This window comes from Gasterosteus aculeatus, chromosome 17 (genome assembly GCF_964276395.1).
Source record: "Gasterosteus aculeatus chromosome 17, fGasAcu3.hap1.1, whole genome shotgun sequence".
Taxonomy (NCBI): Eukaryota; Metazoa; Chordata; class Actinopteri; order Perciformes; family Gasterosteidae; genus Gasterosteus; species Gasterosteus aculeatus.
In genome coordinates this window covers 1,120,944-1,600,943 of record NC_135705.1, presented here as the reverse complement: position 1 = coordinate 1,600,943, position 480,000 = coordinate 1,120,944, and the positions used below count along the sequence as shown (strand labels likewise).

The window sequence follows — 480,000 nt, the reverse complement described above, 5'->3', positions numbered from 1 at the left end:
GGATGAGGATGATGAGGATGAGGATGAGGATGAGGACGAGGATGAGGAGATGATGATGAGGATGATGATGAGGACGAGGATGAGGACGAGGATGATGATGAGGATGAGGACGAGGATGATGAGGATGAGGACGAGAACGAGGATGATGATGAGGACGAGGATGATGATGAGGACGAGGATGATGATGAGGACGAGGACGAGGATGATGATGATGAGGACGAGGAGGATGAGGACGAGGATGAGGAGGACGAGGACGAAGACGAGGACGAGGATGATGATGAGGACGAGGAGGATGAGGACGAGGATGATGAGGACGAAGACGAGGACAAGGATGATGATGAGGACGAGGAGGATGAGGACGAGGATGATGATGATGAGGACGAGGAGGATGAGGACGAGGATGAGGATGATGACACCTCACACCTGCTCCACTCTTCTGATGGAGGTTTCCTTGTTAATACCCAGCGGGGCGGGATTACGAAGGAATACACATTCAATTGCTTAATCTCTGAGGACAACAAGGCCGTGTGTGTGTGTGTGTGTGTGTGTGTGTGTGTGTGTGTGTGTGTGTGTGTGAGTTTAGAGTAAAAACAAATAGCCGGTTTGAGGAGGAGAAAAACCCTCACTGTCATCTTTTCATCTCTCCTCTTCTGTCCAGCTCCGTAGCTCCATCTTCTCCGTCGGTTCGTGTCACTTTGGTTCCGCCACACGCCAAACGTCTTCATGTCCCCGGCGAGCTCCTCAATTATTTCTTTTTCCCCCCTCCCCTGCTCTCCGGGCGGCCTTGTCATCTCACATCAGCGTCAGCTGATACTGACGTCGCCTGCTGCAAACTCGCGGTTGCCGTGGCAACGTCCCGGTTTGTTCAAAGGCTGCGGAGCAGGCGGCGTAGACGTGACCTTTACAGTATCAAGGGTGACTTTACCTTTTCATCTGTTGATTTAAGGCGTAAACGTAAAACCGCCTCAACACTCAAAGCTCAAGAATAGAAGTTTAGGATTTGGTCTTTAAAAAGGGAACTCGTGCATGTGTCAAAAAGGTGGAATAGGTTCCATGCACGGTGTTCTCCTCTACTGGAACCCCTCGGGTTCTGAAACGGACCATAAGGCCGAGGAGCGCTTTAGGGCGGGGCTACCTTGGGATTGACTGGTCGCTACCTGAGCAGTATCTCTACGTCACTCCTCTGCAGTCCAGATGTGGTCACTTCCGTGTCGCTTCTTGACCTTACTGCCATCACGAAGACAAAGTTCTCCTCATCATCACAAAGTGGTCGTTTTAACCGCGACAAGGATCGTTCTGTTAACTGTTAAATCCTTTCTCCTGGCTGAAACAAACCTTGCTGCCGATGTGAAACTGCTATGTTTTCCAGCAGCGGCTCGTGACAGTTGGCGTGTGCACTTGTAGGCTTACACAGTGTTGACCTTTTGATATTGGCGTCATATCAGAAAAGGCTGATCTCCCAGGAGGCCACGCCGAGGTCCGCTCTCTGTGTGCAGGAGCTCTTAACCCGATGTCATACTGGGACATTTTCCTTTTAATAAATGTCATTCTGGCTGCTCTCTACCTCCGGTTAATGAATCAGAACGACGTTTTGACCTACTGTTCTTCTTCTTAGGATCCATTTGAATTGGAGTAAATATGTGCTTGTCCACTAATAGAAAAGCCTTTTCTCTGTTCTGTTCACCTGTAAACTCCAGAGGAGGCTTTGTTTTACACGGACACGGAAAGTAGAGTCGCTGCTGGACCTTCACTGCGAAACTCAACGTATAAAACAAAGAACAAAAATGTCACACGGGGATCTCAGGTAACTCTTTTACAGAAATTAGCAGAACCTTTCTGAACTGGTAACAAATAACAAATGTTGGATTTTTTTATTTGACTTATGTTTGTCTCTTTTGTTTGACTTATATGTGAAACATTAGATTTCCGGATATAATGTCATCATGGCTATAAAAATGTATTTGTGATGCTTTTTTATTATTAGATTAAAAAGTATTTCTAGGGAATAATCACTGATGCTCCTTTGTGTGTGACTGTGTGACACAATCTCATAGACATACATGAAATGACACAACAGCACAACAGCTGTTGGGGAGCCTTTGTGACACAGACAGCGGTTTTCTGGGTGAAAGTGAGTCTGTTTGCTGTCACCCTGCAGCCCGGAAAACTGTGTTCATCTTACCCATCATGCACCATATTATGCTTCGTAGTTACAAGGCAGCCGATTACTTTTTGTAATATGTGGGCAAGCCATTACTATGCATAGTGTCCAGTGATGAACTCGCTGTGTGGCGGCTTAAAGGAACTACAGAGACCATTGTTTGGCCTGTGACTCTTTCTGCTTTCTGTAAATAGTCCACAATCAAAAGGTTCGACCCCCCCGGTTCACATGCTGTGTAATCCTCTGCAGCTGAGCAGCTAATTAGCTGTTTTACAAGCAAACCGATTATAGGCTTTAATTTGTGAGCTGGAAAGGAAGGAAACTTTCGCCGGGAAGCTAACGTCGGTTTGGGGGTTTTTGTGTAGCGGGCTGATTTTTATTCATTCGTACTGATAAAAATCAAACTGAATTCGCTTTTATGGAAACAAATGAGTGACATACAAACTTGGTATTCTACAAATGAATGCTGAGCCTGAAGTCATCAACATGAAAATATAGAAAGACACTTTTTGGCAACTCTTGGGCTCTTGAGTAAAGTGATTTTACAGAACATTTAGTCATTTAATTAGAAATAAGACGGAGAGCTAATTAGAGTTCATGGAGAAGGTTAAGAAGATAACCAAAGCCACATAATCAACAAACAAAACAACATTATTGAATCAAATATAGAAATTGCTGAATGTTTTTGTGGAAATAATGCGTTTTACAAACACTGATTTGTGGACGTGTGGATTTGAGGTGAAGCCTTCAGCGTTTCTGGATTTGTCTACAATGTTTACTGAGGGAATAAATCAAGAGAGAAGTAGAGTCATTTTCTCATCAACACAATCAGACTTTTGTTGATCAGATTCAGAATATAAATAAATAAAGACGGCCGAGACAATTAAACTGGAATGGCAAATGAAAATGCAAAAAAAACAAGCGGAGCCGTTTTTGTCGTTGCAGCAGATGGAGAGAAGCGGCAGAGGAGGCGGTGACACGGAAAAGGCGGAGGCGGAGACTCCGTCAGGTGCTCGCTGTAAAAGGTCAGTGCTCGGGGCGGCGGGCGAAGGGCTTGTCGACACGATGCCAGTGCAATGAAATAAAAGCAAACGAAGGCCGGCGGGTTAAAGTTTCTCTGATTTACCACAGGGGACTTTTATATGTTATGATATATATATATATATACGTTATATATATATATATCGGTTCTTAATCACTTACTTACAGGATTCATTTGCTGAAAGAAAACTCCCTTTGCATCTGCTGAATGAACAAAAAGCCAGCTGACGTAGTTTGTGCGTCATAGCTTGTGCTATTGTGGTGTGATGGGTAGAAACACACGGATGAAGGATTCGATCCTTTTTCAGATCAACTATCAGAACGAGACTGAAACACACTAAAACGAAGTTTCCCGTTGGCAAAACCAAAATGTCTCACATTCCTTCAGATGAGAATACAATGTTCTACAAAACATTTTATGAGGACATAAATCGAGTGAGAAATGTCATTTTCCCAAAGACTTCTATACAATCAGACTTATCTATACTTTTCTATACAATCATGTTTCTATTTTTGTGGTCGCTCTCTGCTGGTCATCACAGGGTGATCCAGGGGTACGACACTTTGGCTTTGACTTCACAAACACTAAATTAAGATAAGGCCCGACCCCTGGGCGTCTGCGTCTTGTGACCCCGACATCACAAGATGCAGACGCCCTGACGCGACCTCTGAAGCCGTTTTTAAACCAAGACAACGTGGTTATAAATGGTCTGTCGAAGCGGGATACTGTGTAACGTCCACATGCAGCCGCACACATCTCCTGTGACACAAAGAGGTGTGCAGGGAAAGACTTCGTTCCCTCTGGCTTTGATTCTTTTGTTTCTGAAAATCAAGGTTCACACAGGTCTTCAGTTCAGAAAACCTATTGAGAAGCACGTTTCTGTTGCGCTGTATTACAATGTCGCGTGTGGAATAACACGAGAACATGCCCGTGCGTGTCAACTTGTCAACGAGAGAGATTTAAAACCGGTCCCTGAAGCCCCGCCCATATTCCCTCATCCACATTCCGATTGGCCAGTCTGCTCCCCATCCCCTCTGCCCCGCCCCCCCCCCCCGTCTCTCTACATGCAGCTCAGCAGTGAATGAATCCAGTCAGACACAAGCAGTGAGACCGAACAGCTCCCTCTCTCCCCCCTCTCTCTCTCTCTCTCTCCCCCTCTCCTCCTCCCGTCTCAGCAGCGGTCGCTGGAGCATCGGCACGGCGGCGGGAGGACGAGCGCACCTCGCCGGGACACGCAGGAGGAGGAAAGCGGCGCACAGTCAAACTGTGGTGCAGCTCAAAGCAACGCAGGAGCAACAGATTGACCCCCCACCCTCCCTTTACATCAGTGGAAATTGTTGCTGCAACTGATTGCTCTTTTCTGGGGAGAACGAGAAGAAGAAGCCGCAGCGGCTCGCGGGCAACTGGCGGGAGACGTCAGGAGACGCAGAGCTGTGTGAGCGAGCGGGGAGCGACTCGTCCCGGAGCGGGCGTCCCGGCCTCGTCCTGCCGGCCTCCCCGCCCTCCTTTCACCGAGGGGGAAGAGCCGGCGGCGGAAGGCACCACCGGAGGGGGGCGGGGGGGGGGGGTCAGACTGACACGCAGAGTTCAGGGCGTCTGGTCGTCCCGGTTCTTGTGAGCGCATCGAGGGACAGGTGAGACGTCCCCATAGGTGCCCCGGAGAGGACGACCGGGGACCGCGCGGTAACCGGGGGCGAGGGTGTGGGGGGGGGCAACTTAACCAGCATCTTCCCGACGGAAGAATCCCAGAAGAACCGACATCATCATTCATCCAAAACACCAAAACACGTATTTCCTGCGTTAAAACTTCTTCCGCCGAGTAAGTTTTGGCCGGGGGGGGGGGGGGTTCTCGCCTGACTGGACCTGCCGTGGGGGGCAGCTGACAGCCGTCCAAGACGCCGCGAGCCGTACTCCGCGTGAAGAATGCCCAGCCGCGCGTGGCCAAGCCGGCCGACCCGGGCCCGACGCCGGGCCTCTACATGGAGCGCTCGCAGAGCCGCATCAGCCTGTCGGCCTCCTTCGAGGCGCTCGCCATCTACTTCCCGTGCATGAACTCCTTCGACGAGGACGACGGCGGTGAGCGGCGACACGCACGCATGTCACTGTACACGACGGGACGTGCACGTTTGTCATTGGTGTTATATTACCGCATTTGATGCGGTGGGTTACGGACAGTTAAACTAAATAAAATAGTGCGGAAACATTGATCATTTGACAGGAAATTAATTGTATCATATCAATATCACAGAGAATGCCTTTGATTTATAGAGGGATCTGATTAAAATGGATTAATTAAGTAGGAAATATTAAAAAGAGGACATAAGATGGAACACCTCATTTTTTTTTTTTTTAGAAAAACATTTTTATTGCTTAAATTGAATTGAATAATATTATCTGCCAGAACTAAAATCATTCAGTGCATTTAAGTCCCTTATTACGTAACCGGCTAACGTCAAAGTGGCTAACGTAAAACTAGCTAATGTCACTTGCGCTAATGTCACCGACTTACGTAGTTGGCTAACGTCACTAGCTAACGTTAAACAAGCGTAATGTAATTTAACTTAAAGATTGTTTAAAATAACTTTAATTGGATTTACTTCTGTTAGTTTATTTATTTTCCGTATTTTATGAAATGAGTGCATTTAATACACCTGTTTAAAGTAAAATTGATATAAGATGGATGTGTTTTTAGAACGTGTGTGTGGCAGGAACAGGAAGTTTATATTGCGTGTGTTTGTGTTCACACTTTTGAGTAATTATTTTAGCTCTGAACTGGTATCAGAGCTAGATTTACATTACTTTCAGTTTGATGTCACACTAACCCTCTCTTTGAAAAAACTCTTTAAAAGTATCAGATTTTACAGTAGATTCATGTTTTCAATGTTGAAGCTACAGTTCGTAACTCTAATTCATTTTTTTGTTATATTTGCTCAGTTCATAAACTTGCTGCTTTGGTCTCATGAATCCATGATTCGTTTAGTAAAGATTTTTAAAATTCTTATCCATTTAAAGTAAAATAGACCAAAAATACAGGGTTGCCAATCTCGAGGCTTCATAACAGCGTGGCAAAAACCAATGGGTAACGTCCACCTCCTGTTTACAGTCAATGGATCGCAACATACCAGCTTTCTTCATCTTGTTAATTGCTATTTTTCGTTTGAATCTTTGCTCCACTGGATTTTGATACGTTGGGTTTTGCGTTATTATAAGTTTGTGGAATTGTCTGTTTTGGGCTCGAAATCTTGTCTTTTAAAGCAACATTTAATGATCTGTTTTAAATAGTGTTGACTTAAATTACTATTACAGCACGGACGCACAATCCAGTAAAAGGAAATCTGCACCACCAGCATTCAGATAATAACCATATAAAAAGACACGAGAGCGAACAGACGGCCGTACCGTGGTCGCCAGTAATCTCCTGGTCGGACCTTGTTGGACCAGCTGGGACTCGACCAAACGTTCCGCTTGGCTGAAAACACACATGTATTTACAAAGCAAATAAGTTATTTTTAAATGACAAACATTTCAAATGAACCAAACCGCTCTCCCGACGCTCAGAGAGGAAGCGAAAGGAGACATTTATGATGGTCGCTGTCTCTTTTAAACAGTGGAATAGAATAATCCCTGTTTGCGCTGCAGGAGTTCACTCGGGTTAAAGTATTGTACCTGTGCCAGCGCAGCTAAACCCCCGCCCTCTCCCAAACATTGACTTAATATCCTTCCATACATTTCTATACGACCCGTCCTTTCCCCGCTGGCCTGGCGGTGTTTGACTTTTCCTTCCTGCAGGCGGCTCTTCGTGTCAGGTCCTTTTGTGCGTTAACTGATGTGAACCGTCCCCCGTTAACCAGCCTGATGAGGAGCGGCGCCGCCCCTGCATGAAGGTGTGAATAATCCAGCCCACACTTGGGGACAGATTTCGAACCTGCCGGCGCTCGTCTCGCCGTCCTATAAGAAACACACACACACACACACACACACACACACGGTGTGCAGTGTGCGTGGTAATCAGAGCGCGGCGGCAGGCTGCGGTTTGCGGCGCTCACTCTGATTAGATGCTAATAAGGCAGAGCAGCTAAATAGAGGCCTGATTGCAGGTTAATTCTCTCTCTCTCTCTTCTCGGCCTCGGTGTCTCTCGACCGGTTCCACTCCGCGCTCGTTGAATCCCGTTTGCAGGTTAACTCCCGTCTTCTCCACCTTAAATCGCCTTTCCGTCCCCTTTGTTTCCACTTTGGCTCTTTTTTGCTTCACTTCACTTTGGTTTGTCAAATTCACAGTGATTAAGACGTGATGATCAAGGGGCTGTTTTATGGGTGACGTCACTTTTGAACACTTTTATTGGCTAGAAGACGTGGGCATTTTTAAATACGATCATATAATTAAACATGTTCAGCTATTTTTGACTTCTTAGTTATATTTATGGGAATGATTGTGTTGTTATTTGCCGATAACCCGCAAAAAATTGCTTATAATCCATGTAATTATGAAGCAAAACAAAGCCCTCTCTAGAAGACATCTAAAGATCCACACGTTTACATAATGTTCTATTAATGTATGATGATTTGTCTGCATTACTTTTAGCGAGTTGGACCTAATAAACATAAACAAGGGCTCAAATTCAGTAATAACAGCAAAACCTCTATTCTGTAGATATCTAAGTCAACGTAGCTTCTGTCTTAATTGTCTCCTCGGTAGAACGAACAAAACATAAATCAGAACTTCTCACGTCTCTGACCGCTGTTCATCCTCTTTTCTCACATCTCTTCATCAGAGAGAACATAGACACACAAACAAACACACACTCAATGCTTATGTACGTGTAATCGAGCCGTCAGATTTCACAACTCTTGGTGACAGACTCTCCAAATGAAATGTAAAAGATGAAATCAAAATCTGTCCCATCACCAGACTGATTATAAAGCAACGTCCAAACACGGGGGGAGGATCTCCCTAAAACTAAAAAACAGTCACAGTAATGTCATTAATTCCAAAAGTTACTCAGGAGTAAACTTTTGAAATAAATGTGAATTAAGCTTTTGTTTCCATCAACTGCTTCTGAGCCGAAGAAACCGTCTTTATATCCATCAGACAACCCATCAATAAATGCCCCATTATATGTCCAGATGTTCAGCTCATCTGTAACACCACCTCTGTGGCTATATCTAGGGCTGCAACTAACGATTATTTTGATAATCGATTAATCGGTCGATTATTTCTTCGATTAATCGATGAATCGGATTTTAAGAAAAACGGCATTAAAAAGCTTTAATTTCCAACCCTTCATTCTAAAACAGAACCTCAAATTCGTCAGAACTAGTTCTCTATACCACACTCACAAACACACCCTCATGTTCACTTGAACCATAGTCATTAAATTATTACCATCATTGTAGTGCAAGTTAAGTAAATGCAAACAGCTAAAAAACAACAAAGTGCTATGAGATGAATTTAAAATGACATTTGTAAATAAATGCATTAGAGGCTTCTTAGTTGATTTAATGGATCACCACGTGTCTCCCTTTACAGGCATAACATCAACTACCGTATAACCCACAGTATATGCGCAAGCGCACTAGACTACCACACATGACAGCATTAAAAACAACACACACAAATATATTTGTCAACAACAACCGATATGGGACAAAGCACAAAATATCAGACAACACATTGAAAAATGAATGGTCCCAAAAGAGGCGAGTAAATAAAAACGTGTCTTAGTCTTGCTAACTGCTTTACTGCTGTTATTAGCGAGCTAACGCTAGCTTGATCAGCTGGATGACGAGTAAACAGGAGGCTCGTTACGTCCCTCACGTCAAAACGGGACCACGTGGACCGGGACCCCCACGCTCGCACACCTTAGACGACCAGTCGAACAGACGTCTCTCCCTGCGTCATGTGACTCACAACAACTGCCGGCTGCTCTTTCCTCTACGTCGGCTCGGCGCCTTTATTTAATAATAATCGCGCGACAAAACGAATCCATAATAAAATTCGTTGCCAGCGCTTTTAACAATCGATTTTATCGGTTCGTTGTTGCAGCCCTAGTTATATCACCCCACCCAAGGTTTTTAAACTTGCATTCTGTGTAGCGACCAGCAGGGGGCGACTCCTCTGGTCCCAAAGTGGCTTCGGTGTTTTAGCGAAAATTTATTTTTTCCTCTGAGGCTTCTTCTTGTTCATTCCAATAGAATGGAGACTGAGCCTATATTTCTGTGTGTGAGTGCTGCTGAAGTTCTTTAGTTGTAGAAAAAAGAAGGGAAAATGAAGAATATAGATTTTTTTTCAGCCCTTTGTTTCCTTTATCCAGGATAAGATTTACCCTCAGGATAATGCTGTATTTTATAGGTCTTTGTGAGTGTCTGTGCATTTGACAGATATGAAAGAAAGTGTCCCACAACGTTTAAAGTCGGCAGAAGCCGAGTTTACCCCCCAGACCTCCTGGCTTTCTGGTGAACTTATGAACGATAGTCTGAAGTATGAACGTGCATCAGATATTATGGCCTAAACTAATGAGCCGTCACGTCCGGGGGAGGATGGGGAACGTTAGCCGTCATCGCAGGAGATATGGAGAGACAGCAAAGGAAAGAAGAGACAGGAGGACGGGGGGGGACAAATGTAAGCAGCGTTGTAAGTGATGGACGCTGGGACATAGGGACAGGGAGGACGAGTGGATGCGAAGAGGAAGCTATGAGATGACGGCGAAACGGAGGGGGGAGAACTGAGGAATCGTCACCCTTGTCTCCTTGTCTCTTTATCTCTCCTTCCTCTTGCAGCCCACGTCTTTTTCCTTCACTCAATCACCCCCCCCCCCCCCCTCCTTCCCTTCATTGCATCATCACTCAAATTCTGCGTCTTCATCCCTGCTGTCAAGTCACGGAGACAAAGGAAACAAGGCTTCCGAGTTAAAGTAAATGTTATAACTCAAAGTCCCGTTTTTAATGAAAAAGACGAGGAAAAGGTTTTCCGCCCCGCAGGACTCGAGCATGTGTGGCGGCATTAATGCATCATAGCAGAAACACTGAAGGCAGAAAGACGCATTGGAGGCGATGTCACAGTTATGAGTTATCGAGGAGGAAAGGAGAGAGGGAGGAGGTCTCTGGTGAGTCGGAGAAATGACCCAGAAAAGTCGAGCGTACGAAATAGACCGCCAGCAAACGAGGTCTATTCCAGGAGGAGAAGGCTGCAGGTGTCTTCTGAGGGGGGGGGGGGGGGGATTTAATGCCAGGCTTCAGCATGTGGAAGGTAGAAGATGTGCACAGGAGACAACCTCTGGTGGACTGCAGTGTCTTAAAACCTGCATTCTCTTCCCCGACCAGCAGGGGGGAGCCTCCGTAATCCAGAGTCTCCTTTACCTGAGATTAAAGTAAAAATGCGGAAAAGAACCTTCACTTCGCCCCATGGTAACTTCACAGCAGCGTCTTGGATCAAACATCAAAATAACCCTCCACAAACCTACGGGCAACGCAAAAAACTACTGCATCCACTTTATCCAGGTCATTTATCAAACGCCAAACGTGGCACCGGACCAGACGCTGGTACATGATCCGTGCACTTTACTGCTCGCTCGGAGACGGAGGCGAGAAGCAAAGATGGAGGAGGACACAAGGACGGAGGGAGGTGGGGAAAGTCTTTGTGCCAGAATGAGAGCAGGAAGTCAGCTCGTCATGTGGAGACAAAGCCACACCAGATGAGCTCCTCCAACACAATGAAGCCAGCGTGTGATTTCATTCCTAATGCTTCGAGTGGCGATGACAGGAAAATGACTGAGTCCGTTCTCAATGTTGTTGACAGCTTCCTCTCAGCGTCTCTCAGGGTGGATCCTCCCTTCTTTCTTCGTGTCTTCTCCCTCTGCCTCAGTCTCTGTCTTCACTTCCTCGTCTTCGTCATGACTTTATTAGCTTTGCTCCCTTCTCACATTTTTCCTTCTGTGTTTCCTCTCCCCAAGTCATTCACCTCCTCATGTTCATGTCTCCTACTTATCTCCCCTTGACCCACACTAAAGAATGCCCCAAAAACACCAGGAATAAGGCATGTTGGGGGATGGGCTAGCTTTATTCCCTCAGCTTCCAGTCTGTGCTAAGCTAACTATCTTTCTATTTAATGGACCCGTATCAGATTGGTGTTTGTTCTTTTCTTCAAACTCGGCCAAAACTATAAACGTTTAAAAGATTTTCTGGATGGATGGATACGCAGAAGGGTCTCAAACAAAAAATCATTTCAACGTCTGAAGGTTTGTGTGAATTGTGCTTAAAGGGTCCCGTGATGGTCGTCATTTCTCGTCTACAAATCCCCCCCCACCTTTCATCTCCCTGCTGCAGCGCCGCCTGATTAAAGAGCGACGTCCTCAACTTCATTGCTTTTGATTTCATCACAGAGCCGTGACGCCTCATGCACTTCATCAGTACCACTAATGCCGATAATTAGATTAAAAGTTGGACTTAGAGAGAAGATTTAATGAAATTAAGTTTGTGTAATAATCCGATGATCTCTTTCATGAGTAAAATCCAGTTAATTGGGTGTTTCATCGCAATAATTTAATATTTTGTGTTATTGTCGCGTGGAAAGGTGCGTTAACGGCTGCAAAGCGGTTACACAATTTCTGATAACACCTGCGAATAACGAACGAACGCACCGTCGATACGCCGCCTACCAATCGCCAACGGGGGGAACGCGATGGGTGTTGGAGCCTCCGGCCAACCGAGAGACATGAGAGATTTCTCTGCTTTGTTTGCTGCGTTGCTTCAGTGACGCAGTGCTGAATGTTTGTGTAAATATGGGCTCTTACTCTCAGTCTGCTTTCTAGCTCTCTGCTTTACCGTCTTTTACATTCCGTCTCAGACCTTTCAAAGTTTGTTCCAACATTAGCGATCCGAATCTGCCGGTGAAAAAACTAAAGTCAAATGATAGATGTGGGTGAAATAAAATAGTAAATAATGCAGGAACCTCCCGACGCGGCTCCCTCGCATCCTTCCTGCTGTCACACTCGTCCCGCCGGGGAAGACGAGGCCGACCACAGCGGCACAAACTGACTGTGACCACGTCGAGTGTTTACTGTTCGATCAGGGGGATACAGAGAGATTTAATTAGATCAAAAAGCGCATTGGCTAATTCGCGGCAACTTGCAGGTGTTCAGAAGATGAATCTGACTAGTTCAGTGTCACCAGCGAGTGTTTTATAGATTGTTTCACAGCGGTGACATTTTACAACGGCCAGACATCCGGCACTCAATTTGTTGACGTTTTTTTAGTGTTTTTATTTTATAAATCCCTTAAGCCAGGAGTCTTCAACGTTTTTCAGGCCAAACTGATGGCGAGATGCAGCAGCGACCCCCTGTTCTACGGAGTTTGGTCCGACATCTTTTACCTTTGAGCTCCGCCCTCTTTAGACGTCAGCACGAATGGATCTGATTGGCTGTGATGTCTAGGACCTCTGTGACGTCTCACCACCTCACAGAGGTCCTAGTAGATGTGATGCAGTTCTGCAATTGAATTTATCGTCATTTCCTTAATGGTTCATTGGACCAGAGCTGTATGTTGTGTGGAACATAAAACCCACATCGGCCTGAGCGCAGTGCAGCAGGTCCAGAGGTCCTTAATGAACCAATGACAAAGGACGGATTTTATGACAGAAATGTACATTCATGCATACGGCTTACGCCAAGAATCATCAGCCCCCGATCAATAACTCCATCACGTCACCAGGACCTCTCCTTTTCCCTGAGTGGAGTCAAAGGGAAACATCTACTCCATCCAATTTCCAAAGGACACTTTGTGTGGCAGAAAGGAGGAAAAAGTATTATGGAAATAATCCAACAGCGTAAAAAACTCCTAACCAGATATTTGAGGTTCATCCGAATGCTGCGAAACACCATGAGAATGAAAATGACTTCATTCAGCTACATTTCCGTACTCGTGACCTTTTGTTTGTTATGTTGGTATGTTGCTGTTTACAAATGAAATCGGTACATCGGCCACTGTTTTTAAAGAAGGAATACCATCAGTGTGATGGAGGCACCTTCTAATAACAAACTCCAACCCCCATCATCCAGTAAACTAATATGGCCACACAGAGACACATGATGCACCTCTGTGGTCGCTCGTTGGTAGTGAGGTTTTGTATGGAAATATGACGGCACGGAAAACCAAAGAGCTTTATTATGGTCGGATTAGCGATCAGCTATTTATATGTTTTGATGGAAAAAGGGGCATTTGCTGTTGGCCGAATGGCCGATTGGCCTGGAAGGGGCCTTGTTGGGTGTAGTGGGCTTGTGGAATAATAATAATAATCTCCAATGTTCCCTATTTTTTTTATCATCAGACATAAAAATCCAAGTTGAGCAAAGCACTCGAGCCGCCTGGCTTCCCTCTCAAGTCTCCCCAAACGGCTTCGGCAGCACGGCCCTCGGTAGAAAAAGACTCTCGTCTCCCAATAAAGCGACTAGCTCCGTCACCGCCGGCGGTGCCCGGAGGGTTCTGGAAGCGCTCTTCATCTCCAGCGTTAGTGATCGCTCCTCATCGGCTGCAGGACCTCCGTCTCCGGACCACCACCTCGCGCCAGATGCTCTCTGCTCTCGTGCAACGGAGGAGCCGAACGGTGACGCGGCACATTCTTCTTTTACTTAACTGTTCACCCCCACGTGGCGTCTGCAGCGCAGTGCTGCTTAACGTGGCGGATGGAAGGTCTCAGCGGGCCGATGGACGGGATGGACGGGACGATTTGGTGAACATGACCTGAGTGTGCAAACCTCCCCAGCGGAGGGATTTAAATACACTGTGACAATACTTACAAAGAAGCCATCAAGGACTCTTCATAACGAGTACAATAACAGAGGTATGAAATAGATCTGGAGCATGTGGGCCACAGAGTGTCTGCTGGCAGAACGAGGAGCGGCTATTTCTGTCCCTCGGCGTCCCTCCGCTGGGAGACGGACTAATGAGTCTCGACTCTCCTGCCAGTCGCTTCATCACAACTCTTCTCAACGCGTCACATCAGACGGCTTCGCCTGTGTTCCGTCTCGGCGGGCGACAGGAAGCGGAGGCTCTGGACCAGGGACGTTCGCTGTGTCCACGCATTTAAAAACACGCCGAACGTAAATGTGTCCCTCTGTTGAGAAGCGGCTTAAAGGTGAAGGCGACAATTATTTGCACATATTGGACCTAAATAGGGAAGGAAATCAGGTCAAGACCGGCTGGTTAATGTCTGATGATCCCAGAACGTTCGTATGCTTCACGTATACTAAATAAAGGGACAGAACCACAACTCCGACGCATTGCATTGTGGGACACTCGCAGGGTGCGCGTTTCAAACATTTAATGCTTCTGGAACGTCGAGAGGCAGCAGCAGTAACCCAAATGTGTCAGAGTCCCGTGCGGCCGATGGAAATAGAACCGTTCTAGGTCGCCCTGCAACAACTGCAGGACTCACCTGTGTGTGTGTGCGTGTGTGTGTCTGTGTGTGTGTGTGTGTCACTTCATAAAACGTACTTCGTTCCACTCAGATTGAAACCGTAAACACCTGAAGTTTCATCACGACACGGACCGCGTTTCACAAAAATATTCCTCCGTCCGCACTACTGAAGGCAAACAAGGTCGAGGAGCTTCTACTAGAGAACCTCATTACAAACTCAAGCTCCGTGAACACACACTCACTCACACACACACACTCACTCACTCACACACACACTCAGGACACCTTGCAGTCAGAGAAAGGTCCCATTAAATGTGCCGGGCATCGATTCCGTGGTCAATTTTGACACCAAGAGGACGGAGCTCACTCGTCCTTCTGAGGTCACTGCAACAAACAACAAACAACAAACAAACAACCAGCGAAATAACAGACGGTGGCTCGAGTACCTCCCTGACAGGAAACAGGAGAAAAGTAAATCAACTTCTCCCCCTCACAAGTACCCACAATGCCTTTGGGCTGCAGTCGGCTGCGAGGCGCCTCCAGTGGTTCCTTTCAGGCTCCTCGTTGATCCTCCATCCAACCAGCTTCAACTGGTCAAACAGCACAACTTATGGCCCTCGAAATAACGTGTTTGTTCCTGTCTGCCCCCCCACAGTGGACACGGAGGGCAGGAAGCTGAAGGGGGCCATCCAGAGGAGCACGGAGACGGGTCTGGCCGTGGAGATGCCGAGTCGGACGGTCCGGCAGGCGAGTCACGAGTCGATAGAGGACAGCATGAACAGCTACGGCTCGGAGGGGAAGTAAGTCACGTGACACCATCGGCGCAAACACTCTGCTTCCTAGTTGCTAGTTTCCTCGTCGGCTCCAGTCATCCGAAGTGGTGACATCATACTGAACACACACACACACACACACACAGACTGAGTGCCAACCTGGCCACCAGCTTGGATTCCTGCAGTTACATAAGAAGAGGAAGCAGATTGGAGCTGGGGGGGGGGGAAAGAGATTGCATCATGTGTTTGCATATTAATAATCCAATATGTAAGTGTTTTGATGGCTGGCGGCGCAGGGCCGGTGGTCCGGACACGTGGACTCCGGGGACGTCCTCTTGGGGCCCGAAGCCATTTTGTTTCTGAGCACCTTTGGAAAAGCTCTCGTTCCAGCAGGCCGCTCATGGTGGATTACTGCCCGGGGGGGGGGGAACAATCATGAAGACACGTTAAACAACGCGGGGATGGATACTAGACGACTGGGATTAGACGTTTCTGGGAAACGAAGAGTCGTTTTCCAGAAGCGAGGCGCCCGTAAAAAGGCTCAAACCAAATCCCTTCTCCCCGAACCCCGAGGTTCCAACGTCAGAAGCCGTTATGGCTTCTGTGACCTCTTGATTCTTCCAGACTTCAGGGAGCCCAGTGGCGCCAATGGAAGGGGGGGGGGGGGGCGCAGGCGGCGGGCGTCGAACCGAGCCGCGTTCCCCTAAAGCGCCGCTCGGGCCACCGGCCGGTCGGTTCGGCCCGCTGATTGAAAAAGCTCCCGTCAATAAGCTAACCCATCCAATCACACTCAGCTTATTGATTTATGGCTCCGGGCAGTTCAGAGTGTGTGTGTGTGTGTGTGTGTGTGTGTGTGTGTGTGTGTGGTGCAAAACTGGGACGGTTTGCAAAGGGATTGGAGAATGTTTCATTCCACATTATCTTCATCCGGCTCATGTGACTCGACTTTGGCCTGAAGAGACGGGTTTGTGTTTTATGGGCTCTAAGCTCTCAGATTGTTTGAAATGAGACGTAATGCTGATGAATTCAGAAAGCGAATTTATCTGGAAAATCTCCGGCCGCATGCTGGTCAATCAAGTACCTAAAAAATATGAATACTAATAAAGGCACAAATAAGTCACGATTCTTCCCCTCAAAGGGGGCGTGGCCTCAGCAGGATTAAGATTGGTCAATTAAAAAGACTGGATATTGGTTTTTACACCGGCTGCAGGTTAACGCTGAATAATCCCCAGATGTGCCTCACACACTATAATCTACAGCCAGTAACACCCACTCGGCTAATGTTGCTCAACACAACATGTCAACACACACACACGCATGCTGGATTACGCCGCCTCATCAGGATTTCTCCCTAACATCTGGATTTAATAAGGCCATGTATAATAATTCACCTATTGCAGCACACGCATAAACATAAACATACATTGATATAAACAACACACAATAACACGAGAGACCAACTTAATGTTTGACTGTTTGCTGCATTAATGACTCATTTAATTTCATCTAATTAAGTCTCCCCTCAGTGGTGAATCATTCGGCCTCTCGCCTGTGTGTGACTTCCTGAGAACAATCTAGTAAATATCGTGGTACTTTTCTTTCCTTTTGGGCACAAAGATCTTGGCCCTTCGTCGTTAAATGTGAGACGAATAGAGGCTGTAAAGTTGGAAGACGAGACGAGAGGCGAAGGCGAGCGATGGAGAGGAAGAAAAGGAAGGAAACACCTCCTTCTTTTTCTGTGGTGACGACCTCAAACTCTAAATCAAAGCAGCTGATTGGTATTCGGCAATAATCAATGTGTCATTTGCACGTGGCGACTTTCATCAGAGCACGTTATGATGTGTCCTTCCACACGCACACACACGCACACACACACGGAAGTTCACATGGCGCTTCGCCACCAAAGCACTCAGCTGATTCCTTTGCACACACACAGTAAGGGGGGGGGGGTCATTTCAGGGAACCAAATCTGAGAGTTGAACTAAAAGCTTCTGACTCACCTCCTCTAAGTGAGACTGGTCCTGTTTTTAACCAGTGCCCCCCCCCCCCCCCCCCCTCCCTCTCTCTGCAGCTTGAACTACAGCGGCATGTGTCTGGCATCAGACGCTCAGTTCAGCGACTTCCTGGACGGGATGGGGCCCGCCCAGTTCGTCGGGCGCCAGACGCTGGCGACCACGTCGATGGGTGAGAGAGAGAGAGACAGAGAGAGAGAGACAGTCTTCTCTGTCATCCACCAGTTGTAAAATCTCCCCCATTGCACATCTAAACCTGAAGGAGGGGGGGGGGGGGGGTTGGCTCCGTTTGTTAGCACACCTGTGTCTCCATCCGCCCAGGTGACGTAGAGATCGGCCTCATGGAGAGGAACGGGGCTCTGGAGGTGGAGGTCGTCCAGGCCAGAGGACTCACCATGAAAGCGGGTTCAAAGGGACCTCCAGGTAAACCGGCATATACGACAAATGGAAAACAGCTACGGGGGAACAGGTGGAAGCTCCTGAGCTCAATTCAGAACATTTTCATTTTGAAATTCTAGATCATTTGGCTTCATTCCAGGTTCAAAGCTTCTCTGAATCCGCCTTTAATAGAGCGAGTAAATAATAGACACATAAAGTTGAATAAAAGACAGATAAAATAACGCCACCAGGTGTGTGTGTGTGTGTCCATTGACTTGTGACAGCTCACGCCACTGATCAGGTTGATTGATCCGATCAGATAACCTTCTCCTCCAACTAGAAGGAAAGCCGGCATGTCGACATGACATTTCAGCACCAAACCATTAACTGATTAAAGTCCCCCCCCCCCCGGTTACATAATGATAAACCGCCATTGATTGATCAAAGGCAGAGGAGAGCGACAGGTGTGAGAGGAGGATGGAGGTGAAGGAGAGAAGCTCAGAGACAAACAGCACAAAGGGAATAAAGTGTGAAAATGAAAGTAGGTTTTTTTTGCCCTGCAGTTTTTAGCCTTTTTCAAAATGTGTTTTCCATTAATTAAAGTCACTTTTGACATTTTGTAAAGTAATGTTTTCTGGTCAAATCCTGTTCAGTCGAACCGCCGGGTCACGTCGCAGTGAGAAGGTCCCTCACAACCTCTTCTCCATTTAGTCTCACCGACAGCGCCGCAGACGCCGTCCTGCTGACTGCCGTCTTTTCTCTTGTTCCTCCATCGCGTAGCGGCCTACATCAAGGTCTACCTCCTGGAGAACGGGACCTGCGTGGCCAAGAAGAAGACCAAGTCGGTGAGGAAGTCTCTGGATCCTCTCTACAACCAGGTCCTGGTCTTCTCCGAGAGCCCGCAGGGCAAAGTGGTGCAGGTGAGACGCGCCGCCTCCTCCGATCCCGCCTCCTTTTTTATAACACTAACGTGGACCTGACGACTAATTGTTAAAGAAAAGGGGATTTAAAGATTCCTTTTTATCTTCATATTCAGTCTCTAATGAGCCGCGTGTGTGTGTGTGTGTGTGTGTGTGTGTGTGTCAGCCGAGGTCACTCTCCGTGTTCACTTCCTGCCTCCGGCTGCTCTGCAATTAGTCGCTAAACGACTCCTCCTAATGATCGGCTACGTCTCTTCTGCTTTTCAACATCGACAGACTTTGTCCTCCAGCTCAAAAAGGTCCATTCTGTGGGACGTTAACATGTTCCATAGACCCCCCCCCCCCCCCCCTCCTCCCCTCCCCCTGTTTTTGTTTCTAAATGTCGGCTTGTTACGATACAAAAGATCTCAATCAGTTTGTCATTCAAACCGTCAACAATATCTTTCCCCCAAAGGTTATTCATGTTTGAAATAATCAGTGTTGAAAAAAAGTAAATGGCAGCAGATCAGAGTTTAAACAATAAAAACAACCAAATAATATCGGATGAAGTAACAGCGGCTCAGACATCAATGACATGAGATATGTGAGTGCATGAAACAGTGTCCATCTGGTTCATCACAGCTCGTTCACACCGGTTATCACGGCAGGAATCGATCAAGCTATTCAACCGGAATCAATACATTCAGGCGGCGGCTGTTGTCATGTGCAAACAGGAAAGGCCTCGTTGCTGTTATGGACTTATTATTATTAGTCGTCATGGTGACCACACTGTAAAGTAAAAAGGTTTTATTTGTTCATAGCGTCCCACTTTCTGATGTGTAAGAGCTTTTATTCCTGCTCTCAAGTCCGTCCATCAGTGGTCCGTGTGATCTTCACTTCAAGGCAACACATCAGCACCTGCAGGTGTGTGTGTGTGTGTGTGTGTGTGTGTGTGTGTGTGTGTGTGTGTGTGTGTGGAATCATGCATACCCGAATGGGCAGTGATGTCATTGGGGCAGAGGACCCCCCCCCCCCCAGTGAGCCGTCGAACAAACATGTTCATGCATCAACACCTCTGAGTAGTTTATTTCTCTTTTGTCTCACCTGTACGTGCACATGTGATTCAAGGTGTATGATCGAAGGTGGCCGTTGTCTTAAGTGCTCAGCGGCTAGCGGCTAGCTGGCTAGCTGGCTAGCTGATGGTAAAACAGTTTGAATATGCTCCGCCTCCAAATCCATACGGACATCTCACCCACAGGTCATCGTCTGGGGCAACTACGGACGCATGGACCGCAAGTGCTTCATGGGCGTCGCCCGAATCCTATTGGAGGAGCTGGACCTCAGCACGATGGTGATTGGCTGGTACAAGCTCTTCCCCACCTCCTCCATGGTGGACCCCGCCATGGCGCCGCTCATCCGCCACTCCTCCCAGATGTCCCTGGAGAGCACCATCGGGCCGTGCTGCGAGCGCTCCTAAGACTCCAGCCAGGAAATGTCTTCGGCCCGCCGGCCTGAAGGTGTCCGATGCCTCGTCGGCCGAGGACGCTTCCGCCGGTCCAACCGAACTCGGGAAGGAATCCCCGGGACTTCACGACCCAGCGGGTCATTTCTCTCTGGAAACACACTGTTGTCCAGCATCAGACGGAGTACGTCTGCTTTTGTTGTTTCCGAACTGGAGGGTGGTGGTCTCCTCAGAAGACAAAGACCTACTCAATGAGGACTCTTCAAAGGGGGCGGGGGGGCAGCCGTGGCCTTCTGTTCTGCAGAAGCATGAATGGATCAGCAGGACTACTGAAGACTGGAATAAAAATAATCATATATATAGATTATTTGTTGTAACTGACCATGGAACACTTGTTTTCTTCTTTTGTGTCACACATTTGGCCCTTTGATGTTCCTGTGGGATTGTGTGTGTGTGTGTGTGTGTGTGTGTGTGAGTGTGATCAGCTGTGAAGTCCCCGAAGAAAACATCAGACCCATCTGGAAGCCCTGATTATGTGACTGCGTGTGCAGACGTCCTGGTGGGATGTTGATGTTGCTCACTGATGCTGAGGGGCTGAATACTTCTGGTCCTTTTCTAGGATTCGTCCTCTCTTTTGAAAAGAGAAGAAGGTTTTGGGTTATCAATTTTCTAATCAGGAGTTTATTCCGTGCCAATTTGTACCTGCAAGTGTCTTCCTCTCCCTCTTCCTCTTCCTCAATACAGAAACAAGACGTCACTTCGTCCGGATCACAGCTCCAAACCGCTGACCTGCTGACTAGCTGAGCTGCGACTGGGGGGGAGGTTTGCGTCTGAATCTAAGACAAATTTATAGTTTATCGGACAACAAAAAGTATGTAAGTAGTGAGTCTGTTTCATTTGGGCACTTTATGATTCTTATTCTTATTCTGATGATAAATATTATGGTAGTTTGTGTCTTTTGGAGTGAGAAAGTTAATCTTTAATAACTTAGTTGGTTAACGTTAAATCTCGGTGTGTGTGTGTGTGTGGGGTGGGGGGGGGATCCACGCTAGTTACTGTAAGTTAGTAGCATTAGCTGGTAGCATCCGCATGACTGAATAAAGCTTGTAATAAATTAGCATCCTACTTGATAAGACTTAGCATGAGCTCCACGCGACGAGGAGGCGGAGCTACGGGACGCAGGAAGTGAACAATATGTAGCAACAAGATTCAGACTCAAAGTTCCAAACAATAACAAACAAAGTCACCGGGTTTGTTTTTTGACATCATTTGAGAACAACATGTGCGTTACATTCAGACTGATTTCACTCGTTACAGGTTTGCAAAGGGCCTCTGTTTGTTTTGCCAGTAGCGGCGTTGCAGGGATATTAATACTGTATCTATTTCCAAACAAATCAGCTACATTCTTCAAAGCAATAATTAAAATACAACCAGGCATGGCATTTGTTTTTAGGCTGATTCATTCATTCATTTGACAATTCAAATGAATGTCTTTCGCGGTGTGTTTGATATGAAACGTGTGTCCAATACATGTTTACAGTCATGAATTTAGAGTGACGTAAAGGTCTTTATGATTTAAAGGGGACGTATCGTGCTCGGTTTCAGGTTCAGTCGTTCTTCTAGAACATGTTTACGTGTTTTAATGTTCATAAAGGAGGTTGTTTGTCTCATAACGTCTGTCTGAATACGCCTTAATGCTGAAACGCGTTAAAAGAACCAGTCTGCTCTGTGGAGGAGCATCTAGTCGGCCCCCTTTAAACTAGAAAATAACTGACACTAGAAACGTTCTATAAATCAAATATATATATATAGATATAGATATATGTGTATGATATAGTTCTACTCTAAACGAATGGACGACTCTTACTGTGACTCGAGGAATGTGCTTCTGTCCGTGTTCTTATGTGCCAAACAAACATGTTAAGAGCTCATTTCCCAGTTAAGAATCTATGAACGAGGAAAGCAAAATATTTATATATAGTTAAATATTTAACACCTAAATATTTTATAATTGAGTGTTATTTTATTTTATATTCACAAAGGCAAAGTTACAAATGGAAGTTACCGCGGTAACCATCAAACAAAAGTTCCCCGTCTATATTTGATCTAACTAGACAATATCATTGAGCCTTTATGAAGCATTTATGAAGCCTTTATTAAGCCTTAATGAAGCCTTCGTGAAGCCTTTATGAAGCTTTTATAAAGCCTTTATGAAGCCTTTATGACGCCTTTGTGAAGCCTTTATGAAGCCTTCATGAAGCCTTTGTGAAGCCTTTATGACGCCTTTGTGTAGCCTTTGTGAAGCCTTTATGAAGCCTTCATGAAGCCTTTGTGAAGCCTTTATGAAGCTTTTATAAAGCCTTTATGAAGCCTTTGTGAAGCCTTCATGAAGCCTTTATGAAGCCTTCATGAAGCCTTTGTGAAGCCATTATGAAGCCTTTATGAAGCCTTCGTGAAGCCTTTATGAAGCCTTTATGAAGCCTTCATGAAGCCTTTATGAAGCCTTTGTGAAGCCTTTATGAAGCCTTCATGAAGCCTTTGTGAAGCCTTTATGAAGCCTTTATGAAGCCTTCATGAAGCCTTTATGAAGCCTTTGTGAAGCCTTTATGAAGCCTTCATGAAGCCTTTGTGCAGCCTTTAGGAAGCCTTTATGAAGCCTTTGTTCTTCCAAACCTTCCTTTCTAATCTCCCCATCAGACTGAAGAGCTGCTTCCTGTTTGTTAATTAAAACCTGATCGTGTCATTTGCTCATCAAAGACTAAGTCTCTAAAATCAGAGTCTTTTTGTGTCACTTTGTATCTTTCGCTGAGCTAATAGATGTTGTCCTCGACACGTGTTTTCTCCTCCATGTTTTGATTGTGTCAATGGTTGTAGACACAGATGAATTTGGATGTTACTTGCATATTACAATGTAAATAGAGGCCTTAAACACTTGTACATTTTGTCAGGTGCACGGACTAAGAATGGTCACTTAAAAAGGTTTCACAGTGTCGCCTCCCATCACTTCAACGGTGTGTTAATTACCTGCTGTTTGCAAATGATCATCTTTGCATTTGTTCTGATTGAGTTTCTGGTGTTTCATGTATTTGTGTATTCTCTAACAAAGTAGGTACTCAAACAGTCGGACCTGTTTCTTTAGAATACTTATTTCAGTAACATACAAAAATCCCACTGAAGTTTCTTTATTGATGTTTGAAACGTGCGTGAACAGGAATATCAGCTGAGGAAACCAAAACCCTTTTATTTGTGGTGTTACGTTAAAGGTGGGAGTCAATGGGGGCCGGTGCTCTAGATGTTGGACCCTTATCGTACTCTAAAGCCATTTCCCGTTAAATGAACCCTCACCTACGAGTTCTAAGTCACACGTCGCTGCTTTTACGTTGTCCTCAACAACATTTAGGCTCCACCCCCAAATTTTATAAAGAAAATCCTTTTATTTTTCCAATAAGGACTTGATTTGGTCCACAGCATTCACAGCCTTAAAGCCTCTCAAACATTACTGAGGAGAGAAGGTTTTGCTTTTGGGGGTTTTAAACTTTCCGAAGCAGCGCTGATGGAAAAGCGTTTTTTCCTCTGTGAAGTCGCGTCGTCCCGGGAAGCTTTTCCACGCGAGTCCTTGAGCTCAGCTCCTTGTTCCTCTGAGCAGCTTCATTGGAGGAGCATTTCAACCGTGTGGAGCAGACGGGCGCCGCTCAACGAGCTTCTGTTAGCGTCGCTTCTGTTGCTCTTTGTGTCGCCGCCTCCAGGACCTGAATGTTGGCAGAGGGACAAAGTGGCGTTGACTTTTAAATTATATTTCCAGATGCTTTGGCAAACAGTTATCTTGTTGAGTAAATGCACAATTTAGTGTGTTGTTATTCTATTCCAGCTGTCAATAAAATACTTGATCTCCATCGTTGCTGTTTGGATGTTGGATTTTTTAGTTTTACATTTACGATGGTCGGCTAAATTAAGGTTTGGCCTTCTAACCCCGTCCCCTCAGAGGACGTGGACCCTGCTGTCCTGCTTTTAACACCCGCCCACCAACTTATACGGATTTAGTTGAAAATACTTTTGATCTCAAATCCATCTTTATCTTTCTTTCATCGTAAATGACAATGAAGTTTCAATATAATGCCGACACACTTTCTAGCAGACCAGTTTATGTAACGCACACTAACATGCACTAATGTAACGTGCACTAATGTACACTAATGTAACGTGCACTAATGTAATGTGCACTAATGCAACATGCACTAATGTAATGTGCACTAATGTCACATGCACTAATGTAATGTGCACTAATGTCACATGCACTAATGTAATGTGCACTAATGTAACGTACACTAATGTAACGCGCACTAATGTAACGTGCACTAATGTAACATGCACTAATGTAACATGCCCTAATGTAACGTGCACTAATGTAACATGCCCTAATGTAATGTGCACTAATGTAACATGCACTAATGTAATGTGCACTAATGTAACGTACACTAATGTAACGTGCACTAATGTAACATGCACTAATGTAACATGCACTAATGTAACGTACACTAATGTAATGTACACTAATGTAACGTACACTAATGTAACGCGCACTAATGTAATGTGCACTAATGTAACGTGCACTAATGTAACATGCACTAATGTAACATGCACTAATGTAATATACACTAATGTAACGTGCACTAATGTAACGCGCACTAATGTAATGTACACTAATGTAACGCACACTAATGTAACATGCACTAATGTAACGCACACTAATGTAACATGCACTAATGTAACGTGCACTAATGTAACGCACACTAATGTAATGTGCACTAATGTAACGTACATTAATGTAACCTACACTAATGTAACGCACACTAATGTAACGTACACTAATGTAACGCACACTAATGTAACGTGCACTAATGTAACGTGCACTAATGTAACGCACACTAATGTAACGTGGACTAATGTAACGCACACTAATGTAATGTGCACTAACGTAACCTACACTAATGTAACGTGCACTATTGTAACGTGGACTAATGTAACGCACACTAATATAATGTGCACTAACGTAACCTACACTAATGTAACGTGCACTAATGTAACGTGCACTATTGTAACGTGGACTAATGTAACGTGCACTAATGTAACCTACACTAATGTAACACGCAGAATGGCTCCATTGGTAAAATAAACCTCAAAACAAACCTTGTTCGTCCTTTTAGAAGAAGGGATGACGAGTGAGAAGCCAGCTGGTCCAAGAAGCATGAAAAAGTGTTGCTTAAATACTGGTGAGGTTTATTTGGACTTGACATTTGCAGGCTTTTGTGTACTTGTGAGGGGATTCAGGTCACAGCAGAGCGAGCGAAGGCTCCCGAGTCCCAGAGATATTTTCAAGTTGCGTTAGTGAAGCGTTTTTTCTTCTCACTTATTTTAAGCCCAAACCAAGTCTAGACTGCAGATTAAGTCACATCCAGATGTTCTTGGAATGTTCTTGGAAGTTGTACGCCTTTATCTGAAATCAGGTAGAATAAAATCTAATTTGAATATTCCTCGTTCAAAGTCTTGACAATTCAATTTATTACATTCCAGAAAAAGCAGCCGCAGTAACAACTTTGTACTTAATTTCAAATGTTCCATCATTGCAGAGTTCTGTTTCAAGAGTCTACGTCCAAAAGAACCTCAATAACCTGCAAACCGAGACGAGGACAGCAAAGAAACACACTCACACACAGAGAGACGCACACGAGGGGGGAGGAAACACAGTAAGGAGGTAGGTGGAGGAGGAGAGAGGAGGGATTCAGTGTGAAGCTTTATCTTCTCCATCTGGATGCAATACCTTCCCTCCCTTCTTTGACCCCCCCTCGTACACTCCCCCCTCTCGCTCATATTATCTGCTCCTGTTCAATCTCCCCCCTCCTCCCTCTGGCAGACATCCAACCTCCCTGCTGACCAAACTGATCAGCTTATATTAAGGTCTCTCACACACACACACACACACACACACGCACACACATGCACACACACACACACACATGCACACACACGCAGACACATGCACACACACACACATGCACACACACACACACACACATGCACACACACGCACACACACATACATGTACACACGTACGCACACACACACACGCACAGAGGCATGACTTGCATGCACATGCGCAGACGGGCGAGGACACATCACACGCATACGAGGACAGCGTGAGAGGGACGAATCCTCACGCTAATCACATGGTGCAAAATGAGACAAATCCTTGTCATTGTCATCACGAGGGGGGAGCAGCAGTAGCAGAGTTGTGTCCCTGTAGCGCCCCCTGCTGCTTCCCACTGGGTCGCATCCCTAGATTACAGGAAGAGGAAGTGACCCTGTTTTCCCTCCACCAGTTCCTCTTTCCTTGTTACTCTTCTTATATTATTATTTAAATGTACACGGAATTTACGAGTTACAAACTATATTACTGGAGGATACAAATAAATATATTTTAATTAAATTAATTAAAATAAAATTTCAAATATTTGAAATTTTAGAAATATAAATATCAGAAACCAAAAACAACAGGGCGGAAAAATCACTATTTCATCACTAATTAAAAGTCAGCTGGTCGTCAGAGCAGTTGAACAGATAGTGGTCAAACACAAAGTGGATTCTGGAGTCAACCTGCTGCTCAGGTGGAAACACGACACGAGACTATCTGACGGCAAATGTGTTTTGTGGTGGTCACGTTCTTGGAGATGATGATGAGCGAAGGACATCGGAGGCCTGAAGTCTTTGGGACTTCGGGATTCGGCTCGTCTTTTGAGTCCAGCTTCATGTTTTTTGACCTGAGCTTTAATGGTTAAGATTTCACTGAACTCTAGTTTCTGTTTTTGAAGGCTAGAGAACACTTCGTGTGATAAAACCTTGTTCTCTATATCATTCCAGAAAATGGTGATTTTATTTCCACCATTTAAACATTAAACGCGTTGAAATCTTGTAAAAAACGTAGTTGTAAAAGTCAAATAATAAAAGAAGAGCCAACTGAGCTTTTATTCATCGCACCATTTTTAACCCGCTATCATGTGACGTTCTGCACAGATGGAACAAGAGCAAAGTTCACGTGTTGTTCTTCTTCCTTCTTCCTTCTGTAAGCTTCTTCCTGTTTGTCGTGTGTTTGACGAAGTCACACGTGTTCTGCGTTGTATTCTATGTATCTAGCGGGGATTCATGATGCTCATTTTTAACTAATTTGGGGCTTCTACTAGAACATATTTGCATTCTTTATTGTAAAAGGTGTAAGGCTGTGGACCACCATGTAACGGACTATCTACTAAAGTAACATCATGTTGTACTGAAGAAGACTTGAAACTAGAGACTGAGACCATAAACTCATGTTTACAATGTTTACTGAGGGAATAAATCAAGAGAGAAGTAGAGTCATTTCCTCATAGACGTCTATGGGAGCAGAGGAGTCGCCCCCTGCTGGTCACTGCAGAGAAGTAGAGTCATTTCCTCATAGACGTCTATGGGAGCAGAGGAGTCGCCCCCTGCTGGTCACTGCAGAGACGTAGAGTCATTTCCTCATAGACGTCTATGGGAGCAGAGGAGTCGCCCCCTGCTGGTCACTACAGAGAAGTAGAGTCATTTCCTCATAGACGTCTATGGGAGCAGAGGAGTCGCCCCCTGCTGGTCACTACAGAGAAGTAGAGTCATTTCCTCATAGACGTCTATGGGAGCAGAGGAGTCGCCCCCTGCTGGTCACTACAGAGAACGCAGCTTTTGAGCATTGGCTTCACAATGCGAATGTTTCTGCCTGGATGCGACTTTGCAAAGAAAGTTTTTCCCATAAGCTTCTATGTGATGCAGGAAGGGGAGATGAATCTGGATCTCATGTTTCCTGACTAGCCCATAAAAACTGACCAGGTTCAGTTCATGTGTTGGTAGGAACCACAATAACTTTTTCATTTCATTTTATCACAGAATATTATTGCGGATAATCTTACAATTTTACGTCTCATCCAAATACTCCTCCATTTTTCCAACATTCGTACATGTACGGAAACAGCCTCAGTCCCTCAGCGTGATGATGACGTCATCGTCCTGTCCTTTCCACAGCATCTCGCCCTCAAAGTCCAGCATCTTGTGCTTGCGGCAGCGCAGCGCGATGCCCACCACCTTGTCCGAGATCTTCACGTAGCGGTCGAAGAGGCGGCCGAAGGAGATGACGGTCCGCCCCTCTTTGTCCTTGATGCCCATGTCTCTGATGATCCACACCATCTCCTCCATCTCCCTGTGGACGTGCTTCTGGGCCCGGTCGCCCCTCTCCGCCGTCTTGGAGCCGTCCTTGGGTCGGCCGTAGCCCTCGTCGCCCTTGCGGAGGCGCTGGGCCATGGCGAAGTCCTGGTCGAAGTCCTCGCTGAAGGGGTTGAGCCTCTGGCCCTCCATGTGCTGCTCGGACCACTGCTGCCAGCGTCTCTTGACGTCATTCCTGGTGTTAATCTTAATCTGGAGATAGAAAGTATAGTGTGGGGGGGGGGGGGGTTAACATCAGAGTTTGGGGATTTCCCTGAGCATTTCCACAGGAACAACTGAGCAAAGCAAAGCTCTTTAAAGTAAATTGGATTCCAGGAACGCTTTATGCAGTAATGCTTTTATGAAAGATAACATAATAATGTCTTTATTCCTAAGAGACAACAAATGGACACGATGCTTGATGAACGTCTGATGCTGCACAGGTTTGCCCTGACGTGCTTTCGCATTCTCTACAGCCCTTTAATGGAACCCCAACGGAGGGCAGTACAACAGAATTTACACTATATGACATAATATCATGTGTGTAACTGGTCACATTTAGTCTAGACTGCTGATTGCTGCCTTTCAAACCCACCAAAAATGCTGCAGCGGCTCCTCCTCTTTGCCGATGTATTAATGTTGATTTATGACCCTCGGTCTTTAAATACACTCCTCTCTGGTTGGTGTAATCGAACCCCATCCTGTCCTTTACTTAGCACCTCATACATACACAGCAACAGAAAGGCTGCACCTCGGCTCATATGAACTGGAATATTTTACAACCCCGAGCATCGAGGGAAAGCTACTTCTTACGATGTCAAAATGGCGATTTATGTGACTTTTTATCAATAATCACAACAACAACAACAATACCACTCATTTTGTTTTAGCCTCTCCATCCGCCTGCATGCACTCATTAATCAAAGTGGTCTCATGTTCACGTTACAAAAGCAACAAAAAGGCCCGTTGATGCTACTTTGTCTCTGTTTGCTGTCGATCTCACCCTCATTGAAGTATTGATGTTCTTAAAAAGCTCCGAAAACAAGGTGGAAAAGGTGGATTGTATAGACGTCTATGAGAAGATGACTCTACTTCTCTGTAGTGACCAGCAGGGGGCGACTCCTCTGCTCCCATAGACGTCTATGAGGAAATGACTCTACTTCTCTGTAGTGACCAGCAGGGGGCGACTCCTCTGCTCCCATAGACGTCTATGAGGAAATGACTCTACTTCTCTGTAGTGACCAGCAGGGGGCGACTCCTCTGCTCCCATAGACGTCTATGAGGAAATGACTCTACTTCTCTGTAGTGACCAGCAGGGGGCGACTCCTCTGCTCCCATAGACGTCTATGAGGAAATGACTCTACTTCTCTGTAGTGACCAGCAGGGGGCGACTCCTCTGCTCCCATAGACGTCTATGAGGAAATGACTCTACTTCTCTCTGGATTTATTCCCCCAGTAAACATTGTAAACATGAGTTTATGGTCTCAGTCTCAACACAACATGATGTTCATTTAGTAGATTATGTTTTCCGCTTGTTGTGTGAACACTATTCCCTCTCTTCTTCTACCCTCAACCTCTTTTCTCCCCCCCACCCCTCATCTCTCCCCCCTTCCCCAGTATTCCCCTCAGCTCGCCAGGCCCTCAGATCAGTGTCACCTTATCGCCTCGGCATTTGCTCGATGAAAGGTGGAGACGTGTCACCGAGGGAGCTCTGAACTCTCAAAGCTATAATGATCCTGGTCGCATGTTTTCTTCTCTATTCCGCTTCCATCTTTGCTGCGATGTTTATCAAAGCGAACCGTGTGTTGGAAAAGTAATATTTGACTTTGGCCTCTACTTCCCCAAAATACTCTCATTCAACTGCACGCAGGCAAAAGCAAAGGACCAGTTCTTGTTGTTCTTGTGTTGTGAACTACGCGTAACGTGTTCTTTCTCTGAAGCTACGGTGGCCACAACGTTCTCTCTCCTACGACGCGTCTTCTTTAGCTGCGCTCGCTAAGTCGCAGAATGAATCCCTTGTTTCTCGCCGTTGACTAACGTACATATTTGATCCAAAATGTTCCAAAAGAGGCGATGCTCTGCGTCTCAGACGTTTCATCTGGGAAAAAGTGTTTTTCTTCTCTTATTACGCCCCTTCGACAATTTCTGCCGTCACCGACGTGGACCTCGCCTACTCATCCAAATATAGATCAAACCAATATGTTTTGTTCTATCTAACTACGTTTCTCCTCCATATCCTTTTATAGTGCCCCCCCCCCCCCCCCCCGCCTAAAGGTCAGCTTGGAGTCTGACTAGATTTATTTACATATTTTCCATTGCGCCGCGGTCCAGCTTGTGTTTTCATAAGTTGGCAGCCAAAGGTCCCTTTGTAGTTATTTGGATATCTGGTAATATCCTTATTATCCTGTGTTGTATTTTCGCTTTACATCTTGTGAGTGAGGTCAGTGTCGACGTCGTGTCGCCATTTTCTCGATAGCTCCATCAACTCGTGGAGGTTGTGCCGCTAACTACGTTTCTTTGAAAAACATATTGTGTTTCTCTCCGCTGTCACCCGCCCATTCTTTTTCTCTTACGACACACAATCAAACCCCTTGTTGCAACCGGGGGAGTCGCCCCCTGCTGGTCAGTGGCGAGAATGCAGCTTCAAAGAAACTTCCGCATTGATTTCACTCGACAGAACCGCGTTAATCCATCCCATGCTGGTAAGTTGGTATCCCCGTGTTTAAACCTTCTCACTGTACCTTGGGCCTGTTGGTCTGTTTGGACGTCTGCACGTCGCCCTGCTCAGTCTTTGATTCGTTGTGGTCGCTGAGCCCCGCCTCCTCGCCCAGCCCGCTGTCCTCCGTGTCCACGCTGCTGCTCCTTGACCCCAGCTTCCTGTCCTGGAGTGACAGCTTCCTGTCCTGGATGAACCCTCCTCCCCCCGCCGCGCTCTGCAGCGCCCTCATCTGGCGCCGTCGCGTCGGCGACTCGTTGCCCAGGAAGGGCTTGCTCTCCCCGGGGGCCGACTCCATCTTGCCGCGGAGGGCGCTGACCAAGTCGCCGCTGCCGCACTCGCTGCGCTTCGGCTGCACGCTCCTGCTCACGGAGCCGGTGCGGATCTTACTCCCGCCGGAGTCGTCGGCGCCCGCCGCGATGACCCGCGGGGCAAAGGCCGGTTTGACCCCGTCGCTGCGGGCCTGCGCGGCGCCGACCTCCTCGACGGACGCCGGCATCCAGCCGCTGGGGATGGCGTCCTGCTGGTCCGAGTGCTCCGTGGCCCAGCCCTGCCAGCTCTTGGCCAAGTTGGCCACCATGGCGGCGCATTTGATCTTCCGTACCGCCCGCTTGAACGCCTGAGGCTCCTTTGGCGAAACCGCCGTGGTGCCGCTGCTGCTCATGGTGACGGTGGTGGTCAAGGTGCGGAGAGATTGGTTTGCTGGGAAAAGGCCTGTTTTTAGTCCTGGAGATGTTTTGTGTTAATAAAGAAGCCAAAGGCTGAAGACAGACCAGGTGGTGAAGGACAGAGAGGCGTTCTTCTCCTTTGTATCCGAGGTGGATCTTCTCTGCGAGGTCTTTGGCTTTAATCTCCTGCTGAAGCCCCTCCGGCTCCACTCCGGCCTTTAAATAGAGTCGTGGAGGAAGTGATGTCGCACGGCGTCCACGTGGGGCCGGAGTCCAGTGTCAACATTCCTGTTGCTGGCGAAGGTTTGAGAGCTGACTCACACACACACACACACACACACACACACACACACACACACACACACACACACACACTCTCTCTGTGACTGAGGTGCAACAGGTGCTGGGTGTTTTTTAACGACTCCGAAGTTTCCGTCCTCACGCAGAAATACGCTGAAACATAAAAGGCCTTCGCTCTGAGTCAGTGTGTGTATGTGTGCGTTTGTGTGTGTTTGTGTGTCCGTCTGTGTTCATTGTTTATAAATAGGGATGCTTTCACTCAAAGGCACGACTTGCATTCACTGGATGCTCTGATCACTTTGTGTCTGTGTGTGCGTGAATTCCTAAATTCTGTGTGACATGACACATGAGTGTGTGTCTGTGTGTGTGTAACCGGCACTATTTCTGTCTCTGCGTGCACACATAAATGTTCAGGATTATGACTCAAAGCTGCCTGCATCTTCTATTTATTCAGTCTGATCTGCCAACTGCTTCATCACTGAATACTTTAAATAAAACGAACATTGCAACAGTTGATTCTTTAATTACAGACATAAATATACAACACATATACAACACACATACAACACATATACAACACATATACAACACACATACAACACATATATAACACATATATAACACACATACAACACATATACAACACATATATAACACACATATAACACACATACAACACATATATAACACATATATAACACACATACAACACATATACAACACATATATAACACATATACAACAAATATACAACACATATACAACACATATATAACACACATATAACACACATACAACACATATATAACACACATACAACACATATACAACACACATACAACACATATACAACACATATACAACACACATACAACACATATATAACACATATATAACACACATACAACACATATACAACACATATATAACACACATATAACACACATACAACACATATATAACACATATATAACACACATACAACACATATACAACACATATATAACACATATACAACAAATATACAACACATATACAACACATATATAACACACATATAACACACATACAACACATATATAACACACATACAACACATATATAACACACATACAACACATATACAACACATATACAACACACATATAACACACATATAACACACATACAACACATATATAACACACATATAACACACATACAACACACATATAACACATATATAACACACATACAACACATATACAACACATATATAACACACATACAACAAATATACAACACATATACAACACATATATAACACATGTACAACACATATACAACACATATACAACACATATACACCACATATACAACACACATATAACACACATACAACACACATACAACACATATACAACACACATACAACACATATACAACACATATATAACACACATATAACACACATACAACACATATACAACACATATATAACACACATACAACACATATACAACACATATATAACACACATACAACACATATACAACACATATATAACACATATACAACACATATATAACACATATACAACAAATATACAACACATATACAACACATATACAACACATATACAACACATATATAACACATATACAACAAATATACAACACATATACAACACATATACAACAAATATACAACACATATACAACACATATACAACACATATACAACAAATATACAACACATATATAACACATATACAACACATATACAACACACATACAACACACATACAACACACATAACACACATAACACACATACAACACATATAACAAACATACAACACACATACAACACACATAACAAACATACAACACACATACCACACATACAACACACATACAACACACATACAACACACATAACACACATACAACACATGTACAACACACATACAACAGATATACAACACATATGTAACACACATATAACACATATACAACACATCTCGTCACGCTGCTGTGTTGGCAAAGCGAGAGACGCACTGCGAAGCGCACAACCTGAGTGATCCACACACAGGGACACACACACACACACACACTTGTGTCCCTCATCGGCATGACGCCTAAACGCTCAATAAAAGCACCTTTGATACGAGTTTGGAAACGTGTAGAAAATACCGGCTCCAACACCTACGTGCGTAGAGAGGGTGCACGTTAACACACAGACACACACATGTGCTGCCCAAAGAAGACCGATTGGGGTCCGTGTGAGGAGAGAACGTTTCTCTGGCTCGAAACGTGAGCGTGATGACGTCATCGCTCCATGGGCGGCGTTTTCTGACTCCGGGGAAAAGAGCAACTTGGCTCCGGATCCTCTTCAGTGGGCTTCATTAGAGGAAACCACACACACACACACACACACACACACACACACACACACACGCACACACACACAAATGGTTCTAATCTTCTACATTTACAGAAGATTTGAACAAACAATCGAAAGCCTTCTGACCCGTCAAGATGCATTCGCTCATTCGCACCCATCGCCGCCATGCAAAGCGCCCGTCGGCCCGTCGGGGTTTCACGTCGCCGTGGCAACAGGCAAACTAACGATGAGGCCGTTTGAGGGAACGCGCTGCAGTGGCACGTGAACTTCGTGCATGTCACCATTTGATTGCTGATTTGATTCTGTCCATTTTGCCCATTTGCTACGTGACCACAGACAACAACAACAACAACTGCCTCTGGCGTGACAACCTGCGTGATGAAGCAACCCTCCATTCTGCAGCGAGCTCCACTGCACAGGAAATATGGCCGCTGTCAAATTCGGGTCCAATGTATTCATCATGGCCGGGCCCGTTTCTCTCGCTCAGCATCAATGAAGAGCTGATGTCAGAAACGGACCGGCGCTCTTCCTCGGCGCTGCGCTCGCCTGCTTTAACGAGCTCTCAGACGGGTGATGTGTTGGTTTTAACACGGATGGAAACATGCCGCTGCTGTCGGATGGAAAGTAAAGAACTCGCTGCGGCTCCACGGAGGGAAATGTCGGTTTGAAGCAGCGTACCTGTAGTAAGTCTTTACGTAAAACATTTTCTGGTTGGACAACATGTCCGACTTCTTCACATGAATAATTCAACAGGAGGAAAATATTCACCATCAACGTTGACAACAACGCTGTGGTAACAAACAGCCTGACGGACCGTTGACTCTAAACGGACATCATGCTGGATAGAAGAGAACATGAAACATTGCGTAAAGTCTCTCTGCTCGTCCTTTTCTCGGCCTTCCTGGTCATCGGTACCTTCGTTTCCTCCGTCCTCCTCTTCCTCTGTGTCCTCCGCACAGGGGACGTCTGATGAGAGACATCTCATCTCTGTCACATCCGGACACGAGTTCAACCACTGAACCATTATTATTCTTCCGCAGCGGCAAACCAATGACGTCAAACCGATCCGAACTGGCACAATTCCACCTTTTATTTGTCCCTCGTGCTTTTGAGTGGACGCTGTTATCGTGGTGAATATCATTCAGTGGTTGACAGACTGGCTCAGGGATCGGGCCTTCGCCATGAATGCAAACGAATAACTTGACGGGGATAATCGAGTATGAACCAAGACTCAACATGAGTCAACGTGAGCAGTGACTCAGGGATGCATGGAGGCGCTTCAGCTCTTATGTTGTGTCTCTGCAGCTGCTTGGACGCTAACCAGCAAAGGGCAGCTGGTTATCGTACGTCATTGTGCTCCTTTGACTTTGGCTTCATCCATAATTAAATGCACATAAATCAGCCTGTCAGTCAGCGCTAATGTGAGGCGGCTGAATGACATTTTAACGAGTCGGGGCTATTCGGGGTTCACAGCGACCCACCAGGTACGCATCGCCATCGCTCATACCGGGCAGCTCATTACCGCTCCTGCAAGCCCCGCCCCGTCCCTCGCAACTCTCCTCGCGGCCCCGCCCCCTCGCATTGATGTACTTTCTTTCTTTGACCTTTTACAAGCCAGAGAGGCACATCGCCCACAGTAACTTAAACCGAGATCATATCGGCAATTTAATCAGCTGATTAAACGTCCTTAAACATGAGCATGAACTTTGACCGGCATCAGGTCCTTCTCACCTCGGCAGAGTCAGAATGAGAAGTTGACTCGTGCAGCAGCAAGCGACCTCGTGTACTTTCTGAAATAAGTCATAATGTTAAACGATATCTGGGCCAGACGTCGGTGTCTGAAATCTGCATTCTGTGTAGAAACCAGCAGGGGGCGACTCCTCTGCTCCCATAGACGTCTATGAGGAAATGACTCTACTTCTCTGTAGTGACCAGCAGGGGGCGACTCCTCTGCTCCCATAGACGTCTATGAGGAAATGTCTCTACTTCTCTGTAGTGACCAGCAGGGGGCGACTCCTCTGCTCACATAGACGTCTATGAGGAAATGACTCTACTTCTCTGTAGTGACCAGCAGGGGGCGACTCCTCTGCTCCCATAGACGTCTATGAGGAAATGACTCTACTTCTCTGTAGTGACCAGCAGGGGGCGACTCCTCTGCTCCCATAGACGTCTATGAGGAAATGACTCTACTTCTCTGTAGTGACCAGCAGGGGGCGACTCCTCTGCTCCCATAGACGTCTATGAGGAAATGACTCTACTTCTCTGTAGTGACCAGCAGGGGGCGACTCCTCTGCTCCCATAGACGTCTATGAGGAAATGACTCTACTTCTCTGTAGTGACCAGCAGGGGGCGACTCCTCTGCTCCCATAGACGTCTATGAGGAAATGACTCTACTTCTCTGTAGTGACCAGCAGGGGGCGACTCCTCTGCTCCCATAGACGTCTATGAGGAAATGACTCTACTTCTCTCTTGATTTGTTCCCTCAGTAAACATTGTAAACATGAGTTTATGGTCTCAGTCTCTAGTTTCAAGTCTTCTTCAACACAACATATGTTCATTTAGTAAATGATGGTCCATTCAGAGTCAGACAGACTCTTGTTTTCTTTAACTGTCCAGAAGGAACTTTGTGGTCCAACGCTGATCTCGTGTGGACGTCGGTGTGATTGCATCTCTCTGGTCTTCATCAGCCTCACAGTGTTTCTGAATAAATACTTGGTTTAATGGTGAGATTCTTGTCAAGAAAATAACGGTTTACAAATTTACAGAAACCTGAAACACAAAATGTGTGTTTTTATAAAAAAAACTGAGTTCTTGATCATGTTTTTATTTTATGCTCATTTATTTTGGAAATCGGCTAGAGATCCACCAATCGAGAGCTAGGAGATTTATCATGTAGCCTTAGCATGTAGCTTTAGCATGTAGCTGGAGAATTAATGTCTTTAATTTTATTTGATACAACTTAACAATTTATTTCACAGATTCATCAACGTATTTCCAGTGGTTGGTTATTTCTTTATTATGTACCTTGAATATGATTTTTTAATTTTCAAATGTACGTGTTTTGACAATGACAGCAACCCACTGACCAATGTTTCCATGGTAACCGAGACCCCGGCTGACCAGTGTTTCCATGGTCGAGACCATTAACACAACATCAGGCATTCTGGTTGTCATTCAACAACACTGAGATTCATGCCTTCATTTAGTCATTGAGCACAGTTCAAATCAAATTCAAACATTCGTTCGACCGAGGTGCCAGATTTAATATTTCAAACACTAATTCAATGAGGAATCAACAATATGCAATATGATAAGTTAAGATATAGAGGAGTAATGCAATCCCTCTGCTCTCGCCTTTAAAATAGATTTCACTGACACAAATGAGGCGACGCTCATCGAGAAACAATCTAGAAAATGTACCATTTGATCAAAGAAGGTTTTTTAGATACATGCAGTGAGAAATATTTAAAGAAACACGTCAGTAAAGAAACATGAGCAGTTTAAAGCTGATGCATCTCCTTCCTCTTTGATATCAGTGTGACTGTAACAGCAGAAAGAAGACACACACAAGCTCTGCAGGAAATGTGTGAGACGCACCAAGAAGTCGCACAACTACACATCACACATTGTTACACTTCACACTGCACGACCTGCCGCAAAGTCACCAGAGATATGAACAATTCTTATTGCACTCGGCGCACTAGTGCTCGACTTCTTCATCTTCGTGCTGCCGGGCGCCATCTTGTGTCCGGCGGGGGGGGGCCACATCGGTTCCAGCAGAACGTGAGGACGGAGCAGGGAGAGGAGGGGGCGGGGGGGGGGGGGAGAGGTAATGGACAAACTTTTTTAAAAAAAAATCACTTTTAGAATGCGTGCACATTAAAGACGTGAAGCGACTGTCGCAGGGATCTCTTCCACCGCGGAGCTACGCTGCAGCTGAGGGTGGAATGGGTTTCTCCACTGCTCTGCTCTGCCTCCTCCACCTGCACCAGCACCCAGTATGGAGCACTGGGCTGAACTGGGAGAGGAGGCACGGGGCTCTTTACAGGACACACGTGAAAATAACAACAAGTCTACACACAGTGCTACAGCTGCACATTAGTTTAAAAGTAAACGATGCAAACACAAAATAGAAGTAGTTTTTGAACTACGGATAATTACATGTTTGTCAATGAGTTGATTGTAATGGTCTTGAATGCTAAGAGTTATCATCACAGGGTGATTACAAATAAGTACTAATAAGGATGTGCTCTCAAAATATGAAGCAGTTGAGGATCATTTTTTTTGCAGTAAATGACGTGGACTCAAAAAGGAAAAATGTGTGTTTCTACGTAAACAAAATGTAGCAGAAATCACATTTAAATAAAACATTATTGTTAGTAGCGTAGCACAGATGACGTCATGGCTGGAGCCGAGCATTTATACCTCGTATGAGCCACCAGATGACGCCGTTACATTGGCGTTGCTCCTTCCGAATGTCGTCATTCTGCATAAACGGCCTTGATTCCGTCATTTAGGACGACGCTCCGCACAAATAACTCAAGCGTCTTCACGGATGAGGTTCATCATTTAGAAATGAGGCGAAAGTCGCCACAAATGATGACGTTTGGGGTTAAATGCGTCACTTACCGCTGCGCAGTCCGACTAGTTGTGTCGCTGCAGTCATGGAGGATGGAAAGGTCTGGAAAGAGAGAGAGGGAGAGAGAGAGAGAGAGAGAGAGACATACAGCGAGAGAGAGAGAGACATACAGCGAGAGAGAGGGAGAGAGAGAGAGAGAGAGAGAGAGATACAGCGAGAGAGAGAGAGAGAGAGAGAGAGAGAGAGAGGGAGAGGGATAAAGACGGGATAGAAAAAGAGGGAGGAGAGTAACGGGTGGTACTGCGTAGCATCCCTCAGGGGTTGCCAGGTTTACAGTTTATCCGCCTACGGCGAGTGACGCATTTAGCACGCATGCGCAGTAGGCAAAGGGCTGATGAATCACTGTTTACGTACATAAGGTAACAGAATGGAGGAACTATTACATCGTTATGTAACTCGTTACAGGTTTAATGGCATCCAGAGCTGTTTATGACCACATCGTTTTGGTATTTTGTTCAAGTGTAAATAAGACGTATGTTTACCTTCATTTTTCATATCTTGAGTACATTTAGCTAATCCTTCCTGCTTTATTAACTCACGACCACTCGTCACATGCATGCGGCCCCGCGCTTCCCTCTGAAAGCGCGCGTTTCTCCGTGTTTCTCACGGACCTGGCAACCTCCGCACCCGGCGTGACGACACGACGCAGACACAGGAGCGATGGCGGACGAAGTAGAGCAGGTTGGAACCGCCGCGTCAAACTGCGGTTAATTTCTCGCCCGGCGTGTGTTCAGCGACCCTGGGAGGAGGCCGGGGGGCGTTCGACCCGTGAGCCGGTTTCCAGTGGGATCATCGTGCCCCTTTTGTTAGGTTTTACCCCGTAAACCGCGCGCCGCGGCCTGCAGGGGCTAGCTGCGTTAGCCCGGGCTAGCATCAATGCTAACCGTCAAAATGACCCAACGTGTGTTATTGGCGGCGCTGTTCAGTTAAACGTCACGTAGCACCGAGCTACTCAGCATTCATATACATGTATTGTTTAATTTGCGCGGTAACAACTGGAAAGAGTTTGACCCGTTTCAATTGTTTTAGTGAAAATATTCAAATGTGACGTTAATTGTCGTTTAATGCTCACCTATGAAATGAAAATACGTCTCCACGGTTCCATCTTTTCATTCACGCTTTGACGTTAATTTGGTTCTGCTTTACTTTCTCTACATTGTGGTTTCATAGCATGTGTTGGATGAATATGGCACTACAGGTGTTAAATCAGTCACACATGTTTTACTTTATTAGAAGACATTTGACGGACAAACCCGAAGGTATCCGCTTTCTGTGCGCATGCGCAGACACACCTGCTATACGCGTTCTCAGATTTTTGCAGTCATTTTCTTTTGATTCCAAGAAACCGATGAACAGGACATGAATCTATAAGTCACGTGTGTCTAACTGACGTCCTCTCGCTGGCAGCAACCGACTACCAACACGGTGGAGGAGCCGCTGGATCTGATCCGACTCAGTCTGGACGAGAGGATCTACGTCAAGATGAGGAACGACCGGGAGCTCCGCGGGCGCCTGCATGTAAGACGCACACGCAGTAATTACTGTTACGGGTGAAACTGAACTTCCCAGTTGATGTCCGTGGTTTTCCCTCCCCAGGCTTACGATCAGCACCTCAACATGATCCTGGGCGACGTGGAGGAGACGGTGACCACGGTGGAGATCGACGAGGAGACCTACGAGGAACTGTACAAGGTAGGACACGGGTTCCTTCGTCTCTGAGGTTCCGTTGCAGCTGCTGGGACCAAAGTCTTGATACGTTCGGTATAAACAACTATTAACCTAAATATTTGAATTGTCCCCTCTGCAGTCCACCAAGAGAAACATCCCCATGCTGTTCGTCCGGGGGGACGGCGTCGTCCTCGTAGCTCCGCCCCTCAGGGTGGGCTAATCCTCAACCACTTCCCGGTGCGAGGGGCAGCTGGGATGTTTCTACCCTTGGGGGGAGGGGAGGAGGGGGGGTACGCTCCAGCCTCCATCAGGTTCCTCCTCTGTCATCATTCACAAGGATTTCAAACATGTCTTCACTCAAAGAAAGGAAGAAACGGGCAACGAGAAGCCTTATTTCAGTTTTTATTTGGGCCCGATGTTGTCGATGGGTGATTTGCCCATCTGAGGTCCGTCTCAGTACCCTCGCTGGTTGTGCCCAGTAGAGCCCTTCATAAACCCCCCGTGATCGAGCTTTATTCTGAAGAAATCGCTCCAGATGTGTTTGTGAACTCTCTTTGGGCCCAGATGTGTCGAGTATTAAGAGCAGTTTTATTTTTAATTCTCAAGTGAAACCTTTTTTTTTTTTTTTATTCGTTTGTAGATTCTCCGAACTCTCGATCTGTGAGAACTTGAGACGTTTGAGTTCCTCCGGGACGCTTTTACTTTCTTTTTATATATTATATTTTTGTAGTGTCTTGTGGGACTGGAGAGTGCGTCATGTGAACATTTTCAACATTTGGTTTTGGTAACTTGAATAAAAAAGGTTGTTTGAAAAGAAAAGTGTCTTTGAAGTGTGAGTTAGTTCTTTATCACTAATGGATGATGATTAGAGACAAATCAGAGGACGATCCTTTAAAAGCATAAATGCTGAACTGTTTTACGTTTACGGCTTTTAAATGAGCAGTTTATGGTTTTATCTCTTCTGAAGAGGACAATTCGGGCTCTGAGATTTATTTAATGTTACTCAATTTTCTCACTTTAGTGTGGACCAAATTATTTTCCAGTAAATACTTGACGCATTTCTTGATAAAATAAATGGTTAAGTTTAGAATGAAGTACTTTATGATCTCAGTTTAGTTCAAAACCTGCCACGACGCCTCAAACCACAAATACACACAAGCCGTTTGTTACTTGGATGAACGTCTCTCACCACGTTGGGTCGTATTGAGAAGAGCACAAACACGCACACTTACACAATCACAAGAAGAAGGTTATGAGCAGTTGAGACCACTTACATTTACTACGGTCTAACAAAATGCTCTTTGTTTTTACTTGTATGCACTTTTGCTCCATTGATTACTGTCATCATTTCGGCAAATGTAAAAGGAGAGTTGCAAACTAACGTAAATCCAGCAAAGAATATCACAATATGCCGAATTATGTAAACCGATCATGTGTTTTCCCTTTGGACCGTCTGCGACGCAACAAATAACTTCATCTTTAACTGATTACAGAAAAGGGGAAAGTACTTGAGTACGCGCCATGAAGTCTTGTATTGGTGCGTTCTGGCCTCTAGATGGCGCCACAGGTGCACAGTGACCTGCAGCACTTGGTGGTTTTCCTTGCTGGGACGTGATGTTCCGCCTCTGAAGGGTCCTCAAACATCAAGTCATCCAAGATGGACACTTCTCCTCCTCTCCAAGAGACTTTAGTCTCTGGATGTTTGTTTTGTCATTTTCATTTCTTCAGTGGCTGCAGGGATTATTGTGCTTTATTATTCTGTTGGATGGACTTTATTTAGAGCACAATCCCCACGTTGTACGTTTGAACCTTTTAACGGTTTATTACAGATATTTGACTGAATAAAGTGGCTTTCAAACATGAACACAAACCCACCAAAACCAGGAGCTCAGAACCGGAGCTGCAGGTGGAAAACGTTTCCCAGCAGCGTTGTTTATTTGCGTGACCTCCGACGACCTGTTGGTACAAGTGGAGTCACAGAGAAGAAGTGGAAATATACTCATGGCGAAGCATTGTGACAGGAATAACTGCAGACGTGACACATAGCACCCCAACGCACACACACACACACACACACATTGAGACCAATGGTGTGTGTGTGTGTGTGTGTGTGTGTAGTGGGTAACTGGACAGGCATGTGACCCACAAAAATAATCAGATCGAAGCTCGTGGAACCTTGAAGCAGGACGTCCTTGAATTAATAGAATTGCAGACACACAGACACACACACAGAGACACACACATAGACACACCTCTCGTCGAGCCGTCATAAATACCAGCAGCCTCCGCTGCCCTTTCTTCCTCCCCGAGCAGCTGAAGCTCTTCAGCTTCTGCCGACGTTCTGCACACACAGAAATCTCGCTTGGAATTCTTAAATAGTTACTTTTAATCTCATGGACGTGCAGATTGTGCGAGGCGTCCCACCGGCGTCCCCCTGGCGTCCCACCGGCGTCCCACAAGCGTCCCACTGGCGTCCTTGAGAGCAGCTGCCGGGCCGCTTTGTTCAAACGGTGGTTTGTGTCAACGATTCCAACACTTTGAATCAGCGAAAACGTCTTGATGGCGTTTTAAAATGAGCTCTTTTTGACACACACACACACACACACACACACACACACACACACACACACACACACTTGTTCTCATGAATAAATCCACCCCCCCCCTGTCTGACTTCATACAACTGAACTCAAGTCTTAACACGCAAATGTATTATTTAGTAGTTATTTAATTATTATTATTATTAGTCATTTTTGGCTACAATAAACATAACGAAACTATATTTGCCCCTTTTTCTTGTCTTGTTGTGTATCTATGTTTACGTTTTTGCATCTTTTAAAGTCTGTAGTTGATTTGTGTCTCTTTGTAGTTGATTTGTGACTCTTTGTAGTTGTGTTGTCTCTCTGTAGTTGTTTTGTGTTGCTTTGCAGTTGATTTGTGTCTCTTTGTAGTTGATTTGTCTCTCTGTAGTTGTTTTGTGTTGCTTTGCAGTTGATTTGTGTCTCTTTGTAGTTGATTTGTCTCTCTGTAGTTGTTTTGTGTTGCTTTGCAGTTGATTTGTGTCTCTCTGTAGTTGTTTTGTGTTGCTTTGCAGTTGATTTGTGTCTCTTTGTAGTTGTTTTGTCTCTCTGTAGTTGTTTTGTGTTGCTTTGCAGTTGATTTGTGTCTCTTTGTAGTTGATTTGTCTCTCTGTAGTTGATTTGTGTTGCTTTGCAGTTGATTTGTGTCTCTTTGTAGTTGTTTTGTCTCTCTGTAGTTGATTTGTGTTGCTTTGCAGTTGATTTGTGTCTCTTTGTAGTTGTTTTGTGTTGCTTTGCAGTTGATTTGTGTCTCTTTGCAGTTGTTGTATTCAGTTTTTAATGCTGAGCACATTTGAGTCGAGACGAAACAGATCGTTGTAACATTTGTTGATTCGTGTCACTTTGAGGTGAAACGCGATGCCGTTGTGCGCTGTAACCCTCGTGGGAGTCGCTCCATTGCGATTTCGATTCCATCCAGCTGAACCGACACATTATTTGTTTGCGATTAGCCTTTGATGCAAAGCGAAGAAATTGAAATGATGATGCAAAGTAAACGGACGCCGCGTGTCCTTTTTCCGTTCAAAGCGACGCACCGGAGGCCGCAGGGATCAGCTGCAAGAGAACAGGACAGATGGCCACAAATACCAAGATGCCAAAGCAGATCTGCTCATTGAGCTGAAGAGCACAGCTGTGTGTGTGTGTGTGTGTGTGTGTGTGTGTGTGTGTGTGTGTGTGTGTGTGTGTGTGTGTGTGTAATGTTTAGTAGTTCTGTCAGACGTCCTAAAGGGATGTGAGTAAGATGTTTTTCAGAAACACTCCTTTTTTTCCACTCGCGTCTCCACAAAGGAGCGCTTGGTTTGTCAGCGATGAGTCTGACGACATGAAGTAACATTAGTGGTAGAAACACAAAGTCACCTTCATCATCGTCATCATCATCAGAAAGAGCAACATGTGACGACTGAATGAAGAAACAAGAGAAATGACCTTCTTGTCTTTTATTATTTGTTGTGTATCTAAACATTGTTTTTATTGCAAAACTTATTTTATGTTCCCTCATTACTATTTTTACTGTCATAATTTAGACTAAATGGCCATTTGCCTCTTTGAACACTTCATTTTGAATAGCTGGAGTTAATCCGCACTTCATTGGATGAAATGACATGAACGGCGTTGTTACTGAGCGGTTTTCTTGCATAAAGTATTACAGAGTCATGAGGGGAAGTCGACAACACATTCGTTCACTATTTGTTTTGCAGTTGGAAAGTCAAAAAGTAGAAAATGCTTCCACAGTATTTGGACACAATTAAACTCCCCACATGTGTGAAGGTCGTGGGGCCTTGTTTACATCTGTGAATGAACGAAAAGCACCCAGACGACCTCGCAGGGCGGCTTGAAGGTCGCACGCTACTGTACGCGCCCGGAGGGGTGGGCTGCACGCTGCGGGTCGTCCCTCGGGACCCTTTGTCCGACTCCTGGAGGAAAACGTCCTGCGGTGATTAGCAGGGACCAGTGGACACCAGTTATTCCGCCGTGTTAAAAACGAAAAACATGTTTTTGGAGGCCGGTGGTTGGTGGTCACGGGCGCCGCCCACTTGTGGCTCGTCGTGCACGAGAGCAGCGGTTTGTTACAACATCTGCACGCCTTGTCACGTCACATCTGCTTTTCCTCGTTTCAGGGATGTTGTGGTCTTTGCTGCACGATGAAGAAGTAAAAGTGTTGATTTACACGGGAACCATTGGACATCAGGTGCAGCCTGAAGCCCCCCCACCTGCCCACCTGCCCACCTGCCTCCTGTCATGTGTCTGAACCCCCCTGGGCTCACACGTCATTTCTCCAGTGGATTTGGACGATGTGCTTCCTAAATGATTAGTATCACAGCCGCCGATGCCGTCAGCTTGTCGGACCTCTGGCGGCAACGCGGACAGCAGACACCTCCACAGGTCACGGAGCGGCTGCTCCTCTCGCACGACTTTGGAGGAAACCTTTGCCAGATCGTTGCTACATTTCCTGATCCGGATCCAGTTCACATCGCAGGACGCGTCGCATTGCTCGATGTCCTGCTGACGTACCGGCTCGTCACTGACGCGAGGCTGACACGTGAGACGTCCAACTGTAATGAGGAAACGATCCATCAAAGCTCCACTGACAGGTGAACAACAGGGTGTTGTTGGAAAACCGCGTGCTGGCGTAACAATTTGTTCTAATGCATCTTACCACATAACTGGTCACTTACCAAACTGTCGTTATGCTGTTGTGAAATCTGTGTGGAGTGAATGAGTCATACTTTTAACCCGATTGAACAAACTTCACCCGAGATCAGACACGTCGTCCTCGGCAGAACTGAAGCTCAGCAATTTGCTCCGGAAGCTGTTTTTGTAATTAAAAAGGAACAGTAGGACAAACAGAATAATGATTAAACCATGTTTAATGAGAGGCTTCCTACCTGAGGATGTTTTGCTGTGGACAAAGTGTCGAGGTCTCTAATTGGCTTCATGCACAAAAAGGGAAAAACAAACTATTTATATCCGCCCCTTGATTTGGATCCAATCCAAAATCTGTTTTTTTTCCGTAATCCTGCAGACAAACCAATCAGCAATGAACTAAAAAGAGGAATAATGTACCTCTACATTTCATTCACATGCGTTATTTCATATGACACCGACATAAAATCAAACAATAAGAAAGCATGGACATCCTTTGAGAGATAATGTGATTACAAGAACGCTCTGATTCAACAATGCAGCCTTTCAGAAAGCACCTTACCGCCATGTTTTTCTCATCAAACCACAAAACTTTGGCTAAAACTAAAGTTTTCCATTCACTCTGAAAGAAAATGTTGAAAGTGGCTTTAAATCAAGTGTGGACACACGCACACTAACGGCTACAATGTCTCCATTCTTCTCTTACACACACACACACACACACACGCACACGCACACGCACACGCACACGCACACGCACACGCACACACACACACACACGCACACAGTGAAACGTGATTTCCCTGCTGAGCTCTTTGGGTTCTAACCCCCCTTCATCCAAGAGATAATAGTTTAGGATGTTTTTTTACATTCCACTGGGTTTCTCATCCAGCTTCATGTTGCTTTGTGTGATTTGTTGGTGTCGACTGTCAGTTTCCTCAAAGAAAACATATTGACTTGCTGTTTTTGTTAAAAAGGCCCGAGGATCCGAGTCCACGAGCTCGTGATGCTGTTTGTTCCCCCTGAGAGACTCAGCAAAGGCTGCAGTCGGATCTGGTCTCTGGTCCCGGAGCTATTTAGCAACCTAGCTACGTGCTACGTGCTACCTGCTACCTGCTACGTGCTACGTGCTACCTGCTACCTGCTATGTGCTACGTGCTACGTGCTACCTGCTACGTGGTACGTGCTACCTGCTATGTGCTACCTGCTACCTGCTACGTGCTACGTGGTACGTGCTACCTGCTACATGCTACCTGCCATGTATACCAGAGAATACTTTGGCACCGACTCGCCAACAAAGTAATTTGTCGCTTTTTGTGTTTAGCTGTTTTTGTTTTTCTTGCTAAGAAAAGTACGTAACACGTCACTTTTCCTCTTGACAGTTTATTGTTTAATTTACTGGAAAAAAATCCATTTACAAAAAGTTCTACTCTCGATTGCTTTTAAGTCGATCTTTGAGACGTTTATTACACCCTTGAGTTTATTTTAAAGCTAAATTCACTTTGGTTGTTAAAATGCAATCGTAAAATATGCTGTATAATGAAAAAAAACAAACAAGCTTATTTATTTCGGGTGTCAGCACATAAAAACATTTACAAGGTTGGACACAGATGTCTTATTAAACGAAATCTCCAAATGAAAGTGAATCGGATGTCTGTGAGTGCACATTGCTGGAGACCGGCGGGTTGAACTTCTCTCATTACGTATGGATCACAACTCCACGACCTCGGCTGACAACACGACGAGTTTGTACCAGCGTGACCTTCACAATGTGCGACAAACACGTCTTTGCATCTTTGGATTTACACTGAGTCATTCGTCCGAAAGGATTCGCTTCTTCCTTCAGGTCTCGATTGAGGATCAAATGAGGAAGGAACCTGCTGGTGGTGGAACATCTCCATGTTCTGTTGGGTCGCGTGGCCTCCTGTGGGAGTGAAGATCACCGAGCTCTTCTGAAGCCAAATGTGGGGCCCTTTCCTGCTGCCGCTCTCTTCTCCGGCGGACAGAGGAGGCTTCGCGCCGCAAACAAACTCTCGAGGTGTTGTGGCTGCTGACGCACGAGTGCGCGCTTCATTCTCCCACCTTCGCGTCCGAGGAGTAGAGGCCCTTCAGCATTCGTCCGCGCTCTCTTTCCCGCGAGTATCAGCAGCGTTCGTTTCACTGCTTCGGGCTGCGATTCAGACGAAGCGGCTTCTTCATCGTTTACAGGGCGTGTGTTTAAGAGCTGCGTGAAACACCCGACGTCGCCCTAAATCAGTTCTGCTCCTCTGCTGCACCTCAACGTTTCATCAACGCGCCGTATTTGGACCAGCTGGTTGCACGCGTGCTGCCTTCAGGGCCTCTTTGTCTTGACTTTGTCTTCATAGATTGTGTAACTTTGAGATACGAAGGCACAATGTAACCAGCTTCAGATGGGACCTTGAAAACCCAGTGACCCACCACAGGGTTGTGTGTCTGTTTGTGTGTCTGTGCGTGTCAGAGATACGACGGCCTTGGAGGCGCACTTGGATGTTGATGCACACCACTATTTCTCTATTTCTCTTTGTGTTGATAACGCCATCCGACCCGGACTGTGTGCGCTTATGTGCGTGTGTGTGTCTGTGCGTGTGTGTGTCTGTGCGTGCGTGTGTGCGGTTTCTCTCGGTTGCGCCGCTCTGCGTGTCGAATGTAAAACGACGCCTTTGAGGTTGCGCGTGCGCTCATCGTCTCCAGTGTCTCTTAATAATGAGTTAGTTTAGCCGTCGTGTCCTTACCCAGCATGCACCGGGGTCCCTACCTCTGACACGAACGCAACGCGCGTTACGTAATGTCTAATTTTAGAAGCATTTGATGTGAGAATATTCTCAGGGGCCGACGTACTTTGACAGCTGACCTTTGTATGTTTTTCATTTGTATTCTTATTTTGTTCCGTGCTGCGTAACGTTTACCAGTTTGTTCACGTGTGAAAAATGTTTCTAACAATAATAATATTACAATATAAGATATTATAAAGAATTTCAGAATACCGGACTTACATAATTACATTTTGATGCACTTTAACTGTGACTTTAGAGCATTATAAACTACAATAATGACACTACATTATAAAATATCTGCAGTTGGAAACTACATGTGAGAATGTAAAAAATATATATTAACAGACAATGAACACAACGTGGATTTGATTATGAAACCTTACAGGAAGTAATAATCATTCCCATCTATGCTGAAATAAATGTGTTGTCCTCATCCGGAGGAAGTATCAGAAGATTGACTTAGCATGTTGCTACATGTTAGCATGAGCAGTTATAGACCCGCAGAAAGGGAGAAGAGATCCATCCGATTATCACACGGGGGTCTGATCGCTGTGTGTGTGCGTGTGTGTGTGTGTGTATCAGAGAGCAGTGGACGCAGTTCTCATTACACCTGTCCTCATTGTCCTCAGTGTCCTCATTGTCCTCATTGTCCTCATTGTCCTCAGTGTCTGAGAGGTGTGGCTGTTACTCAAAGAAGCACCCAATTCCCTTTCAAGTCATTGAGTCATTTGAGTAAATCATTTGAGGACAAATCAACCTTCTTCTCCCTATAATGCTTTTAATACTTAAAAAGGTAATAAAGTTATGAGATGTGAGTTGACAGATACTTACAATCCCCCCAAAAAGTAAAACATGGGGGCTGTGTAATAACTCATGTTATTAAGTATGTGTTCCACCTTATTATTACACATTACAGCACATTTCAGTGTGTCGCTAGTTTTCATTGAAATGTTTCCGCTGGAATGAATGGAGCTCTTTGCAGGTTGGGGGGCATGAATACTCGGCCCCCCCATGGTGTCGAGGCGCCTGGCTGGGGGGTGGGGGGGGTATTTTGACAAAGAAAGTCCGAACCGAGAGCTGAGCTGTTGTTAATTCTCTGGTCTGACACCCGGTCAGCTTCTGGATCAAACGTTTCTCTGTGTTTGGCCCCCAGATTAAGATCTGGTCGCTTTCCTAGTAGTTCTCACTCAGCAGGAGACCTTCTCATTTCCTCCAGGATGTCAAGTGGAAAAATCCAGCAGACTCAGATTCCCAGTAAATACAACTGTTTTTAATAGATAGGAAAAGTGGAGACATGCAGTCGCAGAATGTTAAGAGTTTAACAATGTTCAATGACTGGCTCCTCACAAACACACACACACACACACACACACACACACACACACACACACACACACACACACACACACACTTGGAAACCAACAGAAATATCCAGTCTCTTGTTTCTGTAATGAAGGTCTATTGGGATTTACATTACAGACACCAGACTGAGGGAAGCTAATGTGGTGCCTGAAGCTGCATTCTGTGTAGTGACCAGCAGGGGGCGACTCCTCTGCTCCCATAGACGTCTATGAGGAAATGACTCTACTTCTCTGTAGTGACCAGCAGGGGGCGACTCCTCTGCTCCCATAGACGTCTATGAGGAAATGACTCTACTTCTCTGTAGTGACCAGCAGGGGGCGACTCCTCTGCTCCCATAGACGTCTATGAGGAAATGACTCTACTTCTCTGTAGTGACCAGCAGGGGGCGACTCCTCTGCTCCCATAGACGTCTATGAGGAAATGACTCTACTTCTCTGTGGTGACCAGCAGGGGGCGACTCCTCTGCTCCCATAGACGTCTATGAGGAAATGACTCTACTTCTCTGTAGTGACCAGCAGGGGGCGACTCCTCTGCTCCCATAGACGTCTATGAGGAAATGACTCTACTTCTCTGTAGTGACCAGCAGGGGGCGACTCCTCTGCTCCCATAGACGTCTATGAGGAAATGACTCTACTTCTCTGTAGTGACCAGCAGGGGGCGACTCCTCTGCTCCCATAGACGTCTATGAGGAAATGACTCTACTTCTCTGTAGTGACCAGCAGGGGGCGACTCCTCCGCTCCCATAGATGTCTATGAGGAAATGACTCTACTTCTCTGTAGTGACCAGCAGGGGGCGACTCCTCCGCTCCCATAGATGTCTATGAGGAAATGACTCTACTTCTCTCTGGATGTATTCCCTCAGTAAACATTGTAAACATTGTAAACATGAGTTTATGTCTCAGTCTCTAGTTTGAAATCTTCTTCAATACAACATGATTAAATTAAATTAAATTATGGTCCATTTAGGTGGGGATGCTTTAGGGCGGGCGGGGCTACACAGTGATTGACAGGTTTCTACCACAGTACGCACCGTCTCCGTAACTCTTCTGCAGTCCAAATATGGTCACTTCCGTTGCCCCGGTGGCAAAAAAACAACATGGCGACGGCCAAATCAGTGAAGTAGAGGCCTCAAAACGTCCTTCCACGCGGCGGCGGGAGGCGTCACGGCGGCTGCGTCCACTTCCTCTCCTCAGCCTGTGACATCAGGATGTCCTGCGTCGCTTCTCCGCGCACATTAAAGTACACAATCCATTTCTCATGAGCTCTCCTGTGAAAAATCATCACATGAAAATGTGCGCCGCTGTCTTATCGGCTTACGTAAGCCTGAGTGCCGTAAGCCTATTTCTAAATATAGCTCCTTTACATAAAATCTATTAGCATGGAGCTAATGTGTAACATGAAGAGGACACTTAATGACCTTTGTGTTCTCGTGGCTGTGCGTTGCCGTCTGCAGTCCCGCGTTACAAAAGGAAATACATTATTGTATATGTAAACAATCAATATGTCTGTATAGTACCTCGGAACACAAACAGAGCCTTAATGACACAGCACACACACGCCGGGGTCACGTGATCAACCTTCACATTTCAAGAACACTGTGAAGCAGCCGGCAGGCTAGTTTGTTTCTTTACAATCCTCGTGCTAAGCTAAATTGGCTCCTTATTTAAGGCTCAAATATGATCCATAAATCATGGTAATAATGTTCTTGTTGTCTTTTGGACGACCACGGCACCGGGTAATAACGCCACACAACAAGAGATTAATAAAAGGAGATGGATGTCATTGGGGAGGTCCTCCGACTCCCGCGTGGCTAATTGGCGCTGCTGCTGGACGTGGTTTCGCCCGCTGGAGGTCTGAAGCGTGTCGGGCTGGTGGGCGCGAGGTCAGCTGTTCCAAATGTCCTCAGCAGAGACCAGTCCACGAGGACACATCATGTCCTCCAGCAGAGACCGGTCCACGAGGACACGCCAGGTCCTCCAGCAGAGACCAGTCCACGAGGACACATCATGTCCTCCAGCAGAGACCAGTCCACCGAGGACACACCAGGTCCTCCAGCAGAGACCGGTACACGAGGACACACCAGGTCCTCCAGCAGAGACAGACCACAAGGACCCACCAGGTCCTCCAGTAAAGACCAGTCCACGAGGACACATCATGTCCTCCAGCAGAGACCAGTCCACCGAGGACACACCAGGTCCTCCAGCGGAGACACAGTCCACAAGGACACACCAGGTCCTCCAGCAGAGACCAGTCCACGAGGACACACCCGGTCCTCCAGCAAAGACCAGTCCACGAGGACACATCATGTCCTCCAGCAGAGACCAGTCCACGAGGACACACCAGGTCCTCCAGCAAAGACCAGTCCACGAGGACACATCATGTCCTCCAGCAGAGACCAGTCCACCGAGGACACACCAGGTCCTCCAGCGGAGACACAGTCCACAAGGACACACCAGGTCCTCCAGCAGAGACCAGTCCACGAGGACACACCCGGTCCTCCAGCAAAGACCGGTCCACGAGGACACATCATGTCCTCCAGCAGAGACCAGTCCACCGAGGACACACCAGGTCCTCCAGTGGAGACACAGTCCACAAGGACACACCACGTCCTCCAGCAGAGACCAGTCCACGAGGACACACCCGGTCCTCCAGCAAAGACCAGTCCACGAGGACACATCATGTCCTCCAGCAGAGACCAGTCCACCGAGGACACACCAGGTCCTCCAGCGGAGACACAGTCCACAAGGACACACCAGGTCCTCCAGCAGAGACCAGTCCACGAGGACACACCCGGTCCTCCAGCAAAGACCAGTCCACGAGGACACATCATGTCCTCCAGCAGAGACCAGTCCACGAGGACACACCAGGTCCTCCAGCAGAGACCAGTCCACGAGGACACACCCGGTCCTCCAGCAAAGACCAGTCCACGAGGACACATCATGTCCTCCAGCAGAGACCAGTCCACCGAGGACACACCAGGTCCTCCAGCGGAGACACAGTCCACAAGGACACACCAGGTCCTCCAGCAGAGACGAGTCCACCAAGGACACACCATGTCCTCCAGCAGAGACCAGTCCACCGAGGACACACCAGGGCCTCCAGCAGAGACCGGTCCACGAGGACACACTAGGTCCTCCAGCAGAGACAGTCCATGAGGACACGCCAAGTCCTCCAGCAGAGACAGTCCACCGAGGACAGACCCACATCCTCCAGCAGAGACCGGTCCACGAGGACAGACCCACATCCTTCGGACCTGCAGTCAGAACTCTAATACTTTTTTCATCGCGTGCATCTCTGGGAGCGTCGACACGTTGACGGTCACATACAGCAGTCTGACCGCCCACAACCTTCTCAGGTGTTTCTTATTCTTCATGGACTGAAGATATTAAAGATATAAAACTACGCTGTACCAGAAAAGCAAATGTCAGAGGGAAAACCAAAATGAACATGAATGTCAGGATGGACGGCGTCTTCTTCTTTGGAAGAAGATCCAGAAAAGCTTCCTGATCACCTTTCTTCTTCTTCTTCATAGCGAGAAGGTCCCACTGGTTCCAGATGAGGAACAAAGTTCCCGTAGATCGCTGTAACCACACCCGCTGCCCGCCGGCCCTTTAAGTCGGACCAGAACACTCCAAGGAGCGACAACTGTTTTGTCTTTGAGCGCACAGCAAATATTTACAAAGTCTGTTCAACAGGACACGTGACAGTGACCTTTGACCCCCGGTGGAGTCGAGTTCCACACGAGTTTCAAACATTGATTTTGGGGAGGGCTGTTTTTCGAGCTTTGTTTACTCGGGTCCGGACTTGCCGGCGACCTTTCACCTGACTGTGATTCATTGCCCGTCCCGTGAAACCGCTCCGGAGGCCGGAAGCATGAATCACACACGTAAACTGATGTGCTACAAAAAGAGTGCGAGCGCCGCGCACACACTTCAGCCGCGGCGTGCACGCGGTGCTCCTGGGCCAGACAAGAAGGTGGGGACGAGATATGAAGACCCAGAAGGAACCTTCTATCGAAGCGGATTCCTTCCTCTCGTCGGGCCGGAGCGGTCGATGTAATTACTCTCCGTCTCTTCAAGCGGCTTCGTGAATGAATGAACGTTTGATTGTTGATGTTCACATTTGGGCTTTTTCGCGCACACGACTTTGTGATTCAGGCCCCTGGAGTTTGTAACGGGGGCTAAAAATAGAAATTGGGTTAGGGCGCTGTCAACTAGAGAGTACATGCCATAATCCGTTAAAACCGTTTACTGGATATGTACTGTGTACATGCGTGTGCGTGCGCGTGCGTGTGTGTGATTGCGCAACGCGTTCTGTTCGCCCTCACCTCTTCATGCCGAACGGTTCATACTGACACAGCCAACGGGCGAGAGCCGCTTGATAAGCTCGGCATTGTCACGGCAGGTGCAAACAGACGTGGAGGCCCTGTGTCAACACGGGCGGAGCTGGTTGGGACCCGACTCTCCTTTCTCACCGAGCGCTCTTCGTGTTTGCTCAGTCGATGTCGACGGAAAGTCAACCAGGGTTCCTCTTCCTGTGGATCGAGGAATCCACACGAATCGGCTTCCCGCTGGATTTATTCCCTCGGGGGGGGGGGGGGACACCGGCGCCATGAGTTCATGGTCTCACGGCGCCGACCAGGTAAACGTCAAAGTGACCTCGGAGGCCCCGTCTGACCACCGCGCGTCTCCCGCCTGTCGCCTGTCCACGCCTCCTCGGTGAGGAACGGCAAAACACACAACCAAAAAAAAGACACTCGGCGGTGCACCGTCGCGCTCAACGCGCCACGATTGTGAGTCACTTCCCGTTTGTTGTGCGCTGCGCCTCGGGTTCCTCGGACCCCCCGCTGGGCTTCCGGCCTTCCACGCGTGTAAATTCAAGCTATGATGACGCTGTTAAAACAAACGTTCTGTTTCCTTTCTGTTGCTTCTCGTTTTTTATCGCCGCCCCCTGCACGTGTTGGCCGATGCCTCCCTGTCGCCAGGGAGAAAACATGTGTTTTTATCTTACTACGTGTGGTTGTGTGTGTGTGTGTGTGTGTCTGTGTGTCTGTGGTTGTTTGTTCCACTTATGAAAGTTATTTTAGGTCAAGGTCACGTCGACTCACATTTTTCTCTTGTAGCAATTTGTTGATGGCAAAACCCACACAGCACCCACGGCGTGCTCATCGCGATGCATGCTGGGTAAAGAAACGAGAAAAACAACTTGTTTGTGGCCTGTTACATTTGTCCAGAGCTGCAGGGGAAGTAACGCAACTGGTTTTTGAGAAACCTTTGAAAGAATCGAGGCAAAGCGAGAAAGCAGCGATGAGAATCATTTACGTAACAGCGACTGAAGAGTCACAATAGTCACGTTCAACAGGAGAACCGCACTAAGCTTCCTGACCACAAACGGGGAACCAGGGACGACAGGGAACGCCGACTGGTCCCCAAACCCCCCCCAGCAAGGGAGACCTACGACCGGCCGGTGGGAACAACAAGATGTTCACGGCTGACGGGGGAGAAGACCTGAAGAACACGAAGTAGCTTCTAAAACATTTCTTTGAGGAACCTTCTGACAGCAGAAATCTGTCACACACATTCAGGTGTCATTCAGTTCAGGTTTATTTCATTCCGTTGCGTTTTGCCCTCTTGGGTGCAACTCAAACCTTACAGAACACGTTCTCACCGCAGTTCCCGGAATCGTCAAAAAACCAGATCCATGCTTTGTGTTCAGGGACAAGACTCGACCGGTCCTTTAAAAACACAAGTCAAGCCAAAGCCACAAAGCCGATGGTTACGGGAAAAGGCCCTCAAAAAAACAAAGCAACAGACACTCTGGTGCAGGCACAAAAAGCACCTCCATGAAACCACGTTGTGGTGTCCAACGACCGTCTTCTGGTCCAAAAGCACAGCGGCGTCAAACCGGTGCGCTGCCCGAAATAAGGCTCGCCTGCAAACGCCGTCGCCGGGTCGCTTCTAAGCAGCTGTCGTCAGAGTCCGTGACCTCCATCGGGTTCCTCCGTCTTTCTGCTCCACACTGTGCTGAAGGAGGACGAGAACGAACGGGACCGTCTGACTGAACTGGCACCGAGCGTCTCTTTCTTCTTCTTCTGCTACGTCAGTGGGGGCTATGAGGTCACCAGATGCTTATCAGGAGTATTTACACTATACTGAGCGATCAGATAAGCGGCCAGACGGCTTCTGATCTGCAGCTTCTTTAAATTAGCTCAGATAGCAGATAGCGAGCTCACAGCTGAAAGGGTTGAAGGTTTGATTCCCACCACAGAACATGTACACGGTCTACTCTCTCTTTCTTAAACCCTCCTGAGAGTTTTTCCCCACATTGTCGTACAGCGAGCTGTAAAAGCTCAGTCAATTTAGCCTTCTTGCCTTTCACAATAAAAGCCCCACATATATACTCTACTGCTCACCAAAGGAAACTCAAAGTCACTCAGAGCATTTGACTAAAAGGAAACTTAATAAAAGCTCTTACAGCGGCTTGGACCGTCCGACCTGGGACAGACTGACGGGCGCTGCTCGGGGTCGATGGGATCCCCGCGGTTTGTTTTCTGCTCTCCTGTATCTATTCAACCTTTACTGAACAGGTTTTAGAGGGTCACATCTGTATGTTCATCAGTCACATGCTATCCTCTATCTGTGCGAGGTGATTCGGGCTGTGAACCTTTAACTCGTGAAGTGATGATGGAGAGATATCCGACAGGATTCTCAAAATCATGCGTCTGTGATTCCGCAGAGAAGAGTCCAACTCCCAGAACTCAGCAGCGATTTAACAAATTCAATTTATTTTCAATCATTTTCTGCAAACCTCAACCTTTGCAGATTTCATAACAACTCACCGGATTAACATTCCAGTGAGAAGCAAGCTGGCAATTGAATGTGGGGGACAAACCCGGCCCCCAGGTCAACATGTTCTTCCCCATAATTGTGTTGCATAAGGCGCAGGATCCCACTCACTCGCAATAAAACACACAAACCCTGAGCTTCTTGTGCAGGTGGAAACAGGCCGTATGTGTCTGTATGAGACCAGCCGTTAAAGCTGACCTTTCCTGACCCCCTCTTTGCACCGGCTTCCTCACTCTCCCCCCTTCTTTCTCCCCCTTCCCGTCTCCTCCCACCTCATCTCACTCCCTACCTTCCTGTCCTACCTTCTTCATTTCCCTGGAACAATAAACAATAATCAGCTGCTTTTCTGGAAAACCACCACGTGAAGCGGGAGAAAACAGGGGGGGTTTCACTCTAAAAGGAACAACCACCGTTTCTACTTTTTTTTTTTCAATTTTCTGTAATCAACAATGACACGAATATATGAAGGTATTTGTGTGTGTGGGTTTGAACTTGCACCTCTGCGTTAAGCTGTGATAAATCCCATGAGATTAGGGCCATAAAACACGCTTCATTTAAACTCCAAAACCAGCAGCGATACTTTAAGGGTACTCGAAACTTCAGTATATCGCAGAAAGAAAACTAATTAAACTCCGCAGGCTGACAAGCACGTGGTGTAAAGAGTGAGGAGTCCTCCGAGGGAAGGAAGGAAGGAAGGAAGGAAGGAGGGAGGGAGGGAGGAAGGAAGGGTGCATGCGTCCAAAACCAAACGTTTGCAACAGAGGGAATGAGGAGCCGGAGAAGTTGGATGGTGTTGCATTGAGCCTTGATGTGTCAGTCTGAACTTGGCCTTATGGTCAAGAGAAGGGGAGGGGCCTAAGTGGCGAGAGGAGGACGAGGAGGAGGTGAGACGGCATCAACACATCGCAGGGGAGCGTGAGTTGATCCCTGAGAGGCGGCAGCAGTATGAGCGGAAAAACGACTGACTGAGAAAACACGTCTGGTCCAGAGACAATGAACAAGGTTCGATCCACGAAATGAAAGTGAGTGAAGTAGGACGTGCGGCGGGATTGTGTGGACCAATGGAAGCGATACTGAGCCCAGTGAAGTTGCGTGTGCGGGTCCACGAGACGGAGAGAATGTGCCGGAGAATGTTTATCCGATTTGCCGTCTGTTTCTAAGGAGAGACGAACAAGTGACTTGGAGCGTTTAATGAGCCAGTGGCAGAGCGGGAGCTCAGCCGAGCGGCTAACGCTCCGCTAAGGAGACGCTGATTGGCCTGCCGGCTAAATCCCCGCCAGACGCTCAGGAATGACGGGCTCTCTCGTTGAGCGACAAGCGAGGAGTCACGGAAAGGCGAGACGCTCTCTGGTGCGCTGCAAACGCCGCCGATACCATCAATAATACCATCAATATCTATCTACTATAAGTATATATATACATGTGTGTGTTTTTGTATCAGAACTTTGCAACCAGCTTTGCCATATCCCACAATGCAATGCGGGGAAAGCGGTAATGTGCTTAAAAGACCATTCAAATTGGATCTGAACCGCGAACGTAATGGGATTTGCACAGACGTCTTCTTCAGGGTGGAAGCTTCGACACGGCGGCGGGCGTGAAGGAGGACGAGCAATGGGCCAGATGAAAACACATTTCCCTCTGCGTTAATTTAGCAGAACATCGTAATGTATCCGAGGCTCCACCTCCTCCCGCGGCAACCCCTGCAGGCAGACGGCCCGTCATCAAATGACACCTCACAGGAAGCCCAAACGTTTCGTAACCTGTCACAAGGCTCGGCCTCGCTGTCTGACGCGCGATGTTTCCTCCAGATTGTTCTGCGGAACGCGGCGGCCCCTTGGCAGACGTTCGGCCTCGTGCTTTCTGCAGCAGCGATTATTTCCATGGCAACATTATCAAAAGTTGCATGGCAACAATCATGAGCGTGCCAGACGGAGGCCTGTCCTCTCCTTCGGTTGTCCCTGCCGTTCGTTGCTTCCCCGTTGTGATTTGACCGAAGGCTGTGATGAGAACGTAACGTCCAGGTTCCACCCAGTCGTCTATGTGCAAGTCAATGATTAATGCCATATTTTAGCCTTTGCGCTACGGCTTCGATTGCAATTATATCCCTAATAAATTATAGATCGTTCGGCAACATCAAACACAAACACCTGCTGGGACACATTTACTGCAACGCCGCTCAGGGGCAATGTGAGAGGACATCCGGCCCCTTATTACCGGATTAACCACTAAACTGTCTACACATGAATCACACAGCATTTTTAGTTTTAGCGTTGAAAAAGCCGCTCTGGTCCTTTAAATAATCCCCGCGTCAGAGGAAGCTGTCTGGCTGCTGAGAGCCGCATGAATGGAGACGGAGAAACAAGCCGACTAATGAGATTGTGCGCTACGTTGTGGGGAGAGAGATGCGTTTAGCTCCATCCAGGATAAAGGCTCCAAACCCTTAAACAATGTTAAAAGGTTTCTGCAGGCGATGTGCAGCTAGTGTTTCCATGAGATGCCTCGGACCACTTGTCCACGCTCACACTCTGTGCCAGGAAATGATCAAAAGCAGATAGTCGATTAATCGATTGAGGAAGTATGGAGAGCAGCTACGAACCAGGCACTTAGTGTTCATTAGGGCCTCGGTTTCCTATTATTATTATTGTTTCCCATCTGCAAATCAATGGTCTTTCTGGGGTCTTTTTCATTTCCCCAAATCCCCTTATTTTGGCATTTATATCAAGACTGGCAAAACATTCGATAATTTACTGTTCTCGCCTTCGGCAATGAAAACCGGGCTCTGTGGCGCCCCCTAGACATCATCCACGTGCATCTGACAAAAAAGTCAGACCCTTAAGCTCCGCCCCCAAAAAATGTTCCACCATTTTTAATTTTCCAACGCTGTGGCCATACCGTTGGCCAGTCCCCGCCCCCAAAAGGCTTCAAATTAGAACATTGAGGGGCCGGAGACTGCTGCCCCGCCCCCACGAACCGCGGAGTTGAAAGAAACAAAAGTATTACATTATTATTGATTATTGATTATTGACGGATGCATAGAATGATTATGCTGCTCCCTCATCAAAGAAACGTGTTTATGGTTTATAAATGTTAACTTTTATAATGTTATGACCGTGGAGGGTTTTCTATGACAAAGATAAAAAGTTAATGCCCTGGCAGTGGCAAAAAGCTTTGGTTTAATATTTGATTTGATTACATAATTCTTTACTTCACAAGAAATATTTTAACTGCTCCTGTGTTCAGTGGCAGTATACTGCAGTGAAAAACCACCTTATTTGTTTGTGGTGTTTACAAAAATAAAAGTGCACAATAATTTTTTCACTATTTAATTTTGTGCATAAAATGAATTCATAATTGAATTAGTTGAATTTGCATTCATGCACATGAATATGGGCTTGTATTGAGCCGTCTGGGTCTTAATATGCTCCAATGGAGAAATGGCGTCCGAAGGAAATGGAACAAGTAAACTTCACTCAGCACCTTCCTGCTCATAATGCTGGTGTTTACTAGGAGGAAGCGGTGCATTTATTTCAGTTTAATCCCCTCTGGCCGGCCGGAGCGGTCAGATGACTGGGCACTAATCTCTGGCTGACTGCCTGCTTACTAATGTGGGATTAGAACCTGACCGCCTCCGCTCACGTAGCTGCAACCCGAGGGGTCAGCGTGGGGGAGGACCGAGTCCCCGTCTTTCCTCCCGGAAGACGTCCCGCTCTGTCTCCTCCGAGGCATTTCAAGCACCTCTCGTCAGATCGGACCGACGCAGGGGGAAGGGGGGGGTCTCGTGGATAAACTCCAGGCTCCCGCCACGCAGGGGTCTCTGAAGTCAAGGTGCAGAAAATTCTTGTATGAATACATGATTTGGGAAACTATAAAAAGTATGTTTCAATGTTTCTAGACCATAAAGTGTCCTTAACGTACAAACCACAAAGGAATTAGTTAAGAAAATAACTGAAACAAACCTTTGGCAAAGTGATCAGAAGCTCGGAGCAGATTTCAGCCTGTAGAGACTCTTTGCTTTAACATAACTCCCATTGGTTGGTACCTTTTTACATAAGCGTGTCTCACTATGATACTCAACGTCATTATATATATATTATAAGCATGATTGCCGTTGGGTTTTGAACGCGAGCCGGAGGCAGATATCCCCAAAGCAAGGCAGCAGGATGCCGGTGGACTAATAGGACGACAGGCGAGAGGACCAAAGAGTCCTTCAGGCCCGCATTCAAAACTCTCTTCCTAAAGGTCTTTGTCACTCTTCCTGTCACGTGACTTTCCCACCAATGACAGGAAAAGACAACATTTAGTGTGCATGTATGTTTTCCTTCTGTTTCTCACATAAACACACTTGTTTAGGGGGGGTCCGAGGCTCAGGGACAGCATTGACTTCATTCCCCTCTGCGTTTCCTCCACAATCCAAGTTGTTTTACATAATAACCGTCTTTTCCTCCACCCAACCAAGTAGTGTTGTTGAATCTAAGTAAAGACCAATCTACCAATGATAATTCATTAATATCAATCACTATCATATGTGACGAGTTGGAAGTGAGCAGTTTGACTGTGAAAAAATAAAAATTGAAACCCGTATAATGTGAAATAATCCACCTTTATTTAATCCATCTTTTTTTCCCAATTAATACATAAATAAATAAAAGCAGGGGGCGACTCCTCTGATCCCATAGAAGTCTATGACACTTGATTTATTCCCTCAGCAAACGTTGTAAACACAAGTTTACGGTCTTAATCTCCAGTTTATAGTCTTCTTTAATACAGCACAATGTTCCTTCAGTCAAATATTTAGTGTAAATAGGCCGTGAAGCCGATAAGCCTCGGGGAGGGGCTTCCCTGTGAATGTCGCGTTGTTCCAGAGCCGTTTATGGTTTCTTTACATCACGTGTGTGAACCCGGGGGATGTTTACAGCAGCTAATCAGGTATAAACGGGTAGCGGATTTCCTGTCACCTTTGTTTGGAGCCTGTATGATAGTCTGAGTCATTTCTGCTAGATAGTTGTGGTGAAATGTCAAAGCAAGCGCTGTCAATAATGACAATTATAGTAACCTCTAATTCTTCTATTCTTCTAAGGCCACGTGAGACCCAGTGCAATGTGAATACAGTAGAATCTATTAAACCTCTCATTCATTGGTAAACATACGCATTAAAAAGGTGATTGTGATCCACTTGGATGTTGACGCCTCCATCCAGGGGTTTTTAAGCATTTCCTCTGGATCCAGAAGGCGCCTGAATAAACTGCATCAGAGAAAAGATCTCCGCTGCACCTTGATTTGCTTTTTTTGTTTTTCATCTGACAGACCTGTAATGTGGCTCAACAAGCAGGGATTGACAGCCAGACGGCTGCCTTCTGATTTATTGTTGTGTCGGGTGCGATAGAATCAGCAAATGCTGCTTAGCTTGAATGCTAACAGCCAAAACCTGTGACAGCATTTCACCCTCAAGTGTTAGAAGAGCTACAAAATATCTTCTCTCATGTCGCTTCTTTACCAGGTTAGTGTTTCTTTCACAACGAACGAACAAACGAACAAGAATTTTTCATTGTAAAAGTTCTTAAATAGAAAGTACATCAACTGTATAAAACAAATGAAATAATTAAAAGAAGGCAGAGTAACATGAAGCTTTTTGCTGATAAAGTTCCACATCCGTAAAGTGCCTTTGGGGTCATTTGGGGTCATTGCTTGTGTAGCAGGAAGTGGGTTTACGCGAGGTCTCAGCTCAATCCCTGAGCTGAATGTATTGACGTCAAGTGGAAAAAATGGCAGAATTACGCCAAGTTACAAACACGGGAAGATTTTTGGTCAACGCGCAGCTGAAGTGGAGTACGGCAGGCTGTGCGGTTTAACCACATGGAGACTCAATGGAATACGTTTGTGTGTGATTCACTTTGGGACTGAAGTTCTTTTAGGAGAACTCTCAACAAGGAGGTTTGAACACAATTAACTATTCTTACACAGTATGTGTTGCACGACAGTAACGTTGTGGACTGTTGGAGAGAGTCTTAAAGTCTGATCAACCCTTGTTGTATCTAAATGACTAATGCAGAAGGATTATGATCTGCTGTAAAGTGTTGAAACTCACTTACAGGTTTTCCGCTGCTGCTGAATGCCAATAAAAGGGTTTATGGCAAGTTTAATTGACGAGGGTTAGAATTGAATGAGGAAGGAGGTCGTAGCGAAGATTTGTGAAAGAAACTCCGAAGACGTACTGCAACACAGGGTTATCCTTAGCTACGCTAGCTTGTTAGCCAGCTCGTTACCCTAGCTTGCTCACTAGCTTCGAGCTGTTTGGCCGCGTTTCGTCCACGTCACTTCCATCTTCATCGTGGCTCTTTGGAGACCGGAGCGCGTTGCCATGGACCCCTTTTACGCACCATGCTCCAGATGAAAGGTTTCATTGATATGATGCTGCATGAGTCCAATCAATTGAACTATGACAGCAAAGCACTCTGAAGGCTTGAGGGCTACTCTGTTTTTTTCCGGACCACTTGATTTGAAAGGAAAGTAAGCAGGATGTTTGGATCCTCGGAGCAGGTTCCCGTGCTCATATTGACTCATTTGAATGATGCAAACTGTGTGTGCATGTATGTGTCATTTATTTTAGTGGAGCTAGGATTTGTTTGTGTGTTTGTGTGTTTATGGAGATCCTAAACAAATCCGACAGGCAGAGAAACTATCCCAAAGCCCGGAGCATCGCCTGGGCCCACCAGCACACGTCGTCTACGGGTCAACGTGGTGTCTTCTTCACGTTTGAAATACTCCGTATGATGGATTCTATAACAGCATTTTAAAAAATGTATTTAGAGAAACCTTTTTAACACAATGCTTTTTATGCAACGACGACACAGGCTTTTTACAGTATTTTTTCACAGGAGATGTGCATGTGTCGTTAAAACAACACAAAGAGGCAAATAGACACTGTGGCCTACATAGCGCTTGAGGGATGAATTTATATTAAATCACACGTGTGATTACTGGTGGCGACAGCGAGCGTGTTTTAATAATTCAGCACCGAGAGTTTGAAGTGACTCGAGCATCAACTACTGGGAGTAGCAGAAATGCATCCACCAACATGCATCCACCAACATGCATCCACCAACATGCATCCACCAACATGCATCCACCAACATGCATCCACCAACATGCATCCACCAAAATACATCCACCAACATGCATCCACCAACATGCATCCACCAACATGCATCCACCAACATGCATCCACCAACATGCATCCACCAACATGCATCCACCAACATGCATCCACCAAAATACATCCACCAAAATGCATCGACCAAAATACATCCACCAACATGCATCCACCAACATGCATCCACCAACATACATCCACCAACATGCATCCACCAACATGCATCCACCAACATGCATCCACCAACATGCACCCACCAACATGCATCCACCAACATGCATCCACCAACATGCATCCACCAAAATGCATCCACCAAAATGCATCGACCAAAATGCATCCACCAACATGCATCCACCAACATGCATCCACCAACATACATCCACCAACATACATCCACCAACATGCATCCACCAACATGCATCCACCAACATGCACCCACCAACATGCATCCACCAACATGCACCCACCAACATGCATCCACCAAAATACATCCACCAACATGCACCCACCAACATACATCCACCAAAATGCATCCACCAACATGCATCCACCAACATGCATCCACCAACATGCACCCACCAACATGCATCCACCAACATGCACCCACCAACATGCATCCACCAAAATACATCCACCAACATGCACCCACCAACATGCACCCACCAACATGCATCCACCAACATGCACCCACCAACATGCATCCACCAACATGCATCCACCAACATGCACCCACCAACATGCATCCACCAAAATACATCCACCAACATGCACCCACCAACATGCACCCACCAACATGCATCCACCAACATGCACCCACCAACATGCATCCACCAACATGCATCCACCAAAATACATCCACCAACATGCATCCACCAACATGCATCCACCAACATGCATCCACCAAAATAGATCTTGCACAAAAGACTAATTTCAACATGAGCGAACTAAACTAGAAACTATTTCTAAACAGGGACATTGCACAGTGATAAAAATAGCAACAATACAGTAACTCTAATATACTAGAGGATTTTAGTATCAGCAGTGGAGAAGTGTGACATTCACCAGCCAGATAAGAAGTTTGTGAGACAGAGGTTAATGGTGAGAACACCCCCCCCCCCCCCCCCCCCCACGACAAAGCTTCTCAAAACGGCCCCAAGAGAGGACAGCTTAGGTACCTTCTTCTAACATGAGACCATCGAACACAGAAGGAGCCCCTGGGCCTCTGCGTGTTCTCGTAATCCTGGTTCTGTGAAAGACGAGCATCCGGCGCCCAGACGAATACTCTCAGCACAAAGTCTGTTGTCATAACGTTCTTCCTTCTGCCGGCTTCCCTCTGATGCAACAAACGCAGAGCTGACTTATCAGGAAAAGCGACCTTTTTTTAGGACGGCTTGAGGGAAAACAATGTGAAAGCCAACTGTCTGAATATCAGCCGCCCGATAGTTTGCTTCAGGTAAATAAGATAAGAACTTGTCACATTATTGCACATTCTTTCTTCTCACTACATTCATACGGCAATATGCACATTAGAATTTAAAGTTCATCATGTACAAATATAAATCGATCTTAGCTGTGATGCCAGAGCAAAAGTCACCAAAATATTAGAGTTCATCATCTGAGGATCAATATTGTTATCATCCAAATATCAGTTGAACGATTGATATTTTCAAGATGCTTTGTTGTGGAAAGAATCCGGCGCTCCATTAACCTGCATTCAAACCAGAAATTTAACTATGATGATGATAACTATGTAACATAAATTGAAATTACGGGTGGAGATCCATGAAATATATGTTATGAAAATGTACTGAAGGTTCACAAAGCAGTTTGAGGCGATGTGATGAAATTAGCATGAATTTGTTATTACAGTACATAACAACTTTTTGTTATATTTGCTCCGACCGATCATCTTGACGGTAAAACAGGAGACAGATTTGTGAGATTCCACCAAGAAAAATGAGCCAATCAGGAGCCGAGGAGCCTCTCAGGCTCACTGCTGGAAAAAAGAAAAGCAATGCCCATGAATTAATAATATGTTAATGTGTTGCCTGTTTTCACCAGCTATGTTTTCAAAAAGCTCTCTTCAGTGTGCTGTCGAACTGTAGAATAATGAAAGGTGTTAGAGACTCTGATTGGGTGTTTTTGGGGGGGCATGTTGTACTCCAGTAAACACCCTGTGGATCTCTAGAAACGGGAATAATAGTCTGTTTTTATTGTGATAGTTGGAGCAAAGATGACAAACTTTTAACTTAAGTTAGTTTCACACTACAGAAATGCCTCAGTCAGCAATAAGCACCAAGCACTTTATTATCACCACGGAGCGAGAACGACCACCTGCAGCATGCGGAGTGCAGGACGCCTCATTGAGCCCCGGTAGAAATGCACAAAGGGGTGGACAGAATAACAGGAACACCAATACAGCACAACAACAATAACCAGTCGTGCACCGCTGCTGGGATTCAAATGAATTGCACCGAGTTGCAGCTTGTAATCGAGTTCGCGTTTCGCAGGGCCGGTTGGCAGGGAGGCGTCCGTGGAGATACTGCAGCCATCCATTGTAGAGGATTCATGTCGTGCTGCGTCTCCCACGCGATTCCTTTATCTCGGGAGGGGGGAGGGGGGGGGGAGGGGGCTGGGCGCCACAACCTCCCCCTCCAACTTTGCAAGAAAAACCCAAAACATTTCCGTATCTACTGCGGAGCCTGTAAGGAAGCCGGTGATATAGAAGCATGACCCCCCCCCCCCCCCCCCCTCCACGCCCCCAGGGCTACTGCGTGGCGGGGTGATGGGGGGAGAAGAAGGAGGTTCAGAAAGGGGGGGGGGGGGGGTAAAAAAGGTGCACCTTCACATCAGTCCCCAAATGCACTTTCTCGCTCGCGCAGCGACGCACTTGACAGGAGAGGGGGCGGGGCCCCGCGCCGCGTCACGCGCCTCTCCTGTTGCGCGCGAGGAGGCAGGCCGGTGTTTTTCCACTGCCGCGGATGTCTCTTGTCCCCCCCGTGCTGAGAGACAAAGGTCAGCAAGGGAGCTTCGCAAACAGGCTAAAATAGAAGCTACCGACGCGTGCAGCCCTTCAGTCGCTTCTCGCGGACACGAGAGGAACGCGGACAGGACGGAAGGTGGACGGGAGCGCGCTCAGAGGACATTGGGAGGACAACGTTACAATAACGGACCAGGTAAGTGAAGGAAACGTGAATAAACGCATCCTCCGCGCGCGCGCCTCCGAGGGATGACGGCGCTTTTCTCGGGCTCCCTGTAATGCGACTGGATCACGGTGATGATTTTCACGCGTTTATTGGCCTCCGCGGTGTGTTTGAATGAGACGTGTTCTTCCGTTCAAAGTCCTTTTTGGAGGACGAGCGCGTGCACGTGTGGGTGGAAACGGTCCTTCCCGTTTGTCCGCGCGTTGGACGCGGATGGGGAAGCTGCGATGTGCTTTGTGAGACCGGCTCTGGCGGATGTGTTGGATTTAAACCGCTTTAAATGAGACCCGAGTCTCTTCTCACGTGCGCGGGGGCTTCTTCTTCTTCTTCTTCTTCTTATTCTTCTTCTTCTTCTTCCTGCGTGCGATGCGCTCGAGCTGCTTCTCTTCTTCTGGTCGCGATGTCGAGCTGTGCTTTTTTTTGGACTTCTCGTCATTGAGCGGATTTCTTTTGTCTCTTTCTCCACATCAGTGCGGATTTGAATCTCATTCCGACTGAAATAAATAGTTTTCGCTGTTTGTTTCATCGTTTCCTCGTCGCGTTGACTTCCTCTAAATTTAATTTCGTTATTGGACCGCCAGAAAAAAAGAGAAGAAGAAGAAGATGAGAGGAAGTGAGGCGCACCACGAGCCTCTCTCTCTCTCTCTCTCTCTCTCTCTCTACCTGTCTCCCTCTATCTGTCTCACTCTGTCTCTGTCTGTCTCTCTGTCCCTCTGTCTCTAGAGGTGACAGCATTTAAAGAGCCGTTTGAAGTTTGAGGCTTGTGTTCAGTGTGAATGTACAGTGCGCGAATACATGCACGACCAGTGGGTTTATTCCATCCCACGCCCCTCCCTCTCCCTCCCCCCCCCCTCCCTCTCTCCCTCCCCCCTCCCTTGTTGTTGGGTCCCTTGTTAGGGAGCCACAGTGCTTTAGACCTGTCTGCTTTATTGCACTTACATTGTTGTTATTGCTCATGTGTCCGTTATAATAAAGCTCTGTGTAGAAACAAAGGGAGAGAGTTTAATTCTTCCGGTGAGGCTAAAAATACACATTTCACTCTGGGGTCCGGTAAACCTGATGGTGGCGCTACAATAATTCTCCCGAAGTAGCTTTCAGATGGGAAGATTGTATTTGGATTATGAAAAAAACCAATGCAACGATACAGTTACTGTAATTCCCCACTGATTCAAATAATCACAATATGTAGTGTGATTCATTTGAGAACGGCGTCTTTTTAACTCCACTTTGAATTATATACTGATGTCAGCTACTGTTGCCAGGCGCGGTTCTCACTTTATTCATATATATGTTGTAGACTTTTGCTTAATAAAATAGTTTGTTAAACTGTTGTTGTTTTGCACTCCGTGTGAGACGTCGCGATTTCAACACGCAGAATAAACAGACTCATTTAAATTCTTTTCTCCTTTAACATCAACATCCTACATTTATTCTTGGTACTTTTGGCCACAGAGAATTTGGAAAATGTCTCGAGCTTTTAATCTGCATGAAACGGTTTCCAGCATCGCTCCTCGATAACGCGTCTGAAGTCGGGACGTCACCATGTGGCTGAAACAAAGAAACAGGCCTGCATGTAACCGAAAGGCCTGAACCGGTTTGAACACCTCCCCCCCCCTCCCCCGACTCCTCCCGCCCCTCCCCCCTCCGGGCGTTAAGATCTCTCCTCTGTGTGAGAACAAACCACATCGCTGCCTCATTTGAACCCCCATGTGATCCGTTCCTTCGCAGCCGGTTTGTGATAGAAGTTTTTCAACTCATGTTCAGAAGTCTTTTGAGGCGTTAACCTTCCATCGTTGGACGGATCCAAAACTTTTATCTCAACTCTACGGAGAAAACGTAACTGAGAAATATCCCAATTAAACCGTCCATGTTGATTACTTACAAGAAGATAAAAATAAAGTACAGAAGCGTGTTTTTCCCTCTTCTCTCAGAGGATTTTATAGAACTGTTGTCGTCGTTTTGAAGGAGTTCTTTCACTCGAGCTTCCACGGAGCTTTAGACTGGAGGTCATTAAAGGCAGCGACGCCGCGTGCATCAAGCTAGTCTGATGGAAGCTGAAGGTGGGACCGGCGCCCCCTTGTGGCGGGCCGACGCGACGGACGACCACGCCCGAAGCGGATCGTCTGAACGAGCAGAAGCCACCGTCGGTCGATCGGCTCGGAGGTGCAGGCGACCGAGCGAAACTCTGCAAACCTCAAACGCGTTCGACGCTAAAGTGGCGTTTTCTCCCTCTGTATCGATGGCGTGTCATCTGCTGCTAAAAGGAGCAGTTCCTCTTTCGGCGTCGTGGAACCTCAGGGCTTCCTGGCTGCGGGTTCTCTCGTGATCTGACTCAGTAACACGGCCCTCGCGCACTTCCTGTTCCAGCTGATGCGGCGTGCATGCCGGGGTAAAGAGAGAAGCGCCGGCGCGTTCATGCGCTCCGCGCTAAAAAGTTGATAGGTGATAAGTTCCGGCTTAGCGCTAAACCGCCAGCCCCCCCCCGCCCCCCGCCCCCCTCCCCCGAAGATCTCTGACAGGGAGAAGCGTCTTTTGGGGAGATTACGACCGGAGGCCGAGGTCATCCGGCGGTTCCAGGATGGCGGCGCGCATGTCGACGCGCTCTCTGGTATCACAGTCACGATACAAACTAGAAGAAGACGTTCAAGAAGAGAAACCACGGCGACGGCTGACTGAAGACACGACTGGAAGCTTCGCGTCTGCTGTTCCTCAACTTTTACTCGTCCACCTCCCGCGTGCTTCGATGGCGTCCTACACTTGACATTTCCGTCCCTCGTCCTGGACCGTTTCAAATCCGGCTAAATTTAGCTTTACCTGCATCTGACGCACACGTGTGTCTTCATCCGCAGGTTATTTTGTCCCTCTCTTTTTATTAACCCGTCTTTACACGTCCTCTCTACACGTCCTCCCTACACGTCCGCTCTACACGTCCTCTCTACACGTCCTCCATACACGTCCTCTCTACACGTCCTCTCTACACGTCCTCCATACACGTCCTCTCTACACGTCCTCTCTACACGTCCTCCATACACGTCCTCTCTACACGTCCTCTCTACGCGTCCTCTCTACGCGTCCTCTCTACGCGTCCTCTCTACGCGTCCTCCCTACGCGTCCTCTCTACACGTCCTCTCTACTGTCCTCTCTACACGTCCTCTCTACACGTCCTCTCTACGCGTCCTCTCTACACGTCCTCTCTACACGTCCTCTCTACGCGTCCTCTCTACGCGTCCTCTCTACGCGTCCTCTCTACACGTCCTCTCTACTGTCCTCTCTACACGTCCTCTCTACGCGTCCTCTCTACGCGTCCTCTCTACACGTCCTCTCTACTGTCCTCTCTACACGTCCTCTCTACGCGTCCTCTCTACGCGTCCTCTCTACGCGTCCTCTCTACGCGTCCTCTCTACTGTCCTCTCTACGCGTCCTCTCTACGCGTCCTCTCTACGCGTCCTCTCTACGCGTCCTCTCTACGCGTCCTCTCTACACGTCCTCTCTACTGTCCTCTCTACACGTCCTCTCTACACGTCCTCTCTACGCGTCCTCTCTACACGTCCTCTCTACACGTCCTCTCTACACGTCCGCTCTACACGTCCTCTCTACGCGTCCTCTCTACGCGTCCTCTCTACACGTCCTCTCTACATGTCCTCTCTGCGCGTCTACGAGGAAGATAAAACGAGCATCAGCTAAGAGATTCACAATCAATGGCAGCAGGAAATAAAGAAATGACAAATAGGAAGCGGATCATCAGAGGTGGACGAGGTGGACGAGGACCGAAGGAGAAGAGGAACCATGAGAAGACGAACCAGTTTTAAACCTCTCAATCTACAAATAGGCGGCTTCGCAGCTCTAAGCTAACGCGAGCGGCCATCTTTTCCTGCTGGATGTGGAGCCGATATGATTATTATTGACAGACATTTTGGTGCAAAATCCCACCGGCCTCCCCGGTTTGTTTCTCCAATCAAACAATCAAATAAATACTCTCCTATATTCCTTATAAACAAAAGACTGTTTGCTAATTTGCACTGACAGCAACAAAATTGCTTTCATACACATAAAACAAACGCGGCGAATGTTGTGACCTTATTTTCTCAGTTGTAGCAAAGAAGCATCGTTAATTTGAGGCCGATCATCGTGGCCACCGACGATTATCTTCCCATCGCCGAGAAGAAGAAGAAGTAAAGTCTTGTTTTGTTTGGGAGTGAAAGAAAAGTGGGGCAGAATTAAATTGTGGTCAGCCAGTGGAAAGGTACATGGTCTTAGAATAGGCGGGTCGGTTATGTAAGTGTGTGTGTGTGTGTGTGTGTGTGTGTGTGTGTGTGTGTGTGTGTGGGTGTTCTGAAGTCACTACATGAGTCTCTCTCACTCACACAATGAGTCTCTATGTTTTACAGCAGGATCTTGGCTTCTGCTTCGTCCCACAAATCGCTGCGATTCCCCCGGCCGGTCCCTCGCGCTCCTAAAGCGCCGCCGGAGGAGACGCGTGAGACGCCCCGCTGAGATCGAACTCGCCGCCATTTAGATCGCAAACAAACTCTTTTCATCGAAAATGTCAAACCTGCTCATTTCTCGTCTTGCCGATCGACCGTCGGAGCAGAACGGTCACATCTTCTGCTTTGGGTCTTCTGATGCCGTCACGTGGCCCGAGATGACAACAAATAACTGTAAATGTTCATTGCTGCACTCGTGTCATCGTTATGCTTATTCTCTAGCAACGTATCACCGCATATTAAACGTTGAAAGTAAGTAAATGAATGTTAAGATGTAGAGCACTGCTACTCTGAACCACTTTATTTGCTCATTATCCAAAAGAGTCGATAACACAAAGTGCAAATGTAAAGCAACTTTAACATTTTAAAGCACTGTGAGAGTTTATAAGTGTCACACAGTTGAAAGGTGATACAGAAACACAAAGTAGCAAAACAAACATCAACAAACAAGCATGAACACACAAAGATTCATTCTACCAAGCCTGAGAATGTTTAATGTTGCTGTATTTGTTTTATGGAGGTAAAGAGTTTCCGTGGAGTGCAACAAGGCTCCGTTGTGGGTCCTTTTTAAAGTCGAGTCTGCGGTGATTGAGGTGTTTTTTCTTTGTTTAAATGTATTTTTTGATGACATCCAACTCTTTGGGGTTGTCCATCCTGTTGGTCTGTATTAGGACATTAAAATAAATGGGTTCTTCTACCAAAATGAACCAAAACAAGGCAGTAAAGTGAAAGACATGGTGGTGATATGTAAGCAAGCAGATCCCGGTTAGTCCTATTATTTATGGTTCTTTGAAAATATACTTAAATCACAATCAATTCATTGAAGTGTTTCCATAAAAATGTCACTCTGGCTCTTTAGTGGGAGAGAAAGGTCACTTTAGGTCACTTCTGGCCATTAAACTCTAGGCTGTAGTTTTCCACCAACATAATGGAGTCTATTGTGTCTCCAGCAGGAAATACATATTTACACACACACACACACACACACACACACACACACACACACACACACACACACACACACACACACACACACACACACACACACACACACACAGCGAGGCCTTTCAGTTTCCTCAGCGTTATTAATTAACTACAGGAGCTGGCGTGAAGGCAAATGTCTGTTACTGTCTCAATTCATTAACTAGTTTCAGGAAAACTTCCGCATGCGATCGACGCTCATAAACCGTACAGTTGTTCGCTGGCAGAGAGATTTGTACAACGGTCTTTAAACCGTGTGGAGAACACGTGTAGATATTTATTTTAGTAAACATGTAACATACAGAGAGCGTCGCGTTTCATCTGAAATGTCGTGCGGTCCTCGATCCCGCGTCGACACCGTGCAGAAAGTCGCGGGAGCGAGACGGGAGGGACAAACGTCCACCAGCGTGCTCCAGCAGCGTTTCCACAATGACAGACATCTGCCGACTGAGTACGTCTGTCTGTCCACACGTCCCCCTACTGGTGCGTCTCAGCTCGTACGTCCACGCTGTCACCAAATTAGTGTCGTGCAACATTATTTGCCATAAACAATATTATTGCAATTTTCAGACCATTTCATGCCACTGACAACGTAATGACAACATAACAGCACAGTAATACAACTACGCGCTTGTATTACAAAGAACCTTTTATTCGTCAGAATATTTAGACATTAGAATCGCAGTTTGAAAAATGAAATCTTAGTTGTGTCGCCTCTTTTCGTTGCCACTGTTTTAAGTCCTTTCGGCCATGAAAGAGGACGCGAGGACAACGCGATCCACTAAGACGTTGGTGACGTTCGTTTACATATAAAACGAATATCACACCACCAAAAATTATCACACTCATTTTCATATATTGTGCAGTAAGTCGATGCACCGCTTATCGCCACAGACCAACGCATTGAGCTCATAAGGACATGGAAATCAATTCAATTTAACTACACGGCCGAACCATTTGAGACGTGGGTGGCTTGTTCGTGTGAAGCCGGAGGCCTCCGCGTGTGCGACCTTGAGCTCGAGTGATGTTGTTGTGCTGTTATTGTGCTGTTGGTAACGTTGTCATTTTAAATTGTTACGTTAAACTGATACGCTGCGCTTTAATTTGACACAAATCGTCGTCTTTCTTCTGACAACAATTTTCCACCAAGAACCGATCGGGTGCTTTATTTCCACTTGTGTTCAGCATCAAAGTGACGACAAAGGTCACGCAGGCGAGACACAATTCTCACAGTTTAACCTTTCAAAAGGTATTAAACTGTTTAGCAGAAGTTAAATTCGATATATAATATATATATGTACCTCAGGCAGACTGGCAGACGTCAGAGTATGCTGTTTGCCATAAAGAGTTTGGAGTATTTTACTTTAGTGAGTCAGTTACAGATAATCGCTCAGGCTCTATAAGGTAGTGACACTTATCTCTCCATGTAGGCAAGCGTGTGGCTTTGTGGTTACATGGCACCATCGTGATGGCTTCCACATACAGCCCGGCATGTTCCGGGGGAGCTCAAAGACTATTAATGACCGTTAGCACGAATTAATTGGGGGGGAAAACAAGCTCTTGTAATGTTGTTGGGAATCGTAAAAGTCGGCTTTACACTTCCTCTTGTGGACTGGAGGTATTTGGGACAGAAACATCACACGTTTGACTCCGATGACAACTGACCTGGTTCTATTGTAACTATGTGTGCAGAGTAACATGTCGGGGCTCATAGGCCGTACGGATACATCACCTAGTTCATCTCCACCCGACGCTCACCGGGCTTTTGTCTTTTTCTCCCGTTTCTACAGAATGGCTCAAAAAGAGAAACTTCAGTGCCTGAAGGATTTCCACAAGGACACCCTGAAGCCGTCCCCCGGTAAAAGCCCCGGCACCCGGCCCGAGGACGAGGCCGAGGGCAAACATCCGCAGCGGGAGAAGTGGGCCAGCAAGTTGGACTTTGTTCTGTCCGTGGCGGGCGGCTTCGTTGGTTTAGGGAACGTCTGGCGTTTCCCGTACCTCTGCTACAAGAACGGTGGAGGTGAGGCGCCCGAGGAGCCCCGCGGTGGCCCACCTGGCCGTTCACCCGTGTACTGACTGTGTCTCCGCCCCACACAGGTGCATTTCTCATCCCCTACTTCATTTTCCTGTTTGGCGGAGGCCTGCCGGTCTTCTTCCTGGAGGTGTCCCTGGGTCAGTTCACCTCCGAGGGGGGCATCACCTGCTGGGAGAAGCTCTGCCCCATCTTTACTGGTACGTCCGCCGCGAGCACCCAACACCTTTCTCGCGGATGTTTTTGAAGTTTAGGATTGCATTTGCAACATCTACGGCGGTAAAACGAGTCATTTTGAGCCTCAGATGACCAAACCGTGTGACCACAGGGTTTCGTTGCCTTTCATCGGTCCACCTGCCGAGGGTTCTGGTCCCACTCTGCCCATCATCACACACGCATTGCAGGCCTCTGGTCTGACTACTGGGCTTGCGTGTTTCACCCGAGAAGCATAAAGCTGAGTCACACCAGACTCTCCTCCAATCACAACGCCGAGACTTTACCCGGCGACCGTTACCAGGCAACCAGCCGTTACACTGAGGCCTCTATTCAGCTCCTCCGGTGGAAAAACCTTCTCTGCTGTGAGAAAGCGCACCGGAGAGGTCTGAGATGCGTTTCAGCGTCTCCCCCCCCCGCCTCCCCTCTGCCGATGGGAGTGAATCATCTTTTGGTTGTTTTTGTGTTTCCTATTTCCTTCCTTTCCTTCCCTCCTTCTCTACCCCCCTCGTCAGTCCTTCTCACTTCCCCCTCTCCTCCTGTTCCCCCCAGCTGACTAATGTTAACGCTTTCACCGCCGCCTGTGATCCTCGCTTTGCTTTTTTAAACACACTGTTTACTCATCTTCAACAATAATATATAAACGTCTCCATTAAGTTTCGTTATTTTATCGTCATGATCGTTTCGTTATCTACGTTTATTATTTACTCATGTCGCCGTTCTCGATTTCACATTCACTTTCTTCCTTTCTGACACATTATCCCCCCGCTGCCACACACACACACACACGCACACACACACACACACACGCACGCACACACACGCACACACACACACGCACACACACACACGCACACACACGCACACACACGCACACACGGTGCGCCGTGTCCCAAATCACGCGTTGCCACGGCAACGGCGCGGCACGTCAGAGAGCGTCGGGGCGAGAGAAAAGAAGCAGATGAGCCAGAAGAGGCCCGAGATGGACGGATGAAGACGAGACGGAGAGCTGGAGAGGATCAGAGGCGGAGCGAGAGAAGGCGGAGGGAGGAAGGTGGAGCGGGAATGAAGGGAGGGCAGACGGAGGAGGGGAGGAGGGGGGGGGGGGGGGGGACGTTCCGTCGGGCTTACGAGGCGCGATGGGTCCGCTGTGGTTCCAGACACCTGAGCTGCCGCCACGTCCCGTCAGGTCGCTTGTTCTCGTGTTTCGGCTCCTTGAAGGAACCGACCGGAGGTTCTTCTGCTCGTCCCGGTCCGATCCGAGCTGCTGCCCTGAGAGCTCCGTTTACTCCTCAACGACTTCCAGGGGAAACTGCTCTCCAGTCGCTGCCGTGAAGAGGCCCAAACTGAAGAGGACCCGGATCAGAGATCCTCACCAGCTGAGGACACGTCTTTCCCTCTTCAGCCGTTTTATTTTTTTGAGCTATTTTCATTAGTTTGTCGTGATCGCACATCGGTCCAAAGGCTTCCAGACCAGAGATGTTCGGCCCAAATAGAAGAGAAGCTGAGCTCCGGAGGTCGGTCACCCCCAGGAGTGACATCATGGAGGAGGTTGCATCTGTTTGCTTAGTCAGCACCGTCCCATGTGATCTGAGTCTGTGTGTGTGTGTGTCTGTGTGTGTGTTCCTGTGTGTGTGTTTCTGTGTGTGTGTGTGTGTCTGTGTTAGCAGAGTGATTAGGAGGACAGGACGTGATGGTGGAATAGTTCACACGTTCAAACACTAAAATTCATAAAGATAGTTCCCAAAAGGCGCACACACACTCACAGATGGCCGATGGTGTTGAAGGACTTTCATTTGGATGAGTGGCCTCTGTCAGCACACAAACGCACAAACACACAAACACACAACCTGGACGACTCGACTTATGAGGACCCTCAGTGACAACAGTGATTACTTAACCTAAAACCTAATCCACGTCCAAATCTGCACCCAAATCCCCTCCTACACCTGCTCCTTATCTTTCTATCCCTGTGTAGCACACAAACACACAAACACACACAGACACACGCAAACACACACACAGACACACACACACAGACAGCCTTGATGAACATCTACGAGCAGGATAACGCCGGTTAGAAGGTTAAAAAAACAGGAGCACGTCGATGTGGACCTTGAGCAGAACCAAAGCACGAGATAGTACGAACGTTTCGGTCTTTTAATCTTCTTTGCTCATCACGTTCTCGTCATCGGACACTTTTCCACGAGATCAAGCCGAGGTTGTCGACTTATCCGACGCGGCTGTGTGCGACCTGAACGAACAAAGGCCACCCGATGAGGGTTCCCCAGGACACCTTACAAACAACTGCTTTCCAGCCAGTCAAATCTCACCACATCCATTTTTAGATGTTGTTCCTCCTCGTGGTCACTGTCCTGCCCGTCCTGCTTTTGAGAGCAGAACCGGAAATCAGAAATCGCTGGTCAAACCTCCCAAAACGTCCCACGTTACAGATGAAAATGTCTCTCAAATGTCTGGAGGTATAAAACGTTGTAGGGCCCCTCTGACCTCTCGGACCCTCTCTGCCCGCTCCAGGTATTGGTTACGCCTCCATCGTGATTGTGTCCCTGCTGAATATCTACTACATCGTCATCCTGGCTTGGGGCCTCTACTACCTGTTCCAGGTACGTTGACTGTTCAGTGTGACTTCTGGTACCCGACCAGCTGCACTGTGTTACGGCCACACGGAGCGTACGGGGGGGGGAGTAAATAGTTGATCATCTACCATGTGGGCCAGAGTGGGTTCCTCGTTGTTCTTTTGCTAGCTGTCCCGTTGACCCAAAGGCGAGTTGCCTTCCGGCCTGACCTCTTTCGTTTTGGGGCCCCCCCCTCAGTGCTTCCAGCCGGAGCTCCCGTGGGCCAAGTGCAACCAGCCCTGGAACACCGAGCGCTGCATCGAGGACACCTACCGCAAGAACAAATCCCTGTGGCTGGCCGCCAACGCCTCCGGCCTCTCCAACTTCACCTCCCCCGTCACCGAGTTCTGGGAGTGAGTCACCGCAGAGAACCAAGCCGCCTGTGAATGTTGTGTTTGCGTTTGGAAGAAGCTGTCGTCGGTATCGGCGCCTCAGAGGGTTGAAAACACTTTGTCACATTACCAGGAATCAGAAATCAGGAAACATTTATTAACCAAAATATGTCAAACATACAAGGAATTTGTCTTGGCGGTTAGTGCGCGACAGTAGACAGACAAGACAACAGTGCACAAGTAATAAAATAAAGTGGAATGAAATGCTAATGCAATGGGTTAGTAGAATAAGGCTATGGGTTAGTATAAAACAAGGGAATAAAGTTAAACAAATTTAAATATTAAAAAGTAAAAAAGAAAAATATTAAGCATAAAGTGCACTAACGAACAAGTAACAGACAAGTGACAAAGTGATGAATTACATTTCCCTTAAAACCCTCCCGACTGGGACGGACCGGGGAGGCAGGGTGTAGCCATGGAGACCTCGCTAAGCAGACGTGTTCCTCTTTGTTAGATGCTCAGCTAACTGAACAGTAACCGATTCCCGTGGGCCGGGGCCGATCCGGGGGCCGATTCGGGGGCCCCTTTGTTTGGCTTTGATCTGGTTGGTCGGCGGGAATCGATCTGAGCTCTCCTTCTCGCTCCGCAGACACAACGTGCTGGGCATCACCAGCGGCATCGAGGACATCGGCCCCGTGAAGTGGGACCTGGCTCTGTGTTTGCTGCTCGTCTGGGTCGTCTGCTTCTTCTGCATCTGGAAGGGAGTGAAGACCACCGGCAAGGTGACTCAACGCTTCTCTGGTATTCTCTGGTGGTCATGTGACTTCACCACCGTTTCTCTGAGAGAACAATGAGCGCTGTGTTCCAGACGAGCTCGGGGGAAATGTTTTGGAGCCGAGGCCGTCGAGGCTCCAGCTCCCCTTCGTCCCTGTTTGATGAAACACTAATAATAATAAGTAATTCACTGAGTTTAGGTATTAATAGTTCTCAGGAGGAAAACATCTGGTGTCACTTTGCTGTTGTAGTTCCTCACAGATCTCCTCCAATAAAGGGATCCCTGGACTTTCAGACTTTGCAACAGAATTCAAGGGTTAAACTCTCCCAAATGTACGCATGTTTACCAGTAAACAAATCTGTTTCTTGATGATTCCCTTATTTCCTGTTGGGTCATTACCCACATCTGTTTGCGTGTGTCTCCTCTCGACAGAGAATCTTTGATTTGTACAGTAAATTGCTGCTACAACAACAACAACAAGCTCAATCCGTCCCAGGCGGCTGGTTTCAACACTATTTATTGATTGGTCTGGCAGGATTTATGCTCTCTGGTTGCACCAAGTCGTGGCTCCTGTAACAAAGCCAGCGCCTGCGGTCCCGCCTCCCGGGTGACGGGTACCGATACGCCGCCATCGGTTTACGGGACGGCCTGTGGTCACGACGCCGCGAGCGACCACAGGCCGTCCCCGCAGTGAGCGCAGGGTCATCGGCTGATAAAACCCCCGAGAAGCAAATGGTCCATTAACCGGCCGCCACGTGTGACCTGACCTCCCTGTGACCCCGCAGGTGGTCTACATCACAGCCACCTTCCCCTTCGTCATGCTCATCGTGCTGCTGATCCGCGGCGTCACGCTGCCCGGCGCTTCTGCGGGCATCAGGTTCTACCTGTACCCGGACCTGGACCGCCTGAAGGACCCAGAGGTAGGTGCCCCCGCGCTGCCCGAGCAAACCGCGCATCTCCTCCACAAATCCTCCACCTTTTCTGTCCCCCCCCCCCGATAGATTGATCGAGGTCGATCAGCTTGAGTCTCAAGACAAACGTTTTGAAGCTCTCGGTGGTTTGGTTCAGGTGGTCTCGACTTCGAGCCCCTTTCTGGTACTTTACCGGATCACAGCGCCGCGCCGGCCACGCCTTCAGGCCTGAGTTCACTCGCTGGCGCTTCATTTAAAGAAAGTTCACCTGGTACCCCCCCCTCACCTTGAACCCCCCCCCCCTCAGCAGCAGGCCTCAGCCTTTCTGTCCCCCCCACCCCCCCTCCTCCTCCACAGGTGTGGATCGACGCCGGCACCCAGATCTTCTTCTCCTACGCCATCTGCTTGGGCGCCATGACTTCCCTGGGGAGCTACAACAAGTACAAATACAACTGCTACAGGTGAGGCCTTAGTTTCCAGTGAGGGGCTTAGCGGTGGGGGGGGGGAGAGAGGGGTGCGGGGAGGGGGAAGGGATCCTTGTGTGTTCATTAACAAATCCTCCTCATGACATATGTGTGACATAGGGACTGTTTGCTGCTGGGAGCCCTCAACAGTGGTACCAGTTTTGTGTCTGGCTTCGCAATATTTTCCGTCCTGGGCTTCATGGCACAAGAGCAAGGGGTGGACATTGCTGATGTGGCAGAGTCAGGTACGAGGGTCCTGTAAAGGCGGCAGTGATGGTGGGCGCTGCTTCCTGGTTAACAAATGAAACAACAGTTATGACAAAGAAAAACAGCAACGAATCCCAAACGAATTGAACCTGGTATTTAAATGGATTCCTCGATTAATCAACAAATGACGGCATCGGAATATGGAAGTTTCCGCAATCAAACACTACTTGACGAAAGCAGAGTGTCAGCGAATATGAACATCTGATCGGTTTGTCAGCGCATCTTTGGAGGGAAAGCAAGTCGGATGAGTCGGCAAAGGTGGAGCGGTTGGGAAAAGTCATTGGTGCTCTTGAAGGGTATTTAGGGGCGTTAAAAGCTTGAACACGCGGTTAGAAGTAGCGGTGGCGGGATGTGCGGCGCTGTGGCCGTGTGCCAGCGTATAACAGTGGTCTTTGGCTGTGTTTATGCAGATGGAGCAGATCTTGGAAAGGATGCGAGTTGTTTCAACCTCGATACAAACTGCAACGGCTCCACATCGACGCCTAATCAATAATAATGTGCTATTCAGCTATCTGTATTATTAAATCATTCTTTTAACGTCCTCGACGTACGACATTAGACCCAATCGAGCCACTTTCTAGCACACACGCGGTTCTGGTGGTGTCCACTAGGGGCGCCGCCGCCGCCGCGCAGTGACGCGCTGGCAGAGAATGTGCAACTTCTCCTTTTTGCACCTTACGAACCACAAAGATCCATGAACACAAACTACTAAACATTTTACCACAGTAAGAAAAGAGTAAATATAAACACGCTGTAACTGAATGTTTATATTGTTCCCCATGTAATATTACAACGTGTATTCTATTAATAAACACATGATGCGCCCTTTTCCTTTGTGAGGAGACACAACTAGTCTATTTGAAGCGGAGGTCCTGCCTACTTGTGGCGTATAATCACTGAGAGATTTCATCAATGCTGGTGTTTACGTCCTCTACAGAACGACGGCGGTTGTTTCTGTCTCAAGCTGATAGACTAAGACGACATCAGATCCGACACCAACTTGTCCTTCTTTCCCGATTACAACGATGTTGTTAGCGCCAAACGCTTACGTCGGACTCTTCATCCATTGCCCCCCAAGAAAAGGAAAAATGTAAAATGCCGGCCCAGTCGATACCAATATTGGACAATTCTGTAGTTTCACAACAATCCGTCCAGCGCGCCGATCAGAATGATCCGATAGCAACGTGGTGTTTGGCGAGTGGGTCGCCCGAGAGTAGACGAGCCAGAAGACAGAGAGGCGGTCTGTCGCAACTGCGGCCGCCTGCCGGCGGCGAAGGAGTCCGTGAAAAGTTTGACGTGGAACCCGGTGATCGGATGTACTTGCTAGCATTGCCCCTCTCAGAGAGCGGACGCTCGTACTGTTGTTTGGAGTCAACGCGGTGTTTGGTTGGATGCCTCGTCATATTTCTCACCCAAAAACTGAACATATTTCCGTATCTTGCTAATCAGCTGCATTGCTGTGTTGCTGCTACGGCTGCTTCCCTGTTTCTTACCTTCTGTTTTTACAGTTCCCAATGTGCAGTAGCGTCAACGTCAAATTAAACCTCTTTAATAAAAACAACTTAAAAGCCATTGCTTTTTAGTTGACACACAAGTTTGCGTCTGCTGCTGTTTTGCTACGGCCATTGTGCATCCTCGCAGAGCGCGCCGCGCTTCACCCGGCCAGGGATGCAGAATGGCTCCAGTGACGTAAAGTGTTGATACTTAAACACTAATTTAGAGCATCCCGACATAAACCTGACTGACCTTCTTCTAGAAGTCGACTCCCTCAGACACCCGGAAGAGGGAGTGAGGCACACGGAGGTTAGATGACCTCCGGGCCTCGGCGGCTCGCTCGCGTCACACGTCGTCGTCCTACATGACGGCGTGCGGGCTTTTCCTTGTTGTGCGCCGTGGCAGCCGGTATGACGCGGCGCACGCAGCTAGTAATGCACACACCGTGACAGGTAAGTAGGGATGCGCACTAGCGCCACACGAAAAAAAAACACAGGGAGCATTTTCAGCGCCGTAGCTTTCAGGCTTGATCGTGCATTCACATCTGGTTTTGCATCTCCATTGTTCGGGGCCTTTTCTTCCCACAGGGAGGCAGATCAGATCAGCTTATCGGGATACTAATGTCGCCTGCCCCCCCCCCCCTCTCCCCCTCTGCACCCCCCCCCCTCCCTCTGCAGGCCCCGGCCTGGCGTTCATCGCCTACCCCAAGGCCGTGTCCATGATGCCCTTCCCTACCGTCTGGGCAGTGCTCTTCTTCATCATGCTGCTGCTGCTCGGCCTCGACAGTCAGGTACGCAGAGGCGCAAACCGGGAAGGGGCGGGAAGGGGCGGGAAGTGGCGACAGGGCGGAGTTGAGCCGAGGTTCCCTTGAGCAACTCTGGCCGAGACTTTAAGATGAAAACGTGATAAATAAAGGATAAAAAAAAGGTGCAGGAACGTGATCCTCACCTCTCATAACCATTCATTTACATTCAGACGGACGAGCAGTGAGTCCCGTGGTGGAGCATCGCGTCCACCCGGTGTTTGGGTTCAGTCCTTGTGTCTCTTGTCCCCCAGTTCGTGGAGGTGGAAGGGCAGATCACATCACTGGTGGATCTGTATCCGTCCTTCCTAAGGAAGGGTTACCGCAGAGAGATCTTCATCGCCATCATCTGCAGCATCAGCTACCTGCTTGGACTCACCATGGTTACCAAGGTAACGGCACTACTGCGAACGAAAAAAGAACCCGCCCCTCCGACGCAGACCAACCAATCGTAGCGCGCGTGTGTGTGTGTGTGTGTGTGTGTGTGTGTGTGTGTGAAGCCTAGTTAGTCACACTACAGAGTTACACAGAGTTTGGAAGCTCGTCATCCTGGATGAATGATTCAAAAAGAGGTTCTGTAGACCGTCTGTATTCAGTTTTTCCCAGAGAGTAGATATTTTTTGGCGTGGAGGGCAGTTAGTGACCCCGTGACCTTGTAGCATCCCAGTGGAACGTTGCAGCTGCTCCTCGTGGTACGGTGGTTTATCGCGGCACACGGTGGTGAATGTGTATTCATGAGAAATCGCTTTGTTCTTCCAGCTATTAGTGTGTGTCCCTGGAGAGATGACGGGGGGCTATTTATACTGTCAAGTCATGAGAACCTCCCCCCCCCCCTGTATTAATAGATACACCAGACCTGTCCTCCCTCCCGGTCCTCTTCTATTTCTGTCTCTCGTCTTTCTCCTCCCTCTGTCCTCCCGTCAGAAAGATTTTCATCTGTTTTCCACCACTTCTTCCTCCCTGCGTCCACGAGACGCGTCTGCAGGACAAACAGAGACACCGAGACATCGAGTCCATAAGCAGAGGACCAAATCCACCGATCCACGTTTGATTGGGTCCTTCTGTCTTCTGATCCCACAGCGCCCGTCCCCCCCTTCTGCCTCCAACGTGACCCCCCCCCCCCCATCCTCTGCTTCCTCTCCAACCTGCTCTCACGCACCGTCCTCCCGTCTCACCGCCCCCCCCCCGCTGTTCCCATGACAACATCTTTTTTGGGCTGCGGTGGCCTGGTTTAAGTTTAGGATTCCCATGACTGTTACAACAGCTTTCACACTGGACACACACACACACACGCACACACACACGCACACGCACACACGTGACGGTGGCCTTTCTCACGTGTGGACAACAATCTTTTAAGAATTACTCGTATCGATTCACAAGCTCTTGAACTTCTGGAATCTGAAAGGCCTTTTAATGATTTGCCTGTATTGAACCTGCCCCCCCTTGTTCTCCCCCCCCCCCCTTGTTCTTCTGCCCCCCTGCAGGGTGGCATGTATGTTTTCCAGCTGTTTGATTACTATGCAGCTAGCGGCGTGTGCCTTCTGTGGGTGGCGTTCTTTGAGTGCGTGGCGGTTGCCTGGGTTTACGGTGAGTCCCCCCCGTCCCCCCCTCCCCCCTCCCCCCCCGGGACGTAACGCCAGCCTTTGAACGGATGGACATTTGGACTGTAAAAGTAACCGCGGGGTGCTCCGCTGTCCCTCAGGCGTCGACAACTACTACGATGCGCTGGAGGACATGCTCGGCTACAGGCCGAACGCTTGGATGAAATGGAGCTGGACGGTCATCACTCCTCTACTGTGCATGGTAAGAGACGCCGAGCGAGGACGCCTTCATCGGCACATTTAACAGACGCACACAGACGAACCGCGGACCTCCCGTCTTCCTCCCCAGGGCTGCTTCGTCTTCTCGCTGGTCAAATACAAGCCGCTGACGTACAACAAGGTCTACGAGTATCCGGACTGGGCCATCGGAATCGGTTGGACTCTGGCGCTGACCTCCATGATCTGCATCCCCATGGTGGTCGTCATCAAGATCCTCCGATCCGACGGGCCGCTCATCGAGGTGGGCGGAGTCTGACCTTCTTCTTTTTAATCTCTGCCCCCCCCCTCGTTTGTTTCCCTCTGCTCCTTTGACCTGCCGTGACCTCACTACCCCCCCCCCCCCCCCCCCCCCCCCCTCCTCTCACCCTGCAGAGGATCAAGGCGGTGGCGGCCCCGATCCGCGGGGGGGCCAGCTCCCGTCCCGCCAACCACCGCGGCCTCAAGGAGCTGTCCTACCCCCTGGACCCCAACGGGAACAAGGGCCTCCTGATGAAGGCCCCCACCCACACCATCGTAGAAACCATGATGTAGGGCCGAGGCGGGGGCTCTCCATGAGAGCCCCCTCCTCTCCGACTCCGCCCAGCGCTCCTGAAGCTGCTTCCTGTCTGTCTGTCTGTCTGTCTGTCTGGTGGACTGATGAGGGTTCAAAAGAGGAAAAAAAAACACACAGTTCCCAGTTTCAAATCCTGTCGGATCCCAAACAGCAACGATCACATTTCAAATCCAGTTGTCAATCACTCACAGTCGCTGGTCCCTTTTTTAAACGCTTTTAATTGTTTGTAAAATCCAAGAAGAAATCCCACTTTGGTCGCAGGTTTCGATTTATTTCCGACAAGTTCTGTGCAGACCAGCGTGACCTCCAGAACCTGCTGGTGAACATGGATACGAAAATCTTGAACATACAAATTGGTAACAACACATAGGAGCCGGCGGTGGTTAGCCACGCCCCCTGAGTGAACAACATGGCCGACCACGTCGGATTCCTGAGAGAACGTCTCTCCGCCATGTTGGATGTTTTGAGGGGGTCAGGGTTAGTTTTCTATTCTTACAAGTTAACACTGATTTCTCGTCCTAACACGTTTATTTCACACGGTTAGACTTCAGGAAGTGTGTTTACGAGGCGCAGGTCCCCGTTCACTGTGAACAGGGCCACGTCATCCGTTGCAGTCCCTATTTATTTCGTCTGTATCACTACGAATTTGTATGTTCACGATTTTCGTACACACGTTTTTACGAAGCGGTTTTGGAGACCAGGCTGTGCGGACGGAGCAGTGATATGACGTCCTGCATTTAACAAAGATGCTTTTCTGAGGGTCCAATGATGCCGATTACATCGTCCAACCCTCAGCAGACACATTTTCGCTGATATTCCAAGATTTCCCGTGAGAAATGGGACCAAACCTACCGATCCAAATGTCCCTCATTCCTAATCCACTAAAGCTGCCGTCTAAAAGAGTTCAACGTGTCATAACCAGCCGTCATAGCAGGCGACCCTGTTTCAGCTTCTTTTAAATGCACCTTAGCTCACCCCCCCCCCCCCCTGTGGGGGGAGAGAGACGGGTATCTGAGAGGATTTGCGCTGTGGGCTTGAACCCTTGTGTGTGTAGTGTGTGGCGTTGTGTACAGTAGTAGTATCAGTGTGTATATCTCTACCTTTGTGCTCACAGCTCGTTGGCTTACCGCTTTGGATTGGATCCACAGAGGGAGTTACATTATTATTAGTTTTCCTCTGTCGATGTTTAGATTTATTTTTATTTTTATTAAAACTATAATATTATTGTTATTCACTATTGATGATAATTGCTGTAGTTTTTACGTAGAAGGAGCACTTGTGAAAATACTAAGCTATTATACAAATCATACATTAATAATGATAATCTGTTCATTTTCCCGCCAAAAACTCGACTGCGACTGCTCTCTGGTGGGGGCGGGGTCAAACATGCGTCAAGCTCCGCCTTCCGAGTCAACATCTGTCACAGCGTCGCCTCCTCTGTAAATATCTTCCGTTTCGAAAAAACATTTCGCCGAGTCCAGAGCGAATCCCCCCCCCCACCTCCCATCAGCCGCCATGTTGCTTGAGTTCACGTGAGGAGGGGACGTCAGGGGACGTCAGGGGACGTCAGTGGGACACTGACTGCGGGTAAATAAGAATCCGAACGAATCCAAGACTCAAAATGTGGCGTTAAGTCCAGAATCCGATTAAGAACCAAAGACACGAAGAGAAAGCGAAACAACGTCTCACGGGACACATCGACGCCAGCGTCCACGTGAACATACGCGCATCCACGTAGGTCAAACGTCACACCTCCACTGCCGGCAGGCAGAACAATCCACAGGGAGTCACAGTGGGATGTTTCGCACCTTATTATTTGGACTTTGTGTGAAACAACGAGGCCAAAAGAGAAGCACTGCCGTCTTTTTACCGAAAGAAAAACCACGCGAGCGCTCAACTCCCGAGAAGCACAAACGCAGACGTATTAAAATAGATCAAAACGCGGTTAAATATTCATTCCCGTCAGTCATCCGGCGCGCGTCGCGGAACCAGGGCCTCCTCTTGTGTGTCTTCTTTGCGTCTCGCTGTGTTTAGAATAAAGTTCATATCATCAGAAGGGATCTGAGATCCGCAGCATCTATTTTCATACAGTAGCTTTTCCTACATGAGCTGAGCTCCCAGTTCAGAACCCGCACAGCCGTTTGTGTTAATGTTCCACTTTTGTACAGAGCCGGTCCCTCGATTCCCCTGAAGGATCTGTGCCCCGGGGGGGACGGGGGGGACGGGGACAACATCAGAGATGCTACAAAACCGATTGTCCACACGGGGCATCGATTAGAGTCCCGATGAAACAAGTGGACGTTTTATCAAACGGGGACCACGATGGGGACGGAGGAGAGACCCAAAGAGCTAAAGTGTCTCCGCCGGCCCCCTGCGGCTCAGATCCTTCTTCTGGGGGGGACACGGACCAGAATAATAACTCATTGATTGCTTTATTCTGCCTCCCAGTATGTACCAGTTACACTCCCTTCAGAGTCGACTTCCTTTGACACGATTTCTTTCTCAGAGGAAAACAATTTGCAAAAGAATGGAGGCATTAGCGATGCACAAAGTTTTTACCGCCGAATGTTGAAATGTTAAAGTCGCCCGCGGGTGATTGTTAAAGTTTCTGAGAATCTATTTTTTAGGGTGAAAACAAAGAATGACTTTCCTTTTTTATTTGTACTGATCTTGTTCTGTTGAATTCTGTTTTCTTGTTTTGTTTTCATTTTTGATTGTGTGTCTGTCACATCTGCCTTTTTGTATTCCAAATATAGTGTATCTGAACCTCTGTGACCGGAGTACAAGTACAACTACAAATCAAAAAACTACAAAAAAAAGCTCAGATTTGTTACGTGCAATACTTTGTAGAATCATTTTATTTCTCTCGCTGTTTTTACGAGAACGTGGAAACAATCTTTGAAAAACAAAACCACAGAATTCGGGAGTTTTTGATCAAGAAAATATACGAACCTTTTCGGCTCCAAAAATCATTTCAAATCGGCTTCAAAAACCGAACCGGACCGAACCGAACCGGACCGAACCGGACCGGACCGTCCACGCGAGGCCGCGGCGGCTCGACGCGCAAAACGTCATCTGACTGAATCTCAGTGAAACTTATTTTTTTGATTTGCTCGTGACAGACAGTTTGTGAGGGTAAAGAAACACGGTAACACTGCCACTAAGCCCCGCCTCCCTCCCTAAAGACACAGGCAGCGCCCCCAAAGACCCCCCAGCACCCCGAGGGGGGCGACGGGTAGCGGCCCCCTGCAGCCCGGGAGAACAGGTTGAATCATTGCAATGGGGGCTTTTGTCTTTCTAACCTTGAATGCAGTGTGTGTGTGTGGGGGGGGGGGGGGGGGGGGGGTATTGGGGGGTATTGGGGGGCTCCATCAGCTGGAAGGCAAAGAGCTTCTGAAGGACATGTCGCCCTCACTCAGATATTCCGCTGTCATCATGTAAACATATTTACATTTCCAGCTTCTGGCCGTATAATCGCGTCTCAGCGCAAAGTCCTCTGGGAAATGGAGTCCTGATGAACATCGTTTCCCATGACGACCGTCTTTACCGCGCCGGCCCTTCCTGCTTTAAGGAACGTACCTGAGAATGGTTTTAATTCTTCCCGGAGAAAAGAAAAACATTTAAAAAAGAATTTGAAAAGTTTTGTTTCTTATTTTTATGGCCAACTGTAAGCTCGGTAAAGAAAACAAAAATGAAAAAAATATGTGTTTGAACAGGTTTTACAACGGTGTAAAGCTTTTTTTATTTCTTAATAAAAAATGTGTCTTCTGAAAATTACATCTTTGAGTCTGTTTTTGTGTGCGAATGTCACTCCAGCCGGTGCTTCACCAAACACAACATCACTAACGCCCCCCCGCGCCCCCCGGACCCCACCGGACCCCCCGGACCCTCCGGACCCTCGTGCGACCGGAAGCCTCACTTCATTTTAACATTCACAGCAGAAGAAGAACAGCTGATTGCTGTTTTCCCCTCGACAGCAAAACACTCATTTAAAATGTGCTGTTTGTGTATTTCTTCCTCTCATGATGATCATCATATCATCATATCGCCCCACAGGGGGGTTGTGTTGTTGTTGAGGCGGGATTTAAATAACAGAAACACCACACGGACATTTCCACTCGCCTCTGCCAGCTCCTAGAAAAGACCTCTGTGGGACAGGTCTGAAGGTCTGAGGGTCTGAAGGTCTGAGGGTCTGAAGGTCTGATGGTCAGAGATAGAACAGGAAGTGGGGACAGTGAGGGTCCGTTTTTTTCGAACATCCATCCATTGTCAAACCGCTTATCCTGCACGGGGGTCGCGGGGGGGCTGGAGTCCATCCCAGCCAACTTCGGGCGATAGACAGGGTACATCCTGGATTGGTCGCCAGCCAATCGCAGGGCAACACAGAGACACACAACCATTCACACTCACATTCACACAACTACGGGCAATTTAAAGTCCCCAATGAACCTGATCCCCAGAGCATGTCTTTGGACTGTGGGAGGAAGCCGGAGAACCCGGAGAGAACCCACGCAGACACGGGGAGAACATGCAGACTCCACACAGAAAGGCCACTGGGCGGAATCGAACCCAGGACCTTCTTGCTGTGAGGCGACAGTGCTAACCACCACGCCACCGTGCCGCCCTTTTTTCGAACAGATTTTCTTTATTTTAAAAACATTTTTTGACTTAATATCTTTTCACTTTTGTTTCCAAACCGTTTCCTGATCTCATCTTTATTGACTTTCTACTCATGACATCATGACCCCCCGCGACCCCCCCGCAACCCCCCACGACCCCTCGCCGCTGGAAGGGAAAGCACGAAGGAAACACAATCTCCTGTTTACATGTTGGCTCGTCAGCTCAGTGTGTGTGTACACGTGACTGTGTGTGTGTGTAATTGTACACACTGTGTAGTGCAGATAAGTTACTGCTGGGCCGTGTGTGTCTGTCTGTGTGTGTGTGTGTGTCTGTGTGTGTGTGTGTGCGTGCGTGTGTGTGTCTGCGTGTCTCTGTGTGTGTGTGTCTGTGTGTGTCTGTGTGTGTGTGTGTCTGCGTGTGTGTGTCTGCGTGTCTCTGTGTGTGTGTGTGTGTGTGTGTGTCTCTGTGTGTGTGTGTGTCTGTGTGTGTGTGTCTGTGTGTGTGCGTGTGTGTGTCTGTGTGTGTGTGTCTGTGTGTGTGCGTGTGTGCGTGTGTGTGTCTGCGTGTCTCTGTGTGTCTCTGTGTGTGTGTCTCTGTGTGTGTGTCTGTGTGTGTGTCTCTGTGTGTGTGTCTCTGTGTGTGTGTGTGTGTGTGTGTATCTCTGTGTGTGTGTGTGTCTGTGTGTGTGTCTGTGTGTGTGCGTGTGTGTGTCTGCGTGTCTCTGTGTGTGTGTGTGTGTGTCTGTGTGTGTGTGTCTGTGTGTGTGTGTGTGTGTCTCTGTGTGTGTGTGTCTGTGTGTGTGTCTCTGTGTGTGTGTCTCTGTGTGTGTTGCGTAAGTCTCTCGGGGATAATCGAGTCGGCAGAAGCCGAATGTAAAGCAGAAGATGAGCCGAGGGTTCAGTGGCAGAAGGACCGATCGCGTGTACTTGAACACGCGTGTTCAGACACACTCTGTTCCATGTGGACACACACGTGCACGTTGGCTGTGGACTACGGAACATATGAGACCTTCCTCAGAAGAACGACGTCCACCTCAGAGACTCCGTGTCCACACGCACACGCAGCGCCTAAGGTCACCCGGCCGCTCTCACGCGTGTTTGCATTCTCATGGAAAATAACGACACGTCATACAAGATAAAATTACATTTTATTTTTACATTTTTATTGTTTTCTTCCTTTCTGATTTTTTTCTCACGTTCTTCTCAAAAAGAGAAGAGTATTAGTACACAAAAAACAACAACAGCAAAGTTATACATTTTATTTCCCCTCCGGCAGCGTTTGTTCTGCATTTCATCCCATTTATCGTCATAGAAAAATACTATTTTACATAGAATAGAACTTTACACAGTTTGAAAAAAATACACAATATTAACGTATATATTATTAACGGCCCAATCCGGAACTGAATGATTCAACGTTTAAATGAAGTCAATGAATAAATACAAATGTCACAATCTGAAACGAATCAAATCACTTCTGTGCAAAAGTCTCTGGAGGGAAACGTGAACATTGTGAGACGACAACGTCACGTGACGTTTGTGCTGACGTCACGCTATGATGTCATCGACTGACGGCGTGTTTTCAGGGCTGCGATATCTGATGAAGGACTTTTCAAAATCAATTTATTGATTCAGTAACGTGGGATCAAACATTTAATGAAAGTCGATCGAGGAAGAGAAACACGACCCTCCTCATCCTCAGGTGAACAAAACAAACGTCCCTTTCTTCACACTTTGACTGCACACGACTCATTTCTTTATTTCGTCGTGCAACTGTTTTATATTTTCTGACAAACTTCATTTGTTTCAATTCCGGATTGGGCTTTGCGTTGACCTTTGACCCTTTGATGCATAGGGAGTATGGATGACCTCACACACACACACACACACACACACACACACACACACACACACACACACACACACAGAAACAACAGAACTATTTGGAAGGCTTTTCTCGCCAGTTTGGCGTTTGTTATTTTTTGCTTTACAAAACCTTTTTTTTTGGCCACTTCACACTTAAAGTGTCGGCGTGTGTTGTGCTGAACATGTGAACACACTTACACATACAGTACGTTACTCAACATGTGCTTCTTCTTCTTCTGTTAGTAAGTGCTCGTGAGCTTTCAGTCTCAGTTATTCTCTTCCCACAAATTCAGTCTCATCGGGTTTCACTGTACAACTGATGTCACACACACACACACACACACACACACACACACACACACACACACACACACGCTGGTGCTCTCAATGGCGGCAGCTGGATTCTAAATGTATTATGTAACAATGTGAGGAAAGAGTGGACAAAGAAACAGTAAAAGAAAGAGAGACAAAGAGAGAGAGAACAGAGGCTGTGATTGTTTTTGTTGAACATTTTTCAAACCCTCGGAGGACAAAAGATATTCTCTCTCTCTCTCTCTCTCTCATGCAGTGTCTCTCTCTCTCTCTACACTGTAGCCCAGACACACAGGAACGCATTTATAAAAATGTTTCCTTCTGACTCGTTTGCACTCTCCAGTTTCTCTCACACACACACACACACACACACACACACACACACACACACACACACACACACACACACACACACAGTAGTCTCATTTCTGCGAATGGACGGGAAATAAGTGCAAATAAATGTTTTGGCTGAAATGAGAAGAAATAATTAAGACAGGAAGTGAAAGGAATCTTTTATGTTTTTTACCAAACTGAACGAAAAGAAGCGGCTGAGGAAAGAGGGGGGGGGGGGGGGGGGCTTCTACTGAAGAAACTACATGAGGAGTGTCTCATTTTAACGGGATTTTACAGTCAATAAAACATATTATCAACATGCTACGCACTGGCCCTTTAAGAGAAATCCACCGTACAAAAAACTGGATTCCTCAGAACCGAAACTGAAAGATTTGAAAGTGGGCGACGTTTCGTCTACAAGTCAACCTCAGACGAAGAGCACCTCCTCCGGCTCAGGAGACAACAACGCGGCCCGGAAGGGTCAGAGGTCGCCCCTGCAGACGCAGTCTCACCCGCGAGCGTCTGATAACGAGTCCCAGGAGAGATATCACAGTTATTACAGCGTCCGTATTCATCCTCTTCATCACTAACATGCTGGAACCTGTTCCTGTTGAGCATGTGGCCGAGAACCCAATGAGGACGAGACCTACGAAGTGAGGACTCTTTGGCTCTTGAACGTTTCCTCGGTGAGCGACGACCACAAGGAGCACCGATGATCACGCCACCACCTCGTGCTGCGTGTTTCTGCGTGTTCTTTTTTTTAACATCGTATTACAGCGCAGGAGTCGCTGGAGACACCGGCTGGACTCTGAAGTTCTCAAGCAGCACGTGGAATGAATCTGAGCCTTTTGTCCCCATGACAACACGTTAAAACATTTACAATGTGGAGCCACGAGGGAGGGGGGGGGGCTCTGGACAACCTGTGGCCCGCCTCCGTTCCCCCACTTCCTCTGTGACGGACCACCTGTGTGTGTGTCTGTATGTGTGTGTGTGTGTGGTTGTGCAGAGTGGACGGATGTGTGTCTAGAGTTGTGTTACAGGTCTAACGCGTGGTCCAAAGTGTTGTTGTTGTCCTCCTCGTCCTCGTTGCCCAGCGGGTTGCGACTGATGACCAGCTCCAGGCGGTCGCCGGCCTCCGTGATCAGAGGCACCGCCAGGCAGCAGTCAAAGTCCCTCGTCCTCACGTGGTTCACCTGGACGAGGACGCAGAGACGCACACACTGACACATGCTGTTGCTGAAGGGTTGGGGTCTAGTCCCCGAAGGGGGGGGGGGTCCTGCTAATCCCGATCGGGTCCGAGCCGGTAGCTCTGGCAACTGTGTGCCCGTCGGGGCAGATGTTAGCACACGTTAGAACTGTGACCTCGCTGGTCCTGCATCTGGAATGCGGGGGTCTACCTGCAGGATCCGGTCGTAGGGTCTGAGCCCGGCTCGGTCGGCGGGCCCGTCGGGTCGGATCATGTTGACGTAGACGCCTTTCTCCAGGAAGCCGTCCGACACGCTGAACCCAAAGTCGTCGATCTCCGGGTCCTTGACCACCGTCACCTGGTGGAGAGGGCGGGGCCGGTCGATCAGAGAGGTCACATGATTCAACGTGTCACAAACACCACAGATTGAAGGAAACGAGCCCCCGATCCGGAAGACCCTGAAGGCACCATTTCACATTAAGCAACTTTTATGTAAAGTTTCACAGTGATTTCTGTCAGTAAAAAACTAAAAGTGCCGTAAAAACATCCCCCCATCCATCCATCCATCCATCCATCCATCTATTCATCCATTCATCCATCCATCCATCCATCATCCATTATCCATCCATTCATCCATCCATTCATCCATCCATCCATCCATTCATCCATCCATCCATCATCCATCATCCATCCATCCATTCATCCATCCATCCATCCATTCATCCATCCATCATCCATTATCCATCCATTCATCCATCCATTCATCCATCCATCCATCCATCCATCCATTCATCCATCCATCCATCATCCATCCATCCATTCATCCATTCATCCATTCATCCATCCATTCATCCATCCATCCATCCATCCTTTCATCCATCCATCCGTCCATCCATTATCCATCCATTCATCCATCCATCATCCATCCATTCATCCATTATCCATCCGCGTCGAGGGGAACGTTAATGAGGCGATAACAAAGCGTTCCTCGTTCTGACTGCAGATGTTCGGGCTGAACCTCGGAGGAGGTCGTAGTCGTGAAGCCCATAAAAGCTGAAGCTCCTTTGAGCAGCTCGTGTTCCGCAAAGAGAAAATGCTAAATAATGCAAATGAAATAATGTGACAGAATATCACACTTTCTTGCTCTTAAGTTGCATTGACGTTGTTGACTCTCGTGTCACATGATAATCTGTACGAGGTCGTCACCTTGTGCAGCTCCAGAGGCGTCGGCGACAGAATGCCCTGCATCTCCTCTTTGATCCGCCGGGACTCCCACGTCCTCTCCGACACCCTCAGCGAGGCCTTGGGCTTGGGCTCGTGGTGCAGGAGGGGGGATTGGTTGTCCTGGTGCAGGTGGGCCGCGTGGTGCAGGTGGGCCTCGTGGAGCAGCTGGGCCTCATGGTTGAAGTGGGCCTCCTGGAGCAGGTGGAGATCTGGGCGGAACGACACGGTTAGCTTTCAAATAATGAATATAAACAGTTTCCCTTTTTGCTATTGGCCCTTTATGAACCTCCTCAGCTTACCTTGGTGCAGGTGGGCCTCCTCGTGCAGGTGGGGGCCCTGGTGGAGGTGAGTGGCCGGGTGGAGCAGGCTTCCCTGGTGGAGGAGAGAGTTCCTCCGCAGGGGGCTCATCCTGCTGTGGCCCAGCGGGGGCTCAGCAGGAGGCTTGTTGACTCCGTCTACACCCAGACTGATGGCTGTTCCTGTCATGATGGAGGCCTGCACACACACACACACACACACACACACACACACACACACACACACACACACAATCAATCAATTGGATGATTAGTGTTAGTGTTAATCATTTTAGCTGCCATATATCAAAAGGTAAATGAAAGAGTATCGTGTTGCAGACTGCTGTGTTGAAGAAGACTTGAGACCATAAACTCATGTTTACAATGTTTACTGGGGGGAATAAATCCAGAGAGAAGTAGAGTCATTTCCTCATAGACGTCTATGGGAGCAGAGGAGTCGCCCCCTGCTGGTCACTACAGAGAAGTAGAGTCATTTCCTCATAGACGTCTATGGGAGCAGAGGAGTCGCCCCCTGCTGGTCACTACAGAGAAGTAGAGTCATTTCCTCATAGACGTCTATGGGAGCAGAGGAGTCGCCCCCTGCTGGTCACTACAGAGAAGTAGTCATTTCCTCATATACGTCTATGGGAGCAGAGGAGTCGCCCCCTGCTGGTCACTACAGAGAAGTAGAGTCATTTCCTCATAGACGTCTATGGGAGCAGAGGAGTCGCCCCCTGCTGGTCACTACAGAGAAGTAGAGTCATTTCCTCATAGACGTCTATGGGAGCAGAGGAGTCGCCCCCTGCTGGTCACTACAGAGAAGTAGAGTCATTTCCTCATAGACGTCTATGGGAGCAGAGGAGTCGCCCCCTGCTGGTCACTACAGAGAATGCAGCTTTATGACACTTTGAATCAACTTCACTCGACTTCGGAGGTTTCTGTGAATGACAACTGTGACCAACAGGTCGCTTTGTGTTGCGGCACGTGAGGGGGGACGGGGGGGTTCTGACCTCGATCTCTCTAAGGAGTTCCGACTGGCCGCAGGTCTCCAGGTCCTCCAGCGCCTGACACCAGAAGCTGTCATCTGGATCCAGCAGAACGCCGTCCACTTGTTGGCCAATAAATCTGTCACAAAGACAGCAAGCTGCTCTGAAATGACGAGGTGAACATACGTGTGGGGAAACACGCATGTTCTGCACGTCCGGGCTCCAGTCAGCTGGGTAGCAGTATGAACAGAGCCGGGGGGGAACACGGGTTTAATCCAACACGGGTAATCTTTTAACGCTCAATGTCCTTGACTGACGAGATTAATTCAGTTTCACTGCACAGCGGATTTTTTTTTTTTCGCCTCATCCTCCGTCTCTCCGCCTCCGCTAGTGTTACGTGATCGCAGCGAACGCCACTATCCTCCCAAGGCTTAGCTGACTCACGCACACACACACACACACACACACACACACACACACACACACTGATTCTGCTTAGTCAGCCTCGCGGGCTCCATGACTCAAACCCCACTGCGACGTCTCCCAGAGACCTGGATCACCAGCGACCTCTCGGATCCAATTCAACGTCCTGCTTTTAAGACTGAAGCAGGTTTCTGGGATGGAAAGTAATCGAACTTTAAGCGTGCGAGAAACAACGTTACTCAAAGTTCTGCCGGGTGAAAACATGGCGGTTCACTCGGCTGGTACAAGGAGACGACGTGACGGCGGTGAGAAGACGAGAAGACGAGACGCACCCAGCTGGTTTGTCCCAGTCGTCCTCGCTGAAGCCTCCGTCACTGAAGGGGTAGTTCTTCCGGCGCCCAGGTGGGGTCGTGGTGCCGCGCTGCTGCTTGGCACTGCGCCACTCGTGGGGGTGGAGGGCGACGCCTGCGGCCTGCTGGTTGTACATACCTGCGGGGGGGGGGAGGGGGGGGGGGGTCTTTGTTACGCTATCGTCGGCCCACTTTGCCGAGCCGCCGGCGGAGCGTTTAGGGGCGTTACCCTGGCTGCCGTAGCCGGCGTCCAGGCCCGAGCCGTCCCAGGACTCCATGGCCGAGTCCACGCTGGGGACGGTGGTGGAGTAGAGCTCCGACAGCTTGCTGGTCTGCTGGCTGTCCGTCAGGTCGTCCTCCTCGGGGTCACTCAGCTCGTTCTCCGTGGCGTCCTCGCCCTCGGCCGCTTTCCTCTCCTCTGCGTCTGGGAGTTTGAAGGAGACGTTTTGTTTTGACACCTTTTACACCTGAGGCCAAGGTGTGTGTGTGTGTGTGTGTGTGTGTGTGCGTGTGTTGTGTCGTGGTGTCGTTACCGTCACTCAGGCTGTCGAGCTGCTTCTTAATCTTCAGGGTGACCGTCTCCCCGGCCATCTGCAGCAGGTGGATGGCTTCGCTCAGCGGTTTGCCCTTCAGACTCACGCTGTTGATGGCCAGGATCCGATCCCCTACGTGGATAGCCCCTGTCCTGGACACGCACACGCACACGCACACACACACACACACACACGGTGAGTCTAATACATCGCCAGCAAGCAGGAGATCAAAAGTACATCGCCATCCACCCAATAACGTGCTGTCAGTCCAGATGAATCTGTCCTTTTCCTTCTGCTTATACAGACTCAGGTTGTGTGGGGGGGGGGACGGGGGGACGGGGGGACGGGGGGGGGGATCAGCCTGCTCTGATGGAGCCGTGTTGTCTCCCCGTGCACCACGTGCACCTCAGAGATCGCAGGAAGAAGCAGTCGCTGCGATCGTGTTCGTTCCGGTCATTTACGGGCTGTCAGCCAACAGGAAGTGGAGCGGGAGGTGGAGGTCACTGCGTGCGTTGTGTGGAAGCGTGTCGGGGGGCCGAGCGGATGCTCATGACTCTTATGTCACGGCCCCTTCGCTCTGGTTACTGTGGTTACCAGTCCTTATCTCTTATTGTTTCACATCTGTCGGGTCGTCTTCATCCTCATCTTACTTCCTGTGGCTTCTGGATGGGATCGTAACACAACGTAACACAATCCAAGTAGAGCAGACTTTATATATACTCTAATATATATATATATATATATATATATATACATATATCTGTATATATCTGGCACCAGAGACAGAAAAGCCTCAGAGACAGAAGAAGAAATGTCCTCCATGCGACTGGGACACATGAGAGGGTGCGAACGTGGGACCGCCGCCAACGCAAACCTCCCCCTCCCAGGACAGGATTCCAGAGCTCTGAGGAATGGCGTGTTCACCGATCTAAATATAAAAGGCCATGGAAACACAGACCAGCTGAGATTAGCTCGTGTGTTTTGATGCTTTTTAAGTGCCTTATCAGAGTCACGCAGTAGAACAACGCTTGAGTGACGGGACACAATGTTCCTCATCGCCGACCCGGTAGGAGGAACATCGTGTCCTTCGATCTATTTAACTCAGATAAAGGAATTCTCCTCAGCGTTGCTGTTGTTGTGGTTTCACAATGAGGATGAAGACAAGAAGTTATGGTTTAATTCCATATCTCGTAAATGGATAACGGCCCAGAAGTAGCGTGCGTGTGCGTGCGTGTGCGTGTGCGTGCGTGTGCGTGCGTGTGCGTGTGCGTGCACCTCTCAGCCAGGCCCCTCTTGGTCAGGCCCGATATCGTGATGGGGTCGAAGGGCTCCTCGGTGCCGGAGATGGTGATACCCAGAGGGCCTCCGTAGCGCTTCAGCTCCACCGTGTAGATGATGCTGCCCGACGTCTCCTGCTCATCTGATGCACACACACACACACACACACACACACGTTAAGACCTATTCAGTCCACCGTGTGATACCGCATCACGTTATAAGATCATGCAAAATGCTTCTACGCAGAAGTGGGTCAAAACTCCTTCCAGAGACAACAAAGGCAAAGAAGACACTGTTTCCATGGCAACTGGGGGAAAAGAACGCCTTGTCACCGTGGAGCATGAACACATAATGTAACATATTTACACCCCGCGTGAGTCCGTGTGCACGGGTCATATCATCCGAGTCATAGTCGGGATTACACGACCTCGTGTCATTGTGTTTCTTTACACGGCGCCACACACACACGTGTTGATTGAATCCACCTGTCGTTTCCAAGAAGTGAAACGGGTCCTCGACTGGTACAAAATGTAAAACCCAACCAGCATTTATCATCTCAGTCCATTCCTTCCTCTTCCTTAACGCTACGGGTCTCGGGGCCTTTAATAGATTGCGTTTAGGCGCACGTCTCTGATTGACCACGCAGGAGCCGCCTCAGGAGTCCAGCAGAGGGCGACAGCGGCCCCCCGTGGCCAACAGCTGCTACTGCATCTCCTCAAAGCTGCTGCTGAGCCAGGCCAACATGTGTTTAACCACATATAAGAAACAACAAAGCATCTGGAGACGAGTTTCCCTCGTGGAATCACCCCCCCGCCCCGTTTACCCGAGTTGTCTTCGTCTTTGCGTATCTTCAGCTTCACCAGCTCCTCGCACTGCTGCAGGATCTGCTCGGCGTCCTCCCTGGAGCAGTTCTCCAGCCGCACGTTGTCGATGGCCAGCAGCTTGTCGCCGGGCTCCAGCGTCCCTGTTCTGCAGGAGGGTGGAACCGTGTTAGCACTCGCAGAGCGGCGGTGCTGATCAGCAATCGGTGGACTGAGGTACCTGTGGGCCATGCTGCCCTTCTTGATGTCAGAAATGATGAGCGCCTCTCCTTGCTTCTTACTGGCTGCGGACGAGGACGACATCACACGGTGACACAGAGCGTTGATTTCAAATATACACAAGCCACATTATTGTTAACGAATATGATAATAGTTACAATGACAATATCATAACAGAAGATCCTCCTCCTCCTCCTCCACCCTGTAGGATGCAGTTTAATACGTGATGATACGTTGATCTTTCTCTCGGATCATTACAGCTGTATATAAATATACATACTATAGTGTGTTATTAAGGTGTGCGGGTCCTCTCCCGGTCAGCAGTGAACTCTTATACTCAGAAGGTGGCTCCATCGCACCATCCTCTGCCTCAGTTATTCACACAGCAGCATCGTGAAGTCAAAATATAAACCTCTTTTTGATTTGGCTCATAAATGCAGCTTGATGCCACCAAATATCACTTTATGATGTATTATTACAGATAAAGTAATGAAGCCTTCACATTGTTACACAACTACGTTCACTCTTAGTGCATCGACTTTATTTGAATTCTAATACTTTTACTTTGACGTACAGTGGAGTACTTCTACACAGTTCTCTCTGTAATACTTATTGATGTACTTCAACGTCTTCTATCCAAATATTCAAATCAGCTGTCACTCGCCAATGTCACGCTCGCCCGACCGGAGGCCGATCACGGCAAGGAAGAGGCGGGCTTACGTTGCCGGTGACTTCCTGCCTCGACATCGTTGAGGTGATTGACAGCTACGGCGAACCATGTGGCGTGCGTGTTCTTACCACTGATGGTGAGCCCCAGCTCCACCCCTCTTTTCTTGGGCAGTTTGACGTGGAACGTCCCGCTGCTCGGCACCACCGACTCTGAGACACAAACACACGCGACAATACGAACACGTCCTCTCCTCTTTCGTTCCACAGACGTTGCTGTGCCTCAGAGCGCCAGCAAGTAGACGACGTTTAACACGTTATTTTCAGAGTAACGGTCTCGCTGGGGATTCGCCGGCATCGCGGTTCAACGGCAGGCTGAGGAACTCTACCTCTGTTTAGAGATAATGACTTCTGACTCATTAAGTGATGCAACATCATGAAAGGCAACAAAGGAAAAGGCGGACGAGTAACCGGCGAGCTGCGATGAAGAGGAGATCACGAGGAGCAACAGGTACTGATAAGAGGTTTGCATGTATAGACGTTGCAACGAAGCTCCGTGTTTATATTTCAGCTTCTGCTTCCTGTCACGTGAGGACTCAACGGGCTTTAGAGTCACAATTAAACAAGCGTGTGTGTGTTTTTATCTTTAGCGGTCAGAAGGACTCGCCACGCTCAGCGGGCTGAACACTGGCTTTAAATGGCGTTAAACACCAAGGAGGAGCTTTGACGGGCATCGTGGACAACGGGAGACACACTGCGTCGACGCGTCAATGAGCTTTTGCCGACAGCTTCGGCCTATTTCCACCGACTTCACGGACCTGCAACGTCGAACTCTACGTCCAGCGAGACCTTGTTGGTCAGCGCCGCGTCCCGCAGCAGCTGATTGGCCTCCTCCAGGGTTCCGTCTTCCGTGGGGATCCCGTTGATTGACAGGAGGCGGTCTCCGACCTGCAGCAGGCCGCACCTGCAACGGGGGGGGGGGGGGGGGGGGGGTTACCGCGGCGATGAGGAGGCGAGGAAGCATTCGACGGCCGGGTCGATACGCAGCGGTTTAGGCAGCCATGATATCCACATATCCAGGAGGCCACTGGTGGGCCAATAAGGGATCATCGAGAAAAACATTCAGAAATAAAACATGTTTATCATCCGTGACTGTTTGAATGTGATGAAACGCTCACTAAAGGGGAAAGCAGAAGGGAAACGCGGCGGCGTACTAATCCTCACAGTGAGAATGTCTGTGATTTTGTTAAACAGAAGAAAGCAGAAGAGACCTCAGACCCCCTGTTGTGTCACCGCATTCTATCAGCGATTGCAGATTTAAATGCTGCTGATTTTAAAGATTCACCGAAACATCCACCATCTAGAAACCGAGGAAGTCGGTTCTGAAAGGAGAAAAAGCAGGTCGGGTTTGAGCGCTGAAGTGCTTCATTATGAAAACAGCGTGTTTGATAAACTCACCGGACACTAATGGCTCCTCCTCCTTTCTAAAACCACACAGTTAGCTTAGCATGAATAATTAACACTTGTGTTTTTAAAGGTTCATCATCATGGCGTTATACCATATTAAAACAGTGGCATTGACCTGCCAATCACAGTAAGCCCCGCCCCATTAAATATTAAATTACCTATCGAGGCCGTCTGCATCGTTTCGCTGTGGCTTCTTTTTTCCCTCTAATTATTTATTTATATATAGATATCTACGGTGAGAAATACATTCACCTTTCATCTAGATTCCTTTGCTCTTTATTTCTTTCTGCTGCTTTTCATAAACCTTCTTCTTCTGCCACAACGAACCTCAGGCTGTGGTGAAGACTTCAAACTAGAGACTGAGACCAGACGTCTATGGGAGCAGAGGAGTCGCCCCCTGCTGGTCACTACAGAGAAGTAGAGTCATTTCCTCATAGACGTCTATGGGAGCAGAGGAGTCGCCCCCTGCTGGTCACTACAGAGAAGTAGAGTCATTTCCTCATAGACGTCTATGGGAGCAGAGGAGTCGCCCCCTGCTGGTCACTACAGAGAAGTAGAGTCATTTCCTCATAGACGTCTATGGGAGCAGAGGAGTCGCCCCCTGCTGGTCACTACAGAGAAGTAGAGTCATTTCCTCATAGACGTCTATGGGAGCAGAGGAGTCGCCCCCTGCTGGTCACTACAGAGAAGTAGAGTCATTTCCTCATAGACGTCTATGGGAGCAGAGGAGTCGCCCCCTGCTGGTCACTACAGAGAAGTAGAGTCATTTCCTCATAGACGTCTATGGGAGCAGAGGAGTCGCCCCCTGCTGGTCACTACAGAGAAGTAGAGTCATTTCCTCATAGACGTCTATGGGAGCAGAGGAGTCGCCCCCTGCTGGTCACTACAGAGAAGTAGAGTCATTTCCTCATAGACGTCTATGGGAGCAGAGGAGTCGCCCCCTGCTGGTCACTACAGAGAAGTAGAGTCATTTCCTCATAGACGTCTATGGGAGCAGAGGAGTCGCCCCCTGCTGGTCACTACAGAGAAGTAGAGTCATTTCCTCATAGACGTCTATGGGAGCAGAGGTCTAATACGACATAAAATGAGCAATAACTGTAATAAATACAGGATAAAACGTGTTGTAACTTGTGGTTCCAATGACTGTTACGTGTAACTCAGAGTACTGTGAAGCTGTTTATTGGGTTTGGTGGGGGGGTTCGGTGCGGGGGGGTACTTATCGATTCCTCCTGCGTGGGCGAGGGGAAGCTAACTAATTAGTGCAGCACTTAGAGAGGCTGTTAATACGACCGGAACATCAACCAGGGGACGACACACACACACACACACACACACACACACACACACACACACACACACACACACACACACCATGCGGACACAATCGAGATTTCATTTCATTTCAATCGACAGTTCATTTAGGTTTCAGCACACACACTTAACACTTAAAAACATCCTGCTGGTGCACATGTCCACACGCATGTGACCTACACACAACTGCACAGGGTCGTGGTCAAGCTGCAGTCGGCCCCGTCGCCTTATTGAGGGACGGAAGTGACGTCCCAAAATAAAAGCCTCACTTAAACCATTTTTTTTCAGAAGTTCTCCACCGGGAAGTGAACCCGAGTGGCCCCCCAGGCGAGGAACCCACAGACGTCGCCTCACCTCTCTGCCGAGCTGTCGGGCTCAATGAAGCGGATGAGCGGCGGGGCGGACAGCGTCTCCGTGGCGAATATTCCCCCCTGCAGCTGCACGCCGAAGCCGTTGAGCGGGTCGCCGGTCAGGACGACCTCGCTGGTCTCCACGTGAACCACCTGACCCCCCGGGCCCACCGAGCTGGACGCCAGGGACACTGGACACACAGAGCAGTACGTTTGTATCCTCGGCTACTCGCTTCCCTTCCGGGACGGGACATGATGCGGCGATAGAGACGGGGGGTTGGGGGGAGCTCACGGGAGCTTTTGTGCTCTTTCTTTCTCTGCCGCCGTTTGAGCAGCGAGTTGCGGGGGCTCATGGGCGCCGCCGCCCGGGGCAGCGTGCTGGAGCTCTGGCTGCTGGGGCCCGACGTGGTGGTGGAGCCGGGAGAGAAGCCGGCGGACACCAGAGCTGCCGAAAGAGAGGGAGGAAAGGTGGATAATCACCTGAGCAACAGCTCACACAGAGGCAGCGAGGGGGGTCGGGGAGTCGGGGGGTCGGGGGGGGGTCTTACTCTTGCAGTAGTCCAGGCTGGCGACGGTGTTGTTGTTGGAGGCGGTCCAGGACTTATTGAGGGTGGCGCTGGTGTTGCAGAGGGCGGAGTTTGATTGGTGGCAGTAGTTCACACAGGGGTCCCAGGAGTGCGGGTGGTCCGACTTCTGAACCTTCACTGGAACACACACAGTTGATTTGGTTTAGATTCTCTCCAGACGCCCCCCCCCCCCCCCCCCGGACCACATGGTGGAGCGCTTCAAAGGAGCTTCTGGAGTCTTAAATAAGTTGGGTAAAAATTTATCAAAGTAAAACACCAATCTGTGATTCATGAGCAAAGAACGTGGAACCGTCTCTGTCAGGTCGTTGGACTCGGGGGAACGTTAAACTGTGACGAGTCCACGTGTCGCATGTCGCCTCTCTGATGCTGAGCAACGAGTGCAATCCGCCCAGGACGGATCTTTTGGTCCCACGCGTCTTCAGACACTCACAACAACGCTCCGGCTCGCCCGCCGCACAAAGATGGACCTTCAGCGGAACGATGGTTCCAAGTCCAAGAAATACCAAAGTCGCCCTTTAAATGATTGCTTGTAAACTAGTTGGATGACGTCATACAGAGTGAGAGGAGTCTGAGGCACAACAATGAGAAACGAGGAGATACAAGCGGAGAGCATCTGACGGCGTGCGAGAGAAGTGTAATGACCTTAATTAAGTAGAATCCTGCCCGTCCCTCACTTGTCCCTCACTTGTCCCTCACTTGTCTTTTGGGATTTGGTGCTCAAATACCTGCAGCTCCGTCACTCATTGCCACCGTGCGTCCATTGAGCAATGAGGAAAGCTACTTTTAAGCCACTTTAGGAGCAGAAGCGTTTCCTCTGTGGATCGGACACGTAACCACTGGGTTTCAACAGCTGCGTTTGAGGACAACGTGTCAAAAAACAACATTGATTTGATTTTAGCCGCCTTACTAAACGCCATCTGGTCGACAACGCATCCAGATGTCGTGATGCGTTTGAGTGATTGAAGGACAATTAGTCCATTGAAATACACGCTGTGGTGACTCTGTTTTCCTGCTTCATTTAGTTGTATTCAAATGTTTGTATCCGTCACATTGATCTGCTGAAACACAAAAGCATTACAATCTCGTAACAACCCTTTACTTAAGAATCCTCAATGTAAGATGCGGGTCATTTCCTTTAAGTAAAGTTTTAGATTATCATGTTTGAAGCCTCAATACATTGACCTCTGGAATCCATGATTTTCGCGTGCTTGTGGTAAAAAGTGAGCACCAGAACCTTCTTCCCCGTCGATGTGTAACGTGGAAACAACATTCACGTTCTCAGCTGGCAACACATCCACAGAGAGCGCTGGCGTTCAGCTGCTACATCAGATACATCACTTCCTGCTTTTCCGAAAACTGCTGTGAAAACGTGGAAACACCCAGATGTTTCTGCCTTTGTTGAGCAGCCTGTCAAGGTGTAGGAGACAAGCGCGCCCACCTGTGTCCTGCTGCTTCCCGGCCAGCCTGGTTTGGTGCGAGGGGAGCATCTCTAGTTTCACCAGCTCTGTGGTGCTGGCTAACAGCTGCGTGGCCTCCAGGACGCTGCAGTGCTCTGTGGACGTCCCGTCTATGGACAGCAGGTGGTCCCCAGCATGCAACGCTCCACATCTGGTAACAGAGAGAGAGAGAGAGAGAGAGCGGTGGAACAGAGCGCGGCAGGAACGAGCCCCACAACCCGGAGCTGACGTGTTGTCCCTTCAGGTTGTCCTGGTTAGCTCGGATGGACGCGCCGCAAACATGATGCTCATGCTAATGAAACAGGAAGTGTTGGACGAACACGACCCCCCCCCGTCCCCCACCCTCCTCCGGTCAAGCGGCGTTACTGCACAGCTCTCTCACCCACTCAAAGTGCTTCATGTATATTTCAGAGGCCGACTGCTGCTCGGTGTTATGGGGCCAGATGTGCGTCTGTGAGAGATTAGGTTGCATTAATATGCAGCTTTCTAAGCGTGAGAGGTGACATATCGAAGACAAGAGGTTCTTCAACTGTCGTATGACATCATCACGGCCGTTGTGTTCTCCATGATGGGGGAGAAGTAATGGTCCCATAATACTTTATATTTGGTTGGCGTTCAGTGTGCTTTCATGATCAATTTACAAATACACATTTTCCTTTAAAGGTATTTGAGAAGCATTTTTTCGGCCCTTAGTTTAGTTTAGTCAGGAGGAGAGGAGGAGGGGGAGAGGGTGAGGGGGAGAGGATGGATGTGGAGGAGAGGGTGGATGAGGAGGAGCGGGTGAGGGATGAGAGGGTGGATGTGGAGGAGAGGATGAGGGAGGAGAGGGTGGATGTGGAGGAGAGGGTGAGGGATGAGAGGGTGGATGTGGAGGAGAGGATGAGGGAGGAGAGGGTGGATGTGGAGGAGAGGGTGAGGGATGAGAGGGTGGATGTGGAGGAGAGGGTGAGGGAGGAGAGGGTGGATGTGGAGGAGAGGGTGAGGGATGAGAGGGTGGATGTGGAGAAGAGAATGAGGGAGGAGAGGGTGGATGTGGAGGGGAGGATGAGGGATGAGAGGGTGGATGTGGAGGGGAGGATGAGGGATGAGAGGGTGGATGTGGAGGAGAGGATGAGGGAGGAGAGGGTGGATGTGGAGGAGAGGGTGGATGAGGAGGAGCGGGTGGATGTGGAGGAGAGGGTGAGGGATGAGAGGGTGGATGTGGAGGAGAGAATGAGGGAGGAGAGGGTGGATGTGGAGGGGAGGATGAGGGAGGAGAGGGTGGATGTGGAGGAGAGGATGAGGGAGGAGAGGATGGATGAGGAGGAGCGGGTGGATGTGGAGGAGAGGATGAGGGAGGAGAGGATGGATGAGGAGGAGAGGGTGGATGTGGAGGAGAGGATGAGGGAGGAGAGGGTGGATGAGGAGGAGCGGGTGAGGGAGGAGAGGGTGGATGTGGAGGAGAGGACGAGGGAGGAGAGGGTGGATGAGGAGGAGCGGGTGGATGTGGAGGAGAGGATGAGGAGGAGCGGGTGGATGTGGAGGAGAGGATGAGGGAGGAGAGGATGGATGAGGAGGAGCGGGTGGATGTGGAGGAGAGGGTGGATGTGGAGGAGAGGGTGGATGAGGAGGAGAGGGTGAGGGAGGAGAGGGTGGATGTGGAGGAGAGGATGAGGGAGGAGAGGATGGATGAGGAGGAGCGGGTGGATGTGGAGGAGAGGGTGGATGTGGAGGAGAGGGTGGATGAGGAGGAGAGGGTGAGGGAGGAGAGGGTGGATGTGGAGGAGAGGATGAGGGAGGAGAGGATGGATGAGGAGGAGCGGGTGGATGTGGAGGAGAGGGTGGATGTGGAGGAGAGGGTGGATGAGGAGGAGAGGGTGAGGGAGGAGAGGGTGGATGTGGAGGAGAGGATGAGGAGGAGCGGGTGGATGTGGAGGAGAGGATGAGGGAGGAGAGGATGGATGAGGAGGAGCGGGTGGATGTGGAGGAGAGGATGAGGGAGGAGAGGATGGATGAGGAGGAGCGGGTGGATGTGGAGGAGAGGATGAGGGAGGAGAGGGTGGATGTGGAGGAGCGGGTGGATGTGGAGCAGAGGGTGGATGTGAGCACCTGTCCACCACGCTGCCGGGCTTCACGCGGTCGATGACGATGACCTGCTTGTTTCGGTGATTGGCCGACGTTAGCGTGATACCCAGCGTTGCCCCCGGCGACTTGGCGATTTCCACCAGCAGCGGACCGGAGGCGTTGGTCAGCGTATCTGAGAGAGGAGAGAAAAGCTTCTTTAGGCTCCTTCTTCATATTTCTGTATCGCCAACATCAGCAGATGAGCTCCAGTCCTTGCAATGCATTCTGGGGGGGCTTGATTGTGCACTTTTACACTGGGGAATAAAGAAAGAGCCACGAGAGAAAAGACCAGCTGGAAACCCCCCAAACATCCAATGCTTTATGGAAACTTGTGAGTGTGTGTGAGTGTGAGTGTGTGTGTGTGTGTGTGTGTGTGTGTGTGCGTGTGTGTGTGTGTGTGTGTGTGCGTCTGGCGGCCCACCCATGATGGTGATGTCATACTCTATCTGGAACAGGGCCTCCTGGCCGCAGTGGGCCAACACGCTGAGGGCGTCGCTGTGGTTGGCGTTGTGCAGCGGCACGCCGTCCACGCTGAGCAGACGATCGCCGGGACGCAGCGTTCCCTCTCTGAGCGAGAGGGGAGGAGGAAGAGGAAGAGGAAGAGCGACCACGTCGGGTGTTAAAACAATACAGAGTGAGAATTTCGAGGTGACAACTGAGAGACGAGACCTACAAAGACCAGGTGAGAGAGCTTCTCTCTCCCCCACTGACCCCCCCCCCCCCCCCCCCTTCCTTCCTCTGCTGTCATCCCACTTTGTCCTACTTGGCCCGAGCTCCTTTCGTCTCCGTCTCTCTGATCTCATCCCCGTTTCTCTTTCCGTCTGAGACGTCCCCTCCAGTTCAAACGGAGGACAGAGCGAGTGGAATCGGCACTGAGACGTTGTGAGATCGCTGCACTCTGTTAAACAAGAAGCTTTTACACGTTTTCATCCCACCTGGTTCCAGTAAAATCGTTTTCCTTTACAAATGCCTCTGGTTCACAAATAGACCTTTCCAATATGTTAAAGGTATCTATGTATAGAAATAGATTAATGTTAGTGAGTCTACATATAGATACGGATATAGATCTATAAAGGCAGAGAGCTGGTCTCCATGACGCCAGCGTGTCATACTGAACAACAGATTCGCCAATGACTCATTTAAAATATTATCTTACTATTAGAATTGTAATTATTGTTTGGTGATATATTAGTTATCAGTTATTTCACCAAACGTATCTTAAGGGGACATTTCGTCTAAATATGTTACACTCTATTCTGAAGGATTCTACCCAACCTGATATATGCAACCATACATATTTAACCTCTATCTACAGCTCTTAAGTTGTTGGTCCGGCCTGCGAGTTCTTGAGACGTCGCTGGTTTAAAAGCTGACTCATGACGCATAAGAAGCATTTTCCTGCAATCAAAGCGAAGGTCTCTGGTCCCCGGGTGGACGATGGTTAAAATGTCCCTCCTGGGACCGCGTGGCGCTGTGGATTAACTCTTCTCCACATGAATGGGAAGTGAAGCACCATGAATATCACATTCGCTTCCCCCTGGACTGACCCACATTAGAAGATGATTTCCTTTGGAACGCTGTTAGAGCTTCGGAGCAAAGCGACTGGATGGAATTGAATCTGCGTTTTGTCAGAGTGTTGCGGACCTCGAACAAATCAAAAGATTCAGTTGATCCGCGATCGTATTCGCGGCCCTTTTTACGGGACGTGTTCAACGTCTCCAGCGGTTCCCTCATTGTGCGCGAACACGGCGGCTTTGTTTCATGGCGACGTTCCGCTGGCGTCCTGATTTACCGCCGCGCGACGATCTCACAAAAATAGCTTCTCCCGGTTCCAAAGTCGAGCAGGGACTGATTGAAGCTGCTGCGTGATCAGAAGGGAGGGGGGGTCACGCTTCCTGTGATCAAACTGCTGCTGCCGCGTCCCGGAGAAGAACTCTGCAGGGAAAAGTCTGGTCTAGAAAAACACACAATCTTGCCGTGAATGATGACACGAGAAGGACTTCCGAACTGCAGGCGCTTGAACACTGACGCGTTACATCAGTTTAACAGTCGCCAAAAATGACATTTACTGGGAAATGTCATGCGTTATTGTCAAACACGAAGACTGAGACGGACACACGCCGACGCCATTAACGGGATGCGAGGTGATTTACGCCGGCGCCGCTGTGAGGAGCACGTAGCTGTCAACGACGCCAGCGACGGTCACAGGAAGTGACACCGTCGCCCTCGGGCTTTACTCCTGACTGCAACGGTTGGTTCAGCCTCAATGGAGGCCGGCGTCTTTGCCCTTTTAACCCCCCCCGTCCCTCCCCCCGGCCTCTCAACGGAGGTGAAACCTGCTTGTTTCGGTGACCAGGCGGGTGGCTTTGGGCGGCTTTGGGCGAGTGGAGCCGACGTTGCATGAGTTTGCAGTCGGTGCTACCTGTCTGCAGGACCTCCTGGCCGGACGTAGGTGACCACTAGGGGGCGGGACTTGTGCCAGTCTTCATGGGTGCCGCCTGCAAGAAGAGCAGAAGGGGGAAAGCCAATCATACCAAATTGGCCCGTTCCAACCTGAAAACCCCTGTGGTTATTATTTATATTTCACATTTTGAAATCTTTTTCTTTGCTCCCAACCAGCCGTCGACTAACCAAGAGATTCCAAAAGGATCCAAAAGTGCTGAGGTTCTACCCATAACTATTTGATGAACCCTTTTATGCAAAGGCATGTATTCCATGTTTACCTCTCATGACGAAACCAAAGCTGCTCCCCTCTTTGTGCAAACACATGTCGATGGTCTTTGATATGACGCCCGAGGTGCTGTCCGGTGCTTTGAGAGAGACACAAAGATGCAGAATTGACTTAATATTTACCGTTATTTGCTGATCATGTTGTATCTTCCACATTGTTCTAACGTGGTACTTTCGGGGAGGTGGTACTTTCTGCCCCTGGAACAATACTAGGAGTGTATTTGTACCTGTCGGGGGCAGTTCGTACTCCACCTCCAGCAGAACCCTTTCCCCCACGTTCTTCAGTAAGCTGATGATCTCTTCGTGCCTCAGTTTGGTCAGATTGATGCCGTTCACGGACTTGATGTAGTCGCCGACGTTTAGCTGGTCACTCCTGCACGGCGGATGAGAGCGGAAGCGTGTTTAATCCCATGACTGTACAGGGTGGGCGTAGCCTTGATGACGTAATCTGTTGGTTTGTGATGGATGGTTCGTAGTGTCGCCATCTTTGGTTTTGGGATTTTACTATTTTACTATTTGTTTTTTTGCTAAAAGTGACACCAGAAAGCGAAGCTGAATACGACTGAGTGCTGAATAAGACCCACATGGATACAGGTAACTTTTATCAACTGAAAATACACACAACAGGTTACAATTAAAGGACCTGTCAATCAGCGTGTAGCCCCGCCCTAAAGCATCCCTTGCTTATTGGTCTGTCTGACTCTAAATGGACCATAATTTACTAACTAAACTTTATACTATTAACTTCTCTTCCGAGCATGTAGTAATATTTGTTACACAATCTATTCTCCCACCTGCTCGTTGCACCCACCTGGCCGCCAGACCCCCGGGCCGCAGGTTCGACACCCGCGGCTTCCCGTCCTTGTCGGTTCCTCCTGAGATGGTCAGGCCCAGCGTGCTGCCTTCTTTCTTCACCAGCTCCACCATGGTCACCCCCCGCAGAGCTTCTAACCAAAAACACACACACACACACATAAAGACAAATACAGACACACACAGAAAGACAAATACAGACACACAGAAAGACAAATACAGACACACACAGAAAGACAAATACAGACACACACAGAAAGAGAAGGAGGCGCCGCACACACAGAACGACGAGCACACACAACGGAACACACAGGTACAGCAGAGAGGTGGAAAGTGGTTAGCGGCGGGTCCCTCCATTCATCCTGATTCACGGATTACAGGCGAGCTGAGTTACAAGGAAGATAAATCAAAGACGTTTGCTGCAGGGCGACCTTGAGTGGGACACTCCCCCTAGAGAACGCTCCGTCCCTGCAGCCGTGTTCGTATCATAATCCTTTACACGTGCACACACGCACACACACACACACGCACACAAACAGGCTCAAAAAGAGTTCTATTCTGCAAATAAAAAGCCGTCTCTCAATCGGTTTCTATACCTGTCATTCAATCTCTTGCAGGTCCACACACACATACACACACATACACATACACACACATGCACACACATGCACACACATACATACACACACATTCACACACATGCACACACATACATACACACACATACACACACACACATACACATACACACACATATACAGGTGAGCTTTGGTACGATAGATGGCTAAATTAGGTAAATCACTGAGGATCAAGGAGTTGCTTCACACACCAGTTATCTCTGTGTGGTATTTACATCACATGTCATTTATCTGACGCTTTTATCCAAAGCGACTTACAATAACTGCATTTAACCATAAGGACACAAACTCAGAAGAACAAGAAGCAAGAAAGTGCAATTTCATTAAATAAGCCGATTTACAACTTGCTGTAGATAAGAACCATTATAAGTCCAATGTAAGTGCTACAGGTAGTTAGTCTGTTAGTGGAGGTAGAGTCTGAAGATGTGAAGGCTCTCTGTGGTCCTGATGTCTTCAGTTTTACCGCAGACACACGTTTGTACATCAGTTCTGTTCCTATTTAGGTAGAAGGACGGTTTTGCAGTGTAAATGCGAATGCAGTTTGATGCGGATGGATTCCTCTGAAAAGAATCTTTACTAAATTAGTTTTTTGTTCGGCAGAAGCGGAAATGACTCCGTGTTGGGATTCATAAAGTTTTATCTACCATTTCATTTTGGTTCCCGGGGAATACAGAGAATATTTGCCCAACTCATAGAAAGAAACTCAGGCACAGGTTTCTATTATCAGAGAACTGAGGGAAACCATTTCATCAGAAAACACAAATATTACCCATTAAAAACACACACAGACATAGGACAAAGTGAACAACAATGTGACCATGAAAGGTAAATGAGGCAAATACTTGTAACTGTGTGGCTGCAGGAAGGTGAAGCTAAAGCAATAGAGCGGAGTTAAGTAACAACATGGGACGAAAGACACCGACCAAGAAGACGGTCAGAAAATGTAACAATGTAACGTGCTAGCGTGACAGAACGATGTAACATAAGAGCAATGCGACGACGGAGAAATAGAAAATTGAATCATTACAATGTAACTAAAAACACAACGTAGCAAGGTACCGCAATGGTCGGCGACTGTCGAAGTGTAATGTCGTAAGTGCAAAGTCAACATTAGCGTTGGTTCCAGGAGGATCACAACCAACGGGCTGAAAAGTCTGCGTTTGAATGCCAAAGTTCTAACATTCAACCGGGGATCGCACAAATACGAATAGGCAACATTTGACTGCTGGAGGAGATCTCATTAAATCTGAAGGTTTTATTGGTAGGAGGGAAACGTTATGCTTACTGAGGTCACCATTATATATTGTAATATTTTTATATATTTTTGCAGTATGCACGAGAAAGGATTGGAATTTCTCTTGTTAAGTACAGAAAAACAAATAACTGAATGCGTGTACATTTTGCCGACAGGTATTAGAACAGGGGTGCCCACACTTTTCTGGCTCGCAAGCTACTTTTCAATTAACCAAGTCAAGGCGATCTTGCTTTTGAATGAAATTAAATGCGTCCGTTAGTGAGCAAAGCTCGCTAATTGTCGTGATATTTTTTTTATCCATGGCAGGCGATCTACTGGCACTGCCTTCGCGATCCACTGGTCGACCTACTGGGCAACCCTGTATTAGTATAACGAGCTGTGGTGTGATAGTTGACTCAAGGAGACGTTCAGCGCAAACACTTTTAATTAACAGCCCGGTCCCTTGTTATTATCTGCAGACATCAGGTCACCCTGCCACATCACAATTTGATAAGGATCTGGAGAGAAAGAAATCCAGTGCAGACAGCCAAAGCCTCTTGTGTAAATGCCTCAAACTCATTAAGCAAACTGCTATCGTTGCAAGATTTTCCTTCAGGCATTTCTCTGTGACAAATTATGATGAGAGGTGATTATGATGCTCTACTGTGGTGAAGCTAAATCTGGATGAGGGTTGACAGCAGCTCTCCGAGGATCCTAGCCGATGGATGGAGGAACAGATATAAGTCGCATGTACCTGGTATACTGTGTCTTCTCGAAGCCATGGTCTGTTCTGGTCCAGAGATATCCTTAGTTTTTCCATATGGTCCGTCATCTAGAGGAAACAGAGACACAATGTGAAGCTTTAGAGCTCACTTCGGTTTCTTGGTTGAGCTCAGGCCTGTAGCACTTATTTCTTAACGTCGAATGAACAATAAACTATTTGAACCGCCAATGGAAGAAAAGATGTCGTGCCATATTACTGCCCTCCCTCGCCCCTTACTAAAAATGCTAGGTTAATGCCACTGCTGCATGTTACAGTCACTCTCAACCCCATGAGTCACTTTTCATGTCCTCCTCCCCCGGCCATGTTGAAGAAACACGTTTGTACAGTCGTGATACACATCGGTGGCCATGAACACAAGCGATGTTACTGACTGTTCTGGGCGAAGCATTGTCCCGATAAAGCTGTAAAACAATCAGAGCGCAACTGTAATTATCATAGCTCTAGTAAGTCAATGACAAGAGAAACTGGGTATTTTCCAGATGTACTTAAGATATTTGAGAAAAATGAGTACCTCCTCATACTGTGCTTAGTATGAACAGCAACACTAGTGACCATTGCGCGCTTGGTTATGTTAAAAACCACATGAGTAGAAAGTCATCGGTCCACTTCTCATTTTTAGGGAAATATCTTGAAAACTAAATAACCCCAAATCCCCAGAGGGTGAACCCAAATGGCTTTGGTGAGCCCCTTCAGTATGACACAAAGTGGAGTTGTGGAGATGAGCTTGAAATTACACGATATGTCTTTATCCAAAATCCCAGTTTCCTCTCCCAGTGAACAGATGCAGCCAAAGGGGGTCAAAGTGCTCTCAAAGTGCTGATTCAGGCCCGGTTCCCTCCCTCACATATAATCTATTCAGCTCTATCACAAGTGCAATCGCATCCATTTTGTATCCAGCACCTTGTGACTCGGCGTAATGAAGAGTTAGTCGTTACCTGTAACTTCTTTTCAATGGTTCGACCCCTTGGTGAATACACAGAGGTCATTTGTGAAGTATTGATGAGGTTAATTTACCTCCTGCTCAGTCATCATGTCACAAGGGGAACAGATGTCCCAGAAGCTTTGGGGCAGAGACATAAAGTTTTTAATATTTGATAAGCTATAAATTTATTTCTCCATGGATCTCCACAGGTGTCTGTCTGGACAACACTTTTAAACTATACACATTTTTATTATGTCTCCACAGCAAGAATGAAAACTATCTTCCTAAAACTTGCTGCAATGCAGTTTTAAGGGGGACTTTTTCTGTTAGGTACTCTCCAAAAGGGGCTGTGAGAGACTTCAGTATACAGAGAACACAAATCCCACCCGAGCAACCGCAATTGTCAGCCGTGTAAGAGACACCAAAAAAACATTGTAATTCAAAGACAACGACAAATAATTAGTAAATATTACAGGCAATTTAACTGACGCATTTATCCGCAAATTACATTGCATTTTAACCCATGGCTATTTACATTTTTTTCCCAGGGCTCAAACCGCCAACCTTGCGGTTCCCAGCGCACCCTAACTCCTTGACGTTAGCTTAAAGGCCATACCACTAGAACAAAGACTAACTCCTTGACATTAGCTTAAAGGCCATACCAGTAGAACAAAGACTAACTCCTTGACGTTAGCTTAAAGGCCATACCACTAGAACAAAGACTAACTCCTTGACATTAGCTTAAAGGCCATACCAGTAGAACAAAGACTAACTCCTTGACGTTAGCTTAAAGGCCATACCACTAGAACAAAGACTAACTCCTTGACGTTAGCTTAAAGGCCATACCAGTAGAACAAAGACTAACTCCTAGCGTTAGCTTAAAGGCCATACTAGTAGAACAAAGACTAACTCCTTGACGTTAGCTTAAAGGCCATACCACTAGAACAAAGACCAACTCCTTGCGATTAGCATAAAGGCTAATTCGGTAGAACAGAGTCATCTATCATCGTGGGAAATGAAGTGATGATGTGTAGCTCAGTTTGACAGCATCTTTGACAGTTGTGACTGTTGTTGTTGTGGCTCTGATGGGAGCGGATGTGTCCTACTTTACAGCCTCTGCTTCCTCACAGGGGGGGTTAACAATTCATAAACCAATTCTCTACCACGTTCACGCCCCCCCCCCCAGAAGTGTCATTAAGTTCATTACCATAAGGGACAAATGTCTGTCAGAAACTTGCAGAATAGATATGTATATATATATATTTTATTTTAATGCTTGACGACACCTGAAGCGCATTTTTAAACAAGCACACTATCAACAGAGTTAAGCAATTGGAAAGGCTGTCCTGTAAAAACCTTTTTCTTCCTTAGTTGTGCTTTTAATTCCACCTCCAATGACATTCACACTCCTTTGCAGCTGCCTTCAAGACACAATTTCACTACAACGAGGCACTGCAGTTTTGCTTTTAACTAAACCTAAGCCTGTGTGTGTGTTTGACCTGTGGGTTGGTGAAGTGTTGGTCAAAGCCCTATCGAGGAACCTTTGTTTGGAGGTTTCTCCGACATTCGTATACAGTTTTTCTTCTTTTTTTTTAAGCAAAAGCACAAATAAGAGTTTGTATTAACAGAAAATATCAACATTTTGGGTTATTTCAATATTTTATAAGTAGCCATGTATTCAGTGGGATAATGTGCAGCAAAGAGGTTATTTTTGAGATATTGGTAGCTTCCCATTCCACTCACTGGAGATTTCGTTCCGATTTCCACTTGTTTACTGTAGATTATTAGAAATAAATTGATGACCCAGTTCATAAATTAATAATTGATAGAATAAAATACATTTAGTGTACACCAGGATACGGCTATGATTCTGAAACTATGCAATCAATAAATACATTCTAGGAATTCATTGGTGGAAGCAAGAGACAGTCCCTATGGGGGGTCAATGGGCCCTGTGGCTTGTTGATTGCAGAAACCAGCGGCTCCTCAGCTGAGATATTCTTTTTGGCACAACACCCTTTCTTTTATTAAATACTTTTGATTTTAACTTTCAATCCAAGATGTCTTCTGTCTGTCCGGAGTTTCTCCAACAAACATCTGCCAAATGTCCAAATGTATTATTTATGTTGTATAAACAGAGTTCAGATGGATCCTACCAAGTATTTTTCTACCACTCAACAAGAAGTGTTTTCCATACGGTGACACATTTCCCTCTAAGACTTTTTAAATATGCAGCGCTGTCCCCACCGGTAATGCTGGGAAATCACTCGTCTCCCCGGCAGTGACAGCGGGAAAGGAGGCCATTGTTGTTGTGTTCTGCAGTTTAGGGATCTCCACAGAGGTGTAATGAGTTTAATAATTCATAAGTTGTGGATTAAATTTTGCTTTAAAACCCTTTCATAAGTTTTCTGGCTGGCTGCTCATCCGCACACACACACACACAAACAAATACACTCACACACACAGACATGAACAGCCTCGGGCAGCGCTGACTGATATCCAAAAGGATTTAGGCACCAGACGTACACCTGCACCGGTGCACGGGCACCTAAACAGACAAACAAAACGTCTGTGTGTACAAGCACAAGACAGACACGCACCGCTACCCAAACAGGACACGCACACGCGCACACACATGCACACACGGAAACCTGAGACATAAGGAACGCTCGAGGCAACTCGGTAACTTGATGTGGACAAAACTGTCTAAAGGTTCCCCAGGAGGTCCTTACGTTGAGATCGCTGCAGCGTTTGGGGTTTCCCTTCTCCTCTGAAGGAGCTGAAGGTCTCCCGGTCAATCATTTGACTGCGATTAGGCTAATGACTGCTTACCCAATAGGTAGCGTTATGGACAGGGCATCAGACTCGGCGGGAGCAGAATGTGGCACGGGAACTATTTGTTCTGTAATTGAAAGTTTCTTCCGGACCACGACACCATGACCCTCCGAACAATTTGCACTTTTTGGGTACCGCGTGAAACAAACATCTGTAGTAATTCTTGTCACGGTGTGGTTCACTGCCTGTCTTATTTTGTAGTTTTCTTCCACTCGTGTCCCCGCGTAACTTCACTTCCTGCCTGGTCCTGTCATCCCCTGTGATTGTCTGATTGTTTCCACCTGTGTCCAATCACCTGCACCTCGCTAGTGTATTTAAGCCGTGTGTGTTGTTTGTCACTTGTGGCGGCATTGTCTATCGTCCTGGATGTTCCCTGTCTATCGTCCTGGATGTTCCCTGTCTATCGTCCTGGATGTTCCCTGTCTATCGGCCTGGATGTTCCCTGTCTATCAGCCTGGATGTTCCCTGTCTATCGTCCCGGATGTTCCCTGTCTATCGTCCTGGATGTTCCCTGTCTATCGTCCCGGATGTTCCCTGTCTATCGTCCTGGATGTTCCTCGTCCCTGCCTGCCTTTTTCCCCCTGGTACTTGTATGTGTTTTTGCCCATTGGCCTTTTGCTTTGTTGGAGTTTATGACTATTAAATTCTTGTTGTTGAAGAACTCTGCATTTGAGTCCTGCCTTCCCACGCATCCCTGACAATTCTAACCCAAACAAAAATCTTTTCCTAAAACTAATTTAGGAAATGACTCCACTTCATTTATGTCCTTATTAGTAAAGAGTTTATGGTCGCAATCTCTAGTTTCAAGTCTTCTTCAACAACAGCATGATGTTCATTTGGTAAATTATGGTCCACTTAGAGTCAAATAGACCATAAAGCAGGGGACGCTTTAGGGCGGGGCTACACGCTGATTGACAGCTCTCTACCTCCAGGAGAGACAAATCATCTTCCTTCCGAGTTGTAGTAACTACGTGTGCAGCGTCCTACGCCGGTTGCACGCGGTTGTGGGTGAAGATTTAGAACATCCAGCCTCACACGGAAACAGCTGGGGGGCCTTTGAGTGTGCGCGCATGCATGAAGGGAATACTAACAGACACGACTCGGAGGGGGAGCGCAGGCTTTCCTTAAGCTTCCAACAAATCCCCTACACAAACACGCACACAGTACACAGACACACACAGAGACAAGATGAGGACGCACTGTCGTCACCTGAGGACAATCGGCAGAGTGAAAGTACTCCCTCCTTATTATCTCCCAACATACAGAGGCAGTGCTGAGCGTATCTCACGGCAAGAAGCCACGGCCCACAATGCACCTTGCTAGGAGAGCAATGTTCTCCTGTTAAGAAGAACGAGGCGTAAAACAGACAGAACACATTAAAGATGAGAATCAGTGAAGGAGGAGGTGGGGGGGGCACCTGCCTGCAGCTGGCTCTATGCACACCTCATTTCAATGCTCCCTCCTCCCAACCCTCCAAAAGATGCTCCAAGTGAACTGCAATCTCACCGCACACACGGTGTGGCTTGGCTTTTGTTATATGGCTGCACAACATATTGGAGTCTTATCAACATAGCAATACCGCAAAGTTCCAACCGCAAGAGGAGCAATATTCCTCAAAGGGGGGATGTCAGTTGCTAAATGAGGATCGGTTCCATTGAAACCTGCAAAAGATAATGCGCCGTAGTTTGCAGGTGTCCAACGTGAGGTTGTTTTGGTTGGAAACGCACAAAAAATGCAATTTAAGATTTTAAAGTAACCTATTTATGAAGATAGGTTGGACCATTAAATGTCAAATGTGCTGCAGAGATCATCTATACACTTCTCTGTTCACTTCGCGTCTCTGTTTGGTAATAAGCGCAGCACACCGGGTCGCTCGCAGACAGGAAGCAGGCCAGAGAGACACACACAGACACACACGAAAGGAAGTAATACATGATGCCTACGCACACACACACACACACACAAACACACAGCTTGCATGTCATTTTAAACATGTTCATGAGTCGTATCATATAACAGTGTGACAAGTGAGGAGGACAAATAGCCAGAGAATTTCATTTTGAAACATTCATCACAGCGGTTTGCATCCTTGTTCCTATTAGAAAATGATTTATAGTATTGGAGTTATTATTTATTAATTGAGTTGCTGTTGGTAAAGACATCTGCGGGTTATAATTTATCTTTGATTCTTCCTTCTAGAATAACATGAAGAAAAGAAGCCTCCAGTGAGCTCCTGAGGGAAAGCGTTGCTTCCTACAGAAACGTTTGTCCTCATCGATCGTGAAGCTCCAGGAGGACGAGTCGATGAAATATGTTCCTTAGAACATGCCTCCGATCACTCTGTCACCCCCTTATTATTATCTTCTGCCTCTCGAAACAAGTGTGCAGAATGCGTGTTGCCGTGTCTCGGGGAGGATTCCAGCTGTCATGGTTGAAAAAGAAGCTATTTAATTACACATGGAGTGACCCCCCCCCCCAAACCTCCTCTCTGCCATGTCAAATAAATAACATCACACAGCAGTACTCGCCCACACGGTTCACAAACGCTCACTTCACGATGAGCAGAGCGTACAATGACCCGGTTGTTTTATTTTGTTTTTTGTCCAGATTAGCACCAAAGAAGTATCTTATTAAAATATTCCATGATTCAGAAGCCTCGTCGTCATCTGTGGGTTCTTCTTAAAATCTGATCTTAATCCACGACACACAGTCCCTGTTTCCGTTAAATAACAGTATTCAAGTGTAATCTGGAAATTAACTGAATGTTAAATGTTCCCTGTCAGTGTTTTATTGTTAATTAATGTTAATGTGTGCTTGGAATTTAACTCCTTCATATGATTTGTTTGGTTAATCTACAGCGATCGTATTCTACAAAATCCTTAGATGTACAATATACGGTAACGTTTACCAAGATGTAAAAAGTACAATGTGTACCTCTAAGATGTGGAAGTAAGTAGTAAAGTACAATTACCTACAATTTGTACAGTACAATACTTGAGTCAATGTACTCTCTGAAGAGGGAATTAAAACTACACTTGAGTTTCTGCACAGAGAGCAGCAGCAGTCTTTCTCTCCTGAACGTCAAAGAGCGTTTCATCTGTCAGCAAATCATTACGACGAGTTTTAATACGACCCAGAGGAGGTGTTTAAAAAAAGAAATCTCCAAATTGTGAAAAACAAAAAAGCCTCAGTGAAAATCTGCGAGGCTGCAACAAACCAAATGAATGTCCAGAGGGTACAAGCACTGCACAATGGAACATTAACATAACAATGCTGCCTATTTACGACGCTCTGTTGAGTTAAAATACATAATGATGAGCGGTACAGGGGGGGGGGGCTGTGGGCGGAAGTGAAGCAGGCCAAAGAAAGAAATACACAGCAAGTACTCAGATACACAAAAGGAAACAGAGGACTCACTCAGCCCGTTTCACCGCGCTGAATGAGGCGTTTAAAGCCACAATCATCCGAGTATTCAGCCTGACAGGCGGCACCTGTTTGTCCAAGCTGAGATACTGAGTGAACGAATTACTGTAAAACCTGCAGTTACTTTGGGCTTAAATTACACTCACAAACAAATTCATTATTTTCCGTGTTTGAGTACATGTTTGAGAACCAGCTGTTACAGGAAATTACCTTATGACAATTCTAAAGGGCTTATTTTGAACTTAAATTTAACAACAACAACTCCACTATTGACACAATTTCTAAACATGTGTTGACGCCCACGCTCGCCGCAAGGCGTTTGACTGCGGTCATCACGATGCCTGAGGAGAGAAGATGTGTGATTTGCTATTGTCTGCCACAGCGGTGGCACACAGTGCGTATGCATGGATGCAATTGTCGCACTAACACACACACACACACACACACACACACACACACACACACACACACACACACACACACACACATAGATGCATACTGTATGTACCACGGAATTATGAACCACACCGTGCATCAATGTGTGCGCTGGTGTTTGTGTGTCTCTCATTGGAAAAAAGAGGAAAACATGTCCAGTGACAAATAAATAGAAGAGACACACAATTATGCAGAGAAACTCTGCGCCCCCCACCGCTCAAATGGCGTCCTTATCCAGCAACACACGCGAGCGCTCACCCACACGCGTAGAGCGGCTTTGGAAGGAACAAGCCGTAATTAGTACGCTTAATAGCTTCTCTGTTGTGGTTAATTGCAGCCTGTGTGGATGTGGCTGCAGGGTGGGCAAGAGGGGGGGGGGGGGGGGGGGGTCGTCATCGGCCCCTTTGCCTCTAATGATCTTACGCAGTTGTTTCCCTTTGTATCCTCGCTTTACTTCTTTTCTCTCCAAGCTTTTTGTGGTGTAAAACATCAACAACTCAGCCTCGCATCATGTAGTGTAAAACAACTTGAAGCAGCGATCCAAGAAACAATGGAAAACAATGGGACTCATTAACCAAATACAGCGTGCAAAGTAGCGGGGAAAAAAGCAATGCAACATAACTCAGTGTGAAGCGGCGCAAAGTGAAGCGGTGCAAAGTGAAGCGGTGCAATGAGAAGCGGTGCAATGAGAAGCGGCGCAATGAGAAGCGGCGCAATGAGAAGCGGCGCAATGAGAAGCGGCGCAATGAGAAGAGATGCAATGTGAAGCGGCGCAATGTGAAGCGGCGCAATGAGAAGCGGCGCAATGTGAAGCGGCGCAATGAGAAGCGGCGCAATGAGAAGAGATGCAATGTGAAGCGGCGCAATGTGAAGCGGAGCAATGTGAAGCGGCGCAATGAGAAGCGGCGAATGAGAAGCGGCGCAATAAGAAGCGGCGCAATGTGAAGCGGAGCAATGAGAAGCGGCGCAATGTGAAGCGGCGCAATGTGAAGCGGAGCAATGTGAAGCGGCGCAATGTGAAGCGGCGCAATAAGAAGCGGCGCAATGTGAAGCGGAGCAATGAGAAGCGGCGCAATGTGAAGCGGAGCAATGTGAAGCGGTGCAATGAGAAGCGGTGCAATAAGAAGCGGTGCAATGAGAAGCGGTGCAATAAGAAGCGGTGCAATGTAACGCAATTCTTCGCCCTGAATATGCTGCAAGCAGACCTCTACACAACGTTAAGTAATCTAACATAACGCAACGCAACAGAAAGCCAGCCAGCAGATTGCAGTGCAGAGGAATCTTATGAACGTATTCCAAACCAAACAGCATCTTTTCCAAACCCGAACATGTAGTTTTGTTTGAATCCCAGAAGTAAATTGCGTGTTCTCGCTTCGGGGGGGTAAAGCACAGTTTGTCTCGGACTGAACAAAACATGCTTTTAATGACATTCTAACCGGGTTGGGAACTGTATTTTTCTTTTCAAATCTCAGACACATAAAACCCCCCACTAAATCCTTTAAAACAAAGAGAGAAGAGGAGGAAACAGCTCGCCAGGTATAAAAAACACATCAACAACTCCTTTGAAGTTACAGTTGTAGATATTCCCGATGCCAACACCCCGACATGACGCTCGGTCCGCTCCGATGCCGAGGTCGAGCGGAGGCTGGCGGGCGGATGAAAGGGTGAAAATGAGAGATGTGGGGCTTCCAGGTGACGAGGTTCGAATGTATACGACTGAGAAAGACGAAGACACAGAGAAGTTTGTATTTCTGTGAACATGTCACTTTGAATATAATATGTGCAATAATCCTTCCGCTGCTGCGTTCACATGCGTGCGTGTGCGTGTGCTCATCCCACCGCCTGCAGGATTATGGTTGCAGCGTGCTGTGCTGAAACGCGGTTTGTAGAGACAACTGCACAGCTGATGATAACATCCCAACGCGGTCGCGGCAGCAGCAGTCGCCATTAACCGCTCAGCGCGGTCAGCGCCGAGGTGCTCAGGGAACCAAGCGAATCGGCAGAAAGCCGCGGCGGCCATAAAGGAATAAATACGAAAACTTGCTCGTCATTCATTTACACACAATCTCGCCTCCATTTCCTGTGCTCATTACTTTAATGCCGCTGAAAAGAGCCCGTCGATATGAGAAACCACACATTCAAGACGCCGCAAATCGTCGACTTGTGATTCGGCCGACTTTTCTCTTCCTCACAACCGCCTGCTTTCCCAAATTGATCCCTCATGAGGACAAAGCCAAAGTGCAGCGGCGGTTTAACAGAGCGTGCAGTGAGAGGGGAAACCTAAAAGAGGAGATATGAAGCAGCTCCCTGAGCTCTCTGCAACTTAGCTGCTCTCTGAGGCCTTTGAAGAGCATCCAGCTCCCACAATGCCCTTTGGTGCATGAAACAGGATGGAGCTCACCTCATTAATACCCCTGACGCATCCCTCTTACTCTGCTGTTACTCTGCTGGTACGGTGTATTATGAAGGCGATAATCGGGTTTTCTGGCGTCATATTTGTTTGGAGTCTAGACGACGGAGGTGTGTAGAATACTTTGAGCCAAGAGGAGCAGCACTGGGGAGGAGTACGGAGTCCCCGAAGGGCCATGAAGCTGCAAAACAAGTTGTTTTGTGGGATACAGCAATTAATTGGAGAGAAATCAGATGAGATTCCTTTTTGGAGCCTGATCCAAGCTTCTATTTGGTTATTCTCCTGCTTTCTGTTCAACCCGATGGTTTCGGCTTTCTGCAGCTGTAGCTCGTGAGTTCCATTAAAGGAATAAGCAGCTTTGCAATTTTTCCCCACAAGACGATATTTCTTCAAACAATTTCTCATCCTAAAAATAAAACTGTCACATGTCCCAACGTCCCTCCTCAGACCACAGAACATGACGGTAGACAGCAAGTTCTACTTATTAGATCCATCTATTGTGTTATAGATCTGTGCCTCTGTGTGTGTGTGTGTGTGTGTGTGTGTGTGTGTGTGTGTGTGTGAGAGGGGGGGTAACGTGTAACGAGCGTGTTTAACAAAGCCGTGGTGTGAGTGTTGGAATTGGCCACATGGGACGATGCGTCGTGTTTTGCTGTGTGTGGTGCGATGTGCAAATATCGCAACCCTTCAAATTAACAGCAAAGGAGGCCACAAACCGGCGGGCCGTTCGTAGACTTTTATTTTGAAAGGTAGCGCTTATGAGCTCTAAAGCCCGACCTAATGGAAGGTGTTCTGGTCAGCGAACCGTTGGTCGCCGTGGCAGCAAAGGTTAAACCCCGATGCTGCCACCAGCTCACCGTCGCCCCTGGCAACACGGCTGGTTAGCGACGTGGCTGGTTAGCGACGCGGCTGGTTAGCGACGAGGTTCGTTAGCGATGAGGTTTGTTAGACCTCATTTGCTGAATTCAAGTTGCTACTGAAGGTGGATTTCCTGTTCTTCTTGTGTCACTTGTTTTCTGATAAACCGTAATTTCAAGTTTAAATCCTCCAGGAAAAACAATAAAGCTCTCTCACTTCAACAAAGTAGAGCAGTAAGCGGCCTTAGTGTTTCTTCCCGCGCACGAGCAGATAGAAGCTATTGGTGGAAGCAGCAGTGGCAGCTGGTCTGTGCCACAGGAGTCCTCTCACATATGGAAGTTCAACAGGGACCAAATTAAAGTCTCTCCATCTCTACAGCAGCAGATCAGCAGACATGAAACCACAATGAGCGTCGTACATTTCCTTTGAACACGTGGACTCTGTAAGACTCGTGGGTCATTGGACCCAGACGAGCCTGGTTCCGGTTCAGGACATTCAGCCTCCATGTGGTGAGCGGTGGGAGCTTTGCGTCGCCGTGTTCAGTCTGTTGGATCTGGACCTGTAACCTGTGGGTTTGTGCAATCCAGCAACGAAGCCTCGAATTTTGGACGTTGTAGCGCAAAATACAGCTCAGGTAATGGCTGTGACCTGTCAATCACAGAGTAGCCCCGCCCTAAAGCACACTACGCTTTATGTCGGCTCTAAATGTGCCATCATTTACTAAATGCACATCATGCCGTATTGAAGAAGAGACCATAAACTCGTGTTTACGATGTTTACTGAGGGAATAAATGGAGACATTGTCTCACGGACGTCTTTTTGGTGCTTGAGTAGTTGTCCCCGGTGAACACTTTAAGACACTCCACTCAGAGGAAAATGTGATTTGCCCGGTTGGATTCAGGCTGCTTGACTTTTCTCTGACGCGTTACTGACGTGGAGGATCACAGCATCGAAAAAGTAAAAAAAAAAGACCAATAAATAAATGTTGACAGAAAACCGCTGTACTTTATGATCTAGCAAAGACCTTATTGCCATCATCTCTCTACAACAGCTAATGTAATAATGTGATAACTTTGGCTCTTAACCAACACGTGGCAGTCTCTTCACCCACAGTAAGACCCATTAAACACAGACGCAAGAAAAGACTAAATATATCATCGTTTTCCAGAGTCCATGAGGGTTGATTTGAGAAATTTAAAAAGAAAAAATGCCACCAGAAGACATTTTAACTTCTGCAGAACGGCAAAAACATGTTGAAAGGACAGATGCTTTCTGAGAGCCGTAGTTCCAAATCACCAAAAACCGTGGACGCTTTACACCAATGAACGAATAATTAAAGGAAGAATTTCCCTCACCGACGCTGTTTGCCCCAAAGTCCCTCCTCAGACCACAGAACATGACGGCAGACATCGAGTTCCACTTATCAGAGCCACGTCCACGGAGAGAGACGAGGAGACGAGGAGACACGGGGAGAGACGTGGACTGCCGAGTGCTCAGGGAACACTGTGGCGATGATGAGAGACGACTGGCGCTTACGTTAGGACCGCTCAACCCCCCAGAGAGAGAGAGAGAGGGAGGGAGGGAGGGAGGGCATCCGTGTGTGGGGGAGGAGGAGGCAGGCAAAAGAAATGTTGAGAATTAATGTGGAAAGTGAGAGACAAAAAGATGAAAGGAGAGTGTTTATTTTTAAAAAGAGAGAGAGAGAGAGAGAGAGAGGGAGAGGGAGGGAGAGAGAGAGAGACCCCTGATGCTGTTTGTTGAGTCTCCTCATTACCTGTGCAGTGCTGAGGGGGTTAATGTGCAGTTATTCTAACATGAGTCAATGCAGAACGCGCTTCCTCTGCACTGACCGCACGACGACCCATCACATCCGCCACAGAGCGGGGGGGGGCGGGGCTTACTGTGACTGACAAGCGACATGGAGACGGCCTCCGTCCAAGAAACCCGAGCGACCACCGGGTGACGCCACTTCCGTCGCATCTGTAAATATCTTAATACTCTAGATAATATAATATAAAGTATCCGTAATATCAAATGTTATTGTGTCACAGACACCCGACGGGGGGGCGGGACTCGGAGAACAGGTGGTTACTCGCCATGAGTCCATCGGCCATCGGCGATGCTGCTGCAGGGAAGCAACTTCTCCCACACGGACCTCGACCAACGTCTGACTACGGTTGTTTTCATATTTTGTGCGTTAGCAGTGAAATGTGAGTTCAAATCAACTGAAATACAGCGGAGTTTGTGTGGCTGATGTTCGCCCATCTGTCTCACAGCAACACAGCGAATTTTATCCTTCAAATCTGAATTATTATACTTTACATTTCCATCTCGCACAACTTACTTTTTCTAGCAGTATTCTACATTAAGGTTGTCGCAATAGCGTCATTTATTTATATAACGGTAAAGAAACGTAGAGAGCGAGAAAGAGAGAGAGAGGAAGGCCCACAAGCTGGATCGGGGGGGAGGACACAAAAAGAAGGCGGTGGATGTCTAAAAGCATTTCAGAAAGAGTGTGTGTGTGTGTGTGTGTGTGTGTGTGTGTGTGTGTGTGAAGGGACAAACGGAGTGTGTGGAGATTAGAGAGAGAGAGGGGGGGAGAGAGGGGGGGGGGGAGAGAGGGGGAGAGAGGGGGGGAGAGAGGATTGACTGGTTCCACACATCCTCCTCCTGCGGCGTCTTTGCATTTACATTTTGCTGACTCTTTTTTTACCCTCAAACGCACCGCCAGCTTCTTCCACTGAACGTTTTACGAGACAAGCGACCAGAAAACAGATTTGATTAAAAACTATCTAGTAAATTCAAAGTTTCCTCTTGCTTGTTTCTGACAAAGCCCAGTGTGTGAAACATGGTTGATGGCTTCTTGTTGCTGATCATCAATGATCCACATTGGCAGACTCAGTTTGTTTATAGATCTTTTATAAAAAACATTTCAGCTATTCCTAATGCTATCTTTTAGCTTTAAGTCATTTGTAGTTGGTTTTCCTTCTGCATAATAAACACACAACCCAAATCATTTAAAGATAAATCAAAAAGCTGTAAACATCTCATAATATCTCTAATATTGATTCATGTTCTCCTTCAAACATTTGGATTTATTCATTTTTCAGCCACACTAGATTTTAAGAGATGACATCATGACATTATAATCAGAAACTGAACAGAGCATGAACGTGACTGCTGACACACACACACACACACACACACACACACACACACACACATACGGCCTAATGTTTCTCTCTCATGGTGAGTTCATGGTGCTCGCCCGCGCTGCCTGACCTAAATTCCTCCCCATCTTCAGGTCAGCAGAGGTTGTGAGTCACCCGGCGGGTCGATGCCGGCGGGCAAACTGACTTTACGCCCTTTTGACTCGTTAAATGATCAGTCGGGTTTTCTTTTTTTAGACGTTTTCTTTCATTTAAGCCATAAATACACAACAGTATCTTCCTTTGTCCTGCCGACATAATGAAATAACATACAAGGACCTCAGCATATAAACAAGCATATGTTATTAGTGAAACAGCTTAACGTATCATCCACACAGCGTCGTTTTTATCCGTTTTAAATCACTTTTAGTCAAATGCCTCTGTGTTATATTCATATGGGGAAGCATGTGGAGCCCAGGTGACCCTGTTTGAGGACTCGCTCCCCTGACATGTGGAACGACACAATACTCACACACAGTCAAAGGTTTTCTCATCACCAGGATGATTTTCTAGATTAACACCCCCCCCCCTGTCTTCACAACCACTCTAAAAAACAAGACAATCAGGGAAACAAGAGGAAAGAAAAGAGGAGAAAAGTGCGAGTGGTGTCTGGCAGGTTGGACTAATCTTTCCGTACAGTGGGAGAACGTGGCTGCTGGAATACAACACAGTGTTTGGAGACGGAAAAATACACTTTCATCTGCCAATATTTGAAGCATCACATTTTAAATAAATGTAATAGGATGTGTTTTCTGATCCCTCCGTTGTTTTCCATTTCAAAGTCACGACTACGCTCGTCCCTTTGATTAGAAACGTCTTTTGAGTTGCACAGAGAGATGACTACTCAAAAACCTCCTTTTGTCTCTTTCATTTTGAAAGTTATCGTGTTGTGGCCCAAATAACTAAAGAAACCGCATAGAAATAAAACTCATTGCACTTCTGATATCGGCTATACGTGATACATCAATGAAATCTTACCAAGGTTCTGCTTGAACCTTATTCTGAATCCCCTGAAAAGTCTACAGCTGTGAAGCAAACTCAGATATGATCTTCCATGTAGTGGAAGTATTTCTGCGTGCGGTCATCAGAGATAAGAAACACCATTTGCTTCTTTTCAGGTTTCCACATGTACGTGAAGACGCGCTCAGAGCAGACAAACAAACTCAGGACCCACAAAAGTGTCTCAAAACCTGCGTTCTCTGTAGTGACCAGCAGACTCCTCTGGTCCCATAGACGTCTATGAGAAAATGACCCTCGATTTATTCCCTCAGTAAACATTGTAGACATGAGCTTATGGTCTCAGTCTCTAGTTTCAAGTCTTCTTCAACACCGGATGATGCTCATTTAGTAAATGATGGTCCATTTAGAGTCAGACAGACAATACGTCCTATAGTTTTTCATTAAACTTTTGTTTCCATTGTCCATATGACACAACAACTATTCCATCCAAGCTACACATGCAGGACTATAACCAGATATACGCATAGTCACAGGTAACAGATAACACCTCTACAGCTTGTAGTCTTATTGAACAGAGGAAACTAATGAAGGCAAAAGATGGAAAAAGGTGAGTATTTATTTCTGTAACAAGACACACGGACACACACACACACACACACACACACACACACGGACACACACATCAGACAAGGCAGCAGGGAAGTGAAGTTGTCAGAGGTGGATGGAAAGTCACAGCTGGACTATTGAGACCAGAAAAAACCTCACTTACTGCTCCTAAAACTCTTTGTGCTGAGAAAGATTAGCTCCTGCGTTTGTGTGTCTGTGTGTGTGTGAGTCTACGTGTGCATCGTTCTAATGTTTGTGCTTCCCTGCCACCGCTTCATTAAGTGTGTTCTTGCCACGAATCTGTGCATTTTTCGGTGACGGGTCGGTAAAGTAAAAGAAAAAAAGGTTTAAGATGGAGAGAGGGGAAGAGGGGGGTGGATGGAGGCAAAATAAGCAATCAGGAAAACGAATCATTTCAGCTGGCTCCACACACACACACACACACACACACACACACACACACACACACACACACACACACACACACTTGTGATCACATTTCATGTTGTACATGGTCAGAGTTTTTCTCATCTCGTCTCTTCCTCTCCTCACCCCGACTCCCCCCTTCTTTCTCTCCCCCGCTCGAGTTTCAAGTGCAAATGAATCCTCACTCCGAGGATTATGGGTAAGTACTTTGAAGTGGCAAATGATGGCCTCCTGTGGGGCGGCGCAGGAAACATGCGTGCACAACAGAACGGCACAACACAGACACAGGCGCGTGCGCACACACACACGCGTGCACTTTTACATATGGTGCACGCACATGTCTGGACGAGGAAAGACGAAGCTAACGCACACAAACACACAAAGATCAGTGGTCTGATCCGCACACACGCACTCATGTGCGCTCCACGAGTCAGAGAACACCTGGCGTTCTCCTCGTGGTTTGAATAAACTTCATTCTAAATGAGATAAAACCTCAATAACATTAGATGTGAACCGTAGCGAGGAAAAGGTCAAATGCATGCGACTATATGCAGACGATACTCTATACTTGGCTGGTGAGATGCAATGTATTGAGTTGAAAAGTAAATATGTATCTTCATTGTTGTATATGGCAGTATTCCTTTATTACAACAGTTTGAGAAATAAACCACCAGGTGGACCAACATGGAGACTAAAAATGGATTTTCTGCAGGTTTTGTGTTCGTCTCCTTCTAACATATTTCAGTAATATGCGAAATGGCGACAACGAAAATTTGTTCGGCTGGTTCCATCTCATCCTCTCTGTAATTCCCTCTGCTTCCTTCTCTCTGAGTCGATGCCTCCCCCTGCCGGGCGTCCTCGTCCCATCACTCCGCGAGACCGACGAGGACAAACTCAGACTCAAAAACGTTCCACCGCGCGAAGGAAATAAAACAGTGAAGTGAGACAGGAAGAGAGAAGAGAGGAAGTCAGACATGAGGACCAATCGGTGGAGGAGGGAGCCGAAGGAAGGAAATTGAAAAAATACCAAATAGACTCCTCCTATAATAATCAAATTACGCTATAGTCACTATATCTTTCCTTCTCAGATCTTGAGGACCGTCGATCCGATCTACTTCCAAGTTGGCGGCTGAGTACCTGAGAACACATTCAGAGCACAACAATTCTGGTATTCATTTTAAAGACCCATTCATTTCTCCACTATCAAGGACCAAAAACCCAACAAGCAACACCGGGAGGAATCTTTCATCCTAAGTAACACCAAATAAAGTAGATGGAAGAGACATTCGGACAAAGGGAGAGAAATGAACCAAACCCACAAAATGGAGATATTATGAAACCAATCTGAGTCTATTCATCATTCATCTGAGAGCTGAAAACAGCTTCAACGCCTGGTGGCGTTACGACCACGAGTTCAGCCAGTCGCTCGGTGCAGGAAACGGCAATCTAACAATGTGACGGGACAAAGGACCCAAAAGGAACCAAAGGGAGGATTTAAATCTGTTCCAACAGATGTATTGTAAACTAACGATCTTCAGAGAAATTGGAAATAATTGGGTAAAGTCCATGGTGAGGTTGTGTTGTCCCGCCCTCAGACAAAGCAGGACAGAGAGGACAATGAAAGCGTAGTCCTGCCTTTGTTAGACGTATATGTAATTATATATATATGCAGGAATAAAGACACACAGAGATGGAAACAAGGAAACATGCTGGAAGACCAATTTAGCTCCAGAGTCAAAAAAAATGAAAGCGGCAGCAAATTTGTGACATTTGTGAGAAGAAGAAGATGTGCAGACGGAAATGAGACGGAGCCGGAAGAGACGGAGGAGCGGGTGCAAATCAGCAGCTTTCTGCCTTCGCCCAGTTTGAAATGCAAATGTACCTGAAATGTGCTTTGTGCTCTTCCTCGGTGGAATCACAGCTCCTCTCCTTTAAGCAGCTCGCCTACCTGTCGGTCCTCTCATACCCCCCCACCCCACCACCCCCCCCCGCACCCCCCTTCTGCTGGATTCAGGCTGCCAGGTTTATGTTACACAAATCAGTGGGTCTTGTTGTTCGCCTGGATTCAACACGATGGAGCGATAACGAGGCAAAGAGAGCGCTGGTTTTCTATTCATTAGTACCGATGGCGAGTGGGCGGAGCCTGTTTCCACCCTTCAGTTTCACCTTTCTGAGAAGAACTAAACGCTGGATGAGAGATTTCTATCAACTTGTGAGGAAAACACACTGTGAACGGGTTAAAGAACAAGGACAACATGCAGAAGACACTCATTGTCTTCCTCTTAAGGACGCCGCTCTCTTCAACACAACAGTTTTAGTGAATATTATGCTACTTTGATATATATGCTATAATTATAAGTCGTGGTTATGCTGTAAACGTCCAACTCTTCAGTTCTTATGGCCCCAAACATAAACAACTACTTATTATTTGTAATGAAATATGTACAAACTCTCCTGAGGTTTTGCCATAAGAGGGATGTTGTTGACTATAAAATCCTTTTCTAAATAAGCTGATATCTATTGTGTTACCTACATAATAGGAACAGTTCACAGTAGTTTAAGTCCTCTGCTCCTCTGTCTCTGTCTTGTTATTGCATTCTCTTTATAAATATTCTTTTTTAACCCGTCCTGACACATTGAGGCCAGTATACCAACAGCCTCTGTCTCTCATTGTCTTTGTCCCTCTCTCTCCTCACGGACTTATTTGGCTTTTTTTATTTAGAAAGGCCAAAGCATATTTTTTGTGAGTGGATCTGGAAAGTGTTCGCCGTGGCCTTTATCTGCGTCTCCTCCGTTCTTCACCCCAACCTGTCACCATTGGACTCTTTTTTCTGGCTCCTTCTTATTCCCCAAAGGGTGTGTTGTCTCTTGTCTCATTTATTCCCCCCTCTGCATGTCCTCAATGGCCTTTTGATTTATCTTTGTGTTATTGTGTCTCGAAGCTTTCCTCTTAATCGCTCTTTCTCGCCCCGGTTTAATTATCTGTAAATCCCTCATTCTTTGGCTCGTTCTCTTTAAACGAGCATCGCGGCTGCTGATCAGAAAGCTGAAGTGTGGGAAAGTCTCACAGGCCGGTTCCTCCAATCATACGTCTCAACGTGATGGTGTAGGAGAGGCCATCGTAGTCCTTGTCTGTCACTCTGACCTCATACTTCTGTGGAGCTTCTGAAACCTGCTGGTTTAGTTTGGAGGTTTCTCATCTCCTCGTTCTGTCTGCTTTATCTTTCCTGTTGCCCTCTTTTCTTTTTTACCCTGATCTCTGTTGAGCTTCACTCGGCTGAACGCTGCACCGCTTCCTGCTTCTTCCCTTCATCACGTTCGTCTCTTCTCCATTTCTGCCTCAGTCAGTGCCTGACTCCCCCTCCCCTCACCCCTCTCTCCCCCTCCCCTCATCCCTCTCTCTCACCCCTCATCCCTCACTCCCCCTCCCCTCATCCCTCTCTCTCACTCCTCATCCCTCTCTCTCACTCCTCATCCCTCACTCCCCCTCCCCTCATCCCTCACTCCCCCTCCCCTCATCCCTCTCACCCCCTCCCCTCATCCCTCTCCCACTCCCCTCATCCCTCTCTCTCACTCCCCTCATCCCTCTCTCTCACTCCTCATCCCTCACTCCCCCTCCCCTCATCCCTCACTCCCCCTCCCCTCATCCCTCTCTCCCACTCCCCTCATCCCTCTCCCACTCCCCTCATCCCTCTCTCTCACTCCCCTCATCCCTCTCTCTCACCCCTCATCCCTCACTCCCCCCCCCTCACCCCTCTCTCTCACTCCCCTCATCCCTCTCTCTCACTCCCCTCATCCCTCTCTCCCCCTCCCTTTTCCTTCTCTTTGCTGGAGGTATAAATAGGACTCCTAATAAAATACTAATTAATCTCTGGTGACAAAATCAAAGAAACACATCTGCATTGCTGAGAGGAGCGATGGAGGAAAGGAAAAGGGGAAGACAGGAAGAGGAGGGGGGGGTAAGGAGAGGGAAATGCAACGAGGTTAATGATAATGAGAAGGAAAAAGAGTGCAGGACCGAGTCAAATGTTTGAGGATGTTCTGAGAAGATACGACTTTTAAATGACATATAAGAATAAATTGTGACGGAGAGTGAGGGACGAGTGGGAGATTGTTGCTCTACAGACGAAGAAAAAAGGGGAGATTGATGTGTAACGTCATTAAAAGATGTGATGGAGTGAAGAAGAAGTTTCAAACTCCTGAAAAGGATTAATGTAAAAAAAAGAAAGAAATCTGCATAACTTTGTCATATATTAATCATCTCAGCTCAGGTTTCAGCCGGTTGGACAGCGACTCAGTATCAGTTCCTTCTGCTGAATCATTCAGTCCTCGCAGTCAAAACACATCATTCTACTCATCGCTTCAGGAAAGAAGTCCCTCCTCTACGCATTATTCATGCAAAACTGTAGAATCCTGGGGAGATCAATTCCAAACGTTCAAATCTCACATGTTTGCCAACATATTTATGATTATGGGTCACTGCTGCATTCAAAGATGAACCTGTTTGTCCCTTGAAGGTCCAAGAACTGAAAGTCTTCAGCCAAAAGTACCGAACGAATACAGACTGATTATTTGGTGAAAACACTTAATAAGGACGGACTTTAGGGACTTTGGTAGCAAACATTTTTCAGAATCTATTGACAGAAATAGAATATAATATGGCTTCATTAGTGAAATCTGAAACAGGAATCACTGTGTTTCCTCAGCTTACAGCACGCTGGTCTCATCCAGCAACAATTAAAACGTTATATCATCCCAGGAAATGAACTTGCTTCCTGTAAAGATCAAAGAAAAAAGATCTTGTGTGATGTCATACGAAGCGTGAGAAGATACGCCGCTTGAGTCCATTCCACCCAGTGGGACACAAGTCCTCTGCAGGGAGACCGAAACGGACAAATCCAGGAGAGATCTCGGTGATGTAATGAAAGTGCTGAAGAATCACCTTCTCATCTCAACAAACCGCTTCCCTCCACGATAGGAAGTAAAAGTCAGAATGATGACGATGGTAATACACCCCATGCATGAAATTAGACCAAAAGTCTGGTTGGACTCTTTCAGAGGACATCAGGCGTCCAGAAGAAGCAGCTCGCCTCCGGAGGGCCACATCCATTCCCTCAGGTTGGGAGCGCGACGGGTTTCACTTCACAGGTCCTGGAATTACTGAGCTTCAGAGAGACTTTCACTCGCTGGATAAAAAGAAGTCACAGCCCACCTGTGGCCCCCGCAGCACCAAAATCAGAGCCACCGCACGAACCGTCACCGGCTTCCTGCACAACGAGGGGAGGCACTCGGGGGGTTTTCACTCCGAACAAAGGAACATTTCTCACTCGGAGCGGCACGCCGCCATGAAGGAAAAGTCGCTTCAAGTTCCTCATGTCCGCAGGGGAACAACTACCCGCAGCTGACCTTCTGAACGCAATCGTGACCTCTGACCTCCCTGTAGGGAGAGCGAAGGAAAAGAAACGCACGCTCTGGGTTTTATCATCTACATTACAGTGCATGTGTTTGTTTAAATGCTATTTAATAAAAACCCATTATTATGATGTTTGCTCACGGGTGATTCTCCGTTGCTGAAGTTGCACATAAAGTGATTGTGGAAGTCACAGTTATTTTTATTGCAGTGAAATGTGAGCTGTCAGAGGTTTCTCTGCTTTCTGGAGACATGAGAGGCTTTGGAAATTTACTGACACGGTAAAACTGTGACACACATATTAAACACCAGACAGAGGCAGCAAATATGAGAATTATGTCCTCCACAGCTTTACCCCCCCCCCCCCCCCCCCCCCTGCAGTGCGGCCTGACCGCCGACAGGCGGCGTTTTGTCCCCATTTGCAGACTTCTCCACTGCGTCTCCAGGCTTCAAAAGTATTAGATCCCCAAAGCATAAATAAATGAGAGGAAGAGGGAGACGGGGAAGAACCGCACACCTCTATGGCTGAAACACGGACGCCTCGTGCACGCAGTCAGGAGGATTATTTAAAAAAAAGACTAAATTTACATGAAATAGTGAAGGTGAGGAAAGAAACTGATTTGAGGCCACTTTTAATGATCTGTTAGTTCCCAAAGAAACATCACGTTTCCAGAAAAAAGAAACCCAGAGTCATTATGAAAAGGTACTGATCCATTTAAAAACCAATTGCCCCACTACTGTGTGAGGAATAACCATTAAAACACAACTAGTGCTGCTGGAACTCGCAATCAATTCAATTCATTCCATAACGTCATTTAATTAATCACAATTTAAGAACAACCAGAAATATACTTAAAAAAACAAATGCAGCTTTTTCCTTAGAATAAAACATACCAAGGACCAATGAGCTCTAAAGGTCCAACCCCCACGGTTCCCACAGATGAAGCAAAGAATATTTTAGAGGGCTAAAATTATTAAAAGAAAAAATATACTGAATCACAGCGAACAAACAACCAACACAACATTCATATTATATTACTGATGTGATGAACCCACGGCACCAGCAGCCCCCCTCCCGACGCAACTCATCCGGCACTTCAAAGTGAGAACCAAGGGGGGGGGGATTTATCACAAACATCCAACTAACAACAACAATACTAATAATACTCAGGAGTCATTTCTAAGGATGTGTTTACCTTTCTGCAGCAGCCTTCTTTTCAGTATGGCCTGAAGAAAAAGCATCTTGCCCCCCCACACGGCTCCAGACTGGATGTCTGATTCTCCTCATGGAAGAGCAGAGGAGGAAGAGGGAGGCACAACTTGTGTCTGCATGCGCGCCTCCCTCCCGCTCTCTCTCTCTCTCTCTCTCCCTTACTCTCTCAAATGCCCCCCCTCCTCCCCCCTCTCGCCTCCCCACCTGAAGACACCAGCTGAACTAAGTGTGTTTTCTTAACGCTCACAGAAATCAGAGTCCATCTCAGTAATGGACTTTAATCACTCTGTTCTCAGTCTGCTTGTGTTCTGACACATCTGATATTCCTGTTTCCCCGTCTTCTCCTCCTCGTTTTCTTCGTGGGTTAATTTAATTACAGGATTCTCTCTCTCTCTCCCTTTCTTGCCCTCGCAGTTTCTATCCTGATTAAGCAAAAAAAAATATATAGCTGAAAGCCTTCGGGACTTTTGATGACCTAGTTTTTCCTTCTCCTTTTGCTTGAGAGTCTGTGTCTTGTGGGGCTGTATTTGTGTAGTATATATGTGTATGTGTGTATGTGTACGTGTATGTGTGTGTGTGGGGGGTGAATTTGTAGCCAAGAGATGAAAGTTTCCAACTTCAGGTCATGACTTATTTCTCGGGCTCCCCTGTCGGGTGGTGATCACGAGGTGAGCGACGGCGCTTGAAGTGACATGAAACCGAGAAATGCGTTCTCCCTCGACACACACACTCACACACACACACACACACACACACACACACACACACACACACACACAGTGAGTCTCTACAGGGGTCTCCGCTGGAGGAGCATGCCTCTGCAACGGGAATGGAAAGAGGGAAAGATGAGACAGAAAACCTCCCACAGGTTTGGATGGTGAACTTCAGCACCCTGGACAGCAACTGCTGAACCCCCCCAACATTCACTGTGCAGGAAGTCGAGGTTACACACTAGTTCACCACATGATTAACACACACCGGCTAAATGATGCACACACTCAAAGACCCCTGCTGAGTCCTCGGGGGGGGCGGAGGGGGTGGAGCTGTGCCACTGCACCATCAGCGAGCGCTTAAAGGTTCTGGTGAGAGCTCAGCGTCGGTTTCGGCCTGAAACAACCCTGTTGACCTCTTAGAGATACTCAAGTTTAGGAGACTGCAATCGTTTTTGGCCTGGGTTTGAATGTGGCGCATCGCGCTGTAGCGTCGTTGTACCCAAAGCCTAGCGTGGTATCCTTCCAGTCGCTGCACGTACCCGTTAGCCCGAGAGGCCGGATGCCACAGTTCATCTGGAGAAAGACTCAATGAATGCAGGTGAACCATCTGATCACAGCAGGTAGCTTCCAGGCATGTGGGACTTCACATCCTCCATAAACACCGGTTGGGTGACATAGAGGTTGGACAGGGATGCTTGTGTTATCCACATGTAGAGGTACTGTCGCGCTCGACTGCAAGAACTGTCACAGGAAAAAAGTTTTTACAAATTTCTTTCTCAGGGAAGAAATCTTTTCATGTCTTCATGGTGAAATATCTGAGGTGAGGAGAACACGAAATATGAAAGCTACCAGAGAAGCTTTTGATGTGATATCTGCTATTGCACACAGGCACACTGGAGAATGGTGATATATACTGTATATATATATATATCGCACAATACATAATTTATATCAAAAAGTAAGTTGTGATTAAAAACTCACCCCTCTGTCCGATGCAGGCTCATTAGAAAGATAATGTCCACCCGGGACTACGAAATGAGCGACCCATGGTTTTGAAAAGTAAAGTAAATGCAGTCAAACATGCAGTCTCTCTAGTGACCAACAGGGGGTGATGTGGATAGAAGTCTATATAGTGCTACGTAACAACGCTACATTACAACATAACAATGTAACAACGCTACATTACAACATAACAATGTAACAACGCTACATTACAACATAACAATGTAACAACGCTACATTACAACATAACAATGTAACAACGCTACATTACAACATAACAATGTAACAACGCTACATTACAACATAACAATGTAACAACGCTACATTACAACATAAAGTAACAACGTCAGGTTTCTCTCCTCCTTGTGAGGGAATTCCACTCATGATTTAATCAGTTTTATTGCTCGGCAATGACCACGTAGATGAAGTCCGGCCAACGCATTGAAAGAAGGATGGTTTCATGGATATTGGTTCCTGTATGATACAATTAATCCTTTACATTCAGCTGCGAGCACAAGTTGTTGTTTTCAATTCCGCTCGCTAATTCCCTCAATTCTGCTTCATTCATTTTTTACTTGAAGCTGGTCGCGGAGCTGCTGTCACCAGGAGAAGAGTGAAAAAAAGATCTCCCCATCAGAGGGAAAAGGTCTTTTCATCTCTGCCTGCGTCAACAGGGAACCGTCTGAAGTGAGAGGGATGTGGAAGTTTGCCGTCACCGACTCCTGCTGTGTTCTTTTCAGCTTGACCTCAAATCACAAGCTAGAAAATTGGTAGTTTGACGTTTTTCTCTCTCGGTCGCTGAAGTCGAATGTAACTCGCAGAATGTTCCTGTGAATTATTGAGCTTGTGTGCACATGGTACACAAGACATGACCAATAAATATGTAAAAAGGGGATTAACAGATCTATCATTTAAAGGAACAGTTATAATTCAATGCGGTACAGATGTTTGCACGAAGCAATCTCTCTCTCTCTCTCTCTCTCTCTCACACCGACCCACCTGGTGTGACCAGTCGATTAAATCAAACGTTTGTCTGACAGCTTCCTACGTAGCCACTCACTCAGTCATGAGCTTATTTCCGTTGGACAAACAAGACCCCGTGGTGTGATCTAATTGGACGAGTGGGCCTCCAGATGTGATATCATTGGGCCTCTTGTCAACAAACACTCAGGACACATTAGAGGCGCCACAACCAGGTCGCCAAAGACAATCACGAGCGTTCATGTAGACCTGTGATGTTTAAATCACAGCGTGTGATGGGAGAAAAACTCACGTAATAAACAACTTATGAGTCTTATTCAACACAAGTTGGAAGCAAATGGACTTGTCGACAGTGTATTACACAACAGTTTATGACCGAAGACTTCTGGAGCGTCGACTGTCTTGGTCTGAGATTGTCCCGGAGAACCCGATGTTCCCGCTCCCTCCTCCCATTGGCGTTAATGGACTCGGACTCCTCTCAGAAGCGTCTCTGAATGCGAGGACGTGTCTCTCGGCCTGAGGAGGACTCACCACGTGTCTTTGTTCTACTTCCAGAGAGGATCGGCCGGGTTTACTCACTTTCTTCTCTCCGTTGCACCTCTTTCACTGAGCAGAACCCCCTTTACTCACGTTTGGAAGTTTACTCTGGGAATTCAGCTGTTGCTTGTTATTCTGATACTTTGCAATGTTACCAATATAAAATACCAAATTCAAGACAAAGGCAAAGTATGAGGCGTTTTGTTTGTGTGTTTCTCTTCTGCCCTCTTCCAACTCCGTTATTCTTCAGCCTTTTATTATTTTATTAACAAACATGGCGAGTAGCACAGCGCTGCTTGTCCACTGTCACTGGCACACATAATAAGTGCGTGTCGGATGAGTCCTGCCACCGATAATAAGGATCCCACACACACACACACACACACACACACACCGAAATAAAAACATTCCCAGTGAGTTCTGCTCCACTTAATTAGGACCGTGGACACACACAAGAGTCATGCCGCAGTTAATGAAGCATGCTGGGTAAGATTCTGGGGGCTCATTATTTTCAGCTTTCCCCTTTTCAAAGGACGTAAAAAAATGAATTCTTGGTTGCATTAGACGGATTTCTGTTATTGAAAGGGAAGTAATCTGTAATGGATGAAGATCAGATCAGAAGATGCTGTTGCGAGTGGGAGGAGCTAAAGCTGGAGGACGAGGAAAAGCTGACGGGAACATTTCAGACTCCAAAAGAATGTGAGATTCGGGGGCCGGTTGCACTGAAGCTGATACGCAATTACAAAATACGACGCGTTGAAACTCCTCCGTACCGATTTGTTTGAGTGTTACTCGTGCGGGAAGGATGGAGGGGGGGGGGGGGGGGGGTGGGGTTCGATCAGCACTGGGGGGGCTCACAGACAGGGGCAATAAACCAGAGTGTGAGACGCGTGTACAGCTGCAGGCTGTTGTTTGACAAAGCGGAGAGATGCTGGAGAGACTCCCGACTGGTTGAGAAGGAGTGTGAGAGCTTCATCAGATCCTCAAAGTGAAGGAGGATAAATCTCCAGCAGAAAGCAATGAATTCATGTATTTAATACCCAGTAGACGTTGGATAGTTTTGAGTCCAGATGAGAGTCTTTCTCCTCTGAAATAATACATTTTAACCAACGAAGCCTAATATGCATCATGTTTTGTAATGCAAAAACTGTAAATTTGGGAAGAACTCGACCCTTTGAAGGAAGTTGAGACAAATATCATCAATGGTAGAGAAAAGTGTCTCAATGAGCCGTCTTCTTACTTTAGTGCAGCTGAGTATTGTGAAGAAGATGCTGGAGGAGAAGTCGTTTGTCAGAGCAGAGATTTCATGACTTTATGTAACTGATAATAACAGTACTAGTAATAGTACTGATAATAACAGTACTAGTAATAGTAATAGTACTGATAATAACAGTACTAGTAATAGTAATAGTACTGATAATAACAGTACTAGTAATAGTAATAGTACTGATAATAACAGTACTAGTAATAGTAATAGTACTGATAATAACAGTACTAGTAATAGTAATAGTACTGATAATAACAGTACTAGTAATAGTAATAGTACTGATAATAACAGATGCGTCTCCTGAAGAACAAGTGAGATTTGAAAGGAGCCCAGACGGCGTCTCGGTGCTGCGTTTCAAGTTGCTGGTCCTCCTCTCCGGCTACAAAGACCAGACGTCTGCTCCACTCCGTCCCACGTCTGCTTTCAATACTCCCAGCATGCATCTGTGCGACCTCGTGACCTCGTCTCTGCTGCGCTGCACTCCGACGCCGAGCTATGATCCGTAATTACAGAATCATTGGGCGTATTAGACGGAACGTTTCCCCACTCGGGATGATTGTGTCAGCACTCTACTGGAGGACTTCTTCCCGTCCCCCCTTTCCTCTTCCCTCCCCCCCGTAATGATCCTCACTCCCTCTCCCCCATCAGGTCAGCCACCCTCTCTCTCCATCATCTCGCGCTTATCAGTTCTCATTTCATCTTTTTGTAATTATCTCGTCATAACTGCCCCCCCCCCCACACACACACACACACACTCTCTCCCACATTGCTCATCCTTCTCTCACCTCATCCGCCTAACAAGTGGAGAAATGTTGTGTGTGTGTGTGTGTGTGTGTGTGTGTGTGTGTGTGTGTGTGTGTGCTCCAGATGTGTCAGAACGTCTCCTGACGCAGAGGAACATTTGATCATCTGATCAGGGCCGACGCCGCTCCTGGTTTATTTATTTACGTCTCATTTCCTTCCGTTCTGCCTGCACGCATGTGCACACACACACACACACACACACACACACACACACACAGAATATTGCATTAACGTAAGAGCCTCGCCGTAGACACCGATGGTGCCGGTTAGACAGCAGCTCAGGGTGTCGTGGCTACAGAATAAGAGCCCCGTGCAGGGAAAGGAAGAGGAAACACCTGCTGAGGGAGAAGCACCTGAAGCTCTGCGGGAACCAATCAGCAGAGGGCAGCGGGGGCTCACAGAGAGGACGAGGAGGGGAGGGAGGCAGCAGCGTGGGCTGTGGGGGGCGGGAGGGGGAGAGGTGTCCTCACGGGGGAGGACTGATGTCATGCAGCAATGTGTTGCTTGTACCATCAGCCTGATGAGGTTCGACCTGAACACGTCAGTCGGAATCGTCAATCTCAATCATCTCATAGTCGCCAAGACAACAGTTTGTCCGTGGGAGGAAAATCGGCTGCTGTGTTTATGAGACACTTTAATGGAAATAACGGTTGAAAGAGTTGTGACCCCAATAAATATGTATTAATGCACAACCCCCCCTCTCTCACCTCCAGCACAAAGTAAACTAATTATAAATGTTAAGGACGGAAACACGATGTAAATACTGATTATAACAGCTGATGAATTCACCCTGAAGTGACCCGGAGTGATGGCTGCTGGGTAATGCATCACATTTACAATAGAAGGTGTTCATAGTTATAGTATGTGCAAAGGAAACACAGGAGAAATAAAGGTGGATTGTGTTATGAAAAGCAGACTTGATTATTACTATTATCAACTCACATGAATGAATTTGTCTCGAGGTGTGAAAACTAATTCTTCTCAACATCTTTGTCTCATTGTCTCAAAATAACAATTGTGATTCTTTCCTGCAGCTCATTGTTATTTGTCGCCGCCTGGTTTCCAAAGATAAGCAATAAAGCTTTTAGTCGTGAATAAGAACCTCAGCTCAGCACGACATCAAAAGAAACGTGTCGTCTTCTTTTCCTTTTTTTACGTTAAGTGAAATAAAATGCAGTTATTATGCAGCTTTTAACTGCTCATGAAGCTGCTGCTGATCAGCCTGAATGCTCGTCAAAGGACCCGATCCATCGCCAGAGACCAGTCCAGCACCACGCTGCTCCAGACCCGGGAAAGTACCGGAAACCCTGAACCTCAGGGGGGCAACCAGAAGCAGAACCAGAACCAGAAGCAGAACCGAAAGGAGCGGACCGTCACACTCCGATGCAACTAAAGCAGGTTTTCCATGAGGGATCCTTCAGTAGGAAACAGAACCGCCTTTGACCACACGGGGCGCCAGAGCCACCGGATGAGGGCTCCAGCAACCTGCAATATTTCAGTAAACACATAAAGGAAGACAATATTTATTAAGATGAAACGCGTCGTCCTCTTCATCATTTGTTGAATTCTGTTCTGGTCCGATCGTCTGTTAGAATATGGATCATCTCACAAACGAGGACATCTGAGCGCGCGCACACACACACACACACACACACACACAGATGCATACTGTATGTACCACGGAATTATGAACCACACCGTGCATCAATGTGTGCGCTGGTGTTTGTGTGTCTCTACGTCTCACATGTCAAGACGCTATGAATAATATACACCGTGATGACAGTATAAATAAAGCATTCAGTGTGTGTGTGTGTGTGTGTGTGTGTGACACTGACACACAGTTTCTCAAAAGATGAACAGGTAAACACACACAAGCCCTCCTTTGCATGCTGGGAGCTCATCTCCTTAAAGGGGTCGTGCAGTTTGAACGCTCAAATAGTGAAATGTTGATCATCGAGAGCCGAACTCATGAAACGGCGACTCATCGTTCAGGTTTCTTCTCTTTGATGCTGATTCGGACACACGGTCCACAATGCAAACACAGAATACCACCGAATCCCCGAAAGGTCGCCGTGTGAGACCTGATTCTCAGTCTTTGGCGTCCTCGCGTGTGGTTCGCATTGGGGGGGTGATGGGGTAATTGTAACGCCCGTAATCTGTGGCATAGCATCATGGGACGGAACCTTTTAAGTAATAAATAAATCTCTCTTTTGATTTCAGAGGGGACACGAAACTCGTCTCTGTGATCATCCCCCCGTCCCCCGTCCCCCCGTCCCCCCGTCCCCCCGTTAAAATCCTTCTGTGAGCCGATACGGACTGAAATACATAAAAGTGGGTTCTAAACGTGATCAAAGACCCTGAGAAATCCCATCCGACACATGCGCATAACAATGCTGCTCAAAGAGCCCCGTCAGGCCCCCGAGGCGGATGTGGGCAAATTCAAATCTGCCCCCCCCCTTTCTGCTGATTCATATCACGAGTTATGAAGGTGTCAGCGGTGCTCCGCGTCAGGTGAGCGAGTGAAACAGAGGAAGCTGCATTGTGGGTGACGGAGTGCGCGGCGCCAACTCACACCCACGCCGCTGTTTGGCCTGAAGGCGGCAAAAGAAGCGCGAGGCCTCTGCTGGATGAGGTTCATTGATACACAAACCGCAGTGAATCCTCAGCGTAACGAATCCCCGTCAAAAGAAAACTTGTGGCCATTAACCGCCATCCCGCCGCTTGTTATCTGCACTAATGCGCTATTCACGGGAACAGACTCTTCCCGCTGTGACGGGAAAATGTCACCCGAGGACGGAATTAGAATGAGCCGCGACAAAATGAAATGAGCCCGTTGCAGAGGAGCAGCGGCATCGAACGCACAACCATAATCCCGGCGCTCATAATCCCACCAACGAGCTCAGGACGCGTCATTTACACGCAAACGTGCCTCATTCATCTGGCCAGAAACCCGCCGAGGAGACACAAACAGGTGCAGTGCAGTCGGCGTTGAATCCTTCTGCAGGACGAGGAGCTTTATTCCGCTTTCATAACTTCAGTTCCCCGACTGAAACATTCAAAAGCAACGAATCCTGCAGAGAAAGAAGCAGCGATGAATGAGGCTCACGGATGAATCCGACAGAAGAGTCAAAGCTGAAGCTGCTTCATTACTCAGAAGTCTAATCCGAACGCCGTGGTCCACGCGCAGCATCCCCTCCTATTAGAGACACACACGCTCATTTTTAATAATTAAATGAAAATCGTGGAGGGGAAATCTTTGTTTTTCCACCTCGACATGTGATATATTTTGTGTCCAGGTGAGCGTTGGGAGAAAGGCATGCCTCACTGGGGGAATGCTCTGCCGCTGGTGTGAATGCACTAATAGTGCTCGTAGTTGGGTATTTAACGGATTTGTCCACCAACTCAGAACATCTGCAGTGGATTTAAAGTACGATGTGTGTGGTACCGCGGTGACCCTGATGCTCCAGATTAGTCAAAACTAGAAAATCCACATGAATCAAAAAAACACAGATCATAATAATAATGAGTAGAGTTGACTTTTGTGTGTCTAACGGCATTCTGGGGGATTTGAAGACGTGTTTGGCTCGGTTTGAGGCTAACGGATGAGGTGAAGGAACGTCAAGGCAGTAATTCTCTTAGATGACGGTTCATTAAGGTGAGTGACAGCTGTGGAAGTTTTCACTGATACAACTACTCTGCCCCCTCGAGCCCCCCGTGAAAACAGGGATCTCAGTACCGGATCCCAAAAAAGATCTTACAATGCGGCAAAGACCCCCCCCCGTCTTTGGAATTCTATACATCTAATTAGCTGAGGGAGCGGGGGCACGAAAGCCCTCCGGCGCGTTGTGTATTTACACTGTGTCACACACACACACACACACACACACACACACAATGTCTCGTTCGCTCTCCCCTCATTTAACCTTTTGTTAATGTGTCCCGAGGGGGGGGGGTACAGCATGATGTCAGAGCGCACAGAGGGTCCTACAGACGCGGTGGAAGCTCTCTGCAAAGCCTCAGCCGGTTCAACGAATCAGCAGTAGAATTAAAGTGTTCGATGTGCACATCGAGTCAATCACCTCCATGTGGGGTAACCACACGTTCAACGCGGATATCAGAGGGCTCAAAAACAGGTGAACAGGTTCTCCGTCCAAACTCCTCCCATACTGCGCCCCCCCCCCCAGCGCCCCCCCCCCCCCTCCCCCCCCCCCAGTGGCTCTTGGCTTTAAACTTGTGCGTCATCCATCCTGACGACTCAGGTCTGTCCAATCAGGCCAGAGAAAGACTCCGTCGACACAGGAAGTCACTCCGCGTGACTTGTCTCTCTGTTGAACTTCATCAAATTGAATTCAAATAAATACGTCCAATCTATACTCAACCCTATTCTTATATACTGCCTTCAATGTTGCTGTTTCATCAAAGGGGGCTCGACAGAGAAGTAGAATAAGACTTTCAGTTATCAGCCAAAGTCATCAGTGGAATCCATGGGCCTCGTTTCTGGGGACGAAGGGAAATCCTCCAACACTCAACGTTAACGTGAACGGTTTCATTGTGGCTTTAATGTCGGTTCCTCAAAAAGTTCATTACCGGCATTGTCAGTGAGTTATTTTGGAACCTGGCTACTTTGTGGCCTGTACACATGTTTGTGTGAATATGTCCTTTGTTGTGTGTGTGTGTGTGTGTGTGTGTGTGTGAGACATGTGCAGATGTCCCGCCTCCAGGGAGCGAGGTGTCCCGCTGGGTTCTTCATCAGGCTTCTCTGGGCTTTGATGCTGCTCCTGCTGTGGAGGACGATGCATTACGAGCTCGTGGCCTCTCAGTCTCTTTGCAGCCGTTTTTCACCTCTAAAGAATGAATGAATTAAGGAATGTTTTTGTGTCTCTTGTAGTAGTTTTATATGTTTCTCTAATCGAGCTTCTTCCTCTGGCTTGAGTCCGGTGGGTCCGTTCAGTAATTGATCAATAAATGTCCCATAAATCACATGAAACGCCTTCTTTGAAAATACTAAATGCTGTTTTTACATAATCTGTCAAAGGTTTAGGACCCATGTTGGAAACCTTTGGACCACCTAACTGCACAGCAGCACGCTGGATCTGTTCTGTGCTCTGGAACATCTCATGAGGTGAGAATAAGAAGAAACCTACAGAGGCATCACGTACGCTTTAAACGTGTCCTAAGCTCACTACAGGCGGAGAACAACCTCAGTGGGTTATTTGAGTACTTGGTCTCGTGGCCTCTCAGGAGAATAGCGGACTAAAAGATGTGGTCAGTGATCTCTGGTCCTCCAGATAGCGAGATGGAGTTTATCGCATGGAAACAAGACATTCGACCGTCATTCATCTGCTCCCACTCTCATTTCCTTCAGCAGACTTCCTTCACGCTCCTGAAGTACAGTACAGTACACCTACTGTGGAGAGGAATGATGATTTTTAACATTCAAACTGCAGGAGAGGAAAGCGGTGGACCAGAGCAAAGCAAACTGAAAATACATTTCTTGCAATACTACCAAATTATGACCAGGCCGGATGTGAAGCGCATGATGGCGCGTTAAAGGTTTAATGCTGACAGTAAAAGGCTGATCCTCTAGAACGAGTTCAAACGAAGGCCTCAACACAAACTGAGATGCCGAACGAAGACGAGCACCACGGACAGCTGCACAAACTAAAGCGAGGCAGAGACTCAGGTTCTTCAGTCTATTGGATCACGGCCCCTTTGATCCGGTCACGCTCGCAGAGGGAGCCGCTACTTGCAGGGGAGAAGATCACAGTTGAACAGTAACTGGTTCCCAACAAAGGAGCTGAAAAGGTGTGACCGACCCGATAAAAACAGTTAGGACTTAGATCATCTGTTCCATTCCCCCTGGAGGTCTGAGGCACTCAGATCCTGAGGCCGTCGCCCGCTGATACAATCTGCACCCACTTAAGATACTATTCGTCCTCCAAAACGGACCAATCCTCACTGCTGCGTTTCGTGGTCACTTCCAAGTGAAAACATTCCAGCACTATAATGTAAGTCGGTCGGGTGAAGCTGAGCGGGACCCTCGATTAGACACGAGGCCTCGTAGACTTTGAGGTGGTTTGGTTCTCTGAAGCGCCTGAAGCTCTTATCTTACGCCTCTCTATTGATCGCTGGACTTCCACCACGTGAGGATTCATACACACTTTCTAAAGCTCTGTCTAAGAAAATGCATCGAACTAAGAGGAAAGTATTCTGCTTAACACTATGTTCTCATACCACCACTAGCTGCTACACCACCTCCTACCTACCACGAGCTTCTACACCACCTCCTACCTACCACTAGCTTCTACGCCACCTCCTACCTACCACTAGCTTCTACACCACCTCCTACCTACCACTAGCTGCTACACCACCTCCTACCTACCACTAGCTGCTACACCACCTCCTACCTACCACTAGCTTCTACACCACCTCCTACCTACCACTAGCTTCTACACCACCTCTTACATACCACTACCTTCTACACCACCTCCTACCACTAGCTTCTATACCACCTCCTACCTACCATTAGCTTCTACACCATCTGCTACCTACCACTACCTTCTACGCCACCTCCTACCTACCACTAGCTTCTATGCCACCTCCTACCTACCACTAGCTTCTATGCCACCTCCTACTTACCACTAGCTTCTACACCACCTCCTACCTACCACTAGCTGCTACACCACCTCCTACCTACCACTAGCTTCTACACCACCTCCTACCTACCACTAGCTTCTACACCACCTCTTACATACCACTACCTTCTACACCACCTCCTACCACTAGCTGCTACACCACCTCCTACCTACCACTAGCTTCTACACCACCTCCTACCTACCACTAGCTTCTACACCACCTCTTACATACCACTACCTTCTACACCACCTCCTACCACTAGCTTCTATACCACCTCCTACCTACCATTAGCTTCTACACCATCTGCTACCTACCACTACCTTCTACGCCACCTCTTACATACCACTACCTTCTACACCACCTCCTACCACTAGCTTCTACACCACCTCTTACATACCACTACCTTCTACACCACCTCCTACCACTACCTTCTACGCCACCTCCTACCTACCACTAGCTTCTATGCCACCTCCTACCACTAGCTTCTATACCACCTCCTACCTACCACTACCTTCTACGCCACCTCCTACCTACCATTAGCTTCTACACCATCTGGCATCTAGCAGTGGCGTACTTCAGTCGCGCCCAGTTCCAAAGTTAACTTTTACATCAAACACTAGTTACATTTATTTAAGTGGTTTGGTCACATAAAGGACTCTACGTATTGGTGAGTGATAGTTGACCACTGATAGATGATCACTGAAATCGATGAGAAGTGAGGATTCGTGTTCAGCTGCAGCTTCCGGTCGTAACCACCGACACATTTAAGACCAAACACTATCTATCTACACACACACACACACACACACACACACACACACACACACACACACACACACATACACACACACACACACACAGTCCTGTTCAGACGAGGTTTAATGTCACTCCTCACTCAAACATGCCAAAACATACACACACGTGGTGCACATCCTTCACACGCAGGACACACACACGTGTGAAGGCCACATGCTGTGAGCAGTGGGCTCATTCACAATGAAAGTCAGCAAGCAGAGGGAGAGGATGCAGAGGTCCCAACAGCTTGCAGAGATTTGAAGATCAATCAAAACACAACAACAAACTGGCCCAAAGCTCCACTGGCGACCCAGCATGCATCTCTCTCTCTCTCTCTGTCACACACGCACACACAGTTCCAACCCCACGTCATACATGAAGCATTACTAACCCACATACAGCGAGTGAGCAAGAGTTATTATAATAATAATACATTCGCAGGAACAATGCAGGTCTGGAACATCACAACATTTGTACCATTAGGAGTGAAACATTAGCACATTATGCCGATATGATGAATGAATCGAAGACAAATATATAAAAGGGGACAACTATGTTTGACTTTAAACAAATGGTCCCAAAATGCTAAAAGTCTGTTGTAAACTTCACTGATAGCAGCTTGGAAATATCCTTTTTGTCAACAATTAAACAGGACATATTAAACAGGTGTATTGCATTGTTCATGTTAACATAATTCAGTTTTTGTGCTTTTTTGTTTTGCATTTCAGATAATTAAACCCTTTCTTCAAAATACAGACATAAAACCGACATTCATGAAAGTCTGTGGCTGCAGCTTTGCAAGCAACACAAACATTGTTTCTATTTGCTGGTTGTTTGCTGGTTTGGTTTTTACCCCCCTGAACCAAAAAAACGCGATAAATAATAAACGTCCTCGTCTGCTTCGTTTGACTCAACTGAAGACTTGAATGAAACGAGACAAAGTGAGCTTTGTTCACTCAGTCAATGATCCAGAATAATAATCCACCGCTTCTCTCTCCACCACACAAACAACTCTTTATGACTCAGACGTCACATCACTTCCCTAAAACTTCCTTTCAGTCACTTTTAAGTTTCCCTGTTGGAGAAGCTTGCCACGGGAAACAACCAACAAGTTGCTTCTGGTCGATTCCGGCAGGGCCTGAAACCATTAACGAACCCCAAATAACACCCATCACTAAACAATGAGCTCCATCCGAGGCCTCCTGTGGACATCTATCAATACGAGCAAAGAAGCAAACCGCAGGCTGGATGGAGGAAGAGGAGGAGGAGAAGAGGCAAGGAGAGGATGCGAGTAAATGACAACAGGAACATCAGCAGGAAGTAGGCATCATTTCTGTGTGTGCGTACAGAATGTACACATGCAAGCAGACATGGCCGGTACACACTAAAGACACACACAGCAGCAGCATGAGGGCAGAAGTGTCTTTCTTTCTGACACACACACACACACACACACACATACCCTTAACTCGCCGCCTGATGACCCCTAAGCGGCACTTGAGTGAAACGGAGAACATCCTTTTCTCTCTTCTCTCCCCTTTATCTTCTTCTTGCCTTCTCTCTCTCTCTCTCTCTCTCTCTCTCTCTCTCCTTCCTCCTCCTCTTCTTCCTCTTCCTCAGTCAGATATCAGTGTGAGCCGAGCTAGTGATGAGAGAGCGAAGAAGAAGAGAGCGGCATCGGAGCGTTGGCCGGTCACATGGCAGAGACAGGAGAGAGAGAGGGAGGGAGAGGGGGAGAGAGGGAGGGAGAGAGGGAGTCTTGTTTCTGAGAGGAGAGGTGGTTTCACAGTCTCCCTCTGCTTTCCACTCTTGAGGTTCTCTCTCTCTCTTTCTGTGTGGGAAGTAGTAGAATGAAATTGAGCGTCTCTCTTTCTCCTCGCTCGCGCTCTTCTTCATCCTCTTCCTCAGCCTCGGTGCTACTTTCTTTCCCCTCGCTGCCTCTCCTTCCTCCGTTAATCCTCTCTTATTGTTGTGTCTGTCACACTCTCACAATTGTTCCTCCTCTATTTCTGAGAAGTTCCTCTGGCTTATTTCTTCCTTTTCATCTTTTACGTCGGCTTTAAAGAAAAAAGTATTAGTTTTATACCCCTTCTTATTTATTCATTGTCTGATTTTTGTATTTATTCACCAGTTAAATGAATAAATATTTAATTTCCCACCTCAATGTAACTGTGCCAGTCATCTAGAGAGCTAATTACCTCCTGTGTCTGATGATAGAAGATGTTACTGGTGTGGCGGGGTGGGGCCCAGCAGGAGAGTGAGAGAAAGCCTTTGGAGCCCAGCAGGTGGGTCAGGAAGGTGAAGGGGGGCAAGAGGAGGCGGGAAAGAGTCGGGAGACTTACATTGAAGGGACACTGTCTACAGGGACATGCATGGATGTTCACGGAGTCATTCTCTGTTGATTGGACCTTCTTGTCACCATGTAACCATGTTTGGCTCTTTCGTTTCACTTTTCTCCTTTGCCTTCTCGCCCCCCCCAACACTAATCTCCAAAGCAGCTCTTTTCAACCTCCCTCGCTCCAAATTCTCACAATCCGCACCCGCCCCTCACATTGAGCGAGTCGCTGAGTGTCGTGGTAACAGCGTAGCGGGGTGGAGGGGTGGAAGGGTAAGCTACCGTGAACAATGTGTGCGAGATCAAAAGACCAGACCGGATTGGGCAGAAGAAGGGAGGAACGGCGTGTTGAGGAGGTGGAGGTGTGTTGGAGCGGGGGGGGGGTAGGAAGGGGTGGGGGGACGTAATGAAAAGGGAACTGAGAAGATATGGAAGAAGACAGCAAAGTGGTGAAGAGGCAAGAAGTTAAGAAAACAGAGGATGCTTCCTTCTAATTATATATACATGTATAAACATATATATTTCTATGTTATTCCTACGTTATTCCTAATTACTACGTTATTCCTGTTATTCCTATGTTATTACTATGTTATTCCTATGTTATTCATTTTATTCATTTTATTCCTACATTATTCCTATGTCATCCTTATTATTCCTGTTATCCTTGTTATTCCTGTTATTCCTATGTTATTCCTACATTATTCCTACGTTATTCCTATGTTATTCCTACATTATTCCTAGGTTATTCCTATGTTATTCCTACATTATTCCTACGTTATTCCTATGTTATTCCTACATTATTCCTACGTTATTCCTATGTTATTCCTACATTATTCCTACGTTATTCCTATGTTATTCCTACGTTATTCCTATGTTATTCCTACATTATTCCTACGTTATTCCTATGTTATTCCTACGTTATTCCTAATTACTACGTTATTCCTGTTATTACTATGTTATTACTATGTTATTCCTATGTTATTCATTTTATTCATTTTATTCCTACATTATTCCTACATTATTCCTATGTCATCCTTACTATTCCTGTTATCCTTGTTATTCCTGTTATTCCTATGTTATTCCTACATTATTCCTACGTTATTCCTATGTTATTCCTACATTATTCCTACGTTATTTCTACGTTATTCCTATGTCATTCATTTTATTCCTACATTATTCCTATGTTATTACTACGTTATTCCTATGTTATACCTGTGTTATCCCTGTTATTCCTATGTTATTACTACGTTATTCCTATGTTATTCCTGTGTTATCCCTGTTATTCCTATGTTATCCTTATTATTCCTGTTATCCTTGTTATTCCTATTATTCCTATGTTATTCCTACATTATTCCTACATTATTCCTACGTTATTCCTACGCTATTCCTATTAATCCTATGTTATGTTATATGTTAAACCTCCACATTTAAAGAGAGTGAGGAAAAATCAAAGGAATAAGCGTCAAAAGCAGAGTTTGGCTTTTACAAACCTTTACAAAGAGTCTTTTGATATGAAAATCAAATTAATTTTGAATTACACGTATTCTTTAAGAGCTCAGAGAACAGAGGCCAGGCCATAAGAGGGCAGTCAGATATATCCAGGTATGCAGGCACATTATTTACTAATAATCAGCTGACAGGGAGCAGCACAGCTGTCCATCAAATACCAACCCGACAGAAATGATACGATAGTAAAGGAAAAATTATTCAACACAACTACTGGAAGAGAGAAACTAGCAAGACTTGTAACCATAGTGACTTGTAAAACAATAGCACACATTGGCTTCCATGTTTGCTTCAGGTAGTAAGTAAAATGTAAAATAATGCAGTGACTCATCCTGTAACCTCTATTTATTCATCATTATCAACCTGACTTGACTTTCCTTTTGGTATTTTAATCCGTCCTCAGCAGAGCAACTGATCCATATTCATGATTCTGGCATCTTCTTCTCCTGTCATTGTACACACACAGACACACACAGTGCATATGGATACTCACACGCACACATAAATACATATTTAAATGCACACACTTTAATGCATGCATGCAATAAACGACAGAAGAAAAAACAAACAATCTAAATCCTATTTTTGAAACATGAAGAGAACAATTATTAGACAACCTGTTGTTTTTTTCACACACTCACACACACACACACACACACACACACACACACAAGTACAGTTGTGTCCTCCGAAGAAATTGCAGGCAAAGAAAACGCCCACACAAACACACATGCACACAAACACGCGCGTAAACATGAGCAGAGGGCACTGGAAAAACATCCAGTCAAACATCTGCCTACACAAAAACACAATACATGTTAAATCGCCTGTGGGGGAGAGAGAGAGAGAGAGCGAGAGAGAGAGAGAGAGAGAGAGAGGGAGAGAATTTAAAAGTTATTTAAAGAAGTGTGAAACTTTCCCTTCAGTGCACAGCGATACGAGTAGAACTAACTAAGCTGATGTGAAAGAAGTCAACTCTTCACCAGACATTCGCCAATGCAGGACGGGAGTCCCGCCCCCTACGAGGCCGCCGGGCGTCTGACCAGCCGAAGGGTTTCTCCTCTACAGCGAAAACACGGAGCGCACCCTGCATCACGCGCTTCAAGTCTTCTTCAACACAGCATGACGGTCCATTTAGAGTCAAACAGACCATGAAAGCAGGGGATGCTTTAGGGCGGGGCTTACTGTGATTGACATGTCTCTAATTAAGAGGGCAGCAAGACTATTAATCCAAGTGGAGGAAAAGATGATCATTTGGGTTAAAATAACGGCGCATTGCAGCTACTGACGAACCAGAGAGAACAGACCTCCTCCTCCGTAACTACGGCGATGTCACGCTACATCAATTTGTGGAATATCTACATATGTTATGTGCACGGAGGCTGGATGAAACCAGTCAGAACGGAGAGTAATACTACTGTAAGTACTATAAATATAAATGCATAGCTTTAGCAGCTTTGCATCTGAGAGAGAGAGGGAGAGAGAGAGAGAGAGAGAGAGGTCAGATGCTCGGTTGCCTGTCACACACACACAGACACACACACTGTGTGAGGCCTGTGCCGGCATTAGAGAGCCAGTGCTGTGGCGGGATTAGCGCTGCGCTCATTAGCTTAATCTTCTGTGCAAAGGCACACCAGGCCTGACGCGGTTACTTCTGTCGTTCCACCTGTGGACGTGGTCAGTGGACAGCGTCCACAGGTCGGTGTGTGCGTCCACGTGCCGAACAAACAACGTTTTGAGCATAAACGCAAATAAATAGGATTTATTTTTTAAAGCAAATTTTTAAAGAGCACATCTTCTATTCTCACTTCCTGTTTGCCGTCTTTCCTGCGTCTCTTCTGTTGGGGATTTATTTGTGATTCTGAGGCGTCCATCTTCCTCTTCCTCTTCCTTCCTTCCTTCCTTCCTTCCTTCCTTCCTTTCCTCCTTGTCTGCTCTTCCTCTTCAGTTTTGGTAGAAATGGAAATGAGTGCAAATCTCAGAGCACGAGGCTTAGTGTTTGGTGACGCGCACACACACACACCAACATATATACAAAAGAGTGTATGCACTCAAAGCTCTCCTCCCACCCACTGTGTGTGTGTGTGTGTGTGTGTGTGTGTGTGTGTTCTCTTTGTGGCTGTGCTCTCTGAGCCTCTGAGGGTACAGTTGTCTGTGCTGGATACGTGTATGTGTGTGAGTGCGCATCGGTGTTTTTTGGGTACTCATGTGTGTGAATGCACAGTGCAGTCCAGATTTGTGGACGTTAAGTTGTGAGTGTGTGTGTGTGTGTGTGTGCGTGTGTGTGTGTGTGTGTGTGTGTGTGTTTTGAATCTAGGCCACATCTTCAGATCTCCACACTACAAACAGCATCCCGTCAGAAATATCTGGAATCCAAAAACAGCTCAGCCAATGGGGAGCGGTGATGACGGATGGAGCCCAACCTCTTCCTGTGACATCATCGCGTCAGTCAAACAGCAACGACCCGCTGAACGTGAACTCGTAGCATCCGGAAAACATTTAAAAATAACTGTCTGACACAAATTTGTCGACTATGAAAATGTTATTTTTCATCTAATTTTTTTAATAAAAAAAAAAATGCATATACATACATTCCTTATATCCTTGTTCAAATAATTAATAATTGGTTAATAGCTGGTTAAGAGTGATTAGCCGAGAAACCCAATGACCAGTTGTCTGACGGTGCTTCTATCTCGCGTCTACGAACCAACGGCAGTGAATCAGAAGCTTCACAGTCCGGCTTTTAAATTGGTCACAGTTTAATCCTGCAGAGTAGTTTCGTTCCGATGTGTTCGCTTCTTCTCCTGCCGACACATTCCGCTCTCCTCACCAACGACTTCTTTCTGAGCCAAAGCGCCACGTTTCCACTTGAAAAAGAACTAAATATGAATGATGGAAATCAAATGTCTCGTTTCAAACATCTCCTCCCGTAGTTTCACAGGGCGTCAGCTACTAAAGGCTTTTTAAACGGGTTGAATCATGTTTTATCATTCCGCTGGAGGGGTAATGGACAGGAGAAGGCCCCGAGGAGTGTGAGTGGGTGGAGGTGGAGGAATCCCACAGCTGCTCGGTGCTCTTCATTCCTAGTCTGGGGAGAGAAGTATTTTCCACTTCCTTGCACCCTCCAGTGGACTCAACAACCAAGTGCAGGCTTTGCTGAGTCTCCCTGAAGGACAATGGGGGAACATCACAGGCGTAGATGGGTTCTGTGTTACTGGGACGTTGGACCGTTGGTCGCGGTAACAGCGGAGGGATTCGGTCTTTTGGGGCAGAATGACCCACAGCGCACTGAACCCTGGGAAAAGGTCCTGTGAGAACATCCTTTTCTTCCATCTCCATCTTCACAGCCTCCTTCCTTCGCCTCCGTCGCGTCCCCATTCCCTCATAAAACATCTGATGCAACCCGGGAGCAACAGCACCCACTGCTGCTCCAACCAGCCGCCTCCCACCACACAGAAGGGGGGGGGCAGTTGTTACCACAACAACCCCAGCGTGCTTTCTCCTCCGAACTTCTCCTGCTGAGCCTCGTTTGAAGGCCTTCCCGTTTTAGTGCGTCTCTTTGTATAAGCATTGTAAATCAGGGCCGTTCATTGATACGAACCTATTCATCTATTTTACAATACATCTATTTTACAATACGTAGTTACTCTATAAAATACAGCCTGCTGAATGTCACCGGCTCGAACGGCTACATCACATGTTAGTAGCTCAAATCCAAACATCAGAAGGTTTTCATCACCTGGCTCAGAACACACAGAATCATTATGTTTGTATTTTGTCACCTTACAACTGTTGGTTTAAACATTTTAATTCTGTAATTCCTTCTACCTTCTTCTCTGCTCTTCCCCTGTGTGAGTCAAACTGTCACATTCGAGCTGTCTGCACGTTGCTAATTTCCTTTCATCCACCAGATGTCCTCAGACTTTTCCCCCGCTCTCCATCGCCTCCACCTCCATCCATCTCAGCAGCCTCTCCTCACGGCCATCCCTCGTGGACCCTGATCCTGACGTCCATGTGGGAGTCCAGCTGATTTCCAACACGGTTGCGACACAAAACTGCAGCGAAAGGCGACTTTCTGCGGATCTCCAGGCAACAAAAACTCGTGTGAGCACAACTCCCGAAAAGTGGTTCTTCTCAGGCACAGGGTCTGAAAAGTAGGGCAGATGGAAATCAGGTTCTGAATAACATCATTGAAGCTGGAATGAAGAGGAGACGTTATCTTCAAGTGAAGGTCGTTGGTTCGATTCTCCACTGTCTCCTCGAGTGAGTCACTCAACTCCAGTTTCCTCTCCTGGAGCTTTTGAGCACACAGGACGGATTAAATGTATGTAGGTTGCGGCAGAATTGACCTGTCCACCTTTTATTATACGTTCTGCTGTGATTCGGCTCATTATAAATTCATGCTGCAGGATTATTGTATTTCTATTGTCTGCGTTTGCTCACTGACACTCAGTCAGTCAGCAGCTCCTTCCAGTCAAAACGAACGCCGTTCTTCACCATCCGACTTCATAACCTCAATGCACGTTGTTATCCTCTTTGTAAATGTATTCCAAAGGTATCAAATGCGTGTCTTGCCCCTTTTTTCTGCTCAACAACTTTTCCAAAAGTTAAAATAACCTTCCCCACCGTATAAAAACCAGACACACAACAACGATTCATCCATGAAGTATGAATCCCGATACACAGGTTGAGTTTCTCCGCCAACGACAGCACACGCCGATGTGAAGGCACTAAAAGAACACACGATGCTGCTGATGCTCCAAATAGCACCGAGAAGAAGAGGAGAAGGGTTTCCACTATTTCGTTTCGATGGTGAAAAAACTGTTTTGCCGCTGCGGGCCGACCGAGGTTTACGCAAAACGAAGAGATGCTGCTTGTTCAGCCTGACATTTAGAGCCAAACACATAAATGTCTCAGACTCAAATAGTTCGTCCCATCCAGGTGGGAATGCAGGAAGACTTTTTAATCAATCAACTAACGAGAACACAAGGTGCTGGACACCTTGGGGAATGGACCTCATTGCAAAACCATCCCAGTGGTAAAAGGTCAGACTGGAACTGCTCTGACCAGCTTCCGCGTCCGATCTCAAACCGGCCTTGGCCTCCTCGCCGCGATGGCTGGACGCGCGTGAAACGAAGCCACATCCGCTCTCACGTGGTCCAGACGAGAAGCAAATTGCCAATTCTGCTGATGGACGAAATGAGAGAGGTCGGATCCCATTGGGGGGGAAAGCAGATCTGGTGAAATGCGTGTTTAAAAGGCGCCTTAAGGGCGCCATTCGGAGCCCTCGCGTGGGATTGCAGGCATCAGATGGAGCGTCTGGCTGTTAACCCTCGTACCTGCAGTGCGTGGCTCGGTTATCTGGATTCCATCATGGGTGTCTGCCAGACAATCGACCTCTCGACCCGGACGTTTCTGAGTGAAAGCAAAGTGCCAATTTGGTTGTCGGAGCCTGCTGAGTTGGCTGGACGCGTTATGAGCGGAGAGCTTCCCCCCCCGTCCTGCTCCACCTCCACATTGTGTATCAGCTTCATCAAGTACCCTTTCAGACAAGTGGCCGGTCCATCGGGAAGCTTGAAGCCCAAAATAGTTCACGAGGGTTTAATCAAAGGAGAAATGCTAATCTGCCGCTGCTGATGTTGGTTGTACTCAGGATGCTCTGATATCTATTTTTTTGTAGTTCACATAATCAGGATCCAAGAGGTTTAAAGATCTCAAAAGAATCCCCAGGGGGTCCGAGGTGGACGGGTCCTCGCTCTCAGGAGACTGCTGAGTCTGATGGACTCGCGATGGAGACGATCTCCTCGCCGTTTACCTCCTCTGGTGATCAGGACTCGTTCCTGGGCCTCGACGCTGAGGAGGCGTTTCACCTCTCGGGGGCCTCAAAGTCGCTCCCAGCTGTTGGCATCTGTCTCCTCTCTCTCGTTCTTGGAGGTCGTTTTACTGCAGCTGATTTAGACCGGGTTCTCACGCCTGAGGGTCTGACACGCTGTTCTTGGGATTCAACTTAGCTCTGGAATGACTCTTCGTCAAGCTTGCAGGAAATCCAGCTTTGCAAGGGAATCTAACTCACAGCGTTCTGCGTGGCTGGGGTTTGATCACTACTGAAACAGTTCAGTCACGCTGAGCCAGACAACGAGAGGAATTAAACCACCATTTTAATCTCTGGTTGGAGCAGCATGCGTCCGCCCATTGAGAAGGTGTCACTCAGCAGCAAGCCAGAGCTTCATTCCAGACTTTTTCCCCTCAGATTCTGACTTTGATCGAGGGCAGAACTGGAGCGAGCTCGGCTTCCTGCACCTCTGCTCCGTAACGAGACGCAGTACACAGAAGGGAAGCGGAGAACCCAGTCGGATGGTGCTTTGTGACACCAATTATGCTGAGAGGAGGAGATGGGACAGTGTGAATCGGCGGGGAAGGCGGAGGCGAGAGGTTCCACCTGCGGCAGGAGATGGAGTTTAACGGCTCACGGAGACGTGGAGGAAGTGGAACCTGAAGCAAATGTCACCTGTCACAAGAGCACGTGGAGTCTATCTTGTCAAAGTTCAAGAAGTGACTCCTTGTCCTGTAAGCCGAGGCACGGGCCAATCGGCATCCTGGGGGCGGGGCTTAGAGGCGGCCCGTCGAAGGGTTAAGCTAACAAGGTAACTTTCTAAACAGGTAAAAGCTGGATCATCAGGTGACAAGCAGGCGGGTTCCAATGGTTCCATTTCAGTCAATGCCTTCTGACTCAAAGGTGATTGGTCAATATTACCAATACAATAAATAAAACACATAATTGATCCAGCACATTTTTAGTTCTTTTTTTCTCGACTATGACCATAGAGTCCTGTATCAATATTGTATCAGTGATTGATTAGCTACAGGGAGCCTGTATCAATTGCTCGGTCAGACTACTGATCATAGAGACGATCACATCAAGTATCGTCCACAGAAACAACAAAAACCAGGTGATGGTCCAACAAAGGGTGAGGAGTCCAGATCGGACACAGATCGGACCGATCGCAACATTCACAAACTGCTGGTGGCCACATATAAGTTCTTAAATAGTTTTAGACGAGTAAAACAGCACTGCAAAAAATAATTGCTGTGTTTTCCATAAATTAAGAGCTTCATCAATCAAGCGTGACTCGCAATGCACTCGTTTGCAAATGTGCTTCACGCTCATCGAATGGCAGACGGAGACCGAACAAAGCGGCAGATGAATGAGCCGCAGTCGGTGGAATCGGGTTAGAGGGTTCTGGAGAGAAAGACGAGAAGGAATGAAACATTCGCCCCCGTCACCGTCACGTGTCCCCCAGAGAGGGTGAGTGAGGGAGAGAGGGTGACGAGAGAGAGACCAAATGAGGGAGACAGAAGAGAGGACCGAGGGCGGAGAGATGAGAGAGCAAAATAAAAGGAGGATTTAACACCTAAATGTAGCTGCTTAATGTACGACACACACACACACACACACACACACACACACACACCAAAACACGGCCTGGTGTTCAGGGGAGAAAACCAGCAGGTATTTTAAAATGATCTGTTTCAATGCACTGAGACATTTACCAACACACCCACGAGTTCATCAACTGGAGTCAGAACCTCTTCTGTGGAAACATCAGAACTCTCAGAGAAAAATGTGATATCACGATGAACTAAGAGGAGACTTAAAGACGCTTTCTGCTCCTACTGACGTCTAGAAAAAAGACGCTTTTGTTTATTCCGCACGATGAATCCTGGTCGTTTGTAGTATTTACACGCTCGTGATGTGCATTGTGAATAAGTGAACGTTGTACCGGACTCTTCAGTCAGAAACAAGTACCTGTGCATAGTAAAAACACAGCACACGATCCAGTTCCATGATCTGTACAATCAACGAGTAAAATGAATGATGATTAGATCACAACGAAAGCACATGAATGAAAAGTGATTTTTTAAATTTGGTCAATACACAAAAGATGAACGCGATAACGCTGCTGTCAGTGTTGTTACAGATACGATAAGTGAGCAGATACGATTGTTGATCCATGAGGCAAAACTAGGTCACTCCAGCTGCAAAAGAAATATTGCCCCTAAAAATAAATACACTAAAATATGTTTCACACTGAATCGGCAGCGTCTTTTCCAGAATAATGCACGTCGCCTGTTGGGAACGGTGTTATAAGAAGTAGTGACGGAACGATACACCTGGTTTAAGTAGCAGAGGCCAACGTGCAGACGGAGTTGAGAACACGAAATACCTAAAATTATGCAAACGTATTTTTAAAAATTGCATGTCCAGTAATATGGTCATTAACATTATTCTGGTGCAGCAAAAGAAGAACAAACATCACGACAGTGATGATAGAACTCGTCACACAAAGTTATTCCACATTCTCTTTCAATCAACAGGTTGCGACGTTCACATTGACGCTCACATTGACTTTCATTTTTGCAGCGGTGTATTTAATTATCTCTCCTCTCTGCTTGTGATTCCCGTGTTTCCTCTTAGCTGCTTGTGTCTGTTGTTCAGCCTCTTTTTGTGCCTTTGCGAGTTTTTTATTGCTTTTGACGTGCATCCACACGTTTGCACGTCGCCACTTCAGCGGTTGTAAACATGCCGGCGAACTAATTCCCTTTGTCGTCCCTCGCAGCGAGAGCCAATTCATGCCAAAAGTCCCCCGACGAGTTCCCTATTTTTTAACAAATTTTATTTGGCGGAATGCAAATGGACAGTTTGCTGCCAATGTGGCTGCTGGAGCGGGAAAACCCAGCAGCCCCAAACCAAACACAGCCGCTGGTCTTGTGGCGTATATTTATTTTCCATCGCCATTGTGATCTGGCTTCAGCTGTTTTTGAGGGTATTTGAGTCGAAGCCATTGGCCTTGTCCAACAAACTCCTCCGAATACTACGTCCTGAGGGAAAAGTTTAATACGGCAGCTTCATTTCAAATTGAAAGTTTTCAGAACAGAATTTTCGCAAATGTGACAAAACTTCTTCCACAATGAGTCTCGTCGTGAGGCTGTTTCCACCTGGTGATTCTGTGAGACACCGAGAAAGTAGAAAGCAGTGTTTTAAAGTCTGGAAAGGTTCATGTTGCACGTTTTAGAGGTCAAATAAAAAGGTCACAGGCTGCCAGTCACATGTCGGTTTGTTTTTCTACCGCTTCGACTGTTGGAGCTAATTTCCATTACCTGTCAGCTGCTGCAGGACTTCAGCCGGAGTTTTTCTAACTGTGGAGCCGATGATTCCTGCGCGTGATGCGTGATTAGGAGATGCAGATCTTGAGATGAAGATCTCCAGGAAATAACGCAGAGGCATCTGCAGCTTAGGGGTGTGTTTAGGATTCAGAAGGCACAAACTGAATCTGGCAGTGTTAGTTACGCTATGAGTGGCCTGAGGAGGGAAGGGGGGCTTAGAACACCCACCTAATCCTGCCAAAGTGTGGATGAAGCAAAGCGCTGATTCATTTCATCGATGTTTCTGTTTTTAACGAGCAAAAAGTCTTCAAAAGTCTCGTGGAAACACACGTTCTTTAATCTGGCATCTCAAAGACAGAACAACGTTTTGTAATTTAACCCTGATGATAATTGACAATTTAAATGTCAATTTAATTGTTGAATCAACAATCTCTTATTGCCTTTAAATGCAAGTTAGGTTTTTGGACTTAATTAAATAGATTTCTCGTTGAATGTTTTGTTCCCAAACTAATCCACCTGGTCTATAACTACTTCTTTGCTACTTGCCCTGGTTGCTTTGTCTGTAGTTTATGCTGGAATGATTAGTAAGTGGATGGTAAAATGATTTTGTTGAGAGTAGAAATACCAGCCGGACAGAGTCGTCTTCACGTGAAGGCTGCTGGACCATCAACACACTGGTGGTCCGTTGCCACCCGGACTGTCTCGCTATCATCCACCGGCTCTCTGCTCTCACCTGCTGCCTCGCTCGGCTTTCAAGCTCTTCTCCTGAGCGGAATTTGAATTTTTTCGCCGCAGGCGACAAGCACCGTGCACACCCAAAACCAGCCGCAGGGTGACAGATGACAAGGTCATTGCCATCCGTTTGCCTCAAAAGCCACGACGTACCTGGCTCAAGGTAAGAGTCGGGCTCCTCCAGCCTCCCATGATGCTCCACTGATTCCTCCCTTTGATCCCCACGCACACCCAACACGCGCCCTCAGACAGCAGGACTCCATCTATACTCCTCCTCAGGTTGATGCAGGTGGAGCCCAGGTGGAGCAGGTGGAGGCGGATCAGTTCTATTTGTCGTGGTGGAAAATACACGCGTTGCAACGCTTTGCTGAACTAATGAGGCGGCTTTCAATCTCAATCCGCTCGTGTTTACTGAGGGAGCAAATCAACAGAGAAGTAGAGTCATTTTCTCATGGACGTCTATACAATCAGACGTCTTCCTGCAATTGGAGGAGTCGCCTCCCGGTGGCCATAACGCAGAATACATTACGTCGAGCGTCGCGGTCAAATGCTACATATCAGTAAATCCATTGTCCCGGACTTTCTTGATCCACACCGCGTTGAACACGTCTGTTCTCCCGTTGGCGAGTAACTAGATAGCAGCGGAAACACAAAGCGAAAGTCTTTGAAGAGCACGAGGTAGCAACACAGACGGTAGCGCCGACGCTAGCAGAGCTAATTAAACGCTAGCGCTAACTAAGAGACACAGCAACCTTCCATAGATGAGACTTGATGATTTGACAATTATATTCCAGGAGAACGTAGCGTAAGAAACAAGCGCACTGTTCTTACTGTGAAGGAGTCATTTCAGATCAGCGACATCACCAGAAACACACAAAGGTTCCTGGAGGTTAAAGTGGAGAAACGCAGGAGACGATGTTCGTGTCCCAACATTAACGCAAGAGGTTATTAGCACTTCATCATCACCCCCCGTCCCAAAACACCCCCTTCACCTTCTAATGAAGGGGATGTGTCATTTCAACCAGTTCTACAACATAACACAGGATTCCCCTGAGTTCTGCCTGGGGGGGGTTCCATGTTTTTATTTTAACCTACAGAAACACAGATTCTCCGTGTTTCACACTCATACATGAACTCAACAGACCCATTGTCACACACGCACACACACACACTCACACGCACACACACGGCGACCCCTCACCCCCGATGCAGAGGCTGAAGCGACAGAGCTCGTCGCACAAGGTGTCGGGGCTCTCCAGCTCTCCCGGTCCTCCCCCTCGTCCTCCTCCCCCTTCTCTCCTCTTCTTCCTCGGCGACATCCTCTTCACCATCTTCATCACCCGCTCCACTTTGTCCATCCTGGACGTGCAGGTGACGGATTCGTCTTTCTGCTTCCTCTCTTGTCTCCAACTTCCCCTTCTGGTCCCACTCGTTCGTCTGTTCTTTTTAGTCTTTTGGGGAAATCTTGATAACTTTTGCACTTTGTCGTCTGCTTCTTCCCCACAGTGTCTCTGTCTCTCTTCTTCTCTTCTTCCTCCCCCGGTCTGGTCTTCTTCTTCTCCTTCTTCTCTCTTTGCAGCGCGGTACTTAGTGGCTCAGTTCCGTCGTCCTTCCTCCTTCCTCCCTCTTCTTCAGCTCACCGACGATCCGCCCAGCGAAGCGTCGGGAGGCGTGAGGCTCTGAGGGAGAGGAGCGGGAGGAAGAGGGAGGAAGAGGGAGGCGGCACATCCACTTCTCCCCTCCTCTCTCTCTCTCTTTAACGATGCACCCACCACCACACCTCCACCACCACCTCCACCACCCTGTAAACTCTCCACAGAGAAAAGACAATACAGCGTGGTGCTTTTTCTATTCTGCTTCCACAACAGCATCAACTGGTGTCTCCCTCCACCCGTCCCACTCCACCCTCCACCCTAACACCGTCCTCCCCCCGTCCCACTCCCCCTCCACCCTAACACCATCCTCCCCCCGTCCCTCTCCACCCTCCACCCTAACACCGTCCTCCCCACGTCCCACTTCACCCTCCACCCTAACACCGTCCTCCACCCGTCCCTCTCCACCCTCCACCCTAACACCGTCCTCCCCCTGTCCCACTTCACCCTCCACCCTAACACTGTCCTCCACCCGTCCCTCTCCACCCTCCGCCCTAACACTGTCCTCCCCCCGTCCCACTCCACCCTCCACCCTAACACCGTCCTCCCCACGTCCCACTTCACCCTCCACCCTAACACCGTCCTCCACCCGTCCCTCTCCACCCTCCACCCTAACACCGTCCTCCCCCTGTCCCACTTCACCCTCCACCCTAACACTGTCCTCCACCCGTCCCTCTCCACCCTCCACCCTAACACTGTCCTCCCCCCGTCCCACTCCCCCCTCCACCCTAACACCATCCTCCCCCCGTCCCTCTCCACCCTCCACCCTAACACCGTCCTCCCCACGTCCCACTTCACCCTCCACCCTAACACCGTCCTCCACCCGTCCCTCTCCACCTCCACCCTAACACCGTCCTCTCCCAGTCCCACTCCCCCCTCCACCCTAACACCATCCTCCCCCCGTCCCTCTCCACCCTCCACCCTAACACCGCCCCCCCCCCGTCCCCCTCCATCCTAACACCGTCCTCCACCGGTCCCTCTTTTCCCCATTTGTCCATCCTCCGTCCCTCTGTCCACATCTCTTTCATCTCTATTTCGTGCCTCTCCATAATAAGCTCGTCTCTGGAGGGGAGCTAACACACACACACACACACACACACACACACACACACAGACACACACACACACACACAGTTAGGCAGGATAACACACACGGCGGATCCGCACACAGAGGAACGTGTTACACACAGACACACACGCTGCAGCAGCAGCACGTGGACCCCAGGTCGCTATAATGAAAACTCAGGCGAGGAGTTCGTGACACGCGTTTTAATCGCTGACCCGAGACGATCCAATCAGACGCCGCGATGCTGCACCAGGTTCTGCCTCTTTGGAAAGTGTGACACTGACAGAACGGATTAAAGGCAGCAAATTAAAAGGACCCGTGAAGATTATTGAGCTTCTCTGGAGTCTTCTGAAGGAGCAGAACTTAGAGGACATTATCAAATGTGGGGTAGTGTTTTTTTTCTTCATATTAATCAAATCACCTTAATGTACTTCTTGAATAGACCCGAGGCCGTAAGATAAAATAACCTTTAGGAGAGAAAATGTGATTAGTGACACAAATGTCGTTTGCATTTGTAGATCGTAAAGAGTCTGTGTTATAATACAAACTCATATCTACTTGAGACTGAATAAAAAGAGTTCAGTGGCTGCAAAACATTACTATATTAATCAAATCTCAAGTGGTCCAAGTCGTTTAGCGGAAACAAAGGTCATCAGTTCATGATGTGAACCGCCTGCCATCCTTCTGCACGTCAGGTCAGAGCGTTCCTCCTCACGGGAAGCTTTAACATCTGGATAGATAGAAAACTGTATCAATGGGTTCAAACAGAGCTGACCAGGTAAGCTCTTCCTGTTCTCACCTTTCACAATAAAAGCCCTGACAGACAATATTTACCGGACTGAACCGGCAGCTTGGAAAGGAGGTCAGCTGCAGGCGGGCGGACCTCCGGAGGAGCACCAGAGGAACCACTTTCCAAGTATTAAAGAAGAGTCACAGAGACAGAAATAGACCCGCCTCAGCATCGGGCTTTGTCAGCGGATTCCAGGACTTTTCCTCCCGACTGCCGCAGTGCATTGTGGGAAGAATGAATCTTCACCTTAGCAGAGGGTTCCTGACAATATCGGCCCAACTCGTCTAATAGCTTAGTGACCCAAAGCTGTGCAAACCTCCACTTTAGACAACAGGCAGCACACGGGTGCTGCGTCAGGTGACCGGCGAGGGACACAAGTCCCATGGCGAGACTCAACTGCCTCCATGCTGTCCAGCTCCGTCCCCACAGGGCATTTTAATTCTTATTACTTTCTTTATGTATCGTTCTTACGCATTTGTCTGCATCAAAAAAAACTAAATTCAAATGGCTGATGCACATTTACATCACAGATGTTTGTACAGAAAAGGAACATTCAACTGAAGAGAAGACAAAAAATGACTAATCTTTTCCTTCAGAGATTATTTCTCTTATTCATCTATTTTAGTGGATCCCCATAAGAAGAGAAAAATGACTCACACACACACACACACACACACTCATGACCACAGAGGATCCACAGACTTTCATTCATTAATTCACTCACTGGGTTTAAAGACAGGTTCTTATGCCAGGAGGGCGTTCAAAGTTTCATAAGATATATACAGTGTGTGTGTGTGTGTGTGTGTGTGTGTGTGTGTGTGTGGAGGTGTGCATCACTGGTACTCTACATGAACTGATTATGAAACAGTCTCATAGAGGTTGTGTGAATTAATCACAGTAAGTTAACTTCAAATGACTTAAACCTGGCACGCAAACACGCACACACACGCACGCACACGCAAACACATATCAAGCCAGTGAGGCACTTTGAATGACTCATAGACCATTAGAAGCTCTTCATATTAGTGAGTATCATCCCGTCAAACGGTGGAAAATGGTTAAAATAATAAAAAACAAGGAAACGTTCACAAAGTTCTTTCTATCTCCGGGAAATTTTATGCCTCAAAGTGTCTGCAATACATTATATATATATATATATATATATATATATATATATATATATATATATATATATATATATATATACACATAATGCAGCGTCTGCATGTACAATATAGCTCGATCAGGTCTTTTACCTTTGTGTGTGTATGTTTTTACATTAAAAGCAGATATTGTGATGAGTTTTCATTTCTTTTATTTGTTTGAAGCCCAAAGGAGTCGGTTTCTATAAACAGAAATGTTATCCGTCATTAACGTTTCCTCCTCCTAAATGTATAATTAGAGCGTTTATGATGATCTCAATTCCCGCCTCCCACACACACACACACACACACACACACACACACACACACACACACACACACGCACACACACACACACACACACACACACAGCAGAGGTTTCTAAAAGTCAGCATTAAAATAGAAGTAAAACAAACGCATTCTAAGTTTGGAAAAGTGAAAGAATCTATTTGCTGAAGATCAAGAGATGATGTTTGCAGTTTGTCATCTTTAAACACACTTTTGACTCAGCCGGGTGTCGTATTTACCACAATAAAAGCGTCTGGATTCCTGGTGTTTTTAGACGCACTCCCACCTTCATGGATTCAGCCGATCTGATTAAATCCTGACTGTATTTTCACTTTGCATTTGGTGCAAAACAAGCAGCCTGCTGTCGTGTTGGCAAACCACAAGAAACAGGCTCATGACCCACTTACATTTGACCCACACACACTTTTCAGGCCTTACTTCCAGCGTGGAGGAGTGACTGAAGTAAAATGAGAGTAATCGTCTCCCTAAACCTCCAAACATGAGGACTATAACAACACGTCCTCCTTTCCCTCAGACGGCTTTATGGTTTACAAATGAAGTCTCTTTCACGTCTTTGTCCATCGCTCAGCCCGTTTGTTTATGAACACGGACTAATTGTACAGTACAAAGGCTCAATTGTATTTAGCACGAGGGCCATAGAACAATCCAGATTATCTACTTTCTCCCATCTGATGTAGAGCTGCCCGGATCTGTCAGGGGTGCGTGGGGAGGCAGGACTCAAATGCAGAGTTCGAGTAACAAAAAGACTTTAATAGTCATAAACTTCAACAAAGCAAAAGGCCAACGGGCAAAAACACATACAAGTACCAGGGGGGGGGGGGGAGGCAGGACCGAGGACCATCCAGGACAAAAGACAATGACGTCACAAGTGACGACAAACAACACACACGGCTTAAATACACATGCAGGTGATTGGACACAGGTGGAAACAATCAGACAATCACAGGGGACGACAGGACCAGGCAGGAAGTGAAGTTACCCGGGGACACGAGTGGAAGAAAACTACAAAATAAGACAGTGACAGCATCTGCATCTGGATCTGGTTTGGATCTGCATCTGGATCATCCAAAGGTAACGAGGAGGGAAGCGATTGGTAGTTTGAGAGGAGTCTTCGGACGGGTTTCTTGCAGCCCACCCTGATGCTCTCTCCTTTGAATGTTACCTTGGAAGGAGGTATTTTCTCCGTAGCTGCGCTAACTAGGAGCTAACACGGTCCATGTCCTCTGTCAGCTCTCCAAACAGAGCTGTTGGTGATGGTGCGTCCGTCCGTCGCCATTGCTGAGCTACACTTTGGGTTTCTCTACGAAGAGGAAGGATGAAAGGAAGGAGACGCTTTGAAGGCTTCAACTGATCCTCCTCACAAATACACACACAACTTGTCATTCAAGTACACAGTAGCTGCTCCAATGAGCACGCAGAGATCCCTTGAAAACACCCCGACGCTGCGACACAACTACGCGCACAAACTCTTCCACACACGCGTGTGCGCGGGCCTCACGTTGCCATGGGCAACGGGACGTGCCGGTGGTGTACAGAGGAAATTAAATGGGTCACAAGAGGAGCGGAGTGGTGTGTGCAGCAGAGATAATGTTCAGCTGTCACACACCGCAGCGCGCGCACACACACACACACACACACACACACACACACACATGTTGAGTTTCATAGTCCAACAATATAAATGAGGGAAATGATGAAGTTGAAAATGTGTCAAAAATACCATACGCCACGAATCAGCAGTGTGTGTGTGTGTGTGTGTGTGTGTGTGTGTGTGTAGAGTCTGATTTTGAAAAAGTTACACTCGTCAAATACTTTTTCCTCTCTCTGATTACGTTTGGATGTACCGATATTCGTATATTTAGGCAGCAGTGAGAAGGCGAGGAGACTTCACCCAGCAGGAGGTCTTCACACTGAGGATCATCAACGCATCGCTGAGGGAGGTTTCCGAAACTGAAACTTACTGGAACGTTGTCCAATTAAGAGACGGGGGGGGCGGGACACTACGGAGCGAGCAGCCACTCAGAGAGTCCCGGTTCATAAGGGGAAGGAAACACGTATTTTCTGCTGTGTATTGGGGGGGACACGACCCCCCAAAGGGTGCGTGGTTACGCCCCTGGACGTGGACGTCCATTAAGACAAAGAAAGCTGCTTTCTGAACAACTCAACTTCACATCTTTGTCGCCTTAGTTTGAAGGCAGAAGCGTTCAGAGATCCACCCAAAACCTCGTGTCTCCCCGAGAGAGACTCTCTGTGGACCCCCAGACCCCCCCGACTAGAAGAGTAACTCCAGCCCCGATATGCTGCAACCGACTGGTCCAACAGTCGATGCATTTAAGTAATATGTCTCACCTTCATTACTCTCTGGAACGACGTCGTTCATCACTCTGAGTTCAGCAGAAAATTAATGCTGGAGATTAATGTTTATATCTTAATATGAAGAACTGTTTCTGTTTAATGGTGTCTCACTATTAAGGAAAGATTTACTAATCAAACAAAGCCGTAGAAATAGTTCCACGACTCATTGTCTCTACGTCTGTCTTTTCACCAAAGTTCTCCCTTCATTTGGCCGTTTGAGTTGTTTTACAATAAGGATTTGTGACTTCATCCTCCTCCACCTCCTCCTCCTCCTCCACCTACTCCACCTACTCCTGAACCTTCTCCTCCTCCTCCTCCACCTCCTCCTCCTCCTCTACCTCATCCTCATCCTCCTCCTCCTGAACCTCCTCCTCCTCCTCCACCTCATCCTCATCCTCCTCCACCTCCTCCTCCTCCATCTACTCCACCTGCTCCTGAACCTTCTCCTCCTCCTCCTCCACCTCCTCCTCCTCTACCTCCTCCTCCTCCTCCTGAATCTCCTACTCCGCCTCCTCCTGAATCTTCTCCACCTCCTCCACCTACTCCACCTCCTCCTCCACCTCCTCCTCCTCCTCCATCATCTACTCCACCTGCTCCTGAACCTTCTCCTCCTCCTCCTCCTCCTCCTCCATCTACTCCACCTGCTCCTGAACCTTCTCCTCCACCTCCTCCTCCTCCTCTACCTCATCCTCATCCTCCTCCTCCTGAACCTCCTCCTCCTCCACCTCATCCTCATCCTCCTCCACCTCCTCCTCCTCCATCTACTCCACCTGCTCCTGAACCTTCTCCTCCTCCTCCTCCACCTCCTCCTCCTCTACCTCATCCTCCTCCTCCTCCTGAACCTCCTCCTCCTCCTCCTGAATCTCCTACTCCGCCTCCTCCTGAATCTTCTCCACCTCCTCCACCTACTCCACCTCCTCCTCCACCTCCTCCTCCTCCTCCATCATCTACTCCACCTGCTCCTGAACCTTCTCCTCCTCCTCCATCTACTCCACCTGCTCCTGAACCTTCTCCTCCTCCTCCTCTACCTCCTCCTCTACCTCATCCTCCACCTCCTCCTCCTCCTCTACCTCATCCTCATCCTCCTCCTCCTCCTCCTGAACCTCCTTCTCCTCCTCCTCCACCTCATCCTCCTCCTCCTCCAGCCTGGTCACATATGGTATGAAGGTGGTGCCCTCTTGTGGCGATAAATGTGCTCATTTTTCCAGGACATCAACTGACATATAGTGTGCGTCCAAACCTTTGACTGGTGTTACACAACATAATAATAAAATAATGACTACTTTAACGAACATATTCATGTATCATCTCGTCCTCTCAAAGTGTCCCCACAATGTGTGTAAATGCTCCACTACCCACAGAGAAGCTTCCGGGGGCCTGATGAAGAGCCGACTGCCTCCACCTGAGACCAACGCACAGCTGTTTACAGCAGCTTTCCCTAATGGACCGGAGCTACACACACATACACACACACACACACACACACACACACACGCACACACACACAAACAGCTGTGATCGGAAACAAAACGATTGTTGTTGATCATCGCCTGCACGCGGCCGTCTGCTACAATCCATCGCCACTAGAGCGCGAGACGGTGAGGAGACCATGTGGCTGTGAGGGACGGGGTGGACACAGCACCGTCACCCAGGAGGCATTTGTCCACGTCCCCGCGTGAGACCAAATCACGCTCGCAGTTTTAAACCGTTTTGATTTAATGTGGAAACTTAATACGACTAATAAACATAAATAATGATGTTTCGTAGTTATTACAAGGAACTTTTCCTTCGTGGCCCCCGGCTCACCCGCTCAGACTGCATGACCTACGAACCCACGGGGTTTTTCATGGTAAATCGAACATCGGTGGCAGTCAAACCATTTGGCCCGATTCTTCCCCACCAATACTCAGACTGATGCATGAGCACATTGATGGGCTGCACACACGCGAGCTTCCTCTTCCTCCCCCTCACGACATAATCCACAGCGCTAAAACAACAGGCCGCGCTCATCCCAATTTATTCCTATCGCACCCCGAGGACTGCACTCACCGGTTCCCACGCACGCACACACACACACACACACACACACACACACACACACACACGTGCACATCTCATTAACTGTGTAAAAGCACAGGGAGCGTTCCACTCCATTAGTGTCATTACTGCAGGTCCTTGGGTGCTGTGTGAGGAACCAGGTCCGACCACTGAAATAAGTCCCATGAAGAGCCTCCGTCCCCCCGAGACCCGGGCAGGGAGGCAAGAAGTGATCAGCGACCACACACACACACACACACACACACACACACACACAGCTTCATTCACAAAAGCAGCGCTGCATCACCATCGTTTTTATTTCACTGGTTTCATTAGTCAGTCTTCCTTTCATTATTATATTTGTTCTTTTACCTTTTCTATTCACTTATATTTCATATTTGTTATTATTTAACCTTGACAACAAAATAACGACGGGCGGAAAAGCCACAGATTGAGTTCCTCAAGTCGAGCCAATAACAAATAGAGCACAAAGAAGAAAAAAAGCCCATAAAGCGATTGAAAAGTTCAGGGGAAGCGAGAAGCAGTAAGATGATGGATGGACGGCAGAAAGCTCTTTCACTTCCAGGAGGCTTCTCAGAGGCGTGAAAGCTCCACGGCCAAATTCGCTTTGGGCTCCGGGGACCGAAGCAGTAAAACGTAATACCAAAAGCAATTTCCCTCAAAAATAAAAGCACAACGTACCATGCAGCACGCATCGAAATTACAATTTAATCCGCATTAAAGGTGTTGAAGTCATGTTCCATGATTTTGTGGCTCTGGGGAAGAATTGTCGATCATCTCCATGAAGGTTTGGACTCTCATTCTATTCATTTCTTCTGAGAAGGTTTGCTGATGGGCTCCGTGTTGTATTATTGTTACAACATGACATTATGACATCATGTGATGAGAATCCCTGAACTCTTACTCGCTGTAATAAAGTGGTCGCCATGTTGGACATTCGTCCAACCACGATGGACCATCTAATCACAAATACGCATCATCAAGTGCTCTTATGGTGGAATCGTGAATGAAGATCCATTAGATGTTCGTGGTAATTTCAAGGAATACGTGCGCATCAAGACAAGAAAGAAAACTACTCATAAAGATTGATGTTATAAGTGTGCACGTTTCCTTTTAAACGGTTATAAAAAGAGGAGGAAACGTGTGCTGGGCCATTAGGAGCAGCTCGTCAGCATTTCTGCTTCCCAATAAACACATCGCGAACCCTTCGGCAGCTTCCAGGCAGGTGACACATTTGTTTTAAGTAGGTTTTGCTCTGCTGGCTCCATTATGGCTCCATCGCGGCTCACAGACGCTGCACTCAGCAGAAAAAACAAGAAATACACGGCTGAAAATGAAAGCTGATCCAGAAACATCAGAAGATCAACAAATACATCTGTGTGGACGGTACGTTTAGGGAAGTAATCTCACGGCTGTCGAGAACCTGAAATGACACAAAACTAATTATACTTCCTGCCAAATGAAGGAGGAGAGACGTGCGAATTTATTCTTGTCTTTTGTTTTAAAATATGAGAAACAACTAAGTCTGACTTAAGCATCAAATACAGCTGCAATATGAGAAATATACTTTATGTCAGTTTAAACATTTGTGCCGCTGGAAAGTATTCATGTTGTTTCTATTATTAAATGAGTAAATATGTCATTTGGGGCGACAGTGTGTTCATGTTACAACATTTCTAACCCGGAGGAGAGTGTTTGGTTTATATACATTATAATAACCATTAGTAGATGGTGAATTGACAGTTAATAACAATGTAGTTAATAGTTATTTCACTGGTAAAAAAACAAACATTAAATACAAATATCTTTGCAAAGTGGTGGGATTGGTATTTTATCATATTTTGGTTAATATGAAACATCTAGTTAAACACTACATTCTGAAGAGAGAACCTTTACATTCTCATACGTGTTATTTAGCTACAGTATTTATTTGCAAACCAATAAGTAAGAACAACACGCGATGTTGTGTGTTAATCTCCTCCTTCCTGTGGCAGCTTTGTGTGGTTGGCAGCCGGCAGCCAGGTGACATCACTAATCCTAATCCCCACTTTGGGATTGTTTCTCTTTGAATAATTTAACCCCTCCGAGGGAAGACGAGCACGACGACGCGCGACTGTCCAAACTCAGCGTGTTTCATACCGAGTCAAAACTAGACCACTTCTCAACATGTCAGCAGGACTGGAGGGGGGAGGAGGGGGGGGGCAAAGGGGGAGATAAAGAATAAGTAAGAGTCAGCTTGACAGAAATAGAGGACGACGGGAGGAAGAGAGGGAGGAAGAGAGGAAGAGAGGGAGGAAGAGAGGGAGAGAGGAAGGAAGAGAGGGAGAAACCGAGGGAGGAAGAGAGGGAGGAAGAGAGGGAGAAACAGAGGGAGGAAGAGAGGGAGGAAGAGAGGAAGAGAGGGAGGAAGAGAGGAAGAGAGGGAGGAAGAAACAGAGGGAGGAAGAGAGGGAGGAAGAGAGGGAGAGAGGGAGGAAGAGAGGGAGGAAGAGAGGGAGAAACAGAGGGAGGAAGAGAGGGAGGAACAGAGGAAGAGAGGGAGGAAGAGAGGAAGAGAGGGAGGAACAGAGGAAGAGAGGGAGGAAGAGAGGGAGAAAGAGAGGGAGAAACAGAGGGAGGAAGAGAGGGAGAAACAGAGGGAGGAAGAGAGGGAGGAAGAGAGGGAGGAAGAGAGGGAGGAAGAGAGGGAGGAAGAGAGGGAGGAAGAGAGGGAGAAACAGAGGGAGGAAGAGAGGGAGAAACAGAGGGAGGAAGAGAGGGAGAAACAGAGGGAGGAAGAGAGGGAGGAAGAGAGGAAGAGAGGGAGGAAGAGAGGGAGGAAGAGAGGGAGAAACAGAGGGAGGAAGAGAGGGAGAAACAGAGGGAGGAAGAGAGGGAGAAACAGAGGGAGGAAGAGAGGGAGAAACAGAGGGAGGAAGAGAGGGAGGGTAGCATGAAAATCAACCCATAAAAGGGAAGCTATTTCTGATGCAGAATGAACCTCTGTTTAAGCACACACACACCTACACACACACACACACCTACACACACACGCACACACACGCACACGCACGCACACGCACACACACGCACACACACACACGCACACAAGGGGATTGTAATTACATGCTGCCAAGTGAAGAAGCGCTCAGTTACTGAACCATTTACCAAACCCAGCAACAGTACAAAGCACCAGGGACCCACTCCCGCCGTGTGTTAGCACGTATCGGTTAGCAACGCGGCTACAAGATGGAGGACGGGACCAGCGTGTGTGTGTGTGTGTGTGTGCGTGCGTGTGGGTTTGTTGAACCAGTCTAGTGAGGACGTGCATCTGGTTGAGGTGTCCTCGCGGGGACCAGCTCACGTTGCAGGTGAGCACAGCAGTGGGCGGCCGTGTTGAGTTCACGTGTGTGTCTGTGGGAGGTTATTCCATCGCCCGCAGGGCGGACCCACAGCGCCGCCCTGCTGGCGTCTCCGTCCTCCCCGCGATGCATCAACGCCGGCCTTCAGCCGCTCACGCCGTGTTACACGCTGAGCAAACATGCCGAGGCTGTTTATTCCTTTTCTCTTGCTCTTGTTTCCTCTCTCTCCTTCACTTACTCATTTTCCTTCCACCTTCCCCTCTTTCCTCTCCTTTCTTCCTCCTCCTCTTAACCTCCATGTTGCTTCTTCCTTCTTCTCCGTCGTCTTCGTCCCTCCCAGAATTACCACACAGGCTTATTCTGTTTTACCTTCCCTCCCCGTGTGAGCGGCCCGGGGCTCAGCAGTTACTCCACTTTATTTGTTCTGATAATATACTTTTTTTTTTCTGTCTCCTGAACACGCCGTGGCCTCGGGCGTCTGCAAGGCGCTTTAATAAAACAACATGGACGTGCCGCAACCATCTGACCCACCGACCCGACGCCGAGGGTCCTTTCCACTTCCTTCAGGAAACGCCTGCTGCTGAGTGTTAAAGTGGATGAGGACTTAAAGCAAATAAACATTAATTCATCGGTGTCGATGCGCCTTGTGCTTTGCTCCTCGGCCCCCAAACTCCATCTAAGAACCAGGACCTGAAGAGGCCGCGATCACCTCCACCAGGAACATCTCACAGAATCCGCAGGCGGAAGAATGCGAGGTGGCGAACCGTTACTGACCATCATAGACTCCAGATTATACAGAGAGCCAATTAGTGCGACGGGGCCGAGTTTCAGCTCCGTCAGCGGGTTTTGTTTCTCAGTGAGCGGCCGGCCGCTCAGAGCTCGCCGGCGTCACAACTCATGCGTTCATGTGTTTGTCGTGTTCTCTTTCCGTCTCTCTGCCTCCTTCTGACTCAAGAAGTTATTGATCCATTTGTCTGCAATCGTTTTCGTTTTCCTTCTTCTGTGACGTCTCTGTTGTCCTCCCTTTGACGTCCTCTCGTCTAAATGTCTCTGCGTCTTTACCTGCAGCCTCGTCGTCACGTCTGTCTCTGTTTTTGCATTTAAAGAAGTCCGACCTTTTCTCCTCCGTTTCCCTCGTCTTGGTGCACTGATCAAAGACTCGTTTCCCAGGGATTCATTTGTCATATTCGCTTTCCCTTCACTGCCAGTTGGTGGAGGCGTTTATCCAGAGGGTTTCTCTCTGGGGGGCCGGGGTGGTGGGGGTGGGGGGGGGGGGGGGGGGCTCCTTTTTCCTCATTTCTTTCAGCTACCTGGGAAGAAGGAAAATGAACACAACCGTTTGGACACAAAAAAAAGAACCCTTCGTTATGACAACAGCTGAGTCACCAGCGAGCGCCGTGTCACTCAGGGGGGGGGGGGGGGGGGGGGGTGGTACTGGGGAGCCTCTGCAGGCATTTTAAGAAGTGCAAACTCTTTGTTTTCTTTAGGTCGGCATCCGTGTTACAAAGGGGAACGCCAGCGAGTTCCCTCCCCCTGCCTCCCCCCTGCCTCCCCCTCCGTCTCTCCATCGTTCTGTGCTCTCGGGACAGAGTGATTTTCTGGGGGAGTAACTGTTCACGCTAAGTTTCCTCAGAAGTGCTTTCCATTTGCCGGGTCTTTGTTGAGATATTACCACACGTAATCCAAAAGCACTTTCTCTCCACTGCTGTACAGTGTCTCTCTGTGTGTGTGTCTGTGTGTGTCTGTGTGTGTGTGTCTGTGTGTGTCTGTGTGTGTGTGTGTGTGTGTGTGTTTTTAGTGTCTGTACTCCGTTCACACGTTCCTCAAAAAGCATCAAACCTGCCTCAGAACTGCAGTCGTCCTCTGAGATCATTTACACACTAACAAACATCACAATGTTGATGCTGAAACAGTGTTTTACTGTAGAGATCACACACACACACACACACACACGCACAAACATACACACACACACACGCACACACACACACAGTCACACATATTCGCACAAAACTATAGATTTGTTCTTTATCTCTCCACTTTCGTTTTCTAATACTCTTCTGTCTGAATTACACTCACACACACACACACACAGACACACACTAACACACACAGACACACACACTCTCACAGCCCATCCTTGTCTTTCTTTTCATTAATTACTTTTCTACATCATTCGCTTTCTCTCGTCTTCCATACGATACTTTTTCTTCTCTGCTTCTAAATTCACTCGATGCCGCTCACTCACTATCTATAACATACAGACACACACACAGACACACACACAGCTTGGCAGGAGTGATTACCGCAGTACCTGGGCACTGAAGTCAGATGTGGTTACACACACACACACAGCTGGGCAGGACCACTGCAGGCAGGGTGCATTGTGGGAAGCTGAGGGGAATCTGCTTATTTCATCCTCCAACGGACAACACAAAGTCCTCAGCAGACACAAACACGCGTGTGTGCGCTCCAGTCCAATTAAATTATCACTTGTAGTTGAATGCAAAAAACACAACATGAGAGAATAAAATCACGTTATTTCCTCTGTGGGACACAATTTATATAAACGCACAACTGTAGTAAGATTCTTTGCCATGTTTCTCTTTCCTTCAGTTCCAAGTGGCAGCTGATCACTAAGAAGCCTTTTTGTTTCATGGACACCGATTCAGATTCCAAGTTGTTTCATTGAATACAATCAGAAGCAGGTGAAAGTTCCTTGTTCAGATTTTTGAGAAGTCTACGAGAAAATGACTCTACTTCTCTGTAGTGACCAGCAGGGGGCGACTCCTCTGCTCCCATAGACGTCTATGAGCAAATGACTCTACTTCTTTGTAGTGACCAGCAGGGGGCGACTCCTCTGCTCCCATAGACGTCTATGAGATCAGCCTGATCCCCTCCTTTTTAAACAAGTCCAGGTCACATGATCACCATCCTCTGCAGCTGGAACTGAATGTCAGAGCTGAAAATTTTCATTGAGAGAATCAAAAGCCACTATGAATCAACCTGTTCATAAACCTGTCTGCTGTCGAGCCTGCAGGTGAACGCAGGAGACACAAGTCTGTGTGACTAAAACTGTCCACCCGCGCCACGTCACTGTCAAGTCACCATCACGCCACGTCACCATCACGTCACGTCACCATCACATCACCGTCACCGTCACGTCACGTCACCATCACGTCACCGTCACGTCACCATCACGTCACATCACCATCACGCCACGTCACCGTCACGTCACCATCACGTCACCGTCACGTCATCGTCACGTCACCATCACGTCACGTCACCATCACGCCACGTCACCGTCACGTCACAATCACGTCACGTCACCATCACGCCACCATCACGTCACCGTCACGTCACTGTCACGTCACTGTCACATCATGTCACCATCACGTCACCATCACGTCACGCCACGTCACCATCTTGTCACGTCACCGGCACGTCACATCACCATTACGTCACGTCACGTCACCGTCACGTCACCATCACGTCACGTCACCATCACGTCACCATCACGCCACGTCACCGTCACCGTCACGTCACCATCACGTCACGTCACCGTCACGTCACCATCACGCCACGTCACCGTCACGTCACCGTCACGTCACCGTCATGTCACCATCACGTCACGTCACCATCGCGTCACGTCACGTCACCGGCACGTCACAATCATCGCATTCAGGACCAGAGGAGTTGCCCCCTGGTGGTCACTATACACATCGCAGCTTTAACTGTGCAGGGAATAATGTGAGTCAACGTAATGTGAGTGAGTGTGTGTGTGTGTGTGTGTGTGTGTGTGTGTGTGTGTGTGTGTGTGCGTGTGTGTGTGTGTGTTTGTGTGTCACAGTCAATGTTAGTGAGTGATGCATTTTCATAAAATTGAAGACTTCAGATTATGAGTATGTAAGTATACAGATGTGTCTGTACACATCTGTGTGTGTGTGTGTGTGTGTGTGTGTGTGTGTGTGTGTGTGTGTGTGTGTGTGTGTGTGTGTGTGTCTGTGTGTGTGTGTGTGTGTGTGTAGGCTTTAAGCCATGGCAGAGCAGAGATGCTAACAGAGACAGACAGGCTGCCATCTCCCTCAGCTGCTTGGCTATCTAACACACAGACAGACACACACACACACACACACACACACAGACAGACACAGACACACACAGACGCACACACAGACACACACAGAAGTTATGTTGCAGATTGACACTCGGAAACACACAGAATTACAGACGATCACATCAGCTGCAGGACGAGGAAACGCTTCTGCTGAGTCTTTGGAAGCGACTTAATCAGAAGTGCTCACGTTGTTATCTGTGAAGCACAAAGCCCAGAAGGAGGCAGGAGAGGAGGAAACGACTGCAGGAAGATTAGACTGATGTCCTGTGAAACCCCCTCTGATATCAAGACTGCAGAGCATTCGTCTTACTTCCTTGGATTTACTCTGTCGCAGGTTGTACAGGGTCTGCAAAGGCAGCAGCACCCCAGAGGAGAACGATAATCAATCATATTGCTGCACAATATGCCGCCTGCTGTGGAAGGAGGTCTGTAGGCTCTCCTCCTGCAGCAGGAGAACCTACAGAAGAGCCGTATCTCCACGTCACTCCTCCTCCACCGGGATCACTTCCATCCACTGATTGCTCAAAAACAAGACGGTGACCCAAAGTCAGTCCCAATAATAATCTGTGAGGTCGATGTCCACTTCAGTTCCAACCCAATGGACTCAAATTCTACATATTGCACTTACAGCTATTCGATCCCGTCTCTGACTGAACGACAGTTCCAGGGAAACTGGGAACCAATGAAAGTGACGGGAACTCGGAGTCGGTTATTTTCTCCTCCTGCAGGTTTGCAGGATAATGGGACAGAATGGATGCGGAGCGGCGCAGCGGCGAGATTACTGCGATTAGAGGAGAATTACTCGCTGAGCGGCTGCTCCCAGCACCAACATCTGCAGGTGTGCGTCGGCCTCTTTGTGTTCTGTGCAGAGCAACCAGAACCGGACCGGAGCCACAACAAATAGCGCAGACACACGAATATATACGCATGATATTGTAATAGAGATCACACACAAGTGCTATAATTAGAAACATTAACAGCAGCAATAGCAATTAAACAATAATAATATGCACTTCGGTGCTTTTATTATTAGTTGAGCTGATTCATTTTGGCCTCGGAAATTATAATCTGCAAACGTAATTTGTTCCCAGCAGAACGAAAAACTATTAATTTTGTTTGTCCAATAAATCCGGTTGATTAATCGGATCTGATTAAAAGCTCTCGGCATTAATCAGCGATCAGTCGGGTGAGTTTAATGAATTCCTGATTAGTTTCAGATGAAACTTTAAATGTCCCAGTGAGAAGATCTTAGTAATCATGGTGAAGAACGACCTTTTCTCCCCCCCCTGCATCACCACAGCGCGTCTCTGAGAATGCATAATATAATGTACATTATAGGCGTATCAGTGACGTCATAGTCGACCTTTAAATAAACAGGAAGAACAGTTTCAGCAACAAATCCCACGAGCATTAAACAACAAAACGTTGATTTAATTCATGTGGGCCTTATTTTCACTTGTGTCCCACTACCAGTAGGTACCACAGCTCATGGCTCCCTAACAACCCGCTGTGAACTTTGACCCTCAGCGGGCCGAGCTCCCCCCGCACTCAGCCGGTTAAATGGTAATCAATTCATTTATGAGGACATCATTATGTTCTCATCGCCGTCCACAGAGGGGGGGGGGGGGGGGGGGGGGGGGGGGGCAGATTAACAGTACTTTTTAAATGAGTTTTCATTGAATCCTCATTCTCGATTTCATAATAAAAGTTTCCCCTCCCCTCCTCATCTCCCCCCCTCTCCTCCCTCTCCTCCCCCATGGGTCAGAGTCAATCACTGCCCGGAATGAGAAAGTCTCACACACACACACACAGTAGAAATTAGCTCCTTGTTAATTCATTCCCATTGTCTAAATGCAGGGTAATTTCCTCGGGTGGGGGGACGAGGGGGGACGAGGGGGGACGGGGGCCTGAAACTTCAGAAGCAACTGCAGGTTGCTGAGATAAAGGAACCGACATAATTATTATGCTAATAGAGCCGGCGGGACGCCACCAAGTGATGTAACGCCGAGAAATAAATATAAAAACACGCTTCCAAACCGCTGCAATTTGGATTTTCTTTATTGGATTATTGTTTTCTTTTCTTTTTTCACGTCACTCCGACGGGGAGACGGAGCTGAAGTGGGATTTCAGCTCGTCCCTGCAGGGGACCAGTGGCTCCCTTTGCTTCATTGCAGTGGAAACACGGGTTTCCTTTGTTTCTTCTTACTTGTTTTTATCTTCACAGCTGTCGTCGGGAACATCACCGGTCCCGGCTGAGAAGTCCTTCTTAATCTTTGAGCAACAGGAACAAATCATCATTTTTGTCCAAAAAGCTTCCAGACGATTAAAAAGAAAAACTGCTTCCTCCGTTGTTGGTATAATTACCTCTGAAATGTGGTCGATCGTTTCCTAATGTGGAAGTTTATGGAGCAAAGATTAGCTTCATCTCAGCCTACCGGGTTTATTCCAACACTCACTGACTCAGTTAGAAACAGAGTGAGTGATCTTCATGAAAGGAATTCGATACTTTTTGCAGCAATTAAGGAATCAATGAAACCTCTGTGACTCTGTGGATTCCAGAGAAGACAGACTTCCTTTTATAACAGAATCAGCTGAAGGCTAATTGGTGAAGATGTGCCACACAACCAGAACTTCACGGCCCTCGTCCTAAAGAAGACGGAAAGCTCCTCCGGTTCTCCGTCCGCCACCTCGCTTGGAAGCGTCACGGCGTCCAGAGGTCGTATCTGTGTTTAACCATCTGTGTCGTTTGCCCTAATTGGCGAAGCGACACTCGTTTCCCTGCGAACGGCCAGATGTGCGCTGGCGTGGAAATGAGCTCCAAATGATCCGAAATGAAGCGAGTGCACCTCTATGAGCGCACATCTGGATCTTCCTCTGCGTGGCGCGTTGTGATGGAAAAGGATGGCTGGAAGAAGGGACTTTAACAAGGTTCCTCAGTGGGGACGTTTGCTGCGATTTCCTTTCTAACGGCCGCGTTTAATAAGCGCAGATGGAACCTCTGGACCGAGGCCTCCCGGGACGCGTCCGTCAAGCTGACAGTCGGGACGCGACCACAAATGTCGGCCCCAAAAATTGGATCCAAGCAAAAGGTGAAATTGAGTGCAGCTTTGTAGCCCTCGGAGCTGTCAGGGGGGGGGAGAGAGGAGGGGGAGGGGGGGGATGTGGGGGGGCGTCGAGCGACTCTCTTTGAATTCCGTCAAAGCAGAAGTCCCATTTCAGCGTCTGGTCGCTGCCAATCATCCTCCGTGAGGGGAAAGAGCAGCGTCCCTTTGCTTTATGTAAATGAGGCGGCGGAGGTTCTCAGCGATGCCAAAGCCAATCAACAAACTGTGTGCGCGTCTGTGTGTGTGTGTGTGTGTGTGTGTGTGTGTGTGTGTGTGTGTGTGTGTGTGTGTGTGCGTGTGTGTGCGTGTGTGTGTGTGTGTGATAAAGCCTGTGGTATATTCAGTATTATTGCATATTTCTGCAATTTGACATTCAGTGTGTGTTCATGCATTTTATGTTGTGTGCACCTGGTTTTGCATATCCGTGTGTGCTGTGATGCTGTGCATGTGTGTGTGTGTGTGTGTGTGTGTGTGTGTGCATCATTATAGCAGCCTAACGTGTGCATTGGTTAGTTGAAGGGACTCAGGATGTTTTCACCCGTAGAAGAAAGAAGAAAAAGTAACTGATTGTTGCACAAACGAAGATTGTTTAAATGAGCCGAGGTTTGTTATAAGTGTCGTTATTTGTTGTGTCACTTGTTCCCTCCATCCCTCCTCTACACAGTTACATCACTGTTAAATCACTGCGAACATTCCAGTTCAACTCACAGAATCTGAATCAATAGAAAGAAGAGTGAGACGTCACGTACAGAAGATGAGGCTTCAGGCCCGAACCGATGACACGAAAAGAACCCGGCGGCTCTGTGACAACACGCACTTGTTAGGGGGACAGTTTGGGACGATGTGGCAGATAGTGACAAACTGTCTGGGCTTCATATCGACCAAAGACCCACAAACACACACACACACACACGCTGACAGGACGAGCCAATACGTGAACATGAGGCACTCACACACTCACACTGAACATCATACGAACACAATGAGGACAACTTTAAAGCGTAACTTGCGTATTCTTTGACCTGAAGTGCACAACAAACTCAGAGAACGCTTCTGCGTCACCGGCAGTGAAGCCAGCGTGCGCTCAGACAGGTGCATCGCCTCCGGTGACCAGCAGGGGGCGACTCCTCCGGCGCTGAAAATGACTCTCTACTTCTCACTTGATTTATTCCGTCGGTAAACTTTGTTTACGCCCACTTGTTGTTCACACGTTATGTCCTGTGTTGACGTGGAAGGGAAAACGCTAATCGGGCTCTGATGAGCCGGTTGCTGCTTCTTCTTGGTCGCAATCAATACCAACCGGACCGGTCCAAGCAAAAGAAAGATATGAAGAACGATATCGTAACGGGGAAGTTGAACGCAAACACAATCTCAGCATGGAAAAGACGAGCACTTCTGTTGGATGATAATGCTCACTAGTCACTCCAACAACGAAACATGGAACCATAAGCTGCAGGTGAAAAGAACAATGGCCTAAACTAAACATATTTGCACATGTTCTATGTATTAATGCCGAGCCGAATCCACACGTACTGAACTGAAATAATCAAATATGTGGAATAATAGGAGTAATAAAAAGTTGACATTTCTCAAATGAAGATAACCACAGTGTATAATTACGTTTCATTATGCACCACACGTACTGTATCTGCATTCATATTTAAGACCTTAAAACATGACGTGGGGACGCTTGATTTCACTTCCAACATCATCATTATCTTCTGCATGTCATTAAAATGTAAATTGCGCTTGACAAAGTAAGATTCAATTACGCCTCATCGTCCTCCTCCGCAGAACCCTTCACCTCCGATGAGAAGAGCGATGGCGTAGCATCTTACTTGGACACGCTTTATTTTGACGGGGGACTTTAATCAGGAAATATGTGTTGGTAGAAAGTGCTCCTAAAATCCCCCGAGCGTGTGATTTGGGAGAAGAAGGGCAATGAAAAAAAGACGCATCACAGAGAACAAAACAGGCCAATCGCTGGTTCTTAATTAGCTGTGTGTGTGTGTGTGTGTGTGTGTGTGTGTGTGTGTGTGTGTGTGTGTGTGTGTGTGTGTGTGTGTGTGTGTGTGTGTCACAGAGCATGAGAGGTGCCTCTCTGGCTATCAAAGTTAATGAGGGCTCATCCGTGTCACACTTTTGTGTTTGCGTCTCTCTCGCTCTCTCGCACACTTTGTGACACACTTTTTTTTTGTAGACTTAAGAATCCTCAAACTTGTATCTTCTCTTTCCTCGTCTGGGTGACGCTGCATCCGGCCGCACGACGCAACCACTCTGACGTGGCTGAAGCTCTCTACAGTCCCCCGGAGAAGTCCTGATGGAGTCCTATGACGTCCTAGTAAAGTCCAGATGAAGTCCAGATGAAGACCAGATGAAGTCCTATGACGTCCTAGTGATGTGCTGATGAAGTCCTGATGGAGTCCTATGGTGCCCTAGTGATGTCCTGGTGACGTGACTGATTTCAGGTCCAGGCACCTCGGCACGAATCATTTTACGTCTTTGGGATGTTTCAATGTCTGTTGAAGATCTACCGTCCCTTCCAGAGATCAGGTAAACGGAAAAAGGATTCTGCAAACCTCCTTGCTTCCTTTTGATCCGTTGTCCTCCTGGTGATCCTCCTCTCTGTCTCTTCCTCCCTCCTTCCCTCCCCCCCCTCCTCCCTTCTTCCTCCCTCCTTGTTACTTCTGAAGTGTCTTTATCAAACCCGTTAGTCAGAAAGTGCTTTACAGAGATCAGGAACAACAAATACTGATAAAAAGAAGCAGAAAGATAAAAGCAAGGAAGTACAAGCACATCTGAAATAACAAGATAAGGGCGGTAAGATCCTGTGTGTGTGTGTGTGTGTGTGTGTGTGTGTGTCTTTGTCCTCGTCTTTCATGTTGACATTGTCATAGTGTCGGTGCTACACAACGTATGACCCCGTCAAGATTTTAAAAATTGTCCCTGTTGAAAATGTAGCAGTAATCATATTAAAAATGTCATTTTTATCCCAGTTGTCTTGAAAAGTGTCATATTTGGAATGAGATGCTAAATACCCGTCAATCACAGCAAGGCCCGCCCTAAAGCATTTCCTGGTTTATGGTCTGTTTGACTCTGAATGGACCATCATTTACTAAATAAACATCATGTTGTGTTGAAGAAGACCTGAAACTAGAGACTGAGACCATAAACTCATGTTTACAATGTTTACTGAGGGAATAAATCCAGAGAGAAGTAGAGTCATTTCCTCATAGACGTCTATGGGAGCAGAGGAGTCGCCCTCTGCTGGTCACTACAGAGAAGTAGAGTCATTTCCTCATAGACGTCTATGGGAGCAGAGGAGTCGCCCCCTGCTGGTCACTACAGAGAAGTAGAGTCATTTCCTCATAGACGTCTATGGGAGCAGAGGAGTCGCCCCCTGCTGGTCACTACAGAGAAGTAGAGTCATTTCCTCATAGACGTCTATGGGAGCAGAGGAGTCGCCCCCTGCTGGTCACTACAGAGAAGTAGAGTCATTTCCTCATAGACGTCTATGGGAGCAGAGGAGTCGGTCCCTGCTGGTCACTACAGAAAAGTAGAGTAATTTCCTCATAGACGTCTATGGGAGCAGAGGAGTCGCCCCCTGCTGGTCACTACAGAGAAGTAGAGTCATTTCCTCATAGACGTCTATGGGAGCAGAGGAGTCGCCCCCTGCTGGTCACTACAGAAAAGTAGAGTCATTTCCTCATAGACGTCTATGGGAGCAGAGGAGTCGCCCCCTGCTGGTCACTACAGAGAAGTAGAGTCATTTCCTCATAGACGTCTATGGGAGCAGAGGAGTCGCCCCCTGCTGGTCACTACAGAGAAGTAGAGTCATTTCCTCATAGACGTCTATGGGAGCAGAGGAGTCGGCCCCTGCTGGTCACTACAGAGAAGTAGAGTCATTTCCTCATAGACGTCTATGGGAGCAGAGGAGTCGCCCCCTGCTGGTCACTACAGAAAAGTAGAGTCATTTCCTCATAGACGTCTATGGGAGCAGAGGAGTCGCCCCCTGCTGGTCACTACAGAGAAGTAGAGTCATTTCCTCATAGACGTCTATGGGAGCAGAGGAGTCGCCCCCTGCTGGTCACTACAGAGAAGTAGAGTCATTTCCTCATAGACGTCTATGGGAGCAGAGGAGTCGCCCCCTGCTGGTCACTACAGAGAAGTAGAGTCATTTCCTCATAGACGTCTATGGGAGCAGAGGAGTCGCCCCCTGCTGGTCACTACAGAAAAGTAGAGTCATTTCCTCATAGACGTCTATGGGAGCAGAGGAGTCGCCCCCTGCTGGTCACTACAGAGAAGTAGAGTCATTTCCTCATAGACGTCTATGGGAGCAGAGGAGTCGCCCCCTGCTGGTCACTACAGAGAAGTAGAGTCATTTCCTCATAGACGTCTATGGGAGCAGAGGAGTCGGCCCCTGCTGGTCACTACACAGAATGCAGTTTAAAAACACACCGTTTTTTTCCCGAGGGATCCTGAGACATATCAGTTGTGAAAGAATGAAAGAAATATTCTGTCCAATTTACCCAAAACGGTATTTTCTCGCTCCATCCTCCCATTCCTCCGTCTCTCATGTTCATGTCTCCCCCCCTGTCCCTCATCGCTTCTGTTTTTGTTCCTCCACTGTTCATTATTTTAATATCACGTGCAACGTCTACTGTTGCAGTACGGAGGTAATCCTTGGCTTTGCATCCTCTATCTCCTTCCACGTTCCGTCTCCGTCACGATAGTTGTTTGTTAATGTCAAAGCAGATTAAAATATAGATGCAAAGAAGAGTTGTGTGTGTGTGTGTGTGTGTGTGCGTCTCCTCCCTGCAGCTGTGTACTCATGCATGACTGCCACTGGAATCTGTCTGCTGCTGTCCACTTCTATCTGAGACAAACACACAAAGTCCTGGACGCTCTTCAGACGTCCGTCTTCCTGCCTGTGCGCATTTCAGCGGTCGCTCAAATGAATTCAAACAGAGTGATTGAAAGCGGTTTGGTGTGAATCCACTAACAGGGCGATGACCACCACCGAGGTCACCGGGGTCATTTTCTCATTTCCCACGTGATGCAACGCTTGGTTCTGAAGGCTGATTGTTTGTGGGCGTCGTACATGCGCAGAGCCGTCATTTTGTTCCGTCCTTTGTCCTTTTCATGTCGGCCGTGTGAATCGTGAGCCTGAGGAGGACGCCGATGTATCGACACGCCGCTCTGACACCGACGCACCCGGTCATCGGTCAGCAAAGACACCGAGCAGAACTCCAGAGAGAGAAACGGGAAGTGATGGAAATAATGTAATCATTCATTGAACATTTCTAATGGGGGGGTGAAGAATAGAAAAGAATGAAACGATGAGAGGCAGGTTGGGGATAAAAAAGGAAAATCATTTCTTATTGACATCTTCGCTGAAAGGGTTCCATCAAAGGCACACACACACACACACACACACACACACACACACACACACACACACTGTCCTGAAAGCTCTCCCTGGGTTCTCTGATAAATGGCAGTCGGGGAATTTAATGATAATTGAGGTTGTTTCATCGGAAATCACACCATCACTCCCCATATTGCAATGGCCTTTTACTGCGCAAACACACACACACACACACACACACACACACACACGCACACGCACACATACTTTAAAAAGACCTTTGTTGTGATTTCGGAGACACACTTGTTTTTTATGTGCTTTTCTGTACCTTTTTATTGTTGGATATATAAATTATTTCATTGCAGCGGTTTCCACAAACAAGAAATCTCTGCCTCTGTCTTTTTTTTTACAAATCTGTCCTCCAAACAGGACAGATGATGTCATCAGAAAGAGTTCATTCAGACAGAGACAGGCTTTAAAACATGAAAGCCCTGTTCTTGTGTTTCTCTCATTCGCCACAACTCAGATAAGGTGCCTGGACAGAGAGAAAGAGAAAGAGACAGAGAGACAAGTTGCATCAACGTCCACAGGACGGATGGTTGTGATTATGACCTGGATGCTTGATGTCATGGCAAAGGCTGATATCTGTTTCCACGTGTGCTTCATGGTGGCTTCATGGTAATAAGATACGCTTAAGTGGCTTAAGACTGCGTTCTCCCTACCGTCCACCAGGGGGCGACTCCTCTGCTCCCATGGACGTCTATGAGGAAATGACTCTACTTCTCTGTAGTGACCAGCAGGGGGCGACTCCTCTGCTCCCATGGACGTCTATGAGGAAATGACTCTACTTCTCTGTAGTGACCAGCAGGGGGCGACTCCTCTGCTCCCATGGACGTCTATGAGGAAATGACTCTACTTCTCTGTAGTGACCAGCAGGGGGCGACTCCTCTGCTCCCATGGACGTCTATGAGGAAATGACTCTACTTCTCTGTAGTGACCAGCAGGGGGCGACTCCTCTGCTCCCATAGACGTCTATGAGGAAATGACTCTACTTCTCTGTAGTGACCAGCAGGGGGCGACTCCTCTGCTCCCATAGACGTCTATAAGGAAATGACTCTACTTCTCTGTAGTGACCAGCAGGGGGCGACTCCTCTGCTCCCATAGACGTCTATGAGGAAATGACTCTACTTCTCTGTAGTGATTTTTTCTACATGTCCTCCATCTTCCTCCCTCTCTCTTTGTCTTCATCCTTTTGTCCCAATCGTGTCCTCGGGTCAGCTGTCTCTTCCTCCGTCTCCTCCATTGGTTCATTTCTCGACGCTTTAATGCGACGTGAGCGGCGTTGTCCAAATATAATTGGCATTATATTCCGACTGTGTGAGTCTATGCTTCAGTGGATGGGTGAGCTGCTGCTGGGACGGCAGACACACACAAACGCACACGCACACACACACACAAAGCCTGCCCACTGGCACAAATGAACACAGTCAATCACACATGAACAAGCAAATACAGGCGGTTTTAAACACACCGTCCTCCACCTCGCTGTCTACTCAGGCTTTCTGTAACACGCACACACACACACAGACACACACAGACACACACGCACTACAAGGGTTGACAGCAGTCTGACGTCTCCGTGTCGGTGAAGCCGAAGCGGTCCGGTGGGCCGGAAGAAATTAGTGTGAGCGGGTTGGATTTGTGTGCTGTTATAAAGATGAACATGTGTGAGATCACAGCGCGTCAGTGTGTCGATCCTCAGGAACACGTCACGCTTGTGCTGAATCAAGGGATTATTACTATTATAAATACACATTTGCATCTTTCAAATGTAATTATGGATGTTCTGGCTATCGGCCAAAATTCTAACACAAAAGTGTGAGTCAATTCTCTTTTTTATCATCATCTGTCTCTGTTTGGTAAAAGTTTTACTGACCTACTTTGATCAACTCAGAAATGTGGAAAATAAACCTTTAGCAAAAAATAATCTGTGCTTGCGATGCATCTCAGAGACTCCGGAAAAGCTCAAGATAATGAATTCATTTCATTAAACACAAAACACTGCTATCGATTTAAATCATGTTTAGTTCATAGTATTTATATCAGGCCTGCGGTTCTGCAGCTTTAATGCTTCATGTGTTAAAGATGCATTCTGTGTAGTGACCAGCAGGGGGCGACTCCTCTGCTCCCATAGACGTCTATGAGGAAATGACTCTACTTCTCTGTAGTGACCAGCAGGGGGCGACTCCTCTGCTCCCATAGACGTCTATGAGGAAATGACTCTACTTCTCTGTAGTGACCAGCAGGGGGCGACTCCTCTGCTCCCATAGACGTCTGAGGAAATGACTCTACTTCTCTGTAGTGACCAGCAGGGGGCGACTCCTCTGCTCCCATAGACGTCTATGAGGAAATGACTCTACTTCTCTGCAGTGACCAGCAGGGGGCGACTCCTCTGCTCCCATAGACGTCTATGAGGAAATGACTCTACTTCTCTGTAGTGACCAGCAGGGGGCGACTCCTCTGCTCCCATAGACGTCTATGAGGAAATGACTCTACTTCTCTGTAGTGACCAGCAGGGGGCGACTCCTCTGCTCCCATAGACGTCTATGAGGAAATGACTCTACTTCTCTGTAGTGACCAGCAGGGGGCGACTCCTCTGCTCCCATAGACGTCTATGAGGAAATGACTCTACTTCTCTCTTGATTTATTCCCTCAGTAAACATTGTAAACATGAGTTTATGGTCCCAGTTTCTAGTTTTAGGTCTTCTTCAACACAACGTAAATAAACTTAAATTATGGTCCATTTCTTGTCAAACAGACCATAAAGCAGGGGATGCTCTAGGGAGGGGCTTACTGTGATTGACAGGTCTCTACGTCACTCCTGTGCATTCCAAATCAAAAAGTTGACAGGGTGAGAACAGGCAGCTGCACACACACACACACAATGGTCACATCTCCGGTCCAACACAACCAGCTGGAGGAGGTGTGAACACCGGTCGGCTCCCTGTTGTTCTTCATGCGTGATTCCATTTTGTGGACGCAGCCGAGCGCGTTAGCGCCTCACCTGTGACGAGCATTAAAGTGAATGTGTGAGCCGAGTGTGAAGATCAGCACACAGACGAGTAGAATTAACCAGATGGATCCTGTAAACCAAGAAGAACCTGCCAACCTTTACATGTCGGCTTAAAGGGCAATAACGACAATAACGGTATAAACACTGATTTCTCCTTCAAGTGAATCGTTTCATTCAAAGAACAAGTGAAGCCTCCGTAAATGTCCGAGTGGTTCTGTGTTGACGCTTTGGCAGGATTCGCCTCTCAAGGTCTAACCCCCGGGGAGCCCGACAGGTGGGCGTGAAGGTTTAAGCGTTGGGTTGGTCGTGTTCACGAGGTGCAGACAATCAGCATTCACGAGGGAGCAAACTCAAAACATGAGTGTACCTGTATGAATATATATATATATATATATATATATATATATATGATGTTTTTCCAACACAGATTAACTGTGTTCTCAGACAAACTTTTCTCTGTTCCCGGACTCGCTGCGCTACGTGAAGAAGGTCGTCGCCTGGAAGGGAGATGGCGAGATAATCCAGAGAATTAGCTTTTAGATCTAAATCCGCCAGGGGGGGAGTGAAGAAAGACGCCTCTTACTCTCCTTGTAAATCCCACACCGGATGGTGCAGAACAATAAATACAGCTGCTGGATAACATCAGGCCGCCGAGCAGATAAGACCTGTGTACACGCCGACATCTCGCGCGGCAGAGGGACCCCGAGGCTGTCTGGAGTTCAGTGCCAGGTGAGCAGCAGATACCTTAGGAATCAAAGAGGGGAGGTGGAGCTGTTTTATGTTATACTACGGCGGTAAGGGGGTGGGGGGGGTGTTTGCGGCGGGACGGAGGTTCCGGTCGCGTTCTTGGCCAGAGAATAAAGGCTTGTCCTTGATGCCTTCGGCCCGGACGAGGATCTTCTGTAATTCCCTGAGAAAACAGCGGATGGTGAGAAGGATTAAAAAGAGAGTACAAGTATCTTCACGTTGATGCTGCTCAGCTCAAGTCTTCGCATCAAAGCGTCCGCCTCGTTTGTTTCGGCAAACCCGCGGCGCCCTTTTGTTGTAACGCGATGCATCGTTGTCGGCCGCTCATGAAGCCTCACAGCCCAACAGGCTGCTGCAACACAACCAGCGACTATGATTCCCAAATGTTGGGATGTGGATTGGTCGAACAACAACAACACACACACACACACACACACACACACACACACACACAACCGCCTTTTCACAGCCAACACCACACGGCACCTGGAGAGTGATGGAGGGGCAGGCTGGGGGGGATTGTGGGGGCGCAGAAGTGCTGCTGCTTTTCACAGTTTGGCCTGTAATTGACGTATAAGCCGCATGTGGGTGTCCAATTAACTGAAACCTAATTAAGCGACCGCCTGAAAACCCTGAGCAGCTCAGCCAACCCGACAGCAGCCCACCTGCAGACGAGACACGGTCTCCTTTGATGGAGCCGCTGATGACAAACAGCTTCATGCGTGGCTTTAGTGTCTCGCCGCGTTGTTTGTAACACGCGGACGTCCGTCCCGCTGTCCCCGCTGTGTCTTGATACCCTTGGCGCTCGGCGGGGGCGTCGCCGGAGAGTCCGAGGGTCGGCCAGGTGGCGGCAGACTTTGCGCTTTGGCCTGGAACTTGTGGACCGCAAGTCTCAGGGAAAGCGCCGCGGAGGAATCCGTCAAAATAAGCCACGCCCCTTTAGGTCAGGGTCCCACTTAAGTCCGCTGCCACTCAAACAAATGTCGAGCAAACATCACCAACATGAAGGTACAGAAGGTCCACGGGCGGCGCCGGGAGGAGACTTTGTCAATGTTCCACAGACTTCAGCAGTTTAAGGTCGTCCTCACCGTTTGCTGTGGGCGGGGCTTATATTACGCATAAACACATTCTAACCCACCGGTGCTGTGCGGGTGACGGGTGACAGGTGTGACATCATCGTCTGTCCATAGAGCATAGAGGACGACAGGTGTGTGTGCGTGTGTGTGTGTGTGTGTGTGTGTGTGTGTGTGTGTGTGTGTGTGTGTGTGTGTGTGTGTGTGTGTGTGTGTGTGTGTGTGTGTGTGTGTGTGTGTGTAATAGCGGAGCACCACGGATTTGTAGTGTCAAATGGGTCGAATAGGATGCGGTTGTGTTCAATATTACTTCTAATAAACGGTACGGGGCTTCAGGGCTCATCGGATCGAGTGGAATGAAACCGTCAATAAGCCGACGTCTGACGTCTCTTCAGCTGGACGTTACGTGTTTACATGTAAGTTACAAATAGATCCTTGTGAAGTTTAGTTTATTATTCCACACATAGATGCTTAATTGTGCTAAACGGCTCATCCTGAAGGCCCAACTCTGAGAACAGGACGCATTAATGTTCACATCAACCTCACAGTGGGAAACACACACACAAAGACACACAATACAGACGTAAAACACACAACAATGTCACGTGCATTCACCAACGCACACACACGTACAGGATTATACACACATGTTCCCACACGCACAGCGCTGTAGAAAAGCCATAAGGACTCTGTGCAGACTGTGTGCAGGTCAAAAACGGGCAGAAGGAGAGACACTTAAGGACATAGAGAGACATAGAGAGTCATAGATAGACATGAAGAGACATAGAGAGACATATAAGAGACATATAGAGACATAGAGAGACATAGAGAGACATAGAGACATAAAGAGACATAGAGAGTCATAGATAGACATGAAGAGACATAGAGAGACATATAAGAGACATAAAGAGACATAGAGAGACATAGAGACATAAAGAGACATAGAGAGACATAGAGAGACATAGAGAGTCATAGAGAGACATAGAGACATAAAGAGACATAGAGAGTCATAGATAGACATGAAGAGACATAGAGAGACATATAAGAGACATATAGAGACATAGAGAGACATAGAGAGACATAGAGACATAAAGAGACATAGAGAGTCATAGATAGACATGAAGAGACATAGAGAGACATATAAGAGACATATAGAGACATAGAGAGACATAGAGAGACATAAAGACATAAAGAGACATAGAGAGACATAGAGAGTCATAGATAGACATGAAGAGACATAGAGAGACATATAAGAGACATAAAGAGACATAGAGAGACATAGAGACATAAAGAGACATAGAGAGACATAAAGAGACATAAAGAGACATAGAGAGACATAAAGAGACATAGATAGAGATCCGTGGTACAAGACTTTTAATGGTTCCATGTGGAACCATTAAAAGGTTTGACCAGGGACCAGACGGCTGAAGAACCTTCTAGTGTTCTAGTCCATTCTTCCTCACACGCACAAAACATGATTCATTCAACAAAAAAGAAATAAGAAATAAAGAACGTAGTGGTGGTGACGTGCATTTGATGAATAGTTTGATTTATTTATGCAAGATTTCAAGTGTAAGCTGTAGTGTGCGTCCCAGTTTGTGGAGACATTAGTTGAAACATTAGAACCGCGATTGTAAACGTGTTTTCTCCTCTGACAGAAGTATGAATTATGGCCAACATTATCTCAATGCAAATGCCTCGTTGCCAGTAGTATTACATTATATTAAATGATCCAGAGGTGCCTCCCATCCGTCTTGTGGATGCATGTTTCTCAGAGAGATGATTTATTCTCCTCGACCACAAGTTTTATTTTGTGATATTCAGAAGGTTCGACAGGTTATTCTGCTGTAAAAGCTTTTCCGGGACACGCTGTGTCCTTTTATTGGACCTCCGCGATCACCGGGCAGGACGTTGCTTCCACCGTCGCACACTTCACGTGTGCTGGTAAAGGTGAGCTCAGCCAAAGGGTCGAGCAGCAAAACTCATTCAAGCACATTGGTGACAACCAAAGTCAACGTATGAATTCTAATAAACAGAGCGTGCAGAGACAATAATAATAATAATGATACAGTAAACAGTGTAAACGAAGGGCCCCCACACGAGGCCCATCGAGGTCTCACCGCCAGCAACAGCGGAGATTTGGGGATAAATTTCCATCTTTTTGGCCGCCATCCTGAAGCTGCTGAGTGAAATCCTGCCTCCATCCTCTGTGGCGTCACCTGCGTTTGACATCTTTCTCTCCTTCTGCCCGTTTTCTTTTTTCATTTCATAGCTTTCATAGGCGTTGTTTTCCTTATCGGGGGAGAAGGAGGATGGTGTAATTTGGGCGCACGGAAAGGCGGCTGCGTCGTTCGGTGGATCGATAAAACGGGCATTTTAAAATTCAATTATGTGGAGCTTTATTCCTTTTCCATCTCACACTCGCTGCCTCACGACTTTACTTCTTTCACTTGGCTCCATCTCCAGCTCATTCCTTTCCCCTCCTCTCCACCCGGCACTCTACTCGCCCCCACCTCCACCTCCACCTCCGCCCCTCGATGCTCCGCTGCCGCATCGCTAAGCGCTGAGCTCGTAGTGGAAGTTGCAGCAGGATTTTGGAGCGTGATGGAGAGGTTACAGGCGAAAAGCCGACACGTAGCAATAAGTAGGTCCTCCACATTCTCACATCCACGTTACGAGCTACAACCGGCGCCATGGGCTGGTTTTCACACGGAACCTGGACAGATAACAGTCAACGGTTTGTAAGAGGAGTATTTAGTAGAGTAGAGAAGTAGCAGATGTGTGATACTTGTTTTACAGTTAAAGCAATGACGGTTCTTCTCAGACGGTATAAAAGATAATGAAGGAGAATAGATGATGAGTTCTGACCAGCCTGTGGTGCCGCCAACTCTTTCTCATGGGAGGCATGTTCACAAATTACCAATTTGTCCCCCCGGTTCTGCAAATCTGAGTGTGTGTATGAGAAAACGTTCAATACTGCATTCTCTGTAGTGACCAGCAGGGGGCGACTCCTCTGCTCCCATAGACGTCTATGAGGAAATGACTCTACTTCTCTGTAGTGACCAGCAGGGGGCGACTCCTTTGCTCCCATAGACGTCTATGAGGAAATGACTCTACTTCTCTGTAGTGACCAGCAGGGGGCGACTCCTCTGCTCCCATAGACGTCTATGAGGAAATGACTCTACTTCTGTGTAGTGACCAGCAGGGGGCGACTCCTCTGCTCCCATAGACGTCTATGAGGAAATGACTCTACTTCTCTGTAGTGACCAGCAGGGGGCGACTCCTCTGCTCCCATAGACGTCTATGAGGAAATGACTCTACTTCTCTGTAGTGACCAGCAGGGGGCGACTCCTCTGCTCCCATAGACGTCTATGAGGAAATGACTCTACTTCTCTGTAGTGACCAGCAGGGGGCGACTCCTCTGCTCCCATAGACGTCTATGAGGAAATGACTCTACTTCTCTGTAGTGACCAGCAGGGGGCGACTCCTCTGCTCCCATAGACGTCTATGAGGAAATGACTCTACTTCTCTGTAGTGACCAGCAGGGGGCGACTCCTCTGCTCCCATAGACGTCTATGAGGAAATGACTCTTCTTCTCTGTAGTGACCAGCAGGGGGCAACTCCTCTGCTCCCATAGACGTCTATGAGGAAATGACTCTACTTCTCTGTAGTGACCAGCAGGGGGCGACTCCTCTGCTCCCATAGACCTCTATGAGGAAATGACTCTACTTCTCTCTGGATTTATTCCCTCAGCAAACCTAGTTTCAAGTCAATACAGCGTGATGTTCATTTAGTAGATTGTGGTCAAGGAAACCATAAAGGATGGGATGCTTTACTGTGATTGGAAGGTTAACAGCAACACGCAGCATCTCTTTGTCCTCCTCAGTCCAAATATGTTCCTTTCCGTTCACTGGTGGCAAAAAGCCAAGATGTCAAAGGTCAAAGGTTTGTAGTTCAGGCTTCTACCACACGCTCAGGTTAGAGAGCATTACTCATGATTTAGTTTGTATTAGCAGATATTGTAAGAAAAACGATTGAATACATCGTCATTGAAAATGTACAAAAAACGTCTGAGCATTTTGCAACCGTGCAGAAACCCCTAATGAGCACGTTCACTCAATTTGACTTGTAGAATAGATGAATCCTGCAGCCCAGTCTCCCTTTGGAAATACAGCATCCAGTGTTTACTTTAACAAAAAGAGGCTGAAGAAGTGGATCGGCACGGGGGCCGTTTGAGTCTGTATTATGTCTCAGGTCTGGAATTGATGCATCTGATGATAGTCACCAGTTGTCATTGATTGGCTCCCCAAATGTCGAGCTGTTACCACCTAGATGAGACGCCAGCATAGAGAGTAAATGTGTTGTTAGGAACATGATGGCCAATCGAGGATATCCCTGAAGTTCTTCAGTTTAGTCTCTGTTTGCTTGTCTTCTGGACCTTCACCCACCAATTCTCATCATCAATCAGCAGAGATCAATAACTCCTGACGGAACCAAGTCGCCCCAGTGTTCGTCTCCACGGTGCAAATGCACAAAAATATGTTTTAGTTCACAAACTGGTGTTGATGTAGCAGAGTCTTTTATGAAATGCAAGCGTACGGAAGGTTATACAAAGAGGGCAGCGGTTGACGGTGCAGCGTGAAGCAATTTAAATTCAGGACACCGTGAGGACGAATGAACCGGAGCGCGGAGGAAGACGATTGCCTCCGCTAGCAGATAATGACGGCGGAGATGCAGACATACATAAGGACACGGGAGGTGTCAAAGCAGCAGAGCGACAGCGAGACGCGGACCACGGCCACTGAGCCTGAAGAAAGACGAACGTGGAGTTTGTGGGCGTGAAAGAGAGGACGGTCGGACCGAGTAGAGCAGCCGTGACTCGGCCGACTTTGGTCATCAGAGGCTCGGGGCTGGAGGCTGGAAAGAGGGAGGCCGTGCGGAGGAGGAGGCAAAGAGGGGTAAAAGTGCAGGAGGCGAGATGAGGTTGTGAGATTGATGCATGGCGGCTTTGGCGAAATAGGAAATGAGGGACTTCAGTCGACATCATCAAGAGCGTTGACGTGTCTGCGATAACAAATGGAGAGGGAAGCGACAGCAGCCGGGAACCGACGGGGCCGGGAGCCCGGAGAACCACCGCCGCATGTAAAGAACCTGACGGAAACGAGAAATCGTTCTGCGGCTCGTAAATCTCTCGGAGCTGATCTGGGCTTGGGAGCGAGAAACCACAGACCTCGGCGAAAACCGCCGCTCATTTTTATTTCACGGGGAATGAAAGAAAAAGGGGGGAAAGAACGTGAGGAGACGACGGCCTTCGGTCAAACATCGCGGTCGTTTTGACAGGAAGGAGCAAGGGGAAAGCCGCAGGAAAGGAAGGGAGGAGACATGAAGGAGACATGAAGGAGGAGAGAGAAGGCTGGAAAAAAAGCAAAGTGAAACAACTGGAGCCAAACAGTTGAACAGAGAAGAAGAGAGACGCTGAAGGAGAGACGAGGAGAGGAACCAGAAGAAGGAGAGGAGAGGAGGAGGAGAGGAGCGCTTGTTTTTGATGCGCATCGTCAGATCCTTTTATGACTGAAGCCACGTTACCGCTCTCGCCCACTGCTCACCCAGGGCTACGTGCCTTCTTCATCACACACACACACACACACAACACACACACACACACACACACACACACACACACACACACACTGGCAATGCGTGGAGGACATCCCCATGTTCTCTCAAGAGAAATATGACGAGGCGTCGCTTTTCATCCACGGCCTCCAAAAAAGCAGAACCAACACCCGACAGGATTACAATCAACAGATACGGGGACTACGAAGGACCCACAATGCACTGCATTGTATCATATTTGACACTAAAACAGGTCCGTGGGTTACGTTTGTTCTTCCAGGACCTCGCTATGCAGAACAACGTCTCAGGCGGTGGAAAAGCTGACAGAGGTCATTATTACAGTAAATGTGAGAAGACACCAAAGTCAGATATGTTATGACGTCCTGGTTTAACTCTGAATCATGTGGCACTTAAAATGTGAGAACATTTTTTTTAATTCTGCAGCACTTTATAATCTCTCTTTAAATTAGTTTTTTTATCTTTATAAGAACAATTTGAAAACCGCTCGGTTCTGAATAACGTCACTGATGGAATCCAGTTCCTGTAAAAAGTAAAGTGAAAATCAAGCGGTTTTCTTCATCGGCTCTGGATCTCATAACCTTCACGTATGTTATGATAAATATTCACTATATTCAGGCAGCAGCTGCGATCCATCGCGTGACCTTTTCAGCCCAAAGGTCGTCTCAGCCGTCGATACGTCGGTGTAGAAAAATGATGGCGAAGAAGAAATGCGACTTCACACAATGTTCCTGGTCATCTGTCCCAGGGGGTTTTGGTTAAAATCGGATCGGTACATGAACGCTGTCTTTTCTAAATGAACGAAAGTAGTTTGGCTTAAAATCTCCAGGAGTGTTTCCTCCTCCTGCTGAACGCCGGCGTCTCACCCACTGACACCTTCCCTCCACGAGGAAACACCTGTTGCATTGTGGGAGTGAAGTACACCTCGTCTCTCATTGGCTCACAGGGCCAGAGTTTTGCCAAAGGAATTTGGACGTGTTCTAATTTATGTCACTAAAAGTCTTATTAATTAGTTAAACTAGTGGCTGGAAATAAACACGAGAGATGCACTGACGATGCAGGCGACACCTCGAGTGTTAAACTCCTCTGGTCCTCCTCCTCCTCCTCTCCGTCCATCAGCGGTAACACACCCGGGGCTCACTGAGAGCTTCTGGGGGTTCGGGGCTCAGTCACACTCGCAGGTTTGCTCCCGTTATTCCATCTCCTCCTGATTAATGTGATCTCCTTCTATCCATCTCCTTCACACTCTCCTCGGCTTTTATCTTTCTCAGAGTCTCTTTCCATTTGTCTTTTCGTCCCCCCCCCCTCATTCTCTTTTCCTCATCACCCCCCCTCTGTCTTTCATGCAAATCACAGCAGCCATTGTTGTTTGTAACCTTAAATTTCTCCACATCGTCGGCGTGATAGATGAGTTCTTCCTGCACAAACATTCTCTCTTTTCTCTCTCTCTGGCACACACACACACACACACACACACACACACACACACACACACACACACACACACACACACACACACACACACACACACACACTGACAGGCTTGCTTATCCGTAATCTGTCCTCCAGCGCGGGAACGAGGCGTTGATCAAACAACTGCTACCCAGCGGTGGCGAAGCTACTTATAAATGCATTACACAGTGGTCATGTCCTGTTAACCGCACACACAGACACACACACACACACACACACAATGCAGGACAATGGCGTACGCAGAAAGGAGCGGTAACGACGTTGTTATCTTTTCTATCCATCCGCCTGTTATTTGGAGGTTACGGTGACAATCAGGAAGGTTTGTCGCCATCTCTCCCCCCTCGTCTCCGCTCACCTGCCCGATAGACGAAGAAAAGCTCAACATGTAAAACAAACAGTTGACCCTTTGCTAAGCCCCGCCCCCAGCTGTCAGAGCGATACGTTGCCATGGATCCCACCCTGTCACTAACTAAATCACATTACAATTACAATTTGTATTCACCCAAAGTGCTGACAAATAAGCTTTCTGAAATTGACTGATAATTATTTTTCATTATGATTATGATTAGCTGGATCAGAATGCCAGAAAGCTATATATAGTATATAGTATATAAGTTTTCTTACTACCAAGCTCGAGTACAAACCGCTGGAAGATGTTAAACACTCTTCTGCCACCGAGCTTCCATCAAAGACGATGTTCTCACCTCTTTCACACAAATTTTCCCTGAACACATTTCATTAAATATGACGGACTGATGCAATAAAAAGCCTCAAATAGCTGTTAGTAAGGGTCCATGAGGCCGCTATCCTTGTCAGCAAACCCCTCTCTCTCTCTCTCTCTCTCTCTGTTTCACACACCATCACCTTGAGCAAACACCTTTTTTACGCTTCATATGCACACACACACACACACACACACACACACTCTATTCTCACTCCTCCGTGCACCATCGATCTGTCTCTGTCGCACTCGGATGAAATAAACAACAGGTGGAATTCCGAGCATCCTCCCGGGGTCAGAGGTCACACGGTCTGAACGAATCACTATTCTGCTATAGAGAATATGAGGAGTGAACACGAACGCTTTCACTTCATTTAGTGCCACAAGACGCTGCTGTAATATGGCCACGTCTGTATGTGACCGTTATGGCGATCCTCGGCTCCTCACGCTAAAGGTTTTGGACAAGGGGTTGAGGTGGAAGCTCGCTGCCGGCCAGCCTTCCCACATTAAGCCCAGGAGAAATCAGACGTTTCTTTATTGACCCGGCTTCATGCCCGCAGGCATCATCCCGTTCAGAGAGCAAAGGGCCTTCCACCAACTGCCGTCACCGGGACGCAACATTTAGAGGACCCTTCATCCGACCCAAACCAGGAAGAACCGCCTTGGACGAAAAGAACACAACGTGCACACAATGCGTACACGTGTATAGAGGGTAATAAACTCTGTTTGATCGTAAAGGGGTCAGTTGGTTTTGAAGAGGCCATCTCTGTAAGTGTCTTTAACCAGCATTCTGTGTAGTGACCAGCAGGGGGCGACTCCTCTGCTCCCATAGACGTCTATGAGGAAATGACTCTACTTCTCTGTAGTGACCAGCAGGGGGCGACTCCTCTGCTCCCATAGACGTCTATGAGGAAATGACTCTACTTCTCTGCAGTGACCAGCAGGGGGCGACTCCTCTGCTCCCATAGACGTCTATGAGGAAATGACTCTACTTCTCTGTAGTGACCAGCAGGGGGCGACTCCTCTGCTCCCATAGACGTCTATGAGGAAATGACTCTACTTCTCTGCAGTGACCAGCAGGGGGCGACTCCTCTGCTCCCATAGACGTCTATGAGGAAATGACTCTACTTCTCTCTTGATTTATTCCCTCAGTAAACATTGTAAACATGAGTTTATGGTCTTCTTCAATAGGCATGATGTTCATTTAGTAAATGATGGTCCATTTAGGAAAAAAAACAGCATGGCGACAGCTGTAATCCAAGACGGTGACAACCGAATCTCAAAGTGAGCCGTTGGTTACAATACATTCCATTAGATACAATCAGACAGGTTTTACAACATTGAATATGAGAGTTAACTTCCCTCTGGTCAACATAGAAGCTTTTACTTTTATTTTTTAACAGAAAGTCATGTAATCGGAGTAGAATTCCTTCCCCTTGTTAAGTTGTTCTTCTTTACAGAAATAAATCATGACTAAAATATCTCTAATCGCTTCGGAGTTTATACATACATATATATTGTACATATTATGATGTCCCTGTGTTTCCATGTTTTTGTTCGTCATAAAGACATAATGAAACATTATCTAAACCTTTTTATTGCGATGTTATAGTATTTTCTTTATTATTTCTATATCTATTGGTAGTCCTCGTCGAGGGAACAGGCGCGACGATAACCGCGGCCGACAGCTCACAAAGATAGCGTCGGCCCTGCAGCCCCGTGTTAGCCTTGAAGCTAACGACAACCAGGGCGCGAGCTAGCTGAAGGGAGGGCGACCTTTGAGGTGGACGGGGGTCAAGTCCCCGAAATCAGCAGTTTGCTCAAATGCAGCACAGACTGTTGGTTTGATTATAATAATAATAATAACATTTACAAAATACAGTTACGTGATTTTCTATCATTTTCTTCGCTGTAATCATCATGTGAGCTTGACATCGCTTCTCCAGATGTGGAGTGGCCCCAAATCCAGATATTTCTCTGGATTGGTAGTAAAGACTCCCCCCCCCCCTCTCTCCCCCTCTCTCTCTCTGTTTCACAGACACTTTGTGCTCTGCAAACACTTACCTTCTCGCGCACGCGCTTGCACAACGTAGCTGACCAACAGCATCACTGTCTGCCCCCCCCCCCCCTCCCCCCTCCTGTGTTCATGCTGCAGGACCATCGCAGCCTCCCCCCTCGTTCTCTCTCTCTAACACGCAAACACACGCACGCGCACCCAGCATCAGAAGCCTCTCACAGATCTCCACTGAAACGGCGGCACAGACCGCTGGTGACACGCGCCACACGCGCGCGCGCACTCCCGGTCAATTAGCACAGCTGCAGGTGCTTCCATCAGCCCGCAGAGCACATGCGCGGGAGGCGCGTGCACGCACCTGCGCTCTGAGCGCGTGAAAAGTGTCTCCAAACAAGCGACCTGTATCCGCGTGCGACGCAGGCTTACGCACGCGCGCGCGTGCACGTGCCCAAAACACAAATACGCACTTTGTTTTGCCTCCTTACCTTCCTCGTGCATCCGCTGCAGGCAGAAAGTGAGGTTCCTCCTCCAGCCCGGCATGTTCATGAGGGAGGAGAGAGGAGGAGAGGAGGAGGGGAGGAAGAGGAGAAGAAAAGAGAGGAGGGTGATGAGGAGCAGTAGTGGTGTGATGAAGAGGGCAGTAGATCCTGTTCGCGTTAACGCGTTGACACGCAGGCGAAAGCAAATACAACGTTCCAGCCCCAGGTGCCTCCTTCTTCTGCTTCCTTCCTCGTGCTGTTCCTCCCCCTCCCTCAGACCTCCCCCCCGACCTCCCCCCCGTGCGTCTATCAATGACCGGCGAGTAGCGGCTCCTCTCTCTCCGGTGCGACCCCGCTGACAGTCGGTGTGACGGTCGGTCCCTCCAATGGTCTCTCTCCCTCCCTCTCCCTCCCCCTGTCTCTCTCTCTCCCTCTCTCTCCCCTGATGGTCGGCACTCATCTGTCGTTAATTGACTCTCCTCTTCCTCTTCTTCACTTCACAAAACACAGTTTGTTGTGAGGAGGCAGCTCGTCCCATGTGGCTGCAAAGGAAAAATAAATATGCAACTTTGAGCGCAGATCATTAAACTTATGTGTCTGTTTCTTACAGTCAAGGGTCCTTGTTTTAAAAGAAAAGGAACAAGGGATTCATTCCAATTTATGGTAATGTTTAATTTCTCCAAACAACGTGCAGATACTGAAAACATGGAGCAGACGAAGAACTCAACGGCGTCGATGAACTGCAGGTGTTCTTCATGTTGGTGTAACATGAATCATGGTGCTCGTCCCCGGAGAGGACAAGAGAGGAGACACATGTTTGTAAAACGTTTCACCCAAACCTGCGGCTCTATCAGCAGACTGTGGGAGTATTTCATAGTAGGCTCCTTTTAGTAGATACAGCACACTGGAAGGAATACCTAAATGAATACTTTCATATATAATAACTTCAATATTTTTCCGTCAGACTCGTTTTTATCGTCTGGGCGCGCACGTTTTTTTTCTGTGGTTCATCTCTTCTCTTTTTCACAGCACACAAACTTGATCTTTAATTATTGACACTTCAACCTTCTCCACCTCGTTTAGTATTCATAAAGCGGAACGGCGTGTCCACATCCGCCCTGAATACGTCACCTCGAAGCCCCAGTGTCACGCTCGTCTCCCACACGTCCCCCTAAAGCCTCCCCTGCTTTATGGTCTGTTTGACTCTAAATGGACCATCATTCACTAAATGAGCATCATGCTGCATGAAGAAGACCTGAAACTAGAGACTGAGACCATAAACTCATGTTTACAATGTTTACTGAGGGAATAAATCAAGAGAGAAGTAGAGTCATTTCCTCATAGACGTCTATGGGAGCAGAGGAGTCGCCCCCTGCTGGTCACTACAGAGAAGTAGAGTCATTTCCTCATAGACGTCTATGGGAGCAGAGGAGTCGCCCCCTGCTGGTCACTACAGAGAAGTAGAGTCATTTCCTCATAGACGTCTATGGGAGCAGAAGAGTCGCCCCCTGCTGGTCACTACAGAGAAGTAGAGTCATTTCCTCATAGACGTCTATGGGAGCAGAGGAGTCGCCCCCTGCTGGTCACTACAGAGAAGTAGAGTCATTTCCTCATAGACGTCTATGGGAGCAGAGGAGTCGCCCCCTGCTGGTCACTGCAGAGAAGTAGAGTCATTTCCTCATAGACGTCTATGGGAGCAGAGGAGTCGCCCCCTGCTGGTCACTACAGAGAAGTAGAGTCATTTCCTCATAGACGTCTATGGGAGCAGAGGAGTCGCCCCCTGCTGGTCACTACAGAGAAGTAGAGTCATTTCCTCATAGACGTCTATGGGAGCAGAGGAGTCGCCCCCTGCTGGTCACTACAGAGATGATGCAGTTTTACACTTCTCTTGGCTTTTGTGGCGATACGCGATCTGAACCCTGACGCAAACTAGTGACCCTTGACCCTTTGTCACCAACGGGAGGTTGAGTGAGCAGGAGGTCTGAGAGCGACAGTGGCAACCAATCACAGCCAGGCAGACGATCCAAACTGGGCAGGAAGTGGAGTGATCCAACTAGAGGTCCGTTTGCTGGAGGAGGGTGACCCCTTGTGGCTCTCCAGTGGAGGTCTGTCCGCGCGCTGCAGATGAAGCCGGTGATCCGCGAGCTGCACCTGCAGTGCAAACTGCTGACTCGAGTTAACACGCACACAAAGACACCTTATCCTTACTGCATTGCCCCCCCCAACACATTATGGCTTGGTAGGAGGCGGGAGAGGAACTTGTCAGACCACACGGCGTGTCACATTGAAAGGCCCCCAGGGAACGCACGCTGGGAACAAGTGTGCAGCTCCGCAGAAGTTCTGAAGTTCACACAGTGAATGTAAGAAACTCAAATGGATGCATGCCACGTTGCAAAGAAGAAAAAGTAACTGATTAAATGAGAGTGTGAGGATTGTTTTTGCTCACAGCAGCTGCAGCTCGCTGATAAGCCGAGTCCGGATAGAGGAAGTCACTCACTGCTGAGCGGCTTGTGGAAGCGTGACGCTCCGGAGGGGCTCAACATGCAGGACGAGAGAGTCTGTCCATCTATCAATACATCCATCAATTTACCAATATATCTGTCCCTCTATCTATCAATACATCCATCAATTTACCAATATATCTATCCCTCTATCTATCAATACAGCCATCAATTTACCAATATATCTGTCCCTCTATCTATCAATACATCCATCAATTTACCGATATATCTGTCCCTCTATCTATCAATACATCCATCTATCTATCAATATATCCATCTGTCTATTTACCAATGTTGTAAAATTATATTTTAACTGAAAAAGGCTGTGATGACTCCTAATGGATCCACTTAATAACAAAATAGGTCAAACTTCTATGTAGAGAGTGAGGATGTCAAAGATCCCACAAGAGTAAAGAGGTGAAAAGGAGACGATAATGACACTTCCTGTTCTTCTTGTTTGAGCGTCAGTAACAGTAAATACAAACATCAGCAGATCTATATCTATGGAAAACAATATATGAGATACACTGCAAATACACATTAATCCAACGGATTATACATAACGTCATAGATACTTTCTCTTAGTAAGGAGAAGTTCAGCAATTTTCGCAGAGTCATGCAAACCCCCTTTTAAGTGCGCATGTGACTCAGCAGTTTCAGCCGCGGTGCCTGATGTGTTTCGTGTGGGCGGGGCCAGCCCCTATTAATGACATTGTATTAATTACATTGTATCAATGACATTGTATCAATAACATTGTATTAATACGATTTCAAATACCTCCCCCCCACCCACCTCATTCAACCTGCCGTGATGAAATTAAATAATAAACAAATACAAATTCTACCTGAGTTGCACAACGTGTATGAGTCTGTGTGGAGGGGGGGGAGGAGGAGGAGGGTAGGGAGGAGGAGGAGGAGGAGGGGGGGGGAGGGGGTGGGCGGATCTATTTCAAGGAGCACAGCGCAGGAGGAAGAGTCTCGGGGCCGGAGGGGAGTCCCACCAGTGACTCCAGAGGAGCCGAACATTGCCGGGAGGATCGTCTCCGCCCTCCGTCCTCATCCACAGACACCGCGAAGCTTCCAGCGCGCGCTGCTCCTCTCCGCTGTTCCAGATGTGTCGGCCGACCGCGGCGCTGTGCGCGGCGCTGTGCGCGGCGCATCTGTGCGCGGCGGCCAGAATCCAGCTGCTCAACCACCGACCGGTCATAGGTAAGACCCCCCGTGGACAGGACGCGTGTGTGTGTGTCCGTACAGACAGGCAGAGGCAGAGAGACATCATGTTAACAGCTGTTATGTAATCATAGAACGTTCGAGGAAAGGTGTGTGCGTGTTGACATAGAGCGTGTGTACACGTGTGCGTGTGCGTGTGGTCAGGTTATGATGATGTAAAAATATTTACAAAATCGAACAAACAAACAAATGTGGTATTAATACCAACATTCAATGTGATTACACGCCAGACAGGCAGTTGTGTGGATGTGTTGTGTCTCTCTTTGTTACCCATCTCGTTGTGCACGTTGTCACGTCCCCCTGTTTGTCCGCCGGGTCCCATCAGGTGACCCGTGACTGTCCCTGACCCTGTGAATGAATGAATTCTGTCCAAAGACCTGTTTTCCAAAGTCATCAGAAGGCCAATCAACCCTACAAATGGCAGTTTACTCACTGAAAGAAGCAGGAGGACGGGAAGGACCAAGCCCAAGTAGAGAGAGAGACATTTGACATGTTTGCCTGTGTCTTTGTGGTATTTTGGTCTCTCAAGGGACATTTTATGTCTCTTTGTGCTTCTCCAAGATGTCGTCGGTGAAGGCCTCTGTTGTACTTCCTCCATGTGAGAAGAAGGTGTGAGTTGTTTGATGTCTCCGTCCCTCTAGGTGTGCTGGCGCAGGAAAACCTTCCAGGAGACCAGTTTGCTCGCGGCTCGTCCTACATCGCCGCGTCCTACGTCAAGTACCTGGAGGGGGCCGGGGCGAGAGTCGTGCCCATCAGGTAGGGTTAGTATACGTCAACTAAGTATATATACTAAGGGGGTAATTCTGGCTTCTGGGCTCAAACACTTAGCACTTAGCTTCCATTTAATGGCCCATTTGCTTCAACTAAACGTGACTAAATCCACAAAGAAAAGACATTTGGTTCCCAGCCAGAAGAAGCTCAGATTACGGACGGGAAGAAAAGCCTCAACAGTTCGTCTGAAGAACTCAACTCGGATCCCTGAACCAACTGAGAATGCTGGCGTGTTCATTTATTATTTAAACAAAGGCCACAGACAAACAGGTTATAATAATTCTAGCTGCAATGTTTAATAATATAATGATGATAAAATAGGTTCCATAGCTGCAGCTGAAGGGAAGCGTTGAAGCTTTCCGGCTGATCCGTTTCCCACACGTGTTTGCTGCGAAGGAGCATTATGAGCATTATGTCATAACTCCACCATTCACATCCCAATTAGGACAACTTAACTTGTCGTGTAGGATGAAACGGTGGGTGTTTTGGACCAACGTGGGTGTGAACTGTAAATGGAATTTATGCCTCTTCTGGTCCCCAGAATCAATCGCACAGAAGAAGAATACGCTAACATCTTTAACTCAATAAATGGGTGAGTAAACCGGGGTTCTCTATTTGGGTTTTCATTGGTAAGTTGAGTGATTTATTGGTTTGTTGCAGCTCAGTTGAAGATCTTTAACCTAGTCGAAGGCTTCAAACAGCCGGTTTTGTAATATTGTGTTCATGTTATCATGTCATATGTAGAGAACATCTCAGAGCTTCTGAATCTAAATCTGAGTGTTTCCCTCAGGCTGCTGCTGCCGGGAGGAGATGTGGACCTTCAAAAGTCGCAGTTCAGTCGAGCAGCCAGGATCTTTTACCGATTGGCTCTGAAGGTGAAATATGAAACATCTTCCATTCTCTCAACCATTAATTTGTAAGAAGAAATAAACGATTAAGAAAAGAGTCATCTCTCATCTTCAACGCCTGGGCCTTCAAACTTCCCTGAAAAGAATTACTCTATTATTATTCTATGTAATCAAACTCTTTTCTTGAGCAGCATTACAAGATGATCCAAAATCTGTTAAATACATTCGTAGTGAATCAATCAGCTGGTCCATCAGCTTTCATTGATTATCCGTTCGTTCGAGATGGCGGGATCCCGTCTGGCTGATTCTCCTTGTCTCCGGTCCTCCGCAGGCCAACGACGGCGGCGACCACTTCCCCATCTGGGGGACTTGTCAGGGCTTCCAGCAGCTGTCCGTCATCACGGCCCACAAGAACCTGCTGACCCTCACCGACACCAAGGCCGTGGCTCTACCGCTCACGCTCACACCAGGTGTCCTTCTCCGTCCCTGTTCGCCGCTCGATTTCCTCCCAGCAACTGTTGGCCTGTTCGTTTTCTGTCAAACAAGGTTTAGAGATAGTGTCATAATGTATGAATAGTCCCTTTTCCAACAATTCCAGTTTAGACCTAGATGGACAGATTTGACTACGTCCAGGCAGCCAGTTGGTCTTTTAGTCACACAAAGAGACACCATACGTACATTAATGTAGCACCAAGCTGTGAACCACAGCGCTATAACTCGCGGTGCTCCATGCGATTGGATTTGGGTGGATCCCATGCGAATGAGCCTGCACATGGCTCTCCTCGCCCGTTAACCCTCATCTCCAACCCGGCAGACAAGAGACCGAAGTTATGACTAAAAATGTGACGTTCCCTCTCTTGTGAACTGCTTCTCCGGACCTCCGTCCTCTTCAGCGGCCCTGTCCAGCCGAGTCTTTCGAGGTTTCCCCAAGGATCTGCTGCAGTCCCTGATTGAGAAGAACATCACCTCCAACTTCCACAGCTGGAGTCTGTCCGTGCAGGTATTTTCTGCTGCCTTTCTCAGAGCAAATGCAAAGGTGTCTCTTCAAACTAAGTCAAACAGATACAGTATCTGACGAATGGGTTGTTGAAATACAACTTAAAAATGTTTTATGTTAGAGAATATAAACCACCATCAGATTTATAGGAGAATAAGAGTTGATGTGAAGAACCAACAGTGACTCAACATTTACAACCAGTGGGGGGTTTCACATCTTTGAAATCCTCCTCAGAATTACCTGAGAGCAAAGATTCTAAAAATGTCATCACCAACCGACATGTGAGTCCTATTTGTGCCCCAGTAGGTTCACTCGTGGTACTCGATGTGGGACGGGAGGAAATGTCATGAAACACAGAGCAGTTCTACTCTCTGATCATGGGTTTGAATCCCGTCCTGTAGAGCAAACAGGATCTGGCAAATGTATTACAAATTCTAACAAGTTCAAGACTTATTGGAATAAAATGTATAAATAGAATAAAAATGTTGACATTTACAGTAGGTGGGGGATTTCACATTTTTGAAATCCTTCTTGAAAATTACTAAAAGAGCAAAGATTCCTAAAGTTTAACTTAAACAACGTGTGACTCCTATTTGTGCCCCAGTAGGTTCACTCGTGGTACTCGATGTGGGACGGGAGGAAATGTCATGAAACACAGAGCAGTTCTATTCTCTGATCATGGGTTTGAATCCCGTCCACACCTGTAGAGCAAACGGGATCTGTCAGAGGATGTTTGTGATTAAAGGGTTGTAGAATTACAACATTCTATTGTTACACATCAATTATTGTATTATCACCTAATGTAACTTTTAAAAAGCTTTGGTCATACAGCTTAAACAGCCTCAACCTTAGAAAGGAAAGTTAAATGTACAAAGGACCGACAACTTGTGTTTGCAGTAATCGACTATTAACACAGTTCAAGAGTTAAGACTTATTGTGATTCAATATTGACTTTTACAATCAGTGGGGGATTTCATATCTTTGAAATCTTACTTGAAAATTACCAAAAGAGCAAAGATTCTTAAATTTCAATCACAACCAACGTGTGAGTCCTATTTGTGCCCCAGTAGGTTCACTCGTGGTACCCAGTGTGGGACGGGAGGAAATGGGCGGATCCTTTGCAAATGTCATGAACCACAGAGCAGTTCTATTCTCTGATCATGGGTTTGAATCCCATCCACACCTGTAGAGCAAACAGAATCTGTCAGAGGATGTTTGTGATTAAAGGGTTGTAGAATTACAACATTCTATTGTTACACATCAATTATTGTATTATCACCTACTGTAACTTAAAAAAGCTTTAGTTGTACAGTTTAATCAAACGCATCCTCATAGTAAACAGTCAAGAAAGAACAAAGCATGGGGAGCTTCAATTATGCAGAACATACACAAGGATGGTAATGAAGTATTACAACTTCTAACAAGTCCAATACTTATTGGAATGAAATGTTGACAGAATATGATATTGACTTTTACAATCCGTGGGGGATTTCACATTTTTGAAATCCTTCTTGAAAATTACTAAAAGAGCAAAGATTCCTGAAGTTTAACTTAAACAATGTGTGAGTCCTATTTGTGCCCCAGTAGGTTCACTCGTGGTACTCGATGTGGGACGGGAGGAAATGTCATGAAACACAGAGCAGTTCTACTCTCTGATCATGGGTTTGAATCCCGTCCACACCTGTAGAGCAAACAGGATCTGGCAGATGTATTACAAATTCTGACAAGTTCAAGACTTATTGGAATAAAATGTATAAATAGAATAAAAATGTTGACATTTACAGTAGGTGGGGGATTTCACATTTTTGAAATCCTTCTTGAAAATTATTAAAAGAGCAAAGATTCCTAAAGTTTAACTTAAACAACGTGTGACTCCTATTTGTGCCTCAGTAGGTTCACTCGTGGTACTCGATGTGGGACGGGAGGAAATGTCATGAAACACAGAGCAGTTCTATTCTCTGATCATGGGTTTGAATCCCGTCCACACCTGTAGAGCAAACGGGATCTGTCAGAGGATGTTTGTGATTAAAGGGTTGTAGAATTACAACATTCTATTGTTACACATCAATTATTGTATTATCACCTAATGTAACTTTTAAAAAGCTTTGGTCATACAGCTTAAACAGCCTCAACCTTAGAAAGGAAAGTTAAATGTACAAAGGACCGACAACTTGTGTTTGCAGTAATCGACTATTAACACAGTTCAAGAGTTAAGACTTATTGTGATTCAATATTGACTTTTACAATCAGTGGGGGATTTCATATCTTTGAAATCTTACTTGAAAATTACCAAAAGAGCAAAGATTCCTAAATTTCAATCACAACCAACGTGTGAGTCCTATTTGTGCCCCAGTAGGTTCACTCGTGGTACCCAGTGTGGGACGGGAGGAAATGGGCGGATCCTTTGCAAAAGTCATGAACCACAGAGCAGTTCTATTCTCTGATCATGGGTTTGAATCCCATCCACACCTGTAGAGCAAACAGAATCTGTCAGAGGATGTTTGTGATTAAAGGGTTGTAGAATTACAACATTCTATTGTTACACATCAATTATTGTATTATCACCTACTGTAACTTAAAAAAGCTTTAGTTGTACAGTTTAATCAAACGCATCCTCATAGTACACAGTCAAGAAAGAACAAAGCATGGGGAGCTTCAATTATGCAGAACATACACAAGGATGGTAATGAAGTATTACAACTTCTAACAAGTTCAAGACTTATTGGAATAAAATGTTGACGGAATATAATATTGACTTTTACAATCAGTGGGGGATTTCACATTTTTGAAATCCTTCTTGAAAATTACTAAAAGAGCAAAGATTCCTGAAGTTTAACTTAAACAATGTGTGAGTCCTATTTGTGCCCCAGTAGGTTCTCTCGTGGTACTCGATGTGGGACGGGAGGAAATGTCATGAACCACAGAGCAGTTCTATTCTCTGATCATGGGTTTGAATCCCATCCACACCTGTAGAGCAAACAGAATCTGTCAGAGGATGTTTGTGATTAAAGGGTTGTAGAATTACAACATTCTATTGTTACACATCAATTATTGTATTATCACCTACTGTAACTTAAAAAAGCTTTAGTTGTACAGTTTAATCAAACGCATCCTCATAGTAAACAGTCAAGAAAGAACAAAGCATGGGGAGCTTCAATTATGCAGAACATACACAAGGATGGTAATGAAGTATTACAACTTCTAACAAGTCCAATACTTATTGGAATGAAATGTTGACAGAATATGATATTGACTTTTACAATCCGTGGGGGATTTCACATTTTTGAAATCCTTCTTGAAAATTACTAAAAGAGCAAAGATTCCTGAAGTTTAACTTAAACAATGTGTGAGTCCTATTTGTGCCCCAGTAGGTTCACTCGTGGTACTCGATGTGGGACGGGAGGAAATGTCATGAAACACAGAGCAGTTCTACTCTCTGATCATGGGTTTGAATCCCGTCCACACCTGTAGAGCAAACAGGATCTGGCAGATGTATTACAAATTCTGACAAGTTCAAGACTTATTGGAATAAAATGTATAAATAGAATAAAAATGTTGACATTTACAGTAGGTGGGGGATTTCACATTTTTGAAATCCTTCTTGAAAATTATTAAAAGAGCAAAGATTCCTAAAGTTTAACTTAAACAACGTGTGACTCCTATTTGTGCCTCAGTAGGTTCACTCGTGGTACTCGATGTGGGACGGGAGGAAATGTCATGAAACACAGAGCAGTTCTATTCTCTGATCATGGGTTTGAATCCCGTCCACACCTGTAGAGCAAACGGGATCTGTCAGAGGATGTTTGTGATTAAAGGGTTGTAGAATTACAACATTCTATTGTTACACATCAATTATTGTATTATCACCTAATGTAACTTTTAAAAAGCTTTGGTCATACAGCTTAAACAGCCTCAACCTTAGAAAGGAAAGTTAAATGTACAAAGGACCGACAACTTGTGTTTGCAGTAATCGACTATTAACACAGTTCAAGAGTTAAGACTTATTGTGATTCAATATTGACTTTTACAATCAGTGGGGGATTTCATATCTTTGAAATCTTACTTGAAAATTACCAAAAGAGCAAAGATTCCTAAATTTCAATCACAACCAACGTGTGAGTCCTATTTGTGCCCCAGTAGGTTCACTCGTGGTACCCAGTGTGGGACGGGAGGAAATGGGCGGATCCTTTGCAAAAGTCATGAACCACAGAGCAGTTCTATTCTCTGATCATGGGTTTGAATCCCATCCACACCTGTAGAGCAAACAGAATCTGTCAGAGGATGTTTGTGATTAAAGGGTTGTAGAATTACAACATTCTATTGTTACACATCAATTATTGTATTATCACCTACTGTAACTTAAAAAAGCTTTAGTTGTACAGTTTAATCAAACGCATCCTCATAGTACACAGTCAAGAAAGAACAAAGCATGGGGAGCTTCAATTATGCAGAACATACACAAGGATGGTAATGAAGTATTACAACTTCTAACAAGTTCAAGACTTATTGGAATAAAATGTTGACGGAATATAATATTGACTTTTACAATCAGTGGGGGATTTCACATTTCGAAATCCTTCTTGAAAATTACTAAAAGAGCAAAGATTCCTGAAGTTTAACTTAAACAATGTGTGAGTCCTATTTGTGCCCCAGTAGGTTCACTCGTGGTACTCGATGTGGGACGGGAGGAAATGTCATGAAACACAGAGCAGTTCTACTCTCTGATCATGGGTTTGAATCCCGTCCACACCTGTAGAGCAAACAGAATCTGTCAGAGGATGTTTGTGATTAAAGGGTTGTAGAATTACAACATTCCATTGTTACACATCAATTATTGTATTATCACCTACTGTAACTTTTAAAAAGCTTTGGTCATACAGCTTAAACAGCCTCAACCTTAGAAAGGAAAGTCAAGTTAAATGTACAAAGGACCGACAACTCGTGTTTGCAGTAATCCACTATTAACACGGTTCAAGAGTTAAGACTTATTGTGATTCAATATTGACTTTTACAATCAGTGGGGGATTTCATATCTTTGAAATCCTACTTGAAAATTACCAAAAGAGCAAAGATTCCTAAAATTCAACCACAACCAACGTGTGAGTCCTATTTGTGCCCCAGTAGGTTCACTCGTGGTACCCAGTGTGGGACAGGAGGAAATGGGCGGATCCTTTGCAAATGTCATGAAACAGTTTTATTCTAACAGCAGTTCTATTCTCTGATCATGGGTTTGAATCCCATCCACACCTGTAGAGCAAACGGGATCTGTCAGAGGATGTTTGTGATTAAAGGGTTGTAGAATTACAACATTCTATTGTTACACATCAATTATTGTATTATCACCTAATGTAACTTAAAAAAGCTTTAGTTGTACAGTTTAATCAAACGCATCCTCATAGTACACAGTCAAGAAAGAACAAAGCTTGGGGAGCTTCCATTACCCAGAACATACACAAGGGTGGTAATGAAGTATTACAACTTCTAACAAGTTCAAGACTTATTTGAATTAAATGTTGACTTTTACAGTAGGTGGGGGATTTCAAATCTTTGAAATCCTACTTGAAAATTATCAAAAGAGCAAAGATTCCTAAATATCAACCACAACCAACGTGTGAGTCCTATTTGTGCCCCAGTAGGTTCACTCGTGGTACTCGATGTGCGACGGGAGGAAATGTCATGAAACACAGAGCAGTTCTATTCTCTGATCATGGGTTTGAATCCCGTCCACACCTGTAGAGCAAACGGGATCTGTCAGATGCTGTTTGTGATTAATGGGTTGTAGAATTACAACATTCTAACCCTCAAGCCTTATGAAGGAGTTGCAAATGTCTGACTGGTAATGTCATGAAATCAGTTTGTTTTGCAACAAGTTGCTTGTTTGCTGTTTCAGTTTCAAGCAAAGGGAGTCTTTGCCCAATGTTGTGTTAGTCTACAAACGCATTTGCCATAAATCCTATAATTGTGTAGTATTATAGATATTGCATCTTTTACAATAAACAAGAAATATAAAACTTGTGTTGTGGTGGAGAAGCGGTAAAGCGCTGGTCTCGTATCAAGTAATAACCTGAATACTTTTCAAAGTCATTGGGTTGTCTACCAGATAGTCCATGTAATTAAAAAGGAGTTTGTCTTGCAAACCAAAGTTGGTGGCTTCTACCGTTCCACATCCCATGTAGGTGTTTCACAGCACACCAATTCATTTCACCATATTTTTGCGTTTTCTTTGTATCTATCCTCCATACAGCAGATCAAAGTCACTTCAGGAGTTCAAAAACTAAATCACACAAGTCAAATCTCTGCTTTTGAACCAACAGAACTTCAGCCGAAATGCCAAGCTGAAGAGGTTTTACAAGGTCCTGTCCACTAACAGTGATGGGAAGAAAGAATTCATCTCAACTATGGAAGGTACCATTGCTTCCCGACTACTTTACCATTCAAAGTCTGAATATTTCACTTTCTACTCTAAAAATGAAAAAAACCCAAAGGTCACTGCACATAGTGGCCGAGGGCTATCTATTGCAATAGATATCTATTGCAATAGATAGCCTCTGTGAGCTAGATGGCACCATCACCTCATCACTGAGCTGCTGTTGGGGAGGAAAATGATCTGGGGGATTCTGCCCACATTGGGAATTGCTTAGATAATTGCCTTTTTTTTTCTTTCTTGGCTCTCTTCAGCATACCGCTACCCTTTCTATGCAGTGCAGTGGCACCCAGAGAAAAGCTCCTTTGAGTGGATCGATAAGCCGGGCATGATTCACTCCACTGCTGCCGTAGCGGTCTGCTTCTACACCGCCAGCTTCTTTGTCTCCGAAGGTAACATGTGGTACATGCTTCTATTACCCCAGCTTATCAGGTGGTGTTCCTATTGATATGTGTATATATTATGTAAATTAGACCATGAGCCACAAAGATCTGATTAGTTTGCAAAACAATAACTATTTATAATTACAAATATGGCTTAATAAGACAAATCCATCATTGAATAATTTCTGTCTATTCAGTTGTTGCTTTTACATTTAAACATCCTTTTTTTCTGACCCCTGCAAATGCCCTCATCATTTCTTGTGTTAATTGTAAAAGTACTCTTGAAATTTTTTTACTTTATTTTGACTGTATCAAATCTATAAGCAAGCTACCAACATGCAACTTAGTGATAGTCCTTATTATATTCTTTAGATTTTACATATAATTCGCCAAACAGATCACATCAGTTCATATTGACTGAAAAGAATCGCCAATCATTGTCGTTTTAATTCTTAAACGATGTGGTTTGGTGTGAAGCAGCTTCTCACAGCTCCCCTCTTTCTTCTTCCCTCCGTCCTGCTCTCAGCCATGAAGAACCAGCACCATTTCTCCACCGCCGCGGAGGAGGAGAGAGCTCTCATCTATAACTTCTCTCCCGTCTACAGAGGCGCCGACGCCATTTTTGTGCAGAATTATTACTTTGATTGATTGACAGCTCAGTGCAGTCGGAATTGATCCTCAGTGGAACAAGTTATAAAACAAACATCAAATCAGTGATAGATGGCTAAACGTGGCTAAATGTGCAGATAGTGACAGTGATGAAATGATGGGATTAATAAAACAAGACGTGCAAAATAAAAGGAATGTGAACAACAAAGTTGAATACAAAGCCTGATGTCAATGATGAGATTCCATTCATCCAAATCACTGACGACGCTCAAACAACAAGGTACGGGATTCTACCTGAAGTTACTTACTTCTCAAAATGTAATTAATTTGAACTGAATTAAAAGTCATAAACACATGATCAAATATCCAATTGTAAGGGCATCCTTTAACATAAAAAAACTTTAGTTGCCTCCCCACCGCAATAATTTACTAATAGCTGCTTGTCCAGTTTTGTTTGTTCCTTTATTTTTTTTTCTCCAGACATTGTAATCAAAATGGAAAATTCAAAAAATCTGTGTGTAAAACCAATTCTTATAGTTTCTCTCCTTTTTTAAAGTATCATTGATATCTTACAGTAGTTTTACGTCCCTCGTGCAGAATTCAATGCCTGCAAAGGAGAAATGAAAGATTCACGAGTTGGATATTGTTCATCTTAAACCTCTATAAATGTCTTGAGAAAGAGTTCATCTTTAAATTATTGTATTCTTGTGAGTTTCTGTGGGCATTTCAATCGATTACAAAAGTACGAGTATTTTGTGTCTTACATTGTCAGCATAGGATTTTCAGGTTTTCACATGAAGACATTTGTTTTTCAATCTGAGAGTAGAGTGCAGTAGGTGTTGGTAGATTCTGGTATTCTTTGGCTCAACTAATGAAGCACAGCAGTTCACCAGAGGAGGCGTGGTGGCCAAGTGGTAAGGCGTTGGTCTCGTAAACCAAAGATCATGGGTTCAATTCCCATTCATGCCTTGCGTTGGACTTGAAACGTTCGTCTTTTGATTTTAGTCTTGTTAAAGTCAGAATCAGAAACATGGCTGTGACGTTGTAATATGACCATCTTCAGCCCCCATAGATTGTTCCGTATGTTTGAACTTCAATGGGAAAGTTAGGCGATTGTTCAATATGCAGATAAATCTTGTCCATTCTAAGTGTAGCATAAATGCTAAATCCAAAAGTCCTAAAAAAGTCCTAACTTGATCCATGCCATTATGATAGCTCACAACCAATGACAATGGCAATTTAATAACAGAGGTTACATATTAAGAATAATGTGCAGCTGCTGTCTTTGCGGCTCTTATTTCATCACCTCTGCTGACAGGAAGTGCTATCTTATTGTAACTAGGTGACTAGATAATGATAATGTGCGTGTGTCAAAGTCCAGCCTGCACTGTGTGAGGGTCACACACCGAACAGGGAGTTTTGTGTGGGCCAACATGGAGGAACAGAAGAAGAAGATCCTGTGTGTGGGTCTGGTGTGTCTTGACATCATCAGCGTGGTCGACAAATACCCAGAAGAAGATACTGACAGCAGGTTAGCACACACGGCTAATGCTAGCGACAACGGTAGATTATCACACGGATAATGCTAACGTTAGTGACAACAGTAGGTTAGCAAACAGGCTAATGCTAGTGACAACAGTAGGTTAGCAAACATGCTAATGCTAGTGACAACAGCAGGTTAGCAAACAGGCTAATGCTAGTGACAACAGCAGGTTAGCAAACATGCTAATGCTAGTGACAACAGCAGGTTAGCAAACAGGCTAACGCTAGTGACAACAGTAGGTTAGCAAACAGGCTAATGCTAGTGACAACAGCAGGTTAGCAAACAGTCTAACGCTAGTGACAACAGTAGGTTAGCAAACAGGCTAATGCCAGTGACAACAGTAGGTTAGCAAACAGGCTAACGCTAGTCACAACAGTAGGTTAGCAAACGGGCTAATGCTAGAGATGTTAGCACACAGGCTAACGCACTGCCTAGTAACCAATCACAGATCAGTCTCGCAGATACCGTAACGTCACTGTTCTGCTCTTACTTTTAATTACACTGTAGAAGATGTGCACAGATACACTACATTAAAGTAGTATGTTAATACTACAGCATGTAAATAGTTTACATTGTGACACGTACTAGTCCGTCATTCATAATCTTACTGGAGTAAAAAAAGAAAAAGTATTAGCATCAAAATATACTTTAAAGTACTAAAAGTAAAAGTACTCATTGTGTATAACGGTCCATTTCAAATAGATGTCACAATAGATGTGATTAACTTTACCTTTTAACTGTTGATTTCCCAAGTAGTTAATTATGTATAATGTACAAAATAAAATACACAAAATGAATAAAATAAGTGAAATAAGGCACATTTACACAAACGCAATAAATAAGAAGATGTGTGCGTTTTTTGATAGTGCAAACATAGTATAAAGTGTCAACTGTTTTCAGGGTGCAAAAGTACGATTTTCAGAGTTGGCACTGATCACAAACGGGGCCTCGTTAGTGCATCTCGTCCTCAATTATATCATATCCCAGCATGCACCTCTCATACTTGTTATTCTTGATGTGTCCACACGGATCATTTCTTCCGTGGTGTTGATAGTTCATGCAGTGACGTCACCCCCCTCCCTCCTGTGCAGGTGTCTGTCGCAGCGCTGGCAGCGAGGAGGAAACGCTTCTAACTCGTGCACGGTGCTGTCGCTGCTCGGAGCGCCGAGCGCCTTCATGGGCTCTCTGTCCGCTGGACCTGTGGCCGAGTGAGTGCCGATCAATAAACCAATACGTCCATCGATATGATATATATTCCATATTAATGTTCACATTTAGGTTTTAGAAACTTCAGAAACTCCACGTCCTTGTTGCCATTTCTCTCTTCATTTTTTATGTTTCAACACTCTCTTCTTGTGACCTCATCTCCTCTTTCTCTCCTTATCTCCTTGTTTCCTCATGTCCTTCATCCTTATTTATTTGTCTCTTCTCTCACGCTCTCACCTTGTTTCTATTCCCCTCGCTCTCATATCTTCCTGTCTCGTTTCCCTCCTAATTTTCATAGTCTACTTACTCCTCTCCCTTTGTTTCCACGTCTCATTTGTCCACAGGGATCCTCGGTTCGGAGGAACCTGATCAGGGTTAAGACGGGGGCGTGAAACAGTTTCCCATTTGTAGTTTTATTGTGAAGGACAGCGGAGATGTGAAACACTTCATTGTCTGTAGTTTTATTCTGGAGGATTTTCAGAAGTTCCACATCGATGTGTCTCTGGTGTCCGAGCACGCTCACTGTGCCCTTCCAGCCTCCGTGGTCATCAGCAACGTCAGCACGGGAAGCCGCACCATCCTGCACATGAACAGGTGTGCACAGGTGTGTGTGTATCTGTGTGTCTCACTAACTCGTATTTATTTCAGGAACGTCGTCCCCGAGCAGCTCTCCCGTTCCTCCAATGAGTGGACGTGGGCGGTTTTCAGCGTCCGTCAGCGGTTTTATTTTGGAGGTCAGAGCTGACACAAATCAGTTTCCTGTGTCTCTCGTCAGTTTCATCATGGCCGACTTCTCGCGGTGCGCGGTCGACGTCTCTGCGCTGGTCTGGCAGACGGAGGGTCAGACTCCGTCTGCGTGTTGCGTCGTTTGTCCGACCAGCGGCTCTCGAACCGTCGTGCTCTACGACACGTAAGGAAGCGCGGCGACGCGCGGCGTCCACCCAACACCTCGTCACCGCGGGGGCCCGACGTCGCTCCAATCCACCGATCGGCCGGAGCGACGTATTTACCTTCAGAGCCTCAGAGACCAGATTAGAGCCGGAACGGCCGCTGCTTTACAGCTGAATATCTTCACTGCAGCTTCATCGAAAAGCACAGGACGGTGCGTCATGTGACCAACATTAATGAAGCCTTGAGTTTCTGCACCATCGACTCAAATCAAGTTTTCCTGTTTGTGAACATTTAAAAGGGACATTAGTGACTGTGGTTGGTCACCACGGTTACTGAACGCCAGGTTCACTTTGTTAGGCCACGCCCCCCCTAGAGCAGAAGCGACACCAGCTTGGTGTAAGCTCCACCCGTCTGGTGCTGCCAGCAGTTAAAACAAGCGTGCTGAGGTGTTTAGTGGACGCTGTTTCACCCGCCCGGAGGACGCATGACCTCCTGGTCCTGATCCTGGTCCTGATCCTGGTTCTGATCTTGGGGTACTGGCTCACTGCAGAGCGAGAAGTTTAGGTCTGGATTGAGCAATTAGATTCAGTGGTCAGCGGACCTTGTTTATTTGTTATGAGGACATAAATAACATCACTAAACGAGTACTTCACTAACTTAATAAATCCTCAAGTCTCAATAAATTCTAACAATATTTATTACAATTAAAATGTATCTATATATATATATATAGATACACCCGTCGTCTGTTTGAGTCTCTGCAGTGGTTTTAATTATTGTTTAATTCATCGTCGTTGATTCGTTTAAAATCTTTGCGTTAGCGCTAAAATATGATAAAATAACTGTTCTGTAATCAAACAGGTTTTAATCGGCCGTCTGTGAGGAGTTTCCTTCCAAAATGATCAAGTTGTGATCTTTAATCATGCCGACTGACACACGACTGACAATCATCTGTCTCATGACAGAATTAATTCAACAGTTTTAATTCCTATGGCCCGATGATGATCAGCTTTGATGACGTGTGTGGATTATCTTCCTGTGAAACATGACCTCTGACCTCACCGTCCATCAGGGACCTTCCGGATGTCACAGCGGAGGATTTCTCCAAAGTCGATCTGCATCAGTTCAAGTGGATCCACTGGGAGGTGAGCGGCGGCACCTGTCAGATCGACCCGCCTAAACCCGACCGGCCGCCCTCCTCCTAAAGGGAGAGGGCGCCGCAGTGGGACATTTTCTGCTACTTGTTTGTCGTTGAACTCCTGCAGGGCCGTAACGCCGAGGAGCAGGTGAAGATGATCCAGCGGGTTGTGGCGTTTAACGCCGCGTTGCCGCGGCAGCAGCAGAGAATCACCGTCTCCGTGGAGATAGAGAAGACCAGAGAACCGCTGTATGAGCTGTTTCCTCACGGCGACGTGGTGCGAGTCTTTTGAGGGGACGTTCTTTAAACAGGAGGTCCGGGACGGAACGGACTGTCACAGGTCGTCTCGGGTGTTAACGCCGCTCTCTCCGTTGCAGGTGTTCGTCAGCAAAGACGTGGCCCGACACTTCGGCTTCCTGTCGGCAGGAGCTGCTCTGCAAGGACTCCGCGGGCGGCTCAAACCGGGGTGAGCAGCGGCATCGGGTCCACGCGACTCCTTTGAGGACACAATTGTGTCTCCGGCCCAGTTTGAGCCAGACCTCCTTTCTACAGTTCATTGTACATCCTCAGTTAGGAGATGAGGAGGTCAAAGGTCAAAGCAGTCAGAACAGATGAGGAGAGCTGTCTCTCCCTCTCTGACCCGTCTCCCTCTCAGGGCCGTCTAACTGACCCGTCTTTCCTCAGTGCCGTCTAACTGACCCATCTCTCCTCTCAGGGCCGTCTAACTGACCCGTCTCTCCTCTCCGTGCCGTCTAACTGACCCGTCTCTCCTCTCCGTGCCGTCTAACTGACCCGTCTCTCCTCTCCGTGCCGTCTAACTGACCCGTCTCTCCTCTCAGGGCCGTCTAACTGACCCGTCTCTCCTCTCAGGGCCGTCTAACTGACCCGTCTCTCCTCTCCGTGCCGTCTAACTGACCCGTCTCTCCTCTCATGGCCGTCTAACTGACCCGTCTCTCCTCTCCGTGCCGTCTAACTGACCCGTCTCTCCTCTCCGTGCCGTCTAACTGACCCGTCTCTCCTCTCAGGGCCGTCTAACTGACCCGTCTCTCCTCTCCGTGCCGTCTAACTGACCCGTCTCTCCTCTCAGGGCCGTCTAACTGACCCGTCTCTCCTCTCCGTGCCGTCTAACTGACCCGTCTCTCCTCTCCGTGCCGTCTAACTGACCCGTCTCTCCTCTCATGGCCGTCTAACTGACCCGTCTCTCCTCTCCGTGCCGTCTAACTGACCCGTCTCTCCTCTCCGTGCCGTCTAACTGACCCGTCTCTCCTCTCAGGGCCGTCTAACTGACCCGTCTCTCCTCTCAGGGCCGTCTAACTGACCCGTCTCTCCTCTCAGGGCCGTCTAACTGACCCGTCTCTCCTCTCCGTGCCGTCTAACTGACCCGTCTCTCCTCTCATGGCCGTCTAACTGACCCGTCTCTCCTCTCCGTGCCGTCTAACTGACCCGTCTCTCCTCTCCGTGCCGTCTAACTGACCCGTCTCTCCTCTCAGGGCCGTCTAACTGACCCGTCTCTCCTCTCCGTGCCGTCTAACTGACCCGTCTCTCCTCTCATGGCCGTCTAACTGACCCGTCTCTCCTCTCAGGGCCGTCTAACTGACCCGTCTCTCCTCTCAGGGCCGTCCTTGTGTGTGCCTGGGCAGAAAAAGGAGCGGACGCTTTGGGTCCAGACGGTTCTGTCGTTCATTCGGATGCGTTTCCTCCTGAAACTCTGGTCGACACTCTCGGAGCCGGAGACACTTTCAACTCTGCCGTCATCTACACGCTGTCCAACGGTGAGACAAAAGGACACTTGTATTGCTTTTATTTTGCAAGGAAAGCAGAGACCCTTCACTTCCAGGTCCAGGTTTTGGATTTTGTTCTTTGAACTCAGATCAGATCTTTTTTTCTCTGTATTTTGGTCAAAATAAATACATCTTTCCCCCGTAGGTGGAAGTTTGCAAGACGCGCTGACCTTCGGCTGCCGAGTCGCTGGCAGGAAGTGCGGTTTCCAAGGTTACGACGGCATCGGCGAAAACTTTGGCAACTCACTGAAGACCAAAGAGTGAAGGATTCAAAGGACTCAAAGTCTGAGGTTGATAATGACGCGTTAAAATTAAATTAGAAAACACACTGATTTCTTTCAGCAGGGAAATTACAACAGATGAATATTCTATAAAAGTTCATGAATATTTTTTTTAAATCAATGATACTAAAGAGATGTTCAGCAGATAATAAATGAATATTATTATTAACAAGCTGCTAATAAAGGGTTGATGAACTGTTCACTGCGGGATGCAGTGACGTTAAATGAAGTAACATCTTGTTAAAATCCTTTCATGGCTGTGATGGTTTTTTTTTTTTTTTTACCTGATGAGAATAAAATGTATTGATCCGACAAAAACATGGAGCTGCTCTACTTTCCTTGATTTGTTCCTGCGGTAAATATCAGAAACGTAATTCTATGGTCTCAATACAACAGGATGCTCAATATGTAAATGTTACAATTTGCACAAAAAAGCAAATTCCAAGTTGTATTTCATTTTTCTGTTAATACAAACGGAGCGGCTGCTGTCGTCCCGCTGATACGATCTCATCTTTTTATTGTGTCAAAGACAATACTTTAAAGTCTGAGAGCTAAAATGACTACACACACATAATAATACGATGCATCGCTGCAGATTAAACTACCCAACAGTGTACAAAGCAGTTGAAAACATCTACAGCAGGACGCATGTACAGTAATGCAGCAGTGCAATTATCTATTAACCCAGAAACATCATTCAGTATATTGTTGAAAAACACAGACGAGGAACATTTCACCACAACATGAATGCTTTTAGTTTCAAGTACAATACTTACATACTTTTACAAGTAGGGTTTTAAATGCAGGACTTTTAACGTATTGTGGAGTATTTTCACAATGTTCATTCAGACTTCAGGAAAAGGATCTGAATACTTCTTCACCCGCTGCTGGTTTCACTGATCTACACGGGTCCAGGTCGCGGTGCACAGGGAGCAGAGAAGACCGTTAGCAGGGCACATGGAGGGAAACAGGGGTTGTGCATGTTTACGCTGTGATGGTTCATGGGTCTGTCTGATTGCTACCTGCGATCATTTCTCTCAGTCCTTTGCTGAAGTGAAGATTCGCGCCGATCAAGATGAAACCCTGCGGAGATCAACACAGCTGCAGTCAACACCGGGAAACACACGGTCACACAGCGGGGGGTCAAATTATGACCTGACTTAAAACTAGAGACTGAGACCATAAACTCATGTTTACAATGTTTACTGAGGGAATAAATCCAGAGAGAAGTAGAGTCATTTCCTCATAGACGTCTATGGGAGCAGAGGAGTCGCCCCCTGCTGGTCACTACAGAGAAGTAGAGTCATTTCCTCATAGACGTCTATGGGAGCAGAGGAGTCGCCTCCTGCTGGTCACTACAGAGAAGTAGAGTCATTTCCTCATAGACGTCTATGGGAGCAGAGGAGTCGCCCCCTGCTGGTCACTACAGAGAAGTAGAGTCATTTCCTCATAGACGTCTATGGGAGCAGAGGAGTCGCCCCCTGCTGGTCACTACACAGAGTGCAGGTTGTCTTAACACTTGGTTGCTAAAAAGCAGCGACTGCCAAGCTCCAGAATCCAAGCTGCAGGAGTCAAAATGGTGAACTAGAGGCTTCCGTTACCCATGGTCCCATTTTGTTAACACATAAGGGGCGGAGCTTATGAGCTAAACTGCAGCCGGCCACCAGGGGGCGATGACAGTGTCTTTATCCACACTCCAGGGCATGAAGGTTAGATATTTAAACAGACTCACGTTGTGATATTCAACTACTTCCTCAATGAAATCCACCCCATCAGCCAGAGGGATCCGAACTCCTCTCTTAGTCCAGTCTGAACACACACACACACACACACACACACACACACGCACACACAGCGTTGATCAAGTTCAAATGCAGTAACTATGCGCTAATGTTTCACAGCTGCTGTGTCCGATTCTTACTGTTGATCAATGGAACCACAGACATCTGCAGCATGGTCTTCAGGGGAGCCTGCAGAGGAATCAGCTGACAGACATATCGGCGACTTAAACATTTGATCTCACATTTTAAAACTATCCATAGAACCTTAAAGCTGTAACTCACTGCCAGAGACTCCAGCGCCGATTGATTGGAGAAGATTTTAAATCTAAAAGAAGAGAGAAGTTTTGCCTCAGTCGTTTATTGTTATTGAGAGGAGCTCATGACGCCACAGAGAGGCGACCTTGAACTCAACACGAGGTCAAATCGAGCTAAGTAAATATTTTAGGGGATTCTGAACAACCCTCAGTAACCCGAGAGGCCATGTGGATAAACGCGTGTTGCTCAGTGCCGATGTCGAGCTCCTGCTGTTAAATAATGATCCAGTCTCGTTGTAGCTCATGTCGTTAGCATCGATCTTCATTCCTTCAGCATGCAAACAGGAAGCTAGCGGTGACACTGCTTCATTTGATCGGCAGCCTCGGTCGAGGCGTTTGAGCGTCTGTGTTTGCGCGTACCTGCGCAGGTCGGCATGGATGGACAGACGTTTTCCCTTCATCGAGACTTTAGCGTGAAACTTAGTTTCCTGCAGGAGGGAAAGAAACGAGTGAGAGGTTGTCCATAGTTTGTATTGATTGTGTGTCTGCGTGTGTGTTTGTACCATCGTCATGCTGCTGAGCTGGACCGGAGGCTGACCCGGAGGCAGCACCATCACTTTGACGATGGCTGTCATGACAACCGTCGCCCCCGACGTCTTGATGGAGGTTTTTGGCGGCGAGTTAACAGCGATCTGCAGAGACATCGGCGCGTCCACCAGAGCCGGGTTCTATGGAGGACATGGACGTCAAGTAGTGAGTAGTAGAGTGCTGCCGTGTCTCTAATGTGTCCCCGCCGTGTCTCTACTGTCTCTAACGTGTCCCCGCTGTGTCTCTACTGTCTCTCTAACGTGTCCCCGCTGTGTCTCTACTGTTTCTCTAACGTGTCCCCGCTGTGTCTCTACTGTCTCTAACGTGTCCCCGCTGTGTCTCTACTGTTTCTCTAACGTGTCCCCGCTTTGTCTCTACTGTCTCTCTAACGTGTCCCTGCTGTGTTTCTACTGTCTCTAACGCCTCCCCGCTGTGTCTCTACTGTCTCTAACGTGTCCCCGCTGTGTCTCTACTGTTTCTCTAACGTGTCCCCGCTTTGTCTCTACTGTCTCTCTAACGTGTCCCTGCTGTGTTTCTACTGTCTCTAACGCGTCCCCGCTGTGTCTCTACTGTCTCTAACGCGTCCCCGCTGTGTCTCTACTGTCTCTCTAACGTGTCCCTGCTGTGTCTCTACGTCTCTCTAACGTGTCCCTGCTGTGTCTCTACGTCTCTCTAACGTGTCCCCGCTGTGTCTCTACTGTTTCTCTAACGTGTCCCCGCTTTGTCTCTACTGTCTCTCTAACGTGTCCCCGCTGTGTCTCTACTGTCTCTCTAACGTGTCCCCGCTGTGTCTCTACTGTCTCTAACGTGTCCCTGCTGTGTCTCTACTGTCTCTCTAACGTGTCCCCGCTGTGTCTCTACTGTCTCTCTAACGTGTCCCCGCTGTGTCTCTACTGTCTCTAACGCGTCCCTGCCGTGTCTCTACTGTCTCTAACGCGTCCCTGCCGCATCTCTACTGTCTCTAACGCGTCCCTGCCGCATCTCTACTGTCTCTAACGTGTCCCCGCTTTGTCTCTACTGTTTCTCTAACGTGTCCCTGCTGTGTCTCTACTGTGTCTCTAACGTGTCCCCGCTGTGTCTCTACTGTCTCTAACGTGTCCCCGCTTTGTCTCTACTGTTTCTCTAACGTGTCCCTGCTGTGTCTCTACTGTGTCTCTAACGTGTCCCCGCTGTGTCTCTACTGTCTCTAACGTGTCCCCGCTTTGTCTCTACTGTTTCTCTAACGTGTCCCTGCTGTGTCTCTACTGTCTCCCTAACGTGTCCCCGCTGTGTCTCTACTGTCTCTCTAACGTGTCCCCGCTGTGTCTCTACTGTCTCCCTAACGTGTCCCCGCTGTGTCTCTACTGTCTCTCTAACGTGTCCCCGCTTTGTCTCTACTGTCTCTCTAACGTGTCCCCGCCGTGTCTCTACTGTCTCTAACCTGTCCCCGCCGTGTCTCTACTGTCTCTAACGTGTCCCCGCTGTGTCTCTACTGTCTCCCTAACGTGTCCCCACTGTGTCTCTTCTGTCTCTTTAACGTGTCCCCCGCTGTGTTCCAGCTGTGTTTCTGCTCACCAGCATCATGATGGCTCCAAAGTAGGTGGTCTTCAACAACATCTCCAGGTCTTTGGGCATCTAAAGGACGACACAAACAGAAGTCAGACCGGATCGGACTGGTTCTTTGGGGTGAATCTTAGGGGCGAGTTTGGAGGGGGGGAGGAGGTGGATGTGTGGAACATTCGGGGGTTGGTGGTGGTTTGGTGGGTCTGCGGTTTGACCTTCTCGTTGAATATGTGCATCTGGAAGACTTCCGCTTTGTAGTAAGAATACATGCCGCTGTCGAAGAAGTACTCGGACAGCGCGAGGTAGACCATGCGGTCGTACTCCCTGATCACCGGGTCCACGGCGTAGTTCACCAACGTGCTGTTCGGGTCCGACAGGGTGAAGAACATCCCCTGCACAGAGGACACAAGCGTTACCCTCCTCCCCACACCAGAAGACCGCGAGACTTGTCCTCAGAGTGGGCGTCTGACCCGGAAGTTCATGTCGAGGCTCCTGGACGTCACTATTGGGTCGTCGATCAGAGCGTAATCAATACCGATGAACTGATCGACCTCCGTCCTCACGGGGATCGTCTCCAACATCGAGTTCACGTGGACCAGCGCGGCGTGATTCAGAGCGGGACAGATCTGAGGGACAGACGGAGAGAGATAGACAGGTAGAGACAGACGGACAGAACGATGAGAAAGACCGAGGAGTCAGAGACAGTTGAGAGACACACCTGTTTGTTGAGGAGGAAGCGCATCCCCGTTGTCAGAAAGCTGGCCAGGAAGTCGTAAACCTTCCTGAAGACAGAAGGTGTTGACAGACAGCTGTGACCACATGTGACGTAATCATTTGTCGTTATTGATTACTGATCCTTAATAACAGTACAATCCCCCCATTGACAGCAGTTACAGAGTCGCTGTGTTTTACCCCAACGTCCCGCTGAACTTTGCCCTCATCTTGGCGATTTTGGCATCGCAGGTGATGTTACTGATCTTCAGTCGTCCCTCGTCGTCCCGGATCAGACTCAGCGCCGTGTTGATGTTCACTCCCTCGGCCGACGCGTTGATGTTTCCTGTGTCGTAACTGAGCAACAGAGAGACAGCATGAAGGACGACCACTTCCTGTGTCCACCATGTGGCGCTAGAGGACACGACACGTCGTGCCGCTGATGCAAATGAAAAGTCGGCCGCCGTTTCCTCTTATTGAGAATGTGACATGTGGGTGCGGATTGGACAATGCAAAGGGGAGTCACGGCCTGTCGCCACGGCGACGACCTTCTAAAACACAAAAGCTCCAGGATTCGGCTTCGGAAAGATCCCACCGATAGAACCATGAGGAGGATCCACTCAATCCCTCTGTTGAGTTCAGAGATGCTTTGAGGGTAAAACGGCCTCTTTTTACGTGACCTATGACATCATTGTCCAACGTTGGTAGGAAAAGTACTATTGAGGTCCAATAAAAGTGTTTCCATAGAACCCAGAACCATAAAAGGTTGTATTAAAGTTTTTGTAGAAGATCTATTAGAGTTCTAATAACAGTAATGTGGGAATTATTCTTTATATTTACGCTCTGTGGAAGCATACTAATAATAAAGTAGAACTCATATCGTCCCGTTGGGGAACCGTCCCAGTCATGTGAGTGTCGGTGTCTTCTGCAGCAGAACTAACAAGAACCAGTAGAGGATCTGTCGGTGGAAACTCAGCGAGATGGACGAGTTCTGGACGTCGAACAGCAGACCGACGTCAGGGATGAACTGCAGCTCGGCGTGAGTCAGATTCAACTCGGTTATCTTCACGCTGACGACACACAGGACAAACGGAAGGCGTCAACACACATATTCACAGACCGCAGCGTGACCGTAAACTCAACGTGGCGCCTGTACTTGGTGATGGTGTACTGGAAGCGTCCCTCTTTGCCCTTCATCTCCGGCATCGTGATGTTGCTGAGCTCTTCTTCTACGAACTTCTGAGTCTCGAACTTCACTGGAGACACAAAACACAGAAGTACTTCATCCACAAGACGTAGTACTCAAAGTACTACAGTAAGTACGGGTGAGCTGCTACAGTTGTTGCCCCCAGCAGGACTTTGCTCGAAGAACTAAATAGAGTGAAGATACGGTCCAAATATTAAAGGCGGTTTTACAGTCTACATTTTCTTGGGGAGTAACGAAATATCCATCAACTCACACATGTCTAGGCCTTTGTCAGTAATTCTGATTTTGCAGCCGGCGGGTTGATTGGAGGCCATGATGGAGGACACCAGGAGGAAGAGGAGGGACAATAGAAGGACGGTCATCCTGTGTCGGAACATCTCAACCTGAAGAAGAAGAAGATCAGCTGCTGGATTCAGCGGTTGTGGTTGTCCAGTTGCTCCTAGCTTCTACAGCGTCTAGCTTCTATAGCGTCTAGCTCCTACAGCATCTAGCTTCTACAGCGTCTAGCTTCTATAGCGTCTAGCTCCTACAGCATCTAGCTTCTACAGCGTCTAGCTTCTATAGCGTCTAGCTTCTACAGCGTCTAGCTCCTACAGCATCTAGCTTCTACAGCGTCTAGCTTCTATAGCGTCTAGCTCCTACAGCATCTAGCTTCTACAGCGTCTAGCTCCTACAGCATCTAGCTTCTACAGCGTCTAGCTCCTACAGCGTCTAGCTTCGGTTGTAAAGGGGAAGCTGGTGAGAAGAGGTCAGAGGTCACAATGAGCAGGTCGATCTTAGGGCCTTCTTGTAGCTACATAACTCACAGCTGAACATATTCTAAGACTGTGTTGTCCACTTGAACTGGATTTACCTCCGTTTCATAACATCCCCCTCTTCTGCCCTCTGGGGCGGGGCTTACTGTGATTGACAGCTCACTGCCACTACCAGAGCTTTTAAAGAGAAATTAAATCTGAAGGGTACAGTTTAAGTAAAAAAAAAACTTAGCACCAAGGGAAATATTTCATCACAATGACCTTTATTCTAACAGCAGAAACACAGAGTTGATGCTACAGGATTGGTTGGTTTTATGTTACAGCGACACTCAGATGTTGACGTCATTAATGTGATGGATGTCATGAAGCTACGTGATGAAATGTATGCAACGTGGATTAAAGGGATTCTTTGTCAATTAAAATCCTTCAGTGAGAGTTTGCGAACAAAGTTCGGGAGGAAAACCGTGCGTGTGAATAACATAAAGGTGAAGATGGAAATGTAGAGACGACATGTCTTTGAAAGATAAACATACACACCCACTTTAATTATCTGGACTTAAGCTTCAAATAGCCTTTGAAAAAACAGAAAGTTCTCACACAGAACCACACAAACACACTCGCTCTGTAATCTGTGTGTTTAATTACAGCTCAGGGCTGACAGCCAATCACCATCCAGCTACTGCGTCATCCACATCTGGACATCTGCTAACAGCTAACCTTTAATTAAATGAGGCTCAGTTCAAAGGCTCCCTGACCTCTGACCCCATATTTTAAACTGCAATGGGATTCAATAAAGCAGATGCTAAAGCAAAGCAAAATGAACAACAGTCAAACTTAGTAACTACGAAGTACTATAAATCAGCTCCACCATTTACAGCACTAAAGTACTGCAATACAACCCCTAAATACTATTTTACTCAAACTAAAGTACTATAAAACAGGAGAGTACTGCTAATTAACCCTGAAGTACGTCTATACAACAGTAGTGTTTTGAGTTATTTGTTGCCATGTAACATTAATGTATTATTTTACAAACAATAAAGTACAGACAGCTACTGTTGTACAAGACTAAGTACTCCTAACCAGTAGTACTGGTTAGTACTGACTAAAAAGACAAAAAAACATAGCTTCCAGTTCTGCAGAGTGACGGTGATGCTTCATGTGTTCAATCCTGCATTCTGTGTGGTGACCAGCAGGGGGCGACTCCTCTGCGCCCATAGACGTCTATGAGAAAATGACTCTCACTTGATTTATTCCCTCAGTAAACATTGTAAACAACAGTTTATGATCTCAGTCTCTAGTTTCAAGTCTTCTCCAACACAGCGTGATGTTCATTTAGTGATTTATGCTCCATTTAAAGTCAAACAGACCATAAAGCAGGAGACGCTTTATGGCCGCACAGGTTCATCTGAAAACGTCTCACAGGAAACAGACTCAACTCTACAGTTCAGCTTCAGTACTCACCTGTCCATGATGAGAGGCCAATTCTCTCTGCCTGTCTCTGTGTGTCTGCCTGTCTCTCTCTCTGCCTGTCTCTGTCTCTCTGTCTGCCTGTCTCCGTGTCTCTGTGTGTCTGTCTCTCGGTCTGGTTTGAGGAGCAGCTGTGAGTGTTTGAGTGATGAAACTCACAGATCAGCAGACTGGGGGCGGAGCTCCTGTCGGTGAGCTAATGTGTTCTCCTTCTTCTGTCCCTGGTCACACTGACTGTCCTCTCCCTGTGCAAAGCTTTATCCCAGGGGACGAACTCCTCCTCTTCCTCCTCCCCCTCCCCCTCCTCCTCCTCCCTTTCTGTGGGAGACAGAGTGTATTTCACAGTGAAGTTAAGATTCAGAGAACGTAAGTGTGTAAAAGGGGAAATTCCAGCCATTATGGTGACATTGACAAATTTAACTTAAAATATTCCGAGGGGTCATCGTGTTAATGAAAATATAGTATTATATAATAATAATTGACCTCATTGTGTCACTGAGAGAATCCACTTTCCACGAAATCTGGTGTTTAAGGTCAGTGTCAGAGTCCTCTGTGTGTGTGTGTGTGTGCGTGTGTGTGTGTGTGTGTGTGTGTGTGTGTGTGTGTGTGTGTGCGTGTGTGTGTGTGTGTGTGTGTGTGTGGGATCCAGCTTTGCTGTCAAACACTCCTCACAATGTGAGTGTGTTATGTCTCCACAACATAAGCAACAAAACGCCCACACACACACTCACTTATCAGAGTTGCAGAAACACTCTTGGAGGTTGAAGAACTGACGAATTATAATTTCGCGATTAATTCACATTACAAACATGAGTTGAAGAACTCTTCAACACAAAAGGTTCCGTGTAATAAACTCAACAACGTTCCTCTAATCGACGACATTTTCATTGAACTGTGCGACGCCGGTTAAAGAAAGAGGAAAAATAATCCTCTGATTGATGCAACTTTCAGTGGGAGCGGAGCAAACATCCGACTACACGCTGAAGGTGCAAGGTACAGAAGACTGAACACGTAGTACAATACGTAGTACAACTACAACACACAACTGTGTTGTGAGTACAAAAACAAACCGGAGTATCAGCATGAAAAGTGAAATATAAGGTAATTCAGTAGTGTGTGCAGGATATGTGAGCAGTGTGAGCTCAAGAAGGGAGGAAGGTGGATGACTGATGGACCCCTGCTGAAATCAATATATCGTGGGTGGAGCTGTTGTAGTTTCCCGTAGATGAGGAGAGGAGGTGGTGGAGGTACAGAGTTACATTTTGGGAGAGATCATTTTATCTTAATGGGAAATCCATATTTCATTTTTAAATATCACAGTTATAGTTGATATACTGCAGCACCCCCAATCCATCATTCAACATCATCAGGTCTGGATTATTTATTTGTATTTATTATATATTATCGTGTAGCATTGTTAGTTTTTGTATTTCCGTCATATTATGGTGTAGTTCCACTTCCACGTCAGTGGGTGGCGGTACTGCGTCTCAACGCTGTTCATCAACGCTGCCAATGAAACGTAGAAGAAGAACGTGAACCGGAAACACACCACTCTCACGTCCTGTTTCCGTCAACACACGTGTGTCTGCGTGTGTGTGTGTTTGCGTGTGTGTGCGGAGAGAAAACGGCGGAGGAACTTCACACAGTCGCTTTTACAATCGCACCACGAAGCAAAGCGAGCCGGTACCGAAGAGAAGTCCGCCATGTTGGAGCAGCTGGGCCTGATCGGGACCCTGCGGGACGAGGACGAGAGTCCGGAGGAACCCGATACCGAGTCCGACCAGGAGGTGAGTAGGGCCGAGACACGACCCCCACCGGGCGGGCCGAGGCGAACCGGAGCCCGGCTGGAGAACAGTACATGAGCCGCTGTCACGTCCCGGAGGTTTTGGATTCAATAACAATCTTCTCTAAACGAACACGTGACAACAGCTTTCTTTACAGAAATAAAAGGTCTTAATAAAGTGACTGAAGTAACCGTCAATCCGGTTTTGTAAAAATACTCACATCTACGGTTGAGACGTTTTACCTTTTCATTTGAAAGATTTGAGTTAAATTAAATGATAATAAACGTGTCGTTGAGCTCGTTATAGTTTCAAATCGGTCATTTTTAAAAGTATAAAATACATGAGGGGATCCGAACATTGATGTTTATTTAATCAACATTATTATAAAATACATTTGTTTCATGTTACAGTGATGAAAGTGTCACCTGGTGTACATTGTTATATTTGACAAACCGTTTCATTTTATTTTGAACATGTATTCAAATTGCATGTGCAGGTTTGCGAGTTGTTCCCTTTGCGTGTATTAATGCGTTTTGTTTTTGTGTGTTTTTCAGGACCAGCCGATCGTCCTGAACAGGAAGAAGAAGTTGGGGAGCCGCGGCGTGAAGGACTTCAATGCAGACTTTGAGTTTGGAGAGAGTGACGGGCCGAGCCGCGGGGAGGACTGGGCCATGCAGGACGTCATGAAGCAGCTCAAGAACAAGGTGGAACCCGGCAGAACACGCGCAGACGTTAAAAACCAAACCATCATCGATCACATCCCATTTCTTTAAAGAATCATACACTGCTGTTGCGGACTTTAGTATCATGTTCTTCCATCAGTGGGTGTTTGATATTTTTTCATCAGACACATTTGTCTTTAATCCAATTCTCGTCTGCAGGGTTTTGATCCTCGGATGTTCTTCTTCGTTGGTCTTTTGGTCCTCCCCCGTTCTCATTCTGTGTTTTAATCATGTTCTTTGTTTGCAGAGAACCGCGACCACACTCGACCAGAAGATCGAGAAAATCCGTAAGAAGAGGAAGGCCCAGGTGAGTCATTGGGTTCTACCCCCGGCCCTCGAGGCTCCGCCCCTCGAGGCTCCACCCCTGACCCTGAAGGTAACGTTTGTTTTGATCTTCAGGAGAAATTGGTTGACGCCGATGAAGGGAAGAACCAGGAGGAGGAGGCTGGAGAGGACGTAAAGCCTCCTGAGGGGGACGCCGATGGAGGTGATGATGAAGAGGACGACGAGGGGGAAGATGGTGAAGACGAAGATGAGTTTGATTCAAGTGACGAGGAGATTCTGACCAAATCGGGTGAGTCCAGCAGAGGCCTTTATTTGGATTTGTGACTCGGAGGTGGAAACTTTTTCATTTATTTTAAATGTCTTTTTACCACATTTTCCAACTTTACATCTAATAAGCAGATGACCACTAAATCCAATACAATTAAACTTTCATCATGCAACGCTCCCCCGAGCTTTACTGCCATTATTTATTTTTTAGTTCTTTAATAAATGTTTATTACTAGTTTTAACTGACTTACTGTTTTCTCTCAGACACCCTGAGAGACAAAGAACGACGGGGGAAGAGGAGGAAGCTGGAAAACGAGGTGAGGAGGAGCAGCTGATGATGTCATCGGGTTCACACGGAATCTATTTTATGTTGTTACCACGGTAACGGCTGTGCTGTGTCCTCAGCCAGAGTCGTTCTACGAAGACGCGTCGGATTTCAACGAGGACCTGACCTTTGACAACATGAACCTGTCCCGACCCATCCTGAAGGTAACCGCGACCTCTGACCTGAGGGGTGTGTCTGTGTGAGCAGAGAGTGTTAAGAAACTTTACAGTATCTCCCTCTGAACCTCAAGCTGCTGTTGGCAACTAATCCATATTAGTTCTTGTGTTTAACCCCCTGTTGTGTCCTTTCAGGCCATCACAGCTCTGGGCTTCAAGCAGCCGACTCCCATCCAGAAGGCGTGCATTCCTGTCGGCCTGCTGGGCAAAGACCTGTGTGCCTGCGCTGCTACTGGGACAGGTGGGACTGGCACACTGGGACCAGCGCATCACGGCGGGACTAATAAACGCCAGCAGAGCCGTGTAGATCCACAGTAAACATTCCTCTCGCGTCTCTTCAGGGAAGACGGCGGCCTTCATGCTGCCGGTGTTGGAGCGCTTGGTTTATAAGCCCAGGACGTCCCAGGTGACCCGGGTCCTGTGTCTGGTTCCCACCAGAGAGCTGGGCATCCAGGTGCACTCGGTGGCCCGTCAGCTCGCCCAGTTCACCTCCATCACCACCTGCCTGGCTGTCGGTAAAGACCTTTATTGGTTTGGTCTGTGTTTTATACAAAAGTCCCACGACGTGCCGGGCTCAGTGGGACGCCGGTCCCCAGGTAACCCGTCCCGTTGTGTGTGCAGGTGGGCTGGACCTGAAGTCTCAGGAGGCTGCGCTGAGGGCCGGTCCTGACGTGCTGATAGCGACGCCCGGCCGTCTGATCGATCACCTGCACAACACGCCGACCTTCGAGCTGACCCACATCGAGATCCTGATCCTGGACGAGGCGGACAGGTGAGCGGCGAGGCCTCACAGAATCCCGCCCCGTGACAACGGGTCGGAGACTCACCTGCTGCGTCCTGCTTTGTGTCTCTGCTCCTCTCAGGATGCTGGACGAGTACTTTGAGGAACAGATGAAGGAGGTCATCAGACTGTGCTCCTACAACAGACAGACCATGTTGTTCTCCGCCACCATGACGGAGGAGGTGTGTGTCATGTGACTCGTGTCTAAGTGTGTCATGTGACCTCTGTCTCCTGGTGTCTCAACGTGTCATGTGACCCCTGTCTCCAGGTGAAGGACCTGGCGGCCGTCTCTTTGAAGCAGCCAATCAGGATCTTCGTGAACAGCAACACCGACGTTGCTCCGTTTCTGCGACAAGAGTTTGTCCGAATCCGACAAAACCGGGAAGGAGACCGGGAGGCCGTGGTGGCTGGTGGGTACACGTAACCCACAAGTACCGTGTAGTACTACGCATACCGTGTACTAACTCGTTGGTTGTCTCAGCTCTGCTGACTCGGACGTTCCAGGATCACGTGATGTGTTTCACTCAGACGAGGAAACAAGCTCACAGGCTGCACATCCTGCTGGGACTGATGGGCCTGAAGGTCGGAGAACTGCACGGAGAACTGAGCCAGAACCAGAGGCTGGAGAACCTCAGGTACACAGACACAGAACCAGAGGCTGGGGAACCTCGGGTACACACACACAGAACCAGAGGCTGGAGAACCTCAGGTACACACAGAACCAGAGGCTGGGGAACCTCAGGTACACACACACACAGAACCAGAGGCTGGGGAACCTCAGGTACACACACACAGAACCAGAGGCTGGAGAACCACAGGTACACACACGCACAGAACCAGAGGCTGGAGAACCTCAGGTACACAGACACAGAACCAGAGGCTGGGGAACCTCAGGTACACACACACAGAACCAGAGGCTGGAGAACCACAGGTACACACACGCACAGAACCAGAGGCTGGAGAACCTCAGGTACACAGACACAGAACCAGAGGCTGGGGAACCTCAGGTACACACACAGAAAGTGAGTGTTATTGAAACCGGCTGTTGTTGTTGTTGTTTACAGGCGCTTTAAAGATGATCAGATCGACATCTTAGTGGCCACAGATGTTGCAGCCAGAGGTCTGGATATTGACGGAGTCAAAACAGTGAGCTCCGACCTGCTAATGAAACGTAGCGTTCTGTCCTATGGTTCTGCTCTGTAACAAAGTAGAATACTCGCCCCCCCCCCCCCCAGGTGATAAACTTCACCATGCCGTCCACCACGAAGCACTACGTTCACCGCGTCGGCCGGACGGCCAGAGCCGGCCGCTCGGGCCGCTCGGTGTCTCTGGTCGGGGAGTCGGAGAGGAGGACCCTGAAGGAGGTGGTGAAGTCGGCCAAGAACAGCGTGAAGGCTCGAGTCCTGCCGCCAGGTATCTACGGGGTGGGGAGAGAGAGGGGGGGGGGGCTTGTAGTTCAGGGAGCCTGCGAGAGAAAGTTGATTTAATGAGAGGAAGGTGACCTGTTCTCCCTCTGCGTCTCTCGCCCAGATGTCATCTTGAAGTTCAGAGACCTGATCACTAAGCTGGAGAAGGACGTGGAGGCCGTGATCCGGCTGGAGCGGGAGGAGAGGGAGATGGCTGCGTCCGAGGCAAAGGTGATCAGTCACGGCGTAACGATACTTGTCGCCATGGTTACCCACAGTTAAAGCTGCTATAATAGTGTGTAACAGCAAACGTTGGTGATTGATTATAAACTGTTGTTGTTGTTGTTGTGTAGTTGAGTGTAGCTCAGAAGCGCCTCGCGGGATCCGCCGACGCCGACCAACTGCAGCGCGTTTGGTTTCAAACTCAACAGGAGAGGAAGCAGAGCCGTGGTGAGTACTAATACACACTACTGGCCTCGGTCTAGTACTCCACCGTCCGTAGTACTCGGCAGTACCGTCTTAACGGGTCCGTCTCCACCTCAGTGTCGAAGGCCCTGCAGGACTTCGATCTCGCTCTGAGGGGGAAGAAGAAGAGACAACAATTCCTGAAGGAGGGCAAGAAGAAAGACCCGACGGTAACAACCACGAATACTGCAGTCACTACAGCCAAACACGTAAACAACAATAAATACACAGAGACCAGCGTCATTCTTTCCCATTTCACCTGAACGCACCACGTGAAAGGTAATATAATAATATGTCCCATTCATTTAACGTTGACAGTCGATTTAGGTGAAGAAATTGTTCACTGGGGACCAACTAACTGCTGGAAGTTACTGCAGTGAGAGTTTGAACTGATGTTCGTTCCCTCAGGCGGAGGAACGAGCTCAGTTCGAGATCTTGAAGGCCCAGATGTTTGCTGAGAGAGCGGCGAAGAGAGAGCGGCGCCCGAAGAGAGCGAGGGCCATGGCAGAGGAGGAGATGGCTGCTAAAGGTCAGATATGAGACGCACGTGTACTACGTGAGGACTATAAGACACATGCACGTACTACGTGAGGACTATAGGACACGTGCACGTACTACGTGAGGACTATAGGACACGTGCATGTACTACCTGAGGACTATAGGACACGTGCACGTACTACGTGAGGACTATAGGACACGTGCATGTACTACCTGAGGACTATAAGACACATGCACGTACTACGTGAGGACTATAAGACACATGCACGTACTACCTGAGGACTATAAGACACATGCACGTACTACGTGAGGACTATAAGACACATGCACGTACTACCTGAGGACTATAAGACACATGCACGTACTACGTGAGGACTATAAGATACATGCACGTACTACGTGAGGACTATAGGACACATGCACGTACTACGTGAGGACTATAGGACACGTGCATGTGAGGACTATAGGACACGTGCACGTACTACGTGAGGACTATAGGACACATGCACGTACTACGTGAGGACTATAAGACACATGCACGTACTACCTGAGGACTATAGGACACATGCACGTACTACGTGAGGACTATAAGACACATGCACGTACTACCTGAGGACTATAAGACACATGCACGTACTACGTGAGGACTATAAGACACATGCACGTACTACGTGAGGACTATAAGACACATGCACGTACTACGTGAGGACTATAAGACACATGCACGTACTACGTGAGGACTATAGGACACGTGCATGTGAGGACTATAAGACACATGCACGTACTACGTGAGGACTATAGGACACGTGCATGTGAGGACTATAGGACACGTGCACTACGTGAGGACTATAGGACGCGTGCACTACGTGAGGACTATAGGACGCGTGCATGTGAGGACTATAGGACGCGTGCATGTGAGGTCTATAGGACACGTGCATGTGAGGTCTATAGGACGCGTGCATGTGAGGACTATAGGACGCGTGCACTACGTGAGGACTATAGGACACGTGCATGTGAGGACTATAGGACGCGTGCATGTGAGGACTATAGGACGCGTGCATGTGAGGACTATAGGACGCGTGCATGTGAGGACTATAGGACGCGTGCATGTGAGGACTATAGGACGCGTGCATGTGAGGACTATAGGACGCGTGCATGTGAGGACTATAGGACGCGTGCATGTGAGGACTATAGGACGCGTGCATGTGAGGACTATAGGACGCGTGCACTACGTGAGGACTATAGGACGCGTGCACTACGTGAGGACTATAGGACGCGTGCACTACGTGAGGACTATAGGACGCGTGCACTACGTGAGGACTATAGGACGCGTGCACTACGTGAGGACTATAGGACGCGTGCATGTGAGGACTATAGGACGCGTGCACTACGTGAGGACTATAGGACGCGTGCACTACGTGAGGACTATAGGACGCGTGCATGTGAGGACTATAGGACGCGTGCACTACGTGAGGACTATAGGACGCGTGCACGTACTACAGCAGTACTGTCCGATGTACTGAACTGAAGTGTCTCTGCAGTCAATCCTAAAGCAGGAAAAGGAGGAAAGAAGTCTGTGTTTGACAAAGAGCTGACAAACACCAGCAACAAGGCCCTGAAACAGTACAGATCGGGGTGAGTCCACCTGTCTGTCTCTGTGTCCCTACACCTGTCTGTCATACGATGATACCTGGTCCAGCATCGTTTGTTTAGCTGTCTGTCTTTAACTGTACACCTGTCTCACCACGCAGACCGTCCTTTGAAGACAGGAAGCGCCTCGGTTTAAACAAGAAGCGTCCTGGCGGCTCCAAGTGAGTTTAACCGTCTCCCTGCGAGTCTCTTTCTCTCTGTCTCTCTTGTCCACTTGTCTCACCCGTCTTTCTGTTCACAGACCGTCCTTCGAAGACAAGAAGCGTCCTGGCGGCTCCAAGTGAGTTCAAAAGTCTCCCTGCGAGTCTCTTTCTCTCTTGTCCACTTGTCTCACCCGTCTTTCTGTTCACAGGCCGTCCTTCGAAGACAAGAAACGTCCTGGCGGCTCCACGTGAGTTTAAAAGTCTCTCTCTGTCTGTCCGGCTGTCTCTCTCGCTGTGTGTCTGTCTCACCTGCCTTCCTTCTTACAGACCAGATTACAGACGGTCCTCTGGGGACGGGAAGCGTTCTGGCGGCTCAAAGTGAGTTTTGTGTCCCGTCTGTCTTTCTCTCTGTCTCTCTTTTAGTACACCTGTCTCACCTGTCTCTTTCCGCTTACAGACGGTCCTTTGGGGACGGGAAGCGTCCGGGCGGCTCAAAGTGAGTTTTGTGTCCCGTCTGTCTTTCTCTCTGTCTCTCTATTAGTACACCTGTCTCACCTGTCTCTTTCCGCTTACAGACGGTCCTTTGGGGACGGGAAGCGTCCGGGCGGCTCCAGGTGAGTGTCTCTGTCCGTCTCTCTCTCCTGGATGTGTAATGACACCTGGATACGCATCGCCAGAAGGCATTTTGGACAGACGTCTGTTTAAATGTTGAAGACTTGCGGCCAAATGACTCTTTCATTGTGATGAATTTTTGATCCTAAAGTCATTTTTAAAGACCAAGACGTAAAAACCAAGACAAAGTCTTTGGGCCTTAGTGAGGAATGAGAGCGGTTCCAGTTGGAATGAAAGGCGCCATATTGGCTCTGATTGGACATCTGTGGTCCCTCATTGACTGAAAGTCTCCGTTCCGTCCGTCAGGTACAAGAAGAAGTGAATTCCAAGATGGCCGCCCTGAGAAGCTGTTCTCTGTAAATCTCTTCCAGCTGTTCTGTTCATGACGTTTTAAATAAAGTTTTGATCTGTATTAAACACGTCTAGTTTCCTCTCAAGGTGTTAAAGAGCGACGTCATAACAAGGTTAAAAATGTCATGAACGTGAGCCCTGAAATACGCAGGATTATCGATCATGAAGTCAACGGTACAATTTGTCATAGAAATGTTGTATATCCTAAAAAGCATGTTGAGGAATTGGTTTAACAAAATAAAAGCCATTTCATACATTGTAATGGACTTGTTCATGTCGATATGTAGAAAAACGATACATAACCGTAATAAGTGTCAGCCTAGTATATTATATAAAATATCAATAGTCGTAGTATAACATGCAAAACTTAATTGTATGTTGAAAAAAGCAAAACAAATCAAATACTCAACTGTTCTCATCAAACAAACTTATAAGAAGTTGTAAAAAAGTTGCAGTTCAGTATGTGTAGTAGTAGCAGCGACCTGTCAATCCCAGTAAGCCCCGCCCTAAAGCATCCCCTGCTTTGTGGTCTGTTGAATGGATCATCATGTTACTAAATGAACATCTTGGGGGCCTTTACACTCCACGTTGGCTGGAGACAAAAGAACAAAGACGGTTCATCAGATGTTTTGTGGTTAAATGTTTTTAATTAATATTGAAATACAAACAGGCAAAGTTCTGTACAAAGATAGTTTGTGTGAAACAATGTACACGTCCTGCTTTTTCCCCCAAAATAAAATGTCTGAACTGACCGACGGTTACCGTGGAAACAAAATCAGTTGTTTAAAACCCTTTCCAGGTGATTCAACCAAACAATGTAGCCTATAAAGTTGTTTGAACGCTCGGACACACAAGTGAATTTTACTTCTGTAAAAAAGTGTTTGCGTTTTCTTTGCTGGAAAAACAAAACTCCACAGAAAGGACAAATGAGATGTGCCCACGTTCAACCTTCGTAGCTGAGAAATGTCGATGCAGTTACATTACGTCACATTACATGTCATTTAGCTGACGCTTTTATCCAAAGCGACTTACAATGAAGCCAGTTAATAAACACAATGTTTATCTTATATTCGGCGGATGAACTCGAGCCTCAACATCTGTCCGTCATCTTCCAGATGGTGACACGTTTACGCCTGGTACCTGTGGCTCCTGGTGGGCGTGGCTTAACGCCCCCGTAAGGCCAAACTACTGCTGGTCAGAAATGTTGAACTCTTTGTCCGGAGGGAAGCAAAGGGAGCGAAGGCCGTAAAAGAGACTCTTATTTTGGTAGGTTTGTCCTGTTTTGGTTTTCCTGAGACGGATGAGTTTGTCTCTTCGGCATTTAATCATTTACATTCCTGTCGCTGTGTTGATTACCTGTTGGTATTTATGAATCCATATGCATCATACAAAAATAGCATGTGGGACTGATTATCAACTTCTGATTTGCTAATGATGTTTAGGTAAAACTAGAATAGCCTGCTAATGTATGCTTCTGACGTTAGCATGTTGGGCTAACTGCTCCTTATTCCAACAGAGCTTTGTGACGAATGGGTGAGTTCAAATCAGTAAAAACAAACAAAAAATACATTTCTATATTGCACAAAATTCCTATGAAAATAAAAAATAGGCTAAAGCTAAGCTATGTTTTGGTTCTTTGATTTGCTCAGTAAGCGTTCTCTGTAATCGTACGTTTATTTATATTATATTTCTTGTATGTATATTATACTACTATTTTTTTCTTTTGTCAAGGATACATTTTTATATGTTGGGACAATGTTTCTATACAACATTTGTAGTTTAATTTGACCATATGTTGTTCTGTTTTGGTGTTGGGTGGAGGCTTGTAACTACAGCTGTAGCAACTCCACCTCAGCTTTGGACCATAGTGGATTTCAAGGTATTTGATCATTTGAATCAATGCATTAGATTGTAGATGGTCTTCGGCATGGTGATGTGTTCAATGTTCCCATCATCCTTTGCCTCAGTTTCTTTTTCAAAACAATAAAATAAGCAGAGAACCAATCAGGGGCCAGCGTGTCACAGTGACCCGTCACCAGTGACAGTGAGAACAAACATTTCATGTAAAAACATGATTAAAACCAGCGTGAAATCCGGTGATTTGTACCGTTAACATTTCCCATGATGCTTCACTCTTAAGACTCCAGCTGGTGTTTAAAGTATTAATTTTCATTCACAGTTTCAACCACTTCAATTGTTCTGCTGGTGAAGCTCTCGCTTACTTGGTGTTCTACTTGGTCCCGGTCCAGTCCTGGTCCGAATGTGGCGACGGAGCGCAGAGCTCCGAGTCAGAGTCCGACTCTCCCTCTGCAATGTATGGCCGGAGAGTGGCACTGCTGGCGCCTCCACCTCCTTTGTGGTTGGCGGAGGAGTAGAAGCCATTGTTGAGGAAGTTCAGGTTGTCTTTGGACTTGGAGGTGGAGAAGCCACCGAAGGAGTGCTCCAGGTCCTCGTGGTCCATGGACTGTATGGAAACAGAGGCGTCACTGTCCGGCTTCACCTCCTCGCCTCCACCACCACCTCCTTCTCCTCCCGTCCTGCCGTCCTTCTCCAGTCTCTCTGACGCCACTCGGTCTCCGGCGCTGTGCCGCTTCGACCGGTTCCCACTGTGTCTCTCTCCGGCCGGAGGAGGTGGCAACCGAACCAACGACCCGTCCCCCACTGGACTCGGAGTGTTGCCGTGGCTACGGTGGGCAGGAGGTGGTAGCTGCTGATGGAGCTGGGAGCTGATTGGCTGCCAGGAGGTGGAAGGTGGGCAGGTGGGGCCGCCGTTGTTCCCGTGTCCGGTGGAGCTGCTGGAGTGGACCATCTTTGTCACCAGACGATTCTTCTCGGTGTGGTCGCCTGGCAACCCCCTTAACATACAAACAAAAGCGACCACGCCCACAGGTTAACATGTATACAATATGTTATGAACGACAGGTGTGTACTGGTTCTGTGATTCTCTAGCTATGGCAGACACTGACTGTGAGATCTTGGAGATGGACTGGCTCTTCTCCAGGTGATCCACTGGACTGTCGTAGGGGGGGGCCGGGTCCGGCTCCTTGGATCCGAAGTAGGCGTCGGTCTCGGCCTGGGGGATTCCCATCCGCTGGATGTAGATGTTGACCAGGAAGTCCAGCTTTCTCTCCATGGAGTGCACCTGATGGACGAGACCAGCGGGGGTACCGGACAGATTCAAGCTTGGCAGCTGCATCAACAGAAATCACTGGGTTTGCCGCTCAATAGACCTGTTGCCATTGGTTACCTGCTTCTCCACCTTCCCCAGCCGGCCCATCATGCTGGGATCCTCTGGAAGGTCCTCGTTGGCCGTTTTGAGACGGTCCTTGTCTGCGGTCGGTGTCCCTCTGCCAACTATCTGGTCCACCCTGCATATCAGGAGATAGCGCGGGTAAATGTGGTTTTCGATGTTTAATCCTGAAACATCTGGAACATCTTTAATTGTACACTCAAGAGGGTCATCAGTTGGACCTTGACTGGAGGTTCTTGATGCGGGCGAGCATGTCCAAGTGTCCAGCTGAGTACTGTTCGATCACGTCCATTACATCGTAGGGACGAAGGCTCTCTTTAAACTTCCTCTTGGACACCATGAAGCGCATTATGCTGAGGAAGAGAGAACAGGAGGTCACCGTCTGAAGGAGCTCAGGTGGTCTCAGGCACTCACAGTCATCTTACAGACCTAGTTGGTCTTACGACTATGGGTCTGGACCAGAGGGAGGGGCCTCTGGGTCACACCAGCAGGGTCAGAAGACAGGGTTGTTTTTAGAGAAGTCAGTGACAAAATGACTACGGCCCAATACGAATAATTCCCTTGAGCAAGGTTAGCATTCAATGCTGAGTCCCAAACCAGGAAACCCAGAGACGAAGCGTATGAACTCTACATTTAGGAGGTGTCGTTCATGTGCTGAGGGTTGCTGGTCGTCACATCCAAACAGAATCTGGTTCTGATACATGATGCTATGAATCATTTGACAGAACTTCATCTTTATTTGACAGACAGGAGAGGAGCTATAGTAGGACTAAAAAACACTTCTCCGTAGGGCGGACACCAACAACATCAATAATGGTGATGTAATCATCAGGATCATCGTATATAAATAATGATGGTGATGATAATCATAATAAAAAATGAAGAAGATGAATAAAGATGAAGGAAGAACATGAAGCAAGAAGAAGTAAGATGGAGGACGGAGAGGAAAGAGGAATTAAAGGAAGCAGGAGGAGTAACAATCAACGAAGACGAAACCAGAAGAAGGATAATAAGAAAGCACATTTTCTTAAAAGAATGACCTTTGGTGTCAGACAACAGAAAACATTGGAACAGAAAACAATGAAGCTAACTGGAGCCCAGACTACCTGCTCTTACCCAACATCTGATGGTGACCTTTGACCCTGGGGTGAGCACAAATAAAAAACAAAAACAAAATAATATTGTGAATAAAAAGCAGAATGGGTCAAGTGCATACTAACCGGCAAATAAACAATGAGCAAAGTGATGAAGGATGAGCAGGTAAACTGATAAATAAATGATTTTCTTAGTGAAAATAAACAGTAAGCGGTTCATACCAGATGGCTCTGATGGTGACCTTTAACCCCGGGGTCAGATCCTGAGGGATGAACTCACAGTGGCAGCTCTTGTTGTCGTCAGTCATGTCTTCTCCTGGCAGGCTGGCGTCTAAAGCAACAACAACAACAACAATAATAATAATCGCTCTTTCTCGTCTAGATTTTGTGCTTCCTCATCTCCTCGTCTCCTCTGTCCTCCGACATCCTAGTTCCTAAAAAGCCTCTCGGGGTGGAGGAGCTGTGAGCGAGGAAACATTGTTGTGTTTTTTGAAGAAAACCCGCAAATAACGGCGGGTTATTACGGATAAACTACAATGCTGACATGATGTTTACAAACAGCTGCCGTTGTCAGATGAATATCTCAATGAGAACGTGGCACATAGATCATGTATTTAATTTGATCAGTTGGACAAAGAATATATTTCGTTGTGTCGCACATGAAATATATAGAGCTCTATACTATGAATATGTGTGTGTGTGTGTGTGTGTGTGTGTGTGCAACATGCTGACCTGGGGAGCTCTTCTGTCTGAACTCTTCATCCTGCATCTCAATCAGCACTAGAGGAGGAGAGAGGAGACAAACCTCAGAGGAATCTACTCTACCCACCATCGCCGCCACCCCATCACCATGATCACCACCACCATCATCACCATCATCACCACCACCATCATCACCACCACCATCATCACCATCATCACCATCATCACCACCATCATCACCACCATCATCATCACCACCACCACCATCATCATCACCATCATCATCACCATCACCACCATCATCATCATCATCACCATCAACATCATTATCATGATCACCATGATCATCATCACCACCACCATCATCACCATCATCACCACCATGATCACCACCATCATCATCACCACCACCACCATCATCATCACCATCATCATCACCATCACCACCATCATCATCATCACCATCATCATCAACATCATTATCATGATCACCATGATCACCATCATCATCATCACCACCATCATTACCATCACCACCATGATCATCATCACCACCATCATCATCATCACCACCACCACCATCATCATCACCATCATCATCACCATCACCACCATCATCATCAACATCATTATCATGATCACCATCATCACCATCATCATCATCATCATCATCATCATCATCATCACCACCATCACCACCATGATCATCATCACCATCACCACCATCATCATCATCATCATCACCATCACCATCATCATCACCTCCACCACCACTATTATCTTTATTATTATCATCATTCATCACCATCATCACCTCTTTTCTGACCCTCTTACCTTCAGAGTTTTGGCGTGAAGCCGCCCCACGGATCCTGAAGGCCTGTCGGGTTCTGCTGCGTTCTCCGAAGCTCCAGCTCTTTGGAACCTTGCTGGGACTCTCCTCCGGATTGGGCTCCACGCTGGGGGACTGTCGCAGGGCCTGGACGCTCCCCAGTACTCCAGCAACTACAGGACCAACGCCAGGAGTAACACCTGGGGCCACCGGGGGAGCCGGTGGAGACAGTAAGTAAGAAGGAAGTCAAGAAGGAGAAGCTCCGGAATTTGTTTCTTTAATTGTTTCCTGTAACGACTTCCTGTGACTGTTGTCCGTTCATTCAGTTGAAAAGGCCAAAAAACAACACCCACTATGCTGAGGAGAACCTTTCCCTTTGGTCACTGAACCCCGCGGAGACGAGAAGACCCTCTCCTTCAGGCTGACCTTCTGACTGTGGGACCAGAGACAATGAGTGAGACAGACAGACAGTTTTAGAAATCAATTTGAGAGAAAAGGTCTTGAATATAACAATGTGAACAATGTGACCTTAACCAACTGAATTCCTTTACTTCATTTATCATTTATTTATTAGTTAGATCTCAAGTTTCAAGTCTTTTTCAATACAGCATGATGTTCATTTAGTAAAATATGGTCCATCCAGCGTGAAGTAGACCATTGAGCAGTGGATGCTTTAGGGAGGGGCAACTGTGATTGACAGGTCGCTGCCGATTCAGGCCTGATCCAAACAGAGTCGGTCTGGCTGAAGTTGAAATCAACTGTTTTATTATCTGGTGTTATAGTGTTCTGAGCCAGAACTGTCCACTGACCTGGGAGAAGGTTCAGGCTGAGCATCTTTCCTGCACACAGACAGATTGTTGTTAACCACTGAATTAAGAAGAAATGTTAAACAGTTCAACGGTAGTTGTAGTAGCGGTAGAAGTTTGTGTACTTCCTGTCAACGTTTCAGACCTGAACGAGAGTCCTGACTTATTCTTGAGGTTCCTCAATAAATCCAACTGATTGAGAGGAGGGATCAACCTGAAAACACACGCATAATTAGTATTGGCGGCATTATCAGAATCTTAATTATAAGCCTGTTTACAGAAAGCTGTGGTGGTCTGTAGGTGGACAAGTCTCACCTGTACATGGGGACGGAGACGGTCCTCTCGTAATAATCCCATGTTGAATTCAGATCAGTTCGGCTCAGGTTTGTGGCGTAAACCCTCCACGCCGCCTGGGGAGACAGAGAGGAGACATCTGTCGCAATAAAGCATTTTTCTTTTCTAGGATCTCCAAACTGATTCGTGGACGTTTGTCCCATCACAGACGTTCACCTGGACGAGTCCGGCTGCTGGGTTACGTCTCTTCTCGAAATGCTTCTGACGGTGCTGCTCCTGAACCTTCAGAGCAAAACCGGAGCCAAGGATCCCCTGAGAGACAGACGGGCAGACGGACAGGTGAGCTAGGACGAGGGTCACCTGTGTCGGGTGAAGTCAGGGACACGTGAGAGGGACTCACAGCCGGCAGAGCGAAGAAGGAGACTCCGATCAGCGTGAAGGCTGCAGCCAGCAGGCGTCCGTTCCAGGTGATGGGGAACTTGTCTCCGTAGCCGATGGTCGTCAAGGTGATCTGACGAGAGACAGAGATGGACCAATCAAAGTGTTCCCGTGCTGAGGAGGAGACGGGGCTCCGGGTTCAGACTAGTGTACTTTGCTATAGAATCGGAGACATCCTCATCCAGCACCCCCGTACTCGACTGTAGGGGGACACTCGTTTTTTTCCAATCCAGTTTTCTAACTTAAAGAGCATTGTGTGTGTTGTCTCACCAGTCCCCACCAGAGGGCGTCCGCGTACGTCTCAAACTGTTCGTTGTCCTCTTTTTCAGCCAAATAAACAAGGAAACTGGCCAGAATGAGACACAGGAAGCCGATGTACCACGCAGTGATTAACTCCTGCAGGGAGACAGTGAGACAGACATCATGAGTCGGCGAGACATGGAATTTGTCAACAATGATACCGTGTTAATTCACGTGATCTATACGGACAGCCGTTTCCATGGTTACCTTGCTGTGGGCGTAGACCACTGATCCCAGCAGCTTCCAGGTTCCCCCCCGTCGGTCCATCCGGATCATCCTAAGAATCTGAAGGAAACGAAGCGACCTGATGGCCGACGTGGCGAAGACGTTCCCCTGAGTCCCTGCAGCCAATACTGAGATGGACGCTATCAACACCATGATGTCTGCAGAGAGAATGAGAGACAGACAGGGAGACACACACACGGAGACAGACAGCTGATTACAGCGTATCATTCAACCGGTTTAAAGGGGATTTTAATAAAAACATTTTTCTTCTGTTAAGCTGTCTGCAGACAGACGGCAGATGAGGTTTTGTTAAAGTCTGAGGTAAATGGAAGTCAGACTCACCGATGACACAGAAAGGTTTTCTGGCAAATTTGAGTCGTCCTCTCCATCCTCTGTACCGACAGCAGCAACCTGCAGCCCAGATCCTCACAATGTACTCCACCCCAAACACCACGATGGTCACCACTTCCTGTTGCACAACAACACAATCTCAGAAAGTTGCAGTTGTCTTTGAAATGACTTGCTTGTTTGCTACTTCCTGCTGCCAGTATTACTCATTTTCCTTTAAATACAGAAATAATTTTCATCACATTGAGTTGCCTCTTAACAAAATGCATTTGAGGGAATTTAAGCTTATTCAGGGAAGCAACAAATACGTACACAGAAAGTGAACATAATTAAAACTGACAAGTGTAAAAACATCAGCAAGCTACGTGAACTCAGAGCTTCAGAGCTCGTCAGTGGATCTCAGATCAGGAGATGACTGACGCGTTTGTTTTTAACACTGTGGGTGATGGAGAATTTACCAGAATGTAGAGAGCGTCCTCTGAAGACTTCTCGTACTCTCTGATGGTGGAGAACACAGACATAACCAAGCAGGAGAAGACCAGCACGAACCTGAGCAGAGAACACACACACACACACGCTTTTATATGATTGATCAATTATTTCATCACTCATGTTGTTCCTTTGAATAGCATTCAAAACTATTGAATTTTCCAATAAAATAAATATGGGTTGATTAAAGCTTTTAGTTACAACAACAATAATGTTTGGACATGGCGACTGGCGTGTAGACGGGTGTTTACACGTAGGCGTGGTAGATGAAGGCCCATCCTCGAGGTCTCTCCAGGACGTTGTAGAGGAAGTTCTGCAGTCGTCTGTAGAAGGCGTTTCGCTTCGGTGGTCTCTTCACTCCAGATACGCTGCTGCGCTGCCGCCGAGGACCTTCATCCCCACCTGAAGACAAGTATATATGTTCATTAACAAACGTAAATATACTTACACCAACACTTCAGCAGTGTGAGTAGTCTTAAACAGAAAAAAACAAACAGAAAGAGACCTGTCAATCAGCGTGTTGCCCCGCCCTAAAGCGTCCCCTGCTTTATGGTCTGTTTGACTCTACATGGACTATAGGTCACTAAATGAACATCATGCTGTACTGCAGAATAGTTGAAACTAGAGACTGAGACCATAAACTCATGTTTACAATGTTTACTGAGGGAATAAATCAGGAGAGAAGTAGAGTCATTTCCTCATAGACGTCTATGGGAGCAGAGGAGTCGCCCCCTGCTGGTCACTACAGAGAAGTAGAGTTATTTCCTCATAGACGTCTATGGGAGCAGAGGAGTCGCCCCCTGCTGGTCACTACAGAGAAGTAGAGTCATTTCCTCATAGACGTCTATGGGACCAGAGGAGTCGCCCCCTGGTGGACAGTAGACAGAATGCAGGTTTAACACACTTCACTGGGTAAAACCGGAGATTGCTGCAGACACTGTAAACATCTACTTTGTAAACCTTTCCATGGTCACTTGGTTCTACTCCAATCAGGGAAGTCACACATACATTTAGGATTGATGGAACTACAATGCCTCTCCAATACATTGGGATGAATCGTTTCACAATCTTAATAATTTATGGTGAATCCACCGTGGATGGTTAAGTAGTTATGTCCACAAATCCAAAAATTCATAATTCAGGCAATGAATGGGACTTTTTTGTGACTTCCACAACTGTTGAGCTTTATTTGTGTGTGTGGGGGCTTGAATCCAGACTGGTCCTTCTGTCCAGCCTCCCTATCTGCACTGGTTTGTTGGTCTCCTCCAACCGGCATCATCAGCGGGCAACTTCCACTGATGCTGCCACTTTGGCTGAAACACGCAGGAGCAGTTGAGTGGAGATGTTCATGTTGATTTTGCTCTTCACATAATAATAACTAATACTAATAAACACCAGCCAACGCGCATGCGCCCTCAGCCAATCACAGCCGAGCAGCCGTGTGACATGCTAACAGTAAACACTGATTAATTCTTCTCGTTGGTCCAAATGCACGTCTCTTGTTATAATTGTTGGAATCGTGCAGCAGAACCGGGAATGTTTCCATCGGGTCCTCAACATCATGAATAATAATAACCCTGATCCGGGTCTGCCGCTGATGCTCTGAGACGGTCCCCGTTCATACCGCCCGTGGACCGGTTGTTATTACCTGCTATGAGCTGGGCTCCATCTCTGGTGGCCTCAGTCCCCCCGGCCTCCAGACCCACGAAGCCCACCTTCAGCTTCTTCTGGTCGGCCTGCGCCCCGGGGAACACCCCGCCGTTGCGGGATTTCTGCACCATCGCTCCGCGGAGGGACCAGCACCGAGCCGCAGATCTACTGCCCGTCCGCAGACAGAGTGCCGAGGACGGCCCAGCCGGATCGGAGCATCGCTGCGGAGGAGCCAAGGAGGAGGAGGAGAAAACGGGATGGAAGGAGAGAGGGAGAGGAGGAGGAAAACAAAACCCGCAGCGACAGACTTGCTGCAGATTGGCTGATCAGCTGATTTTTTTTTTTTACCCCCCCTCCCGTCCTCGCCCCCCATCAACGACTTCCCATTGGAGAAGGAAGTGGCCTGACGTCACCGACGGACGCTCAAAGATGAAAACAAAGGTCAACGATTCAATTCCATTCAAGTAAGTCAAAGGAAAAGGTCGCAGGGGCGATTATCAGCTCGGCCCATCGCCATGGTAACTGGATTACCGGAAGGCGGTAACCATGACTACGGGAGGAGAGGCAGGTGGAATTAACAGGAACACAACATAGCAGGAGGTTGTAATTGGATCAATCATATGTATTACTTCAACTCTGTTAATTGTATTTTGACGCTTTGGCAACGTTGCTGATGAAACTTTCATTCCGATAGAAGACTCTTTGATTAGAATTGATTACATCACAGGAGGACCATCAGGTTTGTACAGGAAACACAGAGATCACAGTTCAAGTTTCCACATATTTTATTTATTCTTTCCGGTGACATCATCACTCAGTAAACATCTGTCGTCAAACACAAAACCTTAAAAATAGCAGGAACTGGTGATGCTGATTGGCAAATTGAAAACTACAGAAGGCATTTTTTATAGTTGATAAAAGGTGAGCTGGCCATGGTAACACTTCAGAAAGTTAAAGAGTTCTGGGGGGTCAGGGGTCTTTGAACAGGGCGGCGTAAAAGGCGGGCTCAGAGCCACGCCTCCGATAACGCTGGATTATGTTATTGATCATCTGCTTTCTTCTGACATGGGGAGGAGGGGCAGAGTCGCTCTCCAACCGTCGCCGTTGGCAGCAGTTGATCGCTGTCTCTCTGACCAGGAAACCTTCAGACAGAAAAAGAAACAAGGGCCGTCTCAAGTACAGATTATTTAAGGAAAATACATCATATGAGGTCTTTGTTCCACAATGAGCCAAAGACAAAACTGGCTTCTTTAACCAAAAGGTGACTAATGACAATTGAAGAAATAGAAGACAAACTGTTATATATTAATAATATTAATAAAACCAGATCATTTAGGAGGAAAAGTAATTGCAATTGTTATTTTCAAGTTTGGATTGTTTGCACGTAAGTCAGACGTACCCAAAGACCTCTTGCTGACCACACTCCCGTCGACCAACGGGACGACCGAGCTGAATTTGCTGGTCGTGTTTCCATGGAAACGAATCCGGTAAAGTCCCGTCTTGAGTGGGTGGATGAAGATTACCTGGACGTTTGAAACACTGACAATGGAGGAAAAAACACTGTTGTTACTACGTCAGTCTGAAGCGGTTTGTAACAGTGTTTGTGTTTGTGTTTGTTTCACCTGGTCAGTTTTTCCTTCTTTGTCCCTGACAGCAGGTCTGGTAAAGGGAAGCTCTCTGAAACGCAAAAATAAAACATATCAACACAGTATGAATGCAACATGTTTTAGTTATACTGTCATTACGAGCTTAGTTACCAATATCCTCAAAGCGTTCGACCCAGACTATCAGGAGTTTGGACTCAAAGCCAACGGATGACGACTCAAAACAAAAAGACTTTGTGTCTTCAACTGGAGAACTCTGGACAAAGACGGACAAATGGAGGGAAAGACAGACAGGTGAGATAATGACACACAGGAGTTAGAATTTTTATTATTTTGAAGGTCCATACCGTGGGTTCGGGGGTGGAGTCCTTGCTGGGTTCAGAAGGACTCTGCAGGTTGGATGACAACCCGGTCGGACTCTTCGACAAATCGGCCACTTCAAACAAAATCGCAATGAGGTCTTTAATAAATAACGAGTAAATACCTTATATGGTCACAGCTCTCCTTATAACTCCTCCTTATATGGTCAAAACGCTCTTTATAGGGCCGGAACTACCTGCATATGGTACCACCTCCCTTTAAATGATCACATCACTCCTTATATGGTCAACACCATAGAGTTAACTCACACTCACCGTGTGAGGGTGAGGGTACGAGGAAGGTCATCTCCGTCAGTGCGTCGGTGTACATCAGGACAAACCTCTCTCCGTTAAACACGCCCCCTCCACTGTCACCCAGCACAGCTGGGAACTCTGATACAAACAATTAATTAAGGTGAACGGTGACCTCCGGTTACCACCGATCCATGACAGCAACCTGTTGTTGAGAAGTCACCAATCAGAGCACTGACCTGAAGTGTTGGACCCGCCACACTGTCGTCGCCCCACCGCTGCTGGTCGACCCAGAGACCAAAGAAAGTCCAGGAAGTGAGACTGGACGCTGCAGCAGGACTCCACGTTCCTCAGAATCTACAAAGAGTCAGACAGATCTTAATGTCAGCCAGATATTTAGCACGTTCGAAATCTGGAAAGTGTCCGCCATTGGTTTGCATCTTTGTCGAGTTCAATGGTGATTTGCCTTTGCCACATATCACTCCCCGAGATACAAACAAACACAGAGAGGTGTGTTATGACCTCAGCAGCCGTCCTCTGTCCTGCTCCCATGTAGAAGATGAAGGCGGAGTCACAGTTTCTGGATGCCAGCTGGTCCAAATGTCCCAGATCCTCTGAGAAACCTGGAAGTGACGAGTCGAGAGACACCAACTGAGCTGGGACACCACTGGTGCCCGGACTCTACAGAGGAGAGACCACCGGGTAAGACAACAGAACGACAGATCTAAATGTACCGATGAATCAAGCTCCGCCATGTCCTTGATACCTTCAAGGCCTCAGGTGTCAGCAGGCCCAGGTGGGACAGGAAGAGTCTCGCTGTCTGGAAGTCGGTAGATGGAGGTGGCGGTCGGCAGGTCTTCGTGACAACCGTGCGTCCGCTCACCTGCGGCCGAGCCTCGACTTGTCGCTGCCTCTTCAGCGCTGCTTTCAGATGCTCAAGTTGATGCTCCACCTGTTAGAGGAGGAAGAGGAGTTTTACATGACACCTGAGAAGGTGCTAATTCTGCACAGGGTAAAGACACGTGTCACAGGTAAAGAAACCCGTCGGTCTTGGATTTAGCTTTCAAAAGGGCGGTTACATCCAGTTTTGATTAGCAAGACCAGTAGGTGAAAAGAAGATTTGATCCCTGAGCAACACCACTGGCGCAACAAACAGGTGAAGAAATAAAAGGTAGAATGAACAATCAGCCTGGTTTTGGGTTGGACCGGGCATTTACCTCCTCAGTAAGACTCTCATGTAGGGTTGGAATACTCAGATCTGCTTTAACCAAAGCATCTCTGTCAACGCTCTCAGGAAACAGCTGATGTTCAACATCACATCGTATCCCAGCATCCTCCTGGGCTGCACTGCGCTGCTCTGGGATCAGAGTTTGCTGAAGTTGACCAAGAGACAGAAGCGACAATACATTGATCTCAAGTCTGTATAGCTGTATCACTAAAATGGCTTTTTGTTACAAGATATTTGATTGTTTTTGGTCGTTTATGAAAGTGGTCACCTGTGATTCATTTCTTCCCTCTCTGGGTTGAAGGTGAAGCTGCAGAGTCCAGGTGTGACCTCCTGAAGGTCCTCTGATCAGCACTGTGAGCGACGGACATGGCGCTGCATACGCCATTGGAAACATTGGTATTGTTTATTGTATTTGTATTGGAAAGGATCAGTTCTTAAGAGGGTGTGTGTTTCTGTGTATATCTGATCCAGGATCAGTACTGACCCTGTTCAGGTCCCTGTGGTTGTTCCAGCATGGCCAAGATAACCGAGCGGTCCACCACAAAATATCGGAATTTCTTGACACAGTGGTCGCTCAAAGTGGAGCGGCCAATCAGCGCGTCCTCCACTAGCAGGCCTCCAAGGAACGGGAAGGCCCGCGAAACCTGCATTACACTGGGATTTGAGAAAAGATTACACTTGTACAAAGTTCTGCCAACACTGTCTTGGTTTGGGGCCCGATTTTGGCCCTAAATCGTCACCTTGACCCAAAGCTGAATCTGATCTGATCTGCAGCTCAGACTTGTTTCACTTTAACTCATCCTTTAACTTTTAACAATAAAAGTGGCAACATGGACAAAATATACTTACTAAAGATAAATATGCTATAGTTATTTTATTGACCAGGATGGATGCACAACTAAACGCTTGGTTGTTTTTAATAATTCTGCAAATTGTGAGAATATACCTTGCAACCAACACAAAATGGCATTCCTATATATGTATTCCTTTATTTTTTACTTTATTCCTATATATTCCTTTATAAGAAACATCAGTTTTATTTTTAAATATTTCATACCTTCACACGTGTGTTTGTTTTGCTCACCAGGTCAGTGTGGCCTCCGCTGCCTCCTTCACCCTCAAAGAGACCGGGTTGAGTTCTTTCTCCTCTTTACACCTCGCTTCCTCTTCCTGTCTGGACTTAGTGCCCGATATTCCCAATTCCACTATCTCCAGGACCTCCAACAAACACTCCTTAAAACAGCATTACAACATAACAAAGTCAGGTGGAGTTACCTGGCTGTTGGATACCTGCCGGTTATTTACCTGGTGGTCGAGCATCGCAGGGTGGTGAGTTAACCAGACGTTCAGGCAGTGGAAAGCAGCAACGATGATGGAGTGCAGATCTCTGGAGTGAAGCGGAGGAGGTCGACTGCACTGAAACACGATGTAACAGCAGACTGAAGTGACCACTCGCATCCTCTCACTCTCTTCCACACTCACCTCCACCTGCGGGATGACGGGAGAGGGTCAGAGTACTGTTTATTATGAGTTCAAGGTCTGCGTCTGTGCGTCTCCACCTTAGCCAGTCCTCCCAGTACTTCCAGTGCAGAGAGACAAACTGCTGAATCATTCCTCCATTGAGCCGTCAGACGCTGAGTCAGCAGTCGCACAAATTGAACCCACAGGATCCCTGCTGCGTCTGACTGGGAGGCTGGATTCCATGGCAACGCAAGCACAAACACACACAAAGTCAGACAGTTGCGGTCAGATTTCCATCACATGATGTACAATATGTGAAAATCAATTAAAACGTTATTAAAATCCAATTGGCAAAATTAACTACCGGTTCCTCGGGTCCACCTATTTGCACCAGGTCCACGAGTCCATCTGGGTCCCCTGGCTCCACCTTGCTGGGACTCAGTTTCCTGGAAACAAAAGTATCCTTTTGTAAAAGCATAATATTAAAACATAAACCGAAAGTTACTGTATGACCTATAAACTGTTGTTGACAACCTGAAAAGTATAAACATTAAGTATACAAGATGTAAATGCACTCACCTGCAGAGTTTCTCCTGCCGCCTTCAACAGAGCCGAGTCCTGAACCACGTTCAACGCGGCCGCTGCACAGATTAGAAGTTATTCTGAGGTCCGAGCGTGTGAACACAGTGCGCCATTTTAAACCAATGAGGTCACACAAAACAAGAACAGTAGAGTAGAAATAATGAATGAATGATCAGCATCTGACCGAGTATAATCTGTGTGTTCGAGGTGTCGGTCTCCGTCTGTAAGGCTCCAATCAGGACCCCGATGAGGCGGGCCTTCAGAGACAGGAAGCTACCTCCTGTGACATCATCACGATTGAACCGCCCATCGAATAACAACTGAACACACACAAACACGCACACAGACACACACAGGTGAGTATGACTCACTCACTGTGGTTGTTATCAGAGCTTCTTATGTCATCCGTGAGCTCCAGGTCAGGTTTGTGGAGGTGTGTGAAGACTGGATATGAAGCTTACCTCTGATCGGACGGTTCCGAACTGCAGAGGGATGGGCAGCATGGTCAGCAGGACCAGGATGGAGGCTCGCCTCAAATCCACCGGACTCACAAAACTCTTAAACCTCACCAGTTCTCTGGAGACATATCAGTGATATGATATCTTTAGGTATAAATATCAGCGATCTGGAGTCACATGGCGGAAGTGCGTGTCCACTGTTCCTCATCACAAGTGATCAGGAAGCAAACAGCAGCAGAGATATTCTGCGGTTCCAATATTTAAAAAAAATATGTCTTCACAGCGGTCATATTAGTATTCAGAGTAATCGCTGAGTTTGCAGTACTTGTACCTGTCAAGCAGTACTTTCTCCACAGCTGAGATGAAGGAGGGAAGAAGCAAGTTGACTCCTTTTAGGTCACAGCAGAAGAGGCAGGTGGAGTTCAGCAGTATGGAGGCCAGAACAAGAGGACACCCTTCCTCCGTCACCCGGAGACCCTGAATGAGAACCAGATAGAACCTGAAGGTTGAACCGGGGGAAGAAGAAGACACACAAGATGGATTTACCTACAAATGTACCAATGTGCACCTGGGCAGGTAGACACACGCGTAACTGGACAGAAGTGGCATGTAAGGTAAATGTATCTGAACAAGTACCCAGATAAAGACGCATGTACCTGGACAGGTTTTACAATATTTACCTTGAAAGGTAAAAGCACATGTACCTGACCAGGTACTCAGACATGTACCTGGGTAATAAAACGTGTACCTGGACAGGTAGACGGAGAGGACATCCTCTGCAGTTTTCTTACAGGCAAAGACTCGGCAGAGGGTCCCGCAGGCTTCGGCTCTACCAGCCGCCCACCTCGATGACGTCACGATGACATCACTGTGACTGGCTGGAAAACACGCAAAGAGAGTTCATCATGTGGATGGTGACAGTAACACTACACTGTGGGTGTAGTAGTTGTTGTACTGTGTGCTATAGGTGTTGTACTGTGTACAGTATGTATTGTGCTGTGTCCAGTATGTGTAATTAAAAGGTACTGACAGGTCTCACCAGAGTCTCTGTTGAACAGAGCAGCATCGAACAGCCAGTCACCAAACAGGTGAAGGAGGGAGTCCAACTTACACCTGAGTGGGGATGGGGAAGGTCTGGGGGAGGAGCACAGAGGGGGTTGGGAGGTGACAGGACGGGACTTCCAGTGAGGCGGGGAGGATGCCTGAGAGAAGAGTGCAATGAAGCCCCATAAGTCATATGGCTCAAACATACAGGTAAAGAGCCGCGTACACGGGCAGTTAAATTCCTCTACTGGTGCCAGGTATGTAACCATTTATGTAACCAGGTGCCAGGTAGGTAAAGGATAACGTCGTCCATCAGGTAAAGCCTTATGTAAAGAGACATTGATGGAAGAGGGGGAACCTTTTTGAAAATGCCAAAATAAAACAAACCAACATGCCGTACCGCAAGAGGCTTGCTTGTTGCCTTGGAAACATTCCCGGGTTTCAGTCGTTTGTTGTGTGGGGGGGGTGACGTGGCGGAGGGAGGGGCAATGGGCACGCTCAGTATGTTCATCGGGATGGGGGGGGCACTGCCAGAACGAGGTCGCGAGATACCTGAGGACACCAGAAAACAGGTATTCCCCGTTTCTACGGATAGAAACCACACATTAAAAGAGGATGGGGAGGCAGGTGGGCGGGGCTTACCGAGGGGAGGGTGGCGGTCTCTGAACGGGCTCCTGGTGACGGCCACACGTGAGAGGAGGTGGGGTGGAAAATAAACGTCTTCAAAAGAAAAACCAAAGGTCAGGCATAAGTGCAGGTTATGATAATATTGATCGTATTGATCTTAATCCGCATTACCGAGAGAAGGCAACCGGTCTCTGAAAGGAATCCTTGTTGTATGTCCTGGAGAAACACAGTGACAAAAGAAATAGTATATAACACCGTGTGTGTGAGACTATGTATATGTGTATATATATACACATGTGTGTGCGTATACATATATATATAGTATAATGTACTGATCTTACCAGTGTTTGGCAGAAGCTCCTCAGTTGGTTCTTTGTCAATCACAGTCACACCTGAGGAAACACAAATCGCAGCCTTAAGTTTTTATATATAAACAGTTTGAATGCAGATATCACAAAATAAATGAGATTAAAGGTTAACAGTGGTCTATTTTACTAGTTAAATTAACATGTAGATGAAGTCGTGATCATAAAATATAAGGTTGAAATACGTTTTGGAGGCCAATTGCACTACTTGGGTCATTTCACTCAGTTAGAAACCTTCCTACGGAAAAAGGACTATTCCGATCCAGCCTTAGACACAAGTTAAGGCAATTTCAGTGACTCGGGGGTCAGAGGTCAGGTGGAGGTCAGTGTACCGAGGAAGGCGTCGACCAGCGTGCTGACTCCTCTCATGGCTCTGAAGAAGATGCTTGGCAGCTGACTGTCGGCTCTTGAGGAAGGAGTCAAACCAACAACCAGGGGCCGACTGAGATCCACCAGGTTACTGAAAGAGGTTTAAGAGAATTTAGGGTTGGTGGTATGGAGTAGTAAGAGGTAATGACTAAGCCAACAAGGATCCAATCAGATGAAGAAAGGTTGTTGCTTTTTAGCACTGTGATTGCTGACTTACTACCCCGCTACACCCGCTACACCGATTCAACCATATAAATATGAAATAACTGTACAAGAAAATAGTTTTAATTGTGTTGTGCTTTGGTCAAAAACCAATTGATTATTTACCTTTGATCCGTGTGTATATATTATGAGTTATTTTCAAATATACTTCTATACAACGAGACTTCTTTTTACAACAGAGGAGCCACCCCCTGATGGCCGGGGTCAGAATGGAAGCTTTAAGGCACTTCGGTATTGGCTTCACTTTTCGGAACTGGCAGTCGGCATGTGGGCTTTACCCGAGCAGGTGCAGGAACCTGAACCAGGTGTGAGGGACTCTGGGTTCGTCCAGGTCTTTGGGGATCAGAGCAGCATCTTCATCATGGACTTTAAAGTGAGGGAAGGACGGGCCGAAGGTCAAGAGCAACAGCCTGAACGGTCAAATACAAACCATGTGATGAGATGGAGCACTGAACCTTTTTATCAGTTGGTGTGTGTGTGTGTGTGTGTGTGTGTGTGTGTGTGTGTGTGTAAACCTGGAGGTCAGGGCGGCTATGACTCGGCTCCATTGCTCCACCACTGCGCCCTGATGTCTGCAGCTGCTCAACATCTGTCGGCCCTTCTGCCACAGGGAGCGAGACGGAAAACAGCGCGAGCAAGAGAGCAGCCAGACCTCGAACAGCACCGCCATCGATAGGTGAGACAACTGCTCGGGGACACCTGCAGGGACGGAGACAGGTTACCAGCTGACCTATAAAGCCGTGCGCAGAACAAACCCAAAACAGTGGAGGTACGTTTGTTAGTCTAAGAGAGCCATGGGTGCGTTAGGGACAGACAGGTGAGGAGACGATTGGGTGGCGGTCACCAGCTCACCTGCGGCGAGCATGGTTTGGTTTATGCAGAGCAGAAAGTTCAGCAGAGTCTCCCAGGTGTCTCTGCTCATCACAGCACTGTCTCTGGCCAATGACTGAACTGCACACAGCACCTGCTGACAGAGAGATGTGTAGACCGGACTCGCCTGGTCCGACCTGAGGGGGGGGGGACAAGGAAGTAATATATATATATTACAGAGAGAGAGAGCATTGGGGTTGAGTGCAGAGGGACAGTCTTACACCCCTCCGTCCCCCACAAGTTCTGATTCGTCTGACAAAGAAACACACAGCAGTGGTGGAACTGAAGGATTTGCTTTTACCAGCATTTCAGAGAAACAATAACTAAGTGATGCATAGAACAAACTAAAGTAAACTGACCACCAGAGACTGAACCCCTAGAATCCCCTGGAGAATCTCCTGAAACCACTAGGATCACTCAAGATTCTCTTCAATGACGAGCAGGACATTAAAAAAACAACTATAAACTCTTAATGACTCATTTAGGATTTCCAGGATCTCCTCTCAAAGGATCCCCTGGACATCCTAAAGCATCAACATAGCTTTTGCATTGGAACCATTGGATCTAATGGATGTTAGGATTAGGAGATCTATTAGGAGTCATGGGTTCTGGTCAGAGATAAGTGTTGATGTGTCTGTCGGAGCTTTAGTTCAGGTGGGACAGTCTACCTGGACAGGAACAGGCTGTACAGGTGTCGGAGGATCTTCTGGGTGTACAGGTTGGGGTCTCTACTTATTGGAGGGGGGATGGATTCTTTTGGGGAAACCAGGGCCATCAGCCAATCAGTGTAGACGTCTACGCAGAGTTTGACGGTGTCGCCGTCCAATGGGAGAGTTAGACCGTAACACAGGACCTCCATTGTCCACTTCACCTGAATGAAAACCAACGTAACCGATCAGTGTTTGCTTCCAGCTGCCTCAGTGTCCAGTTCATTGGGAACGCCCAGCGCCAACTGGTCCCATCCCACAGCTCTGTAATAAATCATGGTTGTAATGATTGTGTTGATTCACCCGTGGGATCGTTGTGCAGGACGTAGTCTGTGCCCATGGCGAACCATGTCGTGTCATGTTGCTCATTCTGCTTTCACAGATATGAATGAATAACTCGGAGGTGGAGAGGTATTGCATTGCATTTATGACATGAACAAACCACATGGTACAAAGGATTTTTTTAATCCACTTTTAAATCCACCCTTTAAGCGCGTCCACACAGGTGAGCAAGCTGCAGCTGGTGGCAGAGGCCAAGCAAATGATTTCTACACTCAACTACAATTGTTCATCCAGCACTGAAACATGATTACATATCAACACAGTGTGTAGTTAGGTTTCCATAGAGGTCACACACACACACACACACACACACACACACACACCTGTCTGTCTGTGCGCAGCAGGCTGCGGGTGTCAGGGTTTCCCAGGCCAGCTCTCAGGGGCTTCACCACCGCAACAGCGACGTCTCTGCCCACGGAGGGCGGGAGACAGCTGAGCACGCTCACTTGACCCCGCCCACTGGACAGTGATTGGTCCATGGCCTATCAAGCACTGCTCACCTGAGAGACAGACAGGCAGAGAGACATGTAGTTCAGTAGGTAAACCAGAGGGGGATTGTGTCATTATTTTGTAAAGATTTCTGCCAAAATCACCAGCTTTTCCCTCAACTTAAATTCAACCAGTTTCCTCCCACGGACGTCAACACTTCACGGTCTGCATATCACCGACACTTCAACCGCTTTGATTCAGACTGAACTAAAAAAAGGATTAATGGAGTCGTATTCGGTCATTCAGAAACCATCTCACATGCCGACTTCTCCTCTAGCGCCACCAGCTTGTTCACATTTCGGTCCTTCAGTGAAATAGTCAAATATAGAATAGATCACTTTAGCGCCATAACCAGCTCAAAATAACTTTGTACAAGCCCGGTCCAGCTGAGATACCAGCACACGTGGTCCGTATGGGAGACCAGTAAACCCACCACAAGTAAGTTCAAAGCCTCATTTATTTCAGAACGAAAAGGGACTTACCTCCACACGGGAGTCCAGGTGACTGAGCTTCAGGTGAGCAGTCAGTTCAGTAACACACACACACACACACACACACACACACAGGTCACTCTCAAAGTCAAAACACTTGGAGCTCAAAGCTCGAGCTCACCAGTAGCTGCTGCTGCCTGCAGGCTCAGGTGGGAAACATCCGTTCCAGTTTAACAGGCGGGAACACTAACTCAGTTTACAATAAACAGACATTTTAACAGACATTGTCAACATGAACAGCTGGTGTCCCACTCAATCTGCACTCGCAAGACAGACAGGACAGTCAGACAGACAGGCAGGGAAAGCTACAGAGATCAGAGAGTCCTGCAGACGAGGACCAACCAACAATGAGACAGAGACGAACCGCTGGAGACAAGACAGAGTGACTTGTGGGACAGACGGACAAACAGATAGGACAAAGAGACAATTTAGACTGAATATTCACATTACAGCTTAAAACAAGCGTACCCTGTTTTGTCCGTCTCGGGACCTCTTGCTGCAGCTACAATGCTAATGTGAGAAATGATGACATCACCGTGCATGGGGTTCATATGTGTCCTCCTGCTGTGCAAAGGATTGTGGTTCAGAGAAGCACGCTTACTCATTGATATGCAGATGTGGTAGAACATCGTGGTACTTTTACCATTTTACCACCACTTTGGTATTGATAGAACACATCATGATTTCACGTCGAAATGAAAACAAAGTCACAGTTAAAGATAAAACTTTATTTTATACCCGTTGTTCTTACACTTCATAAAAAAATATTTAAAAACATAAAAACAATCAAAAAAGGTACATTTACTCTGGCAGTGCTCGTTTCCACAGCAACGTGTCACCGGTACAGTAATGTGATTGAGTTTGAGAAGTTTGATTTCTTGAATAAAAACTATAATCTGGTTGCCAGGCGACACAGAGCGGCGCTGTGCCGAACTGACTGGCAGTGAGACGAAGACTAATCCGGACGGATCAGAGGTCAGTAGGGTTCTCTCTTCAGGAACCTGGTGAACATGGCGAACGCAGCGATTGGTTTATCTGTTGGAACCATGTGACCGGAACCCTACGGGAGCACAGAGGTTTAAAGGTCAGCAACAGAGTAAGAGGTTTTATTTCGCCGACAGTCTCCAAAAGCTTGACTGGAAATGAAACAGTTCTATGGAACGAGCACAGCGAAGACGAGCGCGTCTACCTTCACGGTGAGGAAGGCGATGTTGTCAAACTCTTTGACGAAGCCACCGATCTGCTCACCGTCCTCGTCGACGTAGAGCCAGGGCCGCCTCAGGACCTCCACCTGCGACACACCGCGAGGTCAACGCACTGCCCACCTGCAGTCTCATGAAACTGCAGATGTTCAGTGGGATCACAGCTGGATCCACTTGAACTCGATCCGTTTCCGTTTTTTACTTATTGTTTGAAGTTACCTGCTGGTTCAGAGACTCAACGAACCACTCGTCCCCCATGAAGTTACAGGCCATGTCCACGTCCCCGTTGTACACCAGGACCCGGTACTTCTGTACAGAGAACACCTTCAGCAAGGACTCGGCCCGCAGCCAATCACCAGCAGAGCAGTTATTTTACTGGAGCCTTTATTAAATCAGTACGCCAAAGAGAATTTCCTGGTACGTGATTGCAAACACAGTTCATCTCCAACAGGCTTCCCCAGTTCTCCGTTATAAGCATGACAGGCTTTGTGCCATCATCAGGGAGCTAAATCACTAGAACTTTGAATGGAGTCTGGGGCTCCAGAGAACGGTGTTGTTTGGGATTTTAAGAGAACAGGTGTGTTCACTGACCAGAGCATGGAGCAGCTTCAGGTACTGTTTCCTGACGTCCAGGAAGACGCGACCGTAATTCTGATTCACCTCAGAGCTGCGTGCAAAACACAAGGCAGCGATATGTTCACAACTTAATGGCAGAAAAACATCCATGGTCACGGAGGTCCATGTTACTGGAGGTTAGGAGTGGGACAGGTGTGCGTAGTGGGACAGGTATGTTACCTGCAGATGACCCAGTCCAGAGCCTTGGGGCTGATGTGCAGAGCAGATCTGACAAATGGGTTGTTAAGGTACAGGGTGGAGGGCGTGGAGTTAGTGCAGGGGGGGTCCAGGCGGACAGACAGGTGTGAAGACGCCAGACCTCGCAACTTCTGCTCAGAGCGAGAGGAGAACCTGGTTATCCGTCCATCACTCAGGTAAAGAAACTTCAATGTTAAGACGTCATTGGACTTTACACACATACCTGGTTCCAGAGCTGCGTCCACTGGTGGTTGATGAACAAGTTCCCCAGATCTCTGATCACCAGCTCACCTCGTTCAATACTGACAATCAATAACAGAAAGTCAAGCCCTGTCACCTGTAACGCCGAGGTCACACTACACCTGCCGCACGTGAGCTTTTTGTAGCTGCTACATATATGGTGTAAATTTAAACATGAACACGTCTTCCCCCTGATGAGACAGAGGTCAAAGAGGTCGACACTTACCTGAATCTCTGCGGGACTCCACCTGGACAAGGTGCATACAGGTTGTACATGTTCAGCCCAGAGGCGTAGACGATCCGCTGAACCTCGAACAGCTGTGGAAGAAACACAACACCTGAAACACACTGGTTTGATATGGATTCGGTCCTCCTAAAGCAGCTTCAGACCAGGGACGCCAAACCTCTGAACCAGCTTCCGTTCATGAGACTCACATTTTTGGAGCAGTTCTCGTTGGGGTTGTCGTAGAAGTTGCACTTCCCGCCGCTGCAGCAGAAGGTCTGCAGTGAGGTCCAAAGTCGACTTCCAAGCAGGCCGTGGTAGTAGGCGAAGTACACAAGTGAGTTGTCATTCATCTCGTAGCTCGACATCCCGTTTCCCACGGCAACGCCCTGCAGGTGATAGACACGGCTAGCATGAGAGGGTTGCTAATGTTAGCATCTCACAAGGCAACAGTGATTGGATACTTTACATTATGGGATTAGCATCAAAGATTTATTGTAGCAAAAGTAAACCCACATTGTGCAGCTTACGTGCACTATCCCGCACCTTGTACTGCAGTATTAGGCTGTAGTACAGTACTAGCAGTACTAGCGTATACAGTCCTAACGTGTAGCAACGGAGATTTAGCGCGTACCTGCAGGTTGAGACTGGCGTCCTCCATCACCCTCTCGGCCAGCGTCGGGATGTAGATTCCTCCGTAGCTCTCGCCGGTCAGGAACAACTCATTCTTGCTGAACTCCAGAAACAGGCGGAGGAACTCCTTTAGAGCCAGGTAGTTGTTCATCGATACCTGAGGAGAAAACAAACACCTGAACACCTGTGAGCCAATCAGAAGCTGGGTCTCAGGCACGTCACTGACCTCTGTGTCGTTGGTGACGTAGTTCCTATCGTCAGAGTACGAGAAGCCGACTCCTGCTGGAGACTCCAGGTACAACATGTTGGCAATCTGCTCAGAAACAGTGAACCAATCAGCCACCGTGGATCGCAGCTACATTAGTTCAGTTTGGTCACATGGTGAATCTGGACCAGTCACATGACAGCAATCAGGCAAATGATCAACTGACCTTGTTCCAGGAGTACTGGTTGTACTGCAGCGTCTCACCGTCCTCTTGGATCTGAAACGACAGAGATCAGAGGTCAGGAGGAGTCGTTATGACATCACACTGATGTCACATGGTCGCGTGGGTGATGTCCCGCGGTGACCGACCAGGAAGGGTCCGTGTTCTGTCAGAAGCCCGTCCAGAGAGCTGCAGCCGGGGCCGCCATTCAACCACAACACCAGCGGGTCAGTGGCGGGTTTATTCTGGGACTCCACGAACCTGAAAAACAATGAATGTCTTCCAGTAATAATAAAATGAAATAGGAAAAGGGGCATCGAGGACGATCACAAAACCAGGACTCATCTCAAGTCCTACAGGTGAAGTAACAATAATACATTTAAAGTTAACTGCAATGACGCAGGTGTGACCGGTGTGGTTCACGTGCGCCTCCGGGTACCGACCAGTAATGCAGATGTTTCCCATCGGCCACACTCAGGTATCCAGAATACTGTTTGAAGCTCGGCTGTTTCTGCAGACCGGGCAGGTACTTCACCTCGTCTGCAGCCGCAGCGGCATCGCTGCCACCCAGCAGGGTGAGCAGGAAGCAACTCAGCACCACCAGCTGCATCTGGAGAGGAACAACAGGCCTTTACCGTCTGTATTAATGCCAGCATCTAATTATGAGTTAATTACGAGATAAACCGGCTGTTCAGTGGGAAACTACTCACTTTCAAAAAGTAAGAACAAAACCGAACATGACCAGGCAACTGGTGTGTTTGCGTTCATGTTCTTTTCTGCATGAATACACATATATATATATATATATATATATATATATATATATATATATATATATATATATATGTGTGTGTATCTTATGCACGATAGTTGGTGATTGAGGGATGTCGAATGAGGTTGAGTTGTGATACGAGACACAGTTCAAATCAATTCAATCCACACAGGAGCAAATGTGTATTGTTTTTATTTCGTTTATATATATATATATATATATTATATACACTAATGAAATAAAAACTATTTATGAATGAGCAAAAACACACCCTGAGGGATTTAATAATAAGGGTTTAATAAGTTTCATCTTGAGGACACTAGAACATATTCAGGTGGTTTCATATTTGAAAACAGCGAGGGGGGGGTCCGGGCGACCTGCCGACACTCAACCAACCCTGACCACCCCCACCCGACCACCGCCCAACCCGCCATACTGCCCACTTTGACACCCCTGCTGCCCCAGAGCCGCGGCCACGAGGAGGATCTTTCTCTCCACCAGAGGGCGCAACGAGCAACGGTGAGAGGACGAGTCAAAACAGCACGTGACGCCAACAGGAAGTCGAGCAAGTGATTGTCTTAATTGTGCCAGATTTATCCTAAAAAAGGTCTCCAACTCGAAATAAGTTTTTCACGGTTCCAGTTCCAGTTCCCGAAGCCCCCACCCAGAGGAGCACCGGAACACGCGCGTCTTCGTGAATGGGGTAGAAAACACTTTCGAAACTAGTCAGGGCCATTTGTGTAACGGTCACGTGTTTGGATCAGCGACTGTAGCGCAACCCGGAAACAAGCCGGATCGGCCGAACCAAGAAAACAAAGATCAACCGGGACAACTAAATGAAAACCGCGGAGAACGCTCACCTCTTCAGTCCGCGTCCTCGTCCAGCTGGGGAGTTGATGTGGCTGCGACTGCCGGCAATGAACGCTCGGAGCAGGTCACGTGGCAGCGGCCAGTCACGTGATTTTCCTCGCCCCACATGACTGTTGAAATCCCTGACGAGATTATTTTATCTATCATTGACATATTGAGTATGTAGTTTATGGGCAAAGTATATTCATGTTGCAAGGTATTCAAATTTCCATTTTAATAAAAAGTCTGGTTTCTGAAGGAATGTTGCAGTAATGCACGTCATTGATAAATTAATGTGTGGAAATGATTGGTTCTGATCAGAAGAACTGCGTATCACCTTTCTGCTAAATTTGAATTCATGATCACTCACTAGGATTTCTCCTTATCAACCAAGATCACGGTTGACAAATACAAAAGTATAATAATTAATGGAGTGCAATCCACATCCTGGCCTCTGGAGGACGCTCTAGTGGAACCACAGACTCATGGAACTCAAAACGGAATTTGAGCTTCTCATTGGATGGATAATTGCATTTTGTTGGATCAGTATCTGACGCTTACTCTTAGTCACGTAGAGAAATGAGAAAACGTTTAGGATCATTAGTGAAATTTACCCAACAATTTAATTCACAAGACATCAGATACATTTGTTTGTATTGCCTTGGGTAACTGCATTTCAGGAAGTGAAAGTTTGCAACAGTTTTCATTGTGACTCAAAGTTCAATCAAAGAAATGGATTGAATATTGAAGTTCTTTATACATAAAAAGGCAGATTCTTTTAGTCTAAAACAAACAATTAAAACTCTTAAACCTGAAACATGTTAGAGATTAAAAGATTCTCCAAGCTCAAATTGGCAGTCGCTCGAGACATGAACTGGTTACCATAGAAACTGAACAAACAGCCAAGCTGAAACCAAACCATCCTGAAGAAACTTTATTAAAAAACACAAAACGGATTAAAAAAAAAAAAAAGATCTATACAAGAAGTGAGTTCGGGGAGACAGAACTTCCTCAGGGCCGGGGGGGCGGTCTCATGCCGGGAGGAGGCGGGCCTAAAAAAAAAAAAAAAGGTCACATGATTGGCTTACAGTGAATTAATCGATTACTGAGGCTGTGAGGAGCTGTGCGCCCGCAACGCTAACAGTACCTCTCATGCCAGGGGGTGGCGGCCTCATGCCTGGAGGGGGCATCCCCATCGGAGCTCCTCGACCTGGAGGCATTCCCATCGGAGGACCCATTGGGGGCCTCATGCCGGGAGGTGGGCCCATCATACCTGTGGGGAGGAGTCAGGTCAACCAGTCAGTACACAGGAGCCAGGCAGTGGTTTAAAATGATGTTAAAAACACGGCATCACATGTCCACTGACCAGGAGGTGGGGCTCCTCTGCCCATGGGGGGTAGGGCTCCTCGTCCAGGTTGGTATTGTGTGGGAGCACCGGCGATACTGGCTCCTGCTGCTGCAGCGGCAACGGTCCCTCTGCCCTGTGGGGTCATCACCTGGAAATGCACAGGAAGTGGTCATTACCTGAGCAGGCCAACCAGCAAACCTGAGCCCGAGTCGCTGTTTCCTTATTTACCTGCTGCGAAGGACCGCCCACACCTCTGACAGGGCCGGCGAGTCCGGCCGGAGCCTGAGGCATCGGAGCTCCTGCGGGGACGCCGCGACCTGCTGCCCGACCCACACCTGGACCCCCGGCCACGCCGGCCAAGGGGACGCGAGCTATGCCAGTCTGAAGGGGTAAAATATAAAAACATTTAGACTCCAATACGGACTTTTTACTGAAGCCAGTCTCCTATTGGCTACAGTTTCACTTACATCCTTAGGAGGCGGGCCCTCAACTGTCATGGAGACCAGGTTCTCCCCCCTCAGGAGAACCAGACCCAGAACCCTTTTCTCTTCACGCTCTGGCTGCTTTGAGTTCTTTGGCCTGCGGGACAAAAACATGTATATAGTGTTAACCAGACTCTAGGGCAATTTAGCACATTCATTTATGAATTTTACAGCGGCTAGACCAAGAAAAACTGCAGATTCTGTATGTGGAGCACTGGGGGCTTTCCGCAAAACAGGACAATTAAATACCCTACAACCTGTGCAGACAAACATTTTTTTGGCTACAGTGATTCCATCTCCTGCAGTAGTAGCACAGCAGCGAACAGCGAGAATAAGCTTGTGCCGAGTGGCCTTTGGAGCAAATATATTTAATGATTTCTCTTCTCTTCTCCCACACTTTGGCAAAGAAATCTTCAAACTCTTAGGAACAAATGAAATCCATTTGGTCCCAACTACCGACCTGTCTACCAGTTCTCTGCTCTAGCACACCAGAACCAGCGGTCGCTACGGGCATTGACCCAACAGCCTCTGAGTTGCGACAAGTAAAACATTTGTCTTCTGGTGCGCAGGGATGATAAACTGAGGCTTGGCACTCGTATGGCTAACTGTCTATTGAAAATCACTCGTGTTAAATGCTGTATAGTCGCCGATGCAGCTGGAGGACCCATTGTCCCGCGAACGTTTGACCGTGTAGCGGTGACCTACTTGATCTTCCTGAACTCGTCGCAGTCGCACAGGATCAGGTTCATGTGTTTGTCGAAGGCCTTAAAGGTGCCAATGAAGATCCGCCCGTCCTGGAGGATGCACCTCATCCTGAAGTCAATGTGCTGCAGCATCTTGCTGCTCTTACCCACCGTCTGCGGACAAATCAGAGACGGGTATTAATATGACATAATCAGGAACGCAGACTGTTACAAATCAGTCCTACATCATTGCAAAGTGCTGCTAGTTCTTGTGTCGGAACATGAAGTGGCCAACTGGGGACTTCAGCAGGGACAGCAGATCACACAAAAATTGTCAAAGAGTTCTCTTTAGGAACCAGTAGGCAAATAGAACTAACGACTTCCTTATTGTTGTGTTCACACATTGGGTTACAGCACCAGTATTAATTCTTCGGCTCAACGTTGCCTAAATTAACCGTTCTGGATTCCGCTTTAAAGGCAATACAAAAAGTTAATTCCGGGATCTACAATAATAATTATGTTACAGGTCAAACTTTAATCTTTGAATTTGTAGAATAACTTTGGACGTGCAGATAAAACAGATGGACGATACATTTTATATACAAGTGTTACATTCGTGTCGACACGTGCGGATGTGGATTTAACCAAATTAAAAAACCGATTTAACGCTACACAGCAGCTAACGTTAGCTCGTAACTTCGTTAGCTGCTGTGTAGCACGGGGACACGGGACGCCGGTGCACGTGTCCCCGGTATAAACACACGTTTACCGGTAAATGTTAACGGCATTGTTACATGGATTTAAAACAAATACGAACATCACTAGAACAAAGCAACCACAGCGGCGAGGGGCTAACGTTACAAGCTAACGGCTAACAAACACTGAGGCCTAACCGGGCACAATGGCGGTTAAGGATGTTAAACGCTATACCGAAACCCGTTAACGGCCCCAATCGGTGAACACGAACACATTCGTTGATTACTGATACGCTTCTTAGAGACAGAATACAGAGAATCTTGACTCCGGCCGGTGCTGCTGTTCTTCACCGACGTAAAACCGACGTTCATTCAAACTCCCGCTTTTATCAAAATAGGACCGCATATTTGATACAGATTTAGAGAACGCCAATGCGGGAAGCAAGCAAACACTGGGTCCGGTCAACGCTCACCATGTTTGCGGTTCTGATGGCTCCGATTCACGCCGGATTCACCGAACAAACCCAAAAAATTGACCCGCGGAGTTACCGCCAGGCTCGTCTTTATCAGAGATTCAACAGGAAGTGACGAGTGGGCCGCGGAAGTGTTTCTACCGGAACAAAGAGGGGACACACAAGCAGTTCCCATCCGGGCTACAACAACAGCCAACCCTACGGTTCCGCAGAATTTATACATAGCCTATTAATACTTGATATTTGCACTAGTTTATACATATACTATATATATTATATATACTATATAATAGTAATACGTGAGGAAGAAGCATTTTAACAACATCTTTTTCAACGTATATAAGAACATAAGAAACGTGTTTTGTTACTTGCTAATAAAACGATGCAATTATAATATTGAGACTAAAAATAGATAAATATATCATTAATAGATAGGGATTAAAAAGCTAAGGGTGAAACACTAACGTTAGTTAATTAATAACAATTAAAGAACCGTTTTAGCAACTCTTTATATATTGTTTTACATTACAAATCAATAACATCTGGATGATCACACGTAGGTTCACAAACTCATTGGATAATTATTGATCGTTTCTGCTCTACATCATCACCATCATCATCCTCGTTGGAAGACTTTCCCGTCATCCTGCCGCGGGCCGGTTGCCATGGTGACGCGGGCTCCCGCCGCCGACGGCGCGCCGCAGTGAGCGACGAGAGACACACGGAGGAGAGACGGTGAGTCACCGAGACCAGCCCCGGTCAACGACTGACAACCGGCGGACACGGAGACGGACCTGTCGGTCGGCCCGTTAGTCCGTTATACCCCCGCCCCCACCCCCACCCCCACACCATCACCACCACCACCACCATCAGCCCCCACCGCTGCTGCGGAGGCGCACGACGGTCGCGGACTGTTAATGAGATCCAGATGAAACGCATCGAGCGCAGCGTGGCTTCGACCCGAGAGACTACGGCAACCTGGTCGGCCGCAACCGGACTGCCGCTGCGGGGTTGAGGACCAGGTAACCGGACCGTCGATGTTTAATGTTGCTTTGACTTGTCGGGGGCTTCAGCAACTACAGCATCCAGGCCGACGGCAACAGACTCTGCAGCGGTTACCAGGCCACGGATTTTCCACGACACTCTGTTGCTTTAACTTACATAAACGGAGAATAACGCAACGAGACTCATCAACCACATATAACCCAAAAGGACTGCAGCAACTAACCCCACAGCAACTAAACATACAGCAACTGTGCCTGCTGTAACTTGTAAAATAATTGTTACGGTTTGATGACCACCATGTTGCATCAGCTGGACGGTAACAACATGATCGGCAACTACAACTGTTGATGTTTGAATCAGCGTGACACTACGGTGTCTCGGCCTGCGACCACACGGGACCTGTCGACTCATCGCCCAGCAGGTGAGTGATGTCACAGCCTCGGTAATGACGTCCAGCGAAACACAGAGCTGATGAGAATGACAAACAAGGGCCAATTCTGAAAAAAAATGCAATGACACAAGTTAAATAATAATACGTTAAATAAGTTGAGAACTAAAGATTCTATGTGTAACATTCAGAGCTGGACTTCGGTTTGTGGACTGTTGGTCTGAATCTCAAATATCAGCATGAACATCTTGGATTGCGTCTCTGGTAGGGACCTGTCAATCACAGTAAGCCCCGCCCTAAATCATCCCCTGCTTTATGGTCTGTTTGACTCTAAATGAACCATAATTTACTAAATGAAAAGAAGAAAAATTGAGAGCATAAGCTCATGTTTACAATGAGAGAGAGAAGTAGAGTCATTTCCCCATAGACTTCTATGGTGACCAGCAGGGAGTCGCCCCCTGCTGGTCACTGCAGAGAATACTTTTAGTGCATGTGAGCGTGTCCCACTTGTTAGCTAAAGTTTGCTGCTCTGCCCTGCGGTTCCTCCTCGGCTCCGTCAGCACTGTGCTGTTAGACTCCGCCATCTCTGAATTTGGAATTTAGCTGCTAGTGTGAGGAACTTAATATTGTTATGAAACATTTAAAATGCCCAAAATCAATGCCAAATTTCAGAGTAACAATAATAATCTAATAATGATTATTCATTATTCATTGGCCCCGATATGGAGCGCCACTAATGCACGGTGCATTGAACAAAAGGACCACATGCTTTCAGTTGGATTATATTACTGGAGTTAATGTTTTCAGTTAATCAGCAGATTACCCCAAACAAAGTGTACAGTTCTTCGTCGGATGCAGCCTGATTGATCATAATTGGAGAACTTTTAATCATTTCAATTTATGTTTGAGTGTAAAGTATTCTATAATTTAGTGCTTTAATTAAAACCATTTCCCTATTAGTTATCTCCCTAGATAACTCACCACATGTCGAGTGTGATGTGAGTATGATGTGGTAAATACATCGAGAACCCATACAGAGGACCCACATTTATTGTGTGCACAAAGTGAACAAGTTGTGGGACAAAACGGAGGGTAATTAATACAATGTCCCTCTTCAAATGAGATCTGTGTGATAAACTGACCTGAGATCTGATTTTTCCTATTAGAGTATTGTTAGAAAATGTTGGAAAAACTGCAATAATTTTTCACCTTAGTCAGTGTTACTTAGAACGTCAGAACGTCTGCGCTCTTTCACACACAGAGAGCACAATGTGATTTGGGGTCAAATAAATGTCCTGTTTAATGATTTTACACTGGTGTCAAGTAAGAGGTTTTCTAACACAGAGCAGAGGAGTCCTTCAAGACACAGACTGATCTGAGGTCTGTTTGTCTTTTGAGCAGAGTTACAGAGCAGAAGAGTCACAGACTGATATACGGTTGTGTTGTCTCTGAATAGTGACGTCATCTTCCAGGTGTTTGAAACATTTACCTCTTAATGACCTTTGTGGCGAAGCTTTCAAATCAGGAAAATCAGGAAACATTTATTGCCAAAATATGTCAAACATACAAGGAATTTGTCTTGGCGGTTGGTGGAATACAACCAACACCTGAAGACGCGCAAAAGACACAATGAGGAACAAATGGAAGTGAATCTCAGTAAATGTGAGTGGACCTGAAATTCGTCTTCTCCGTCCGCAACGTTGTTTCCGCTCACCAAGACATGTGATCTCATCCGACCCGCTCGGATGGCTCGTCTGCGGTTCAGGCACAGGTAAACCCGTTGCCGTAGCAACGTCAGCATCCCCAGCGTCCCCCCCCCCCGTCCCCCCCGTTACGTAACGGCTGCAGTCTATAAATACAACAGCTTGTGTTTGTGTGTGTGTGTGTGTGTGTGTGTGTGTGTGTGTGTGTGTGTGTGTGTGCTGAATAAAACGTCCACAAACGTCAACAATAAACCAGAGGAGATAAAGTAATAAATAGATACAGCATTACAAAATGCTGCTACTCTGTACATGGTTTACACAAGTCTTAATACTGACTATTGTCTCTCCGACCCGTCTGTGTCTGCCTCTGTAGATGGGCGTCCTCCCGGGCTGATCGGCTGACCTGGAGTCAGGTAGGTACTGGCGGCTTTGTTCGACCAATCACACGAGCCTTCGTCCTCAGTGTTTCGTCCAATTCAGCTAGAAGCAGTTTTACGCCGCGCGCTACTTGTACTTAAATTTGTTTGCAGTCAGCTGACGGCCTCAGGCTGAGCTAAGCCCCGCCCACCACCGCCCCCCCCCCCCCCCCCTTCACAGGTTCGGGTGAAGACGACGGCCAACAGTATGAGCCTCCTGAAGGAGGCGGAGCCTGGCCGAGGGACGGAAGCCAAGGTGAGAGTGTTTTCGATCTAACCTTTATGAATCTCAAACTAGAATGTAAACACAGCTCCAGGAGCTTTGAATGAAAGCTTGAATTTGGTTGGTAGACGCGAAGGCGCTGTAAGTCTCTGTGTCCTGTGTGCAGACCTGGGCTCAGTCTCTGGTCTACACGCTGGAGGAGCTCGAGTGTAAAATATGCTACAACCGCTACGACACTCGAAGTCGCAAACCCAAAGTGTTGGGCTGTCTGCACCGGGTCTGCGCCAAGTGCCTGAAGAAGATGGTCGACATGGGTGAGTTCCCCCCATCCGGGTGAGAGATGGTCGACCCGGGCGGAGGGTGGCGTCCGCAGCACATCCCAGCCGTTTCCAAAAGAGGCCGGCATGTGGAGCCTTACTGTCGGACTGTAGTCTCTGAAGACTTGCACTGGTCTCTAAGGACCTGACCTGACTATAGAAGTTAACGATGAAGAGAACGATGAAGACTTACTCGTCCTTTATTACTAGAAAAGGAAAAAAGTGATGAAAAAACATTTTTTAATAGTGTCAGTTGGTAAAATCCTTTAAAGCCTTGATGAACGTTTTAATTGATCTTAAAGACTTGAGACCTGACTTGGATTTATCTTTATGGACTGCAGACAGTTTCCCCTACGTGACCTGCGAAGAGATGATTTACGATTAACAGCTGCAATTTTTATTATTTATTATCAACTCAATTTCTTTTGCATTGCCAAAAATCACAACTTTTTAATCTAATAGTGGATATAATTTGGATGGTGATATTGAAGATAAAGGAACGTGATGCAGTGATGTCGTCAAACAAAAACAGAGGTTTTCAATTAAAATATTCACATTGTTGAACTTATAACGGTTCAAATCTTTAATCTTAAACATCACAGAAATACTTTATTTTTAAGAAACACTGTCCACTCAAGTTCAATATACGATGATGGGAACTCATGGCAACGAATGAGTCAGCAGCTAGAAGCTAACAATGCTAACAACAGCTAACACTGGTGATGGAGCTATTTAACCAGTAAGACCAGTATGACAAGGATGAGCCACGAGTCAAAGGATTCGGACGTCAAACTCTGTGTCATGTGTCTCTTTTGATTCAGGAGAGTCTTCTCCGTCTATCATCTGCTGTCCATTCTGTCGCCACGAGACCTACGTCCCCGACGAGGAGGTGAGACTTTATTAACGAGGAGGTGAGACTTTATTCCATTAACGAGGAGGTGAGACTTTATTAACGATAAGGTGAGACTTTATTAATGAGAGGAGACTTTATTAACGAGGAGGTGAGACTTTATTAACGAGGAGGTGAGACTTTAATAATGAAGAGGTGAGACTTTATTAATGAGGAGGTGAGACTTTATTAACGAGGAGGTGAGACTTTATTAACGAGGAGGTGAGACTTTAATAATGAAGAGGTGAGACTTTATTAATGAGGAGGTGAGACTTTATTAACGAGGAGGTGAGACTTTATTAATGAAGAGGTGAGACTTTATTAACGAAGAGGTGAGACTTTATTAACGAAGAGGTGAGACTTTATTAACGAAGAGGTGAGACTTTATTAATGAAGAGGTGAGACTTTATTAACGAGGAGGTGAGACTTTATTAATGAAGAGGTGAGACTTTATTAACGAGGAGGTGAGACTTTATTAATGAAGAGGTGAGACTTTATTAACGAGGAGGTGAGACTTTATTAATAAAGAGGTGAGACTTTATTAATGAAGAGGTGAGACTTTATTAACGAGGAGGTGAGAATTTATTAATGAGGGGAGACCTTATTAACGAGGAGGTGAGACTTTATTAATGAGGGGAGACCTTATTAACGAGGAGGTGAGACTTTATTAAGGAGGAGGTGAGACTTTATTAAGGAGGAGGTGACGCTTTAATCTGTTGGTTAGGGCTGAGACTTATTAAGGAGGTGATTCTCCTCCATTTTCGAGTTCAAGTGTCTTCCTGTCTCTGTCCTCTAATGAAGGTGTGGTTGATGGAGGACGACCGACACATCCTGGCTGTTCTGTCTTGTCAGGACCGAGCCCGGCGAGGTGGAGGAGGAGGTGGAGGTGGAGGAGGAGGTGGAGGTGGAGGAGGGGAGGTGTTGCTGAGTCCAAACAGTCTGACCGGTAAAACATTGGACAGGTTTCCTTTCTCATGTTTGATTTCTGAGTTCAAGACTGAACCTGTCCGTCTGTGTCTCTGTCTGTCCGTCTCTCTCCATGTGACACACACATATATGAATGTATTATTTGTAGTTATTCATTATTAGGAGATAAACTCTGTCTCCCCGGCAGGGGGGGGGGGCGTGGATCCCTCCCACCGGTCCTCGGACTGTCTGGTCATCACCATCATGGAGCTCCCAGAGGACTCCCCATCCTCGGACTCCCTGAGCATGCTCAACGTGGTGGGTCTGTACCGCCCCCCCAGCCTGGACTCGCTGCCCTGCAACCTGCCCACCCAGAAGTGTCGCGCCTGGACGTCCCGCAGCTTCCCCCGCTGCCTGCTGGGGGCGCTTTGCCTGGTCAGTGCGGTCGGTGGGGGGGGGGGGGGGGCGGGGGACCAGCTGCCGGGTGTGTGTGTCTGACGTGGTTGTGTCTGCACAGGTGTACTTCAGCTCTCTGCCTCTGGGGATCTACCTGCTGATGATTGGTCAGCTGTGGCTCGGCGTGGTCCTGGTGAGTCTGGTCCCGTCCACGCTGCTGCTGCTCGTCCTCTACGGCTTCTGTCAGTGTCTGTGTCACGAGCTGATGGAGGCGTTTGCCGCGCGCACACATGCGATGCCATGACAGCAGCGACACAGGCGCTACCGCGGTGATGACAAAATGTCCGCCAGGAGGACACGCTGAGCGCTGCTGACACACGCTGCTATGACGACAACACTAACGACTGGTCCCCGCTGCCATGACAACAACACTAACGACTGGTCCCCGCTGCCATGACAACAACACTAACGACTGGTCCCCGCTGCCATGACAACAACACTAACGACTGGTCCCCGCTGCCATGACAACAACACTAACGACTGGTCCCCGCTGCCATGACAACAACACTAACGACTGGTCCCCGCTGCCATGACAACAACACTAACGACTGGTCCCCGCTGCCATGACAACAACACTAACGACTGGTCCCCGCTGCCATGACAACAACACTAACGACTGGTCCCTGATGCCATGACAACAATAATAATGAATGGTCACCGCTGGCACGACAGTCGAGAACAGGCTGCCGTGACGACACACGGTACACATTACTAGAAGCAACAACGCAGCCGTTACGACAACAGAGAGAATCCACAACAACCAAAACAACAATCAGGACAACAATGTGGGCACCAGAAGCAACAAATGCATTCACAGCATCAGTTATCCCACCAGAATCGGAACCCGGGTGTCTTTTGGGTATCACATCTCATTATAAATACATTCAAATAATGTGTTGCCTGGATGTATTGTCATAGAACAGAGTGGATAAAATACTGTATTCATCCCTTCTGGGGATTTGTGAAAGAGACCGAAAGAATTTCACATCATGAGAGAACTTTGTCGTCCCATGACACAGCCGCGCTATATCATTCACATTCATTCTCATCCGTTACCTCAAACCTAACGGCAGCATCGGTTACCATGGCAACCTACCCAATTAAGAAGCAAACCACCGTCCTAACTTTGCAAATCCCGCTGTGTAGTACAGGCCTCAGAAAAACCACACCAGAACCAGAACAGATTCACCCAAATACAGACTGACCCACCTGTCCACTGACTCCGCCCCCTCTGAATACCAGCATACCGCTTCCCCCCTCCTCCTCCTCCCACCGCTGATGACATCATCACAAGGAGGAGGCAGAGTTTATCTCACTTTGCTGATGTTTTGCTGTAAAGGTTTTTACTCTTTCCTGCTGGACAAACTGAGAACAAGTTGTTTCATTTTATACACGAAGACTACAGAATCCAAACTGTCAGCTGATGTCACAGGACACCAGCCAGCCAATCAGAGGGGACTTCTTTCTGTGACCATTGAAGCCGTTGCAGAATCAACCAGACTGACTTTAAATAGTTCACCATGTTCAACACATGTAACTTTATCAATATGTGTGAATCTTTAACTGATGTTCATTAAATACACTTGTTTTCTATTTTCTTAAGACACCGGGAACAGAGAGAGGACTGTAGCACAAAGACTGGAAATGAGGGAACTTGTTAGAATAGCTCCATCAAAGTCCTGCTTCCTGTCCAACTGTACTCCCACAGTATTGGCAGAACATAAAGAAGTGTTAACATATTATTCCAAGATGCCTTATTAAATGTCCTAATAGAAATGAAGTCTACATTACCTTCTTTATTGTTGTTTGTTATAAAAACAGTGTATACATTATTTTGAATGAACTGAGCGTATGAATGTATTTGTTTCAGATGTGATAGTAGGTCTCTGAAGGGCGTAACCATGGTTCACACATTGTTACATAAACACAATCATCTGTGAAATTGCCGAAAAAACAGATTTGTGATTGATGTTTTACGACAGTTCTCGTTCTAACATGTCATATCGCAACAACGTGGTCCTCAGACAAGTCACTTCAGCATTTAAGTACCTCTTCTTCTAATTTTACATCACTGCTTCTACAGATGTTCAAATTATTACCAAACCACATGAAAATCATTTATTATTTGATTTAACAGTCTCCCCTGGTTGCAGACTTTGTGCTAAGCTAACAGTCTCCCCTGGTTGCAGCCTTAGCGCTAAGCTAACAGTCTACCCTGCTTGCAGTCTTTGTGCTGAGCTAACAGTCTCCCCTGCTTGCAGCCTTTGTGCTAAGCTAACAGTTTCTGCTCGTTGCAGCCTTTGTGCTAAGCTAACAGTCTCCCCTCGTTGCAGCCTTTGTGCTAACAGTCTCCCCTCGTTGCAGCCTTTGTGCTAGCAGTCTCCCCTCGTTGCAGCCTTTGTGCTAAGCTAACAGTTTGAGCTAATAGAGAACAATACAATTAAAGAGTTGTCCGGCTGTTTCTCTTAGTTTTCTGTCTTTATAAAGTGCCATCGTTTGATTTGATGTTTGACTAATGATCATGTGATGAAGAGGAGGAGGATACTGTTAGCCCTCAACAGGTGTTGTGTCACTTTCTGTCTCTTTAGAGGGTGGAGCATGTGCAGTGTGGGCGCCATTTAAACATCAAATAAACTACAGACACTGCAATAAGAATCATTGCAATTAATTTTGGACTATTTTATTTTATTTTTACACAAACAAAGAAACAAAACTGGGAACATCTGAAAGTACATACAGTATAAGCAAGTATTGCAGATTATTTAACCACAGATGTTACCACAGTTTAGAATTATTGTTAGTAAAGTTACTGTTACTGCTCTTTGTACAATAACTAATGTCAACATTAATGTAACTAATATGAACAGTTATTCTTGCTTCTGTTTGTACAGTTGCAACTTACTGCTGTTCTTAGTACATTAGGTTATAACTTATGTTATTAGAGTCGCTGTAAGGGTTTGGTAGCAACTCTAAATGGACCATAATCTACTAAATGAACATCATGCTGTATTGAAGAAGACTTGAAACTAGAGACTGAGACCATAAACTCATGTTTACAATGTTTACTGAGGGAATAAATCCAGAGAGAAGAAGAGTAATTTTCTACCTTTCTCAGACTTATATGGGACCAGAGGAGTATGAATCTAGATAATTATTTTTTTGTTTATCAACCACCATGAAACCTTTACAAACATGTTTAACGAGACGACAGCAACATCAAAGGGATGGAAAAGAGTAGAACAGCACCTGGGTTCACCTGTCTGTAAATAACCCTGACGTATAGTCCACCTGGACACGTGAATCCCTGATGGAGTTAGTTTGCCTGCAAGACAGAGCGGAGGGTAAAATCAAGAGGCCCATGGGAGGACCTCAGCTGGCGTTAATTAAAAAACAGTGACGTCCCCTGAGAGGAGAAGAAGAAGGTTTATAGAAAACTGCCTGACGTCGCACGGCCCTCCAGCTGGAAGAGTAGCCGGTCGATGGAGTCGTGATCCGCGGCAGGTAGGACAATACTCTCTATACAACGTATGTCTGATTTCAAAGAGTATGAATATGTAAATTATATAAAGTGCTAATATATTAATTAGCATTGCTGTCAGCTTCATTTTAATATGTAATCTTTAACATCCGACGTCTAATAAAAATGATTTGTGATTTGCCAGATTGTAAAAAAAATTTCCAGCAGAGAACTTTGATATCAACTTTATTTGTTCAATTTTAAAGAGCAGTCCGACACCCAGTTTGAGCTTGAAGCTCTGACACAGACAAATGTCTCACCAATGCTTTGTGGACACAAACAAATGGATTTTCTTCTAGAAAAGTCAAAAGTTCTGCTCTAGTAAACAGTGGGAGTAGGAGAAAGATCAATAGGTCTTCGGTCACTTTATCACGCTGAAGAGAGGAAAGATCTGGACTGGAATGCGTTTCTTCCGGTAGTTTATCCTTAAAACAGCGAAATTCACATCACATAGATATCGCAAGATAATGGGATGGATTACTGATAAAAGTAATTATAAATAGTTTTTGTAATGTTTTGAATGTATTTTTGTACATTCGTTCAATGTGCTCTCCTTGTGATGACGGCCATCTTTAAAGCCTCCCTCTAGAGGCCAACCAACATTAGACGTTCTATATCATTGCTTTCGCCAACCCATCTCTGCTTAAAATCAATAACCAACATTAGAAAATGACAACAAATCCACACACCTGCCCTGCTCCCCGGCAGCACGGCGATGACATCATGAGCCGGTGGCGACGTTCAGTGGACGAGTTGGCGGCACGGCGGCGGCAGCATGGCGAGTGCGAGCGCGCCCAGGAGGCTCTCGGTCGGGTCACCTCGTGTTTCCAGCAGCTGGCGGTGTCACTCGGCAGCTCGGCCGACAGCAGCTTCCTGCGAGACGAGATGGACGAGACGCGAGCACTGGCGCACCGCATCTGCAGCGGTACGAAAACCTGCCCCCACCAAACGTTGGTACACCTGACTTCCTGTCACTTCCTCACCTGTCTGTCGGCCTGCAGGTCTGTCCCGGCGTCTGATGCGCCTGCTGTCTGACTGTGACTCGGAACCGTCTACGGCAGACGACAGACGGGCGTCGGAGCGGCTGTGGGTTCTCTTCCTGTCCGCAATAGAAAACTTCCTGTTTGACCTCCACAAGGCCTGCAATCTGATTGGACGGTTTCCTCTGACCCAGCGCTCAAATAGGCGCTCGTTAGTAAATGCAGGTGAGCTGATGGCCTTCATTTCCTGTACATGGAAGCTTTGTGATTGGCGGACCCATGAACCATTGGTTTTCCTGCCTCACTTCTTATCCTTCCTTCACCTGCTTTCATTGCTTCCTTCCTGCCGAATTGTTGATTGATTGAACCATGGAACTATCTTATAGGTCCTTAGAACAATCAATGACAAAGAACAATCAATGACAATTAAATGCTCCTTAACGATTCCTAGAGCGTCCTCACAAATTCCTAGATCAATCCGATAAACTCTTCAAAAGACACCCAGAGCGTCCTTTGAACTTGCTTATGGTCTCCAATAAACTCATTAAGAGCTCTCACAGTATCTTAAAGGTTCCCTGACACCTCCCCTGTGACAACTACGATTCCTGAGATTGTCATTGATTGTTGGTACTTCTTTGGGGAATGTTCCTAATGGAATTCTTTCAGGGGGTAAAACTGAAACAACCTTACGTAAATATCTCCTTCAACAATCCCTTAAACTTCTTAGAGGACCAATAAGCCTCATTAGCACAGTAAAGTACTCGCCTTGGGATAAAACTGAAGGCGTCTGGTACATTTTCCTTGATGAGTTCTACATCCAAGGGCCTTACAATCTCCACGAGGAGCACTGGAATTTATATATGTACATTAATACATGTACCTTCTTCTGGGCCATTTGGCCTTCTTCAAGGTCTCAAGGAGCCTTCTCTGTGATACCTCCTTAAAAGGTGTAGTTACATTTACAGAGAAATTCTCCAACATTTGAATGTTTAACCTCTTTCTGGATTGTAACATTATCATAGACCTCTCCAACCTATTTAAGGCGCCGTACACACTTCTCAAGGATCTCTTGAAATTAATGATTCTTGATCAATATGGTAGAATCAGATTTTATTGTATATATTCCACTAAACTTAAGCGCCTTACCTCGTGTCTTCACTCCCTTTCCAGGGTGTGCCGATGGTGTGGTCGGAGTGGCAGCTCGAGTGGCTTCAGTCCAGGTGCCGTGGCTCACCTTAGAGGAGGAGATATGCCCTGATCTGACCAATCACATTGCAGCACTGGAGACAATGCTGAGTGAGATGCAACTGAGGGTGAGACAGAGATGAAGAAAAGTAACTTCAGAACATATTGAATGTGAAACGGTACAGGTAGAACCGATTCAAGTATACAGTATTATAAAAGCGGTGTTGAACCTGTACCTCTTGTACCTTGGGGGGAGTGTCTTGTTCCTGTCGTAGTGTCTTGTACCTTGGGGGACTGTCTTGTTCCTGTCGTAGTGTCTTGTACCTTGGGGGGAGTGTCTCATTCCTGTCGTATTGTCTTATACCTTGGGGGAGTGTCTCGTTCCTGTCGTAGTGTCTTGTACCTTGGGGGACTGTCTTGTTCCTGTCGTAGTGTCTTGTACCTTGGGGGAGTGTCTCGTTCCTGTCGTAGTGTCTTGTACCTTGGGGGACTGTCTTGTTCCTGTCGTAGTGTCTTGTACCTTGGGGGAGTGTCTCGTTCCTGTCGTAGTGTCTTGTACCTTGGGGGACTGTCTTGTTCCTGTCGTAGTGTCTTGTACCTTGGGGGAGTGTCTCGTTCCTGTCGTAGTGTCTTGTACCTTGGGGGAGTGTCTCGTTCCTGTAGTAGTGTCTTGTACCTTGGGGGAGTGTCTCGTTCCTGTCGTATTGTCTTATACCTTGGGGGAGTGTCTCGTTCCTGTCGTAGTGTCTTGTACCTTGGGGGACTGTCTTGTTCCTGTCGTAGTGTCTTGTACCTTGGGGGAGTGTCTCGTTCCTGTCGTAGTGTCTTGTACCTTGGGGGAGTGTCTCGTTCCTGTAGTAGTGTCTTGTACCTTGGGGGAGTGTCTCGTTCCTGTCGTAGTGTGTTGTACTTGGTGGATTGTCTTGCATTGGTAGCTGTTGGACTGTTTCTACCATCCGTGGTGTCTGGCGTGTCTAAGTTAAACTTCAGTGTTCTGCAGGTTCCTGTTGCGTTCTGGTCGGTAGAGGCGACCCAGCCAGCGTGGGCTGAAGCTTGTGGTGAATTTGAACAACCAGATGATACCCTAGAGGAGCTGATGGAGGTTGAAGTGATCTCTAACAAGGTGCCCTGCTGCCAGCCCCAGTGCTGTGGACTGGGCTGTGTCGGATAAAGGCGAAGCAGGTGTGGTCACGATTGACATCGCCTGGAGTAACTATCACTGACAAAAGGGATGCTCACATTTATGCATTAATCAACTGTTAGATAAATGTCCTTGTTTTCATTTTACTACAGCTGCTAGGTGGAAACATTTTATACATTGATCTGATGAGAAAGTTGTCTTTTTGAGCAGTTTGGGAAAACTAATGGGATCAAAGACTTCATTGTCTTCCTCAAGGTCCTTCAAGGCCTATCTGATGAATTGAGCTACAGCTTTTAGATGTAATATGTTCGAAATATCAGACCTCTATACTAAAGACTGACAATAAGGAACTATTGACTCATTTTATTCAAGCTAACAGATGTTGAAACAATATGATCTTCAGAAGACTAACATTCTTAAAGTACAAATCAAACATTGGACTAGATCATTTTAATACCAGAGGTTTAATCTGAGAATCAACCAGTTGGACTTACGGTTCATAATAAAATAGATCCTGGAACTGTTCTTATACTGCATACTTTTTAAAATACAAAATGTAGGAAAGCCATAGATTAAAAGGTACCAGGTTGTTGATAAAGATGTCAGAATCTACACAAACTGCTTTTGTCCAATAAAGTCAGTCAGTATCCATGTGTTGTTTTAAGAACTTTATTGATATACGGCGAGATGGACAAACATAAAAATATTTTACAAAACACACAAGGCAAATAGACAGAACGGGAAGAATAAAACGTGGATTGCATCAAATCTGGAAGGTTGACTGTAGATGGGTTTTAAAGGCTGAAACAGACAAAACAGCAGTTAGAAATACATCTCCCATCAGCCCCGGCTTCCAATCTGACCACAGGTTTGTTTTACGGTGAAACAGCTTGTGCGTCCTGGAGACGTTAGTTAATTTTAAAACTGATCAGCTTTAAATATCGATACAGCCCAAATATCTGAAATTGTTCATTTTAGAGAGGCAAAGAAGTTTCTGTCATCAAGCCGCAGTTTATCAGTATATGGAGTAGAGGTTTCACCCTCAATGAGAAACACCGGCCAATAATTATCCTGAGCAAGAATACAGCTGACATAAAAGCTTCCCTCCCAAAGAGCCTGGAAAAATGATTTGTGCCTAATGTCATAGCACGAATGACCAGAAATATACAAGTAAATTACAGCAAATGCGCCAAGAACCCTGCACCTTCTCACCTTCTTGGTTGTCCCACATTTCAGCAGCAGTCGTGTTTAACGGACTCTCGTTGTTTGGTTCTGAAAAAGACATCAACATGTCGTTTACACAAATATACGACAATGCGTTTAAAAAAAAAAAAAAAAAGGTTTTGATAGCCACGGCTGTCATGTTGCCAGTGGAAACCACTTAAGACAAACTGCAGTAAATTTAAATGTAATGTTATTTTAATATATCCCACGTAAGTAATGTAAATATTGCTGTTGGAGTCAGGTAACCACGGTTACCTCCCAGCAGACTCTGGATGGACAGAAGGATGGAGCGCACGTCGTAGAGCGCCGACCATTTGTCCTTCAGGATGTCGAGACAGATGAAACCCTGTTCGTCCACGTTAGGGTGAAAACAGGAAGTGACGAACTTGACACGAGGCGCCTGATATGGGTAACCAGCGGGAAACTCCAACGACAATCGGTACCTGAGGCCTTCATACACCTGAGAGACGTACAGGTAAACAGAACCTTTTAGTTAGAGGCATTCGATTGGATCCTAACAATGGCATGAGATCGAGTGAGCCAGCGCACGGACCAATCGGTGTCCTGCGAGGAGCTAGAGGCGTGACTGAAGACGCGCGTGATGAGAGAACGGCAACTAGATGGCGGGTCATGAGGATGTCAGCGTAGAGGCTGTAAAAGCGCCAGTCAGTTCAGAACTGGAGAGCAGATCTTGATTCAAGGAAAAATGCTTTTCTCAATAGAAATGCTGTTCTGAGCGACCGAACACATCGGTTGGTGCTCCCAGCGCAGCTCTGATGTCATGTGATTATCAACCAATTGCTGCGCTCTGCGCGTGCGTGCGTACCGTCCCCTGAGCGCCGTCGATGGTCCCGATCCACTTGAAGAGATTATCAGACTCCGGAAAAGCAGAGATCCCCTTATCACCTGACATCTGCAGCAACAAAGAGGGTTCATGCGATGTCACCTCAGCAGCATCAGTCAGGTGATGACACAAACACACACACACACACACACAAAACTCACCATCAGAGTCATGAGTTCCTGCTGCAGCCTGCACACACAGAAACTTTAATAGCGTTGCATCCACCCACATCTTTATAGCTCAATGTATGCATATTTGACAATCAATGCTAGAAAAACTAGTTTAGTTATTACTTGTCAATAAAGTCTTTACAGGAAACACATCAGTTAATAGCAACGTTAATTTGCAATACATGGATACATGAGGAGACAGGGTTCAGTACTGCCTCTCCAAGATAGACCTTGAGAATTAGAATTAGCATCTCCAAACGGAGGAGTTTAATGAGACTGCAGCTTCCCAGAATCACACTGAACAGGTCCGGAGCTCCGGAGCTCACCGTTTGGACACCGAGCTTCTGGCCGCGCTGCCGCCGCTCTCGCTGCCCTTGAGAGCGGCTGTGGACGAGGCTGCTGCCGCCGCGGGGTCCATGTTCTGGGAGGCCATGGTCGCTTCGATGCTGGAGACGGACAAGACAGCGTTCCCTTTAAACGACCGTTAGCCAACAGCAGCTGTCGGTACTTAGCCGTTGGTTAGCTTATACCGGATGTAGCAGCGCGTACGAATATGTGCCGGTTTGACTGTAACTTAATACAACGTTAGCTAATTACAAAGCGCAGTGTCTACTGGGTTTAAACAGTCGGTGGGCCGGTGCAGGTCAGTGAGTTAACCCGTTCCAACCCGGTTCGGTGTTAGCCCTGTGCTAACGTTAGCTCACTCGGCTAGCCAGAGATCGGCTTCGCGGTTAGCACGTTTCTAAGTCAAAGCACGAAGAGACAACTCGCCGCTGGAATAGTAACGAACACATTCGGGTGTATAATCCAGTTGAGAACTCTACCTGCGGGACTCACCGTGCGTTGGTGCGTTATCGGGTCGAGCTGCTGATTCAAACTGACCTCGCTCCCGCCCCCTCTGTTTAAACCAGCGTTTTCTCACACACGGAGCCAATTGGCGTCCGATGTTCAAAAACAAACTCCTCTTACAAACCAATTGGCAGGGTGGGGGCGGAGTGAGCTGGGCTGTGATTGGGCGAGAGAAACGTCAGGATCTTTTTCTAAAGAACGCGTCACAGGGTTGAGACTGGTAATTAAGAAAAACCTTATGGTGTTTGTTAAGTTTGTGGGGAAAGAAGTTGCTCTGTGTTCTGTATAGTTTGCTGGATGACAGCAGAGTCAACCGCAAGTGGTGGTTGTTGTTTTAATATTTCCTATTAAAAATAATATCGGTGTTCTTAACAGCTTCGAGTGCAGGATCAAATCACACGGATTTAATTAAACCACAGCCCACGTCTGTTAAGTGGCGGTATTGCAACAATATACAATAAAAAGTTCCAAACGAAGAAACCAAAAGTTGTGTGTTGTTTATATTTTGTACACGGATTATTATTTTATTGTACCCATTTTTTGGTGTTATTTAAACAATAAAAGTACACCTGGATCCACACTGCATACTAGTTGGTGGCGGTAATGCAGCAATTTATTGTTTCCAACTGCCAATAAACCTCAGAAGAAGAAGCACCGGAAGTAACTTTGTTTTGAAGGATTGGTGTTTCCGGCTGGCCCTGGTCGGTGCTTGTGCTCAGAGTCGAAGATGAACGCGCCTCCCGCCTTCGAGTCGTTTCTTCTGTTTGAGGGGGAGAAGAAGATCAGCATCAGCAAGGACACGAAAGTGCCGAACGCCTGTTTGTTCACGCTGAACAAAGAGGACCACACGCTAGGAAACATCATTCGAGCGTAAGATGCGAGCTAGGAGCTAACGCAATGCTAACAGGCTAACACTGCAGACCCACGGCTAACAGGCGTCATTCAGCCGGGACCAGCTCTAAGGCGGTTTATAAACTCATCGATTCACAGGCTGTGTAGCCCTGTGTTACGAGTGGAAACATCGGGTAGCTGTATCACTGTAGATTTTACCTTTTTTTATTTTGAAATGTTTAGTGTATTAACTTGTACCTCTCTTGAAGTACGAAGTCTGGTTATCACAGTACACTCGCATCTAGTGCAGTATGTTAATATACTCAGTCTTGATTGATACAAAATATGAAATCTGGCATATTACAACAATTTGTGTAAAGGTGTTCAGCTTGACAAAGTTTGTCACAATGAGAGTTACTTTCTAACCTTTGAGGTAAAAGATTCAGATCTTGATCACGTTTGTTTCTGTGTGCCAGTCAGCTGTTGAAGGATCCGCAGGTTCTGTTTGCTGGTTATAAAGTTCCACATCCTCTGGAACACAAGATCGTCATCAGAGTGCAGACCACACCTGACTACAGTCCTCAGGTAACACACACACACACACACACCTGACTACAGTCCTCAGGTAACACACACACACACCTGACTACAGTCCTCAGGTAACACACACACACACACCTGACTACAGTCCTCAGGTAACACACACACACACACACCTGACTACAGTCCTCAGGTAACACACACACACACCTGACTACAGTCCTCAGGTAACACACACACACACCTGACTACAGTCCTCAGGTAACACACACACACACACCTGACTACAGTCCTCAGGTAACACACACACACACACCTGACTACAGTCCTCAGGTAACACACACACACACCTGACTACAGTCCTCAGGTAACACACACACACACACCTGACTACAGTCCTCAGGTAACACACACACACACCTGACTACAGTCCTCAGGTAACACACACACACACCTGACTACAGTCCTCAGGTAACACACACACACACACCTGACTACAGTCCTCAGGTAACACACACACACACACACACCTGACTACAGTCCTCAGGTAACACACACACACCTGACTACAGTCCTCAGGTAACACACACACACACACACCTGACTACAGTCCTCAGGTAACGCACACACACACACCTGACTACAGTCCTCAGGTAACACACGCACACACACACCTGACTACAGTCCTCAGGTAACACACGCACACACACACCTGACTACAGTCCTCAGGTAACACACGCACACACACACACCTGACTACAGTCCTCAGGTAACACACGCACACACACACACCTGACTACAGTCCTCAGGTAACACACACACACACACACACACGGTCAGTCACTGGAGGTCCAGCAGCTTCTCAGGCTTTTTTTATTTTCACAGGAAGCGTTTACGAACGCCATCACAGATCTTATCAGCGAGCTCTCTCTGCTGGAGGAACGCTTCAGAGTCGCCATCAAGGACAAACAAGAAGGGATCGAGTGATGCCACGCGCCCTAATGATGTCACGTCCCTCAGTTTGATTATTGGTTTATTTTTGTAAATAAAATGTGATGTCACAACCTGGGGTTGGTTTTCATTTTTATTTATTTTTTAAAAACAGCATTAAAAATAACAAGTGATCACTGGGAGAAGAGGGGGGGGGTCAGGGGTCAGTGTCTCTCTGACCCTCCATGGCTCTTTGCATCTTCTCCACCATCCACAGAGGAACTGAGAATGGCTTCAACTCGTCCATCCTGACATCTGGACAGTCCCTGCAGGTACCACACACAGCTGTTACCGCAGAAACCATAGACAGACACCCTGTGGTGCTGGTTACTATGGAGACGGAGTGCCGTCAGACTCACTTGTATTCATCACTGCGAGACAGATCCTGGATGTCCTCTTCAATCAGCAGGTAGGCCTGAACACACACAAGTTGCAGTGATGCGTTCAAGTGCAGCAGTCTGTAGGAAAGTTCTGTGTCTTATGTTCGGTGATTCGTCCTCACCATCTTCCCCCCTGTCGCTCTCATGTGGTGTCGCTCTGCCAGCCACTGCTTATCTTTCGCATCTGCCGCATACTGAAACACACGCACACGTTATTTAAAGACACACACAGGTACACGCAGTGTTTTGTGTTTTTGTTTTTTTACCTTAAACAGATCGGCGTGTTTGATGTAGATGCGTCCTCTGGTTCCGCCCATCCCCAGCGCCCTGCAGTGACATCACAACACACAATGACTTCCTGTTCAACTGACCACATGTCTACACCTTTACAGGACCTAACGTTTAAATTATGTTACAAACATGTGTTTACCTGTTGTTGACATGACCCTTTCACAATGCTTGCATGATTTTTACTCACTTGTTGGCTCTGGAGCCGAGAACAAACGTGCTGTTTTCATTCAGTCTGGATGGTTCCCACTGAAACACAAACAGATTTAGGAAGCAGTGCTGGAACACCTGTAACCTGTGAAACGTCAGGTGAGTGCTGACCGACCTCCTCTGATAACCGTGTGTGTCCTCAGAAAAGAGACGGCACATTCAACTTCTAACCAAAAGCAGGTTTAGTGAAACCTGTTGAATTGTTTCAGCCAGATATTGAGGAATTCAATCAAAGATATTTGAGTGTCACACGGCTTGGAACGGGTCTGTAACCATGACGATGCAACCGAGCGTCGGCTTGTGTAACCTGACTCACCCTCGGCCCTTCTCTCTTGATTGGATCCGACTTGAGCTTCACTCTTGAGGACAGAAGAGTCCAAAGGGATACGTCAGGTGCTCACGTGATTCACCTGAATAGTGATGATGATGATGATGTCATGGTTTGCCGGCAGATACTCACTGATTGGGAAAGTTGTGGGGTCGATCGGAGGCCGGCACTGGGCCCGGACGAGCCCGTCTCTGTAGACACACAATGGTCACAAAGAGAACTTCACAACTGTGGATGTTCTGATTCCGTCATCAGTATCTTAAATAAAGGTTGGTGCATGTTTTAATTTGAAACTAATAAATGGAAGCAAAAATATTTTGACCCAAGAGAGCTGTTGAGAGCCATTGTTTACGTCTTTGGTAAAAGACCTGTCAATCAGCGTTTGGCCCCGCCCTAAAGTATCCCCTGCTTTATTTAATGTAATAAAATAATTTAATAAATGAACAGTATGCTGAATTGAAGAGGACTTGTAACTAGTGATTGAGACCATAAACTCATGTTTACTGAGAGAATAAATCAATCGAGTGGAGTAATTTTCTCAGACTTCTATGGGACCAGAGGAGTCGCCCCCTGCTGGTCACTGGTGAGAATGCAGGTTTTAAGACACTTTCACTCAACTCTCACAGCCATCAGAAAGGATTTGTGAACCGTTGAAAGTAATATTGTCTGTCACCTGACCGAACAAGCAAACACCTGTGAAGTCAAAGGTGAGGGTACCTTCTTGGGGACGGGGCTTCCTCTCTGACTGTAGTCTTCATCAGCAGCGGGTCTGGACCTCTGACGAGACACACAGAACCAGATCAGAAACCACAAAGGGTTAAAACATGATCTGGCAGTTTGCATCTGTCATCTCCTACCTTGATGGCGGCCTCTGACCTCGCCCTATTCACCTCTGCCTCCGGGAACAGCTGTTTGGCCTGGGGGGAGGGGGGTGACATCAGAGAGACCAATGGTTACCACACAGACCTGAAGTCAAAGGTCATGAGGTCAGAACCACCACCACCCCTTTCCCGTCATATGACACCCGCTTGTGGACAAACAGGTTAATACAGCGGGGGTCGCACGATCGGCTGTGTAACAGGACCACAGGAAGTGACCTCACATGTTCCAGAACGTTCCTGGAAGCCTCTCTGATCAGCTGATTGGTCTGAACGCTCTCACCGATGTTTTCCTTCACGTTCTCTGCCGCTTTCTCAAAGAACTGGGGGAAAAAAACAACAGAACATTAACACACATCTGCCCACATCTGTCCCGACATTCTCACATCTGGTTACCGACCAATCCTCTTAAAAAAATGTTGCATTGGGAGTTTTTCCTATTCAAATACAAGGGTCGTACGTAATGTGAAGCGAGTTGAACATTTTTCAAATGAATTGAAATTGAAAGGTGACCTCTGACCTTTTGATACTTCTTGAAAACTGCCATGATGTCCTCGTTGAAGCTGGGCTGAAGCACAGCCCTCAGCAGGTCCATGGACACCTGGGGATCAGTGTAGCTACACACACACACACACAACAGTGTGGCGTGAGTCTGCATGTAGCAAACATCACCTGCAGACTTCCTTCTGTCTAATCAGTCAATATACAGTTAGAGACTGTCAATTAATCAATACGCTTGTCAAAGATCTCCAACCGGTTTGTTCTACTGCTGCTTTTCTTTACTGACTTCTGAATCACTTCTCATGTTTAAACTGGGCATCATGCAGCGAGACCAGTGTGACTCTGAATAACCCGTAAACCAGGACTGACCTGACTGTCATGTGGGAGCGTCGGCCTCGTCTCTGTATCTGTCGGTGTTTGATCATCAAATTCCATGGCTTCTACACAAGAGTATATAGAACATAAGTGAATCAATGAAAAACGAACCGATTCATGAATTAATGTCATTCAACACATTACATTATGACAATCATTTCATTAGTATTTATTGGTCAATTGAGTTATAAAAAAAGTATTTTGTTAATCAAAACAATATTCAAAGAAGAATCGATAATGATGTGCAACCATAACGTCATAATATGACAAATATATGAATTTAAAAATGTTTACTTAAGTTCACATAATATAATTTGAATAACAAAAAACTTGATTGAATGAGCTCAGGTTCGGACTAGGAGCTAGCTACGCATTGTTAGCCGCAGTTAGCAGCGGTTCGTACCGGGCTCTGCTCAGGCTGCTCCGGCCCGTCCTGCTGCAGCCAGTCCCGGCCTCCCTCACTGCGGTGGGCTCCCATCTTAGAAAGGTTCGGTCCACTTCCAAGCTAACTCCGCTAGGCTAGGCTAACAGCAGCTAAAGCTAACGGCGGTAGCTCCGTTCAATCTCCGCCGCGTATTGTTACAGAATCCCGTTACTCTTTTTAAACGTAAAGTCAAAGTGATGAACGACACCAAGAGACGGAGAGATGTTTACTGATAAACTGATTATTGATGATCGACTAGGACTTATTGTGTCACGGTCTTGTTTCCGGTTGTGTGACGCCAGTAGTAACGGTAACCCCTTTCCGGTAATTACTTCAGAATAAAAGTACCAGAATCCAAAGACACATTTCAATAAACGCGTCTTGTTTTTGTTTTCATAAGCGTGTATAACAGATACTTTGTGCTCTTCGTGTGTGGATATTATACCAACTAATGAAAACTCATTTTGTGGTTTCAAATTAAACAGGATTTAAGATGGTTATACAAATTATAGAAAATATACTGTATATATTATAAGCAATGGACTACAAAAAATATTAATGTTTTCTTAAGATTAAAAAAAGAGAAGAACATCAGATAATTAAACAAACGTTTATGTCAACCAGAGTGTTAATTATCCAACCTGGTAAACTGTTTACACGTAGTAAATACACTAATGGGGTTTGTTACCTGACGTTTGACCTTTCCGTGTATGGAATGTATGATGTATATGTGTACGTATGATACACGAGTATCACATGACAAAAAGGAGCTGGACAGGCGTGTCACTGGGTTGGGTATGTTTTTACTGGAAGAGTGAGGCTGCGTTTTGCTTTGCAGGATCAAAGAACAGACTATATTTACATTCTCCAGCTGAGAGGACAATAAAACCATAAAACACAATTGGGTTTGTTTTTTTGCAGCTCTGCAATGTCGCTGCGTGACATCACACCTCCGGCCACTTCACATTCACAGCATCGCTGGTCTCAATCGAGACAACAGAAGGAACATGGTTTTCAGCAAAAATAAAACTACAGAATGCGTCATCTTGTAATTATGACTGTTGTTTCATAAGCCTATTATCACAAGGCATTATCTGTTAATCAAAGCTTTAACAATGAAGCCATTCATAAATGATAATTTCACAAGTATAATGTAACTTTCCCCAGTACTTTGAAATGATTTGATTGTGAGACAGAATTCTTACATTGCGATCTTTTTGTCATTATTACGGCATCACATAGTAATTACAAGACTAGTTTCTCTTAAGAGAACATCATAACTATCATTTTATAGGAGATATTTTATTTTGTAATTATGAAATATGAATATCACAAATACAAAGAAATCTGTCAGGATATCTTTTCTCAGAATTAAGAAAAGATGTTCTATCAATTACGTGATAAATAAAAGACATGATGTAATTATTAGACACGGATCTCAATTACAAGAAATTACAGGTTTTGGGATGAAAATCTTTAAATTATAAATTCTCTCGCGACTCAATTTCCTCATTATTATAATTTTTTGTAAAATTATACCAATGGAAATTTGTTTTCTTGAATTTATGAAATGCAGAATTCATAAAGACTGGAAAACAAATCAAATTCATTTTAATCCCAGAAATATTAATCTTAATTACAATAAAATATCTTCAAAAAGGATTTCTGGCTTTCCATAAATATGAAAGAGACCGTCCAACATTATCGAGGTTTAGCACAAATCCCCAAAGCACGGGGAAACTTTTAGCTTAGCGTCAATACAATTTTTTTTTTAAATCCACCTTCCCACAAATCAAACAGCAAACACAATATACCAAAATGTTGGAGTGTTCATTTAAGGAAAACTTTAACGGCTAAAACTAGCAAGTCGTAGAAACATCTCGAGACGCGGCGCAGCCCAAAGACACATTCAGGATTACGAACATCATCTAGAGTCCAAAAGGTTTCATGCACAAGAAAACCCCAAAATATCCCCCAAAAACAGTTACTGAAAAGAGAACAGCGGAGAATTATAAAAATAATGTGGAGTATTCTGCTGGTTAGACCTCAGCATTACTGATGCATACACACGTCTACCTTTACATACAAGGTATAGATTTTCTTAATAACACTTTGGTTTAGTTTAAAACAAACTATCATAAGCTGTATAATACAGAACAGATCCCCATTTTTAAAAATTAAAAAGAAATGAACAATTCAATTTTGTTTTTGATGACTTTAACAGCAGATGATGAAAACATAAAGACTACATATCAGTTTAACTGTACATTATGTACACAGCCAGGGAGGACACCAAAATCGCAGAAACGCACGCACCATCAGCCAATCAGAGAACAGGATGTGTGATACCCCAGTGGCAGCGTGCGGTACTGCAGCGCCCCCCGAAAAAAAACATATCACAATAGACAGCCATCAGAAAAGGGATGTCGTAAAACCACAAACTGCAACTCCATCATACATAATTTGATCGATCAAAGATTGTATTTGAAAAGTAATCATTACGCAAAGCATGTGGGCGAGGCTGGAATTTGGGGGCGGGGCGAGAGGGAGCGACTACTGTGCGTAACACGGATAAGGAACAAACATTCAGAGGAAGCAATTCTCATAGAAACTCTTTCGTCTTGGGGTCCGGTGTCCAGTTTTGTTTTACATCCACGGTGGAGTCAGGAAGTGTGAGTGTGAGTCGCTGTTCCTTCAGTGTTTTCATTAATAACGGCTTGCTTTTGAAGATCTGTTGGTTCATAACTAAAATCAAACCAGATAGTAAGTTGATGTTCAGCAATATTAATGGTGTTAAATGCAAATACATTTAGAACAAAGAAAATCTTATTAGAAGATTTTTCTAGAAAAAGGTAAAAATATATATCCAAAAAAGGGGACACGACAGGAAAAATATATATATATTTTTTTAAGCATATTGACACAATGAGAAATAAAGCCGCTTTAGGTGGTAAACGGGATTTGGTGAATGAAGACAGATCAGGAAGCCTGAAATAACTTCTCTCCACCTGGTGCCAAACACCGGTCACGTCTCGGGTCACACTGCCCGGTGGCTAACAGCACCATAGCAAGCGTGACGGGACGTCAGTTCGATTCCCAGGTTAGAGTCTCAGTTCAGACTTGCAGCAACTACGATGTCACTGCGAAAGCTGGGCCTACTCCTGCCCAATGAGTTACCCACAATGCACCGCAGTATTGGCGGGTTCATGCTCTGAAGGACATTTGTCGACTGGTCAGACCGAAGCGAGGAGGCGGGACCTGTAGACGTTCCCTCTCAACGAGGACCGACGGGTCCAATAGAAATGATAGCTGCCTTGTTGACCAACCACCAAGCCCTGTCGGTGCGGAGGACCAATCAGAAGTCTTCCAGTGACATCACAGGAGAATGAAGAGGTTTTTATTGCTGGAGCTCAGCTACGTTATCTAAACCGGCTTCCTGTTGCTGGGCAACCGCAACGCTCACAACTTCCCCTTTGATGTCACAGCTGCGACCAATCAGAAAAGCTTGTGTGAGGGGACGGTGAAAGGATTGGCTGTGATCCATAACTGCATGTGGACAGATGCTACAGGTGCTGGTGAGGGACAATCTGACGATCAAAAACAGAAACTTTACACAGAATAAGGGACGTGGTGGCGATCCAAGCTCGCCACTTTCACACGGCGGCCATCTTTTCTTGAGGACTGCTGCTGCTGCTGCTGCTACAACTGTTGTTGGTGTTGGTGGGGGGGGTTGTGTTGCTATTTGTGTTGTTGTTATCGTCATGACTAACAGGTGAGATCACCCCGCTCTGCGTCCTTTCAGCGGTCTTGGGGGTGGAGTCTTTTTCTCCTGGGGTATTAGGGGCGGGGCCGGGCGAGGAGAGGGAGGCGGGCTGTGAGGGGCGGTACGCTGCCAGCAGCTCGGCCAGACGTTCTGGAGTCGGCGCCCACTTCGCAAAACCGGCGTCGTTCTGGAGGAAGAGTACAGCAGTACCGTGTACCGCCCGGTAGTACAATTCATCCCTGCAAAGAAACACACAGACACAGAGTTCACACACTGCCACTCGCGCAGGTACCAACACGGGTACTACGGCGAGCTGTACCTCTTGCAGATGTGCTGACTCCCAGAGCGATACTCGTGCTCGTAGGCCGGGACGTTCAGCTGGTGACGCAGGAATCGACTGGCCTCCATGCGTGTCAAGGCTGGGGTCACGGGGTTACGCCACTCTGGGACGAAGACAATGAAGGACAGAGGCTCCGAGGACTTGTCCAAAAGCTCCTGGCAGGAAGATACAGCCGGGTTTAAGACAGAGTACCAAACCAGTACGGACCGGTAGGATGCCAGCTGATCCAGACTAACGCAGACTGGTACTAGTAAAAGTTGGTATACACACACACACACACACACTGGCACGGACCAACACAAGCTGGTTCAGACTAGTTCAAACCAGTATAGTACTAACTTGTATACAAAATATTGGACGGACCTCAAAGTGTGCCACCATGGCGTCCATCAGCTCTTCACAGAAGGGAGGATTGGCTTCGAATGAACCGCTGACAGGACGGAAGGACAGGAAGGGCCTGTAACACACAACAGGTACACAAACACACACGGTTAATACTGTAATGTTGACAATAGAGTACTAAACCGGAAATTATTTAAAGTCCTAATTGAGTCAAAGAGCTAGAGTCAAGTTCGGTTTGTCGTGTCACGGCCTGATGTAGGTCTTTAGTCCTCCATGAGCTCACTATGAACACGCGACTCACACGTTAATAATCTGCACTAGCTGCGTGTATCCGACCTGACAGACAGACAGACAGACAGACGAGGTGGTAACGACCGTCTCACCCTCTGGATCCAAAGAAGCTGTCGATGTCGGGGAAGGCGGAGCCAAACTGTTTGAAGTAGCAGTTGAGCGGTGACGCGAAGCACTCGAAGGAGACACCAAACTGGCGAATCAGCGCCTCGAACACCGACACCGGCAGCGCCCCCTGCAGACCCGTCCCCTCGTTAGCGCCGCTGCCAAACATGACCTGGACGAAGCGAAGGCACAGCTCGTTAACTCACCAACTACCAGAGTCAATAGCAAACGCACAACGTCATCAGGGTGTGTGGGGGGGCAAACTGTTGACAGAGAGGTCAGAGCTGACCTGGTATCTCTTGAGGAGGCACCAGACTCTGGACAGGAACTTCTCGAAGCGCGTGTCGTCTATACAACTGTACCGGTACAACAGCTCCTGGACACACAGACAGAATATGACAGACGGGCACGCAGAAGATGTGTAGACCACTGGAGAGATACTAGTGTGCTCAGCTGACAACATCAACACAAACTTCAGTCTCAAGTCTCTTACAAAACAGCCAAATTAAAGCGTATATTTTAGGTCCTCTGATGGCGTCTCATGAGTATTTTTATATTAAAACAAGTGTATATTTGTCTTGTCTTCTACATTAAGTCACAAGACGTGTCCTTAACACTTCCTGCTTGCATGATGCCCCTTTCCTAAAACTCAATAAAACCTTCCCACTAAGCTGCACTACGAAGCGTCTGTCTGGTTTCCTACTGAACCTCGTGTTGTCATGGTAACGATCAGTATTGCCAGCGTTTCTCTCACAGCACTGACCAGTTTGCTGAAGTGACCCCGGTTGACTTTGACCATCTCCCCTTTGAAGCGTAGGCAAGCCATGTCGTTCTCAAAGTGCAGCTCGACCCGGGGGAGGAGCGGCGAGGGGAGCGCCAGACGCACCGGGTAACAGTAGACCAACCGGGACTGCTGGGGGGACGCACTTGCCTCTGATCACACACACAAAGAAACAGCAACACATTAACAACCCCCAAGTACGTTGATCTGGTGTGTGTGTGTGTGTGTGTGTGTGTGTACCTGTGGGGGGGTCCTGCAGCAGACTCAGATGCGTCTGCCTCAGCCGGCGGCTGTACTCTGCAGAGAGCTGGTATATCTTTGAGCAGATTGCCTCCACAGAGTCTTTGGCGACGGCGGTGAGGTGAGGACCACACTGCTCCCTCAGGTGCTCCAGACGGTCCTACACACAAGAACACACACACAGAAATGACATCACATCCTGGCACAGTAGACTTGTCTTTGTCTCATCACTGTGTTACAGCACATGGTGGTCCTGAAGAAGTCTGCACGATCTGAGACATCTGGAGAGGTCAAAGGTTACCATGTAGTCCTCCTTGCTGGCGGAGTGATCTCGGCGCAGCCAGTTCATGGTGTCTTCAGCATTCCACTTCACCACCTTCCTCCTGTCTGGACTCGCATTCCTACACAGATCAAAAGGTTAATAGAGCAGCAATAGCTAAGAATATAGTGTGGTTTTAGAATGTAAACTGACAAATATTACGCCTACAAAACTTGCTTGACAGCATTAAATAACGTGTTAAGAGAATTATTTAGCCTCCACCAACACTCTGTGTGCCCCCCCCCCCCCAACTACATCCACTAACATAAAAAAAGAGTTTGTAAAAATGGTTTACAGATAGAGCTGCCTGGTCGTTACCGGGATAAAGCTCCAATTGGTCTTCTGAGACCTACCTGGAGTCAATCATCCTCTTGGCAGCTTCAGCGTATCTGAACAGCAGCCTCCGGGCCTCCTCTTTGTACTTGATACGTGCCAACCTGAGAGAAAAGACGCAGGAATAAGAAACGCATCAGCAACATAATACATCGTGACAGGTGCAGGGATGCAAACACAAAAAAAAGGAGCAGTAATTGAAGCGCTCGCCGCGCGGCAAATGTCCGTGTGCTTGATACGGACGCTACGCGCTTTATTTATTTTTTTGCGTGAGAAATTGGATGTGTGGGGGGAGTGACTGTCACGCTCAACTGACAGTTGAGAGCCCTGCATTATTGTTGGTCAAATTACTATTGATGAAATTGTAGTCAGACCCCCCCCGCCCCCTTAAAAAAAAAAAACTCTTCGGATCTGCACGATTCACACAAGTCACCCAAACTGACGTGAAAAAAGCGAGAGGCACCGAAAAGCGTGCTGATGTTGGGTACCTGATGGGGATGTCGTTCATGATCTCTCTGAACATGGACGGGGAGATGACAGGCTCGCAGTCGCTTGGCAGTAAGGGGTCGTGACCTTTGTCGATCAGTTTCCTCTCTAGTAGCCAGCGGTTGAAGGATTCCCGGGGCGGATCAATACCTGAAACGCAGACAGACCAACAGACAAGACTTACAACTACACAGACTTTCAGTAGGCGATAAACAAAACAGCATCCTTTAAAAACTGTTTCTAACATTCAGAGAACTGACGCCACAAATCATGCAACATGAATTCAGTTATTCTGACTTGTTCAGTGTATTAAATTAAAAAAAAAAAAAACAGCGAGTGCCGCTACCTTCTCTCTGGTGACACAGTTCGTGGTAGTGTTGCCGAAGTTTGGTGACCAGCTGAGCTCTCTGCAGCTCGATCTCGGGGTGAGGGGGTAGCAGGTTGTTGTCGGGCGGATGCTCTCTGATTACCGCGTTGGTCTGCAAGTCTAGATCCCAGTAGATACTGAAACGGCAGCAGTAAACAACTTCATCAATAAATATCACAATATATTGAATAATAATAAAAAAAATGGACGACTTTCTTGGATTGTTTTGGCTCCTTAACGCCATCAACAGAGAAGCTAAAGATGCTAACGAGGCGGGGTCGTGGCCTCAGCACTCACAAGGCTGGCCTGTATACCGCAGGGGCGGGGCTTGGAGTTGTGGGTGTGGCTGGTTGTGCTGGCTTTTCCTCAGTGGTGGAGTTCCAGGGTTTGACCCCTGCAGTGCTGGGAGAGATGGGGGTGGTGGGTTCCACCTGGAAGCAACATAAAGTCCAGCTGAATAAATAAGTAGGCTTGACAACTCAGTTTCCCACAATCCACTGCTTACTGGTCTCGTTTAAACTGCCATGATCCGATTCAAGACCGTTTCTTTTACCTTGACTCTCTTGATGCTGTTAGGTCCCGCCCCCTGCTCCTCAGAGATCCTCCTCTTCCTCTGACCGTTCCCCGGGACACAGCCTCCGCCCTCCGCAGGAGCGGCGTTCAGGCCTAAAGGATCCGACTGCAGACAGACGGACTCAGTTCCAAACTAAAACTAACTGTATACATTATGCATTGAGAGCTTTTAAAAAATGTTTTTTACCAAACTGCTCCAAATATAACTATGTTGGGTTATCTATCGGCAGCTCCTGTTTGCAGTGTTTCCATGACGACTATCTCTGGATTGTTGTTGTTTTATCACTTGCATGCACCGGTCCTTTCCTTTCACTTCACACATTAACAGGAAATAGGGACATTACTCACGATGACGTCATGCTGACCCAGCACTGGGACCTCCCACAGGCTCTGATTGGTAAATCTGTTGAAATAATACGGTCGGTTCTCTCTCCGAGACCAGCACTTAGCCCATCCAGCCTGGACCAGTTCATCTGTCAGACAGGTAAAGACAGAATCTCTGGTAAGAATATCCTGAAACTACAATACATTAAGAACAGCGTTGCCAGGATCCTTATGGGGGTCCAGAAATGTGAGCACGTACCACCCGTCCTACGCTCACTACACTGGCTCCCTGTCTCATTCCGGATTACCTGTCAAGTCCTACTACTAACTCATAAATGCTTAAATGGACATGCGCCTCCCCATCGGCAAGAACTACTTACTCCCCAAACCTCCACCCTCGGATCTCCAAGCAGCTCGCTCCTCCGTACACCAAGCTCCGCACCGTGGGCGACCGGCCCTTTTGTTCCCTGACCACCTGAGGGCAGCAAGGTCACTCGACTCTTTTACTCCCATAAGTCCCCCCCCCCTATGTTTTTACTTTAACTATATTTTACCGGCTCTGTTGTGCTGAGAGATCTGTTGAGTGAGTTATAAATAAAATGTATTAATATTAAAGCTGTATTGGCTTATATCAGCTTCTGTGAAGACAGCTGTGTCCGTCACGCACTCGGGTGAATTAAAACATTAACAAACCCTAATTCACAGCTACGATTACAAAAGGATCAGGCGTTAAGGAGTGGGGACAGGAATTTGTTTAAGAAGTCATAATACAGGTTTGGCAAAGCCAAACAACAATACTCAGAAAGGCTCCAACAGCAGTTATCAGTCTGGAAAGGCCTCAGAATGATTTCCAACTACAAGCCCAAAGCCCCCCCACTTCATGAACAACCTCTGCCTGGCCAACAAGCTGAACGATTTCTACTGCCGCTTTGACAAAGGAGCAGTCCTGAACTCATCCACAGCCTTCTCACCCCCCCCTTCCAGCACAATCGGGGCCCATGCCCCCCAGCATCTCTTCCCACCGCAGAAACATTTTTTTCCCCATCAGCAGATGGTCTCTTGAACCAAGTCTGTGTCCCCCATTGACTTCATACTTCATCCCCGGCTTTTGCATAGTGGTTTCTCTCACCATGGAAACATACATGTGTTTTAACATACTTATCAGTTCATATTGTGCATTGTATATCTTTTTTTTTTAATCTTATTTTACTTTATTCTTTTACTGCACCAATGCATTAAGGCAAATTCCTCTATGTGTAACATATGTTGCAATACAGGGCTTCTGATTCTGAGAGAGAGACCGGTCAGAGAGACAGACGAGTACTTAGCCCATCCAGCCTGAATCAGTTCAACAGACAGACAGGTTGAGACAGACGGATATACCTGGGAGCTCAGGTGGTTTGGAGGTGGAGGACGGAGAAAGGGGCGGCCCCTGGGAGGAGGCGGAACCCAAAGGGGGAGGGGCTCTGACGGCCGCCTCCCCTTTCACCAATCCCTGGCTGTCATTGGACATCTCAGCTGCTTGTTAGAATGACATCACCTGCCTGGAAAGGAACAAACACTTTAGTGACTTTCATAATAAAGCTATGCTCCGGTTGCAAATATAAATTAGAAACATCTCTTGATTTATTACCTTAATAATCAAGGATTTATTTTGGCCATATAAGAGTCGCTGGTTGTCACTTTCAGATCTCTGATACAATTGTTTTGACGCTTTTGGTATTGGTCTTGTTGTCCATTGTCTCATTGTTCAACGTTATGCACCAACCGACATGTCAAATTCCTTGTATGTCTAACATTTTTTGGCAATAAATGTTCCTGATACTAATTGATGACCTATATCAGTAGATCTAATGGATCATTTTGTTGTTACATTATAGAGCCTGGTCTACAAGGATCTATTTTTGCCCCCCTCTCCAAAATAGTTAGTAAACCATCAGAAATACTAAATGTTACCCCTTTAAAACAATGTATATTTACAATTTGCTGATTACTGTTAAACTATAATGGTTGGTATAATGACAAACTAAAACAAACTTAAATCTGCTTAAACACTTCACCCAGATCGTTATGCTGACTGAGGAAATCAAAAAGGAAAATCTGATCACGGTCTTTCAGCGCTGATCGATGTGTAGTCAAGTGATCATCTTTTGTATTGTGAAACAAACTGATTAAAAAATAGGCAACGGATAAATCGATTAAGGGGGAAATAATCTAATGAATCAAAAATTGTGACGGACTGGGACAGACTGACGTCAGCAGGCTGATGACGGACCGTCTGAATCTGGCGGCAAAGCGGACCGATATGGGTTCAAAGCTGGTTTTAAGAAAGAAATCGACATTTAAGGTCACACCGTGTCCGTGTACGTGCAGTAAAATAAAAGCGCTGGGTAAATCCATTATATAAATTCTGATGTTTTCGTTTTTGTACGCAGGAACGAGGGCTTGCGGTAACGCGCGTGCGCACGGTAGGCTTTCCAAACAAACACGGAGGAGGAGAAGAGAAGGAGGGGGTGAAAAAGAGGGGGGGCAACACAAAGCTGCGGCTGCCTCTCGGAAGCCCCGGCAGAACACACGGACACGGCAGCACTCGGTGTAGGTCCACGGCGGGTCCGAACCGGGAAAAAGTGCCTTAATAACATAGCGAGGCCAACGGGACGTCTTTCAAGTTCCACCATTAAAGGCCATTTTGCGCCAACCGCCCGGCCTCCGCTCAAAAGCGACAGCTGCCGTTAAGGCGCCACTTTAGACAAGATGGCGGACACGCCCCTGCCACAGGGCTGCGCGTCCCGCACATAATTTCTGTTCTTTACTACAAACTCAGCTACGCTACGCACAGGTACTGCGCGCCACCCGAAGGCCGAAACCTTCCGTCGCGTCTCGGTCCGGTCGGAGCGGCTCTACACGACCGCCTGCTCTTACCTTGACTGGTTAAATTGCGGAGAGACGCGGGTTCTGTCCGTTTGTTTCGGTTCCTCCGCTCCGCTCCCTCCCCGCCTGCTCAGACATCTTTACAGGGACCCGGAGTGCGCCACTGCGCATGCGCAGCTGCCGTACTGCTTCCTGTTACGATACGTCCTGCTCCCGTCGCCATTTTGAGCGGGTCACTCTCCCCGGCAGCTCCGGCATTTGATTAAAAACATGTTAATAAATTGCTATTTCTTTGATGGAATAGTGTTAATAGTCCGATGCTGTAAAGTCTTGTGTTTCTTGTCTTTTTATTTTTTTTTAATGACAAATCAAATCTAGATGCTTCATAAGTAATGTTAAACCATCAAAATAAAAATCCGTATCATGTTACCATGGTTTTTTTGCCTTCCTTCTTTGAATCCCAGTTTGTACTCACTGAGCGTACTTGGTTAAAATCTCTCTCCGCTTCATCTCTGACTACAGAGACATTCTGCCAATTCATATATTCTGATCTTCTTTGGCTTCTAGTTTCTTTCAATTTTGTATGTCGTTTTCTTTACATTGTTTCATAATTTAGTTTGCGGTTTGGAGACACTTTTGTGGGACTGTTCACTGCATGGAAACATACAACCCAAAATACAAGAATGAAATCGGAAGTAATACTTTAGGATTTAGGAAGTATTTGAATTGCCAAATGACATGAATAAAAATATACATATAACTCTTCCATCTGAACCTGTAAAGGAGCTCTGTGTAGGATTAGTGATATCTAGTGGAGAGGTGGTGGATTGCAACCAAAGTTTAACTTTCCCAACATGTTGGAGAAGTAAGGGGCCCTTTGGATAAAATCAAAACATAAAAAGTTCTCTCTAGTTCGGGTTGATTTGTCTTTTCTGAGCTACCGTAGGAAAACGGCAGTGGAACATGTTTGTTTTCTTCATTCTAAGCCAACGAGAGCCCAACAATTTGCAGTTACTGACTTAACCTCAAATGAGAGATTTATTCTGAATATTCTATTCTATTACAGCCAATAAAATCCTACACAGCGTTCCTTTAAACCCACATGGACGAGGACCCCTCTTCAACATTTATAAATCCATCAGCTTTAACGGGACGTAAGATTGCTACCGGGTGACCAATAAATGGTTTTCTAGAAATGGGTCAAACTGAGTAAGAACACTTAAAATGTTTTGCATCGCTAATAAATAACGTACATATTCTACATAAAATACATATTATTCATGAAACTGGACAGACTCATAGCAAAGGCCTCTAATTTCTCACTGTGTAACTCAATATACACTTTTACAGTAACAATTTATTTCAGTAAAATATAAAGTATGAAAGTATTAAGATGTTTTCAACCAAATTAACATTACACAGAAATGAGATGTTTGACATGAATGAGCTCAGACATTCAGAGCACCAACAAAGATTAGTGACTTTATTAATTCATTAAAAGTTGAAAGGTCACAGGTAGTTTGAAGGCATCGTTGACCATCAACTGGCAGGAATCTTGATGATGGTTTTATATTTATATTTTATAATATTGTTTCTTTATCATTTGTAGGTGTAAATGAACAAATAACACGAGGTTGTAATATACTGTCATCGGAAAGGATATTTCCATTAGGAAGAGAGCTTCTCCAAAAGCTGTTTAACGATAACAGAAATCACTGTCTCCCTATACAGCAGACAACTGCTTGATTACAGTTTGTTATTACATTTACATCACAGGTCATTTAGCTGACGCTTTTATCCAAAGCGACTTACATTGCATTTTTAACCCCTGGCTTTTTACATTTTGCACGGGGAGCATTTGGGGGTTAGGTGTCTTGCTCAGGGAAACTTCAACATGGGACATGGGACAGCCGGGACTCAAACCACCAACCTTGCGGTTCCCAGCGCTCTCTCTGTACCCCTGTGCCACGACGACCCCAAACCAGTTATCACATGTGAGCCGTGTGCCATGATAAAGACATTCATACATTATGTACACCGTAGAAATAGACTCAGAAATCACTTACAGGAGCCTTTTTGAAAATCAATAGACAATGGAAAAGTATTTTGCATTAAGTTTTAAAGTATTTTGGGGGTTTGGCGGATATTTAAAATTTGCTTTAAATCAGCAAACGGGACAAACAAAATGGCTAACTCCTCTTCACTGATTACCAGTTAACAGTACAGGCGGACCAGCAAACAGCACGACAGAAGATGAGCTGTGCCCTGAAGGTGACTCTCGTCCTGCAGGTTGTAGGGGCCCATTAATACGGAGGTGACCTTCGTCACATCGCTGCTGGTTTGTGGCCATCTAGAGATACAGCGGTGCCATGTTGTCAGGATCTGACCATGTTTTGAAAGCGAAGGACTGACGTACAGACACCGTGTCTCTGGTAGTGGTAGCGGCCTGTCAATCACACCAAGGCCCGCCCTAAGGCATACCCTGCTTTAGGGTCTATTTGACTCTAAATTGACCATAATTAACTAAAATAACATCATGTTCTATTTAAGAAGAATTGATCCTAGATATTGAGACCACAAACTCGTGTTTACAACTTTTGGTGAGGGAATAAATCCAGAGATCCTTTTCACATAGACTTCTATACAACCACACTTCTTATTGCCTCCAGGTGAGACGCCCCATGCCGGTCAGGAAAGAGAATTCCCGTTTTAAGACACTCCAATATTGGCTTCACCCAGTAGAACAGGAGCTTACTGCCTGGTAGAGATCCATCTAGAGGTCAAGTGTCAGGTGGAGGGGGTCAAAGGGGGGGTCAAAGATCAGAGGTAACCGAGCTCTCCTGCTGCAGCAGTATGTCAACTGCGGCCTCCACGTCCTCCACCACGTGATTGGGCTCCACCAGGTCAAGCTCCAGCTTCAGGTCTCTGTGACCATGGAACACTGACTCTGTGACAGCATCACTGCGGTCGCTAGGCAGCGGTGAGCGAGGGTTATAGACACCTGTGCACACCTGTGGATAGAGTAGTTCTGTGTTAGTGACAGAATGTATTACAACATGTTATTATCAGCGGGTCAGTGGTTTGATTCATGCTACTATGGTTTCAGTGTCACTTTGAAAACATCACCAGTATGGAGCGACACTGAGCAGCAGCAGACACCAGCTCCTCCTCCGGCACCGCCATCGTCATTTGACTTCCTGTTCCCTGAGCAACAAGCTTGGTTGTGGTCGCCATAGCAGCATGTTGCTGACCCAGGTAGCGGTTGTAGAGATTAGCACCATAGATATCAGTCATCAGGTTGTCGCTAGGCAAGAAGAAGAATATTTGGTTACCCATTTGTGTAGCTGACATTGTGGATGGTTGGGTTACTGAATGGGGTTACGGACTGTTTGGTGACCAACAGCATAGATGGTGTTATGGACAGTTTAGTTACCCAGTGGCATTGATGGTGTAGTCAACATTCTAGGTACCTAATTATGTAAATGGTGTTATGTGTAGTCTAGGTAACCAACAGCAAAGTTGGAGTTACGGGCGGTTTTGTCACCAACAGCGTAGATGGTGTAGATTGAGTACTGGTCCATGGTGTGTAGATAATGGTGTGAATGGTGGTTTGCTACCCGATGGCGTAGATGGTGGTGAGTTTGCGGTTGTAGTTCTGTAGCCTGAGAAGTTGCTCAGCATACTGGTATGTCAGCAGACTGGGTTTTCCCAGCAGTGCTTGGTACTGAAGCTCTCGACCCGTCATCTTCCTGTACACAGACTCCAGACACACCAGGAACATCCCGTGACCAAACCTACGGCCACAAAGCAGGATAAAAACTGATGGACATGGTCACCTGAAGGGCTAATCTTAATTTCAGCCCCACCCTGAAGATATGGACGCTCACATGTCAAACTAACTTCCTGTATGTGTTGGTTACCGTGGTGACGGGGCCTCAGCCATCCACATCAGGTCTATGTTACAGGCGAGGACGGGCAGCTGGGCGGGCACCTGAGGGTCGTAGGCAGAACCTGGACTCCCATTGGTCAGGAGCACGTCGATCAGCAGCTGCAGGTTTGTCTCCCACCGGATTGGCTCTCCGAACAAGATTATTGCTACAGCACCCCAGAAAGTAAGTCAGGAGAAATCAACAAAATAAGAACCAGAAAACACAAATCAATATATTGGGGTGTGTCTCCTGACTATTTAGCTAATTGTTTATCATTTTTACTTTAAATCCCATTTTTATGTTCTATTTGTTTTTGTTTCTTTTATATTGCCAAAATATATTTATACCTTCATTTTCACCTGGTAAAATGACAACATTGAGAATATGAATAAATATTAAATAAATATTAAATAAATATTGTTGAAAAGAAACAGTGTTTTTTATTTACTATGTAGTTACCTTCTATTTTTGGAAGAGTCTGCAGAGGGGACGACTGAAACAGAATAAAGATTCGTGGATTACTTTGCTGCTGTCAGAGACCTAAAGTCACCTGACACAGGTACGGTACTTACAGGTAGTTTGGGTCTCCTGTTGTGGTCCACCATGTCCAGCAGGGGGTAATGTTCTCTGAGTTGCTCGACGCTCACAACCTTCCGAAAACCCAAACTGGCGATACGGTCAAGAGTTCAAATCAATCAATCCGACTTCTTCTCCTGGAGGATTTAAGTTATCGACACTCTAAAAACGACGATGTCAAAGAGCCTCGGACGCTATTGCCAAGGAGAAGATGCCAATCAGAGTTTGGGTGTGAAGGATACGTGTTGGCGATATCCGTCACTGGTCCCTGTCCGGACACTAGGACGCACTTGTCGTGAAAGGCCTTCAGCATCTGCAAAGGACTGTGGGAAAGAACCACCTGCTCCGGGGCGATCTAAGGAGGGAAAGAGAGATGCTTCCCTTACATCATGTCATCAGCGCCTGCCCGCTGTTGTCTTCACCTCCGTCCTATCATCACCTACGTCCCATTGTCTTCATGTGCGTCCATTCGTTGCCTATGTCCCATCATCCCGTACGTCCTATCATTGTTACCTGTGTCCCATCATCCCGTACGTCCTATCATTGTTACCTACGTCCCATCGTCCCGTACGTCCTATCATTGTTACCTACGTCCCATCATCCCGTACCTCCTATCATTGTTACCTGCGTCCCATCATCCCGTACGGCCTATCATTGTTACCTGCGTCCCATCATCCCGTACGTCCTATCATTGTTACCTGCGTCCCATCATCCCGTACGTCCTATCATTGTTACCTACGTCCCATCATCCCGTACGTCCTATCATTGTTACCTACGTCCCATCATCCCGTACGTCCTATTATTGTTACCTGCGTCCCATCATCCCGTACGTCCTATCATTGTTACCTGCGTCCCATCATCCCGTACGTCCTATCATTGTTACCTATGTCCCATCATCCCGTACGTCCTATCATTGTTACCTATGTCCCATCCTCCCGTACGTCCTATCATTGTTACCTGCGTCCCATCATCCCGTACGTCCTATCATTGTTACCTGCGTCCCATCATCCCGTACGTCCTATCATTGTTACCTGCGTCCCATCATCCCGTACGTCCTATCATTGTTACCTGCGTCCCATCATCCCGTACGTCCTATCATTGTTACCTGCGTCCCATCATCCCGTACGTCCTATCATTGTTACCTGCGTCCCATCATCCCGTACGTCCTATCATTGTTACCTACGTCCCATCATCCCGTACGTCCTATCATTGTTACTTACGTCCCATCATCCCGTACGTCCTATCATTGTTACCTACGTCCCATCATCCCGTACGTCCATTAATTGTTACCTGCGTCCCATCATCCCGTACGTCCTATCATTGTTACCTGCGTCCCATCATCCCGTACGTCCATTAATTGTTACCTGCGTCCCATCATCCCGTACGTCCTATCATTGTTACTGACGTCCCATCATCCCGTACGTCCTATCATTGTTACCTACGTCCCATCATCCCGTACGTCCTATCATTGTTACTGACGTCCCATCATCCCGTACGTCCTATCATTGTTACCTGCGTCCCATCATCCCGTACGTCCTATCATTGTTACTTTTGTCCCATCATCCCGTACGTCCTATCATTGTTACCTGCGTCCCATCATCCCGTACGTCCTATCATTGTTACCTGCGTCCCATCATCCCGTACGTCCTATCATTGTTACCTACGTCCCATCATCCCGTACCTCCTATCATTGTTACCTGCGTCCCATCATCCCGTACGTCCTATCATTGTTACCTGCGTCCCATCATCCCGTACGTCCTATCATTGTTACCTGCGTCCCATCATCCCGTACGTCCTATCATTGTTACCTACGTCCCATCATCCCGTACGTCCTATCATTGTTACCTACGTCCCATCATCCCGTACGTCCTATCATTGTTACCTGCGTCCCATCATCCCGTACGTCCTATCATTGTTACCTGCGTCCCATCATCCCGTACGTCCTATCATTGTTACCTATGTCCCATCATCCCGTACGTCCTATCATTGTTACCTATGTCCCATCCTCCCGTACGTCCTATCATTGTTACCTGCGTCCCATCATCCCGTACGTCCTATCATTGTTACCTGCGTCCCATCATCCCCTACGTCCTATCATTGTTACCTGCGTCCCATCATCCCGTACGTCCTATCATTGTTACCTACGTCCCATCATCCCGTACGTCCTATCATTGTTACTTACGTCCCATCATCCCGTACGTCCTATCATTGTTACCTACGTCCCATCATCCCGTACGTCCATTAATTGTTACCTGCGTCCCATCATCCCGTACGTCCTATCATTGTTACCTGCGTCCCATCATCCCGTACGTCCATTAATTGTTACCTGCGTCCCATCATCCCGTACGTCCTATCATTGTTACTGACGTCCCATCATCCCGTACGTCCTATCATTGTTACCTACGTCCCATCATCCCGTACGTCCTATCATTGTTACTGACGTCCCATCATCCCGTACGTCCTATCATTGTTACCTGCGTCCCATCATCCCGTACGTCCTATCATTGTTACTTTTGTCCCATCATCCCGTACGTCCTATCATTGTTACCTGCGTCCCATCATCCCGTACGTCCTATCATTGTTACCTGCGTCCCATCATCCCGTACGTCCTATCATTGTTACCTGCGTCCCATCATCCCGTACGTCCTATCATTGTTACCTACGTCCCATCGTCCCGTACGTCCTATCATTGTTACCTACGTCCCATCATCCCGTACGTCCTATCATTGTTACCTGCGTCCCATCATCCCGTACGTCCTATCATTGTTACCTGCGTCCCATCGTCCCGTACGTCCTATCATTGTTACCTACGTCCCATGATCCCCTACGTCCTATCATTGTTACCTACGTCCCATCGTCCCGTACGTCCTATCATTGTTACCTACGTCCCATCATCCCGTACGTCCTATCATTGTTACCTGCGTCCCATCATCCCGTACGTCCTATTATTGTTACCTATGTCCCATCCTCCCGTACGTCCTATCATTGTTACCTGCGTCCCATCCTCCCGTACGTCCTATCATTGTTACCTGCGTCCCATCGTCCCGTACGTCCTATCATTGTTACCTGCGTCCCATCGTCCCGTACGTCCTATCATTGTTACCTGCGTCCCATCATCCCGTACGTCCTATCATTGTTACCTGCGTCCCATCATCCCGTACGTCCTATCATTGTTACCTGCGTCCCATGATCCCCTACGTCCTATCATTGTTACCTACGTCCAATCATCCCGTACGTCCTATCATTGTTACCTACGTCCCATCATCCCGTACGTCCTATCATTGTTACCTGTTCCGTCAGCCGTGAAACGCATGGTGACCCAACGGGCACTGTCACGGCGATTGACCCATTGCCCCCCTGTCCTGTCCTTAACACGTACGTCCCATCGTCACCCACAGCCCAGTATCACCTTCGTCCTATCATTGTCGCTTACGTCCTACCATCTTCAACTACATCCTATGATCTTCACCTACGTCCCAACATCGTCACATGCTTCCTGATGTCATGATCTAATGATCAAATTACTGTGAATATTTGAGATTAACCAAGATTATAATGTGAAAGGAAACACATAGATTAGATTAACATCTAACACCTCTCTTCTCTCTCACGCTCCGTCTCCACCTCTTTGTTTGTCTCTTCCTCCATATGTCCAACCTCTCTCAAGGTGTCTTTCCTACCTGGACCTCCAGCAGGTGAGACAGCTGCTGGGCCTTGTGATGTCTCTGACAGCTTCCTGCATTGGTGACGAAGACGACAGGAAACAGGAAGTTGTTGTTTCGGTCCAGAAGCTTCCGGAAAGCTCGCCGAGCAGCCGGAATCAACGAACCGCCACGAAGCAGGACGCCGTCCACGTCAAAAAGGACGCCCGCCTGATAAAGACAGACAAGAAGAGAAAGACAGGTCCAATAGACAGACCGGTAAGAGAGAGAGAGATCGTAGCAACTGTCATGCAAGTAATCAGGGGAAGAAAACAGCACTTAATAAATAAAAACAATACATATAGACATTAGAAGATTCTTAGAATTTCATTACTTCAAACATTTCGAGATTAGAACCTTTGGCTTAAGTCATATAAAATATTAGTAAATCATAACAATAATGCTCCCCGGATGCAGTGGGTGTTAATCTAAAAAGACAATTATACGGTCTTAACACATAAATATAGATTATTTTTTATAAATAACCAGTTTAAATTCATCACTATTGAAGCAGCTTTAATTTGGTTTCCCAAAGCCCAAATCCTTTAAACATCGCTTCTGATTATTTACTCAAGTATTAAATCAACATCCACCTAAATTAGATTTTTAGACAAAAAATGCTGTTTTGTAATAAGCTCTGACTTCTAATTAGACTAGTAAATATTATAATGTAATCACAGTAAGTCCTTTCAAACTTTGTTTTAAGGTCAAGCTAAAGGTGATGATGACCAGCCAAATGGTTCCGAACTCTGACAGTTAATGGGGACGATGAGCCGGTCCCCTTATTGTAAGAGAGTCCCCTTGAAGTCAGTGGTCCCCATAAGACACACACACACACACACACTGACCTGTCTGCTGGTCGATATGGATCTGACCGTCTGCTGCAGGAATCCTCGACACCACATGATGCCTGTCTGTCTGTCGAAGACGAGCCTTCTGCTCCCCGTTTAAACTGACTGACCTGTGACATCATCGTGGGGAGGAGCCTCTCTCAGACACACACACAGTAACGTGCGCTGATTGAATGCGACTGACGACAGCTTTCTCCTCACATGACATCATGTGCAGCGTTTCGCCATTAATAAGCCGATCACATGCTGCAGAATGCTGCCACCAATCAACCAATCAGCATGCCAGACTGAAACCACATGAGGAGACGGACAGAGATGCTCTAAAAAAGCTGACGACCGGAGAGACTGAGAGACATACAGAGACAGAGACCAAGAGAGAAACTCAAACAAAGAGACAGACGAGATAAAGATGGACAGTTTTGAGGCCAATGTCCTCTTTTTTTACTGGGGATCTCATCATGTGTGTCTGGGTTTTTTGCTCAGGTGTTCTGCTACATATGTTTAAAGGTAGTAGATCAGAGACCTTTAACCTTCAAATCTCTGGAATCCAAAAAACACGCAGAGAACAAACTGTGCTGAAGATCGTTTTATTAAGAAACAAGGCTGGGTAAAAAAAGACGATATTTACATGATGGCTGACAGTCAGTCAGACAGACGGGTTCCAGTCAGACAGACAGACGGGTTCCAGTCAGTCAGACAGACGGGTTACAGTCAGACAGACAGACGGGTTACAGTCAGACAGACAGACGGGTTACAGTCAGACAGACGGGTTACAGACAGACGGGTTCCAGTCACACAGACGGGTCACAGTCAGACAGACAGACGGGTCACAGTCAGACAGACAGACGGGTCACAGTCAGACAGACAGATGGGTTACAGTCAGACAGACAGACGGGTTACAGTCAGACAGACTGGTTACAGTCAGACAGACGGGTTACAGTCAGACAGACAGACGGGTCACAGACAGACGGGTTACAGTCACACAGACGGGTCACAGTCAGACAGACAGACGGGTCACAGTCAGACAGACAGACGGGTCACAGTCAGACAGACAGACGGGTTACAGTCAGACAGACGGGTTACAGTCAGACAGACAGACGGGTCACAGTCAGACAGACAGACGGGTTACAGTCAGACAGACAGACGGGTCACAGTCAGACAGACAGACGGGTCACAGTCAGACAGACAGATGGGTTACAGTCAGACAGACAGACGGGTTACAGTCAGACAGACTGGTTACAGTCAGACAGACGGGTTACAGTCAGACAGACAGACGGGTCACAGACAGACGGGTCACAGTCAGACAGACAGACGGGTCACAGTCAGACAGACAGACGGGTCACAGTCAGACAGACAGACGGGTTACAGTCAGACAGACGGGTTACAGTCAGACAGACAGACGGGTCACAGTCAGACAGACAGACGGGTTACAGTCAGACAGACAGACGGGTCACAGTCAGACAGACAGACGGGTCACAGTCAGACAGACAGACGGGTCACAGTCAGACAGACGGGTTAGTCAGACAGACGGGTTACAGTCCCAGCAGAGTTTTGGCAGCCTGACTCTGAGCCTGAAGAGTCTCGCTGGCGTAACGCTGCAGCAGCTCCATCTTCTTCCTCCTGACCAGAGCCTCCTCCACCTGAGAGATCATTTGCAGGTTAAAAAAACACTAATTCCCCATCAGCTCCTGTTTTGTGTCTGCTGCCACGCACCAACCGCCAAGACAAATTCCTTGTATGTTTGACATATTTTGGCAATAAATGTTTCCTGGTTCCTGAGAAACAGGATCATGTGACACATTGACCCGTGTTTCAAAGACCATTTTACCCATTGCAACAAGAAGAGGAACTAGTAACTGCGATATCTCGCGGTTTGGGGATTTTGGTGTCTGTTTGGTTCTGACATGCAGCATGTGAACGACGGGCCTCACAGACACCTCACACGTGTGTGTGTGTGTGTGTGTGTGTGTCTCACCTCTTTCTGTGAGGGAACAGGTACGTGTGCGAGGAAGGTGACCTCTTCTCCCTCTTGGTCCTCCCGGATCTCCTCCTCATCAGGCTGCGCAGACACAGAAAACAAAAGGATTCAATCATCAGCAACACGTCTGTCCACAGTTCTACTTTCCTCCACAGCTTGTGGGATGTGAAGGGCAGTTCACCTCCTCCCTGTGGACCTTGTAGATGCTCTCCTCCTCCTCTTCCTCCTGTGGCTTGTCTCCTGACAGGCGAGCCTCTTTCTCCGTTTTCCACTTCTGCACCGCCTCCACCACAGCTGATCGACACACAACAAACGACACACGACGTTCGCATCGTGGCCACAACACCGGATGGATTGTCTCAACAAATAATTGATTGGTGTGTGAGGAATTGTTATAATGGGATAAAGGGTTAATAATTTGTGTATTATATAATCTGAATTAATTCATGACAAAATAGTCCCACTGTAAATGTCATAAATATATAATTGTAGGTGTAGAAAAAATAATCTGATGTTTATATGCGGTTAATTATTGTGAATGTATAAATAATTATATAATTGGACGGTATGAATCATAAAATGATCTGCTTGAATAGATAATTCAAATAATTAAACTGCATTCATGATAAAATAATCTATAGACACAAATCCATAATCGGAAGGCGGATATAACAAATAACCATATAAATAAAGAATAACCAGACCTTGCTTCTCGTACTGAGCCTCCAGAGGCAGCAGCACTCCGTCGTCTTCGTCTCTGTAGCCGTAATACTCTGCGTCCACTTCTTTCATCAGATCCCCCCTCGTCTTCCTCAGCGCCGGGGCAGCTGGGAGTCACACGATCAGAGAGGACCAATCAGACAAGTGCCGACTTGATGTAAAAACAGGAAGTGAAGACGTAAGGTTACATACGTTCCTTCTCAAACAGCTCTCTGACCCCGGGCAGGTCTCTGGCCGCGCCAAAGTATTTGTACCCTCGGTTTCCTGGAACTTCCTTCCCCTCGTGGTCCAACATCCTCGGACCGACTCGCTGAAAACACAACAAACACGAGCGGGTAATCGCACAACATCTCACCAACACGAGGTCAACAACACAAATATTTATTTACCTTGTAGTCCGGTCCTCTCAGCTCTTTGATCCGGACCTCCCAGTGACCTTTCTCCCTCAACAGCTTGTTGATCTCATCGTTTAGGTCCCGAATCTTGAACTCCCCGAGACCGGCTGCAGACAGACAGGTCGGAGGGATACAGGTTAGAGACAGACAGCGTGTCTGGGATCTCTCACAGTTTATCAATATTTGTTGAGTTATTTTTTTTTAATAAATACTCACCATTCTGGATCTGAGCCACTTTCTTTGAGATCTCACTGATGATCTGGAAAACACACAAGCACGTTAGACGCTCTGCTTCACGTTCAGTGTCGCTGAACGTTTGTGATGAAACAAAGCAGCTGAGCATGAAAATATTTGGTTCTTTGATGAAGAGCTGCAGGAAGCTTGTGGATATGAGGGCGAAGGAGCCCACGACTACAACTCCCAGGGTGCATGGATGAATTCATCAGCCATCCAGCCGGCTTCCTCTCTGTGTTACAGCCGCCGAGGCACATGGGTAATGTAGTGTCCATTAGTCAGACACAAAAAACCTAACATGTATGGAAGTGGAGCTAATCCTCGAGTTCAAACGATGGGAGTGTGTACCTGGCGTCTCCATTTCTCTGCTTTCGGAAGTTCATTGCACTCGGACGCCAGAAAAGGTCTCCTCTCCTGCAGACAGATGAAGACAGGTGAACATCATCACGCAGGTGAACCCGGCTGAATGTATGCAGAGTAGAACCTGACCTTGACTTTCCCCTCCTCCAGCTGAGCCTGTCTGAACCGAGCCAGAGCCGTCCTGAGAGACACGAGGGACACAGTTAAAGACGGTAGAACCACACTAGAACTACATTAGAACCACACGATAACCACAGTACAACTAGAACATCGGGATCCTGAATGAGCCGTAACCTCAGTCTGCCTCATGTCAGATCATTAATGAACTCAACATTGGAGCCTATAACAGTAGTTTTATTCATTAACAAGTTGATGAACAATAATCTGCAACTATTCTGATGATCAATGAAGTAATTAATCAAACAGTTGTTGGTTTCATCTTGTTTAAATTACAATTTTAAAAGATTTTTAAATTGTTGATTGAAGAAAGTAAAACAAAAGTGTATCAACTCATCTAGAACATCTTTACATTAATGACAGCAGCTGATAAATGAATTAAAACATATCCAGAAGTAATTACGTGTGTAAATATTAAGATCAGAGTCTGTAAATACTTACATGGCCTTCTCAGCGTTACGTGCCTGTGGAAAAGGACAGAAGTGATAAAAACACATTAAGAAACATAAAACGTTATAAATAAATATTATGAATGTAATTCAGTCCAGATGATATCTTTATGGTATTTCATCATTGTAAAAGGTGGACATGCCTGATCTTCAACGACTGTCTGCTAATTGATCCCAATGAGATATTAAGATTTTAACCAATGTATTCTACACGTTTAACATATATATTTCAAACAATATAATATATATGAGCTATATTGTTTAATCAAGTAATAATTCGCCCTGAACCAGCTCACTCCGGAGTCCATCCGGGAACCTGCTGCTAATCAGCGTCACAGACGTCTTTATTAGAATTATTACCATTTATTTATATATTCATTCCGCTTCTTACCATTTCTGCTGCTGCTTTTATGTGTTTTTAAGAATCCGCTTGTGGAGAAGTCGAAATGAGAGGGAACCAAAACGATCCACACACGCCGACACACAAACAGGAAGTACTTCTGTGGCTGCTTCCGGTTCAGTGACGTATGCGCCACCGCGGCACCGCCACCTGCTGGACGGGCGTTGATCACCCGCCTCCACCTCAATAACGTAAAAATAAATAAAAAAGAAACACAAATATCTAAACCAAAATATATATAGTATTATAAAATGTTGTTGTGAAATAAATTAAATAAAAACCAAGAGTTCGTCTCAGCCTCAAGCGCAGGAAGTCCGAGGTCATCTGGATGTGAAAAGGCAATAAAGGGCCCTAAGAAGAGGGACAGAAGGACAGACTGTGAGAAATATGCAGCTTCAGAGTCCAGCTGGCATTTGGTTTCATATCCGCCAAACAAAGCCTCCCCGGCCTGCAGCAGCAGGTTTATGGATCACTGATTACCAAGTCAGATATGAAAGCTGCCAAAGGTCACCGACCGTCTCAAAGACGACAACCAAGAGAATACGCCAGCGAGCTTCAACGCCCTCGTGGGTTAAGATGAGTTAATAAAGAGGAATAACACACTCACGGACACGGTGAGTTTCAGCTTCACTCATCTCAGGTTTATAGAGAAACAATATCGACGAGGAATCAAAAGAATGAATCAGATTCCAAAATAGTTTTCTGAGTGTGATGACTTTATGTTGGGAGTCTTATGCAAAACTTTAGAATCTGTTCAAAAAGTGGATGTGTTCTGTTCACTCTGCTGGTTCTCCTCCAGGTTTCACTCCTCAATACTTCACTCAGTTAGTTCTCCTCAAGGTTTCACTCTGTTGGTCGCCCCATAGGTTCTCCCTCCGGGTGGCCATGCTGGGGAGAACAAGAACCGTCAGTGGACGTTGCAGGTTCGAGCTCCAGCAGCCCCGTCACTCCTGCTTTTCGTCCGCTCCCCCTCCCACCGAGCTCCCCAGACTCCATTACCCAGCAGGCATTGAGAGCAGGAAGTACAAGATGGGGCAGGAGGCTCAGATGATCAACAGCATCTTAAAGGTGATTAAGATCTACAAATCAAGGTGTCAATCTAACAACTCGGTGGGCTACACATTTCTCCCTTTTCTGTTCTTAGGCCAACGAATTTGGCCACACCCTGCCCAGAGGCCCCGCCTCCCATGGCGTTCTGGGTTTCCACAGCAACATGCTGCCATCCAACCATCCCAGCGAGGACCGCCGGAGCAACGCCACCTGCCTGCCGGGCCGTGGGGGCGTCATGTTCGCCGTGTTTGACGGCCACGCCGGGGCGGCGTGCGCCCACGCCGTCAGCCAGAGGCTCTTCTACTACGTCGCAGTGGCAACGCTGCCGCTGAGGACGCTGGCGGAGCTCGAACGGGCGGTGGAGGAAGAACGGGCCGTACAGCCGCTGCTGGAGTGGCACAAACACCCTCAAGACCACAACTGTCCCGACGGCGCAGCCATCTCCTTCCAAAGCCTCCGGAACTACTGGCAGGAGCGACTAGAGGACGAAGAGGAGGAAGAGGAGGCAGGTCTCAATGAGAAGCAAGACACCGGACCAGGTGGGATAACTAGGCTGTCATCACCTGTCTTCTGATTGGTTGCAGGACGGCTGCAGGGTGACATCCGCGCTGGTCAACGCTTTCCTTCGCCTGGACTACGACCTGTCCGTGGAGGCCCAGGTCCACCTGTCCACGTCTTCAACCAGGTCCTCATTCTACGTTCAAACTCCTTCTACTCCGCTTCTGCTTCCAGCCTCAGTCACCAGGTGAACCGTGACTCTCTGTCCACAGACGGGTGTCTCTCCCCGAGGAGGCCTCGTCTCCGCCATCCCCCCTCCGGGTGGCGCTCTCCGGGTGCACGGCCTGCGTGGCCCACGTGTCCAAGGGCGTCCTACACGTGGCCAACCTGGGCGACAGCCGGGCCGTGCTGGGCGTCAGGGAGCCCGACGGGAGCTGGTCGGCGCTCAGCCTCAGCAACGACCACAACGCGGAGAACCCGGACGAGCTGCAAAGGATTCTGGGGGAACATCCGCTGTCCGAGCGACGGACAGTGGTCCGCCACGACCGCCTGCTGGGCCTGCTGCTGCCCTTTAGGGCGTTTGGAGACGTGCGATTCAAGTGGAGCGCCGAGATGCTCGGTCGGGTCTATGAAACGCAGCCGGAGGTCAGGAGGACGCCGCCGCCGCACTACTTGACCCCGCCTTACCTGAGCGCCCGGCCGGAGGTCGCTCTGCACCGCATCACGCCCCGAGACAGGTTCCTGGTGCTGGCAACCGACGGACTCTGGGAGCTGATGCACCGACAGACCGTGGTCCAGCTGGTGGGTGAACACTTAACAGGTGAGGAATGTGAGGATCCTCGCTAATCATCACTCACGCGTCAACTGCTCTCAGCTTTTACTTTTCTCTCATTTCATTTCATTTTTTTGCCGAGCAGGCCTCCAGCAGCAGAGACCCATAATTCCCGGCGCGGGCACGACGCTGGGCCGCATGCAGCGCCTCCTGCTAGAGAGGAAGGGGCGGGGCCTGTCGGTGCTGGAGGACGAGAACGCCGCCACCCACCTGCTCCGTCACGCCCTGGGGGACGACGGGTACGGAACAGTGGCACCGAACCGGCTGGCCAAGATGCTGAGTCTGCCGGCCGAGCTGGCCCGGAGGTACCGCGATGACATCACCATCACGGTCGTTCACCTGAACGAGCCCGACCTTTAAGTCAGAGGTTTACCTGGCAGGTGATGAATTAGGAACTCCTCGATCTGTTGCCCTCTGTTTCTCTTACCTTGAACATTAAAGTTTTGTTTAAAGTCACAGTTCTTTACTCCAGTCATTTGCACAACAATTATCAGTGGTTGGAAATAACAGCTTGAAGGGTACTGAAGTGATATTTGATGTGCTTTAACTGTCCGTCCTTTATACCAGTTACTACATCTGGTGTTTTCGGTCATATGTGGGATTTGACCAATTAGGTTGCAGCTCTACTGGGATGAAGCTGTAATCCAATGTTTTTAATAACAGATTCGGATGAGCATTTATCATTTTTATTTCTTATAACATTGCAGGAAAAGTGAAAATGATACACTGTATAAAATATAAATATATCACATATCAAACTATATTTTCAGCCTCACATGCGATTGAATGCAATGTTTACAAAGTTTAAACATCGTGATAATGTTGCAAAATTAAATCAGACCACGAGGAGAAAATCTGTCATATGAATTGATTAAAGTTGTCCACGGCATCTTTCATTAATGCTAATTCATTGTTTCTATCTAGAATCTTTAAAATGAGTAATCTAACAGTCTTAACTGAGTCCAGCTGTTGGTCCACTTCAGTATAAAACTGGAAACAATGCAAACGAATTAAAACTAAATTTCTGGGCGGAGCTTGTGAGGAATGCAATATTCTGAGTGAGCATAATACAAAAAGGACGCAGCAGCTGACAGTGAATTCAAAATAAAATTTAATAAAGGATTTTACAAAATCAAATTCTTAGAAAACACCTCAATAGGAAACTGCTTCAAACCAACCAATCGGCTGACATCATCATCATCAGTTGGCCTCCTCACAGCTCACAGAGCTCAATCATTGGACGATACACAAAACAGGCCACGCCCAGAAATTCTAATGAGAATGAACAGGAAGGAGAGGAACAAACAGCGTCCTTCCTCTCAGACCTGATAAACAGAAGGGAAACTGACTCGTCTGTGTCGACCAACAGGAGAGGAGGACATCCAAAAGTCCAATGTCCAACCCGAGGGGAGGATCGTTGGAGTCACCGTCGCTGGGGAAGGGACAGCTGCAGCGAGTTGGTGGCAGAGTCCGGGAACAGGTTGTGGTAGGTGGGCAACGGGACGTACGCCGCTGTGATCATCTTACCTGAAAAACATCAACAGATGAGGCGTCACAGCTGCTCTCTGATTGGTCCGCGGCACAGAGGACAGGTGTAATGCGACAGACGCTTACCAGCAAAATATCGTCCGTGCAGAGCGTTGACTGCGGCCGTAGCAGCGGGGATCGAAGGACACTTCACGTAAACGTTTCCCTGGAAACATGCAAGGGTCACACATTACAGGTTTTAGTGTGACAGACAGATTCTACAGATAAGAAAAACCGGAACAGGGTCATTATTCAAGAAACCAGTTGAATGTTGAACTCGAATAAAACCGAAATAAAAGTGAAAACCTGTCAGTCTACTATACAAAGTAGACGGCCCTGCTTTACTAACAGTGGGGTCAGAGGTCACGCGTACCTCAGCAGAGTTCTTGTCGATGTAGATGTGAACAACTCCCCCATGTTTGTTGCACTCCTCGATGACATCGTGCTGGATATCCATCTCCCAACCAGGAGGGTCCTCGCTGAAAACAACGACGCATTGAATGTTGGTGAAGACGACATTTCACAAGACATGTAGGCCTGTTGGAAGCAGGCAGGTGGAGACACAGACGGGTGTACTCACCAGCTGGGATGGAACATGTTGGACAGTTGGAAGCAGTGCGTGGCGAGCGGGTGAGAGGGAACACTCGGAGCAGAAGATTGCATGTTCGGATTCATGGCAGCTGAAACGCACATGTAGACATTTAGACACATCTGTTCATCCCACATTGTGGACCCATCGCACGGGACTCGTCACTGACAGCGCTCAAGGTTTCCATGGAGACACAAGTGCACGTGAGAGTACCTGACACGGCAGCCATGGCTCCCATGGCGATCACGCCGCTCATCTGCAGAGCCTGCTGAGCGGCGGGAGGCATCTGTAGACCAGTACCTGCCCACAGGCGAACCACACACACACACACACACACACAAACAGATTGAAGGTGGATGCTGCAGGCGGATGTCGCAGTAGGACATGCAGTATCTGGAGTCTCACCCTCGGCCAGCCGGGCCATCAGCTGCAGGCGTCCGGTGGTCCCGAGGTCAATGCCGCTGCGCTCAAGCTCGTCGCTGTCCAGGAAGGAGGCGAAGGCGTCGGTGCGCTCAGTCACATTACCCACCTTCATGGGTCGACCCGCCAGCTCGAAGCCGTTCAGCTGATCCAGGGCTTTCTTGGCACACTCGGCATCTGCAAACTGATGGACAGACAACCAGAGAGACGCAGAGTGAGTGAAGGGACAGGCGAGGGGAGACCAATCATTGACAGTGAAGCGGGTGAAGACAAATACACTCACAGTGATGAAGCCGTAGCCTTTAGACTGTCTTGTGTCACTGTCCATCATCAGCTGGATGCTCTCAATCTGTGACGACAAAAACCCGTCTCAAGCTCAAGACTTAACCTGCACGTTTGTGTCTGTGAGAGGCATACACGTATGTGGATAGAGATAAATGTGCATGTGCGAGTGTCATACCCGTCCAAACGGCTCAAAAATCCCTCTCAGCATGTCCTCAGTGATGTTGAAGTGCAGAGAGCCGACGTACAGCCTCATCGGTCCCGATGATCCCTTCTGCAGGTTGTTGGCTGCGGCCGCCGCTGCGGCTGCACGGTTCTTTTCCGCCTGCGTGCACACACACACACACACACAGAACTCAGACTTTGTATTTATTGCAAATAAATACATACCTGAAATCTGACCTTTACATTCAACCCATCGTAAGCATGTAGCAGCAGTGAAGCATGCAATGGGCTTTTTCCTTTGCGTGTGTGTCTTTACCTGCGAGGCCTGAACGATGATGGGAACTCCCAGCAGCCTTTGCCCCGTAAGGCCAATGGCCAGAGGGACAGAGTTGGTCTCCACAAACTCGATGTAGGCGATGCCCTTGGACTTGCGGGAGTTCCTGTCCGAAATCATCCTCACATCCCGAACCTTTGGGGGTACAATGCAGCCGTTACTACGGCAAACGCCAGTCGTGATGTCAATCATGACAAAAAAAAAAAGTGACTAAACGTCCGGATCTTAAACGGATTCCAGTTTTCATTGCTAGCAGGCTTTCAGAGTAAGAACAGGGAGGGAAGACATTTTCACCTGGTGACTTTTATTGTGAAGCAGCAGTGATTACCTTCCCTACAGCAGAAAAGAAATCCTCCAGGTCTCGAGGTCTTATCCTGGCGGCCAGCTGCATGCAGAACACCGTGCGCGCATCGCGCTCCTCTGGTGTCAGGTTATCCATGGGCGGCCTACACAGACGCACAGTTTCACTAAATTCTGCATGATTGGCTGTTTTTTTATTAACTTTTATGCACAAACTTACCGGATTGGACTCTTCTCCTTCCTGACGGGACTCTTAGTCTTTGAACGCCTGCGTCTGAAAACAGACAGGGGACACAGTAATTACTTCTTTCATAGCTTAATGATCGGTACCATTGACAGATGTTTTATCATTCCAGAAAAATGTTTTGGGGTCGGGGTTATTGTGGTTGTATGAATATGATTCATGGTGCCGTGAGATTGATGCCCCGTCAATCCCCTTCACTGCGGGAGAGCCAACGTTAAAAGCGTGTGAACGTAGCACATCCGGTCCACAGCTACTCACTGCTGGTGGTGGTCTCTGTAGCGGCCCCCCCTCTCCCTGCTGCTGCGACGCTCCCTGCTACGACTCCTCCTCTTCTCTCTGCTGCGGCTGCGTTTGCGCTCGCGGCTCCGGCTGCGCTTCTTCTCCCGGCTTCGCTTCTTCTCCCGGCTGCGCTTCTTCCTGCCGGACACAAAGCGGCCAATCAGAGCGCGGACGGACAGCAGTGGGAAGAAGGAGGAGGACCGCGGAGGACGGACAGGCATGTTTACCTCTTGGGGCGTTCCTCTTGTCCGTTAGGGCTTTGGTTCTTGGAGTCCTCCTAAGGCCAAAAGAGAACAGTATGAGGAGGCAGGATGCAAAATACAAGCAATGTGAGGACCAGTAAAGACCCGAAGGGACCACGTTCGAATGTGGTTCTTTGTGAGACCAGTAGAGACCACCTGAAAGCCCGGAGGACAGACAAGAGTTTCACCTTTCTGTACGGAGCATCCAGCATGGCCTCGATGTCCAGGTCATCCGCCATCCTGCTGCTCGTCTGCACACAAACAACGATTATATAAACATTGAATAAAATATGTAGGTTTGTAAACGTACAACATATCGGTAAAAACATTAACACTTCATTAAAAATAAAGTCGTATTTGCGTGTCTGTCTACTTTGACTGAAGATAAGAGGGTCACAATACAATTAATGAGCTAGCTACGGAGTGCTTCATACTGGTAATGCTTTGACTGGTCTACCGGGTGTACTGCTCGGACGTTGACGTTAAATTAGCCAGACACACAGCGCTCGGTGTCCTAAAAAAAACAAAACACCGTTTATCTTCCGTTAACGTGAGGGCGTAAGGCCGGCGTGCGTTGACCTCAATCGGTTCGGCATCAGGTTAACAACACCGGAGCCGTTGGGAGCTAACGGCTAACAGTTAGCTGCTAGCTTAACGGGAGAACGTGGAACAACGAGCCGGTATCAAACGTTTCCGGTATCTCACGTTACCGGCTGAGCACCGCCGGAGCAGTACGGGTTCCTACCTGGACTCACAGCGGTACGGGAAGTGGTCACAAAGAAATGGGATGGCCGACAGTCGCTTCTCAATCTTTGCCCTCGCTACGACACGCAGCAGTTAAACTAAATGGCGCTGTAGAGAGCTCCGATATTATCGCGAGATCTCCCGCACGAGAACTCGCAACAAAACACGGTTCGCTTCTGAGTGGGTCCGCGGCTACGGAAGCCCGTTTCTGCCAATGCTGTGAGGAAGTTGGCCATAAGTAAGAGATAGTTAACAATAATTCTGAGGTATAAACTATAATTATGAGATAGTAAGTCATAATAAGATACTGACATGCTCATTGTGACTTGCGGTATCATTATTGTTTTTATTGAGTGGCAATAAGGTGATTCCATACCCGATTTCCAGTTTCTATAATAATCACATTCTTTTATTTTTTCAGGTGGCACAAACATCTTCACCTCATTCACAGAGAAGAAAGAAGTAGATTAACCCTCGGGAACACCAGAGACAAAACATTTATGCAGCTCTTTGAATCATTTTTTTATTGTTCAAGTAACACAAAATGCACCTGCACCATGCTGCGTTCAGGGACACTCTGACCTCCTGTTATCTGACTCCTTAATGACTTAAAAAGAAATATCTTCTGGCAGTCTCTTTGGGACATCACACGGTGACGTCATAAAGACTCTTGTCAGCCAATCACATGTCGTCCTGCTCCGCTCGCTCTTTGGAGGAAACCCACCTGCTGACGATTACTTCCTGTTGATAGAAACAAACTTCATTTTAACTCAATTTCCCTTTGTTTGATCGAGCTTCATCATGGTTGTATTTATACTTTACTTTAAGATATAATGCTTTATAGTGTGGTGATATAATGCAATTATATTTGATGTCAATCAGCTCATGAATAATTTGACAAATGGAACAACTGTTGCTTCCTGTAATATACCTGAACCTTCAGTCTTGCCAGGCAGACAGGTGAGTCCAGCTCGGCTTCTGATAGGTTGGCTGGATAGATGATGTAACACAACATCAGCTCCTGTGAAACAAACACAAAGAAATTAAACACCAGAATCAAATCTAACCGGCTACGACGTCTGTCGGCTCATTACCTTGGAGACGTTGGAGGTGATCCTGCTGAGAGCCGCGAGAGAACGCCACGAAAATGGACGCAATGTCGAGCCCTTGAATGTATCATCAGCTCGCTCAATTACAACCGAATAACTACAGGAAGAGGATAGGGCCAATTTGTGAAGATGAGAAAATAGGCATTTAAAGTGAAAAACATTTTCTGGAAATTAAAAAAAAAGTTATTCTTTTTCTCGGTTTGAGGGTTCAAACGTGGTTTACAATGTTTCAGGACCCATGAATTCTAAAAATTGTTATAACACGATATTTTGCAAAATTGTATTCATTTTGTTAAAATGTTGTGCGCGCGTGTTACCTGGCGTGGTAGAAAGGTGGTCCTTTCCTATACAACACTGAAAACACACGGAAAAGGGAATCATGTGCTGTGCTCAGATGATTGACAGCTGTCAATCAAGTGTTCAAGTTGTTTATTTTAACAGGGAGTGTGTAATGGTGAGTGTGTGTGTGTGTGTGCCTTACTGAGGTCGACGCCGTACTTGGCTCCGCCCCCTACTTTAGGGACCCACCCCCTGCTCCGACAGTGCTGGTAGGCTGCAAAAGAACTGACAAAGTCCGGCCGCAGGGAGCGGAACCTTCTCCACAGCTGGATGATTGACAGGGGCTCCTGAGCAATCACAGAAGAGGACATGGGTGACGTCTTTAAATCAACATGACAGGAAATTTATACAGGTATTTATTTTGACTCATAAAATGTAGAAATGGGAGAACAAACAATAACTGCTCAACTCAGACAGACGGATAGTTACCTGCTTCAGGTAGACAGACAGACAGCCCAGACTGTAGACCAGGAAGAATGCCTGTAGGTACAGACGAACAGACAGCTGATGAAGGGCAGTGAAGAGGCCCCGCCCCCTACCTGCTCGCCGGACTCGGCTCATGGGTAATGTAGTGTTTAGAGAGAGAAACAAGTTGTATGAGTGTTGGTGCGTTACCTCCTCCAGGCTGAGTTGCAGGTATTCAGTGAGAGAGAAAGGAGTCCGCTGGACCTCCCTCGCCCCCCCACACATCTGCACACACACACACACACACACACACACACACACACAGATTATGCACAACAACTCATCTGCAGACAGCTTCAACATGGTTCCCTTCGGTCTTTAATAGAATTGTAACCCTATAGAACATTTATTGGCTGTGGAGAAGTTCATTCATTAATTAAAAATGGTTTTATTACGGAGAATTGAGGTTTGTGTTTCTCCTGAAACATTGTGAACCAAATTCCTAAAAATTTTACCAAAAAGAAGGCAAAAAATGTCATGGAAGAGAAAGATGAAAATTATTTTGTCAAAAAAAGACTCACCTCACTGTCAGAGACCACTAGGACAAAACCAGGGCCGGGGACCAAGGGATCAGCATCCGAGTCTGAGTCAGAGTTAAGGTCAGGGTCTAGTTCCTGGTCTGAGCTGACATCAGGATCAGGGTTAAGGTCCTGGTCTGAGTCAAGATCTGGGATAGGGTCTAAGTTCTTGTCCGAGCTGAGATCAGGATCAGGGTCCAGGTCCTGGTTGGAGCTGGGATCAGGATCAGGGTCAGGGTCCTGGTCCTGGTCTGAGCCGGGATCAGAGTTATGGTTTTGCCGGTCCAACCTGAAATATTAAAGTGAAGAGAGAGGATCTGTTTTTCTTTCTGTAATTTAGGGAAGCGGAGGGAACTTCACGGTCAGACTCATCTGGACAACAATCTCGACATGCTGAATCCTGCAGAACCCCAAACTAATAAAAGCGTGACGGTTCAGTTCCTGATTTGTGTGTACACAAACCTCAATTATAAATTAGCGGGGGTTTTTGGCACTTGGGGAACCACTTTACCTGCAGCTTCTCTTGGCCTTAGGATCGACCCCTGACCCCAACCTCTTTCTGCGGGCAAAGGCTCCCCCATTTGGGCCTGGCCGCTCCCCTTGGCTCATCTCCCTCCTCACATCCTCCATCTCTACTGGCCGAGAGAGGCTGAGCAGGGTTTGATTGACAGCGTCTTCATCCAATCCCTGAGCAGAGAGTGCGGACGCCGCCCACCTGAGGAGCTCTTTGTATCTGAAGGAGAAGATGAGGAAGATGTTTATTTTGTCATAAAATAAATAGGGGAATTTGTGATATCATCATGTGAATAGACAGGATGTGATGTCACTCACCTGGAACGTGAGATGACGGGAAGAAACAAACCTTCGTGTTCTGTAACAAAACCAAAGAAGCTCTAACCGCAAAGAAGAGTACTGATTGGAGCGTGAGGTCGTGGTGTGGGCGTGAACTCACCTTCCCATTGGTCAGAGATGCTGTGGTCTGGTCTCGCTCTGGACAGGACGCCTTTACCAAAGTAACCCTGGATTAAGACAAGACCGTGACGTGAGCCGTTTCAGACCTGGGTTCACATGACATGGACTAACTCACAGCTCCACATGATATGGACTAACTGGTTTCATGCAATGTGGACCAACTTAGACCCGGTTTCGTGCCATGTGGACCAGCTCAGACCCGGTTTCATGCAATGTGGACCATCTCAGACCTGGTTATAGATGTTCTGGATGTGGTCCGGATGACGGACCAGCACATGTTGGTTGATGAGCTCCGCCCGGAAGTGGCTCCTCTCCTCCGGACTGCGGCTCACAGGCAGCGGAGCCACGTACTCTTCGTGCACGCGTGTGCGCCTCCGCGGCGCGCGAAACTCCGCGTGCATGGCACCAGGACCCCGGACCGGACCGGACCGGCCCAGAGGGACCCGTAGTCCTGCACCGGCTCCGGACTCAGCCCGTGTCGCTTGTTGGCTGCTCAACGAACGCTGCTGACTGACTTTGGCTCTTCATTCATTCTCCAACTCGCTGGTCGGACTTGTTTTGCTGCTGGACGCTGCGGTGTCACCGGATATATGTCCGATAGGAACTTCCGACCCCTTTACGATAGTTCCTCTTTCGGAAAAACTGCTGTTCATACTTTTTAAAAATCTAAACGAGTTCGAATTCAATTTCTTACAGAAGAGAAACTTAAACAATTATTTTTATATTTATGTATTTTAAAATATCTTGTGTTTTAAATCAAAAGCGTTTCTCGGAATTCAAAATGTATAAAACCTGCTAGTCAAAATAAGTGTGCAACACCCACGTGTTTTTGTGGGAATGCATTTATTATTATTATCTGAATTCAGAGGTGAATTAATGGATGACATTTATGGGTGGAAGAGAGAAAAAGGCCTTGATAATGAGAAGACTCTGTGAGAGAGGAAATCCACAGAGACAAAAAAATGTTTTTTGATAGTTCAAAGAAGAAAGATGAGTGAATGCTGATAGATCCACAATAGATCCACAACTAAGTACTGGTGGATATTTTATAAGGGTTTCCAAGTATGCTTTCTTATGATTATTGTTACCAATGCTCCTGTCTGCAAATTGATACAGACTGAGCTCCTCTTATTTACATTGTATTTACATCATTTCCCTTTAATTACTGTTTTCACAGCTTCAACATATTAAAACAAGACCAAAGTACACACACAACATATGCGCAATACACACATTTATTCCCATGTGTTGTATTTGCAACTTAACTGCCCTAAAATATCAAATGTCATTACTGGAGGAATACAAAATGTGTACCATACCTATTTATTTGATTGATTTGATTTATTATAAATGTATATTTAATGCAAAGATATTTAATGTTAACTGCTCTGCATGTACTTCAATACTGTGAAGATATTAAACATACACTCAGATTTTAGATGCACTTCAATTTAAATATGATGAACTACACATAAACAGTTTACTTATATTATTTTATACCTTGTATTAACCTGTTTTTCAGTCCAACAGATTGTCTGTAACACAACAAGCAGACTGATGGAGGAGACACCCGTCAGCTGGTGAGAATAATGTAAACCTCCTCCATACATCAGACTAGAGTAAGCCTGCTTTATCTGCTGTGTCTTCCTGTCTGTCCCCCTGCCTGTCCACCACGTAGTACCGATGTTTCTGTATATGTTGGTACAGCGTGGTGTATTTGGTGACCCTCCTCATCCTCGGCAGGATGAAGCTTTGAGTGAAGGTCTCTCGGCTCAGAGGGCTCCGCCCCTCTGCTGCCAGGACACTGTTAATGAACTGAAGACAGAACGTGAAGCAGTTATGCTGCTCCTCATCGAACCTGAGAGACAGACAGGTGGACAGGAGAGAGACAGGTGGACAGGGGAGGGAGACTGTCAATGAACCAAAGACTGAGAGTGATATTTTTACGGTGCTTTTAATCAAACTTGAGAGACAGACGGGCGAACGGGCAGAAAGTATGAGAGACAGCGACAGACACGCAGGTGGACAGGACGGAGACACTGTTCATGCAAATCAAAGCAGTGATGGTGTTATTGAACCTCAGAGAGAGGTAAACAGGGGCGAGAGATAGAGACAGAGGCGGGGGGGCAGGGGAGAGGTGTACCTGTGCCAGGCAGGGTCCCACATGGGCCCGTCGGAGAAGCGGTCCAGGTACTGGTCCCACTGAGCCAGCAGGTGGAACATGTCGGGTCGGACCAGAGGGACACTGACACAGCGCTCCCACCCGCTCTGATCTCTACCGACTCCACCACTGGTGTAGTTATACACAACTCCTACACACACACACACACACACACACATCAACATGCTGTCCTGACGGTTCGTCCTAAACCACACTAATAAGCCCATCAAACTTGAGTTAAATCAGTGTGAGAGTGAGACAGACAGGTGGCCGGGCAGACAGACACTATCATGAACAGACAGGAAGAGAGACAGACATGTGGACATACAGACAGACACACACGTACAGGTGAACAGACAGACAGGGCTCCGAACACACCAATCTTCCTGTTCACCACTTTCCCTGACAGATGGCCAGTCACATGACAGTCTGACCCCTGACCCCTGAGTCCTACCTGAAGTGTTGGAGATACCTGTGTGCAGATCGGATGTCCCATCGAACTCTCTGAGGAACAAATAGCACATTACACACTGGGTACACTGGTGTCACCTGGTGTGACCTGTGTGTGTGTGTGTGTACCAGTGTGTATCTACTTGTTGTGTGTACTAACCTTTTGCGCGTGTTCACCAGTCGTGTGTATCTGTGTGTGGTTGTGTACCTACCTGTTGTGATTGTCGTGTGCAGGTGCGACCAGCAGACAGCAGGAGGTCTTGTGCCCGTTGCCGAGGGGCGAGGGGAGGCTGACGGGGGCCTCCTGCAGTCTGCTCCCCCTCAGCTCCTCCCCACAGCTGGGACACTCCTCCGGCACCGAGAAGCAGAAGATCTCCTTCTGACAGTGACTCAGTCGGATCACGTTCAGGTCCATCGCCTCAACTCCTTCTTTTACTCCTTCAGTCCTCCTTTAACCCATCAAGTCCTCCTCCAACTCCTCAACTCCTTCTTTAATTGCTATTCCGTCTTTTACCTCTCAATTCTTTCCTTTACGCCTCAAGCACTCCTTTTCTTCTCCAGCCTTTCTTCTACCATTCAACTCTTCATTGTACTCATGAAGACCGTCTTTAACTTCTCAAATCTTCCCTTTACTCCTCCAGTCCTCCTTTTAATCCATAGATCTTCTGCTCCTCCTTTCTTCACCGTACTTTGACACCTTTTCTGCTCATTTTGTCCGTCAGTCCTGTTTCTGTGGCACAGCTAGTTGCTAGGTTACAGCCTATCAGATGTCCTCATGGCCCGACGTCGGCCTATCGGGTGGCAGGTGATGTCTGAGACAGTCATGTGACCCAGCACACCTGAATCTGCTTCAGCCTGAACAGTTGACCTTCGGACTGTGCTGCCCACGTTGTCAAGGAAACCGTGGTTGACCCGCAGAGAATAGAGATAAATAAATATGAAGCTACGTTCTATTCGTCTCAGATGTTTGATGAAACTGTACAGAGTTTATTTAAAAATAAAAGACACAATGCAACTTTACTGATTTACAGACTGAATGTAGGTCAGCAGGTTGTGTGAGGGAACTGCAAGCTTAGGTTCATTGCAGGTGTCTCCTGCTTGTCTTTATAGCCTTGAATTTGCTGAAGGTCTAAGAAAATGAACACCATGAAATTGCATAAGAAACATAAACAATATCTGGAAGATGTGTTCAATATGATTTATGCTTCTGCGTTTTCAGAGCGACGCAGACGCGAGCCCCCTTTGCGTGTCCCTTGCGTCGCTTTTCACACCTGCTCGCGTCCTCGCGCGTGTCGAGACATTTTTCTCCCGCAGCGCACCAGGCTGCGATTGGTCCGCTAACTACGTCTTTTACGGAGTCTCACGTTTCCGCTTCCATAGCCCGATGCCGCCATTATTAAAACGAAGAATGTTTACGAGAGAAACGGAGCAGATTTAAGAACTTTTGTCGGAAGAAATGCGTAAATATGAGCGCTTATACAAGCCGTCATTGGCGGGTTGTACAAGCGGGTTGGATTCACGGAGGGAGATCGCCGCAAACGCCGGTTTGCCGGTCGAGAGGAACAAAGTTGTGGCGGAAAATACGGAACAAATGTGTCCGCGAGGAAAAGCAGCAGTGTGGATGCACGGGGCAATAAAGTATATGATAAATAAATAAACAAACAAATAAATAGACGTGACTCTCTAGGTCGTCTTCAACAAAAACACGTCACTCCGCCTGTTGTTCTGGAGGTGAATTGCTCTGCAACACACGCAGAACCATGAATCGCAACGACGCAGACCCAAACGCAGAAGCATGCGCCAGCCTAAAGGGTTGGGTGGAACGTTTTTATTTACTTAAATGTTTCTTGTTTTTTTTAATAAATCTTAAATTCGATTATATAGGTCAATTAAAAAACAAAAAATACCAATAAAGTCCCGCAGAAATCGGTAACGAAACAACCCTCTAAAAAAACAACGAAGAAGAACCGCGGAAGAAGATTAGGAACCTTCCTTTCGGGCCGCGGGTGTCAGTCGGAGGTTTTAGAACGGAACACCGACGCGACCACTTTGGAAGCAGCCGTTGTAGCTGAAGCCCCGCGAGGAAGATGAGCACCAAACAGGTGACCTGCAGGTGAGTCTGAGGCTCGGTCACACACCTGTCCGTCGGTTTCGCGCTCTGTGTCTCTCCGCGAGGACGGCGGGCGCGACAGCGTCCAGCTAATGTTTTTAGCTGGTAGCCGATAGCTGTTAACTAGCTGTTAGCTGTTAGCGTGTAGCTGAAGCTTGAGTGAGCTTGAAGTCTGAACTCACTCCGATCGACGAACGTTACCGGCTAACTCGCTTGATCCGTCTCATCCGACGATTTGGGGTGGACAAAATATTAGAAGCACCCAACACCGTCCGGTTAACGGTGAACGTCACACGTGAGCAAACCGCCCGGGACGCGGAGGTTTGACTGATGATGATTCAGATTGTCAGACTTACGCACGGACGCACACACAATGTGTGTTGTATATAACGTTCTATTGTATTCTCTTAGCTACCGTTTCATATAAAATGAGCAAACTATTAAATCGGTACTGTAAAAACGGTTTTAATGTCATCTAAATCCATTTATTTATAAAAAATAAAGCTATTGCCGTGATCTTCGACACCGGACAGAAACAGAAGAGGAAGCTAAAGAAGATTAATTTTCTTTGGTTGCCATGGCGAGAGTGTTTGTTGTCGCTTGCCCTTCAGCAGGTGTAACAGGTGTGTTGTGTCTCAGGTACTTCCTCCACGGTGTGTGCAGGGAGGGAAGCCGCTGTTTGTTCTCTCACGACCCAACCAACAGTAAACCCTCCACCATCTGCAAGTTCTACCAGCGAGGAGTGTGCGCCTACGGGGAGCGCTGCAGGTGAAATAAATCGCCCGACGGACTGGCGACGGTCACCAGACCGAGGGCAAAGAGTTGCGTCGCTGTGTGGTATTTTCGGCACACTTTGTGCATGACGTTTTGTGCAACTTGTGTGCAGGTATGATCACATCAAATCTTCATCCAGAGGAGGAGCTCCGGAGGATCACCCCGGTGTAGGAGGAGCCGGAGCCGTCTTCACTCCACCTTCAGTCCGAGGTGGAGTGAAGAAGACGATGGTCCTCCGGGATAGAGGTGACTGACACACTGCAGTGATATCCATCTTTGCCCCCCTCCCCTCACATTTGTGTGTGATGTATACGCGGGGGGGTTTAATTAAAGGCCTTATTTTGGGTGGGTGCATTAGAGGCGTCACATTCAGTAACTTCCTCCTTTTTAAATCCCAGAATTCCAGTTTGTGAACCCTGTAGAGATTCTCTCCTCAGAGGAAACAACTTCTAGTCTCCACCTCGTCATGTTGTTCATTAGGGCCACATTACCTTCTTGTATGCTGCTAATTAAAACGTGGAGCTCCAAAGCAACATTTTGTCCAAAACAAAACAACGATGAGGACGCTTGCAGCCGTTACCCTGGTCACCCAGCGGTCAGGATGGAGACGTGGTGAACTTTGTTTGTTAGTCTGGGAGGTTGGGTGATAAACGGTACTGAAACACAACCATCCAATGCCTCGCAGTATCTGATTTTCCCTCCTCTCGCTCTCTCAAGTTGGTGCTGCCTATTAAGGTGCTGCAGTTTCCCCACTTGAAAGGGAACTGACGAGATTCCCTGGAAACTGGATTTCACTCAAAACCCGACACGTTCCTTTTCTTTTTTCTTTTCATACCTTTCATGCTTCTTCTCAGATTGACGCCGAGCGTTCTTTCAGTGCTTGCTTTTCTAATGTCGTCCCAGGTGAAAAACCGGCTGCCCTTCAGGGACCTCGATCTCATATGTAGTCGTTGAATGCTTTCTATCAGCTGATCTCGTCTTCTGAAAATAGCTCCGCCCCCATTCCTGCCTTTTGCCTGGGTTTCCTCCCCATCAAATTGCTGTTCTTCTCTATACATTCTATGAGAAAACCCTTGTTTGACTGTCTGTTTGTCTGTCTCTGTCATTGGTGTAGACACTATGTTTGGGGGTCCAATAGACAGCTTGGGGTCGGAGGTCGCGGCGGCTGCATCGGCATCTCCTCACTCGTATGTGCAGGCCATCAGGACGGGTCTGGACGCTTCAGCACAGGAACACGGTGGGATGAATGGAAAACGCACATCGAAGAGTCCCGATCGATGATGTGTTTTTTACATGTCGACCTGTGCTCTCTGCAGCCCCTCCCCTTGTGGGCGGAGCCTACCAGGACCTCCCTCAGCTGTGTCCCTACGCTGCCACCGGACACTGCTTCTACGAGGACAGCTGTACGTATCTCCATGGCGACCCGTGTGATGTGTGCGGGCTGCTGGTGCTCCACCCCCACGACCCCGAGCAGAGAAGAGCGCACGAGAAGGTGTGCAGGTTAATTTAATCTCATGTAAGGGAGGTGAAAGGCGCCGCCGGCTCTTCATGTGTCAGTTGAATTGTTAGAACTTTCCAGACGTAGAGAACATCCTGTAAGGCCGCAGTTTAGTGTTTGTTGTGTGATAGTAAAGAACTTCGATAAGCAACGTTGTCTTTGTGTCTTTATTCTTGCAAGAAGGTTCAGTCCCAACATGCAGAGCAGTCTGCTGAGACACCGAAGAACAACAGGGGACAAAGGGAAGTCCAACTGCATACAGAAACTGGTTCTCAGTGAGTGAAGCTGGTTTGTCCTTTTCGTCAGGACAGGGTCTTTGTGGACGTGATAGGGCCCGTTAGGTGGAGACAGGGTCTTTGTGGACGTGATAGGGCACGTTAGGTTGAGACAGGGTCTTTGTGGACGTGATAGGGCCCGTTAGGTGGAGACAGGGTCTTTGTGGACGTGATAGGGCCCGTTAGCTGGAGACAGGGTCTTTGTGGACGTGATAGGGCCCGTTAGGTTGAGACAGGGTCTTTGTGGACGCGATAGGGCCCGTTAGGTGGAGACAGGGTCTTTGTGGACGTGATAGGGCCCGTTAGGTTGAGACAGGGTCTTTGTGGACGTGATAGGGCCCGTTAGGTGGAGACAGGGTCTTTGGGGACAGGGCACATTAGGCAGGGACAGGGCATGTTAGGTTGGGACAGCGTCTTTGGGGACAGGGCACATTAGGTTGGGACAGCGTCTTTGGGGACAGGGCACGTTAGGTTGGGACAGCGTCTTTGAGGACAGGGTGCGTTGGGTTGGGACAGCGTCTTTGGGGACAGGGCGTGTTGGGACAGCGTCTTTGGGGACATGGCATGTTCGGTTGGGACAGCGTCTTTGGGGACAGGGCACGTTAGGTGGAGACAGGGTCTTTGTGGACGTGATAGGGCCCGTTAGGTGGAGACAGGGCCTTTGTGGACGTGATAGGGCCCGTTAGGTGGAGACAGGGCCTTTGTGGACGTGATAGGGCCCGTTAGGTTGAGACAGGGTCTTTGTGGACGTGATAGGGCCCGTTAGGTGGAGACAGGGTCTTTGGGGACAGGGCACATTAGGCAGGGACAGGGCATGTTAGGTTGGGACAGCGTCTTTGGGGACAGGGCACATTAGGTTGGGACAGCGTCTTTGGGGACAGGGCACGTTAGGTTGGGACAGCGTCTTTGAGGACAGGGTGCGTTGGGTTGGGACAGCGTCTTTGGGGACAGGGCGTGTTGGGACAGCGTCTTTGGGGACATGGCATGTTCGGTTGGGACAGCGTCTTTGGGGACAGGGCACGTTAGGTTGGGACAGCGTCTTTGGGGACAGGGTGTGTTGGGTTGGGACAGCGTCTTTGGGGACAGGGCACGTTAGGTTGGGACAGCGTCTTTGAGGACAGGGCGCGTTGGGTTGGGACAGCGTCTTTGGGGACAGGGCGTGTTGGGACAGCGTCTTTGGGCACAGGGCGTGTTGGGTTGAGACAGCATCTTTGAGGACAGGGTGCGTTGGGTTCAGACAGCGTCTTTGGGGACAGGGTGTGTTTGGTCGGGACAGCGTCTTTGGGGACAGGGCGTGTTGGGACAGCGTCTTTGGGGACAGGGCGTGTTGGGTTGGGACAGCGTCTTTGGGGACAGGGCGTGTTGGGTTGTGACAGCGTCTTTGAGGACAGGGCGTGTTGGGTTGGGACAGCGTCTTTGAGGACATGGCACGTTAGGTTGGGACAGCGTCTTTGGGGACAGGGCGTCTTGGGACAGCGTCTTTGGGGACAGGGCGTGTTGGGTTGTGACAGCGTCTTTGGGGACAGGGCGTGTTGGGTTGTGACAGCGTCTTTGAGGACAGGGCGTGTTGGGTTGGGACAGCGTCTTTGAGGACAGGGCGTGTTGGGTTGGGACAGCGTCTTTGAGGACATGGCACGTTAGGTTGGGACAGCGTCTTTGGGGACAGGGCGTGTTGGGTTGTGACAGCGTCTTTGAGGACAGGGCGTGTTGGGTTGGGACAGCGTCTTTGAGGACAGGGCGTGTTGGGTTGGGACAGCGTCTTTGAGGACAGGGCGTGTTGGGTTGGGACAGCGTCTTTGAGGACATGGCACGTTAGGTTGGGACAGCGTCTTTGGGGACAGGGCGTGTTGGGACAGCGTTTTTGAAGACAGGGCGTGTTGGGTTGGCACAGCGTCTTTGGGGACAGGGTGTGTTGGGACAGCGTCTTTGGGGATGAGACAGCTGTGTCAGGCCAACCATCAATCTGACACTGTGTCGTGTCGTAGCCCGTCTTCTTCCTTCCGTCTAATAAGAACTATTCCAACGTGGATTAAGGACATAATTGAGGCACCGTTTGTAACCTTAACTACGACTCACCCGGCGACGCCTACTTTTTGGGATGATTGAAATCTGTTTTTGGTTTTTGACTGAAACGTTGGATGTGATTGCTTGACGTCTGTCTGCAGATGTGCATGCTGTCCTTTGAGGCTGACATGGAGAAGGCCTTCGCAGCCCAGCTGAGCCAGGACAAGGTGGGTCCACTCGGTCACTTGCGTTGTCGTGGCGACGGTCACAGCGACCGTTACTGTCACTGCTGCTGTTGACGACGTTGGTTGTTTTTCAGGTGTGTTCCATCTGCATGGAGCTGGTGGTGCAGAAGCTGAATCCGTCGGACCGCAGGTTCGGCATTCTGTCCTCCTGCTGTCACACCTTCTGTCTGGCCTGCATCCGACAGTGGCGCTGCACCAGGAACTTCAGCAACAAGATCATCAAGTAAGAGTCCGTTAAGACGGAACCAGGGAACGTTAAGACGGAACCAGGGTCTGGGACATGGCGCTTCGTTCGCTGCATCTGAAATTAGTGGGGTGGTCTCAAAGCTACAGCCTCGTCTTTCAGGGGTCTCCGGGGTCAGAACAGTTCTTTGGGCGTGGCGTAGTCCGTAGTGTTCTCGGGGAACCCGTGAAGAGCTTTGAGGAAGTGACAGCCTCTGTCGGGGGGGGTTCTTGGAGTCCAGTACGGGGCTCTGCCTCATGGCACGTTTCTCTCTCAGGTCGTGTCCAGAATGTCGCGTTGTCTCCGAGTTCGTCATCCCTTCGACCTACTGGGTGGAGGACCAGGACGAGAAGGACCACCTCATAGACCTCTTCAAGTCAGGAGTTAGGTGAGCGATCCTTGGTGCCACTGAGCAGGCTAGCGAGTGCTTTTCCAAACACGGCGTGAAACCTTTTCCCCGTTGTCTCTTTAGTAAGAAGTCCTGTAAGTACTTCGATCAGGGTCGAGGGTCGTGTCCATTCGGAGGGAAGTGTTTGTATCTTCACGCCTTCCCAGACGGCACCCGAGCGGAACCCGACCGGCCCAGAAAGCAGCTGAGCTCCGAGGGGAACGTCCGGGTCAGAAACCGCAGACGCCATCGAGATTCAAAGCTCCTGCGTTTTGTGGGAATAACATTTTTTTCATCTGTATTTTTTCCTTTTTCTTCCTCTCCGTAGTTCATGAACAACGTCCGCCTGTGGGACTTCATCGAGGAGCGCGAGCAGCGGCCGGCCACGTCCTCCCTGGATGATGACATCACGGAGATGAGGGAGCTCTTCATGCAGATGTCCGGGCCGAGCCACGACGAGCCGGAGACCCCGGCCGCCGAAGACCAGTAGAGACCGGGGGCCGTCCCCGGCGTCCGACCCCCGGGGGACGGATCCGCTTTGTGGATCGTTGAAATATTAAATCATGTGACCACACGCAGCTCTCCGTGTGTTTCAGTCTGGAAGGCTAAATCCCCCCTCTACACACGTTTGTTAATTGGTTAATGATATATTGTTGCCATTTTATTTATTGTGTAAATACATAAATACCGAGTAAGTGTGAAGTTGTTCCGTGGTGTTGTTGGATACGGTAGTTTTCAGATATCCAACGGAGGATATTGATAATATTAATGTCAGTGCTCCTGTAGGACCAGTTAAGTAAACCAGACTTCTCATCATGAACGTTTGTCCCGCCTCAAATGGACAGTATTTAAATTGAATGGGTTTCTTAGTCATTAAATCATGACAACTATATAACGAGTTTGCTTTTGAGTTTAACTTTTAACAACAGAGCTTCAGATTGTAAGCGACGTCTTTAACAACATGACGCAACACACACGAGGTAATTATGAAAAATACAAACAAAAAATGTAAATGAATTAAAATCATTTTTTAAAAAGTTATTTGGTTCTGTATTTTTTATCGAAACTGTGAAAGAAGTTCATTAGAGAGCCTGAAGTGATGTCGTGTGTCATTTCCTATGAAGTAAGATGTTGAAGCAGCAAAAGGAGGCAGAATCGTCTTGTTGTGGACAGATGCTGATGGGTCGGTTGAGGGGGGGCGATCTTCCTCGGATGGGCCGCTGCGTGGGTCAATGCTTCTCTGAAAGGCCTGGTATCTGATCGGCACATTTATGGTGGAGCAGCTGTCTGCAGCCGAGGAGGAGGAGGAGGAGGAGGCAGAGCTAGAAGATGTGGTGGTTCAATACAAGGAGCAGGTCCTCAGTTTGTTTGTGTGTAGTTTAGTTTGTGTGTTCGCTCGTGCCTGGTGTCTATAAGTAGCTGGAAGCCGCAGTGTCCCGGCTTATTTTTAACATGCAGTTGTTCGGTTTCTGCTGAGGGGAAAAAAACCTTCACCCATCTCAAAAACCACAGACACGTATCTGATCCTACGGCTTCCTGTAGAGGCTGAGCCAACGCTTTAAGCCACCGAGGCATTTTGTCCCTAGTTGACGCGCCGCTGTTGTCCCATGACGGATGAGTGACAGTCTTTGTGTTTGAGTCCATTTATTTGCCAACTTACTCCTGTCACACATTCAACAAACATCCACCCAGCGTGTGTAACATGGCGCCACCCAGCATGCGGTCCTATTCCGGCTGGAAACACCTGCCGAGCCCCCAAAGGTTCCTACCCTATGCAGGCTGACCCGCCCGTCAATCAGCTCCTGACACACATCATAAATCGTCTCTCACACGTTTATCTGCACTTTGAGAGACAAACCGGTCACTTTAACGTCACAACATTCTAATCTTGTTTCCATCAGAAGGATTCCAGTGAGATCTTCTTATCGACGCCGCGCAGAACCTCTTATTCATAGTGCCGCCTAATAGCAAAGGTTACACAACATCAAAGGTCACAGGTCACACAGCATCACAGGTCGAACGGCATCAGAGGTCACAGGTCACACATGGTCCCCTCTGCTCCCGTCTGGGTGACGTCATCACAAACGAGTGAAGTCTCCCCGTTTTTGGACAATTGACACATTTCAGAGACAGAAGTGACGAGCTGAGTGATTCTCCCACAGAAGCAGCTGCTTTGAGCTGATTCATGTTCACCAGGTGAAAACAGCAAAACCGAGAGAAAGTAAAGTGTGTTAAAGTCAAATGAAATCACGTTGTATATATTTAGAGTCAGTGCTTCAGGGCGGGGCTACCTTGTGATTGACAGGTGTCTTTTAGAATACAGCACAATTGCCAAAATGCCCAATTTGGGCTTCAAAAGCGTCATCCATAAACCGATGGTTGACGTGGCAACAAGTTCCACTTCTTATAGTTTACAATGGAGCCTCATGCGAGCACATGTCAGTCCGTCCTTTCTCCTCAGAGCCCCCAAATAGGTGAAGCCGGGTTCAGGGCTCCATCTCCCCGAGCGCTCCACCTCCAGCAAACACAGCTGCTCACTCGGTTCCGTCCACACTTTATTCTGCTCTTTTTATTCAAACATAACGTCTCCCTGTTATCCCATTTGAACAGGTGCCGATAGCAGTGGAGCGGCAGGTGGCTACTTGCTGGGCTCGGTGCTCTGAGCTCTACTATGTGGTCTTGGTGGAGGTGCAGTGCGCCAGAGGCCTCCTCTGCCTTCCTGTGTTTTTGCTGCTCACGGTAAGAGAACGTTCGCGCTCCGCTGTCCCTCTCTGTCCCTCTCTGTCCCCTTCAATTACACTAATCCAATCAGGACATCTTAACTCCTCACAGCCGAGCGCAGAGAGTCAAGCAGCAACAGGTGGCTGGGACACCACCTCCTCCACCTCCTTCTCCACCTCCTCACAGCCAAACGCTCCGATTGTTTCAGTTCTGGCTTTGCTGTTATGAAGCCGCCTCACGGTTCGGTGGGCTGAACGACCCCGGCGACCGCGCTGCAGGAGGAGGAAGAGGAGGAGGAAGAGGAGGAGGGGGAGGAGGGGGCCGGGGCTGCTGGGAAAAATAAGTCGTGAGGGAGAGGAGAAGGGGCAGAAAGAGCGGCGGCGTGGACTGTGAACCTGCTGCAGGGGAAGAATGGGAGCTGCGTACGGAAAGAAGGTCAGTCACTGGTTGACGACTAGACGTCGTTTACGTCACATTTGCTTCAGGACAAGTTTAAGACATGACTTCTATTTGTATTTTGTAAAACCTTATGCTCTTACTCCAGAAATCGCTATGAATTTCAAGTAGTTAAAATGAAATGATATTAATAATTTTGCATAACAAGTACTTTTACCTTTTTAATAATTTAATAATACTTTGGTGCGGATATTTGTGCTTTTACTAGAATAACGTTTGAACTGCAGTGTTTCACACTGAGTTTAACTGCTTTTGTTAAGTAAAAAGTTTGAGCTTTTCTTCCAGTTTGTACAGAAACACAAACCTGATGAATCTGGACTTTAGGTTTAGTTCGAGCTGATTAATGTGTTATGTTGATAAAATATGAATCGGTGACCAAAGATTCACTGATTCTAAGACCGAAGTGTACAATGTTTACAGGGTCACAGTTTAACCTGTTAGCATGCTAGCATTAGCTAAATGTCAATCAACCCAAAGCACACCTGAAGCTGATATCGACGTGATTAGTTCTGGTTGGATTCTTAAACTGCTGACTAAGTTACTGTGGTTCGTCCTCGGGGAACATGAATGATTGATCACATTATTCACAATCCATCCGATTATTTGATAAATGGTTTATTTTAGTCACTGTCCAGTTGTTTCCTCCAGACTGATATTTTTCTTGTAAACAAATGAATTTCTTACAATATGTTGAATCAGAAATTATGACTTTTTAAAGTTCGTAAGCTTTTAAAATTCAACAGAAAGTATTCGTTTTTGTTCCAGCACAGATTGAGCAGCCTGTAAACCACAGCCGTGCACCGTGACAGACACCAGTCTGGACCCAGTGGGTCCGACACCATCTCTGACAATCTCACGTACGATGTGTGAGTCGTTAATCGCTCCACGAGTCGCGAGCACGCTGCAGACGTCAGAATACAGCAGGGAGACGTATTTAACTCCACATTGAGAACACGACACCGGGACCTTCTGATGGAGATATTCTGGGATGTAACCAAGACGTGTAGACATTGTTTACAAGCCGTGAGTTTGGCTTTTGCCCTTTTGGATAACTGCTTCCCCTGCTTCATGGTCTGTTGGAGACCTGTCAATCAGCATGTAGCCCCGCCCTAAAGCGTCCCCTGCTTTGTGGTCTGTTTGACTCTAAATGGACCATCATTCACTAAATGAACATCACGCTGTATTGAAGACTTGAAACTAGAGACTGAGACCATGAACTCATGTTTACAATGTTTACTGAGGGAATAAATCAAGCCATTTTCTCAGAAAATTATGAAAATAAAATGTATATATATTTTTTAATTCATGTACATTAATATCATCAGAATAAAAAGAGCATGTAACTCTTATATCATAAAAGTACCTTGAATGTGTACTGAAGTACTTCACTTGAACTTAAACTCGCTCCTCCAAGTATTCGAGCTATGGAGGCGCAAACCCACCTGTTGAGGTGGGCCTGTTTGGGTGTGTTTGTTGCCACGGCGACTGTGACAGCTGTCAGCTGGGTGGCATTAGGAGGCGGGGCCTGTGCCTGTGACGTCACACGCAGCTCATAGGTGTATTTTTAGTGGCGTTCCAGTCAGCAGCAGCAGGTGGTGGTGAGGAAGAGAGCGCTAACTGCCTTATTCAGTTTGATATGTGGTCACCGTGGCAACTGGACCCCTGTGACATCACGGGGCCGCCGACAACGTCATACCAGAGAAACTGACTACGTATAGGACCAACGGAGAAAGGTCACGTGGACCAAATGTTAAATCTCTAATTTAAAAAACGGCAAAATGTGGATCCCCTCAAACTAAATTCGTGGATATTATTTTATATCATAGCTCTATTTAAAGGCAGTTTTTAAACCACAATATGGCTGGAGGCGATGCAACTAACACCAATTAAAATGGGAGTGGATCTCTGTCCTTATTGTAATATTTACACAATGACATCAGTCTCTCTTGTTGGGCCTCATAACAAACGGAGCGTTTCGACCAATCGGAGCCCAGCTCCTGCCGGCAGGTCTACGGTCAGTCTGTGAAGTCATGTGTGAGCGACTGAATGAGCTCTGACACAATAAATAGCGGTGGACTATTTCCAGCTGCCGTTACGTAACGCTGCTCGTTAAGAAGAAGGGGCGACAGATCCAGGATCAGCCTGATGATCCACCGCAGCCTCCTGTCAGGGGGCCAAAAACACAGAAAAACATGTAGTTTTAATGTCTTCAGAGGGTTAACTCCGGATTGAACCAGATTGAGATCAGAGAAAATCCCTGCAGCTAAAAATACTGAAACAAGTAGAAAAAGAGTAAAACTGTAACCGTAAAAACTACAGCTGGAGAAGTTCTCTAAATGAAACTAAACGTTGTTAATGTTGTCGATTTATTAACTCCCCTCATTCTTATAACCTTATTTCAACCTCTTCAATAATGCTTTTTTTTAGTAGTTTATTACCTTTTTAAATGCTGGTATGAGTTTGCAGAAGAACCAGAGAAGAAGAGATTAGCTGTTTGCTGAGCTGTGATTAGACGGTCTGACCTCTGACCTTCAGAATAAAGTTCTGTGTGAGTCCAGTTGCACTTAAATGATCAGTTGGTTCCATTCAGCTGTTCAGAGAGTTATTTTTAAATGATGAAATCATTTTCTGATTTCTAAATTTCTTATTTTTATCCGTAGTTTAAGATTAAACCAACATCTTTGCCGGGGGGCCTCATTTGGCCCCCATACCACTGTTTTTTCACCACAGTCAGAGCTGTAATGATCGTATATGTCCAGCAGGGGGCAGACTGCTCGTCATTAAACCTGCTGAGTCCGAACCTCAGCAAGTCAGCTGATCCCACATCAGCTGTGGAGTTTCTTTTTATTCCATCCGTGCGTTCAAACCCGTGCGACACGTGAAGTGCGGCTTGTTTGTGCAGTTTGCACCACGCCGTCACGGTGGCACCTTCATCATCGTCCTCATCAGAGGAAGAAGAGAACTTCACCACAGTTGAAACTGGTCTTACTGGTGGACGGACTGGGACCAGTTTAGGAGAACAGATCATTCATCAAATGTTCATCCTGCAGTAAACAACATTCATGGGCACTTCTCGGGACCCCCTCCTCCTCCTTAAGGGGGTGATGGAGGAGGAAGGGGGGGCGTCTGTGAGACAGTGAGGGCCTTGTCACCATGTCGAAGCCTGTTGGAGCCTTGAAGTCTCCTAGCAACCAACACAAAGTCCATTCAGTCAGGGACAACGCCGTCCAACTGACCTGGAGTCTGAAAGGAGACCAGCGGCCGGGGACCACCAGGGAGAGGAGGGGGAGGAGGAGGGGAGAGGGATGAGGAGAGGGAGACACGGACGAGGTGTAGGAGGAGAGAACAGAGAGGAGGGGGGGAGAGAGATGAGGAGAGGCGGAGGTGACTGAAGAGGAGGAAAGGTGACGAGGAGAGAGGAAGGGGAACAGGAGGAGGTGCTTCATGAAACCAAACACTAAATATGGGTAAATACTCTGAAAAGTACATGAATAGAAGTACAGAATGAGGTCACAACACTCACACAAACGCACTGTTTGAACTGTCCAGATGCATTGTGGGTAATACAGCTGCCAGAAGAACAATGACGTCTGAATTATTCTTTTGTCATTTTCAAGATTGAAGATATTTATTGTCGCTATCCCTCCTTCGACAAAGCTACAGATGTAAAACATTAAAAGTCAAAATAAATAAATATATATACACACAATAAAGAGCTAAATATGCTAGTGCACCGTGCGCTTATGTCATTTCTTCTTCTGCGGTTTTCCAGAAGGCGTACAGCATCGACCACGAGACTCCGCCGAAGCAGCAACATGCGAAAAATGGAAAGCACCCAAACGGCAGAGGTGAGTTTTCCTCGTTCTGTCGACTGACCAGCAGGGGGCGACTCCTTCGGGTGTCTTTATCGTGGCACGTTATGAGATCGTCGCCGTATTCCGTCTGTGCGTCCGTACGGAGAGGTCCAGGTGTCTAGCCTAGCTTAGCACAATGGCTATAAGCGGGGAGAAACTGCTAGCTTAGCACAATGGCTATAAGCGGGAGGGAAACTGCTAGCCTAGCTTAGCACAATGGCTATAAGCGGGAGGGAAACTGCTAGCCTAGCTTAGCACAATGGCTATTAGCGGGGGGGAAACTGCTAGCCTAGCTTAACACAATGGCTATAAGCGGGGGGGAAACTGCTAGCCTAGCTTAGCACAATGGCTATAAGCGGGGGGAAACTACTAGCCTAGCTTAGCACAATGGCTATAAGCAGGGGGGAAACTGCTAGCTTAGCACAATGGCTATAAGCAGGGGGAAACTGCAAGCTCCATTAAAAGGCCTCCCAACGTTCACAGAAAGTTAAACCTTAAACCAGCGTTTCAAAATATTTGTTTCTCAGTCATGAACAAACAACGGATTTACTCTTTTAATTTGGAGGACGTGTTGGAACCACATTCATTCTCCTCAGAGGATGAATCGAGTAGTGAATTTTCAGCGCCACCATCTTCAGACTGTCACTTTTTGACGTTTTTTACTTCAAACTGAAACCTGAAGACGGCAGCGTGGGAAAAGGCTGAGAGCGGTTTGTCAGAGGTTTTCACGAGGAGGAGGAGGAGGAGGAGGAGGAGGAGGAGGAGGAGGAGGAGGAGGGGAACACCGGGAGGGTCATGTGACCACTGTTTTACACTCTGCATGACTCAGTCGAGAGGAGCGGAGCGCTGCTGCTTCTCCACAGTGAGCATGAAGGTTCACGCAGACAGAAACACATGAGGATCACCAGGACCAGGACCAGGCCCAGATGGATCAGAGGAGAACTACAGCCTCGGAGGGGATGGTGAAGTCTGGTAAGACGGACTGACTGATCCCGGATCCTCCTGCAGAATTTTCTTACTATTTTAAACTGCAGATGACTGTTTTTTATTTTTTGCAATTCTCTAGAAAAAGGATTTTCTTAATGAATGAGTGGATGATGCTTCCTTCACTTTATGAACAGTTTATCATTTGTTTAATTTTTACAGATTTGTTTCATTTAATGTGTGTATTTGCTGAATATGTGGAAATGTGTGATATCATTAGAATAAAACAAATAACAAAAATGTTTTACTCCTTTTTTTGCAACTGGAATTTAAATGTAATTACACATTTAATTGTTATTAATCTATTTTCAGCTTTAAGACGTTAGGGCTGCACTGTGGTGCGACTCAAGTATTCACACTCTTTACTCGAGAACAAAATGCAATTATATTTTACATTTAACGAATAATTCAACTGGAGTCGTTGGCGAGCAGCAGCGCCATCAAAATAATAAGAGCGTGCGCGGGTGGACGTGGGATGAAGATGAAATCACTGTTGGCAGATTCATTTCATTTGAGTAGGAGTCCGGACTTCTCTCAGACTGTTGCGTAATAATAAAAAAACTCCATCAGACTTACAGGGATGTGGTGTTTTAGTTGTGGTTGAATCGTTCTCTGGTGATTTACTTTTCTTTGCTGCAACAGATTGTTTTTTTGGGGGGTTTTTTAATCCCGGTTTGGTCCGATATTCTCTCATAATTTAATCCATGTTCGTCTTCACATCCTGGAGTGATTGAACCGTGTCTGCGGTTTTAACCCCGGTTGGCGTTCGGCGAGGTGGTTCGGCGCGGTTCTGGTTTGGAGCAGATCAATAGCTGAACAGATAAAACGTGTTTGTCTTTTGCAACTTGTGGAGATGTGAGCGTTCTGGTGAGAGTGGAACAGACTTCGACCTGCTCTGTTCAAACAGTCGGCGCTTCTGTTTTTGTGAATTATTTACAAATGGGTCAAATATATTTGTGTAAAAACTACAAATTAAAATGTAAAGCACTATTTAGTTGGGTTTTTTTCAGCTTTTGTTGGTGTAATTGGTCCCAGTGGGTCGAGCAGAACGTAGTATCCATAAATCCGTGTGTAGTTAATACTTGTAATCAGTTTGAACTGTGATGCTGCAGGACGCGTTTCAGCGATGCCTTAAGACGCTTTGAGCCATCTGATTAACGTCGGTGTGATTTCCCTCCCAGGATGAATGAATCAGAGAGAAGAGACATTTTGTCCCCATGTTGCTGTGTAACTGGCGGCGGTGGAGGCGGACTGTCTTCCCCTCACAGCTTCCAGTTGTAACCAGATAACGTTTAAACGTCGATGAACAGGGTTTCGTTTGCTCGTCCCGTCTCGGATCAATACGACACCACGACGTCTCTCGGTCCTCAGACCTGAGAGTCCTCCAGCAGAGACTTTCTCTCAGTCACATGTCCGTGCTGTAAAGGTTTCCATGAATAACTGTCCGTGTGTTGCGTTCATGCTCGTTCTTTGCTCACAATAACGCAGTTTCCTTTGTTCAGTCGAATGTGTGAACTTCCATGTGGGAGGAAATCGAATGGTGAGCTGCAGGTTGCAGATTCGGCGAAACCGGCTGCTGAAGGACCTTTTGTTTTTATCCAGGGCAACACGCCAGCAAGGTAACGTTTACTTCAGCACAATTAAACCGGACGTTCTGCAACTTCAGCCAGCGCCGAAGCTTTTTGTTTAATCTTCACAAAATCTGTGGCTGAAACGTCCAGAGAAAAGTCTGCAGGAGAGCGGCGGTTCCTCCAGGAAGCCGTCCACACACTCGGGGCCGATTTCTATTTTTCTGAAATATGAAGCAGCAGTGGAAATCGGTCTCTGGTTGCGCCTGAGAAAGGGGTCATTGTGTGAGGTGAACTGTATGACATCTGATCTCTGTCTCCCAGAATATCTGAGGACTCGGATCAGATGCCTTTTAATCTGTCCTTTCTTCTTGTGGACAAATGGGAACAAGGGACAGTCACAGCCATGAACACCGTGCTTCATCCCGGCAGAGTCTAGTATGAAGTAACGTGCTGGTGTTTTGCTGCAGACGTCCAGAGGGGGCGCTAGAGGAGCTCTGAAGGGTTCATCCTCTGCATGACCTCCAGTCCCCTCCGTCTGAGCGTCCCTGTGGTTTCTTGCCCTCAGCCTCGGCGTACGCTGACCTGCAGCAGCACCGGTCCGAGGGCGTCCACAGGAAACCGTCCCCGGTGTCCGGCTACGTCCCCCAGCCCGACTACCTAGAGGAAGACGAGGACAACGACCTCATCAAACCCAAGAAACTGGTGAATCCCGTCAAAGCTTCCAAGAGTCACCAGGAGCTTCACAGAGAGCTGATGAGCAGCTGCAAAAGGTGTGTGTGTGTGTGTGTGTGTGTGGGACATTTGGAACAAAAGGACATAGTGAAAAGTTGATTAGCTGAAGCTACTCGGCCATGTAGATGCAAAGGTCTTCACCAATTATTCAGCAAAGTCATAGAACTAAAGTGGATGTCAAGCTGTTCTAATAATTATTTATTCATCGGAAAAGCCCTTAACTTTCATTCTCTGTAGTGACCAGCAGGGGGCGACTCCTCTGCTCCCATAGACGTCTATGAGGAAATGACTCTACTTCTCTGTAGTGACCAGCAGGGGGCGACTCCTCTGCTCCCATAGACGTCTATGAGGAAATGACTCTACTTCTCTGTAGTGACCAGCAGGGGGCGACTCCTCTGCTCCCATAGACGTCTATGAGGAAATGACTCTACTTCTCTGTAGTGACCAGCAGGGGGCGACTCCTCTGCTCCCATAGACGTCTATGAGGAAATGACTCTACTTCTCTGTTGTGACCAGCAGGGGGCGACTCCTCTGCTCCCATAGACGTCTATGAGGAAATGACTCTACTTCTCTGTAGTGACCAGCAGGGGGCGACTCCTCTGCTCCCATAGACGTCTATGAGGAAATGACTCTACTTCTCTGTAGTGACCAGCAGGGGGCGACTCCTCTGCTCCCATAGACGTCTATGAGGAAATGACTCTACTTCTCTCTTGATTTATTCCCTCAGTAAACATTGTAAACATGAGTTTATGGTCTCAGTCTCTAGTTTCAAGTCTTCTTAAATACAGCGTGATGTTCATTTAGTAAATGATGGTCGATTTAGAGTCAAACAGACCATAAAGCAGGAGGCTTTAGGGCGGGGCTACATGCTGATTGACAGGTCTCTGAGGATTCAGGGCGATGCAGGTTTTTGTGTAACGTTTCGCCTTGAGTTGATTTTCAGTTCATGAAAGTTGACTGAAATATTTTAGTTGTCTAAACATGTCTGATTTAGTGTTTGGTTAGCTCCGCCCTCTCGTATCACTTACAACAGTAATATACATTTTTATTTTAACTGAGCTTTGACTCATGCAGATGACATCTCCTCCTATGACATCACAGCCCCTTGAATGATCAGCTGTACTATTATCATGATTGTAATAATATGTCTTCCACTGGCTGTCTGCGGGATTTGGATGTTGGTCACTCGGCCTCATATAGTTCTACTTATTGGAAGTGTTCACAGGATTCGGGGGTCACGGCCCCCTGCTCATCATCGGCTGGCAGCCGCGGGCTGACCAATCAGAGGGCGGCATTTCTTTCCAGTCTTTTAACGCCTGTCGTCTCGTCGTGTAAAGTTTCTGAAGACACGAGTGGTTGTTGCTAAGCAACAGCCTCCCACCTCGCAGGCCTGCATGCGGAGGACTGGGAAAGTTTTCACCTCCGCACAGCCGCTTATTCACACTCCGGGCAAAGCAAGGTCGCTGTTTTTCTTCTAGATTGATCATTCAGGAGGAAACGCGAGGCGCATGAAACAAACGCACCAACAACTTACAGCTATTACACAACTCAACCGCAGCTCAGAACTTCAGAGGATACAAGATGATGCTCAACTACTACATGCAAAAGAGATTCTGAAAACTAGTAAAGGACACGTGGAATGACGTCACGTGTGGAAAACGTATGTTTTTATACATACATGTACGCATGTGTGCAGAAACACGCATTATGACGTGTTTGGGGTCGTCGTGGCGCAGGAGTAGAGAGGGTGAGCTGGGAACCGTAAGGTTGGTAGTTTGAGTCCCGGCTGCCCCAGGGTTAGCAAGACACCTGACCCCTAAATGCTCCCCGGGCAGAATGTAAAAATCTGAGTTAAAAATGTAACGTAAGTGTCTTTGGATAAATGACCTGTAATGTGATGTTAATATATGCTGCTTACTGCCCCCTGCTGGAGGAAACTCACAAACACACGTCACTTATTCTGATACACAAAGGTTCACTCCATTATTTCACTGTGCCATTGTGTGTATTCACACACACACACACATAAATACACGTATGCACAAACAAAAGAATATTTTTGTGTTGGAAGAATACAGTTTAAAATATAAATCCAAACAAACGGTCATATTTACTTTGTCTATAAATGAACCAGTTACTTTCATCATTGCCTAATTATTCCAACACTTTGCTGCTTATAAAAATGTATGTGTGTGTGTGTGTGTACATATTCAGGAGAATATATGTGTGTAGTATATCTATAAATTACTACACACTGAGGTATTTATTGATATCAGCTATTTTGATGCTGATGATTAATTGATGAAGATGTGTGTGTGTGTGTGTGTGTGTGTGTGTGTGTGTGTGTGTGTGTCCCTTTGCTGTTTTGTGGAGTACTAAACACATTGTGTTACTGTGTGTTCTTTGTCCAGAAGCAGCGGCGTGAGTGTGGAGACGAAGCCGGAGCTGCAGCGAGTTCTGGAGTCGAGGAAACGAGATCAGCTGATCAAACAGAGGAAACAGGAAGAGGAAGCTCGCAGGAAGATTTCTCCTCTGGAGGCCGAGCTCCTGAAGAGACACCAGAAACTGGACGAGGTACACAACACACAACACGCAGTGCAGGACAGACACTTTAGGGAATATAGAATGATGTCTTCCACCTTGCCGCTGTGTGTTGTCTCCTTGACGCTTGTCTCTGGTGTTGCAGTTGGACAAACAGCAGGAGAAGGAGCAGGAGGAGAACCTGAAAGCTCCAGAGTTTGTCAAAGTGAAAGAAAATCTGAGACGGACGTCCTTTCATAAAGAAGAGAAGGAAGTTTAGAGACAACTGCTGTCCTGGAGGACAAAACACAACTAAGGAGGAGGCTGTCCTCATGTTCACATGACAATCTGAGGACTCAACCCGACTAGAGACACTCTGAGGACACATGAAAGACACAGGACAGTCTTGACAGGAATGAACAGAGGACACATAAAGGACAAACCTACAGAATACACTGAGGACGCATTGCGGAGGTATCATGGGCAAATGAAGGACAATCGAGACTCTTGCAATCTGGGGACACACTTGTCCAGATGCAGGACGAAGCAGCTGTGATGTCCTTCAGGAGACCCGACCGGGACAAGCAGCTTTGTCGGGACGGATTGGCGGTCTCGCTGCTCTCTGTGGACGCTGTTGCCGTGGAAACGCGGCGCGTCCCTCTCCTCGGGAGGACGGACTGGGTCGCTGTCCCCTGGCGCGTCCCTGAAAGGTGTTTTAGTCACATGATTCTGAGCAAAGAAACGGCTTCTTTCTTATTAACTACGTTATAGTTTTTAGTCGTAAATATAAAATTCATCAGATGATTCCAAGAAATCCTTTAATCTTTATGAGATTCAGTCGAATGAATAGTTGCTGACTACGTACGAAAAGGTTTTCTTGCGATGATGGAATATTGATGAATTTTATTAATTACCAGGATAAATTTCTTTTCATTTTTATCTTATTATAAAGTGAAAATTGGATTTAATTAGAAGCTTCTCAGCACTTTCATCTACAATTAAATGTAAAAGTAAATCATTCCAGGAAATAATAGTATAATGGTACATTTCTTTCTGTGTATGTAATTAAATATAAAGAGGCTGTTATTTAGTCTTCAACGTTCTGGAAATCAAACATTCTGGAAGTAGATTTTCATAAATGTGGATTATTTCTCAATACGTATAGTTACGGTTAATTCCCGTTTCTTAAGACGCTAACTCATTAAAAACTTAACGCAGTCATCATTAAATATGACATAACACAGGAAACATTAGTCTGAATAAATGCTGATAATTACGGTTTACAGAAGTCAGAATTACAAGAAAATCTCATAATTACGCGAATTGTACGTTGCGATATTTTCTTATATTACAAAATGTTTAGTTATAGCTGAATGACATTGAAGTAATAATTCTGAGATTCTTCTCATGGTTACAGATTCAGTCTGTAATCATTATTAGGTGTGTGTGTCTATATTTGAACACCGTTGTATCACGAGAAATTGTCAGTTTTACCAGATGAAAAATCAAAGTTTATGGATGCAGAAAAATGACAAGTGAAATGTATTCCCAAAGAAACAACGACAACAACACAACACAATCTTGTGTATTTCTAATCTATCGTATTCTAACGTCTCCCCAAAAAGAGCTGCTTTGGTTTTAATGATCGGGACTCGTGAGATGTGAATCTGTCCATTAAAAATACACACAAGTCATTTCATACTCACAAAATACTTGTTTCTTGAATGAAAACACGACGTTTTGCTTCATGGAAGTCGTAACAACGTGACGATATCTGCCACAATTACAAGACACGGAACCTGCTCCTGGTTTCATTACCCTTCATTTGTTGGAAGGACTTGAAGAACTTTTATTAGTAATTGTGACTGCGAGAAGGATCCTGTGATGAAATGGTTCACATGAGGACTTTGGCTGCACCGTGTATTTAGTTTGTAACGTTTATTCAAAGACGTGGTGACCCTGTGACCTCTCACTGATCAGTGAAGTGTAAAAGAAGCCTTACTTTTGGACGTTTTTTATTGTTAATAGTGAATTGTACAATCGTTAATTTTTTTTAATTTTTATTTCTTTATTATAGAGCACTTTAGACTTTTAACTGTACAAATGAAGAATCAGATCTAAACCACTTATTTTCATTCATATCTTTGATGTTTTGCGGCCTGTGAAGCGATTTGTTCTGAGTGACTTGTTCGGATTTGCTGCAGCAGAACGTCTTTGTTGACGTGACAATAAAGCAACGCTGCTGTTCTGGTGCTTCGTATTTCTTCCCTCAAAAGCTCTTCAATCTGATTCATTCTCTCTCCAAAAATCGTCCTTTTATGGACCGGTATTATGCCATGAAGCCGGAAATGTGAGACTCTGGAAAGGATGTATTTAGCAGCCAATCACAGCGTTGCGGGCTGCGTGAGGCTTGCGTAGCTTTTTACACCAGTCTATAAAAAAGAGAAGGGGTGGAAAAAAAGCACGCAAGGGGCTCTTGCGTGTCCCTGCGTTTCTCTGAAAACGCACGACCATAAACTAAGCTTCAGACCTGGTTCTGGTTCTCCCGGGCCTCCCTAAGCTCCAGCAGGTCTAGCACTACATCCTGGGAGGGGAGGGAGGAGGCAACAGCAAAATGCGTTAAAAATGATTTGTGTAAAATAAATAAAACTGACACCCTTTCAAAATAAACCACCGTAGCAATACGAGTCATATTAATAAATGTTTAAAAATAACTCACCAAAAAAAGAACAAGTAAATCAAAGATTATGGTAGAAATATGTTGCAATATTTAGGGACAGTTGCAACTTTGCTGTTTGACTGGACAGATAAACAAATCAAAGTCCAACAGTTTTCTCTCCTGTCACTGGAGTAAATAATCAGTGTCTGAATTATATTTTTGGCATCATGACTTCAGTACAGTAGCAGATTACCGTAGTTTATGGAAAATGCTCAGAAAGTTGACATTTGATGTTAATGGGTTTTTTTTGGTAGTAATTCTCTACCACCAGGCGTCGCTGTTTCCACTCTGGACAAGCTCAGTCAAGTCAAGTTACACACAATGAGTCATTACCGGAAGTCCTTATCAGGAATCAGGAATCAGGAAACATTTATTGCCAAAATATGTCAAACATACAAGGAATTTGTCTTGGCGGTCGGTGCGTGACAGTAGACAGTGTAACAATAGACAAGACAGCAGTCCACAAGTAATAAAATAAAATGCTAATGCAATGGGTTAGTAGAATAAGGCTGTGGGTTAGTATAAAACAAGAGAATAAAGTTAAGTTAGAAAAGTAATGTCTTTTCCTTTTTCCAGCAGTGTATCTATTATGTGTGTGTGAGGAGGGTTTATATACGGAAGAAAACCGGAGGAGCTAGGATTCGTTTTACTCTGAAAGTGTGACCGGAAGCTTCACGTGTTGTTGCCATGGTGCCGGTGCGTGACTTGACCTCCGCTGCGCACGGAGCAGCTGCCGCCGGGAGGCTGACGCACGGCCGATAACCTCGCCTGAGACCCGAGCAGCGGAGCGACCGGAGCCTCGCACGGAGAGCGGCATTGTTCAGCCCGCGAACAGAGGCGTGTGGAGCGGATCCGGTTTCATACACCGCGCGCTGCGGCGGGAGAGGATCTGTTTTGGATGCGCCGATACAAACAAACCAACAACCGACCAGAGCTTGATGGGGATTTTTTTTTATTATTATTTTTTTTCCCAGGAAAGTAAACCGCTTTAAAATGGCAACCGCCGCCCGCTGCTGGCGACCGTAGAGCGCGAGACTCAGGTAAGGTCCCCCCCCCACACCTGGGGGCGAAGCTAGCTCCCGGTAGCGGACGCCGCTGTGGTTTCTCGTCCCGATTTGACGCATTTCTCCCGGCGGCGGGCGAGTTGCTCTCCCGCTGTAGGACTGCGTCGCTTCGGGACGGCGGTCACGACCGAAGCCCGTTTGCAGCGCCGGCAATACAAACACATTGTGCAACGCGGGCGCTCCGCTTGTTTTCACGGGGTGTTTACGGGCTTCTCTCGAGTCTTCGTGGCCTTCAGGTGCATTCGGCGCACATACAGTTGATGTGCTCCTCTATATATTTGGGTAAAACACATTGAAGAGCCCATCGGTCGCTCGCCACCGCCCTCCGGGACAGTCCGCGGGTGTAAAGCCGAGCACACGTCCGTCCGATAGTTGAATACTTGCACGAATAACTACGCGTTTCTGTAACGGACGTTGTAGAGGACAGCACCTGTCTGCGCTGCCAGGTGTGCGTGCGAGCCGGTGAACGAGGCCACGGAAAAGTACGTGTTCTATGAATGGAGTCTGGTGGGGGCTCTGGTGGTCGGACACCTCGCTGGCAGCTGCAGCTGTCACATGGATGCTTGGACACGTTTCCACTCCGAACAACAACAAACAAAGTGAAATAACTGAAAGCTCAGCCACGACAAGTCCCCAACAATCGGTCCAGGAAGTGCTTGACGTCACGACGGACTTTGCACCTGTCCAACCTGCGGACAGGTGGATTCACCCCGGCTGACTTCAGGGGTTCGTGGGGCACTTTGGTCTGAGACGCATTGGTTTTTCTAGGGGAAACCCGTGGGGGGGGGGGGGAGGGGCAAACGACTTGGCTCGTAATACGTCGTTGTGGTGACGTCATTGCAGAGGGCGTGACGATTAATACGTCATTTAATCAATGGCAAACTAAAAAAAAATACTGTTGATAGAAAGTTGAACGAACCCAAGTTCACTCAGCGCATCTGTTTCTCCCCTGGTGTTGACCCCTCTCCACTTGTGAGACTAGTGCCTTGCTCAAGGGCAGAGACTAGTGCCTTGCTCAAGGGCAGCCTTGCGAAGGGTTGAGATCTGCACCTTCTGAGTTGGAAGCAGCTGCAGCGCTCCATAGAATTAACTTTGGGCTTCAATTGAGCCGCTGTGCTTTAGTTAATTAGAAAGTCCAAAAGTTCCCATTAATAGTTTGTACGATGATTTGTTTGCGGTGTACTCATGGACGCACGAGTCCTCCATCACAGGAGTGTTGTCACTAACGGACAGGTGAGAAGTGAGACAGACGTCTCAGAGACAGATGAGTTTTGTATCCATCTGTTCTGTCTCATCGGAGTAGATGAGTAAGTTTGTATCAGAAGAACCTTGGCAGGTCTAATGGATCATAAAAGAGGGGATGCTTTAGGGCAGGGCTTACTGTGATTGACAGGTCTCTAATAGATCATAAAACAGGGGATGCTTTAGGGCGGGGCTTACTGTGATTGACAGGTCTCTAATAGATCATACAACAGGGGATGCTTTAGGGCGGGGCTTACTGTGATTGACAGGTGTTTAATAGTTCATAAAACAGGGGATGCTTTAGGGCGGGGCTTACTGTGATTGACAGGTCTCTAATAGATCATACAACAGGGGATGCTTTAGGGCGGGGCTTACTGTGATTGACAGGTCTCTAATAGATCATACAACAGGGGATGCTTTAGGGCGGGGCTTACTGTGATTGACAGGTCTCTAATAGATCATAAAACAGGGGATGCTTTAGGGCGGGGCTTACTGTGATTGACAGGTCTCTAATAGATCATACAACAGGGGATGCTTTAGGGCGGGGCTTACCACAAGGTTTCAACAAGGAAAAAAAGACCATGAGGAATAAAGAAGACTGTCTCTCCGGTTCTGCTTGTCTTCTTTTGTCTCCTGGATAGAGACACATCCTCACGCCACCGTTTCTCTTTAAAACACTTATTCATTTTGTCAAAACCACGGGTTAAAAATGTAAAGTAAGTCGCTTTGGATAAAAGCGTCAACTAAATGACCTGTAATGTAACTGAATTTGTAGAGGACCAGTTTGAACATCATGGTTTTAACATAATGACCCTGATTGGTTATATTTGTCGAATACAGTTGATGTAATACATTTTTTATTTGTTGTCATGGAGACGTCAAAAGCTTCAGAGATTTAAATATAAAGTGAGATTTGAGGTTCAACCCTTTTGGAGCTTTGACGTGTGGAAGTGGGACACAGCTGGTTTCCATATCAGGGTCTATTCCTCTCTGTGGGGGGGGGGCACATAATGACATCCCTCCCCCACCATCCGTCTCCTCCCCTCCCCCCCTGCGTGTGGGGATGATAACATCCTCCCACCCCCGATCCCCAGGGACGAATAAACCAGACCATCAGACAGCATCAGTTGCTCTTATTGCAGCATCAGACTGATGCAGAGTATTGATCCGATATTGGTGTTGTGGAGCTTATGAGATAAAAGACGAGAGATGCTGCAACTACCTGCAGAGGCTGCAGAGCGTTTTATGTCCGTCGCTCATGGGGACGGACGTGGACGCTGATCAGGGATCAGATCATCACCTGCCTCTACGTTACTTCAGCCAGCCGCGTCATGAAACATGTGCTGCTGGGGATCACTTCCTCTTCCTCTCCTTCCTCCTCATTGTGTTTTCTGTTTGACTTCCTTTCCCCCTCGGCTGCAGGCGGTTGGTCTCCTGGATAGAGACACATCCGCACGCCACCGTTTCTCTTTAAAACACTCATTCATTTTGTTCCGTTGAGGCCTCGCAGAACCATCAAAACACCTGAAAACGCGGTTTTAGTCTGAATTCTCTCAGATGGAGACGGGAGGACACGGAGGCCTTTGAAAGGGCGACGCTCTCTAGTCTATCGGGGTTCTCTATTGGGTCCGTACCTCGTACCTCGTGATTTATTCTGCAGCTACGATGCAGTTAAAATGATGCATTTTATAATTCAGTGACGCGGTCACATGCCCACAGAACGCCACACAAAGGTTGGTTTACAAAGTGTGGCATGTGTCTCCACGTCCTCTCTGTCCTCTGCAGCTCCATATGTCCTCTCCTTCCTCTGCAACTCCATGTGTCCTCTCTGTCCTCTGCAGCTCCATGTGTCCTCTCTGTCCTCTGTAGCCCCATGTGTCCTCTCTGTCCTCAGCAGCTCCATGTGTCCTCTCTGTCCTCTGCAGCTCCATGTGTCCTCGCCGGTCCCTCTAGCAGCAGATCGGGCATTATGTCGGCGCCTCAGACCCAGAAGGAGGGCGAGGCGGGCTGGGGCTGCCTGGAGGCTCTGGGTCTCAGTCAGAAGGAGCTGGTCCTGGCCGAGGCCCTGCAGATGGAGTACGACGCCCTGTCCAGGCTCAAGCAGGACAAGAGCGGCACGGACAGCGGCCAGAGCGGCCCCCGGACCCCCGCCCGCTCCAAGACCCCCAATCCCTCCATCGAACGCCCCCGGCCTGCCCCGAGCCAGCCCCTTCCCACCCCCGCAGGAGGAAGCCTGCTGAGGGGCCTCTCTGGCTCCGACCCCTCCCTGAACCAGCCTGGAGGGTCGCGGTCCCCCCAGTCTGTGACCTCCCGGGCGCCCCCTCCGCAGGGGGGCTACGTCAAAGAGCCCCTGTACATCCTGGACAGTCCGGAGGTCAGCAAGTTCAGGGACGGGCTCGGTTTCGGCCTCGGGGACTCGCTCGGATCCGGGTCGGGGTTTCTCTCCAAGGGCCTCCCCTCTCTCCCGGACGATGTTCCCCCAACCCTCCCTCCGAGGACCCCCCACCCTGTGTCGTCGGGGTCAGAGAACCCCTTCCTGCCCCCCCGGGGGCCCGCCGCGCCCCGCAACGTCAACCTGTTCACGCCCGACGTGGATCCGCCCAAAGTGACTTCGGGAGAGCTGAACTACGACAACATCAATGAATCGCTGTCCCGGCTCAACGGGAGCCGCCAGGGGCTCCGGGGGCGGCGGCCCAGCGGGGACCAATCGGGTAAGCCCGTGGCTCGGAGCAAGACCCTCCCCCCTCAAGTCCCGCCCAGGACGTACGTACCTGTTCCCAAGAGCAACAAGAACCACCGGCGCGTGTCAGCAGACCCGGTAAGACCCCGCGTCTCTATCTGGTCACCACGGCAACCAGGGGGCGTTTCTGTTGCCTGCGTCATGGGAGAATCCCATGATGTGACCCTGGAATAATAACAGTTAGTCAGGAATAAGTTTAGTCTAATACATAAGAATCATTTCACAGTAATAATCATATAAATAGGAATGATAATGATACAATTATAACAAAATAAAATAATAATTGAAAAAACGTTAAAACTGAACTGGTCACGTTGTTGAGCTCCCCTGCGATTGGACGGCTGTGTGTGTGTGATTGACAGGTGTCTCTGGGCTCCCGGATGAACGGGTTTGGATACGAACTGTTCCAGGTGTCTGAGGAGAGAGACGAGGAGGTGGCAGCTTTCTGTCACATGCTGGATGTGTGAGTGACACACACACACACACACACACACACACGTCCTGATCATCAGCAGCATCACAGTAATACCGTTAGTACTTCTACACCTCCTGCGTACAGTAGTACTCCCGGTGGTCACAGTGCTCTGTGTATTTGTGCAGGTTGCGGGCGGCGTACCCGCACAGCGACAGCTCGAAGAACGGCGGCTTCGTCTGGTCTCCGTCCGTCGGCCTGGAGGAGCTGCACCAGGGTCTGGGGGTCAGCGTGAAGGTCACCGTCATCAGCGAGCACTTCAGAGAGCCGCTCACCTTCACCTGTGACGGTGAGGGCAGGATGTGCGGGACTTCAAAATAAAAGACTTTCTGACTCTGTCTCTGACTTGCTCTGTCTGTCCCCCTGTCTCTCTTAGGTTCGTCCACGGTGGACCTGCTGATCTATCAGACTCTGTGCTACGCTCAGGACGATCTGGACCACATGGACGTGGACGACTACCTGCTGAAGGTCTGTGGACACGACGAGTTCCTCAACAAGTAAGAGAAGCCGTCTTCTCACTGTATTCATATTATTATACATTTGCTACGCGTGTCCTTTGTTGACGTCGGCTGGTTGTTGTTTTAATTTCTCATCATGTGACTCTGGTAGAAAACGCTTCAGTCTAAATACATTTTACACAATGATGATAGATAATAAAAAACAACAATAGCAACAGTTTGTCTGCTGCATTAAACTGGTCTGTGGTTCAGACTCATAATAACAGTGCAGCTGAGTCGTGGCTGCTGGTGGACCAGCTGCACCAGTGCTCACAACCCAGACCGACTGCTGCACACACGCACACACACACACGCACACACCAGGAAATACTGCAGCTGCTGCGTGTGTGTGTGTGTGTGTGTGTGTGTGTGTGTGTGTTATCAGTGGAAGTGTGTTTCTGTCTGATAAGCTGCAAGAGAACAGCTGAGCTTCCTGCAGTGAAACAATGACCGTCCATCTGCAGAAATATTAATAATTTTAATTTAAGTGGAAGAGTGTTACCATGACGACGCAAACGTTTTTCACCGTTTGCATACAAGAAAACAAAAAGACTGATCTCGTTCTTTCTCTCAGCGCTCAGACTCTGGCCGGTCTGGAGTTTGTTCAACAGTGTCTGAAGTTCGACTGGGACGTCCGACTGGTTCTCACCAAGAGAGCCTCCATCAACACGGAGCTGTCTCGCACGGTGCAGACACACACACACACACACACACACACACACACAGGTGAAGAGCTCTGTGCTATAGGTGATGTCACCACCTGCAGACAGTGACATCACCAAACACCAGCCAATAGCAGACAGGCTGGTTTTAATCGCTGGATGTGAGATTTGTTGATTTTTGGTGGAGGACAGAATGTGAATTATTGGGAGAGAAGTGCTGATTACTTTTATTGTCGTTTGGTAACGTTTTGATGACAGAAAGAAGACGATGAGACGATGTCCACCATGAACCACAGCATCCTGCTGCAGGAGCGTCCCATCAAACAGACTGTCACCCGGTGAGGGGCGGGGCTTCTACCCCGCCGAACAGGATGTAGTATTAGTCATCATGATTAGTGGCTCCTGGTGCTGTAATTGGAATTGTTTGATTCAAATTCATCCAAAGAAGTTTTGTATTTTCATCCATTGGTTGATTTGCGTATCTTCTCTCTGTTGTGGGCAGAGAGGCTCTGACTCTTCTGCTGGATACGTTTCATAATGAAGCCGAGTCCTTCCTGCTGTCAGAGGTAACGCGTCTCAAGTAGAACAAGTCCTCTCAAAGACTTTCCAAAATCCAAATTGAATTCTTCTTCTTCTCTCCCGTTTGTGTCCGTAGGCGGAGCTGCCGCTGCACGTGGAGCGCCTCGTCCAATCGGTGAAGGCGCTCTGCAGCTCGTTAGCCGCCGTGGAGACGCCCGACGTGACCGCCGCCCTCAGCCAACTCCCAGCATGCCCCTGTCGTCTGCAGCCCAAAGTCCTCAAGGTGAAAGTCAGACGGACAAAAGGACAGACGGTCCGTGTCGTCCATATATTCACACGTTGTTGTCTTCCGCTTTGTCCTCCCAGGATGCTTCAGTGCTCGCTGTCAGAGAGAACAGAGGTACGTCCCAGCGACTATTTCACTGAGTGGCAGACTGTCACGCTGCTGTACAATGCTTTCTGAAGGCACCCTGGTGGTAGGAGACACTACCACGTTAGGCCACAGGGGGAAGCAGAACCGACGATGCGTAGAAGACTTTTTCCTGCATCATTTTCTACCATCAAGAACCTTCATGATTAAACAATGAATGTTTCTTGGTGATGATTCATTAAGAGATTAATAATCATATTTCTGGTGGGAGGTTGGATCCGGTCTCATTGACAGTCACGCCATAAAGTCTGAAGTTGAAATTCCTCGTTTGGCAGACAAAGTGGTGGAGAAGTTGACGGCGGCCATCTTGGATCTGGTGGAGCTCTACTGCAGCACGTTCAACGCCAACTTCCACACGACGGCGCAGAGCCGCTGCTGCACGGCGCCGGTGCAGGAGGCCGGGCTGGTCAACAACGTGCTCTCCTTCAACGTGCACGCCGCCCACCGCATCCCCATCGCCTGGGCCGCCAGGTAAGAAGCAAACACACGCATGTGACATCTAAAGAGACACGCGCATGTCTCTGCTTCACCTCGCCATGTTTTTTTGAGGAAAAGTGGATAGGAAAGGACACATCGTTTAAAAAAGTGCCATTAAATAAATCTACTTTCACCCAATTTATCGTAGTGTTTTTGACCAACGAACTGCAGCGTTTGACCTTTTGTGACCTTCAACTCTGTTTGGGCAGTGAGCCCAAAGCTTCTGGAACCAGCGCCGGCCTTCATTGTCTTTTTAAAATGACCTCTCTTAATCATGGTGCTGCTTGGTTCCGTTCCTGCGCTGTTGAAGTCATTTTGGGGAAAGATGAGGCTTTATAGAGCGTCATGCTTTGTATAATCCTCAGACATTAGTGTGTCTGAGGATTATACAAAGTAGAACAACTGATGCTTCAGAAACACACAGTGAATGTTTAGTGAATATAATAAACCTGTAGTGTCTTTACGATGCATTTTAATATCTAACGTCTACGAGTTGCAGTCGCTGTCTGAATTCTTCACAGTACATTTGTTTTTTTTGCTGTTTGTGCGAGTCGATCTACACAAAGATAAACACAAACAAAGCGTCAGACGGACCGTCAGCAGCAGCGAGCCGGGCGCACGCACACGCACACGCACACGCACACACACACACACACACTGTGTGTGCCCTGAAACAAAGGCAGTTCAGCTGAGAGCTGCTGCCCCTCCCCCCCCCCCCCCCCACACACACACACACACACACACACACACACACACACACCCTCTGCAGGGACAAAGGGCTGACTCCCTGGGAACTGGAGCTGACCTTTGACCTCAGGGAGGAGGCAGGGCTGGCCAACACCTGGCTGTCGCCGTCACACGCCGTGTGTGTGTGTGTGTGTGTGTGTTCAGTGGAGGAATTTAGCAGAGTACTTTTCCTCAAGTATTGTACTTAGTATTTCATGCAGACTTCTACTTCCACTCAGATCCTTTATTGTTAATTCATTAATTCAAAACGTTACAAAATGTACAATTGGCGTTATATTAAGAAAAATGTTTTAGGTGTGTAGAAGTGTAAAGTAGCAGAGTGGAAATACTCGAATGAAGTAAAAGTACCTTTTTAAAATGTATTAATTTGCATTCATTGCTGCATCAACTGCTTTAATAACTTTAGTAATTTTACAATAAAATATAAAATCTTGTCCTTGCAGGAACAAAGTTCTAAGTATATATTTATTTATTCATTGTTCTCTGACGGGAACAGCTACGAAGGGTTCTTCCTGTCCTGCTCGCTGACTCACGGAGGGGCGGAGCTCTGCGCGCCGCAGCACACCAGCAAGCAGGCGGTCAGCAAATACCTGTTCCACCTGGTGGTGTGGGACCAGAGGTACGCAACACACACACGCTGCGTCCAGGAGACGCTACATGGACGGGGACGTCTCCTCCACCAGTGGGTGGAGACGTGAACTACAAATTCTTGCCCACCAAAAAATGCTAAAATTAAAAAAATATTGGCGTGACATCCCCGTAGTTACGGAGGAGGAGGTCTGTTTATTCTCTCTGGTTCTTCAGTAGCTGCACTGCGCCGTTATTTTAACCCAAATGACAATCTTTTCCTCGACTTCGAAGATTTGATGCCGTCTTAATTAGAGACCTATCAATCACAGTAATCAAGTCACTAAATGAACATCATGTTGTATTGAAGAAGACTTGAAAACTGAGACCATAAACTTGTGTTCACAATGTTTACTGAGGGAATAAATCAAGAGAGAAGTAGAGTCATTTCCTCATAGACGTCTATGGGAGCAGAGGAGTCGCCCCCTGCTGGTCACTACAGAGAAGTAGAGTCATTTCCTCATAGACGTCTATGGGAGCAGAGGAGTCGCCCCCTGCTGGTCACTACAGAGAAGTAGAGTCATTTCCTCATAGACGTCTATGGGAGCAGAGGAGTCGCCCCCTGCTGGTCACTACAGAGAAGTAGAGTCATTTCCTCATAGACGTCTATGGGAGCAGAGGAGTCGCCCCCTGCTGGTCACTACAGAGAAGTAGAGTCATTTCCTCATAGACGTCTATGGGAGCAGAGGAGTCGCCCCTGCTGGTCACTACAGAGAAGTAGAGTCATTTCCTCATAGACGTCTATGGGAGCAGAGGAGTCGCCCCCTGCTGGTCACTACAGAGAAGTAGAGTCATTTCCTCATAGACGTCTATGGGAGCAGAGGAGTCGCCCCCTGCTGGTCACTACAGAGAAGTAGAGTCATTTCCTCATAGACGTCTATGGGAGCAGAGGAGTCGCCCCCTGCTGGTCACTACAGAGAAGTAGAGTCATTTCCTCATAGACGTCTATGGGAGCAGAGGAGTCGCCCCCTGCTGGTCACCACAGAGAACGCAGGTTTGCTGCCTGCTTTGACCAACATTGTGTTATGCTCCCCCCCCCCCTGCAGGGTGTGCTTCCCTGTGCAGATCAACCAGCTGCCCAGAGAGTCCCAGCTGACGGTGACTCTCTACGCCAGCTCTCTGCCGCCCCCCGGTGGAGCCGAGGAGAAGGGGCGCCAGCGGCGCAGCATCGAGGCGCTGGGATGGGTCACCATGCCGCTCTTCAACTTCAGACAGTGAGTCACATGACGCCCCGAGGCAGGAAGACATAAACACCCCCGAATGTCACTTCCTGTCCTCCATCTGAATTTTACTCCCCATAATAGACAGTTTAAGTGTGTGTGTGTGTGTGTGTGTGTGTGTGTGTGTGTGTGTGTGTGTGTGTGTGTGTGTGTGTGTGTGTGTGTGTGTGTGTGTGTGTGTCCGCAGCGTCCTGACATGCGGCAGGAAGTTACTCGGCCTGTGGCCTTCGGCTCCGGGGGGGACCGGAAACGCACGGACGAGCTCGCCAAACTTCAGCCAGCCGGACAGCGTGATCCTGCAGGTGAGACGGGACGGGACAGGTTCCCGTAAGGAACCAGCCCCCGTCCAGATGACTGTTTTACATCCTGAAGTTCATTAACAGCTGCAGCCTGCAGGCGTCAATCAATTAAAGAGGAGCAAAAACACACTGAATCCCATAAGTTGATAAACATAGATAAATGATGCACTGTTTATAGCATAGCTTTTAGAAATGCAGTGAATCACAAGGTGAAGCATCCTATCTGCTGTCTCACTTTCCTTTGCTCTCCTCACCCGTCTCACTCTCCTCACCCGTCTCCTGCTAAACAGGGTGAGAGGCTCATTCCACTGGGGAAAAAAACGCTTTGTCATCTAATTTAACCCAAAATAGAGACTGCAAACGCGCTCACACTGGTCTTTGTTTCAGTGCAGTCGACTGGTTCAGGATCTTCCTTTTGCCTGAACACACACACACACACACACGTTGCATAAAGGGACAGTTACCAATATTCCACATGATTTATGCTGCATTGTTTCCTCTGTGGCTCAACAGATATAATTCTTTAATGTGTTTTTTCTTTTTTGTGTGAATTGAATTCAACTCGAAATTCGTCATCGATCGGAATCACTTTACAAAAACAAAACATGGATTCTATTCATATTAGTGATTTTTAGAAACCTAAAAACACGTAAATATAAACATGATTTCATTTGGTCACAAGCCGTTAACCCGTCTCTCTCTGTCCTCCTGTCTGTCCCAGGTGGACTTCCCCACCTCGTCGTTCGAGGTCCGGTTCAGTACTCCGTCTCCGGCAGACTTCTGTCCTCAGTACGACTTCTCTAGACTGGATACCATCAGTCAGATCCAGCTGCAGGACGTCCTCCACAAGAAGGCCGTCTTCTGGTCAGACACGCATGTGACGTGTGTCGTCAGGGTTACTTCGGAAAAGAGACCTGAAGGTCCTCACGTGTCTCTGCCTGTGCAGGTTGACGGTGGAGGACAAGCGTCTTCTTTGGGAGAAGAAGGCCTTCTGTCAGTCCGAGAGTGCGGCGCTTCCTCTGGTGCTGGCCAGCGCCCCCTGCTGGGAGTGGTCCTGCCTGCCGGACATCTACGCCTTGCTGAACCAGTGGGCCTGCCTGGGTCACCAGGACGCCCTGGGACTCCTCCACGCCTCGTGCGTCCCACCCCCTCCTCCCCCGTCCTGTCTCACTGACGCGTCCTGAGTCATTGTGGTAACATCATGGTGTGTGTGTGTGTGTGTGTGTGTGTGTTCCAGGTTCCCGGACCAGGAGCTGAGGAGGACGGCTGTTCAGTGGATGGACTCCATCTCAGATCCAGAGCTACTGGACTTCCTCCCTCAGCTCGTCCAGGTCAGATGAACAGGAAATACTTTTATTGTGTCTAATAAGAGCAGTATAGAGATCAAAGTGCGTCTCACGAGTTTAACTGATGTTTTATGTTTTAGGCTCTGAAGTACGAGTGTTACCTCGACAGCTCTCTGGTCCGTTTCCTCCTACGGCGAGCCATCGGGGACATTCGCATCGCTCACTACCTCTTCTGGTCAGATGATCATTTTACTAGATCTATATTCCCTCTGAACACTCGTGTGTGTATAGTTGGGATCAGGTGACCCGGGTTCCCTTGAATGAAACCAGGTTTGACCCCGTGTGTCCCTCAGGCTGCTGAAGGACAACCTGCAGGACAGTCAGTTCAGCGCTCGCTACCAGCACCTTCTGGCCGCTCTGCTGTGCTGCGTCGGCCGAGGCCTCCGTGAGGAGTTCGACCGGCAGTGCTGGCTGGTGTCCGTCCTCGCCACCGTGGCCCACAAGGTCCGAGACGCCTCGCCGTCCAGCAGACAGGTGGGAGGACGGAACGTCTGCATTTGACGTTATCGCAAACATCTACGCCCCCGTTTCGATGAATATTTTCAAATGTTTTGTTCATCCAACAGTCAGAAACTAAGAGTTCACTGAGATATAAAGAAACAGCAAATTTTCTGAATGGAGAAACTGAAACCGGAGAATTTGCTGCACTTTTGCAGCCTAAAAAGTAATTTGCCCCAAATTATTTGCTAATTTAATTTTCTGTTTAATATCTATTAAACTATTTAATTCATCTTAAATACCCCCTCAATAAACATTGATTATATTATATAATCTCATATTATATAATTAATATAAAACATAAGTATATATTGTATAATGTTGTGCACACATAATGTCACTGATAAATCATTCATCAATAAATACATTTAATACATTGTGGGATTTTTGGGTCTTTTTCATGATCCAATTTCAATGTTGCAACAATGTGCTACAGCAAAGGGCAGCACCAACCAGAGGGGCCACAATGTCTGTTATTGTTATCACGTTGTTGTTATTATTTAAGTGTGTGTGTGCGTGTGTGTGTGCGTTGCAGTGCGTACTCAGGGAGGGTCTGGAGGAGATGAAGCAGTTCTTCTTAGTGAACAGCAGCTGCAGACTTCCTCTGAACCCGGCGCTGCTCGTCACGGGAATCAACATCCAGGTACTGAAAGGCACACAAACGATCACACACACACACAGTCACAGATTTAATAGATTATCAGAAACCGTTCCTCTGAGGAGGTGGTCTCAGGAGGAGCAGGTCACTGAAGCCTAAAGGGTTCGTCTTCTGGGGAGCAGGAACATCATCCCTGTCTTTCTGAACCAAACGTGTATGACGGACAAGCGACTGGATTTAATGGTTTGAACCTCAAGTGTAGCGTCTGGTCTCAGTTCTCGTTCTCCGTCTTTCATAGTCGTGTTCCTTCTTCAACTCCAACGCCGTTCCCCTCAAACTGTCCTTCCAAAACCTGGACCCCAGGGGAGACAACATCAACGTCATCTTCAAGGTGAGTCGTCCCTCCCGCTCCTGCCCGCGCTTCGCGTCTCTGGAGCTGGATTCACTCTGGTTTGGCTGACGGGTTTCTGACCTCCGTGACCTTTGACCCCGGCTGATGTCTCTGTCCAGTCAGGAGACGACCTGCGGCAGGATATGCTCACTCTGCAGGTGATCCGGATTATGAACAAGATCTGGATCCAGGAGGGTCTGGACATGAGGATGGTCATCTTCAAATGCTTCTCCACCGGCAGAGGACGAGGTAAGGAGACGCCAGGTGTATGTCACAGGGGGACAGGTCTATATCAAAAGAAGACCGGTGTATGTCACAGGGGGACAGGTCTATATCAAAAGAAGACCGGTGTATGTCACAGGGGGACAGGTCTATATCAAAAGAAGACCGGTGTATGTCACAGGGGGACAGGTCTATATCAAAAGAAGACCGGTGTATGTCACAGGGGGACAGGTCTATATCAAAAGAAGACCGGTGTATGTCACAAGGGGACAGGTCTATATCAAAAGAAGACCGGTGTATGTCACAGGGGGACAGGTCTATATCAAAAGAAGGCCGGTGTATGTCACAGGGGGACAGGTCTATATCAAAAGAAGACCGGTGTATGTCACAGGGGGACAGGTCTATATCAAAAGAAGACCGGTGTATGTCACAAGAGGACAGGTCTATATCAAAAGAAGACCGGTGTATGTCACAAGAGGTGAGCTGTCGATTGACAGGTGTCTTGTCCCCAGGTATGACTGACCGGTGTCTTGTCCCCAGGTATGACTGACCGGTGTCTTGTCCCCAGGTATGGTGGAGATGATTCCTCAGGCTGACACCCTGAGGAAGATCCAGGTGGAGCACGGAGTCACCGGGTCCTTCAAAGACCGGCCGCTGGCCGACTGGCTGCAGAAACACAACCCCACCGATGAGCAGTATGACAAGGTACACACACCTGGACACACACACCTGGACACACACACCTGGACACACCAGGTGTCACTCCCTCAGGTGCGGATTGCTCACTGATTAAGTAATAATCACTCTGCGCTCAGGCGGTGGAGAACTTCATCTTCTCGTGTGCCGGCTGCTGCGTGGCCACCTACATCCTGGGAATCTGTGACCGCCACAACGACAACATCATGCTGAAGAAGAGCGGCCACATGTTCCACATCGACTTCGGAAAGTTCCTGGGACACGCCCAGATGTTTGGGAACATCAAAAGGTGAGTTGTGATGTCATGTTCATGGGACGATCGGACACAGTCACAGTAGAAGGGTTATCTGTATTTACGGTTTACCTGCATGCCACCGCCTCTGTGTGTCACGTGACGCTCGCAGGGACCGCGCCCCCTTCGTGTTCACCTCCGACATGGCGTACGTCATCAACGGAGGAGACAAACCGTCGAGCCGCTTCCACGGCTTCGTGGACCTCTGCTGCGAGGCGTACAACCTGATCAGGAAGCACACGCACCTGTTCCTCAACCTGCTGGGCCTGGTGGGTACACACGCACACGCACACGCACACGGGCACGTGGGAGGGGAGGGGTGGACAGAATAACAGAAACACCTCTCAGGACACACAGAACAGGTGTCCAGGAATCTTCAAACATAACAAGCACCCATCAACGATAATCATCATGTGGCGTCAATCGTGAAATAGGCGTTTCCATGGTTACGTGTAACGCTGTGCGTGTGCAGATGTTGTCCTGCGGGATCCCTGAACTGTCTGACCTGGATGATCTGAAGTACGTCTACGACGCGCTGAGACCTCACGAGTCGGAGGCCGACGCCACCATGTACTTCACAAGGTACACACACACACACACACACACACGCGATGGTGTGTCAGTGACTCAAACCATCTGTATACCATCTTATTCAGGAATATGCAAATGCTGTCAAACAAAACGTAAACTTAAACAATAAACGGCTACAAACACCTTCTGGAGTTTATTGTGTTTTGGTGGAACTTCGCTGGATCTTAATGGATGAACGAACAGAAGTGAGGATGATGATGATGGTGACGATGAGTCACCGCTGCCTTTAACCGTCCTCCCTCTACCTCTCAGGTTGATAGAGTCCAGTCTGGGCAGCGTTGCCACCAAACTCAACTTCTTCATCCACAATCTGGCCCAGATGAAGTTCGCCTCCAGCGAGGATCGACCTACGCTGTCCTTCGCTCCAAGGGTCCACACGGCGAAGAGCGACGGGCTCATCAGGAACCTCTACATCTGCAGACACATCAGGGCGGCCAGCACCGGGAAGGGATACGTGAGTGCCAGGACGGCTTATTACACACATATATATATATATAACAGTACATGTATGATAACAGGTTTATAATAATGTGTGTGTGTGTGTGTGTGTTTCAGGCCTTCGTAGTGAAGGTGGAGCGAGAGGCTCAGCAGGAGACGCTGCTGGTTCAGAGAACGTTTGAAGAGTTCCATGAACTTCACACCAAACTGAGACTTATCTTCCCCTCATCCAAACTACCCAGGTACACACACACACACACACACACACACACACACAGTAAAAACTCAATAACTAAACCAAAGTCATGATTTGATTATTTTTCATTGTCTGTCTGCTCTCCTCGTCTCGCCCCACAGTTTCCCGAGCCGTCTTGTGATTGGTCGATCCCGTGGGGAGGCGATGGCCGACCGGAGGAAGGACGAGCTGAACGGTTACGTGTGGCACCTGATCCACGCCGCCCCCGAGGTCGCTCAGGTCGGTCGTTTTCTTCGTGAACAGAAGTAGGAGAGTGCAGAAAGAGGCTAGGTTATTTTAATCTATGCAGCTGTATGTGTGTGTGTATATGTTTATATTTAAATACACACACAGACAAATATATGTTTATATTTAAATATAAGAGGAAATTTTATACGTGTGTTTCTTTGTGTTGTTGCTGTTTCAGATCTCGTTCCTTCTGCTCACGTCATCAGTCTTAGGTTTCATTTTCACTCAGTGGTTTCTGAGAAATGTTCTGTGTGCGTGTGTGTGTGTGTGTGCATGGTATGTGTGTGTGTGTGCGCGTGGTGTGTGTGTGTGTGTGCGTGTGCTGTATCAGGTCTTTCCAGTTTTAGAAACTTGGCAGTGGAAGGAGTTTGTCTCTCTCTCGCACACTAAACATTTTAAGTTCACATACATTTGCATTAAATGTGTTGTGTCATTATCATAATTCAAATTGTTTGATTACTATTCATTATCAATTTGTCGTGTTACTATAATAATTCTAGAATTTTTGCATTAAGTCTCGTTACAGGAATTGGATTACATTTGCATTAAATCTCATCTTGTTATAATAATGAATTATATTTGTATTATTTTGGCATTGTCATTCATTACATTTGCATTAAGGCTATCGTGGTGTTGACCTTCAGTCAGAGCATGAAGACGCAGTCAACGCATATTCTAATGATGAAGTATAATCTGTGCGTTGCAGTGCGACCTCGTCTACACCTTCTTCCACCCGCTGCCCCGAGACGAGAGGCCGGGACCGGTGGCCGCCAAACCGGCAGGTACGCAAAGTCTATTCCTCCCAAAATGTACGTTAATTACATGAAGTTACATTCCAAATACAGATCAATAAACAAGCATTTCTGTGTGTGTGTGTGTGTGTGTGTGTGTGTGTGTGGCAGAGGTGTTGTGGTCTCCAGCTGCAGGCAAAGAGCTCGGCGAGGTCAAACTGTCGATCTCCTACAAGAACGACAAGCTCTTCATCATGGTGATGCACATACGAGGCCTGGTCAGTGTGTGTGTGTGTGTGTTCTAATTCATACGTGTTGCTAGGTAACCATTCTGCGGCATGACGCACAATTAAGGCTTTATTTTATCAACTAAAAATTATTTTATTTATTTTTTTATCACAATCAACAGTTTAAAGTGGTGTTTTCTTTCTCTGAAGCTTTGATGGCTGAATATTGTGTGTGTGTGTGTGTGTGTGTGTGTGTGTGTGTGTGTGTGTGTGTGTGTGTGTGTGTGTGTGTGCGCGCGCAGCAGCCCCTGCAGGACGGCACAGACCCGGACCCCTACGTGAAGCTCTACCTCCTCCCGGACCCGCAGAAGACCAGCAAGAGGAAGACAAAGGCGGCGCGACGCACCTGCAACCCGACCTACAATGAGATGGTAATCAGACAGGAAATGCACACATTTATTTTGGGTTAAATTGAATCAGGAACATTTATTGCCAAAATATGTTTGACAGGACAAAAACTGGAACAAGCGCTTCGATAGTACGACACTAACACTACTAGTGTTTGTTGGAGGTAAATTAATAATCAGTTTTAAGTTTATTTATTATTATTATTTATATCCCGACCCTCCAGCTGGTATACGAGCGGATCCCTCGGGGGGACTTGGACCAGAGGGTGATCCACTTGCGGGTTCTTGGGGACGGGGCTTTCTGGGAGAACACCCTGCTGGGAGAGACCCTGATCCCGCTGAAGAGGCTGGTCCCGGGTCAGCACTGGGTGGACTGGCACCAACTGGGCGCCGCCGGCTCAGACTCCGCCCACTGACGGACAGGAAGCAGTGGAGTCAAAAGGGAGAGAAGAAGAGAACCAGTCCTTCTTTCGGGGGACGGAGGAAGAAGAAAAAAGGAAAGTCCTTTCAAAGTAAAAGCTGTGTGGCGGATCCTCCCTCTGTGTGAGAGGGAGTTTAAAGTTAAACCGTTTAACTTCACTAACATCATCAGTTTAGGATTTTTGGTTTGTTTTTGGGGAAAAAAGACAAAATCTGAACTTTTTAACTTTTAGTTTTTTCACTTACAGGACGCTTTAAACTTTCAGAATGTCTGCTGATGTGATTTCAAACAAATTGCACAATGAAGTCGTTAAAAACTGAAACTTACTTACTAGTTCTTATTTTAGCTTCAAATTAGATACAATTATGTGAACTGTAACTGCCAGCAGACGCCCGTTAGAATATTTGTTTAAGCGAAGACGCCTTCAGAACGTTACTGTCCAGAGAAACGTGCGTGTTCCGTATTTCAGTTGCAAAGTGCGTAGACCTTTGCATAACATCTCTGAATAGTCAGACGGCTAAATTAATCTATCTTTAAAGAGCAGTGATTTTAATTTCAATAAACTGATCGAACGGAAGGATGACGCCAATTTGTAAAAAGTTCGAGTTCGGCTCGATCGAGGCCTGGACGCCGGTGACGACGGAAGAATCGTCGGTCATTAATCAAGTGATTCATTTTGCTCTTGAGTTTGAGAGGGGTTTTCATTTCCTTTTATTCACTGGTTTTGGTTTTGAAGTGGATGCGACATAAATGAGGTGAAATGATTTCTGTCAGTGAGAAAAGAAAAACACATGATGAGTTAAAGATGAATATAATCGCGATTAAAAGATTGTTTTTCGTACGTTTCAGTCGGCACAGGTGCATGTTGGGAGAATTGAGACGCCGTACTGTTCAGTTGGTTTACATTGCACAAAATTCGAACATACTTTAATACAGTTTGATTTCCATCTTTTGGCAAACAAGATGAAAAACTGAATCGCATCAGAAAAATAATTTTTGTTGAGTCATTTTGAATTCCATGTGCGATTTGTTCTGCAGCTTTTAGTGTCCTGAGGATAAACACCCTCCGCCCCCCTACTTGGCGTCTGTAGTAGAGCAGTTCAAGCTTCGTCTGTACATGCAGAGCTTCAGCCTCAATGTGGCCAGCGGGATATTCTTATATCGAGGATGATTTGATTTCTCTTGTTGGTGCATGCGAGACAGAGATCCGGTTGGCCTTCGTTTCCATGTTTCATTCCTTCATTTTGTTTTCAATCCTGTGATTTTCTACTGTGTTTGGTGGGAGGGGGACCTGCAGCAGACAAACCAGCACTTTTCCAAATGTCACACCTTGAATATCAGCATTCTGAGAGACACAATGTTGATTTTCGAGTTTACCTTCTTTATTTGACCTCTTACCTTCGTGACTCAGTTGAGTTAACTTCAACCACGCCCTTTTCTTTACTCTCACAAAGCGGTTTTATTGCCTAAACCTGACTTCCTGTGAAGGCAGAACTTTATTTTGAAAAGACGCTATGTATGTAACAGAGTTTATTTTGACACGCCGTCCCTGAGGTGCAGAAAAGTAGCATGAGTGTTTCTGTGTGAGGCTCAGGAGCACTGAACTAAGCAAAGATTTGGGAGACGATCTATAAATCATGAGTTCTACTTTTGACCCAAATGCTCTCCTGTAAATCTTCAAAAGGACCAAATTGGCACATTGTCTCAGTACTGATCCTATCCGGGTATATTCTGAGTGGCGACGATTAGACGACCCGATTAATTGGTCGATCGACAACTATTTTGATAATCGACAACTATTTTATAAAAAAATGCTGATTTCGCCTCTCAGATGAGGATTTTAAAGACTTCATACATTTGACATGTGAATAAATGATAAATATACATTAGGATCTGCAGATTTCATTATTGATCAAAAAGTATAATCTGTTAACCCAAGACCTATTTAGAGATTTGGTGATTATTTTTTTAACAAAAAAGTCCCAAGAAACAATATTCCTGTCAGAGAAAAGGAGTTTGTGTGAAGTGATTATCTTACATTTTGTTAGAGTTCAGTAGAGCTGAGAGGAGACGAGCAGTGAAGAAAACCGGAGCAGAATGTAAGTTCACAGTGAACTGGATCTTTAAGTACTGTACAGACTCCATGAAATGTGACGAGGTTTTCCACGGCAGCGCAGGCTTATTAATGTCTATTAATTTTATTCTAAACATGTTTTGTATTATTTGCACTACAAAATAAACTTGAATTGAACAAAACAAGTATTTTTGTTTCATTTTTAGCTAGGGTTCTTTCTTCCATCTTTTTACCTTCTCATTTCCCCCCTTTTCACTATTTTCTTTAAAACTTTTTTGTTGTGAGATCCTCGCTCCACCTTCTTCTTCCTCATCCTACTTTGTTTGTTCTCCCCATCGTTTCTCCTCCTCTACTGCATTTCTTCCTTCCTTATTCCTCCTCCCTACCACCTCTTCCTGCTTCCTTCGTTGTCCCTTCTTCCTCGACCATCCTGGTCCTTCCGCCCTGTACACCTTCGTCTCCCTACCAATACTGCAGTATTTTTACATTGCAGCCGGCCCAGACGCATTGTGCTGTTCAGCTGTCTCCGGTGTTTACCAACATCTTAAACACCTCACTGGAAACCTGCCATGTGCCAGCCTGTTTCAAGGCCTCCACCACCCAAGAAAAGACCCATTCCCTGAGAAGGGAACCCCTAATTGCTCCCCGGTCAAAAATGTACAATGCCATGGGTTAAAAATGTAATGTAAGTCACTTTGGATAAAAAGCGTCAGCTGAATGACCTGTAATGTAAAAAGGCAAAAATGGCATACAAACTGATATCTTTAATTTCCCAACCTCTACTTCCTCAGATGGCAGGTTAGTTAATGTGTAGACGTATTTTCAGTGCTAGTAGAAGAGCTGCAGTACAGATAAGGTCCCATCTGTGTGGGAGGCTCTCAGCTGATAAACACGTGGCAGCACTGAAGACCTTTGACTATCTTTGTTGCGTAACCAGCAGCAGCTCACAGAGTCACGCACACAATCTGGTAACACCGCGACGCCCCCTGGCCTCTCGCGATAAAAAAGAGGACGAGAATTTGTGGACGGTCCCTTAAGTTTCTGATGAAATCTCTCCCCGGAGCAAGAAGACGGACTCACCGACACACGGAAGCGAGGCAACGATTATACTTGTAATTCGGGAAAGGCCTGGAGGTTATAAACCACGGATAGATATTTTTTGAAACAGTTAAACCCGGAGAACGAAGCCAAGAGATTGTTTCTTTCCTAATAATAGAGTATTTCAAATTAGACGATACTCCTGTTAAAGCTAACTGCGAAGCTAGCTAGCTTCTCCCGTTAAGCTACCCTGCTAGCATCCGCCGTTGGAATCCGCAGACCTCAAGCCGCCCGTTGCCTTCTCTACGGATATATAAAGCCGACTCTAAAAGGAACATGGCTCGTCTTACTTCGTCACATCGGGGCTCGTCCGCCTTGTTTTTTGTCCCCGTCTTCGCGAAGTTCTCCACCAGAAAGAAGTCCAACCACCGCTCTCAGAAGAGCGTCAACGCCGCGGAGCGCGCCGGTCGCACGGACGTCATTCCCTGGGTTCCCGCTTGCTGCGGCGGTCGGTACGTGTGCCAGCACGTGTAACGACGACATCCACGTCAAACTATTGTCACTAAACGTGTGTCGTACATAGATGTCCAGAGCTCCCGTTGACCCGGCTGGAGCCGCTGCAGCCTTCGACAGTTTGACAGCTGTCACGTTCGCCGCCGAGCTGCCGTTTGTGATCAGTTTTCTCAGGTCGCATAGTTTATATTTTTGCACTTTTAAACTTGAAGAAAAACATGTTAAGAAATTTTAACGGTGAGGGACATTTGTCTGGCGGACACAGCTCGTCCTTCCCCGCCGGACGTGGACTCGCCTCTCCCGGGCTTGACACTCAGGAAAGCTCGTGGCTCGGCCTACTGTCAAGGCCAGTAATGGCATTTCTGCAACGACGTCTCCCGGGCCGACCGCAAACCCCCGTCAGGGCGGAAACGGGAGCCGGGTGGCTCAGTGGGGGTTTAAAGAACAACTTAATCGATGATGAACGCGAGTTGTTGAGACAGCTGGACGACATGATGCCGCTCACACAGCACGCCGCCCCTCACCTGACCCACCTGCGGCATCAGCACGACCGGGCCGCCGGCCGCCTGGAGCCTTGGGGCGGCGGCACTTTAACGTGGTTTACCGCTGATTCGCTGCTGGAAATGGGAATTCAAACCTCGGAGGAAATTGACTTAAATTACGGCCCGCAAGCCCACATTGGATATTTTTCTTCTAATGCTTTTCTCAGTCATGATCTGTTGAGCTTGGTGTCATCTCAGGAAACTGGTCCCCGAGGAGGGAAGGACTGGGAGCCGGTGGGTCATCTGGCAAAGATCTGCAGGGGTAAAAGCAGGACGTGGTGGGGCAGCTTCTGGGAAGGTGAGGAGAGCTTCCGTAAAGGGCTGCCGTCAGATGTCTCCAGGGCCGGGGAGGTCCCCATCACAGGCTGTCCTTGTCCACAACAACCAGCGGTGGAAACAAAAGCAAACGAAACAACAGGTCTGTTTGTCCAGTGCGGTGGCCGGGGATGGACGCCGGGAGAAAACACTGGACTGACTGACGTCAAAGAGGAGCTGTCACACAACAGAGGCCTTCCAACGGTCCAGAACACGGAGCGGTCCGCCACGGACCGCCTGCCCAAAATCGGTAACCACCTGAGCAGTTCAGGAGCTGCCGCCGCCTGCAGTGAGGTGGCACTTCTGACCCCTGATCGGGACAATGGTTACTCCGCTCTGGAGCAGGAGCTCTTCCTGGTGGGCATGAAAGTTCAGAGTGAAGCGCGGTCGCAGCAGGAGGTCGATTCAGTTAAAAATGGCACCGCCGGTGAGACAGAGATGGAGGTAGGGACCTCGGAGGAGGGAGAGGAAAAGTCCGTGGAGCCAATAGCGCTCACCCATCCGCAGTGCCAAAATAAAGCCATCGCCTTCATCATGGGATGCCCCTGCAGTGACGACAGTAGCCAATCAGACGGGACCTCCAGTGATGACGATGACTACGATGATGATGCTGGCTTTAAAAGCGACGGCTCGTCTGATCAGTCAGACTCAACGGACGACGAAGAAGATGATGAAGAAGAGGACGATGAAGCCTCAGACAGCGACGCCGACACTGAGGCGAAACGCATGTGGAGCTCCCTTTGCAAAAGTGTTGATCCCTACAACCCCCGAAACTTCACCGCCCAGCAGCACACCGTCACCTCCCCACCCAGGCCCATCCCCACGCCTCCGTCTTCCGCTCTGTCCACCCCGGGGTCCTCCCCCGAAGTCACCCCGCTGCCTCTCACCTCGTCCTCCCCTCCGTCCGGCAGCGACACCTGGGACGACTCCACCTCAGCCAGCGAAGTGGACGAAGCGGAAAGCCTCCGCCTGTTTAGCTCCTTCGGCTGCTCCTCGGACCCTTACAGCCCCTTAAACTTCCAGGCAACGTTCAGGAGCCAAGGGTCCGTAGAGGAGGCGGGGCCCCGGGCCAGGCCGAAGAAGGCCTCCCAGACTCCCTCCTGCTCCTTCCGCCCGAACCCGGCGGCTCCTCCTGAGTACAGGAAGGAGGAGGCGGAGGAGAGGCTGGACAGTGGCTTCTCTGAGCTCTCCAGCACGCAGAGCTGCAGCACGACCAAAAAGGTCAGTTTGTTCTCTACCAGAAAGTCATTCGCTCCCAAGATGATACCTTTCCAGTATATCTGATTTCTAATATTCAGAATCCGATGGTAATGGTGTCAGTCTTCATGTTTTTCCAAACCCAAAGAGATTCTGCCTGAAACTACATCTGAGTAATTGAGGAAACATGACACCAGACAATATTTTATTCATGATTTTAAAATCTGAATTGATTTTCAGATTAGTTGCAGATTCATTTATTTTAAAAGGCCTGAGATGCAGAAACTGAGAAAATGAAAATGCTAAGAATCATCCAGCTCACGTTGATGCGGTTTCTTGAGTATTTCTGCTTCCTGGTTTCATTTTACTGCAGTGACTCATGTGATTAAACCTGAAACACACTGGACAGTTTAGTCATCTTGACTTCGGACAAAGTGCTTGTTGATGGATGATAATGTTTGATAGTCCCACTGATTTTAGTTGAGACAAAGTGAGTAAAGAAGTGGAGGCACCAGTTCGTACATAATGAACGTGGTCAGTTTAAGAATATCGATCATTTATCTAATTACTATCCTGGTCCCACAAGACGTTTCCATAGATGAGTATGTTTGGAGCATCGCATCAGAAAAGCTGTTCGTAAAGGGAAGAAATTCAGGAACGCTTCAATTGGCTAAAGTTGTAATGCTCATCTTTAAACTAGTTAGTCGTGTTAAAGGTGGAGCTGATGAATCCACTCACATCATTTAAAGTAATGCATCATTTTCTAGGTATTTTGTATTAATCTAAATCAGCAAAATAAGTTGTTTTCAAATAAATGTCCAAAATGCAGTGTTTTAATGAAGTATTAGTATTCTCGCGTAAATATACTTACGTTACGTTAAACCGTGGTTCAGTGGGAAACGTAAGGTTTAAAAATGTTTTTTGAATGTTCAGATTGAGTCAAGTCCGTTTAATTTCTTCTATATATCAATAAAAAACCTGGATGTTCATGACTTTTAATAATAATTGAAGATCACGTGTTCAGAAACAGACCTTTTTTTATTATACGTAACATTAAGTAAAATAGATCAAATAAACTGGTAACCATCACACTTGAATAGCTTGGATAATATTCTTTACTTTGATTAGTCTAAAAGAATCCTGGTTCTATATTTTATTATTTATATATGCATATCATATATTTTGCTATTTGGATAAGCCTTTATTTCATCCTTGTTAAATCTAGAAAAACTAAAATCTGCATATTCAACATTTAAATAATGCCTTATTTTTATTGTTAAACTCCAGCTCTTACACTCTAAACCCTGATATAGTGTGTGTGTGTGTGTGTGTGTGTCGACATGCAGATTTCACTTTCACCACCTTCTTTGTTTCAGGTTCATTTCTGTGACGATGTGGAGGAGTTCTTTGCCAGCTGTGGGGAGGAGGGCGAGGTGGAGGACCGGCGGGGCCCCTGGGAGGAGCTGGCCCGGGACCGCTGCAGATTCCTGCGGCGCTGCCAGGAAGTGGAGCAGAGCATCGACTACTGCCTGCAGCCACAGCACCGCACCCTGGTGTACCACCGCCTAGTCACTGTGCTCTACACCCAGGACGCCTGAGCACCCTCAAGCTGTCCTCAGCCCTCCATGCCAGAGGACAACTACTCCGATCTGTCCTCCACGTCCAGGACAACGGAGGGATGATCTGTCCTGGATGCACGGGGGTCGATCCGCTCTCTACTTCCCTGATGCACGGGGGTCGATCCGCTCTCTACTTCCCGGAAGCACGGGGGTCGATCCGCTCTCTACTTCCCGGAAGCACGGGGGTCGATCCGCTCTCTACTTCCCGGAAGCACGGGGGTCGATCCGCTCTCTACTTCCCGGAAGCACGGGGGTCGGTCCGCTCTCTACTTCCCGGAAGCACGGGGGTCGGTCCGCTCTCTACTTCCCGGAAGCACGGGGGTCGGTCCGCTCTCTACTTCCCGGAAGCACGGGGGTCGATCCGCTCTCTACTTCCCGGAAGCACGGGGGTCGATCCGCTCTCTACTTCCCGGAAGCACGGGGGTCGATCCGCTCTCGACTTCCCGGAAGCACGGGGGTCGGTCCGCTCTCGACTTCCCGGAAGCACGGGGGTCGGTCCGCTCTCGACTTCCCGGAAGCACGGGGGGTCGATCCGCTCTCGACTTCCCGGAAGCACGGGGGGTCGATCCGCTCTCTACTTCCCGGAAGCACGGGGGGTCGATCCGCTCTCTACTTCCCGGAAGCACGGGGGGTCGATCCGCTCTCTACTTCCCGGAAGCACGGGGGGTCGATCCGCTCTCTACTTCCCGGAAGCACGGGGGGTCGATCCGCTCTCTACTTCCCGGAAGCACGGGGGGTCGATCCGCTCTCTACTTCCCGGAAGCACGGGGGGTCGATCCGCTCTCTACTTCCCGGAAGCACGGGGGGGTCGATCCGCTCTCGACTTCCCGGAGGGTCGATCTGGACGCCTAAAGGTGACCTTGTAGGTCAACATTGGTGATACAGACGAAATGAAAAGCGCCCGTTGTTGAGCATTGAGACACTACGGAGACACAGCATGTGGACAGACTGAGAGCTGCTGACTCTTTACTGATTGACTTCTTCTCTCTGTTCGATTTTGCAGCTTCGTCTCTCTGGACTGACACGCTTCATGACCGACTGCGTTGGTGAAATACTGGCTGGTGATGTGACGGGTTTCTGTGTTCTGATTGGACAGCGTTGCCTCGTTTTATTTATTTAGAGGAGAGACTTGTTTATGATCAGACAGTTTACAGTTTCAGTTTAAATCACAGACACAGAAACAAGCAGCTGTTTTTATTAAAACACTCAAAGTTCAAAATCTAAAAATGAAACCATCTTTGTTTTATAATTTATTTCACTAATTTGAATTTATTGAAATTTGAACATTTTCTTTTTAGCAATGGTGACTCGATGTTTACAAGCTCTAATCTCTTTACCTCAACAGAAGAATACCTGCAGATGTTCAGGGTTTAAATAACCCAACATCAGAACCGTCTCAACCCACTAATTCATTATAATGATTTCTGCTCCGCCTAAAAACGCAGCTAAATAATTGTATTCGTATTGACCATTGCAGCAGCTTCATTCTGTGACTCGGAAGTCTTCACAGAATAACTGGATGGAACCGGACTGAGGAGCCTTCAGCGACTCTCTTGAGCTTCTAGTTTTCTTTTTAAAACCAAAGATGTCAAGCTTGTGTGAGGTGACGGTTTGAGGTGTTGGAATCTGATCCATTTTTGCATGAATCTCTGCCATTAACTTATAAAATGCTCCCCTACCTGCTCTCGCACTGATAATCGTTAAGTAGTATAATCTCTAATCAGTATATTGATCGTATTATTGCACCCGATCCATTTGAATTCAAAGCTGAGACCAGACGTCTGCAGCAGTATTGACTTATGTCTCTAATTTGTTACATTTTAGTTCAGTGACGTCGTTCCTCCACAGATTAACTATTTATAGAGGCGGGAAAATGGTTCTTTTTGATTATCAATTCATTGTTCTATAAAATGTACCGCCGTAGTTTCACAGTTTGACTCTTCAGATATTTAGTTCCCCCCAAAAAAGAAGCCAAATTTCTCATTTCCGAAGAGATGTTTTACTTGATAGATCACATTATTATTATTATTGTGGTCATTGTTAATAATCAAATTATTTTGTATACACAGGAAACTCATGTTCATAACATACTAAAGAGCTTATTCAGGTCTGATCTAAAACTCAACTGTTCGTATGAACGTTTGAGTTGAACAAAGAACTGGCAGCCATAAGAAATAAATATTCCTCTTAATAGGCATTCAAATTGAAACGCGTCGGAAAGAAAGACGTTCTGCAACATGTACCCAGCGGTATTTTGATGAATTGAATATTCATGTTCTACATCACATTGTTTTTCCTGGGCTTGATTTTCTTGCAGTGTTACCATTTTAAACTCGACCTTCCCTATTATCACAGCCGCATTGAAAGTTGTCTAAATGCTTTTATTGTGAAGCTGCATCGGTAGGAAATATTTTATTTTGTCAATGCGTTCCCTCCTCCAGCAACAGATACAGCTGTTTTATTAACATTTAATTGTCTGAGATTGTGGCCTGAAACTTAAACATTTTATTTTCACGGGACCTCAGAGTCACTTTGCGTCATCCAACAACTCGTCGGCGACTTAATGTTTTTGGGATTATTCAAGCAGAGTCAGAGTTAAATAGTCTGTCCAAGTGTCTGCATGCTGCACTAATCGATAGTCTGCACACAGGAAGCGTGTGCACGAGGACCGCCATCCACTGGCGCGGGTTTGGTGTCTTCTGTCAGCTAGTATTCAATAATCAGAAGGGAACGCCTCGTTTCTAAATGGACTTTTATAGCAGCAGGTTGGAAACGACGGGATGAATGTTTGTGATTATTTCAGTCAGAAAAAGGTTTTATTTTTCTAATGCTTTCGTTTTGGTGGGTAACTCATTCTGCAGCATTTCCTCACAAATAATATGACCCATTGAATATTAAATCAACATTTAATGATCACACACTGGCTCATTTTGCCTTTTTTCTCCTCCTACATTTTGCCCGAAAGGGTTTTGAATGTAAATAATGTGTGTGTGTTCCAGGCCGAGGGGGGAGGCTGTATCTTGTCCAGCAGGTGGCGCTGGTCCCTGAGGTTTACTGCGTGAAGGTAAACAAACACACCTTTTATGGACCGAACAGAAAGGGAGGCTCATTGGGGATCTCCTGAGGATAAACCGGAGCAGCTTTGGTGTCACAACGGGAAGACCGTCTCCCAACACGTGCTGCGCGTCATCAGAGAGAAACGGGATGATTCCACTTTGACTCCCAAAATAAATCCGTGGCTTTAAAGTGAAAATTAAAAGAATTCACGATCCCACGACAGTTACCCTCGCCATTCGTCTGGTGTCCTCTAGGGGCGCTGGTGCTTCATTATGGAGCACTTTATAATCCCTAATCCCCATAAACAGATGAAAAATCTTTTTTTTTTTTTTATTCATGTAAATCCAACTTCATCATGTAAAGAAACTGGCGTCAAAACCGGTTTAAATTCTTAAAGAGTAACATTTGGTTGGACATTCTTTACATTTTCAGAGTCACTTCCTGGAATAGGTGCATGATGTCGTTGCAGAGGGAATTCTGCTGACTTAAACTGGAATTAAAGGAGCAAACACATGCTGCAAATCATTTATTTCGTCATGAATAGAGGAAAATCAGATGAAGAGATTATTTAAAACTTCCAAGAGTAAAAGCTCTGCAACAAGAAATGGAAAAGTAGTAAGTGGCTCGTTTTTAGTCCCAGTGTTTGTTCTGTCCTCTCCGGTTCACAGACACTCTGCACTAATAAAAACACATAAATGTCTAACGCATCTATTTTTATTGTAATTATTGCAATAGCTGTTGGTCCTTCTAATGCACGTCCACAGAGGAGCAGCCGTCGGGTGTCTCTGCCTCCGTTCAAGTCAAACAGGAAGTTGAAGTTGTCCTCAGTTCTCCGTCAGACTCTCCTCCACCTCCACCAGGCCCTGCAGGTACTTGATGTACCTGATGGCGGCCCTCAGCGTCTCCACCTTGCTGAGGCGCTTGTCGGCGCTCTGACCCGGCAGGTGGTCCCTGAGTTTGGCGTAGCCTTGGTTCACGCACCTCACCCTCTGCCGCTCGCGCTCGTTGCGCTTTTGGATGAAGGCCGGCTCGAAGGGACACTCGTACACGCTGAAGTGGCCGCGGTGGTGGAAGGGGGCCAGGTAGGGCAGCAGCCCGGGGCCCCTCAGAGGGTCCATGCCCGAAGGGTAGAGGAGGAAGGGCACGGAGCGATCCTCCCGGTGGCCGGAGGGGGGAGACACGCCGAAGCTCAGGTAAGACGGAGGAGAGAAGGTGGCGCTCATGGTGGGACCTGCTAGCGCAGCGCGGGCCTCACTGGAGCTCCATCCTGCCCAGAGACAAACGCACGCACAAGATTCACGCGGCTGCAGAGGATCGCGTGTTTATCGTAGTGCAGAGGACACGGTGCCGTTAAAGAGTCCCGCTGGGACACCGTGGGGAACCAATCAGAAGTCATTGTTAGAAGAAACCAGAAGCTCGGTATCGAAATGTGTTCAATTCAACCGGAAGCTCTTCTTCCAACTCCTTTAATAGGAGGGAAGGTTGGCTTGGTTTAGGATTCCAGGAGGAGACATGAGCTCATCAAGAACTCCGCACCTTAATTTTTTGTCATTTTGACAAACATTTCGAGACACTTTGGTGTCCCGGTTTAAAATCTGCTTTTTGTCTGTTGTTTAGGAGAGACGGGTGGGGAAGCTCCATCACTTCAGCTGCCTTTAGTTTCACACCTTTTAATAACTTCATTAATCAGCTGTTGAGATTTCAGCAGGATGAAGCTATCGTGGCTCGTTAGCAAGTGACCATGTTTGTTAATGTTCGTCCTCTAAGTAACACGCCGTTAGCGGACAGCAGGACGTCCCGCTCGATGCAAAGTGAACACGCAGACAATGAAAAGCCTGAGTGGCTCCCTCCCATCTAGCATGTTAGCTGCTAGCGCTCAGCTACAGCAGCTCTCCAGCTAACGCTGTAAGTCGTCACCATGACAACGTGGAGACAGATTGAGTCCTAAAAGAGAAGCTGAACACGGGGAAATAAATAACTTGTTTTTGCCCACAAATATCTTATAAAACACAATGTCTTACTTTTAGTACTTACAGCGTAGAAATATTCCTCCATCTTAATTTTTTTAGTTTAGTAAAAGTAAAGTAAAGAAGCAAAGAAATTAATCATAAACAATATATTGTCTGCGTAATATGAAAGCATTGTATTAGTCGTTAATGTTGACTTTAATGGTTCAGCTGGTAAAGGTGGAGCCGATTTGATGACTTCACACTCGACCGCCTGTGGAGTTTAAAAACTTCATAAAGCCTCAAATGTTCAAAGTAACTAAAGCTGTCGTGAAACTAGTGTTAAAAATGTACATCTGTTCCCTGTGAGAGTCAATGGAATAGAAGCAAATTATAAAACGGTATACAACACACGTATAATGTGCAGTACAAGTATCTTAGAACTTTACTCAAGTGAGTAAACGTTCTTTCCCCAACTGATCGTTGAGTTAAATTTAACATTATTAAAGACTGAGATTCGACGGACAGATTAAAGTGAGTACATACATGTGTGTCTATGTACATACGTGTGTGTGTATATATATCATATGAATCATGGTAAAGTGTAATGAGATGATGCGTCTTTGTCTCACCTTCAGATGCTGCTGCAGTGTTTCCTCCGGTCTGAGGCAGCAGGATGAAACACTGAAGCTTTACCTGGCTTTACTCGCTGAAGCTCCGCCCCCCCCAGGTGTGAGGCAGGACCGAACACGCCACGTGTATAAAAGGTTGGATTCTCTGAGTTTGCTAAATGATCGATCGCTGAACACCGTGTGACGATGCAGGAGCAGAACCGACCCGTCCTTGTTGGTTCCCTGTCTGCGTGTTTCTCTTCAGCTTCAGGTGTGAGTCTGAACCTGAAGCCGGAAACACATTCGCTGCAACAGTCGACCGCGAGACATCAAAGAGCATCCTGGGACAGAAATGAGTGTTTGCAGTTTCCTCTTCCTAAATCCTGCGTTTCCAGATGAAAGACATGAGCGACACACTCCCTTCCTGTCAGCCTCTCATCACACAACGCACACTGATGACTGTTTACACACACACACACACACACACACACACACACACGTAACCTGAGAGTTACCGGTTCATACTCAAAGGTCTTCATACACATTTACTGAACTTATTTATGTACTTAATTGTCCAGTGAATAAACAACAACTGTAGTAATATAATGATATACTTTATGTATGGAGCATTTTTCTGGACCATGTAAGTGAATGAATCTTTATTTATGATCACTCCATTACTTCAATCCCCTTTTTTCCTACAATATCATTTCCACGTTGTGCACATTATCGTCGATGTGTGACAAACACCTCGGAATCCCGATGTCCGCCGAGGACAGACGCGTCTCCGGGTGGAACGTGAGTGGAGGACATCGCCACCTCAGAGCGTGGACCTTCACCTCAGGTCCCATGGCTCAGCGCCGCCCACCGCACTGGTTTTGGGGATCAGACCCCCCAGCAGGGGGGCTGGACTCCCACTATGGAGACGACACCAAGCTGAGTGCCACTGATCCCGTGAACATGACTCTAAATCGCATGCACACACCTGTTGCCCAAAACATCAGAAGAATGTACGTTTAAATTCATATAAACGGAATAAGTACGTGTTGATCAAATCGTTTTGACCTGGTACTTCTTTGAAGGTGAGACCTGTTGCCCCCCAGTACCCCCCCCCCCCTCCCACACACACACACACACACACACACACACAGGAGATGTCGTCACTCAGGCTTCAAAAGCTGAGAACAGGAAGCGGGTCACATGTTCGGCCTGTTTTTAAGTTTGAAAGATGAAGTCAGAGTGACATCAGTCAACACCGGCAGACTGAAAACACACACACACACACACACACACACACACACACACACACACAAAGCTGCAGCTTCTTCAGAGGCAAGAGACTGAATACTACTGTATGTGTGAACATCTGTCAACCAAACGAGTCAACAAAGTCTGCAATAATATCCACAGGCTAACACGCTAATAGGCTAACAAGCTATTAGGCTAACAAGCTAACATGTCTGAATTTGGCACATGAACCAAACTGCTCCGTCCTAATCCTTCTGTCTGTATGTTCCTGCAGGAGTGTGTGTGTGTGTGTGTGTGTGTGTGTGTGTGTGTGTCTGTGTGTGTGTGTGTTCATCGTGTTGCTTTAATGTAACATCAAAGATGAAGCTGATCCTCAACATGCAGAGACCTGAAGGATCCAGCATCTCCGTTCTCTTGTTGCTGAATTTAACACGTGACATCTTAACTGTAAAATTAAAAGTTATAATGTTAATATTGTCGTTCCAGAGCTGTTGGCTGCTTCTGTTACGATAAATGATTAGTATTAAACATCAAAGCAGGAGACCAATAAGTGAAGAAATATGAGCAGAAGATTAATAAGACAAAGTAAAGAAGAATGATTATTCCAGACTGTACGTCTTCTTTCCTCTGGACAGACTCTGCTGACACACCCAGAATCCAGCCTCTACCGTCTCCTACTTCAACATCCCAGCTGTGAGTCCCTGAGTTAAATCCCTCAGAGCCCAGAACATACCAGCGTTCCTCAAACCTCTCTGGATTATCAGGAAGCTTCTGTCTCTCTCCTCGTCTCACGCTGGTCAGATCTTCTGACAGAACGAGTTCTGGATGAGCAGTGTTTGGGTCCAGAACCACAGGAGTGTAGGAGACCATCTCCTTCATCTTGCTCCAGATGTTGTAGGTCAGGTTGCCCAGGTGTTTGGCCTGGTCTATCAGAACTCCTGATGGCAGCTGGTGGTCCTCCAGCAGGGGGCGCTGCTGGACTCTTTCCACTGCAGCCTTGTAGTGGTTCAGGAAGGAGATGTCTTCAGCTCTCAGCTGCTCCTCTGTGGCTCTGACTGTGTCTGAAAGAGCTGCTATCTCTCTGCTCAGAGGCTTCATCTTCTTCTCCATCATCTGACTCTTCTGCTCCTCTTCCTCCCTCAGAGCAGAGATCCTGGCCTCCTCTTCCTCCTTTAGAAACCGGTGAAGCTTCTTAAACTGATCCTGAATCAGCCTCTCTGTGTCTCGGGCCTGGACCTTCATGTGTGCTGCTGTTTGATCACACGTCACTTTAACTTGTTCAAGGAGCTTTAACTTCTCCTTTAAGGCCTCCAGAGGTTCCTGAAGGTTCTTCTTGTGTTCTACAGCAGCTTCATCGATGGGTCTGAATCTGTGGTTGGTGTGTTTCTGTGAATCTCTGCAGACGAGATCCTGGCCTCCTCGTCCTCCTTTATAAACTGGTGAAGCTTCTTGAACTGATCCTGAATCAGCCTCTCTGTGTTTACGCCTCACAGATTTCCACATCTCCAACACAACGTGGCCGTTCCTTCCTGTGAGGTTTGAGCTTGTAGGAAAGTTTCAAGCAGTGAAAACACTTCCCTCCCTTTTTAGCGAAGCAATATTATACTATAAAATATCATATTATATTTTGTATGCATATAGAAAGTAACTCAAAAATGTAAGTTAAGGGGAATGAAATTTGTATGAATGAAAATGATATATGTATAAACTGGAAACCTCTCTGAAGGGGAAATGTGCGCGTGTCTCTCTCGTCCCGCCGTCTGCAAACACGCGCAACCAATACGACTTGTGTTATTTATTACAAGACACACGTCACAATATTTATTTCCCCCCTCAAAAAAAAAAAGAAATCAAACATGTTTGATGATTATGAAAATCTGTGTGTGTCTCTGTGTGTCTCCCCAGGAAGGCGATGAGCAGCAGATAATTGATGCCCCCCCCCCCTCGCGCTGGGGGGTCGGAGGGTGGGAAAGCTAATCCTGCTCTGGACTCCTTGATGCTGATATCAGATAATCGATGACCGACACCCTTTAGAAAGGAATTCATTTGTGTTACAGGCGGATAAATTCATGGTAAATCTTTGACTTTCTGTCCTCTTCTTGAACATCTGGAGGAAAGATGTATTGCATAATATGAATATAAATGTAGATGATTGTCACAGAGATGAAGGAATCGATCCGTCACACGTTCATTTCTGAGTGATTGAATCAATCCCGCGTGTTTGTGTTTCTTTGTTTTATTCACGTGAATTTAAAGCTGAAGCGCTGCACGGATCATCATCAACGTGCTAATCTCGTATACGTGTTCAGAGTCCCCCCCCCGCGGTCTCCATCACACAGATGCTAAGCCCCCCCCCCCTGTGTGTCTGTCTCTCCACAGCTTTCCCACAGTCCTCAGCCACCCCCCCCCTCTTCATCCCGGGACAAAGTGTGCCGTGCGAACCCCCCCCCCCCCCAACACACACATCCTTTGGTACCCAATAATCTGCCTCATCAGTCCTGGAGGGAAAGGTTCACTTATGTACATATACGTGTACTACACATGTGTGTATAATACACACAATGCACACAGTACATGTGGACATCAGAGTGGAGGCGTGGGAACTCCGTCACGTGTCAGGAGCAGATCGGGTTTACACACAGTAAACACACGCACGCACACACACACACGCACACGCACGCACACACACACACACACACACACAGGCAGCTTTCTAACTGGTCAATTATTTTTCTGTTGAGGGAATATGTGTTTTGTTATGGAGGGGAGTGTGTGTTATTGTAATTGAAATTATTATTGTTATTATTATTATATTGTTTGATGTGATCGTCAGTATTCAGTGAGCTGACATTTGTTTTCTCTCAGAGCTTTAGAGACACTAAAAATATATTATATATAATATATACATACGAAATGCTAAATACTAAAAAAAGTATACTAAATGACTATCATCATACACTTGAACATTAAATATGACACTATATATAATATATATACATATATAATATACTATATATAGTATATTATATATGTATACATACAAAATGCTAAATACTAAAATAAATATACTAGTGACTATCGTCATACACTTGGACATTAAATATGACACTGCGAGGTAACTTAGGTCAAATAAATGTACTGTGGAGTAAAAAGTCTAACGTAGTCTATAACTTGTTGTAATGAAACATCTCAAATGAAGTACAAGTATAAATTCATTCTTCTGACGTAACTAAATGCATCTAAGAGCTGAAAGTTCTTTGATGAGATGAAACCCAGAATAATATAAAGTTGTTTTTACATTCAAACAGAAAAACATTCTCGTACAATATCAAGTATTTATGGAACCAGGTGTCTCCGCCCCCCTAAAACACGGACACACCCACCAAATAATGGTCTTTATCTCGTGCGGGAAAGAGGGAATCCCGCGTGGTCAGTTTGACGGTCTATTTAACAACGTCCACAGAACGAAAGTAAACAGAAAAAAACATTAAGATCTACTTTTCAATAACATTAAAATGTTTATTTTTAAACTCCTCCTCACAAAAAGAAGTTTACTTTTCCACAGGAAAAACGTTTGTTTTCACGTGCAGTCACTCCAGGTAACCACGGCAACGCGCGGTGTCGAGCGCTGTCACCATGACGACCTCACGCAGCGTTTATCCGAGCGAGCCGCTTGTTGGCCTGGCAACCGTCAAAACGAAGACGTCGTCCCCACGGAGACACCGTCTCTGCTCAAGTCTCTTCCTTCGCGATGCGCGGCGTCCTACCAGGGCCTCCACACCGGCCCGCCGGCACCGGGCGGCGGCGGCGGCGGCTTCGCTGCGGCCCGCGCGCAACCCTGCGTGGAGAAGCGCGGCGGCGGTGACGTCACTCCCTCCGGTGGGCCGGCGGAGAGGAGGCTCATCGTCTCCTCCCAGCAGCGGGGGCAGCCGTCGCCGTGGGCCGCCGTGTGCTCGACCCTCGGCGTCAGATGCCGCCGCAGGAAGCCCACCGTCATCTCCAGGACGTCGGCCTTCTCCAGCTTGTTGTCGGGGTCCCGCCTGTGGAAGTCCGCCTCCAGGAGCACCTTGAGCTGCTCGATGCAGCTGTTGATGCGATCTCTACGCATCTTCTCCACCGCCGGCTTCCTCAGCTGTTGGGGGGGGGGGGGGGCTGGGTTAGAAGATCCCACAGAGGACAAACACAAGAGGACTTGAGTGAGGACAGGCAGGACTTACTTTGTGTCTGTCTCCGGCGGACGCCCGTGAGACGGGAGAGTCTCTGCTGCTCGGAGCCATCGGTAGGTCTGAGAGCAGTGATGGGACCCCGAGGAGCCCCCTCCTCCATTTATAGGACACAACTTAGCATCACAAAGCCATGAGTCCAGGGCAGGATTAGCTTTCCCACACTCCCCACCCCCCCAGCGTGAGGGGGGGGGGGGAGGGGGGGGGCAACAATTATCTGCCTCTTTTTATTACCTGGGAACCTTCCTGCTGTCTGATGGGATCAGACTGCTGCAGATGTGCAGAGAGAGAGAGAGAGAAAGAGAGAGAGAGAGAGGGAGAGGGAGAGAGAGCCTGATGAGGGGCTCCTAAAAGGGCAGATAAACACTGACACCAGGTCAGTTCTCATGCAGGTAACAACTAAACAACGACCATCAGAGGACACATGGAGAATGAAGACGGCTGCTCGTTGTTTGTTTTAATATTTAATCAGATTAAATGTTTATTTTGAAATACACATTCAGACCTTTTTGAGGGTTCTGCCTCAGTTCAGACAAAACTGAGACTAAAAGAAACAAAGATCTAATCTAGTTAATCAAAGACAATTGAACACATTTAGGCCCCCCAAACACAGACACACACACACACAGACACACACACACACACTGAGAGACCCCCCCACCCCTCTCACTCAGGAGAATATGTGATAACATGGGAAAATAAGTTTTGAACAGGAATCCATGACGCCCCCCCCCCACCCCCCCTAAGAAACACAAGTAGCCAACATACACATATGTTGCCTACATATCGCACATCCGGAGCTTTTCTTTGAGAGGTTTTTTTGTGGGAAGAATAAAGATTGATAAAGAGATATTGTCCCCTGAAGGAAAAACAAACCTGATTATCAGAACTGACTGTGATTAAGGTTCATTTTGGTAAAAATGTTCCTTTCTTTATTGTTTCAAACAGACAGAGCACATTCGATGCTACGAACAGAGAGATGAGCCGGAAGGCAGCGACCTCGACCTATTGCTCATTCTTCCTTCCTGCATGAAGGAAGTGGAAGGTCATGACCCAAAGAACTGGGTCACACCAACAAGAGGCCTGGACGTGTTTCCTCAGGAGGGGGCGGGGCCTCCCTTAGAGACAGGTGAGAAGCTCAGGTATCTAGTGGAAAGGAGCCAGATGAGATGGTTTGGGCATCTGGTAAGGGTGCCCCCCCCCACCTCACCCGACCGACATAAAGATGAGTAAGGCAGAAGCTAAAGGGGTGATTAACGATATGGCAGAATGAATGGAACAAAGGGAGCAAAGGGAAGTATCTGTTAAAAACAAACCATTGGTTCGGAGTGTAGCTGGTGGACGAAATTGAAAAGAGGAGAGGGTAATGACACGGCTAAGAAATGGCCATACTGGTCTTAACAGTTCCCTCTATGTGGTTGGGAAACATCGAAATGGAAGGTGCGAATACTGTCAAGAAGAGGAAACTGTGGACCAGGTTTTGATGGCATGTCAGAGGTACGAGGCAGAGGGAGAAGTCCTGAGAAAGGGGCTCAGAGAGCTGGGAGAGGCAAATATAAGCGATGTACTGAAGAAGGGCTTTGGGACAAGTGTTGGGAACTGCTGTTGGCATATTTAGAGAATACAAGACTAATGAATTGAATTTGAGAATTTTTTTGTTTTGTTTTGATTTGGTTTGATTTGGTTTAGTTCTAGTAGAGGTTTAATTTCCGTAAATCCACACTCCAGATTAGTGGGTGGCGGTAATGCACCCGAAAGTTGTTTGCCAACCGCCATAAAAAGAAGAAGAAGAAGAAGAAGAAGAAGAAGGAGGAAACCACAGTTCTCAGGGAGGACAGACTCTCGGGCGGACACGCGGTAAGATTTACCTTCACGACAAAACTTGTTTGAACAATTACCATCGTTTTAAGGCGAAGACCGGAAACGACGGCACGTAGATTTTCAGAGTAAAGGTCAACGCAATAGAAAGTTTGTACGCTAGAAATGTGACGCGATCATCTGCCGGGCTAGTGTGTTCAAAGATGAGGAAACTCCGGACAGAAGACATGTTGGATTGAAAAGTAAAAATCTCGGCCACCGTACGCGCGTTACTAAGCAACGTAGACGCGCGAGCGCGCGTGACGGTGGAGGCGGTCGGTCCACCTGCAGGAGGTTCGCTCAAACAATAAAGGACCACGAAGTTTCCACTGGCCACAAGCGACTAAACGGACAAAGACAACGAAGTAGCTGCACCGGTTTTACGCAATGAGCTACTCGTTTTGTCTTTGTCTTGTGTTTTCATATAAAGGAGATTTATATGTACAGGTGACTGTATACATTCTATGTAGTCTTGATTTGGATGTTTACGATGGTCATTTACATTTGAAAGGATTGGAAATCTAGTTCAAGTCTTCAAGTTGTAGCAAACCGTAGTCGACTTTAATTAAACTAAATCCCCCCCCCAAAAAAGTGTGGTGGGTGAAATTGCTGAGTGTCTAGTTAAAACCACAGTGGCAGGTGAGCAAAAATGTTAATGTCGAGCCCTGCACATGATCTAGTGCAGCTTAGTGAACTAAGTCCATTTACTTAGTTCACTAAGCTGCACTCTATCAGCGCCGAGGAAACGGGCTGATGTTGAGTCCAACAACTGGAAGAGAAAAATAGCTTGATTCATTAACAAGAAACATTTGTTTCTAAGTTAATGTTTCGAAGTTAATGTTATTACCAGATGAACGTGTAATGTGGCTCAAAGGCCGTGAAAACCAGCACAATGCACGTTGTGGGGAAAAGTCTATTTGTGTTCTATTGCAAGAAGTCCAGAGGGGAGAAAGGGGATGTGAAGTCTGTGACGTGTATGTGCCTCAGGGTAAAGAACGTGGCGGTCCTTCTACAATGAGATCATTGTGCGTGCGCAGAACCTCCCAAAACACTCATAAAAGAATGAAAGGTCTTTATGGATTCATGATGGAAGTAATAAATACATGACATTACAAGATGTATACTAACATCTAACTATGGTAGCAAATGAGCCCTAAACATCACGTGGATTGATCACAATCATAAACGTCGAAAAGACGTTCACGTTTGGACCCGTTTTTTAACGTTATTCATAATATCGTAAACTGGTGGTGGTGAACTTACACGTGTGGACGTAGTTTCTTTTTAAACCTCTACAATAAAAGATATATGGCACAAAGAAGAGGATGAAAGATTAGCACAGAGCTCCCGAGCGTCGCCGTATGAAAAATCACGCTGAAATGTGGTCTAAATGTGAACGTTTTTTCACTTTTAAACCAATTTTCAACGTCTCTTCAATCAAAATCAATACTCGCTGGGTAACGTTATAACATGGAGCAGTTTGTTCTAGCGTCATATGTGTATTTAAAAACACAAACATCGGTTACCAACGTCACGTGACTTAAGCGATGTCCTAAACTAACGTGTGATGTTAAATATTATAACATTCCTATCGGTAGATATTCGAGTGTATTCTATTACTTAACGTTGCATTTCAAAGTGAACTCTTCCGCGCTGTCGACCCGCCTGAATTAGTGATGTGCCGCGCTGCATGCTGGGATATGCTGGAGCAGCCGACGGATTGGGACAGGCGAGTTGTAGCCGATTCGCAGCGGAAGTGACGTATGCGGGCTGTGAGACACAGCGCGGGGGACAGCGTGCGGGACAGGCTCCTTGTTCGGTTCTCCGGGAGGAGAGACTCGCGGTACGATTCATTACAAAAAGTTTAAACGATTACACTGAAATTCCAATCGTTGTTTCGTTTTAACGGGGAAACGGTCCGTGCACTTTTTGATAGTTCCTTTTACCGTGAAAACCATAAAACGAAAATACGTAAGTGCCACTGCTTTCGCGTTTTTTCGTTCTAAATCAAAAACGGAAGTGGGTGGCCGTTTTTTTTCGTTTAGAACCAAAAAACGATAAAACGAAAGGCGTAGCTGCTAAACCGGAAGTGTAACTTTTCACAGTAAGAGTCGCGATGGGACGTTGGTATGCTAGGGTAACATTAGGAGAAAAGTTAATTCATCAATATAATAAATAATCCTGGTCCTACGGGAGGTGTTAGCACCAGTAGGTGACTACACCCAGATGTACTTTCAGTCATCCATGTACACAGCAATACTCATTAATCGGTGCACTGTTTAATACAATATAGTTAATAATATAGTTTAATCAAAGTGGTTTTTGGTCGCAGATTCGTTGCTGTTGGCTCGGATATTTATTTCCACGTATTGTGTTGTTGCTATTTTATTTTATGTTTAGGGCATATTTGCAACCATTGTTGTATATCTTGCTATATTTATTTAATTTTAGTACCAAACATATCTCTAACGAAGAGGGATTATTTGTTGATCACAATGTAATGTTGACAACAATGACGGGAAAATGGCTTCCCAGTTCCTCTGTTTGTCACTGCGTTGACTTTTACTGTGAAATTGTACATACTTCCGGTTTAGCTTAGTTTCGTTTTATAGAGTAGTTTTATAAAAACCAAGAGGGGTTTTACGAAAAATACCTTTTTTTGTTGGTTTTGACAACAAAAACGGGATAATGGCCGCCCATTTCCGCTTTCTTGTTTTTGGTTTAAAACGGGAAAATTCTGGTATTTCCGTTTTATCGGTTAAACGGTAAAACAAACTATCAAAAGGTACACAGACTGAAGGACTCACGGTGGAAGTAACTGAGGGACCTTCATGCAGCAACAAAACTGACTCCCTGTTTTAACGAGATGTCTGCTGTGCTTTCAGATTCACAGACCAAATGGCTTCCAGATCCGAGGAGGAGCTCCTCTGTCCGGTCTGTCATGAAGTCTTCAAGAACCCTGTTGTTCTGTCATGTAGCCACAGCTTCTGTAAAGTCTGTCTGAAGAGCTGGTGGAGAGAGAAACAAGCTCAGGAGTGTCCAGTTTGTAGGACAACATCTTCAGGGTCACATCCACCTTGTAACCTGGTGTTAAAGAACCTGTGTGAGGCCTTCTTACTGGAGAGAGCTTCAGAGACTCTCTGCAGTCTGCACTCTGAGAAGCTCAGACTCTTCTGTCTGGACCATCTGCAGCCAGTGTGTGTCGTCTGCAGAGATTCACAGAAACACACCAACCACAGATTCAGACCCATCGATGAAGCTGCTGTAGAACACAAGAAGAACCTTCAGGAACCTCTGGAGGCCTTAAAGGAGAAGTTAAAGCTCCTTGAACAAGTTAAAGTGACGTGTGATCAAACAGCAGCATACATGAAGGTCCAGGCCCGAGACACAGAGAGGCTGATTCAGGATCAGTTTAATAAGCTTCACCGGTTTCTAAAGGAGGAAGAGGAGGCCAGGATCTCCGCTCTGAGGGAGGAAGAGGAGCAGAAGAGTCAGATGATGGAGGAGAAGATGGAGCCTCTGAGCAGAGAGATAGCAGCTCTTTCAGACACAGTCAGAGCCACAGAGGAGCAGCTGAGAGCTGAAGACGTCTCCTTCCTGAACCACTACAAGGCTGCAGTGGAAAGAGTCCAGCAGCGCCCCCTGCTGGAGGACCACCAGCTGCCATCAGGAGCTCTGATAGACCAGGCCAAACACCTGGGCAACCTGACCTACAACATCTGGAGCAAGATGAAGGAGATGGTCTCCTACACTCCTGTGGTTCTGGACCCAAACACTGCTCATCCAGAACTCATCCTGTCTGAAGATCTGACCAGCGTGAGACGAGGAGAGATACAGAAGCTTCCTGATAATCCAGAGAGGTTTGATGAACGCTGTTTTGTTCTGGGCTCTGAGGGATTTAACTCAGGGACTCACAGCTGGGATGTTGAAGTAGGAGACGGTAGAGGCTGGATTGTGGGTGTGTCAGCAGAGTCTGACCAGAGGAAAGGACGCTTACAGTCTGGGATATTGATAATAGGGTTCTGTAAAGATAAATACTCAGCATGGTCACCATCAGCTCCACCCACTGTTCTCTCTGTGCAGACGAAGGCTCAGAGGATCAGAGTGCATCTGGACTGGAACGGAGGGAAGCTGCGTTTCTCTGATCCTGATACTAACACACACATACACACCTTCACACACACCTTCACTGAGAGGATGTTTCCATTCATTCTCACAGTAGATAAAGTGAAGATCTCACCTCTGAAGGTCTGTGTGACTTTGGAACAGAGCAGATAGAGATGAAGATCATAAATGTTTTCATGATGTTTCTTTTTAACATGTCGAGCTGCTCCAGTTATTCTGTTTAATTAACCAAAAGTAAAGTTTATCTTAATTATTAATTATTTTTGATTTGTTTAAATGTTTGTTATTAAGTTTGAAAACGTTATTTTTGTTTCTATCTTTAAACTTTATTACAACGTCTTCATTTTGATGACACTTTTGTTGAAGCAGCTCGATTCAATAATCTTATATAATAATCTTCATTAACAGCTCGCAGTGAGTCGTTCATCCATAACAAAGAGTGTGTGTTCTATTTGAACTCAGTGGTTCTCATCTTCACGTTGGTTCAGTTTGCCTCTTTTATCTGTATCATATGATTTTAAATGTAAGTACATGTTTTATTATAACAATACAGATGTATCAATAACTGCACGTGTCCATTGTAATAGTAATGTATTAGACTATATTGTATTTAATGTGTTCCACACTCGTATACCATTGAGTGATGAGTAGTGTTCTTCCTTCCTGACTGACTCACCTCCTACAGATGTTTGAAGCTCCAGTTGCTCTTTCAGCAGAAGCTTCTTCCTCCTTCGTATCATCAAAGCTGCAGAACACTAAAGCAAGATGATGCAGCGTTTCCCGTAGGTTTACATCTTCGGGGGGGGGGGGGGGGGTGCAGTAGTCGGGCAAATGGTCCGGCTGAGGGGGGGTAGGAGAGTGGGTTCAACCGGGGGGGGTTAGTGTGGAACTGCCGTTTTTTTGTTGGTAGAATTACTGTAGAATGTTGAATTAGTGTAGAATGTAGAACTAGTGTAGAATGTAGAACTAGTGTAGAATGTGGAATTAGTGTAGAATGTGGAATTAGTGTAGAATGTAGAATTAGTGTAGGATGTAGAATTAGTGTAGGATGTAGAATTAGTGTAGGATGTAGAATTAGTGTAGAATGTAGAATTAGTGTAGAATGTAGAATTAGTGTAGGATGTAGAATGAGTGTAGGATGTAGAATTAGTGTAGGATGTAGAATTAGTGTGGGATGTAGAATTAGTGTGGAATGTAGAATTAGTGTGGAATGTAGAATTAGTGTAGAATGTAGAATTAGTGTAGGATGTAGAATTAGTGTAGGATGTAGAATTAGTGTAGGATGTAGAATTAGTGTAGGATGTAGAATTAGTGTAGAATGTAGAATTACTGTAGGATGTAGAATGAGTGTAGGAAGTAGAATTAGTGTAGAATTAGTGTAGGATGTAGAATTAGTGTAGAATGTAGAATTAGTGTAGGATGTAATATTAGTGTAGAATTAGTGTAGGATGTAGAATTAGTTTAGAATGTACAATTAGTGTGGAGTGTAGAATGTAGAATTAGTGTAGGATGTAGAATTAGTGTAGAATGTAGAATTAGTGTAGGATTTAGTGTAGGATGTAGATTTAGTGTAGGATGTAGAATTAGTGTAGAATTAGTGTAGGATGTAGAATTAGTGTAGGATGTAGAACTAGTGTAGAATGTAGAACTAGTGTAGGATGTGGAATTAGTGTAGAATGTAGAACTAGTGTAGACTAGAATTAGTGTAGACTAGAATTAGTGTAGGATGTAGAATTAGTGTAGAATGTAGAATTAGTGTAGGATGTAGAATTAGTGTAGGATGTAGAATTAGTGTGGAATGTAGAATGAGTGTAGGATGTAGAATTAGTGTGGAATGTAGAATGAGTGTAGGAAGTAGAATTAGTGTAGAATTAGTGTAGGATGTAGAATTAGTGTAGAATGTGGAATTAGTGTAGAATGTAGAATTAGTGTAGGATGTAGAATTAGTTTAGAATGTAGAATTAGTGTAGAATGTAGAATTAGTGTAGGATGTAGAATTAGTGTAGGAAGTAGAATTAGTGTAGAATGTAGAATTAGTGTAGGATGTAGAATTAGTGTAGGATGTAGAATTAGTGTAGAATGTAGAATTAGTGTAGAATGTAGAATGAGTGTAGGAAGTAGAATTAGTGTAGAATTAGTGTAGGATGTAGAATTAGTGTAGAATGTAGAATTAGTGTAGGATGTAATATTAGTGTAGAATGTAGAATTAGTGTAGGATGTAGAATTTAGAATGTAGAATTAGTGTGGAATGTAGAATTAGTGTAGGATGTAGAATTAGTGTAGGAAGTAGAATTAGTGTAGGAAGTAGAATTAGTGTAGAATGTAGAATTAGTGTAGGATGTAGAATTAGTGTAGGATGTAGAATAAGTGTAGGATGTAGAATTAGTGTAGAATGTAGAATTAGTGTAGAATGTAGACTTAGTGTAGAATGTAGAATGAGTGTAGGAAGTAGAATTAGTGTAGAATTAGTGTAGGATATAGAATTAGTGTAGAATGTAGAATTAGTGTAGGATGTAATATTAGTGTAGAATGTAGAATTAGTGTGGAATGTAGAATTAGTGTAGAATGTAGAATTAGTGTAGGATGTAGAATTAGTGTAGGATGTAGAATTAGTGTAGGATGTAGAATTAGTGTAGAATGTAGAATTCGTGTAGAATGTAGAATTAGTGTAGAATGTAGAATTAGTGTAGAATGTAGAACTAGTGTAGGATGTAGAATTAGTGTAGAATTAGTGTAGGATGTAGAATTAGTGTAGAATGTAGAATTAGTGTAGGATGTAGAATTAGTTTAGAATGTAGAATTAGTGTAGGATGTAGATTTAGTGTAGGATGTAGATTTAGTGTAGGATGTAGAATTAGTGTAGAATTAGTGTAGAATGTAGAACTAGTGTAGAATGTAGAACTAGTGTAGAATGTAGAACTAGTGTAGGATGTAGAATTAGTGTAGGATGTTGAATTAGTGTAGGATGTAGAACTAGTGTAGAATGTAGAATTAGTGTAGAATGTAGAATTAGTGTAGGATGTAGAATTAGTGTAGGATGTTGAATTAGTGTAGGATGTAGAATTAGTGTAGGATGTTGAATTAGTGTAGAATGTTGAATTAGTGTAGGATGTAGAACTAGTGTAGAATGTAGAACTAGTGTAGAATGTAGAATTAGTGTAGAATGTAGAATTAGTGTAGGATGTAGAATTAGTGTAGGATGTAGAATTGGTGTAGAATGTAGAACTAGTTTAGAATGTAGAATTAGTGTAGGATGTAGATTTAGTGATGTAGATTTAGTGTAGGATGTAGAATTAGTGCAGAATGTAGAATTAGTGTAGGATGTAGAATTAGTGTAGAATGTGGAATTAGTGTAGGATGTAGAATTACTGTAGGATGTAGAATTAGTGTAGGATGTAGAATTAGTGTAGAATGTAGAATTAGTGTAGGATGTGGAATTAATGTAGGATGTGGAATTAATGTAGAATGTAGAATTAGTGTAGGATGTAGAATTAGTGTAGAATGTAGAATTAGTGTAGAATGTGGAATTAGTGTAGAATGTGGAATTAGTGTAGAATGTAGAATTAGTGTAGAATGTAGAATTAGTGTAGGATGTAGAATTAGTGTAGGATGTAGAATTAGTGTGGAATGTAGAATTAGTGTAGAATGTAGAATTAGTGTAGAATGTAGAATTAGTGTAGGATGTAGAATTAGTGTGGAATGTAGAATGAGTGTAGGATGTAGAATTAGTGTAGGATGTAGAATTAGTGTGGGATGTAGAATTAGTGTAGAATGTAGAATTAGTGTAGGATGTAGAATTAGTGTAGGATGTAGAATTAGTGTAGGATGTAGAATTAGTGTAGAATGTAGAATTACTGTAGGATGTAGAATGAGTGTAGGAAGTAGAATTAGTGTAGAATTAGTGTAGGATGTAGAATTAGTGTAGAATGTAGAATTAGTGTAGGATGTAATATTAGTGTAGAATTAGTGTAGGATGTAGAATTAGTTTAGAATGTACAATTAGTGTGGAGTGTAGAATGTAGAATTAGTGTAGGATGTAGAATTAGTGTAGAATGTAGAATTAGTGTAGGATTTAGTGTAGGATGTAGATTTAGTGTAGGATGTAGAATTAGTGTAGAATTAGTGTAGGATGTAGAATTAGTGTAGGATGTAGAACTAGTGTAGAATGTAGAACTAGTGTAGGATGTGGAATTAGTGTAGAATGTAGAACTAGTGTAGACTAGAATTAGTGTAGACTAGAATTAGTGTAGACTAGAATTAGTGTAGGATGTAGAATTAGTGTAGAATGTAGAATTAGTGTAGGATGTAGAATTAGTGTAGGATGTAGAATTAGTGTAGGATGTAGAATTAGTGTGGAATGTAGAATTAGTGTGGAATGTAGAATGAGTGTAGGAAGTAGAATTAGTGTAGAATTAGTGTAGGATGTAGAATTAGTGTAGAATGTGGAATTAGTGTAGAATGTAGAATTAGTGTAGGATGTAGAATTAGTTTAGAATGTAGAATTAGTGTAGAATGTAGAATTAGTGTAGGATGTAGAATTAGTGTAGGAAGTAGAATTAGTGTAGAATGTAGAATTAGTGTAGGATGTAGAATTAGTGTAGGATGTAGAATTAGTGTAGGATGTAGAATTAGTGTAGAATGTAGAATTAGTGTAGAATGTAGAATGAGTGTAGGAAGTAGAATTAGTGTAGAATTAGTGTAGGATGTAGAATTAGTGTAGAATGTAGAATTAGTGTAGGATGTAATATTAGTGTAGAATGTAGAATTAGTGTAGGATGTAGAATTTAGAATGTAGAATTAGTGTGGAATGTAGAATTAGTGTAGGATGTAGAATTAGTGTAGGAAGTAGAATTAGTGTAGGAAGTAGAATTAGTGTAGAATGTAGAATTAGTGTAGGATGTAGAATAAGTGTAGGATGTAGAATTAGTGTAGGATGTAGAATTAGTGTAGAATGTAGAATTAGTGTAGAATGTAGACTTAGTGTAGAATGTAGAATGAGTGTAGGAAGTAGAATTAGTGTAGAATTAGTGTAGGATATAGAATTAGTGTAGAATGTAGAATTAGTGTAGGATGTAATATTAGTGTAGAATGTAGAATTAGTGTGGAATGTAGAATTAGTGTAGAATGTAGAATTAGTGTAGGATGTAGAATTAGTGTAGGATGTAGAATTAGTGTAGGATGTAGAATTAGTGTAGAATGTAGAATTCGTGTAGAATGTAGAATTCGTGTAGAATGTAGAATTAGTGTAGAATGTAGAATGTAGAATTAGTGTAGAATGTAGAACTAGTGTAGGATGTAGAATTAGTGTAGAATTAGTGTAGGATGTAGAATTAGTGTAGAATGTAGAATTAGTGTAGGATGTAGAATTAGTTTAGAATGTAGAATTAGTGTAGGATGTAGATTTAGTGTAGGATGTAGATTTAGTGTAGGATGTAGAATTAGTGTAGAATTAGTGTAGAATGTAGAACTAGTGTAGAATGTAGAACTAGTGTAGAATGTAGAACTAGTGTAGACTGTAGAATTAGTGTAGACTGTAGAATTAGTGTAGAATGTATAATTAGTGTAGGATGTAGAATTAGTGTAGGATGTAGAATTAGTGTAGAATGTTGAATTAGTGTAGAATGTTGAATTAGTGTAGGATGTAGAACTAGTGTAGAATGTAGAACTAGTGTAGAATGTAGAATTAGTGTAGAATGTAGAATTAGTGTAGGATGTAGAATTAGTGTAGGATGTAGAATTGGTGTAGAATGTAGAACTAGTTTAGAATGTAGAATTAGTGTAGGATGTAGATTTAGTGATGTAGATTTAGTGTAGGATGTAGAATTAGTGCAGAATGTAGAATTAGTGTAGGATGTAGAATTAGTGTAGAATGTGGAATTAGTGTAGGATGTAGAATTACTGTAGGATGTAGAATTAGTGTAGGATGTAGAATTAGTGTAGAATGTAGAATTAGTGTAGGATGTGGAATTAATGTAGGATGTGGAATTAATGTAGAATGTAGAATTAGTGTAGGATGTAGAATTAGTGTAGAATGTAGAATTAGTGTAGAATGTAGAACTAGTGTAGAATGTGGAATTAGTGTAGTATGTGGAACTAGTGTAGAATGTAGAACTAGTGTAGAATGTGGAACTAGTGTAGAATGTGGAACTAGTGTAGAATGTGGAACTAGTGTAGGATGTCGAATTAGTGTAGAATGTAGACTTAGTGTAGGATGTGGAATTAATGTAGAATGTAGAATTAGTGTAGAATTAGTGTAGAATGTAGAATTAGTGTAGGATGTAGAATTAGTGTAGGATGTGGAATTAGTGTAGAATTAGTGTAGAATGTAGAATTAGTGTAGGATGTAGAATTAGTGTAGAATGTAGAATTAGTGTAGAATGTAGAACTAGTGTAGAATGTAGAATTAGCATCAGCTCTGTGGTCAGAGTGCTGGAAGCTGCCTCAGGGTCACTCATCCAGACCGGGGAGAAGAGGTGAGCTCCACCAATAAGTAAATAAGATGGAGGTTTTATGAGCAGGTCCGTTCCACGTCATCGACCCACCAGAGTATGATTCTAATGGTATGAAGCCAAAGTAGTGTTGCCTCTCACAGGGTTTGTCTCTCTGCAACTAAAATAACAGCTTCAGAGTAGCGTGTAGTATCTGCGCACGTGTCAGTGGTCCAAAGCAGCAAAAAGGGCGCTGAAGAGCGGGAGAAATATAGTCGATATAAAGATGAGTAAGGCAGAAGCTAAAGGGGTGATTAACGATATGGCAGAATGAATGGAACAAAGGGAGCAAAGGGAAGTATCTGTTAAAAACAAACCATTGGTTCGGAGTGTAGCTGGTGGACGAAATTGAAAAGAGGAGAGGGTAATGACACGGCTAAGAAATGGCCATACTGGTCTTAACAGTTCCCTCTATGTGGTTGGGAAACATCGAAATGGAAGGTGCGAATACTGTCAAGAAGAGGAAACTGTGGACCAGGTTTTGATGGCATGTCAGAGGTACGAGGCAGAGGGAGAAGTCCTGAGAAAGGGGCTCAGAGAGCTGGGAGAGGCAAATATAAGCGATGTACTGAAGAAGGGCTTTGGGACAAGTGTTGGGAACTGCTGTTGGCATATTTAGAGAATACAAGACTAATGAATTGAATTTGAGAATTTTTTTGTTTTGTTTTGATTTGGTTTGATTTGGTTTAGTTCTAGTAGAGGTTTAATTTCCGTAAATCCACACTCCAGATTAGTGGGTGGCGGTAATGCACCCGAAAGTTGTTTGCCAACCGCCATAAAAAGAAGAAGAAGAAGAAGAAGAAGAAGAAGGAGGAAACCACAGTTCTCAGGGAGGACAGACTCTCGGGCGGACACGCGGTAAGATTTACCTTCACGACAAAACTTGTTTGAACAATTACCATCGTTTTAAGGCGAAGACCGGAAACGACGGCACGTAGATTTTCAGAGTAAAGGTCAACGCAATAGAAAGTTTGTACGCTAGAAATGTGACGCGATCATCTGCCGGGCTAGTGTGTTCAAAGATGAGGAAACTCCGGACAGAAGACATGTTGGATTGAAAAGTAAAAATCTCGGCCACCGTACGCGCGTTACTAAGCAACGTAGACGCGCGAGCGCGCGTGACGGTGGAGGCGGTCGGTCCACCTGCAGGAGGTTCGCTCAAACAATAAAGGACCACGAAGTTTCCACTGGCCACAAGCGACTAAACGGACAAAGACAACGAAGTAGCTGCACCGGTTTTACGCAATGAGCTACTCGTTTTGTCTTTGTCTTGTGTTTTCATATAAAGGAGATTTATATGTACAGGTGACTGTATACATTCTATGTAGTCTTGATTTGGATGTTTACGATGGTCATTTACATTTGAAAGGATTGGAAATCTAGTTCAAGTCTTCAAGTTGTAGCAAACCGTAGTCGACTTTAATTAAACTAAATCCCCCCCCCAAAAAAGTGTGGTGGGTGAAATTGCTGAGTGTCTAGTTAAAACCACAGTGGCAGGTGAGCAAAAATGTTAATGTCGAGCCCTGCACATGATCTAGTGCAGCTTAGTGAACTAAGTCCATTTACTTAGTTCACTAAGCTGCACTCTATCAGCGCCGAGGAAACGGGCTGATGTTGAGTCCAACAACTGGAAGAGAAAAATAGCTTGATTCATTAACAAGAAACATTTGTTTCTGTTAATGTTTCTAAGTTAATGTTATTACCAGATGAACGTGTAATGTGGCTCAAAGGCCGTGAAAACCAGCACAATGCACGTTGTGGGGAAAAGTCTATTTGTGTTCTATTGCAAGAAGTCCAGAGGGGAGAAAGGGGATGTGAAGTCTGTGACGTGTATGTGCCTCAGGGTAAAGAACGTGGCGGTCCTTCTACAATGAGATCATTGTGCGTGCGCAGAACCTCCCAAAACACTCATAAAAGAATGAAAGGTCTTTATGGATTCATGATGGAAGTAATAAATACATGACATTACAAGATGTATACTAACATCTAACTATGGTAGCAAATGAGCCCTAAACATCACGTGGATTGATCACAATCATAAACGTCGAAAAGACGTTCACGTTTGGACCCGTTTTTTAACGTTATTCATGATATCGTAAACTGGTGGTGGTAAACTTACACGTGTGGACGTAGTTTCTTTTTAAACCTCTACAATAAAAGATATATGGCACAAAGAAGAGGATGAAAGATTAGCACAGAGCTCCCGAGCGTCGCCGTATGAAAAATCACGCTGAAATGTGGTCTAAATGTGAACGTTTTTTCACTTTTAAACCAATTTTCAACGTCTCTTCAATCAAAATCAATACTCGCTGGGTAACGTTATAACATGGAGCAGTTTGTTCTAGCGTCATATGTGTATTTAAAAACACAAACATCGGTTACCAACGTCACGTGACTTAAGCGATGTCCTAAACTAACGTGTGATGTTAAATATTATAACATTCCTATCGGTAGATATTCGAGTGTATTCTATTACTTAACGTTGCATTTCAAAGTGAACTCTTCCGCGCTGTCGACCCGCCTGAATTAGTGATGTGCCGCGCTGCATGCTGGGATATGCTGGAGCAGCCGACGGATTGGGACAGGCGAGTTGTAGCCGATTCGCAGCGGAAGTGACGTATGCGGGCTGTGAGACACAGCGCGGGGGACAGCGTGCGGGACAGGCTCCTTGTTCGGTTCTCCGGGAGGAGAGACTCGCGGTACGATTCATTACAAAAAGTTTAAACGATTACACTGAAATTCCAATCGTTGTTTCGTTTTAACGGGGAAACGGTCCGTGCACTTTTTGATAGTTCCTTTTACCGTGAAAACCATAAAACGAAAATACGTAAGTGCCACTGCTTTCGCGTTTTTTCGTTCTAAATCAAAAACGGAAGTGGGTGGCCGTTTTTTTTCGTTTAGAACCAAAAAACGATAAAACGAAAGGCGTAGCTGCTAAACCGGAAGTGTAACTTTTCACAGTAAGAGTCGCGATGGGACGTTGGTATGCTAGGGTAACATTAGGAGAAAAGTTAATTCATCAATATAATAAATAATCCTGGTCCTACGGGAGGTGTTAGCACCAGTAGGTGACTACACCCAGATGTACTTTCAGTCATCCATGTACACAGCAATACTCATTAATCGGTGCACTGTTTAATACAATATAGTTAATAATATAGTTTAATCAAAGTGGTTTTTGGTCGCAGATTCGTTGCTGTTGGCTCGGATATTTATTTCCACGTATTGTGTTGTTGCTATTTTATTTTATGTTTAGGGCATATTTGCAACCATTGTTGTATATCTTGCTATATTTATTTAATTTTAGAACCAAACATATCTCTAACGAAGAGGGATTATTTGTTGATCACAATGTAATGTTGACAACAATGACGGGAAAATGGCTTCCCAGTTCCTCTGTTTGTCACTGCGTTGACTTTTACTGTGAAATTGTACATACTTCCGGTTTAGCTTAGTTTCGTTTTATAGAGTAGTTTTATAAAAACCAAGAGGGGTTTTACGAAAAATACCTTTTTTTTGTTGGTTTTGACGACAAAAACGGGATAATGGCCGCCCATTTCCGCTTTCTTGTTTTTGGTTTAAAACGGGAAAATTCTGGTATTTCCGTTTTATCGGTTAAACGGTAAAAAAAACTATCAAAAGGTACACAGACTGAAGGACTCACGGTGGAAGTAACTGAGGGACCTTCATGCAGCAACAAAACTGACTCCCTGTTTTAACGAGATGTCTGCTGTGCTTTCAGATTCACAGACCAAATGGCTTCCAGATCCGAGGAGGAGCTCCTCTGTCCGGTCTGTCATGAAGTCTTCAAGAACCCTGTTGTTCTGTCATGTAGCCACAGCTTCTGTAAAGTCTGTCTGAAGAGCTGGTGGAGAGAGAAACAAGCTCAGGAGTGTCCAGTTTGTAGGACAACATCTTCAGGGTCACATCCACCTTGTAACCTGGTGTTAAAGAACCTGTGTGAGGCCTTCTTACTGGAGAGAGCTTCAGAGACTCTCTGCAGTCTGCACTCTGAGAAGCTCAGACTCTTCTGTCTGGACCATCTGCAGCCAGTGTGTCTCGTCTGCAGAGATTCACAGAAACACACCAACCACAGATTCAGACCCATCGATGAAGCTGCTGTAGAACACAAGAAGAACCTTCAGGAACCTCTGGAGGCCTTAAAGGAGAAGTTAAAGCTCCTTGAACAAGTTAAAGTGACGTGTGATCAAACAGCAGCACACATGAAGGTCCAGGCCCGAGACACAGAGAGGCTGATTCAGGATCAGTTTAAGAAGCTTCACCGGTTTCTAAAGGAGGAAGAGGAGGCCAGGATCTCTGCTCTGAGGGAGGAAGAGGAGCAGAAGAGTCAGATGATGGAGGAGAAGATGGAGCCTCTGAGCAGAGAGATAGCAGCTCTTTCAGACACAGTCAGAGCCACAGAGGAGCAGCTGAGAGCTGAAGACGTCTCCTTCCTGAACCACTACAAGGCTGCAGTGGAAAGAGTCCAGCAGCGCCCCCTGCCGGAGGACCACCAGCTGCCATCAGGAGTTCTGATAGACCAGGCCAAACACCTGGGCAACCTGACCTACAACATCTGGAGCAAGATGAAGGAGATGGTCTCCTACACTCCTGTGGTTCTGGACCCAAACACTGCTCATCCAGGACTCATCCTGTCTGAAGATCTGACCAGCGTGAGAGGAGGAGAGATACAGAAGCTTCCTGATAATCCAGAGAGGTTTGAGGAACGCTGGTATGTTCTGGGCTCTGGGGGATTTAACTCAGGGACTCACAGCTGGGATGTTGAAGTAGGAGACGGTAGAGGCTGGTATCTGGGTGTGTCAGCAGAGTCTGTCCAGAGGAAAGGAACCGTACTGTCTGGGATATTGGGAATAGGGTTCTGTAAAGATAAATACCGTGCATGGTCACCACCAGCTCTAGCCACTGTTCTCTCTGTGAAGAAGAAGCCTCAGAGGATCAGAGTGCATCTGGACTGGAACAGAGGGAAGCTGCGTTTCTTTGATCCTGATGCTAACACACACATACACACCTTCACACACACCTTCACTGAGAGGATGTTTCCATTCATTGGCACAGGACATAAAGTGAAGATCTCACCTCTGAAGATCAGTGTGATAAAGTGAAGCTTTCTGAACCAGTGAAGCTTTCCAGCCAATCGTATTGGAAAAAGGTTCATTCATTCAATGCATCGCAAACTCTATGATGACGTCTGCTGTTGAAAACTTGTAGTGCAAATGTATCGAATAGCCCACCAGTATATTTTGGCCCAATCTCTGATTATGAAAAGTTGAACTAATAAATCATCTAATAAATACATGGATTCCTATATGAATAAAACTATTGTTTTTCAGCTTTGAATTGTGTCCTTGTTTGTGTATTTCAATTCTCTGTAGATTGGAAAGAAGTGTAACAAACACTTATCAATGTCTTTCTGCACCTTTGTGCATGTAGGTTTGTGATCATACTAGTAGAAGAATTAATAGAATATATATGACTTGTATGTAAGCAATATAATTTAAAATACCAGTAAGTGCTTCCTACTGCACGTGCAGTTCATGGCAGTCACAGGGACGTTGTCTTCTCGCTGTGAACATTCCCAACCAAGCCAGCTTGCAAGGAAAACTGAAGAGTGGGTTATAATTTATGTTGGGGGAGAATTGATCTCGTGCACGCGGAACTCTGAGCTAAACTAGGACACTGTGTGTTCACAGCTGGAACCCGCGTGTTTGTTGTCTTTCCTTCCGTCTGTCAAAACATGATGGTTGATGGTTTCTATATGCCAGTTTGTATTAAAGACATTTTTTTATTTCTCACAAGGACATTATCCACAAATTTCCACCACATGTTACACATGTTTTTCTTGAATACATTATGTATATAATATATATCAAGAATGTATCTTGAGATCAGAGCTGTGACGAAATATCTTTCTGTCAGACATTTTCGACTCATTCTGATGGTCATTCTTTGTCACGACAGATCATTATTGGCTCCATGACTTAAAAATACAGATATATATAAAAAACAAGAACAAAACCCTGAGGAATAAACAAATATTGATCATTATAAGTATAATAATAATAAGGCATAAAAATGAGAGGTACCCTTTACCATTCATTATTGGTTGCTTCTACAAAGTTCTTCTCCTATGCGGACTGCTGGTCCCAATGTCGGAACGCATTAACCAGGTCCCTGCTGAGAGGATGCAGAAGAGAGATGAGTGAAGTCAGTGGAGACGAGAGCGAAAGTTCAAGAGGCCGTTCGGAAGTGGACCTTTAACGCGTGGCCTGTGATTGGCTGAGGGCGTTTTACTTGTCCTCTGATTGGCCAGTCAGGACTCGCCCCTGGAAGACGACGTCTTTTCCTAAAAGTTACTGTACATTTTCCCTAAAATAATCTCACATGTTCGTTAATCGATGAAACTATCAACTAAATTAATTGGATAACAGTTAGAGGGAATATTGCATTTAAATATAAACTTTTCATCCAGTAGTGTTTCTATAATATAACACGATCCACTCGGCCCGCCCTACTCCCACTCTGATTGGCTCACTCTAGTAATATTAGCCAATCTCATTCCCTTTGCCCAAACCTATCCAATCGATTCAACAAAGGCGGTGTGTAGTAGCCAATCAGAGGCAGAGGAGGGCGGGACATGCAGTCGTCTTCGGAGAAGTTGTATTTTTACACCTTGGTAACTCGGTGGTTGGTACAGTGTGACCTGTATCAGTCCGGGAATCGATCCCTGATCAGGTTTACCCCGGGCTGCTTCCACTCGCCTGCGCCTCTACGTTTGTTTTGACGTTGGGGAGAAAGATGCTGCGCGGGAGGGCGGCTGTGAGCCGGTCTTTGAGGGGGTAGGCACCGACACACGAGACTCCTTCGCCTCGGCAGCGACCCGATGACAGCTAGCTTAAAGCTAAACTTGTAGCACGCGACTGTTCCCTAAACACTCACGAAACTTCCTACTTCCCAAACACGCGGATTAACGCCTTCGAGGCGCAGTGTGAGAAGGCTTGGTTTAGTTTTAGTTCACGTTATGTAACAATAGTCTTTAATCCGTGAGCGCTCCGGTGGGAGGCAGCTAATGTCAAAGTAGCTAAAGTGGCTACTTTACTTTAGCTCTAAAGTAGCCACCTTAAGAGGAGAGCAGTTCATTTCTAACAATCTATTTGCTCTATTTTTGTTGTCAAAGCCGCTAATGTGACGTAACGCGTCTGCGTGATATACTGGTTTTTAATCCTCCGTGTTTCTGGGATTTGATGTGGCGACGCTTTGTTTCAGTTGAAGCTCTGCCTGAACAAACACTTCATATTCTGCTGCTCCTCCTCATCCTCCTCTTCCTCCCTCGGCCGCCAGGCTGCAGAGATCCGGGTTTTAGTTGCAGGGAACATCGTCTGCATGAGGACCTCCTCTGACCTTCAGTTCAGAAGGTTCACACGCGTTAGTTAATCATACACGAAAGAGAAAACAGGCGGTAAACTGGAGTCAAACAGTCTCAGTAAAGTCCAACTACACATCTTTTTAAATCCATTGTGTTGTCTGACTAACTCAACATATCACACAACTCGGTACACAGAAATATATTTGTTCTGGTATCCATGAAGATGAGAAGAAAAGCACAAAATCCAGTTTTGTGAGACGAAAACCAGCGAATTGAATTCCAGTAAATGTTGTCAGAGAAGCAGAAAAGGACTCAAAGCCGATTTGACTCATTTCATGTAATTGTGTCAAACCAGGAGCTCAATCTACTAAAAGAACAGCTGTTTAAAACTGTGGAGAAACCACAGACCTGTTTCTACTCGATTCAGTCTGTTGATGGTTGTCGTCTCCTTTTTCTCGGAGGTTCAAAACGTTCCCTCGGGCAGCGGTGGAGGTGAAGAACGAGCCGATCCTCGGGTTCGCAGAGGGCAGCGCCGAAAGAAAAGCGCTGCTGAAGGTTTGGAGGCGTCGCACGCGTTCGCCCGAAACAAAAGACGCACTCTTCACAAAGTTAACACAACAACCTGTGGCGTGTGTTCTCAGGCCCTGGCCGGTCTGAAGGGGACGACGGAGGAGATCCCGTGCGTGGTCGGAGACGAACACGTGTGGACCAAGGACGTCAGATATCAGCTTTCTGTGAGTCAACAGATCCGCCCCCCCCTGCTGGCAACGTCTTCTACCGCTAAAGCTGGGGACCTTGGGCCCACAAGGGGGACCGATGGGTTCAGGGACCCGGTGCTGGCGTGTCAGCGGGTTATGGAATAAAAAACTAAAACAGGAAAGATCAGCAGTCACACAGAAGGAGAGAGAGAATATTCTGTCCTCACTGACCTTCTTTGTTTCTTTTCATAGCCGTTCAATCACTCCCATAAAGTGGCAAAGTTCTGCTATGCTGACAAGGTAAGTTGTAATAAACGTGTTCCAGATGTTGGAAAGTACTGAGCCGTATTCATCGTTGTCGTTGGTCTATTCTCACACAATGTAAACAGCCTTTAATTTTTTAATTATAGCAAACGTAAAATGATTAAGCTTCTTAGTAGTACAGGTCAACAGTGCGCTTGATGCTTTTAAAAGTCCTTTCTTTCAAACTGTTGGAAGTCGGCCGTGTTATTTGAATCTCTTGCAGCTGCATCAGGTGCTTTTTGTTTTCTTAGCTGCTGATGAACTTTGGGTAAAATAGCCCGGAGAGCTGAGCGACAGAGTGCTGGTGAAAACCCTTTAGTGGTGAACCAAACCGCCTCCTGAGAGCGAAATGAAATGACAAACCTACAGGCTCCGCCCTAATTCGTACACGCTTAGCTAACGCAGACTTTTCCCCCGACCTTCTCATGGCACGGTGCGACGTTGGATGTTCTACGCGTTGCTCTAGCTTCTAGGTAATTGATCGGCGAGCCGTTCTCCTCCAGGCGCTGATCAACAGAGCCATCCTGGCGTCCGTGGCGGCGAGGAGAGAGTGGGACCTGAAGCCCGTCCAGGACCGAGCCCAGGTCCTCTTCAAGGCCGCCGACGTCATCAGTGGACCCAAGAGAGCAGAGGTGCTCGCCAAGACCATGATCGGCCAGGTACGGGAGAAATATAAAATATAGTAATGTGGGTGATTACTCAAACTAAATCCACTTGCTTATACTAATAAAATAACTTAAGGCTGCCGCGCCTTCACAATAAAAGCCACATTTACAACCCGTGGGTGTTTGACAGTTTACTCGTCTTTCGGGCCTCAGGGTAAGACGGTGGTGCAGGCGGAGATCGACGCCGCTGCGGAGCTCATCGACTTCTTCAGATTTAACGCCAAACACGCCGTGGAGCTGCAGGACCAGCAGCCGCTGGACGCCGAGGGCAGCACCAACACCATGCTGTACCGAGGCCTGGAGGTGAGCAGAGGCCCGAGATTCATTTGTATTTCAGAACCGCAGGTAATAATGCCCCCCCCTCCTCCTCCCCAGGGCTTTGTAGCGGCCGTGGCCCCTTTTAACTTCACTGCTATTGGTGGAAACCTGGCGGGAACGCCAACTCTGATGGTGAGTGTGAACGAGCAGGAAGACGTCCTCCACCATCTTTTGGAAGATCGATGTGAACAAACGCATTTCCCTCGTCTTCTGTCAGGGTAACGTGGTGCTGTGGAAGCCCAGCGACACCGCCATGTCCGCCAGCTACGCCGTCTACAAGGTGCTGAGGGAGTGCGGCCTGCCGCCCAACATCGTCCAGTTCCTCCCGGCGGACGGCCCCGTGTTCGGAGACGCAATCACGTCCTCTGAGCACCTGGCGGGCGTCAACTTCACCGGCAGCGTCCCGTGAGCAGAGCGCCGTCGGGTTCTATTCATTTGAAACTTGCGAACACGCTTCAGGTGTCCCTCGCCATTCGGGCGGCCGTTTCTTGACCACGAACGGAAGCAGCTACTGCGTTGCCAGGCAACGGCCGCTTCGATTGAATCTGTTGACGTTGTTTCTTTTTCTTTAGGACATTCAGGCATCTCTGGAAGCAGGTCGCTCAGAACCTGGACTCCTACAGGAACTTCCCTCGCCTGGCAGGAGGTGAGCAGAACCTCATTGGATCTTCTCTCTCTCACAATGTCCTATTTGATTGAACATTTGGGCAAATCCTCTTCTGTCTGTCTAATAAGACAGATAAGTGATTAGAAGGGACACTAATAACCAGATGTGCACCCACACTGACTCCAGATCAGTGCAAAAAGCACGTGACACAACGTGAGTGTTAAGTGGACCTTTTCAGAGTGCGGCGGGAAGAACTTCCACTTCGTGCACACGTCGGCGCATGTGGAGAGCGTGGTGAAGGGAACCGTCCGCTCGGCCTTCGAGTACGGAGGTCAGAAGTGTTCGGCCTGCTCCAGGATGTACGTACCGGACAGCTTGTGGCCGCAGATCAGGGATCAGCTGCTGGACATCCACCGGCAGCTCAAAGTGGGAGACGTGAGTACCTCTACAGTACCACCAATGTACTTGGTGGCCGAGCGATGTGATGATAAATGAACAAACATGGTTTGTGTCCTTCAGCCCGTCGAAGACTTCAGCACCTTCTTCTCGGCCGTGATCGACAACAAGGTGGAGCTTCCTCCAACCGTCATTTGCAGATACGCTCCTCTCTTCTGTCCTCTGATGTTTGTCGCACTTCCTCCCGCAGTCGTTTGCTCGGATTAAGAAGTGGCTCGACCGCGCCAAGGCCTCCTCCACTCTGAAAGTCCTCGCCGGCGGTAACTATGACGACAGCAAGGGTTACTTTGTGGAGCCGACCATCATCGAGACCACGGACCCGCGGGACGCCATCATGAGCGAGGTACGCACACACACACACACACACGCACACACAGGAAACATGACAAACAAACAAACAATCATTCTTTCTGTCCTGCAGGAGATCTTCGGTCCTGTTCTCGCGGTTTATGTGTATCCGGAGAAGAACTACAAAGAGGTGCTGCAGCTGATTGACAGCACGTCCCCCTACGCTCTGACAGGAGCCGTGTTCGCTCAGGACAAGTGAGACACACACACACACACACGCTTGGTAGGACGGGTGAAGAGTGGACCCAGAGTCGTAGAGGGACACGTCTCAGCCTCTGCTCAGGCCGGACCAAAATGCCGGTGCAGAACCTGCCTGAGAATCCTCAGCGTTGTTCGTTTTGGTTTCTAAGTAATCAGTTTATAACCGGTACAGAAAGAGCAGCAGCTGATCCAGCACACTTTTAAATGTGAACGCGTGTTCATTTAGAAGAGCAGTTCCTCCCTGTAGCCACTAAAAAGACCATCAATTATTATCTGCCCAAAAAAACAGGCCCGATTCCTTCATACAGAGTTTGTGTCTGTGCAGGAATGTGATCGACGAGGCCGCTAAAGTCTTGAGAAACGCTGCGGGGAACTACTACGTCAACGATAAATCCACCGGATCCATCGTCGCTCAGCAGCCGTTCGGGGGCGCCAGAGCTTCAGGTGAGCGCTGCTTCAGTTCTTAAGCTCTCCTTCTTTTAGTGGGAAGATAGATGGATTTATCGATAATACTTATTACAGTAGTCATTAGTAGTGTTGAATAAAAATGGACTAATAAACATATTAAATGAACTGATTTGGCTGCACCATGTTTGTGTGTGAAAATGATGGTGTGTATTTTTATTGTGGATGCTGGACGGGCAGAATGAGTCTAGTTTATTTATTAACAGATGGAAGTCACTCTGTTTATTTATGTGTTTATTTATGTTTCATTGAGCCGGGTCATTTTTCCATTTGTGAGTTTGATTAGCAGATTTTTTTTTCTTCTAAAGAGTGATACTGATTTTAAAGTCTTGATTTCCAGTTCATGAGGACAGATTTCTTCTAGATGCCTTGTTTCTTTTAATGTCGCACACGTCAGACTTCATCCAAACAGTAAAGTGCAAACAAACTTTCCTCCACATCGAAGGAACCAACGACAAACCCGGAGGTCAACACTACGTCCTGAGGTGGACGTCTCCGCAGGTGGTGAAGCAGACCTACGCCCCCCTCACAGACTGGAAGTACCCCTACATGGGCTGAGTGGGCGGGGCCGGTCCGAGGCCCCTCCCCCACAACAACAAGGGGACTTCCTGTGAGACGCGTGGAGCGGATTGGACAACAGAGTGTCTGAGGAGTCTTCGTCCGTCCATCTGGAGCTCCTGCTTTGTTGGTTAATTGCCGTCCAATGATGTTTGTGCGACAAAGTGTCTCCTCATGAATACACATATTTGCCCAACGCAAATTTGTGTTTTACTAATTTTACTAATTTAAAATCATATTTTTGCTGATGGATAAATAATAATCCATCTTTTGAATTATAAATACTATAAATGATTTACTTTTCTACCAAAACAAACCAGATGTCTTTGTGTTGAACTGTTGGTCCAAAACATTTGAAAATCGAATAATTGAACTCTTGATAATTAGAATCTAGATAACTGTTGCATCCCCAATGACATTTAGGTCACTAACTGAACATAACAGGTTTTACTTTGTTGTGTCTCATATTTGTTGCTGTAATCTAACTAATGTTAGCGAGTGGGAAACACTTTGTTTCTCCAACTTTTGTTTGTTTGATTTTTGTGCTGCAGCCAAATGTGACAACGAGTCAACAAGCTGGATCATTAAAGAAATGTTCAATTTAATTCAACAGCTGAGGAAGTGTCTTAGAAGATTTAATGCAGATGACTTACATATATATATATATATATATATATAAAGCTGCTGTGATTTTCACTGTTACATGAAATGTCACTTTGCACTTTTACAGTGCTGAAAAAGTTTTCAATTTAATGGTTTGTCTTTTATCAAACTATGAATAAAAAAAGATTGTGCAGAATAATTCTATTAACAGAACGCGCCTGCCTTCGAAAAAGTGAAATGGGATAGTTAGTTTTAACAATAAATATGAAATTACTATCTTTATTTGGGTTGTTTTTGTTTGTTTCTCAGCTTCTAATCCCTTGGTTTCCATCAGTTTTATTATGGCCGTATCTCCGGGGGGCTTCATTAAAAGGTGCTTTAAAACAAGCCTAGAGACAGAAATTGCACTCGTATTAGTCCAATGCGACCACGCAGACTCAGTGTGACGGACTGGATATCGTTATCTCATGACTCCATCCCTCAGCTGAAGTGCGTATTGAGGCGTTCATACTCGCTGAACTATTCTCCGTACTACATTTGGCCCTGATCCCAGGGTGGTGCCCAGGTCACAGACATCTGTGCTGCTCCCTCAGGAGGATCTGCTCTCACTGGTCACCTCCACATCAGAGAGAGAGAGAGAGAGAGCATTGCCATTCATGATTGAAGAAGATGGAAGAGAACACTTTGTTAACACTTAAGCAATACAACTTTACAACATGAGTTCCTTGGGAAAATATCTTGATCCTGCTTCACAAATCAGTATCAGCTTTTCTAAAAGCAAAAGATCATAAACTCTCTGTCCTCTAACGAAGACGTTTATTTGAACTTTCCCAACTGTAATATTTGGTTTTATTACAAAGGAATAAGTAATTATCCCACCCTTGGATCGCTCGTGTTTTTGCCTTCGCTTTTTGTCGCCAGAGCAGCGCTTCTCATTTTGTCCCGACCGGCGCGCCGTAGCTCGAGAGGCGTTGAGTGTTGTGGTAGAAACCCTTCTCCCGACAGCTAACGTCACCCAGACAACAACAACAACAACAACAACAACAGCTCGTCTCCTCTGAACTCACGGCAGCGGAAGGCCGCCGCGGGGGGGATCGTTACCGGGACGGGAGGAAGAGGCAGGTGGGTGTCGCTGTCACTCAGCTAGCCGCTAGCTGTTGGCTGCTAGCCGTTAGCTGCTAGCTGCTAGCTGCTGCTTAGCCAAACAGTGAGTTTCGGTCGCTGCGCCGCTAGCCGGCGGGCTAACACGAAGCACACTGCGGCTTCTTCGTAATCCGTGATTCTTCGTGGCTGGTCTCGCTACTAAATGTTCCGTGTGCGAAGAACGGAACGCTCCAAATTAGAGCCAAAGTTCGCTCCCTGCGGTGAGCCGGCTGGCTGGACCGGGGACCTGTGGCAGCTTCACGGAGTGAAGTCAAGACGTCGCGTCCTTTTAACTTCGGCTTGTGTACCGAGAGCAGCAGTGACGGCGACGCGACGTTAGAAAAGCAACGAGCTGCTGTTGAGTCGGCCGTGTGTGCTGAGGAAGGAGGATTATTGGCTTCAGGTATCCGCAGTAACGGAACCGTCCCGCTGCAGGTGTTCGACCAGGTGACTCCTGTCGGTCAGTATGAGCTCCAAAGGAGGAGGAACCGCTCTGACCCGCCGCAACTACAGGCTGGCTTCAGACACCGACAAACCCAAAGCCACAGGTACGACGACGACATGCTATGGATGTGTGTCTCACCAAACAGGATTCGGGCACAGGTGAGATCCTGTCTCACCTGTCTCTCTCTCTCTCTCTGTCAGGTATCGTGAATGAGAAGTTGCTGAGTGACTACCTGCACCACGTGTTTCCCTGCACCAAACAGACTCCTGCCCCGGCCCCCAGGTAACGCCACACCTGCCTCTCAGTCCCTCAGGCAGCACTTTAAACTTTACAAGTCACCTCTCAATACGTTCATATGCTGTGGTTTAATCTCACATTGTCTCTCACTACTGGGACACTTTTATTTTAGTCTTTTACAGTTAAAGTGATTACGGTGTGACTTTCCTTAAGTCTGCAGAATACAACGTGTAGGCCTGAAGGTCGGTATTCAGAGACCATTTAGCCTGGGCTCAGGTTATGCAACACTCCAGCTGGTGAAACCCAGTACATGTATTTGTGTACTTGCCCCTTCGTTGTACCCTGACCTGGCTTCCCCTAAGCCGGGCAGACTCATGTTACCCCCAGCAGCTCTATACATAGACACACACACACACACACACACTCAGTCACTGGGTAAACAAAGTGTCCATTCCTCTGGCCGTCTTTGTCTCTTCTGTGAGGATCTTGACCTGTGTGAACACCGCAGAGCTCATGAGTAAAAAATAACGGCGACTCCTCTGGTCCCATAAAAGTCTACGAGAAAATGAAACTTCTCATGTTTACTGAAGGAATAAATCAAGAGTTTATGTCTCAGTCTCTAGTTTCAAGTCTTCTTCAATACAGCATGATGATCGTTTAGTGAATGATGGTCTATTTAGAGTCAAACAGACCATAAAGCAGGAGATGCTTTAGTCTGTGTTTTATGGTTCTGGTTGTTTACCAATGATCCTGAGCCACGTCTTATAATACCTGCTGTATCTGCTGATACACATGTGGTTATTAAAATAAGCATAAATGACACAGTTGTGCTCACACATGCAGGTCTGTGTGTTTGATGATTGAATAGTCAGAAGTTGCTCCATAAAGTCCACCCGATGGAGCAGAGACGTATCTTTGCAGGATCAGAATGGCAAATAAAAGCCCTTCAATGCTCCTTTTTCCCAAGAAGAAAAGACTCAATTCTAAATATTTAATTATAAATATGTAAAGAAATAAACATGTTGTTTTAAAGGGCCTATGCTATGTTATGCACAGCATATTGTTCTGGTTATCTGATCACAGCAGTATTTAAAAAGACTCAACAAAAGGATGGTGATCCCATATTTCTCCCCTTTCTTTCTTTTCGTCTTTTATCTCCTTCTCCCTCCTCCTGTTCCTACAGGAAGCCTCTTGGTTTCCAGGAGCTCGGCGCTCACCTGGAGAGATTGTTGTCCGAGGGAGAACCCGCCGAGGAGAGTGCAGGTAGAGTCACCTCGATGTGCTCTTTAATCATTCTACCTCACCTGCGTAGTGATTTTGATGAAGGCGCTTCAGAAAGACGGCAAAATGAACAACAAATGGCGAAAGAAATGAAGAAAATCTGCTGTAACACAAAAGAGGAAAAGTTACAAGTAATTCAAACTATTTAGAAGATGTTTAAACGTTATTGACCCGTCCTTCGTCCGTGATTCCTTTGACCTCAGGATCGATGAGGAAGAGTTCCTCGATCTTTTCAACACTTCTCGATTGGAAACAAGAGGGAGACACGTGCAGCGCTGTATTTTCGTTACAGGTGTTTCACGCTAGAATTCATCTGTAAAGTCAGAGGATTAAAATAAGATTCAACAAACAATCCTCGTTTTGAAACTGATGACGTCGCACTAACTTTAGTTTACAGTTGACAGAAGCTCAGATTGAGTCTGAATTTAAGGATGAAACATAGTTTGTAATAAAGTGGTGATTGATGGTGTTACAACCTGTGCGTCTGCAGATCAGCCGCTCGAAGGCCGCCTCGGCCCTCAGCCCGTCGTCCTGGATCACACCAGCGGCTTTGAAGGACTCCTCTTCGTAGACGACGACCTGCTGGGGGTGAGGTCTTGTTTATTGTGGTAAACCGTGCCGAATTAGTTTGGGGACCGAGGATGTCGCGTACAGACTGTAAAGCCCTACGAGGCAAATTTGTGATTTTGGGCCAAAATGAAACTAATTGAATGAATCTTTTCCCTGATGCCGACGCTCAGTTGAGATTTTCTGGATGCATTGAAAGGAATTTGAGTCCATACACAATAAGCGAAGCAGAACTTTGTAACTGCGACTACGGATCTCTGTATTTAACGTGTTTCTTTTTATCTTATGATTTCAGGTCATCGGCCACAGCAACTTCAGCTCCATCAGAGCCACCACATGTGTTTACAAAGGTGAGTCCTCTCAACCCTGCATACAGATGTTCACGTGCCCCCATCCCCGCCCCCCCCCCCCCGCTTGGCCCCCCGTTGACATTAAAAATGTAGAATGAAAACAAACCTATATTACTTATTGTGTCTGCAGGGAAATGGGCCTACGAGGTGCTGATCTCCTCCCAGGGTCTGATGCAGATCGGGTGGTGTACACTCAACTGTCGCTTCAACCAGGAGGTGCACACACACACACACACACACACACACACACACACACACATGTTCACACATGTTCACAGAATCTGTTGACCTCAGATGGATAGAACAATGCTAGTATGTTTTAGTGGATGTAACCTGAAACACTGTGTGTTTGTTTGTTTGTCTGTGTGTGTGTGTGTGTGTGTGTGTGTGCGCGCTCAGGAGGGTGTTGGCGACACTCCGGACTCTTACGCTTACGATGGGAACCGAGTGAGGAAGTGGAACGTGACGACGACTAACTACGGGAAGGTGCCGATGCAGCTCTCTGGACCTTATCTGTTTGTATTGCGTGGCTCCGCCCCCTCGGCGCTCACTGCGCTTTGTGTCTCCTCAGTCGTGGGCGGCCGGAGACATCGTCAGCTGTTTGATAGACCTGGACGAGGGCACCATCACGTTCTGCTTGTGAGTAGCGTCACTGTCGCGTACGTTGAGTTCTGGTGACCACGGTTAACGCGCAAGTTCAACGTTCAGTTCTGTTTCCCTCCGGAGGGTCACATGGCGGCTAAATATGGTAGCTTAGCTTAGCATTAAGACTTAATACAAGGGGAAACGGCTAGCGTGGCTCAGTCCAAAGGTAACCTAAGAATCCAGCACACAGCCCTCCTCCGCTTGCTGTTCCATCAAGCTTTATATATTCATAAGGACTTTATAACAGTAACACACAGGCTCCTTTACAAACTGCAACACACCTTCAGCCTTCACAAGTCTGTGCAGACTAGATCTTCTTCTTCTCTTCTTACCTCCCGGAATATTCAAGTGTTTGTTCCTCTTGCCTCTGGTGTGTAGAGGCCTTAGAGGATGTAAGCAGCAGCCACATCTAGGTGCATTTAGTTGTGTGCGTTTGTGTGTCCTCAGGAATGGCCAGTCTCTGGGCACGGCGTTCACCAGCATCAAGACGGGCCCGGGCGTCGCCTACTTTCCCGCCATCAGCCTCTCCTTCAAAGAGTCGGTGGCTTTCAACTTTGGCAGCCGGCCCCTCAGATATCCTTCTCGTTCGGACCTCCTCAAGCCTCCATCTCACTTCTGTGCATTTGAAATGCACTTTGTTTGTACTTGTTCACCTGGTGAGGGTTCTGTCTTTAACCCAAGCGGGATCACGTACCCTGCAGACGGCTACCTGCCCCTCCAGAACCCCCCCACTGCAGACCTGGTGAAAGCTCACAAGCTGCTGGGCTACATCAAGAACGTCCTCTCCACTTCCATCGACACGCAGGTAGGAGCGGGTGGTCTCCACGCAGGCAGGAGCTGGGGGTCTGCACGCAGGCAGGAGCTGGGGGTCTGCACGCAGGCAGGAGCTGGGGGTCTGCACGCAGGCAGCAGGGGGGAGGTCTGCACCCAGGCAGGAGCGCGTGGTCTGCACGCAGGCAGGAGCGGGTGGTCTGCACGCAGGCAGCAGGGGGTGGTCTGCACGCAGGCAGCAGGGGGGAGGTCTGCACGCAGGCAGCAGGGGGGAGGTCTGCACGCAGGCAGCAGGGGGGAGGTCTGCACGCAGGCAGCAGGGGGTGGTCTGCACGTAGGCAGGAGCGGGTGACGTGGACATGGATGGCGAATCGTACCTGTTGGTTTGTGTCGGCTGCAGGAGGAGAGGCTGCTGGAGATGGACTGCTCCTCCTGGAGGCTTCATGGAGAAGCTACAGTCCTCATCACCCTGGCTCACATCTTCAACCACTTCGCTCCCCTCATGGTGACTCAACTTTCTCCCTTTTTGGTCTGGTGCTCGGTTTTATTATCTCAGTACGAGAGCAGTATATTTTACCGGGTAAAGTAATGAGGGTTGTTTTCTTCACAGTGTAAAGTGTACCTGGTGGAGGACGTGCTGATGAACTTCCTGTTGGGGATTCTGGAGGGAGGAGGTTCCGTCGATGAGCACCAGCTCATACAGCAGCTTCTGGATCTCTTCTGGCTCCTGATGGAGGTAAAAACCCTGAAACTCAACCTGAACCGCTTCTCAAAACCAACTACACCCGACAGCCTTGGTTTGAATCTCTCTCTCTCTCTCTCTCTCTCTCTGCAGGACTATGAAGTGAACGAGTGTCTGAAGCAGCTGATGATGTCGCTGCTGAGAGCCTACAGATTCTCCCCCATCATCCCTGATCTGGGCTTCCAGGTGGGACCCAGATTCCACTGTTTTATGTTGTGGTATTAGTCTTTTTTCAAGAGCAATTTCACATCGTTTAAATATACAATTTGACAAAAAATGTAACAATCTACGTGTTGTCTTTGAATCAAGTTGGATCGGGTGTGTTCTAACGTCCTTCCTGTGTTTCAGATCCACTACCTGCGTTTGACGACGGCCATCTTGCACCATGAGAAGTCCAGGAAGTACCTTCTCAACAACGTCCTATATCCTTCTGTCTGTCTGTTATCGTGTGATTTGTTCTTTACTACGCAGGATAGTTGTCAGCGATCCCCTTAATCCCCCCTGAGATTCACGTGACATGAGATATTTCAACTGTGGCTATTCTTTAAAATCGTAGGATAAGTTACAAAGGGCTGTTTTAGTTTGGTTGTAGTCAAATTCTTAAATCTAAACCACGTAGTATTTTCTGTATGTATGTATTAAATCTTCATTTTACTATCAGTATTCCTCCTTGACAGAAGTTCACGTTCGACGTGCTGCGTTCAGTCGTGTTTTTTTACATCAAGACGCCTCTGAGGGTGAAGGAGGCGGGGCTAGAGGAGCTCATCCCGACCACCTGGTGGCCCACGCACTTCGACAAGGAGGTAGACGTCTCGTCCCTCGTTTCCTTCCTGGCTGGAAAGTTTTAGTTCTTTACCCGGAGGTGACGGGAGCACTGACTGAAGCCGTTGTTCTCTCAGGGGAAAGATGAGCGGGAGCCCAAAGACGAGAGCGCAGAGGAGCGACTGAGACGCAGAGCGTACGAGAGAGGCTGTCAGAGGCTGAAGAAGAGGATCGAAGGTCAGACCGCCAACCAGCGCGCTCCCTTTGTCCTGATACACGTACTACACACATACTACACGCTGATACACGTACTATACACGTACTACACGCTGATGATCTTCTGATTCCCAAATACATCATTTTCTTTACTTTTACTGTACTTTGAGGTATCGGTACTTTGCCTTGTAAGTGAGTACTTTGACTGAGGTGTCGGTACTTTGACTGCGGTATTAGTACTTTGACGCCCTGCTGAACTCTTCTCTGATCTCCTCTCAGTGGTGGAAGAGTTGCAGGTTCAGATCCTGAAGTTGCTGCTCAATAACAAAGACAGAACTACGGTATGTTCAGTTGATACTGTCAGTTAGGTTTCCATCTCTCTCTCGATGAGGAAAATAAGTGAAAACGATTGCAGCTCTTAGCGGCTGTGCTGCTGATCCAGCTGTTGATGTTCAGGCTGTGATTGACAGCAGACCCCGAGGGTCTTCCTGGTCCTCGTGTCTGGGACTCACCGTGAGAAGGTCGTTCCTCTCACGTCCTGTTCACGCCTCCGTGTGTCTCTCTCAGGGGGAAGCTTCTCGCTACATCTTCCTCAATAAGTTCCGGAAGTTTCTCCAGGAAAACGCCAGCAACAGAGGGGTAAGAACTCCTGACGACTTTTAATGAATTCATTTAATAGAAAGCTTGTAATCACACTTGGCTCGACGGTTCTCTTTTCGTTCCATTCTTACTTTGTGAGCTTTGGTTTATTCGCTCTGGATTGTGTGTGCAGCACCCCACCGCTCTGTGCCCTCCGGAGTACATGGTGTGTTTCCTCCACCGCCTCATCACGGCGGTGAGGGCCAGCTGGGACGACGGCATGAGGAAGAGCACGAGCAGCATCCGCAGCGAAGGTACGAGCGGCCAGTTTCCTTCGCCGAGCTGCTCCCTGCAGCACTCCTCACTGTCTCCCTCCTCTGTCGCCTTTGTCCAGAGGCCTACGTCCCGCCGCAGCTCTTCTACAACGGCAAGGTGGACTACTTTGACCTGCAGCGGCTGGGGGGGCTCCTGTCCCACCTGAAGAAGACCCTCAAAGGTCGGTACGGCGCCCGCGTCTTGTTTATATTGACCTTCCCTCGCCGGTTAATGCTGAAACAATACCACGTGGTTTGTCGTTGTTTGTTTGTGTTGTCGCTTTGGTGGATGTGGAGCCGTCACAGTAACAACGCTGGTAACTGCCCGGTCACTGCGTGCTGGTCTTCTTGTTGTGACCATTAACCAGCGATCTGACTCCACATCTGGAATAGATTGGGAAAAGAACATTATCTTTTAAAGAAAGTGTGAAACGGGTTTCAGCTCCACAGAGTCAGCGAGGAGGAAGATCTAAGACCTCCACTAGAGGGAGCAATGGCTTCGTATTACACGGGTTTATTTATTGCCCCCTTTCCCAAAGAATACTTAAACCTTTCTGTGTGATGGGCTTTATTTGCCCGTTCGTAGTGCGTAAACCTGGTGTGAGCAGGAGTCAGTACGTTTAGGCGGCGGCACTTTAAAGCCTACGTGTTTATCACGTAGTGGTTTCGTCAAGAGTCGGTGCGGCTACTCGAGAGGCCGCCAGCTGTGTAAATATTAAATTAGGAAGAACACAAACGCACCGGATGAATGTTGGTTTTGCCGCGTCAGCAGATTGTGAGGCAGGTGTGTGACTGATGTTCCCTCAGCAGACCCGCTGGGCGAGCGACGCGCTGCTCGTTCGCTGACAAAGGAGATTCATTTCTTTCTTTATTCCCAGAGAAGTAGAGCTTCGCGTCTCGGCTCAAACACTCAAACCTTTTACGGCCCTTATGTTTGAAGCGATGGATAATCATCAGTTATGTGATAACGGCCAACATTAAATGGAAATAATAGAACAGCCGGTAGCGTCACTTTACTGTAGTACAGAGATACAAAACACTACAAAGAGATTCAAAATGTCAACAAACCCCCGGAAACAGGCGACTAAAATCATGCACATGAGGACCAGAAATGGATGAGACTCATCTGTTCTTTCTCTGGGTCTCATCACCTCCGCTTATGTCGTTTTCCACTTTTGTGTATTCAATATAATTTAAAGTCTGTGTTTTTCTTAATATTTGTTACCGTTAATTAATTGTTCAGTTTTTTTAAATGTTTCACTTACTGAACTCGCTCCTCTGATTTGTATCCAGCTCGTCGGTGTTTGTGTCCCGGCAGCAGCTCTCAGCCGCCGTCGCTCAGCTCAGTAAATCTCCCGCCGGCTGCTCTCGTGAAGTCGTGTCATCCGGCGTTAACCCAGCGAGACCTCACTTATTGATTAGCTGACCAATCAATATGATTTAACGCGAGGCAGGGCCTTTCCAATTGGTGAGGGAGGGGCGGGATGGGGGGGAAGCGAGGCAGGCGCCGTAGCGCTAAGGACACTCATCTAGAGACGTGGGTCGTCATTCACGGTCTCCTCGGGACGAACCGCTGCTGGTCGTCTTGACTTTTCATCGGGTCAACGTTAATATCTCTGAGGTCAAACACGGGTCCATAAATCCTCAGAGTGACCCAGCGATGGTCACAAGCAGGACCTGCTAACCGATGAATCAGCATCTTAATGGAGACGAAACCAGACGGTTTCTCAGTGACGTCCGTCTGCTTTTTTTCCCTCCATGGTCGGTTTGTTCTTCTCTTAAGAAGCTGTACTTTTGTCTGGGATCAAAGGGAACATTATTTTTTGTGTCATAAATGTCTCTTTTTTTAATGTCTGCCAGATGACTTGGCCAGTAAAGCCAACATCATCATCGACCCGGCAGAGATCCAGGCCACGTCGATGGACGACCTGGACGAGGACGAGGAGAGCGGAGCAGCTCAGGTTTCCCGTTTTCTCTTATAAATATATGTGGACATGTATCTCTATTGTCCCTGAAGTGCGTGTGCAGCATTGGAACACGTCGTCTACGTAACGCAACTAAGTAAGTTCATTAAAAACAGGTTTAGCTAAACAACAAACCCTCTTTCCACAGGAAGATTGAAGCGCTCACATGTTGTCTTCTGCACCAGTTCCATTAATGAAAGAGGATTTAAATGATGTATTCTGTGTTTACCTGCAGAGGCCCTTTGGTGCGGCGGCGATGGGCGGGGCCCTGGCGAGGCCCACCTGGTTGAGCTCCCCCACTCTGGGTCGAGCCAACCGCTTCCTGAGCACGGCCGCCGTCAGCCTCATGACCCCCAGGCGACCCCTCACGCAGCCGGAGAAGGTGAAGGTCCGCACGCTGGCCGTGGAGCAGAGGACCGAGGAGGACAGTGAGTCAGACCCGCCGCCGTCACAGGGAGTTTCACGATGCATTTCCCACGATGCAGCTGTCAAACCGCCACGTGGACTGTGAGCTTCATGTTGGTGTTGCTGAGTAACGTCAGAGTCCAGAGAGGAGCCCGACTTGTGTAGAGAATCCTGTCGGGATTCGGTGGGATTAAAGTATTTCTTTCTTATTGTCCGGAGCAGCTGATTAACATAAAATAAAAATCCCTCATCATTGACTTTTGTTTCTGCCCCCCTCTCTCTCTCCAACCTGAAGTCGAGGGAAGCCATGGTAACGACGGCCTGTTGCTGGGGCGACCGCTGGCGGAGCCCAACCAGCCAATGGCAGACAAGTCCCTGCTGGAGATAGTTGACGGCATCGTGATGATGTACAACCTGAGCGTCCACCAGCAGCTCGGGAAGGTGACTTTAGTCCACATCTCAAACATCTCAAACATCTCAAACCCAAAGTGTTTGTCACTGATTAACCCTTCGATGAGGCCTCACTTTTGAACGTGCATGTACAGAGATATACGGATATACGCTCCTCACTCTCACTTCACATATATGTAAAGTGAGTGTCTACCATGAGAGGAACACAAAAAGTTAATAGTATATTATTCCTATGTGAGAACGTGACCTTCACATGGAGACTCATGCTATTTGCTGATCTGGAGAAGAAACCGACGTCTTCTGCCCCGTACTAATCAAGAGTAGCCGTTAGCCTGTGAATTGCTAAATGCTAATCGCCAGCTTTTCACGAGTCCGATGTTGCCTGATGTTGCGAGCATGTTCCGGCCTCGCTGTCTGTGATTGGTTGATGTTTTTATTTTCCATCTCATCTCCGACTCACAGCTTTCTGCTCCGGTGAATCTGATTGTTTTTGACCTCTTCACCTCTCTGTTATTGTCACGTCCATTTTCTAATTTAAAAAATACAAGCGGCAAGAGCCTTTATTTATCTGTGTTGTGATCAGACCGCTCTGTTGCTTCCTGGAAATGTGCCGTTTGATGTTTTGTATTGGAGGTTTTTATATGATAAAGTTTTTTTGATTGGTCATCATCTCAGCAGACGAGTCTGGTTTTTACTTCAGTTGAAAGGTTTTTTTTTTTTTTTACCTTTATGAAACTTCTCTTTGTCTCTAGTTGTACCGTTGACGTTGCTCCTCTGGTCTCTAGTTGTACCGTTGACGTTGCTCCTCTGGTCTCTAGTTGTACCGTTGACGTTGCTCGTCTGGTCTCTAGTTGTACCTTTGACGTCTGGTCTCTAGTTGTACCGTTGACGTCTGGCCTCTAGTTGCACCGTTGACGTTGCTCTTGTGGTCTCTAGTTGTACCATTGACATCTGGTCTCTAGTTGCACCATTGACGTTGCTCCTCTGGTCTCTAGATGTACCGTTGACGTCTGGTCTCTAGTTGTACCGTTGACGTTGCTCCTCTGGTCTAGTTGTACCGTTGACGTTGCTCCTCTGGTCTGGTTGTACCGTTGACGTTGCTGGTCTGGTTGTACCGTTGACGTTGCTCCTCTGGTCTCTAGTTGTACCGTTGACGTCTGGCCTCTAGTTGCACCGTTGACGTTGCTCTTGTGGTCTCTAGTTGTACCATTGACATCTGGTCTCTAGTTGCACCGTTGACGTTGCTCCTCTGGTCTCTAGTTGTACCGTTGACGTCTGGCCTCTAGTTGCACCGTTGACGTTGCTCTTGTGGTCTCTAGTTGTACCATTGACATCTGGTCTCTAGTTGCACCGTTGACGTTGCTCCTCTGGTCTCTAGATGTACCATTGACATCTGGTCTCTAGTTGCACCGTTGACGTTGCTCCTCTGGTCTCTAGATGTACCGTTGACGTTCTCCTCTGGTCTCTAGCTGTACCATTGACATCTGGTCTCTAGTTGCACCGTTGACGTTGCTCCTCTGGTCTCTAGATGTACCGTTGACGTCTGGTCTCTAGTTGTACCGTTGACGTTCTCCTTTGGTCTCTAATTGTACCATTGACATCTGGTCTCTAGTTGTACCGTTGACGTTGCTCCACTTCTTCTGGCGCCTCCGCTGCCTCACTCTGGTTGCTGCATGTTTTGTAAAGTGTCCCCCGCGTTGACGTGTCTCTCCTTGCAGATGGTGGTGGTGTCCGACGACGTCCACGAGTACGCCGTTGCTCTGAAGGACACGGAGGAGAAGATCGCACGATGCCCCGCCAGAGTAAGTCCGCTTTCGTCTGTTGTCTTGGTCCGTGTGTAGTTCAGTGAGGATTAGTCTTGAGTTAAAAATCATTTCTAATAAGGCGGCAAAGAAATCAACTGCAAACTGATTAAATTACCGCCCCGTCCGCCCGACTACCATTTGATTATCGTATACTATAAAGGAAGGGAATGTTTAAACACGGCCTGTGATTGATAACCGTATAAACACCAATGTACGGTGTGTAGCGGGGGGGACGGTGTGTAGCGGGGGGGACGGTGTGTAGCGGGGGGGGCGGTGTGTAGCGGAATCCGCCTCTGATGCGATGGCGCCGTCTTCCTGTCCCTCAGAGACCAGACATCCTGGACGAGCTCCAGAAGAGCCAGAAGGTGTTTGCGGAGAAGCTGAACCACCTGTGCAGGAGGCTGGCCTGGATCAACGCCACCATCTACTCCAAGGTGATCCACGGCCTCCTGCGGCCCTCACGGGTCCTCTCACTCTCTCACTCTCTCACTCACTCACTCACTCACTCACTCACTCACTCACTCACTCTCTTAATTTGACTGTCGGAGACGAGGCCCGGCGTTAATTCCAGTGATGCTCTTTAACCAACTGCAGGAGAAGATGCTGGACGTGTACTGGCTGCTGTGCGTCTGTATCCGCACCATCGAACACGCCGACAACACCGGCTCGCTGTTCGCCTTCGCTCCGGAGTTCTACCTCAGCGCCGCCATGAACGCCTACAGCGCACTCAAGAACTACTTCAGCCCCGCCAACAGCATGGAGGACCTGCCGGGTAGAAGTCCTCCGGGTCACAGACCACGTCCGAGGGTCGTTACTCGAGATAACTCCATACAAAAAGGAGCTGCTCATAGTCTCCATTCAAAGGATGGATGCAAACTAACTTACTGTATTTATGTGTATTGTTTTGTTTTCGGGGGGATTTAAGGCGACGGTTTAGGAGGCAGCGCTGTGTCTAAAGACCAATGCAAGTGACAAACCCATTAGCAAGTGATTCTATTTACACTTCTACAGCTGCTGACATCACCGCTGTCAGAGAGCACGGCTTGATGCAGCGTCGTCCTGCCGTGTCATCACTACTCGCGTGTGTGTGTGTGTCGTCTCAAGAGAAGCAGAGCGCGATCCGGTTTGACTGTAACGCGTTCTGTCGGGATAATTAACCTTTCTGCTGCTGAGTCTTTTTTTTTTTTTCGTTCTGGTCCTCAGGCTACGAAGAAACCCTGACGCAACTAGCTGCCATCCTGGCCAAGCACTTTGCTGACCCACGCATAGTGGGAACAGGTAACGCGCACACACACAGGTAGCCTCCCTCCTCCCGGCTACAGACGACGGGTCGCTGCAGTACCACAGAAGTCCGGCCCGATGAGGTTTTACGCCGTTCGGTTCGATGGCTCGGAGAAGAGGAAGTGTGTCGTGTATCTCCGGCAGGCGGAGGATTAGTCGTGATAATGTTGGGATTCTTGCTCGGTACCCGGATGGAAGGGAAGCTGCGGTATACGTTACATTCCCATGAAATAAATATATATTAGTATGAACCAAGGACTCTCATATTCTATTAGCTTATTAGCTGCATCTCAGATGTCAGTGTTACATTTTAGATCCCTTAAGAGAAAGATTAACGTAATATGTTCTTAATTTGTTGCGTTTTACGCTGTGATCCGACTTCAAATAATGAAAAAGTCTATGGACCGTAGAGGTTTATGATGATGAGAACTTTGATGATCAGCCTCTTCTGGTTTACCTGCTTCTGCTCTCAGCAGGTCTGTTTTAATCACCGGGGTCTGGTGGCCACCAATCGGCTCCTTATTGTCTGCTGGAAAAGGAAACACGCTGATGACTTTGAACCTTAACTTCGTTTTCTGAAAACCAACCTGACCGTTTTGTGTTTTTTATTGGCCGTCCGTGAAGGAAAGAAACGGCCTGAGTAGTAAACGTACGTTCGAAGGGAACCGAGGGGAAAGACAGGACGGCTCCTCTGCTCCCATAGACGTCCATGAGAATGACTTGATTTATTCCCTCAGTGAACATTGTAAACATGAGTTTATGGTCTCAATCTCTAGTTGTCTTCTTCAACACAGCATGATGTTCATTTAGTAAAATATGGTCCATTTAGAGTCAAACGGACCTTAAAGCAGGAGATGCTTTAGGGCGGGGCTTCACGCTGACTGACAGGTCTCTATCCAGTGACATATACGTCGTCTCCATGTCCTCTGTGAAAATATGGTTGTGTGGTACATGTTGATGATGTCGTCGTTCCTCTTGTCCTCTCAGACATCAAAGACTCTCTGATGCAGGCCCTCGCCAGCTACGTCTGTTACCCACAATCCCTCAGGGCAGTGGAGAGGATCCCAGAGGAACAGTGAGTGCCTTTTGGTTTAAAACTCTGCCTCAGATAGTTCGGGGTTTGTTTCCCTCATCGTTTTATATTCCTATTATTAGTATATATTGTGTAACTTTGTGTTTGATGGGATTCACCAACGCAATCTGTTCTTCACAGTTAAATGTGTGCATTTAAACTGATATAACTCCATGTGGTACACTACAAATCATCTCAAGTACAAGTGTATATATTTCTTGTTTTCATGGCATTTAGACTTGACTTTGCTGTTCACACAGATTCTTCTTTTTAATCTTTGCTCGGGAGTCTTGTCTTGTTTTTTTTATTTGATCTCAGTGATGATGTCACAGAGCGCAGAGTCTCGGTGATGATGTCACAGAGCGCAGAGTCTCGGTGATGATGTCACAGAGCGCAGAGTCTCGGTGATGATGTCACAGAGCGCAGAGTCTCGGTGATGATGTCACAGAGCGCAGAGTCTCGGTGATGATGTCATGTCCGTTTCCAGGCGCGTTGCCATGATGAGGAACCTGCTGGCGCCGTACGAACAGAGGCCCTGGGCGCAGACCAACTGGATCCTGGTCAGACTGTGGAGGGTGAGTGCAAACACACACACACACACACACACACACACACACACACACACACACACACTCACGTGTGTCTCTTTTCAAACAGTAAAGCAGCAGTTGGATAAATCCGAGCTCTCATTAAAAAAAAATCTATGATATGAAAAAAGCTGCACGGTTCCAGTATCCGTGTGAACGGAACCAGTACAGAACCAGCGCGCGGATCCTCCTGCTCTGGAATCTATAGAAACAAGGTTTTCACACAGCAGCTCTCGGGCTGAATGCCGATGAGCTTTTTTTTTTTTATTTTAACGCTGCATAAATAATCCTCGCTTGCAGCTCTGCTGCTTCACGTCTCTTCATCCCAGTCGCAGCGCAGAGGTTTTATCCGCTTATACAAGAAACGAGAAACGCGCTTCACTAATAAGCAAACAATTTGTTGTATTTTAGAGTAACATTAAAATAATATTTGTATTTTTATTATATCCTCATTAACGGCCACTTTTACACGTGACGTTACTACGTATGTCTTCACACCCTGACTGCTGTCTCTCTCTGTCTTGTGTGTGCAGGGTTGTGGTTTCGGTTACAGATACACGCGTCTTCCTCACCTGCTGAAGACCAAACCTGAGGACGCCAACCTGCCCAGTCTGCAGAGTAGGTTCACTCACTCGCTCACTCACTCACTCACTCACTCACTGTGCTGACTGAGTTCAACAGAATGAGTCTCTGATGTGGGATTCAGGGTCTCTTCTAACTTTCTCCTTTCTGTCAGCTTTCTTTTGTCTTCTGAGGTTCAAGTCCGATTTTTGCTCTTTTTCTTTTTAGGATTTTCCATAAATAAATTGAGGCCACGGCTGCCACCAGCTGTTTTCTTACAACATCTCAGTTTGATTTACGGCTTTAATCATCTGCGTGTGTTTTCGTGTCGGCACGCGTGTGAAGGTTTATAAATGGGACTTTAAAGGACGAGACCAAGAGACCAACACCAACGTCTCATTGTAGCAGTGAGGGGAGGGTCTGCGTTTTTAATTTTTATTTTAGTGTAATAATAATAATTTAAATCACAGCTGTGATAGACCAACATGTTTATCTTTGAAAGTAAATGAGTCTAGTTCAGCACGCTCCATGATTAGAGGTAACTCAGAAAATAGGTGATTCAAATTCAGCAAGTATTAAACTTCGGATCTCAAGGGAAATACATTTCTATATTTCTTCCTCCTTTATTAAAAAACAACTAATCAGATTCACTAGTTCTGTGTCTTTGCATGGATGAAACAAAGGGGATACACATGTTAATCTGGTAGCCAGTCATGCTAAGCTAAGCTAAGCCTACTGACACGATTAAATCTGAAGCACAGAAACAGAAGATGATTTAGCTAAATGTTGAGTTCCTCAGGGACTCGTCCCGAGTCCTATTTCATTTTACTGGTTCCCTCATTTACGATGTCTTGTTTGAACGGGTGTTTTCCGTCCAGACCAGACGGAGTTAATGCTCTGGACCCATAGACGTCTATGAGAAGATGACTGATTTATTCCCTCAGTAAACATGAGTTTATAGTTTCAATCTCTAGCCCTGTTTTGCGCTCTGCCCTCTTTATTTGGCCTGTTTTGGCCTCGCGTGGGGAAGTCACGTGACTTGTCCGTGTCATCGCCCTCTTCGCTTTCTGTTCCCACTTAACGGATGTTCTGCTCTCTCTCCTCCACCCTAATTGACTTTGGTCCGTGTGCCCTCTCGTTTGCATGCCTTTCAGGGGATCTGTCCGTTGCTAGTTTCCAAAGTAAGTTGTGTTTGTGATGCTGCTCTGCTGGCTGCGTGTTGTTTCATGGGTCGCACACACACACTTTCTTCCCGTCTCGTCTGAAGCTGCTGCCTTTGATCAGTAGATGGTAGCGTGAATGTCACTTGGATTGTAGGTGATGTGCAACATCTCGTTCTCAGCGGACTGCATCGATGGTTTTACACACACGCACTGTTTTTCATTTAAATTGTTTGTCTGGAAGAACTGAAGACGTTTCACTGAACTTCAAGGCCATTTTCTTTTTCCATTTGACAAAGATTCGTACAGAACTTTGGATTTAGGTGAAGCCCTTTTGGGGCTTTTTGATATCAAATAATAAGACTAATAATAGACCTAATACTGAGGGTCGCTGTTAGACCGAGCCAGACAGCACATCTATGGTCTGTATTATTTCATATCTTTAATAGAAACAACAGACTTCTCCACGAGGCTCAAGAAACAAACTGTATATTTCACCGAAACACACTTTTATTTTTATATCCCAAATAAATACTCACTGATTTATATATAGTATTCTCCAAAAGATGGATTTTTCAGTGTAAAAATCTCTTAATTTACTTTCTTGATGAACTTTCTTCTCTCGTTTTAAATAAAAGTAAAAGCACAGCAACATAAAGATTCTCCATTAAAGTAGTTTATGGCTTAAAAAGTGAAAATATTAAAATATACTATTAATACTTAACTACTTTCTATGCAGTCAGCCTGATGAATATCCAACATCTTCATGTATTTTTCATTTGCATTCTTCAAACTGTTCACTCCAGCTGTCACATGCGCGCGTTGCGGATCGAAAATGTACTTGAATATGGATTACTCCGTGTGTGTGTGTGCGTGTGTGTGTGTGTGTGTGTGTGTGTGTGTGTGTGTGTGTGTGTGTGTGTGTGTGTGTGTGTGTGTGTGTGTGTGTGTGTGTGAGTGAGAGAGGGCGTGACCTCTGCGTGTGAGCGTGACCTCTGCGAGTTAATTCCCCTTAAAGTCCTTCACGCCTCACATCATCAGATTCCACATCCTTGTGCGATGCAGCAGCGAAAAAACAAACAGAAAACGGGGTTATTAAATTTAATGAACACTTGACTCCCACCAGAGAAGATTTTCCTCATCTTCCTCACGCTGCTGTTCTCCCCCGTGTGTCCCTTAATCCCCCTCCTCTCCAGTCGACCCCGGTTGTCTCTTCTCAATCTTCTCCCGAGTGTTTCCTTATTTCCTCTTTTAGTTTGAAAGACGCTACTCTGAAGCCCCGACGGATCCAGCTGCCACCCTCCCTGTCTCACCCTCCCGGTCTCACCCTCCCGGTCTCACCCTCTCCCCGTCCCCTTGCCGTGATCGACTGTTTTGCGCCCACCCGGCTTTGTTGACCCTTCGCTTCCTCTGATTGGTCCAGAGCCGTGCCCGTCGCTGCTGCTGCAGGGTCACATGGCGGAGCTGCTGAGCGTGGACAAGGACATGGCCGCCTCGTTCCTCAACAGCGTCCTCAACCAGCTCAACTGGGCCTTCTCCGAGTTCATTGGCATGATCCAGGAGGTGAGAGCAACCAAAGACGCAGATCCACTGAAGAGAGAGAGAGAGAGAGATGTGGAAATCCAGGAAATCCAATTCTTCACTTACAGAGATGCTTTAAATCCTTCACCTGTGATTGCTCCTTTAATCATTTTTTATAAATGTTATATATATATTTCTGTAAAGTCTTTCTAAGCTCCTCCCCCTTCACCGTTCTCCCGTCTCAGATCCAGCAGGCGGCGGAGCGCCCTGAGAGGAACTTCGTGGACACCCGTCAGCTGAAGGTGAGAAAAAATGCAAACGGCGCCGTGACTCCGCTCGTCTCTCCAACTACAACCTGTAAACTGAACATCTGCTCCAGGTGTGCGCGACCTGCTTCGACCTGTCCGTCAGTCTGCTGCGGGTTCTGGAGATGACCGTCACTCTGGTTCCAGAGATCTTCCTGGACTGGACCCGCCCGTCCGCAGAGCTCCTCCTCAGACGGCTCGCCCAGGTAACGCGCACCTGGATCCATCACGCAACACCCTTTTATTCCCTGTATGCTTCTTTTTCTTCTCATCCCGTGAAGTAGAGGCGGTTCCCTCAAGACGACCTTTAAGTCAAACGGGCCGACTGAGAGAAGTAAATCATGTTCTACACGTGTTGACTTTAGTTCTGTGTCTTTCTGCTCCTCTGCAGTTGTTGAACCAGGTGTTGAACAGAGTGACGGCAGAAAAGAACCTGTTTGATCGGGTGGTCAACCTGAGACTGCCAGGTATGCACACACACACACACACACACACACACTCGTAAATTAGACATAGAAATGAAAGGTGAAAGCCGCCTGCAGAGAGCGGATTGAGACGGGTCCGATCGACGTGTGCTGCAGGTCTGGAGAGTGTGGACCACTACCCGATCCTTGTGGCCGTCACCGGCATCCTGGTCCGAATCCTGGTGGACGGAGACAGACAGGGGTAAGCACACGCGTCTCCTATTCCAGCTGGAATTTGTGTTACCCACAATGCACCTGAGCGGGGGTTTACCTGGTTTCCTCCGTAAGGAAGTTTCACATTAGACGTCAGGTTTCTTCTTGGTTTGTTGCAACATTTTGACTTGAAGAAAAAGCTTTTTTTCAGATCAATTTTGGGTTTTGAGTCGTTGGCTAAAGATGAAGATTACTTAATCAAATCAGTCACCCGATCAATTATTAGCTGCCCAAATGTTCACTGGTTCCACTGCTTCTGTTCTCACTAGTCTGAAGTTCCCTCCGGGTGTTTGAAGACTTCGCACCAGCAGTGAGGTGGAAAGTGAAGCGATTTCATCGGTTGTCATATCTGATCTGTATTGATTCTCATTGATTCTGCATATGTGACATAAGTGCAGTTATATTGTAGTGAAGTCAAACCCCAAAACCTTCTTGTGACTTTTATTCACAGTAGAAATCCGATGTCTGTTTATCCTGCTGCAGAATACGTGCAGGCATCCTGGTAGTTTTCTTATAGTATTATAGGACACATTAAGGAAATGTGCATAGAATAAGCTGCTTATTCGTTCTTGTAATGTGGTACGTACATATTATGTAATGGTTCCTCTGCCTGGCCGCTGGGTGTTTGTGGCAGAGATGTCGGTCACTTGATGAGGAGACACTAATCAGAGAAACGGATATCGGAGCGAGCCGGCTTTTCATCAGCACTTGATTGAGCTTTAATTAACGGGCCGTTGCTCCAGTGACATGAAACCAAACTCATTACCGCTCAATTACTCTGATGTCACATGACGCTCCGCGGGGAGTCGCACGGCGTTTTCGGGGAGGCGGAGCCTCCAGACCCGTGGTCATCAGACACTTATGACAATTTAATTTATTGGACTTCTCTCTCAGATCTGGACACGTTTTTTAAAATACTTGTTAACATAGATGTTAAGCTTTTTTAATATAACCAAGCAGTGGCTGGATTGTTCTCAGATCGATTTAACCCCCCCGCCCTCCTCCCACACACTCTCTCACGTTGACATAACGAGGGCCACACTGGGGCGTAGCACAGGGTGGTGTGGGAGGAAATGTAATTAAAGGAGCATAAAAGCTCCGGCTGGGGCCGACTGACAGGAATCGGATCTCTTTTGTCTCTCAGGCTGTAAAGTCCTCGACATCTGCAGGACGCTGTGTCTCCACGTGGGAATCACAACAGAATACATTTCATGATACAGTAACATTTATTACAGCCAGACTCTAAAATATACGTCTTCTATTTATTATGTCACTATTACACACACAAATTATTTTTAATGTGGAGCAGAATACTTGTCCTCATATTGTTATTGGTGGAGGTTTTCTATAATGAGTTTAAGATGAACTGTACGTTTCTGCTTCTTGTGGAAACATGAGCTGCAGCCAGTTTGGGATCCAGATGTTCACTCTGCTGAGGAAAGGATGTTTAAGTTTGAAGGACCGTCCATCCGCGGTTACACGCGTGTTTTAGTATTCCAGCGCGTTCCCCGGATGCTGCTTCAGGATACGCATTGACATCCCCCCCCCCATCGGTGGATATGTGCCGGGGATCAGCAGATCGCTCTGCTGCCTCTTATCTTTCAGCCTGAGCGACGTCACGGAGTGAGTCACATACTAATGAGTATCGGAGATGGACCGAGCCGCCGCCTCGGATGGTTCGATCCGACTCTTTACACGGTGGGGGGGGGATGTGGTGTGAATGAGTAAACTTTCACTTCTTACGCTCTGTTGATGAGAGAAAATGAGCTGGAGGCTCCGTGTAGTGTAACTTTGATCTGTTGTTGCTAGGTTACCCGCTGACGGCCTGATAAGTCTGCGTATGTTTTAATAATACGATAAACGGGCGTGAGGTGACAAAGCTGAATCTTTACGGAGCTCCGTACACATAAAACGTAATGAAGTCAAACTATGCTGACAGCCAGACAACAGCCAGCGAGACCTTCGCGACGCATCAAAGCGCAGTGCAGCATTTAGCAAATCCGAGCTGACAGACTTCCATCCATCAGGTGACGCGAACCGCTAAACGGCTGGAGACTAGTAAACCTGGTTAACGTAACCTAAAGAGCAGCAGCGAACCGTCTCTCACCTTCTCACCTTCTCCTACATCGGCTTTTACCGGGAGCCAAATGCTCTGTTTGCTATGTTTGCGTCACTGTAAACATTGTAAACCTCAGTCTCACCACATGAAGTGAGCGGCGTGCTGTCAGTTTCCTGCTCGGAGGAAACGTTCAGTCAGCAGTTCAACGAGACGAGGCAGAAGCTGACGAAGCCGCCGTGACAGGAAGCCTCTTCGCAGCATTGTGTGAGCTGCAGGTTTATTACAAATCATCAGCCTGCGTGTGTGTGTGTGCCCATTGCTCCACTTTACATTTAAAATGTGGATTCTTATGATTGGTCCTGACACACAGAGTGAGAGTTTTCGGCGCCATGGATCTGTGTCAGAAGTGTCGTTTGTGTTTTATAGACAGCCGGTCAGTATTTTGAGCGGTGGCGTCGGCGTCGGATAGTTAATTAGTCTCATAAAAACACACACGTCTTCTCTCTCTACACGACACAGAAGGAAGGAAAACGTTTCATTACTCATGTGGGGACCTTTTTAAATAAAACGTCATCTCTCGCTGAAACGTTTGAGGTAACTAACATTTCAACCCCTGCAAAAATATGACTGTGTTTCTAAAGACGCTGTTTGAAATGATTGTATGAACATGGATCCAAAGTGTGTCTCCGTGTGGGTTCCTCTGGGTTCCTCTGGGTTCCTCACGCGCTGTGGGACATGACGGGCAGTGACCTCCAGTGGAGCTCAGTGACCATCGAGTGCTTCCTGCGTTCCAGCCTTTTGGGTTCCAGCTAACGTTCTTTATGTCAGCGTGGCGGGTGTTTATTTATGTCGAGTACAAATCACAAAGTCATTTAACTTTAAAATGAGAAGCGAGCAGCTTCTTCCTCCTGAAGAGTATTAAACAAATACGTTGTCTCCTCCATCACTGTGGTGCCCTTCATGTGTGCACACCCCCCAACGATGAGCTCATAAATATACATGCTGATAATTTACACATACAAATGTGTGTGCATATATATTATAACAGATAATGAAGCTCATTTGGTTTCAAGTCATCTTTTCTTTTCATGCATATTTAACGGCCCTCGTTACTTCTCATCGCCGCCACCGGTTCTTTGAGCAGTAGTTGTTGCTTTTGATAAGTGGCGACGTTTTCTCTGACCTCGTATTCCTCCTTCCACAATGTGCCTTTGATGAACTCCACACTTTGTGCAGTTTATTTCCCGTGGCGCCGCTCGCTGATTAATCGAAAGGCAGAAGAGCGCCGGTCCTCTGGAACGGCCTCCAGCTGCTCTCCCGTCCTAGTGCGGCCGGCTTCAGCGCTTGGCGCCCCGGTGGGCGTCCAAGTGTTTGAGTGTAATAAACGGGAGCGGCGATCCCTTCTGGTTACGTCGGAGCTCCAGTTAAGCATCAAACGGCGCCGGCGCCGCTCCCTCGACCCCTCGGGGCCCGTTTGTGTTTCGATGCAAGACCTTCTTCCTCCTCTTGTTCTCTGCTCGTTGTTTTCAGCTCGCCGAAGACATAATGCAGAATACTCACGTTCCCCATGAAGACTTATAAATGTGTAAATGTTTATCTTTTAATCAAGTGTCGATTTGTAAAAAGTCGAATCTGAATGAGTTTGCCTAAAAAAAGGTTGAGGCGAAGACGACGTGTGTTTCTGTTCAACGAATGAATCACAGTCTGCTGGAACTATTTTCAGCACTGATCGTGTCGACTGCGTTCTGACATGTTAACACGTCTTCTTTGTGAACATCAGTGACATCACAGTGACGTCACAGTGACATCACTGTGACGTCACTGTGATGTCACTGCTCCTCTCCTTTAAATCCAGATCCCCGATATTTATGGATGATTCAAATTCTGCAGCAGCTTCGTCCTTCCCTTTTCTGTCCCGTCCCCGTGATGTTAACAGTGCTGGTGTGAGGGGGGCAGATAATCCCCCCCTCACACCAGCACTGTTAACAGCTCCCCCCTCCCTCCAGTTGCGAAAATCAATGGTGCTAATTATTGTCCATTACCTCGGGGCTGAAAGACATCAGGAGCAGCTCGCGGCCACGGACAGATTAGATTTGAGGCCGAGGCTAATTAGCTTAGCAGCTCTGGACCACGAGAGGCCGGGGGGGCAGGTGGTGGGCGGGGGCTCTGGGGATGCTGCGCTCCTGCCCCGCTGCGAGTGTTATTGCTGCGTGCGATCGCTGCTCATCCGTCTCAGCCGGGAGGATCGCTCCTCCGTGCGTAGTAACAGCTCCGTCCCGCGAGACGGGAGACGGGAGACGGGAGACGGGACCACTCAGCTGAGGCCTCGACCTCAATCACTCCCATTTATCACCTTTTGTTTGTTTGTGCTTCCTGCCGGAAAGAGGCGACTCCTGAGTGTGTGTCGGCCCAGCGTGCGCACACACACACACACACACACGCGCACACGCACAGTGACTTTGGCTGGAGACGGGGGCGTCCGTCTTGTTTTGTCTCCGTCCCTCAGTCTCCTCGTCACCACTCAATGCAACTCTCACACACAAGGATGCAAGGATGTAGGTGTTTAAATCGACGCTCACTGTGTGTGTGTGTGTGTGTGTGTGTGTGTGTGTGTGTGTGTGTGTGTGTGTGTGTGTGTGTGTGTGTGTGTGTGTGTGTGTGTGTGTGTGTGTGTGTGTGTGTGTGTGTGTGTGTCTGGAAGGAACCCAGAAAAGCGAAGTTGTTACTCGATGTCCTCCACCCCGACTTACATCATGAACTGTGTTTGTTGGAGTTTTAAAATGTTGCCTCATATCAAATCACAGATATACAGAAAAGAAATTAATTTTAAGCTTCCAGATTCCTCTGTCGCCCCCCTTGTCTCTGTGGACGCGTCCACACAAGACATGATAGTTTGTTGTAATTAGTTTTATCTGCAGGACACATAGGAGATTGGATATTTTTCTGACTGAATTGAATTAATCAATTAAACTTTTTGCATGTTGTGTATTCTGGAACAATCCAGTGGTCAAACGTACACAAAAATATCTTTTTCGGTCGAGTTGATCCAGTTCACTTTGATATTACAGCACAGACCAGTCAAAAGTTTGGACACATTTGCTCATTCAATGAGAAAGTTTTGACTGCTTCTGTGTGTGTATATATATAATATATATGTTTTTATATATTTATATATATATATATATATATATATATATATATATATATATAAAAACATACATAGGCTCTAACTGCCTGGTAGCTAACGCTAGTTAGCATCATTCTGCATTCTGTCTGTTTTCATGTCTTGATGATCCCCACAATTTTCAAATTTTGACTAAAAAAACTGCTCTTAAAAATACAGGAAACACTCAACCAAATATATTTTAATATTGCATAACAGAAACATCCTTTTCAGTGAATTAGTGCAATTATTTTTGCAGGTGTGTATTTGAATGTGTTTTCATGTACATTATATATGTGTATTTAATAACGACATGCAGGTCTATTATTTATTTTCCACATGAAGACCTAAAATATACATTATTTCAGTCAAAAACAAAAATGACTTCCATGATTGAAAGATGCAGACAATTTGGTATTCACACTCAGTGATGAGTGTTTGCGTAACCGTGTGTGTGTGTGTGTGTGTGTGTGTGCGTCATTGTTTGTGCTGGAGCACAGTCCCCCCGTTTTCTCCGTGGTCCTCTGTTACCGTGGAAACGGCAGAGCAGCTTGTTTGGAGGGTGGGAGACGGCGACGAAGTTCTGAGGAAATTGAGATGGAGGATGTGAGGAAGGAGAGGTGGAGAAGAGGAGGAAGGAGATGAGGTGGAGAAGGAGAGGAGGTGGAGGATTTGAGGACGGAGGCAGACAGAAAGGTGGAGGCTCTGCAGGCTTTAGTGCGGGATCAGGCTGTAGAGGTTTGGTGCCTGAGATCACACACGGGGGGCAGAACGCAGAGACATTGTGGGGAGAAACAGAATGAGACGATTATTTTATGCAAAGCAAAATATAATTGCAATCTATAAAATACGATACTCATTTCACGATATGAAAAAGATTTCATTATAGCAAGAATCCATAAATATCATTTTTTCTTCATTCTATTTTTTGATATTCTTGTTCTCTCCTTCACAAAAATGAATCCTCACACTTCTGTGTTGCAGATTTCCTGCTAAGCAGAGTATCGTTACATTCCTTATGAAGACTTCTCACTTTAGTTTTAGTCTTCTCAATGAATCGTTTTTGTCTATAAAACGGAGAAACACGCAGAACAATTATTCAAAGGCGAAATCATTTGAGCACCGTGCAAAGAATTGAAATAAACCAAAGTTGTTATGTTATTTAAACATTTCAATGTGAGCGTAAGAGCCGTATTCTCTCTGTTGGCTCCGTTTTGTAGATTCAGCTGATCACAATATGCATTTCTTGAGTGTGTCGTCTATGTAATCGATTGGCCCGTCATCTCCATGACTTTTCCTCTCGGAGGCAGAAGGAGACGCTGATGAGAGTTTGGCACAATAACGGCAGCAGCAGCTCGGCTCTGCAGAACTCTGATGCACAGATGGAGCAAATGAAAAAAGAAGCCGCTAACGTGCTAAATAAATGAACACGGCTCACGTCGACTCTCATCAATGCGACCTGATGTGATTAATTTGTTTACAGTCGCTTTGATTGACTGCCCCGTCGTCGCCGCCTGCAGCCGAAAAGAACCGGGTGGGAATTAAACATTCATTCGATGCGGCTTCTATCACTCGTGTTTGTTTAAATATTTAAAAGACAAAAGAGGGTTTTGTGATGTAATTATGTGATACTTCAGTCCTCACAGACAGCTGAAGGCCTAATGAAACGGTTAGATTCTGTTATTTAGGCCTGATAGCACACGGTTTGATGGTAAGGTTCCCTTTTTTTGACCAAAGTTAATTATCTTGTTCATTCTTCATTTAAGTGAAATTAACTGGAGTTTCTCACCCGTACTTTTACACCAACAAACTAACCTCCTGTTTCCAGGATAATTAAGAGGACGGCCGGCAGCACAGATGTTTGCTGTGCAATGGTCCGTAATGCAGAAATAGATCTCCCCACATGCATCCACACTGTCAGTTAACCTACAGAAATAGTTGAGCTGAGAACGAACAAAGAGACTTTTGTTAATGCAAGAAAAATGGCTTCAAGTTTATTTATTTTTACGTGATCGGTCTTGAGTGTGAATTAATGAGACAATGATGTTTTGTTGTATTTTGAAGAATCTATTGATAAAATGCGTAATGAACTTGTTTTTTGCTGATTGCGGCTATAGCTTAGCATGCGCTTATGGATAAAATAGTTTTAAACTATTTAACTAAACTTGCTGACACTCAAAACAACCAATTGAGGAAGAATCATGGGTATTTGCATCTTTTCTTCAAAATTAAAAAAACATTTTTTCACCAGGAAGTTGCTCCTCTTTTACTGGTTTCACAACGCTTTGGAGCACAAAGGATTTCCCTGCAGACGACACGCAGAACTCTCAGAACCAAATTGTTCCTGAGAGAAAGGAAGCGACTTTGGTTTTATTTACCCGGAGGTTTTCATGAATAAATTATGTGATACGTTTTAGTAGAGAATGAGAGCACATCAGATGGGGATTCCTTCCTAATGGATGTGGTTTTGGGAGCGAGGGGAGCATTTCAGTCACGTAACACATAGTCTCTGTCCTGCGTTGTATTTCAAGTTTCTTTACAAAGACGGTTATGATAATATAAATAATATCTCCTCATTCCAGTTCTGACTGATTCCAGTTCAGAGACGGAATAACGTCTCACACACACTTCACATTCATGCAGACGAGCTTTTACCTCGCTGTAGACGGCAGCTGGATTATTCGCCACCAAATTGTATCATCTGCATAAAAATGTGTTTTATGCAGATCATTAATGTGAAGTGGCCCCGAACCGCTTCCCTGATGGACGCCGTTGTCCCGTTACATTGCGTAACAACAAAAGAACATTTGATCAATTGCGAAGAGGCAAAGTGTCCCCTCAGAAAACCCAACAACACATCAACAAACACGGCTCGTAGTCCATCAAGAGGAACTCACAGAAACCGTTGACTCATCAGGACCAAAGAAGTCCTTGTTCAATAGAGTTTTTATTTATGAGCGTTCAAGAAAAGCTGCTGATCCACCCGTTTGTTGCTTTGGTGTTAAGTATTCTGGTGTCACTAGCGGGCAGGAAACATTCATCAAAGACAACAGAAACAGTAAAATGGCTTAAGTATAAAATAAAAGTATTAAAAGTGTTTGATGGGAACTGGACTGGCCCTGGTTTGAAGAGGATGACTAACGAGACTACAGTATTGATTGATTGGTTGACGACCAATGAAAGTAAAGTGTAAAAGCCGACCGATGGGATCAGCATCCGTTGTACATTCAGACTGTGGGGGAGTCGATGCTTCGTGATGGCGAATGTGGTTTAACGTCGTGACTCTGCGTTCCTCCCTCAACTTTGGCTGCTCGTTCTACACGCTGAGACCTGATTTGACTTGTTGTAAAGTGGAAGCTGAACACGAGGGAAGACCTCTTAAATATTGAATGGATGCTCTGCGCTCCATCTCACATAAGTGCCTCACAGCGATAACCCCCCCACCCCACCTCCTCCCCCGTCCTTCGTCCCCTCAGCACACAGCAGTGTTGTCCTCCGCCGTTCACAGGAAAAACAGACGTGTGAAGTATGGAAAGAAGTTCAGGCCGAGTTCACGTCGTCTCACGTCGTTCTTCTTCTGAGCTGTAATACCTCGTGAGCCTCAGTTACCCAGTGGAAGGGTAGAAATTCTACCAGTCTTGAAGTCCTCAGTCCGCCACTGATTTTAAGTTGCATTAAGATGGAAATCTGGTTGCTAATGTAAAACGAAATTCCTCTTTAACATGTAGAAAGGTTCATATTAAAGGATTTAGTTGTTATTAGAACTACAGGGATAAACTCATTTTATTGCATATTTGTTTGTAGTCAAACTGGCCCCTTTACAAACATGCTGAATCATCTATTAGATTAGATTAGATTCAACTTTATTGTCATTGCACAGGGTACAAGTACTGAGGCAACGAAATGCAGTTTAACGTCCAACCAGAAGTGCAAAATAGCAAAAAGTGCAGAGTATGTGCATATGTATAGTGTAATAAGTGAATAAATAGATATGTACAGTAAGAAATGGATATACAATAACAGTGCAATTATCTACAATTATGAATTTAAGTAATGCTTTTTAAAACCTTTTTCACTTTTTCTTTTTAATAAAGTGGGACAAATTCCTCCAGGGTGCAACTTTGCCTCCTCCGCACTCACAATCCTCACCCGCCCCCCTCCCCCTCTCCATCACCCCCCAGTCCTGGTGCTAAAGGCCCGTTCCGTCTGCAGAAGCGTCCTGATTCCCACCGGTTATTTATGGCTTTGTGATCACTGATATCGTGTTGAACTGATTAACAGCGTGAAGGAAACACAGGAAATACTCAGAGGAGTCATTGTGTGTGTGGTGGTGGTGGTGGTGGTGGGGAGGGGGGGTATGCTAACATACATATACTGACATCCTGTGCATACTAACATACTATGACTACCCTACATACACTACATACTATTCTGTGTTAATATTCTATGCTAGCATGTAAAGGATGGAGTTGAAAGGTGTTTTTCATCTCAGTGGTAATAAAGCCAGAAGCGCGACACAAAGAGGTAATAGATGGTTGGTTTTGGGTTTGGTATTTGGGGTTTGGATGTGGATTTGGGAACCGTTGAGGTTTTGGTGAGAAGGGTCTTTTGGTTTTGTTGAAAACACATATTCTTCATCCATTTTAATAAGCGTGTGCGATGCACCGCCTCGCTGTGTGCGGTGAAGTGTTCCGTCTGATTTGGCGGTTAGTAAAGACGCGGCCGATGATGTCATCTCTCGTTAAGTCCTCAGTGTTCATCCATGTTTTTTAAATTGAATTATAGCAGCTGATATTAAATAACATTTCAAACATTTCCTCCGGTCTCACAGCCGGTTTCACATTCCACACTACGCACTTCTTTAAAACACGCACACGCACACGGACTGCTCGGCCTCGTGCGCTGGCGCGTGAGGACAGGCAGAGAATTGGGCCGGTGACAAAGTGTCTGGCTGAAGAGCGAATGTGTTGCTGCTCCGTGACTCCAATGTTCTGCTACCAGACCTGCTCCGGCTGAGCCTTTTCTACCCGGGAATACAAGCAACATCTACGGCCTCCGGGTCGGAATCCAGCTGTCTCTCCTGCACGCAGGGCTGCAAACACTCAATACGTCTCCTCACGGTGAAGATGATATCGATGCATGATGACGATGAGTGAAGGTGTTTATGACTGCAGTAAAACAAAGTGTTGACGTGGAATTATTCTACCTTTTTATGTTCTCCTTTGTGTGCAAACTGTCTCATTTACACAAAGAAAGCAGCTCTGTTAACTATGACGGTATCAAATGTATGAAGCATGAAGCCCGGCAGGGACATGAAACAATATTATTTAGTGGATGAATGGACAATATATACATTTTAAGAGGCAGATTCAGTTAAAAAAACCTTTAAAAGTTAAAACTAGTAACAACTAACTGTTGTAACAGGCTTATTTTGTACTTGTGATATGTTGTGTTGGAAAACATGACATCTCTTCGCAGAAATTATAGCTGATACGTTTCTTTATTCAGTTACAATCATTAAAAAATGATCGCAGCATGTGATCAGCAGCATGCTAACAGACTCCGCTAACGTCAGCCCAACCAGTTTGAAGTAGAAACGTCAAGCAGGTTTAACCGCCAGGAGCTCCATCTCCTTTAAAAGGGCCGCAACGTGAGAACGTCTGATTGGCCAGTCTGCATCTGTGGGCGGGACTTAGCAGAAGGGAAGATCGTCAGCTGAGTTTATTCACCTGATCTTGGCTGAATGTGTAGAGACGGGTCATACAGACAGAGTACCGCTCAGTAACAACAAGTAGGCGTACGTTCACCTGGACAGTCCAGATACAGATGTTTATTAACATACAGGTAAAGACAGGTGGAGGAGGCGGGGGGGCAAATGCAGGGATTACAGTAAAAAATACATACAAAAACAAAAGACATGTCCGCCCTGATTGTCCCGTGTTCATCGCACACGAAGGCTATTTTTATTTCTATATATGTCGTCTCAGGCAGATAAAACAAAAAGAGCATTAAAAATTGCCCCCTTCAACTAAACAAACCACCATTCTTCTTCTGCAGCATAAATAGTTTCAGCTGATGCTTATAATTTATTTATTTTTTCCCTTTTGATTTCCCGACCTTGGTCGTGACTAATGATGACTGTAATCAAGTTTCTAGGCAGAGGAGGAAGGATCGGGGTAGGGGGTTCAAACCTCATCCTTTTTAAAACTGCTTCTATTTTTTCTTAAAAGATCTTTTTCTTCTAGCTTGTCTACTCTTTAGCATTTCACATCGTGACAGAGCTACGCTACGCACATCGGTTCTGCTCTATTCAGCCCACTACAAAGAACAAGCTCTACAAAAGGACATATTTTTTATCTCCTCTCCCTTCAATACGAGAAGGCATCTGCAGCAAATGTTTATTAAAGGTACAAGCCGTGCTTAAAGGGTCCATGCTTAGTCGCTGTGGCAGGAAAAACTTTCCCAAAGTCCTTTTTTTATTTTGTCTGAAACATTCCTCGCTCAGACTTTGAGGCAGCTCGTCCCCGAGGTCATAATCTGTCTGTTTTTTGGTTTTTAACCTTTTTTTTTTTGCTCCCCTGTCCAATCTTTCTCTACGCGCGCCGTCCCTACCCTGCCACTCTGAGCCCGTCCCATCACAGTGCATCGGTGGATGGCTGTCTGTAGGGCCTAGTAGGCGAGACCGGGGCAAACAATCATCAAATAATCTAAAACATTATTCAAGCTCTTCAACTTCATCAGGCTGCTGCAAAGAAAAAAATCATTTTGAAAGTCACTTCGGATTACCCGTTTGCTCAGGGTTGGGGTGCAAGGCAGTAGGAGGTGTTCCAGTGATGGGGGTAGTGGGAGATGGTCCTTTGATGGGGGCATTGAGGGGTGGTCCAGTGATGGGGCAGTGGAAGGTGGTCCGGTGATTCGGGGCAGTGGGAGTTAGTTTGGTGATTTGGGCAGTGGCAGGTGATCCGGTGATGGGAGCAGTGGAAGGTGGTCCGGTGATTCGGGGCAGTGGGAGTTGGTTTGGTGATCGGGGCAGTGGGAGGTGGTCCAGTGGTGGGGGCAGTAGGTGGTGGTCCAGTGGTGGGGGAAGTAGGTGGTGGTCCAGTGGTGGGGGCAGTGGGATGAGGTCTCTTTTTAGGGGAAGTGGGAGGTAGTGTAGTTTTAGGGGCAGTGGGAGGTGGTGAGAAGGTCCGGTGATGGGGCAGTGGGATGGGGTCTACTTTTAGGGTCAGTGGGGAAAAAAAAGTGTAATGGTTCTTCTTTAGGGGGCATTTGGAGGTGATGAAGAGGTCTGGTGATTGGGGCAGTGCAAGGTGGTCTGGCGTTGGGGGCGGCGGGAGGTAGTCTGGTGCTGGGGGAAGTGGGTTGGGCTCTAATTTAAGGGGCATTGGGAAGTGACGTTAGAGTCTGTCTCTTGTTTGCCACGTTGCTACGGCAACTTGACCGGAGTGTCTGAGAACATGGGCATGACGGGCTCTGTCTGCTGCGCCTGGCTGTGGAGCTTTGAGTGCTGCTCTGCCTCTAGTAGTAAACCCAGACCCAAATGTCCTCCCATCCCCGCCCTGAGTCGGCCATTCTGCTGCTCTTTGATTGGTTCCAGAAAGACTACGTGCTTGTTGGTACTGACCTTGCGACCCGGACCCTCCGTTGTCGCCGGCGGGGTCGGGGTGAGGATGGAGGACTGGGCGCTCCCCGTTCCAGCCTCGTTGCCCTGGCTTGGGGTGGCCGGGGTCCGGGGCTTGCGGCACGAAGGGCAGCGACACGGCGTCAGGTAGAGGTACATGAGGACCAGCACCAGGCTCACCACGCAGCCCAGCAGGGTGGTGAATCCGGTGTTGAACGGTTCGTGAGACTCGTCCTGGTGCGCCAATACGGTCACGTTGACCTCCCAAGTCTCGTTGCGCTGTTGCCGCCCATCCAGCGACATGCACCAGTAGATGCCGGAGTCTTCCACGCGTGCCGCCATGATCTCCAGGCTGCCGTTGGCGTACATCTTCAACGACCCGTTGTTACCCGGTGGCGCCACGTACTCCTGATTTGGCGACACCCAGAGAAAGGTCACGTGCCGTCCGGCCAAAGTGGTCACGCAATGCAGCAGCAACGGCTTTCCCACCTTCACCAAAACGCTGCTCTCCTGCTCCTTCAGCCCTTGACTCATCGCCGCCAGGTCACATTTGTCAAAGTAGCGGCCGTGCTGGAAGAAGCGTACGGTGCCCTTCTGTATCCCAAAGACCAGACAGGTGTGCTCCTGCCTGAAGTCCGTTACTGAGGCAAACCCTCTCTGGTCCCAGTGCTGGAACAGTCCGTACATGGAGCACTCGCACACCAGGGAGTTGTTGTGAAGGAAGAGTCCCCGCTGCATCGAGACAGGTAAGTTTGTAATGTCCTCCAGCGGTAGTTTGGACAGGCGGTTTGAGGACAGGTCCAGCATGGACAGGTGAGGGTGGCTGTGCTCCTGGATGGAGAAGAAGGGGAAGTCGGTGAGGCGGTTGTGGCTGAGGTAGGCCTTTTGAAGGCTGCCCAGTCCGGCAAGGGCTCTGCTCTCCACGTGAACGATGCGGTTGTCGAACAGCAGCAGCTCCTCCAATCCGGGCACGTCCTCGAAGTAGTGCTGCTCCAACACACTCAGCCGATTGGACGACAAGTCCAGGTGTCGCAGCAGAGACCCCGAAGCGTTTCTGAAGGCCCCCGGCATAATGACGATAAGCTGGTTGTGCGCCACCCGTAAGGTCTGCAGCCGGTCCAGCCCCTCAAAGCCGCCCCCCTCCAACTGCCCGATCCGGTTGTGGCTGAGGTCTATGGTGACGGCGGAGATGGGCATATCCCTCGGCACGCGGTCCAGACCCGCGGCGGTGCAGCTGAGGATGTCCGAGGCGCGGATGCACCCGTCTGCCTCGGAGGGGCCCGGAGACGGGCGGACGCCCGCGGCCTGGGACGAACCTGGCCGCAGGAGCTGGACACAAACTAGCAAGACAATGACGAACCGCCTCCAATGCGATGGCGGCTCCGACGTTACCGCCGCCAATGCCGCACCCCACGGAAAGCCACCGCCCCCAGCAATGTAGGACATGACGCCACTGGGAGGCCGCGGGCATCGGCAGCCAGATATCTGATTGTGATGTCACCTGGCTTATGACTTTTTAAAACGTGCGTTTCACATCCCTCATGCTGTCGGATTCATCTCAGTTTCATCAAGTAATTCGCATTTGACACAAACCTGACAAACTAACACAAGAGAGAGTGGCCACTTGTTTCTCATTCTTTATTGTTTTTACCTTGTTCAAGTCTTAAAACGCCGGTGAAAATGTTCGAGCCTCTCGCTCAGAGTCTCTTCTTTCCTCCTCGAACGCTCCCTCCTGCAATTGTCTGTCACCTGCTGACGAGGCGGGAGAAAAGGTCTTGAGGCGACTGCACGATAACACCCAAAAGAGAAAAAAAGAGCCTGAGAGGTCCAGGTGCAGTAAACAAACCAAAGCCCTTCTGCCCCGTGACGTGAGTTCAGCAGAGTGGACGAGAACTCAGAGCGCAGTCAAAGTTCATCCAGCTGTGGTGAGGAAAAAGAGTTATTGCTTGTCGTAGGTTTTTATTCCAGCCGGAGAAAAGATTCCTCTCAGTCGTGGCTGCACCTTTTCCCCCTCCGACACAGTAGAAGAAGGTGGTTAAATCCAGAAGACTCGTCTCGGCTTTCTGAGTCCTCCTTCATGGGAAACCCGTTAAGAGAAAAAACACAACAGCTCCGGGATGTTTTGTTTGTTTTTGTATTCTCCAAAGAGGTGCTCTCTCTCTCTCTCGCTCTCTTTTGGTTTTCCTGTGTGTGTCTGTGTTGTTTTTGTGAATCACGGAGCTCTCCGCCGCCCACGACACGCGCCCGAGTAGTGAGATCAGGTTTTTACAAAAAGAGTCGGCATCCCGTCCACTTAAAAGCTCACGCACACACACACACACACACTAGCGGCGCTCTGTTCCGCGCTCTCCTCCGGCTGATCCGCGCTGAGACGTTTCTTCTTCTTCTTCTTCTTCTTCTTCCTCCTCTGTCTCTTCAGCAGTGGGTGGATGATAGATTATTTTTTTCATGCGGAAGACCAATCTGTGAAACATGCAGCTGTGAGCTCTTCTGTCTCTCCTCCGAGGCTCCGAAGAAGAATGAATTATTCCTCTGCAGATGTGTGTGTGTGTGTGTGTGTATATACACACACGTATGTATTTATATATGTGTATACATATACGTGTGTGTGTGGTGGAGATCCAGCTGTGAGCTGCTTCCCGTCTCCTCACCACTCGCTGCGTCTGAGAGTGTCTGCCTCCTCTGGTGCTTTCCCGGCTCCTCCTCCTCTCCTCCTTTAAAGCCTTTTCTCCCTTTCTCCTCTTTCTCTTTTTACAGCTCTTTCTTTTTTTGTCTATTTGTGTTCTCACGTTGCTGTTTTCATCTCTCTCTCTCTCTCCCTCCTTCCTCCCCCTCTTTTTACCCCCCTCTCTCCTTTCCACCCGGGGCTTATGCTGCTATAGTCTGAGGGGGATCCTACAGGAAACCTGAGAGAGAAGAAGACGAGGTCGTAGAGACGTTATATATGTCTCCGGTTGAGACTTGTCAATCACTGTGTAGCCCCGCCCTAAAGCATCCTCTACTTTATGGTCCGTGTGACTCTAAATGAACATCTCGCTGTATTGAAGAAGACTTGAAACTAGAGACTGAGACCATAAACTCATGTTTACAATGTTTACTGAGGGAATAAATCAAGAGAGAAGTAGAGTCATTTCCTCATAGACGTCTATGGGAGCAGAGGAGTCGCCCCCTGCTGGTCACTACAGAGAAGTAGAGTCATTTCCTCATAGACGTCTATGGGAGCAGAGGAGTCGCCCCCTGCTGGTCACTACAGAGAAGTAGAGTCATTTCCTCATAGACGTCTATGGGAGCAGAGGAGTCGCCCCCTGCTGGTCACTACAGAGAAGTAGAGTCATTTCCTCATAGACGTCTATGGGAGCAGAGGAGTCGCCCCCTGCTGGTCACTACAGAGAAGTAGAGTCATTTCCTCATAGACGTCTATGGGAGCAGAGGAGTCGCCCCCTGCTGGTCACTACAGAGAAGTAGAGTCATTTCCTCATAGACGTCTATGGGAGCAGAGGAGTCGCCCCCTGCTGGTCACTACAGAGAAGTAGAGTCATTTCCTCATAGACGTCTATGGGAGCAGAGGAGTCGCCCCCTGCTGGTCACTACAGAGAAGTAGAGTCATTTCCTCATAGACGTCTATGGGAGCAGAGGAGTCGCCCCCTGCTGGTCACTACAGAGAATGCAGCCATGAAGCATCGTGTGTGTGTGTGTGTGTGTGTGTAGCTGTCTTCAGTTGTTGGTCTCCTGTGTGATTAAGACAACACACACTCATCTACACACTTCACTTCTTCCCAGTAAATCCAAAGAGCATTAATGTCCACCTGTTCTCACCTGTCTTGAGTCACGTCGTGTTTAGTCCTTTTTTCTTTGGACGTGTTTATCCAGGAGTCCATTTCCGTCACCTTTCCCCCTTCGTTCCCGTTCTGGGGGGATTTTCCCGGTTTCCTGCTCCTAACGAGCCGCGTCAATCCCGACTTTTTGCCCTTTTGTCGGCTTATGATTAAAAGAGGAGGGAACACAATGAACTCCTGAAGCAACACAGCCGGTGACATTTTGCAGCTTGTTTTCGCGTGACTCACTTTGCTTATCAATGGATTCTATCACAAGACACATCCAACCCCGCTTCTCTCGGGAGGAAGCGAAGCGGCGTGCGGAGACACGGGACGAAGTGTCCCTCCTCGTGACTTGTCTCTAAAAGGTCACGGCGTGTTTTTCAGTGCGAAGGTCACCGTTGTTTCCCCGTGGCGTTCCCGTCTGTGACGGACAGCGGCGACCTATCGGTGGCAAACACCTGCTGCCTTCGTGTTTTATTCCCTCGCTCTGAGGATTATGTTAACAGGACATCTCTCAATTCATTCATTTCCGACGGAAACTTTTAGACGATTTGATACCGTTGGACTTTGGCGTTTAATCACTTCTCCTGCTTGAAGACGTTGTTTATTGTGAAACAGGAAGCTGCTGCTTTTAAATCTTAAATATGGAGGTGGAGGAGAGGGGACATGGGGAGAGGGTGGAGGTGGAGGAGAGGGGACATAGGGAGAGGGTGGAGGTGGAGGAGAGGGGACATGGGGAGAGGGTGGAGGTGGAGGAGAGGGGACATGGGGAGAGGGTGGAGGAGAGGGGACCTGATGACGGTGGTATCGCATCACACCTTCCGCCATGATGCAACTACAAAGGGTTCTGTTAATGATCATCAACGATTTGTGCTTTTGTCACTTATCAAACGGTGAAATGTAAAATGTCTTCTCCTTCCTCAGGATTTCCCGGGCGGCCTCCGTCCTGCTCTCCGACCCTTGCTTCCAGCTCCACTCCATCCAGCACCTGTTGGGTGAGGGCGGGGGTGACCCCTCCGCAGTCTCCGCCACCGCCTCCCGCGCCCGCCCGGTGGTGGGTTCCTTGGGGTCCGGCGTGGCCCCCGTGATCCCCTCGGCCGCCTCTGTGGAACGGAAGCACTTCTCCCTGCACGCATGTGAGTGTGGTTCATTCTGCTCCTGTAGTAGTAGCACATGAGAGAGGGCATGTTTTAGGAGAAGTGAGACCTCTGTAGGCTGCTGCACATCTCTGCTGCAGGATGGAAGCTTCAGGGTGGAAAGAGAGGAGGAGGAGGAGGAGGAGGAGGAGGAAGGACCAAACGTCTTTCTCTTCTTTCAAATCTAAATGATATTCTGTCGATTTTAAAATCAGCCTGCTGGTGTCCGAAGAACAAAAAAAGGCAGAGGATTTCCTTGATTGGAGCAGTCGCCACGGGGACGGCACCCCCAGTCACCACGGCACCTCCCTGGTAGCCAAGGGAACACAAGGCCGTTTCCATGGCCACCATGGGAGGGGTGTGTGTGTGTGTGTGTGTGTGTGTGTGTGTCCCTTTACTACTCAATTTGATGCTTGAGATATTTTTCCGTATTATGCGCCGCTCGTCACAGGAAATATTTAGCTTTCTCTCTTTTCATAATAACGATAGCAGTAAAAAAAACAACTGACATCTATGAATTAGAAACATCGTCTTTGATGAAAGATGATGCATTAAACCTAAATGTGCATAACACAGTAAAACTAACTCTACTAAGTTCTGCTGCCACGTTAGTTCATTAGTAGAACTCAAAATATATATTAATAACACTTTTATGTGTGATACTTATTCGCTGGTCGTACTTGACATTCAGGGGTTAGTGTTACAAAGCATTTTGTCAAAATAATGATCCAGATTATTATTATTACTATTCCCATTATAATACAATTTTTTCACTACTTTTCAAAATTAAATATTTTACCTGCTTGAGCATTAAAACATAAGAATATAAATATACTGATGTGCTCACTTTAATAAAAACAACAACATATGTTTTCAGAAGTGATTTGTGATCTTTTGTATCTTAACAATAAACCTTTACTTTGAAATGTCTTAAATGTTGACGCCGCTGGTTGTCGGCCATGTTTCAATTGTCCTTTTTTTGTAACTCGGCAACATTTCTCATCATGTTTCCAGAATTGCGTCGTCATCTCGGCCTCTTGTCTCTCGGCTTCAGTTATTTAGTTATTTTGGTCTCAGCAGACATTTCTGTGTGAACTATTTTTGGCGTCTGCTGTTTTCTTTTTCCAATTTGATTTCACTTTTCTTTGTTTGTCTCTTCTGGTCTATTTCAGTGCAGACGTTTTATTCTTAAACTCTTGTGTAGTTACTTTTAGACAACATTTTAAAAATCCTCTCCTTTTGAGCAGGAAACAATCACAACTGATTTTTCTCTCTGAGAGACTGAAGTTAATGAGTTTTACGTGAAAAGAGGGGAAAAAAGAACATTTTTACAGACGCAAAAGCAGGCGGAGCTCTTGCTGTTGAATGAGGAAGCAAAGCTATATGAGTAATGGTAGTTTACCATCTCTAATGTTAATGTCCGCCCGCATCTACCGGCATCAAAACAGGAAGTCAGTGGAAAAGTCTCGCTCGATTTGATTGGCTGTCGGTCATTTGGGATGTTGACGAATCACCGTAGTAAAACAATGTTTTTAAGGGTCTCCTTCTACATTTATTTTTTATCATCTTCATCACTTTCCGTTTTTCCAAAGCCTCGTGTGTGTGTGTGTGTGTGTATGTGTGCGCGCGCTTGTGCAGTTTGTTTTGTTGGTCTAAATCAAGAGAGAAGTAGTCATTTTCTCATAGGCTTCTATGGTACCAGAGGAGTCGCCCCCTGCTGGTCTTAGTGAGCATGCCGCTTCACATCATGAAGTATCGCCCTCCCTCTGCAGTACTAATGTCCCCCTCTCTTTAATCTGTAGGCCGTCCACATGCCCCCCCCCCCCCCCTCTGTCTCCGGGCTCCGTAATCCTCAGAATATCGCGTGCAGCGATTGTAATCTCTCGCTGCAGATCCACGTGGCGACCGTCCAGCAAAGCAATATCACAGGCCGGGCGCCCACAGTGTAAGATGATCCGTCTGGTGAGCGCTCATAGGTGGAGCAAATGCAGAGACATCCATTGAGAGGGTGAATGTGGGGGGTAGGAGGGCAGGCAGGAGGAGCCTAACAGAAGAACAAAAGCTCCGTTTGGTGACTGCTCGTTTCAGGCGATCATGAATCATGACGTAGACGTGAAAAGAAGCAGAAATGCTGTTGGAGTCTCACTGAGAACTGATGATCACTTTGTCGAAAAACGCTGTTGCTATTGACGGCCTTTTGTGCCGCGTGGACAAAACGTTGGTTCTGCATCCTCTGTAGTGACCAGCAGGGGGCGACTCCTCTGGTCCCATAGACGTCTACGAGAAAATTATTTTTCTCTTGATTTATTCCCTCAGTAAACATTGTAACCATGAGTTTATGGCCTCTTCCATGAGACCATAAACCCCAAAGGTCTTCTTCAATACAGCATGATGTTCATTTAGTAAATGATAATTAATGTGGACCATAAAGCAGGGGCTGCTTGAGGGCGGGGCTACACGCTGACTGACAGGTCTCCACCGTACTCTTCCGCCTTTCAAACATGGTAACTTCTGTTCATCAGTTGCAAATAAATCCTGAGTTTTCTCGTCACTCACAAACTGTTGGATGATGTCACAACGACTGCGCCCACCTATTAACAGTCTGTGGTTAATGTACCCCCCCCTTCCCCCCCGAGGGCACAAAGTGGGCTCTTTATCGTGGCCCTTCCACTTCCTGTTCTGACCGCCGGTACCTCGCGGGCTGAGTGCTTCTCCCCTGCTCTCCGGTGTGATTTCAGCTGAAGAATAAAACCCAAACAAACTACGAAACAAACCACGTTTAAACCATGAAAACGTTCATTCTCCTCTCTGGCACCAGCTCACAACGTTCATTGTCCATCTTCACATACAATATGTGACTGATGAGTTTTGTATCTTTTCAGAGTCGTCAGTAAATTGATTCTGATTCCTTAAACAATAACCACAGAGCTTTTCGACGTGGCGTATTCCGTGTTGACGAGGTGGGTGGTGTGTTTCCCCTCCATCAGACACGGACTACATCAGCGAGGAGGAGAAGCAGAAGGTGGAGCGGATGTTGGCGTTCCTCACCGAAGAATCCAAGCAGGCTGCCGCCAGCACCGCTGTGAGTACAACCGCTGCCGCCCATTGGCCCAGGGTCACGTGACCCTCGTGTTAAAGCTGCATTCTGGGTGGTGACCAGCAGGGGGCGACTCCTCTGCTCCCATAGACGTCTATGAGAAAATGACCCTTCTTCTCTCTGGATTTATTCCCTCAGTAAACATGAGTTTATGGTCTCTAGTTTCTAGTTTCAAGTCTTCTTCAATACAGCATGATGTTCATTTAGTGACTGATGGTCCATTTAGAGTCAAACAGACCATAAAGCAGGGGACGCTTTAGGGCGGGGCTACACGCTGATTGACAGGCCTCCACCAGAGACGTGTATGCAGTTTCTACATCCATCTCAGTCCAAATATGGTCACGTCATTTTACCTTTTGCAGAAAAAAACTGAAAACTGCCGTAATCCAAGATGACAAATTGCAAAAGCCAAGGCTTCCTAATGTCCGTGAACAATGGCTGACGTCACCATGACTACGTCCACTGTGTACATACAGGCTATGGTTCAATTAGACGATGAAGCTGGTCAGGAGAAAACCATTTCCTCCTCCGCAGTGGAAACCCAATCCTCCCCTTTAGACTCCACCACAGAGAGGCTGAAAGGGATGTATTATTGATGAGGGAAGGAGAGAAAACTCGTATGAGCCTCTTTTCTTTTCTTTTGCTACGTCCCGCTTAAAAAAAAAAGAGTAGATTAAAACCTCCCCCACTTTATTATTAGAAAACCCCATCAGACGGCTTCTCTTCATGGTGAGGGGGAGAGAGGGGGAGAGAGGGGGAGAGAACAGTGAGTCCAGAGGCCGAGGTCCATTTCCACAAAGCCACTACTGGTTCCCTTCAGAGATGCTCTCTCCTCCCTCTCCCTCCTCTGGCTTCTCTCCCTTTAGTCGGGATTGCAAAGTGTTCTCCAGCCCGACTAATAGGCGTCGTTCAGCTGTGAGTCAGCAGCCATTTAGTCCTTCAGGGGCGGTTGAAGGTCGGCTGCGGGTTTAATGTACACAATAGAAAGAATAATCGGACTCATGGAGACTGTTCTTACAAAAACACAGTCATCCTTATTTTGTCTTATCACATCTGCAGGAAAATCCCAAGAAACACTGTTTTCTAGACGAGTTAACATGTTTTAGTTTGATAGTTTAATAAGAATAGAATCTAATCAGCTATTTTATATTAAACACATTTCATTTTCGTTATGAAGTCTTTCACTTAACAGAAAAAGGAAATAAATATTGTCTAAATTAAAATACGTTTTGTGGATCACTGAAAATCAAACCCTGCTTAGGGGGCACGTGACCTTCAAGCTGCTGAACAACCAGGTCGGTGTGGAGTGAACTTCTCATCACAAACCTCTATTTGGACCTAATGAGGACCTCATCACTTACTGTGAGCTACAATATTAGCTCGAGAATTCATAATCCACCCAGAGAGGTGATCTCACTGCTGAACCCCCCCCCCCCGACCCCCCGTCACACCCAGGAGACCCTGAAGTCCTGTAAATGAGTCACATCGTACAACATTGAAGTACATCGTCTCTGGACCAGAGATGTGTGGGGAGGAGTTAGTGATCCCGAAGCCAAGCTGCTCCGCTCAACGCATCCATCAAGCGGAGGACGCCGCTCTACCGTTCGATTACTTCAGTCAGAAGCTCGGGGTGTCGGGGCAACCAGACCCCCACGTTAAAGCCCTCATGGTGTCTCCTCTGCATGGGGGGGTTGTCTGTGTGTGATGTGCAGCACCGTCTGCATGACCTTTGTGTTAAATCTGCTGAGCCTTTTCTGAGGTAAACAGCCGGAGCGTTTGGCCTCTTTTGGAATAAATAATGTTTAAACATAAATATTCTTTATTCCATTTGTGGACGAGTTTTATGTTTCATCCAATTTCCTCCACGTCATGCGTATAGAAATGTGTAATATATATAAATATGCCTTCAAGACTCTGCAGGCTCTGGGGGCCCTGGGCCTGCTGGGGTTAGGGTCTGGAGACCTTGGGCCTGCTGGGGTTTGGCTCTGGAGGCCTTGGGCCTGCTGGGGTTTGGCTCTGGAGGCCTTGGGCCTGCTGGGGTTTGGCTCTGGAGGCCCTGGGCCTGCTGGGGTTATGGTCTGGAGGCCCTGGGCCTGCTGGGGTTAGGGTCTGGAGACCTTGGGCCTGCTGGGGTTTGGCTCTGGGGGCCCTGGGCCTGCTGGGGTTTGGCTCTGGGGGCCTTGGGCCTGCTGGGGTTTGGCTCTGGAGGCCCTGGGCCTGCTGGGGTTTGGATCTGGAGGCCCTGGGCCTGCTGGGGTTTGGCTCTGGAGGCCCTTGGCCTGCTGGGGTTAGGGTCTGGAGACCTTGGGCCTGCTGGGGTTTGGCTCTGGAGGCCTTGGGCCTGCTGGGGTGTGGCTCTGGAGGCCCTGGGCCTGCTGGGGTTATGGTCTGGAGGCCCTGGGCCTGCTGGGGTTTGGCTCTGGAGGCCCTTGGCCTGCTGGGGTTTGGCTCTGGGGGCCTTGGGCCTGCTGGGGTTTGGCTCTGGGGGCCCTGGGCCTGCTGGGGTTTGGCTCCGGGGGCCCTGGGCCTGCTGGGGTTTGGCTCTGGGGGCCTTGGGCCTGCTGGGGTTTGGCTCTGGAGGCCCTGGGCCTGCTGGGGTTTGGCTCTGGAGGCCCCTGTCCTGCTGGGGTTTGGATCTGGAGGCTCTCCTCGTCTGAGTCCTTCTTAATACGGATCACTGCGTCGGCATTCTCCACTAAATATGGACGCAAGTTTCAGAATAAAACAGGAGAGCAGGAAGTGACCTTTTAATGAAGACGCTGGGAGGCTTAAGGGGGGTCAGACTTACAGTGGCGGGTCTCCTCTCGAGGGTCGCTCTGTCCTGTGGGAGATGAGTCTTGACCCACATGAATAGCGATGATCTTCTTGGCCATCTTCATGTTGCTCTGTTCACTCCGTACCTGAAGGGGCTTTATACCCAATAAACACTTCACAAGTACACAAGTAGTCTGTGGGCGTATTCAGCATTTATTATTCGCAAGGACAAAATACCGTCATTGAGACCAGTGGAAGAAGAAATGTCCTTCTGGAAGGTTGTAATGTCAGAGAGATTTCGTTGTATTGGTAGAATGTTTAGACATAGATCTCTTCTCTCTCCTGTCACAGATCTCCTTTAGATACTTTCCACGTGTGAATGCGTTGCATCTTTTCCCCATTTGAAATGTGGTTAAACGTCAGTAAAAAGTTTTTTGTTTTATGATTTCTGTCCCCACTTGAAGCGCCTCCCCCTCTGAGAATCTAGTTTCCTAAATGTCACGAAACAAGAGACGTGAGACGAAGAGAGACGCTCCGCGTGACCTTTCATGATTACACTGTCCGTTTGTGTGTGTGTGTGTGTGTGTGTGTAATGAGAGATTTAGTTAAATCTAAAAAACTTTGCTCATTAAGTCACAAATCATAATCCCAAAGATAATTACTTTTTTTGCAGCGACTTTTGAAGAAAACCAAAACATTTTCTTTTATTGCTCAGCAAATTATAATTTCTAGTCTTTATGCTAAGCTAACTAGGCAGTATCCTTACGTTTATCACCACGATCCAAATATCCAAACTCTTGAGAGAGAGTGAACCCTTTATGACTGATCTGGAATAATCTGACCACATGACGGGAACAGCAACAAGCAGGTGGGCAGAGGCAGTCCACACTTCATCAGCGTCATCACTCCTCTTTTACAAATGTTCTGCTCTACACGTGGAAAGAACATCCACAGAATAGTAGATGGACAGATGACCTGAGATGAGGTTTCTGATGGGGGGGGGCTGTGTGATACTCCCCTTTTTGCGGCAGTGACCTTTGTCAAGTTTCTGCCCATTCGGCACCAAATGGACAGAAAGCACTCATGGATTCAGGAGAAACCTTCCTGACTCAGCCTCCACAGCTGCAACACACACACACACACACACACACACACACACACACACACACACAGAGGTACACACACAGAGGTACACACCGGCTGCCTGTATCCGCCCGCCTGGAGAAGTCGTGAGCTTCCTGCAGACGTTCATTCTTCATGCATCTGTGTTCTCTTCTGTAGGAACTGCTGTTTTGATGATGCTCTGACGTTTCTGACAAAGAGCCATCATGTCACCCTGTCCACATTTTCCTTCCCACAGCAGAGCATAAGAATCCTTTGACTGTTTAACCCACAATGCACCGCTCCCTCTGACAGCTGTGGGGTGGATGTGGTGTTTTATGCTCCCATGCAGCAGGGCTACAGACGTCTGCTACGTGATATTTAAAGAAAGTCTGGTCCATATGTCCACTTGCACTCAAGGTTGAACTGATTAGAATCAGGATGTTGAAGGTCACTTAAACGAATATGTTAACTGTGACAATATCACACACATTTATCAATATAAAATGAGTCTCTTTGTGGTTGTTATGAGTCTCTTTGTGGTTGTAACGAGTCTCTTGTGGTTATGAGTCTCTTTGGGGTTTTAACGAGTTTCTTTGTGGTGGTAACAAGTCTCTTTGTGGTTGTTATGAGTCTCTTTGTGGTTGTTATGAGTCTCTTTGTGGTTGTTATGAGTCTCTTTGTCATTGTAACGAGTCTCTTTGTGGTGGTAACAAGTCTCTTTGTGGTTGTAACAAGTCTCTGTGGTTGTTTATGAGTTTCTTTGTGGTTGTTAGTAGTCTCTTTGTGGTTGTTATGAGTCTCTTTGTCATTGTAACGAGTTTCTTTGTGGTGGTAACAAGTCTCTTTGTGGTTGTTATAAGTCTCTTTGTGGTTGTTATGAGTCTCTTTGTCATTGTAACGAGTCTCTTTGTGGTTGTAACAAGTCTCTTTGTGGTTGTAACAAGTCTCTTTGTGGTTGTAACGAGTCTCTTTGTGGTTGTAACGAGTCTCTGTGTGGTTGTCAGGAGTCTCTTTGTGGTTGTTATGAGTCTCTTTGTGGTTGTAACGAGTCTCTTTGTGGTTGTCAGGAGTCTCTTTGTGGTTGTAACGAGTCTGTGTGGTTGTCAGGAGTCTCTGTGTGGTTGTTATGAGTCTCTTTGTGGTTGTAACAAGTCTCTGTGGTTGTTTATGAGTTTCTTTGTGGTTGTTATGAGTCTCTTTGTGGTTGTTATGAGTCTCTTTGTCATTGTAACGAGTTTCTTTGTGGTGGTAACAAGTCTATTTGTGGTTGTTATAAGTCTCTTTGTGGTTGTGATGAGTCTCTTTGTCATTGTAATGAGTCTTTGTCATTGTAACGAGTCTCTTTGTGGTTGTAACAAGTCTCTTTGTGGTTGTAACAAGTCTCTTTGTGGTTGTAACGAGTCTCTTTGTGGTTGTAACGAGTCTCTGTGTGGTTGTCAGGAGTCTCTTTGTGGTTGTTATGAGTCTCTTTGTGGTTGTAACGAGTCTCTTTGTGGTTGTCAGGAGTCTCTTTGTGGTTGTAACGAGTCTGTGTGGTTGTCAGGAGTCTCTGTGTGATTGTTATGAGTCTCTTTGTGGTTGTAACGAGTCTCTTTGTGGTTGTAACAAGTCTCTTTGTGGTTGTAACGAGTCTCTTTGTGGTTGTAACGAGTCTCTGTGTGGTTGTCAGGAGTCTCTTTGTGGTTGTTATGAGTCTCTTTGTGGTTGTAACGAGTCTCTTTGTGGTTGTCAGGAGTCTCTTTGTGGTTGTAACGAGTCTGTGTGGTTGTCAGGAGTCTCTGTGTGGTTGTTATGAGTCTCTTTGTGGTTGTAACGAGTCTCTTTGTGGTTGTAACGAGTCTCTGTGTGGTTGTCAGGAGTCTCTTTGTGGTTGTTATGAGTCTCTTTGTGGTTGTAACGAGTCGCTTTGTGGTTGTAACGAGTCTCTTTGTGGTTGTTATGAGTCTCTTTGTGGTTGTAACGAGTCTCTTTGTGGTTGTCAGGAGTCTCTTTGTGGTTGTAACGAGTCTGTGTGGTTGTCAGGAGTCTCTGTGTGGTTGTTATGAGTCTCTTTGTGGTTGTAACGAGTCTCTTTGTGGTTGTAACGAGTCTCTGTGTGGTTGTCAGGAGTCTCTTTGTGGTTGTTATGAGTCTCTTTGTGGTTGTAACGAGTCGCTTTGTGGTTGTAACGAGTCGCTTTGTGGTTGTAACGAGTCGCTTTGTGGTTGTAACGAGTCTCTTTGTGGTTGTTATGAGTCTCTTTGTGGTTGTTATGAGTCTCTTTGTGGTTGTAACGAGTCTCTTTGTGGTTGTTACGAGTCTCTATGTGGTTGTAACGAGTCTCTTTGTGGTTGTAACGAGTCTCTTTGTGGTTGTTATGAGTCTCTTTGTGGTTGTTATGAGTCTCTTTGTGGTTGTAACGAGTCTCTTTGTGGTTGTTATGAGTCTCTTTGTGGTTGTAACGAGTCTCTTTGTGGTTGTTACGAGTCTCTATGTGGTTGTTATGAGTCTCTTTGTGGTTGTTATGAGTCTCTTTGTGGTTGTAACGAGTCTCTTTGTGGTTGTTATGAGTCTCTTTGTGGTTGTTACGAGTCTCTTTGTGGTTTTTACGAGTCTCTTTGTGGTTGTTAAGAGTCTCTTTGTGGTTGTTAAGAGTCTCTTTGTGGTTGTAACGGGTCTCTTTGTGGTTGTAACAAGTCTCTTTGTGGTTGTTACCAGTCCTTTTGGTCACTCTGCATTTTGGTGTTTTAGAGTCTTTTAGGTTGTTTTCTAGTGAATCCATGCATTCAGGATTCCCCAATGAAGGTTGTTCCTCAGGGGGGGGGATTGTTACTCACCTGACTTTCAGGCCCTCTCCCTCCACTACTCTCTCTGCACACTGATAAGCTGCTGGCAGAAACACAACCTCCGGGACTACCTGCTACAACCCTCCTCTCTGAAAGCTTTGTGTCTCTTCGTGGTCAGTCGTGCTTTCAGTGTCTCCAGATGACAGTCCTGCCTCAGGAGGATTGTTCCTCACTTCATCTTCCCTCTCTTTGTGTGTGCTGTGTGCGTTCTGATGAAGCTGCTGCTGGAGTGAACCCCACCTCCTGGTGCTTTCATCTTCACTGGCCTCAAAATTAATTCAGAGATCTTTGTTGTATTTTTCATCTGCCTCTTCGTCCTTCACTCTCTCATCTTACTGTCTAAGTCTCTCTTTTCTTCATCATCCTTCACTCATCTTTTCTCTCTTTCTTTCTTTTGTCATCCTCATCCAGCCGCCTCTCATCTTTTCTGTCCCTCCCTGGCTCTCCCCCTTAGAACTCTGGGAGTTTTGGATCTTAACACATTTTGCTTTGTTTTTTAGAAACCAACAGAAAAATACAGAAAAATCATAAAACAGGTTGAACACGACCTAATGTACTTAATTCAGATGAATGCTGATCATTAGTATTTATGTACCGAGCTGAGAGAAACCACATGGTGGTGATCAGCGGATAACAAAATAAAACTCTTAAACTTTAAATGAGGCAGAAAGAGAGAGGGAAGTGCAGGAGGAGGAGGTTGGGGAGGATGGAGACTGACAGGACTCACAGACTCACCTTGTTTGTGGACAAAAATCTACACGAATGAAGTAAACTGAGTTCATCATCTTCAGAACAAAGTCAGAATAGTGTTCTTAGTTTTATGTGTTTTTATTTGTTTGGTCTCTGTGTATGAGCGTGACTCTTTGTGGTTATAATGAGTCTCTTTGTAGTCTTTATGAGTCTCTTTCTAGTTATAATGAGTACCTTTGTAGTCTTTGAGTCTTTGTAGTCTTTATAACTCTTTGTAGTCTTTATGAGTCTCTTTCTAGTTGTAATGAGTATCTTTGTAGTCTTTATGACTCTTTGTAGTCCCTTTGAAGTCTTTATGAGTCTCTTTGTAGTCTTTATAACTATTTGTAGTCTTTAGGAGTCTCTTTCTAGTTGTAATGAGTACCTTTGTAGTCTTTATGAGTCTCTTTGTAGTCTTTATGACTCTTTGTAGTCCCTTTGCAGTCTTTATGAGTCTCTTTGTAGTCTTTATAACTTGTTGTAGTCTTTATGAGTCTCTTTCTAGTTATAATGATTGTCTTTGTAGTCTTTATGACTCTTTGTAGTCCTTTTGAAGTCTTTATGAGTCTCTTTGTAGTCTTTATAACTCTTTGTAGTCTTTATGAGTCTCTTTCTAGTTGTAATGATTATCTTTATAGTCTTTATGACTCTTTGTAGTCCCTTTGCAGTCTTTATGAGTCTCTTTGTGGTTGTAATGAGTCTCTTTGTAGTCTTTAAGTCTTTAGGACTCTTTGTAGTCTCTATGAGTCTCTTTGTTATTGTAATGAGTATCTTTGTAGTCTTTATGACTCTTTGTAGTCTCTTTGTAGTCTTCATGAGTCTCTTTCTAGTTGTAATGAGTATCTTTGTAGTCTTTATGACTCTTTGTAGTCTCTTTGTAGTCTCCATGAGTCTCTTTGTTATTGTAATGAGTATCTTTGTAGTCTTTATGACTCTTTGTAGTCTCTGTGTAGTCTTTATGACTCTTTGTAGTCTCTTTGTAGTCTCTAAGAGTCTCTTTGTTATTGTAATGAGTCTGTCTGAGGCCGTTTTGAGTTGCTGTAGTGATGTTAACGTTCCTCGGGGCTCAATCATTGGTTTCACCTGTAATCTAAAAGTAATTAAGCTCTTTTCATTCTTGCAAAATGTTCCAGCTCTGCAGTCGCTCTCAGTGAGCTGTGGGTGTTGAGGAGTGACGGGGGAAGCGTAAGGAAAGCTGGTGCTTTATATGGAGGAGGTACAAAGGAGAGGCTGAGGAGCAGAGGTGGGTGGGAGCTGGTACAACAGACCGAGGACAGTCAAAGATACGTGAAGGTTCTGTATAAAAAGCCTCTGAAGCCCTTTTCAGACCTGAACCTCTGCACGTTAATCCGAATCCAATTAAACACGTCATTAATATCCTTTACACCTCCTCCGTGTAAAGCACCATGTTTTCATGTCCACGTGTCGATGAATATGCTGTTAAACCGAGCGTGTCACATGTTAGAGAACAGGAAGCAGAAGAGGCAGAACGTTGGAGGTGATGTGAAAACGATCGGCGGGAGATCACAGTTGTCGGCGAGCGGACGAAAGGAGAGAAGCTTTTCCCAACGGACGGAGTAGATTCACTAAGGAAAAATAGCAAACATGCAGGGAAGGAGTCCTAAAATATGGAAATGACTTCCTGTTCCCTTCGTCTGTCGCACAACGTAAAATAGCTCAGTTTATATCCTTTACGTGAGGTCATGTGACCCTGGTGGAGTTCCTTACATTTTACAATACAAAAATGCATTATGCCTGCAGCGCTCTATTGTTTACAGCCGCCATATGGAGATGGAGAGGGGCGGGAGGCGAGGAGGAGAGGGGCGGGAGGAGAGGGGAGGAGAAGCTGTTGGGTCGGAGCAAAGGAGGAGGATGAGGGGGGTTGAAGGGTGAGATACGGAGGAGCGAGAGCAGGGTTGAAGGAGAGGGGGAAGAGGGGTTGAGGAGAGAAGGTGAGGAGGCGTTGAGAAGGTTGTGAAGTGAAAACATATGAAGGGAACAGATGAAAGAAGTGAAGAAAAAGGCTGTGAGAGCCGGTGTGATGATGATGATGATGATGATGGTGATGATGGTTCTCTCCACAAAGGCGTCTCTATCGACACCTGTGGTGTCACCTCAGACGACCCATGATGCACTGGGGCTAAAGATACCGTTAAGGTGTCAGGCTGCTTATCACTGGAAAATAACTATATTCTTTTGAACAATAAACTTCTATTGGCCGGAAACAGATTTAAAAAAACCTACATGTTGTGTCTGCTGACACGCGAGAACGAGCAGAAGAGGATTTCACCGGATGTGTTAAACTCCTCCCTTATTCTTAAATTAAATAAAAACATCGAGGATGACCCTGGATGTGTCCCAGATGTGTCCCAGATGTTCTGACAAACTGACCCGTCCTTTCTCCCTCGTAGCCGACCAGCGAAGAAGACCTCTGCCCCATCTGCTACGCTCACTCCATCTCCGCCGTCTTCAAGCCCTGCTCCCACAAGTCCTGCAAGTGAGTCCCAGCACGCGCACACGCACGCACACACATGCACGCACGCACACGCACACGCTCAACTCGTCTCCACCTGCCTGCTCACAAATAAACACAAATCTGGAGGAAACCGGTTTCTATTGCAGGAGTCACGATGTCGGACGTTCACGTGTGATCCATGAAAAGAGAAAGTGGATGTGTCCTTTATTAAAACACAATAGTTCATGCTGGTGGCTTAATTATTAATGCTTATTTTGTATCTTTCTGTGATTTTATTTGCCGTTTATTCAATCCCACATTCAGATTAAATTATTAATCTGAGCAGTCGATCATAATGTAGATTAGAAGCTTAAAGGTTAAACTCCACCATTCAACAAACAGTCGGCCAACTTTAAAACGTTAAACGTATCCTTTAAATCGTCTGTTTCAGCGAACTCGTCCGCGGTTATTGACGGAAAAATGATTCATCGAGAAACACTTAATCACACGACGTCGTTTAGGAAGCTAATTGATTCTGTTATAAATGTCTCCGCTGAGGTCGATGTGCAGCGGCTGTATCTTCATCTCACTCGTTCTCCTGAAGGCCTCATCGATCCAAACAGCGCACACACACACACACATACGCAGACACACACACACACACACACACACACACATACGCAGACACACACACACACACACGCACAAACTGTGATCTTTCCGTTGTCTTTAAAGCTGTTTGTTCCTCCAAAGTGCTTGAAACAGAGAACACACACACGTACAAACACACAACTCCTCTACTCACATCTACACACCGTGTGTGCAGATGTGAGTCAGCTGTTTGGTGACTGCTGATTGTGGCTGAAGGCTTCGGGTTCGATTCAAACCTCGATGCATATTTCATGTTCTGCTGGAGGTGCGCTTGATTTAGCTTAGCTGGCACGCCGGCTCACCGGCGCATGGATCAATGTGTCACTCAAGCGCCCGGGCTCGTTGGTAACTCCTCTCCGACCCGATCCGTCAGCGCCGCCTCGCCTCCCTCGTCTTCGCCTCTTCATCCCGTTCCCTCCGAGGAGCGAAGGAGAAGCTCGCATAGAATCTGAAGCCGTCGGACAGTTTCATCCTAAAGGAGATTAAACAAACACGATGTTTCATGAGTACGACACCGATAACACAATACTTCACAAAGAAAACCAATGGATCTCCACTTAGTTGAGTTGAAGTAAAGGTCCTTAGTTCATTTTTGTTAAGATTTTAAAACTAGTTAAAATGAGTAAAAAAAAAAAAGACCAATAAAGAAACGTGGTCTTTTGAAAACTGGTCGCTACAAGCTAAGCTAACCTGCAGGTAAAGAATGAATCTTGCCCACAATGCACTTGACCTGCACTGAAAGTGAGCTTCAGATTCTCCGAGGGGGAATAATGCTGCTCTGACCTTTGACCTGCGCTCATGTTGTCTCCCCCCGTGTAGAGCCTGTATCAACCAGCACCTGATGAACAACAAGGACTGTTTCTTCTGCAAAGCCACCATCACCGGGGTGGAGGACTACAGCAAGCCGGCCGCCTCCTAGCACGCACGCACACGCACACGCACACGCACACGCTAGCTGTGTGAAGGGCCGATGTGTCCAAGAGCCTCTCACTCACCGGTGAACCCAAAGATTTCTCACAGAGGTCTGAACTGTTTGTGCAGGATTGCTTTTGTAGGTTTTTTTTTGTTTTTTGTGTGGAAACGATGAAATAAATGAATAACTGTTTTGTTTCGGGGGATTCTGGGCGCCCGTCTGTGTCGTGGTCTGAGAGGGACGTCGCAAAGCAACGAGGATTCTTCCTTCTGTCTGAGTGACGACCTGAGAACAGGAAGATTAAAACATCCGACGGGACGTGAAGGAGATGAAACATCACATATAATAGTTGATGTTTGTATCTGAAAAACAAGTGGACACATTTGAAATGACACAATTTTTAAAAAGGGATCATTGGAACTCTTTACGTTAAAGGTTGAATCCTCCTCTTTAGATCCCTTCAGGTTTCGGTGAGCGCAGATTTATTAAATAAAATCCAGGTACGCATTTATATTAATATAGCAAATATCTAACTTATCCTGTGCACCTGTGGACGGAGCTTGAGATCCCAGCATGCATTGGGAGGGAGGAGAAGGTCAATGATGAATGAGGAAGCGTCTCTTCAGGAACATTTCATTAACCGTTAAAGGTGTTTCAGTTCAGCGTCTAAACCATTTGTCCGAGATTCAACATGCAAGACGCACACAGACGCACACAGACACACACACGCACGCACACACACACACGCACGCACGCACACAGGAAGTTAAGGTCTTGGTCAGCTTTGCTTCATTTACATAGATTCCACCTGAGGACGTGACATTTAGTGTAGAACTTTAAATACAGCTTCTACTGCTGCTGTGTCTTTAATTAGCAAGGGAACACGACACACACACACACACACACACACACACACACACACACACACACACTAAACCAAGTCAACCCTCAATATGAGAAATAAAGTCCTCGATGGAGGACGCCAGCGTCCTTCAGTGTGAGACGTAGTTGTCATATTATCACAACATTTCACCTCTACCTGTCAGTACAAGCACACAGACACACACAGACGCACACAGACACACACAGACACACACAGGCACACAGACACACACAGGCACACAGAGCTCCTACAGGATGGAAGGTGTGTGTTCTATCTCGCCTTCACCTCTGCAGAGACACGTGCAGCCTCGTGCTCATTGGACGATCAGAGAGACGCGTTGGGAAGCTGCAGTGTGTGTTTGGGGAAAATAGTTATTCACTCTAATGGTTATTAAGTAATTAATTATTACAAGAAGTGATTTCAAAGGTGTGACTCCTGTTCAGTCTCAGCCGTTCATCTCTAACATGAATAATGTGTTTGTTTACTTTAGATACAAAGAAGAAATCTTTATTTCACTTTTATGATGAAATCTTTTCAAATCAGCTTCTCAAACGGTACTGAAATCAAATCATGAATTTGTCACCATTACCTTTTTTATTCAGCATTTAACTTGGAAATAGGCTCATTATATATTAAGTAATTATATACTACTCAGTTCACTTTGTGAATTTTATCTTTTAAATAGTCTCATCGTATTTATCGTTCCCCCTTTAACCTTTATTCTAGAGAAAGTGATCATCTTCTTTTCATTGCGTTGAGTTTTGAATGAACTGCGATCACTTTTTAGCGTTTATTTTCATTTTTATCCAGATTGACAGTAAATTGAAGCGAGTAAATATCCAGTGATGGAGGAACGATTGACCAACTGTACAAAACGTGACATGATGCAAGCTTTTATTCTGAAGGGCTCTGTCACTGGGAGTACTGATGGGCGATGTGGTTTGTTTCTAGTTGTGGGGTCTTTACTGACGTGTGTGTGTGTGTGTGTGTGTGTTCCTCACTATATGAGCAGATAGAGGTACTTGTATCCACAGCATGTGTTTGAGTGAACACTGTGTTTATTGTGCAGGTTTACAGAAGAATATTACGCCAAACCTTTTATTGTTGTTTCCTGTTTACCAATTGAGGTCGGGAAGAGGAGCTGCTTCCTCCCCGTGAGTGACAGCGCACATGTATTGACAATGTAACTGCATTAAATTATTCACACTGACGAGCTGCTGCGTGTGCGGTTCTTTGCGGCGGAGTCAGAAAGATCATTTGGGATCGAAAAATCTCATCGAAAATAATCAAAAGTCGTCTTACGTTTTATGTCAAAACATGTCAAGTCGAACGTGTTGGGTCAAAGAATGTGTGTGTGTGTGTGTGTGTGTTTGTGTGTCACCTGCTCTCACGAGGCTCAGAGCAGTTCATAGGTGGATACAGAAATAGCTTCACCTGAGGGGACAGAAAGATGGAGGACGAGGACGGAGGAGGACGGCAGAAGGGCAGCGAGCGTATTTATAGTGGAGCGTTCTCCCGTTTCCTTTCCTCCAGATCGATGGAAGCAGAGCAGCACATGACCTAGAGAGTGTGTGTGTGTGTGTGTGTGTGTGTGTGTGTGTGTGTGAATAAATGGGTCAACGAGAAAGACAAAGCAAGGAGAAAAAGTTTCAGTTGACCGCAGCAGCTTCAAAAACATTATTATTTAATTAATCAAGACTCATAAAAAGTGATTTGTTTCTTTGTAGATCTTTTTCTTGTTTAATCAACACTTTACTTTAATTTAAACTATGTTACTTAAACAGCTCTAATTTAGGTGTTCAGCACATGTTGATATGTAAATCATAAGTTTTAGTACAAATAAACCAGATTAAACTGTTTATTATATTTATAACTAACGGACACGTAGAACTCAACATATTCATCATGTGGTAGAAATGATAATCATGAATATTATGATGATATTTACTGCACTTTGTAAACTACTCGTGAACATGGAGGAATGTCTCCACCTAATGTCCTCAAATATTACTCACACACACGCACAATTTTTCAATGCATTATTAGTATGTGTAACAGTATTATTATTTTTATTAAAGTACACAACATGAATAGAAGTTGCCATTAAATTAAAAATAATGGCAACATGAATAAATGTCAAACCTGAGAAATTAAAATATAACAAATAACAAATAAAAATGAGGAAATACCTTTATTTCATGTATTACTTTGAAATGATCATGTTTAGTAATCGTATTGGACGATTAGTTCATAATATATATGACGCATCGCCATGACGACTGTTGATAATACAAGATAAAGAAGAAGTAGAAGGTAAAAAGGGTTTGTGTTGAATCACCTGGTGTCTGATTGAATGTATAATATGATAAACGTATAATAAATGATTTATGATTTGATGAGCTGTGACGGAGCGCTGCTGCCCCCTGCAGGGCGCCCACCTGCAGCGCACCCTCATCGCGGCGGTCAAACCATTATATTATATATATAATATATATGTTATTATTATTGTCATATATAAGAATCAAACGCACGCGATCGACACCTCCTTTGCTTTGATGTACTTTAGCAAAATGCTTGAGTGAAGAATGAGAAATGTGTGATGAATACTGAGCCTGACGTGTGGCTCCGTGTAAACTACGATCAATATACTGATTGAGGATCAATACGACTACAGAGAGTCGCTGCTGACAGACGTGGAGTCACGCGGACGCGTTACAGATGTTCTCAGTCTTCAGGTTCCAAACGGAAAAAATCCCCAGTAGAGATGTACTTCCTATGTACAAATACTATGTATGTACAGAGAGTACTCTGAGTTCAGAGTAAACTGTACAGCGGGATTTAATATTTAATTAATATTCTTAATTAGATGAGTGAGTTTTAACAAACCAAACCAAATGTAACAGACAGTTATAACTGTTGTGTATTCAATCATCGGTGTATTATTACTCATGACAGCAGGTTTCTTTACTCTCCCAGTTGTTCAGTTAGTTTTGATAACTAGTCATCGAAAGGATCATTAATCAGCTGATTCTTTTCTTCATTAATTGATCCGATTGTTTTGTTCGTAAAAAGAGTGAAAATAGTGAGAAAATATCCAAAAGACTAAAATATTACCAAAACATTATTATTATAAACATCTAAAAGAAAAGCCGAGAATGTGGAACCAAGAAAAACGACTTGATGATTTAAATCCTTTTTCTTCTCAGACGACGTTTCTGCCACAAAACATTTGGTTTAGAAAAGTCCTCAAAGCAGCTGAAGCCGCGTGATTACTGCGCGAGAGCAGAAGTACAACGTGGCGTGAAAGACAATTACTCCCAACGACCACAAAGTACCTGACATGTGTACTTGAGTCCAGCGTGCGACCGCGTAAAGGGTCCCCCCTCCACTTCCTGCTGAGACAGCAGGTGGAAGTGTTGAGCTTCACTGAGACTCAAACTGTCCTCGTGGGATCGTCCTCTGTCTCTATGCACGCCAGGACATGTGTGTACATGTGTGTACTGTGTGTGTACATGTGTGTACATGTGTGTACTGTGTGTGTACATGTGTGTACTGTGTGTGTAGTTGTGGGTTTTCATGTGTGAGAGAAATCCAATCAACAAATGTCCGTCATCAGGAAGGTTCACAACTCATACGTGTGTGTGTCTGTCTGCATGTGTGTGTCTGCGTGTGTGTCTCTCTGCATGTGTGTGTCTGTGTGTGTGTGTATTTTATGTTCTTTTCACTTTGCATTCCTTCCTTCACCAAGCACCTAAAAATGACATATTGACAGCTCATTCCATTCTGCTCTGAAGGGGACACGCACACACCTACACAACTGGTTTGTACGTCGGTGTGTGTGTGTGTGTGTTGGAGACTTTGTGTTTGTGCGAGACACAGTTTGTGATTTATTTCAGCTTCTGAATTCTGATTATGTTCACAACGGCCACTGATGTAATGAGGTAGATAGAAACACACACACACACACACACACACACACACACACACACACACACACACACACACACACACACAAAATCCCCCTTTAGCTGTTGCATTGCTCTCTGAGCTCTGATTTGCTGCTCGCTCTGCAGACTTTACACACCAAGGTCACGCCAGCAGCTTATTCAGTGTGTGTGTCTGTGTGTGTGTGTGTGTGAACATCTCGCATGGGGTTAAAGAAGCTGTGAAAGAAGTACTCACACGTAGTAGTAGTACTAGTAGTAGTATTATCAGCAGGATTTTGTTAATCTGACGTGTTTGTGCTCCGACGGCTCCAATAAAGTTTATTCAAACAGTTCGGCTGCTTCTTGCTGTTATGATGTCGATGTAACACCAGTTGTGTTCTGTTGTGTTCTTCACAGTAGAAGCACACAGTGAATCTTCTATAAGTCAAATATGTATCACACGTTTTATCTTTATTGGGAAGCAGAGTTAAAAACAGCCGTTAAACGTGCGGCTGCATCGCTGCTTTGTAACATGTTTCATTTCACGGCGTCGTTCTCGGTCCTTAAAGCGAACAACTGACTTCCAGCGAGATGATTTACAATGTTTTTTAAATCTCTCATCACGCTGCTTAAACTCTTCTTCTTCTTCTCACAAACCTCTTTAAACTCCACCGAGGGGAAATCTACACCGACAAAACCATTTCAGATAGCGAGCGGAATCATTGCCCAAATGCATGCTGGGATGCTTCTCAAATCTTCCCTGATAACCTGCATCCCTTGAACACTAGAAAGGTGGAGCGGACGTCCTGCCGTCACCTTCTCATCCACACGTCTGCGTTAGAAGAAGCTTCACTCGTCTTTACTGAGAACAAAAGTAAAAATCTGTAACAAATCCCAGAGGAGAGACTCATTACATCTGAACCGAGGGAAGTTTTGTGTGTCGGTGGCACTTTGTTGTGTGTTTGTATCCCTCCTCCCTCTGGATCAGCAGCTTGAAAGTGTCTGAATCGAAGGTGTCGGGGTCGATGGAGAAGACTCTGCGTCTCTCTCCGTGTCCTCCTGTCCACCACGTGAGTACTGAGCGTCCTGGACATCTGTGGGAGACAATAAAACAACAAAAACACAAAGACATACAAATACATCAGCAGTATTACTTATTATTATTAATATTCGTCTCAGTTTACTCACTTTGTTTGTATGACGCCTGCATGTGTGTTTGTATGACGTCTGCATGTGTGTTTGTATGACGCCTGCGTGTGTGTTTGTATGACGCCTGCATGTATGTTTGTATGACGCCTGCGTGTGTGTTTGTATGACGCCTGCATGTATGTTTGTATGACGTCTGCATGTATGTTTGTATGACGTCTGCATGTATGTTTGTATGACGTCTGCGTGTGTGTTTGTATGACGCCTGCGTGTGTGTTTGTATGACGTCTGCGTGTGTGTTTGTATGACGTCTGCGTGTATGTTTGTATGACGTCTGCATGTATGTTTGTATGACGTCTGCATGTATGTTTGTATGACGTCTGCATGTATGTTTGTATGACGTCTGCATGTGTGTTTGTATGACGTCTGCATGTGTGTTTGTATGACGTCTGCATGTATGTTTGTATGACGTCTGCGTGTGTGTTTGTATGACGTCTGCATGTATGTTTGTATGACGTCTGCATGTATGTTTGTATGACGTCTGCGTGTGTGTTTGTATGACGTCTGCATGTATGTTTGTATGACGTCTGCATGTATGTTTGTATGACGTCTGCATGTATGTTTGTATGACGTCTGCATGTATGTTTGTATGACGTCTGCATGTATGTTTGTATGACGTCTGCATGTATGTTTGTATGACGTCTGCATGTATGTTTGTATGTCACTACGCAGATTCAACAGTAACAAACCAGTTTCTGTTGCGTAACCAAAGGGCTGATACCCGGTTGCCTGGCAACCACTTTTAAAACATTAAGCCAAGTGTCCAAATGAAAGTAGAGGAACTGACACCTCCATCCCTTCATCCACCCACATCTCCACCTTCCAACATTTCTCTGTTCGATATTCACACGCGCTTCATATCGAGCGGTTTAACTTCCTCCACTTGGCGCTCAACGCTTCTTCAGATCCGCCCCCAGACCTTCATCCCCACCTGGTGGGTGTATTCACCACGAATACATGAATCCACGCTGCAGATGTTTACCTGCTGTTTACGAGCTTAGAACCCTAAAGAACGGCGATCGCTCAGACACATTACCGGTGTGGGAGCGACGCGCCGCCGAAGGAACCCGTGAGAGCAGATAAATGACCCAGAATCAGACACGACGTCGACACACTGCGATGTCACACGGCGTGCGTACTGAGGCCCTGGTCCTTAGAATCTCTGTTATAACCTGCATGGCACGCCCACGTACGGCGTCCCCTCAGGGGTCACGTGATGTCAGTATAGCAGAACACTTCTAAAGGACGGTTAGTTTCAGGCAACAGAAGCACTCTGTTAGCGTTTGGAAAAACGTGGTTGGGCTTAAAATACGTCAAATCCAAAATGTCCCATAAGAACGATAAGTGAATTCCTCCAGGGAACGAGTTGTGTGTGTGTGTGTGTGTGTGTGTGTGTGTGTGTGACTGGCAGTGTGCGGCAGGCGGAGGTCTGACGCTGCAGATGAGTTTGGTTTCTGTCTCGTATCTGCAGACGAGCCATCTGCTTCCTGGATCTCCTGCGATGCAGCTCATTGATCCGCTGCAGGAGAAGACCGGCCGTCCTTTTATTCCTCTTCCTTTATCTCCAGTGTGCCCTTTCCTGACAGGAAGTAAACCCATTACAGGAAGTACCAATCAATGCGGAGTCTGTGCTCTAATGTGATAAAGCGTTTCTCACTAATGCGACAGGTAGTTGGGATGAATGTATAAAGATCATAGACTAAATACATTTTTTGGTCTGTGGATTTATCTTTATTTTACCGGGTTGTTTCTTTTCTTAACAAACGAGACACTTATTATATTGGTGAAATGTCTCCTGCTTTATGGTCTGTTAGACTCTAAACGGAGCATAATTCACTAAATGAACGTCACGCTGTATTGAAGACTTTCATTTCCTCATAGACGTCTATGGGAGCAGAGGAGTCGCCCCCTGCTGGTCACTACAGAGAAGTAGAGTCATTGTCTCATAGACGTCTATGGGAGCAGAGGAGTCGCCCCCTGCTGGTCACTACAGAGAAGTAGAGTCATTTCCTCATAGACGTCTATGGGAGCAGAGGAGTCGCCCCCTGCTGGTCACTACAGAGAAGTAGAGTCATTTCCTCATAGACGTCTATGGGAGCAGAGGAGTCGCCCCCTGCTGGTCACTACAGAGAAGTAGAGTCATTTCCTCATAGACGTCTATGGGAGCAGAGGAGTCGCCCCCTGCTGGTCACTACAGAGAAGTAGAGTCATTTCCTCATAGACGTCTATGGGAGCAGAGGAGTCGCCCCCTGCTGGTCACTACAGAGAAGTAGAGTCATTTCCTCATAGACGTCTATGGGAGCAGAGGAGTCGCCCCCTGCTGGTCACTACAGAGAAGTAGAGTCATTTACTCATAGACGTCTATGGGAGCAGAGGAGTCGCCCCCTGCTGGTCACCACAGAGATGATGCCGGTTTTTAACTTCACAGAAGACTTAATCGGGCCTTAAAACTCGATACATGAATTGATTTCCTGATTCCTACTCCTCTAATTAGTCGAGCTTACCATATCCCGTAGCAACCGGCTGGCTGTCAATCATCCCTCGGGGAGGGTGAAGTCATCAAAGGTCTTTGCTGTCGTCGGGGGGAGAAAGTGAGGCGGCGCTGTCGGGGGGGGGGGGGGGGGGGCACGGAGGCGGTGTCTGCCCCCCCGTCACCTCTCCTGCGTGGGCTGCTGTCAACATCTGCACACGGTGCACCTCCACAACCTGCATATCCATCTATGTGATCAGTGCTCTCACGCCGCCTTTGGAGATCCGTTGGCAGTTGTGCGTTTGTGTTGACATCTCCTACATATTTCAACATGTTCTCTGTGCGTCCCGCTGTCAGTGTTTAATAATGCATATTTAAAATTTTCATCAGCTCCATCTGTGCAGTTCGAGTATCGAGATGCACGCACGTTTCCATATTTAACCAACCATTGTGTGTAAATAACACAGTAGTCGGATGCCAGTCAGAGTCTAAACGAATGACACAACAAATAAAACAAATCACTCAATTTCCTGCGAAAACACTTTATGTCTTAAAGTGACTGATTGCTTTGAAGAGACAATGAAATCCAACCTCGGAGTTAAAGCACCAGTTTAGTTCAACATCGCGTTTGAAAGCCGATACGCACTCATTCACTCACTCGTGGAGTCATTTCAGAATAAAAGCTTGTGAGGGGGATTCTGAGAGCTGCTGGAGGCCGTTGGAGATGATCGGAGGTGCGTTACATGCTGTTAAGCATCTTTCTCACACGTTTACACTAAAGATGTTTTCTGCATAAACACACATCTGCAGCTTATGAAGCTGCCGACAGATGTTTTCACGCCTTAAATCGAGTGTGACAACCTTTTGTGTTGTAAACCTTCTCTTCTTGGGAACAGTGATCAATAATCAGAAAAACTCCTGATTCACTTTCCCGATGACCACTGCCAATAAATAAATAAATATAATCATATAAAAGCAATAATCTCACCACAGGGTTGCGAGGACGATGTCGGCCGAGAAAGCAGAAGTGATGGGAGCAGATCGATGGACAGAGCTTTCTCCTTTACCCCCCCAGACCCCCCCAGACCCCCAGACCCCCCCAGACCCCCAAAACCCCCACCTCCTCCTCTTCCTCTCTTTCATCTCCTGCAGGCCGATTGTTGAAAACCTCTTCTGTCTCCGTCCGTCCCGTCTGAGTCATTGATCCACTGAGACTGTCCCATTACTGCATCAGGGCTGCCCACTGAGAGGGGGGGGGGGGGGGGGGGGGGGTGATGAGGATGGTGGATAAATAAAGTTGAAGGACATGTGGACCTTAAATAAAAGAACAAATGAAGAGAAGATTTAAAGTGTTGGATTCCTCACAGCTGGAGGTGATTCACGCCTTAAATAACAGTTTAATAACAGTTAATAACAGTTTAATAACAGTTAATAACAGTTAAATAACAGTTTAATAACAGTTAATAACAGTTTAATAACAGTTTAATAACAGTTAATAACAGTTTAATAACGACTTTCTGCTCAACGTTCAACAGCTGCTGAGCGTTAAAACAGGAGAACCCACCTGGGGGGCTCATGTTCCGTGGTGGGGGGCCGGATTGGCAGCGAGGCCGAGCTGAGGCTGT

The 480,000-nt window shown here is 46.8% G+C and overlaps 37 protein-coding genes, 3 long non-coding RNA genes and 5 other non-coding genes across 93 annotated transcripts; 19 read left to right on the top strand and 26 right to left on the bottom strand.

Moving 5' to 3' along the window:
- The first annotated feature begins 4,296 nt into the window (after positions 1-4,296).
- Positions 4,297-20,499, top strand: rims4 (regulating synaptic membrane exocytosis 4). Its single transcript, XM_040203980.2, has 6 exons — positions 4,297-5,279; positions 15,269-15,413; positions 17,458-17,570; positions 17,720-17,821; positions 18,557-18,696; positions 19,934-20,499. Exons 1-6 carry the CDS (start codon positions 5,183-5,185, stop codon positions 20,150-20,152), a joined length of 816 nt encoding a protein of 271 aa, XP_040059914.1. The 5' UTR covers positions 4,297-5,182; the 3' UTR covers positions 20,153-20,499.
- Positions 20,500-23,331: 2,832 nt separating this feature from the next.
- Positions 23,332-26,107, bottom strand: LOC144388980 (uncharacterized). Its single transcript, XR_013453281.1, has 2 exons — positions 25,325-26,107; positions 23,332-23,886 (listed from the first exon to the last, which is right to left on the bottom strand). It is a non-coding gene; the product is annotated as an uncharacterized LOC144388980 (long non-coding RNA).
- Positions 26,108-27,144: 1,037 nt separating this feature from the next.
- Positions 27,145-32,172, bottom strand: abraa (actin binding Rho activating protein a). The gene is made up of 2 exons (XM_078092698.1): positions 31,142-32,172; positions 27,145-28,613 (listed from the first exon to the last, which is right to left on the bottom strand). Exons 1-2 carry the CDS (start codon positions 31,778-31,780, stop codon positions 28,176-28,178), a joined length of 1,077 nt encoding a protein of 358 aa, XP_077948824.1. The 5' UTR covers positions 31,781-32,172; the 3' UTR covers positions 27,145-28,175.
- A 5,287-nt stretch (positions 32,173-37,459) lies between these two features.
- LOC120835419 (uncharacterized) lies at positions 37,460-39,693 on the bottom strand. The gene is made up of 3 exons (XR_013453280.1): positions 39,590-39,693; positions 39,098-39,149; positions 37,460-38,209 (listed from the first exon to the last, which is right to left on the bottom strand). It is a non-coding gene; the product is annotated as an uncharacterized LOC120835419 (long non-coding RNA).
- On the top strand, positions 39,258-41,594 carry lsm3 (LSM3 homolog, U6 small nuclear RNA and mRNA degradation associated). The gene is made up of 5 exons (XM_040204328.2): positions 39,258-39,466; positions 39,691-39,788; positions 40,515-40,625; positions 40,704-40,799; positions 40,915-41,594. Exons 2-5 carry the CDS (start codon positions 39,768-39,770, stop codon positions 40,993-40,995), a joined length of 309 nt encoding a protein of 102 aa, XP_040060262.1. The 5' UTR covers positions 39,258-39,466; positions 39,691-39,767; the 3' UTR covers positions 40,996-41,594.
- A 3,186-nt stretch (positions 41,595-44,780) lies between these two features.
- Positions 44,781-46,008, bottom strand: LOC120835860 (uncharacterized). The gene is made up of 2 exons (XR_013453279.1): positions 45,581-46,008; positions 44,781-45,488 (listed from the first exon to the last, which is right to left on the bottom strand). It is a non-coding gene; the product is annotated as an uncharacterized LOC120835860 (long non-coding RNA).
- Positions 46,009-66,851: 20,843 nt separating this feature from the next.
- On the top strand, positions 66,852-88,893 carry LOC120835766 (sodium- and chloride-dependent taurine transporter). Its single transcript, XM_078092697.1, has 15 exons — positions 66,852-67,325; positions 74,608-74,837; positions 74,915-75,049; positions 77,598-77,686; positions 77,897-78,051; positions 78,680-78,812; positions 79,591-79,725; positions 80,074-80,177; positions 80,301-80,425; positions 82,619-82,731; positions 82,998-83,135; positions 84,231-84,333; positions 84,449-84,549; positions 84,637-84,807; positions 84,939-88,893. Exons 2-15 carry the CDS (start codon positions 74,609-74,611, stop codon positions 85,095-85,097), a joined length of 1,890 nt encoding a protein of 629 aa, XP_077948823.1. The 5' UTR covers positions 66,852-67,325; position 74,608; the 3' UTR covers positions 85,098-88,893.
- Positions 88,894-90,884: 1,991 nt separating this feature from the next.
- On the bottom strand, positions 90,885-203,683 carry grip2b (glutamate receptor interacting protein 2b). Of its 10 annotated transcripts, none has more exons than XM_078092696.1 (25): positions 203,408-203,683; positions 113,676-113,753; positions 111,048-111,183; positions 110,464-110,609; positions 110,230-110,316; positions 109,929-110,004; positions 107,928-108,073; positions 107,492-107,639; positions 105,385-105,554; positions 103,908-104,063; positions 103,652-103,804; positions 103,364-103,550; positions 101,050-101,195; positions 100,364-100,444; positions 99,567-99,630; positions 99,349-99,494; positions 98,523-98,667; positions 97,248-97,399; positions 96,944-97,138; positions 96,697-96,853; positions 95,966-96,080; positions 94,959-95,154; positions 94,642-94,868; positions 93,647-93,793; positions 90,885-93,442 (listed from the first exon to the last, which is right to left on the bottom strand). In XM_078092696.1, the coding sequence occupies exons 1-25, from the start codon at positions 203,466-203,468 to the stop codon at positions 93,284-93,286; spliced, it is 3,474 nt and encodes a 1,157-aa protein (XP_077948822.1). In that variant the 5' UTR covers positions 203,469-203,683; the 3' UTR covers positions 90,885-93,283. The 10 variants fall into 10 exon arrangements, with proteins under 10 accessions (XP_077948822.1, XP_077948815.1, XP_077948821.1 ...); XM_078092689.1 differs by having other exon boundaries at positions 111,048-111,180; positions 203,408-203,661; XM_078092695.1 differs by lacking the exon at positions 203,408-203,683 and adding an exon at positions 164,087-164,459.
- A 3,155-nt stretch (positions 203,684-206,838) lies between these two features.
- LOC120834571 (zgc:171566) lies at positions 206,839-217,372 on the top strand. Its single transcript, XM_040202628.2, has 9 exons — positions 206,839-207,111; positions 207,774-207,888; positions 208,445-208,495; positions 208,694-208,778; positions 209,083-209,221; positions 209,645-209,751; positions 216,063-216,153; positions 216,427-216,564; positions 217,082-217,372. Exons 1-9 carry the CDS (start codon positions 207,015-207,017, stop codon positions 217,201-217,203), a joined length of 945 nt encoding a protein of 314 aa, XP_040058562.2. The 5' UTR covers positions 206,839-207,014; the 3' UTR covers positions 217,204-217,372.
- LOC144389005 (U7 small nuclear RNA) lies at positions 210,252-210,309 on the bottom strand. The gene has a single exon (XR_013453324.1). It is a non-coding gene; the product is annotated as a U7 small nuclear RNA (small nuclear RNA).
- LOC120835878 (U7 small nuclear RNA) lies at positions 211,232-211,289 on the bottom strand. The gene has a single exon (XR_005714634.1). It is a non-coding gene; the product is annotated as a U7 small nuclear RNA (small nuclear RNA).
- Positions 212,518-212,575, bottom strand: LOC120835872 (U7 small nuclear RNA). The gene has a single exon (XR_005714628.2). It is a non-coding gene; the product is annotated as a U7 small nuclear RNA (small nuclear RNA).
- LOC144389003 (U7 small nuclear RNA) lies at positions 213,016-213,073 on the bottom strand. Its single transcript, XR_013453322.1, has one exon. It is a non-coding gene; the product is annotated as a U7 small nuclear RNA (small nuclear RNA).
- A 689-nt stretch (positions 217,373-218,061) lies between the features above and the next one.
- trnat-cgu (transfer RNA threonine (anticodon CGU)) lies at positions 218,062-218,133 on the top strand. Its single transcript has one exon. It is a non-coding gene; the product is annotated as a tRNA-Thr (tRNA).
- On the top strand, positions 218,109-224,322 carry khk (ketohexokinase). Of its 3 annotated transcripts, XM_040202625.2 has the most exons (9): positions 218,109-218,695; positions 219,799-219,915; positions 220,373-220,507; positions 220,689-220,823; positions 221,877-221,949; positions 222,070-222,219; positions 222,320-222,408; positions 223,557-223,714; positions 223,869-224,322. In XM_040202625.2, the coding sequence occupies exons 1-9, from the start codon at positions 218,598-218,600 to the stop codon at positions 223,985-223,987; spliced, it is 1,074 nt and encodes a 357-aa protein (XP_040058559.2). In that variant the 5' UTR covers positions 218,109-218,597; the 3' UTR covers positions 223,988-224,322. The 3 variants fall into 3 exon arrangements, with proteins under 3 accessions (XP_040058559.2, XP_040058560.1, XP_040058561.2); XM_040202626.2 differs by lacking the exon at positions 220,689-220,823; XM_040202627.2 differs by lacking the exon at positions 220,373-220,507 and having other exon boundaries at positions 218,110-218,695.
- A 173-nt stretch (positions 224,323-224,495) lies between these two features.
- Positions 224,496-232,599, bottom strand: pltp (phospholipid transfer protein). Of its 3 annotated transcripts, none has more exons than XM_040202621.2 (16): positions 232,472-232,599; positions 230,341-230,470; positions 230,037-230,136; positions 229,822-229,950; positions 229,082-229,237; positions 228,888-228,951; positions 228,640-228,795; positions 228,385-228,561; positions 228,182-228,241; positions 226,603-226,767; positions 226,460-226,527; positions 226,068-226,110; positions 225,926-225,989; positions 225,737-225,813; positions 225,027-225,087; positions 224,496-224,905 (listed from the first exon to the last, which is right to left on the bottom strand). In XM_040202621.2, the coding sequence occupies exons 2-16, from the start codon at positions 230,462-230,464 to the stop codon at positions 224,898-224,900; spliced, it is 1,452 nt and encodes a 483-aa protein (XP_040058555.1). In that variant the 5' UTR covers positions 230,465-230,470; positions 232,472-232,599; the 3' UTR covers positions 224,496-224,897. The 3 variants fall into 3 exon arrangements, with proteins under 3 accessions (XP_040058555.1, XP_040058556.1, XP_077948813.1); XM_040202622.2 differs by having other exon boundaries at positions 232,307-232,563; XM_078092687.1 differs by lacking the exon at positions 232,472-232,599 and adding an exon at positions 230,894-230,933.
- A 701-nt stretch (positions 232,600-233,300) lies between these two features.
- On the top strand, positions 233,301-241,843 carry ddx27 (DEAD (Asp-Glu-Ala-Asp) box polypeptide 27). Of its 3 annotated transcripts, XM_040202620.2 has the most exons (26): positions 233,301-234,099; positions 234,651-234,800; positions 235,066-235,125; positions 235,218-235,392; positions 235,635-235,687; positions 235,776-235,859; positions 236,007-236,112; positions 236,213-236,386; positions 236,493-236,643; positions 236,735-236,834; positions 236,921-237,062; positions 237,134-237,287; positions 237,717-237,798; positions 237,888-238,065; positions 238,183-238,289; positions 238,412-238,508; positions 238,602-238,693; positions 238,932-239,052; positions 240,563-240,656; positions 240,773-240,832; positions 240,913-240,951; positions 241,024-241,062; positions 241,142-241,192; positions 241,272-241,310; positions 241,390-241,428; positions 241,733-241,843. In XM_040202620.2, the coding sequence occupies exons 1-26, from the start codon at positions 234,016-234,018 to the stop codon at positions 241,746-241,748; spliced, it is 2,487 nt and encodes an 828-aa protein (XP_040058554.2). In that variant the 5' UTR covers positions 233,301-234,015; the 3' UTR covers positions 241,749-241,843. The 3 variants fall into 3 exon arrangements, with proteins under 3 accessions (XP_040058554.2, XP_077948812.1, XP_077948811.1); XM_078092686.1 differs by lacking the exon at positions 240,913-240,951 and having other exon boundaries at positions 233,827-234,099; XM_078092685.1 differs by lacking the exon at positions 241,272-241,310 and having other exon boundaries at positions 233,827-234,099.
- A 561-nt stretch (positions 241,844-242,404) lies between these two features.
- Positions 242,405-252,722, bottom strand: kcnq2b (potassium voltage-gated channel, KQT-like subfamily, member 2b). 3 transcript variants are annotated; one of them, XM_040202616.2, is made up of 20 exons: positions 252,201-252,591; positions 250,804-250,954; positions 250,522-250,612; positions 250,058-250,184; positions 249,698-249,873; positions 249,461-249,586; positions 249,153-249,263; positions 248,969-249,064; positions 248,774-248,868; positions 248,604-248,672; positions 248,462-248,491; positions 248,006-248,085; positions 247,658-247,852; positions 246,854-246,901; positions 246,344-246,452; positions 246,134-246,169; positions 245,249-245,380; positions 245,025-245,145; positions 244,744-244,919; positions 242,405-244,632 (listed from the first exon to the last, which is right to left on the bottom strand). In XM_040202616.2, exons 1-20 carry the CDS (start codon positions 252,331-252,333, stop codon positions 244,008-244,010), a joined length of 2,727 nt encoding a protein of 908 aa, XP_040058550.2. In that variant the 5' UTR covers positions 252,334-252,591; the 3' UTR covers positions 242,405-244,007. The 3 variants fall into 3 exon arrangements, with proteins under 3 accessions (XP_040058550.2, XP_040058551.2, XP_040058552.2); XM_040202617.2 differs by lacking the exon at positions 246,134-246,169 and having other exon boundaries at positions 252,201-252,722; XM_040202618.2 differs by lacking the exons at positions 246,134-246,169; positions 246,854-246,901.
- A 247-nt stretch (positions 252,723-252,969) lies between these two features.
- Positions 252,970-263,907, bottom strand: LOC120834566 (ral GTPase-activating protein subunit beta). Of its 3 annotated transcripts, none has more exons than XM_078092684.1 (33): positions 263,794-263,907; positions 263,016-263,192; positions 262,312-262,514; positions 261,626-261,780; positions 261,289-261,472; positions 261,052-261,183; positions 260,515-260,642; positions 260,159-260,209; positions 259,989-260,033; positions 259,833-259,910; positions 259,591-259,742; positions 259,177-259,348; positions 258,895-259,024; positions 258,478-258,645; positions 258,150-258,264; positions 257,873-258,008; positions 257,686-257,747; positions 257,471-257,552; positions 257,205-257,338; positions 256,951-257,133; positions 256,730-256,878; positions 256,130-256,299; positions 255,914-256,017; positions 255,635-255,790; positions 255,184-255,369; positions 254,940-255,098; positions 254,657-254,774; positions 254,442-254,558; positions 254,154-254,242; positions 253,960-254,062; positions 253,825-253,879; positions 253,602-253,741; positions 252,970-253,344 (listed from the first exon to the last, which is right to left on the bottom strand). In XM_078092684.1, the coding sequence occupies exons 2-33, from the start codon at positions 263,169-263,171 to the stop codon at positions 253,172-253,174; spliced, it is 4,185 nt and encodes a 1,394-aa protein (XP_077948810.1). In that variant the 5' UTR covers positions 263,172-263,192; positions 263,794-263,907; the 3' UTR covers positions 252,970-253,171. The 3 variants fall into 3 exon arrangements, with proteins under 3 accessions (XP_077948810.1, XP_040058546.2, XP_040058547.2); XM_040202612.2 differs by having other exon boundaries at positions 263,664-263,806; XM_040202613.2 differs by having other exon boundaries at positions 259,186-259,348; positions 263,664-263,806.
- A 478-nt stretch (positions 263,908-264,385) lies between these two features.
- On the bottom strand, positions 264,386-268,969 carry ctsa (cathepsin A). Of its 3 annotated transcripts, none has more exons than XM_040203373.2 (14): positions 268,841-268,969; positions 267,652-267,818; positions 267,358-267,469; positions 267,215-267,265; positions 267,010-267,096; positions 266,785-266,940; positions 266,363-266,539; positions 266,154-266,245; positions 265,911-265,989; positions 265,670-265,818; positions 265,466-265,541; positions 265,094-265,183; positions 264,862-264,963; positions 264,386-264,732 (listed from the first exon to the last, which is right to left on the bottom strand). In XM_040203373.2, the coding sequence occupies exons 2-14, from the start codon at positions 267,816-267,818 to the stop codon at positions 264,649-264,651; spliced, it is 1,422 nt and encodes a 473-aa protein (XP_040059307.2). In that variant the 5' UTR covers positions 268,841-268,969; the 3' UTR covers positions 264,386-264,648. The 3 variants fall into 3 exon arrangements, with proteins under 3 accessions (XP_040059307.2, XP_077948809.1, XP_077948808.1); XM_078092683.1 differs by having other exon boundaries at positions 266,363-266,545; positions 266,791-266,940; XM_078092682.1 differs by having other exon boundaries at positions 266,785-267,096.
- A 779-nt stretch (positions 268,970-269,748) lies between these two features.
- snrpb (small nuclear ribonucleoprotein polypeptides B and B1) lies at positions 269,749-272,736 on the bottom strand. Its single transcript, XM_040203377.2, has 7 exons — positions 272,511-272,736; positions 271,365-271,516; positions 270,645-270,756; positions 270,406-270,558; positions 270,196-270,325; positions 269,977-270,102; positions 269,749-269,881 (listed from the first exon to the last, which is right to left on the bottom strand). The coding sequence occupies exons 1-7, from the start codon at positions 272,511-272,513 to the stop codon at positions 269,841-269,843; spliced, it is 717 nt and encodes a 238-aa protein (XP_040059311.1). The 5' UTR covers positions 272,514-272,736; the 3' UTR covers positions 269,749-269,840.
- A 436-nt stretch (positions 272,737-273,172) lies between these two features.
- LOC120834958 (E3 ubiquitin-protein ligase RNF182) lies at positions 273,173-281,462 on the top strand. 7 transcript variants are annotated; one of them, XR_013453276.1, is made up of 9 exons: positions 273,173-273,936; positions 275,980-276,019; positions 276,137-276,278; positions 276,412-276,559; positions 277,384-277,451; positions 278,253-278,397; positions 278,566-278,792; positions 278,875-281,122; positions 281,190-281,462. XR_013453276.1 is itself a non-coding variant. In XM_040203374.2 (8 exons), exons 3-8 carry the CDS (start codon positions 276,231-276,233, stop codon positions 279,055-279,057), a joined length of 819 nt encoding a protein of 272 aa, XP_040059308.1. In that variant the 5' UTR covers positions 273,173-273,936; positions 275,980-276,019; positions 276,137-276,230; the 3' UTR covers positions 279,058-281,462. The 7 variants fall into 7 exon arrangements, 4 of the variants coding, with proteins under 4 accessions (XP_040059308.1, XP_040059309.1, XP_077948805.1 ...); XR_013453277.1 differs by having other exon boundaries at positions 273,175-273,936; positions 276,204-276,278; XR_013453278.1 differs by having other exon boundaries at positions 273,176-273,936; positions 276,204-276,278; positions 278,304-278,397.
- Positions 281,463-282,216: 754 nt separating this feature from the next.
- On the top strand, positions 282,217-286,286 carry LOC120835364 (regulator of G-protein signaling 9-binding protein). The gene is made up of 5 exons (XM_040204243.2): positions 282,217-282,314; positions 283,039-283,255; positions 283,332-283,535; positions 284,481-284,623; positions 285,496-286,286. Exons 2-5 carry the CDS (start codon positions 283,054-283,056, stop codon positions 285,664-285,666), a joined length of 720 nt encoding a protein of 239 aa, XP_040060177.1. The 5' UTR covers positions 282,217-282,314; positions 283,039-283,053; the 3' UTR covers positions 285,667-286,286.
- A 5-nt stretch (positions 286,287-286,291) lies between these two features.
- On the bottom strand, positions 286,292-289,106 carry LOC120835366 (ubiquitin-conjugating enzyme E2 C). 2 transcript variants are annotated; one of them, XM_078092680.1, is made up of 7 exons: positions 288,712-289,106; positions 288,201-288,320; positions 287,866-287,893; positions 287,687-287,773; positions 287,116-287,320; positions 286,849-286,908; positions 286,292-286,437 (listed from the first exon to the last, which is right to left on the bottom strand). In XM_078092680.1, the coding sequence occupies exons 2-7, from the start codon at positions 288,305-288,307 to the stop codon at positions 286,400-286,402; spliced, it is 525 nt and encodes a 174-aa protein (XP_077948806.1). In that variant the 5' UTR covers positions 288,308-288,320; positions 288,712-289,106; the 3' UTR covers positions 286,292-286,399. The 2 variants fall into 2 exon arrangements, with proteins under 2 accessions (XP_077948806.1, XP_077948807.1); XM_078092681.1 differs by having other exon boundaries at positions 288,699-288,801.
- Positions 289,107-289,369: 263 nt separating this feature from the next.
- polr2j (RNA polymerase II subunit J) lies at positions 289,370-291,158 on the top strand. Its single transcript, XM_040204245.2, has 3 exons — positions 289,370-289,593; positions 290,031-290,139; positions 290,980-291,158. Exons 1-3 carry the CDS (start codon positions 289,451-289,453, stop codon positions 291,079-291,081), a joined length of 354 nt encoding a protein of 117 aa, XP_040060179.1. The 5' UTR covers positions 289,370-289,450; the 3' UTR covers positions 291,082-291,158.
- Positions 291,159-291,165: 7 nt separating this feature from the next.
- Positions 291,166-294,793, bottom strand: LOC120835363 (deoxynucleotidyltransferase terminal-interacting protein 1). Its single transcript, XM_040204241.2, has 13 exons — positions 294,448-294,793; positions 294,039-294,109; positions 293,689-293,785; positions 293,393-293,491; positions 293,148-293,207; positions 293,008-293,067; positions 292,423-292,481; positions 292,279-292,321; positions 291,943-292,001; positions 291,731-291,791; positions 291,587-291,658; positions 291,444-291,499; positions 291,166-291,350 (listed from the first exon to the last, which is right to left on the bottom strand). Exons 1-13 carry the CDS (start codon positions 294,520-294,522, stop codon positions 291,242-291,244), a joined length of 921 nt encoding a protein of 306 aa, XP_040060175.2. The 5' UTR covers positions 294,523-294,793; the 3' UTR covers positions 291,166-291,241.
- A 458-nt stretch (positions 294,794-295,251) lies between these two features.
- On the bottom strand, positions 295,252-305,944 carry pcif1 (phosphorylated CTD interacting factor 1). Of its 2 annotated transcripts, none has more exons than XM_040203133.2 (16): positions 305,655-305,944; positions 304,116-304,276; positions 302,757-302,881; positions 302,389-302,514; positions 302,133-302,266; positions 301,815-301,972; positions 301,471-301,618; positions 301,003-301,086; positions 300,632-300,731; positions 300,331-300,490; positions 300,073-300,242; positions 299,599-299,685; positions 299,297-299,481; positions 298,935-299,028; positions 298,551-298,726; positions 295,252-298,470 (listed from the first exon to the last, which is right to left on the bottom strand). In XM_040203133.2, exons 2-16 carry the CDS (start codon positions 304,243-304,245, stop codon positions 298,122-298,124), a joined length of 2,226 nt encoding a protein of 741 aa, XP_040059067.2. In that variant the 5' UTR covers positions 304,246-304,276; positions 305,655-305,944; the 3' UTR covers positions 295,252-298,121. The 2 variants fall into 2 exon arrangements, with proteins under 2 accessions (XP_040059067.2, XP_040059068.2); XM_040203134.2 differs by lacking the exon at positions 305,655-305,944 and adding an exon at positions 304,366-304,574.
- A 1,086-nt stretch (positions 305,945-307,030) lies between these two features.
- Positions 307,031-314,818, bottom strand: LOC120834830 (haloacid dehalogenase-like hydrolase domain-containing 5). Its single transcript, XM_040203131.2, has 9 exons — positions 314,658-314,818; positions 313,789-313,980; positions 310,351-310,463; positions 310,105-310,198; positions 309,992-310,025; positions 309,524-309,698; positions 309,221-309,397; positions 308,730-308,907; positions 307,031-308,614 (listed from the first exon to the last, which is right to left on the bottom strand). Exons 1-9 carry the CDS (start codon positions 314,712-314,714, stop codon positions 308,417-308,419), a joined length of 1,218 nt encoding a protein of 405 aa, XP_040059065.2. The 5' UTR covers positions 314,715-314,818; the 3' UTR covers positions 307,031-308,416.
- Positions 314,819-315,231: 413 nt separating this feature from the next.
- isy1 (ISY1 spliceosome associated protein) lies at positions 315,232-319,547 on the bottom strand. Its single transcript, XM_078092674.1, has 11 exons — positions 319,365-319,547; positions 318,966-318,988; positions 318,477-318,528; positions 318,336-318,401; positions 317,970-318,012; positions 317,748-317,860; positions 317,551-317,668; positions 317,343-317,465; positions 316,820-316,932; positions 316,636-316,719; positions 315,232-316,300 (listed from the first exon to the last, which is right to left on the bottom strand). The coding sequence occupies exons 1-11, from the start codon at positions 319,365-319,367 to the stop codon at positions 316,193-316,195; spliced, it is 846 nt and encodes a 281-aa protein (XP_077948800.1). The 5' UTR covers positions 319,368-319,547; the 3' UTR covers positions 315,232-316,192.
- Positions 319,548-319,773: 226 nt separating this feature from the next.
- LOC120834827 (pyruvate dehydrogenase [acetyl-transferring]-phosphatase 1, mitochondrial) lies at positions 319,774-322,209 on the top strand. Of its 2 annotated transcripts, none has more exons than XM_040203127.2 (6): positions 319,774-319,987; positions 320,240-320,441; positions 320,518-320,928; positions 321,008-321,108; positions 321,194-321,722; positions 321,839-322,209. In XM_040203127.2, exons 2-6 carry the CDS (start codon positions 320,259-320,261, stop codon positions 321,860-321,862), a joined length of 1,248 nt encoding a protein of 415 aa, XP_040059061.1. In that variant the 5' UTR covers positions 319,774-319,987; positions 320,240-320,258; the 3' UTR covers positions 321,863-322,209. The 2 variants fall into 2 exon arrangements, with proteins under 2 accessions (XP_040059061.1, XP_040059060.1); XM_040203126.2 differs by having other exon boundaries at positions 321,194-321,741.
- A 632-nt stretch (positions 322,210-322,841) lies between these two features.
- Positions 322,842-327,098, bottom strand: LOC120834828 (RNA-binding protein 39). 2 transcript variants are annotated; one of them, XM_040203128.2, is made up of 15 exons: positions 326,881-327,098; positions 326,324-326,386; positions 326,121-326,170; positions 325,873-326,031; positions 325,591-325,644; positions 325,399-325,516; positions 325,053-325,205; positions 324,750-324,896; positions 324,573-324,638; positions 324,275-324,473; positions 324,083-324,169; positions 323,861-323,960; positions 323,654-323,759; positions 323,368-323,446; positions 322,842-323,280 (listed from the first exon to the last, which is right to left on the bottom strand). In XM_040203128.2, exons 2-15 carry the CDS (start codon positions 326,372-326,374, stop codon positions 323,177-323,179), a joined length of 1,473 nt encoding a protein of 490 aa, XP_040059062.1. In that variant the 5' UTR covers positions 326,375-326,386; positions 326,881-327,098; the 3' UTR covers positions 322,842-323,176. The 2 variants fall into 2 exon arrangements, with proteins under 2 accessions (XP_040059062.1, XP_040059063.1); XM_040203129.2 differs by having other exon boundaries at positions 326,891-327,013.
- A 278-nt stretch (positions 327,099-327,376) lies between these two features.
- tsen2 (TSEN2 tRNA splicing endonuclease subunit) lies at positions 327,377-332,058 on the bottom strand. Of its 2 annotated transcripts, none has more exons than XM_078092671.1 (12): positions 330,513-332,058; positions 330,263-330,329; positions 330,142-330,181; positions 329,822-330,043; positions 329,314-329,599; positions 328,943-329,017; positions 328,757-328,831; positions 328,470-328,614; positions 328,306-328,342; positions 327,974-328,085; positions 327,811-327,900; positions 327,377-327,620 (listed from the first exon to the last, which is right to left on the bottom strand). In XM_078092671.1, exons 1-12 carry the CDS (start codon positions 330,681-330,683, stop codon positions 327,561-327,563), a joined length of 1,380 nt encoding a protein of 459 aa, XP_077948797.1. In that variant the 5' UTR covers positions 330,684-332,058; the 3' UTR covers positions 327,377-327,560. The 2 variants fall into 2 exon arrangements, with proteins under 2 accessions (XP_077948797.1, XP_077948798.1); XM_078092672.1 differs by having other exon boundaries at positions 328,757-328,807.
- LOC120834875 (MKRN2 opposite strand protein) lies at positions 331,500-334,695 on the bottom strand. Its single transcript, XM_078092675.1, has 4 exons — positions 333,106-334,695; positions 332,898-332,947; positions 332,426-332,594; positions 331,500-332,140 (listed from the first exon to the last, which is right to left on the bottom strand). Exons 1-4 carry the CDS (start codon positions 333,306-333,308, stop codon positions 331,897-331,899), a joined length of 666 nt encoding a protein of 221 aa, XP_077948801.1. The 5' UTR covers positions 333,309-334,695; the 3' UTR covers positions 331,500-331,896.
- On the top strand, positions 334,666-341,451 carry mkrn2 (makorin, ring finger protein, 2). Its single transcript, XM_040203119.2, has 10 exons — positions 334,666-335,006; positions 335,643-335,771; positions 335,890-336,023; positions 336,892-337,014; positions 337,094-337,269; positions 339,716-339,781; positions 339,874-340,022; positions 340,300-340,410; positions 340,495-340,639; positions 340,739-341,451. Exons 1-10 carry the CDS (start codon positions 334,981-334,983, stop codon positions 340,898-340,900), a joined length of 1,221 nt encoding a protein of 406 aa, XP_040059053.1. The 5' UTR covers positions 334,666-334,980; the 3' UTR covers positions 340,901-341,451.
- Positions 341,452-343,131: 1,680 nt separating this feature from the next.
- On the top strand, positions 343,132-355,495 carry LOC120834825 (protein FAM107B). 7 transcript variants are annotated; one of them, XM_078092677.1, is made up of 6 exons: positions 343,140-343,566; positions 344,358-344,610; positions 347,360-347,435; positions 350,562-350,766; positions 353,140-353,302; positions 353,415-355,495. In XM_078092677.1, exons 2-6 carry the CDS (start codon positions 344,560-344,562, stop codon positions 353,526-353,528), a joined length of 609 nt encoding a protein of 202 aa, XP_077948803.1. In that variant the 5' UTR covers positions 343,140-343,566; positions 344,358-344,559; the 3' UTR covers positions 353,529-355,495. The 7 variants fall into 7 exon arrangements, with proteins under 7 accessions (XP_040059056.1, XP_077948803.1, XP_040059057.1 ...); XM_078092676.1 differs by having other exon boundaries at positions 343,465-343,566; positions 344,353-344,610; XM_040203122.2 differs by lacking the exon at positions 344,358-344,610 and having other exon boundaries at positions 343,132-343,566.
- A 1,146-nt stretch (positions 355,496-356,641) lies between these two features.
- pik3c2b (phosphatidylinositol-4-phosphate 3-kinase, catalytic subunit type 2 beta) lies at positions 356,642-376,561 on the top strand. 4 transcript variants are annotated; one of them, XR_013453275.1, is made up of 33 exons: positions 356,642-357,007; positions 360,199-361,091; positions 361,376-361,476; positions 361,614-361,774; positions 361,862-361,982; positions 362,557-362,668; positions 362,903-362,982; positions 363,147-363,210; positions 363,300-363,446; positions 363,530-363,563; positions 363,869-364,064; positions 365,314-365,436; positions 366,491-366,658; positions 366,852-366,966; positions 367,685-367,827; positions 367,910-368,098; positions 368,201-368,294; positions 368,390-368,484; positions 368,603-368,783; positions 369,343-369,450; positions 369,704-369,796; positions 369,916-370,045; positions 370,587-370,723; positions 370,834-371,003; positions 371,119-371,275; positions 371,479-371,588; positions 371,850-372,051; positions 372,153-372,277; positions 372,393-372,510; positions 373,226-373,301; positions 373,422-373,528; positions 373,688-373,908; positions 374,109-376,561. XR_013453275.1 is itself a non-coding variant. In XM_078092669.1 (33 exons), exons 2-33 carry the CDS (start codon positions 360,243-360,245, stop codon positions 374,298-374,300), a joined length of 4,824 nt encoding a protein of 1,607 aa, XP_077948795.1. In that variant the 5' UTR covers positions 356,642-357,007; positions 360,199-360,242; the 3' UTR covers positions 374,301-376,561. The 4 variants fall into 4 exon arrangements, 3 of the variants coding, with proteins under 3 accessions (XP_077948795.1, XP_077948793.1, XP_077948794.1); XM_078092669.1 differs by having other exon boundaries at positions 373,783-373,908; XM_078092667.1 differs by having other exon boundaries at positions 373,780-373,908.
- Positions 376,562-377,265: 704 nt separating this feature from the next.
- ppp1r15b (protein phosphatase 1, regulatory subunit 15B) lies at positions 377,266-384,521 on the top strand. The gene is made up of 2 exons (XM_040203118.2): positions 377,266-380,008; positions 381,361-384,521. Exons 1-2 carry the CDS (start codon positions 378,149-378,151, stop codon positions 381,580-381,582), a joined length of 2,082 nt encoding a protein of 693 aa, XP_040059052.2. The 5' UTR covers positions 377,266-378,148; the 3' UTR covers positions 381,583-384,521.
- A 650-nt stretch (positions 384,522-385,171) lies between these two features.
- Positions 385,172-387,372, bottom strand: LOC120834563 (achaete-scute homolog 5-like). The gene is made up of 2 exons (XM_040202610.2): positions 387,239-387,372; positions 385,172-385,927 (listed from the first exon to the last, which is right to left on the bottom strand). Exon 2 carries the CDS (start codon positions 385,881-385,883, stop codon positions 385,485-385,487), a length of 399 nt encoding a protein of 132 aa, XP_040058544.1. The 5' UTR covers positions 385,884-385,927; positions 387,239-387,372; the 3' UTR covers positions 385,172-385,484.
- A 112-nt stretch (positions 387,373-387,484) lies between these two features.
- LOC144388901 (nuclear factor 7, ovary-like) lies at positions 387,485-389,843 on the bottom strand. Its single transcript, XM_078091705.1, has 2 exons — positions 389,048-389,843; positions 387,485-387,502 (listed from the first exon to the last, which is right to left on the bottom strand). The coding sequence occupies exons 1-2, from the start codon at positions 389,705-389,707 to the stop codon at positions 387,485-387,487; spliced, it is 678 nt and encodes a 225-aa protein (XP_077947831.1). The 5' UTR covers positions 389,708-389,843.
- A 1,903-nt stretch (positions 389,844-391,746) lies between these two features.
- On the bottom strand, positions 391,747-393,352 carry LOC120834873 (transcription factor HES-5-like). Its single transcript, XM_078092666.1, has 2 exons — positions 392,683-393,352; positions 391,747-392,597 (listed from the first exon to the last, which is right to left on the bottom strand). The coding sequence occupies exons 1-2, from the start codon at positions 392,740-392,742 to the stop codon at positions 392,229-392,231; spliced, it is 429 nt and encodes a 142-aa protein (XP_077948792.1). The 5' UTR covers positions 392,743-393,352; the 3' UTR covers positions 391,747-392,228.
- On the top strand, positions 392,093-399,235 carry LOC120835865 (nuclear factor 7, ovary). 3 transcript variants are annotated; one of them, XM_078092664.1, is made up of 4 exons: positions 392,093-392,744; positions 393,637-393,817; positions 394,417-394,545; positions 397,431-399,235. In XM_078092664.1, exon 4 carries the CDS (start codon positions 397,444-397,446, stop codon positions 398,821-398,823), a length of 1,380 nt encoding a protein of 459 aa, XP_077948790.1. In that variant the 5' UTR covers positions 392,093-392,744; positions 393,637-393,817; positions 394,417-394,545; positions 397,431-397,443; the 3' UTR covers positions 398,824-399,235. The 3 variants fall into 3 exon arrangements, with proteins under 3 accessions (XP_077948790.1, XP_077948791.1, XP_077948789.1); XM_078092663.1 differs by lacking the exons at positions 392,093-392,744; positions 393,637-393,817 and adding an exon at positions 396,220-396,388 and having other exon boundaries at positions 394,487-394,545; XM_078092665.1 differs by lacking the exons at positions 392,093-392,744; positions 393,637-393,817 and having other exon boundaries at positions 394,382-394,545.
- Positions 399,236-405,410: 6,175 nt separating this feature from the next.
- On the top strand, positions 405,411-410,578 carry LOC144388978 (nuclear factor 7, ovary-like). 2 transcript variants are annotated; one of them, XM_078092661.1, is made up of 3 exons: positions 405,411-406,016; positions 407,689-407,857; positions 408,901-410,578. In XM_078092661.1, exons 2-3 carry the CDS (start codon positions 407,778-407,780, stop codon positions 410,279-410,281), a joined length of 1,461 nt encoding a protein of 486 aa, XP_077948787.1. In that variant the 5' UTR covers positions 405,411-406,016; positions 407,689-407,777; the 3' UTR covers positions 410,282-410,578. The 2 variants fall into 2 exon arrangements, with proteins under 2 accessions (XP_077948787.1, XP_077948788.1); XM_078092662.1 differs by lacking the exon at positions 407,689-407,857 and having other exon boundaries at positions 405,742-406,016.
- Positions 410,579-411,801: 1,223 nt separating this feature from the next.
- On the top strand, positions 411,802-418,046 carry aldh4a1 (aldehyde dehydrogenase 4 family, member A1). Its single transcript, XM_040205143.2, has 15 exons — positions 411,802-412,015; positions 413,004-413,097; positions 413,184-413,276; positions 413,493-413,540; positions 414,047-414,202; positions 414,362-414,511; positions 414,584-414,658; positions 414,744-414,931; positions 415,099-415,172; positions 415,372-415,568; positions 415,653-415,700; positions 415,780-415,932; positions 416,011-416,132; positions 416,464-416,582; positions 417,049-418,046. Exons 1-15 carry the CDS (start codon positions 411,975-411,977, stop codon positions 417,159-417,161), a joined length of 1,671 nt encoding a protein of 556 aa, XP_040061077.2. The 5' UTR covers positions 411,802-411,974; the 3' UTR covers positions 417,162-418,046.
- A 231-nt stretch (positions 418,047-418,277) lies between these two features.
- rnf123 (ring finger protein 123) lies at positions 418,278-471,983 on the top strand. Of its 5 annotated transcripts, none has more exons than XM_078092656.1 (41): positions 418,278-418,886; positions 419,343-419,455; positions 419,553-419,634; positions 420,773-420,852; positions 421,361-421,458; positions 421,733-421,787; positions 421,918-422,003; positions 422,187-422,273; positions 422,359-422,426; positions 422,880-423,005; positions 423,123-423,237; positions 423,604-423,708; positions 423,814-423,939; positions 424,039-424,131; positions 424,294-424,362; positions 424,626-424,748; positions 424,845-424,944; positions 425,203-425,264; positions 425,491-425,562; positions 425,696-425,816; positions 425,897-425,998; positions 427,677-427,777; positions 428,016-428,208; positions 428,481-428,626; positions 430,315-430,398; positions 430,728-430,835; positions 430,996-431,173; positions 431,605-431,679; positions 432,670-432,757; positions 433,242-433,329; positions 433,875-433,959; positions 435,057-435,083; positions 436,486-436,625; positions 436,829-436,885; positions 436,963-437,094; positions 437,280-437,355; positions 437,470-437,554; positions 455,151-455,362; positions 458,350-458,444; positions 468,283-468,368; positions 469,797-471,983. In XM_078092656.1, the coding sequence occupies exons 2-41, from the start codon at positions 419,374-419,376 to the stop codon at positions 469,894-469,896; spliced, it is 4,008 nt and encodes a 1,335-aa protein (XP_077948782.1). In that variant the 5' UTR covers positions 418,278-418,886; positions 419,343-419,373; the 3' UTR covers positions 469,897-471,983. The 5 variants fall into 5 exon arrangements, with proteins under 5 accessions (XP_077948782.1, XP_077948785.1, XP_077948784.1 ...); XM_078092658.1 differs by having other exon boundaries at positions 418,704-418,886; positions 422,880-423,016; positions 423,134-423,237; XM_078092659.1 differs by lacking the exon at positions 435,057-435,083.
- amigo3 (adhesion molecule with Ig-like domain 3) lies at positions 448,586-453,073 on the bottom strand. Its single transcript, XM_040205144.2, has one exon. The coding sequence runs from the start codon at positions 451,852-451,854 to the stop codon at positions 450,214-450,216; it is 1,641 nt and encodes a 546-aa protein (XP_040061078.2). The 5' UTR covers positions 451,855-453,073; the 3' UTR covers positions 448,586-450,213.
- Positions 471,984-480,000: the final 8,017 nt, after the last annotated feature.

Bases quoted from the DNA above. Each gene is read 5' to 3' on its own strand.
- rims4 (XM_040203980.2), top strand. From the start codon at position 5,183: ATGGAGCGCTCGCAGAGCCGCATCAGCCTGTCGGCCTCCTTCGAGGCG. The intron at 5,280-15,268 runs GTGAGCGGCGAC...GCCCCCCCACAG, and splicing joins CTTCGACGAGGACGACGGCG to TGGACACGGAGGGCAGGAAG. The intron at 17,822-18,556 runs GTAAACCGGCAT...TCCATCGCGTAG, and splicing joins GGGTTCAAAGGGACCTCCAG to CGGCCTACATCAAGGTCTAC.
- abraa (XM_078092698.1), bottom strand. From the start codon at position 31,780: ATGAGCAGCAGCGGCACCACGGCGGTTTCGCCAAAGGAGCCTCAGGCG. The intron at 28,614-31,141 runs GTACAGTGAGAA...TTCTATCTCCAG, and splicing joins AACAGACCAACAGGCCCAAG to ATTAAGATTAACACCAGGAA.
- lsm3 (XM_040204328.2), top strand. From the start codon at position 39,768: ATGGCGGACGAAGTAGAGCAG. The intron at 39,789-40,514 runs GTTGGAACCGCC...TCTCGCTGGCAG, and splicing joins TGGCGGACGAAGTAGAGCAG to CAACCGACTACCAACACGGT. The intron at 40,626-40,703 runs GTAAGACGCACA...TTCCCTCCCCAG, and splicing joins AGCTCCGCGGGCGCCTGCAT to GCTTACGATCAGCACCTCAA.
- LOC120835766 (XM_078092697.1), top strand. From the start codon at position 74,609: ATGGCTCAAAAAGAGAAACTTCAGTGCCTGAAGGATTTCCACAAGGAC. The intron at 78,052-78,679 runs GTGAGTCACCGC...CTCGCTCCGCAG, and splicing joins CCCGTCACCGAGTTCTGGGA to ACACAACGTGCTGGGCATCA. The intron at 83,136-84,230 runs GTAACGGCACTA...GCCCCCCTGCAG, and splicing joins GACTCACCATGGTTACCAAG to GGTGGCATGTATGTTTTCCA.
- grip2b (XM_078092695.1), bottom strand. From the start codon at position 164,243: ATGGACAAAGTGGAGCGGGTGATGAAGATGGTGAAGAGGATGTCGCCG. The intron at 110,317-110,463 runs GTACAAATACAC...TCTCTCTCAAAG, and splicing joins GTACGAACTGCCCCCGACAG to CACCGGACAGCACCTCGGGC. The intron at 94,869-94,958 runs GTAAGCTGAGGA...CGTTCCGCCCAG, and splicing joins GGAGGCCCACCTGCACCAAG to ATCTCCACCTGCTCCAGGAG.
- LOC120834571 (XM_040202628.2), top strand. From the start codon at position 207,015: ATGTGTCGGCCGACCGCGGCGCTGTGCGCGGCGCTGTGCGCGGCGCAT. The intron at 208,779-209,082 runs GTGAAATATGAA...GGTCCTCCGCAG, and splicing joins TTTACCGATTGGCTCTGAAG to GCCAACGACGGCGGCGACCA. The intron at 209,222-209,644 runs GTGTCCTTCTCC...CGTCCTCTTCAG, and splicing joins ACCGCTCACGCTCACACCAG to CGGCCCTGTCCAGCCGAGTC.
- khk (XM_040202625.2), top strand. From the start codon at position 218,598: ATGGAGGAACAGAAGAAGAAGATCCTGTGTGTGGGTCTGGTGTGTCTT. The intron at 220,508-220,688 runs GTGTGCACAGGT...GTCTCTCGTCAG, and splicing joins ACCATCCTGCACATGAACAG to TTTCATCATGGCCGACTTCT. The intron at 223,715-223,868 runs GTGAGACAAAAG...TTTCCCCCGTAG, and splicing joins CATCTACACGCTGTCCAACG to GTGGAAGTTTGCAAGACGCG.
- pltp (XM_040202621.2), bottom strand. From the start codon at position 230,464: ATGTTCCGACACAGGATGACCGTCCTTCTATTGTCCCTCCTCTTCCTC. The intron at 226,528-226,602 runs GTACAAACACAC...TCCCTCCTGCAG, and splicing joins AGCTCAGCAGCATGACGATG to GAAACTAAGTTTCACGCTAA. The intron at 225,088-225,736 runs GTGAGTCTGTTT...TGATCTCCGCAG, and splicing joins AAGTAGTTGAATATCACAAC to GGTTTCATCTTGATCGGCGC.
- ddx27 (XM_040202620.2), top strand. From the start codon at position 234,016: ATGTTGGAGCAGCTGGGCCTGATCGGGACCCTGCGGGACGAGGACGAG. The intron at 236,387-236,492 runs GTAAAGACCTTT...TTGTGTGTGCAG, and splicing joins CACCACCTGCCTGGCTGTCG to GTGGGCTGGACCTGAAGTCT. The intron at 238,509-238,601 runs GTGAGTACTAAT...TCTCCACCTCAG, and splicing joins GGAGAGGAAGCAGAGCCGTG to TGTCGAAGGCCCTGCAGGAC.
- kcnq2b (XM_040202616.2), bottom strand. From the start codon at position 252,333: ATGGTGCAGAAATCCCGCAACGGCGGGGTGTTCCCCGGGGCGCAGGCC. The intron at 248,673-248,773 runs GTGAGACTTGTC...GTGTGTTTTCAG, and splicing joins GTCTCCGTCCCCATGTACAG to GTTGATCCCTCCTCTCAATC. The intron at 246,170-246,343 runs GTATGAACCGCT...TGCTCACCCCAG, and splicing joins GTCACCATCAGAGCCATCTG to GGTCAAAGGTCACCATCAGA.
- LOC120834566 (XM_078092684.1), bottom strand. From the start codon at position 263,171: ATGGACCAATCACTGTCCAGTGGGCGGGGTCAAGTGAGCGTGCTCAGC. The intron at 262,515-263,015 runs GTGTGTGTGTGT...GTTTTCATTCAG, and splicing joins TGCTGCGCACAGACAGACAG to GTGAAGTGGACAATGGAGGT. The intron at 254,063-254,153 runs GTATGGACCTTC...GTCTTTGTCCAG, and splicing joins ACTCCACCCCCGAACCCACG to AGTTCTCCAGTTGAAGACAC.
- ctsa (XM_078092682.1), bottom strand. From the start codon at position 267,818: ATGCAGCTGGTGGTGCTGAGTTGCTTCCTGCTCACCCTGCTGGGTGGC. The intron at 266,246-266,362 runs GTGAGTCTCATG...TTTCTTCCACAG, and splicing joins ACGAGAACTGCTCCAAAAAT to CTGTTCGAGGTTCAGCGGAT. The intron at 265,990-266,153 runs GTAAGTGTCGAC...ATTGATTGTCAG, and splicing joins GGAGTCCCGCAGAGATTCAG to TATTGAACGAGGTGAGCTGG.
- snrpb (XM_040203377.2), bottom strand. The intron at 270,757-271,364 runs GTAGGTCACCGC...TTTGTCCCGCAG, and splicing joins GACGAGTTCAGGAAGATCAA to GCCAAAGAACTCAAAGCAGC. The intron at 270,559-270,644 runs GTAAGTGAAACT...TTACCCCTTCAG, and splicing joins AGGGCCCGCCTCCTAAGGAT to ACTGGCATAGCTCGCGTCCC.
- LOC120834958 (XM_040203374.2), top strand. From the start codon at position 276,231: ATGAGCCTCCTGAAGGAGGCGGAGCCTGGCCGAGGGACGGAAGCCAAG. The intron at 276,279-276,411 runs GTGAGAGTGTTT...TCCTGTGTGCAG, and splicing joins GCCGAGGGACGGAAGCCAAG to ACCTGGGCTCAGTCTCTGGT. The intron at 278,793-278,874 runs GTCAGTGCGGTC...GTGTCTGCACAG, and splicing joins TGCTGGGGGCGCTTTGCCTG to GTGTACTTCAGCTCTCTGCC.
- LOC120835364 (XM_040204243.2), top strand. From the start codon at position 283,054: ATGAGCCGGTGGCGACGTTCAGTGGACGAGTTGGCGGCACGGCGGCGG. The intron at 283,256-283,331 runs GTACGAAAACCT...GTCGGCCTGCAG, and splicing joins GGCGCACCGCATCTGCAGCG to GTCTGTCCCGGCGTCTGATG. The intron at 284,624-285,495 runs GTGAGACAGAGA...AGTGTTCTGCAG, and splicing joins TGAGTGAGATGCAACTGAGG to GTTCCTGTTGCGTTCTGGTC.
- LOC120835366 (XM_078092680.1), bottom strand. From the start codon at position 288,307: ATGGCCTCCCAGAACATGGACCCCGCGGCGGCAGCAGCCTCGTCCACA. The intron at 287,321-287,686 runs GTACGCACGCAC...TACGTCTCTCAG, and splicing joins TCGACGGCGCTCAGGGGACG to GTGTATGAAGGCCTCAGGTA. The intron at 286,438-286,848 runs GTGAGAAGGTGC...TGTCTGTTTCAG, and splicing joins AATGTGGGACAACCAAGAAG to CCTTTAAAACCCATCTACAG.
- polr2j (XM_040204245.2), top strand. From the start codon at position 289,451: ATGAACGCGCCTCCCGCCTTCGAGTCGTTTCTTCTGTTTGAGGGGGAG. The intron at 289,594-290,030 runs GTAAGATGCGAG...TCTGTGTGCCAG, and splicing joins CTAGGAAACATCATTCGAGC to TCAGCTGTTGAAGGATCCGC. The intron at 290,140-290,979 runs GTAACACACACA...TTATTTTCACAG, and splicing joins CACCTGACTACAGTCCTCAG to GAAGCGTTTACGAACGCCAT.
- LOC120835363 (XM_040204241.2), bottom strand. From the start codon at position 294,522: ATGGGAGCCCACCGCAGTGAGGGAGGCCGGGACTGGCTGCAGCAGGAC. The intron at 294,110-294,447 runs GTACGAACCGCT...ACTCTTGTGTAG, and splicing joins AGCAGCCTGAGCAGAGCCCG to AAGCCATGGAATTTGATGAT. The intron at 291,659-291,730 runs GTAAAAAAACAA...CGTGTGTTTCAG, and splicing joins AACACGCCGATCTGTTTAAG to TATGCGGCAGATGCGAAAGA.
- pcif1 (XM_040203133.2), bottom strand. From the start codon at position 304,245: ATGTCCAATGACAGCCAGGGATTGGTGAAAGGGGAGGCGGCCGTCAGA. The intron at 301,087-301,470 runs GTACCCAACATC...CTTTTCTCTCAG, and splicing joins ATGAACGACATCCCCATCAG to GTTGGCACGTATCAAGTACA. The intron at 300,243-300,330 runs GTACACACACAC...GTGTGTGATCAG, and splicing joins GCTGCAGGACCCCCCCACAG to AGGCAAGTGCGTCCCCCCAG.
- LOC120834830 (XM_040203131.2), bottom strand. From the start codon at position 314,714: ATGTGGTGTCGAGGATTCCTGCAGCAGACGGTCAGATCCATATCGACC. The intron at 313,981-314,657 runs GTCAGTGTGTGT...TGTCTTTATCAG, and splicing joins CCATATCGACCAGCAGACAG to GCGGGCGTCCTTTTTGACGT. The intron at 310,026-310,104 runs GTAAGTACCGTA...ATTCTGTTTCAG, and splicing joins ACAGGAGACCCAAACTACCT to TCGTCCCCTCTGCAGACTCT.
- isy1 (XM_078092674.1), bottom strand. The intron at 318,013-318,335 runs GTACACACTCCC...TGTGTTTTCCAG, and splicing joins CAGAGAAATGGAGACGCCAG to ATCATCAGTGAGATCTCAAA. The intron at 316,301-316,635 runs GTGAGACACACA...ATGATCTCTCAG, and splicing joins CTGTTCCCTCACAGAAAGAG to GTGGAGGAGGCTCTGGTCAG.
- LOC120834827 (XM_040203126.2), top strand. From the start codon at position 320,259: ATGCTGGGGAGAACAAGAACCGTCAGTGGACGTTGCAGGTTCGAGCTC. The intron at 320,442-320,517 runs GTGATTAAGATC...TTCTGTTCTTAG, and splicing joins TGATCAACAGCATCTTAAAG to GCCAACGAATTTGGCCACAC. The intron at 321,742-321,838 runs GTGAGGAATGTG...TTTGCCGAGCAG, and splicing joins GGTGGGTGAACACTTAACAG to GCCTCCAGCAGCAGAGACCC.
- LOC120834828 (XM_040203128.2), bottom strand. From the start codon at position 326,374: ATGGCGGATGACCTGGACATCGAGGCCATGCTGGATGCTCCGTACAGA. The intron at 326,171-326,323 runs GTGAAACTCTTG...TTTTGGCCTTAG, and splicing joins TGGATGCTCCGTACAGAAAG to GAGGACTCCAAGAACCAAAG. The intron at 324,170-324,274 runs GTGAGACTCCAG...GCCTGTGGGCAG, and splicing joins GATGGCCCGGCTGGCCGAGG to GTACTGGTCTACAGATGCCT.
- tsen2 (XM_078092671.1), bottom strand. From the start codon at position 330,683: ATGCACGCGGAGTTTCGCGCGCCGCGGAGGCGCACACGCGTGCACGAA. The intron at 330,044-330,141 runs GTGAGTGACATC...CTTCTCCTTCAG, and splicing joins CCCGTCATCTCACGTTCCAG to ATACAAAGAGCTCCTCAGGT. The intron at 328,343-328,469 runs GTAAGGCACACA...GTGTGTTTTCAG, and splicing joins CAAGTACGGCGTCGACCTCA to TGTTGTATAGGAAAGGACCA.
- LOC120834875 (XM_078092675.1), bottom strand. From the start codon at position 333,308: ATGGACCTGAACGTGATCCGACTGAGTCACTGTCAGAAGGAGATCTTC. The intron at 332,948-333,105 runs GTAGGTACACAA...TTTGTTCCTCAG, and splicing joins GCACACGACAATCACAACAG to AGAGTTCGATGGGACATCCG. The intron at 332,595-332,897 runs GTAGGACTCAGG...GTGTGTGTGTAG, and splicing joins AGGTATCTCCAACACTTCAG to GAGTTGTGTATAACTACACC.
- mkrn2 (XM_040203119.2), top strand. From the start codon at position 334,981: ATGAGCACCAAACAGGTGACCTGCAG. The intron at 335,007-335,642 runs GTGAGTCTGAGG...GTTGTGTCTCAG, and splicing joins ACCAAACAGGTGACCTGCAG to GTACTTCCTCCACGGTGTGT. The intron at 335,772-335,889 runs GTGAAATAAATC...ACTTGTGTGCAG, and splicing joins GCCTACGGGGAGCGCTGCAG to GTATGATCACATCAAATCTT.
- LOC120834825 (XM_040203120.2), top strand. From the start codon at position 348,368: ATGGATCAGAGGAGAACTACAGCCTCGGAGGGGATGGTGAAGTCTG. The intron at 350,045-350,561 runs GTAACGTTTACT...TCTTGCCCTCAG, and splicing joins CAGGGCAACACGCCAGCAAG to CCTCGGCGTACGCTGACCTG. The intron at 350,767-353,139 runs GTGTGTGTGTGT...TTCTTTGTCCAG, and splicing joins CTGATGAGCAGCTGCAAAAG to AAGCAGCGGCGTGAGTGTGG.
- pik3c2b (XM_078092668.1), top strand. From the start codon at position 360,147: ATGTGTCCTCTCTGTCCTCAGCAGCTCCATGTGTCCTCTCTGTCCTCT. The intron at 361,092-361,375 runs GTAAGACCCCGC...TGTGATTGACAG, and splicing joins GGCGCGTGTCAGCAGACCCG to GTGTCTCTGGGCTCCCGGAT. The intron at 372,052-372,152 runs GTGAGTGCCAGG...TGTGTGTTTCAG, and splicing joins CCAGCACCGGGAAGGGATAC to GCCTTCGTAGTGAAGGTGGA.
- ppp1r15b (XM_040203118.2), top strand. From the start codon at position 378,149: ATGTTAAGAAATTTTAACGGTGAGGGACATTTGTCTGGCGGACACAGC. The intron at 380,009-381,360 runs GTCAGTTTGTTC...TCTTTGTTTCAG, and splicing joins GCTGCAGCACGACCAAAAAG to GTTCATTTCTGTGACGATGT.
- LOC120834563 (XM_040202610.2), bottom strand. From the start codon at position 385,883: ATGAGCGCCACCTTCTCTCCTCCGTCTTACCTGAGCTTCGGCGTGTCT.
- LOC144388901 (XM_078091705.1), bottom strand. From the start codon at position 389,707: ATGAAGGTCCAGGCCCGAGACACAGAGAGGCTGATTCAGGATCAGTTT.
- LOC120834873 (XM_078092666.1), bottom strand. From the start codon at position 392,742: ATGGCTCCGAGCAGCAGAGACTCTCCCGTCTCACGGGCGTCCGCCGGA. The intron at 392,598-392,682 runs GTAAGTCCTGCC...CCCCCCCAACAG, and splicing joins CCGCCGGAGACAGACACAAA to CTGAGGAAGCCGGCGGTGGA.
- LOC120835865 (XM_078092663.1), top strand. From the start codon at position 396,309: ATGCGGGCTGTGAGACACAGCGCGGGGGACAGCGTGCGGGACAGGCTC. The intron at 396,389-397,430 runs GTACGATTCATT...CTGTGCTTTCAG, and splicing joins TCCGGGAGGAGAGACTCGCG to ATTCACAGACCAAATGGCTT.
- LOC144388978 (XM_078092661.1), top strand. From the start codon at position 407,778: ATGCGGGCTGTGAGACACAGCGCGGGGGACAGCGTGCGGGACAGGCTC. The intron at 407,858-408,900 runs GTACGATTCATT...CTGTGCTTTCAG, and splicing joins TCCGGGAGGAGAGACTCGCG to ATTCACAGACCAAATGGCTT.
- aldh4a1 (XM_040205143.2), top strand. From the start codon at position 411,975: ATGCTGCGCGGGAGGGCGGCTGTGAGCCGGTCTTTGAGGGG. The intron at 414,659-414,743 runs GTGAGTGTGAAC...GTCTTCTGTCAG, and splicing joins CGGGAACGCCAACTCTGATG to GGTAACGTGGTGCTGTGGAA. The intron at 416,133-416,463 runs GTGAGACACACA...GTGTCTGTGCAG, and splicing joins GCCGTGTTCGCTCAGGACAA to GAATGTGATCGACGAGGCCG.
- rnf123 (XM_078092656.1), top strand. From the start codon at position 419,374: ATGAGCTCCAAAGGAGGAGGAACCGCTCTGACCCGCCGCAACTACAGG. The intron at 419,456-419,552 runs GTACGACGACGA...TCTCTCTGTCAG, and splicing joins CGACAAACCCAAAGCCACAG to GTATCGTGAATGAGAAGTTG. The intron at 437,356-437,469 runs GTATGCACACAC...CGTGTGCTGCAG, and splicing joins GGTCAACCTGAGACTGCCAG to GTCTGGAGAGTGTGGACCAC.
- amigo3 (XM_040205144.2), bottom strand. From the start codon at position 451,854: ATGTCCTACATTGCTGGGGGCGGTGGCTTTCCGTGGGGTGCGGCATTG.